At 38.4% G+C, this 553898-nt stretch overlaps 16 protein-coding genes and 1 long non-coding RNA gene across 50 annotated transcripts; 9 read left to right on the top strand and 8 right to left on the bottom strand.

Annotated features, from left to right (window-relative positions):
- The first annotated feature begins 25325 nt into the window (after positions 1 to 25325).
- LOC107077812 (uncharacterized) lies at positions 25326 to 34777 on the top strand. 2 transcript variants are annotated; one of them, XR_001478806.2, is made up of 7 exons: positions 25326 to 25564; positions 27563 to 27729; positions 28685 to 29381; positions 29815 to 29942; positions 30264 to 30399; positions 33487 to 33570; positions 34145 to 34777. It is a non-coding gene; the product is annotated as an uncharacterized lncRNA (long non-coding RNA). The 2 variants fall into 2 exon arrangements; XR_011190236.1 differs by lacking the exons at positions 25326 to 25564; positions 27563 to 27729 and adding an exon at positions 27766 to 28030.
- A 2137-nt stretch (positions 34778 to 36914) lies between these two features.
- On the bottom strand, positions 36915 to 57449 carry LOC102682372 (SERTA domain-containing protein 2). 4 transcript variants are annotated; one of them, XM_015351029.2, is made up of 3 exons: positions 56899 to 57449; positions 46781 to 46898; positions 36915 to 41702 (listed from the first exon to the last, which is right to left on the bottom strand). In XM_015351029.2, exon 3 carries the CDS (start codon positions 41696 to 41698, stop codon positions 40922 to 40924), a length of 777 nt encoding a protein of 258 aa, XP_015206515.2. In that variant the 5' UTR covers positions 41699 to 41702; positions 46781 to 46898; positions 56899 to 57449; the 3' UTR covers positions 36915 to 40921. The 4 variants fall into 4 exon arrangements, with proteins under 4 accessions (XP_015206515.2, XP_015206516.2, XP_069049454.1 ...); XM_015351030.2 differs by lacking the exon at positions 46781 to 46898; XM_069193353.1 differs by lacking the exons at positions 46781 to 46898; positions 56899 to 57449 and adding an exon at positions 44980 to 45263.
- Positions 57450 to 59768: 2319 nt separating this feature from the next.
- Positions 59769 to 66255, bottom strand: cdca4 (cell division cycle associated 4). Of its 14 annotated transcripts, none has more exons than XM_069193348.1 (4): positions 63875 to 66255; positions 63394 to 63453; positions 62242 to 62378; positions 59769 to 61875 (listed from the first exon to the last, which is right to left on the bottom strand). In XM_069193348.1, the coding sequence occupies exons 3-4, from the start codon at positions 62292 to 62294 to the stop codon at positions 61077 to 61079; spliced, it is 852 nt and encodes a 283-aa protein (XP_069049449.1). In that variant the 5' UTR covers positions 62295 to 62378; positions 63394 to 63453; positions 63875 to 66255; the 3' UTR covers positions 59769 to 61076. The 14 variants fall into 14 exon arrangements, with proteins under 14 accessions (XP_069049449.1, XP_015206523.1, XP_069049448.1 ...); XM_015351037.2 differs by having other exon boundaries at positions 63362 to 63432; XM_069193347.1 differs by having other exon boundaries at positions 63394 to 63432.
- A 27153-nt stretch (positions 66256 to 93408) lies between these two features.
- LOC102699086 (probable G-protein coupled receptor 132) lies at positions 93409 to 102452 on the bottom strand. The gene is made up of 2 exons (XM_015350925.2): positions 102198 to 102452; positions 93409 to 97662 (listed from the first exon to the last, which is right to left on the bottom strand). Exon 2 carries the CDS (start codon positions 97640 to 97642, stop codon positions 96632 to 96634), a length of 1011 nt encoding a protein of 336 aa, XP_015206411.2. The 5' UTR covers positions 97643 to 97662; positions 102198 to 102452; the 3' UTR covers positions 93409 to 96631.
- Positions 102453 to 106968: 4516 nt separating this feature from the next.
- On the bottom strand, positions 106969 to 129004 carry vipas39 (VPS33B interacting protein, apical-basolateral polarity regulator, spe-39 homolog). Of its 2 annotated transcripts, XM_006632548.3 has the most exons (20): positions 128907 to 129004; positions 128175 to 128267; positions 126832 to 126937; positions 125407 to 125547; positions 124126 to 124164; positions 123700 to 123764; positions 123082 to 123138; positions 121822 to 121914; positions 121375 to 121408; positions 121057 to 121159; positions 120740 to 120767; positions 120052 to 120125; positions 119809 to 119884; positions 116536 to 116670; positions 116295 to 116336; positions 113833 to 113922; positions 113065 to 113151; positions 110611 to 110700; positions 109458 to 109562; positions 106969 to 107129 (listed from the first exon to the last, which is right to left on the bottom strand). In XM_006632548.3, exons 2-20 carry the CDS (start codon positions 128265 to 128267, stop codon positions 107109 to 107111), a joined length of 1479 nt encoding a protein of 492 aa, XP_006632611.2. In that variant the 5' UTR covers positions 128907 to 129004; the 3' UTR covers positions 106969 to 107108. The 2 variants fall into 2 exon arrangements, with proteins under 2 accessions (XP_006632611.2, XP_069049446.1); XM_069193345.1 differs by lacking the exon at positions 124126 to 124164.
- A 147-nt stretch (positions 129005 to 129151) lies between these two features.
- Positions 129152 to 136312, top strand: ahsa1a (AHA1, activator of heat shock protein ATPase homolog 1a). Its single transcript, XM_006632547.3, has 10 exons — positions 129152 to 129302; positions 130152 to 130291; positions 132569 to 132759; positions 133285 to 133367; positions 133783 to 133900; positions 134253 to 134341; positions 134747 to 134872; positions 135038 to 135139; positions 135228 to 135279; positions 135807 to 136312. Exons 2-10 carry the CDS (start codon positions 130212 to 130214, stop codon positions 135977 to 135979), a joined length of 1014 nt encoding a protein of 337 aa, XP_006632610.1. The 5' UTR covers positions 129152 to 129302; positions 130152 to 130211; the 3' UTR covers positions 135980 to 136312.
- Positions 136313 to 138050: 1738 nt separating this feature from the next.
- Positions 138051 to 144063, bottom strand: LOC102698892 (dr1-associated corepressor). 3 transcript variants are annotated; one of them, XM_006632574.3, is made up of 8 exons: positions 144027 to 144063; positions 143768 to 143920; positions 143004 to 143076; positions 142535 to 142628; positions 142038 to 142157; positions 141576 to 141678; positions 139755 to 139839; positions 138051 to 139190 (listed from the first exon to the last, which is right to left on the bottom strand). In XM_006632574.3, exons 2-8 carry the CDS (start codon positions 143828 to 143830, stop codon positions 139147 to 139149), a joined length of 582 nt encoding a protein of 193 aa, XP_006632637.2. In that variant the 5' UTR covers positions 143831 to 143920; positions 144027 to 144063; the 3' UTR covers positions 138051 to 139146. The 3 variants fall into 3 exon arrangements, with proteins under 3 accessions (XP_006632637.2, XP_015206504.1, XP_015206505.1); XM_015351018.2 differs by having other exon boundaries at positions 139755 to 139836; XM_015351019.2 differs by having other exon boundaries at positions 142038 to 142154.
- A 1934-nt stretch (positions 144064 to 145997) lies between these two features.
- On the top strand, positions 145998 to 164543 carry sel1l (SEL1L adaptor subunit of SYVN1 ubiquitin ligase). 3 transcript variants are annotated; one of them, XM_069193343.1, is made up of 21 exons: positions 145998 to 146430; positions 146716 to 146750; positions 147139 to 147343; positions 148427 to 148594; positions 149245 to 149350; positions 149939 to 150101; positions 150373 to 150426; positions 150514 to 150573; positions 151033 to 151114; positions 151295 to 151449; positions 152753 to 152809; positions 153853 to 153921; positions 154146 to 154223; positions 154933 to 154995; positions 155149 to 155236; positions 155533 to 155681; positions 156678 to 156843; positions 158678 to 158755; positions 160305 to 160477; positions 160632 to 160760; positions 161254 to 164543. In XM_069193343.1, the coding sequence occupies exons 1-21, from the start codon at positions 146364 to 146366 to the stop codon at positions 161431 to 161433; spliced, it is 2325 nt and encodes a 774-aa protein (XP_069049444.1). In that variant the 5' UTR covers positions 145998 to 146363; the 3' UTR covers positions 161434 to 164543. The 3 variants fall into 3 exon arrangements, with proteins under 3 accessions (XP_069049444.1, XP_069049443.1, XP_069049442.1); XM_069193342.1 differs by having other exon boundaries at positions 145999 to 146430; positions 158681 to 158755; positions 161248 to 164543; XM_069193341.1 differs by having other exon boundaries at positions 145999 to 146430; positions 161248 to 164543.
- A 3002-nt stretch (positions 164544 to 167545) lies between these two features.
- LOC107077824 (phospholipase B1, membrane-associated) lies at positions 167546 to 185087 on the top strand. The gene is made up of 16 exons (XM_015351000.2): positions 167546 to 167642; positions 169052 to 169116; positions 170465 to 170555; positions 171484 to 171542; positions 171982 to 172049; positions 172684 to 172727; positions 173087 to 173207; positions 174168 to 174219; positions 175021 to 175101; positions 176179 to 176244; positions 177248 to 177339; positions 178545 to 178626; positions 181493 to 181594; positions 182470 to 182565; positions 182810 to 182881; positions 183766 to 185087. The coding sequence occupies exons 1-16, from the start codon at positions 167585 to 167587 to the stop codon at positions 183841 to 183843; spliced, it is 1227 nt and encodes a 408-aa protein (XP_015206486.2). The 5' UTR covers positions 167546 to 167584; the 3' UTR covers positions 183844 to 185087.
- Positions 185088 to 209436: 24349 nt separating this feature from the next.
- Positions 209437 to 225820, top strand: chga (chromogranin A). 3 transcript variants are annotated; one of them, XM_015351057.2, is made up of 8 exons: positions 209437 to 209711; positions 210376 to 210425; positions 215092 to 215188; positions 216693 to 216761; positions 217638 to 217736; positions 219550 to 219978; positions 221668 to 222123; positions 223801 to 225820. In XM_015351057.2, the coding sequence occupies exons 1-8, from the start codon at positions 209666 to 209668 to the stop codon at positions 223830 to 223832; spliced, it is 1278 nt and encodes a 425-aa protein (XP_015206543.2). In that variant the 5' UTR covers positions 209437 to 209665; the 3' UTR covers positions 223833 to 225820. The 3 variants fall into 3 exon arrangements, with proteins under 3 accessions (XP_015206543.2, XP_015206542.2, XP_006632635.2); XM_015351056.2 differs by having other exon boundaries at positions 209443 to 209711; positions 221668 to 222146; XM_006632572.3 differs by having other exon boundaries at positions 209444 to 209711; positions 215095 to 215188; positions 221668 to 222146.
- Positions 225821 to 226436: 616 nt separating this feature from the next.
- itpk1a (inositol-tetrakisphosphate 1-kinase a) lies at positions 226437 to 330606 on the bottom strand. 5 transcript variants are annotated; one of them, XM_015351009.2, is made up of 11 exons: positions 330410 to 330606; positions 314077 to 314259; positions 296051 to 296075; positions 272290 to 272415; positions 263667 to 263784; positions 242146 to 242244; positions 240574 to 240614; positions 239106 to 239271; positions 231987 to 232054; positions 231570 to 231732; positions 226437 to 230306 (listed from the first exon to the last, which is right to left on the bottom strand). In XM_015351009.2, exons 2-11 carry the CDS (start codon positions 314169 to 314171, stop codon positions 229981 to 229983), a joined length of 1227 nt encoding a protein of 408 aa, XP_015206495.1. In that variant the 5' UTR covers positions 314172 to 314259; positions 330410 to 330606; the 3' UTR covers positions 226437 to 229980. The 5 variants fall into 5 exon arrangements, with proteins under 5 accessions (XP_015206495.1, XP_015206493.1, XP_006632609.1 ...); XM_015351007.2 differs by lacking the exon at positions 330410 to 330606 and adding an exon at positions 316089 to 316170; XM_006632546.3 differs by lacking the exon at positions 330410 to 330606 and adding an exon at positions 314713 to 314975.
- On the top strand, positions 329905 to 333623 carry tmem251 (transmembrane protein 251). The gene is made up of 2 exons (XM_015351011.2): positions 329905 to 330100; positions 331157 to 333623. Exon 2 carries the CDS (start codon positions 331172 to 331174, stop codon positions 331577 to 331579), a length of 408 nt encoding a protein of 135 aa, XP_015206497.1. The 5' UTR covers positions 329905 to 330100; positions 331157 to 331171; the 3' UTR covers positions 331580 to 333623.
- Positions 333624 to 335495: 1872 nt separating this feature from the next.
- LOC138241030 (EKC/KEOPS complex subunit GON7) lies at positions 335496 to 337881 on the bottom strand. The gene is made up of 2 exons (XM_069193340.1): positions 337643 to 337881; positions 335496 to 336071 (listed from the first exon to the last, which is right to left on the bottom strand). Exons 1-2 carry the CDS (start codon positions 337845 to 337847, stop codon positions 335962 to 335964), a joined length of 315 nt encoding a protein of 104 aa, XP_069049441.1. The 5' UTR covers positions 337848 to 337881; the 3' UTR covers positions 335496 to 335961.
- On the top strand, positions 337170 to 349372 carry ubr7 (ubiquitin protein ligase E3 component n-recognin 7). 3 transcript variants are annotated; one of them, XM_006632571.3, is made up of 12 exons: positions 337170 to 337335; positions 338836 to 338965; positions 339945 to 340078; positions 341741 to 341801; positions 343333 to 343428; positions 343836 to 343889; positions 344096 to 344201; positions 345129 to 345292; positions 345697 to 345885; positions 347539 to 347707; positions 348233 to 348294; positions 349101 to 349372. In XM_006632571.3, exons 2-12 carry the CDS (start codon positions 338837 to 338839, stop codon positions 349191 to 349193), a joined length of 1257 nt encoding a protein of 418 aa, XP_006632634.1. In that variant the 5' UTR covers positions 337170 to 337335; position 338836; the 3' UTR covers positions 349194 to 349372. The 3 variants fall into 3 exon arrangements, with proteins under 3 accessions (XP_006632634.1, XP_015206534.1, XP_015206535.1); XM_015351048.2 differs by having other exon boundaries at positions 337170 to 337338; XM_015351049.2 differs by lacking the exon at positions 337170 to 337335 and adding an exon at positions 337845 to 337929.
- A 2117-nt stretch (positions 349373 to 351489) lies between these two features.
- btbd7 (BTB (POZ) domain containing 7) lies at positions 351490 to 448612 on the bottom strand. The gene is made up of 11 exons (XM_006632570.3): positions 448242 to 448612; positions 403342 to 403552; positions 397377 to 398459; positions 370168 to 370376; positions 368450 to 368525; positions 367802 to 367962; positions 362475 to 362618; positions 361969 to 362158; positions 361177 to 361355; positions 359594 to 359998; positions 351490 to 359259 (listed from the first exon to the last, which is right to left on the bottom strand). The coding sequence occupies exons 2-11, from the start codon at positions 403421 to 403423 to the stop codon at positions 358474 to 358476; spliced, it is 3315 nt and encodes a 1104-aa protein (XP_006632633.2). The 5' UTR covers positions 403424 to 403552; positions 448242 to 448612; the 3' UTR covers positions 351490 to 358473.
- A 9578-nt stretch (positions 448613 to 458190) lies between these two features.
- On the top strand, positions 458191 to 464407 carry LOC138240970 (cytochrome c oxidase subunit 8B, mitochondrial). Its single transcript, XM_069192946.1, has 2 exons — positions 458191 to 458387; positions 462567 to 464407. The coding sequence occupies exons 1-2, from the start codon at positions 458268 to 458270 to the stop codon at positions 462663 to 462665; spliced, it is 219 nt and encodes a 72-aa protein (XP_069049047.1). The 5' UTR covers positions 458191 to 458267; the 3' UTR covers positions 462666 to 464407.
- Positions 464408 to 469643: 5236 nt separating this feature from the next.
- On the top strand, positions 469644 to 550727 carry LOC102697689 (unc-79 homolog, NALCN channel complex subunit). Of its 4 annotated transcripts, none has more exons than XM_015351054.2 (51): positions 469644 to 469917; positions 473597 to 473717; positions 479553 to 479698; positions 481395 to 481565; positions 482708 to 482803; positions 484757 to 484812; positions 485215 to 485344; positions 486376 to 486440; positions 486930 to 487018; positions 489194 to 489234; positions 490407 to 490435; positions 496926 to 497155; positions 498426 to 498597; positions 499898 to 500128; positions 500718 to 500908; positions 501741 to 501864; positions 502577 to 502717; positions 503725 to 503952; positions 504387 to 504614; positions 505359 to 505500; positions 507011 to 507090; positions 507387 to 507535; positions 509999 to 510156; positions 512586 to 512767; positions 513256 to 513457; positions 514600 to 514779; positions 515491 to 515559; positions 516877 to 517163; positions 518163 to 518345; positions 519465 to 519627; positions 520653 to 520802; positions 521771 to 522964; positions 524913 to 525014; positions 529150 to 529266; positions 530862 to 530964; positions 531639 to 531779; positions 532597 to 532635; positions 532982 to 533094; positions 533204 to 533289; positions 534635 to 534808; positions 535615 to 535683; positions 536618 to 536728; positions 540557 to 540661; positions 540960 to 541037; positions 541272 to 541361; positions 542113 to 542288; positions 543319 to 543502; positions 546282 to 546479; positions 548064 to 548141; positions 549200 to 549241; positions 549718 to 550727. In XM_015351054.2, the coding sequence occupies exons 1-51, from the start codon at positions 469896 to 469898 to the stop codon at positions 549916 to 549918; spliced, it is 7857 nt and encodes a 2618-aa protein (XP_015206540.1). In that variant the 5' UTR covers positions 469644 to 469895; the 3' UTR covers positions 549919 to 550727. The 4 variants fall into 4 exon arrangements, with proteins under 4 accessions (XP_015206540.1, XP_015206537.1, XP_015206538.1 ...); XM_015351051.2 differs by having other exon boundaries at positions 479394 to 479698; XM_015351052.2 differs by lacking the exon at positions 515491 to 515559 and having other exon boundaries at positions 479394 to 479698.
- The last annotated feature ends 3171 nt before the right edge of the window (positions 550728 to 553898 follow it).

Raw genomic sequence — 553898 nt, 5'->3', positions numbered from 1 at the left:
AACGTCCAGTTGCATGAATAGACACAAAAGCAGGTTTGTTTTAGACAAAAAAGTTGAAATAATAACCACAGAAGTTCCTCCTTAATTAAGTGGTGAAGCAATTTCCCACTTCTTTACATGATCTGCTGTACAGTAGGGCTGTTTGTACAGAATGTTACCCTGAAGGACACTGTACTTCCCTTGTTACATGTGATTAATTAACAAAAATTGTGTTTGGATAAAACTTCGAAAAGCTTGATATCCAAAGTACAAAAGGGAAACTCTTTAATGCTTCCCTTGTCACTATTATGTGAAACTGGAAAATAGGCTATATCATAAGTATTATTGACAAAATACAGGAGAAAAGGACTTTGTACACCCAATTTTTTAAAAGGTTTTAATTGTTCAAATATCAGGAAAGACACATTAAAAGATTACTATTGTAATACTAGTTGAGTGGATACAACAGGTAGTGTACTTGTGGTGTACAAAATGCCTTAAAAAAATGTTATTTATTTTAATCTAAAATGAAAGCTTTAAAATTATTTTAGCTATTTAGCAATTCAAAATTTGAGTGTCTAGCAGTTATTCAGCTTTTAGAACTAAAAACACAGACACAATACATTAGGACATACAAACTGAATATTTTAAGAAACGTTAATATTTTATAAAGCTCAAGGGTTCAATAAGAAGATCTTTTTAAAAGCCAGCATCTTTCCTACTGTGACAAGACTGTTTTAAGGCAGCTTAAACTTTAGGATTTATACAGAAGGAAATATGCAGCAAATTCATTGATAGTTATCACACTATAGCCTTCAACATCACTTTCATGTGATTGGTATCAAAATTCCTCTAAGCACAATTTTCTAAAAGGTAAGAGTCTTACTATGGCAGCAAAAATACAAATTTTGGAAATATGTAGGCCTAAGCACTTAATTAATAGCTGTAATTCTCTGAAATCTTCTAGTTGCTTTTCAGTCAATCAGTCATCTCTTAAGATGGGACAAATTCTATTATTCAACAGCATATAGTTTGTCACAAAAAAATTATAAGCATTTTCTAAAAATGTTCCTAAAGAAAAGCTTTAAGCAAAAACTAACAAGGTTTACTATTAATAAATCTCTGGTTTGATAGTATATTATTATTCAATGACTAGTAAATCTAGTATTAATAGAATGACTACCTTCATTTGAGTTACTCCTTATTCAAATATTTGCCGTATAGGCGTTACAATACGAACACATTTTTTTTTATTTTGCTTTACAAAATGTTCCCTGTATTGACAGAGCCTATTACAATGGATCTAATACATAATAATGAATAATAAACATGTAAGTCTAATAAATTGAAAATAGCTTGGTTCCATCTTTATGAATGGATAATATGATCTATGGAATGTTACTAATTAAATTCCTCTTTTTGAAGTATTCATATGAATCAGGTATGTGGTTTCATTTGCAGTGTATTAACTCAAGAGCTACAAGATACACAAGTCTATGTTTCTGTACCTCAGATGGGTAATATCTGGATAAGGCAGACACCCTATGAAAATAGTTTGCATATGAAAATGCTTGATATTAATAATTTCAGACATTTTGATATCTATCTGGCTTCCTCCAGATGGAAAAATGCATTTAAATTTCTTGTTTGGTACAAGATCTTTATTTTGGGATGTAGTCAGTATAATCAGACGCACAGAGCATGTTTTCTATATGACATTACTGTGTCAGTGTAACATTATTTTATTTGTTATTGTTCTATATAAAAATTGATTGTTGCAGTTATGAGACCACCTGAACATTGTTACTGAAATGGAAAGTAAGGGCATTAATTAACAAACTTCATTCTGTAAAAATGTCTCAACCTTCTCTGATGACGATGCAATAGGAGATGTCACAGAATGCAAATTCAACTTAAATTCATTGAAAAGAAACACAAAAATGCTGTGGCATAAGCTGAACAAGTGAGTGAAAAAGAAACAAACACCATAAATATCCCCAAAAGAGCATTATGACTGTGTGCTGATACAGTACCGTGTTTATCTAACAGAATGCCCAACTACTGTATATGCAGGTGTGGCAGGTGAAAAGGGGGAATATATTTTCATGTTAAATGATTCAACTTAAATGAGACCAAAACTATTCCTTAGTTCCCTTCACTTTAAGTCAGTCAGTTAGTCAATATTTGATTTTAATTCCTTAGCTATCCATGTGGCCTTACAAGAAACATCTTTTGGGTTTATGGTATATGTTAAGAACATATACAGTAGTCACTATTAATTATGGGAGTAGCCAAGGACAGCTGTTTCATTAAAATATGTTATAAGGCACTATTTTAAGATTACGGATTTAAACTTACAACATAAATACCGAAGGTGTTCCTTGTTAGATATATATCTTATAAGAAAATAACTATATATGTAATGTCTGGACAGCAGTCTCGTGCTGCTGAACCCACAAAAGTGCAACATGATGCAATATTTGCAAAAGGAGGACATAGAAGTCTTTTTACTCTGTTCTTCCTCTCCCAGTTTTGCGAAACAGTTAATTAATATTAGTTTCCATTATATGAATACTTATGGAAACACATCCTATACATTCTCATGAACACTTTAGATCACTGACCATTGTCACTGGTGAAGTCAGGGTAAGGTAATATTGTATATGATAAGGAACAATGAAAGAAAGGAAGCACAACATTTCGGCTCTGGAGCCTTCTTCGGGTGTGTGTATTTGTATTGTATATATATACAGTATATGATAAACCTGTCTCAAAAGTATCTTAAAATAATGTGCCAGATGACCTCAAAGTCCATGATTGGTGTTTTGGGGTTTTACAATTAGGACCTATGTAATTCATTAAGTCCATGTACATATCTGGAAAGCACACCTGTGAAAGCCAAACAGGACATTAATTGGTTTCGAAATTAGTCGAATGAACCAGTTTATAGTTAGGGGGAGAAAACATTTTTAATGGTAGAGATTACATCCATAACCCTCTAAAAAGTTTATTGTTTTCATAATGTTCACTTGGTTACAAAAAGCTATTGAAAGGAATGCTATTTAAAAAAACACAGGACTGAAAATCCACATGATTGTAGGTGAGCCATTCAGATTATATGGTATAGCCAGGCAAGACAATGGTAAAGCATTTATCTAAGAACCTTTAGCTAAAAAAAATAAATAAACAAAACTACAGTTTTATTTTGCTATTGCTCATCTATAAGTGATCTTGTTTTGGTGGAAAGCGTAAAAATAATATAAACAATTGACCATGTGCAGTATCCCGTCTAGAGCTAGTTCCGTTTTAAAGTGGCGATGAGGTGAGTTTAGGAAGGGCACGTTTTGTTTCAAAATGATTAGCCTTTTTCAGCAATCCTGATAGCCTTAAAGGACAACATCACCATACAGCACCCCGTATTCAAATAAATAACTAAAATCAAACTTAACTAAAAATGTTTTCACTAAAATAACAATAAAATAAATGTTATTTTTTAACATTAAATTTCACAACAAAGCGAGCTGTAACTTCATCGTGAAAATATGCATTTTCTTGCATGGTTCATGGAAAAGCACTTTAAATCACCATTGAACGAACAAGTAATTAATTAGCCAAGTTCCTCATACTCTGGATTGCACTTCATATCGCATGTGTAAAGTTTTGGAAATCATAAACATTTCACACAGCAAACACTCACACATGAAGCCACAAGACATTCTCCCTCAGAACATCCCACCCTGCTCGTCCTCGCCCTTATTTCAGACCTGCTCTGCTCTTTGTCACAGTCTGTGCCAAAGACTGAGCTAATGTCAGTTTTTATTCTTGGGCCTGTTCTAACAAATAATCAAGACTTTGCCAAGGCAAACCATGAACAGCTCACTAATAGTCTTTTCAGTAATGCTGGAGTCTCACAGCTACAGAGAAAAGAGATGCTAAACCTAATACATAACTTCAATGGGAATTTAGTGTAGATGGGAAAAGTGCAATTTAAGACCTATTTCAATATTCAGCTGTCACAGTTATAGGGAATGCATGTTTTTTTTTTCTGCTGGCTCTCTGCTGAAGACCACCAGCACACAGGAGCATCTCTCAAGTCATGTTTGTCAAGCTACTTGCCTGTTTTTGTATTGTTTTCCAACTCATACAAAGCGCATGAGGCACTGGGTGTCAAATAGAATCTTTACAGCGTGTTACCAGGCAAGGACACCTGTTAGTCTCCACACTGTTGCATTCATTACAAATCCCCATTTATTTTTATTTTTATATCTCGGAGTGTGAGAACAGCCAATTGTTTGTCACAGGTAAGCCCACTGTGGTTTGGTTTTTCAGCTCATTTGGTCTTTAGCAGCTAATTGATTTAAGGATCTCATCATCAAGCAGTTACTGTACTTTAAGAACAACAGATATAACCTTCAGGCCAGAGCAGGAGAGAGAAGACTACAGAATCATACCTTAGAAAACGTGTGCTAGCTGTTGGCTAGTGTCTTATCCCTCTGCAAGCCTTTCTCTGGTAACACTGTGAGCTGATGGACACCTACAGGCATCACTGCTGTGCAGCAAGCTGACTGGGACCAGCTGTGCATTAATGTCCAGGGAACCCTGATCATTGTCAAATGATGACAAACTGTATCCCCATTTCAAATCCGTGATCTGTCCAATAAAGACTTCCTTGGCTGAGCCACTCGGGAGTCACCCCACCCATTTCTGAATGGGTTTAGCCAGTTCCACATTGCTGCTGAAAGCGCACAGCCACTGTCAGTTTTTTTGTTTCTCAGGAATATTCAAGTACACCAGGGGGGTATATTTAACGTTAACTTCAGACTGAGGTTTTCGTCTCGATTCATATTCACAGGAATCTGTAAGACCAGACAGATTGTTTAATTTTTTCATAGTTACAGAATCACTGCAAAAAAGCTATCTATCTAAAATGCTCTGATTATATCTTTAGGTGTGTATGCTTTTCTGTTTGCTGATTATCTACCCAAGTGAAAAGCTAAGCAGCGAGAGTCAGAAATATCTGGTTGAATGTAAATAGTTAATAATAAAATAAGAAAATTATTTTTCAGGAACATATTCTCGCATTTTTGCTGGAACATTAGGTGCCAGTAAATGTGATTAAATCAGTTACTTCACCAGTTAAAGCATTCCAATTTCAAATGCACATTTCAAAATCTCTGTTTTAGAGTTTTCTGAAATAACAAGGCCTGGTCCAAGTGCTACAATTCTCTTAAATTTTAATGTCAGATATTTTCAACCTGTGTCTACAACACACTGTATAGTACCCCTGGTCTCGTTTCAGATCACATGACATCCTCAGTTGGAAAAAACAGAAACTTTACGATTTACCTAAGTGCCAAAAGCAATAATGAAAGTCTAGATTTAGCTTAGCAACTGCAGATTTGGAAGTCTTTGCAAATGACAGTATGTCTGTTCTAGTTAAAGCTAAAGATAGTATGGTCAGCGATGGTTTGTGGTCAGTGCTAATAGTTGGAACATTAGCATGACCTGTTACAATACAAATGTATTACATCAGTGCACTATAATACTGAGTTTCTTTTCTGAAAAATCAAAATTTCCACCAATGCAGTGCTGTATTTAATCTCTGAATAGAATTCCTGTGTGCTGTAGATTAAATTGAAGAATATATTCTGACGTTCTCACTACCAACAGAATGCAGTGATGCTGGTTATGTCACACCACTTTCGCCACAGAGACAACAGTTTTCAGTAGTTCTTCTCAGGGTAAGAAGCAAATTGAATTAAAAAAAAGAAAGAATACTTCTGCTTAGTTCTCAGTTGTCAGCTGTAATCTGTGCAGCACGAGTTGAAACTGGAACCTTAATATGGGAGCATTTAGGATCTGTTTTTCACTGCTTCATTGGTTGATCTTCATCAAAGAAGATTGAGAAGGAAACCCTTACCATTTCACTTCATGGATCAACAGGTTAATATTAACAGGTTTATATCCCAAGCTATCACCAGATAAAAACAGCAGACATTATATTCAGATAGTCTTAAAAATAACAATTTGTTCTGCAATATTTGACATATCCAGATAGCTGTATATAGAGTAGTATTAACATAAAAATATTTTGAAGAGTTGTGAAGCTATCTGAACATATTGTTTTTAAAACCCTCAATACTACAACTAAATTAGTGCATCAGGGCCTTGATTAGGAAGATCCAGTAAGGTAATTTAGTGGTTCGGTGCATGTCCTACTTCCCAGAATAGCAGAAAAAGTCTTAATTGACCCTATGTGGGAAAAATTAAGAGATTATACAAAATTTGGTGCTGGAATAAAATTGGGTGGAACAGAGCTCAAAACATTGTCATCTCAACACTGTGGAGTGGGGCCATCACGTACAGTAACAAGCTAGCTCTTCAAGGTGAAATTAATGGCTCCCATCACCATTGTGCTACTACTGTTACACAGATCACGCCTGACCTGTCATTGCCAAACACTCCACTGAAGAAGGATTGGTCAGAAGATTCAGAGGAGACATCACTCCATAGAGCATTCTGATGCACAAACTGCAGTGCTCTATCATGATAGGGCAAAGACAGTAAATTGCGTTAATCACTGTTGTTATTCCAGTGCAGAAGTTTTGAGATCTGTGCTGATTGTGGCATTAATGACTGGATTAATCACGGAAGCTCCATGTATTTTGGTAGTTCTGTTGGAGATTAGTGCTGATGGGCACACTGTGCCGTTCCTGCAACTGACACCCCCAAAGCATATTCCCTCTCTTTCAGCACTGCTGCACTGACAAACCCTTGCGTCTTACATACGGTATGGATGCACCCAAAGTTAGAAGCACAAATTTCTTTCCACTCTTAATCAAACACTTTCAACACTTTCAACAGGCATGATTCATAGAATCAAAGCCAGACAGGTTTACTTGTTAGCAGAGGCAGTTATTGTGGGTGAAATGTGCAGTGCATTTCTGAAGTGTCGTGGTGCGATTTAGAACAATAAGGGAAAGCTGCCTGTCTCCACCCTTAAACCAGTTTCAGTGCTTTATGACATCATAATGGACCCACCTTTTGAAAATAAGTCAAGGAAGTCAAAGCTCACTGTTAAAAAACTTTTTCTCAGTAAAAAAACAAACAAAAGAAAAAGCACAACATTTCTGCTATGGAGTGTCACACGTCTGAAATGTTGTGTTTATCCTTCTTTGTTTGTTACTTTTCAGAGTAAAATGATCCCCAGCTTGTTCCTTTACTCCTTACACACTGACACAGCTCCCCACCATATCCCTGTGGTGAAAGACTGTAAAGGTAGGAAGCTGTATGAATACAACAACAGCAGAAAAAAAATGATTAAATGATTCTTTAGCATGTATCACAACCTTTTCACTTAAAGTTTTTTTAGTAAGTAATGTTTACTAAAAACAGAATATTTGGATAAATTAGTTATAAGTACTTGATCCTATTCTTTGAAATTAGAAAACTGATATTTCTGTGTTGGAAACTGAAATTACTTAGCACAGAGAATTACAATGCAACAATAGTTTTACACGTATTTTTAAATCTTCTGTATAAGAGGCAATGCAGTTGGTTTTTTGGCTTGAAGAAAAGCTATAGAAGAGCAGCAATTTGGTGCCACTGTCTGCTGTTCTCATTTGCAACAATGTTTCTCTCTTGCCTGTTTTTTGTGTTTGTCTTTCTGTATTGATCTCAGACAATATGAACAATGCATTTTTTAATGTTTTCCTGAACTGAACCTTGTCTACTGTAGCTTGAAAGTGCACAGCTAAAATTCCAATGTTCCACACACCTCAGCTGAAGAATAAATGCATAACATTATAATCCTTATCCAAACAAGACTTTCATAATAGCTCAGTAGTACAAGTAAATGTATGTTTTCAGATATCAATGCATTTAATCTGTTGATAGCACCACAGATATTCAAAGGTGTTTGTCTAGAAGCATTTACTTTAATTATATATTTGTTATTTATATTTAAAAAAAGTTTTTTAAATGTAGTTTATTCTCTAAATTAATTCTTAATTCTTGTAAAAAAGCCAAAGCATAATCAATAATTAAAAACTTTCCCGTCCAAAAAATTTAAGCGTCAATTTCATTAACATACAAATACTCTAAGGAAAATGCAACATCAAAGCTACCTGTGCAACATGCAAATATTAATTTGTTTAGAAAATGACATTGTTAATGATCAGAAAAAAATACAGATAACCACACCCATCTTAATTCCAATTTTAAAACTGGAAGTTGTGTAAGGTAGTGGGTGGAATCAGAAAGTCCTGTTTGAGCTGTGAAATAGCAACATCTAGCAAGAAAAGTGCTGATACTCATTACACTAGTAATTAAAGGTAATTCGCTGCGGAGCACCTGAAAGAGCCCCCTGAAAACATTCACATTAGTGTTGATCAATTCCCACGAAGGAACAATGCTGTGAAAGTGCACAAGTTTTTTTTTTGCAGTTCTTATTCCTTCACCTTCCTCCTTCCCTGGCTTTTTGCACTAGAGACGCAGACACACCCAGCAGACTGCAGGACATAGAGGGAGTTGACACTGCAGTCAACCTCTGCACAGCATCACTCCACCAGCGCAGATTTACAAAAACATGGAAGAGAAATAGAAGAAGTAAAAGCGCACCAGAGGCCGGCGGGCCTTCCCAGTGGGGGAAGGCCAGGTGAAAGCAGTCGCACATCGTTGAGGTGTCCTGGGGATGAATCCTCACAGGTCCTGCTGGGAAGCAGCTGCAGTTTTCAGGACGTCTCAGTAGGAAGGCTACTCAGAGAGAGAGAGAGAGACCGCACGAGAGAGAGACATCTGCATCCGAGCTCAGAAAAGTCTAAGCTAGAATGACGCTGTCTGCTGACAGGCTCTCCTTCCAGTAAACAGGCACTCCTGGACAATAACCCAATTAGCTAGGGCTGCCCTCGCAAATCTATTCACCCCCATTGATCGGAGTAGCAGGCAAGGACTCTGAGGTTGTTTAGCAAAGGATTTTTCTAAGAAAAAAAACACATTTTAACATGATTTAATCTGGCACTCTGCAACCTGCTGTGTATCACTGTGAGTGCCTGCAAGAGGAGATATTTGTTCTCCAGTTTGGAAACATTATGTACAGTGACTGGCAGTGTGTGACAAACACTAGAAATGTGTAAAAGCTGATGGATGGACAGTTTAGCTGGTTGACAGTCAAAAGGACAGGCAGTTAATAGACATATCAGAGCCCATGATTCAGCATTTTTTTGCTATGCTATGTACTCTTACCACATTTGCACACAGTGCTGTGACCTTGCTACAATTTAAATTTTTGAGATGTTCTAACCAGCAAAATAAAACTTTCGGTCTTATGGTGATGCGTGTTTCCACCGAGCAAAATAATCTCCAGACACTGACACAGAACGGGGTATGAAAGTTAATCTGAAATGGAAATAAATTAATGTAAATTGAAAATTAAACTTTTACTTCATTGATATTGCTGATATTGCTGCTAAGTAACCCTGAAAGGCTTTATAATTCAAACATCTTACATAATGATTTAAATAAAAAGAATCTAGTGTATTATTTTCATTTGTTTCAGATTCATTCATATTTCCTGATCATCTAATTTGATCATTTGAAATCATCTGATTTAAAAGCTGCCATATAATTGTATTCATATTATTGTCCCAATTTGCACAGCCTGTTGATTAAACAAGTGATCAGATGTGTTTTGTTCCTCTTATAGATGAACACATTAGATCAGCTGTCAGTGCAAATTAGAATTATATTCTAATAAAGACAAGTTGTGCCACAGAAAATGGATAACTGCAAATGATGAAAAGCAAATTGGAAAATAAAAATGACTCCAGATTCTCTTTATTGTTTCACATTCACAGAACATTTATAGATAACTGTATTGTTAAGCTTCATACAGTAAATGTTTCTGCACAATTTTCATGTTAATTTTGTTAAATTTCAGGGCAATTTTAAAATCTTGTTCTGTCTCAAAGATTCTGAGCTAGATGGGAGCCCCAGATTAAATGATTGATATTTCTTTTTTTCCTTAAAATCAGGCTTCTGACAGCAGTAGCCAGTGATGACTGATAACTGACCATATAAAACATAAGCTCTCTCTTCTTCTGTGTATGGTTGTGCAGCACCTTTGATATTGTTCTGCTGCTTTAAAGTACTGTAGGTATATGGTTTATTGTTTCCTTAACTTGCTCTTGGCATCGGTACGGTTTTTGATATCCACAGAAAAACAGGTTCTAAGACGGTGTCTAGTGGACAAAGAGATACTTGTTGTAACATTGAATTTGATACACATTCCCAGTACTTAAATAATAATAATAACAACATCACTTTATTAACCCTTCACATTTTCTTGCATTAGGAATTATCTTTTCACATACCTCAGCTTGCTCTCCATGAGACACACAGACAGTGAGAGAGCTTGGGGTCAGGGCACAGGGTCTGCCATTGTACAGCACCCCTGGAGCAGTTGGGGTTAAGGGCCTTGCTCAGGAGCCCAACACAGTAGGATTCCTCTGTCAGGATTTGAACTGGCAACCTTCTAGTCACAGACACAGGTCCTTAGCCACAGAGCCACTGCTCCACCTCATCACTGTGCCACTGTAAAGATCCAGTCCTAGTAAGTAAACTCAGCATTATAAATTACCTCAGAACATGCAAACACAAAAGTAAATTCTGAAATGGATTTTATGTTTTCAGCTGCCAGCTTTGGCCAGCTTGGTGTGTTCTGGCTGTAAACATTGTGGTTAACACACAACCCATGTTATATTATGATTAGTGAGCAAGTGTGTGTAACAAGCCAAGAGGAGAGCAAACCAATAGAAAAGTGAAAATCGTGTAACTGAACAAACATTTCCTCTTCCCCCTCTATTGAATTAATCCCTTTCAGAAGGGAGGCTGTGCTGTTTGGGGACTATCTCTTTCTAGATTCTATGAAGCTTCCTGTTGGATAATTTATGCCCCATTCTCAAAATAATGCAGTTGGTGCAGAGGCCTACAACTATGCGTCATTGACCTGAAAACAAACTGCAGATTCACTGAGGGAGCTTTTATTTTGACAACACAAATCAGTTTGACTGATTAGTAACAATGCACACAATAAATTAATAATGTGGTTCAGCAATCAATAACCAAGTAGGGCTAATCTGAAACACATTGTGTTTCTTACAGCATGCCTTCTTACTTACAAATCTGTTTGGTTTTTCTAGTTTCTGATGGTAAGATTACTCAGGATGGGGAACTGTGTACTATGTTCTAGCAGTTGTGGTAGTTCTGGAGGTTATGGCAATATTGTGTTCAGTTAGTATTGGGTTTCAGAATCAAAGCTTTCTGTTCCAGAGGCACAGGGCACAAGATGGTACTACACACACACACAAGCACGTACACACAAGGACAATTTAGAGACATATAATTTAGCCTGATTTTGAAATGAGGGAAAACCCATGCAAATATGAAAACTCTACACCAAAGGCTCCCCCAGCTGAAATCAAAATTTCATAACATCATAATACTATATACAAATTTCCAATGTTGATGGCTGTGGGATGAGGTTTGAGGGTTTCTTAAGGAAATTTTTAATTTTTAATTTTAACTTTGCATGTTGCAATTTATGTTATCAGATGTCCCAGGGATCTATTAAAAAAAAGGAAATTTAAGAAAACAGTGTTGTTGTGTAGCTCTGGACACCCTTGAAACATATTTTTTAAATGCATGCTTTGTGTATATTGGTTTGCTGTTCGTACTTTTAAAGAAATTGATTTCATACTTGCCTTTTAAACTAAAAAAAAGCTATTTGAAAAGCTATCTGTTACTAGTACATACGTTTCAACTTTCTAAACTAAAAACATATTTTTCTAAGTTATGTTATTTTCCTCAAAGATGACTCCTGTAATTGGATGACAGCCATAGTGTAATACTGTATTGCATTCTTTGGCCTGATCTTGAGATGCCACTGCTCCTATTATAGTTTGTTCAGAGTGCCTGACATGGTTATACCAATATATGAAGCATGTGCAGCTCAAACATGATAGAGCGATTATTCACAGCCCTTCTGCTTGCTGTTTCACCTTCTTAGCACGGCAAGCCTGACAGCGTCATTGCTGTGTTCTGAAATTGGTGCCACGACGCAGCTCCAGTGTTTCAGATGATGGGATGGTGCAGCATTAAGACACTGGCAAGGAGTCAAGAAAGGATTCCATAATAAAAATCAATTTTGAGATAAGAAAATAAAACCCTTGCCAGGAAGCACATAAAGCTTCAAAGCTCCACAGAAAGCTCTCATTAGGTGACCACAATTAATTATTATGGAGGAAAAGCTTCTTTCAGATGGATAAGGTTATGGTAATGGAAATAGAGGACACTCTGTGAGAGATTCCACATGGGCCTGCGACAGGACTTTTCAGTCAATGTTACCATAAGAGGCATAACTAAACGATTTATATACATTTTAATGCTTCTTGCTTTGCGAATTTTTGGAATGTAATGAATGTCATCAACGTATCCAAAAAAGCACACTGATACCACGTTAATTATACAACAGTGGAAGTAATTAAGAAGTGCTACATATGTAGACACTGCATAGTGGTTATGTCAGCCCATCATGGGTGTTGGGGATTGAGTTCCTTGCACACCTGTCTATGCAGAGTTTGCATGTTTTCTTTGAAGTTTGTGTGGATTTTCTTCAGGTGGTCTGAGTATCTCTTATCTCCCAGGAAGCTGCTGGCTTAGTCAGACAACTTCTCTTGATTGCCCCTGTGAGAAAGGGAGCTCTCCCTAATATTAGTGTCTTCCCCCCTGTGACCTGATTGCAAGATATGGGCCTGCACAGCTGGATAGTCGTGTGCAGACAAGGACTCTGTTTGGAGGTATTTTCTGATTATTTTGAATCAGTCTATTTTTAGGGTAATATGCAGTATTGCACGTGCAGCGTACAAATAGACCTTCATTTCAGCCAAATAAGCTAAATGCAAACTCTTAAAATTAAGAATGAAAAGGGCCCATGTGCATTTTTTATAGATGCCTCTGATTACTAAGTCATCATTACTGCAAAAAGGCTGTTTTTAGTCTGTTGGTAATACAACACTGAAGCCCCACAGAAATACTGACTCATTTGGTTCATTTCTCTTCTGGGCCTCTGTGTATAGAATATCTACAATGATCAATGTTACAAGAAAAACTAACCTTTAATGCTGTAGTATTTTCCATAATCTCCTTTCAATGTCATTTCAAAATGTACCAGCACAGAGATGCATGTGAAATCCTGGCTTCTATTGAGACATTTTTTTTTTATTTGTCTACAACAGATTTGCAGCAGCAGTCTGGGTTTGGTTGGTGTTGCCTCATGTAGAACCCCTCCCAAAACTAGCAATATGAAAATTTTTGACAGATGGACTGGGTTTTTGGTGTTGTCACCTTTCAGGTCTTTCCAGTTAATTCTGTTGTGCTACGGACTGCATGAATGTCTCTATAAGAAAAGAAGCACAGGGCTGAATAACACAGGCTTCTTTTGGGCTGACAAAGTTTAAGTTTGTTTAGAACCTTTCAGTTTTGCAGTTTGTGAACTGTGGTTTGGGGATGCTGGGATCCAGCCCACAGGAAAGAAGAATTATTAATTGAACTAATAACACTGCCCGGCAGCCAGGTTGGTTAACCCTCAGGCAAGCAAGTTGAGCCAAATTATCTTGTTCCTCACTTCTCAATAAACATTCCTAAGCACATTTTCTTAATATGTACTGTTATTACTTGTGAATTATTTAATTGTATGCATTGTATGGCCATAAATTGCATCATATTCTAAGAAGGTTTCTCAGAACAACAATATGTAGACACCACCGATCAGTATAGGTGTGTCATTATTTTCAAATTGAGCTTTATGGTAATTACAAACAATTGCTGTCATGCAAAAAGGCTTTTTTAGTCTATTGGTGATACAGCAGTAAAGCATAATGGAGACACTGACTCATTTGGTTCCTTTTCTGTCCCGGGACTCTGCATATAGAATATCAGCAATGGTCATAAATAAGTGATAAAGCTTCACCACCCTCAGAGACATATGGCCCATTGTTATCAGTGCAGTTTAGGAGAGGTTTATTCAACACGACAGAGAAAGGAAACTGGTGATTAAAAGACCTGTCCTGCCTTCAAGCCTGTTTGTATGTGTACTTGGATGTGTAAGGAGCCAACGTAATATGAGCATTAAGGCAACTACTGGCAAATGATGAAACAAAACAGAACTCCACCCAGCGGTACATTTTAATCTCATTTGAGAGAGCATCTACATGAAAAGGAGCTGCTGCAGGCCATCGCAGTAACAAGCCAGAGAAAAAAAGAACAACTACCACGACTAACAATAACATGCAGGGGGAAACAGTAGTTCACAAAGTAACCTCCTCTCTTGCTGGTGTCTTAGATAAAATGCAGATCAGGAAAGAAAACTTTCTTCCTATCCACTGCATTGACTTTAATTGTAATGGAATGAAAACATAAAAGTGCTGGACAGCATAACACATTCTCTATGAGTAACGCTGCCTTGTGACAGAGGGGAGGTTATGTGGAACTACCACTGTTGCATAAACTCCTTGTGACTCACCAGATTAGAAACAGCAGCATCTTGTGCATAAACCACTGATTTCAGGCCTAGTTAGATCAAGCTTTCGAGTCATGTGAACCGACGGCCTGCCTCTCCAGCCCATTAGAATATCCAAGAATTGTTGGTTAATAAATTAATTATTTTTTAACCCAGTAAATGGGGGTTAGTGACAATGTTGATTCAAAAGTGAGTGATCGCCCAACCAAAGGAGACAAAACTTACTGGAGAAACAACTTTGAAAAAATGGAAATTTATTTCAGGAGCAAACACAGACACAAACATGCACACACTCACACCAGGGCCAATTTTTACAGAAGCGAATTAATTTAAGTGCATGTTTCTGGACACTGGAGTACTCAGAGGAAATCCATGCAAACAAAGGGAGAACATGCAAACTCCACACAGGGCTCCATTGAACCCTGAGCCCCAGAAGCAACGCCAACCACTGTGCCATCATGCTGTACCTCATCTTTTTATATCTTTTCATAATCCTATATATTAACTACAACAGTTCAAACCACTGTGTTCTTTTTAAAATGGCACTTGTATCAGGATTTGTAGCCTGATATTGGATGTTTCATTAAATTGAATCCGAGAACATTTTTAACAGCAACAGGGATAAATAAGCAGTGCTCAGAGAAAAAGACATGAATGAATAACAAAAATAAATTGAACGGCAAAAATAACAAATAACAAAAATAAAAATGAATAATGGAAATAAATTGAATTAAAAAATAAAATGAATACATTGGACAATATTTGATCTGTTAACAAGAAGGTAACACTTTACCAAGAGTGTTAGATATGGTTTCACATTGAACAGACATTATACCATCACAATCTGTTGTTTTTTTTTTCAAATACCATGGCTTCAGTATGCATAAATATGGGTGGGAAACAGGCAAACAGCTCAATTTTATTCTGTATCCCACACAATCAGTTAAACACAAGGCCTATTATTAAATCAAAAAGCCAAAAGTCTTCCTGGAATCCTGATAACTTTGAGGGAAAAAACTGGAAAAAAATAATATTTTTTTCTTTGTAATTCCACTACAATTAAAAGAAAATGTCCTTGTCTACAATAATGATTTTTTGCATCAGGAAATTAGAGTTAAGCATTTGGAATGTGGGTTTTCTTTCTCATTCATTCACTCCATTTCTTATACATAAAGACTCAAGGCAGTGAAATGAGACTGACATCTCATCTGTAACACAACTCAGCACTTTTCCCAAGTACAGTATGCATCCATTCCTTACAAAATGGATTCTTAGATGATTGCAACTGAGTTTGTTTTATGATTTTAGTTCATGATTCGGAGATGGCAAATATATTGAATATATTAAGAATGATGAATTTGGTATTTTAAACTTGTGTAGTCAATTGTTTGCATTCCATTGCATTGTTTTTCCTCATGTTTTTCTGGATTCCCTTTTATAGTACTGCAACTTTCACTGTGTGAAGCTCTGCATTGATTGTACTGTCTGAAGATGTTTCAGTAATTTGTGGTAGACGTTTTCAACTTTATATAATTAAAAGAAATGTTAATCCATTTGTAGATGTATAACCAGATTTGTAATTCAACTACTGGAAAATTCTAGGAGGTGTAATGAAACCATTGATGAAATTTTCCTGAGCTGTTATGCGACGTCTTTTTTGTGACAGTATCAGTACCTACAGTATACAAAAACGCAGAAATGAGTTTGAACTCATCCCTGGAATCTACCTTTCAGCGACTGGTGAAATTGCAGAAAGGGCCTGTTTCAGCAGGGCTCAGCCGAATCACATGTGTTCAACCCACTGTTTATTCAATTTTACTGCTCATCTTTGGGAAGTTGTTCTACAGAGTTAATAGTGAGGGAGTCAGCAGTGAAGAGACATGGGAAGTGGTGCAATGAAATGTCGAGATCAATGCCCCTTTAATGCTGGGTACTTGGATCTAATGTTACTTCCAACAGAAAGCACATGATTTTATTGCAAATAAATCATGACAACATAAAAGACTCAGCTCCTCAAAAAAATAGCAATTCACTACTTAATTTCCCTAAACATATGAGAATCACAGCAGCATTTAACATATATAAAGTTAAAATTTAAGATAAGATCACTTTATTGGGCATATACAATTTCTTGTATTAGGAATTTTTCTTTTCGCATACCCCAACTTGCTCTCCATGAGACACACAGACAGGGAGAGAAGCCTGGGGTCAGAGCACAGGATCAGCAATTTACTGTATATTATAAAGCGCAGTTGTGGTTAAGGGCCTTACTCTGGGGCCCAATGGAGTAGGATTCCTTTGCCTGCCACAGGATACAGACCAGCAACCTTCAAGCCACAGGCATAGGTCCTTAGCAACAGAGCCACCGCACTGCCCTGAAATTTAGTCTCAATAGCAAAAACATCATCCATCCACTTTCTGACAAATACATTGAAAACATAATTAACAAATTAAAGTGAAAAAGCACTAAGGAAAGAGAGACATCACGCCATTAGCTGATCTAAAAGTGGTATAAGTTGATGTTATAGTGTAACCTGAATCATGAGCATATTAATATCACCAAACATAAATTCACAGCACATTTCTAAGCCTTTACATTATGTTTATTTCTTTAGTTGAGCCAAACACATCAAGATTAGTGGGGAAATGTTTATTTTCATAGACTGAAAAGAGTTTCTTCGCTTCTAGCATGATAGTTTTTAGAAGGATGCATTGGCAACTACATTTTAATTTGACATAAGCTTAAAATGTTTATGTAGGGTTTTAAGTTTGGGCATAAAAAGGTGGGCCTAAGACTTATTTTGGTAATAATGTGCTAATGTGTCAGAATGTCTCCACTCTGGTTCAAAGTTTAAAAGATGATTATATCTGAATTTTCATGTTATTTATGTGTACATTTTCATGTTTTCTACGTTTTCACTATTTTCAGCAAAAAATTGCTTCTTCTCATTTTAACTTAATCTGAGCTAGAAATGGGCATTATGCATAATCCACTCCTGGCCACCTGCTCTGAATAATGTTTTTAGGAATTGTTTGTGGCAGAGTAGCTAGTAATGCCAATTCAAACCGAAGCAGAAACCTCATTTGAAATATGAACACGTGCACAAAAGGAATTTTAAATTGCAAAGCTTATTCTAATGAAAAATGCTTATGTCTTTTCAAACAAAAGTCTATGTAACAGAGAACAGTATCACAAAGTAGTTTCCACTTTGTTTCAACAAAATTGAAACCAATATTGTTAGGTCCCGTCCCCTGTCCTGACTAGTCTGCGTCAGTGTTCCATTAATGCTGCATTTCTATGTTTGTATTTTAGTGATTTTGACATGAATGGATTAAGTGGCATAAAGCCACAACTCCTTTTTCCCCAGAAGGCTATCAGATAAAAAAAACTAAATGCACCAATTAAAAACAAAACAAAAATTTGTGACATAAAGCGAAGCAAATTTGCTAATACGTTGCCTGGAGGCAACCATACCTGTAACTATATAGAAAAAAGTGAAATTAACAGTACTGTTCTGAGAAGGTGTTTAGCTTTTTTTTCTGAAGCACTGGAGTCTTTACATTAGCTTAAGAATTCTAGTAGTTATGCCTTTTCTGGATAGACCTGGATAAAAAGGACCAGTTTTAAATTATGATTTTTGTGAGATTTTTTTGTACAATTCTTCATTGTACAACCAATTTGTTTTGTCTTCAACCACATGGAACATTGATTTGGATACTTTGGTAAAATCCAGTCATTGCCCTACAAACATGAAAAATCTGTTTACTTGGAAAAAATCACTTACACTCTGTTTTGAATTATAATTCCATATTAAATTCCATAATGAATTTTAATTAACTTTAGGAAAATTCAGTTTTGCCATCTAGCATGGAAAGGGACATAGTACATCTATTGTTCCCCTTTGACCCAGCAGGTTTCATGAGTATAAAAGTGCAGTTTCATGAAATACTCTGTATCAAGTCTGTTCTGTACAACACAAAATAACATACAAACTGAAACCTGTGTCTTTGTCACATAACACAGTTAACTTTAATCAAACTTTTATTTTTTTTTGTTAGGCATATTCCTTGCATTGTATATACAGTACATAAAACATTTTCTTTAATATTTGTTCAGGATCTGAAGTAATATGAATACAAGATAAAAGAGAGATGTAAACAGTTGTATGTTTGTTTATATACACATTTTAAACCATTGTTGCCATTATTAACCTCTTATTATGGCTGGCTCACATGATATTATTGCACCATTTGCCCTGTTTAGAAAGGAACAACATCCATTTTGCAGAAACTAGTTATCATTGTACCAGACTCTGGCAGGAGTGGTGCCTTTGAATCTTGGCAGGAGTGCCACGGAAGGATTTTTCAGATAGATATTTGCCTCATGCTTCCTTTTCTAATTACCACTGTGGCAAGTACAAGGCATGTCAACCCCACTGTATGAAGCAACAATAAAGAATATCATTTGTCAAGTTTGTTCCAGGCAGCAGAGAAGCCCCTACACTGCCCTACCATGTGACGGTTGGCAGGAAGTGTGAGGGATGGGACAGCGGCCTCTGCTGGTGAGAATAGGATATGGACAGCCAAGAAAATGACTTGCAAGTGGGTTTGACCTGAAATTATAATTATAATATATGTACTTCTCACCTTCTGAATCTGCAAAGCACACCTAAACAAACCAATCTCCCATTGCAATATGTTCTGTGTGTTACAGTATATATTACCCATAGTTCTGACTAAACAGGATTTAAAAACAAAGATGTCACTGAGTCTCCTAGAGACAGAGGATTTTGGATGTAAATTAATTTTTGAAACACTTATACTGTGCCAGGTCCATTTTTTCCTATAGTGTGTACATCAGTCTATCAAGTTAAAAACAGTAACAGTAACAGTAAAAACAGTAAAAACTATATGCATGGCCAGATTTGAATCAGGGTATCCATGTAGAAGATTGACAAATGCTTAAACCTTTTAACTACAATTCACAAATAAAACAAAAAATCATTCAAGATCAAATTCTAATAATAATGAGGGCAGCGAGGTGGTGTGGCAGTTAACGCAGCCGCCTCACAGCTCTTGCGTCCTGAATTTGACTCCAGGCTGGGGTGTCTTTTTCACAGGAGCTTCAGTTTCCCTCCAATTTCCAAAGTCATACTGGCAGGGTTAATTGTCATCTTGAAATATTTCCTTTGTGTGTGAGCCTTGTATTTAGACTGACACCCAACCCAGGGTGCAGTCCTGCCTGGTCAATAGGCCTCTGGAAAAGACTCTGGGTTGCTGTGACCCTCCCCAAGGAAAAGACTTTCTGATTTTGGATGGATTGTGAAGGAAATAAGTGGTAAGCTAGTCCAAGATAACACAGCTGTGGCTGATCTATATCCAGATAAAACGCAATCAACAATGGACACAATGGAAGCAATAGAGCTTTCACCAGCTGGGAATGGAGGTCTACCAACAATCGAGAAGGACTGGATTAGGACACTGGAGAGATGGCCAGCCACGGGCCACTCCTTCTTGTGCTGGGGTTTCACGCACTCACACCATTCAGAAAGCAAAGGAGAGACACTCCACAGTTGTGACTCAATGCAAACGCACAAGAGGAAAAAAAAACAACAGCTGTTTTCATTATACTGCTTCTTACACTGGTTACCCAATAGGAAAAGCTTAACTGTTAGCATTTCCATGTCATTGTTAATGCCCTGAATGACTTTCTAGAGCACATTTCAAAAGCAAGCCCTGGAATGGTATTTTCTTGTAATATACCCTCCATATTTGGATTTGACCATTGCTCCAGATTTGACTTTCTGGCAACATCTCTGGTACCCACATGAAGAGCAAGGAAACCTTACATGCCCACATGACAGAGCATATGTTGCAAGCCAAGCTTCACAGTGTATTATAGGTGAGGCAGTATCATGTGGAGGCGTGTTACACTGATGCCATTGTAAATCAACAGGTGCCAGTGAAGACACAATACCCATGCTACCACACTGACGCTTTGACAGTTGCTTGCCCCTGCTTAGGGAATCCCAGTCACAGCTAGTGACATGATCTAGGCTTGAACCAACCTGGGTCCTCAGAGAGCATCTCTAGTGGCAGAGCAACTCTAGTTATAAATTGGTCTGCATTGTCAATGAAGGAGCGATTCTGCAGAACGTCTAGAACAACACTCAATGAGACAACATCAACCAGTGTGAGTTTCTTCAAATGTCTTATCAGCCATGATACACACGACTAAGCTGGAGACAGTGCTGTCAATCATTAGAAGACAGGGCTGGAGCAGTCATAGTAGGTTAAGATGTTTGTTGCTTTGTTCCTGCTGTCAGACTGCCTTTTTTATTTTGTCTGTTAAATGTCAAAACATAACATATATTTACACTATTAAGTTTTAAATTACATTTGAATTTTGAAACGCAATCATTTCAAAAGAAAAGGACAGGTCAACAGTAACTTGCCTCATGGAAGTTATGCCACATATTTATTTTACCAAACCGCATAGCATTTATCAATTTCAAATTAAACCAGGTAAAAGAAAGTTTCACTTTTCAAAAGATGAAATTCATTTTAGATAAGACTACCAAACAATTTCCAATTACATTAGCAAGGAAGGTTGATGAAAAACAAAGGTCCCAATTTGCAGCTCATAGAGACTATGGAAGGGTTTATGAGCGTTTGTGAAACAATGAATACCAAGCTTGTGTTTCCTTTCTCAATGAGGAAACAATGAGGTCAGGGTTACAGAAGGGTTGATATACATAACATGCCCTTCCTTCAGAGCAAACAGCTGTGAGCCTAATGGGAGACATTAGAAAAACTACAGAACAGAAACCAGCCACACAGTCGTTACACATGGTCAACAGTTAAATACAGCTAAAACACAATTTCAGGGGCCCAGTCCTTGCTCTATTAAGGCTAAGTGTGTTGACTGTATTTAGAAGAAAGCAGAGTGCATTCTGGTTTTACATCAACTTCATGAGGGACTTGTACATCCTTCTGATTATATATGGCACTCATGTTCCCCCTTTTGTATTGAGTTTCTCAGTTATATTCGGAGATTTGTCCATATTTAATGCCTTTGATGCTGAAGGTACTTAAAACACACTCTGCATCTTACATCTTCTACTTCATCTATTGTGTTCTGGTTAAAGGTTGACTTATACATTCCACATTCAAATTAAACTGTGGCACCATTCATCAGAAATTTGGTTCTGTAAATTGTTTTCTCATTTTCCCTACTGTCAATACAGACAAGGATGTACCTAAACTATAATGGGTCACATCACCACATCACTTTCAATAATCTCTTATCCAATTCAGGCTCACAGTGGCCCTGATCCTATCCAGAGATGCATTGGGTGCAAGGAGGGTTACATCCTGGATGAGACGCCAATCCATTGCAGGACACACAAACACAGACAAGCACAACAATCACACTTGGAACAATTTCCCCGAAGACAACCTACCAGTATATCTTCACACTGTGGGAGGAAACTGGAACAACCAGAAGAAATTTATGCAAACACGGAGAGAATATACAAACTCCATGCAGATAACACTGTTTTTCCCCTTAAATCATTACAAATTACAGTAATGTTGGGTGTTTGCACACCTTCCCATTGTGGACTAGCTTGCAAGCTGTGATGAGGGAGTGGACTGATAATGCAGAAGTGCAGCAGAGCTTCCCTCGGAGTAATCACTTTAAGAGCTGGGGTATACCCATGGAATGGTTTGGATTTCTTATGCGCTGCGCAGGGAGAGTCAACATTGGCAAGCCCTGTCAGGAAAACACTTTGAACACATTTGCATTGAGATTAGAAAACTCACACTCTGGGTTTCTGTGAGTAAAGGATGTTGTGTGATATTCCAGACTTCCTCAGCTGACTGTAGTTGTAGCTTATCTAAGTGCTATGTAACAACTATGACCACTACTACTGATGGGTAATATTCACGTATCACACATATCACCCTGGTTTATTTCATTTAATAGTAATTGCACAGTGGTTAGCATTGCTGCCTCACAAGAACGGGGCCCTGGGTTCAGTTTTGGACCTGGGGTGCTGTCTATGTGGAGTTTGTATGTTCTCCCTTGGTTTGTGTGGGTTTCTTTCAGGTGCTCAAGTTATCTCCAACAGTCCACACTGGTAGGCTAACCGCCTTACCTATTGACTATTACGTGGGAAAAGAGGCCCTGGCATAAGTATGTCTGTGTTTGTGTCTGTATGTTCCCTGGGATGGACTGGCATCCTGTCTAGGGTGTTCTCCACCAACATGGAGAAACGGTAAGAAAATGGATCGACGTAAATAACAGAATTACTTATCTGTGAACCAATTTAGGTTGTTCATAATGCAGCATGGACGGACTTTGTGCTTCTGTTCTAAGCTCTGTAACGTACTGTAATGCTTAGACCTTCAGCCTATTTGTGGTGTTCACTTTTCTGTGCACGACAGACCATGATTCTTTAACTCAGAACTCTCCTGCATTACAGCACTCACTTAGACAGACTCCCCAGCCCAGAGCCTTTCAGACAGTGCACTTCCCTGACCCTTTACAGCACAATTACTAGGTAATGTCAAATTGCTCCTTCAGCTAAACCACACACATCAAGGCTCTGGCAGACAGTGACAGAATCATTCACCTCGATGCATAATTGATAGGACAGCATTAAAGTGTTCAAAAAGCAAGCTGCTGGGAATTTCGTCCTTCAGTAATTGGTATATACAATCCCTGTTTCCTGCACTGGGAACAAAATAAAGTACCTAACAAAACAGAGGAGCTGCCTTTCTGTTGCCCCTGCAATTATGACACAAATGCAGTTATGAATGAGAGAAAATAAATTAGATGAAAACAGTAATTCCACATGCGTGCTTTAATTTGTTCAAATAAATATAAAATTAATTATTAAAAGTAGCAATTTTCATTTGAAATTTAGAATCTCATTTCTAAATTATGCTTGTTTCTCAATTATAATCCTCAGCTTTACTGATCTCTTGCTAAATCTGCCAAACAGTATGTAAGACATTCCGCTGAATTAACTAAATTAAAAGGTGAAGGATATCAGTGTTTATGTCTGCCAATGTATTGTTTTAATACAGTAATGTCACAACAGCTTTTCGGAAAGGATACACTGCCCAAGCAGATTCTTGAACACTGTTTAAAATGGATCCATTTTAATTGTTAGCTCTAGCATCTGAAAATTATCCTGTTATTATTGTGACACCAGGCCCATGGGTGGAAAATGGGGCACAGCAAATGAATGATTGTCAGAGTCAGTTCAGCAGTGAGGGTTTGTGGGTTAATTGGATGATCAATAGATTTCTGAGCACAAGATCCTGGGAGAAGGGTAGATGTACACTCCTATTGTAATCCAATGTCTAAGCCCAAAGGAATGAGTCCTCAGGGCTTAAATAGTGTTTGAGGTTCCCTTAACGAGGCTGATAGGCTCGGCCTGATCTCGTTAAGGATGGCCCTGACGAGCTCCTTCCACATGTGGAAAGTGTTGTGGAATTTGAACCAGGTGTCCTGGAGCTCGTCGGGCCATCACTATCATGGCTCTGTTTTTATTTGTAGGGATACATATCGTATATAAAACTCAAGGGACAATCCATCTTGATAAGCGCTGGAGGTGAACACAACTATGACTTCCATTCTGATTCTGGAGTACCCACAGTCCAGAAGGTGTTTAAAGGCCAAATTATTCAATCAATGATGCAACCAATTTGAATTGCAGTCAAATATGGTCTTTGAGGGCTGTAAGGTGTTTATGTTATTGTTCCAAATAAGATCCCAATTACTACATTAAATAAATAAGCTGCTTAAGTGATCAAAATAAATTTTCTATCCATGTCTGGAGAAATTGGAGGTTAACTGTTCATTTATTTGTTAACCCTCCCGAAGGACAAGGGCTCTAGAATCGGCACTGCTTTTGCCTTGAGGAAAACAGCAGCATGATCAAGATGCATTCTAGAAAAGTTCTAGTTTTGTGTGTCTCACTTCAATCTTTATTCAGCCTCTACCCATGTGGCTGATGATAACAGGTGATTTTATCATCTGTTTTAACGTGATTGTGTAAATCTGTCCGTCTTACTTCCTTTAAGAGAGTGAGGACTGATATTCCCAATGCTATCTGACATCCGGCAGCAAAGCCCCTGACATTGACCTGAGGTAGACAAACTGTGGCTTGATTTCTCTATACATACAGTACAGACACAAGCGCAAGGATTAGTATAATCTTGCTGTACAAGTACTGTATGCCAACCACTTACCATGAAACGTTAATAAAAACTATACCAAGATGTTACAAAATCTCTTTGTTACTTGTTCTGCTTGTCAACGAATGGAAAACAGCCAGTAGTAATTACCACACCTGTGAGCACAGCTCTCAGCCTGTGCAGATTTACAGATTGCCGAGTCCCACGGGGCGAGGCTGAGGGGACAGATGTTTAGCCCAGGGCAGAGCATGAAACTAGGCTCCAGTTCACAGCGGTAAGAGCTAGGTGTGTGGGTGAGGATTAGGAGGCAACGCCAAACCTTACCAAAGCATTCTTTGTAATATAATTTAGATCTTGGATGCGACAACAAACAATAATTAACAGCTTAACAATACTGTAGTTATACTAAATTGTGGTTAAATCGAGAAAAAATAAGGATTTTGGAAAAGGTTTTTTTATTTTCTCTCCAAATACTGAAGCAGGAGTAGTAAATGGTGTGCACGATTTCACGTATGGGCTATATCGTCAATTTTTTTTTTTCCACTTAACGGACTTGGTATTGTGAGTGCACCTTTGCACTTTGCTAAGTAACAGGAACTACTTTGCAATACCTTTATTATTTAAGATGACGAAATAAATAGTATTTTACTTGAACACGTGGATCGCTGGCGACCTCTCCTGCACGATTTCTGGAAGCGCTCTAGGATTGCAATGGCAAACTGCATAGTCCTGTCGGATTTCAGGAAGCGTCCAGGAGGAACAGCAATGATGAGACAGACACCAGACACGCGATCTTAAAATGTGTGATTTTTGTATTTCTTTTGTCATTCTTATCCGATTAACCCGATGTATATAAATTCCTTCTTATTATACCTATAGTTTATATCAAGTATGTTAGACTGTCCTTAACGTAAGTTTAAGTAAACAATGTTATTTATTTGACTCATTTCGTGTGATTTATCAAGATCGTCTGGTAATCCGGGAGCCACAGTTTAAATCGAGCCTTGGAATGAGAACAGTAGAACAGGTGCAATTCCGTGGAGCCCATGTAGTAACCAGGTGATTGATCCATGGCTCTTATACAATTGTTTATTGAAAGAAGCCAGACTGTCGATAATCAATCGCATGACTGGGCAGCTTGTTCGACACCCCCAGGGCTCTTCTGGTAAAGAGGCTCTCAGATTTAAATTCATTTCTCTGCGCTGATTCTAGAGCAGCAGTGTCTTCACTGAAAAGTAATGACCAAAACTGTACATAATATTCATAATGAGGCCTTACTGCTGCCTTTATGCACTTTTAATATAATATCCCTTAATTTCTGTGCTTTTAACTATGAATACTTACATTTTGTTTCCCTTTTGAATTGCTTCCCACCTTATTTAGCAGATGTAAATGATGTATCAACATATTCCTTGCTCCATTCCTGTTCACCTTTTACACCTCTGACTTCAGGTACAACTCTGAGACATGTCATCTGCAGAAGTTTTCGGATGACTCTGCAATTGTGGAGTGTATTAGAGAGGGGAGGGAGGAGGAATATAGGAGCTTGATTACCAATTTTGTGGAGTGGTGTCATCTTAACCATCTCCAGCTAAACACCAGCAAGACCAAAGAAATGATCTTTGACTTTCGAAGGAATAAGTCTCCGTTGAACCCTGTTTCCATCCAGGATTAGGACATAGAGGGCGTACATTCCTACAAGTACTTAGGGGTACACCTGGATGATAAACTGGAGTGGTCTGGTAACACTGACGCCCTGTACAAGAAATGTCAGAGCCAACTCTATTTTCTTAGGAGACTCAGGTCCTTTGGTGTGTGTGGAACACTGCTACACATTTTTATGCATCAGTGGTGGCGGCGGCCATCTTCTACGCTGTGGTGTGCTGGGGCAGCAGCATCATGACAAAAGATGCAAATAGGCTCAATAAACTCATCGAGAAGGCTGGCTCTGTGCTGGGGTTGAGCCTTGACCCCCTGGAGGTGGTGGCTGAGAGGAGAATGCTGACCAAGCTCACAGCCATAATGAACAACACCTCTCATCCGCTTCATGGTACCGTTACTGGGCAGCGGAGCACATTTAGCAACAGACTGGTCCAGCTACGGTGTCCAATGGAACGTTTCCGCAGGTCTTTCCTCCCGGCGGCTGTCAGGGTGTATAACGCTGCCCTGGGCTAGGACTGTTAGCCCTTCATTTGCTCCTCTATGGACAGCATGTTTACTCCATTGTACTTTTTGGACAATCAGTCTGTATAAACCTATGCACATTTTGCACATATTTTATTGTTTTTACAGTGACTATGATCAGCACATTTTGCACACACCTATGTATTTATTTATTTTTATTTATTTTGTTTGTCTTTTGTTTTATAACTATTCTGATGTCTGTTTTGCTTGTCTTGGGCTGGACTGCTGTAACACATCAATTTCCCTACGGGATTAATAAAGTATAATCTATCTATCTATCTTATCTATTCTACACCTCAGTCTTATTTATAAGTAGAATCTTGTTGGTGGTGGTGATGGCGACGATTGATGACTGATGATTCTGCCATAATGGCGCAAGTTGTTATTATTTTCTATGGAAGCTGCTCACTTCCTACTATCAATCAGGTACGGGGTACATAAAAAAAAAACTAAATGAAATCTGTTTCGAACAGCTGGTGCACTTTTTTATTTTTCTTAGCAATTTAAAAGCAAAACTTTATCAGTCCACTGATTGCAGGTTGCAATCTCAGCTTCTCAGCTAATCGAGCATGAAGATTTAACCGATTAATGTCGTCATATCCTCATGTCACACAGCCGCGCTCGACACAAAATTCCACTGCGCGTTACCGAGAGCAGCAGAGAGCTGAAAGTTTCACCTGAAGCGAGCTGTCAGCTGGGGGGTGGATCCTGAGAGCAGGAAATGCCCTGTCCTTTATTTACTGCGAGATCACACCTGTTAACAAGGTGACGACACCGGAAAGGTAGGGATCTTTCTTTATGTTATGTATGGTAACAAAAAGAGCGGAAGTCTTGCTGTTTGTCGACAGTCTAGTCATATTTAACTTAATACAACAACAGGTGGAAGCGCCAGAGAACTTGGTGATTAAAACAAACTAGCATTCGTTAATAATTTTGTTATTCATTCATTACCCGTGAAATTTAGTTTTTCTAGGATTTACGAACTACCTAATGATTTAAAGCTGGTTGTTAGGTTACCGAAAAACTCAATTAAGCGTCTTTTTGTAGATTTCCGCAGCTTAACAATGCAAAAACAATTATAATGTAAGTAATAACTCCTGTACATCGTTATTTTTATTCGCGTTTCTCAAAATAAATCACTGCTTTTCACATATCACATACCTTGCGCTTACATGCCGAGGTGTTATTACCCTGCAAGAGGAAGTAGTATAATGTTACAGTAAGGGAGGTTGCTGTATTTGTCACTCACTCCTGCAATAATATTAATTGTTAACTGGTATTAACCTTCAGTGTATGTTGACCCTGTCAAGTATTTTAGTGTCTTAAATGTGGCTATGTGAATGTCGAACGTTTTTGGAATTTAATTTTTAGTTTTAGCCAAAAGGGTCTGCTATTACAGAAGTGCAAATGTTAAGCGCAATACAATGATATGATTCATATTAAGTATTACTATTATAATGGAACCCTTCTTATCATAGGGGCAATGGTTAATTAATAAAAATCAGCTGTCGGCCGGGAGACTCGTTCAAAAGGAATGAAATTCATGTAATGCAATAACACAATTTTTATTTCGCAACTTCTTAAATGTGGAGAGCACAAAGTCGAGGTGGGGAAATTGTGTAATATAGCTGCATCCGTGTGTATTAATGCAAGAGACTCTGGTTAGTCGTCTTATTAAGTTCTCTCCTTGGGGAGATTTTATGAGCAGAAAGATGTTAACACCTTTTTGTTTCACAGGTTGAAGGACCGTTTTATGAACGAAGAAGAGATAATTAGAAAATATTTAAAGAAATCTATATCTGTACACTACATCCGTACATCGGGACTGTTGTTGTTTCTGCGATAAACGGCATACAGCGCTTTGTAACGGTCGGTTCGGCTCAAATTTGCCATGCAGAGAAAATGGAAACTACCGATATAGACTGATGTAAAGAACCTGGAGATGACAAGAGATACCAAATGCTCTAGCTGCAAAATACTTGAAGTTTTGTGAAATGTTATCGACGGAATATATGCCTCCGGATTTTCCACCATTGCACAAGATATGTTCGTCTCTTTGAGCTATTGGAGTGAACTATCAGAGCTGTGAACTGTACAACACGTAGAGTCTAAGCAACAAACTGGAGGGGGGATTATCAACCTTGGGCCAAACATGTCAACAACGGACCTGTCAGGAGCTCATGAACAAAATAATTCCTGGAGCGATTTCGAAGAGAGTTGTTTTCCCCGCTTTAAAATGGTGGGCCATTGTCAGGAGCCTAACGATGCCATAACGGACAACTCTTTTGGGGAATGGAATTCTTTCAGCCAAGACAACACCAGCGTTGAGGACGCCTACCTGTGTGCAGCGGGCTTTGCAAAGCACTCGGAACACTGGCAACCTTCAGACGTGAACGCACACTTCACACGAGCCTTGGAGACCAATCATCAAAAGGTTTGAACATACTGTATTCCCCCATATTTATATACAAAACGTAAAACGTAACTCCTCTACAAAGCATTGCAAATTCATGTGCAACTTTTTACATGTTTTAAATAAACGGTTCGGGTTGTCATCCTGGCATTGAGTTAGCAACTATATTAGATTGCTCAATTGTGTCATCTTCTGTTGCAATTTAATTGTTGCTTCTTACGCGCTCTTAGCTCTTGAAACAAGGGCGTTAACAGCGATAATCTTGGTTCAGTTTACAAGTAACTGAGGAATAGCATTTTAAAGAAGCAATGTGCAAAAGGGCCTATGTCAGATGTTCATATTTGCATTAGTATTTCAATCTGTATGCAGTGTGCTCGATCCCATACCCATGTGTTTGTGCAGTATATGCATTTTCCTTTGGTGTTGTGTTCACTCGTGATGCTTTGTGTTTCAGATTGTTCAGGTGTGTGCCAGGCAGGTTCTGCTGGATTCCTTTCCATTAGTGGAAGGGGGCGATGAGATCAGCGAGGCAAGATTGCTTTCAGAATTACTTGAAAAATCTCCAGAGCCCCAAACACAAGGGTACTTCATTTTTTCACCTCATGCCTAATTAAAGTTGATGCACAGACCAAATACAGGCTTTGTATCGTGGATTAAGATAGTAACTTACTCAGCTCTCATTGATGAGTGTAATGTCTGAAGTACTGACCAGGCTCCCACCTGCTGAGCTTCAGTGGGTTGTCAGTTGTGAGTTGATATGAGTGATATGGCTGCTGGCACAGCCAGTAAGAAACACTGTTCCCTCCACCTTTCAAAAATAGCAATGCCCAAATATCCTGACCAGGGACTTTGTATTATAGGAGGCAATTGTTCACCTTATGTTCACTATACCTGCTTTTTAAGTTTCAGCTGTGATGCTGCCACCTTGTGGAGCAGAGTGGAGGGTGCACACAGTACACTGGGCTTGGTGGATCTGTGGACACAATCCCACAGTCGGAAGGGACTGCTTTCCTCACTGGGTATCTCCCCAGTGGGTGAGGTATGTAAAAATTCGTGAAATTTGTGTGCCACTGTGAAAAATTTAGGATCACATCACTTTTTGAAGTTAATAAGAAATAGTTTTTGATGACTCCTTTATTTTTCAGTGTGAATTTTGATGAATTATTACAACAGTGGGTTACTTGAGCTAAACTCTGAAAGAATCAAAGCATATATTCTGCACTGGATAATGTGTGTATCTATACTAGATCATGTGGGAAAGGTACCAGAGTCATCCTCTGCTATGGGCTATCCAGCACCATGTCTGAAAGGGAACAGACAAAAACTGGGCCACAGACCCTGGTGATATCAGCACCGTGCTCAAGTTTGGTCCCTTACCAATAATTAATCACTATGTGTTGTGGTAGAATTCTGTTTCTTCAGCTCCCATGGTATTCAATCAATCATACAAGAGTAATTACAGGAATACTCGTGGTTCCCTACATAAAATAGTTCAGGTTCATGTTTTGCAGGAACCAAACACAACGCTTTCTTAGAAATCTGGATAATATTAGCCTTAACCCTGTTGAAGTACTGATAGTCAAATCCTATTTGATTTGGCAGTGTAGGAGTAGTGGTTAAGGTCATGAGCACCAAAATATGTATGTTATATAAAAAATACCTTGGATAGACATGTCGACCAAATAAATAACTGCACTTTTTGAGTGACTCAGTGGCATCTCAGGCAGTGTTATGGCCTCATAGCTAAAGTGTCCTGAGTTTAATTCTTGATTTGAGGCACCTTCCGTGTGGAGTCAACATGGTTTTTGTACATTTGAGCATATTTTCTCCTGGAGCTCCGGTTACATACCCCCTCCCAGAAACATGCTGATAGGATGATTGGATTTTCTGACTTGACCTTTCTATGAGGAGCAGGAGAGAGGCTCCATCCCTATTGATTTGCCTGGTCTGGAGGAGCTCTGTGACTTTGCTGACTGTGGTAAGGTGGGGATGAGGATCTGTTGATGAAGCTGAGTAAGGTTACATTTTTTGTCATTTTATATAGGCCATTCTTGTTCCCATCCATCCATTTTTTAACCACATGATCCAGTACAGGGGGAGCTGGAGCCTGTCCCAACAAACAGCAGGTGCTATGTTGGACACACCCTGGACGAGACGCCAGTCCATCAGAGGGTACCCACACAGACACAAACACTCACGCTAGAGCCGTTTTTCCCAGAGCCAGTTAACCTACCAGTATGTCTTTGAACTGTGAGAGGAAATTGGAGAACCCAGAGAAAACCCACTTGAAACCTTTGAAGAACACAGCAACTCCATACAGATAGCACCCCAGGAGCTGAACTCATGGCCCTAGCTCTGCAAGGCAGCAATGTTCGCCACTGCGCCACGCGGAGCCCCCATTCTTATGCGTTTATCTCTGTTAAATTAATGTTTATTTCTAAAGACGTGATGTAAGCGTTTTGTCTGCACTGTGCAATCTGTTACCGTTTGATCACGGGAGTGACAGCTACGGGAAAACTCGAAGCTTTTGTTTCTGACCGACAGATGGCGCAGTACCTTCGTTTTTAATAAACGGGAGAGGGGAATGAAGGAGCATTTCTGCAATCCAGCAAGAAAGAAATTCTGATTAAAACGCATTGGTAAAAAATAAATGTTAAGTGTTTTTGCGCGAAATTCGTTTTTATGTAGAATAATGCACCCGTAGAATCAGACTTTCCCATCTTGAATATATTTTAGTAAAATGCGATACGTTTAGCATTAAGTTTCGCAAAGTAGAATACGTTGCTATTTTTTTTATATGCCATAGCATAGTGCTGAGCTGGCATGACCGGACATTTAGAGAGAGTCCGGTAACGCATTCTTGCCCTGTGTTGTGTTGTATGAACGTTTTGCTCGTTTTAATAGCCTGTTAAGATCTTTTCAGATTTCCTGGATATTTTTACACGGCTGCTAATAGGCTTCCTTTACCATCGCAGTCAGTGCTTGAGCAGGAAATATTGTAGCCTCTCGGAATAATCCTTACAGAAACGCCGCGTATACGGACGTCTTTAATACCTTCAGGATGGCACTAATAATTCGTTGGCGATCAACTGTTCTTTTTCTAGACATTCAACAGTAGCTATCACCCCAGAAAGCTGATAAAATATTCAAAAGGCAATGGCATTTACGCTTTCTACAGGCCCTGAAAGCATCTGGAAAGAGCTTTGCCAACAGTGCCGGATATCCTGGAAAGTCTAGTTTTGAGTTTAGATGCGAATTTTAAAGCACCGTTTTGCTCCATGATGCAACAAGGGATTTCTAAAATACCTCTGGCTGAAGGGACAACGTTTTTAAAATCTGTCTTTACTCTGTTTACGAGTACTTTAACGAGAATATTGTAATGTGTAATATTTACAATACTAACGTATTATTTAATAATATCAGTGTATGGATGTAATTAATATTAATATCTATCCTGGAAGTGCAGTGATTACAACTTGAACAGGACACCATTCCATCGCTGCACACACACAATTTAAAAGAGACACCAGTGACACTAGCAAGCATGTCTGTCTGTGTGAAGAAACTTGTGTACCCAGCAATATCCCGCCAGTGGGTGGAACATGCAGACTTCACACAGAAGGTGCTCAGTTCAGAACTGAACACAGGACCAAAGAGCTGTAAGGCAACAGTGTTAACCGTGTGAGCCATGATAAGGGCTCAAATGATGAATTGGAATGTTCTTTTTTTACACGGCAGGTTACATTGGTCTATGCTGGTGCTTCTTGGGTTTTTATTTGTAGTGAATTCTCAGTTATTTTTTTGTTTTAGCTGTATATGAAGCATCCAATATTTGCCTTTTTTAGTTTTAATGCATCAAATAATGTCATGGCAGTATATCCCTTTCAGTATATGCAGAAAAACTACATCAAAGTTGTGATTTGGTTCAGGCTGTAGTGCATTTTCTTTAATACAGGTGTAAAGTCTTAAGTGCATTCGACATTGCTGCTGTTCCCTGTTCTTGTATAAAGCTTTAGTGGTACAGAGAGACAGCCTGTAAGCCTTCCATTTGGCCTACAGACATGTTGGTTTCTTTCTTGTTCGTACTTTCAGCACAGAGATTCATTTCCTTATTTTTACCTTGTAGAGTCGGCTGCTTGTGAAGACCAAATCTCAGGAGACCTGCAAAGAATTATCAAGCTCAGGCACTAGGGCACTGATTCAAACTAAGGTGAGACAAGGAGAGCAGAAACTGCCATTTTCATTTTCCTCCTAATCCACCTGTGTTTGTTCTTTATTAAAATGATAGTGTTGGTACAGTATATATCCAAAATGTGTGTGTGCAAGTGTAAAAGCAATCATGATAAGGCTCGGTCATTAGGTTGTTTGTTAGAACTAAATATTACTGGTTAAAATATCCTTGAGACCAGTATACCATAAACACGCATTGATCTCCGCCTCATATTCCTCTGTTTGTAAAAGCAGAGGATGCGAAGTCACAGAGAACAGTCAGCTAAAGACTCACTCTTGTGATGTGTGTGTCCTGTATAAACACAACCTGCGCCCTTTGGAATGATTTTTATGGACATGTCTTGTTGCAGTACAAAGCACTGCATATTAAAAAACTCTTGCTGAGTGACATCCGTAACAGTTCAGCTTCTTTTTTATTGTATGGCTGAGAAACGTGATGTGATGCCGTATTCCTGCCCTCTGCACCTGCTACTGTAGCTTTCACCTTCTAACTGTGAGACGTGAAGGTGCCAGAGAGTGAAGGTGAGACTACGGCCTCTTTTCTTCCTCTACAGCTGCTCCAGCCATCACAATGTTCACAGAGCGCACCCCACTACCTCTACCAGATCTCCCAGGAGTGGATCTCCAGCCATGGACAACATCTCCCTATACAACATAACAAGAGAGGTTTCTTTTCCTGAAGCCAGCTCCTGTAGTGAAGGATTTCTGTAATGCTGTTTACAACACTGAAGTCAAGAGCCGGGATCTGTTGTGGTAAAACTGTTTGAATGCACATTTACGTTGTTGGTACTGTAGTAACACAGAATGCATGTTAGATTTTTCAGTCAACTGCAAAGATGCCTAAAATAGATAAAGGAAGGTGGGGCCCATATTCCTATATATGTTACTGTGTGAAAATTTTAATTAGGAATAACAAAAAGTTGTCCAAAGACGTACCTGTCGCTTAATTGGCTTCTGGGAAAATTGTCCCTAGGTGTGAGTGTTTGTCTGTGTGCCCCGCGATGGACTGGCGTGCTGCCCAGTGTGTACCTTACCTTGGGCCTGTTGTTTGCCAGGTTAGGCTCTAAACTGGAACAATCAGTTATAAAATGGATGAATGTCTGGAAGAAAAAGGTGACTTATGTTACCACCAAAAAGTGTATAAAATGTACTTTTCACAAACTTATAAAAAAATACAATGAAAAACTAATTCTGTATTCTGATTCTAAACTTTATAAGCAGTTTTTAGAGCCTTCAGAATTTGCAAAACAACTCTTGTGCTCCATCACTGCCATGCGCCAATTTTCTACCTATTGCTGCATTCTGGCTCTCACGTCAAAAACGAAGGACTGACATGGGCAGAGCACAAAAAAAAAAATTTTCAAGAGTTCTCTTGAGTCTTCCAGTACAACTGAAATAACTCTAATGCAGTAAACCTTTATAAAGATGAAGATAAGGTAGATCTTAGATAATGGGCAAAATATTGTTTTAGCAAAAGCCTTAGAATTCCACTATTTGTTTACTGTACGCCTACTGTGACGTTGAGCACAAATGACTTGTGCATGCTCCTTTCTGTATTTACAGCTTTCATTGATCATTGAGGATGTACTGTTTTTGTATAATGTATAGAAATGAAGCTTTATGCAACTTACTGACTTCAGTAGCACATATTTTGAGTAAAAAAAGATGCTAGCAAAAAAATCGGATTAGACTTTAGTCGTTTTTTGCGTGCCCCACACAATTTGTTCTGTGCACAACAGCTTATTAGAAGTGCATAGACACCAGTAGTGATCTGCTTCTGTAGTTCATGAAGATGCAGGGGTTTGTCTTCAGGTTTCTTGCAGGTACTATCTTTGTGTGTTCTCACTTCATAGCTGTAGTTCCTATAAATATTCGGTAGGGTAAACGAACAATGGGTATGAATCTAAATATTTTTATAAAGGTTAGAAAGGTGTAATTGAATGACCCAATTCATCGTGTTTACAGGTTTTTTTAAACAAATTATTTTGTCTAATGAATTGCAAACTGCATGTGAGCAAAATGTAAAATTACTTAGACCAATCTAAACATTTTAAACCTTGACAATCTGTCATTGCTGTATCTCATCTCACTTTGTAAATGTTTGGCATCGTTAAAACAAAAACTCTTAAAATAATCTGTTTGAACTGGTTTTATATGGCCATGGATTTCAGCTGTCTTTCTAACCTCTAATTTCATTCCTTTATAAATGCAGGCAACACACTGCTTCCTGTGCACCCTAGAGCCATGTATTCTGTTGCTGTGCAGCATGAAAACAATCAGGCTTAAAACAGGGTGATGCAATTCACAGTCTATCCTTGAAGACATCAGAAGTAGGGTGTAAGAACAAAAGACTTTCTCTTACCCCAGTAGGTGGTGACAGAAAGGTCATCTGTTTTCAGGATCTGTTTCAGGTACACCTTGCAGACAGTATCCTGCACCAGCCTTGTATTCTTAACAGTATTTTGCACATTTTTGGGGGTTTTGGCTTAATGAGGAGATGGAACCATAAGAGCACTTGAACTGACCCTGTGCAAAACTCGTGTCCAGTTATGAAAATTCATATGAAAACCTAACAAATGAATACATGCTTCTACGACTTAACATCCACCTAGCTGCCTCAAAAATCCTGGCTAACTTTTCCCCCTCAGGTTTTTTATCACCATTTAAATAATAAATTCAAACGCTACAGTGGACCAGATAAATGTAAATGGAGCCAAAAAGAACATACTGAGTTAAGGTTTGATAGTGTAGCAGAGGAATCCCAGGGAAGATGCCTAGGAGAGATTCAGTATAAGATCAGTGCTAGACCACAGATTGCCAAAGACCAGAGCACACGATCTTATGAGTTTCCTTGAGCTCTGCATTTGAAAGAAAAATGATGTACAATTTACAATTTGAAAAATGGAGATTCAAAGAAATTAGAGGCAGGGATATAAACAGTAGCGTTTGAAGTATTTGCATGGCCTCTGCAATTAAATCTCTAACACTTTAGCACTTGCTTGGATGCATTTGTAATATTTAATTCGGCTTCCAAAACTAGCAAATGTTGACTATTAGTACCCTGTATTTAATACCTGTGAGAGTTACTTTAATTCATTTCTACTTAGTCTGAAATAGGATAATCCTTGGTAGGGAAACTTCTCATATTATTCTAGGATGTGGCCTTTTCCCGTATAACTAAGTAATTCACATTAAACACTGCATCTTTAAAACCACACTATAGAAACCTCCATCAGAAAACGGAACCCTCTTTAAGAGCAATAGAGTCAGAGTTCAGGAACAAGAATCTTGGCAGTGTAAAAAGCCAATAAAACTCAACACAGATTGTGTTTTTTAAGTTATAGATTTACTGACCTGCTACAATAGTATTGCATAGGATATAAAGGTGACAGATAAAAAGTAAAAGTATGTACAGAACACACATACACACAGTTCAGGGTCTCTACTTACTAGAGAACAAAACCAAAAACTTGAAAAAGAAGAGAATTAAAAAAATATTCATGCATGTAGTTAGACATCCACATCAATCATGTTTCTTTTATTATTTTCAAGGAGCACCTACATCTAGTGTGACACAGTATATAACAGTGTGCTGAGAAGTAGAGATGATGGCAAGTAACAAGCCACAGAGGCAGCTCCCTAGCATTAAACAAGTTTATATTGCACTTAGGACATGAGTGAAGAAATCTTAGCAGTCAGTTTTTACAGCATTCTGGAAATGTATAAAAGTGATACTCTACAATGCTCTGGACCAACAGTTGAGTACTTGAAGTGCCTTACAGTGTGCTAATCAACCTCATTCTAACATAGAAACTGTTTTAGAAGGAACTTGTTTTTTGTTTTCATGTGTTACTTTAAGAGACAACCGGAAATCTGACGCTCTTAAACTGTGGTTCGGGTGTTCTGCGCTCTCCCTGATGTATTGTGGTATGTGTACACATTGAATTGAAGTTTAAAATGAAGTTAAAAGCTTGGAGGACTGTAAAACCAGTGAAATGCAGTGCACAAACATGGTAGGACCAGAGAAGAAAATCCAGCCCTGAGAAGCCCCTAGCCATCGGTATCCAGACCGATAGAGTGCCACGGGTTCAGAGAGGCCCAGGGAGCTGAGAGAGCAAGCCAAGAAAGAAAAGGCTGTGAAAATCTTCAGGCACAACAGAGTCAGACAGGTCTTTCGGAAAACAAGTGGAAGATCTCGTGGGAACACTGGTTTGGTAAATAAAATACAAGACAATATTCCTCATGTTCTAAACAGTGCCATATTTTTAGCAAAAGCTATTTACACCGAATTTGGAAGCACTGACTCCATTTTATTAAAAGGGATTTCTTTTTAAAAGCATTTTTATCAATTTAACAAAAGCAGATGCCAATTTAGAGAATTTACAAAGGTTTTGTAATGTGACCCTTACTGAAGTCAACGATTTTAAAAACTGCCAGACATGCCTGAAAACTGCCCATTTCACAACCCTTTTCTCCCATTTCGTGCTGCTATAGCAACAGCATAGAATATTCCACAGCTTTACATGAAAGAACACCACAATTGACAATTAAATAACATTAAAAAGTAAAATAAATCATAAGCCATAACAAATTAAATATATACAAACTGATTTCTATATAGTTACAACAAAACAACAGAAGATGACAAGCGAGTGGGGAGTTTTTTCAGAACTAATGGCGCCGGCATTTTGTGCAACCTGCCAAAACCAATGAGAGTGGACCGCTACCATTCTTAAATAAATGTAATATATTAGCTCCTTCTTTTGTGATGATCATAAAAATTAAATATATATATATAATCACGCAGGAATTACTTAAATACAGCATATACAAAAAAGCTTACAAAGCTTACAAACTTCCATATCTAATTCTGTGGCCAAGTCTATTTACCCACTTCTCGGCAAAAGAAGTCAGACTGCAAATCTGAGAAAACATTTCCAGAACTAAAGAAGAAAAAAATAAACCTGTTCAGGGGGACAAATACATAGTACTGACACACAACGACATGATTTGTGCTCAATTCAAGGTGACTGGAGGGCCTGTTATGCGAATAGTGCTCTGGAGTAGAAGTTTCTCTCTTAAGGTGTTTAAACAATGGCATCTCCATTCACACCAAGGCTGAAGGACATGCCCGATAAAAGTGCTTGTTCCACGCCAATACATTCAGTTTTGCTTTTTTCCAGTTACGACTGCTTTTTTCTAGGGGTACTACTCAGCAGTAAACTACAATCTGTGCTCTAACAGCCAGAGCCATGTTAGTGGCTGAGGCAGAGGAATATGGCCATGTGCGACTGAAACCACAACGGGGACAAGGAATCCTTAGAACGCCCACATGGTAATCAGCTTCACTCCACACTGCAGCCCATGTGTGTGGAGTCTAAAAGCTTTCTAAATGACTGTACTTTTAATTTAAATGTGAACATTGTAACATTATTCCCTTAGCTATCAATTTTGAACATTAAAATCAGGGACTCCAATGGTTCTCACTACATATCTGGCAGCAGAGTGCTCTGATAACGCCGAGAACTATTTCTCAAGCCAGAAATAAATGAGAGACCAGAACTGCCGCGATCTATCAAGCTATAAAAGTGTCGGGCCAGATCAGAGCGGTTTTCGTCCCTCGTCCGTCTGGAGTTTAACAAAGACAGGGGCGCACAGCTCGCTCCTCCCACGGTGGAGCTGGCGGCTGCCGGAGGAGCCTTATTAAATATGAAGCCCCTCGCAAAGGGAGAGGTGAGGCAGAGGCACCAGCTGTAGCCCCTCCCTGTTCAGCGAGCAGCTCTGCACGTGACGCTGCAATGCCTCTCCCCTCTCCCCCTCCTGCCTCAGCACAAACAGCCTGCAGATCGGCTGGCTATTAGGATTATGTAGTGCGCATGCATGTACTGTATCTCAGTGAACAGTGGGCACCGATGTCCTTTGAGCTCACCTGACAAAACAGAGGAAATAATCTGGCCTCCAGCTGTTCACCCATGAAAACACGTACAAATACATACATGTGGCGCCCACGTACAGGGAATACGGGGAAACGTTTGCTGCTTCCAATAACAGATCCGTCAGTTTGGGTGACAATCATGCTCTAATTAGAAAGCTTCACTGTTCTCCGTTGGCTGTGAGCTAGATGAACGGGTCAAGAGACTGTCTACTGAACCACAGGAAAGTACAAATAAAAGTGATCAGACAACGAAATAAAACAAACTTTAAATAGAAAGCCCCTCTCTACAGATCTTATACAACTGGGAAGTCTTCAAAATCACAAACTGCGCTAGGTAAGCATAAGACAGCAAAATAAAATTTCCGGTTATGGCAAAGTGTAGGATACCAGTGGTGCTTAAGAATGCTTTACATTACTTTCATGATTCACTAACACGGGTTGGAAAAATCTTTGCGGAGGTCGCTTGAAGATGGATCAAAAGTGTCTCAACACTCGGCCGATGTCAGTAAAACAGCTTTTTGCAGGAAAAAGTCACAATCAATATGATCAAAGAAAATTAGGCAAACCAGCAGCTTTTACAAGCCAGTGCATGCATTTGTGAATCCACAGTGTAAGGTTAAACAATAGCTGTCTATTTTTCCTCCAGTAGGCACTGTTTTGAGACATCTTATTTGGGTTGCTATAGAGACTATAAATCTCCCTCATTCACTATTCTGGGTTTTCTATAAAATCATCTTGATATAAAAAACATTTGTTTAATACTGCTTTTCAATGGACAACTGCTTTAAAAAGAATCTTTGACAATTGCCAATTTGCAGCCATTGCAAATACTGAACTGTTATGAAAAATGTTAGGTTTTTGTACAGTATAAAGAGAAAGCTCTCGAGTTTCAGATCAAACAGCACTCACTGCAGATTGATAAGTCTGAAGAGGTAGTGTTAGCCTTATCCATTGTGTGTGCTAGGTCAATTTGATACACAACCATTTAAAATCGAATATAAGACACGATCATGTTGTAGAAATACATATTAAAAATTGATTAAAAAAATAAATAGATCATTCTTTTTTGAAAAAGCTAAAAGATATTTCTTGCCTCACAAATTAACCACTGATTTCACACAGCTGCATTTGCATTTTCAATGAAATTGAACAAAATGCATTCGTTGACAAAATAAATATACTTGTCTGAAGTAACACTAGGTTGTTGTCGTGTGTGTGTTCCAGCTCAGTTCAACTTTGCACCCAATTCCAAACAAGCTTTAAAACGTGCAATTAATCTACTGTAGGTGCATTTCATGTGCATCACGTCTCTTACTTATAAATAGCTTAAGGTCATTTGTAGAAAAATATAAATATACTGTAATAAAAATGTATTATTCCCACTCCCAAGCCTTTTTCAGGAACCCACTAGGATCTCCATGATGTGATCCAGATCGTTCAGGTCCGTAATGCAGATCTGAATGCCGCTGGCAGAGGGGGAGTTGCAGGTGGGGAATGACTTGAGGCCGTCTTCCGCGGAGGACGCCGGGAAAGCCAGAACGGAAGAGAAGTCCGACGAATCATACATGGAAGTGTCAATGTCCTCGAAGATATCGTCGAGCGCCAGGTCCGTCAGGTAGCTGGTGGAGTTGGTGATCTCGAAGCAGCTGAAGAGCGAGTCGGGCGACCTGGCGTCTCCCTCGGCCGCGAAGGGGGGAGGGCCCGGCGAGGGGGCGAAGCACATCCCCTCTTCGCTGCCGGCGCAGCGGGGGCAGGCCAGCGGCTCGCTCGCGGCCTCCGGCGGGAGGGAGGGAGCAGGTGGGGCCGCGCCGCCGTCAGTCACGCTGCCGCCCCCCGGGCTTTCCGGCGGCACGGGGGGCAGGTCGGGGGTGTGCATGGGCGTGGCAGGGCTGCAGACGCCCTCCCCGCACTGGGGGGTCAGCGGCGGGTCGCCCCCCTCCTGGCGCATCTCCTCCTGGATCTGCCGCAGGGTGTTGGCCAGCAGGACGGAGCGGTGCAGGCTGGGCTCCACCTTCCTGTGGCAGCTCTGCAGTTTGCTCAAGCACATGTCGAGCACCAGCTGCCGCTGCTGCAGGTAGGGCAGGGTGAAGCCAGAGTCAGAGACGCCCGGGATCCCGGCGGCCATGCTCTCCTCGTAGTCACTCAGCTTGCGTTTCACGCCTCTGCCCAACATGTATCTGGGGAGAAAATGAAAAAAAAACTGTCTAATAGAGAACAGGGACGACCATGCCTCAGAGATCTATCCAGAGTCTCACAGGGAATCGATAGATGCAACAGTAATTGAAAAAATCTTGGGAGTTTCTTTTACCTTCATAGAAGCTGTTTAGGACCAGCGGGGTGAGCTGGGTATAGATTTCAGTTTGACGGGCAATAAGGAAGAGATTCGAGACTCTGGATAGATCTCTTGTGCAATAGATGGCATGCTTGCAAGATGTTGAGCAAGCTGTACCGAGAACTCCAGGCATCATTGCTGCAGACAAGCCCTCTGAAGTCCTGTCTTAATGGAAATCGTGTCGATTCACAGCATTAATGCGAGAGGTCAGGAAGCTTTAAAATCACTTGTCTAAAAGTGACGAGATTTTACAGTTTGGATTAGGTGTACGTGTGATCACACAAAATAGCAAAGTCAGCATTAATGTAGGCCAAGAGAACGTGAAAGGAGCTAGTTTCTCTCCAACAATTGGTATTTCAGAAATATTCGCTATATGGACAATCATGACCTAAAATGTGCACGAGAGACTAGCTTTTAAGATGTTTTGTCTTGGACAGCAAATATAAGAGGGGAAAAATGTTTTTTATCGGCATTTGGATTGACAGTATTTACAAACCGGCTGTTGTTGTCTAAGAGTGCCTCAGTTAGAATTTCTCTTTGGAGAGACTTGACTAAGCAGTGGTTCAGTGTTTCAGTTATTTGAAAACACCATGAAATTCATTCTTATAATCTACTGCTGTAGAACGAAAGGTTTCTTCCTTTTGATTAAAAAGATGGCTGTAGTTAAACCACATCGGCACTTGGTAAAGAAATCATATTCCGTGCAAATGTTCCCGATGAAGGAAAGCAAAGGACCACATGGGTGAAAAGACTTAAGAGCTCTTATTTTATAACCATCCTTCCTCTATACCTGTCTGTTCTTGCACTAGTCAGCAGTACAGGAGCTCTGCAGCAGCTCACCAGCACGGTCTCAAAGGGCTTCTCTCCAGCCGGAGAAATGGGTTCTGTGTGGAACACGCTGGTCACCATGGCGATTCATATCAATCTACCCACTATGACAGTTATAGAACCTGTCTCTAAGTAAGCAGGCAAGCAGCCAGACTCCTTCGCAAGGCGCATTCTACTGTCTGACGGTTTTCTTTGTACACTTCACACAAGGCTGCTGTGGGCAGTGCGAACGGCACGCCGAATCTCGGAATCAGACAGGTTTAGAAACGGTTCGTACACCGCTTGATGCTGGTGCCTTGTTGCGTCGAGAATTACGACAACTCTGGAAAAACCTTCCGCGTTTGCGAGGCTTTAACAGCGCATCTTAAAAGCCTGTTAAAGCAAAAATTCTTTCAAGTTGCGCGTCTCCAAAGGCAGCACAGATGGGCCACGAGTTAGTCAGGAGAACAGTCAGCACGTCGCACCCCACCTCTGCCTCAGCTTTGGAGTCCAGCCCACCTTCAAGCAAACGTAAAAGTTGTAGGACAGGGAAGTGAGCAGAAATAAACGAGAGGCACGGGGTGACCCTCTGCACCACTGCTGGGAAACTGCATTCTTCTCTTCCAGTCAGCTGTGCCGCGCAAAGCCAGGACAAGCTGTCTGAAACCTCTGTTGCAGCAGCAGAGAGGGGGAGAGGAGAAGAAGCAAGGAACGCGCCCGGAGAGGATATTTTTGTGTTATGTAAAGAAGCACGAGGAGCCTATATTGGCTGTGCAGCTGTACTCAAGCTCAGGCTGGAGGAGAGGTGTGCACGGAGACTGAAGACAAGACAAGCAGATCACCAACAGCTCCCAAAGCCGCCAGCTCCAATTAGGAGCCGCCAGGTGTTTTTGATCCCACTTCGCTGCATCCGTCTGTCCAAGCTTCTCACAAGAAAGCGTTCGGCAGCGTTTCCCACGTCAGGCAGTACTCTTTCAGGAACCACTTCCACCTTACTGCAGCACCACAATCCCCCAGTTTGCACTGCGGCTTTTTTTTGCTCACAAAAGTTAAACGCTGACGGTGCTGCCATGCGGACCCTGGAAGAGCTCTTAAGCCAGGAAAACGGAGAAGGATCAAGTCAAGCACATTACTTTACTCACAAACGCCAAAAAACCCCGAAACAATTCTACTCGCACACTTAACACAGAGGATTTCTTTCTATCTCGTCTGGATAGGCCAATAGCTCTAGAGTAGCCCTGCAATGAAACCAGCTCAGGTAATGACATTTTTAAATACAAGCTGGCAGCAGACCTGCTCAATAATTTACAATCACCAATGGGCTCCAGTGGTCCTGCCTCTGACTGAAAGGCCCTGCAGTACCGTGCACTAGCAGAGGTCGCCTTGATCAGTGCATGTTAACGTGCATTCTGGAGCCCAGAACAGGAAGCCGAGTGATCACAGCCCTTTCTTTCCTCATTCGCCGCAGGCACTTACTGTGTCCACTGTTCATTCATCACTCAGTAACTCGCAGCAGGCCGCTCCCAGCCTGAAACCTAACGGCTCCTGAATTTGCAGCTAGCGCTGGCCGCAGGTTTTAAAGGATACATTATTACAGGAATAATCTTTTAGCTGTTCTATGCTTATCTGACCTAACAAATCCTTGATATCCGTTTAGTAGCAATGCCACACAACTTACGAGTCCCTTACGAGACATTAATTACATTAAGAAATCCATATATTCTCAATGAAGTGCATAACAGGTGCTCAAGATCAAATCCATCAATGCCAGCAACTAAATCAAAAGCATTGTAAGAATTAATTAGGAGCCCCTTGATCAAAATTTCAAGCACATTTAAATAAATTAGTACAGGGCACATGAAACAATGGTACACAGGTTGAAATACTTTCCAAGGGGATATACACATAGAAATCACTTCAGATTACAAGATAATACAAATCCAGATGTCTAATTTCATGCACCATAATAACAGGCCTACTTTATAGCCACATCTGACAAATGAGACACTTTTCTACGACAATAAATAAGGTTTTGACATTACCTATAGTTTGTCCATATCTTAACATTAACCTATAATTTGACAGCCAAAGTTATATTAAAGTCACACAGAAATATTTGCTGCAGCATCTTCTTAAAGACACACATCACTGGATCCATGCAAAATGCTCTGAGATATGTTATACCGAACCTTTTTTAACTGTAAAAATGCAGCACAAAATCCAAAAAGTCCAACACAGCAAACAATTCTCACCACTGAACATGCATCTATGGCTAAATAAGTCTTGCTTTTCAAATGGCATGGAAAAGGACAAACCTGAACGGTGATTCCACAGTAACCAGAAAGAGAGACACTGCGGAGGTCACAAGGCAAGCTCCCCACAGCGCTTAACACTGGACAGTATTTAAATCTGCCATGATGGAAAAGACAGCAGGAATTGGCCCAGTCCCTAATAGGAATGCTGTTGCTTCCAGCAGAAATTACTAATTAGTCTTAATTGATACTTACCAGCCTGAACCAGTTTACACTACTCACCAGTCAATTTATACAGCTAATTTAATAACTACCAGTAGGCTGTAAACTCTCTCTTTAAAAGTGATGCTTTAATAAACTTTTCTACACTGACACATTCAGAACTGGAAGGTACTATTAACCAGTAGATACCGGTTGAACCTACTGTTCTGCAGTTTTCACTAAGCCTTGTATTTAAGGTCTAGCTACCCAAAGTGGTCCAGTGCTGGGGAAACCGTATAGCACATGAAGCACTCTAGACTGGCAAAAAGTGCTCTGAAAGTCACCACAAACATCACCGTTCTACCTCACTGTTGTATGTTAACTGTTTCCTGGTTAAGCAGACAGCAGCTTCACTTTAATTTGAAGTGAATCAGAAATAAGCGAGCTTTGTTTTTAAAAATGGAAAAAAGGGAGGAGGTGGTTAGCAACGCTGCCTCACAACGCTGAGGCCCTGGGTTCGATTCCTGGGCTGCTAACTGCGTGGAGCTTCTAGTTTCTGCCCCTGTTCATGTGGGTTTCCCCTAGGTGCTCTGCTTTCTTCCCACAGTCCAAAGACAGGTTGACTGGCTTCTGGGAAAATTGGCCCTGGCGTGACTGGTACACGTCTGTGTCTGAGTGCCCTGTGATATGCTGGCGTCCCATCGAGGGTGAATCGAGCCTTGTGCCTGTTGCTTGCTGGGATAGGCTCCTCCTAATTTACTGGATAAAGTGGGTAGAAAATGGATTATGGGGAAAAAAATCTTAAAAGTCCATTTATTTATGCCTTATCCCCATTCCAGCTTTTATGAATTACAGGATTTAATCCATATATACCTCTGTACGCAAAAGATTAATGCATAACTTGTAATTTTTTAGTTGTTCCAGGAAACTCAACAGTGTCACTTGGTCACTGCAAGGTCAGAATTAGAAGTGCCACCATTTTGATCAAACATATATGCAAATACATAGATGTAACTCAGTGTAATACTCCTTCCAAAAAAGGAGAAAAAAAAAACAGAACACCTGCTGAAGCCACCATCTGCCATTAAGTCTTTCTCAAACTACCCCTCCCTGTCTAACTCACCCATTTTTATCAACTAGAGGAAGAGACATCCGACTGGTGAGTTTTAGACATTTTTAAAATTCGATTCACACAAAAAGTCGATTCAAATGTTCCAACTGTGTAAACACCAGAAACACAAACCACACGAAGTGGTCTGCCTCTCCGGTGTTTTTCTGCAAGGCTTGTTTACTAGTATCGCCACTGGTCATTTGTCACCCAACAAACCGCTGTGGAGCTCATCTGCGCAGTGCTAGGACACAGTGAAACGACTTCACAATGACACCGAGCTACTGTACGTCGAATATCCAAGCTACAATTTGACAGCGAAGTTGATTGTTAAACAACTAATGACAGCTACATACAAAACCTTTGCTCGCAACTTCTGTCCCATTCTAAGCAAACGACCGCCCGCAAAGCAAGCATTATGTAAACACCTAAAACTACGAAACAGCTTTTTTTTTGTTTAAATATATCCACGGTAAAGTTTCAGTTGCTCGCACCCCTTTTAATTCAGCCTTGCAAACACGGAGCAGCTCGCAGACTTCAACAATCGTTTCTTACCTTTTTTATTTAATGCCACTTCATTCGAACTCTTCACCATAAAGTTGCAGGACATGTTTAGCATCGCGGGCGAATACCCTCGCTCTTTTCCTTACGGGCACCGTTACTGTGATGCTGCCTGTTTAGGTTGGAAAGAACCACATAGAATAGAGGGAGAAAGAAAAACCTTAGGAACTGGCGTACAGCGGAGGTCTCCTTCCCCCCTCCGCCACTCTCCCACTCCCGACAGCTGACAAACAAGCAACTGCACAGGCAGGGCTGACGTATACTTTCTAAGCCGTGCTTCTCTCGGTGAGGAGAGGGGGCTGGGGTACAGAGAAAAAACCGGGGGGAGGCGGAGCTGCGGGGAGAGCTGCCGCGCCTCGCTCGCTCCAGGGAAACAGCTGCATCCAGCTCACGGGGCGGCGAGTGTGCAGCCTCCGGGCGGGGGGCGGCCGCTAAGGCACACGGTCGACAAAGTCGCAGTTGTCGCTTTCTAACACGCTGCGTTGCTTTGAATCGCTTTGCTTCACTTTCGTTAAGGGCCGACGCCTCGAGTTTCGATTTTTTTCCCCACCCACTCTTTGCAACCCGGGTCTTTTTGACCCTCGCTCTCGGACTCTCAAATAAAGATTTGGCAGTTTGACCTTTTGTTTGCGCAACACTGAGGACGAAGCCCAAAGAGCACCAACAGCGAATGTTCCTACAATTTGTACTTTTAGAATTTTTTTGAAACTTCTTTTACACTGTAGTCTTCGATTTGCCTCATTAAGAGTTGATTAAACTGACAAGGGAATTATTTGTCGTGCCTTGAATAGTTTAATGTTTAAACGTAGAATATTTTTTCTCTGCATAAAATTCTTATTAACATGGTCATCAAAGCCTTTCAGAAGTGCAATCTGGATTAAGTAATAGCATGAAGAGTGAGCCAATTCAACAAGGTCCATGATGACAGGCCAGGACTGTAGAAATTGGCGCAAGAAAGAAGGTCAGTTTGCACTGTAAGTGGTTATTTCTTTCCTCATCTTTATTGTGGTGCTATACACATCACTGGCACTGTTTTTGTGGGATTAACACTTGGTGGGCTGCCCATACTCATACAGCAACTGAAGTCTGAGGAACTGTTGTCCATTCCTGACAGGATCTACATTAAAGGTTCTGAGAAAGCTGGTTTACTGGATATTTTCATAGTGATACATCAAGGCCTCCTGTATCAACTGCTACCTTCAATATCCAGTTACTGGCTAAACTGAAACCAAGATGTGATTCCCTGGCTTATGATAAAGTCCCCCCCACCCCTACATAAAATAAATGGACTTTTCTATCCCTAATGCCAATATTGTGCTAAGGAAAGCAGAAAGGAGAGTTGGCCATGACTGCGAAGGCCTGGACACAACTCACACGGACCCCACTGAGCCGCTGTGTATTGGCCTCCATCAGTCCACGTAGATGGGCAGAAATCTACTTCAGAGGCTCCGCGGGCTCCAGACCCACAAAGCCCGACCTGCTGAGTCCATCCACACAATTTGTAGGCCAACTGTTTTGCTGGCCTGTGTGCGAGCAGCCCCACACAGTCCTGTTTTGTCTGTCTGTATTCTTCAGAAGTGTGCATTGCCTTTCAGACGAGTATCCATTTACCGTACATCGCCTCATCTGCACAGACGTACACATACAGTGTTGTTCATACATTTCAACATTTTCAGTTTATCCCTGTGCCTGTTGTAGCTCTCTCTCTATATATTGCCTATTCAGAGGTTTAATAAAAACAGATAATAAGCTTCACAAATATAGTCAAATCAAATGCAATATTATATCTTAGTATCCAGAAGGCAGTTTTGTGTTCTTTGCCAGAAACAACACTCTATAAAAAGAAAATTAGTACTGAAAGTCAGTCAAATGTTACAAATGTAGTCTCTAGCTAATATTTTAATCCAATACTAAGACCGCCAAGATGGTACAAGTGGTGGTTTAGCAGTCCATGATCAAGAAGGGATTTGTTATTCAAAATCAGCTCGTCAGTTAAAGAGCACAGACGGAAAAGACATTCCGCTGTCTCCAGAACTGAACTGCTTCAAGAAAAATGTTAAAACTGCAAATTAACATAAAATGTTAATAAAAGAACCTGTAGATATACTGTAAAAACAACAGTAATTCAATCCTTTACTATTCATCATTTTTACTTTATTTGACATTTGTGACGCTGTACCTATTGACAAAATCCAGTTCAAGATGACAGACAGGTACTGAATTCTTCAAGGAGCAGCGCATCATATCCACCCCACCTATTTCCAAGAGTCTGACTTGCATTCGATGAGCTTCTTACCTATTTTACTATAGCAACTGCAGCAATCGACAGCAGAGAGAGTGACGAGGTGTGTATCAAAATGAGGAGCGGATTCAACAGGTTACAAAGGGAAAATACTCAAGACGCAAGCCTGCACTTCCTGACAAAAGTGCGACTGCCCTTTGCTTGTTTATCCTCTGGAACAAACAAATGAACTCCCTGAAGGTCAGAATGGGGCCCATCAGTTGCCAGGCAAGTCAAGACAAGAAAAGCCCCTTAAAGCATGATAAAGTCCACAACGGTGAGAAAATGTTCACTGCACGTTCTGAAATTGATTTTTCAGAAGAAGAACGGAGAGTCATACACACAGAATTTACAGGTTCAGGACACAATAAGTTAATAACAAGCATGTGCAGCTGTTCTAACGTACAGCGAGAAAGGTATGCCCTGCGATTCCTCATTTCCATTGGCGCTGTACACTAAACTGCGTCTCACAAACAGTGCATGTCTCGGTGGTTTGGAGCTCTAGTACACAGTAAAGTTTTGTTTTTCCAGAAGGTGCAGCTTCCAGTTATCCATCTCGGGGGTCACTCTTTTTTGAGAATAAGCCTTAGTCAGCCATAGCCAACGTGTGGAATTCAGTAGTTCATTGTCACCATGTAAAGCACATGAACATAAATCTGAGAGTTCTATAGCTTCTGCTCCCACCAACACTAAATGTATTGGCAAGAAGAAAGAACTTGCCTAAAAACAGTAGAATACACTGTAAAATCACACATAAATGTATGAGAACCTTTATAGAAAAAGGGTCACTCACACGAAGAGGTGATCTGGTCAGTCAAGCTCAATTTGGGACTTGTAGCTAATTGATCTATGGCTCTCATCCTGCCGTTTTGTGAGAAAAGCCAGGGTATCAGATTCAGGGCTAAAGGAATGTTTTATAAATAAGGTGTTTATATGAACTACCAATCTACTAACTGTGTTAAATAGCTTAATATTGTGCATATTGCATATTCAATAATCAGATCTGAAATACTGCCGCTCAGCACTTTGAACAGGAAAAGACTCTCATTCGAGAGACAGGTTAGTCTTCACAGCTAACAAATTGCTGGTTGAATCTGGAATACAGTATGTCATTTGTCTGCTTTGAATAAGATTTCCCAATTGGTGGCACACACTTGGCCATGTGTCTCTAGGGTGAGGACCCGTTCAACGAGGACAGCCTCAGCCTGCAAAGCCCTGCCTAGTACCCAAGAGCTCTCAGTGCTTCATCATCATTGGGCCAAGTCCTGAGAGCTCTGTCATGGGCTCTGTGGGGCTCACAGCATGAGCAATGGCTGCACATTCTAGAGGAGAGCACCATCTTTATCAATTCCACTGTAAGATTGGGATAGGGCTTCGCCACCTGACATCCACAGCAAAAGATTAACTCTTTGAATGTCTGGGAAACTGTATCAAGATCTATCAATACGTTGCAAATCCCCACATTATACACACGCACGCAGGACTCTTGTAAAGAACTACACTCTGTTAACGATTGGCAGTGGCAAATGCTTCTGGTAATTCTTTTCCTCAGTGAAGAAACTGGCGTTTTCCCTCTCACTCTAGTGGTATTTAGGGCACGATCTTCTTCCACAGACATTTACTGCACATAAGCTGAATTTGTTTCGCCTTTCCTCTCCTCTATGGTGTCTTACAGCTGCAATGGCAGCAAGAAACAAACACCGTCACATGTTAAGCCAGGCTCTTCCTCTTTTTCTGGAGTTCCAGCTCTGCATTTTTTCTATTCACCCACTTCGGGAGTCAGAGGCAGGGCTGTAGAAGAACAGCTCACTGCCAGCAGGAAATGGCCCCTGTGAGGGAGGGACTGTTGGCAGCACAGATAGCGAGAGAGAGAGAGAAACGTAGTCTGTATTAACGAGTGGGCTGTACTCTGACTAATAGAAAAGACAGGCGGGCGGATGTCTTTATAAGGACTGTTTTACCATTACTGCACAGTGAAGCATTTCAGAGGAGCGGTTCATATTAGCCGACCCAGCCTCAGATGAATGACTCATCCCCATGTGGCAACAGTGTGGGCAGCCGTGTGGAGCAGCGGTTGGGGCTCTGGATGTGTAACTGGAAGGTTCTGGGTTTAAAACCCAGGTGGGGCACTGCTCTTACACCCGTCAGCAAGGGTATTTGCTTCAGTAAAATACCCCTGCTGTACAAATTAAACGCACTGTGGATAAAAGCATCAGCCACGTAAATTAATAATAAGTCAGTCATCTATCCAGCTTCAGCAGCCCTGCCTCATCTGATCATTTCTTCAACCCTACAGTGTTTAATGTCAGATCTCACCCTCATCATCTTGCATAACAGCGTCTCTAAGACCTTGAACTAGAGAGCTACCCAAGTGGATTGGAGGAGCAAAAGTCTTATAACCCTGCCTTGTGGCCAAATCCAGAAAAGGGTCTAACAATTTATGCATCTCCCTACAACTTTAATGCAATTTAACAACGATGTGTCCGTTCTTCCACCGCTCAGGTGGACAGGATGATATGAGATGTTCTGGCAGGGCCGTGTTAAATATTGTTGTTCTTGCACGCGGTAGTTTTTCCCCCCCGCCCAAGATGAGTGTACTCTGTATGCACCCCACAGCCAGCCAGAGGGTCTCTACCCAGGCCAGACACCCCTGCCATTAGCATGTAATCTGCTCGAGTCAGTGAAACAAAGGGCTGGCCTTAAGGTGGCACTAAGGCGAGAGCGCTGCCTCTGCCACAAGGGTGACAGAGTCACCCGACTGTGCTGTAAAAAAAGTGAGAAAAATGGTTTCTGGATTTCCCCAACAAACCTGTTTAAAAGCCGCTGGGACAACTTATTCAATTATTCCCAGCACAATGACACTAAAAGCTTCTTTTTTTTTTAAAATCTCTTTATAAGCCCTTTAACTCAAAGAAGCCATCAGGCAAATATGTAAAAAAAATCATTTTCATTCAAAGAAATCAGGTACGTTTCAGACCAGCAATTTCTTTAAAAATGATGTTCATTCTTAACATGAAATGTGTGAAGGTATTTCTAGTTTTTTATTATTCTGTATGATATTAAAGTATCCTGTTGATCAAAATGAAATAACTATAGTGTGTTCCAAAAACAATTGATTTCATATGTCCAGTTACTCCATTATTCAGGACACTATTACAGTGTATTATTTAAGTTAAAGGATGTCACAGGAAAGAAATGCACAGTTCAGCCTGTTTTCAGGTGCATTTGAAAATGCCAGCCCACCTAGAAACAAACCAGCTGCTTTTTATTATACAATATTTCACCACACTTGAAGCTATCAAGGCCACCACCGCACAATTCCCCACAACCCCCCCGACACACACACACAGGGACGTCTTGAAGGAGTACAATGGAGTCCTGCTTATCATTCTGCTAAGCCATTCAACTTCAGACACCTTGAACTTCAGATTACCCCAGCGCGCTCCGAGTTAATGTTAATGCAACCAAATTAAAACATAGTGCTCATTTTAAAAGAGTCATACATTGAAAGTGAATAGTGTTAAGTAAAAGAATGCTAAGAGTATACAAATACATTTCTGATTGGTGTAAAACTGAAAAGTGAGCATTTAAGGTGAATTTCAAAAATGAATGGTAACTTTTCAGTGTCTTTCAGATGAGAATTTGTATCGGCTGGTGTCCGAATCAATCTGAGGCTGCGTGTGCTGGGCAGGGGGGGTTCAGTATCTTATGCCAAATGTCAAAATTGAAGCCAATTAATCTACGAACCTGGTGAAAACCCACAGGAATACAGAGAGAACATACAAACTCCACACAGATAGCACCCCAGGTCCAGACCACAACCTAGGGTCGCAATGCCAACCACTGTGACACCGTGAATCTATTTACAAAGAATAGGAAATGCTCCTTCACGCAGAATTCTGTGTATCTGGGACAAGCTTCCCTGCTAGCCAAACTCTGGGGCCTTTTAAGAAAAAGAGATGAAATGTTATATTCACTTAGCCACCTAACAAGCACTTTGGGCTGAAAGTCCCAGCATTTTCAATTTTATGTTCTTAACATGCTTCTTCAGTCACAGAGTACAAGGGCCCATTGAAAATGCAATGAAAACCATGCCAAAAATTAAAGTTTTTAATTAATTTTCATCTGGTGCAGCAATAAATTTTCAGGACCTGTTGATAACAGGAGATTGAAACTCATTGGGTTTTTTTTCTCCAGAGTAATTTCCTTCTTGGTTTTAAATTTACGGCAGTATCAGGGAACATAGTTCACACAGCTCATTGTCTGAGCTTCAGAGCAATTTGTGACCGATTAAGTTAATGGTCATTAAGGCTCTTTAATCTTTTGCCCTTGATATTTCAGAAAGTCCAAGGAAACTGTGCTCTTCCAGTCTTTAAACCTAGATGTTATAATCCTCATCTCCCCTCCTTGCACAAGACAGCGAAGTTTAATTTAGGCTGATAATGTTTAATTTTCTCCCTTCATCCTGTTTAAAACTATAGACTACAGTGTCAGTATTTCACACCGTAAGTTCTGAAGTCTTAAGCCCTTGGGGCTTTGAAAGATTCCAAACTTTAGGGTTGAGTTTCTAAGCAACCGTCAAGTGTGGGTACCTGACAGTGAGTCACCCAGACCTACAGTCATCCTTCAATTTGTATGGGAGCTGGAGTTAAGAGTGAGCTCTGTGGAGGTGCCTCTCATTCTGTCACTGATGACGGCATCATTTGCGCTGCACTGGTTGAGGATGACACAGCACAGGGGGCTCATTCCCTACTGCGTCAGCACCTGCAGGGGCTCCCCCACAGGGAGGTGACCCCAGCGGCCTCAGGCCAAACTAATCCAGCAGGGTGCCAGCTCGGAACTCCCAGGTACTCCCAGGCCCACCCTCACTGCTTGGGTCACAAACATGTCATAAAGTTCATGAACTGGGAACTTTCACATAGTCTTTAGGAGAAAGATGACATACAAGAGACACTGTCTCTACAAAGTCTAGTAAAGTTTTAAAGAGGACTTGGTTGTCTTTTCACAGATCCAAGGATTATTAGTAATCTGTGTTTGGATATATTGAAGAATGAACTAGACTCTTGGTCTCTACCTCAATAGCACAATAGAATTGTGACTTCTTTTGTCCATCCACACAGAAAATAAACACAAAATACAGATAACTGTGCACGAGTGTGACATTGCCTATAAGGCTAAGATTAAGAGAAGTGGCGCAAGCCTCTCTCACTTTTCCTCATCTCATTTCTGTCTGTGACACAGCAAGAAATCAGCTGATTTAGAAGCACACTTCTGCACATTTTTGGAAGGGCGGTCTATACTCTGTGTAAGTCAATGTTTAGGTGTGTTTCTGAGGAATACTGGCTACTGCCATCACAGAAAAACCTTGCAGTCCTTTCACTGTAACCTTTAATACCACAACATTTTACATCAATGAAGAAGCACACGGTCAGGTGTCGAACATTTTGTTTGCTTCAGCTGACTGGTCCTTAAAAGGTTTAACTGAAGATATGATGCCTTCAGCACCTCTGCACCGACAACTTCAGAAACGTAACCTCCGCGTCTGAACACAGGGCCTCTGACGTAATTTCTGTTTAGAGTAGACACACAATCCTGCTCCATTCCAACAGGCATAACAGGGTTAAGGAAGAAGGTAACTTTAAAAACTCTTAGGAAAATGTTGACAGAAGGGGGATGGCACAGTAGTACAGTGGTATTGCTGCAGCACTGGGGCCCCGAGTTCAGTTCTGGACTGGGGGTGCTATCTGTGTCGAGTCTGTATGTTCTCCCTGTGTCCGAGTGGGTGTTCTCCAGGTGCTCTGGTTTCTCTCCACAGTCCCGGTTAATTGGCTTCTGACAAAATTGGCCCTGGTGTAAGTGTGTGTGTGTATGTCTGGGTTTGTACCCTGTGATACAAATGGGGAGAACATCCAAGGTGTACCCCACCTTGTGCTTGTTGCTTACCAGGACAGACTCTGACTCACCCTCAACCCTGAGTTGGAAGAATCAGGTAGAAATGGATGTTCACAGAAGGCATTATTAATAAGAATTGCTTGTCCGGGTGAAACATACTATTCACAGACCACCTTTTCACTGATTTATATGTATACTTTACAACACAGAAAACATATTTGTGCTTTTAGGGGGTATTCCGAGTTGGAGGCATTCAATCTTAATCCCACAGATGGGAGCCTCATAACCTTGGCTTCTCAGCCAAGCACCCAGTGTCATGAGTGTGATTACTTTATGTCCACAACACAAATGTTAAGAAATCCCAACCTTAAACTTTTTTGTACTTCTCACAAAAAAGTCATCCAACCCTCAGATGGAGAGCACAGAATATGTTCAATTATGAACTCTACATCTGAGAGGCTTAAAGATGTTAATACTGTTGTAGTCAGTGTTATGTAGGCCACAAAACTATGCTCTCTTCACTGAAGAGTCCCAGTGTAGGATAAAATATAACCTGTAATATTAGTCTGTACATAGAGCAGAGTAAATCCTGTGTTTAAAATAGTATTCTTGTTGTCCTCAATCCTTAAGAATTGCGACCAGCGTGGACAGGACTACAGTCTTTCAGGATTTAAAAATGAATGACCCTTTCCAAAGACGCTATTGACACATGGTTGAAGTGCAGAAACAACTTTGAGCCTAAAAAAGCCACCTTACACAGCGCTACACTTAAGAGTGTCACACTAGGAAATGTCCCAGATATCTAGTGTTCAGATTAAACTGTTTTTATTATTATTATTTATTACTATTATTTGTGAAATTACAAAGTACACTATTCTGTCATCAGGTCCGTTGATCTGTGTTGTCTTATAAAACTGATTGCCAAAGAACTTGTGCAACTGTAAAGGTATGGTTAATACTTTTCGAAAGCTGGTGCCCTGTCTTTTGAGAGCTTCTTTTATCCTCAATTAAAAATCGTAATCTACAGGTCGTTGCTTCATACCCACGGAGTCCTCTGTATGCGTCATTAAAAAAGAAGGAATCGGTTTGGAGACACCTCGCTTGCATAGTGATTTACTGCGTTTTAATAATAATTTAAATAAACGATCGGTAAGGGGACAAAGTCGTTTCATTTCGGATATCCCGGAATGGCCTCGGTGCTACTGTCCAAGGAGTTTCGTTATGCTAAGAGATCCGAGTCAAACCGGACAGTCTCGCCAATAATCACGGCGTGCGGATAGAAGGTGAGGAAAATCCCAAGACTCCGGGCACTCGGTAGTAAGAAGAATGAAGGCACCCCGACAGGTCTGAGATTTGCCGGAAATCGCAAACCCCCTGTAACTTCATCGATGGCAAAGTGTGTCTCGGATCTCTGGTTGGGGGCAGCCTGTGCGAGTTCAGCGAGGGGTCCATTTCTGGTAAAATCTCGAACACTCTGCTGCCGCGCTTGTGACTCAGCAAATGGTGTGGTTTCATCCCAACTTTTCTGAATCTGACGAAATCATTCCGGCTGGAATAAAGGCAGCTCCGGGTCTGCTCGTTTCCCGCTGGAAACGAAGAGTAACGCGCCCTAGAGAGGCACGGCTAAGGTGCCACCAGAAAACACGGTTAATACGCAGCGACCTTACGCAGCTCCAAGACGAAACTTCCTCATCGCAGTAACAAAGCGGGCTGCTCGTTACACCTGAGCCGACTGCACCGAAATACCAAGTTGTGCGGGCTTCAAATACATCACTAGATGATAGACTGGTGAAAAAGTCAAATGTTTAATTAAAAATCGTGCCAAATCAAAACGCACACATTTCAGACAAGGTAACCATTGCATCAAAATAAAACTTTAAGAAAATGACGACGCGGATCGGTCCGTGTGCTGACACATGGCAGTCAATCACATACTTACCTCGACGCGGACAGGACTTCAGAGGGCTGATGAACTTTCTCGCCGGTCGTGCCGGGCAGGATCCAGTCCACACGACGCAAAGAGATCGGCGTTCACACTCCAGGCGCTTCGCAGCAAGAGAACTCCATGATTTAACCCCATAGCATCATCACAAAAAAAACAACAACTACGAATTAAAAACAAAACAAAAAAAACACCCGGGAAACTATCAAATGTTACATTCTCTCGCGCGGTGTATCTGAAGACAGGAGGGCAGCGTCCACCTCTGCTGGAAGGAACTTGCGAATCGAGGCGCTCAGCGCGACCAACATGTTCCGCCCGGCTGGTGTCTGAGGCTGGAGACCAGGCGGCGCACCAACCCGGCGACAAGGCAGCGGCTGCGGGGATGACACTCAGCTGATTGACGGCAGTCAGGTGGGCAGCTTCTGGTTGGGTGGCTGGACTGCGGGCCCGCCTGGTAACCACCGCTCATTCGCTCGTTTTTTTTTTCCCTCCCTCCCTTCTCTTTCTCTCCGCACTCGTCGCCTTCTTCTCGGCTGCTCGCCGCCCACAACCCGAAACGTGACCGAGTGAAAAAAGCCGCACTCGAAAAAATATATATCCGCATACGTCACGCAGCATAGCGACGCCCTCTCATTGGTCGAAACATGAAATGACAACGCCTTGCTGCTCATTCCCCCAAACCCTTATAGATCTGCGTCATGCCGCGCTTGCAGATTTACCCAGAAACGCTTTGCTATTGGGACTCACGACCTAAAGCACATCCAATGAGTGGAAAAGATTGAAGAGGATTTTTTTTTATTATTCTGACGAGGATTTAAATCACGCTTTGCCTTTGCCAGCTCCGAGTGCGTGTGCGCGTGTGCCTGGGATGTGGGCTCGGGGAGTGACGTAGCAGCAGTGTGGCAGGATGCGTGCCGGTCGGGCTGCTCGGCCACTCGAAGAGCTTCGTGTTGCGGTGCTCAGGTCACACAGTGTGGATTAGCAGCACTTTGTGCTTTTAAAAATCAAGAATAAGAAAGAAAAAAAACATTATTTCCCCAAAAACTACAGAAATAACACATAATTCTTCACAAAAGTGAGGTTAAATGCATGAGATATGACGATTTTTAGATCAGCAGCGTTCATCAACTGACGAGCAATGTCTGAAATCGAGTGTGCTGCAGCACGTTTTGAAGAGTGCCTGCGACACGCCCTATTACTTTTCACAAGACTCAGCCTCCATGAGACTGTAGGTTTGTGTAGCTGCACCCTCTGTATAACCCTGCATTAAATGTTAACGCGAAAAGAATAAATGTTCCCTTTCCCAGCACCAAAATAAAATGAACTTATTTCAAAACCTTGCAGTTTTGGAAACCCGAGTGGAAGGAAGATACACAATGTACTTTGCTTTAAAGTCTTTACACGGGGGTCACGTAACAGGAAGTTGCTTCACAGCCCTTTCGAACGCCGGCAGTCGGGCCTCAGGGGTTAAAGTCTAAAGTAAAATCGAAGTGTCGCGGACATCGTTAAAAAGAGCCTCGAAGGTTAACCGCCTTCTAAGAAACGGCGCCTGCATTTCATTTTCCAAAACCAACATTTAGCTTCTGGGCAGTGTTAACACTTATTTTATTAAATGCTGAACTCCCGCAGAGGATGGCCTTTATCTTGGAACTAAATATTGACAATGTCTCGGGTAGAGATAGTCACGATACTTGCTCCCCCCTGGATTCTGTTTTACAGGTTCTCATCACTAAAACATGCCCATCAGTTTTGTCCAGATTAAGGACATAAGAACAGTTGTAAGCACGTTTCCTGAAATAAACCAGTGCATCAGCAGCAAAAATGGAGTGGTGGGTTGGCGAGGTGGCTAGTATTGCTGCCTTTACAGCACTGGAGTCCTAGGTTCAATTCTGGACTTGGTGTACTCTGTGGGGGAGATTGTCTGATCCCCCTGTATGTGTGTGGGCTTCCTCTCACGGTGCAAAGACACACTGGTGGGTTAATTGGCTTCTAGGAGAATGAGCCCTGGTGCGAGTGCGTGTCTGTGTCTGCAGCTTGCACCCTGTCCAGGATGTATCCTGCCTTGTGCCTGTTCCTTGCTAGGATAGGCTCTGCATCCCCTGTGACCCTGAGTTGGATGAAGCAGTTAGAAAATAGATTTAAATTCTGCACTCTTTACTATATATCCTGACTCTATGCGTACTTTTTTATTGCTTTCCCACAGTGTCTGTCTGGCTTCCTCTATTTGAGGGTTATGTCCAGAAACATCTTGAAAGGATCCCTCTGGCAGTTTGCTCCATATAACCACAACATTTTGTGAAAAGAAGTTCCTCTTGTTCTTGGCTCTAACTGCACAGCCTCTTAATGTTCTCTGGTCTTCCTCAGGTCCTTTTGCCACTACAGGTTCTGAGGTGAAACCACGGGGAGACTCTTGTCGATACTTTCCAAGAATTAAAATACTTGTCCTAGTCCTTTCAGACTCCTCCATTGAAGGCTTAAGTTTTTTTTTTCCTTTAACCATGTCATGTCTTAGATTTGACTCTGGTGCACTTCATTCCTCAATCCAGAAAACGAACAACCCTTTTGTAGCCTTTTTTTACTAGTGGCATTACACCTTATTCTGACCTGCAGCTAAACAAAAATGTGTACTTAATTGCCCTTAAAATGCGACTGCATAGACTCTTATTAATATTCAAGTAAAACAGACAGACAGTGACATAAAAATATTGATTAGCTCAGGCTTCAGAAAGAAGTGTAAGTGTTGTAATAGAACTGGAAGGATGTAAAAAATACAACTCAGTATTTTCAAGTAAGAACTGGTACAACTATCAAGAAAACAGCCTTTTTACTCCACATGTTTGATGGCAGTAAATGACAACACACAGTAATATTTTGTACCTTTTATTAAAAAGTATTTACAAAAATGCTACAATGTATTTTATTCAAATATAAAAAAATGCATACAGCCTACCATAGGTTTAGGTATTAAATGTCAATGTGTACTCAATTTACATCCTGGATGATTTGCACTTTTATTGAACTGTACTGACGCTGGTCAGAGGGAAGGTGTGTAATACGGTTTATAATACTGGTTGTCGTCTAACATTTTGCCTGAGTAATCTCTCATCTGTGTAAAGGAACAGTAATCTCTTTAGAACGAGACAGCTGCTCACACAACTTGGTTAATAAATCATATTTTAAAATTCAAAAATACCTTGATTTAAAACATTGTTATGGTGATCCATACCATTTTCAACACTGTTCGTACGTTTGAGGTCTGTGGTAACTTACTGCATAGAACATGGAAAATCTGCCATACCTTGAGACATTGCAATGGTGCTTGAAGTTTAAAATGCAAAAAGACAAATGAAGTTTTCATTTTGAAAGTTCCATTACACGCAATCTGACATGCTTGTGTTTAATAAATAAAAAAATAAATTAAAACTAATAACTTAAGACTGGGTGGGACCCATAATTCTTCATTTGTAACAATACAAATAAGAAAATATGGCTTCTAACAGCAAAAGCAGGATCATGTTGAAATTTCAGCAATTAAGCAATCATTTGACTTAAGCATATCCCACTTGGCAAATCTAACAGATGCAACTGTGCATTTTTCCCTAAGCACTAAAATATAATAAGGTGCTTGTCACCATTTGTACACTGTTTGGAATTTTAAAATACATTTATATCCTTTTTGAGCACATATTTCATTCAGGGACTGAATCAAAGGAAGACATCATATAAAACCTTTCCACATAGATCACCCGCCCCCCCCCCCATAATTCTCTCAGGTTAAAGAAATCTACAAGTACTGTAACATTTCCCAAGCAGTATGTGTTGAAAAAATATATATTTTATATTTTAGATATTTCAATTATTTTTAAGAAAATATGTGTAACTTTAGAACTCCTGATACATAACTTGTTCTGTTCTCCATCATGTAGTGTAATGACATCATTCTAGAGTAAATGCCACAATAAATTAAAATTGAAAAACATAACCCACATATAGAAAACATACAAAAAGTATGCAAATAAAATGACAATGGTTGGCACGTAAAATCACAGCCCTTGCAGAACATGATCAAACCATGTTATGCCAGGGCTCCTGATTTGACTTACCTTCCATGTAAGTGCGTGAGCATGTGTCCTTACACACACAGAAACACACACAGTCCGTAAGACACGTCTTGATTAGGAGCCAACGATAATCTCCATTATGTGATCTAGTTCATTGAGATCTGGCCGGCAGCTGGAGTTCGAGCTGATTGAAGATGGACTGTGGGACGACAGGCTCTCCAGCAAGTCATAGGGCCCCATTTTGGGAGAGCTCTGCATCCCTGTCAGCATGGTGTCCAGATCGTAATAGGAAGTGTCCACGTCGGAAAAGAGCTCCTCCAGCGCCGGGTCTGGGCTGGGAGCAGGGTTCTTGATCTCAAAGCTCCCGAAGACTTGCTCCGCGTGCTTGGCGTCTTCCTCCTCGGGGCGGTTCTCCTTCTGGTCCTCTTTCTCCCAGGTGGCGATGGCGCTGGGCAGGTAGGCCGAGGCGGCCTCGGGGGAGACCGTGCACAGCGTCTCGTCGACCACCTCGCCCGGGTTGCCGCCCAGGGTGTGGCAGGCGTCGTAGCCGCCGACGTTGAACGACTTCTCCTCGTCCTGCTCCTTGGGCGATGGCCGGCAGAGGATTTCCGTGGCGACCAGGCGGTCCGCGGAGTTCTGGCTGGCCTGCAGGGCCTCCGTCATGACCTGCCAGCTGCCGTCCTGTGTCATCTCCTCCTGGATCTGGCGCACCGTGTTCGCGATGAGGACGGACCGGCACAGGTTCGGCTCCACCAGCATGTGACAGAGCTGCAGCTTGATCAGGGACATGTCCAGCAGCGACTGGCGCTGGAGGTCATACGAAGACACCACCTTCAGACTGGCGGGGCTCTCGTCCACGATTTCATCGCCATCACAATATTTGCGTTTTGTGCCCTTAGGAAACATTTTTAATCTGTTAACAAAATGAAAACATGGGATTGATTACCATACGGTAAAGAGAAGATACAGACAATAGCACAACACACACAAACAAAAAAGCATGTCTTAAGCACTTTGACTGTGGAAAACCAACAGTATTATTTGTAGATTAACTTCCCAGTAACTTTATCAAATGTACACATCCTATCAACTTAACGTTCAAGTCAAGCAGTAGCCTAGTACTAAACACATCACTATTATACACTGTATCTACAAGCACACATTTAACTAAAAGCTAAAAATGTCAATTCTATTTTCTATATATTTTTAAATATGAATTTTAACAAGAAAATCTATTTGAAGGTGTGCATTTCTTTTCTGAAAGTTGTCAGTGCTGTACCTTTCCTGTTGAGAGGCACAGGCATTAACATACCATTTTCTTCCTGAATGCATCGCTTCAATACTTTTGTACTGGCGACAAACAGCTTTTGTTCTGCTCTCTTTCTGCCCATTTTAGGCCAGTCAGAAGTAAGGTTCCTGCGTGGGTGGAATAATGAAGCTTTAAACAGCCCCTAATCCACTGCAAAGTACAGCATGTTACTAGTTATCCTCAACTAATTCTTGGTTAACCTTATCCCACAGAATATCTGTCTTGATTTTTACTGATGAAAACAGTCACATAATCAAGTGAAAATATAGGACACTAGCCATTAAACAAAAGTGAAACACTAAACCTAACAATTTTGATCATAGAAGAATCAAAGATAAGTCATTTGTTTCCCCTACGTACAAATCCTTCTGAACTCAGGATGACACTTTTAAGAAAACCTCCAATAAATGATTACTGAAAGTAAATTCTGCTCAGAGGAAAAATATGGACAAATAATTGTATAAAGAGATAAAAAGGTGCCATAGTTTAAGTGTTCAACTCAGTAGACACTTTTCAGGGAACTACTCTTGATTGCTGTTTTTTTTTTAATTTTGGAGTCCTAGTGCAACTCATACTTTGCATAATTTAATATTGATCACCTTCAAATTAAAGGCTAGAACTCACAATGAGTAATATTTATCTCTGTAAATAGGTCTGGTCTCCAAAATAAAGCCATTTCTACAGATAGCTAATCAACGCGTAACAAACTGCATAAAAATGTTAACGTTTTCCATTTTCCTTAATATTTTAAACACCACGCTCAAAAATAATCTATACCCAGCATCGTAGAAAGCTAAGAAATTTCAAGTCACAGTTTTCACACTTGATTAGGTTAATAATTTCCCAGCAAATGGAAGAATTTCAATTAACTTCCAATAGAACTCAAGACTTGTTAGGCTGGTGTTTTTGCATTATCTAACTACTCAAGTTGAGTCCCTACTTGACTACCTTGCTTATTAAAACTGGCTCATCACATTAATCAAAGCTGTAATCCTGAAAAACATTTCCCTAGCCCCCACGACTACCCATCACTGAAATTTTCTGAAACACAGAAACACACTCTAGTATCACTGAACAGTACTGTACGTACATCTAGTATTGAAATGAGTATTGAGCACTTGCCTCCACTGTCACAGGACAAGCCAGCCAGACCTGCTGAGCCTAAAAATAATAAACATGTATCTAAAGCAAAGAGAACAATCACATGAACCAGCAGTTCATTGCACATCACATCCAGAAACACTTCTGATGTCTGTTGAATGCGGGGCTTTTTCTTGGTTTACACTGAGCAAGACCAAGGAAAACAGAAGTCTGAATAATTCCTGAATATGAAGGCAATTCACAATCTACATGCACACTTTCTGTTTAATGATGTTTCCCCCTTTGGGCTTAAGATCTGTACCCCATTTCTAAAAGCAATACAAATTATTCCCAAACAAAAAACACTTTTTGAGCTTTTCATGGCTAAAATATGTGAGAGAGAAATGGTTGCACAATACAGGAATGTAGGATTTGACCCAGTTCAAATAATATATGTATACCAACACAAGACAGAATCAGGGCACAAGCAAGATCAAGGTAAAGTCATTGTAGATGGTCCTACCTGACCCACAGCGTGATATCCATACTCTTTCAGCCGCAGATAAGAACACACCTGATCTGCTGCAGCAGGGTCATACTAAAACTGCAATCAACACGCAGCACAACTATCCTTCTATCTGCTCTCCGAGCCACACTTAACGATGTTTGAAAAACTAGAAACATTAGGGGTCTGCTACAGAAATGAAAAGCAGATATTAGTAGTAATGGCAAATAAAAAGCACAGATCTTATGCAAGACCGCTACTCTTCCCAAACAATTGCCTCTGACAAATATACACTTACACCTCCAATATGTCTGAAACAAAAGAGAGACAGTTGTCAAATGAAGTTAAAATTCTTGGTAGAATCAAATAGTGTAGAGAAACCCAAGTCCTGATGAGGTACTTGAATATTGCTACAGGGCCTAACAATTCACTTGCCTGCAGCACCCTGTTATCTGAAAAAAGGGTTTGGGGTTAAATTTAATTCTTTTGGATTGCTTAAGTGAAAAGGTCCTGGTGAGAATCACTGAAATGAGACTGTGTATCTCAGGAGGAACAAAAGGAAGAATCCACTGAATTATTTCTGCATCTACAGACATTCGGGGGTGATCAGCACTCCACCTGCTGAGTACGAGATCGCCTCCAACCGACACAGGGACTGCAGCTCTAATCTAAGCAACCATATTTCAGTACTGACACACACGCACAAAAAGAAAGGGTCATTTTAATAAAGCAAAAAAAAAAATCAAGGAGTGATTATTACTGAAGATTCACAGCTTTTCAACATAAGGTTGTCAACTGCACACCTAGAGAAAAGACCAAGTTCAAAGTAATCACATTGCTACAGGGATGGACAACACTTTTGACTGAAAAAGCTGACCTGGGCTGCAAACAAGAACAAAAAGGTCAATCATAGATTAATCAATTGTTTGAATAAACTGAAAAAAGGTCTCAAAAAGGTCAGTTTATAAATGAGAGCATCAAACAGGCACGTTTTCAATTTGAATAAACCTTAATATAATTTGGTTAATGACTGGACTCCATACAAGGTTGTGTTTGTTACTTTACTGAGGTGGCTTGCTTAGGACGTTGAGCGTTGGAGAATCGACTGGCACTCTCAACTGAAAAAAATAACGACGGAGCATTTTTCTGCACCATTTATCGAGTTTTTTTTTTAATTCGGAGAACGTGGTTCTTATTGAGTGAGAAATAGTTTGAAACGGAGATGAAAACCAGCCTCGACTTCCACTGGGCAGAGCAAGGAAAAGAATGATGAGAGAGTCCGTCTGCGCCACCGGGAGATATGTACCCGTGGCAAACATCCATAAATATTCTCGGCTGGGAGCCCGGCCAACTCAGACAACAACTCCAGCCGCCTTCCCTCGCCCTCTACAGGAATGAACTGCACTTACATCTGAAACACATCAGGCAAGTCAGGCACAAGGCAGAAAACATCAGAAAGAGCCCCGGGGCCGCTTCATCCCGACTTTCGAATTTCCCACCCCACGCCTGACAATGCCAGCCCCTGAGCGAGTTAAAGTGGCACAGCTGAAACATGCCGCACGCACACTGAACCACGGCCACGGACCCCCCCCATCTCGCCTCCCAGATGCAGACAAGCTCCACCCCGGCTCCAGTCCCCCTCCCCCACAGCCCTGACGTCGCTGGCATTCCCCTACCGGTTAAAGTCATTAATTCCACAAAATTTCGTCGCCCCCCCCCCCTCCCTCCCCAACATATAAAACAGCAAATAATTAAAATAAATTTACAGTACTGGTTCACGGATTGTTAAGTCGAAATCAAACTCTCGAGCAGGACGCATTCACGATCGCCCGACCCCGTCGTGACGGTCCGCTTTGTCCCCCACCGTTCAGGCACGGAAAAGCGCCTGAAAGAGCAGTGGCGACAACAAGGAGGGCAGCCATTTTGAATTTGCTAACTCCTTCTCGTCCAGTTACTTTTGTACCTAAACTAAAAAGGGGGGCATCGGCTGCGGCTCTGCGAACCCTCGGTCCGATTGCCGACGTTCGGAACATTTGTGATGTTTTAAATAATCCCCCCCGCACCTTTTCGGTCGGCCGTACTGGCGAAAAGAGGGAAAAGTACCGCCGGGGCACTTCCGCATAAGAATGCTTTAAGGCTGTGCTAACTCATTCCGCCAGATGCAATGATTTTGAAACGCTCTTAATTTGATCGTTTCAGACCGTTAAAATAACAGAGGAATTCACGTTTCGCCGTTTGAAGCTTACCTTTCCGTGCAAGTATATCTTACTCTTTGCCGGCGGCGGTCATAAGCTCTGAGTTGGGAGAATTAAAGGCACAGCGCTGTGACTCCGGGCTTCCCTGACACTGTGTAGCCCGAGCTGGCTGTCGATCCCCAGCTGCCGCGGAGGAAGGGTGAAGTGGGCGGACACGCTGCCTCTTGATCGACAGCCCCATTGCTTCAACTGAGAAACTCGAACAAAAGCCGCACACACAAGGAACCCCAGCCACGTTTCAGACAGTATGCTCTCTGTGCTTGATTTGTTTTTGGAGAGTAATACGTTCCACTGCAAACACGCTCAATCCAAAATTAAAACAAGGCTATCTATACGTGAGAGCCAAAAATGGATAGTTTTCTAATGCGTAGTTATTAAAGGAATATAACAAATTACATACTCCAAAGCTTCTTACTTTGCATGGCATTCGAAAGAACAAAAGTCAGATGCTTTATGCTGTAATATGAGTTTAATATTTTGGACACTGTGAAATAAACAAATTAACTACAGTGTTCATACAGTAAGCACAGGGTATCTGTTGAGAGTTCAGTGGTCAAAAGCACAATATAATGCTGTGATGAGATGGTCTCTTTACCTTCTCTGACAACTGCCTTCCTCAGCACTCATCCACAAAGACAGACTGACAGTCTAGATGCACTGTGGGGTGTGAGGAGGTGTCTGCCCTGGGATCATCATTGGCACAAAATTGAAATATATTATGCAGTATGGTGTTGTGTATTGCAGCTATTACTCCTTAGTTGCCCTTACAGTGGGAAGAGAGGTGGGAGAGTGGAACAGTCACGGACTTTGTTAGTCTTTTCAGTTACGCGGGTGTGCTAGTCACGGAGAGGATGCTTACGGAGGAGGGCGTGGAGAGGAGTAACAGCTACTGCCCCTCGCCTCCACTGGAGAGATAGGAGGCTTCTCTGTCAGTGGGGGCCGTCAGGGCTCTGGGGGTTATGGAGAGATGGACAGGGCATCGAGGATGGAGAACGTGGCAAAGGGCAAGGCAAGCTTCACAGCAAGGGGTAAAGAGTGAGGGGCGGTCCGAGCTTCGCGGCTCCTGTGGGGCGGTCGCTGACACAGAGTTTCTGCTCTGTGAAGGCGGAGTATGTGGCCTCCCTTGCCGACCCCAGAATACAAGCTTCTCAGTCCAGACTCGGCCTCTGAACTGCAGCGGACAGCTCCTCAAGCGCAGACATCCACCATGCTTATAGGGCATGTGGATACCATTTGCACAAGGGCCTGACACGGCTTTCTTCACCCTCAGACAGATAGGTGATAACAGAGCTGGGGCTCAGGTGCTGTGTGGATGTTTTGCAAACAGAGTTGTGTCGGTGGTTCAGGCAGGACTGGTTGGGGGGGCAGTTGCGTCTGGACAGTATGGGCTCCCAGCCATTTCCCTGTGCGGCTGTGGGCAAAGCCTCCGCATCCAGGCTTGGAGGCTTAGGCTGGTGAGCACAGGGGTCCCTGCACTGACAAGCCCCCAGTGAAGCTGCAGTACGCTCACTGAAAATCTTCTTCACCTCCCGGGCCTTTTCAAGTGCTGCCTCTAGGCCCACTGGAGGTGTGAGGTGCACCTGATGCCTTAAACAATTGGAGGTCTGGCTGTAGATAATCCATATTGGATGTGATGGACTGACTCTGGTCTTTACTCCTCGGCTACTTCTAGCTTTTGCCAGCAGCCATATCTCCCTGCAGCTCACAACTGGCAGCCAAGGTGTGAGCCTGGTCAGTACCTGGATGAGAGACCTCCTGGGAATAACTTAGGTTGCTGCTGGAAGAAGTGTTTGTGGGACCAGCAGGGAGGGCTCACCCTGTTGTCTGTGTGGGTCCTAATTACTCGATATAGTGACGGGGACACTATACTGTTGCAATGCTCTGTGGGAAGCAAAGGGCATCCACTGTAACCGAGGAAGTCTCCAGTCGTGATGACTACTCGTACCACTGGACCCAGGCGAGAGAGTGGGACTTCCCAAGTGCAATGGCTTTCCCACTTCAAAAAGCTTTCCCGCACCGGTTTCTTCATGCAGCTCATCTTCCAAACAGATGAGCTGCACAAAGTACAACCGTCATCATCAGACATGACAGACAACCATCACTTCTAGCTTTTAATTCCAGCTCTTGCTCCAGCTCCACTATCGGGGTCCAACCATGTGCCCCTGTCAGTGGAAGGCCTCTGTCCCCAGCCTGTCCCAGAGTACCCGCTGCCAGAAAGATGCTCTCCACTGTTTGTCCCTCGTGTACCCGTCCTGAGGTGATGACAATCCCACTTGGTTGATACCATTGCAGCGATTCCTCCTTCGTTCGCCTTGCAGAGTCGGCAGTGTGAGAAGAAGGAAACTGCAGCTCACGGTGACTTTATCACCTTTTCAGTTACAGGAGTGTGCTAGTAACGGAGAGGAGAAACGGCTACCGCTCTGCAGCATGGGGTGGCGCACAAAAGAGAACGAGAGGAGGGATGAGTCCCTTTCAAAGAGGTCAGAGTTCAAAGGGTGCCTGGACAAACCACAACCGGGGTGGAACCCTTCAGCACATTTTCAAGTTACGTGGACTCTTCAGTTAATAACTGACTGCGAACATTGAGTTATTATTGAGGTCTTCAAAAACAATTCAACACCTGCATCTGTATCAATTTATTTATTTTATTCACAGGGGTAGTTCTCTATTAAGTGATAAACATCAAGACTACTCAGGGACAGCTTTAGAAGAAACATGGTGGCTAGGTTGCATGTAGGAATGGGATCTGAGGATCTCATCCACCCGATTGTGGACATATCTTTTTTCATCTTGGTAAAATTGTGTGGATCCTAACACATCTCTTCCCGTCTGCTTCAGGAAAGCTACAGCAATGTCTGCTTTTGTAGTTTCCAGACTTGATTATGGAAATACAGCGCTTGCTGGTGTATCCAGGCATGTTCTCAATAAGTTGCAGTGTGCTCAAAACTTCATAGCTTGAACCCTAACTAAAACTAAAATCTGTGAGCATGTATCACCTGCTTTAGTTTCTTTGCACTGGGTTCGTGGGTATTTTAGAATGAGATTCAAAATTGTGCTGCTCATCTCTAAGTACTTGAGCAGCTTGGCTCCCAACTACATCAGTGAACTGTTTACTCCCTACACACCTCCACATCGTCAGCACTGCTCGGACTCTGGTCCTCTAATAGTTCCCAGCATGGCTCTTGGAACAGTGGGAGATCCTGCTCTCTGTTCTCGTACCTCAGGTCTGTGGAATGATCTGTCCATGAAAACTGATACACCATAACCTAACTGAAAACACCTTATTTCTTTATACACTTTATAAAATGTCAACGGAAACCTAAAAGAAACCCAGAAGTATTCATTCTGAACCTAAACGTTTGCTACCAACTAGACTGGTTTAGAAGTCATAGGAAGGAATTTTCTACTCAGATGGAAAAAGGACCATACTGCAGCCTTCAACGTTTTCATTTTCTATTACAGTAAATGCATTAGAATTAATTCAATGACTGGATTGTAAAAATAGGCTGAATACAAGACAAAGCTATTTTTATATCAAATAAATCATGCCTGCCTGGGTGCCTTTGATGGTCATGCCAGTATACAGTGTCCCTTCTCTGAAAGTCTAAATTCTTCAGTTACTATTAGATTTAATGTACTCATTTTTACTCATGATTGTGAATTTACCCTTTCTGAAACATTTATACAAAGCAACACTGAGATATAATAAGTACATGCTTGACATTTAAGATAGTCCTTTCAATCAGAGAAAAAATTGTTTTTGGCTTCTTATATACAGTATATACAGTATAGTGCTGGCACTTCATTGACAAATGCATGGATGATACTGCATTATTCCTGATTAAAAACCTTATCTGCAATCAGACACAAACACACTAAAGCAGAACTTTTTTGTCTGGGCACATGCTCATACCTAGGGCCAGTTTTCTCAGCAGCTTATTGACCTACCAATATATTAGTCTTTTAGACTGTGGGAGGAAACCAGAGCACCCAGAGGAAGCCCATGTGAACACAGGGAGAGCATATAAGCTCCACACAAATAGCATCCCAGGTTTGGAATTAAACTCAGTTCCCCAGCACTGCAAGGGTGCCATGCTAATCACTGCACTGCCTTCGGACACGAAATGTTATTTAAAGGCTTGATTGATTAGAAGTGGCACCCAAAACAGGGGTTACTGTCCACAAACTTGGAAAACTTTTCATCCTAATCACCCCCCACTGTATAGGGATCAGATTCAGGTGTTCAAAACCTTGACAGACATAGAGCAAGGCAACGCAGGGACCTGCCTGATCATTGGCTGCAGAAGGACCTGGAAGTATGAAATCAAGATTCGGACCAAGGCTGAAGTACAAAGGGGATTGTGGGAGTCTGGGAGCAACTTCCCAGTCAAGTGATTGAATCCTTTAAGAGAGGGATAGATAGAATTCTGTGGCCACTAAGCAACTATGAACCAACTGAGCAACAGGGGTTGACATTTGTTTGTTCGTATATTAAAGGTTTCTGTAACACTTTCACAACCAGACAAGCAGGGTTTACTAGTTCTTCCGGTTTAGCAGTGGGACTGTGATGTCACAATGCCTTGAGAATTTCTGCCAGAAAAACGCTTGAGCTAAATATATGACAGTGGGATTACTCCCGCAAGCACAGCGACAGAGACTGAAGGAAGCTGTTTCTTCCCTTGGGAATGAAAGAATGGATCCCATATTCACATCAGGATAATTTTAGCCAGTAGTAACAATCTGTTCAGATGTTAAAGGTCTAAAATCCAGTTCATGCATCGTAAACAGGACAAGATTATTATGTGTTATAATGTCAAAAACAGCACTTTTGGAACACCCTGAGTTAAAAACCAAGGTGCTACTGTTGGCACTTCCCAAGAAACTACAAAACAGTAATAATACATTTTCATTTACACTTTCAATCAGTTAATCATCACTTTGACCTAAGAAATTTCTTAGGTGAAAAGTTTAAGGAGTCAGATATTAATCATCTGATTTTTAGGAAAAGCCACGTCCCCTCATTTGCATCTGTTTTAAGAAGAGGGTGTAGAATGTGCAAAAATGAGTTATATAACAAACTACCTTTATTTCTGAAACTCAGAATAAAGTTTTACTTCTTCATTATTGGGAATACCCTGTTATTGTATTGGAGTACTATAACAGCAATTCACCCAAAAAAAAGAATAAGAAAAGATTTTCATCTCTGATTTCCAAGATTACCAGGTCTTCCACTTGTCCTTCCTCATGAGCTCTTAGTTAATCTACGTAATTACCTACTTAACTGGATCAATTCCACTATTTTATCTTAACCAGAGCAAATTGTAATCAAATAATATAAACGTAATATTTTAGATAATTTACCCATTTTCTTGTAACAGTCAATTAAAATCCTAAGAACAATACTGTAAATAACCAGTATGTACAGAAAGACAATATACTGTATGAACTGTATGAACAATGAAAATGGCCTCACCTTTCACCTTGGTGTCTTGCAGGTCTTGTATAGTTTTAACTCAGATGTGTTTCTTCCAACAGGCGATGGAGCTGCTGTTAGCTGTAATGACCTGTGCCTTGACGGAGCTCTGGCTTTGAACTCAGGGGGAGACACCTCCTCCCAGTACAGCTGGCCAGGGCCATGCCTGACAGCACGTCTGCCACCGGGTTTCCCTCCACCAGTGTGCCATCTGACTCTGCCCTGATGGGAAAACAAGAGACCAGGCTGCCCGGGTGAAGTGGTCAGCGCTCACTCCCTGGTGAGGCCTGGTCTGATTTAGGCCCAGACTGGACCTCCCTGTGGCAGGCACCTGATCTGACCTGACCTGATCTGCATCTGTGTAATTAGTGAGGGAGCTGTTCTTCAGACGGCTAGACATGAAAAGACTTTCTGTGTGGTGGAAATTGGAACTGAAATCTTGCTTTAGAAAAGAGATTGTACAAGAAATCTTATTTCAATACACAGAGAGAATGGACTGTGGAGCAGGGATTTCTGACACTATCTGTCCTGCTCCAGAGTTCACTTTTCCAATAGTTGAATCTTTCTTTCATGGCAATTTCTACTTACAATCCTTTCTCCTCAAAAATATCTCAGATGCTGCCTGGGTGGACTGACAGGGAGTCTTGAACAAACATTGAAAACATGGGCAAGAAGAAGAAATGAGGTAGAAGAAATGAAGCAAAAGACCAGAACTGGAAAACAATTGCCCATTATATCCCATCATTAATTTACAATCATGACCTGCTACTACATTTCTTCCTCACACTATAAACTGTGCAATAGCAACTCATAGATTTTAGTTAGATGTTGATGTTTACATTGCAGAGGGTGTTAAAATATGTAGTAAAATGAGATATTGCTTATCTTGTCCTGCTTTCTTGACTGTACGATATTTGCCTTGTGACTTTCGAGCTGCTTAGTGGGGCTGTTAAGATAAAGTTAGACAAAGACATCCCCTAGTGGTCACTACACATCTCTACAAGGAAAACCACAGACTATGAAAACAGTGAAGTTGACAATTTGATGCCATTTAATGGTAATGAATTAGTTTTTAGATAAAAATTATACCTAAGAACTTAATCACTACAAGGTTTCTATGTACAGTATAACACATAATCAATTAAATAACCTTTATGTAATAATGTAATGTTAAGGAACAATAGGTTTATTCCATGCTGAAAAGAGAAGAAAGAACACAATGTTTCGGCTGTGGAGCCTTCTTTGGGTTTAAGAAAGATATGGCGGTCAGCAAAGATAATATACTGTAGCATGGGAAAACAAAAGCAAGGAGAGAGGAGGAGGCGGGAGCAAGGGAGAGGCAGAGTGGCCAATCAAGTGGTGCGAGGTCGAGAGAGGTGAGGTGTGAAACGAAACCTACAAATGAATAGAGAGAATTAGAGTCTGTCGATGAGAGAAGGGGGAAGGTGCGAACCAAGTTTCAGGATAATTTTAGTTTCTGATGTCTTTCTGCTTTAGAAGTTAAGAAACCCTACTTTGAGAAAGCAGACGGAGAGATCAGTGTGATCATGGCTCAGAGGTGAAATGAGAAACCATGGGGTTGGAGAAATCTTTCATCTTCACAGCCCTAACATGTTCTCTGAAGCGGTCTATGAGTCTCCTCCCTGTTTTCCTATTTTCTTCCTGGGCATTTATTGCAAGAGATGCAGTAAATAAGGTTGCTAGAGGTCATCTAGGTGATCCGGAATTGTCCTGACGGTCCTTGAATGAGTGTGGTGTTAGATATGTACTTGCAGGTGATGCAGCGACCTCTGTTGCAGGGGAAATTGCCTGGTGCTGATGATTGCTGAGGGCGGTCAAGGGAGCTGTGAACAAGAAGGTTACACAGATTACAGTAGGTGGTCGGCGATATGACACGATAGGGCATTCAGGAAAGAGGGCCCCAATGGAGGGATCATCCTGTAGGATAGGAAAGTTGTCGTTAACGGGCCTGGGGATAGGGAGTGTGGCAGGGAAGCACCAAAGGACACCAAAGGTTGTTAGATCAGGAGTTCCTGATCGAGTTGATAGTCCGAGAGCTGTTTTTGGCTCGGGTAAGGGCCCTGTTAATAAGAATGCATTTTGAGTGCTTGGTTCTTGAAATCAACATCATCACTGCAGAGTCGTCGTAGCCAAAGGAACAGTGAAAAGGGGAGAGAGTTTTTAGTGTGTTTGGGGTGAAATGTGCTGTACAGAAGATAGCTGTGTGAATCTGTGGGTTTGTAATAAACCTAAGTAGAGAGTCAGGGATGGTTAATGGATAGGTTTATGTCTAGAAACGTAAGAGTAGTGGAGGATATGTTTACTGTATATTTGAGGGATGGGTGGAAGTTGGTGAAGTTTTCACCTATAGGTAGAATCGGAGGATCCTTATGTGTGACCGGCGTCACACAGAACACAGAGTAGCAAAGGGACAATCCGAAAGATGTGATCCAAAGGCTGGTTTGATAAGGGAGGCAAAAGGTCCGGTAACGAGAGATATCCAAAAACAATCCAAAAGTCAAAATCCAGAAGGCGAGGTCAAAAGGCAGAAGCAGAAGATTCATAATGGGAGATCAGTCAAAAGGCTTAGAAACACACACTGGAGAACACTGCAAGAGTTTTCTAAATAGTGAGTATGGGAAGGTGTGTGAGGGCAGTTTAAATACTGAAAGGAAAGGGGTGTGATTGGATGATTGGTTAGGGAGTGAGAATTTGAGGAATCCGGTGCATGTGAGAATGTGATGGGTTCAATCAGGGATGAGATTGTGAAGCAGTGGTTCTGGGAATGCAACGTCGTTTCCGAGGTAGAGTGTGGGGCATGACAGAAGTGATGCAGAAAGTGCTCTAGCTGGTCATTAGAGCATGTGGTGACACTGACATAGTCATCAATGTATCGTTTGTAGAGGTCATGGACAAAGCCAGTGTAGGAAGCGAAGAAATGTTCTTCTACCCAGCCGACAAAAATATTGGCATAGCTGGGTCCCATTCTGGTGCCCATGGCGACTCCAATAACCTGCTGATAAAATAGGTTATTGGAAGACAATGCATTAAGTGTGAGGACCAGTTCTGCAAGGCGTACAAGGGTGTGGGTGGGTGGATCAGGCACTGGCACTGTGCGTTTATCCAGTGTGTGCTTGAGGGCTGTAAGACCGTCAATGTGGGGAATGATGGTGTAGAGAGATGTGATGTCCATGGTGAAAATGTAACGTTCTGGGCCCTGAAAATGGAAATAATTAAAAAGAGGTCATGGTTAGTGTCCTGAAGGAAAACCTTCAACCAGCGGTGTCATAAGGCTGTCGAGAAAGGCAGAGATGTGAGTAGTTGGACAGTTGCATGCTGAGATGATGGGGTGTCCAGGGGTGTCAGGTTTGTGGATTTTGGGGAGGAGGTAAAATTGGGATACCTGGAGATGTTCAATGATGAGCTAGTTTGCTTCCTGGGGGAACTCCTTGCTGCTGATAAGAAGGGAAATGTTCGATACCACTTCCTTTTGGTAGTCAATGGTAGGATCCTGTTGGAGAGGAAGGTAAGCAGAAGTGTTGGTAAGTTGTCTAGAGGCTTCATTAATATATAGTTCCTTTCGCCACAACACAACAGCACCTCCTTTGTAAGCTGGTTTGATGACAATATCATCTCTATTGTGGAGAGACTGAAGTGCCTGAATTTCTCCTTGGGTGAGGTTAGACCTGTGTTTACTGGGTATAGAAAGGGTCTTGGGAGCTTGACTGATTCATTGGTTAATGAAGTAATTGACTGGTGGAAAATGGCTAGAGGGAGAGAGGGAGGAGTCCAACAGCTCTGTTTAGGATAAATATTTTTGATGACATCAATAACTGGGTTGTTGTCAGCTGCCTGTGAGGAGGAGTCATCAGTAAAATGTGCTCTGAGACGAATCCTGCGGTAAAAGCGGTTGAGGTCGACTTGGGTTTGGGGGATGTCCAGCTTCCTGGGGACTGGTACAAAACTGAGGCCTCTGCTGAAAAGATCGCTCATCCTGTGAAAGGGAAAGGTCAGAGGCTATAGTAATGACAAAGTTAGGATTGGTGGAGGTGGTAGGGGAGTTGGTGTTTTTTTCTGTAGAAGATGATTGAGTTTTTTTATCCTTCTCTGAAGTCAGGAACTGGTAGAGTTGGGAATTGAGGGATCTGATGAGGTTATTTATAAAGGGAAGATGATGTGGAGCTGTTAGCCATAAAAATTCCTGGGCTTCTTTGATGTTGTTGTCAGAAAGGGTAATCTGTTGTTTGAGGGAAAAATGGTAGAAAGCATTAGCTTCCTAGAAAATTGTTGTAGACGTCTTTGAGTGTTATTCTTGGTGATATCAGAGTCAAAAGAAAAAGTGTTAAATTTCAGGCGAAATCCCTTACGAATTATATTATAATGACGACAAAAAGGAAAGGAATAGTAGGTGGTTAGAAAACCTGGTCTTGGAACAGATCGCTGTGAAGAGTCAGAATGCTGGTTTAGTAACTACCTGAACTACTATTACCTCCGAATGATGTGATGATTGCCTGGAGTCTGTGCTAAGAGGGCCTTTGATCAGGAAAGGAAATGCAAAGAATAAAGCTCTGCATCAAAATTAGAGTGTAACTAACCCATAAATGCCATTTAACAACACACAGCCCTTAACACCTACTGCACCTACACCCATTCTCTTTCCTCTGTGACAGTAACATCATGACAACATGGCAGATCTTATGTCAAAATGGATGATTACCCTCCTGATACTGGCAAAGGGTAGTGTTTTCTGAAGAACTGCATTTCTCTCTCTGATTTAGTGCATTTCTATATAGTAGAAACCAACAAATATGCCTGTCTTTTCGTGTGTCTGGGTGGGTGGGGTTGATTTAACAAGTCAACTTGTTGATCATGATGGTAATCTCACTAATTGCACCGCCTTGACCACATTTTGAGACATGTGACATGCTCTGCTATTTGTTATAGCAACACCATCGTCAATCTGATCATTCAACCTGATAAGGTTGGCCCTGCAAGGCAGGGTTTATTTAAAACATATGTCATCCATCTGGGACCAATATCATGCAGTGGCCTGCTGTGTTCTCAAAACCTAATCGGAAAACCACGGGCAAGCATGTCATCCATTGCCAAGCAATGTTGCAGCTCTAACAGCTGATGCAATGAAGAACCTGCCTGATGTGCGTTTACAATACCTGCCAGCCTGACCCCTGGCTCTTATACACACTAAAACCATAGTGGAAAGACACAAAACCAATGTCTTACCCGGCTCCTGACTGATACCACACACCACATACAGTGTTGTGACCTCTCACAGCAGAAGTTGTTTATGAATGAATTTGATGCCACAATGAAACTGTATTGAAAAAAATACATGTGTTTCTATATGGTATACTTTGTTGCATTTTAGAAAACCAATTACAAATGCAGATGGGTTTTATTGAAGACTAAAAACGTAGTAGTGCTGGAAGGACATGCGAATGGACTGTGTTTTTTTGCATGGCAACAACCAAGGCAAATCAGGCAGCATGTAATGGATTGTACAGTTTCAGAATAACCTCTCTCAGTCTGTAATCTACATTCCCTGTTCTGTATCCAAGCTTTCTTCATGCTGTTTTAACTGTTCCTATGCACTGCACTGCACTGCCTATTCAATGCAGGTGCTACAACCAGTTTTCTTTCACATTATATTCTACTTCTGTGCCATCCATTGTCTAACAATACCTTACATTTTCTTGCTTGTATGCAACATTGTAATTACAGATCTTAAATATGAATATGACATGATATGTTTAGATTAAACAAAGCGAGGGGTGAGTGGAGCTCAGAGTTTTTATATTTTTGTGCCTGTTGCCTGTATTTCTTTGCTTCTGCTGTTTCACATGGGAAATAGTTATTCTGCTCTGAACTGCAAAATGTAACAGCAACATTTTCTCTCACGGCATGTACATGGGTTATTTTGGAAAGCTTCCTTTGTATATGAACACACACAGAGTGTAATTCATCTTTCGACCTGGAGGGGGCGACATATACCTCAAAGGAAAGGGTTTCTAACAAACAAAGCCTGGACAAGGCTTGGCACAGCAAGCAGATGGGCATCCCTACAACCCTGAGAGAGAGGAGAGACAGCCTCAGGGATGGCAGGCTGCAGCGAGCTTCTGGTACTTAATGATTTATTAGTGCTCAGTGAGTGCTGGGCATCGTCATTGAGGTGTTTATTAATTTATGCTGCGTACAATGAAAAAAGAAGAAAGAAGAAGCCGACTGCATCTGCTGCCATTCAAACTGTACCTTACATCACTAATAGGAATTCCCAAATCCTTCATTAGAATTTATTTTTTAAGAGGAACGTTAATACTTTTTGTTTTCATGTTTTTCTTTGTTGCTGCCTTTACCTGACCTGTTTTATTTGAAACTAATAAACTAAAGGTTACTTAATTAAAGAGATAATTCCAACAGAGCTGCAAATAACAACAAATGTTACCCTGATTGCAGAGGAAACCCTCACCTGGACAGATCTTAATAAGCCCTAGGTAAAGGGAAAGCTTAGCTCTTCCCTTCAGTTTGACCTTCAATAAGATTGTATTCACAAACCCTTATTAAGTCCTATGTTAAACATATATTCACTTTTTAGCAGACCAATGCTGCACGCACATTTCGTATTGTGCCCATAAATATCTCTCTCTCCAAATATGTGAAAAAGTGTTAAAAATGAAATGAAGACTTCATAGAAATATGTTTAATAAGGAGGAAACTCAAACACAGCTCCATGTGTAGATCAAACTTCACTCCAGGGGTTACCCTGATCAGAGTGGTCAGCATTCCTGTGCTCAGTGTATAGGTGTACAGGTTTTCCTGTGGTGTTGACAGCAGAAAAGTTTGTGCTGTCTACCCTGTTCTCACTTCTTATAGCCATAGTAAACTTTGTCTATAATTATGGGTTTATATCAAAGAACCATCCTATAGTTACTGACCTACAGTATGGCTTTCCTTTGTCAATACTTCTCACTTTCTGAGTCTGTTTCCCATGCGGTTTCTTTGTCTGCCTGTTGCTTTCTCTCTTACTGCCCTATCCTTTAATGTTCTCGTTATTGACCTCCTAGGGCTCTGGAGTCTGTCTCTGTTACATTTCCTTTATAAACTTCTTCTATGCCTCCTGATTTTGAGATGCCTGCCAAGTCACCAGGCACATCCTTGATCTATCTGATGCATCAAAAACTTCAAATAAATGGCTATTGCTGACACACATGAGTTAGTTTCCTTTACATTTTGAAGAGGAAAACTTTATAAATGCTTTCTTTTCAACATGTGCTCTAAGTTGTCTCCCATGACCATTGTTAGGTGTATCTATTTTATATGCAATGTTTTCACTGCAGAATCAACATACTTTTTTAGCTGCCACAGGTAGAGAAACAGTATTTTGAAGCTAAAGATACAATTCTATTGTTTCCTATCCTGGAACATTCAAAAGAAGGCTAGTTACAGTAGCTCTGCTGTCTCAGACTTCACAGGAGGCCCGCATTTCTGCAGCAGGTGCCGAGTGGTGTTAGAATTCTGCTGCTCTGTTGTAATTTTACAACTTCTTATATTTTCGTTGCTTAATTACAATTTCTCTTTTGTTTGTTCACTGTATGCAACTGTAAGACATTTGTGTAGGGAGCTGTGTCAGCATTCGTAGGCTGCACAGGAACAGGTAAAGGTTAATTCCACGCTGAAAGGAAAAGAAAAGAGATACAACGTTTCAGGTGTGCATCCTTCTCCAGGTGTGAGGAATAGTGGGACAGTAGTGAATAACGAAGGCCTACGAGAACAGAAGACAGAGTAGCTGAGAAGGGTGGGGACAAGGGAAAATATAGGCATAAAGCAGATGAGAACGAGTGCCCAAACTCAGGCAGAACAGGTGGAGAGATGTGAAGTCAAGATCTGTAAATGAATGGAGGGGATCTGGAAGGTGATGAGTCTGTCATTTTGAGAAGGGGAGGTTGTGATCCACATTTCAGGATCATTTTGGTTTCAGATTTCTTTCTGCAACAGGAGTTCTGAAACCCCTTTTGAGGACGCAGACGGAGAGATTGATCGTGGCCATTAGAGGTGAAATGGAGAACTATTGGTTTAGAATGGTCTTTGATCCTCACGTGTTCCCCAGAAATGGTCTGCCAGTCTTCTTCCTGTCTCACCATTGTAAATGGATGGGGCATTTTCTGCAAGAGATGCAGTAAATTAGGTTGCTGGAATGTCATCTGAGTAACCAAGAATCGTCCAGAGGGGCGTTGAATGTTGTGTTGGATATATATGATGCAAGTGACGCACTGGATTCTGTTGCAAGGGAAAGTGACTGGTGTGGATGGTTTCTGTGGGCAGTTAAGAGATCTGTAATAACGAAGGATACGCAGATTAGGTAGTCAGCGATATGAGAGAATGTAGTTGTCAGCAAAGAGGGTTCCAGTGGAAATGTCATCTTAATACTCAATTGAGAGCTCTGACCGCAGTAAGATGGCGCCATGTTTGATGGCCATGATGGCAACGAGACGAATTTATGTAGTACTTCCTGAGGTTCCGAAGTTTACCGGGGTAGTTGGAAAACTCAAGCTCTCTCTCTGTGGGTCCGCCGTCCGTAATAATAATTGCTTACATTTATACAGCACTTTTCTGGATACTCCACTCAAAATGCTTTACAGTTAATTATGAAACAATACTTAATATTAAAAATAATTTCTGTAAGTCCCTACATTTCTGAATTTCTAAAGTAACACAGTTTACATTTAAAATATAATATGTTTCGGATATTAAAGTGAAAATGTAAGAGTTAGATATTTGAGTAAGATCTTAGGAAATGTTATTTTCAACGATTTGATGATATGCGGCAGATGTGACACTTCTACACAATTGCCACTGGGGGGCGACAGTTATACACGTGTTTATCAGGGCTGTTTTAAAGCGCCCGTTCATTTAATCCCACTGGTTTTGTGCTGCTGACAGACGACAGAGTTTCTGCTCAGGGTTAGAGAACTGGTTTTCGAAAGATAACCAAATCAGATACAAGCGGTTGGTTTACGGACACATTTATCCAACTGTGAGCATGTTCAACCAATTAGCAATGAGTCTTTGTCTGGTTTGCCCGTAAAATGTTAAATAATGTTCTGGAGACAGTGATTAGAATCTCTCTGTTAACCAATTTCGTTCAAGAAAGTAAACATCTATGTCTGTGATTCAAATTGGGAAACGATTTACTTTTAAGCACCTGTAACCCTAATTTTGGGGATCGTACAGTCAATTTACCTGTATTGTATGCTCAATGCTTCTGATGTACACCAGAGGTTAATTCGCAGTCACATATTTCGAAAATATAAAATGTTTACTTTTATATTTATCTTTAAGAACAAATATACTGAATTTAATGGATTAATCCATATAGATTATTTGTTATTTTTATGTGATACAGTGGTCGCATCTGGAACCAGTAGAAAACAAATCCATTTATTGAGAACTTTATTGACCGAAGAAGAAATAATAAGCTAATCATCGAAACCTAATTTAAAATTCAGAAAACACGTACAAAAGCAGGGTAAACTCGCCTCCTTTCTCCGAGGTTAAAACTGGTTGCGTGAAGGATTTATACGAGAATAAAAACAGTCACGCTGACCACCTGTCAAATTAATAGAGCTGACTCGAATTGTTTCCTTCTCAAAGATGAATTATTACTCCTATCACGGCCCATGCTGTACGTTGCAGGTAAGAAATCACTCTATGACTGATAAATCAAACAAAATGCATTATCATACCGAATGTGAAAAACCTGCTATCATTATGGATTTTGTAGTGTAGTATGTTTGTACTCCTTGTAAAACGTCTTTGGTTTGATAAAGATGGTTGTCTGCTCTACAGACATTCTGTTAATAGCATATTCTGTGCTGTTAAGGTTGGAAGAGAGAGTAAGTAGCACACAGAGTCCGGTATTGATATTATTTCTAACAGGCTGAATAGACAGTAAACTTGAAATAAACGTGCCGGTGATCTTCTAACCTTGTGTATTTTTAAAAAATGAGTTAAATATGATTTTGTCATTGAAACGGAAAACAAGTGCTGTGTCCCCTCAAGCAGAATGATCCATCTTACAGCTCTGTAAGCAGGCGAGTTGTGATTCTCACCACCCTGGAAGTATAACATCTGATCTCTGGGGGCACATTTCTGCAAGAGCCATTATGAAGGCTAACTGTACATGTTATGGCTTTCAGTTACAAACAATAGCATGTGGGTCAGCCCGTATGAAGTGATAAAGAGAATGAGTGAGATGGAGAATGACACTGAGTAAAATTAGCCTATCGCCAGCTTCTTGTTTTGTTGCTCAGACGTGCAGTCACACCTGCACCAAAATGTCATCTTTAATACTTCATGCATTTCACCATTTGCCTCCGGAAATAAAAGACAGACACTTTCATGGCCTTCAAATAGAATTGAATATATTGCTTCATACAATGTTGAATACATTTTCTCGTCACAATTGACTTGTGAGATTTTGAGATTCCCCTGAGACCTGATGTGTTATATTTAATAACTTTGAGGGTTCCTTCAAGGTAGATATTTGAATGAAATAACTATGAAATTACTCTGTTGAAAGGGTGTGTTTACAGTGTTTAGGAATCTCTTCTGTCAATAATTTCCACCATTACCTTGAGCTCAAGCATGCAAACAACAGATTGGCAAAAAAGCATTAGCCAGATCACAGGGGGATGTTCCCTGTTCAGTCTCAAAAGTAGGTGCCAAATGAATAATATTAGAATAATAAACTTTATTTATAGAGCACCTTTCATACAAATAGCAGCTCAAAGTGCTTTACAAACCAAACATAAAAATAAAATCTTAAAATTAAGAGATATACTTTGTTGTAAAGGAAAACACAGTGATACAGTAATGCAACATAAATGTCAATTTATGCTTGAAAAAGAAATAAATAAAAATGAGGAAAGTTGTAATAAAATAAGAACAATAAAAAATACATAAAAAAGAAAGATAAATAGAAAGAACAAAGAACTACTTTAACTAAAAGCTAAAATAAAATGATACAGTATGTTTTAAAACAATATACCAAGCTTGACTGCCTAATAAAAAGTGGTAGTGAGTTCCATAATTTAGATATTATAATATATAATATTATTTGCCAGAAGCTGCTGCACAGTTCACTCCACATGTCCTCAACTGGATTGTAATCCAATATTCCAGTAGGTCAATCACAGAACACACCGTTGTCCCCAGAAGAAAGCAAGCAAGCCAGCTCTTAAAGCCAACATTAGACAGGGGTTTGTGAACGTTTTATGGTTTCTTCAGTGTACAATTGCCGAGAGGAAACACTGAAAAGGGCATGATGAGAAAATACAGCCCCGTACTGAAATCCCAGGACTAGTTTCTTGCAGTTGATAACTGCAGCTGAGCAGACTTAGTGATGTTGTGTCATGTTGTCACTCTTTTTGAAGATTCTGCTGGTTTACATACGACTGATGAATGTCTAATTATGTTAGTAGCCACTGCTGTTGCCGTGCGGAAACTAACCCACATTATCAACATATCTGATATCGTTGTCATTGGGTAATTGCAAACATATGAGCATAGTGCTGCACTGTCTTAGTAGAGTTACAGCTAGTGTGCCTGCACAAATCATCGGCCTATGTGCATCACCTTTGCATGTACAAACCCGCATGATTTCCAACCATGTTTGCGTTCTCAGTTTTTATCATTTCATCTTCAGTTGGTTCTAGGGTGTCCAAAGCGGGCCAGAAGTGCTAACAACTTTTCAAGCACATCAAACCTCCCATAATATCTTTTTCAAAACTGTCTGAAATTAGTAATTAGCGACGCTTCTGTTCTGAAGTGCATTGGTATACATCCACATACAATATACATGATTCATGTGTAGTAAAATTCTGATGAATAATATATCCCTTTTGAGGGCTAATTAGACAAGTGTAGGATTGAGTAAAAATTAGATATGGTAAAATTAGGGCGGTATGGTGGTGCAGATATTAGCCTTGCTGGGGCCCTGGCTTTTATTCCAGACCTGGGGTGCTATCTGTGTGGAGTTTGTATGTTGTCTCTGTATTTGTGTAGGTTTTCTTTGGGTGCTCCAATTTCCTCCCACAGTCTAAAACATACTGGTAGGTTAATTGGTTCCTGGGAAAACTGGCCCTGGTGTGAGCATGTGTATATCTGTCCTGCAGTGGACTGGCGACCTGTCCAGGGTGTAGCCTGCCTTGTGCCCGTTGCTTGCTGGATAGGCTCTGGCTCTCTGGCCAGAAGAAGCAGTTAGAAACGTTCAGGTGGATTTTTAGTCAGGACTGTGTTTTGCTGCCCTTTTCTGGTTTTAATTAAGGAAGGGGTTTGGGTCAAAATCAATATAGAAGACACATTTTTTTAAACGAAAAGGAAAGCTGAATATATCATAGCTCAGACACACAAAATGATCTGAAAATCGATTTACACTTTGCGTCATTACTGCTCAGGGTGTGATTTCATTTTCAGATTGACAGCAATTCCCAAATGCAAAGCAAGGAAATGAGTAAAATACAATATTTGCAGCTTAGACTGGGGCTTGAATGAAGCACTGATTTAGACTAGATGGGGTCTGATACGAGACGGACACAGTAGAGAGAGGAATTCAAGTGAGTGATTTGGAACTGGTCCCCATCTGATGGAGGCATCTTTGCTTTGGTTGCCTGGTAGCCAACAGGCCCAGTTCCACCAGCAGCCTTAGGAAAGCGTAGACAGAGCCTGGCATAGCAAACAGATGGGCAACAGCACCGGCTTCCCCACAACCCTGAGAGAGAGGAGAGACAGCCTCAGGGATGGCAGGCTGGAGTGAACTGCTGGTACTTAATGATTTATTAGTGCTCAATGAGTGCTGGGCATAGTAATTGAGGTGTTTATTAATTCATGCTAAAGAACACAAATACCAGCTGACTACATCTGCTGCCACTCAAACATACTTTAAAAGCATGAAATTCATGAATCGTTGGATAGAAAATGTTATTCTTATTAGGAAAGATTAATTACTGTTTTTAATGGATTGCAATATTTTGTTACAGAATTTCCAGGAAAGTTTCTATGTGGTATTTTTTTAGGAATAAGTCATAAATATTTTTCTTGGACCTTTGAAAGATATTTTTACCATTAATCTCAGCATGTGCACTATCAATATCCAGTTCAAGGACTCGTGCTAACAATTTCCCCCTAATGCTGATTGCTACTGTGGAAATGTAGTTTTCCAATCTTCAGTTCAGTGTACAGTATATGCAGCCTTTGATTAACCTGTGCCAAAAAAGTCAAAGTCACTTAAATCTGGAGAATAACTCCACCTTCTTCCAACTGTGACCAAAGTGTCAAAGTATCTCCAAAACACTCAAAAGACAATTAACATGAAGAGGGCAAAAGGCTCCATTTACTTTTCCAGTGGTTAAAACAGAACCTGAGAACAGAACTACAAATATGCTCAATAAAATAAGTAACACATTCCCACAAGAACTCATATACAACAGAGAGAAGAACCATCTAATTATTTTTCAATCACTTGCTAAGTCCTCAGAAATACCCAACAGTCTGTAAAAACTCATATAGCAACCACTTCAGACTTCTAGTTATTGAAATGTATCAGACTTTACTCAAAATTTGCAATACAAACAAAATCAGACTTTATGTTGTCTTAACGCTTTGAGAAAGAGGTATGATGGTAGCAAATATGGTGGATCTCTAGCAACTCATTTGTATTAATTTAAAAAATAGATTTGGGTGATAGGAAGATTTTCCTGGCAAAATGAATTGAAAAACATACTGTACTTGCCTTCTGAAGTTATGCTTGTGACATTTCCTGCCTGTTAAGCACAGATAGTTGCAGCCATGTAGTGATACCAGTGGGTAACGTACTGTACATTTTTCACGTTTTAAGTGCTCTATCTATGTTATTACACTGTTATTGTTATTGTGATACTGTCTATTGTCTTATCTTCTGTTCTATTTATATACTGCACCTGAGTGACTAATGAAAAACACTTTTCACTATACTATGCACCTGTGTAAGTATAATGACAAATAAAGTTGAATTGAATTGAATCGTTAACATCCACAGATGGTACTGTACACACCCTGCTCCTCTCTTGGGTATGTCTGCATGGTCTAAAGTGTCCTTGTTCTTCTCTCAGGGTTTCACTCACTCAAATCTTCACCAGTCACAATATGTTATCCAATTTAGCACTGGAGCATTCACCTGCCTCACTCCATGTTGCCCACTCACTCAGTGTCTTCACTTACCATATAACCATTTTCTCTTTCAGTTCGCTGTTTTGGCTGATCCTGTTATATCAGAGACGCAGCTCTGCACCTTCATTAATAAATCCACTGGTGCTCCTGACACAGCAGTCCGTTTGACGATCTTTTCACACAACCCCTCTCAGAGACTTCACACTTGTCTGCTGGTGTTGTAGCTCTGATTTACTTCGGACTTCAGCTGTGCTGTCTAGACTCCCTCTCTCAGCTGTGGGAGAAGATACGCCAATTACCCTACAGCTTCTGTCAGCCCTGTTTCAGCTGGCCCTGTTCCTTAGCAGTAGACATCACCCCCATTGAGCCTGGCAAACATGTTACCACACATAGTTCCCCTCTCCAGCACTTCTGATGTCCTTCAGTGTAGCCTAAGCTGAGTCTCCACAACCTATGAGCCAGTTAAACATGATATTGCTTCTGCTGTTGCTGTTGCACTCCAGAGCTCTCACTCTTCTTCCTTTCCCATTGGATGGCTTCCTCCTGGCAGCTATAGTATTATACACCTACTCATTACTCCAGGGGACACACAGTGCCTATTCTACTTGTAATTTTCCTCATGTGGAATCTCCCTCCCTACGTATGCCAAGTATCCAGGTGCATCTCATTTTAACCTGGGTCTTTTCCTGAAAGTTCACTCCTTCACAACACTCGTATCAGAAAATCAGAGAGTGATTGTGAGATAGGTTATGTTCATTTAGAAAGAGGTCTATACCACATTATATTAGTGTGGTATAATGGTATGGTATTCCTATGCTAAAAAGGAAATATTTCTAAGTTAAAATTTAAACTGCTGGTGAAGACTTTTCACCCGGCGTGGTTGTGTAGTGGTTATTGTTGCTACCTCGGCTGTGGTGTCCTGGGTTCAATTCTGGCCTGGGGCATATTCTGTGCAGAGCTTGTTCTCCCTGTGGTTGTAAGGGTTTTGTTGGAGGTCCTGGTTTCCTCCCACAGTCAAAGAACACATGGTCTAGGTTAACTGGTTTCTCTATATTGTCTCCCATGTGCTTTTTGTACCCTGTACCTTGTGCCCATTATCTGCCGGGTTCCACTTGGCTCACCATCTCCCTGAATTGGACTAAACAGTCATTGAAAACAGATGGATGAATAATAAACTCTTAAATGAGTGTTCTGAAAAACATATGTGCCACTTTACAACTGAGTTTGGTTGTTCTCTTATGAGGGAAAGGAAAGAAAACAGATGTTACCCTCATATGGTGGTAAATGTTTGATGAAAACAGCATTCTGAGAGCTAAAACATGCTGGGGATGCTCTCATCCACTCAGTCTAGATAATGTGCTGTATGTAAGATTGAAGAGAGATGTATTAGGAGTTAGCTCATTAGGAAAATCAGACATAGAGCTCTCTTAGAGTTTATATCATACAGTAGGTTCTCAGCAGTTTTTAAGTGTACTTTTTTTACAAGTTTATTTTTTCTCAACCTTACTCACACTTGTATTTTATCGTGTTACTATAGCTCAATTCATTTTTAACACATGCTACCTTTTCACATCTATAAGCACACATGCTTTTTGACACGCAATAACACCACATTAACTTCCTGAAGAACAGACTGTGAAATGTCTGACCTGTCTGTGCCCTTTATACATCTTATTAATAATCCAATAGATTGTGGTAAAATGATGTTCTCGGCTCACACACTTGACTCAAAACTCTGAAACGAGCTCCCTAAAATCTATTACATTTATTTCATATCAGATACAATGAACTTGCGGGGTTTTTCTTAACAGCCATCATTCTACGGTCTGAAATTTCTAAGTTACAGGATGTTGTGAATCATCGGTTTTGAACTGTGGGAAGAAAGAAGGAGAAAGAGATAAAACAGATGGAAAAACAGACACAGATCATTTAAGCAAACAAAAACAAGGCATATTACTATAAACATGAGGAAAATTATAAAAACAAAAAACAATGTTCCTTCAGACTGTTCTAGAACCATTATTAACCTTCTGGACCAGGTCTAGCAAATTGCACAAGGCTGCTCAATGCACCAGATATGTTTTGGCTCATTCTAGTATGGATGGGCACAATAAACTTATGGGTTATTTACAACAGACAACATCCATATCTTTATTGATCACACAGACATTTAAGAACATACCAGTGGTAAAAATAGACTAGAAGCTCAGGCACCTGAAATAGCTAAGTACAGTTTGAAGTGCTAGCTTTGATATATATATTAAGCAGAGGAGGGGCAGGAGGTGAAGGAAGGATAGGGTGTAGTGGGCACTGTGCTATCTGGAAGAAATGATTCAGTCATATTCAGGATACAGTTACCAGCTGAGATACCAACCACAGTAGGCAGCAGCCAATTAAACATTTCATGAAAAAGGACTTCTAATCTCACACTCATTAAGTAATAAGCAACTGTTTTAGTTTTCTCAAAGATGCCTTGGGGCTATATCACTTCAGAAAAGGTACAATTATATAATGAGTTAAAAAATACATTTTTGAGCCTAGGGGTTGACTGGCAGTCTGCACTAAAATAAACATATTTAATTAGGGGGCAGTCTACATCATGATATAGAATAGTTTTGATAAGAAGGTGTAAATACAAGTATAATAGCTAACATCTTTAATATACAAAAATTAGAAATATTTCTAACATATCCTACTTAATTATACCATTGTTTAATTGCATATATTAGTGTTATGCTTGTTGTTGAAGGAATATTTTACAGGGTCATTCAGATTACGTAGGCCTACATTTCCCTAGTTATTTCCTGCAAATTTAGAATCTTCTCTGCTTTGTCTTCAGGGTAGAAATGGACACCTAGGCCATATAGCTGATGTAGAAAGAGTTACAGGTTTTTACGGGTGATTATAAAATCAAATTTGCTTTCATGTTTTAACCTTTAAATCTGGAAACATACTAACTTTGTATGTTTCCATAAAAGAGAGCAGCTAGGGGTTTAAAACATGCTCAAAGAAACCATACTACACCCGTGAAGGTAATTTAGTCTTTATGAATGTTAGAGGTAATAATGAAATGATAGGTATACTGTAAGTGCACTTTAATGCTCCACCTTTAATTTCTTCTTTATTTCCTTTTTAATATCTAATTTTGTTCTTCTAAAAAGGTATGTAAATACTAGTTTCAGAGCTGTGAGAATTAAAGAAAGTACTGTATATTTGAATGATACATTAAACTTGCAGATGAGGGAAAGATTGTCCACTTACCTTAAAATTTAATAGGACCTTGTTCTCATCCACTAACTTCTAAACTTTCTTATGAAAGTTCCTCCAGTCTGGTTGAGACTGTGTATTCATGTTTATATAATCAAGTTTTCATCTTAAATGACTCTGGTGTGTTTCATTCTCATGGCATTATATAATATGTAATATGTGTTTTGGAGAGTTGATTCCTATATATAATTATATAATATATAATTCAGGCTCTGTTCCTACTGTATATATGTTGCTTCTGTTCTTTTGATGTTGATTGAATAAAACCTCTATGTTTTGATTCACCTTTTGCCTTTTGCCAAATCTGAGGCCTTTTAAGAAATTTACAGGTGAAAAAAGACTAAGACTCATATGGTTAGTCTGTTGAGCCAGTAAATGTTTTTTTTTAATTTTGTCTTATTCACATTAGTCTCAACTCCTCTTAAACAAAGTTCACTCAAAGGTGTTATGATTGTCCTCATGACAGTTTTCACATGTTTTAACATCTAGCCAGACATGTCTACAAAGTGTATATCTAAAATGGAATATGTATCCAAAAAGAGCTGCCACACACTCATACCAAGAAAAAATGAAGTGTTTGAAATGAATTTTCTGATGATGAAACATTTCTGTTTCGCCGCAGTTTCCTGCTAGTTTGTTCTACAAAAAAGCTCTGATTGTTTTTCAGTTTGAAAGAACGAGAGCAGTGCAGTAAGATATCAGTTCTGGCTGAGAGGTCCTTTGCTTTTATATAGTAAATATCAGTAAGAAATAATTTAGCAACAGGACTATGCTATACTGGCAGTCTGTTACACAACAAAGAGGATATGTAAGAATTCTCTTCTAATTCAACCATTTCCCACGTTAGTATAGATTTAAAAAATAATATTACACTGTAACACACATTGGCCAAAACCAGTTAAATGTATTGAACACTTGAACATGATTATGAGTACTGTAGCATATGTTTGGCAAAAGTCCTGTATTTTCAAAGTGAACATTTCACCGCTGCACAAAGTGTGCCATCCTATAATATATAAATTATAAATTTTAAGAAAAAAGAAAAACACATTTTTCTCTCCAGGATATAGAATGCAATAATAAATTAAAAACCTTCAGAAAACTGTGGTGTAAACCCAGAGTGGACCTGGTCCATAAAATGGTGAAAAAGCTACATTAGGCTGATTTTAATGATTAATTAATGCTCGAATGAGTTTGTGAAGGAATCTCTAAATTACTTATTAAAAACTCAACAATGTAAATGGATATTTTTGTAGGTGAATGAGCTAAACGGAGTGTGAACACAATTAAGGAAGTTTTTGAAGATACATTTTATACAGTAGTCACATATAAAAGGAACTCATGACTAATACATAACTTTTAGATTTGCTAACACAGTAGTATGTGCAAAATACTGCCTTTTTCCATATCCACAATGCTACACAAAATTACTTGATTTGGTGAAATCACATGAATTTTTGTTTAATTAAACATACAGCCTGCTTCTAGTCTAATGCCGAGCTTGCGACTGAATGTTTGTTTGCCCAAACTTTTGTGCTGTTTTTTTTCTAAATTGAAGACGATACCTGCAAACCACCTATCAACCACAGTACTCAAACAGCATCCTGTTAGCTACGTGCGATTGAATGTATAAATGGTTTCCTGAAACGGTTTTTAGGCAGCACATTGATTTTTCTTAAGACAAGAAGCTAACCCAAATAACTTCACATGTATGGTTCTTCAGGACAGGTAATGCTGAAGTATGCTGTAAAACTTATTTCAAAAACAACAATTTAACAACAATAAGCAATTAGTGTACTAAGAGCCCAACTCTCAAGTAAAACAATATTCCTAACAGGCACTGAGTGGCAACAGATTTGTCCAAGAAAAGGCACAACTAGTTGATCTACAAATGTAGCCCGAAACTCAACACTTTTCTCGGACACAACACTCGATAACTATTACAATGAAGAAGTACACAAAGGTTTCTAAAAAAAGGCCTAGAAATTTTGAACGGTCCGTCACATGTGCAAAGGAAGATGATATTACAAAGGAGGTGTGCCAACTTCACTGTGAGCTAGACTCAGTTCCCCTCTCTTGTGACAGGAACTTCACTTTGTCGAGGCTGTACAGAAACCCACATTTCAATTAGCACATAGTAGCAAAGAAAGCTGGCAGTATAACTGATCGAGAAAAACAAGCCTTGAGAAAATATATTTTCTAGCACATGTGTATACAACCGTTCTTCTTGTTTCACTTCTTTTTTCCTAAATTAGCATGTAGTATGTAGAATAATTAACCTGAACAAAACATATACACAAATATACTGTATATTCATGCTGAAGCCTGTATTCACAGTGTGCACTATATATATATATAATTCAAAATGATACTGTGATGTTATGCATACAACGTTCTTCACAACTTTCTTCACAATGGCACTTCCACGTTCTGTAACAACCTGATAGCTAATGCAATCATTAAAATGCTTTGTAAAAAATACATCCAATCAAACAGCGAGGGTTTGTAAACGCTCGTGTTGGACACAATTCACTCATCAGGAAATTCAACGTAAACGTCGTCTGATCAAAAACAGTCAGTTCCCATAAAATTCAAACTACCTACGTACTGTATATTTTCAAGTCAGGGAACATTTCAGTCTCTTTAGAACATGTAGTTATTAAAAATGAATTTCACCAGTCAGTTGTGTCATACTTCGGCCAGCCAAAACACAAAACAAACGTTAGTTGGAAAACCTAAACCTGGGCAACACTACATACTGTAACATAACAAAAATTCTCACAGAGAAAGAGAACAACAGTGCTACAATTGAACAAGTGACATTTACTCCATACAGGGTCCTGAAGAGTGCATTCCAAAGCCATGATCAATGATCAGAGAAGCATCTAATTTGCACAGAGAAAACTAGTTCCATTAGCATCAGATCACCACTAAAAGCACCTGAAAACTACTACCTCTACAATCTCTTAAGAGATGTACGTTCTCTGAAATTCGCAAGAACAACCACATTTCTGCCATGTTCACCTCATGCTGCAGGAGTGTGTTAAAAGAACAACAGAGTGAAATCATGCTTAGAAGTTTTTTATACTCCTTGCACGCCTTAATACTTCTCTGTCCTTGGACATCCTAGGTGCCTTTTTATGAAGCTCTGTATACAAAAAGTGATGTTTGTGGTTCCATGAGGTCACCACAAACTCCTTGCATCTTGAAACATTCTCAGCATTACTCACACCTGAATGAGTCTCATTTATTTCTACTGACGAGCTTTTCATTTTTCTGTCAAAACATAACCTACAGCAGAAATGGTACAATATTACTCTTTATTTCCATTTTTTGTGTATTGCGCTTCAAAAGTCCTTTGAAGTTAAAATTTGTGTCATCTCTCTTCCGAAAATATTCACTTACAGTAAAATGAAGATGCCAGGGTAAAAAGCAGTTTTACTAGCATTTAACTTCATGAACTATTTAAATGCACAGGACTGGGCTGGGATACACATACAAAGTTATATTTAAACCTGAATCATAGCATGCTTAAAAACTTGAAAAAGCACAAACCACATTTCATGATATATAAAAAGGCGGTTGTGAAGTCTGATTCATATAAAATGAGGACTAGATATCTTCTATATTTATCCCGAAGAACAATTGTATCTTCACGATTTTACTAGGGACCAGTAGGATGGGTGTAGAATAGGTTAGGCATTTTGAAGAGGTGCTTCTCTTGTCATAAATAATTGTGCATCATTTAAGAGATGGTAAAGTAATCTTAAAAATAAAACAATGCTGTGAAATTATGATAACGCCTTAAATCCAGAAATGACTGCCATACTGGTGCGAAAGGTTCTCAAAACACGGTGATTGCTGGCTGGTTATAGCTCATTGACACAGGAATTTCCCAGTACACAGTCTCAGTGAACAAAGGTGTGTGCACAGGTCCTCAATCTAACCGTATGCTGCAGAAGTAATCCAAGGCAGATCAAAAGCTAGTGGAACCAAACTGGGACTAGAAGAAAGAGAAGAATAATTGGTGCATTTGAATGTTTCACAAGATTTTCAGGTGCCCCGAAATTGTGCACAGTACTGACAGCAATAAACTGGACAAGAAAAAAACTGCAAGCAAATACATACAAAGGGCAAAATGGACCAGCAAAAATGGGCATGGGAAAACAGGTCATAATGAATGGCCTATTCTACCTTCTGTGGAACTGCTTCATCCCAAGCTTCAAGGGCTGGTTTCCAAGACCTCTGTTAACCTCAGTACTGGACTTTAATACCAGTTCTCGAGATTAGTACTGTAAAACTACTGAAAAGAGTAGTAAATAGGCAAAACAACCAGATGCTGATGTAGCAATGCATTTATTCGAAATACACTCATTCACATGTGGTGTATGTTTCATTAGGAAGATTCAAGTACAGAACTTCTGGTTGAAAAGGAATTTGAATGATCCTTTTAAGAAGTGTCACGGGCATCAGCTGTTTTTCTTGGATTTTCCCTCCATGAAACAATGTACTGTATGAAATATTTTTTTTCAATCACGAACAGGTTGCCTTTTAGTAGAGTACTTAACAACTTCAAAAGCATGCTAATTAAAAATAGAAATTAGATTCCGCCTCACATAATAATAATGTTTCTTTATTAGCCGTATACAATTTCTTGCATTAGGAATTCGTCTTTTCGCCAGCTTTTCTCCATGGAGACACAGGGAGAGAAGCTTGGGGTCAGAGTGCAGGGTCAGCCATTGTATGGTGCCCCTGGAGCAGTTGGAGTTAAGGGCCTTGCTCAGGGGCCCAACGGAGTAGGATTCCTCTGCCAGCTGCAGGATTTGAACCAGCAACCTTCCAGTCACAGGTGCAGATCCTTAGCCACAGAACCACCGCTCCGCCCATACATATTGGAATATGTAAGTGTTTTTTTTTTACTAATACCAGAAAGTGATGGTTTATTTAAAAAGAAAACATTAAAATACAAACATAAAAATGGATAATGCATTAATGTCAATAACTTCCAAAATGGAAATTTCAAACAACCCCTTTTATTATGATTAATGAAAAGTTGTAATTTTTCTGTCTTAGTGCTCAAATATCTATTCATTGGCAGTAAGAATTCTTGTTTGTTTTGTTTTTTACCTTTTTAATCAACAATAAGACAAATTAGAAGACAGTAATCAAAATAAGTGGCTCAATTTCAACACTTACAGTATTATGTTGAAATAACAGGGGTTCATAATACCCCAGAAAGTGCATTAGCACTGAGGGCATGTTCAAAATCTATTAAAGTGAATTATATTACTATAATTAGACAAGAGCCCGAGGGCTGAAAGGAAAACATTGTCAAGTGAGCACAGTTCAGATGCACAGAGATGGCAGATTAATACAGTACTTGCGACTGTGTTATCTTCAGATAAAAATCAGTGCAGGTACTGTATAGTTACTTCACTGAATGTAAAGATTGCAGACCAACATGCGTACAGAAATTCCGAGGTAGAATCTGCTTAGATCAGTTAACAACCCACAGCAAAAGCTTTTCTCACAGAAAATCTCTACATGGTATTTCCTAAATAGAAACAATATAAGAATTTATATACTTTATATATATCGATACTAAGCATCGATATATAATGTATCTTTCTCCTCACCTAATCTGCAATGGCATCCTCAGATCAGCAATAATGAATTCTCTTTTTTGGGCATTCCAAGATGTAATAATAGTATGAAATAAACTTGTTGCCAGCTTGGACATTTTAAGTCATGTTTAACAGCTTTTTCTTTCCGCTTTTTCTGTTTCCTTGATTGCATGTAACACCCCGCCTTAGGTTAACCACACCTGTCAGCATTTATCTATAATTAAATATGCTTTTGGAGTATTGAGTAGGTTGAATTTGATAAGAGGTACTGTAGCCCACGACATGAAGTAACCCTCTGTTCAATCAACTTTAAACACATGTATGTTTCATTCAAAACAAAGATGTGTTTTAAGAAAAAGTAAGACGATGAGTTTTCTAACCTCAGGTGTAATGAGGATAGTACACTAAAATTACGTTATGAAGACATAAATGATAACAGGTATATACAGCACTAATATAGCAGAAAATAGAACAGCATGTTTGATTTATTTTCAAGGCCGGATATGTAGAAGTCTTGGTTTAGGTCACTGAAACTAATTTTTTTTAAGATTAGCTTAAATCTGTAACCTTTTGATACAACACTCCTGACTCGATGCTCAAGTAAGGGCAGATATAACTTTCACACATTACACATTTATTTTAAAACCCCGTATTTTACACTCACACACGCATGCATGTGTTTATGCACTCACCCTAACACACTATGGAAATAAGACTGTATACAGTAGCTGCTTGACCCATTTCAGCCTTTGTGAGCTAAAGATGGCAGTCCATCCTGTCCCAATGAAGCAGTAGAGTAAGTTTATTACCAATTTGTCTATTAACTTGCTCAACATGAGTAAAAGTGGTGTTGACTTGTTTACGAGACCTCTATAAAACACGACAACAGGTATCCATCTGCTGTGGAGAGGTAATCCTGTTTTCTTATCATCATTAGCATTACAATCTTTAATGTTAGCTTTGGGTGTTCCCACTGCAACACAAGACGCTACAAAGCAGCCTTTCCTTTGTCGCAGTACCATTCGGTTTCAATGATAATGAACACTTTTTTGCATAAACACAGCTGTTACCTTCTAATACCAATTTCTTATTAAATTTAACAAGCTCAATGATTCTCCTTGAACATCATTATATGTGGATACTATCCTTCAACAGCTTTACATTCTTTTGCATAATCATCAAACAGGAAATTATTGGCGTGTTTCCTGTTCCTGCGTCCACATGCATTGGCTCTCAATATGGTGTGCAAAAAAAGAGTACGTGGGCGGGAGGGATAGATGTATTCTTTCCTACTGTACAGACACATCCTGGAGAGGTGGTGCAGTATATTTGTGTAATGCTCAGGGAGACAAGCTCTCCTCGTTTCTTCTCAGGAGTAAATGTTGACTGATACAAGCATAACAGTTTGTGTTCAGACGTGCAAATATATTTTATGAATATCTGATTCCTTTTCACAGCACAGATACAGTATATACACTTACATACACATATATGAATGCATTTCAATGTTTAAATAATTTAACAGACTACAGAAGTGCCCTGGTTTGGACACATCTAATTGGATACTTTTTTACGTTTTGTTTTCTACCGCACCTGATAAAATACACAGCTTGGTTTGAAGGGAAGAAGAAGCGTTTCACAACTCAGCGTGTCTGTGGGGGTAATATGGGAAACTTTACCCCCATTTTTTGCAGCATACTGCTTCCTGAATTAAGCCAGACAATCAATCAAGTACCCCTTCTCTTTCACAGATGCAGAAAATGATTACCTAAGAGAAAACAAAATTGCAAACAACTTCAGATGAGAAAGCGGCCGCACACGATGTGACAGCTAATTAAACTGCACGTTCACTTATGACAAGTGTGGCTTTTCAGCCACAGATGTGCTGCAGCGAAAGGTATGAAGCCATATCCTGTGAAAGAGAGGGCGTGTGCCCTCATGTGCTGTTGTTTTCGCGCATTGGGACATCAGAGTTTTTGGAGTTCTGTATTTTGGGCAGACTGCTGTCAGTGCATCTGGGTTGGCTCCTCAGGCCCGACAGGCCTCGCCGGATCTCCTTGCGGATGTTGTCGCTGGCCAGGACGTAGAGGATGGGGTTCATGGCGCTGTTGAAGGTGGACAGCCCCAGGGAGATCGTGTAGGGTGTGTACACCTGAATCTCAAAGTCACAGCTGCCGCTCTCTGTGAAGTGAAACATGACTGCCCTAAGTAAGAGAATGATGTGGTAGGGAGCGAAGCACACCAGGAAGAGGACTATCACGGTGATAGCCAAGTACTTCACCTTCACCTTCTGCCTCTGTTGCAGCCCATCACTGGCCTGAATGTTTGCGAGAATGGAGCGGTTCGTGGCGACTAGGATGATCAGGGGAATGAAGAAGCCGATGAAGAACCGGGCGTAGTTGAACCCTGTCACCATTGCTGTGTTCTGCCCAGGCTCAAAGCACTTCTTCTCCTTCCCTTCCGTTTCCCCTTCTTTCATGATGAAGACAGGGCAGTGTCCGACCGCCACGATCACACAGATGATACAGGTGATGATCCCAGCGTGCTTCTGTCGCCTCAGACCCCTGGACTCCACAGCGTACGCCACCGCCACATAGCGGTCCACAGAGACGCAGCACAGCAGGAAAATGCTGATGTACATGTTGTTGAAGAACACGTAGCCCGTCACCTTGCAGGCCATGGAGTTCCAGTGCCAAACGTGACCGGTGGTGACGTATATTGTCCACAAAGGCAACGTGCACAGATACATTAGGTCACACAGGGACAGGCTCAGGAGGTAAATTCCCAGCACGTTCTTTCTCAGAACCTGCAGAAATGTGAGGTAGACCGTCGCCAGGTTCGCTGGGAGTCCGATAATGACCACGGCGCTGTACAGGATGACCAAGGGGATCCTGTCGTGCTCGTAAGGCAGTTGACAGCTCACATTCATGGCCACCTCCTTACTCATGATTTAATGAGATACGATTCCTGTTGAAAAGACAGAGAGCACAGTTAGGTGGGTGGTCCTTGCTGTGGGAGATGTTGGAACTGGGATTCATAAATTTTATCCATTAGTTCCTGTTTTTATATTATTGAATTATATATACAGTTTGTTTAGGTACTAAACTAAAATGTTCCCATTTGTTAATTATTATATATGGTACCATGTAATATTCTTTGATTTTCCTTAAAAACCAATTAAAAAATGTCAATGAGATTCAGAAGCTGTCTTTTCTTTCTTTTGTTTGTGTTTAATTTCCTCAAAGAAAAGGGTGTGAGTACATATACATGTAAATCCACAATACACACATGTGCTGTATACATAAAACCAAAAATATGCAACACACTTCTATTGTTGGGTTTTATAACAATTGTGTTAAGCGTGTGTATCTGGACCATATTAGCAAATTAATTTAATATCCTTGCAAATATAAAGTACCATGCTAGCAGTTTTTAAATGTGTTTAAGGTCCTAATAAAAGTTGCATGCAACGTTAATTGGCCAACACACCCAGAATTTAATTTATCTGCTATATACGTTTGAAAAGGACAAATTACTTTCTAAATTCCTTGGTCCTTATTATTCCACCCTGACAGCAGATCATTCTTAGTCCAACCATCAATTTTCTAACTGCTTCATCCAGTTAAGGGTCACGGGGGGTGCCAGAGCCTATCTCTGATTGAATTGGCGCTACCTTTTCATAAGTGCATTCAGCAGAATTAAAAAATATAAATTTCAAGTAGTAGTACTGTGGTACTGAAATTCTCTCACTCAGTGTTTCCTTTGTTCTTGGTGCTGAGCAGAAAAATTGATAACTCTTTCCGTGGAAAAATATTTAGAGGTGCACTCTCAACCTGATGGACATTGCCTATATGATAGAGATATTGAAAAAACAAATTCAGCTTTACTACACAAATCCTGAACTATTTATAACTCAGTTAATTGCAATCAACCCTGTCACTTTACAACAGAATAAGCTATAATCTGTGTTAGAAATGGTGGCATTTGAAATGTATTTTCATATATTACACCTGTAGCTAATGTTTTAATTGTCACTGTTCAACCCTGAAAATATTTCTCAGGTAAGGGTAACAAAAAACATTCATACTATGAACTTTTTCTGCTATTCAAATTCAAACAACAACAAATGGGCTGGTTTGATTTCAAGTAGTTGTACAATTGTAAAAAAGAAACTCCAAACACACCTAATGACCTAGAGTAGTTATTATTTATATATTAACAAACATTGTCCTATTACTTCAGTTAAACAACTTGAAACAAAAATTGTTTAATAAAATACTAGAGTACTACAACAAACCCTCAGCTAGAGATTCGAGGAAGACATGAACACTAAAATGACAAAGCACACCATTACCTTTAACCACTACTGAGTGAGCACTGGACCACAGCGCACTTATTTGAACTCAAGGGAAATTCAGCAAGTGGTACTCTGGGGGAGGTGGCAAATTATGTTGATATACCCTTTCAAATATTTTTAAAACAGTTAATATGACTAAGTCCAAACAATTAAATATCAAAGCACAGTCTAGACCAGTGAGTAAACTCCTCAAGGCACAAGTCCTTATGATTTTACATAAATTGTGAATTAAGTAAACCCAAACAATTTTAACATAACAAAATAATACATACATTTTCTAATATAATACTTAATATGTACAGACCATTAAATCGTTCACATACAGTAGCTCATACAGACTTTTGTAATGTGACCTTGAGTAAAATTACTTTCGAAGATGGTTTCCGTAAATGTCTTTCCCTATAAATGTATTAATGTAAATATAATAAAGAAATGTGAATTGAATACAAGCCACAGCTAAATAAATTAAAATACCTTCCCAGAAAGTAATATCTGTATCTCTTAACCATTCAAAATAACTGCAACCCTCCAAACACTGAAATTAGCTAGTGAAAACAATTCCACAGCCAACGTTGTTACTCCAACATCACATAAAGCATACTGGCTTCAATATGGATATAATGGATAGCACACAGAGAGATGCCCTCACTGCATCTATGAGCAGTCATAAGTGCACACAGAACTCTGTTACACTGTCACTTTTGTAATATTTTGAGTTTATCTAGTACAGAAGAATTTCTCTTAAACCCAATGCTTGTGCAATCCAGAACAGGAACATTTTCAGAACATACAGTAGCAGGAGACGGACAACAGCAGAACTACCTTTATCATAGATTACATACAGTAAAGCCAGCCTTGCAGTTTAAATGTCACAAGCATGCAAGTCAGTAGCATTTCCGCAAGCTGGCACACCAGAGGATTAATCATTACATACATGCTGATGTTCATTTTTCTTGTACCTCAGCGTGCTGACAGTACTGTGGTTTCTGAGCTCAGAAGCCCATTCTCGGCACAAGCACTGATTTGCAACTTTTAAAACTGGGGTCAATTTTCTAACTTCCCCACGACACCAGTCAAAATCCAAAATGAGAAAACATGAGCAATAGCTTTAAGATCCTCCACTTTCTTCGAATATGGCATGAAAATAGTAAACTAAAGAGTCAGTGATAACTGGAAGTCCCCAAAACTGTCTCATAAAGGCTTAGTTCCTTTTCTTGCTCTGACAAAGCAGACCATGGGAACTCCACAAATTCACCAGACATTTAGATCAGAAACAGTCACCCTTACATTAAGCATTAGTTTCACAATACATTCTTTAAATCATTTATCTCAGGGAAAACGTTATGTGCTTAACTCTTACCCAAAGCACGTTCTGTAAAGATATTTTACTGAAGATCGTCAAACCCTGCTCTTTTCTGGAAAAATATATATAATATATAAATAAATATATCATTTCGTCAGGCTAGGCTGTATTATGTGAAAACGCCTCTCATAAAACCTTTAGCATCCAGAGATCACAAAGCTGATTTATGAATAACCACGTGAAAGATGCATAAAGCGCATGGGAATGAGAAATCCAAAATCAATCATGTTCGCCGTGGACGCTACTTAAAATGATATTTATGTTGTATCTAAGGTTGTAGGTCTAACGTCTAAAAAATAAAGGACATGTTCCTTCCTGGAAATGTGATTGTATGATGAACATCTGAAGGTCCTTTTAACCCTTTGTTGTATAGTAGGGTGGTTGCAGGCGAGAAGAATTGTGACTTTAATAAGGCTGTATTAATGGTGTCTATGTGAAAAGTGACACGACTGTCAGCGGATGACCTCCTTATCTACTGAATCACTTTCTCGGCTTGTCATGTCTCATTACGGTCAGTGCTCTTGCTTGCCGAAGTGCGCTGTACGGATATTGCCCATCCATTACTCGCTGCAACAATATCTGCAGCCCTTGAACATGTGAAGCGTTGTTACTCTCTTTCTTCTTCACCATTTTGCGGATCAACGGACCGTGCTAGTCTTTGAGAGCTGTCAGCCCATTCTCAGACACATTCTCCGTCCGTGTGTCTTACACGTTACCGCCTTCAAGCTTTTCAAATGAAAAAATCATAACGAAAGACAACGTGCTTGGCAAGGTTACTGACCACCGCTTTAGTGTGTAACCGGCAAAGTGAATTCATAACCGGGTACTTTCAAGAGCTCTTTTAAATTAAATCTACAATCGTTAGGGCTGCTACTGTTAATTTTTTACTTAGATTACTAAGTATATAAAACTATAAAACAAACGCATTAACCTCGCGTAACACGCTTTCAAAAGGCGAAAAAAACACCTTTATTTAAATGCACGTCAATTTAGGTTACGATCTTTAACTTTAATCCTCCCATTTCCCCGCTGTGTGGGCAGTAGAGACATATACATAAATATACAATATAAATCAAATATTTTCGCAGCAAATTCATCTGTTCTTTGTCTTTGCACTAAAGAAAGGGGTATTGTATAATACCTTGCTTTTTCTCGGTCTCCGAAGATACGCTAGACGGAATTGGTTTGTGTTTAGCAGACACTTTAATAATTAATAACTGTCTGGAAAATTTACAATCAACAGTCTATGTAATCGGAACAGAGGAAACACAATTATGCGTCGCGGCTGTGCTCTATCTTTTAAGTACTTGGTTCAAAAAAATAAAAGAAACGAGGTACGTACTGCCAGTCTTCTGTATGGAACAAAAAGGAGGAAGTTCATTCAAAACCTATTGCCAACTACACACAAAGCAAGAACTGTACCTGAAAATGGAAAATGGTCGTAGTTTCATAGTTGCAAAACGAAGGGAAGATGTATAATAAAACGAGATGTACAGTAATCACCTATTCCTGATAGGATAGAAAAATCTTCACTTTTAGAGTAAACCGTTTTTTTTCTCATTTTTTCATTTTTAAATGAAAACGCCCTTAAAGTGCGCAGCTGTTCTTCACCACTCTGCTCTCAAAAGGTTTAGTTAGAGCCGTGGTTTGGGTTAAGTTACACCACAACCTCTGAACTCCCAAGAGACGTGATTTAAACTAGTCTTTCATCTCACCTAGGGCTAACAGGTGTACAGTACTAGTATGCAATGGATATAAAGGTTGGCAGTCTTTTAAACTCACCTTTCTGCAACAAACACAGGAACATGTTTTCTTCGAGCGCGACAGATCCTCACTCATTGTTCACCGAACGCATTCTCTCAAGAATCTTCTGCATCGTTACTTGGAAAGGCTCCGTTCTTGTTAACCAATCAGTAGACTCCGCAGTTAAGCCGCTCGCAGCTCTCTGTGTTGTCCGCTGGCCCGGTGCTTTTTTTCTAGTAAGTGTGCAATTTGCTGTGAAAGCGCCGCTTGCGAATGGGGCTCTGCTTCTGCTACTTCTGCGCGTTATTTCCTTTGCAGTTTAACATGCATCTTAAACAGAAAGCAGGCTTTCCATTTGTTGGCGTCAGTCTTCAGGGTAGTTTTACACTGTGAAACTACGGATTTGTGGGTGCTAAAAGAAATGTTAACTTACAAAATGTACAGTTTTTGTTGCTACTCAAGACTCAAGTTTTCTTTTTTAAATAAAAAAGTGTTGGTGGAGATTTTTGGAAAACTCGGGAACAGATTTCAGCCCCATTCTGGCAGATGTCTGAGTCAGTCTTGAGTACGTGAAAGGTTAAAATCCGCATCTACAGACAAGGAATTAAAAAATGGAATAGAGTAGATAACATCATTTCTGAAGCAGGATATAGGTCAATCGACAGGTTTTATACGTGTAAAATTCTTTACTTTTTTAGAACCTTATGAAGAAATTAATGACGGTAACATGAGTTGTGTAAAACGCTTCAAGAAGAGTCTGATATAGCTGTACGAGACATTTGTTTTTAGTCTGATCGCAGTTTGATAAAATACGACACCTTTCACTGAATGTTCCGTCTACTGTTAAAAAAATGGCCTATTAGAGCTTTTAGAGGTCGGCACAGTGGCGCAGTATGCCTCACAACGTTGGGGCCCGGGGTTCAACTCCTGTCCTGGAGCGATATCTGTAGTTTGCGTGTTTTCTTGAATAGTTCAAAGACATGCTGGTAGGTTAATTATCTTCTAAGGAAAAACATATGGTCCAAGTGTGAGTGTTACGTGTCTGTGCAATGGACTAGCGTCCCGTCCAGGGTGTGTCCGGTGTTGCTCAGAACGTCGCTTGCCGGGGTAGGCTCCGTCTTCACCGTGAGTCTGAATGGGAAGAAGTATGAATTTGATACTGAAAAGGTATTTATATTATATGAAAAGATTGATAAAATACCGAATGGTCCAAGAGAAAGTAAAATGCTGACCGATTTGCAGTAACTGTACAACATTTGCATTAATTGTACAACACATAATCCAACCTCTGAGGCACTGCAGTTATTTAGGCGACTGTATTTGAATTTCAGTTGGTTTCATTCAACCTTGCTGCCTGCCGGTATTTACATATGGAAAAAACATATAGCAATCCAGGGTTTGTACAGCGATGCTAAATTAAGAAAGCAACCTAAACCATATTTGACAATTATGCAATTTTGAACACCTTTGACCGACTGTCCCACCTTCACATTGCTTTAAAATTGCAATTGACCAACCTGCATTGTTATTACATTATTTAAGACCATAGGAAAAGAAGAAAATTAGCATCAATGTGGTGCAGTGTAGCGTAACTGTGGTTTCTGTCCTGGGTTCGATTGCGGACCTAGGGTGCTCTCTGCGTAAAGTTTGTATGTTCTCCTAATTTTCGTGAGAATTTACTCCTTGCTGCCCTGCACCCTTTAATGTCAAAGTGAAAACAAAATTCAACCAATTATCTTGAAAAGTCAAGTAATTAGTTGGATTGAGTTAATCTTGGCTCCACAGGAAAGAAGCAACACGCATGCTAAGTACCCGGTAGTTACTTGAGGAAACGGTTGTAGCGCATCTGTGACTAAGCCTCTTGACACAGACCGCCGTTTCACAGCGTGCACAACCACAAGTTCAATAGGGGCTGGCATGAACATGTGCACAGATTGTTCTGCAGTCTGTGGTGAAATGGGTGTGCGCAGCATTTCAGGCAGAAACTACAAGTGTAGTGAAACTACAAGGGCTCTCTGTATCTGAGAAGCAGTCAGTTTCGTCATGTGTAAAGTGCTCGTTGGAGAAAAATCCCGGGTTCCCTGGCGGGGTGACACTAATTCGCTGTGGTTATATGCAAGTCAGCTAAATGGTGAATACAGGAGCATGTTTTCAAAATGAGACACAGAGACAGGGGTTGGAGTTATGTTCTTCAGCCCAGAATTTTTATGTGTCTTCTGTCTGTGGTTAGGTATTCCCAGAATCTTAGCTGTTTGAGAGGAAAGAAAGAAAACACACAAGATCCTACTGTCATCAAATGGACAAGAGACCTATGAACCAGGAATTTGAGAATTACAGTAGGGATTTTGGAGAATTTCTGAAGTTGGGGTCAGCAGTCCTAGTGGCTCACTAGACATAAAAAATAATGTGACTGGATCACAAACGGGTTCTGATAAGGAATCTGAAAGACTCGACTGCCAATGTGCTTGCAATCAGATGATTGATGGGCCTTTATGAGCTTGAGGTTGGCCGTTTGGAATGGCTTAGTTGGTACCAGGCAGTATGTACCACCCTGCCCATTAGTGGTTATTCTATGTGCAGATAGCTCCACCATTCCATGGTCTGATCATAGGCAATGATCAGAGATGAGAAACCATGTTCACCCACAAATAATATTCTGAAATCACACTGTGGGTGTGTGAATCAACCCATCTAATGTCTTGTCCACTTTTTTTTACAATTAGCCACTTCCTGTTCTGTTATTATAATATGTATGCTAATGTAATGTAAAATTAAGAGAAGCTTTGTGACTGGTTGAAGAATTCTGTCTCATTGTTTTATACTTTTCTAGCTTTAGTTCCCCATAGCACACATAACAGTTGTGTAACAGATAATTATAATGTAGTAGCACTGCCTTTTTTTACTCATCACTTTTCCTAATTACCTGTGTTTTTTTACATCCTACAGGTTAGGATGTCAGAACGGACTATTGACATCAGTTTACTTTTTATACAAATCCAATATCTTTTTTTTTTCTCCAAATCCCAGTATCTTTTGCCTTGGAGCCTGGTTGGGACATACTGAAGCTGAGCAATCTTATAAAGTTAATTTTGCAGTAAAACAAGAATGGTAAAAGAAGAAAGTTATGAGTATTTTGGTTGAAAACAATATGAAAAAAATCAGTTAAATTTATCGTGTACTCATAATATTGAATTTCAGATGAGTTTTGGATTGTTTTACAACATTTTTGAACATTTGCTCCCTATCCCGCTGATAAAGTCAAATGTTTCCATTTTATGTCTTTAAAAAACGACTGCTTTAAAAGCTGAAGATGCTTTATCGTTTCAGTGAACATTCTACAGTATGTCCATTTTACAATTGGATATCATACTTTGACATTTAAGTAAAGGCTTTTTGCAATTCACAACAATTCTATGCGGGTTTTTCATTCTTAAAATCATATTATATGCATAGCATATGCATATTCTGCAATTTCCCCTCACAGGATCAATAAAGTATCTATCTATCAATTATAGCAACCATATTTGATTGAGCCGACGTATCTTTGCTGTATCTGGAGTTGATGGTATTGAAACAGCAGAGTGAGGACATTGTGGAGGAGTGAATTAATACTCTGTTTATACAAAATCACAATATCCAAACAGGAGATGACCTTCAGCTATATGAAGTGCTTTAATCCTGGCAGTTCACAATGTACTGCTGCCACACAAAGAGGACTTAAAACAATAGCTGAGTGGAAAAGCAGCAGGAATTCACCATCCTGTCCTGCAGTCCAAAAGGGCAAAATCCCAGGAAACGTCTTCATCCTTTACAAGTCCTGTGCTGGAAACACTTAAAGTTGAACCTTTAGTAGCTCAGCTTTTACAAATGCCATCCGTCCGAATCTACCTTAGTTTTATTCCTTCTGCAATTTTAAATAATTGCTTGGCAAAGGATTTATAGAAGTTCACGTGGGTAGCTGTGTCAGCATGCGTAGGCTGCAAAGGAACAGGTAAAGTTTAATTCCATGCTGAAAAGAAAAAAAAGAGACAATGTTTCGGCTGTGGAGCCTTCTTCAGGTGTAAAAAAAGATTTTCAGTAAATAAAAAAGATTTACAGTACAATTATACAGGATAATAATTCGATGGGAGAGGTTCTCCCTGTAATGCCTTGATTGGGAAGCACAACACAAGAGCACAAGAGTCATGGCCAAAACATCTCAAAACTATATACCCAACTGTTTTCTACACAATTAGACACATTGTTAACAAATATGGCAGCCTGCTCAGGCACCGCAGACCAGATCAGCCAAACCTGATCTCCCTAAAAAGCAGCAAGAAGTACAGTCACAGAGCATCTTGTGATTCAGAAAAAGTAATCTGGGAAAATTCAAACTAGGAATTCCATTAAAGAACTACCTTCCTCCGCATTCCTCATCCTTGCTTTTCATAATTCAATATTCATTTAAATGGGTTTAGCTTGGGAATGCTCCACATGTAAGTGGAAAACTGGATGATACATTTTTACAATCTTTAGTTTTTATTCCCTATCTTTATTGCATTTTCTATCCGTGTGGCTAGTTTTATTTTTCTTTCACTATGTCCTTTGGCAACATGACTCACTACCAAGAGCACACTTCATAAGTTGGATATCACGCCCTGTTAATATTATAAAGATGAAAATGTACAGCAGATTGGCCACATCAGTCAAATAGGAGGCACAGTGTTCTAATTTTCCTAACCTTCCGTCACATCAGCCTTATGAAAATGATATCTTTAACACCTTTGCATTCAAACTGTTTAAAAGAAGAAAAAAAACTTAATAATCCAAATTAATTCCCATTCTCAGGAGAGATTTTTTCTTTTATTAATAACATTTCCTTAAACAGAACTGTTATTGGCACAAGCGTGTCAGAGCATCCGTTTTTGGCATTTCCTCTTTTCCAGCGCTCCCAAAGCCTTCAGATTGGAATCAGTTTTTCCATCTCACCTGCTGCAAAGAAAAAAGAAAAGCAGGGGACTGTATGTGTTACAAGCCTCAGGCAGAGACATTAGTAACAGCTAGTGTAACTGTGAAGTCAGGAGAAATAAAGACTTGGGATATAAGAAGCTTTAGTTTCTGGTCATTGTCATTTACTTCTGAGGTAAAAATAATTTTCAAACATTACAGCAAATTAGAAATATGACATTTCTTATGACAATACTTTTACCATCTCTGGTACCCCTTAATGCTTCTTCATGTGCATCTCACATGTAAGTTTGAGCTGCACATACAAACTTCATCTACTTTAAAAGAAAACTGTAAATCGATGTTAATGTGCTTACTGAATCATAGTTAATACATTTTAGGAAGTGCTCTTCACAAGTTTGTCCACAATAGTGCTGCCTCATTTAGAGAAGTGTAAAACATACACAACGGACAGTAATATGTTACATACTTTACTGCCCAATATATAAGGCAACATATAAGGCAAAATATTTTGCTTTTGTAGTCTTTTCCCTTCCAGTGACCAAAGGTACTGAACCTTTGCCTCGAGTTAAATGAATTTAGCGACTTTAGCATAGTGCCTGCTGCAAATTACTTCATATTGTCACACTGTTTAGACAGTACCAAGCCACTGGCACTCAGAAGAGAAGCTGAATTTGAGATGAATTAAAAGTCAGCTTGGCAGAACAAATACAACTAATATGTAAGAACAAATTAAGATACAAATCTGAGAAACAATATAGAGAACTAGAAAACGCACTATGGAAATGAAACAGGAAATGGAAAATATGATAACGTTCAATTCATTTCCTATTTGTCTATTCATATTAATTTGTTTAAAATATCACAGCCTTGTCACTAAAATTAAACTATGAAGATGATGTATCTCTGTATGCTTACTGACAGGTCCTGACACAAGTGCCACAGCTAAAAGAGGATATTGTTAATGTATATCTACAGTAATTCTCACATGTTTCTGAATGTTCTCAACAATTTATGAGACACTCCACAGATGAAAAGACTGGCATTTTATTATGATATTTTCTAAAATGTAATTGCTACACAGGATTAAGAGTAGAAAAACAAAGTGTGGTGAATGCTTTATATGAAGTGTCTGCCATTATAATATAATTATACAAGAATTAACATAATTTTCTGTTGAATTCCTATTAAATGCATATGCACACAGGCTCTGTTCTATTAACAGGCACTTAATTGAAAGTGCTATCAAATTGTTTAATCAAACAAAAACTCTTCCGGAGATAAGAAATCACATCTTGCTGAATCTGTCTCACGTTTCCTTTGCAAGCTCATGCTTTATCAGTTTGTTTTTTTGTTGGACAACACAACTGTGGATCATGATAAAATAACATGTTTTCTTTCACTGAGAATTATTTCAAAACCTAGGAAGGGGAATGCATGTATTCCTGTTTTGTTTTTTATCTTGATGTTGCAGGAATAAAACAATACTTGCATTCCTAAAATTCCTAAAGTATTCATCTTGTAATTAGACCCTTGAAATACCCATTCATCCATTTTCTAACCTTTTCCTCAGGGTCGTGGGGGGAATCAGAGCCTATCCCGGTCGGCAACAGAAGCAAGGCGGGATACTGTACATACACCCTGCACAGGATGCCAGTACATTGCAGGGCTGAGACAGACACAGACGCAGACATGCAGACACATTCACACTGGGGCCAATTTTCCCCAGAAGTCAATTAACCTACCAGTTTGTTTTTGGGCTGTGGGAGGAAACTGGGGCACCCGAAGGAAACCCAGGTGAACATAAAAACTCCATACAGAGAGCACCCCATGTCCGGAATTGAGTTGTCCGCTTTGTGCAGTTCGAGGTGGTGAGGGAAGATGATAGAGTGTAACCAGGTGCAAGTCAAGATACACCCTGGATGGAGTGCCAGTCAACAGGCAAACATACGCTCACACCAGGGCCAATTTGTTCCCAGAAGCCAATAAACCTACTAGTTTTTAACTGTGGGAGGAAACCAGAGCTCCCACAGAAACCCAATGTGAACATGGGGAGAACATACAAACTCCACACAGACAGCACCCCAGGAATTGAACCCAGGGCCCTAGCACTGCAAGGCAACAATGATAACTACTACGCTACTGTGCTGCCGCCACCTTTTCTAGGCAGAATTCCACCAGAACAGAGACTCTTTCATATTCAATCATTTCTCTCAAGATGGAAGGGGGGAAACCTCTCGTGCTTTTACAGGAAGGAAACAATATCAGCCTCATCCACTGAGGCAAAAAACACAAGGCACTGATATAAAAGGCACAGCACATTCATCTGGGAGAAACAGAATGCTTTCTTACTGTATTGCTAAGGATGTCATCAATTTTCTTTTCTTCTGGAGAGCCTCGGTCTACCTTACATCTATACAGCATCAACTGCTGCCGGTCTTTCAGGTCTTTATACGTCTGCGTACAGGGAAAAGCAACATCCAATGCAGGTCTTCATCACTGTTCTTGTCGAACTAATAGTCTAACATGACCAAATAGGGCAGTGATCACGTTTACAAAAAAAAGTGTCAAACTGTGATCCTGAGTAGAACAGCAGCTGTTCTAGTAACACATACAATATGTCACGTACGATACTGCTGACAGGTTTTCACCTGCTCTGGATTCAGAGCCATTTGCCTCTTTCTCTTTAGTGTTAGCCTCTGCTAAGCTTGTCTGAGTACAATGATTTCAGACTAAACGGTTCTCAGAAACAGATAAACACCTGAAGGCCCAAATGCATTCTGCTACTTGATTTGCTTTGCTTGCGATAAATGCACACCAGGGCCAATTTGTTCCCAGAAGCCAATAAACCTACTAGTTTTTAACTGTGGGAGGAAACCAGAGCTCCCAATACCAACATGATTAATGAGGATATGAAGAAGCAAAATGACAGTAGATTATATTAAATGAAGCGGTGAACATATTTGAAAAACAATGTACTGTATTACCTTCGTTGCAGTATTTAATCTCATTTGTAATCAACAAAAGAAATTTCTATAAATCATCTTTTTTTAATGTAGTAAAATGAATTCATATATATGCATTTTAAACTTCCCCAACTACTTCCCATAATATGAATTTACTTTATTTGGTAAAAACACATTACGTGGACCTGCACACTTTGATAAGAGCAGCCACTGAGACTATGAAGGGGGCCTATTAATACCACAACTACTAAAACTACAACTACTATTAATGCTACTTATTCCAATTCTTTTGTGATTAATAATTGTTAATACTTCTACAATTAATACTATCACTATTAATGTTACTAACTACAAATAATGAAATAAGTGTTATTGTTACCTTTGCTACTACTGTCACCACAACTACTGTTACTACTTTTGCAATTACTTCAGTAGCCATTTCTACTGCTGGTACTGCCACTAATAATACCAAACATTTATAAACAGTGCATTTTTTAATTTTTGTACTTTGAAGACAGAAAAATATGGGCCCAACTTACATCAATGATGACGTCATGGCATTTGTACTTCTGTGCCAGGCCCAGTTTCATCTCGGGGTCGTCCACTAAACGCACATACTCTTGCAGGACCTGGGGGAGGTCAGGCAGGCTGGTTTAATAAGGGGCCTCAAGGGACAAAAAGGTTGGATGGGGATTTCTGATGGACATTTTCATTTGGCTTACGTAGTATTTAAGGAGAACGCTGACAGAAAATGACCTGGACCTTCTGCAAGGACACTTCCTTTATCAGAAATGTGCTGCCCACAGTACATTCACAACTGACGCTGCTACGTCACCTAGCTCTCTCAGCTCATTGCTTCTTGTTTTTTCATATTTTTTGTGACCACAATAGAGAGACACCACCCACACAATGTACACAGGCAGTGGCAGCAACTGAGTTTGAACACTAGCATACTATAGTTTACATCTCTTTAATAACGCACACACAATGTTAGGATTAACACTTGTCTTTCTGAAAACTGATGATACACAGAAATTATCTACCCTATGGGACCATAATACTTCATTATGTGTACACTTTTCCGGAGTTTTCTGGGCTAAAACCTTGCTCCAAACAGATTATCTCCATGTCATAAAAACAAATGTATGAACCATCTCTTACATTTATGTCTGGAACAAAATTACACAAAAAACAATTCTGTTTTGACACCTTTAGTGTAATGGAATTATACTTTGTATTACTCCGATAGCGCTCTGTGGTACTCTTGAGGTGCAGTTCCTAAAAAAAAACAGTACGCAAGTCACACCGTCTGATGTGGCAACAGAGTTAAACATGCAGAGGCTGTTTTTCTCTTATTTACTGAACCTATTTAGGTCAAACAGACACATACAGTATGCCGCTTATGTAAGAACAGAAATAGTTGCATACTGTATGTGAAAATGTCATACAGCTCATCTTAATTTATGTGCTGCTAGTAACTTATTGGCCTCAGGATCTCATCCAGCCATTTTTATAAAGGGGCCCTGGGACTCTGCTTGAAGTGTGTCATTGAGCAACAAATGTTTGTGAAAAGAAATGCCTGAATGCACATCCTATTTTAATTTGCCTTTCAATAGTGGTCCAAAAGCATATCGCTGGGTTGACAACACCTTGAATTTTCACATCTATATTCTTGAGAACATATATTCTTGAGAAGAGCAATTTTCTCTGCTCATGACGAAGAGATTTAGTATTTTTAAATCTGCCTGTGTATTCTTGTAAGGTCTTAGCTAGTGGGTAAAATGTAGCTAAGTGACTCTTTTTTGAAAGGCAAAACAGAAAAAAAGTAGAAAAGATATTGTTGTAATTTGGTAACGAAAAGTATACACAATTTATCGAATGAGGTCCTACTAAGGCACTGTGTAATGTCTTCATGTATAAGCACATGACTGCCCTCTTGTGACAAGTCTGAGTTTATGACTTGCATCAGAGCTCACAGATTTCAATTCTGTTATTAGTTTTTATAAAAGAGATAAATATGCACACTGCCGGAGATGCAGTCATTTCTGAGACAATGAATAACTTTCAGTTAGATTAGGAGTTGAGTAAAATTTAGTTTTCATTGACTGATCACCGTCCTTCTCCAGAATAGCCATAGCAACAAAGCAGCCCACAGGATGGATGGCTGTGATATACAGTATAGTGTAGAATTCAAATTCAGAGAGGAAATGTACAGCACATCAGTGAAACTCTCAGGTATCCACCCATTTTCTAAACCGCTTTATCCCGTACAGGGTTATGGGGGACACTGGTAGCCTATCCCAACAAGCAACAGGTGCAAGGCACAATTCACCCTGGATGGGATGCCAGCCCATTGCAGGGCAGACACAGACACCAATACAGACACTCACAACGGGACTGATTTTTCAGAAGCAAATTAACCTGCCAGTTTTTTTAACTCTGGGAGCAAACCAGAGCATCCGGCAGAAACCCATGTGAATACTCCACTCAGGTAGCACCCCAGTTGCAATTGAACCCAACAATCTAAACCACTGCGTTACTGTGTTGCCCACTGTCAAGTATACTAAGTTTTATTCTGTCACTAAATTAAAAATATATTGTTTCCCTGAACAGAGTTCTACAGTAAGACAAATAACCAGAACAATCTCTTTGTGGTCTCTGTGGAATGTCACACACAGAAGGAACTAAAGGTCAAAGGAACCTAATCTCTACAGCTTTTGCACAGCAGAGACTGTAAAGGAACCCAGTTGAAGCACTCCCAGTCTTCTTAGGAACTGATGAAGCAAGTTGGGACCCTCTAACTGTAACCCTTCTCTTGTTTGGTAAGAAGGATCTTTTCACACAAGATCCTTTAGATAATACTGCATAGTGTGTGTGTGTGTGGCATTTGAGGAACTCATGGGATTGACAGGGGAGATGTTTGTTGACTGTGATTTGGAGAAATTACATTTCATAAAAAATTGCTTTTTAAATGAGCTTTATTAATAGTTTACCTGTATTGGGGCATTGTTTTTCTGTAGAATATCCGCCACTCTGTGAAATCCGATTGGGGCTCTTTTCTTGGTGTACCCCAACCAGTTCTGTAACACGGAAAGTTAGTAGAATATTAAACAATAGAAAAGTTTGTCTTCTCTACCCATCAGAATGAAATAAAGTTGAAAAAACATGCTGAATGAGGAAATAAGGTTCTTCTCTCAATAATAGGCCTCTGTGCTGTAACACCATTGCAAATAGAAGAATTTGTGAGGAAAGACCTGTTTGCTAAAAAATGAAAGATGCCTTTAAAAAGGCACATGATAAATAAAAACTGGTCAGCATATACAGTAAATGTTTGCTGCACTATGGTACACAGGGTATCAAGTGGCCACATTATTTCATGACTACACATCTTGTGTAGCTTAATAAAAAGCAAATAGTACTTAATACGTGAATCCTGACAAAAAACTGATTTTCTCCAAGTTATGCTCACATGATGATTCCTTTTTTCCTGAATTTCCTGAAAAAGTAGTGTTAACTGCAACAGAAATAAATTGAGTCTATATATTTGGTCTATAAATAAATTTAGTGGTGTTAAAAACATCTCACATCTTAGTAGGCGTAGGGTATTATGTAATCCTGACATTTAGGAAGGGAGGAGCAAACAATGCAATCTGCCTGCAGTGCCCCTCTGTAGCTCACACTAGAGTAGTTTCTTTCCTGTGTTTTAAAATGGTCATAGCTACACTTCAAAGGCTTGCGGGTGTTGCAGCTGACCTAGTTACCTTGGTGGTGAAGAGGCTGTCCACATCACTCCATGCTTTCTGCTTGGCCCTGGCACCCAGTGCTGTCAGCAAATACTGTTTTTCTGAGATCTGAAAAAAAAAGAATATTATCTCAGGGAACCTCAAGTGCCAGCATTCACTAGCCGCTATATTCACTAGCCGCTATACAACCTGCAACTCATAACTGGCAACCCACTGAAGCTGAGCAGGTGTGAGCCTGGTCAGACCTGGATGGGGGACCTCCTGAGAAAGCTAAGGTTGCTGTTGGAAGAGGTGTTAGTGGGACCAGTAGGGGGCGCTCACCCTGTGGGATGTGTGGGTCCCAGTATAGTGACGGGGACATTGTACTGTAAAATAGCACCATCCTTCGGATGAGACATAAAACTGAGTTCCTGACTCTCTGAGGTCCTTAAAAATCCTAGCGCATTTCTCGGAAAGACTTGGGGTGTTACCCCAGCATCCTGGTGAAATCTCCCCCTGGCCTCTACAAATCATGGCCTCCTACTAATCTCCATCTCTGAACTGGCTCCCTTACTCGGTTCTCCTTCCCACTAATAGCTGATGTGTGGTGACCATTCTGGTGCACTATGCCTACCCTCATATCATCTACAGTAGGTGGATGCTGCACATTGGTAGTGGTGGAGGGGAGTCCCCTTTACCCGTAAAGTGCTTTGAGTGGAGTGTCCAGAAAGGTGCTATATAAGTGTAAGGGATTATGATGATGATTATTATAATAGACATAAAGGCACAAAAAAAGAGAGAAGTTCAGCATTCCCACTAGACTCCTTTTTGCTCCTGTTATCAAAGAACTCTGCCTCTAAGGATATTTAACAGTTTCTAATGCCTAACATGCCTCAACTATGTCTTTGTGCTCCAGGTCCAGAATGACACAATAGTCTATGTATGTTTTCTTTCCCACCGAAACTCTTACCTTCTGAATGTACAATACCTATTAGCTCACCCACACAAGTTTCACACTGTTCCCCAGTTTGACAGGTGTTGGATATATACAGACACCTCTGAGACATGCTGGACTGTGGCTATCCAGAGCTGGGATATTCTGATCCTGCCTACAGGAAGACGAGATTTCCTCCACACTTCAACTCTGTATCTTGTTTTGCTCCATAAGTAAGTTTAAAAACTCTTACAATCATGTAACACCCTGCTCTGTGCTTGGCCCCAACCAGTGACCTGTAACTTCCTGTTTTGCAGACCAGAGAGGAGAACAAAGCTGTTGTAATAAGACTCAAATGTAACTGAACCTGCCAAACACAAGAGCTGCAAGGCTGTAAAAGTCTATACCAACAATGTGACAGTGTGAAATGACAACAAACAGGAAGCACATTTTTTTTTACTAAAGAAAATCTATACCAGTTGGCTCTACGTTTTTTTTAGAGGTCTACGTTTTGCACTAAAATGGACCACTGTCTAATTGAATTATTGCATTAGAATGTGCTTTCAGCTCCCTGATCACTTTGTTGCATAAACATAATGATGTTGCATGATGTTGAGCAAAAAGCATGATAATCATCTTAAGAAAATGAAGTCACAGACAGTTATGACACAGGTCGGATACTGCATATTACAAGTGAGAACTTCCCTGATTTTTCACACAGTCACAGTTAAGAAGAAAGCTAGATTGACTCCAACCACAATCCAAGACAGACCTGACACAACACGGGACAGCAAAAAAGCCATAGCAGGACTATTTTTAGATGTTTCTTTGTGTACAAATATATTAGTTAGCTCTGGTAAACATTGCTCTCAGAATTGTTAAGATAGTTATGAGGGTTTTCAATAATTGTTAGCAAGATGTCTGGCTCTATCGCTGTTTGTGCAATTATTGACTTAGGTTGCAGATAGGTTGTTACTTTTTCTTTGTAGAAAAATCTCTTGCTTCATTTAAATGGAAGGACACAGACACGTCCTATTACAGCATAATATAAATAGGCATGCTTATGGAATCAATGGCACAGCTTATCATCAGTATTTAACGTAGTCTGAATTTGTGTTAAGGAACATATTCTAATATATGTTAAAGGACTGCTTCCAGTTATTTTTGTACATTATCATTATTGGTAACACAGATAATGGCAGCCTCTTAACAAGGCAGAAGTGAACGCCACCTTTGCACTCTTGAAGAAGCCAGCAATACAATCACTTCAAAATTATCCATCCATCCATTTTCTATCCACTTTATTCAATCCAGGGTTGTGGAGGAGCCAGGGCTTATCCCTGCACCCAGGGTACCATCGCAAGGCACACACAGAGACAAACTCACACTACGGCCAGCTTTTCCAGAGACCAATTAAGCTACCAGTATGTTCTTGGAATGTGGGTGGAATTCGAATATCTGGTGGGAACCCACAAGAACACAGAAAATACAAACTCCAAGCAGAAAGCCCCAGAGCCCCAGCACTGCCAGGCTTTTAAAATGACATTTTCAATTGATTGTCTCTTACCTTGAACGTTTTCTTGATGTTTGCTGGGCTGCTGTAAGTGCCCTTCAAAAAGAAAATGTCAAAAGAAATTGAGACTTAACAGAATAACTGCAAATTCACTAAAATATAGCCTTAAATCGATACGAGAAGGCCATATCACCAGAAGGCTTCCAGAAAGAGAAGAAACTCTAGCAGTGTGAATGATAAAGACAAAGCTCAGGTCTTTAAACTTCAATTTTTTCATCCAACCACCAGTACTTACTTCAGCCTCTCCATAGTGGTAAAAGCAGGAGTAATATAGAGTTGTTATAATCGGCATGTTTAAAATAGAGGCCTTTCTGGGGTATTTCTTAAATATCCCCATCTGCCCAGCTTTCTCCATGTGCTTGTCATTCACCTGCCAAAATAAAACAGACAACATTCAGTCACTCCATACACCTCTGTCATGGTGCACACCTTGAGGCTTCATCCAATCAGCTCTCAGACTCTAAGTGAGGCCAGGTCTGGTCTGTTCTGAGATGGGAGACCACTAAGGACAGTCATGTTGCCGCCACAAGCTGATGAACCAGTAATAATAATAATAATAATAATAATAATAATAATAATAATAATTGCTTACACTTATATAGTGCTTTTTCTGGACAAAGCGCTTTACAGGTAATGGGGACTCCCCTCAACCACCACCAATGTGCAGGGTCCACCATCCGCCAGAACGCTCACCACAGCTATCAGCGGGGAGGAGAGCAGAGTAATGAAGCCAATTCATAGATGGGGATTATTAGGAGGCCATGATTGGTAAGGGCCAATGGGAAATTTGGCCAGGACGCTGGGGTTACACCCCTACTCTTTTCGAGAAACGCCCTGGGATTTTTAATGACCACAGAGAGTCAGGACCTCGGTTTTACGTCTCATCCGAAGGACGGCACCTGTTTACAGTATAGTGTCCCCATCACTATACTGGGGCATTAGGACCCACATGGACCGCAGGGTGAGCGCCCCCAGGAGGTCTCCCATCCCAGGAGGTCTCCCATCCAGGTACTGACCAGGCTCACACCTGCTTAGCTTCAGTGGGTTGCCACTTCAGTTGCCCTTCAGTTGCAGGGTGATATGGCTGCTGGCCATATCAGTAGGTGGTGCTATTCCCACTGGTCCACAATTTTCTACGCCCCAATAATGCGACTGGATGAATTGTGCTGTAGGAATTACTTTCCTTCATAAGAGACGTTTAAACCAAAGTGCTGACTATTTAGTTATGAAAGTGTAGGAATATTAACTTTGTTATTCTGACTGATTTCCACCTAGGGCTTGCTCAGTCAGGTTTACCTATTGGTATGATGCATACAGTAATTGCTGCTGTAGGCCACCCTGGTGTGTGCTACACTACTGTGGTTATTAAACTATTATCATCATCATCATCATCATCATCACAGGAAGTGCTCATCTTCCAGTAGTTTCACAAGTGACACCTTTTCTTTTTATTTGTATTTTTCAAATCCTCAGAAAAGAAAATGTTTTCACATATTTATACATGACGCAAGATGTAAAAGTGTTTAGCCTTCTGAGCAAAGCAGAGATAATCAATTCCAGTTCCCGAAGGCCTGGAACTGCCTCTGATCTGAATGCTTTAACTGAACTAGATGTTTGAACAAGAAGTATAATAACTTATTTTAAGCTATCATACCTACAAACAACTAGAGCACTTACAAAGCTCAGTTGCTCTTTCCTGGTAGACCTGGCAGGTATTAGGTCCATAGAGACCAGAGTCCCTTTAAATAAAACTGTGGCAGAGATGCCACCTACTGGTAAGAGTAGATTTTAGCATTACAGGCATATCCCTTAGAATGCAACAACACCTTGCAAAGGTACTGTGGTGTCCCACTGTGTGAAATCAGAAAATGATGGCTACACATTTTTTATATGAATTTAATGTTATATTTAAAACCTGGATGTCTAAGGGTAAGATACGTTACAGTTAATGACAGCAACAATTAAAGAACAAAAACTGAAATATGTTGATTAAATAAGCACTCAACTTCTGAAATATGTGATGGAGCACTGAATTCGTTTTGGATAAGTCTTTAACAACTTTCCACACCAACCTGGTGCAATGTTTGACCATTCATCTTGACACATTTGTTCGAGCTCTCTCAAGCTACTTGTAGAACTCTTATAGACAGTGGCTTTCAAGTCTTTCGACAGATTCTTAACAGGATTCAAGTCAGAACTTGAGCCAGGTCTTAAATTTTCTTATTCTTATGCCACTCCAGTGTAGTTATGGCCTTGTACACTGGATTATTGTCCTGCTGAAAGGTGGATGTTTGTCATGACAGGAAGCTTTAAAGCAACAAAACACGAAATCTACGCAAGTCTGAATACTGATGCAAGGCACCATACATTTTGGAATTTTTTTTTGGTACCATTCACTTTTTAAGAAGAGAAATGTCTAAGAAACTATATAAGGCAGTTTAAGGCAGCAGTAGGATTAGGCTAGAATTCTGTAGTTCTAAATGGATGCCCTGCTTTAGAAATGTGCACATATGCTTATATACTTTGAATATAAGCATTGTTCAAACATATTAATGATTCTAAACTAGGACTTTGCTAAGCATATTTATATGAATCATGCTTTTTATTCGATTAGAGACTTCTAGAAGGTACTTTGCTAACTGCAAGAGCAATATACAGTATATACTTCAGAAAACAATGATCAAAACAATCATCCATCTTCTCCACAGAAGACTAACGTTGCTCTTCCATCCTTTTGACTGACATCGACATGGGTAAAACTTCACTGTCACAGCCCAATAGATCATACAGAAGTGTTAACTGGTAACATCAAAATAATGAGGCTTTCTATAACACAGTGCTACGATACAGAGGCAATGGTTTAGAAATTCTTGTCCAGAAGGAATAATACCACCTGTGGTCCAACAATTCATTTAAAGCAGGTGAATATGGTATCCAGGTGTGCCTGTAGCTTATGAAATCTAATACTACAAGGATACAAGCTGAAAGCTAAACGTATGTTTTCAAGAATAACTATTTTTCACTTAAGTCTAAGCAAATATATATTTCTCACATTTTCTGTAATTATTTAGCATCGTCAGCTTTGCATCCATCCATTTTTAACTGCTTTATCCTGTACAGGGTTGGGGGACGCCTATCTCAGCAAGCAATAGGCACAGGGTGCAATACACCCTGGACAGGAAACCAGTCAACTGTTTATCAAATTTAATTAACCTACCAGCATGTCTTTTAAACTGTGGGAGGAAACCAATCCAACAAACCCTATGCGAACACAGGGAGAAAATCTAAACTCCACACATACAGCAACCCCAGGAATTGAACCCAGAGCCCAGCTCTGCGAGGCAGCAATGTGAACCATGTGGCATCCTGCTGCTCACAGTGTCAGTTTGTGTTCTGTAATCAAAATAAAGCAGCAGCCTTATTAAAGTCTGTGATTCCTTTAGGAGGGATTACTTCCAATGTCTCCTACAACAGACAGCCGAGAATGACAGGGAGCAGGTTGACTCACCTCTATAATGATCTGTCTCTCCAGCAGTGTATAGTGGTCCTGAACATGACTGGCATCATCTGCTGAAAATGGAAGACTAAAACAAACCCCAAACATTAGTACAGAAACCACATCCTATTCTATGCTATTTGAATGAAGACTAACAACTTAAAAGTTCAGCTGTTTCTCGAAGAGTGAGCAAGAAAGTACACATTCTGGTAGAGTGAGTGGGAAATTATAAAATCATAAAAAGGTACGTCTTACCTGATACAGTTTTTCAAGTACTCTTGTCTTTGAACTTCATCTTTTATATTCAGGTGATCTTTGTACTGAAGGAACTGTAAACAAGCAAGGAAAACTTGGATACATTTCTTTTGTATGCATACAAACTAAATCATACTGGTATCATAGTTTTATCACACAATTATACACAAACTTTGGACTTTTATTTTGCTGAGTTTTGCTTTTTCCACTGCCCTTACAACAGGTAGATCTGTATTCTTCTTTCAGAATGAAGCGTGAACTTATTTAAAAAGTGTTTCAACTGTGGGAAAACGAATATATTAATGTTTCTAAAGTAAACTTTACAGACCTCTCCAGACTACAATCTGGTAAAGTGCAAAGTAGTAATTTTGAAAATAAACAGAGTCTCAGCATAATTATCTGCAACGTTGTGTCAAATTTTCACATTAAACACTGCAGGGGTCTGTGATTATGTGAAAAAGCATGACATATTATGCCCCCTCACTCTTTGAAAGAGCTCTGCAAATTTTTAATTTTCTGTTGAAGTTGCAACAAAAACTCCTGTCTGTGCTTGTGTGGTAACCTGTCAATGTGATTTCAGTAATTTGTCACAGTGTAAGGTTACACAAAAAATACAAAATGGTGATACAAGTATCAGAGTTCCAAACTCTTAAAAATATGGTAGTTGGCAAGCTAGTGCAATACTTACTGCCATGTCTTCAGTTCTTCCTAGGGATCTGTGGTTAAACAGAAAGACTTGTTTTTTTAAGCTTTTGATCTGATTATGTCATTCCATGCTACTTACTTTTAATGTGTGGCCCATTGCTACAGTACTACCAACAGGTAGGGTTGAAAAGTTATATACTTTATTTCTAAATGTATCTTTTACAAAATAATTTATTCAAATAATTGTTTCCCCAACAACATAGCAGGTGAAGATTTAATGTTACACAAAGAACCGTGATGAAAAGGGGAAAAAATGATGCACAGGAATTTCAATACATTTGCAATAGTTTTCCCACTTACTTGAAGAGCTCCAGTAGTAGTTTTTGTTCACCCATTTCTTTTAGAAAGTGGATAAAATGCTGCAAGGCTATCTGCCTGGACACTAACTCTCGAAACAAGATTTCTTTTTTAAAAAAGAAGACATAAAATTGTATCAAAACAGGAAATGCACAAGAAAGGCAACAAACACAAATGCATTTATGCCTTAAAAATACTTGGTCAGTTTCTAAATTTGCAGATTCCAATTTCCATAGAGATTTGTGATTCATCACATTGAAAATCAGACATCTAAAATTGATAAAAACACAAATCACAGAAAGAAAAATGATGCGTTCTTACCTTTACTTAATGACCTCTTCAGAAAGATCAAAACCTGAAAAATATATTACAACAGTTTGTTATAGGCGATTAACAGCTTTACAATATAAGCTTTATTAGCTTTATGTGCTAACCACATTACCTCCACCTCCAATGTCGGAAAATGGTGACCCTTGCCCCCTATTCCCCATGGGCCTTTATGGCCCGAAAAGGGGACCTTACAGTACTTACCTATTCTTCTTTGGACAAAAAATTCACCATCTAATAATGGCAAGTTAAAGACTGAATATTCTCAAAAAGCTCCCATCTAGTGCTACAACCTTAGTGCTTTAGCGATCCCAGTTTGCTACTCAAATGCATTCTTACATGATCAAGTCTCTAGCGCAATCCTGATCACTGGATCACTCTGTATATTCATGAAACTACAATTAATCATTCATTCCTGGACTGTGTTATTCTGACACTTACTGCTGTGATGACATTGCCATCGTGACTGTCCACAGCCTTGTCCAGGAGCAGCAGCTTGTCTTTCAGACAGCGGAACTTCTCCAGGGAATAGGGCTGCATAGGAACACCCGGAATATGAGTACGAGGAACAATTAGCTCTTGAGAAGCACTGGACAATACTGATACACACGTCAGGGAGATGAGACCATGAGACAGAAGAAAATGTGGGTTGAAATGTTTTGCAGGTGAGTGTAGCTCTGGTTGCTCACATTCATTGATTACTCAGCTGGTTACTCAGTGAGACCTCAGTTTAGGGGTCTCACTGAGATTAGCCTGGTCAAGGAGATTAAATGGCAGGCAGACCACCCTAAAGGAAGTAATTCAAGAAGGAGCTAGGAGGGTGGAGATAGGAGAGGGCGGAGGGTCTCTCTTAACCAGTAGCATGGCGTAGGAGGACCTACTCACATTTAGCACCCAAACTATTGGGAATCACAGAGCTGGGGCTGAGGCAGGCCCGATTCTGGTGTAGTCAAGTCACCATCCTACCCCAACCCTGACACTCTTTGCTATCCAGTTTCCCTGTTTGTTAAGACCTATGGGTTGTTCTGTTCCCCCAGAGAGCTGGCTCCTTAGAAAATGAGCTCATATAGTAGGCAGTAGCAGCTTCCGACCTATTTGTTGGCAGAGCAAATTGTGCTTCTCCCTTCACACATCTCAAAATCACCTATTCCCTAACCACTGGGAAACACCATTACTGAGCTGATGGGCGAGCTCACTTTGGTGCTGACTTTTAAAATGAGCCTGACCAAAATTCTGGTCTCATCATCAGACTGGTCTCTCTAGTCTCTCGGTGATATCAGACTAATAGCAGGAAATGTCTCATCACGAGACACCTTCTCCTGAGCTCTTTACCTACTGTATTAACAGAATAAAAACCTTACTGGAAGAGCTGCAGCAGGTCCTGCAACAACAAGCGTAACTCAGATGTAAATGACTACTCTTCTTTTCTTCCTAATTTCTCCTTAAGCCACCCTCCAGCTGCATAAACCAACGAGGAAGCAAAAACTCTTCTTGTACTTAGAGGTGGACAGAAATCAGATATGCGAAATGAGTGGGATCCCACCTTTTCGCTTGAGCGGCAGTTTCCAACTCAATTAAGCATTAATTAAATACCAATTTGTTAATTCACATTACTCTTTGTACAGGAAGAGCAGCCATTTCTCTGATTTAGTTATAGCCTTGTGTAGAAAAAAGTCTGCCTAGTGAGAATAAAGGTCCTACCTTTCCTCTGTGCATCCTCCTCACAGTCTCTTCTGGGCTCCAGTCACTTACGTAGTCCTTGCAACAAAAGCACAACAACACAAAACCCCAGTACATTCAGAATCCAACACCTAATTTATATAATTGAATTAACTGATTTTAGGACATAGTGACATGTCTTGCTGTCTTACCATTTAATATTACTGTTCAATTTCTTAGTGGAAAAAGTAAGACAAAGGATCAATACAAAAAGGTTAATGTGTTACGCATATTTTTATTTACTACTAAAATAAAACTTACATGAGGCTAATCTGATTTTGTGTTGTGTACAATTAGTATTCAAAAGAAATTCATACCACCAGCTGCCTATATTAACTGAAAAGCATTTCAAATACTATTATAATATTATTTATGATGGACTGACCTGTTAATTCATTACTTTAAAAAGATTAATACGATTGCAAGCGTTAATTTCAACCTAACATTTTCATTAGAAGAAATAACCCATGCACCTAAACATGTATTCAAAATAATGTTAAGTATTTACATTTGAAGGTGTTTGTTACCTTATTTACCTTATATAACATGTTTCTAGATCTACTGTGCCTTAATAAATACTCCTCAAATTATTTCACTTACCTTGTACTCAGATTTTGGCTTTCGTAGCTCTGGAGCAAATATTCTGGTGGTGGAATCACTCCAATCTTTAAAAAGAACATTTTATTTTTTTATTACTAAGATATCTGCTCATTATATTAATGCACAACTTTTAATTCTGATAGGGGTGAATTCATTATCACAAACTGCTCTGTTCTCAAACAAATTTGAATTTCAATAACCCTCTTGCAGTGCCCTTCAAAAGAATTGTGACAGCAACAGAAAAAAAAATATTTTTGCTATACAATCTAGCAATATGTATTTGTGATCATGTGATTATTAATTCAAGGTATAACCTAATATATTCAATTTTATTTTTGGGTAATGCATAAATTTGACGAACAAATATCAAGCCGTCTACTTTAACAGGAGTCCAAGAGATTGCAGAAATCCAAGAGAGGTACTTACTATCTGAAAATGACTGAGAACTCCCACTTTTGCCTCTTACTAGAAAAACACAAAAAAATCTAATTAGAATTTCTGACTCCTGTTTCACACATTTTTCAGATTGTGAACTGTGGTTAATTAAAATGTTACCGATTCTGCGCAGGGTAAGCTAAATCTGGGGAGCAACTTTATAACACAAACTCTACTGAGAAATCATATGGATTGCAAGGCAACATAAGACGTGACAATTAAGAGGAGGCCACTAAACACATCTAGTTTACAACTGCTGGTAGCTCCTGATGATCGTATCCATCCCATTTTTAAAAGATCCTTAGGCATGAGCCCCAACAACATGGCTGAACAGTTTATTCTAGGTTCCAACCTTGAGCTAATGGTGAACTGACATGCTAATGACTGTTCTGGTCAGGAACCCAGCTGAGTAATAGTAAACTCTCAGTCTCCTTCAAGTGATAGCCAAATGTGTTTGAGGCTGAAAAGTGAAGGATCTTACTTAAACAGAGCTGTAGATATTTGGAACAAGCTGCCTGTGATAACACTGTGGACGCTGACTCCCTCAGAGATTCAATGGCACTCTGAGGATCTTGGATCAATTAGCTACCGAAAAAACTTTAGCCAGCAGCTACTGTATATGGCCCTGCAACTACTGACAACCCACTGGAGCTAAGCAGGTGTAAGCCTGGATAGGAGACCTTCTGGGAAAAACTAAGGTTCCTGCTGGAAGAGGTGTTAGTGGGGCCAGCAAGGGGCGCTCACCCTGCAGTCTTTGTGTGTCCTAATATCCCAATATAGTGACGGGGACACCATACTGTAAAAAGGTGCCGTCTATCAGATGAGACTTAAAAAACCGAGGTCCTGACTGTGTAGTTATTAAAATCCATAGTGGCGCATTATGGCTGCCATCACATCATCCAGGTCAGTGCAGCTCATTGGTGGTGGTGGAGGGGAGTCCCCATTACCTGTAAAGGGCTTTGAGTGCAGTGTCCAGAAAAGTGCTGTATAAGTGTAAGGAATTATTATTGAGTTTCCTGTGCTTCTTGTATTGACATTTGCAGCCTGTCATTTGCAACCTGTCTTTGTTCTTATTAAATGTTTGCAAGAGGATTAATTATTAACTTTTAACACAATGGAAAAAGAAAGAAGTCTGTGAGCTTCCTCTTTCTTAACCTAACACGGCAGAAAAGTCCTCCTCCTCTGTGACCTTTCTTGCATTAACACATTAACACACTGTGTGGTGCTATCTGATGTGCTGTGTAGGTTTTATGCTAGAGAAGTGTCTGTCACCTTTGAAAAAGCTGCTTAAGGAGTAGTTAGAGCCCTGTTTGGGTAAGGAGGGAGTGGTATCGATCTTTGGGAAGCCCTGATCCCGAATCTCTCCTGCTGCCCTAGAGCTGGAAGCTGTCTCTTTGATGGACCAGGAGATGCCTGTGGATGAAAAGCAGTACAGAGGCAACACATGAAATTCTCAATCTCAAACAATACAAGAAGCACAGGAAACTCAAGACACAGATTACTCATTCTTTTTCATTTCTCTTAACAAATGTTAAATTGTGAATTCATTTATCTTAACATTTTAGATTGAACCACGGAATACTGCATATTCTGTGTATTAGAATAGGGGAAGGCAAAGTACACCATTGATTGGACGCCATTTTCCATGTGAAAATCTGTTTAATTGGTTAGGCTCTCTTCCATGTCTCAAGTTTCTGTCATGGATATAGGGCTCATGGAAGGACCTAGACAGGACACCAGTCCATCTCAGGGCCCACACACAAGAAGACCACTTAGAGGTACCACTTAGGCCAGTTAGCATGTTTTGGGCAAGCAGAAGAAAGCCTGTGCACCCTAAGCAAACAAGCCAAAAATGAGAAAGATGAAAATTACACATAGAAAGTGTCCAGTCTGGGACTGAATCCAAAATGCTGGCCCCCTGTTCTTTATTACAATTAATTCATGTTGATTCTAATAAAGTCTCACTCTGATAGAAATGACAGAAATAAACACCTTGAGTTGATTAATTGAGAGCTCTACACACATCTAGCATTCAAAATACCTTGGCATTTCTGTCTGGGAAAATGTGGTCAACTGCATTCACAACTCTCTTGGTCTGCAGACAATTTCTACATTTTACAATGGCAAGGGATCTGGGGTCACCTTATCCACTGAAGGAAAATGAACAGCACATACAGCAATTCAGTAAAAGAAACAATGGCCATTCTTTTTACATATTCAAAATACAATACCCTTAGGTGCCCTAAAGGTAAGTATTCTAGAAAGCGGAATATAAAAAATTGAAAACTGAACAATTGCTGTGGGGAAAATGCCCTCCTTACAAAAGGTATATCTGTATGTTTTATAAGTAAAAAAAGGGGTGGTGCAGTGGCTCTGTGGCGAAGGATCTGAGCCTGTGGCTGGAAGGTTGCCGGTTCGTATCCCCAGGCCAGCAGAGAAATCCTACTGCATTGGGCCCCTGAGCAAGGCCTTTAACTCCAACTGCTCTAGGGCCACCCTAGAAATGGCTGGCCCTGTGCTCTGACCCCAAGCTTCTCTCCCTGTCTGTGTGTCTCATGGAGAGCAAGCTGGGGTATGTGAAAAGACAAATTCCTAACAAGTGAAATTGTATCTGGCTAATAAAGTGATCTTATCTTATAAGTTTCTTCCAGGTTTATCCCTCCCCCTCAATACAGCCCACAAAGAGCTTTTACATACTTCCCACTGGCTCTCCACTCCAGGTGACCTTCTCCACATCATCCTCATCCTCCTCCTCCTCCACCAGGCCTCGGATACTGTTCACCGCTTGCTTCGACTCTTTCAGCTGCAAGAAACAACGCCAGTGTCAGCGCAATGCCACACACGTGCACTAACAGTCACACAGGCCATGGATACAGGATCTTTCCTACAGTGAAACTAGGGGCTCCAGCGATTGTCTCCTCCATTTCCTCTGTGTGAAGGTGTGTCTTGATTTCAGAGCAATCTTGGTAAGCATTTGCTTAGGAATGAGATTAACAATAAACGAAAGCATTGGTGGCACAAAACAAAGAGAGAGACTTATGAATTCTAGGGCAGTATTTTCCTTAAAATATTCATTTAAAACATAAGCATAGTAACATCTAAACAATTTTTAAATCTAAAATGCCTTTGAAAAAACTGTCAGGCAAATAACATTCCTCTGAAATGGGATATCTAGAGTAGAGTAGTAATGCATTTATAGTCTAGAGTAATAACAGGTGAATTAATTCAGCAATTAATAAATAACAATGTCCATGGTGGAAAATCATGTACCTTGCATCTTTATCTGCCACTTCAAAACTTGGGCCAAGGAAAAAAACTGCACACACTAAACTGGCCTCTCCTTACAAGTTATTAATATATATATTAAGTATAAGTGGGGGGTAAATAAAGATTAAGAATATCCTATTTTGATTAGATCCGGACAAGATTATACAGTAAATGCATAACATAACCCAATTGTGTGCCTGTGCAAATGAAAGTCTCTGTTTTACAAAAGAGAACAAGTTACTTGTTTGGGATGAAAGCAGAAAGTCCAAGATGGACTGGCGTGCCTTAAAAATAAAGCGAATGGCCCCGGAGGGCCCAGTCAAAGCCCTGACTTGAATCCTACTGAGTATACCTAAAAACTGCTGTCTGTAAATGATCCCCAAGCAGCTTGAGAGAGCTTGAACAAATCTGCCAGGAGGAAGAGGCAAAGACTGGTTCAAGTTCGCAGAGACTTACCCAAACACAACTGCAGCTGTAACTGCGGCCAAAGGTGCTTTCATGGGGTTTACAGGTCTAAACACCTACGCTATCAACATATTGCATTTCTGTTTTTTCTCTTTTTTTTCTGCTGACATTTATTGTACCGTACCCTTTGATGTGTTCAGTTTGAGCAATCGGATTTGCAATGAAATATTCAAATGAAAAAAAAATTGGGACGCCGTAGAAAGGGACTAAATGCTTTAGGAAGGCAGTGTATCTTTGCCGATGCGTTAAATAGCTGAACACACTCTTTATACAGGAAAAACGGCTAGGTGAACAAAAAAGTGAAGTACCCTGGAAAACTCGTCATCTTCGTCATCAAACGTGAAAGCTTTGAACTTTGAACTGTTCCAATACTCATCTTCATCAAGTTTACTTCTGATCATCTGAAAGAAAATGTAATCGTCTTTACCGGAAAGCGAACGGTAGTAGCCTATTTCGCTCACAGTTTCACACATTTTTCAGGATAATCGCTAAATATTCTAGTAAATATGCGAAATCCCTTCTTAAATCTACTGTATAGGGGGAATCCCTGGCTTCACGTCCTTATCGTCACATACAGTATCTACAATATGACTATAACATCATAAAGTGCATAGTATAAAATACCTATATATTACACAGGTAGTAGTAAACACACATTTCAAATAGAAGTGCAAATGATTAATTTGTAGTACAAAACGAAAATTAAAATGGACGTAACAAGATCGGTATCTCTGATTTAAACTTAAATAATTTATACGTAAATTGAATTGACATATTTCGATGTAAGTAAATGTGATCTACCAGATTAAAAGATAAAAGCGATATTCTACTTAATGTAACGTGTAAAAGTGATTGTCGAGATTGTGACAGCAAACTTAGACTGGATAAGAAGCAGTATTGTTATTCCTTATATAGCAACACAAAAAGGACTGATGTATGCCAGCTGATGGTTAAGGCAGATAACAAATTCATTTAAATTCATCTTGATTATAATGATATTAGATATGTAATAATTTTATCTATGAAATATCTCTTCTTACCTTTGCACATCAAAATAAAAGGCTGCCTGATGAAAATCTACTGACACAAGGCGAGGCCTACTCTGGGAGTTGTAGTACCTAATGCTGGAACTGCCATTGCATCAAACGTCACCGGAAACAAAATAAACTACAAATACCTTAGATCTTTGTGGCTTCCAGGTTTCTTGCAATTAAAGAGCAGGGCAGGTTGGTGTTTTGGGAGTTGTATTTTTAATTGGTCAAAACTGAAACTCGGCCATTGCTTTGTAGGTTTATGAAGATAAGTAATATTTCATGTTTTTATAAATTAATTATTAGCTTATTCCTTTTATAATAAGGCAAACTCCCACCACTTGAATACAAATCCATGATTAAGATAACTGGTGCTACACGGCTGCACAATTAATTTACCGCAAAGTAAGTTACACTCGGCTAATATTTATATGCTATCTCTATAGAATTTTGGTAAGTTTTCAAACTGGAATTGAATAACGGATATTGTGTTTTTTCTTTTACTTTTGTGTTCGTTTAAGGTGTCACTTCTCATATTGTCAGTTCATGGAACAGATTAATCAAAATCTATTCTTTGGTTCAAATGCTACATTTATGAATGACGTGAACGTATTAATTTCTAAGCCGGGAAACACAATTTAAAAAAAGATATGATTCCCATATTCTCTGTTTTTAAAACACTTTAATTTATGCTCTGTCTTGCTTTATAATTAAATTACACCCACTTTTTGGGATGCTTCTCATTCCGTTCCCATTTCTCTTGTTTGATCATTTTATTGCATAGTGCCTTGAGATGATATATGAAGGCGCTATATAAAACGCCAATAATAGTAGTATTCGAGATCTGTCTCTATCCATTAATAAGATAACGCCATGTTTAAGATCATACCAAATCAAATCACATAATATGTCTCTAAATGTGCATTAAACATGCATCGAAATCTTCGGTAGTTATCAATATTCGGTGTAACTTTTTGGAAGAATCGAGAAGCAGTAACCAGAGGGCAGTGGAACTGAAGTGCCGGAGTGTTTCCGGAAGCAGCCGAGGGGAGCAGTGAGGGTGACGCAAGGCGCTGTTCCGTTTCCAGTAATTTCTACGGCGAGAGATTAAAAAGCGTCCGAGACGGGAGACTCGAGTGTTCTAGAATAGAGCAGGGAGACACGCCAGGCGACTGAGTTGCTGAAAGAGTGTCGATGAATTGACAGTACCCTAACATTAGTCACGCAACATTTCCCTCCTATTTCTTCTTCCAGAGCGCATTTAGATATATATTAGCTGTGACCAGAATCGATTTCTGTACTGTCTGAATTGTCATGGCCAAGTGGGGAGAAGGAGACCCTCGTTGGATCGTAGAGGAAAGAGCGGATGCCACCAACGTTAACAACTGGCACTGGTAAATGATGACAGCTCTCTGAATTGACAAGGGTTTTATTTTTGAAGAGGCATATCTGCAGCGGTGACATCAATGCCTTTTTTTGGAGCTAACGCGTGGATACTTAGCCTGGCCTGGTGTGGTATTTCATGTGCGGCGCGGGTGCTAACATATCGTATCACAGAGGCAGAAATCGGACATGGCCAGATTGTCTAGAAACAGCACACAACCGAGCCACGGCAGGAGAGCCGTTGAGTTTCGTTCGTCAAAGGGAAAGTAACGTGGTTGACTTATGGTTGGTTTTGGAACTGCAGGCACGCTGCCTTGACAACTAAAGAGATGCAATTGAAATATTGACCCCTTCGGTATACTTTAATAACACGATGTCTCACTGCAGTGAGCTATAGCTGAGTGAAGTCCAATGAAAACGCATCGAAGATTCGCGTCAGTATCGAATATAGGTTATACCGAAGCACCATGACGCAAAAACTCGAGTTTACTTGTGCTTGAAAGTGTTGAGAAAAAGGTTTTCAGCATCTGTATCTGGTTTCTTGAGTTGAAATAGCCGAACTCTGGAGCTAGTTAATTTGGAAAGCTCTGTCGATCACGCTGGCGTTTGAATTGCAGATATAGACATAAATGGGATTGATCTGTTATTGTAGGTTTTAGTTCGTGTCGTCTTCTTATTGCTTCTGATATTCCCTCAAGTCTTCCTGGCAAACTTGAAAAGTATTTAAAAATTGTTTTATTTTAGTATTTTCTGAGCCAGTAAACGGTTTCCTTCACACGATTAGCATTGTTAGTGTCTGAAGATTGTTAAAAACCTGACGCTTCCACTACAAAGGTAATCTTTGTTACGTTTAAGACTATAGGGAAACAGCTGCGACTGAACAAACTACTCAGCCAAATAATTATATTACATACCCTGAGGTCTTTCAAAAAATGTTTGGTTGGGACCCGCAAATTAATTAACTACTAATTTGGAACCTTTCTTATGTTCTGACAATTCAAGTGGTAAAGCACAATTATGACATTATCGCCAGTCCTTACTTTTTCACAGTAACCTCTTCATAGGCCGTTGTACCTGGAGCAAGATGTCATTTAAGGGTATTTTGGCATCTCCAAGAAAAGGGCAGAAAGATAATATTGTTTCATTACTCTTAACTGCATTCCATTTGAAATTTGTATTTTGGGGTGAAATAACCATTGCTGTGCACCACAATCGGGCACATCAATGCTTATTATTTCATTGGCTTTTAGGCTTCACAGTGTTCATGTTTTGGCTGAGGATTTAGGCACCACTTTTAGTGTTTAGATCATTAAGTGCAATATAATCCCCTTCTTTATCAGAAAACTGCTTGTTCCTTGTAACTCAAAGCCTCCTGGTGCAAGGAGGAACTAAGCCTTGAAAGAAACACCAGTTCATCACAGGGCACACACATGGGGATAATTCAGAGAAGCCATGTCTAACTTGGTCTTTTTAGAGGGTGGAGGGAAGCAAAGTGCATTAACGTGCAAACACCACACAGAAGGTGCCTCAGTTCATGAACCCAGGAACCGAGAGCTGTGAGACAACAGTGCTAGCTTCCACACCACCATGCTAGCCAAATCACAGTACATAACATTAAACAATAAAAGCCCAAAATGAGGGTGGGTTGCATCTAATCACAGTGTTGTGAAGGAGTAACCTTGATCATTCTGGAATTTGTATATCACTTCACCTTGGCAGGCAGAGCTATTTCAAGACTCCTTGAAATATTGTACCTTACACTTAAGCAGAAGTAGGTTATACAGCTGATGTAACATCATAGCAAATTATAGCTGTCCTAATGCTATAATAAGATGAAAGAGAGATACAACCATTTTATTAACCATATACAATTTCTTGCATTAGGAATTTGTCTTTTCCCATACCCCAGCTTGCTCTCCATGAGACACAGGCACACGGACAGGGAGAGAGAAGCTTGGGGTCAGAGCGCAGGGTCAGCCATTTATATGGTGCTGCCCCTGGAGCAGCTGGGGGTTAAAGGCCTTGCTCATGGGCCCAACGGATTAGGATTCCTCTGGCGGCTGCAGGATTTGAACCGGCAACTTTCCAGCCACAGGCGGAGCACCTTAGCCACAGAGCCATCACTCCACATTGAGCAGAATTATTTGATTTTGGATACTGTTGACTTTTTACACATACAATTGTAGTAGGACAAACTGACAAACACAACTCATCTTCACCTTAAGGTAAGGGGTTTACATGTTATCCAGTGGTTCCAATGGCTCCCCTGTTTCCTCTGATTTATTCAGGACAGAGCGAGATGCCACAAACTGGTCGTCAGACAAGCTGAAGGACCTGCTGATGGCCGTGCAGGTGGAGAACCAGGAGGGGAGATGTGAGGTGACCGAAGTGAGCAAAATAGAAGGAGAAGCCTCCATCAACAACCGCAAAGGGAAACTCATTTTCTTCTATGAGTGGGATCTAAAAATGACTTGGACCGGTGAGTAAAGGCAACAAAGACTAAAATGCCTGTGCTGCTGTTGAGATCACAGTGCAGCAGTAATTTCTGTCTGGTAAGATATTTTTTCAGCTTTACTACTGAAATTGAAATGGTAAATTGGAAATTTTCTTAGACACCTCCAAGATCTCTTTCTGAAATCCTTGTCCAGAGGGTGAGAAGACTTGCTTTTTTTGCGAGCTCATTGGAACTGATAAATGCCCGTTAAAACTGACCTGTAGAACACTCTAAACATGAAAGCACTTGTTGGAATAGAGTTAGCACTTGAATGTACTATATACATATTAATTGCAGTAATAATTATTGACACATCTCTTTGAGATAGTATCGTAATATTAATATTGTAGCATGTTGTCAGATATACCTGTACTTACAGACATGATTTTATTCACTGTACTACTCTTTGCTGTTTTTTTGCTAGTGAATGATCTTCCTGCTTGGGAGGAGGCTGCCATGAAATGTCTTGATGCTAGAGGAGTAACGTTTTTTTTTCCTCCCGGCCAACAGGTGTATCAAAATCCGGAATAAAGTATAAAGGAAGTGTAGAGGTTCCAAACCTGTCTGATGAAAATGATATGGATGACTTAGATGTAAGCATTTTAAAATTGACTGCAGTTTTACAATTTTATTTTTATTCATGTATTTTTTAGAGACTTATGATGAATCCGTTTTCAGAAGGCATTTAATCTCGCACATCCAATGCCTGGGATGGTTTTTAATGGGCTGAGTTAGTTTTTGCAGAAATTAAAATCTAGCATATTACTATACTTTAGAATGTTGGTCACTACACACTTCTGTACCAATCATTTAAAAATGCATTTAAGTTGTAGGAAAATAAAAAGTAAATAAATAGTATAATCCAATCAACAGGAGTAATGTAACTACTTAGTATTGACTTCAGTCATTTAAGACATATTTTACAATGTTACTTTAATGCTGGGTGGAATAGCTGAGGAGTTTGCCACTTAATTTTTAAAATTGTAAAATGTCTGTTTTTTTTAATAGATATCTGTCTCGCTTGCTAAAGATGAACCAAACACACCTTTGACCGAACTGATGAAGACAGAAGGCGCAAGAAAAGTGCGACAGGCACTGGGAGATTACGTACAATCACTAAAAACTGGTATGAGGATATTAATTTAGTCAGTTTGTTGGCCAGCACCCCCTTTTTCCTGTGTTAATATTCTTACTACTTAAAGTTCCTCATTTAACACCAAGAATGCAGGCTTGTTGTGCATTTCTGGCTTGTTGTGTGTTTCTTGTAGCTTAAAAGTAGAAGCAAAGTGTACCACTGATGAACAATTAATGAAAAACATTGAACACTGAGCATTTTTAAATTTCAATATTTTGGTGGGAAAATAGTTAAGTTACATATTAAATTAATACTGATTTTTTTCTAATAGTTTAGGCAGTGTTATTTTGATTTTTTTGCAAGTACTCTTGCAAACTGATAGTCGTTGTCTTTGTTATTTCAGAGTTCACTCAAGGCATGATTTTGCCCACTGCCAATGGCATGAACAAATCTTCAGCATCACAATCCAAAGCAAAGCTGGATACGCCCCAGGTATTGTCTTTTTGTGCCAAGTGCACTTCTTACTGATTTTTTTTGTATAGACGTGATATTTAAAACTTTTTAAACTGTCAGCCATCTTAAGTGTCTGGTATAAAAGTGATCTGACCGTCTGACTGAAGGTTTAGATCACTGATCAGTGGGATTTCTTGATTTGGCTTAAATTGAGTTTGTGAAAAAATATTTATGAAATAATGCATCTCAAACCAAGTAATGGAATCTGTCACTGCAGTGCTTATACTACACCAAACAGTTTCATTTAAAAAAACAGCTGGGAAAGGGTTGTGTATGAAATAAGGTGAAGTGCCTTTTCTTTTAATTCATAGTACAGAAGGTTAATTGTAGTTGACCACATCTTTTTTTCTTCTCAAAACTAACCCGTTCTTTGTTCATTATTAGATTGCCCCTGGTAGTTCTGTTTCTTCAGCCAATGCGGGAGTGAAGATCCCCACTTGCAAGTTCAGTTTAAAGGAGACTTTCTTGACTTCACCAGAGGAGCTCTACAGAGTCTTCCTCACTCAAGAGGTAAATGTGCTCTGTGTCTACAATGAAACGCATACGGCCATTAGTGTACAAAGATGTGCTGTGTTATGACTGCTGTGTTAAGCAGATGTTATGACTGCTTGGAAAAGGAATGTTTTGCATGAACATCTACAAAACGAACCTTTCTGATTTGTTTTTATTGTTTAGATGGTGCAGGCTTTCACCCACTCAGCTGCTGTTGTTGATGCTGATAAAGGTGGAAAGTTCAAACTTCTGGAGGGTAATGTCTGTGGTGAATTTTTAGAGCTGGTGAGTACTGAACATTTCATGAGAGCTTAAAAATCTTTTTGTCTGTATTCTAGAATGTAGGAAACAAATTGTATGCTCTGTATTGCAGGTTCCAGAAGAAAAAATAGTTATGAAATGGAGATATAAGACCTGGCCTTGTGGTAAGTCTTCAACTCTTTACCTGTTCACGAAAGTCAAGAAACGTGAATGATGTTTGCGATTTCAAAATCTAAGAAAATCATAAAGTTTGCAAATGAGTGAAGGTCACTTCCTCATTCGGCTTTTAGTAGCCATTTGATCCAAGGATCTCATCCAACTGTTTATTGAAAGAAACCAGCATATTGGTTTTTACAACATGGCTGGGTAGCTTGTTTGGACTCTCACAACCGTTTATATAAGAAGTGGCTCCTGTTCTCTGTTTTAAATCCAATTTTGTATAGATACATATTGGCTGTGCAATCAAATATAGTTTCCTGAAATCATTTATTTACTCTTACAGGGTGAGAATTCAAATATTTATAATAAAAACCACAGAATAATTTGATTTGCTACCTGTTCCCTGCAGATCTTGGAATCTAATGGAAAAGCATTTATATGGAGAGAAATGCACATTATAATTGGGCCCTAAAAGTTGTAGGAAAGAAAATAATGAAACATAACAAAATTTCACCTCTTTTTTTTCCTTTAGAGCATTATGCAACGATCACAGTAAATTTCATTGATCGAAGCGGCGAGACTGAACTCAGGGTGGAGTGTAAAGGAGTACCAGTGAGTGAAGAGGAACGGACCAAACAGGGCTGGCAACGATACTACTTTGAGGGCATAAAACAGACTTTTGGTTATGGGGCACGACTTTATTGAAGACTCTGTACTGTATAGTATTGTAATAATGACTTTTGAACTCAAACAGAAGCTTCAGTCACCTGTTCATTTGTGTGTACATGCTTTCATTTTTAGCACAGTTGTTCAGTCACATGCTGCTATATGGCAAATACGAAGGAACTGTGCCTTTTTAGAGGAAGTCATTTTAAGGAGTTGTAAATTGGAGCTTATTGTGTGAATATATTATGATAAAACTGGTTAACCACTGACCTGTCCATTTTGATGGTAAAAACATACATGGGTAGGATTGCCATGTCTTGGCTTATACGTGTCCACAAGATGTCTGGTGTTAATAAATGTGATTTTTACTCAGCTCCCTTGTGATTTGTAAAAGAGCTCTTTAACACAAATAAAACTGGTTTAGATATTATTCCAAAACAAAGTACTGTAAAAGATTGCTGTACAGATTTGCTTGAAACCAGTTTGTGATGTGCCTATGCTGTAAAAGTGTAAAAACATTAATATGACCCATTGGGAACACGAGGGTAATTTATATTATGAGCCGTTTTTGAATGGCAACAACTTTGACTTCTGTGGTCTTGCATTCAGCAGGTATACAGACCAGGTGAGGCCTGTGAAAGTGAATGGAGACTGTGATGTACTTCTTCTGCAGGTGAATTATTTTTTTAGGATGGGAACGTTAGTGTTTGTAAACCTTTGGGACCCTTTGACTATATGACAAAGTAAGAGACTCTCAGACTGGATCGCTGAATAGTGTACTGTTTTCTGTAATTGTTCTGCCTGTGCCTAAGTTACATAATGTAGCTGTTCTAATTCACTACGACTATTTTTTCTAATCAGGCTCCAAGGTCTTTCAGGGCTAACCCCATATTTAGGTTGTTTTGATTAACTGACTTTAAAACAGCTTAGACATGTCTAACAAAATAATCAAGTTAATTGATTACATGAGTTGGGACAAAAACAAGAAGACACTAGAACCTCCAGCTATTCAGTTTGAGGCCTTGATCTTTAGTAGCGGTTCTTTAATCAGGGTCCTAGAATCCCTTTCTGTATGCTGTTTTTTGCTCCAATTGGACTGTCAAATACAGGCTAATTTGTTTCAATGATCTATTTTAGGTGACCTTTAAAAATGTTTAATTTTAGTGCTTAAAAATTTAATTGGTATGAACCTTGTGCTAGTTAGTGAGGTTCAGGGCCACACTCATGCAGGGTTGTGACTTGAAACGGAACCAACTGGATTACAGCTGCAGGAAAAACAGCACTCTAGGGTTGACTGATAAAGTGTCCCACTTGTCTGTCATCACTCGATCACTTTAACAGCTGTTTGGTGAGGAATAAGGGAGCTAATTTTTAGCAAGCTCAGGAGAGACTGCGTTAAATTTTATGTGCTGCTGAAGTTGTTGGGGGGGGGAAAAAAAGCACCGCGACCTAGGTATTTTTTAAACCAAGGCTTGAGTACAGAAGACAGTTTAAACCAGAAAGTAGATCAGTTGTAGACATAGATTAACCTTGTAATGAAAGCCCAGTTAGAACAAAAATCAGCAGACACAATGAGACTCCAGGACTAAGACTGAGAACTTATGATTAGAACATAATAACATAAACGTCAACAGTTTGTTTCCAGATTTCCAAATCAGATTTAATTTTTGGTATTGTGACTAAATTAAACTGCCTGTATTATGCATGAGCAACTGTTTAAATTGATGGGTTAATAGTTCATTAACAGTATCCAAAATCTGATGGCTTTGTATTATTAAGGTAGCATGAATAAGATATATAAATATGACATAAGAGCAGTGGAAGTGCTGCAATTATTTATTTACCATTTTCCATTAAACATTCTTTGTAATGAGACACTCATTGCCTTGAATAAAACATTTTGTTTCACTGGCAATTTTGCGTTAACTAACCTTTTAGAATGTTACACTGTATGTTGCAAGTGAAATTTGTTTTACTATAAGGAAATGTACTTAAGTTTATTGTAGACATAACAAATGTCTGACTACTTTCATCAGTATTATATTTTCATCGTTACTCTTCACAAGTTAAAGCCTTAGGTTCACAATAAAACAAGTGGATGCAATCAAAGTGCTTTCTGGAAAGCTTTATTCTGATGATTTTTTTTAAACCCTGCAAGGACCATTTTAAAGCAACATATCTTAACCAAACATTGACAAAAAATCATCTTCATTTTAAATATATTTTTATAAATGTATTTACATTTTTTACATCTTTTTAGAGAGATGTTCATTTGCCTTGCTGAGATTATATAAAGTATATTCTTAAGGCATTTTGGATCAATTTAAAACTACTTTTGCACAGAAATGTACTTGTACTATTCCAGATGTTTGTCATTCATATTTCCAGTATCATCCAAACCAGTATAATTCAATTGTTTAAAAAACAGCTTTGTGAAACCTATACTTTTGTTAAATTTTCACAAAATTCACATAGTAATTGCAGTACAAAATACAGTATGTTGAAAAGTCCTTAAAACATTTTGTTCCTAATAGAATTTCCATAAAATGATTACTTAAAGGAGGAAATATAGTGCTAGATCTTACCACAATGTCTGAAGGGTGTGCGTGAACTGTACAATGATTTCATGTCTTTAAAAAAAGGACAGCAGTTATGTATAAAAGGACCTACTGTACATATTAACACAATGTTAGATTCCCCTTAACAGTGTTATATACGTTTAACTAAACTCAGCAATGCTTAAAATTTTTTTTGAATCAAAGTCTTTATGATAACAGCTCAAAAGTTAAAGAATACCAGTAACAAAAATCACCCAAGAAAAAATGAGAACCATTGTAAACACATCCCTCTAAAATTGCATATTACAAAACAAAATTTCTTAATATTGATTATAGCCTGTATTGACATTCAAATATGATTCAAAAATAAACAAAATATTTTAATTACTGACTTTAAAACATTAACAATATTACTACATAAATCAGATGTCAGATTATTCCTCAAGGAGCAATTCTTTCCATATCAGAAGTTACACAGGAGACATTTCCATTGACTACCAAGCATCCTGCTGAAATTGATACACCAGTAAAAGTTTAAATAGAAAACAAAATTAAAACAACAAGGAAACAGTCTCAAAATCAAAAATAAGAAAACCCAGCTGTGCTTTGTAGTCCCCACATTCTGTCCTGCTGGGGATTGGTCAGATGTCAGGGGTACCAGACAAGGACAGCAGAAGCAGAAGGATCTTGACCTGCACAGTGAATATACCAATTAACCTGCATTTTACTAAAACAAGGAAGCCAACTTTCTGTTTTATTGACCTCAATATATACAAAGGCTGCGGCACAAGCACCAGAAAGCAAAAACCTGTGAGTGAAAAACTGCAACACTAAAGGATTATTTTGATCTTTTAACCTCTTACTGTGATAAAGCTTGGAGTAGGGCTTAAATCTTAATGCTTGGTACTGTTGTATCAAGACATCTAAATTGATAACAGCACTGCGGGATTCCTGGCAAGTTAACCTGTGAGGGACCTGCTCCCTGTCCATTAGGGACTTTTCAAATCGTTTTAAGGACTTTTTAAGACTTGGAGAGAAGCATTAAACCACTTAGCTCAGTAAGACAGCAGATAGCTCAAATCAAGAGAAAATCAGATGCCCTCATGTCCCAACAGAACTTGAGCTGCAAAATACCAGTTAAGCCTTTCGCATTAATAACATTTCAGCATGTTTCAAAAGTACCAGGGTGTGTCGTGCTGCCAAGCTCAGAGACTGAAGGCAGGATTTGGTCTGATGAGAATGAGAGCTCTGCCTACCCTTGAAGCTGCGTGTTCTGTTTGCTGAAGGGTGTTTAGGCATGTCTTTTCCCAGGCAGAACAGCATCTCTGGCTCCGAGTCCTGCTGAAAACCACACATCACTTCTCTGTTTAAGAGCCAAACTTATTTAGACACTCAAAAGCCAGAACACAAGCAAAAACTATGATCCCAAGAGTAAAAACAGCACTAAATATATTGTTAGTTTTGTGGCTGGGGCTTCAGCACCAATTTCTACAGCTGTGGGGATAAAGCACTTTGATCCAGAATACAACGATAACAGTTACTATTAGGATTAGATTACTTACATGAACTTAAAGTTACTGTGGTAAATCATGTGTTTCTGCTTAATTGAGATAACTGTTTGCTAAATTGAACACATTAGGTGCCCTTTTTAAATTTATAGCTGGAGTGGATGTGAAGATATCTATACTGAGCATCAAAGGAAAATCATCACTTGATTTATATGTGTATTTGTTTTAGAAAAAAGAAGGTTCTGTTTTATTTATGATTAATGGATCTTTCATGACTGAACAGGATTCACTTAAGGGACTTTAACTGTCATTAGTGAGGTAGAAAAACTGATTGAATACCATTGAAGAGGTGATTTAACCTGTAAAATAGCAAGCTTTGTGAAAATCAAGAAAGAAAAACAAGAATGGTAACAATTTCCGCACACAACGTGAGACCTTTATGCTATCAGTATTCTGAAATCTGAACTAAGTCATCTCAGATGGACTCATCAGCACTGAAGCCAAGTACACCCTCTTACGAGTGACTCAATGTTTTTAGACCACCTTGGTGAATGTCAGTGAGTATGGTGCTGCTGTGTAGAACAAGATGCTAACAGTGTGTTATTAACCAATCGGCAGGGAAGTCCAAGTGTGAGGGTCTGGGCTCTGGGCCAGAGTGTCTGACAGCTACAGAACTCTACTTGTAGTTATTGATGGTATCCAGATAGCATGGATCAATACACTGATCAGTAAGACCTCACTTTGTTGGCCTTCCTGTGGGCTCAATCAGTTATGACTGCACTCCAACAGGACAATACAAGTGCCCACACTGCCCATGTAGAAAAGGATTCTTTGCAAGGTGAGAATGCGACGGTTGTGCCATCCTTGCCCTACATGCAATAATTGAGCCCCTTTGAACATCTGGCAAATATTTAGGGACAACGTGTGGCATCTAGGGCTCAGAAACCAGTGTACAAGCTCATGCATGTCTAGGATCTGGGACAGGAATGAGACAGAACCCCATAAGACAACATTTGCAACCTTGTGAGCTTGTATTGCGTCCAATGGTGGCCACACAACCTAGTGGTCTCCACTTTCCTAGTGGACCCCCTGCTGATGACAAATGTTAAGCAGCATAATGAATTTACCTTTGTCTTAATTATTTAATAATATATCAGTGCATTGCAAAAAACAAAACTGATGTCAACAGGGATTCTCCAAGCAGTGGCACAAGTTGCCTGAATGCTGCTGTGGTAGGGGTGGAATTTGTCCACACGGCATTTTCTCAGTTTTTGGGCAAAAAGTGACTCTTGTGAATTGCTGAGGCCCCTGAAGGCCTGTTAAAAGGCTGTCTGAAACACATGCAAACTGCACTACCTTCCTGTCAGCTGCTGTGGTGCTTGCACTTTGCCAGATTACACATGGCTCCACAGGTGTGTGTAGTGAAGGAACATACAGTATCAGTACATTCTCCCTTGAGTGTATTTGTGGGGATGGTCATTGCCGAGCCTTAAAACACTTAGCAATTCCAAACTGGATGGGTACATAATGAGATGTAACTCGGGATTCCTTCTTTTAAAGGCTACCTACGTCAGAGTGTGTGATGGAGTCCAGGGAACCTTCATTCTGCCCCCTGGGCTTCTCTGCTGTGCCCCGGTGCTTCACTTTCAGACCAATATCCTGCCACCTTTTCCTGTCCAGGTATGAATGAGATGCATTACTTTGGAGCCCAGAAAGATACAATACAATACAGTACCCTGTAAAACAAAAAAACAACTAATTTAACCCTTCCAAAAACCTCACTATGTTTTTTTTTACAATTGAATGGGTTCACCATTCAAAGATAACATTACATGCCCATGAGCCAGAAAAATATTTATTTTTCACTGACAACTAGTACTTAACAACCTAATCTGAATCATTGAAGACAAAGATTGTCAACATCACACCTCAAAGTCTGTATTGTCTTCAGTTTTTTTCCCTCAGCTATCTATTTTAACCATGTCTGGTATTGGAGGTGAGTGAAAAAGAAAGCCATCTGGGTTCCCTGACCTCTGTGCAGCTCGCACTCCCTTGGCGCCATTGTCTTCCTGGGGAGATGGGACAGGTGGAGCCCGGCTCATGAGGTCCTTCAGGAACTCAAAGTGCTTCTCTGTTTCGATGCACTGCCTCCTTCAAAAAGAACTCATATCACTTCAAAACACTATTTACTGATTTCATCTGCTGCTTTGAAGACAAATTGATTTTGGACTTATTTGGCTACATGCTATGTTATAAGCAAATCTGCCATTTGTGGATTTATACAGAAAAGCAATAATCACCATACATTTAGACATACATATATACATGAATAAGTATAGCATATCTTTCTTCATCATCACTTCAAGATTTACAGCAATGGCTTTAAACATAAGCACAACCTATTCACCTTAAATGCGAGGACAAAATCAAGTTGTTAAGACATTTTGGACAGAAAGCTATTGATTGCCAATCAGATATCTCTATATGGAACCATTCTTTTATAAGAAAAAAAAATAGAAGAGTCTCACAGATGTGCTTGGGTCATAGTCCTGCTGTGTTTTGATTGTGTAATCTGACAGCTTTTCGTCAAGAGAGATTTCAGAAACAGCTCTAGGGCTCTTGCTAAATTGCTTTGTTAAGGAGCTGCATTGAAAGGACTATCATCCTGTATAGGACTCTATATATGTTAGATGCAACAAGGAATACAAGGAAATAAGGGACATATACAACTGCATCTTCATAGAGAATCTAGACAGGCTTCTTCAATTTCTAGGGATTGCTTCCAGTTTCAATTTAACATGCTGATCAGAAGTGAGGTCCTTTTCAATCCCATGTTGTTAGACTAAGGAATTTGTATTATTAGAAATGAGCGAGGAAGACACAATTCTCTAATAGTGCAATGCAGAGAAACGGTAATGTACTAAGTAGATATAAAAAAATATCAATAGGACAGTAGTATAAACTATATTAAATTATACATATCTGGACAAAGGATACATATAATAACTGGTACAGCTGCTGCGACCTTCCCCACTTCCTTGTCTGTTTGCATGATTTTCTTGATGCGAGCCTGTTAAGGAAAAAGCACGTTAAACATTTTTAAACTATTTACATGGATACATTTTGAGGATTTTTTTAGTGTTACTATTCTGATTCAGGACATGCTTTAACCTACCACACTACCACAATTTGCTGTTTTTTTTTTTCCACAAAGTGCATATTAGGCTCTAAGTAATGAAAAGTAAATGCGTCTTATGTTATGCATTTGGAGAATGCAATGAACATTTGGGGGAAAAAAGAGGAGGTTCGCTGTTATCAAGCTACATTTTCTTTATTTTAATTATATAGATTAATCTAAATCAGATCGAAACAATTGATGCAACATCAAGAAATACAATAAAAAGACAAATTAAGTTTTTTGGCAGGTCAAAGGTGTCTCGAAGATATTGGGATGTGCTCCAGCTATGGATGCTTGCTCCCCGCCCCTAGGTAATGTCCTAAGTACACAACACCTATGGTACCTAGGATGTGTAATGGATGTAGCCCACTTTCAATAAAAAGGAGAATCACCCTATGTTTTAAACACAAATTAAGCTGGAATTGTAACATCTGTGGACTATTCAATAAGAAACATATGAGATAACATTACCGTTAACTCAGTAAAGCGGCGCTGTCAGCCTCGACTGAAATCTACCCGTTTGTTGGTTTTTTACGTCTCGTTACCGAAGACGCAGTTCCAAAAATGATATCGGTTCTCTTACCGGAGGAAACCTCGAGTTGTATTTTCTTTTCTTTCCAGGCATTTCGTTTGTTGTAATCCCCATAAAAGGTTACATTTCTGAGTAATTTGTGGGCTCTGTGCGTCCACGGCCATTTGTTTATCTTTCACAGGAAGTAAAGTGGGGTTGAGGGGGCTAAAAATGGACCAAAAAAGACGTTCAACCAACAGCGTATTGTTTTATCGAAATGTATTTTACAAAGGTTTAAATGCTTTACACTGATTATTTATCGTTCACTTACAAAGTATTGCTCTGTGTATCGCTGACATATTTACACAAATGGAAGGTAAATAAGAGCTGTAGACGTTTTGGGGTTTAATAAGCTTAACGCCTTTTGATTGCCTGGCAACCACATCCCAAAACTGTCAATTAACCAATAAAAGTAAAACAAAATGGAAAAGGACTTAATTCAAAGGGTACGCATCATCTTATATTAACATATAATCTCCAAATAATATTAAACCGAGTAAATTAATTTAGAAAACAGAGTTCCCCAAGATATTTGAAATAAATCGCATTTTATATTAATATTTTACGTTTTTTAAACAAACTTTTTCTTTGTACTCCATTGTGCTTGAGTTTCCTCCAAATATTGTCATACATTTCAAAATTGCCACGTACATTACGAACTACATTTCATAAATAAATCTGTACTGAAGTTTGTACGTACAAAAATGTTTTAGAGGAAATGTGTTTTCCAGGTTTTTTCTCTCTGTTTTGTGTGTCTGTTTTTCTCTCCTTTTGAGGTAGTCCTGCCTTGCAGTGCATACAGTACAGTAAGTGACACTCTAGAGATTGAGCGACACACTGTTTTCCCAGGCACTCATCAATTACAAGAGGTGACACATTAATTGGGAGCACTGAACTGGCTGGACTGGACCTGGAACAAGCAAAAGAGAAAAAGGGAGAGTGCACCACGACACCTGGCTAACTGCATACACAATTGCATACATAGAGTGAACTGTTTCCCTTCTGCTTATGGAGACTGCTCTGGAGAATCTGTTCCAGCCCCAAGGGGTCAGAGGCTTAAGGTTGAAAACATCTGCTATAAAATAACTGCAAAAATAAAAATCTAACATATGTTATTTCTATGCAATAGTGCCAATAAAATCACATATTTCCGTGTTACATCAGATTTTTGATTACTTGTCAATCACCATTAAGTTCACGTTTTGGTTCTCAAAATGTGTCCTAGAACACCTGATTACAAATCTTTGAAGTAGGTCAGTTCTTCAGACTTAAGAAATATCATAACTGTAGAATGAAAGAGACCAAATTATACAGTATATTTTATTTTGGCAGTAAAATTAAGAATGTGTGATCAATTACACCCCTAAATGAATTTACCTTAGATTACATAGAACAGCTCTGCTTAAATATATTTAATTCATTAATAAATAAAGGAATAAAGTACGGATCAAAGGCACTTCCGATTCACCTGCCCATCATCATTAAGTCGCCCACTCGTACTCGAGGGTCCAGGAAACCTATTCCAGAAGCAAAAGGTAACGTTAAGAATTTTACACCCTGAATGGGATGCCACTAGAGTCATGTATTGTTAATTGAAACCTCTCAGTATTAATAAATTATAGCGATCCCATAACTGTATCCCAAAAATATTTGAAAAAATATTGTATATGTATATATTTGATAGCTATACACAATATAATTCAACAAATTGGAGTTTTGCAACATAAGGTATCTTTGATTCAACCGGGTAAATAATTTTAGGCAAATAAAAACAAGTTCGCGATACAAAGCATGTGCATGAACGTATAAACGAGTTAGGAGATAATTTTAAAGTACATTTTTGCAGGGTGAACCACCTATTTGTATGGTGTTTAAGGTATACTGTATCTAACAGTTTCATATAGGAGCACACAGAAGCAAAGCCAGAGCTTTTGAGAGTGAAACGCGAAACAGAAGCATCCAGGTCACCAAAAAGAAACTTCTTCGTTCAGTCAGAATAACCAACTGGGGAAGTATCGGTGTAGCGTTTAGTATATTTTATACTGTACTTGTGCTGAAGCCGACTGGCCCGTGTGTCTGCCATTAACCAATGACAGCGAGCCATGTCGAGCTGTCCTGCGCACAATCGCTTGACAGTGCAGGTAGCGCGACCTCATTGTGTGTGAGCTTTCCATTGGGCCGGCTCAAGCTCTGTGAATAGCCATTGGCTGAAGCCTGTCGAGCCTGGCGGTGATTGGTCAGATAGAAGAGGTCAGGAAGTGCATTGCGAGGGGTAAGGGGGTATATCTGATGAAACGAGTAATGTAAAGCCGATTATTTTTATTGCCTTGACAAAACTACATCGTTTAAGTAACTAGCACGGCATGTTGAAATATTCAAACAGTGCTTCTGATTGACATGCAGCCTGAAGTGGCAAACAGGAGACTGTCTGGGAAAGGCTTGCTTTGATATAGCAAAACTGAGGAACAGTTTTACTGTCGTGTTAGCGCTAGAGAGCTTAAATATTCTGTTTCATTGTTGCACCGAGTGAAACTTCGTGAAAAGGCAGTCTTTTTAATACCTTTGGAAACGGTGTAAATCACATATTTCCTACATTTCTGCGTTTAATATGACTGCAAAGGCATGGCTTCTGTTTACATTATTGGTGGGACTTCTTTCGCATCTAGTGACAGCTGGTAAGTGTTCAATTACATTATTTACCGCCTGTGAGAGCAATTAGGCTTTTTACATTTAACTAGTTACATTATCATATAAGATGTTACTTTCATTACCAGAAGAAGCTAAAGTTGATCTGTGGGTAACATGTGCGTGGTTTAGTGTGCGGAGAATCACGATTGTTGTTGCATCTTCAGAAACTTAAAAATGATCACACTTGCCTCGAACGCCTGGGCTTTTAGATCAGTTGCACGAACAGTAGTTTTCAAGATGTCCTTGATCTGTGTTTGCTTTTCCTTTTGCAGAGGTAGAGCAACTGAATGATTCCCCCGAATCCAAGGTAATTCAGTTCTATATAATCAATTAGTTGTATTTTGTACAGTTTATCTTTTCAAAACTGAAATTGTTATATATCATTTGTTAAAGAAGTTAGAATTGTTTTAAACATCAACCCAGTCCAGAACACTCTTTATGTGTGTCTGTTCTTATTTTGACAATAATGTCAGGTTCAGAATACACCCTTTGATTTAACAAGAGTTGCTGGATGTCAGAGGTTGGGATTGAGAGAGCACTGTTTTCTCTGTTTAATAACTGTAACTCCCGTGTGTGTAATTGAAAATAATAATTTAAAGCCACTAAGCAGGAAATATGGGAAGTGTTAAATCTGCCTGCTACTGTTTATTTTCAATTTCCTGTATAAACATTGAATTCATATTGGCGATTCCCAGTCATTCCATGAGCCAAGCGCAGAAGACGAGGAGGTTCCCACGAGCAGTCGGATTGTTGCGGGACAGGTGCTGTCCCATAGGGAAGAGACATCGGAGGACACAGAAAGAGGGGAGAGTCAGTCCGATCCAGCCAGGCTGTCAGAGGGAGAAGAGAAAGAAGATCTTCCGTTACAGTCTGAGCCACAAGAAGAGAGGCCAAAAGAAGGTAGAACACACTGGCCCCCTACTTCTGAAAATGTGACAGAGTGGGCGAGAGTGCTTTTAACTGCTTTTGTTTGTATTCATGTGTCTCATTCACGCTACTGAGAATGTTTTTATTTTCTCAAAGTGCTGGTACATAAGATTTTTTTGTAGAAGATGCCTTCTATCGTTATGTTTGACGTTATCACTGCTGTGATGCTACAGCTGGCGTTTAGATTTATGTGTACAGTTTTAAGTTAACTCTTCCTCTTTTTCAAGTTTGACGCATCTGTTGGTTTCCACTTCCTGTGCATCTGTTGTGTTCCAGGTTTAAAGCAAAACCACTACACCCTCTAGTACAGGTTTAACTGCAACTGTTTGAGATCTTTTTCCCCCCTTTATTTAGCTTAAATTTCAGCCTACCCCAAGAAGTGAAATGCGTCTAGTTTTTAGCATCCTTCATGTAGCAAACACTTGCACAGTTGTTTTTTGATCTTTGGATAAACCCCGGAGAATGTGGTACACTTATCTTTCTCTATTTATTAGGTGCCGGCAGAACTCATTTTCAAAATTGTGGCAAAACATGGCAAATGCAGTTTTCTGAGACATAGGTTCATTTGTGGGTAGAAAAATTCTCAATTAAAGCATTTTAATAGATGGAAAATATCCATCAGTTGTGGGTAAACATGGTCTCATAAGATAAGACCACTTTATTGGCCATATACAATTTTCTTGTATTAGGAATTTGTCTTTTTTCGCACACCCCAGCTTGCTCTCCATGAGACACACAGACAGGGAGAGAAGCTTGGGGTCAGAGCGCAGGGTCAGCCATTTTATACAGCAGTTGGGGTTAAGGGCCTTGCTCAGGGACCCAATGGAGTGAGTAGGATCCCTCTGCCGGCCGCGGGATACGACCCGGCAACCTCACAGGCGCAGATCCTTAGCAACAGAGCCACTGCACCGCTCATGAACCGTTGTCCAGGTCATCTCTGTAAGGTCACTTTCAGTAGGTCTGCAGAATGTGAATGTTTCCTTCTTTGCTTTAAAGTTGCCCTGTCTGTGCCCTGTAAACAGGCGAGACCCTGTTGTGTGTTCCTTGTTGTTGCAGTGCAGACTGTGATTGGGGGCACAGCTGATGGGGAGCCCTGCCTGTTCCCATTCCTCTTCCTTGGGAAAGAGTACTCGGAGTGCACTACAGAGGGCCGAGGGGATGGCCGGCTCTGGTGTGCTACCACCTACGACTACGACCGAGATAAGAGATGGGGATTCTGTGAAAGTAAATCTTCAGCTTCTTATTTCTTTGACAATTCTGGAGAACAGATGCTTCTTGCAGTGCAAAGCAATGGAAATACATTACTTTCAAATAAAATAACACTGGCCATTTTCAGAAACAGGACTACAAACCAGAGTGCATTACAAGACAATATTGGAAGACTTGTAACCTCAAACTCCGATAAACACCTTTCCGTAGCCTTATATAAGGCTCTTGAGCAAGCAATGAAAGCACGGGATGCAACTGCCAAATCCAGTCAGTTAGGCATCTTTTAGACTACGCATGACTCCTGTAGCTAATTAAGATAGGCCAGCTTACCTGTATTTGAATAAAAACGTGACTGTATATAGACCTTCAGTAAAAAAGACAGAACATGTTGCATCTGATTAATCATTACATTGCATTAGATTAAGCTTCTGAGCCATGGGCTATTGTAATAAAGTACTCCTGTTTCTAAAAGTTCTTTTGTGAATGTACATGTTTAATTTGTAACTTTTTTGCTTGAGTATAGGTTTCATAATAGGATTCTTTGCAAAGCATATTGACCTTCTGAAGAAATTGTCAAAACATCTTATGCTACTTGATAATAATAAAGACTGAAGTTAAATCGGTGTGAGTAATAAGTGTATGTGTTGGCTGTTTTCTTGTCTCAGCTGAGGAGCAGGCTAGCCAGAGGCAAAAGGCTCAGGAGGCAGAGGATCTGTACCAGAGGGCCATCAAGATCATCAATGGGACCAGTAAAAAGAGCCAAAAGAAAGAGTGAGCAGCATCTCTATGTCTTCAGCCAATACCTAATAGATCTCGTGGCAGCTCATAGCGAGACAGATAGTCCTCTTAGACCTAGTTGGCATGGTGAGGAGTCCTGTAATTTGTACACAAAGGAATAGTTTCAATGATTATCACCTCATCTTTGTTATAACCTCAAAGCACTGAATTGTGTGAAATAACTAGAAAATGGTAAAGCTTTACATTTTACATGGTCAGGGTTTGTGAGTGTACAGCTGTGCTTTTTCTTAGAGGAGGGAGTTTGGCTCTTGAAGGATTTGTCTTTTTTTTTTTAAAAAAAAACTACCCTTGTGGACAATGTTTGGCAAAGATGCGTCTTTGAATAAGTTCTCTTGTAGACATTCTGATCAGCTTCAGCTTACATCAGAAATCAATGTGTGAACTTTTTAAAATGTATTTTTAACTTTGTGTAATGCATTTGAACTTCCATGTCATTGAAGAACATTACATTACTTTTTACTTTATATTTTCAGAATTTTAAGAGCTTGTCATAGAATGGAAATCCCCTAGAAATGTAGTTGAGTACCTGATGGCTGGTTTGTCTTTGTCCTTTTTCACAAGGGAGTATGTCAATCTGATGAAAGCCGCTGACATGGGCCACACAAAGGCCATGGAGAAGGTGGCATATGCCATGCTTTTTGGAGACTACATGAAGCAGAACATCCCACAGGCTAAGGAGCTGTTTGAGAAGCTGGAAATCGAGGGATCTCCCAAGGCCCAGACGGTATGTGAGCTCATCAATTCTTTCTGTGGGACTGAAAGCAAAAGCACTGTTTTTAGATGCTCTTGGGAGAGTTCAGTGTATAGTTGTCAGCAGCAATGTAAATTGCCTTTTCTGAATCATTAATTTGTTGTTGATATTAGCCACGCCTTGCAGTGTTTTGTGGTAACTGCCTAGTAAATAGTTTATAATCAGACTTTTTTTTATTGCTGCAGAAAATATGGCCCTAGTTTTCTGTCTGTTTTTGATGTGTTATTTTTTCCTCTCTCATCAGGCTCTTGGTTTTCTTTATGCTGCTGGATTGGGAGTGAACTCAAGTCAAGCAAAGGTATACATATTCAGACATTAAATGTACTAAGTTGTTTCATGAAAGACAGAAGAGCATGTTCTTGAACGTTTTTTTCCATGTTTGCAGGCACTGGTCTACTACACCTTTGGGGCTCTAGGGGGCAACCTGGTTGCTCACATGATACTGGTGAGGTTATGCACTGGACAACAACACAAATACTATCAGGCTCTTCCATGATTTACCCATAATGTACATACATGGTGTTGACCCACTTTCAACTGGGTATGCAATTATCCTGCTGTTTTTTGTATTCTAACGAAACGTGTTTTTGCAAAGTGGAAATATGAGTAACATACCTTAAGGAGCTCAATTCCAGTCTTGCAGGGTGTGTGTCATTTTCTCTCACTGTGTAATTCATCTCATAAGCTGGACGACTTTGCTTTGAGCAATAAGGCAGCATTCATTTAACATACAGTAGAAAAAAACTGCATCATGAAACACGGGCCAAGTGCCATTGCAAGGCTTATATATTGAGAATATAACTATACATTTTTTATTCTTTCTGTGTAAAAAGGCTGAAATAGAAACATTGTACTTGGTTACCTTTTGACTAAATTCTCAATAGTTCTTGCTTTGTTGTTGTAGGGCTACAGGTACTGGGGAGGGATAGGAGTCCCTCAGAGCTGTGAGTCTGCCCTGACCCACTACCGACTGGTGGCCAACCATGGTAAGGTGTTCAGTTTCCCAACATTTTAATGACCTTTCCCCTGATTTAAAGGGGTGTTTTCCTGTGCATGCTGGCACTGAACGCGGGCCTTGGACTTGCAAACGGTGGAATGTGTTGCAGACCCCTTCCTCCAGGGAACAGCACTGACGGGCTGCTTGTCATGTGTGTGTGCTCCTGCAGTGGCCAGTGACATCTCCCTGACGGGGGGCAGCGTGGTGCAGAGGGTCCGCCTGCTGGACGAGGTGGAGAACCCCGGAGTCGCCAGTGGGATGCTGGAGGAAGATCTCATCCAGTACTACCAGTTCCTGGCTGAGAAGGGGGACGTGCAAGCCCAGGTACACAGCACATGGTAGTTCAGGGAATTCAGTTCCATTGGTAAAGCACGATTCCAGGCAAAAGCAATGGGGAGTTTAATATGACTGTCTTCAACAACAGTAATATAGCTTGAATTCCTGCTTGGAAGAGACTTCACGTTGGCGCAGAAGTTAGCATTTCTGCTGCGCAGCACTGAGGTCCTGGGGTCAAATCTGGACCTGGCAAGGTTAAAACAATGAGCTTGAGTGTTCTCCCTGTGTACACTCAGGTTTCGTTTGGGTGCTCTGGTCTACTCTCATAGTCCAAAATCATACTGGTAGGTTCATTGGCTTCTGGGCAAACCGGCCCTGGCGTGTGAGTCTGTGTTTGTGCGTGCCCTGCAGTGGACTGGTGTCCTGTGCACGGTGTACCCCAATGTGCGCCCCGTGGGTGGATGGAAGAGTCTTCTGTTGAAGGCCGCTAATAATTATTTGGACATCAGTATTCATTTTTTACCTGGTCATGGTTTCTGAAACTATCTGCCCTTTGAAGCTTAAGGTTTTGGTTTTTATTTCCATTCTAGAATTGAAGTTTTCCAGGTTATTTTGCCAGTTTTTAAATTTTCTTGTATTGTTCATGGGAGCTGGATGTTAATGTTACAATGGTTGATCTAAAGTGGTTTTGCATCTACAGTTAGGAATTTTGGTATATTGCTGTTACATCATCAATAATATTTAAGCAGTAAGAATAATGCTGTAAAAGAAAACATTTAAAAAATACATTTTAGAGCTGCTTATATAGTATTGATGTATGAATGATGTCGAAAATTGTAACAGTCTGTTGAAGATGGTAGTATTACCCACTTTATAGTATCTGCCCATGCAGCATGTTTGGAGAAAAATCTATGGAGTAATATTTATTATTCTTGCTGCTAAATATGAATGTATCTATTTGTTTTTGGAGGTGTACTTGTCCAAGGTATCCTTAATAATCTTAAAAATATAAGTAGTTCAAGTAGGTAGCTGCGTCAGCATGACAAGGCTGCAAAAGAACAAGGAAAACGAAAGTAACGCAACATTTCGGCCGTGGAGCCTTCTCCGGGTGTCAGGTGCCTTGTGTTTTGCTTTTTGTATACTGCAAGACAAGAAACAAGTGCACATGCATTTAATCTTATTGTCTCTGCATATGTCCATGGAGATTTGAGATCAATCACTTGATTAAACAAATACAAATGAATAAAGTGAAATAGGAAAATGAGTCATGTTCAGCTAGGTCAGGAATTCTGTGTCATCTTGGAAATTTTATCTTTTAAAACGAAAATGTTTTCTCTGTTTCTTTATGCAGGTTGGCTTGGGACAGCTACATTTGCATGGGGGCCGTGGAGTTGAGCAGAATCATGAGGTATGAGTATTGTGGTATTTTCTCCTCAGTATTTCTCCAGGTTTTGTTCTAAACTAAATTAAAATATAGGTTTGTTTAAAATGAGTTGTTTCAACTGACTTGCATGTACAGTACATCTCTGACAGCTAATGTAAATGGTATCAGAACAAAGTCCAGTGACTCCAATGTTTCTGTATATTCAACATTTGCCGTCGGAATATAAAGCTACTTTTATAATATGACTATTTTCAAGGACAACTATTTGTAACTGTTTTTGATGAGTAAATCAGGCCTTTGCAGGGGTTTACAGAGTGATGACTGCACTGTTGTGTGGATGTATCTGTGCTCATTAATGAGGGAGGCTGTTGAAAGACACAGCACAGTGAGCATTGGAATAGAAAATATGGTCTGTCTGCGCATTAGTGAGTGTGAGTGAAAGATTGAAAAAATGGTTTGTCTTATTGCCACCAGCCATATCACCTTGCAACTCAAAACTGGCAATCCACTGAAGCCCAGCAGGTGTTTTCCTGGTAAATACTAAGGTTGCTGCTGGAAGAGGTGTTAGTGGGGCCAGCAGGGGTGCTCACCCTGCAGTCCATGTGGGTCCTAATGCCCCAGTATAGTGACGGGGACACTATACCGTAAACAGGCGCCGTCCGTCGGATGAGACGTAAAACAGAGGTCCTGACTCTCTGTGGTCATTAAAAATCCCAGGGCGTTTCTCGAAAAGAGTAGGGGTGTAACCCCGGCGTCCTGGCCAAATTTCCCGTTGGCCCTTACCAATCATGGCCTCCTAATAATCCCCATCTATGAATTGGCTTCATTACTCTGCTCTCCTCCCCACTGATAGCTGATGTGTGGTGAGAGTTCTGGCGCACTATGGCTGCCGTCGCATCATCCAGGTGGATGCTGCACATTGGTGGTGGTGGAGGGGAGTCCCCATTACCTGTAAAGCGCTTTGAGTGGAGCAATTATTATTATTATTATTATTATTATTTACTGAACATAGTAGATATGATGTGTATATTTTTTCCTTGTATTTTAATGGGCTGTTTTTTTTCTAGAGAGCCTTTGACTACTTCAATCAAGCAGCTAATGCAGGAAATACACATGCTATGGCCTTTCTAGGGAAGGTGTGTATTTCTGTACAAAGTGAACTAAAATGTTCTGCTTTTGCAAAAGGTATAACAATGTATTTTCACTGAAAGCCATTACAGGTTATGCTGAACTGAAGAAGCAGCTCTGTTGCATGTGAGGTTTAGAACAATTTGTTCTGGCTCTGAGTGGGTGTCCGTGTGCAGATTTACTGACTGTTGGGGATTGTGGGAAAATTTTAAATGCTGCTTATTTTTCTTAGATGTACTCGGAGGGTAGCGATGCTGTTCCCCAGAACAATGAAACAGCACTGCAGTATTTTAAAAAAGCTGCTGACTTGGTGAGTGGTGTTTAAAAGTATATACTGTGTATATATACAGTATAATACAGAGGCTTTCAAAAGTATTCATACCTTTTGTTTTTACATTTTGTTACTTTTAAAGATTGCTGTTATGGCACTTTGAAATAGCAACAGATATGTATTATGTGCACTGTGCACAACCTATTCCTAAATAAAAGAATTAAATAGATAATTAATATGCAATTCTGACTTTCTCATTTTTCATTCAAAAGTATTGAAACCCTTTGCTTGCACAAACCTAAATTTAGGTGGACAAGATCATCTTAACGAGGCACACAGTTAGTTGAGTGGTCGCTCTCTGTGTGCAGTAGTGTGATTCACATGGTTCCAGAACAAATACACCTGAATCTGTAAGGTCCCCTCAGTCCAGAGCTGTCAACAAATGTTGAGTTTATGGGTTTGAATACTTATGCAATCAACACTGAAGTTTTCTCTTTAGTTTTTGCTGACATTTACTGTAACTGACCCTTAGTCTTCCATTTGAGCGTTCGGGTTTTAAATACATTAATATGAAAATACTGATCTTAACATCATGAGTTTATAAATTATAGTTATGCATGTATGGGAGATTCCCAGATTTCTACGAGATGTACTTTCTGCTCTTTCTTTTGTAACATTTATTTTTAACAAAACAATTTTTAACTGGCCGGAGCAGTATTGATTTTTGTTCATTTCTGTGTTCTCACAGGGTAATCCAGTTGGGCAAAGTGGCCTGGGAATGGCCTACTTGTATGGAAGAGGAGTTCCTGTGGTATGTTGCCGTCCATAATGATGATAATGGAATTCTACAATGAGCATTATTACGAGCTAGAGGAAGTTTTTTCTTATTGTTGGTAAGGTTTTGTCAATTGATGCAATTTCATATATTCCTCATAAGAATTATTTAACCTTTTTTTTTACCCAGAACTATGACCTAGCATTGAAGTATTTTCAGAAGGCTGCTGAACAAGGCTGGGTGGATGGACAGCTTCAGTTAGGGACCATGTACTACAGTAAGTAATAGGTGGTCTGGCCTTATGTTTGTTTTTTCTTTCAGTAATTGTGTAGCTTTTAGTGTGAATCAAAATTGCTTTAATTAAATGTTGCTTGACCAGGATGTTCACAATGTTCCTGGTATGTTCTGAACACCCACACACACTCTGCTACTTTTCTTTCTGAAAACAAGCAAGCGCTGGGGTTGTACAGAGATTTCGAAGCCCGCATGTGTCAAACATGTTTTATTATCTACGGCCTCTTCATCTTGTGATTATTGAATTTGAACTAAAGTGGAGGATTTTTCTTTTCTTAGATGGCATTGGTGTAAAGAGAGACTACAAACAGGCTCTGAAGTATTTTAACCTGGCGTCACAGGCTGGGCATATCCTGGCATTCTACAACCTGGCACAGATGCATGCCACTGGCACAGGAGTGATGAGGTCCTGTCACACAGCAGTGGAGGTGAGAGACCATGTACTGTCTTTCCTCTGCAGCAAGAGGCGCCGTGGTGCAATTGTGTGAAGATCTAAAACCAATGGACATTATGGTGGATAGACGATTTTAGATTGTGTTAAAGGGGATCTGCGGTGCCAATTTCTCGGACTGGCTATTACATCTTGGTAACAAATTAATTGACATTATTGCAAAATTTTACTAATTCCAATTTAAGCACAAAATCATGAACTCTATGAAAGTACTGGACAGTTGCCATATTGTTGAAAATCCCTGGTCTCTCCATGAACAAGAGCAAGTTCGAATGAATTGCGATGTGAAGCGGCCCTTCCTGCTCACTAGTCACTAATGACCAATGTAAGACGATGTACGTGCAAATAAGTACAGGTTGTGCAGCAGACGTTTTATTGCAGCAATGTTCCATCGTGATCTGCGTGCTGTTTTAACAATAAAGAAGTATTTGTCTGCTTAACTGTCTTAAAGTTGAGAGCAATATTTCTGTTGGATCGCAGAATCACAGAATTTTGCGCTGTACTGTACATACCTGGAAATGTCATCTATTTTGTGATGTGTTAAACCTTCAATTTACATTTCTGTGTATATTTTTCTTTCATTGTGGTTTGAAATCCAAGCATCAGTGCTGGTTCTTTTTAACCCCAAAATACAAAAGTAGTTGCAGATACCCTTTAACTTCAGTCTCAGTCCAAAGATGAGGGATTCATATTTGCATTCATTCATTCATATATTCCTGGCCTTAAATGAATGTCCTACAGAGACGCACTAAAAAAAGTTTCTTGTTTGGTTTTGAGTAGAGAATGACTGAGCCTTACTCAAATATAGAAAGTCCTCGACGGCCAATATTAGCAACTCCTAAATCATCGGTTTTTGTTAAAGATGTAAAGGGAATATGATCTTTTTGGCATTTGAATGTGATCACTTTGGCATTTGAAATAATGTTTAATTGCTTTGTAACAAACTATTGTGATTGCTCTTTCTACGAAACAGCTTTTTAAGAATGTGTGCGAGCGAGGCCGTTGGTCAGAGAGGCTGATGAACGCCTACAGCAGCTTTAAGGAAGGAGACTCTGACTCGGCTGTGGTGCAGTATCTTATGCTGGCAGAGCAGGGCTATGAAGTGGCACAGAGCAACGTGGCCTTCATCCTGGATCAGAGTAAGCCCTTACAACAATCTGCAGTTAGCAGCAAGATCTGAGTGAAATAGACACATTCTATTATTCTGGTCTTATTTTTTTTTGTATTTGTTTAGTCATTTATAAGATAATGGTTTCATTTGTTCATACTGCGAGATTCATTTGAATATCAATAAAGCAGAAGCTAACATAGGGTCTTATGTTAGAATTTTAACTTATTGAAGTGCAGAATCAGTAAAATGGTAATATTTGTAGCAAATCATAATCTAATACCTGCACTCAAATGCACTGTAGTATATTTATACAAAGCTTTCAGAAGGTATTCATCCTCCCTGAACAATTACAAATGTTCTTACGTCCTGAATATTTAGTGCATTTTCCCCTTGATTCCACTAACATACATACCAATTTAAAGGAGGAAAGATATTTTTGTAAAACACAAAATTTGACAAATGGAAATAACTAAATTACTTAAGTATTCACCCCTCTAAGTCAATATTCTGTGGAAGCATTTTTGTAGCAGATACAGCTTTGTATCTTCTTGGGTATGGTTTTTATCAGTTGTCAAGTCAGGCCTGCCTGTATTTTAGCTCTATTTATGGTTCCCCTATCCTGAAATGTTCCCCAGTCACTGCTGCTAAAAAACATATCCATTACAATGATGTTACCACCACCATGCTTCATGTTAGAGATTACATAGGGGTTACATGGGTGATGTACTGTGTTCAGTTTATGCCAGACAGTGCTTTGTATTCAAGCCAAAGAATTTTGTTTAATCGGACCAGAGAATCTTTTGCCAGATGCTATTGTGTAATTGTATGGCCCTTTCTTAGGAGTGGCTTTCATCTAGCAACTCTTCCCTATAGAGGTTAAATCTGTGCTCTCGACAGGTTGTCCTCAGTCAGGGAGCTCTGTAGTTCTGTCAGGGTGGTCATGGGGTTCTTGATAACTTTTCTGAATGAGGTCCTTCTTGCATGGTTCCTCAGTTTGGGAGAAGGGCCTGCTCAAGAAAGAGTCTGGTTGGGTCTGTATTCTTTCTAGTTTCTAAAAATGAACTTAACTGTGCTCCTGGAAATATTCAATTAATACAAATATTTTTATACTCCATCCCACATTTATGCCTCATCGCAATTCTATAATGGAGCTGTGTGGACATGGTAGGGTTTCTGTTCTGACGTGCACGGTCAACTGAGAACTTTAGACCTTGTAGAGACAGGTGTATTTCTTCTGAAACTGTAAATATTGTCAACCTGTTGAACTGACCACAGGTGGTCAGTTCTGTTCAGGTTTCATAGCAAAGAGGGTGAATGCATGTCAAATCAAACCTTTCCAGTATTTTCTTTTAAACAGATTGTAAAAAGTTGACAGAACTTTTGTTCCACTTTGATCTACACAAATTACTCTGTAATAATATCAATGACAACAAATACCATGCAATACTTTCTGAAGGCACTGAATATTTTTGTAGAGTTGTAGTACATAAAGTACAATTAACTGGCATTTCAGCAAGAATTGCCTCTCATTAATTTTTTGTAGCAGTTGTAGTTCATTTTATCCATACATCACTTTCTTGATACAGCCTGTAAAATGTGTTACACTACTGAATTGGAGAACTTCGCTATTGCTTAATTTTTGTGTTCATGTGTGAGGTTTAAGTTGTAGGTCCAAGACCTTTAGGTATTAACTACTTCTAGCACTCCAGCAGCAAGGACATCTATATTCTGCACTGAATATACGGTATTATAAAATAATGTACATGTAATTATTCTGTATGTCGAAAGTTCAAGAAACATCTAGAGTTTCATTGCCTTATCTAATTTGCATTGTCTGTTTTCTCTTTGTTGTGCGCTTTAAGCAGAAGAAGCAAAGATCTTCAGTGAAAACGAGACGTATCCTCGAGCTCTGCTACACTGGAACCGTGCTGCTGCTCAGGGTAAGATCTCATTTGACCTCCCTTATTCATAGCTGGTGCTGCTTTTTAGTTCAGGGAAGCTAGTTCAGTGCCTACAGACTGAGTAAGGGGCGTTTCCTTTTCTAACTGTTTCATGCAATTCAGAGTCGCGGGGGAGTCAGAGCCTTTGCCAGCAAGTTATGGGTTCAGGGCAAAATACATCCTGGACACCAGTCCATTACAGGGGATACACAGACACGCACACACTCACTCCAGGGCCATGTTTCCCAGAAACCATCCAGTTGCTCACGAAATTTCACCTAGGGAATCCCAGTCACAGTCGGCTAATGACATCGCCAGGCTCAAACCTGTGGTTGTGGAACTCAGCCAGTGCTTGAGTGCCCACCTTTAACGGTTCAGTTAAAGCCCTGTAGTTTATAGGAGTCCCCTATAGTTTATTTTTTAATAATAAGCAACGATGGCTAGAATTGATTAATTTTACTTTAGCTTTGACAAAGAAATGGAATAAAAAGTTTTATTTTGCCTTATCATCCCGCAGTATAATGAGCTGTACTCAACTAATGTTCTGTTTATTATAAACACATCTGCATTAAACTATTTTCTGCTGTCAAGTATATTGGAGATAGCCACCCTGGATGTCGTGATTATCTCACCACAATTTTTTGTAGTCTACAGACATGTATCTGAGGAGATGTCAGGAGAAAGTGGACTCTGTGTGCTCAGTATTATGTTGAGTTTTAGTCATCTTAAAGCAAACATAAGGAGTTATTATAGCGTAAGAAAGTGTTCAAAGAAGAGCAACAACAATGATTCCTGCTTATGAAATTGCCGTATACAGACAGGTTAATGTAACTAAATCTCTTCATTCTAGAGCAAAGGTGGTGGAGCCAATATTTGATTCAAGTATTTAAAATCCTTTCAGTTTTAGAGAGGGTTAACCTAGAGAATTTACAATACTCGGCAGTGAAACATAGCTTAAGATGGTGAATTGGAAATGCTTTCTGCAAAGAATTGTACAAGTCCGGAACAAGCTGAGGCAAACTTTTAGTTTCACATGGCTATTAAATCAACAGGCTTTTTGTTTTCTAACTTTCCTTAGGATTGTAGAAATTTAAAATGAATTGAATTTGTGTTAAATGGTTTTAGTGTAGTGACATAATTTGAAATAATTAATGGTACACAGTAGATGACGAACTCTCTGGGCATGTTTACAGTCCTGAGAGTGTGTGCACTACACCGCAAACACTTCACACTTAATACCACTTCCGACATCATATTGTGAGATGCAGTCACACTGCATTTCTTTTCAATCACCTTTAAACCTGGTAGAAAATTTTAATTTCACTATGTATAATCATCATTAGTTTAGGTCTCCCTGTTTGCTGAATTACTGAGTATTTAGCTTGGACGTAGACAACTTCTTATCTATACAGACAGTTTACCATTTTATATCTCAATATTTAATAGAAAGTGTCTGCTGGTTTTTAAGTACATTTTAATACAAATTATTTTAATTTTCAAAGATTTAAAAAACTGAGCTGAACTTTCTGTTCCTGCCATATTGTACCAGGATACACAGTGGCAAGAATCAAGCTGGGTGATTACCACTTCTACGGCTATGGCACAGATGTAGACTATGAGACAGCAGTGATCCATTACAGACTGGCCTCAGAGCAACAGCACAGTGCACAGGCCATGTTCAACCTGGGCTACATGCATGAGAAAGGGCTGGGGATCAAGCAGGTGAGCCGGACATGTACGCCCGTAAATCTTTTCCTTGCGTTTATCCTGTAGATCACCACTACTAGTATGTGACTTTGAAATGCATGGGAATTGTCCAGATTGTAATCCAGGAATGAGATTGATGTTACTTTCTAACTTTCCTCCTTGTTTGTAGGATATCCATCTGGCAAAGCGGTTCTATGACATGGCTGCAGAGGCCAGCCCCGATGCTCAGGTGCCAGTGTTCCTGGCACTCTGTAAGCTAGGACTGATCTACTCTCTACAGTACCTACAAGAACTGAATGTAAGCACACTTACCTATAAATCTCAGAAATGCCCATACTATAGGGCCCTGCAGTTTTGTTGCACTCATTCAGCCCTATAAATCTTAGGAAAGGCTAAGTGCAATTCTACATTACCCTCTCTCGTCATTTGAAAGAGCATGCCTGTGAGATGAGAGGAGAAATGTTCTTGCAAAGGTGACACCAGGTGGCACTGTTGTCTGGAAAAAAAAGTTATTTGTGAATGAAGAAGCATTTCATGTGGTTGAAAACCAAAGGAAGGGTAACTTCATAGAGGTGTTTCTGTTACAGCATCTATTTCTTGGTTTCCCTAAGCAATTTTGTTTTGTGTATGATAATTAGTTTTTTCCGGATTAGAAAGGAACACCTCCACAATCCTTAAAAGCTCCCAGAATTAAAAGTAGACTTTGTTAAATGACAATATTTAAATGTCTCTGCTTGATTTACCTTATTATTATGAATTCACTTATTCTCATTTTTCTTTCCGAGGTGAAGGAATTGCTGACCCAGATTGATTTGGACCAGTTGTTGGGTCCGGAGTGGGACCTGTACCTCATGACCATCATTGCCTTGCTCCTTGGCACAGTCATTGCGTACAGGCAGAGACAGCACCAGGCTGTGCCCAGGCCTCTGGCTGCCCAGAGGCCCCCAGCTGAGCAGGCAGAGCAGCAGTGAGGACCTGGCCTCTTTCTTCCTTCTCCTTCTGTTCCGCTGGGACTGATGGGGAAACTGTTTCTCGCCTTGGAGAGCTCCCGTCAAGACGCTGTGAAAGACTGGCTATGATTGCAGAGACCTGAATAGACTGTTATAGCTGGCTGGGTTGCAACAAGACTTTGAACAATGACGTGTTCAGGGTTTTTGACTTGCCTGTAAACTTTTCTCCTCTTATGACGATTGATGATGACATCAGTTGATATCAATTCATTATTAGTATTATTTTTGGTTTTTTTCATCCTGCTGCAGATGTGCTTCCCAAGTGGGGGTCTGATGTATTTTCCAGAAAGACCCCTTGAGGCTGTTGCATTTGGTTTAACAGCTATAGTTGAAAGGTTACATTTTTTTTAATTAATTTTGCAGTCTATGGGGACTGGTTATAGTTTGGTTCACATCAGTGGGTCCCCGATTTTTATTTTTTCCTTTCTAAAAATATTTAGCAATGCATTTCCACATGTGTTCTACTGAAATCTCTTTATCAGAGACATTGATAATCAAAAGTTCAAGTCCATATTTTCTAAGTTAAGACATTATTTGTAACAAGAGTGCTGCAGGAAAAATAATTGTCATCTGTCATTAAAGTAACCTTGTTCTACATTTTATGAGCTTCAGTATAGGATTCCATTAACCCATTAGTGGACTTAAGCTCCATTAAATTTCATTCATTTATCCTGAAAAGTTTTTAAAAGATTCGGCTAGGTGTACTGTAGATTTTCAGAATGTAAATTGTCAGATTATTTAATGTTGTAGCCTTAAGTGGGGCTTTATTACCACTCTTGAAAGGGGATTATAGACTTGATTATTCATTGGTCAGCTTGCACATTGTCCCTTTATTGGAGACTAGGCACTGGATTCCAAGTGGAAGTTACTTTTAATTCTAGTAAGGCAATTCTTAAGATTGGACTGAAATCACACTTCTTTGCTTTTGATAAAATACCCTCAAATACCACAGTTTCTTTCCTATTTGTGTCTTTTCTTTGTGGCAAACCTTTCAGGAAAATTCTAGTGGAAGATTTGATTTTGGAAACTTTGTAAGGCAGACTTCATTTAATGGCACATACTGTAGCAGTGTACAAGACAAGTTTGGTGGCCTCCTGATTTTAATGTACTGATAAGTTAATAGAAGACAGGAATGGTAGACATTGTAATAATACTAACAAGGCAGTATAGTTTCAGGTGGAACACTGAGAGTGTTGGTATAATTAATTTCTAATAGGGAAGATGAAGGCAGGTAAGTAATTAAAGGTTTACATTTCGAACTTCTCAGAACACACTTTTAATATGCTGACTGATGGTGTGTTCCTTTGACTATTTTGGGATTGCTGTGCTTGGAGCAATTTGATTTTAATGATCAATAATGTTGGAATACACAAGGACAAGGAGTTCACAAGTCCTGAGCTGTGCCATGTATTGTTAAGGTGAAGGCAACATTGGAAAATTTTTCATGGTTTTAGTTTTGAAGGTCTCTGTTTAGAATAGGATTCCTTAGTTTAAAAGTGATATATTTTACTAAGAAATGAACAATTAATACTTGGGCTATTCTTCTACAGTACTTTAGCCGTGTCTGAGGTTTGAAGTGGTACTTTAGAGGTTCCACAGTGCTTCAGTCTTTCTGGTAAAAATACACAGTCCTAGCATAGGAATGAGTTACATTGCTGAACAGCGAATTTTCTGTTAATGCTGATAAGAGCTTTTGCAGTACAAGTGCAGTTGTAGACAAAGGAGAGCAGTGTTTAATGTTTTTTGCATTTTGTGCAGCACCTTTTAACCAGCATTACAGGTTCAAATGATGTACAACTAATTGCAAAGGTTATTATGCTAAAAAAGTGTGACCTTTCCTTACCTTTTGTGAAAAAAAATTTACTCTTTGGGCAACACTATATAGAACATAATGAAATGGCAGGGAATTAGAGATCTCTAGTTTAAAAGTGAGGTAAGACTCCACATCTGAGGACTCTGTTACTCCTTAATAAATGTGTTAAAGCAGAATTTGGTGCCAGGTTCTGTCATGAATTGTTTTGTTTTTTTTTGCTTCTTTCTACCACTCCAGCTACAAATGGAGCCAAGTTACATTCTGCTCTTGGAGTTATACAAAAAGAAGCAGCAAACGGTGAAGTTCTGAACTGCAATTAAGTAGTCTTGTGTTTTTTCCAAAGTATGTTGATTCTTTACATGTTAAGTGAAAGTTAATGTTCCTTTTTGGGAGATGAAAAGGTTTGCCACAGATATATCTGCATGCATCCTATTTTTCAGAATCTGCAAAATGTACTGTCTTTGAATATAGGGGTGGAGTTGGGGTGTTATACCTTTTGATTACTTAGATATTACTAGATCTTTTCAATCGACTTTTAATTTATTTTGTAACTAGAGAACTTTAGCATTTCTGTAGTCTCCAGAAGAAAATGAAGGGCCTTTTCAAAAACTTCCAGGCAAAATCATGAATGACAGCAGTTAATGGGATTGTCTATATATGAATCTGTTTTTATAAATTAAATGTCATTAAATCCAACATGCATCTCAAGCTTCATGAATTATAAAATGTAATTAGTAACCTCCATGGATTAAAACATTGGTTTACCTGGTTGTTAAAAGATTTGGTCTTGAAGACAAGTCTTGGTATATCACTACATAGTGTAAATAGCATTCAGGTGTGCCATGTTTGTTTTTGAAAGGCTAATCAAAGGAGTGGAAGCAGACGTTTATTTTATAGTGTTGCTTAAAATGCGGAGGAAGGAAAATTGAGTGGTGACCTGTATTTTTATCTGTACATAAGAGCAATATAAGAAGGTACAATATAAAAGTTCTGTTAATACTTCAGAAGGATGTAAGAATTCCAGTGATTTATTAAGCTATACTGTTAGAAATGCATAATTATCAATTAAATGCCCTAAATCTGTTGCCTTCTTTTTGGGGATTAAAATGATCATTATAGAGCAATTTAGTGCTCTTTTTCATTTAAACACTGGGATGTTATTCTCCTCCATTTTGCTCTGAATAGCTGTACATTTGTATATTTATATCTTGTTTTCTTTATCAGAACAAAAATAATAAAGGTGAACAATCAAAGAAAACCATTGCATTTATAACCCTTGAGTCTTAATTGAAAATGTTTGGCCTTTGATTCAGTTTTTTTAATTGGTTTTGAACACGGTCAGATTTTGTATCGAGAGAGCTTGGCTAATAATGCCATCACACACTCTTGCTACTTATAGAACCAATAAATATTAAAAATGATTTTAAACATTTACATCTAGTGCAAACGTTCATTAAAAGAAATGGCAGGAGTTGTCATCTGTGTATTGCAATGCCTGACTGCATCCGTGTTTCATTGTATTCACAAACGCCCACTGTATGGGTTGCAATTAACATCAGTACTCGCGTTCCCTTTTCACGTTTTGAATCCAGTCTGCACTAAAGAATTGTAGTTCTCCAATTGAGTTTCAGACTATTGGGTGATGGAGTAAAGGGCTGGAAGTAGCTCAAAGAAATGAGATGTTCTAGCACGTTGAGAAAGGAGTAAGCGAAGTTGTGAAATCCACTTGCAGCTAGCCTAAAAGGACTAAAACAATCTTGTTGTGGAGAAGTATATGGTACAGCTTCAGGCATTCAGATTCACATCCCTGTTGTGACACAACCCAACGCCTGAAGCATTACCAGATACCTTTGTGTGTGCACAGGGCCATACACATATACATTTTCTCAGGCATTGAGTTTTGGCATTGATAACACCACTGTTTCTATGTTGTGTAGATGTGCAACTCTTCACCTGTATAGAAAGGAATATTTGACCTTTTGGAATTTGTTACTACTGTGGTTTTGAAACCCTCCAAGACCAGAATATTGCTAACACCTTTGTCCCATCTGATTGGGTCTGCAAGCTGTCTCCTGTTATCTTAAGGTCGAGGACACTGTGCACGATAGTTACGGTTACTGTAAAACAGGGCTTCTTGGATCTAGTTCTTGTTAAAGGGGAACTGTAGTCCCAGTATCTCAGACTCTAAAGTCTTAAATCTTGGTAAGAAAATAAATTAATTGACAGTATCGCAAAATTTCGCAAATTCCAAATTAAAGACGCAAAATCATGAACTTTGTGAAAGTACTGTAAGTTGTCATGTTGGTGCAAAACCCCTGGTCCGCCTCTGGTGAGAGCATGATTTCCCACGAATTGTGACATGATGCGGCCCTTCCTGCTCTCTGATGTAATGTGATGTATGAGCAAATAAGTACAGGTTGTGCAGCAGACCATTCACCACATAAATGTTCCAAGGTGATCTGCATGCAGTTAACAAATAACTAATATTCGTCACCAAAACAGTCTCCGAATGGAAAGCAATATTTCTATTGGATTAAAAGAGATGATGTATTCACAAGCATACTTCTTTGTGGTGTCTAATGGCCACACATGTCACCGGAGGTTTTGCTACCTCTTTCTGAATCACAGACCATGGCGCTGAGCATACCTGGGATTTTCACCTATTTTGTAAATAGGTGGTTTAACACATTTACTGTGTACGTTTTACTTTCATTTTGGTTTGAAATGTGCTCATCAATGCCAATTTGTTTTCTAAACTCTATAAAATGGTTTTGGTTCTGTTCTGTTCCATCTTCTACTCCAATTAATAAAAACAATTTATCTAATTTCATTAATACATTCATGTATTTGCACTGTTTTTTTGCAAATAACCTGGTACCTTTCAAACTTTCACTATATCGATCCCTTATATAAATTCTATTTATCAGACAGTATCTGTGACTGGATTCAGTATAAACAAGTCCCTTATACACTGGACCTGTCTCTCTCTTCTCTTTTATTTTTTGCTACTTGTTTTGGGAATTTCTGTCAGAAGGGTCTGATTTCTACCAAATACTTTTTTTGTTGTCCTGACAGTGCTTGGATGCAAGCACATAACCATTGACTCTTCCCTTCCAGCTTCTGGATATCTAATGTAGAATTACACACTGTGGTCTTTGGTAGTAGCTGTCGGCGAAATATCTGCTTACTTGAATTGGTCTACATTTACTATTAATATGAGCTGATTCAGCCTAAATTATCATGCAGGCAGACTGCTACAACAGTCAGTGTCCTGGGTCTGCTGAAGAAACAAGGCTGTCGCACCACGTGCCCCTCTCGTGATAGACAAGGTGCACACCCATTCCCTCGGCCTTGATTGGCAGCGTCCCCCCAGACTGTAATTTTCACTGCAGCAGCAATACCTATGAAGATAAGAATACCAATTTAACATCAAGTCAGTCCAGGACTGAGAGGAGCACAAAACCAGTTGGAGATTTCAGTGTGGCATTACTTTGCTGTTGGAGTGAAATGAGCTATCTCTGTTTAGCACAGGGTTCCCAAAGCTTCACAAAGGTACCTGTCCAGAATAGTTGAATTGATCTAATTAAGGCTCAGCTGATTTACCTGAAATATTTTTTGAGCTCTTGTGCTGTTTAAGGGAAAGCTAGAAAACCCACATGATGCCCTTGCACACTGGACTGCGGAACTGTGCTGCAGAGTCCCTATTTTAAAAGGTCTGCCATATGACATATCCAGTTGCCTCAATTGGTTTGGGTTTTGCATTATTACCATCCAAAGATTAATCTTTGCCCTTCCAAAAAATCACTTTGGTCAGTGAACTGAGTCAGTGCCAGCTCCCCACTCACTGAAAGGACTGAAAGCTAGCTTATAACTTTTAGGGTATATTGCTTTTACCTTGTGAAATAAGGTTCTCATTCTGTTTACATCATGTTTTATATTGCTATTATACTACCTTTGCCTTAAGATGTAATTTTTTGTAAGATATACGGTATTTATAGTTGGTAATATTGAATCAACTTACTGCCCCCTGTCATTTTCTTAATTTGCATTTCAGCATGACACGTGTGGTCGATCGATGGACTGCTTTTAAAAAAGCTTTGATAATGAAGTTGATCTTTGCTTTACTTCTTTTATCCCTGCAAAGGCCGACCCATTCTTAATAAGCCATATGAACTTCTGTCACGTAGTTATCAAGAAAAAAGAGATAAGGTGTTGTTGTCACAGTATAAAGCCTGCGGCTCTGTCTCAGAGCTAGTCTGCAGACCCAAGCAGTAGCCTTCCTTGTTTGCAGTGTCGACCATGAGGCACCTCTCTCTTCTCCTGGCTGTATGTGTTGTGTGTTCGTCCTCCGTTCAAGGTATGAGCTATGAAAGCAGCTGAACAAAATGATAACAACAGCATGGTTTTACTGGAGACTGATTCTTCACAATTCGTACCTGCTCTTAAAGTACAAAGTCAGACATGGCAGATGTTTCCTGAGAAGTAATTACTGTATCATCACTAATAATTAAACTCGATTTTGAACTTTTAAGATCTTAATTCACTGCTGTACATCAAACATAAAAAATGAACAAAATTATAAAGAGAAATACGATGATTTGTGAAATGTTAATTCTTATATGTTGGGGTCACAAAATTAATTTAACTTAAGATTGGCTAGACTGTCGAATTAGAGAAAACATTTCTGTTTCTGAATTGTTTTTTTGTGCTTGGCTCTTTGACAAGGCGTTAATTTCTAACCATGATATGGTAATTATGCCTTATAACGTGAAAAATAAAGGCTGTCTTTTCAGCCGTTCACCCTTTTTAAGAACGGTGGTGTTTGGCAACTGAGTGTTATTATTGTGATGCAATCACTCTGTGAGGACGATGCTGGCTTTGGATGGAATGACTTATATTTTTCATCCCATCTGAGCTTCTTAGAATTTTACTGAGTCAGTGACTGATTTGACTTATTTCCTGGTGTTAAGCTGTTGTGTTTTTAATTTCCCTATAAGGGCTTCAGACTCATGACCTCCAGCCCTGCTAGATATTTCACCAGCTGAGCTCCCAGTTACATGATGGACCTAATATTTTGATTATTGTGGGCTCTCTGCTTATTAATTTTAATAAGCAACATAGATTATCATACTTTCCAATAGATGAAACCCTTGGCCAGGTTTAAATGTAACAGTTTTTTAATTCAGTTTGAAAGCTCACTTAAGCGACCAATAGCTAGACAGGAATGCAGACCTTCTGACGAGGGGTTCAAAGAATGGGAACAGGGAATCTGTACTGTGGTGTTGGAGCAGGTGTTGGAGATGACTGACCTAGATGGATTTGTTGAAATATCTAGCACCAGACACGTCCTTCAAAATCCAAACTGAAAAGTGCATTGCTGGAGGATAACAGCTTGTATCCGTCTCCACTGGTGGCACTGTGGCTAAGGATCTGCGCCTGTGGCTGGAAGGTTGCCAGTTCAAATCCTGTGGCTGGCAGAAGAATCCTACTCTGTTGGGCCCCTGAGCAAGGCCCCTTCACCCCAATTCTTCCCGTGGTACTGTACAATGGCTGGCCCTGTGCTCTGACCCCAAGCTTCTCTTCCTGTCTGTGTGTCTCATGGAGAGCAAGCTGGGGTATGTGAAAAGACAAATTCCTAATGCAAGGAATTGCATATGGCTAATAAAGTGATTTGATCTGATAAAGAATTGCATTGAATGGCTATGATTGGGGGTGAGTAGAATGGGTCTAAATGTAAATTTTAAGAATGCATCTCATTTCTCCAAGGGAGCAACTGGATGAAGAAGTATGAGGATGGCCTGAAAGGGTACAGCGAGGAGTCTCTAGCTCAGGTACACAGACTTAATCTGTAAGGGAGTTTCAGTGCTAAGAAGAACTCCAGACCTGTCGTTCCAGAGAAACTTCTACTACTTCTCAGGATTGTCCGGGTGGTCTTTGGTAAACCTGAGATGAGTGGCAGTGTTCCTTTTACACAATGGTTTAGTCTTTGTTGGTTATGCTCACATGCAAACATTCTTTTCCTGACGACTGAAGCATGAACAGTGACATTAGCTGTAGCTAGAGAGGCCTGGAGATCATTAGATGTTACTCTGGAGTTTTTTTTTTGTAACTGGAAGACTTTCTGAGTTGCTCTTGAGGAGATCTTGAGTATTTTCTATCTGTAGACTGTTTGATAGCAGGTGGATAGATCTCCACATGTTTAGAAATTATTTTGTAATCCTCCCCAGACATCAACAGCATCAACTCCAGCTTAGGGACCAGAAAGTTGTGAGGAATAGTGAAAAAACATAAAGAACAATGTAAATATGCAGGGCTTGGTACCATAAGAGCATAAACTTTGCCCCATGCAACTTTTATGCAACTCCCATATAAATTAGGTACTATAAATTAGATTGCGTATTTCACTTGTAGCTAACTAAATTGGGTACAGAGTGTATTGTTAAAAGACCAGGTTATGTTCTTAAATAATACAATTTATAGTGAAAACACTTAGAAAAGGGAAAAAATATCCATAAGGATTAATGTAATTAGTTTGAGGTACATTCCCAATATACAGGTATATACATTTAATTTACTTATAACCCATAAAAACAATAAAAGCAAATGCAAATAGATACAAAATACAAATGGATAAATATCACCCCCAATTTCTTTCAAATTGTGATCACTTTGAAACCAGCAAATTCATTCACTGCTTCAGGACCATTTTTTTTTCCACACACTATTTCATGCATTTACAATTAGTGATCAAAATGTTCAGATGACTTCCTACACGGACTGCCTGTACTCTTAATTAATTACCAAAGTTCTAATAGGGGCTACAGAAACCTTTTCTCTGCACTGTAGTCTCATTTTACTGTTTGCTAAATTACAACATCCTTTCAAAGTGAAAAAACATTTCCTTTAATAATAGATTTTGCATCATAAAAAGTTTGATAAATAGAAAAGGATGTTTTGCTCTGATAATTCCCATACCTGATGAAACTGTATTGAAAGTATTTTTCTAGATTAGGCATTGATAAATGACACTGTCATGTAATTTATGTGCAATAGGTAAAACCTATGTAACAGATTTTAAAACGATTGTTTACTTCTAATATATTTGGAATAATACTCTTGGTTGCAAGCTTTTTTGATGTTTGATTCAGTCTTTCTTGTCCTTTGTGGTCTCTTACTCAGGAGTTTCCAGAGAAAATAAGGCCCCAGAATTATAAGCATCCCCTTTTCCGGTGTCCAGACATGAGCCCCTCACCGAGCGTTCCCACCTCTGGTAAGAGAAATGAAATGCGCAAATGTTGTTTTCATCTTTCGTGCAAAGATTAACACTGGCATGGCAGTGATTTGGCTTCTAAGCTTGCTTTAACATTAGTCAAGTGATTCAAAAGAGAGTAATGCTTAACATATCAGAACCACCTTTCTGAAAATGGTAATAGTTTTTCATTTAAATTTCAGAGCAGTAAGGCCATTATAAACTGTGGATGGACATGCAATAAGCTTGTACAGTGGAACACACGCATACCTGGGCATATTAGTTTAATGTGTAATCCTCATAGACATCCAAAGGCTAATCTGTTTCTGAACTAGGGTGGGCACAGTGTTAGCATTGCTGCCTTGCAGAGTTGGGGCCCTGGGTTCAGTTACTGAGATGCTATCTGTGTAGGGTTTGAATGTTCTCCCCGTGTTTGTGGGGGTTTCCTCCTAAAGTACATAGACATACAGGTAGGTTCATTGGCTAGAGTGCACACATCTGTGACGGACCTGCCCAGTATCCTGATGTGTGTCCCGTCCAGGGTGTCCAGCTCCCCCGCTGCCCGGATTGGGAAGAAGCAGTTAGAAAATGTTTGCAAGGAAGTCCTAAACCCGTTTTTATTTGGTTATAATCAACTCCTCTATTTCACTCCCGTTTTCCTCCGAGCACAGTTATAAATGATGCCTAGTCAAATGTATTACTGAGTTACTAGACTGAATCATAAAAGGTCTTTCAAGTTTTGTTTGTCCTACTTAAATTAAAATGGATACACAAAACGTTTAAAACATAAATCACTTTATCAGTTGAAAGGCTTTTCAAATATATTTCATGTAACACAGAGAATAAAAAATGAACCATGAAAAAGCAATCTCTGATAGCCTTTTAAATTCAATGCATTTTAATTTGCTCACTAACACTACTCATCGGAAGAATTTGTGATTTGTTGCAGTTCAGCGTGTGAAGCCAGCAGACATCAAAGTTATTGCTGCTCTGGGGGATTCACTGACAGTGAGTTCAGTTTTCATTTGTAATGCCAAAAATAGGGAAACAGGTGTCTTTTTTGGACATTGCATTAAATCTGAGAAACTTTCAGTCTCTGAGGTTTACATTTTTTTTCCTCACTTATAAAAATACCCTTTTCACCTCATCTTTGGTTTTTCAAGATAAAGGAATGTTGCAAATCACCCCCCATTTTTCTACCCCCGTATTCCTTGACATATATTCTAAAAAATCAAATTAAATTGTGCCATTTGCTTTATGAATATTAATAGAATAATAAGGTGAAATAGAGAAGGAATCTGTGTCAGTGTTCCAGCTGCAAAGAAGTAAAGGTTCATTCTGTGCTAGAAAGTAAAACCAAATATTTTCTTCTTTCTTTAATCTATTGTAAATATGTTGTAATGCAGATTTTTTTGTTTTCATTATTCTAATTTGTTGTTCTTTTTAGACTGCAATAGGTGCAAATGCATCAAGTATCCTAGGAATACCAAACGAATATCGGCAAGTTTCATGGAGGTATCAAGGCTTTAATTGACAAATACTTTTTATCTTCTAATAACCAACACCTAAAATTGTGGCACTTCAGTTTTTCTCTTAGTATGTGTGTTTTTAAATGCTTATAATAGGCTCTTGGTTCAAGATTTCATTTTGTTTTGAACATTGCCTTTTTATTTTAGTTACAAAATGTTGCGCCCTATGCAGTAGAATCCTGACTGCCATTTTGTGAATTAGGTTACTGCATTTTACCTCTTCTGCAGTCAATTATTATTTACAGTATTTGGTTGGCAGACACCTTTATATGGAGCAAAGTGTAATGTAAATGCAAAATTTCTGTTAAGTGTAACTACTTACTGATTCCAATAAAAGCAAAAGAATAAATGACATTATGGCCAGTATAATTAAGGTGAAATGCAATGACGTATGCTAAACAAAAATATATAATGTGAAAACAAGCCAGAAAAACAGCACACTTCACAGTTGATAAAGTATGCTATCATTGAGGATGTAGTTGGTCCTTTTTTTTTTTCATAGATAAAAAGTGGCATTATCTTCAAAAATAGTGCACAGCTTAGCTGCATCATAATTAAAACACTTTTGGGGAAATGTCTTTTCAGACTTGTGTACTTACTGTTCATTTGTTGTCTTTCAGTATTGGGGGATATGGGACTTACCAAGATGTCATCACCCTGGCAAGTAAGCTCATTTGTTTTATTCCTCTCAACATTTAAAGCAAAATTATTTTTCTGTTAAGCAAAATGAATATAATACAATTTTAAAAACTTTTTTTTGTAGCTTCCCTGTTGTCTTAACAGTCCCAAACAAGTGTATTACTGCAGAAACATGCTGTGATGAAGTTCAGTCTTGTCACTTCTCTCCAAAGAGCTTTTATTGTAATTTTCCCTGGGCGTACATTCGATTGTAAAATGGAGATGTTGGCTTTGGTTGCACTAAAAAAAAAAAAGTCAAATCTAAACAGAGGTTTCTGAATAGCCATCCTTATCTCCACCCGCTGTATGTGACTTGTACTCTGTCTGTATATTGTACTTTTGCAGACATTGTCAAACTCTTCAACCCCAATGTCATTGCACCAGCCCTTAAAAGGACTGTGAATGGAAAGCCTGCCACACTGAAGGAAACTGGGTTCAACCTGGCAGTCACAGGACACAACACATAGTAAGCGAGCGTATAGCAGACAAGGGTGCAAGGGTGGCTAATCTGGGACTTGGAGCCAAGGCCGAGTGCCCACCCTGTGTGCTGAGATGAAAATCTGTTGTTTGTATTCAGGTTTCCTTGGCGACCATTCACCCTGCCTTGCTCATAAAGATGATTGACAGATTGGTTTTATTTCTCATAGTTCAATGAATGCGGATTCAAGCCAAGCTATTTAAAGCCATTAGAAAAAGATACAAGGGGGGCTAGGGAGATTGCTGCTGACTCCGATGACTGTATGAAAAAAGCATCAGACTTTTCTGACTTGAGTGTTCCAGAACTTCATTTCTATCTGTCTTCCATCAGAAGTCGTTGACACAGAACATATAGATTAATGTTTGTTCCTCAAGAGTCAAAGTTAATTAGCCAATTACATACTGGGATTCAATGACTTTGTTTCTGATAAGCATGTATTATAAGTATTATATAACAACTGTTCTAAAGAAATGGACCATGTGGATGGTGCTATTAACAGGTTTTATGACATGTCGTGATATAAAATTGCTATGTAATGGCCACAAACAGCCTTTAATCAGTTGCTGCTCTGAACTTATTAGCCTTTTCAAGGCTCTTTTACCAAGGCCAGAAGACTCTTTATTTTTAACTAAAATTAACAGGACAATTTCCACTGATAAATGTAAAATCCTGTGGTAAATCTGATATATTGCACTTCATTAATGTAAAATGCATTAGTACAGACTGGGATTTACAAAAACGAGCAAGAATGAAAGGCAGAACAGATATGACTAAGCTCTTCACTGTTCCATTTTTAATTAATCAACGCAGTGCTTTTGCAAATTATGAAGATGCGCACAGTTTAAACAATTTAATTATACCTGTAGCAGTTAATTAATGGTCGATGACTCAAGGTGAAGATCTCCCTAGCAATTAACATATTCATGATGATAATTATTCTTTTTCTAGTGAATTTACACAACAGACTAGGCACCTGATTGATACTTTGAAAAACTACCCGGTAAGTAATATGTACTTTGTCCTTGGTTAATTCAACATTAACATGACTGAAAAAAACCCAGTAGCTTCCTGAGCTACACCACTTTCCCATGTGCGTGGTCCTTCCCAGTGCTCGTAATTGAGCTGTCTGGTGGAACTTGAACAATTGTCTCTCATGTTGCTCCTTCAAGATTGTTGTGTACAAATATACTCAGTTCAATGGGTTTAATATTGATTAATACAGTACCTTTCTCTTCATGTAGAGGAATAATACATGCTGTACAAAAACTGTAACATTCTGTATTTGATCATCACTCTTTTAATAAAATGAAATGACAGGCTTGCATTTCCCAAAATTGCATTTTTTTAAAAACTGTCAAATCTGTCACTCTTTTTGAAGAATAGCAAGTGAGCTCTGACTTAACAACATATTTTGTAATAACACTGTAGGTGTCTGTTCTTATCAAACTGTGCCTTACGAAAATATGCCACAGGAATATATGCATACATCAAAGAAATATAATGTAGCTACTGTCAAACTGCAATTTTACTTTCCTAGGTTTTGAGTGGATTGAAGATTTTGCATATGTTTCTCTAAAATACATACATTGAGCCATTTCATACCAAAACAAACAGTACTGATATGGAGATCAAACACCTGTAACAAATGCCTTGCACAAAATAGATCAGACACAAACACATTTGGGCCTCGTGCACCTTGTGGCATCTAAAGCAGTTACCATAGAAGATGAATGGTGATTTCTTGAGTGTTGGGCAATTGGGCAACAACATGCAGCATAAAATACACGATTTATTTGTTTAGGGACTCAGTTTTGAAGAAGACTGGAAGCTACTGACCATTCTTATTGGAAATAATGATATCTGCGACTACTGTAAAAATAAGGTAGGCCTGGCTCAGTCTGTTGTAAATATCGTTTTTCCTTGTGCTGAGCGACCGTTTCTGGTGTGTTGAAATCTCATGTGGGTGAAGTGGCTGCATTGTCTCCCAGTGTCTCCTTAGACTTTTCTCCAGCTGCAATGGTTTCCTCTCACAGTTAAGAAAACCTACTGTCCAGCTTAACTGGTATCTCCAAATGATCCCTTTTATATGTGTGTGAACCCTGATGGACTGGTGTCTCATCCAGGACCTACATTAGTATTGACAGGTTAGGCTCTGTCTCACTGCAACCCTATAAGAATAAAGTGGTTGATGGAAATGGATGAATAAAATTTCCTCTTGGATTTACTTTAAGAAGGATTTAATTTGTTCTTTATTTTCTAGAGAATTATATGACCATACACATTACATATATACTGTAGATAAGCAGCCAAAAACAAAAACCACAAAACACAGAAGTAGTTGAATCTCAATCACCTACTGATATAGAGATTTCATGCGAACTTTATTCTTATTCGTATGCTGTATATGCAATTATTTTCAATATTGTTTTGGTCATGCGGTAAGGCAGGTTCATTGCTTATTTAAAGATGTCTGAGCCATTGATTCATGCTTCAGACATTCCCAAATCACTTCTCTCACTTAAAATAAAAAACAAAATCTAATTGAAAGTGTCGATCTGATACCTCAATTAATCAAGTGCTTAACCTTATGACAGAACACACATCTCTTTGCAAGACAGGATGAATTAATTTCACTATTGTGAATCTTTTTTTTGGTATTTATATGATCAAAAGAGTATAGCACTTTCCAGATTGGTGGTAACATATTTGTGGGATTTATAGGTAGACTCTTGTTCCAAAGAGTTTTCCAGAATCTGAATTATGCTATATTACTATGATTAATGTTTCTTCTCCAATGTTAGCAACAAATTGAATCATTCAGCTTATAAACACTAGCAAAGTTTCCCAGAACAAACAAGAATTACCTACATTTAAAAAAACATTGTAAACCAGTATCAATTGACTGTTTTTCTTTAAAAGGCGTTTTACCACTTAGAACTTTTTCTTTTTGCTTCTCCAGACCCTTTATTCAGCGGACAGTTTCATTCATAACTTGACTGTTGCCTTGGATATGCTGTATAATGAGGTACAGTAAGGCGTTATCACTGTTATTGTTATTGTTCAGTTGAACTATTCATGGCACCAGTAATGTTAGAGTTTGAACTTCAGACCGTTCAAGTTTCCAGTTAGTAACATAACCTCATCTGATTTGTTGCAGCATGTAAACATGTATAAAATAGCACACAGTGGAAGAATGAACAGAAATAGATCCTGAGTCCATTATGGGGATTGAGACTGAATAAGACTCCCAGTACATAGCAAACTCAACAATTTCAGGTTTTTTTTTTTTGAGGTGCAGGTTCCTCGGTAAAAAGGTTTGCATAGAAAAAAGAAGAATTAAAACGCATCAGTGGTGTAGCCCAGATTTTTGTATTTGTGATGGCAGAGAGGTGGCAGGAACAGCTATGCTGATGGCATTTTTAAATGACATTATTTCCCTTCTAAAATATAACTAATACTAATAATGTATTACTAAAAGGTGTTCTACTCCAGTTTTACTGGTAACCCCTGTTTTACACTGCTGGCAAGACTGAACTGCAACGCAAGCCAAAGCCAAAATCTCGCAACTTAGCTGCATGGGAACAATCTGTAATGATCTGCTGCATATTTGCTGACACCAAGCATGTACAATATAGGCTACATGTACTGTATTCTTTTAAAAAATTTAAGAGACATTGTAATTGTTTTCTTTTGTTGGTAAACGTAAGACTATATGGGATGTTTGGTAATGTCATAAAGAGGGTGGCAGCTGGGGAGCCAAATTCCACCCCTCTGGCTACACCCCTGAAACACACATCTCCTTTTTAACTTCCTCCATGTTAAAGGGACAGCCGCTCTTAAAATGGATAAATGCAATATCCTGGGAAATGTTATTTTCTTTCCTGCCCATCAGTATGACTCCTACAGTATGTGATAATCATATCAAAGTGAAACCCTGTCAGGTTTTAGACATCTTAAGATATCTAATTTTTAAATGTTTTTTAATATTTAATTTTTTATGGAGTCTCTGGCACTCTGTTTCCTCTCAGATACCCAGGATGATCGTGAATTTAGTTGAGGTCCTGGACATGGAGGGCCTCCGGGAAGTGAATGATGGGAGCATTGGATGTTTGCTTCAGAGGTAAATTTCAGTTTAATGAAGCAGAGCACACAGGTTTTTAGAGGGTCTTCAGTATCAAACAAAACTGTAAAGGATGCCTCTAGTTGGCTGGACTCAGGGATGACAGTACAAGGGGCTAGCCATTGGAGACTGCTATTATACCCACTGGCAAAAAATCTGTGGTGCGATCCCAGGTTATGAGCACCTGTAACCAGGTGTTGGTTAGGTTAAGTCAAGTGGACAAGTGTGAGCACATCTACAGTACAATGGTGGTAGCACCCACAGCCCTTCATGACTTTGTTGAGGTTGGATAGTTGCGATGTACAGTAGTGAATGTAATAAGATGTCCCCAGGGTAGACAGGGTAGTTAGACCGTTGATGGAGTCTAGTGTTGTTTCTGTACATTTTTGCGTTTGAATCCACACAATAAAGTTTATCATGGTATTGCATCTTGTGTCAGCATGCATTCATGTGCTAAGGTCCCTGACAGCCATCCTGTCATGTTCAGGTAATATGTAGTACATTATATAATGAAGATAATATTGTTTTCTAAGAATGATTGCACTATTTTTATTAGAAGCACTAGTATTTATTAGTACATATTTGTTAAAGTACAACCATATTTTTTTTGCAGTGTATAATCCATTTTTTATATTCAAATGTTTTATACTTTTTTATTGAATTACGGCTTACAGGATTCCATAAATATTGCAAATATCCAGTATATACTGTACAATAATGAACCCTTCTATTTTGAATTAATAATTTAACTAGTACTAATGATAGATCAGCAAATCAATTACTCAATATTAAAAATGTTTCCATTTAATTTCTATTCAACACTTGCTCTCTCTCCAATATCTCATGCCAGTTTTCAGTGATGTTTTAATCTTTGATGTTTCAAAGTAATTTTTCAAGTCTTGCAACTTAGTATATGAGTGAGCAGTCATCTTCAGTACATTATGAAGATGAAATTATAGATCCTTAAGATCTTTCAGCACAGAAGTCTTCACATAATTATATATAAAAATAAAAGACATATAAAACAGGCATGTGAATTTATTTAATCATCATCTACCATATACTAGCACTTATGACATGTTCCCATAATACAAATTATACATATCACACAGATACATTTAAGCTTTTATCAAACCTAAAACTGTGTTCTGGGTGTTTCATTGTAGCTTTTTTATTTTGTTTCAAGCATTATTTTCTTTCTGCAGATCTTTCTGTTCCTGCCTGGTGAGGCCAGATACAGGTTCTCCTGAGCTGGAGGAGCTCGTTGAACTAAATCACGAATTCCAGGTACAATACATTAGGAAGGGAACTGGGGGCAGTGTAAAGTAGTGCTTTTAAGAGTAATTGGAAAATGGATATAACATTGGATTGGCCCTCCCATGGACACTGGAGCAAGTTGCTTTTTCCCATGTCTACTTAACTGTATGAATGAGCACCAGCTTTGGTGGGAGCACTGTGTAATGTACAGTACTAGTATCCCCTTCAGGGCAGCCTCTTGTACTAGCCTATGTAATGCTACAGGAACTGGGACTGACTCTAGCATGATGAGCTTGAAGCCCCGTCATTGTCACACTTCACCGATTTCTAAACTTATTCCTACCCACGTTTTTATGCTCCTTTTATTCTCTCTATCAGACCTAATGCAGAGAAGTGCAGAGTGTTGCCCTATATGCAGTAAACAAAAACATACACTATGCGTGGAAAACACTGAGCCTGAAGAAGTTTCTCATGAAAGTAACATCTAGACAATGTAAACTAGAACTATGGACTAGAATGTCAGTTCATATAAACAGCGTAAGAAAAGATCAAGGTCAAAGTGAATATGGATCTTGAGATCAGCTGATTCTAGTGTTCCTGATACTGTTCATTTCCGTGTTCACAGATAACACATTAGATTACCATCTGGTCACATTGGCATGTGATATAGATAAAGATCTATGACTGCACCCTGGAAACCATATTTTTAATCATTTAAACTTTATTTTATGTTGTCTCACCTTACTAGGAAAGTTAATAAATAATTGGTCACTTCTTGGTCTCAAGATGGACATTTTGCAGGCAAGAAATGAATATGGATCCTGATAAGGTTTAGTTCTGTTGTTGTCTTTATTATCTGAGTTTGGCTGTTATCATTGCTTACCCCAGCTGAATTACTGTGATTTGGATATGCATATCCATTCTCTTCATAGAAATCTGCAGGTTGCCTCCAGTTTATTTCAGGCATCATTACCTTTACAATTTTAGAAATTCATGAACTCAGTGTTCATTATCTAATCAGTACATACTGTGTAATGACCCTTGTCATCACTCTTGTTTGTTGAACCCTATATATCTTGTCATTATCACAGAAAAGTAAGTGAACAAAATACCATCATCATGTGGTTGGCAGCCTCATACTAGAGCAAAAAAGGCCAGACAACTTCCTCAATACAAATTATGTCATATATATCATCATCTCGCAGTAATGTTGGGATGTTAGGATCAGTTACACTCATTGAACTCAGCTAAAACAATGGCCTTTTATAACTGAGTGGAACCAATTGATTTATAGAACTGTGCTTACAGGGGTCTTTCAGTAACCTTCAGGGAGCAGCTACAGTGCATAGGGTATTAAGGATATAACGATGCCAGAATAAGAGCTTGAAAGGCCAGATGAAGGAAAAATTGAAGAAGAACTGGAGATGCCGTTTGAGTGTTGAGCTGAACTATGTTCTTAATCAGGTCCAGGCACTAGACAGGTTGGCTTTACTGCAGAAAGATGTCAGTTTCTGTCACCAGTGGACTATGGATCTGTTACAGAGGTGTAGGCATCGTGAATAATAAACATGAATAAAACCTGAATTGTTTTGGATAAATCATATCAGATCAGAAGGGTGTGGTAACAGAAATCAGATACTTTTTATTAACTGAAAACCTAATAACTAGCTCCAGTAAAGCTTGAGAGAAGTAATGCTTAGCTTTGTATACCAGCAGCCAATATAAAAGAAGCTCTGCATTTGGTCTTTTTTCCAGAATACCGATGCATCAGATGCTGATCAGACTTGAATGTGTTCCTGGGTACCAGTTTTATTTACCAAGGACAAATATTTCAACATGGCTGAACAAGGAAAGACAGGCATTATGATAAAAGACATTTTATCATTGACATTTTATCATTCATACCCCATTGTCTTGGAGAAAACAAGGCAGGATAATAACATGATGAAGGAAGTTCAGCTTGTGCACGATACTGTCACACATCATACTGTATTTCCTCAACCCCTGTCATTGTCACACTTCACAGATTTCTAATCTTATTCCTACTCACGTTTTTATGCTCCTTTTATTTTCTATCACAGACCTAATGCAGAGAAGTGCTGAGTGTTGCACTATATGCAGTAAACATGAACATAAACTATGCATGGAAAACACAGAGCCCAAAGAAGTTTCTCATGAAAGTAACATCTAGAGAATGTAAAAATCAGTTACATCTAGACTATATGGGGGAGTAATTAAAGGCAAAAATATTGCTGATATTTTATTTTCATTTCAAAGAATAACTACTACAGTAGATACATTAAGTGGAAATTGACATTCAAACACAAAGCAGAGGACATAATTTATGCAGAAACTCTACAGAACTGCGTTACAAATTGAGAACAGGAGTCACTTTTTGAACAGAAAGTCTTGTGTCAGAAACCTATCCAAACATATTTTTGAGGTGTGGCTTCTTTCCACAAAGGGTTAGATAAGATCCTTGGTCAATTCGCTTCTGTAATGCAAAAGGACCAGATTGGCCTTATGGCTTCTCATGCTTTGTAACCTTTTAACGTTTTTATGATTAAGTATCTCATTTATTGCTGTTTCATGGATTCTGATGTCTCTGTGATCATAATGTTAGAAAATGTTATCATAAATGCATCCATCTACAGTCCACTTATTCTGGTGAGGGCTGTGGAAAAGGGAACATGTACAGAAAAAAAAACAATGTACTGTTTTTTTATAGTCAGTACTCCATGAAAATGCTGAAAATGCTGGTTTCTATTTGTGCGGTGTAGCTGCTCAAACTCATGCAGACTTTCATAAGATGGAAACAAATGAAAACAATAACAGAACTGAATCTATTTATCTGTCAGTATGAATGCACATTGATTTTTATTTTTTCCTTCACTAGAGAAGAATGGAGCAACTAATAGGAAGTGGCCGGTACAATAAGGATGATTTTTCAGTGGTTCTTCAGCCGTACCTGAAAAAAGCAAAGCCTCCAAAGGATGAGGTCTGTTCACTATCGCTCCATTGTGTTCTTCTCTCTGCCATAGGAGGGGTTAATTCCAGGGACAGGGATAAGTAAAGCACACTTCAGAGTCACAAATCAGTTCCCTTTAGTTCTTTATCCTTTATTTAAACTAATAAAGTGTTTAAATAAAAAAAAATCCTTTCTCTAGAATGCTATATTTGTAGTTTGAATATACTATGCAATATGATGTGTTTCTTAATTTTCACTAATTTGACGGTTAAGTCAGTGAATTATTCATGCGTTTAAGGCAAGGGCCTTCATTATTAAGATGTCTTACAGCACAAGTTCCCAGTCTTGGTTCTGGATGAACACACACCTGCGGGTTCTCATTACAGTTGAGTTTAATTACCTAATTGAGACCTTAATTGAATTACCAAGTTGCTTGATTGGGGTATTTGCAAGTTTTTTTGTTTTTTACTCAAAAGCTTGGTATGTTTTTCTGAATGAAATGCAAGAATTAGAAGGCAACCTATAATGTAAAGGAACAAGTAATAGGTTTATCCCATGCTGAAAAAAAGAAGAAAGAGAACACAACGTTTCGGCCGTGGAGCCTTCTTCAGGTCACCTGAAGAAGGCTCCACGGCCGAAACGTTGTGTTCTCTTTCTTCTTTTTTTCAGCATGGGATAAACCTATTACTTGTTCCTTTGCAACCTACGCATGCTGACGCAGCTACCCACCTGAACTACAACCTATAATGTAGTTAAAACAATCAAACAATTTGAATTAATCCTTTTATGAAGTCAATTAAGGGTCCAATTGTGTACCCAAGGGCTCAGCTGGAATACAAAATCCACAGGTATGTAGTCCTCCAGGCTCACATAACAACGCCTGTGTTATTTTCGATATTTCATAGAGTGGAAAAGTTGACTACTCCTTCTTTGCACCAGACTGCTTCCACTTCAGCATAAAGGGGCATGAGGAGCTGGCCAAGGGGCTTTGGAACAACATGGTGAGGAGCCCAGTGTTGCTGTGCATGTGGTCCAGGCTTCTAGGAGGGTTGAACTGATTTAAGTCATTAATCAGGTCATAAGTGCGCCATCAACATCAATGCAAATGAAAATTTGCATATATAATATACAGTATAATGCGAAATGTAATATTCAGAAATCGCGTACATGATTTGTGATATTTCATCTAAAAGTATTTGCAACTGATATCTGCAGGTCATTTTGTTCCCCGTTCTTCCCTTGCAGTTTCAGCCAGATGGTGAGAAGTTTGAAATTGAGAACTTTTCAGAACCAATAGAGCTCATTTGCCCACCGGAGGTAAGGGAGATCTTTCACAGCTCCTCCACAAAACCTGTCATTAAATAATCAGCAACCGAGTGAGACCTGAGGTCTAGCATTGACACTCCATATCACAGTGCATTTACATTGGATCTTTTCTCTTCTTACATACAAAACACATACAAATCTTAAGTCTGCATACTTCGTAAAATGTTATTTTACTTTGTACAATGTTTAATTTTTACATGTTTTACATGATTTTCAATCTGAGTTGGCATGACAGTTTACTGGTTAGAGCTGCGGTCTCACACCTTATTCTGGGTCTTAGATGTTCACATGTTCTTGTGGGGCTTTGCCAGACATACTGGTTTCCTCAGCCTTCCTACATGTTGGTTAGATTTGGATTGCTATACTAGATTTGTTTCTTTTCTGTGTTCCCTGTCAAGGGATGGGCTTCCCATTAAGGACAGAGCAGTTGTTTGCTCTTTCGCTGTCCAACAGAATTTAAAATAAGAGTCTTTGTCTTCTCAATTAAAATTACTGTTCAAAATTTGATTGAGTACTTTTCCACCCAACGTGGGTATACACAGAATTCCAATAGATGCAAATTTATCCAACCTTCAGCAATGTTAGTTTATTTCTTTAGTATATTATGAAAACTCTTATTAGGAATTTTTTAGAGATAAAGACATGGCCTAATGTTCCTGCAACAAAATCATATAGTTAAAGGGTTATTTAATAAAGTCAGAAGTTTAATATAACTGTATCACTATATGCTCTTCATTACTAGAAGATGAAGTAGGATAATGCTGATCCAAATAAAGAAGAAACACCTGGTTTTGAATTGGAATGATCTTGCTCTTGTCTGTGCTTATCCATCACAGTGAACACCTTTCACATAATCAATCTCTTTTCATTTACAGGACCACCCTTATATATATACTACTGGTCATGTTAGGAACACCGCAAGTGTGACTCAAAGCTCCGTTGGACAGATCTGACTCCATGTAGTTCTGCTGGTTCTGTTGATGCTGAGCCTCTTCTTCTCATGAATCTCATGAAAGGTCTTCATTTACTTTGGTGTTTGAAATATTTTAAACCTTCAGCTTCACTTTGCAATACCACCAGGGCTTCAATAAGGACTATGACGCCTATCCAGTTCGCTTCCCTGAAGAGTGGTGGTGCCAGCAGGTTTCATACAGTACATCCCTTTAAATCAACAGCTGTGCATATGCGAAAAATATCAAATTGGTTTCACTGAGTAATTATTTCTTTCACCAAACAGGAATTCAAGGACTAGCCCTGGTCACCCCTTCTCTAAAGTAATTGCTGTAATGATTGTCCACTCCTGCCTACATAGAGTTCTGTTGGATTCCTTGTTGTATCCCAGTGTGATTCACAAACAGAGCTGAGCTAGAAGAAAAGTGGATGACTAATAAAGTTATTGACAAACCGCAGAACAGTGGAAAGTGCTGGTTTTATGTGAGTATTACTTTAAAGATCATGAAAGGTTTCAGTGTCTCTTAATAGAATATATTGAGGGGATTTTAGCTAAATTTGGTAGACATTAAATGCCAATAAAATGATGAGAGCACAGGCACTGAATCTCATTGGTGCTATAGTCTTTAACATGTGCTGATTACAGAATCTGTGCTGCTTCATAAGCAAGCTACCTACCTTTTATTACTGAATCCCTCAAGTGCATCAGCATCAAAATTAAAGCCATGCCCCATTTCCTTCTTTCTGTGGCCTCAACGGTGTAGAATTAAACAGGGCAGTATGACAAGCCATTAATCTAAGGGATTTGAGGAAAGAAAGAACAAAGAGTCTTTACCAAAACAGCATTGGAATGGTGATGACCTTGAAATAAAATAAAAAAGCAGCGCCATTTTGTCAAACAATCCTTAAAATGCAAATTTGTGCAAAAGAAAAGGACTTGTTGTTAGGAAATGTATATTATTCTCTAAATTCTGCAATTCTGCTATGATACAGTAATACACTTATTTTTAAAGGACAAATTGCTTTTCACCTTTTACAGCATTAAACAAATGACTAAGGAAAACAAAAGGCTTATTCATATTGTTTAGTTTAACAGTATCATCAGAAAAAACAACATAATCAAGAATGTACAATGAGCAAAAAAAAGCTGCTAATACTTATTGTATTACATAACTTCCCTTAATCATGTGTTTAATAAATGTATCAGCAAAAATAGTAAAAATAAAAGAGGTGAATTGTTTGCTTACTTGCTATTGTTTTAGTAGGGGGTCCATTAATTTTGTCATATCCATCAGCTTACACTAGGGGGCACAGCACTACAATACTTTTTTCTTTCTTTTGCGAAGCCTATCCATGAAACTAACACAGCAATATGCAACACAAAACACAATACGGAGCACACTAACACAGCCATGTGTGACAGAGTGCCCTTGTTTGTCATGTACAGCCTGACACAGATGTTCATAGAGAAGGCTGGCACTTGTTCCCACAATTACAGCAGTATGCTGCCTAAGCTGTGCAGTGAAATTAATTCACTGTTCATTTCAAATAGATGGTCTTTCTGCCTTTTATATTCCAGTGGTATTTACAACAGCTAGGTATTGTGGCTTGATCCCAGTTGATGTTTACATCTAGTTGATGGAACCTATAACCACACTAGCTGACACAGTACGTAATGAGATGTGAATAGTTGTTCAGTAGCTTCTTGCAGGCTGCATTTCATTTCCTCTTTTCATTATTTAAAAAGCAGTGCCCATAAGTGCTTGAAGGAGAATTGGCACATTAGATAGGTCTGCATTTTCCATCAGGGGGGGTGCAGGAGGTACATGCAGTGCGCCAATTATGCTTCTTGCGAGGTCACTGGTATCATCGTTTCCTGTAGCACAGCGTACTGAGGGAAATGCCTGGCCGACCACTGCTTTGCACAGAATGGATCACTCCTACGGAACATGCTGTTCTCTAATCCTTTGGTGAATATACATGTGAGCTGTAACATACACGATTCAGTTTTCACTGGCTCCAGTGAGAAAGACAATCTTTTCACTCGACATTCCAACTGCTGTTTGGAGCTGAGGAAAACACACTAATGTGTTTGTGCCTCGCTTTACAATCAGGTTTCAATATTGAAACCCCTGAGATACCATTTTTTTAAATGTTCTTCACTTAACTGTTCCTGTTGTCAAAATCGTTCCTGTCTTTGCTTTTCTGATAATATTAGAGCTTCTCCCCTGGTCTAATTCAAATTACTCTGCTAATATCAAGGCTTTTGAGGTGTACTGTTTAATCCATAACTTGAGTTGAGTCAATCTAAAAAAACAAACAAAGCCATTATGCAGTACAGTGACAATATCATTGTCAGTTTTAAGATTTAATGTCCAGATTAATGTTTATTCTATGCCAGCTTTAGCATTGTTTTCATCATTTTGGAAAAACAAGTGTAATTTTTCTACCTTTATAATATCTACTAGGTACATTTATACTACAGTTAGTGCGGGATCTTAACGGAGGCTGAGTAGAGGGATTTTCAAATTGTTCAGCAGCAGAAGATGGGCCTTTTGGGAAATGGATGTCTAAATCAGATCTGAAATATCACAGGTGATTGTGCTGGCAAGAGAATAATCCTGTCAGTGAACTGAAAATGACCCTGCTGAGTGTCTGCCTAGTTCATTGTGATTTACTCCTTATGTTGTCTACAATGGAGCAGGGGAGACTGGAGCAGTTAAAAGCATACTGATTCGCAACAGGGTTAGGAGTTCAAAGCCCTCATATGACAAAAGCGAGGCAGAAAGCATTTTAAAAGGTAAATGTAAGAGCAATCCAATTCCTGCAGTATTAAACATGCCCGGGGAAACCTGAGACTTTCAGATAAACCCCTGAAACAGCACATACCCAAATGGCAATCTGTTTGTATTAATCAGCTGAAAAGAGCTTGGGCAGCACTGGTGGCACTGTGGTTGGCATCGCTGTCTCACAGCCCTGGGGCCCTACAGTATGTTCAATTCCTGGGGTGCTATCGTATGCACTCTTGGTGTTTGTGTGGATTTCATCCAGGTGCTCTGGTTTCCTCTTACAGTCCATTAACATACTTGTAGTTTAATTGCCTTATGGGAGAATTGGCTCCGCTGTGAGAGTGTGCATGTGTGCATTTGTGTGTGCCCTGTGATGGACTGGCATCCTGTCCAGATTGTACCCCACCTTGTGCCTTTTGCTTGCCGCTATAAGTTCCAGCTCCCCTGCGATTGTTTATAGTGGTAAGAAAATGGATGGATAAAAAGAGAATACTGTGCATTTACACAATACTAAATAACTGGATAGAGGAATTGACATTCTCATGAAGGAAGCCCTGTACACTCAGTCTCTCATTCTCAGAATACACTTTTGATGGCTCTTCTTCTCTCTCCTGACATCCTTTGTTCGTAACAGCAGCCTGATGAATCACCCTTTGCATCAACACAGTGTGCAAGGCCAGACTCCCATATGTAGATGTATTTGCCTGTCTGAGGTTCCACATGTATTGTGTTAAGGATGTGCCCATGAAATATTGCAATGGTCTATCTAACAATGTAATGTCATAGGCAGGTGGCTCTTTTTTAATCCTTGTGGTATTCCACACAGACCACAAGGGATAACTGACATTAACTTCTAATTAATGGACATCTAATGAATGGAAGAAATGGATTTTAAGATGTACTTCTAGTAGTCATCTCAGTCAGCATCAGTGATGCTGCGTGCTCTCTTCCTCCTCCACATCATCCACCTGCCTTCCAATGTGGTTGCTAGAGAAAGAACAAACTTTTTCTATGGTCTTTTTATATTCATTCTGTACTACATACTGTACATTTTGCCATATCTACTGATTACAAATCAGAATTTGTAATATCAATCTGTACACCTGAAGGCATCTGAAGTTTTAATTATCAGTAAAAGTATCAGTTGTAGACCTGGGGAGCTACCTGCCTAAAGTTTGTATGTTTTCCTCATGTTAGGGTGGGTTTCCTCCTGGTGCTCCAGTTTGTTCCTACAGTCCAAAAACTATTGGTAGGTTAACTGGCTTCTGGGAAAATTGGCCCTAGTTGTGAAAGTATGTGTTTGTGTCTGTGTGTGCGCCCTGTGATGGACTGGCATCACGTCCGGGGTCTATCCTGTTTTACACCCATTACGTGCCAGGACAGTCTTCTTCACCCCAATGACCCTGAATCGTAAGAAGGGGTTAGAAAATAGTTGGATGTAATGAAACCAGCTCAAATGTGCATCAAAGGATCTTTAGTGACCTCGCCTTTCTCCCCCGGGAAACATTTTAGTGATTTCTGGTGAGGCAAAGAACTAGGTTGGAAAAGTATTATTAAAGGTTTACTGGAATAATTATGCAAGGTAATAAACCAGCCACCACAGCTTTTGAAATTCACTTGAATAAACAAAAGCCCAGTCTCTTGACATATTTAACACTGAACAAACACCGTGAGATTGATGTAAACTATTATTTTACAAAGAACATCCTGATATGAATCTTTGTGGCTGGCAAAAAAAGGAAATTTGAGCTTGCCGATATGAGTGTCCATCTGTCTGAGAAATATTTATTACATCTCTTTGTCTGCATCTACAATATCTATCTCTTTGCTCAGTGAAAATTATTGGCTCTGGTTTAGAATTCCTTATATAAGGTAGCGGCAACCAATTTACTGTCTAACAGAACACCAAAAAAAATGCCAGCCTTAGAGGACTAAAACTGCAAACGGTTTACATGCTCTCCAACAGTTTTCACATGTATTCGTGAAACAACTTTATTATACATTTCAATCTTTTTAAATTTTCTATATTATTAAGAGTTCATCAATTAGTCCCTGAAAAAGAAAAAAATCATCTAAAAAATAAAGATTTTATTTTCTTTTTTTAAATTCACCAATATTTTTCATGGCACAGGCTGCTCCATGATTTAGGACTGCCTGCCAGCCTCTCCACTCAATCCTTCTGCTGCAATGCTCATACCAGCAGAGAAGGGAGAAGCACTGTGCAGGTTTTTCTGAAACAGTGTCTTGTGTTCAGTCTACTAGCCACAGAGCCTATATCAGATTTAGTGATGCTAATGATGTGACATTCAAGGACAATACCACTATCTTCCAGGCGCCTGGAAAGCAATGGGAGATGTTTATGTATGGCAGTCCCTGGCCAGTTAGTTAGAACTTGGAAAATACTAACACTGTACTGTGACACTGTAGCTGTACTGTGACAGCTCATTTAACTTTGAACAGACCATATATCGAAAGTTTATTTCTCATTATGTTTTTTAAACTAGGGCTCAGAAGAAGATAGGCTCAATGTACAACATCAGACACAGATTGGGCAGCTGTGTGAGCTCTTTTGAGTTCTCCGTTAATTGATGATAATGTATGTGCTGCTGACTGCTACCCCAGCATGGCTGTAACACCTTTGAGTTTCAGAGACTTGTGTATGGTATTTAATACCTAACTGTGGCATGAACACATTTGAACTTGCTGTAAAAACATAGCACAGTGATTCACACCTCAAAAACCTTCTGCTGCTGTGACAATCTGCCGTCGAACATTATCATGAGGATTATATTAAGCAGCAATAAGTAAAATTGTGTTTCATGAAGCTGGAAATTTGTGAAATAATGAGTAAATGACTCTAACAGTATAATTTAAATGTATTTAATTTAGGGTTAAATTTAGGATATTTCTACCTAATGGTATTAGACTCATTTATGTTGCTACAGGGATGACAAACAAAAATAAGGTGAGGATTGGGTGTGTCCTATATTAGATAACTGGTTATCAGTGAAATGGAAAAGAAATTCATTCGATCTTATTTAGGCAATGTTACGACCCCAAGTGTCTAGGGGTAAAGGGGTGTAACATTTAGGATAATTCTTTTGGAAGCAGGTGGGTTTTGGTGAGGGACTAGGAAGCGTGATAACAAGGGTAAGGAACTAGAGTGGTGCCAAAGGAAAGAAAATAACAAACAAAATGGAGCTGGCTAGGACAGTGAGGGAAAGCTAACCTGACTACAAAAGAAAACCCAAAACACACGGTCTGCGTTGTCTTCAACACCCTGACTAACCTCCACTGACTACTGAAAACCATACAAGACAAATGGCACTCACCCGTTCTAAACTAGTGTACTAATACAAAAATCAACTAAGTGTGTTAAGTGTACCCAACAACCTAAACTAACCTTATACACAAAAGTTCACACAAAAACACAAGTAAACCAGGAGTACACATAAGGGAAATTGAGAGTAATCAGCAGGAACAGGGTACAAAGAACACAAAACTTAGGGCAAGGTAATGGCAGAACAAGGATGAACACACAAACAAACAAAAGTACAAAGAAACTAACAGAAAACCAACAAAACAACAAAGCCGAAGCTATACGAAAATACACACAAAAAGCAAAACAACAAACCAACAAAGCCGAAGCAATATCCAGAAGCGACGCGACGCGATAACCAAAACCAAATGGGACCGAAGTCAAACAAAAGGCCTCTCCTTGCTGAAAACCTCCATGTTATATGCTGTATAAGATGTGTTCTGATTGGCTGAGAGCTAATTGATGATGACATCAACTGAAACAGTGGTGTGATGGTGGGCCAATGGGGGAGGGAGAACAATCAAGCGTCAGCAGTGTGGACATAACAGAAAAAACACACACAGAATACACACTGGGATGTAACAGCCAAATTAAAATTCTAAAAATCTTAAAGAAGGTGGTGAAGCAAATGAGTTTTCCCTTTCATCTCTGTCTCCTGTCTTATAAAAAATATAGAATTCTATCTTCCTAGCTACATTGTATCTTGCTGATGAATTAATTTGATCTTTTAGGAGTATGTTACAGTATGTCTCATTTGATATTACTGGTTTCAAAGCATGCACATTTATTTGTGCATTCATATGAAACAATTCAATGTTCTTCAATGTGCATTCCATAAGTGTCTTATGAAGGGGAAAAACTGTTTTCTTATTCACCAGAATCTGGAGATAGGATAAATGTTTTATGATGTAGGGTGGGAGATAAAAGCCTAGCAGGGACTCTAAAAAAACTAAGCCATTTTTTTTTCATAAGCAAAAATAATTGTCTCGGTTATCAAGACTTTGGTTAAAAAAAGATATTGCTGCCATGGAGTCAGATCAGACAAGACCAACTAGATGCATTTCCCAAGTTTAAAGGAATGTCCTTTTAAAAAATAATGTGCAATGGTAATAATGTTCAGAGACAAGCAACCAGATGTATTCCTGGACTCAAAGGAATGTCTTACACAGACAGCCTAAAGCAACTGAAAACATTATGGTTTTGAAAACAGAAGCCTATGAGTGGACATGACGCTGTATTCTAAACCCTTCATTCTTTAGACTCAACAGTCTTATATAGAGACTTAACAGTGTTATATATAGTTACAAACTAGGGGGAGCAGTTGAATAAAATTTACTGTGCTGTAGATAAAATTTGAGCCAGGTGAGAAAGTGCACATGGGTTCTTTTAACTCTCTGGCACAGTTCTGGTGATAGTCATAAATCTGAGTCAAACATGATAGACAAGACGAATATTTATTAAGAAAACAAAACTGTTTGACTACAATAATGATGACTACACCACCAACAGCATCAATGATAATGCACATGTAGAACGTAGTGGGTTTCAGAAGCCTATGTCCTACAGGCTCAGAAACACACAATTCTAGACCTGTAAAATGAAATCACTACACAATGTCTACACAGATCAAAGAGAGAAACAAATCCGCATGCTAGGAAATAAATCGAAAATTGATCTAAATCTCCTTTCCTACAACATGGATACCGATGAATAGGAATCAATTTCTTTATTCTAAAATTGCATCAACGAACAACTGCATTTAGTCTTAGGATTCCATAATACAGAGCAAAATTTCCTAAAATAAGTAAAACAGCAAGCTCACTAGAGCAAGGTTCAGATTACTTTAGCCTGAATTTGGTCTCAAAGACTGATCAGCAAAAGGTCCCCTTGCCTGGTACGATCTTAGAGGAAGTGAAGAGTGATGGGTGCTCCTCCATCTCTCTGTGTCTTCTTTGTTTCTCTTTCTTCCTTCTGTTCCTCTTTTCTTCCTGTCTCTTGTCTTTTTATGTTGTGTTCTGTGGCTGTCAAATGCTTTAATTAACCAGAGTAAACCATTGGAAACCCCCTTGATCATTGTGTTTGCAGTGCCTCTTAGCCCATCTACCGTTAGGCAAACACCTTAAATATTCAAATAGCCATTGTTCCAGACTCTCGGATTAAGACCTTGAGTCCTGCAATCACAAAGTGAACTGCAAACAAACCGCCCAGGGTCATAATATTATAGGACTTAATTAATTCTTCACATTCTTTTCATTATTATTTACTTTACTAATTTAATTTGCTATACAATTCATGCAAATAAATACTGTTGATACCTTCAATATTAAATTTAAAGAGTTGACCAGGATTTATTGGAGACCACAGACTGTACTTGAGATGGTAATTCAAGTGTATAGAACCATGATAATTTCTTGACCTTATTTCTCAATGTAATCACACTTCATCTCAACACACGTGGCCCATTTGTCCTTCAGATTCACAGTTCACTGATAATATATCTCTTCTGACAGCTCCAAAGAAAACAACTGACTTCAAAGAATCAGCACCTTGAAACCATAAAGCGCACAGCTTATATTTCAGATGTCAAACACATACTAATCCATCACTTCTGAGTCTGGGCTGTAGGGTGGATGATTCAACAGCCCAAATCCACCCAGGCAAATGATTGTCTGTAGTACACCTGTCTTTGAAAATGTATTGGAGGGTATGCATGTTGCCACTTGTGTAAGGGTTTGTGAGCTATAAAGACTAAAATTAATCAAGTACCTTAATAGTAGTGCTGTATCTTGTAGTTATGCTGGAGGTACTGTATGTAGTTGTGGGTGTACAGGGCACATTACCAAGACCTGATGAATCAAGCCTGATTCACTGTGCTCTTTGAAGAACCTTCTTGAGAGGTTGCTGAATCAACAAGCTACTTGACAAGCAAACCTGAGTGAGCAAGGCGAACCATGTGTCCATGCAAGCTTTTGGGTTATAAGCTAATCATATGAAAGCAGCGTTACCACCCTGTAGTCAGATCCCATAACCCTAGAGGGACCAGGCCTCAAAAGTACTGGGATGAGAGACTTGTAAGGAAAGATCTTGTGGTGGCAAACTTCCCCTGGCCTGCACGCAGATTTTAAAACCAGTGCCACAGTAAGACACTGTACTGTAGGATTGAGCTGTCCTTTGACGAAATGTTAAACAGAGGTCCTGACGACTCTATCATTTAAGACCCCATGGCTTTTGTTGTAATATTAAGGATGTTTTCTGTGGTTTCCTGGCTACATTACCTGCCTAATCTGACCTATTTAAAGTTTCCCATCAATTCAATTAGGAAATTGCAGTTTCTCACTTCTCGATCTAATCTGCTGTACAGTGGGGCTCTGGTGTATATTTGACACTGTGTGCCATCTGGGAGGGCACTACACTATAGTATTAGATTAAATTAGTCCTCTTCCATATGTAAAGGGCTTTGGGATCCTTTGAGAAGCAAAGCAATATTTTAAAAGTATAATTTTTTTTCTTCAGAATTACTTAGAAATACATTTCTTATGATTCCAAAAACATTCTAATACTTATGAGGTGTAATAGATATTTGGCTACTGGATAATGGTTAAAAGGTTATTTATGAAATAAATAAAAAAGCTACTTCAGCGTGTGGCAATTGAAATGAGCAATAAAAGCTTGCTATGTGTTTGTGTAACACAGTTGTGGTAATTTAAGCAAGTTTTAAGATGCCATTAATACATCTTATTTTTCTGTGCTGTTTCTCCAGTAACTATGGCAGCCATTTTATTCATTGATGAGGGCAATTCATTTGTATGGGTCATCAACTGACAGAGTCCCACTCAGTATGAGGTCAATAATACTTCAATTCTGATAATGGAAATGGCTTAAACTGCAGACATGGCCTTGATTAACATGGGAATTGTTTATCTGTATTGAACCCCACTGGAGACTTGGTTAGACAGGCCTTTGCAGATGTTTTTCTGGCATCATGCCAATAACTCCTGTCATTCTCTACTAGCTCTGCATTTGGTTTCAGCATTATCTGTTGAATTACAATTTAATTGAGCTATTTTGTGTTTCTCCTCAGATTATGTACTGCTAAACCAGTGTTTTAGGTCTTGTTTAAACTATGTTAATTATAGACAGTGTGATTCTATTATCAGTTACTTAATTCAGCTAATTATTTGGATCAGAAGTCGTATCTCCTATTTTTTTTATGTCTTCACCATTTGCTAATTGAATTGCACCTGTAAATCCTACAGGATTGTATTAGATCGCTTTACTCCAGAAGTAAAATGGAACATTTTCAAAAGAAATCCTCTGTATTCACTCAGAGGACACTCAAGAGTCCCTGGCTTGAAACCATCTAGCACAAGAGGAATAACACACTACAACTAATGAAATATCAGGGCTGCATCAAAAACAAGAATGTGAATCTTAGAAGAAAATGGTAACACTTCATTCCTACAATGTGGGTTTAAAATTTGTTCAGTGATTTAAACACAGATTTGGTGTTTCTTGGACCGCAGCATTCATTAAAAAAACATCTGTTACATTACTTTTTTGTGCACACCTACATTGAAACATAACCTTTGCATTATCCTTTTCTCCTCTGCATAAACAAGGACTTCGGACCTTGTTTAAAAGAGCTATAAAACCTTTGTGATGAATGTGCCTCAGATTAATTATTTGTTGATGTAAAACCATTATGGTTGTTGTTAGTTACTTGTTTTCAGAAACCAGGGGAACTGCTCTTTAAACCAGGTATAGTCACAGGCAATGTGCAAAGAAAATGTCTTTTTTTCATTGGTGGATATAATATGAAGAAGCAGTGCACGGAAAATTCAGTTAACCCTGCTTTTCCTTGTACTATAGGATTAAGTAAAACATGTTATAATCCAATATTCTCCACATGCCACAGACATGCTGGCTAGGCTGAACAGTGTCTCTAAACTGTCCTTGTGTACAGTATGTGTCCTGTGATGGACAAGTGTCTCATCCAGTGTGCAGCACTGCCTTGTGTCCTGTGTAGAGTGTAGGCTCTGGGATTCAGTAACTCTTACCAGGAATAAGCATTTTCCTGATTAGAAAGATAATGGATAATTTCTGATAATCCGTAGTGGTGGTATAAAAATTTGTTTGCATTACCACTTGCAATGTATAATGTTGCAAGTGGCACCGTCTTCTGCCCAGAGCACTAACTACTCTCCCACACTGCCGCCAAGAAGGTTATGAGAGGGACTCATAACAGCCCTTGCAGATTCTGCCTCACACGACTGGAGTTAATTAGACTAGACGTAAAATCCCCTATTTTGTTTTTGCTGGGACATATTTCCTTTCCAAACAGCCTTGATGAGAAGGATGTTAAAACAGAAGGTAAACATTTGTTCAGACCGTATGGACTATAGCTTTTTAAATAAACTATATCCTTATTGCTTATTCCTAGCCAGAATTTCAATATAGTTTTCTTTTGCTGGAGTCAATGGAGAGATGGACTCCCCACAGAAACACACTCATATGCAAAAGCAACAGAGACAATATACTGTATGAAAAAGGCTGTTTTAGATATTTTTTCTTAAATTAAACTTCCTGTTATTAGTTTTATGTAATATTTAATCTACAATATGCCATTTTGTATCCATCATTATTATAGAACTATATACTATATGTTACAACAGCACGAACTGTGAAAACACCACACCTCTTTCTCCACAGCCAAAGGATTAAATATGGACAGATGTACTGTAAATTATAGAGCCATGCTCAAGTATGTGTAATCTGTACACTAGATAGAAATCAAGAAAAAAACATTTTTGCATCATAGAAGACAATACAATAGCATCCCTAAGTCATAAAAACAAATGGAGCTGAAGTATCTACACCTCAGGACAAATACGTTCAGCAGGATCTTTGCTCTATTACATCTACCCCAGAGGCTGATTGAGATCTCATAAGGTTGTACAAGTGCCTGAAAAACAAATCAAACAAAGAATGATAATAACTTCTGGTTTAATTCATGGTTTCCAAGCGACACGTCCTGTTAGAATAACAGATAATCAGTACTGTATCATGAACGAAAAGTACCCTGCCTTCCTTTAATTAAATATTTTCTGATAATGAGGTAGCTTTGTCCACTACTGACTGCGTAAGCAGGCAGGGAGTAAAGGATATGCTCAAATAAATATTACAAAGGAGCCACACAGGGAAAATCAGGGTAAGAGACAGGTGGGACTGAATGACTGAGAAAACATGAACCGTGCCTCTGACATCAAAAGCCATCTGAAAAAACAATCCTGCTTTCCCCCATTCCCTTTCACTGTGAATTTAATCAGCACAGTAAATATTGCCCATTCTTCTCAATGCTCATAGCAATAACTGCTTTGCCTTTTTAGCTAAACCCAGTTTCATGGGATGGCTGTAACCTGAAATAAAGCTGCTTTTCTTCTTTCCTTCTTTGAGCTATCGAGTCCATCTGATTAAAGTAAGAAGAGCAGGCTTTATCCACGCTTTTTTTTTCTAATCGCTTCTTTCAATTCAGGGTCAGGCTCAGCCGGAGCATATCCCAACATGCAACGGAACCAAAGCAACTAGTAGACAGAGGAAGCAAAACATGCAAAACTAAGCAACAGACTGCAGATAATAAACTCTCAGACTCAATACTTGGACTCAGCTTTCCAAAGGAAACTGCCTCCTTTCTAGCCTCCCTAATTATACCCACTACAAAAGCATGGAAATGCCAACCTCGTAATTACATAATGCGGCGCATTAATCACACAATAAACACTTCTTTTCAGAAATAATCGCATCATTTAAATAATTACAATGAATTCTTCTTGAATCCAGTCCTGGATATTTTTGGCACCCATTATAGACAATAAGGGATAACTGCCTGCATTCCAACCTTTTCGCACTCATCATGGCTGACTGGCAAGCCGTGTGGAATCACCCTATCGCTCATGCTGTGTGAATTCTAGGTATGCTTTTTTTTTCAGATCAGCCTTGCAAAAACCCTTTCATATAATTGTTTCTTCTGAAATACAGTGGGAAAGGTAGAGGCTCTGTTTCCTCAGCATTGAAGTGCAGTGCCTGTAGGACGGTGAATATTCTTAGCTGAATTAAATGTGGAGAGGGAGTGGAATGCATTCAATGTAGCAGCAAAACAGGGTGCAAAGAAAGGCTTCAGTACAAGAAGGAAATCTGTTACCCTACTTGAGTATAATTCATTTTAAATTGAGAGGTTTTTGCTCCGTTCAGAATGTTGTCTTTTCTTTTCTGCAACCTTATTTCATGCAGCAGTAGTTCTCCAAAACAAAAAGAAAATTATCGAGTGTTGGGAAACTAGTTCCACCAACAAAAGACAAGTGCAAGTTACAAGTGCAACTCTTTCAATGCCAAATTCAGTCACTGATACTTATGGGTGTCACTGAGCCATAGAGCACCGCTACTCAGACAGCAGTAAATTCTGCCAAACCAGAAAAATGTCTCTCTTGCCGTGAGAGAATCCTTTTAAATGCTCTGTTGATTCCAAGGGAGTGATATCACTTCTATAACAGGCTCAGTACCACTGAACTCTGTTCCACACAAAATTCAGCCATGAATATAAAATTAGAACTGCAACTGTTTCTCAGCATCTACAAAACAGGACTGTCGTGAAAAGTTTAGTCTAAGAGAAAAATATTTATGGAATTCTGAGAAAAAATTTAGGAGAAACTAAAACAACACATTTATGCCAATTTTTTATATTGCAATCCTACATAAGGTTTACATATGTTTCGGAGCAAAATCAGATTGACTGTATGGCTAACAAAGTATATCAACAAACAATCCTCAAGGTTTTTACATACCCTGTTCAGTGTTGAAGTGTGTGAAAAGTAAGGTAATGTAATAGCTTTAAACATTTTGTGATCTGATAAAAAGACATAATGTACTATTATAGAGAATACATTGTTTGCATTGGAGTGGGGTTTAATATGTAACATTAGGAAATCAAAAATCTGTTTGTGAATCTACTTTTGTCCGTATTTAATCTAGGCCTTTGGGAAGATTGCTGTGGTAAGATATTGAGTAAGTCTTATCTTAAAAAGCATTAAAAAACATTTACATTGCTTCCTTTAAATGACAATAGTGGCTGTACTACTGCAAATACGATTCTCCTGGGATTTTTTAAATGAGATTTAATTAAGCCAGGAAACATATTGGGGTGGTTGTTAGCATTGCTGCCTTGCAGAACTGACACCCTTGAGTCAGTTCTTGGAGTGCTACAGTATCTGTGTGGAGTTTGCATGTTCTCACTGTGTGCACGTGGGCTTCCTTTAAGTGCTTCGGCTTCCTCCCACAGTCCAAAGTTAAAGTACTGGTAGGATAATTGACTTCTGTGAAATGAATCCAGGTGTGAGTGTGAGTATTTGTGTCTGTACAGTATGTGTCTTGCAGTGGACTTGCATCAGGTGCAGCTGTTGCTTGCGGGCACAGTTCTCTGGCTTCCCCTGACCCTGTATTGGATAAAGAGTTTAGAAAATGGATGGATGGTTGATCAATCCAAGTGTGAATGTTGACAGCACACAGTTTAAATCATACTGAACATGAAATTATTGTAGCTGCTTTAAAAATAAAAAAAACCCACAAAATGTTATTTTACTCTGGATTTTACATAATCACCATGCTGAAACAGCAAGATTAGGTGTGTATATTTTCCTTTATAAATACTGAGGTTTTACAACATGTCAAGTGTGGTTTGAACACACGATGTGGTGTTTAATTCATTTAAATTCTTAACAGAGAGCTCAAAAAGAATAACTCTTTTTTGCATTATTTTCAGATTAATCTTCATATAATTTGTTTTGTTCCATTGGAAAACTGTATCAGCTATGGTGCACGTTCAGCCAAACTCTGTGTCTTTTATGATTGATATGCTTTCAAAAGCCACTGCTTTTCATGGAGTCACATTGACGTCACAGCTTTCCCCATTTATCATTTAATTTCCCATAGAACAAATACTCCCACCATTTGTTATTATAGAAATCAAAACAACACAGAGAATAAGAATAAATCAGTCTGGTTCAGAGGCCAGGTTTGTGCCTCTCACAGGCCTTCAACCCTACTTTAGGTTTAGGTACTGTATGTACCTAAAGGAACATTGCTTTTGGATCTGCTCATTCAGGAAAACAGTGCTCTGGGAGTTTTTTCATATACAGTGTATACATTATATACATGTATGCTGAGAATAATTTTCAAATTATACTCTTCAGTTGTTCAGGAATGTAACAGCCTCTTTTCCTCTTTTAGTGGAGATTCACATCAAGCCTATAAGGATCAGCACAGGATCAGACAAACTTTAATAATCTATGTATTCTAATAGTGAAACAAAAACCTGAAGACAAAAGTGGTAACGCATTCAGGACTATTGTGGATTCTTTATACCCAGAGTTGTGAAGGTTTAGAATAATGTTGTTGAAACATTCAAAAGGTTCCTTGGAGTCCATCATGATATGTCTGGACTGGAGATCCTTGGATTAATAATCTCCTCAGAAACTTTTTTATGGTCTTGTATTCTTATACATTGGACCTGTCCTTTCACACTGTGATGAATCACGTTGTTCATATCTGGCCTCCAGTGTTTTATGGGTCTCTTTAAATATTGCCCGCTGAAGGCCTGAGAAAGGGATTTATTTTGATTCTAATTAGTTTAATTTCAAGTTCAGGTACAATGAGAACTAGAAGACCTTATGGTCCTCAAGCACTAGAGTTAGAAAAATAGTCCAAGTACACAGGGTATGATAATAGCCTGGCCTCAAGATTTACATAACAAATTCCCCCCCTCCGTTCTCCCCCTCTCATCCCTTATCTCTTGTTTGTGTAAAATCATGGTGGACATCTACTTCCCTGAAGCTAAGTGACATAACAGAAAGTTTACTGGTGGGCAGCAAATGTCGGCTGGAATGTTTGAGACCTTCACTATAATGGTGGATGGCTTTCCCTTTCACACATCATCAATAGTCAGGAATCTCAATCCTGACTATGGCAGATGTGAAGCACTCAATCCTCTCCTCTCTTTTCAGCCCCATTTGAAAAAAAATGATTACGAAATCTAGAAATGTTTTCTAAATTGCATTATGCAATCTATCAATGGCCGATGCTGAATCCCTGATTCATGCATTGACAACATTACGGTTTGATTTTAGCAACTCTTTGCTCTGTGTTTTCAGTAAATTACACTATGTCCAAAATTCTGCAGCTGGACTACTAGCTCACACTACACCCTGGCAGCATATCACTCCCATACTTAAAACTCTAAATCTAAACTCCAAACTCACCTTTTTGCGAGGGCATGTTGTCAGATTGCACTTGTTTGTATCCTGTTTGTTTTTAATGTTTCTCTTTTACTTTTTTGTACTTTGTACTAATCACTATGTACTGTACAGTGTCCTTGGGTTTGGAAAGGCACTTTTTTATCAATACAACTTTATTATTATTATGATTATCATTAAAAAATTATCTGAAACAGGCCGCTTTGACCTGGACACAGTGGACCCAGTTCCATGTTATTTTTGCTCAACCTCAAACCAATTAGTTAGTATTACATAAAGTGTCTGGTTATTTGATATATACATCCTGGCAGCTCAGTGCAATTCAGCTATTCTGAAAGACAAAGCATTGCCCTGATTCCTGCAGGAGAATTTTTAAATTGATGTGCTCTGAGTTATTGTGAGAGGACTCATACTTGATGTTTGGAGTCATGATTAAGACAGCCATCCCCTTGAGAATGCTTTGCATCTTTTCTAATAATAAGTGTATTTATGGATGAAGTTTAAGTTCCGCCGCTTGTTACAAGGTTTATCTTAAAAGCCTCCCAACATTTCAATCATAAAACCTAAAACAAATGGTTGCAACAAAAATGTTTTTATGAAGAAGGCAGTGGGTAAAGCAGACTATATATATATATTATATTGTTATCTGTCTTACAACAGTTTACATTTACAATATGATAAATTATACACTCATGGCAAATGAGCTGCTGGGTTTATTATCACTGATATGACTTGAGGTTTAGAAAAAATAACCCTACCTCTCCAAATCCAATGAAAATTTTTGCTGTTATCCTTTATACAGTAACCACTAATTGTAGTGGTTGTTCTGCTCAATTTTTCTTCAAAGGGCCAAATACAGGTTATGGTCTAAAACCTAGAAACCTACCAGGCTTATAAAAATTCCATATTGAGTGGGTATATAATGCGAAATAATTGAGTTACATCCTTTAACATTGTGTAGAACCTTCATGCACATCAAAATATTTCACATATGCACTGTATTTATCCCTTCATTAGCTGTGCAAACAGCAGTTTCTGCTTTCTACAACATAAGCTGAAGCTGTCAATAAAGTATTGTTGCCCAATTTTGGTTATTCAGCTAAATCATCTCCCAGACCACACTTATGCTAGAAAAACAGCTTTATGCTGTCCTGTCAAGCTCAGACCACAAACAATTACATAAAGAGTTTAGGGTGCAGGCAGTGGGGGGCGCCAGCACATCCATTTCCAAATTTGTTATTTTATGTATCTTAGTTTGAATATAGATATTCTCACGATACAGCACAATGAAATGCAAATACTTCCAGAATAGCTTTCCTTATGAAGAATATACAATAATCTGTTTTATCTCCCTCCTTAGCCTTACAGTAACTCTCCTTGCAAACTCTTTTCCAGACTCTCTGTTTAAAGGAATCAGTAGTTTAGTGCCCACACCATTATCTGTAGGCTTTATGTCACAGATTTTCACATATCTTTCTTGTCTTAATTAATATTGAAAGCTGTTTCTTGCTTGAGATTGAAATGGACACTGTACTGTATTGCAAGAGTTTATTGCAGGTCGAAATTACAGTACATAGAAGTAAGTAAAGTAAAATGACATTAAAAGTACAGTATATCTACTATTACAGTACTTTTTATAAAATGCATGGTAAGCGTTTGCTAAGCCAAAGCATTTTCTTTGTCAGTAGGGCTTGAGCACAATTTCTAGGTGGCACTGTGATCTTGACAATCAGTGTATTTAAACTGACTGATTTTCATTTTGCTGCTTTTATGCATGTCCAGGGCTCTTAGAAAAGAGATGTCAGCCTCAGTGGGAATGTCTAGTTAAATAAACAAACTGACAGGACTGATCCAGCCATACCCTTCATTCCATTAAATCAAGCCTCACATCTAGAAATCCTTCTCTCTCCAAGGCTGCATTACTAGATAAGTAGCTGACTGGCTGTCCTTTTCCATCTCAGAACAAGCAACGTTTCTGCTGAACATCAACATGCTTGTACAATCAAGGTGCTTGTTGCACTGGAGTTCTGTCAGGTCTCTCCCAGCAGTTAAGAAGTGTTTATTGGAATATGGAGGGCAAATGCTGAATTTGGCACTGAGGACTGCAGCATTTTTCTGGGTTGAAAGTGCTGAGACTGTGGTCCCTGATAAACCTAATGCAGAGAGCTCAGATGATACCAAATTAGGCACACTGTAGTTTCATCTCCTATAGTTACTGTATAATGTCTATAATGTCTTGTCCCTGTATTCAATGCTAAACATTTTCATCTGCTTTTCGAGGGCAAGTGTTCAAGTTGTTTTTGATTAGTTGCAATACCTCAGATTTCTATTTCAGATTAAAATCACAACACACCTGAGGGAGGATTTCATCATTAAATTTCTCATGCTTGTTGTTCTCTAGAAGTATAAGTAAGTTAAAAATGAAATACAGCATTGGTCATTAAGGATAACGGGTAGACGTGTGCACAGAATATTTTAACCTGACCTGATTTAAAACATCTAAAAAAGTCAGCAGATGTACAGTAATTCATATAGCTTGATGTAGCTCGATGTCTAGTTTAAATAAGTTGTTAGAGACTTTTGTAGAGGCCCATATTTCTATATTTAAGGTCAAAGCTCAATAAACATTAATGAAGAAAAATGTCTTCATTTAGATTAAACGATTAACACAGAAAGCAACAAGCAAGAGAAGGTTTCCACTTTGAAATTAAAATAATGTACCACACACAGGGATGTGAAAGGATATTATTAAAAAATAAACACACTGATTTTCCAGATGATGCCAGAAAACAAAATATTTTTGATAGTGCATTAGTGTTTTATAAATATTTATTGTGAAACTGATAGAATATTACACCCCATTTGAAAGATATATTTAAATGGGCTGGATTAAAAAAAAATCCAAGCAGAACACAATTAATAAGTAAGAAAACAAAACAATTTTAGAAAACAATTTCCATCCCAATTTTATTTGCAGTTCAAAAGCCAAATTTCTATTCACGGTGGTGGTACTTTTTTTCTAATCAAACATTTCATTGCTTTAGTAAACAATTATAATCTCTTTTAAAAAATACAATTGTGTTACTTGCTAGTGTGGATATGTGTATGGCAACTAGGGTTGCAGATATTCTGTAGAACATCTGGGGAATGTGGGAGTTGTAAATATTTCTGACTCAATCCTGTGTGTCTTTTGAAGATGTGGGATCACAAGCTGAAGAAACAGAGGTCTTGGAGGAACACGCTGTCTCCTGTGCTTTCATTGCAAAACTCTCTTCACATGGCTTGTCAGACAAAAATGTACATTTCTAGCTTCTGTCTATGTATTTTCATGACAAAATCCTGTCTAAAAATAAAATCCCAGGGCTCTTTTTGAAGACAAAGAAAATAATTTCTCCAACTGAAAGAATTATTTGTCTTATAACTATTGACACTGCTAATGTGATTTCTAGATGGCTGTGCACACAGCTAAATAAGATATAAAATTAATAAAAAATAATATTCTTATCTGAATTAAAGGAGCATTTCTTAATGAGTAATCATCATCCGTCAATTTAAACTGTCCTTTGCTTTGGAAAGCACTATAACGGCACTTTTTGTGGTCCATGATATCAAATTGTAGTGCATAAATAATATTATATTATATACTATATGGACATTGTTTAAATAGAGTGTACAGTACCTATTTAATGTAGGTAGGTGGAATGATAGTTCAGATTTCCATACATTAAATCTGTGGATTTCGTATTTCCATCCATCCAACCTTCTGCTAGGAGGGAGAGAAAGAAAACTCTATAATTTGCAAGCACATTTCTTGCAAGATCAATGAATGCAATCTAGATATAAGAACTATTCCTATTTCCTTGTTTCTAAGAGGATATAGGTTTCACTGGATACACTAAAGCCAAGTTAAACAGTGGCAAAAAAGTAAAGGCAATTTACAAGCACAGTAAAAGAAAAATGTAATAGAACATTTTGGAAATTGTTGTAATGAGAACAGCTACAGTACAGCGTGTTTGTGCTTCCTGGTGCTCACTTTAAGCTGGTCTGTGAGAGTCTCACAGTATCTCTGACTCAGAGAGAGCGGGTTACTATGGCCTGTTATAGGGAGAAGCAGATGGGTACATCTGTGACAAAACTGACATGACTGATCACATCATTAGAACATAAGAAAGGTTGTGAGAGAAAGCAGTTTAGCCATTTGGTTGCTAGTAGATCAATAGTTTGGAATTTCATGTAGAGAGGGAACCTCTTTCAAATAGCATTGTTTTGGTTTGTTCCAGATCCCGACACAGTTTGCGCCATAACGTACCACAATATTTCAATCTTAAACAAACATACAGGTTTTCACTTGTGCTCTTTAGTCCTTAGTTCTTAGTTTCCCTATAGTACTTAAGTAATCAGTTCCACTCCTAGGATAGCAGCAATACAAGGGGAATATAACCCAAACCCTAGATCAGTGGATCTTTATATCCTTGCCTTTGTCTGCAAATGCACAGAGACAGGGTATGTAATGAGTAAGGAGTCTGAGTGAGAGAGATTGTTGAGGAAAGATTGACTGTACTTCTGTAAAAAAAAGGCAGAGAAAAGCATTCTCCAATATGAAGACTAATTTTATTTGGTATTTATTATTGACGTTTTTCTTTCTGACATATTCCCTTCTCATTCATAATAGTTCAGATGCTGGCTTGAAACTCAACAATTAAATGTTGCTGTCTCTTACAGCAGATCCAGCATGATTTACTACAGTATATGTAGTACATGTCAGTATCCTTAATCCTGCCACCAAATCTAAAAAAAGTTCTCTGGCAAGACTGAAGAGAATTGCCAAGCATAGAAACCAATTCTGAGATATTAAAACCAATGGTGAATGAGATATTAGATATTGATTATTCCATTTGGAATGTTTTTAAACAATTAAAGCAATAAAATAACATACAGCTTAAGAACAATATGAAAAAGAAAACACAGAACATCTTTGAAAAACAGTTAGGCAATTTGAAAGCACAGAAAAAAGAACATTTAAATAGTACATTTTGGAAATTGCTGTAAGGAGAACAGCTACAGTGTTTCAGATGCTATAATGAAAGGAAATACCCGAGGTTCAGTTACAATCAGTAACAATTGAGGCACACAATTGGGCTGCACTGTCCTGAGGCCAGGCTTTAAACTTAATTAAATTCTTAACTATGAAGGCAGTGTTCAACCCAGTATTTAGCAAGTACTCACACCCAGCAAACCACAAAAGGCCACAAGGTGCTGGTCCCAGCATAGACGTTATAACAATTCAACAATCTCATATTCAAACATATTCAAGATAATGAAAAAAGAAAATACTTTTGAAAAGGATTCTGTATTTGGAATACCGTGAGTGCTGTCCAATTGGTGAAATATTCTTTATCTGAGTTAAGAAATGCTTCCAGTGTTCTGGGAGATTAATGTATCTGGGATCGGTGCCAGTTCCAACACACTGATATATTACTTTCAGGATGCTTATTAACGAGAGATGGCTGGAGAAACAGGAGGGAACATGTTTCATCTTCAGCAGCAAGAATCCTGGGAGACACGAAGGAGCTTGTGGCTTGTAGAAATGCAAGGGATGAAAAAAAAAGCAAAATGATGAAAGTGTGTGGCTTTGTGCATATAGCCAGGCCAGGTGAGTGCTCTAATTTGCAAGACTAACAAAAGCATCATTGCGTATGGGCTGAAAACAAAATATAAAGACGAGATATACATCTTTTTCTCCCTGAGAGAAGTGAAATGAAATGAGTATCAAAAGCTATATTGTACATTTTGATGGTGCGCTATAAAATAATAATTGATTAGCAAAAAATATTTTTGTTATTAAAAAGTATTCATATCGTTCCACCAACAACTGGGATGGGACTCATTGGCCAGAGCTCTCTCTGTAGTTGATAGAACAGAGTGACTTCTCAGTTGAGGTGTAGAAATCCTCAGTGCAAGATATATCATTTCCCCAGTTGGGGTACTGGAGAAAATAATACTTGCTGAAAGGCTGGGAGAATGTCAAAAATAAACTGGGGATCGATCTGTGCCTGTCTGCCCTGCCTCCTTTTCCCCAGGTGGGAACAGGAGTTGATCCTGTCAATAGACATGAAGAAACAATAAATGTTTTCAAACTGGATGGATGTACAATAAAAATAAATTTGATTTTAGACATTTTGAAAAGATCTATCAATGTTTAAGTTAAAATTTTCGTGATTTCTTAAATTGACTTAATTAATATGTGCATACTTCAAAATCAGTTGCGTGTGAAATGGCAGTACTAGGTTGTCAATCACTGACTAGATAAAGGAGACAACATTTATTTAGGTTGGAGGAAATTTTAAAGAATTTCAGTGCTTAATTGCATCGACAAGGTGTCCCAAACAGCTACACCAAACTCCAAGGTAAAAGGAGAGCTTCACACCAAAAGGGGAAATTAAGAAGCGTGCAATGTAAACTGAACTTCTGAGGTAAACAAGAAACTGAGATTGATGGGGCTGAGTCTGTGGTTTCCTTCAAAAAGTGCCTGCATAAGACTTTGGTAAGGTAAAATAGCAAACAAATGAACACCAGACAGTTGGCAGCTGAAAAGTGGGCATATCTTGTAGGTGGAGAAAGTAAGGAAATTGCATATTTCACCTAAGCTTCAGAACACTGAGTTGTCCCTGCCTTGGGCTGTTTTGTTAATTCCAAGATTGTCCCTGGTTTTATTAGAATGAAGAACTACTGTATAGGTACAGTCCTTTACATAAGTATTCAAATCCTTCCTAATGTGTCCCATTTTGAGAAAGTATACTATATTGTTGGCAAAATTGAATATCTTAATAAAACCTGAATGCTCAAACTAATGCCTTTAAAAGGCAGGAGAAGATACAGTAAATGTCAACAAAGACTACAAAGAAATATTTTAATTTCATACCATAAGTATTCCGACCTCGGTATTTGGAGTAAGCACTCCTGGCAGCAATTAAAGCCGCACGTCTTTTTTGATGAGTCTCTACCAGTCTTGGCTCATTCTTCTTGGGAGATTTGCTCAAGCTCTCTTAAGCTGCTTGGAGTAGCCATTCTGGCCTTGTGCTTTGGGGTATTGTCCTGCTGAAAGGGATGTCTCTGATCTTAAAAAGAAAATATTTGTATTCTGGTAGTCAGTAAAATGAAACATTGCTCCTGTACAAAGTCCCCTACGTGCCCTACGTTAGAAAGTACTTCATACGCTAAAATTCTCAAACAAATAGCTTGAAAAATCAAACCTCTTTGATAGGTTTTTGTTTTAAATGGTCACAAAATTTATTATGAACTCTTGTAAAGGGTGTGATTCTTGAAGTCTTCTCATGCTACTTTAAGGCACATCTGCATGTAGTGAGCTTGTTGGCAGGAACAATACAGTACAGTCAAGTCTTCTGTTTTTCATTAATTGAAAAATGAGGTGATCAGGGCAAACATTCCATTCAAAATAAATTATTTTTGTTTTGGTAATGCAGGAACTTCTGTGTCATAGTGACTATAAAAGAAGTATTTACTTTCATTTTACTCAGAAAATGACCTTTTAATCCAACTACTGTCAAACAAAGAGCAGAAGCACTCAAAAGGATCATGGTCAGTGGAAAATTACACAGCAAAACTAAGGGTTAGGCCACACATTATCTACTTTCTTAGTACCTTATTTATCTATTATTTATCTTAGTACCTTTTTCTTACTTTACAATTAACAGAATGCCTTTAAAACGTGCTATTCAGATAAACTTGGTTGGGAAAAAACTAAAAGAGGGAAGCTGGAAATATTAATTTATATTGTTTTTATATACTGACAGTTCCTATGTAGAGCAGAACACAAGCCTTAAGTATTAAACTTGGGTTAGACAAAATATGTTGGTAAAACACAGTCATAAAATTGCCTCTCACCTCTCAAATAATATGTTTATTATTCTGCGTATAAAGTTGCAACTTAATTAAATTTATAGTTACAAGGCCTTCAGTGGATGTCACAACCTTTTATCTAATTAGAATCTGTCGTAATGACATGTGACAGATATTTATTTCCATTTACCAATTGGAATTTAATTCGATGGCCTTTTGAAACTTTGTACAGCACGGCAGATTGTTGTCTTAAAATGTCTAAAATATGTAGCTTTCAGTCTGAATTAATTGAGACGTATTTTAGCTAAAAGCTTTAGATTAATAATGGATACAAATTATTTCCACATCAGCCATTTATTAAAATATTAATATAGCAGGATTCACCCACACATAATTAAGATGTTTACAGACCCCAGAGACAGTGGTTCTCCATGTTACACAGTACTACCTCTGCAGAACAAGATTAACTACACTAATGCACCCCATAATGAATCACTAGCAAGGACATTATAGTAAGAGGCTTTGCAATAAAAAATGATACATATTGGCACATCATGTTGTCATCTGAAAAAGCAGAAAGTTTAAATATCACCAAAGTTATTTTAAAATAGGTCAGATACATTTGATGTCTTTAGAGCAATATAAGTTCAATTCAGATGTTTCTTGGGAGTAGGAGCTCTCTGTTCATGACAAAGAAGCATTTTTGTATTTGTACAAGCCTTCATTTGTGACATTAATTCTTCTCCAAGCCTGCTAACAGCAGACTGTGCTGAAAATATGATACTTCACTGAAGTTGTGGTAGTCTGCTGTAGAAGAGTAAATAAAATAATACTTTTTTATAGAATAATTGAGACTAAAATTTCGCAATACACTTGGAAATGATGAGCCAATCATCTCAGTATCGCCTTTTAACTTCAAAATAAGCGTTAATGTGTAACTTATATTTTGCGTGAAATACGATATGCTGTCGCCACATCAAAATATGGACCTCAATCAGTTGATCAAAAGAAAATAAGAGGAAAAATTAAAAACGAACTAAAAACGCAATCCCAGATTTGATGTTATTTCCTTAGCGTGATACAAAGTCGCTTGTAGTGAGAAGACTTTACCTTTTACCCTACTTAAAAACTACCAGTTTAGAAATATGTTATCACATGTAATCATTATTACGAAATATCAGAGGTGTAATTTGACTTAATTCATTAGCGGTCACTTGTATTGTTACCGTATATCTCCATCAAACAAGGAAGGAAATGAGAGGGAAAACGTTTTTTTTTTTCAGAAATGTTCTTTCTACTCGTCTGATGCTACTACATGCCTGATGTCATTTCCTTCTCAACTAGCGTCCATATAACGCAGGTGTTGCTGCATTAAACCTCACTGAGACACTGAGAGAACAGGAGTACGGCTGCAGATGCTCAATAATCTGATCATTGTAAAACAACAGGCACTGTATTTCAAGACACAGATCTAATTATACACGACAAAAAACGGAAGATCGTGGCAGAACCTACCTTTTCTGCAAACGGGACTCTTGTACCAGAATTTCGCAACATGATTGCAAGAGGATGTTTCCTTTTGACCTTAGTGTTCCACCACGGTAAGACAAATGAAACAGACTTTGATGGGTTGAGAATTGCGTACTTCTCGTGTCTTCGCAAAATAATATTTAGTTGGGTTTATTGCGCTGTGTTGTCCTTTGAGTTCAGCACCAAGGACAGCAACGCGTTTACTCGAATTGTTACTTGAGTGAACGCTACTAAACACAGCTTAATATAATAAGTTAACATAAACGCAAATTACATATCATGTGTGTAAATTAAGAATAACAGTTATTTCTATAAAGTTGAACCGCCTCTTTACAATTGTAATCGATTTTCCATGACATTATATACAAAGCCGTTTTCTTTTAAAAATTCAAGGTCATTCGTGCAGGTAGACGATAGTGCTGGATCAAATAGTAATTACTTCTCCGAAGAACTTAATGGACGTGCTTTGCTATGTCAGTAAATCCTTGAATTACATTTGATAATGCTTTCTTTTTTTATCAGACTGCTAAGTGATAAAAACTCGCCGCATAGGTGCTGTGCGTCTTTATAAAAAAATCTATTGCCTCATACCAGATTGCAGGGGAAGTACATCTACTGAAGCGTGATCACATTAACGTTTGCAAAACCTGGCTAATTACACGATAAAATGGAAGATTTGGAGGCATTCAGAACAGACCATGAGTTTTAAAATGTATGCTTTCTCCTTCCTTGCAGTGCTGTCATTACCAGTATCTTCAAATCACGTGGATAAAGAGGATGCCAAGGTAAGATGACCAATTTATTATTCATGCACAAAATAACAGTTTATGTGAGTCTAATTGAGCTGAATGCTACATTTACATGTTATTTTACGTCCAAGATCTATTTTCAATAAAAACAAAAACAAAAACGAGCATCTGTTAAAAATATGGGGTAGGAAGAAATGTTTTAAATGTAATCTAATTCTTTAAACTGAACAAATTTATTGAAAATAGCACATTTTGTGTACCGCCACAGATATTGTTTTCACCAACAAAAAGGAAATATATGGATACATTATCATATCATCATATAACATACTGTATACACATGTATGATCTGAGAAATGCATCCGTGTTTCTGTTTAGATGATATAATCCTGTTTGGACAAATCTTAATTTCTCCTATTTGTTTTCAGCTAAATTTAAAGGGGTCAGAAGTGGGTCAGATGTGAATTAGGAAAGCACCGCTCATTTAGTTTTCAGCAGATGTTCTGTAAGGCGTCAATTGGGTATTTTTACATTAGTGTCAGGACAGGTGAAAGAGATTCATCATCAGGGCAGTCTCCAAGAAATCTGTCATGTACCATAGTCAAACAGTACAATTATGCAACACTTTGCTACTTAGTGTAGTCATTTTTTTTTAAGTATTTAGTATTTCTTAGTATTTTGCTACAAGTTCTTGGCTAGCTTCCCAGAACTTGTAAATACAATATTTGGAGTTCCTGTGGTCAAGGTACCACTTTATTAATTTTTATCAGAACACTAGGTTGCCGTCATTAACCTAAGTGCTCGATATTAATAGAGTTTTCATCCATTAAATCCATTTAGTCCAGAAGGTCAAACTACAGCCTCCCTCCTCTCCTTACTCCCTCCACCCCTGTCATTCCCCTAGTAGCACTCCCAGATTATCCCCTATAAAAGGAGGTTGGATAGCCTCGTCCTTACAGTCAGGTTGCCACTGTCTCACCAGAAGTGTTAAGATGATTAATCAATTCAGATCAAACTACATTCATTCCATCTAGGCTTTGGTTGAACTACTGGAATTTAATTTGGGTCTTCGGTTGTAAGTGATACTAAGAGCCACCTAATGTTGGTGACATTAGGCACGATCCATAATATTTATTCAATTCTTTTGCTTTCTGCTATTCTTTTAACTTAATGTTTTACATACCATATCACCCTCTTGTGGCTGAGAGTTGATTCTTTGTGAGGAAATGGTTTTCTGTAGCAAAATCTAACAGTAAAAGATATGACTGTGACGCATTGTATTTATCTGTATCCGGTCAGTACAAGATTGCAGAAGTCAGGTCACATAATACAGATATTCCACATTGTACGGGAAGAGGAGGAAAATAGTTGTTGATGATATATGTGTAATAAGTTTGAAATCAAACTGCATGCAAATACAGATGGTATTCATTTGTTTAAAAAGTGTGATGTTTTTCTGAAGAGTGTTAAAAGACAGTCCCAAATCTATACTGCACGTTACAATGTTAACAGGATGTTCCCACACTGCTGTTGACCTGATCAATTCACGGTTTTAATTTCCCTAAAAGCCACAATTCAAAATATTCTGATTTGTAGCTTAGAACCACTGTGCTTCTGATGCATTAATGTTTTCTGTTCCATATTTATGAGTTTTTGTGAATGCCAAAAACCTGAATGCAGTGAAGTGCCATAACTACATATCTTGACTACAACCATTCTAGTTGATGAATATGAAACACACTCCATGTGGCTAAGAGCAACATGCAATATTGATTTCCAGCTTGGGTAGCTGTTTTTGGCCCAGAGAACAACTGAGTGATTTTGTCTGTTTTCAGACCACTGCTTAGATTAATTTTAAAGCAAGACATTAAAGTCTTCTTCTTTAAGGCTGGAATATAAGAGATTTAATGGTGTATGTTTGAATGGAACTTCTTTACACCTGTTTAAAAAGCTTATTAAGTCTTTTTAAGCAAATCCTTGATTTAATTAAGCAATTATGAATAAAGTGGAATGAATAGAAGGAGCTCCCTAATACATAAGGGGATCTGAGCTACAGTACTCATCCCTGGTAAAAGGCTCAGAAATGATTTGAGTTGATGAATAAAGAAAAAAAAAGAAGAGACTGAATTTATGAGATGCTTTAATGGAAACCTTTCTTTAGGTGTATGAAATATGAGCATTTCTGTAATTCCACAACAGCACAATCTCAGCCATATTATATTTCTCATCAGTGAAAAAATTCAATGTGACTTTTACAAAGATCAATACCAACGTTTCTGCTGTGTGGTTATATTCAGCATCTGGGTATACTTATCCCTGGGAATGGGATGTAAATATCTTGATTACTTGAATATTATTTACGTGGGAGAAGTTGCAAAATGAAAGCTATTTATTGTATGGAGGGGAAAAAAAACTTTATTTTATATAGCACCTTTCAGGTGGCTTCTCAAAGATAACAATTCCATTAATTTCTGTACCCTCACATCAGTTTAAAGGAGCCATAACTGTGTATCCTTAATGTCTTACTGTGCAGTACTCATATTCAAAAGTATTATCAAAGAATCTTGGCAAGTCCTAAAAATCTGAACTAAAGTAAACTGAACAGATTTTCAGTTGTAGTTGTAGGTGCCCCACTGAACTAATAAAGCCTCTGAAGAATGTTTTATTGACAGAGGTAACTGCAATTACAGTGTTTTCTCATTTTTGGAAAAATAAAGAGTGCATGTTGGAAGTAAAAGAAAGAAGGCTGGTGTTCTCAACTCAGTATTCAGTAGCGCCCACTTTGACACAAATAACTCCACAAAGTTCTGGTCCTGGAGAAGTCAAAACAATTCCACAAATTGAACCATGTTCAAAATACAAAATGCTTTATTAATCTTTTTTTTCCTAAAATAAGAAAAATATTTATAGGGCAAACAAATGTATTATTGTAGCACAAAACAAAAAAAGAGAAAAGAACACTGTTACTGATGTACAGTATTTAAATAACATCAAAGATCACTATTTACAGTATATGAGAACATCAATTGTATTAAGGCTATGGAAAAAGTTTAACTATATCAAGAGATAAGGCCCACTAAATTGAATAATAGAATCAAACACTCTTAACACGTTACAACCGTCTAACAATAGATAATACAATAAATTACAATGGTTACATTATCATATTTATGAACTACTACACAGTGTTCATAGATATACATAATTTTTATAGATTCATCCAGAACAATGCCCAATAAATATCCATACAAAATAGCCATACTGTATATGATATTCCACTTAAAATAATATAAAAATGACAATCACACATTGAAATCTAACATTTATATGACCTAAGATTTAATATTTGCTCACAAGCAAAAAGTGAGAGAAAGGCTATATTGTATTTTGCTGGTTTCACAAACATATCAATCAACACCTGTTTTATATTAGACAGTCCAAGACTTGTGCTCAGCAGGGTCAGCAAAACTGCTACAGAATAATAAGTAACAGCTGAGCTAATGGACGCACCTAACACAATGTTATCTGAAACTCATTTTATAAAACAGAAGGTCATAAATCAAGTTCCTCATTAAGTCCTGTAGGAATAACTGAGTTTTTTCTCAAAATGTTTTTCTTTTTCATAGTAAAACATCCAATTTATTTTACCTTTTTTTACCTCAATTCTCTCCACACCAACAAACCACATACTGTATGCAACCACATCATTCAGGAGCATTTTATTCACTTTGCAGTGTTTGTCTTTTTTTTACCCGCATAAAATAATGTACACAGGCACTTCAACTCTTAATTGGTCTGAGGAGTACCATGTGGAATTCTGCATTTTACATCAAAGGTTTTTCCTGACCTAGAATATGTGGAGGTTTCCCTTTTCAATGAATTATTATGACGATCAGCATCAACTGATTCTTTAAGTTATGCACTTTAATATGAAAAGAGGGGCAGTTCTGCAAAAATTGTTTTTAGTTAATCATATTAGTTACTTAGGGTGGCATGATGCTGCAGTCGTTAGCAATGCAACATGCAACACCGGGGTTCTGGGTTCAGTTCCTGGGCTGTTATCTGTGTGCAGTTTGCATGTGTTTCCTCTGGCTGGTCTGGTTTCCTCTCACAGTTCAAAGACACACTGGTAGGTTCATTGGTTAGGTGCTGGTGTGAGTGTGTGTGCCTGCAATGTAGTGCCATCACCTGAACCCTTGCTTGCCAGAATAGGCTCTGACTTCCCCACGATCTCAAATCAGAACTCATGGTTAGAAAATGGATTGACCGATGTTAGTTTTATAAAAATATTATTAAACAGGGAAGTGTCAATAAAACATTTTGCAATATGAAAGATGTGAACAACACTATTGGAACCAAAAAACATTTACTGCATTTATAACTGTATATATTTTTCAGTATTTTGAATGCTGTGCTGTTGCATTGCATTCAAGATATAAAAGTAATAGAATGAACATTATTCAGCATTTTCACATCTGGCCATTTTGGTATTTTGTATTTATCATAATTCTGTCCCCTTTTTCTCTCAGTCCAGTTAAAATTTTAAAATGCTTACATACAGTATGTACATTGGACATGGTTCAGTTACAGTTCAGTTCAGAAGTGGTCCTGTTCTCCATTACTGTATGTATGAGATGGGCCCTTAAGAAACTCTGACCTTAAAGAGCTCCAGGTTACCACTGTCTCTTCCTGTCTCCCCAAGCAGGTGATGAAATGCATTGTGGAGGTCATCGCTGACACTTTGTCCAAACCCAGTCCAATTCCGATCAGTCAGGAGTGCCTGGACTCTCTCAGGGGAGGTAAAGTCCTTTTTTTGTCAGTCAACTGAATAATGCAGTATTGTTGAACCTGACACTTTGAAAGGCATAATGTTACAATCCTGTAAGAGTGCTGTGGTCTGTATACGCAATGTTCTATTGGAAATTAGCATTTCCATTTATGGTTAGATGTCAGCAAATATATCAACAGGTCATTGGGTAGTGCAATGTCAACTTTCTCTTATAGAAGGCAATTAGCTACATTTGTATGTTGTATGTTTCTCAGTGGTAAACATTTAAAGTTCTTATCAGACTTGACATGCTTCATATTCAGCTGTATGGTACTGCACATGCTAGGAAAAGAACCAGATTGAAATGAACAAACACAGTATGTGTTTGTAAGACAGAACAGAGCACATACAGTACAGTATGTTGCATTTCTGATGATTCTCTATCCAGCAGAACACTGATATTTCTCTTTTTTGTGTGGAGAGTGAAACAGACAATGCAAGTTCATTGCATGGAAATACTTGTCTCTTCTTAAAACTTAATTTAATAACAAAAACACAGAAGAACATCAGTTAAAGAAGAATCCTTCAGGAAATGCAGCCTCCTATTTTCACAGACTTTCCATTGGTTGATGGGTGTCACTCAGCCTTGAGTCATATGTCAGAAGCCCTAGAAAGTAGCTTTATATTTCATTCTCATCCCTCCAGAAATGTTCAGTGCTGCTCTTTATGGTATAACTGGGCAGTCTGGCTCGGCAGAAGCTCAGTTATAGCCAGGACTGGGGTGAAGTCACTAGTATTGTATAGTATAACACTAGTATTGTTACCTGCTACTGTTATTGATGCTGCTTTAGAAATATTAATTGAGATGTTTTGAACGGGCCTGTGTGCAGTTTCCCTGAATTTACTAAACAAGAGCTTTGGATCGTGTTAATTTTGCATTGATTTTAGGATTTACTGTATATACAGTAGGAAGTTCATCTGCTCACAGGAAAAAAATTAAGATGACATTGTAGGTTATAAACCGTGATCTGTGAGCAGCGTATTTGCAAATACTACCAGAGTAAAAAAATAAAAATCAATTGCAGCCATCAATGCCAGATAAAGTGGTTATGTAATTGAAATCAGAGCCTCTCAATGGGAAATGGACGATCTTTGAAATTAAGCCAATTTGATTCAGCAAGAACATTCCTTTACTGAAGGCAAATGGCAAGTGCATCTGTGATACAGTATATGTTTGAAAATGTGTCTGAAATCAGCAACTTCCTCTATCTCTAGGTCAGCAAAAAAAAAGCTTACTTTGGCCATAATTTAAAAGAAACTTTGCTCCTCTTTGTTGATTAATTGCTAGTTGGCACTAGGGCTAAAACAATTCTACAATGAGCTTCGTGTCAATTACCTCTTAATAAAACTAAAAACTAACTTAAGAACTGATGGGCTGGTATAATTATCACTGCAATCTGATTTATAAAAATATGAAAATTACATTATGGGATGAATATACAATTAGAAGGTATACTGAAGTATGTCTATTTCAGATGAAAGAATCATTTCAATTCTCCGTCATCAAAATCTCCTCAAAGAACTCCAGGAACTTGCGTCTCAAGGTACAGAAAATCTGTTGTATTGTATGACTAACCTGTATAATTTTAGATCTCTGTCTATGGGAACATCACTACAGAAGAATACCAAGACCAGGAAGAAGCAATGCAGGTTTTTCAGTATGGTTCTGCAGTTGAAAAATACAAATACTTTTGTATCGGATTCTGAATTAAGAGGCATGAAACAGCTGCTTCCAACAGAATAATAGCTTGTACTGTAAATGTTGAGAAATAGACCACAATAATATCTGGAAGGTCAAAGAATGAGACAAAGGCTTCTCTGAGCTTTTCTCATTGCCAGCTGGAATACACTGACCTCCCAGCAGTATATAAAATTACCTCAGAAAACTGGCAAACAGTTTTTAATTTGTGGAATGACATTTGGTTTTAAGAGGATTAAACCACTAAGTAAGGCTGGTAAAGTTTAATGCATTACAAACATCCAATTCTACTACAGTAAATGCAGAACAAATTCAAATGACAAATAAGCCACATAAAAATAAATGAATACAAAGTTTTTTATGCTTTTAGGCTTATGTCCTATTTGTATTTCAAGTTACATGAGCAAACATTTAAAAAAAAGATAAAATGTGTATTTTTAAAAAGTTTGGGAACAATATTTTTAACCTTTTTGTTCAGGAAATGCAAATTCAAAAAGCCAAATAATGAAGTTGGGATGTAAAAATCCATTGCAAAATATAATTAGCACATTTGTATGGAAGTAGCAATAACATGATGTCAGCAAGCAGATATCAGATAATCTAATACTATAGTGCAATTTCACTGTTCCCTTTGGGAGCAGATTAGTTGCTTTAATAAATTCCACCTCTACAGAACTTCCAAATGAGTGCTTATTGGAACGGGTTCCATTTCTGTCTATAGGTGCCAGTGAAAGAGCACAGCAGCAGGAGAAAGGTGATCACCTAGAGGATCAGATTCCTGCTGTCCTTGAGGATGCCTTGGACAAGGATGTTCCTGCGGGTAGGTGTGAGAGCAGTGATTCGTGTGACATTAGCCTTGTAAGAGCATGGAGTTCACACTCAGAAAAAAACACAGCGTGCTGTGCCAGCATTTTAGAAACATCTCCATCTTGATTGGTGAACAAAAATTCTTGGAAATGAAAAAAATACAGATTATGATGTACCGGACACATACTGTATGCTATTCCAGCTTTTCAGGACAAAGCATACCAATATGCTTTGATGTATGACCTCATCACACATCCTGGGTTAACCAGTGCAGTATATCAAGCTTTGACTGCCCTAACTTGGAAATAGATTTAATAGATAAAGAAGGTCTATTTTGGTATTTTATTTATAATAGGGCTGGTTAACTTGCATCATTAGACCAGATAGCAAGGCAACAAATATCTGTGAATTACATTTGTAATGCACATCTTGAATGAAGCTACTTAAATTAATGCTTTGAACTTGCTGTTGCACACAGAATGCTTTAATTCATTATAAAAAATTACAAGGGGAAAATACAAGATTGACCTATTTTAAGTATCTCATCCTAATAAATACCTGATCTTTTACAGAGCACCATTTTAGCAGTGTTTGGCTTTCAATTCTTTGGTTTAGGGTGAAAAGTAGCAAACGCTGGTCCTTCAGTCCTAATTCCCAAAACACTACAGTAGGTAACAATGGTTTTCCCATATCCATTAGCCCAGCTTTCCTAAATAGGGAAGCAACCTTGGATCCTCCATATTTTCTATCCAAGTCTTGATTTAAACAATCTTCAGAAGAAGGGTCAACCACGTAAGTAAAATATTGACCAGATGAAAGTCCTGTAAGTGCATGGGCTTGAAGAATCAGGACTGCCAATTAAGCTTCTAAGAGAAGGAGATTAGAAAGCCTCTTTGTTTTGGTTTCCTTTCTGGAATCTCAAATCTCATTAGATACAGAATTAGTTCTTTGCTCTGTCATAGATGAAAATGTGGCTTATGGCCTTGGCATTCATTTTTTGCAATGACACACAGTAAGACATAACAATGTCTGATCCAAAGGAAAAGAATATGCTTTACCCATTGGAATCTCTTCATAACAGTCACCAAAAGACAGCTCCCCTCTTCTACAGTGCCTTAAGAATCACATACAGTGTCATTGTCAGAACAAGAACAATTATGTTGCAGAAGACTGCATTAGACTAAGATTACTATCATAATACTTCAGAATCCTAATGTTTCCTTTGTGACATATGGCATCCCCTTGTGAGTACTGTATCTGTGTTCTAAAACCTCTCTTTCCTATTTGTCATTTGACAAATTCAGTCTGTTTTGAATGTAGGTTTTAAGGTAGAAACCTTCTATCTCATCATCAAAAGCCTGGAATCAAACACGTGAATGTAAAAAATGTGCTTTGTAGGAACTTCCAAGTTAGGAAGGACTTTTGTGAGGCTAAACCAATAACGGCCTATGTTATCTTAACTCACACACAAATATTTTACATACAGCACATGCACTGCACTGACTATATAAAACTGTGTATTATCAATATTTGTGTGCATAAGAAATGCTGAGATTGATTAACGGAGTTGGCGACACCAAAAATTGAAATGTAATGAATGGCTTCGAATATTTTGGGCTTACTTTTCCGAGAAGTTCTCCAAGGATCTTTCTCCCAGGAAATGCATTAAAATGAGACGGGATCCTTCACTGTCCCCCGTTTGAAAATATCATTTATAGGATTTGATCTCTAAAACTGTATTTTACCTTGCCAGATTGTTATGCAGGCTCGTTTAGTTTTCTATGATGTTTTTTTTAGTCACTTCTTCTATTGATTTCCCTTCACAGATCAGTCAATGCTGGATGCCCTGAAGAAACCTGCGTCCTACACGGAGACAAGACGAGTGGATTTGAGGGAACAGGCCCTGCCCGCGCAGAAGAGAGAGGCGGAGCTGAGCGAAAACGAAGTGGAAGAGAGTGCGGAAAGTGACGGTGAGTCGCTGGAGGGCAATGAGGTGGAGGAGCCCAAGGAGGAGGAGAAGCGAGAGGGAGGCCCTGAAAAACTCATCCCAGCTTCCCTGAGCCTGGAAGAAGAGAAGGCCACTGTAGGCACTGAGGGGAGCAAAGAAGAGATGCAGCTGAAGAGCAGGGAGACTTCCAAGCCTGTCTCCACGGAAGGCGGAGAGGACATTGAGAGTGATGGTGTCTTCCAAGGAAAAGCAGAAAGCGAAGAGAATGAAACTGAAAAGGAAGACAACTCGGAGGCAGACAAAGATGGTATGACAGTAAACTCCAGAAGCTTTGACTTGTATATATAAGAGATGTAAACACAAACAAGGTTTTAATCTATAAATACTAACCTTTTTTTTTAGAAGAAGGTAACCAGATGTTCAGAATTTCAGTGGCTAGCTCCTGCAGGAGGTAATGGTGCCATTGGATAATGTATGCCCCTCAAAATGTCCCTGCTTTGAAAAACAAAACCTTTAACTAAATGATCATTTTAAACTTGCCTAGAGGTTCTCTCTCCTCCAGTGGAGGGGTGAAGGGAAAAGAGAGGGTTGTTGGGGTTTTTAAATCATATCATTGTATTTATTCTATCCCAGTCCTTACATTTGATTACCATAAAACACAAGCAGCAAGGTGCAATATATTGCACTTCAGACGAGATTAGATGGCCATTGGCTACAGTCTTTTGATGTAACATATCAAGTACAAAGTTCTTTTTTGTTTTCTTTTGGAACCTGCTTAATATGGAAAATGTTCAATTGACTTCCAGTTAGGGAAAAATGTCAGGAGAATTTCCAGAGCCAGTTACAGAGATAAAAAGCCGAGTGTCGCAGAATGTAACCAGACAGCTCTGAGATTTTCAGGAATGACACCTCTATAAACCTAATTCTGCTAAGCAATGTTTTAAAGAGAAGTGTCCAGGTGTTTGGTAAGAAAAATATATGGATAACTTTAAAACTATGAGGTTTCATTTATGATGCCTAGTTTTTGTATATAACCCTACCAAGCCCCATTCCTATAAGCAATAAGTATTGTAGGAAGAAGTGATCCATTAAGTCTGACAAGCATGACATGCATGAGATATCAAACACATTAAGAATTTCACCATACACTGCTGGTCACATGTTGATTGTGTAATGGATGCTGAAACAGCATAAGGAAAACAATTTTCCTAAGCAACGTGCAGTTTTAAAATATAATTTAGAGAATTTGATTATACCTGAAGTTGAATTTTAACTTGCAAGATCGTTATGCTGGCTCATTTAGTTTTCTATTTTTTTAATCACACGACTCCTCCATGTGAGTACAGAAGATTACCACATGTTGTACAACAATACTGTACACGTTTCCAATAAATTATGATTATAAAAAGAAAAACAACAAGACTCAGTTTTGCCAGATTGTTCCACATTTGATGATTTGAATTGGTTTTAATTCATCATGAACTCACACCATCCCAAAATATTAATACTGTTTAAATAGTTTTCTCACTATGGTGCCCAACTTACTGGTGTTAAAAAGAAGGTATGTAATATGTACCTATAGGTTACACTACTTTAAAATGGTCTAAGCATATCTTCCCAAATGATGTTTAAATATTCCTGCGAATATCAGCGATGGTATAGCAAAGCACTATGTAGCCGTGTCACACAGCAAAAATGGGAAAGAATATCAGGCTGTCATTTACAAACACATAGCTACATTACTTTTCAGAAGATGCCCTTACTAGCAATTTAAATGAACTGTAAAATAAATATTTTTTCACATCTCACCCCTGGAGAAATAGAAATGGAGTGAACACAGCTACGTGTAAAAGCAACCCAGGAGAAAAACACGGCGTTTGTGACAGGCCGAGCCTACCAGTGTGAAACAAGAACCTCATTACGAATAGTTGCTTCCTGCTGATAACAATTATTTCTAAGGATTATAAGAGCAATCATCTTTCCATTCTGTACACAGGTTCTAGGACAGACGCCGCGACCAGTGTTCCAGATGTTCACAAAGTTAAGAACTCGCTGCAGGGGGAGGGTGGAGACCAGCAGGAGCAGACTGAAGAGAAACGGTCCAGTGAGGAAGAGGAGGAGGAGGAGAAGTGCTGCCAAGAGGGAGAGGAAGGAGGGGAGGCAGACGATCAGGAGGGGGAGAAGAACGGGGAAGACTCCAAGCGGTGGAGCAGGATGGACGAGCTGGCGGAGAAGCTGTCCTCCAGGAAGCGCTCCCAGGGGGAAGAAGAGGAGGAGAGAAGCGCTGAATCCTCCCAGACATCCCAGCCCAAAGGCCTCCTCACTCGGGACCTCCAGCGACACCGGCACGCTGCCCAGCACCACTCCAAGGAAGACAGCAGCCGAGAGGAGAGGAGCAGGGCCCAAGAGACAGTGGCTCACAGTGAGGCAGATGAGAGGCGAGAAGAGGAAGGTAGCGCCAGCAGGAAGGCCGAGGTGGTCTTTTTTTCTCTTTCTTTCACACAATACATTCTCAGGCTTTCAAAGCTTTAACAGCCCAGCCAGAGGCTATTAGCTCCACTACATCTGTGCTAAGCAGACAAACACAGCGTGTTGAGCTGACTGTGCAGTTAGGTGTCGAAAAGATCAGTTTTCATGCTTACAAGCAGTTATTTTCCCTGATTTGCACAGGGTACATAGGTACAATAGTCAAATGTATCTGTTCCAGACTGGTTGATTTTGGATACAGAACAAATAATTAAATATTAATTTGGCTAAATAAATGTGATTATTTTCTGAATGTATACAAAATTCAACATCCCCTTCATTCACCTAATCGAAAACACAAATACTTGTCAGTCCGTTCTGAATACAAAATACCTACGTTATTATACTTTATTTGGGTCCTGGCTGATATGCTCTGCAGCTCATTTGCTCAGAAATCAAATGATCTAATGCTCTTGAGACTGTGCACCAGCGCCAAGGGCATCTTGGTTGCTACGAGTGTCTATGGGAACACTGCTTTACAGTACATAATGGGGAATAGCTTCTGCATCAGAAGTGAACCTTTAATTTACATACTAGGGGTTCTTTATTAATGGAAGACGGAAATGATTGAGTAATGTCTTGTGACACACTTATGCAACTTATATTAGCATATCCTCAAGCCACTCCTGGATAAGCTGCCTTCTATCTCAGAACTCCACCATGCAGATCAGTAGGTTAAAACTTTAATTCTGCTTACTTCAGTCTTCAAATCACTTACAGTATGTCAGCTTTTGTCCAATGCCAAAAGATTAAGTTCTCTTTCTAGTATTTATCAGGTGTCTCTTGAAATAGTTTTACAACCACATAAAAACTAATTTACTGCCTGAAGCTGCTGATGGTTTCCAGATCTTGATTGGTAAATCACCCGAGTGGCTGTTCAGGCTCTGGTTTCTTTTTTCAGTCAACCGTTGCCCTGACAATGAAATAACCCCCCCATAACAGTGTTCAACATTGGTCATGGAGAGCTGCAGAGGTTTCAGTTATTCATTCTAAGTGATCTCTTAATTACACAATCTAATACAGCCCTGCTTAACGAAGACTGAATGTGATTTTAAGACAGGGATTGAAGGCACCTACAAAACCTGAAGGACTAGGGCTCTCTAAACCCAGAAATGAGCCACTGTACCACAACACGAAACAATACCAACCATAGCTTTGAAAACCAGTTTGAGTTGCAACAATAAACCCATGAAGTTAAATCCTCTAACACTCCAGCACTGAATGAGAACAGGGCCCCACCACTGGTAAATTGAAATGTTGTTTCTCTGAATAAACTCCATGAGGTTCTGGCTTATTTTTGTACAAACGTTTAGAGCCACTGTCACAAATCATAATTTCAACTTATGTTCCCACCTTTAGGTTGAAACAAGACAATGTACAGTAGCTGTAAGCAATACTGTTAATTTTTTCTGTTCGAGTTTGTAACCGTAGGGAAGTCAAAACTTAAATACAATCTCCAATTCACCGAGTTATTGGTGATTTGGTGCACTGCAATTTTGTTTTTCCCAGAGCAGGTATGGCAAAAAGCAAGACAGGCTGACTTTTGTTTAAAGGTCCAAGTACCGTGTTCTCAGAATTAACCAGCATTGTTCATCTATTGCAGGACCAGGAAATAGAGAGTCTCGCAGCGATTGAGTCAGAGCTGGAAAATGTGGCACAGAAGCTCCACGAGCTGAGAAAAGGCTAAGCGTCGACACAACAGCCACCAAGGCACTTCCACTTTGTCTGTTTACAAAAGTGCATTAACACCCTCATGTCTGCGTTTGTATCTCCAGCAAGTAGTTTTTTTTTCCCATAGTGGCATGTCAAACCTTATTGCTCCCCACCTCAACCACCACATACTGTAGTTCCAGTGCCCCCAGCTCCTCTCCACATCCTCATGTTATGTCCCATGTCTGTCTGTGCTAGGGCTACGTTACAGTATCTCGCCTGCGAATCCAATAATTTTTTGCACTGTGCAAAACTAAGTGAATAATTAATAATAAATGATAATAACATAATTACATTGCTAATAAAGCGAATAGTTAACAGGGTGGTATATTCCTAGTGTGGTACTAAGTTTCGAACGTTTTTCTTTTTGTGATTATTGTCCTTAATAATGATGATAATAATGAACTTATGCTCCTTGTCCTAAAAGAAGAAACATGCAATAACTTTAATAATTTTTAATAGGTGAATGATTTCCCTGTGATACCTGCCATAAGGAATTTATCTAAGAAAATCAATAAACTGAGTGGAGATATCTGATGGAATGTCTGTTTTGGTTTTCCTTGCATCTGTAATAAAGGATTCAAATTGGGCCATTTTTTTACTTTTCACACCGTAGTACGTTCCAAGCAGTACATTGAAAGACAAAGCCTTGGTGGCTGGGCAGCTGAAATCTGTTGACATTTAAAACCAATTGAGAAAATTTAGCATAATTCCAAAGCTAATTGTTCTGGGCATTAATTACAGTAGCAATGGGATTTCACTGAAACTTAATTAAAGTAACAGGTCAATTTATTGTTTCTTGTTGCGCACAGATGTGGAATGTGTTAGTAATTAACAGCTTTTCACGGCCATCTCACTTGAGTGGGGTAGGGGACAAAATTCAGAAGGCATTTATGTCAAAGTGCTTCTAATAAGCTGTTTTACTGGTGGCTGATGCATTTTTAGCACCAAAAACAGAAGACACATTTCACCTCTGACCCGCCTGTGGTACCATCTCGGCAACAATAGATGTAAAATGTGGTTAAACTAGAACACTAAAGATTTAGGGATCTACGTTGCTCAAAAAAGAATCCAGTAAAATAGTAAGTGTGACTGTTGTATAACAATTGAAAAATCTCTTCAGAAACAGACATATGCTTAGGTGTGCTAGTGTAACTAAAGAAACAATGTTTTAAGAGGGAAAAGAAAAAATTATATGAAATGGTAATGCAACTTGCTAGTATATTTCAAAAGTGTCATAGTAATCATAAAATGGAACACATAGCAGACAAGGACACTCGAACGTAATGTAGTTATGAGGTACGATGATGTTAACTGCAAGAACAACACACTGATTTCTCTTCCAAAAGCAGCATGGAAGAATGGCTTTTTCCCTGTAGGGTGATGGTAGCTCAGCTCAATCTCCTCTAATCTCTGCCAGCATCCTTATAATCTTCACACGCTCTGCAGTTCTCAGGTGCTGCATTAGCATTTACATTTAAGTTTATTAAAAATGAAATGGCCACACCTCAACAAGCTCATAAGAGAGATATTCGTCAATGATGTTACATTTTTAAATTGAAACGTCAGTTCTGGTCTCGGTTTTATTCAATTTTGGCGAGTGCCAGGACCCATGGAGCCAAGTTTAAACTATTTTAGAATATAACCAGAAAATTGTAACCTGTTCTGTATTTCTTCTATGAATTGTTTCTGCTGTGTTATGTCAGCTGTTCATCTGGGGGTTTTTGTCAAAATATTCCTGAATCCTGAAAACTGGCACTTCAGATGTCCCCCAGTTCCCCATGTGCTGTGAAATAAAATGGCAGAGCATAAGCAGCTGGACACAACACAGTTTGATTCCTCAAAGGTCCAGAAAAGGTCAGAATGTCTATTCTTAAAACTGTACCAAAAGCACAAATAAAACCTTTGCCTCAAATTTGAATCCTTAATTTCTTGCTTCTTTTTAGAAGGTTTAGAATAGCACACAGTTAAAAATGACATGATGTTTAATGTATTAAAATATTAAAATTATATATTGTATTTTTTAGCTTACTGTACCAGATCTAAATATTTTACAAACCTTACCAAATGTAAATACTCAATCTTATTGCATGTGTTTGATGGAAAGAGTTGAGAAGCAGTTCCCTAGCAATGCTGGATAAAAATAGAATATATTATCACCATGGCAGTACCTCACTGTTCTTTATTGACAGGTGGTGGGCACAGATGGGCATCTGTGCAACCAATTAAAAAAAATACTCTAAATGTCCTGAGATTCTGCAGTCTCACTTCTATTTGTACCAGCACCATACTCTATCTACACTATTTTGTTTTCCTGATGGGAACAACTAAATGACCTGCATTTAATTTAACCAGGTGTCTGGAAAGCTGAACTCCGATAAGGTGCTTGAAGATCATCGTTTAAAATTTCAGATCAACGCACACAGAACGCGGTGTGGTTTCAGACGGAAGGGACCGACTAGAAATTGGAACTCTGTGCGGCAGCAGAAAATAAAATTCATCCAAAAAAAAAAGACAAACGCAGAAATGTAAAGTTCATTTTTAATTTATTTTGCCCAGTTTCATTCCTTTCACTAAAAAAGTCACAAAAAAATGGGGAAATGGTTTTTGAGGAACCAATTAAAAACAAAATCTCCAAGTAAACATTCATAGGAAGCCAGGAGTTCAAGGAAGTGGTGGGCAGGGGATCAGGGTTGACACAATCCCACTGATGCGCAATGACAGAACACAATATGCACTTGTGAATTCAACAGTATACAGAGCAGTGGTGAACACCAAGACACTCCTTCAGCACATTGGTCTCCCAGGAATGAGCCACAGATGGTCTATAACTCAATTTTCCCCTTCTGATCCCTTGTTTTTACCCACTATTCTTTAGTTTCATTCACCACAGTTATCAAGCACCTGCCTTCTGTTCTAGTTTTCTGTGTGTAACAAAACAGATTGTTCTTCAGCACTGCTCACATTCTTTTCAATATGCATTTTGTTTTATATATTATATATACTATATAGTTTAATAAAATAATGCTCATTCTTTTTGTAAAATAAAAACATTACAGTAAACATCAGAAGCTAAAATCACAGGGTATATCAATGTTGCCATTCCAAAATGGTGAATTCTTGACAAGATAGCTGTATAGTCAAGCATGCAGACCTTAGGCATCATCAGAGTGCCTCGACCACTTGGAAAGGAGAATGGGTTGCAGAGTGGAAACCACCAGTTGATTTCAGACAGTGGAGGCGAGAAGCCTGTTCAAGGTAGCTGGCAATGTGGTGAGCGCCACTGAGGATTGGAGGTGATGTGAGAAAACTTTACCTCGCCATGTTCTAGCAAGCTCAGTGACTCATCATTAAATCAGGGCACCCACTCTCACAGAGACACCAAATCCCAACATTTACATTCCATACTTGCAGGAAGAACACATCACAAAGGACCCATGTAGGCTGGGCTCATCTCTACCAAGCTGGTGTAAGAGATTAGAGAGGTACATCAGGTTGAATAAAAACTAGTTCCATATGAGTGCAGATGCTAAGCAGTGATTCTTATTTTCTACAACTAAACAAAAATCCAAGTGCCTGTTAACATACAGAGATTTCTATCCCCTTCACTCTCTCTCTTTGAAGCAGATTTGTAGTGTTAATTATGGTCCACAGAAACAAAGCCAACATGTGGAATTATACTTGTGCATATTCCTACAGTACACACAGAAATGGAAAATGTTTAATTTTCATGTACTCATAATATGGAGAGATGCTTACATCCTGTTAAAAGACTACACCCTGTTTACACAGGTCTTTCTTGCTGTTAAATAATCATTTCATACATTTCTTGATTAAAACTAAACTTTTTATAGAATCACTCTGCAAACAAATAAAAATACACACACCCAGGAAAACATAAAATTCAAAATCATTGTTTAGTTAAATCTGGAGTAGGCTACCAAGGTTACCAAGGGAAAAACAAAATACAATATGCCAAGTGGAATAAACATCAAGTTGAATGCCACTTGTCTGAACAGCAGATCATTTAAAATCACCTGCAAAAGATACAGGAATCTGAAGAAAAAAAATAAAAGGAATGTTATCTTTCCCTCCTTCATGGCTGCTAACAAATCAATTTCTCTGCGGATGCGATTTTAATAAAATAGAATGCCCGTTTGTCTTGTACGATTGGCAACAGAGAAAACAAAGACAGTTCAACTAAAAAAAACTGAAGCAGAAGAGTGCTACTTTGCAAGTTGCCATAGAAACATCATCAAGTAAGTTGTGAAAAGCACCTTGACTGGGACTACTTATCACTGCAAAATGACAACATGTGGTCTTATATAATTACTGGGGATGGATGTCCAGAAGTAGTATACCAATAGCTTGATTCAACCTATACTGGTTTACTAGTCTGAGCTAATCCTTTGTCACTTTACCAAACACCTCCAATATTGTTTAAGAGGTTTACAGGTTTACATTCAGCAGAAACAAACAACAAAGTCTGATTTCCGTGCCCTACACATTGCAAACCACAGGTAATGTGAGTATAAGACAGGAAAAGGTGAGTAATTTTCAGTTCTGAGTGGTGGTGGCTCTTATTCACTTAACTGCTTTCATTAAAATATTGTAAAGCAGTAAGCTAACACACCTATATAAAAGCATTCAGTACTCAACAATCAGATTTTTGCTTACCTCAGACACAGCCCACACCCTTTCAAACTGGTTTGTATGGAAATAAAATGCTATTTTTTGCTGTCAACTGCACCGTGATTTTTGAAAGCTAGTAAGATCTTCTCTGTACCCTTACCACAGGCTGTTGCTCAACCTTCATACAGGGGTGTTCACTGCCATTAAAGAAAGATTTAATGTACAGTACATGATACTGAAACTGAAAGCAATCAAAGTAACATAAAAGTCTGTGATAAAACATGATATTATATAAAATGCAAACTGAAGGATTAGTATCATTTCCTTTCCCAACCACTGTCCCAGTGCATTTCCAAAATGTATCCTGGGGTTTGAAAAAAAAACTTTTAATATTGTTTATGGAGTGCCATGCTAATTTTAAATGTAGACAAGACCTTAATTTAACAATTTACTTTATTTTCCTTCAAAAACTAGTATGATTTTGTGTGTTACTACACAGTCTTAGAGAAAGGCAGACAAGCTAAATACTGTACTTTGCCATTTTGCCTTTGCTGTGAGGTCTAATGAGATTAAATCATACAGGACTTCAGATGAAACTCTGTATCAAAAGGAGGAAGAACAGTGTGTATGAAAAAAAGCTTTAAAATGTTTCCGTGTAGTGAAAAACTCTGGGTTTTTCTTTATATATTTCATTGGAATAATTTAGAAATATTCTGTGCAAATAATTTTGAGACTTGTTACAGTGAAAAAGCCAGAGGGGACTCGATCTGATTTTATTGTGCACCATTACTTGATGGATTTTTACCTACAACAATTCTGGTTTGCAAAGTTAGCATTGTTAGGGTGGAATACTCTTTCTCAATTAGAGTGGAATGCTCAGATCTTTTAAGTTCTTCAGCATCCACTAAGGCAGAATAAACCAGAACTGGTACAATTACTGTAACACAATGTTTAGGGTTGCTCACTGTGAATTGGGTTTTACCTCTCACAGAAAAAGAAGGAAACATAAAATACAACCCCCAAAATACAACAAACACAAAAACCATAAGATTAAAAACATCATTTTGTAGATGTTAAAAGTGTGTGTTTGTAGTATTTTTACATTTGTGTCTGTCCTACTATAATTCAAATACTATATTTAAGGAGTGTCCATTCTGGTGATATTACTGAACATTATAAACATCCTTTAAGTCTCTAGTGTTCAAGGCAGAAGGCCTTGTGTATTCTGCTTAATCCTGACCCTTTCCTGATTTGATTGGCATAAAATACAAAAGAAATAAACCAATAAAATGATGTGTGTGAACTGTACTTGAGTTCAAGTTCCCATTAAAGTTCTATTAAACAAAAAATATAAAAAAAATAAAATCTAATTCATCAGAATGTGAACCTTTTGTTTGTTTTGATTAGAGATAGGTTCTTTTGTTCACTTGGGAAAAACTGGTCATTGTGAAGAGGCTTTTGTCGCTAGTGTGGCTACACAGTGCTGCTGGAAATTGGGCGACACTGCCGAATTGCAGCCCAGTCTCTGGTGCGAGGCCTTCTTGCTGCTTTCTCCTTCCACGATCCAGGGGCTGGCGTCCTTTCCCAGCATGCTGCAGCAGCCCGTGGGAGTACTGCCTCCATGGTCCCCTGTGACCATGGCAACACTGGGCATCTGTTCTGCTGCACTGCCATTGAGGGGCGCGGCTGGTGCCTCTGGGCTCCCTTGGAGGACAGTCATGATGTGGTTCAGCAGGTCACTGAAGAACTCGGGTACCCCTTCGTAGCCTACACCACAAAAAAAAAGGAGGGAGAGAATTAGAAGCAACTAAAAATAAAATTGATTTTTGCCACTGTCAATCCAATGAATCTCACCTGGAAGCTTCAGTAGTTATTGGTTTATATCAACTTCTCTTGGTGAGGTAAAATTCATAAAATGGCTTTGCTAAACAAATCAATTCCAATTAAACTCAGGGTGATGGGTGAGTCGGTGACTATCGGCAAGCAATGACCGCAAGGCAGGATACACCTCGGGCGGGATGCCAGTCCAAGTCAGGGCACACACAGACACAAACACAGGCTTGCAAACATTCACACCAGGGCCAGTTTTCCCAGAAGCGATTTATTACCCGAGTGTCTTTGGACTGTGGGAGGAAGAAAACCGGAGCACCTGAAACCCATGTAAACATGGGGAGAACATACAAATAGCACTCCGGGTCCAGAATTGACCCCAGGCCCCCAACATTCCGAAGCAGCAGTGCTAACCACTGCGTCACTCCGCCAAAAGTTTCCCATCAAAATATATTTTAGCCAAAAGTTACTCACTGCTTTATAATAATATAATAATAATAATTGCTTACACTTATATAGCGCTTTTCTGGACACTCCACTCAAAGCGCTTTACAGGTAATGGGGACTCCCCTCCACCACCACCAGTGTGCAGCATCCACCTGGATGATGCGACGGCAGCCATAGTGCACCAGAACACTCACCACACATCAGCCATCAGTGGGGAGGAGAGCAGACTTATGAAGCCAATTCATAGAGTACAGTATGTTATACAGTATGTTGTTTTCTAAAATATAATTTGAGGGAATTTAGTTAACTTCTATCTTTAAAATCAAGGCGCCTAATGTATTGAAAATACAATGTATATGAAAATACAGATAGCATTTCCAACGAAAATAATATTAACTCAACACTTGTGATCACTACTTCTCAATTATTTCTTTTGTTTGCATTAGAATGGATCACTGGGTGTTTCTCTGGTACAGGTGGATTTGCAACTGGTGCACATACTATATAACATTTTCCATCAAAAGATGAACAGATGGAACTGACCAGTGGTTTAGTTTGACACCATCTCTGCAGCACTCAGCCTGAAGTATTTCAAGTGCCCATTTCAAATGATAGGGTGACACCTACTGGTAAAAATGGGCTATCCTTATTAGCCCTGTTGTTAACACTTCACTATTGCTATTGACTGTCTCCTCTCCCCTTAATGATAATGTAAACCTGTGGGGTTAAAATTAAAACCAAGGAGTTCATTACCTGGGAATGCATTAATGTCGATAACAGCATGCTGGCCAGTTTGGTTGTTGATGATCACATCGATCCCAAAGAGAGACACGCCCAGTTCTTGGCGCAGCAGACTTGAGAGCTTACGGATGACATCGTCGCTGGGAGGCTGGAACACTCCCTCCACATTCTCTCTCTGTGAAGAGGCACCAACATGAGAGCCTGCTCAGCACTGATGTCAGACTCAGCTGTATTATAAATCTTACGTTTACCCGTTTGACCTTAGGCTCTTAAATTTCTGACAGTACGGTACAGCCACCAATGAGACATTGCCCTCTACATATTACCGAACTAAAATTCCCCTTCTTAGATGTATGCTTAAATGTTGATCTCTACCCACATTCAAAGAGAGATTCAAAGGAAAACCAATTACTAACGAGTATTACTTACAGAAGTCAGGTCTGAGGAAGATTCTGGTTTTGATACATTGTGACTATTAAAGAAAATTGCTTTTCGGTCTGAAAAAGAGAGAAACAAAAACACATGTTTTTATTACGGCACTCTAGATTAACGGTAGATTAAAAAACAATACTCACAACATGGTTTGCCGTCAAGGTTATATTAAATATAATCTAGAAAGCACAGAGCACATCAGTTCACTCTGGTCTCCACAAGGATTATGTTTTCAGCGAACTGGGATTGTCACAAATGCGACTCAGTTACACTCTGCACAACATTAGTCGCTTCAAATTGTGTTTGCCGTGTTTGTTCATGATGTCATTTAATGCATTACAGTGTCCCCTGTAGCTTGTCAGATATTTCAGGTTATTATTGGACAATCTAACTTTTGCAAATGAATTACACAGTTTGTGTTCTATAAATATCCTATTAACCACAATATTAATATTGATATGATAATTAACCAGAAGTACACATCTACTGCATATTAATTAAATGAATAATACCATGCAAAGCTATAATACTATAGTATAATGTCTACAGCCAAAAAAAGCAGAAATGTGTTTTTTCTGTATACTACATTTGTGAGTGTGTAAACCAAAAAGGTTCTTGGCTAAGTGCAGTACTCAACAAATTTAAAGAAGAAGATAACAGGTAACACCCTTAAGAATGCATTGGGCTTTGTTGTTTTGGGGGACAGCGGCCTGCCCAACTGGATGAGGCTGTCAGACCTGACTGTGAAATGCAGTTGCACTGGTTAAAAGGATTCTTGAAAAAAATGCTGGAAAGGAAAGTCTGAAATCTGTTTCTGGCAGGAGGCAGGGCACTTTCTCTCATGACATGAACTCTGTATGTATGAACTTCTGATATATACAGCAAAAATGAAACACAACAAATGCTAAAAAAGACTTGTCCGTTGAGATTAGCCTCTCACACATTGCTGTGCAATCTCTGAGACATCTAAAACACAAACAGGAAATACAGCATTTGTGTAATGTGTTTTGCTCCGTTCAGCCCTTGGTGTAATTTGATCGCAATTGCTTGCTTGATGATTATAACAATTTCCTTCTAAATAACAATTTAGTTTGGTTTGGGGAGAAGAAATTAAGCTTGTTATTTAGCAGTAATTTAATTCACAATTTTCAAAAACACAATCACTACAACTCAAGAATCGACTTTACACTTCCGCAAAGTTATAAGACTACTTTTGAACTACAAATTTTAAATTTCAGGATTAAATGATAATTTAAAACAAAATAGTTACATTTTCAGCAGATTATCACAGAAATGTATTTTTGTATAAAGAAGGACATGGATTGCAACAAACAGTGCAAATTTCTAATGTAGCCTATTGGTGGCAGTATTATTCAGTTTAAAGCATATTAGATAAAGTCACAAACTTACTGTATGGCATATGAGCCAAGACACAGAGCCTGATATTAAAAAGCCAGTTCAAAAGACCTGGATATCCTGTGACAGGGTTCCAGAGAACAGGTAGCAAGATACAGATCAACTACAAATAAGAACATTTTTACAGGCCAATGAAATTCTACGGTGTGTAGTGACAAGTATATAACTTTATACATGAAGACGTGCAAGACTTAGAAGATGAGTCTCTTTATGCAAAGACTTGTGGGTGCCTGGATTAAGCTGTTGTGCTGTCCAGTCATACTGTCTGATTTTGGGATTAGCTGGATGTAACACTCGGGTCAAAATGATCTGAGGGATCAATCAAAACTTGCACTCTTTTTCTTGCAACCCTTTAAATATCATTATGTTCAGTATGGAAAACGCTACCAAAGGATTTATATGTATATAGATTCATTGATTGAAAAGTATTTTCCAATCTAAAGATCAATAAACTTAAATAGAATGATTTTTAGATGTTATTGAATGAAACTATTTCAGCCTTCCTTATAGGATCAGAGAGAGAATTCCTAAGCTAAAGAACTGAAAAAGCAAATAGCTCCAAGGATGCTTATCTTACATGTATGTTAAGCTCCAGGTGATGACTTGGTATATTTGAAGATCCTGCTACTAAATCTGATGTTTAGTAGAAAACATGCTACTCGGTGGCGACTATAAACTACCACAAATGTTTAAGGAGAGGGAAGACATGCGAGTTTGATCCAGAGAAGGTCCATATTCTCCTAGCCAAATATTTTTTTCTGGAACACATACAAACTTGAAACATGAGAAATGGGGACAGTCAATACTCAATTTCCCAAAAGAAGCAACATACCTCAGGAAATGGAAACTTAAAACTGTGGGATAAAACAACTGCAATGACCAAATAAAAAATAGGCAACTGCCAGAACACAATGCAGCCACCACACAATGACATTACTGCATTATGAAACCGGACGATGTGTGAAAATCACACTGGAGGTCACTGACAGTAAATATGTTGTACATTGTTAGCGGATGCTTTATTTCAGCAATTCCCCTTAAACATTCTGACCTCTGGCTGAAAAAACATGGCACATGTCAACAGAGCTTCTGCATCTTCACCTGCTATTGGACAGCATGGAGGAGCTGTTAAAGCCTTTTTTCTCACAATAATGACTACAATCGCCGTGTGTGCGCACACACACAAGTAGAATTATAGAGATTAAAATAAAATCAGTTTCTTACAGAATAACAAACCTCTTAATATCTGTCGTCAACCCATACATCCATAAAAATCACTAGTTTTTCACAAAAAACCTACAAAGTTGTAAAATTTATTTACCAATGATTTACTTTTTAGTTCATATTTTAAAAATGTTAAAGATCCAAAAGGATCTGTATGCTACTCTCTACGACTGAAGTGTACCTTATGCGGAAATGAAGGTTTTTCCTCTGAAATCGCATGACATGCTTGTGACAGAAAGTCATCTGACTTTGTAAATGGCTGTGTTAGCTTTGTTTGCCAACAAACAATCGTGTTTTCTGATCCATACCTCATGTACTCGGACAAACAACATTTAACTACACTCCAGGCACAGTCAGGTTCCTGAAACTAGCCCTGAAGGGTTTATATACGTCTACTGGCATTATTAAATACTGTATGTGTGCCAAGTAAAAACCATAATCATTAAACATGAAATTGAGTATTGATTTCAATTTGCAGAGTCATATGCCAATTTTGATTAATTGTATTTCATATAGCAGCAATAAACAATAAAAAGTCCAACCTCACAATATATACTGTACATATATTTAGCAATTTTATCCTTCCTATGTTTGTTTGGTAGAATTACTTGCTGATCTCTTTTTAAAATAGTGTAACCACAGTGACAACTCAGCAATTTATGACAGCAATTTGCATTCTGAAATTTAGTAAGAAAATACTTTCATACATAACTGAGATAGATACATTTGTGATACACAAAAATAACTTTTAACATGTCTGTTTATATTTTTGCGAACATCTGAGAATCGTTTTTTAGTTCCAATTAATTTTAAATAGTTAATGTGAGCTTATGAGTGTGCCATCCTAGCAAAAGTCTAGCAACATGCACAAACAACTACCAATTTAGAGATTTACATTTGCATATTCAGCTCATGTGATTTTGTTTCTATCTTTGAGACAATTCCTTATTTTATGTATTTCAAGGAATGCTCTTCATAGAAGGGGAAGGTATAAACTCTTCACTACAGGTCCTGGCATTAAGATTTAAATATTGTGCATCAAACCTCTCTCAAAAAATGAATGAAAAAGTCAATGTTAAAAAAAGAACATGAAGACCATCACTGTGAGTTGTCTGTAGCCCTGACGTTCACTGTAGGGAGACCCAAACTGGCATTTAATGCAAGCTATTAACAGATGAAAAATGATTAATCAAAAATAATGTATTTTTTAATTTTTTAATTTGGTTGGTCCATTAAATCTGTATGACTGCAGGCATGTGCTTTTGGCTCACTTTGTGAAAGTCTTAAGACATGAGCATATGTATTAATTCAACTTTTAAAATAATAATAAGCTCTGTTGAATGCCCCGGTTTGTCACATCCTATGACATTCAATTCACTTTCACTTTTCTAATGTCAATTAATGGATGCTGGCAAGTAATGGCATTTAATGCTGCCTTTAAAAGCTGCATAGATTTTTATCAGTTCTTTAAGTTAAAAATAAAGTATTTTCGCCTGTTACTGAGCTCAATTTGGATTTAAAAGGGAAGAACCTCTTATTTATCCTATGACATACTGTATGCATTAGGAGGACCGATGTGTACTGTAAATTATATGAGGAGTGCTTCGGCCCTGTGTTGGCAACAGCAAACACGTAACCTGGTCTTCTAGATCATGACAAACAGAGAACGGGCAGCCACCAAAACAAATCCCAAATCATGTCCCCAAGCCTTGCAAGTCCACATTTTAGAAGGTATACAAGACCACCCAAATTTAGCAATCAGAATTCCTCCATTTAATAATTTAACAGATTGATCATACAAATCAAGGTATTCAACGGAAAGTGGCCAAACCACAGCTGCCTCTCTCTACCTGTAGACAGATCACAAGACACAAGAATGAGGCAGCAAGGCCAAACTCTAACACATCCTCCAATTACACAATGCCATAATATTTTATTGTGGAGACTGTGTGAAGGTCATGGGAGAGGTCCACTAAATGTGTTGTTAGCATTGTTAGCTATTGATATACTTCTGGAACTTCCTGTTGACATTTTGTGCTTCAGGTTCACTTTAGTCAACAAAAAGAAAAGCTCTGCATCCTCAGGGTAGGGGTGGAGTGGTGGTGGTGTTGGCGTGACTGCTCAGGGAAAGGTAAGAATGACAGACGCAGGTCTGTGCAGGTGTTGAGGGGGGAAAAAAAATGTCTTCCATAGTCAACACTGGTCTAAAGCACCTTCCATATTTGTTTGGAATGAAAAGAATGGTGTGAAACAAAGAGGGAAAACAATGAGCCTGGCCCAGAAACAGGACAGACGAAGTCAAGGAATTTCTAAGTCTGCCTTAAAACCTGTGTGCAAACTGTAGGAATCCTGCAGATTCAGGACCTGCTAAACTTTGCTCCTTTGAACAACTTATTGACCTCTAAAGGCATACCTTCAGAATGTAGAATTATTCTTATTTTTTAACTAAATAAAAGATGAAGGAAGCACAGCAATTCCCCTAACAATCCTCAAACAAACTCTTTACTGTTAGGGTGGACAAAGGGCGTTATTATTTTACACTTCTATCGCCATAAAACAGAAGCACACTTTTTGTTTGACGACACCCTTGTTAAACTACTACATACAGTATATTGAGTATGTAATGATACAGATGTATGAAGTGTTAACTGGTTGGACTATAACAGCTTTGTGAATATGTTCTGCTTGTGAAGTTACTAGGGGACGCAGTTTAGTCAGCATGTGAACTATTTTTGTCCATTATTCACTGTAGTATACAGAGTGAAGGCTCTTTCATTCAAAATTAACAGCCTCTTGCAGCAATTCTTCAAACCACCTTAAAAAAAAACAGGTGCTATAATATTTTAAGTCTGAGAAATAACCGACGCTGCTGAGTCGTACTTATGAAGACTGATAAACGTAGGCATTCATGTGCTTAATAATGGCTTCCCGTGTCAGAAAAATGTCTCGCCTTTCAAGTTTAGAGCTTTTGAAAAAGAAAAAAACAATATACATGGATCCAATGAAATAAACGTCAGATTTATGTCAAAGGAAATTAATCCATTGGGATACAGAGTGTGAGAAAAGGCATCATAAAGTTACTTGGACCCTTCTGACTGTTTTTTTTTATGTTACATAATCATGGACATGCCACAAGAGTTCAAGTTAATATCTCCTGATGCCTTGCTATTTTTATACAGTACAAAACACTAATGTTGGTAATGATGTCAGATGTGAACTGGAAAAATCATAAAATGTTATAGAACAGAGATGTTACAAGAAATGTTGGAAAAGAAGCCTGTGGTGTACAGAGGACTAATGCTACAGAAGAGATCCAGAAGTGTGTTTTGCATCAGGCAAAGTAGATTTTATAACCACGGCTCATTTGCATGGATGAAGCTACAGTAACATGCAAAAATGTCGTGTTTCTCTTGAAAATAAGAGATATGTCAAAGAAACGGGTAGTGGAAATAATGATTTAGACCATCAAGAAAACAGCAGATAACAGAAAACAGAAAAAACAGAAATATTTCTACAATTAATGCAAGACATTAAGAATTTGCAATTATTCTCTGCCAATGTGTGGTTTTTATGTTTATATACTGCCAGGGGTAAAAGAGCAATGCACATCATACTGTACATGCACAAAAAAGCCTAATTTCCAATTGGTTAGCATATGAAACCAGCCAGCAATTCACTAGAAAGCAATTAATAAGGTTGCTATGATGTGATATAACTGTGGCAAGGTAACACAGACCACTTTTTCTGTGAGGCAACATAATGAAGAAGTAATTTTTTCCATCTGTTCTCGTCATTGCTTTCAGGAGGGGTGGGCATTAAATAACCACAAATTACGAATTTTAGTTCCAGTCTATCATTTTTTAGAAGAAAAGCACTTGGCTAATAACAGTTCGAACACTTCTCTTGTTAGGTAAGTTATGTCTATAGAGAAATGTCCAAAAGCTAAAACCCATTTCACCGTCATTTTTCATTGTTTCCTCTAACTCTGAGCAAGGCCCTTAACCCCAACTGCTCCAGGGGCGCTGTACAGTGGCTGACCCAGCGCTCTGACCCCAAGCTTCTCTCCCCGCCTGTGTGTCTGTGTCTCATGGAGAGCAAGCTGGGTTATGCGAAAAGACGAATTCCTAATGCAAGAAATTGTATAGGGGTAATAAAGTGATGTTATGTTACTCTTGTACCGTTTCACAGAATGTGGATATTGCCAGTAAAACCAAGTCAGGTGGCAGAACCATTCTTCCGAACCTAAAATCTATATATCCTTTACAACAAAATGCAGAACCAAACGTGGTGCCACTTCCATTTGCTTTCTCATCAAATGAAGAAAGGGCTGACAAATTCCTAGGTACCCATTTATTTTTTGAATCTTTTTCTACAGTGTTGTATATCCATTGGCATTCTGCTGTGGCTGTGATGGAGCAGTTGGAATTAGAACAAGGGTTGTGACAAGTGGCATGGCAGCTGTTACCACATTCTCACCTGCAGGTCCAGCTGGGAAGTTCTTTAGGGAAGGTCTTTCCACCACTGTGTATGACTCCCCCACCACAAACACCTTGTACAGCACTGCGTTATGATTAATGAAGCTCTGGATCACACACGGTGGCTTGATGTCCTTCAGGTTCTCTTCGCTAAAAATGATCGCCATCTAGGAGAAAAAGCAGTGGCAAACTTAGTTCTTGTTTGATAAGAAGGTGTGGAAATCTGGATGAACTGAAGTGCAGCTCATCCCACACTAAAATGGCTTGAACAACAATGGCTATCTTTCTAAACCCTGGTTAATAACTAAGCCCCTGATTAATCACACACAGACAGGCATATCACAGTGCTCTTTATGATGTTTGAAGCTCAGGTTATGTGCTTTGGAAAGCAATAAAATGACATCACCAGCTTAACACACTTAATCATTAAAGACAGAACTGTTTCTAATTTGTTCCATTAAGTTATCCTGGTATAAATACCAATATTACAAAATACACCCCCTACAACATTTAGCCTGTGAAACTGTCGAAACAAAACTGGTACAGTACACAACGTGAAGGTGAGGCAACACAGATTCGTTATACTTAAACCAGTGAGCTTGAAGAAAAAAGAAAATATGAACACAGAGATACTACAAAATACCCATGAGCAATTAAACAAGCAGGGGCATATAGAGTAATTCAACAATATTAACAGAGACACAGCATTTGTCATGGGCTGCACCTAAAATAAAGAAATGGAAAGAAGAGTGTTTTCTCAGCTGACTGCAATGTCTCTCGAACTTTTATGACACACTTCAAGGAAAAAAAGCTCATTTCTGTTGAAGGTAATAGTAATGTGCTCTGAGACAAAATGAAGGTAACTGCATCTGATTACAGTTGAACAGTTCACCCCTGTCCTTAATATAAGCATTATATAATTGAGGATGATGTTGTATTTTTAAGGTCAAAATTCTTGCAGATAACATTTCCAACATGTTTTAAGTGTGAGCACCAAACAGTTAATGATATACTGCACAGCATGCAGTGAAAGAAAGAACATTTGAACTTTGAAGCTTGTACAGTAGGCATGAACTACCCGTCACATGGTTACAATGTAATGCAGGCAATTATGGTGTTAACTTCCTTCAGTTTCTCCTTTACAAAAACAATATAGAATGAAGCTGGAACAAAAATGGGAGATAAGCAAATAAAAAGGGCTATATAGAAACAAATGTGATAAAATTTACTAGATTTGAAATTTGTATGTGTCACAAGAACTCTTCTAAAGAGGACACCTGAAAGCTGCAAAATTATGACCAATGCAAGAGCACGATGTTCGGAGCTACAGAAATCTGTTCCATATCATGTGTTCTCAGCTCAGCAGATGCTGCTGGATTTTTTAAAATAAAAATCACGAGAACAACCCTGCTGTGGTTTTTTGTACTGTTCCTGCCGAGACTGGATTTCCAATAATGGTTTCCTCTTACCTCATGAGAATTGGTACCATGTGCTACTCTGGTTTTGCAGACTGTGATGGAAGAGAGAAAAGCAGAAGGTTATCATGGTAAAAATCAAAACAGCTCAATTAATTTCTGGCACAAACACAAAAAAGGCACATGGCCAAAACTGTTAGAACACATAGTGGCTCCTCATCGACAAGAGCTGTTGGCTTTTAATAACAAGTGTGAAGTGTTTTGTTCAGGGTTTCATCAAAAGTATGCAGACAGCTCCTGTCAAAATGATACATTAAAGGAAATAGGCACTTGGCCTTTCTTTCTTGTTTTATCTAATTTGATCTTTTGAGATATTCAATGTCCTTTTTAATCAGTTACAATACTCTCTCAACATCTCATTACTTATTTAAATCCTTCTAAAACACGGTCTTCTGTCTCTCTTAGTACATCTTTCTCTGTCACTGCAGGTGCTCCTCAGAACTCTATCCTAGGACCCCTGTTTTTGTAGCAACAACTGTACATCAGGGATTTCAAACCTGTGCTGGTTATTTGATTTAAATGTACTCCATGAGGACATACTGTAAATTACTGGAATACTAGGCTCAACCATAGCAAGATATTATTTGTAGAATCTTAGATTTTTGTTATTTTGTGATATAGTACCTTTCTTGAAAGATAATTAACAGTTATTGTATCCTAATTAGATATATTTAACAGAACTCATTACCTGCTAAGTAAGGGATGTTGTTTGCATTATTAATCACAATTATTTTAAATATAATAATTATTGTACAATATAAATCTCTGTTCTGTTGAAAATAATATTGGCAGGCCATCATGTTTCAATTAGTGGCAAAAATGAGTAACCATATACAGTTCACTCTTGGCTGCATAAAAGCTCCATTTACTGAGTTTTGTTACAACAAAGGAGGTTTTAGTACCTGTTTTTTATGTGCAAAGCCATTTATGAAACAATGACAGAGCTTCCTTTACTCCTTCAACTGATTTCTAACTTTGAACAGTCTCCTTATTTTAAGCCTCATGGCAGAAAAATGTGTTAAAATGTGTTAGGGGAAGCAATAGAAAGTGCTAAAAGAGCAATCGAAAGACATTTGGACTGCCTTGAACTAAGCTATGCATATTTCTAATTACATATTTTGTCTCGTTGACTACTCCACTAAGTTACATGGTCTAACTGCCATAAACATGTAATACTGTTTTTATTTTGACTATAAAAAATATTGGCATATTTTTTAGACCTCGGGAATATGTAATGTACAGTTAAGGGAATTAATTAATTGAAGGTGAAATTTCACATTACCTTCCATTTTTTATTTTAAAAAATACTTTTATAAACTGAAGGAAAGGTAATCTGGCAAACAACTGGTAAAGTGCAGATTGAAATGCCAGTTCTATGGGCTCTGGGTTCAACCTCACCTGTAAACTCTGCTTGAGGGACTAAAAAAAGACGTCATGCCTGGTGTCTTAAGAAGAAAGAAGCTGTTTGCTTTGTTTCCTAATTAGCAAGAGTTTAATTTTTTTAACCGAGAAACAGCATCAAACTATTCATCTGTGAGGCGAGGGGAGGAAAAGTTCCCTACTTACTGAAGGGGAATGTGAGACCATGCTTCTTGATCTGCTTCAGAGTGTCAGTCCCACAGTCACTGTTCAACACCAGGAAGGGAGGAGAGCAGATCCTATGATCTGTGAAGCCAAGCAGAGAGAAAGCAACTGACTTGTTACATGTAAAATATAAATTTTTGATTTAAGTTCTGAGATTCTGCTGTAAGGCTCCCTAAATTCTACAACATTAAATTTTGAATTCTGTTTTTGAACTGCAGGTGCAGATCTGTGGTTATTGCTCATTCTTTAAGCATGTTCTCTCCCAGCTGCAGGAGACTGCATTGTCACATTATATCCTTGTGTTATAAATGGGGGTTAAGACAATAGTAAGTGTCAGAAAATAACCAAGCAGATTACTCTTGAAACTAAATTAAATAATCATAACCCCCAAATTGTAAAGATTTTGCTAAGAATACATCAGAGTGGTTGTTATAATTAGAGGCCCCTTTGATCTCGGAACAGCTGTTGTGAAAAGAAATGATAAATCAGGCACATTGAGTTAATTGACTATTTTTTTTAAATAATGACACAACATGAACTAATCAACACACACAACATACAAGTTACACCATTTACAAATAAGGCATCTCAAAGGTTTTGGTCATGAACCAGAAATCCCCTGACTGCAACCAAGTGTTTGCATCCTATATCCTATTCAATAATTGACCCAAACGGAGATAAACCTACTTTCACTTAACATAATACAACCTACAGTTCAATCTCTCTCTACATAAACCCAAATGCTACAAAATAAATGGAAAACCTATGCCCCTATTCTAAAAATTCACTCACTAACCAAGGGAGGCTGTTTGTTACCTAGAGATTCTCTTTAGAAACCATCAGCAAACACTGACAAGTTTTGAGTTGTATTAAATCTTATTTTTATTCTGAAGGGTACATATGTTCTTCCACAAAAAAAGATGTATGTGTCTTCCACAAACCTTCATGGTTTGTTTGGTAATATTTCACATGAACCACCTAGCAATAATACACAGCATACCAGTACTGACAGTCTAAACATGAGCTCCCTATTCTTGGTTTTGTACGACCACTGAGTCCGTGGGTTTCCACAGCTCTTAAAAACCTGAAACGTCTTATTACTGACTTAATCAGACCTATTTAACAACTTCTCCCAGCTTTTCAGATGCTGTAAAGAGACTTGCAAAACCTGCAAACAAACTAGATTTAAATGGGAATACCAAGTTACGTAAAAAAGCTGATATGATCAAGTTACGGAAGAGGAGGTTAGTGGCCTGGGTTCCATCTTCATGTTGGCAATGTAATGTATTTTTTTACATTTTTTAGTGAAAATATTGGAAGTATACAAAGGAATACAGAACTAGAAGATAAGAAACGTTATTGTCCCCTAGGGGAAAAGTTTCATGGACACACGTTTCCTCTGTTCATCTGAATATATCAGAAAATATTACACATCACATTTATTGCACACGCAAAACTCCTTACAAAGAAATACAATTACTATGCGAATGCGAAATATGGGATTGGTTTTTCCTACTGCTATAGCTGAAACTCATCAATTAAATTTCAATTTGAATCTGTCTGCTCCAAACACCACAAATACACTTTGATGATTTGGTAACGGCAAGCAGTAAGATAACCTGCCCTTGTAGATACTGAAAGATAAAAGAAGGCAACAGATTCCATGTGGGTCATGGGATCTGACTTCCTGACTTTGCTGGCTTGAGTTTGGTCTGAGACTTTGGTTTTAGGTTCCTTCAAAGGCACCTGGCCAAAAGCGGACAAGAGTAGAGTAGGCTTGGCTTGAGTCAGACATTGTATCCTTGGCTTGAAAGACAAAAAAGGCAGGTCCTTTATTGAGACAGTGTCTCAAAAAGACACAGAATAAGAATCTGTGTCTCACAGACTGTGGAGAGTCTGTGCAGTAGCAGGGCTGACAGAGAAAGCCTCACCAGCCCTGCAGTTAATGCTGATCCCACAATATCCACCTTAACAACTCACAGTGTCAATAGATTTAAATGACTCATCAGCATTCCATTTGCAGGAAGCTGTGCACAGTTCTCCTCCCCACCCATGATGGTACAAGGGTTGGAGAAGTCAGTTCAGATGATTTACAGTCAGCAATTTCAAATTGGGAGGGTAACAAAAAAAAAACCTTGAGAATCAACAATCGCTGACCAGTGTGTAATGTAAGTAGATTGTTCATGATAACAGGTGTGCAGTGCAAGAGGAAACAGATTGCAGTAAATAGCTTGTTCTTATTTTGCGAGATGTCTGCTTAATATTCACTTTGAATTACCAACCATTTGTTATTCCAGTAGTTTCATTAAGTCTTTTTACTTCTGACCATTTGATCTTTTTATCTCCATGCTTCCAGCTTATAGAAAATGCTTCCAGCTGTATGCTGTCTCGGGGTCAAGAACGTTGTTCTATATTCAGATTAAATTCAACTTCCATTTTATTCTGCACCCAAGATTAACCTTCTCTCTTGATGTGATTTGTACACACTGATAATCCCTTCTGTCATGTTTAATATTTGTATTTAACTCGACATCCTTAACATCCCATGCAGTCACAAAAAACAACAAAATGCAGCCGCTAGCCATCCTTTCTGGCAGAGAGCCAAGGATATGGTTTTTACGTCACTCATAATCTGTTCTATATCAAGATCTCCTTGTGAAATATTGCAAGGCACATTTCCAAACCAAAGAAGGGTCAGATTTAGCAACCTGACTATTTTGTTTCTTTAAAAAAAAACACGGCATGTTAAATATATAGAAGTCAACTGGGTTTTTCAGGAACAGAGCGAAATGCTACTCATTTTCTTAAAATGCTCAGTTTTCTGACAAAACTGGGAGATTTTTCCCTACTTTAGATACCCCGATCTTGAACACTAGGTATATCTTAGAAATAATTTAAGGTGTCAATGTTTTTTATTCTGTCATCATTCACAAGTTACCTTTTGATTGCAGAATTTGAAATATAATTATGAAACTACATCAAAATTATTAAAAGGCAATTTATATTTTCTGAATAACAGCGCTCGTAAGTACAGTAACTTCACAAATAGTTACTTACAGTAACACTTCTTACAGAAAGAATGCTTATTACATTGAAGATAAGAATACTGTTAAAACTTAATACTGTTAAAAGTAAAGGACTTTGTTAAGAAATCAGAACAACATGCTCGTTCTTTAAAATGTCTTCATATAAGATTTTCTGTAAGTAATAAAAAAAAACTCTCTAATGAGTGAGAACATCCCTGTTCTTGAGTCACTTAGAATTTGTAGCACCTTTATTGATCTGGACGTGGATGTACAAGCATTTTGAAGGTCCAGGCAAGTTTTCAACACTAAAAAGGCACAGAAATAGCAGATGTGGGTTTGTGCTGCACCAGTGTGAGTGAGAAAAGTGGATGTCTAAAACACCACATCCACTGTACTATTGATGATCACAGCCCTGTGGCATGATCCTCCCACTACTTTAGGTTTGCTTATGATATATACTGTACTCACTGACCAAAGCAACTAAGGAACAATGACTAATGTATTTAGCCTCTGCAGGAAAAACAGCTTGAATGGCACACTACATTTATTTTCCAAAATTTTGAAATGTACACAATCTAATCCTTTAGCAGGGTGTTCAGATGAAGGGAATGGTCATTGGAACTGAACACATTCACCTCAGTGACATTTGTGGTTTGTTCTGGAGAGAAAATATGACCATAGCTAATCTCATGATTTTCAAGTCAACCGTGCATTCATTACCTGTCACAGAGAGAGACTACTCATTAGACTGGAAGTTCCTAGGCATACTTGGTATTTGTTGGGGTATACCGTATGGTCTGTTTACAAAAGTTGTAATTCTGTTTCCCTATTTCTTGGGATCAGTCTTAAGATCCTTCCATTATGACCTACAATTAAAACCAAAAGAGCACAAACAGCTTAGATAATCTTTTCACACCCCATTCCAATACCGATATTGCACGTGAAAGTACATGTAAATTGTTTACATTCATTTCCACTGCTCCTTGGATTAATAAAGCAATCAGTCATAGAGTTACATGTATACCTGAGCCATGCACCTTTCAGGCCTGACCTCACCACTACATAAAGCCCAGTGAACAGACAAAAAGCCTGTCATTTCTCACAAGAGCGTACTGTATAGAAAAGTTATAGCCAAGTAAATGGAAATAGAGTACGTGTGGATAGGTCAGCCAAGGTTCAGTATTTTAAAGGGTAAAGTGGCATAAGTCTTAATCACACTTAATCAATTCCATCTGTAATACACTTTCTTATTTTTTATATTCTTCTGTTAAAAGTTACAATAGAAGTATTATTTTAATGATTAACTAAACCTGACTTAACTAAAACTAACTAAACCTGCACATGTCACACATAGCACCATTTAAATATTTACTTAAGCAAAACTCAAGTAAGGAAATAGTCCTTCTGTTTTATGTGCATTATTGAAGGAGAGAAATCAATATATCTAAATTAGTGGCTAAAGAAATTCCTCATCACTGAGGTCAACTAAGATTTGGCCTGAGCCCTTCCCTTTCAGTCTTACAAGGGCTTCCTGAAACTGCCCGATATAGATTACTGTATGTTTACCAGACCTTGATGTGAGAAAGTTAAGTGCTAAACCATTTTTTATAGTGGCGAACATTTTGTAGAAACAGTTTCTAAACTGCTCTGATTGTTCCAACTTCCTTAAGCAGGGATCTGGTTACTGTCCACTGTTAAGTTCTTTCTGGGACTTCAATACGAGGCCTCCTGCCCACCTTCTTTCATAACACACTAGGTGACTTAAATCATCCTTGGATGTCAGTTTAATTAAACTTGGCATTTCACATTTGAGCTGCCTATGACATTTCAGTAGAAATGAGTCAGTAATTTAATTACTTTCAGGTGAATTTGTGATTCTAACTCATTCAGGACAGACTATGGAACTAATACCATTAAGGAGTATATTTACATCTGAAAAGGCTCAAATAACATAAAACAGATAATTTTATAAACCTGTATTATGTACATTGTGCAAGGGATTTTTCTTAGTAATTACAATGCATAAATCCTCACTTAGTGTGTTCAGTATTGGTCTCCATACCTAAAAAGTGGCCAAAGAAGAGCAACAATACTTTAAAAAAGGTGCCGTCCTTTGGATGAGACAAAAAACTGAGGTCCTAACTGTCTCTGGGCATTAAAAATCCCAGAGCCTTTCTCAAAAATGTAGGGGTGTTCTCCTGGTATCTGGTCTTTACCAATCATGGCCTCCTAATAATCCCCATCTATGAACTGGCTTCATCACTCTGTTCTCCTCCCCACTGATAGTTGATGTGTGGTTTGGCTGGCGTCTTATCTTCCAGGTGGGGGCTACACATTAGTGGTTTGGAGGGGAGTCCCCATTGCCGGTAAAGATCATTTACTGTAATGTCCAGGTAAGCGCTACATAAGTGTAAGGAATTGTTATTTCTCACTTAGAGAAATAGAGAAACAGGCATGAGGTCTCGAATGAAAACAAGTGAATAAAAGTCAATTCATTTAGGACAGAGAAAAAGAACTGCTTGTTTGCATAAAGAGGTGTGTATTCTGAACAGGCTTTTTAACCTAGGTGGCTGAGGTCGACAGCTAGGGAAAATTCTAGGTTCTTTATGTTCACTTTCTCTTTTTGCTCTTTAATTTTATGTGATCTTCCTTTCTCCTAGATATCCATGCTGGCGCTCCGTGCTTGAGATGAATGTGAAAGATGGGGCTTACAGGCTTGAGCAAAAACAAACTCACAAACTAGAAAATCCTGTTAACAAGGGCAAGAAATTTACTTACCAAACCCCCCCTTTTCATGGGCTCATTTCCAAAATTAAGAGTTCTAATAAAAACAGTTCAGAAAACAGTGTGTTATTTAATGTATTACCCAACCAAATTCACTTTTAGCATCCGACACAATGGTGATGAAGCTGGTGAGGCCAGATTACCTTTCTGAGGCAGTCAATCCAATCTTGCCCCACCCCCGTGCAAGAGAACTGAAAGCTTTCTTGTTCATGTCGCTGCTTAGCTTTTCCAGCATCCCCAACATAAGACAAACCTGACCTGGCCAAGGTTACAGAACACAACTCGTATTAGCATAAAGTCTAAATAAAACAAGAACCCTTCAGCAAAACATCAACTGCACATGAACAAAAGAACATTAACAGAACTGGTGTGCAGAGACATGTTGATTAGTAGGACAGGACACACCAAAAACAGCTACTGAAAAAACTTGATTCAATATATTAAAAAGTTAAGAAACCCCATTTGATTAAATCTTATACACTTTATTTATTTGCTTCTGACTAAGGGACAAGGTTTGGTTAAATAAAGATAAAATTTGTAAGCAGAATGCTACAGAAACAAGAATACTTAAAACCCATTACTACCCACTGACTCAATTTGTAAGCAGTTCTTCTCATAAAATAGTTAATTATGGGCTGCACTATATGGTACTGTAGTTGTTCAGGTTTTGTACAGAATTTATCGGTGGATATGGCTGGCCTGCGTAACACAGCTCTTTATAAGAATGCACAACAGCTTGACAGCTTCTTGTTGGTGTCAACACAAAGTATGTGATTATTATCTCTTGAAAACCATAGAGCTATGCCTGCATTTTATACGCTTAGACCATTTTCATAGGGTGTTAGTGCTATTGCACTGGGTTGTTTCCTTCCTTTTTTACATCTATTTTGACACATACCTGAGGTTTTTTAAAAAGGTGCCATTAGTAGACAGACATGAACAGATCAAAACATACCTTTAAAAAATGAATAAATCCAAGACAGAAACTACTGTAAGTTAGCTATGCCACTTTTCTGCTGTGGCCAAAATCTGGATGTTCATTGGATGGGCAATTTTCCCCAAAGTTATATTAGTTGAAAAGCATGTCTCTTATGGTACAATCTTAAAAACATCTATGTCATATAGTCATTGTGTTTTACTTTGTAGATGGTGAACAGGAAGTGAAACTAGATCATACAGAACATACAGTTTTGTGATACATCAGTCAAAACAGCCAGAACTCCACTGTTTTGACAGTGGTCAAATCATGCATTTGAGATACTCCAAGACACTGATAAAGTCAACCCAGTGGACATCTTCAGAATCAATAATAAAACATTAACCAAAGAGAGAAGATCTTTAAGACTACTGTTTAGAACCCTACTAAGCACTACAATTGCTGACTAACATCTGATTAGGTCAGTGATTTTGCTGATCTTAAGTCTGAATCTGCTTCTCATGTTTTGAAGCTTTTTAAAATGTGTTATTTAAAATCTGTTCACAATAGTGAATTAACTGCTGTGGTTTATCAACAGCTTTGGAAAAGACACCAGGCACTGTTTAAACCAAGGGAAGATTCTTAAAACGTCTTGCTGTTGGGAGATCGATGAAGTGTAGGTTGGCTTTCCGTGAAACAGCGGAAAATGTCACTGTGAAAGGAAGCTTACTGGTACATGTAAACATTTTGCAGCCTGATCCTCTACAGGGCAGGCTCTAATGTGATTCACCTTCCCAATCGCTCAAAGCTTCTGCTTGCACTTTCCAAGTCACTGTTACACATTGCTGTACATACAGTAGGCAAGAGTTGATTTTTTGTGTCTACAAGACTTCCATAGATTATGACACTCAGTCTCAAGTTCACGTAATGCCATTACTAGTGCCAGACAATAGGGGTGTATAATACACAGTGTAGCATCACATTTCAAATGCCACAATACAGAGTAATTCGGGAGGAAAAGTACAATGCTCATTGTTATCGTTTTAATCTGGTTCTCTCCTTTCCTTCTTCTGACCGAACAGAAAAGATCTCACCTGCTCACAGGACCAACCTTCTTGTGAAGGGATAAAACGCTAATCTTAACGAAAAATATCAGTTTTAGTGATGAGTTCTTTCATCATGGAACACAGAATTTTAGCAAGAACAACCGTGATTGGAGTTTAAGAGATCTGTTTGTTAAAGAGAAAAAAATGTTTAAATACAAATGGTGTTTTTACCCAAAAAACACATTTCTGGGAATTTTCTCTCCGGTGGTGCCTTTAGTTTTTAACCAAGGGGGCTTCTTTTTCAGTAGGTAACCAATTCCAAAAACACTTTTCCCCATAAAGATGTTTTTAAACAAACTAGCATGACATATAGCTAAGGGACTCAGACTCTAATTTCACAGAGGGCCCTGGCCTCTGTTTTTTGTTCTAACCCAAGAACCTTATATATAAATAAATGATATTTTCTTAAGATATATATAGGACTTTTCTTAGGGTATTTTACAGTTGATTCATCAAACTTTCACCTCCTTAAAGTTACAGTTTCCATAACACTTGCCTGAGCCTGATAAGAAAAATGTATGCAATGGGACAGATAGCTCACACCAGACTCCATGTTTGCCAGAAACAGAATAATATTGCAATATGAGAAAAAAGGAAGTAAAAGGCAAAGTCCATGTTCATGTGTTAAATGAAGACATCGATTTAGCCTACTGCTCAAAACCGGATTGCCCAACTGCAAAGAATCAATCTCTGTATGACAAACCCTGTCTAAACAATGTAAGATTGACCAGACATCTTGGAGCCTGTTAAGACAGTTATGTGAAATTTTTAAGCTCTCCTTATCATTTGGTTTATAATTGGAATAATCTTTATGTAAAGGAGAAATAATAATTAGGTATGGACTGCCAGTGCACATTCAAACTACAAATTTTCATTATTCATTTTTGATCATATGACAAGCCTTGAAATTAATATAAGTCAATTCAGTTTGATTAAACTGATAATTAATTGATTACTTATCTGTAATTGAAACATGGCTGACAGGCAAGACTAATTAGTTGTTCCCAAGCCCTTTTGTCTCTCATGTCATTCTTCTGATAACCTAATTCAATGTGGCTTTGCACTTTTGGTGATTTTTGTGATGTCTCAAAAGATTTCCTGAGATATATTTTAAGCACAAATTATTCACATCTACACGGTCAGCAATACAAAACTGCAATGGTTAAAATTTTAAGGATTTTCTAAAAAGAATATAAACGGGAAGGAAGCATTATTCTTATCACTTAAGACACAGAGTACTTAAAAAAATTCAATTAAGACTTGATAAAAGGGGACATAGTTTGAAATAAAAAGCGCAAACATTTACACCTAAGAATATCAATGCCACTTGGACACAAGGTGAGGACTTATTAAACTCAGATTGATCACCTGGACAAAGCAGTCTGATAATGAAAGACCCAAAATACCTGTTGAGTCGAGGTTACATCAATGATTATGACTCAAAGAGTATCAGGTGATGTACAGTATATGTTAGGATAGTGTGCAAGTGCCAAACAGGTCATATTCTATCTCTAAATCCAGTTTAGATCAAACAGCCTTATGTCAAAAACAAATAATGTCCTGTGTAGCAAGGTATTTCTGTGAAAGGTCAAACAAGCTCGGCAATGGACCTTTTGTACACCTTCAAATGGAACACTAGGAAGGATACCACTACAGATGATTCTTTAAAACAGTATCTAAAACAATTTTTGATAAGTGGCCACTTAACAGGCATGGTTATCTTCCTTTTCAGAATGTACCCTAAAAACATTGAGGGTCTTGACCAATGTATTTTTAAAAAGGGTTTCAACAATAAGACAGTCTAAGCCTAAATAACATCCATTATGTTTCATTTTAAAATTCATAACTTTACTGATATTTCATGTTAGCATGTTAACATAAGAGTCTGTCCCAAAAAGCTACTTCAACACACACAGTATCTGTTACTGCACTTCAGAAATAGTTCCAAGAATCTTATTTTTGGTGGTTCCCTGCTACCCACAATAATTGTTAATGAAGTGCAAAATAATCACCACAGGTCTTAGGATGCCAAGAGAAACCTACTGTACATACCTGAAAATGAGGTAGATAATGACACACCTAGAAACATACTGTACAATCTATAACCCATCCTGTGTCACAGAGACACTGATGTAGTTAAAACAGTACATTGTTCCTGTTGCTAAGGAGGTTTCAGTTTTATCTACTTACTATCCTCGATCTATGACAGTTCAAAATATTAACGAACGCTTGGGCCACAAGGAAAAAAAGTCCAACAATTCCATGTTTGTACACAAGTGGTTGCATAGGATGACACTGTCGTCCATAGTGACATACACAACAAATAAACCCAACTAGTCCACACCCCACAGGAGGACTGCTAACAATCACAACGAGAATATAATTTATTAGTGGTCAGGAAGACTCTCCTGCCCAGCCTCATTAGGGCTTGGAGACCATGTATTGCTTAGGATTTGTTTGAAAAGTAAGAAGAAATTGGAGGGCAAACAGTGCATTCAGTCATCTGCCTGTGCCGCCTCAGGAGACAGCCCTGACAGAAGGCCGTCAAGAAGGAGAATCAGACCTTGGTCACTGCTACTGGAAAATGTCCCCTGTTGAGTTTAAACATGACCCAGGGTGTTTATAGCACGCCGTGAGCTGCCACGACCTTCCTGTCATTCATTTTGTCACCTCTCACCAAGTCTGTCCAACTTTTCACAACTACTAATTGTCAAAGCACAGCAATTAATGTAAACTTGACAGATCAAAACCAAATACAAGCATCCTGCGTAGCAGGGTATTTTTGTGAAAAGACAAGGTTATCACAAGAACTTGGAAGTGCTTAAGGAGTTGTCGAAGTCTTAGAGGGCTTACTATGAAGATGATAATCTACGAACAATCATACAAGGTGGCTTTTACTGGTTTAACAAAACTGAATTTTATTCAGGCCTTCAATTGGCAGCACTTTTTTTTTTTAAGTACTGGGGGGCCCTGGAGGCACACGCTGCAGCCTCGCTGTTGGAAAGACAGTGCTCCCTTCTATTTTCACACTAATTGGAAAGAAATTTCATAGAGTCCATGGTTCATTAGTTCTCCTGCCAGCAGTTAGACTACTTAAAAATGTATTAATGGCTTCGTATGTTTTGGTTATTTTCATGATTTCCACGTATTTTAAACTACTAAACTCTGTTTTGTTAAAATAAAAAGGGGAACTATGACAATTAGAGAGTCTGCACATTCTTTTTTTGTGAAGTCACTCTCCTCTCCTGCCTGCATGTCTTTGATTATCAGGTATCAACTCCCATGAAGCTACAGTGCAATGTGGATAGAAGCCTGTCAACTCTATAAAGTTAACCCACTCCTGACAATTGGCTTTTGTTCTTGTTAAAGGACATGAGAATTGCCAGACCCCAGCAGAGCAGCGACAGCTCCAACTCTTTGCTACTTCAAGCAGTAGAGGCAAGTGCAAGCTTGGCTGCTATAAGTGAATGAGTCCATAGAGGGCTTATGAGTGAAACCACAGATAAAATGTTTTTATGGCGGTTATAAAAACCTCTCCCCTTTGCTCAGTTGACTACTAGCACAGACAGCTACAAGACCCATTCTGAGTCAAAATTTACTGTATTTTCACAGACCACCCATGGTGGCTGTCCATTGACATGTGGGCCACTCTTGACTCTCGTGATTACTTCATACAGACTGTGGGCCAGGAATGTGCTCATATCCTGCAGGCTAGAATGTTGATCTCACAGAATGCATAATGGTAAGTATCATACTGCTGTACGTAACGGCATCACCACAATACATCTACCTTTTTTTATTAATCGGCCAATGCTTTGTATGGTTCCCAAAGAGTAAAACAGTTTTTTCCCCCAAACATGGTTAATGTACCTAATGTACTTGTGTTTGCAGTTTTTTTGGCGATGCCTCGATAAAATGCAAATTCAAAACAGAATTTGCTACTCTAAACCAAAAGCAATTTTAAATTCTCACTGGACTACAATTCCTTACAAGTCCCTTTTGTGGAATGACCAGAAAATTTTTGACACAATGCATTTTTTCAACCTCTGAACTCCGTAGCTTGCTGTTGGGTCTATGGTGGTGTCCCAAGCAGTTTTCTCTTTGACCAGCGGCTCGGAGTGAATTCCACTTCTTAACAATCAACTTCTCCATGCTAAAACAATATAAAGGTTTCTTAACATTTTTTTATACCCTTCTCCTGATCTGTGCCTTTTTTCGTTGGATGTTTTGAAAGCTCCTTGGTCTTCATTCATTCATTCACAATTTACTCCCTGAGTGAGGGACTATATAGCAATAAATGTATGGTGGAATTACTGTATGTGAACCACTATTAAAGCACATACAGGTAACTAACTGTGGGGCTTGTTAAGGTCATTTCATGCACTGGAAGTATAAAGTTTGCCACAGCAAAGGGTGTGAATGCTTACGTAATCATAACTTTTCCATTTTACTTTTGCAGTAGTTACAGATATTTCTCTTTATTTTCTGCTTTGAACATATAAAGTAGGTTATTTACACAATAAACATTAGATGCCATTTCTAAATGCAAGCTGTAAAGCAACATAATTATTTCAACTGCTAAGGTATACAATTTCTTAGTAATATTAATCAAGCACAAATGTAAATAAATATATTGTCATGAAATATTACAAACTTAAAACTTAATGCTCAATTAATTATCCTGAATCAGCTGTTCAATATTATGAGAAATGATGTGGCATGCAATTTATATTATATAATAACATTCCCTTTTTATTCTCTCATCTACTAGTACTTCACACATTTTTTGCAGGCAGCAATAGCTGTTATTTCCCATTTGATATTTTAATATATACATTTTGTAGGTTTGTAATGACTACATTTCCAAAACCAATGACATCACACTAATCTGCTTCACTGAATTCTGTAGCTGACGCATTCACTTGCAACAGCCAAGCTGTTAATCTCTTCCTGTTTGACGTATAGTCAAAGCAAAGGATTTTTTTTCCTTTTTGTAAGAATACTATAGTTCTGTGCATAGCACACAAATCCTTCATTTTCCATATCCTTTAAGAGGATTGAGTTCCTATTTTAAGCACAAATTGTGAATTTCTAATCACTAACCTGCAAGCATTTTTTCACCAGAATATAAAATATTTTTTGAAAAAGTTCTTTACAATCCTGTTGGAATTTCATTGATAAATGATTCATATATACATACTACTTATTTAAACCATACTTATTGAAAATAAACACTGAAGATCTATTTCTCTTGAATGATCTCATTTGCAATGCTGCTGCAGTGAGTCAATTAGCCTGCTGTCACACAGAATGGGATGGTATTGTAGTTGTAGCTAGCTTGCCGGCATATTGTAAGAGTTCTGCTATCACTGTAATATATTGTCCACACCCCGTTACACACCTGTACATGTCACAATCTTTTATGGTGCATAAGGCTAATACTCCACTCACTGTTAATCATCCTGACCTATGAGACAAGACAAGCTTTGATAACAGAATGCTTACACAGTTAGTTCTGCTAATTAAACTCAGTTACTTACTGCCCACTGTAATTTACCCTCTGTGGCCACATATAAAAATAGTATTGCACGTGAAGCATAAAGAGTGGACCACTTTTTTTTGTTAAAGAATGGATGTACATGTTATCAATTCTATTCCCTTTCTCCTTGGACTTTTGTATCTAAAACACATTTGTTCGAAGCCCTGAATTGTAGAATCAAAACAAAAAGGGCTATGCTCCTGTAAGATTTACCACAATACTAGTTTTGTTGATTAAGCCATTATTTTGGCTTAATCAACAAAACAACGAGACTGCGAATAATCACATGAATATTTAAGCATTCTACCTTAAGTCTCAATATGAAGTTTAAATTTCCTTGAATTTGTTTTGACCCATTGAATATACCAGTAAGGCAGAGACTACAAACTTTTAAAAAGAATACTTAAACCAATGATCTGGAATTACTTGTGTAATTGTTATGGTGGAAGAGCTTTCAAAAATAAAAAAAAACTGTTCTTCAGGTTTGACCAAAAGACACTAGCCAAATATGTCCGGCTACAGGAAACAGAAACTAAACAATGTGCTTTACAGTATATACTGTACTAAACATTAATGCCCACTTAAGAACTATTACCCAGTCTGTAACATTCCAACTCTTGAAAAACAATACTGAAGACATGTCTTAAAGTTCTATTGTAGTTGCATTTAATACCCAGATTTATGGATGCCCATTTGCTTTGTTTTAATTTTTTGCTAGCATCAATACGGCAGTCTTATTAATGTTCAAGATAGGATAAGACAAGGTATCCTGGTTGGAACATGTAAGTGAGTAAATTGGAATTGCTACATCACCTCACAGTTTATGCAAATCATCTTTACATTCTAAAGTGTACTCATAAAATACACATTAATACTTGCTGTTTAAGTCCTGAACAAGGAGAGATTGTTCAGGACAATCCTCACCATTTAAAGGCTGGCACTGTCTACACTTTTATAAATAAATCCACTCAACTTTCTTATAAACAAAGAGAAAGATTCCACAAATACTCTAAGCCATCACTTCATTCTGTTTTATGAGCCGTTTTACGGGGCAAGTAATACAAAGTTAAATAACACTTAGAAATAAAAGGACAATGAAAAACCATGCAGCCAAGCACATCCTGTAATTTCAAATAAGACTCCTCTAAATTGGTAAGTCAGACGTCCCCTTAATACACCATAGAAGGATCGTGCCTGTCAGACAGAAACTGTATTAATAAAAACTGTGATACAGTTCAACCCAGTGTATGACTTCTCCTCTCTCAGGAAAACACACTCGCAGCACATTACTGGAGACAGCAGGAGTGGGATCTCCTTCCACGGCCTAAAGCCAACAATACAATTCAAAACACAGTCGACATTAGTTACTACCAATGCAGAAATGCTGTCAAGGGTGTTGAAAACAACCCTTTGTGTTCAGTTACAGTACCCGCTCTCCCACAAAAGAGAACAGCCAGAGACCTATCACAGCTTTTAGAGACTGGGAAAGCTAAGCAGATCTCCAGGGACTATTGAACTGGTGCTAAACAAATCATGTTGTTTTGGATTATAAATGTTTACATCTTGCCTACGGAATGTGACATTTAAAAAAGCTGTACAATAAAGCAAAGACTAAGGGTATGTACTGTATATGATAGGAAGTGAATTCTTCCAAAATGTGAATAGTAAACAAGCATTTGGTTAAATACCATATATTTATATTTATTTCTTGAATTTTAACTTTTAATGAAGTTTAATGAATAAAAATCAAATGGCCTAAATGAGCCGAATGGCCCTGTGTTGTTTGCAAACCCCCGAGTTTAGAGATTGTTTAAAATAGCATTTATGTTTTAAATAGAATATTTCTGTCCTTACTGCTTTACTTTATAAATCTGTAACTGAAAACTATTATTTCTACTTTATACCTTCCCGGCTTGGAACTACAGATTCTTAATCAACACAGCTAACCTCTGCGTTTCTGGCACCAGCACAGAGGGAACAAGAACTATTCTTTTCTGACACGCACAAGATGCCACAAATCTAGTTATAGGACAGTAATGGCTGACTGGGGGAGCATAGCTTCTGTTATAGAAAACATTTTAAGATCAGAGGGTTTCTACATGTCATAGGTTACTGGTGCATAGAGCTCATGATTCCCAGGACAACGTAAGCCAGCAAGCTGTCTCTTGGGGAATCCTAGTCTCAGATGACTTACGACAACATGTGCTAGACTGGCCTTCCTCTGTTGGGACTCCAGTGTCAGCTCTGTGCAAGTGTGTAGTGGTGGAGCCTTATCAGAGCCACCACATTGCTATAGTATCTACTGTAGTACAAACTGCATCGACAACTATATGCTTATACAAACACTAAATGGTGAAGGTTTTGGGGTTGAGAGACAGCTTCCCAGAAAGTGTACTTTATAATTTGCATCGTCTACAAAAAGCAAAGGTCTGACAAAGCAGTAAAAAAAGGAAAGTAGGCTTACACATAATTAACTCCTTTAATTATTTTACTACTTTTTCTATGAACAAAACAACAAAATGGTACAAAATACAAAAATGCCTTAATGTGAAAAAAACTAAGAACAACAAACATGTTGTATACTCATGTGAACAATCTGATACCTGCTGGGATCATATAATCTTTTATACACAGAATGCCTAGCTCCATTTTTTTAAATCATAATATGCAGTCTTAACATTACTCCAATATAAAAGGGCACTCCATTTTAATGCAAAATACTGCATTACAAATGGAAGAGATTTTAACATGAATGATTGTGTAACACTAGCTTGCCCTCTGAACCTCCAATCTATATTACTTCCTGGTTTTCTGGGCTTTAAAACTGATATAAAAAGATGATATCCCAATACATCTAAAAAAAACAAATACAGAAACAAATTTTCCTACCCAATTTTAAATTTCTATTATTTTTTTAATCTTAATACCAACACTTCTAACATGTGCTCTTCAGGGAATTTTTTTTTTAACTTTACGGTTTCTTTGGATCAGCTGCACCTCAACCTATGTGTAAACACCAGTCTGGGCTATGCAACGCCTTTTGTGTTCTTTGTTCATCACCTAATTTGCCTTCATAATCCATGGTACTGTCAGCGTGGTATGGAAACCACTAAGAACACTCTCTGTCCTGGTATTTTAAACAAACCTATTGAGTTACATCAAGAGCTGTAACTCATGCAATTCTCAAGGCCAGTAGCTGGATTCTACAAAGAACTAAGATTTTCAGAATGGTTATTATTAACGTACAGTGTAAGACTTAAAACTGAGCTCTGGGTTTTAACGATCAATTTGATTCAACTGATTAATTTAATAAGGCCATAGCATTTATAAAATACAAGCACATCTTTACTTCAGAGTTTGTGAATTCTTGTTCTCCAATTAACACAACATATGTATCTTTCTGGTGATCCAGCACTTTATTTTTTAACGGGTTCCCTACAACTGATGCTAAACCTATATCTTCTGGCTAACTGATTAAACAAAGTTAAGAAGGCAAATTAATAAACACAGATGCTTATAATAAGCACAAATAAGATATACATATTTATTGGCATAATTTCAGCTAATGGTTATTTTTCTGACTTTCTGCTCAATAAAAAAAAACGTACAGGTGCATATGAAGCAAAAGAGACACGGAACAGAGAAAACATGTTTGACATGCAGCCAGTCCTGAAGGTTTAGCTGGAGGCTATTTAGGCATACTGTATGCTACTAACACACCATTTTGCATTGTTTATATTTTCCTTTTAACACAAGAACCGCTGCAAATTATTAATTACACTGGGCAAAACTGCAGACATGTGTATATAGAGGCGATGACACTACAACAAACCTTATGTTCGCTGTTTTGTTCATGGCAAGAAGAAATCAGGAAGCTATTGCTGTACTGCTGGGCAACTGCATACTTCAAATCCCCAAGAACAAAGGCAGTACAAAGAATAAATGAAATGGGTTTACATCACTTTCCTGTTCAATTCAGTGAGCTCCACTACTGTAACAAAACTGTGTTTGATAAGAACAGGATGTTAGCTGCTATCAGAGCTGATGTACACTGCTGCCTACTGTACCTTCAAGATAAAGCAACTGAGCAACTAAAACACCCAGCAAACTAGAACAGGACTAGTCAATAAAATACCCATTATAGAACATTCCATCCCCTGTACCACAAGAAACAGTTTTGGTCCATTAACATATTCTGGACTGGTATTCTATGGGATATATAGCAATACACAACTTGCTTGTCTGTTCATGTTGACAGATAATTATTTTTTGATAATGTTGATAGTCATTGTTCCGACTTAATTGAAAAATCACAGCAATGCCAATATATCTTTGTTCTGCTACTGCAAAACTAGACATTTTGAACATTGCCAACAGCGCGTGCCAACTAACAATTCATTGCTTACTTATACTGCCTTGTAGAAAATGAAAGTATATTTTTCCAAATAAGGAAAAACAACCTCTAGGGATTTATCCAACAGCTATAGCTATTTAAAAATGGTAAGGGAATCAATAAGAACTTAGACCATATTTGTGACAAACATTAAAAAGGCATTATAAGTACAGTTTCTCAGACAGGAAGGACCTATTCTGAGCTTTTGACTGAGTACACAAAGGCGTGACACAGAGTCACACAGAATTAGCCTCATTTACTTGCAGTGTCAGACCTTTCACATCTGAGGTGTAACCGCCAGTGCACAGTTTAACAGTTGGTTAAACACTGGAGTTTAAACACTCAAACAGCAATAAAGAGACAGAAAGACTGCAGTATTGCAACATGAAGAAGTGGACAACACTAATGTAAGGGCATAACCAAATATATAAACGTTAACAAATACGAAAAATTCAGATGTACATTGAAAAAGTCATAAGAATCTTTTTTGAGATTGTGATCTTGGAGCAGGTGTTGGAATTCATCAGGCCACTTAGATCCATGACCATATCCATATCATTTTAAATGAAATTAATTTTCTGCTTCTCACCTTGGTTTAATAACTGCTAGACTAACTCCATCCTCCTGAAAGAATGGATCTCACTAAAACGGAATAGAGAAAAACTCCATCAATGAATGGTAGATGGTAGATGAGTAAGATGAAGGAGTCCCAACAGTACCCGACAACAGCAAAGCAGTCAATTGAATTGAAGTGTAGATGTATGTCCCTTGAAGTTCACCCTGGCTGGGTCACTTTCACATCTTGCTGGACAAGTGGAAGACATGCTTGTTTGAGTCGAGTGGAACGGAATGCATCTGACCATCAGTTTCTAGAAGTCTTAAATACGAACTGAGCCTACTTTCATGCCTGGCTTCTCACAGGAAATAAGACGCACATTCACATCTGCATCCCTGAGATCGAATAAGTTCATGGGAGTGCAAAAATAGGCCCCACCCCCAAGAAATCCTACACCCAACAAGTCTACCAAGTCTGGCTTATTATTCTTGACAGTTTGTAGATGAACTGGGACAAGTGCACTTAAATCAAGAGGAAACTCAATATATGTGGGTCCTGACAAGATCTCTGTGCCACTTCTGTCACAAATTAATTGACCCACCTTTACATGCAGGTTTGCTTCAGGCATAAGCCTAGCAGTGCACAAATGATATCTCTAGCACCCACAAGCAAAGGAGTCTATTATGAAAAAAGGGGGTGTCTATAACTGAGTGCAAGGCAAAAATCATTGTATTTATAAGTTTGCATTTCATGCACAAATCACAAATGGAACTTACTAGAACTTCCAAATATATTATTGTAAGACAGAATACAGTACTGTAATGGCAACACTGCGTGGGAACAGTGTCCATGGCCTTTCCCTCAGGAAATGGGTGCTATATTCTCTTCATCTTGAGCCAAGCTCTGCATAGATACCTGCCACCTCACACTGAGAGAAGAAAACCTGGCCCAAACCTGTATTTGTGAGGTTTTTTCTAATAATAACGGTGGTTATAATTGTTGACACTTTGTAATTTAACATGTTTGAAAGTCAGTGCATACACTTCTATAATTTACTAAAGGCAAGTTTAGAAGAAATAAATATCATGTCCACACTTTGCAGCATGGGTTAATTTAAGAACTCAAAGCACCTATTTCATAAACCAGGTTACAAAAACCTGTTAGTTTCTTCCAACAGTCAAGGTAAATTTAGTGAGTTTGTTGGAGAACAGGCTTGATCAGTGGTTCACACAAGCGTAGTACAATATCCCTGGGCAAAGTTTTCAACGGTTAAACTTAAAAGGAATGCCCCTTAGGTTTGAAAACATATTTTAGTGAAGTTCTGTATAAGACAAACACGCACAAAAAATGCTTTTGCAAACAAGCAGGAGAGAATATCAAGTGTAGCGGCGAGGCTTCATAATAAGAAAGAATTAAGTGTTCTGAGCTTTTCCAAATGGTCCCATCTCTGTTCATCTCTGTGGTGCAGCCACAGAGAAACTATTCATGCAGGCTGATTTAAGGTTCCTTTGATAAGGGACAGCTCCCAAAGGGGGATGCACTTAGCTAAGCCTGGCTTTCATGATCAATGGTCATCCATTGGCACCTATCTGTCTAGGGAGTGCCAGATGGACATCTGGACTGCATTCCTAAGTGTCAGGAGTAAGTGACTCATATCTCACCTTGATCAACCAATCAGGGACTGGTAGGGCGGAGTAACCCACGTGGGACTCTGATGCCCATGGAACTTTCAGCCAATCAACGAGCTGAAGTTCCTCTAGGTAAAAACAGGCAACACAGAGAGCCTGTGAGATTCAGTGAAGGATTCTGTGGAGGATTCTGTGAACTTTTCTAAAGGGAATTCAAAGGAGAATTCCAGGGCAGGACGGCCCAGGAGCAGAAGGCTCCCAAGGGCAGGACATTCTCGCAGCGCGCCTCCTGACCATCCTGAGGCTCAGCCCTGACAATCACGGAACGGCCAGTGTGTCCAAGTGCCAGAACTTTCCTTTGTTCTAAGAGTCTAGAGCGGAGGCTGCCAGAGAGTAACCAGAGGATCCACCCGAGGTCAGCACCAGCAGCAGGCCTCGTGAACAGGTCGGAACTGTGGACAGCTGAATCACTATTCAGAACTAGCTCTTCATCAGGAATGAACCACTCCTCTTCCTGACTTGCTGGGACCCACAGTCATCTTTTCTCCTGTGCGCAAACTTTGCTAGTTAAAGCCAACACTAACTAGCTGGTCAGTGAGCATCTGCAGCGCACCGTCGCAAACCACACAGCTCAGCCTGGCACCGAGCCAGAGAGCGCGGATTGGACAGCAACAGCCTGCAACTGTTTCTTTGAGCCCGCAGGAGATCTGAATCCCCAAAGATTGGATGAGTATTCAACTTCACTGCATTACTGCTCGAGAATTCAATTGTTATCCCAACCAGTTGATATCAATTTAATTCCTAAGAGTTATGTACTTGTTTTGAGTATCTAATGTAGAAGTTATAACCAAGTTAATTTACGAAACGGTCTAAATGAATGATATACTGAACGTATGTCCTCTTGATATATGTAACTCTTTGTAACTGACTGAATATATACCTTTTGTATTCTGATAACACTCTCGATAAGATCTGTTTATATGCATATTCTATGTATTAATAAATGTATCCTCGTGTATTAGGACCTGTGTGTGTGTTGTTTGAGTTATATTGCATGGTTGGATTCTAAAGCCATCAAAAGAATCAATTTTGTGATTTACTGCTACAATTAATTGTCCCAGTAAATGCCCAAACCCTACAGAACTGGTGCCTTCAGAGAGCACACTACATTTAATTTGGCGTCCCTGGGCCGGCTATGGCAACGCTACATTACACAAGGGTAGATGTAAAATGTAAAATACAACAGCCAAATCAGCATTCTTACTCATGTGTTGAAAGGTAGACATGGAGAAATGATTAATAAATTTCCCTTTCCCAAAATATATGGAAATCAGCAGGAACGATGGGTTGCCTACAACTTACTATCTGTGCCTGATGACATCTCACAAAGGCCAGTGTGTAACAGAAGCAAAAAGCAAAGGAGCTGTTTCTCTAGGATTCTGAATTTATGAAACACCTAAAAACCAGAATCTGGAGTCAAGTGGCAGTTTTGCCACCTGATAAGGCCGAAACAAAGCTCTCAGAAATTTCCACAGCAGCATACACATCTCCAAACCTTGCATACAGTCCTCTATCTTGTGGATCAGCTCGTAGGACTTGCACCGGTCCAGCAGGGTCCGGATGGCAGGAAGGGGATCCAGGACGATAGTCTCTGGGTGGGCCTCAATGTAGTCCTGCAACAAATCAAATTTTGATTCACAAACTGGTTCACACATAATCCTCCAGCTAACAGTCAATTATTCAGTATGCAGCTGCTTCCTGGGTTACATATCACTCAACGTACATAAATTCCACTTTACATAAAGTCTCCCACTGTTCCCATCATACAATTTCGATTTACTGAATGTTTCCATTACACGGGTAAGGGTAGAGCAAAGCTGTACTGTGAGTTCCTTACGCGAATGAACAGCGCGGAGTGGGCAATTGAGGACACCACCAGGGCTCCGTTACACACTTCAGTCTCGTTTTGCTTTCATATACTTGGGGTAACTTCTGGACATCATCTCACACTTTTTCACTGAAAACTGTGAATGACCTGTACAGCAGTCATGTTATATTTTATTTTGTATTTAATTAAGGAACAGTCCAGTGTAGGATAATGAAATATACATTACAGGGTACAGGGTTTATAAATTCATTAAATATTGAACTATTTTCAATGTTTAAATAATGACTGTATAATTTTAGGTACATGCTACATTTCGTGATTATTCTAGTTAAAGAACTTTAAATGTTTTTTGTTTTTTCATTAAGCGAAATGTTTTTATTTACAACTATCATGAATGGCAATTCTCTATATGTGCATGTGCAGAGGCTAAGAAAGGGCTGCTTCTGACTTGTAAAAAACTCAGGTTACATAAAGATTTGCGGTCTGGAAATGGGTATACTGAGATTCTTAAAGCTCTCCCCCTAGAAAGAGTAAGTATGCTAGTGAGGGAGGAGCAATTTCTCAGCCTGTGGCAGCCTCTTGGCCCCTGCTCCTGCTTTGGCAGGTATAATTGGAAATGGGCAAGTCTTCCTGAGATGGAATGAGTAATGTGCTATTTGAGGTAAGCAGAACACAATATGCACTGTTATTTAGGCATTTTTGTTGTGGTTCTGGTTTTTCTTCTACCCATTTCTACTATTTAATATTTTATCATCATTTATTTTTGCCTTATTTTTATTTTTGCGTTTTGATACCAAAAACCCAATGATGTTTTCACTGGTGAAAAAAAAACAAAACAGCTGGATGGAAGAAAAGCAAACAAAAGTATCATAGCCCGAGACAAAGACCCCTGTGTCACAGAAAATGTATTAAAAAGTCTGTGCAGAAAACCTGATAAGGACAGCACTCAAAATTAAGAAACACACAAACAATGTTTTAGTTTTAACTTTTCATTTACTGTAGCTGAGGCCACAGAGAATGTATAACATGTAGTCAATGGTTCATTTGAAACCCAGTGTGGCTCACTGTTGATTTTATAAATCAGCAATGAAGATGACTGCTGTCAGGGCACTGATGGACACAAATGCCTCCTTTCCCACTGTTCCTCGATGACAGAACACAACGATGGCATACAAAGACAGGGAGAGGGAGGGATAAGGGATTAAATAACACGGACACCATTCCATGTCGTTTTCTAAAAAAAAAAAGGCACCATTATTCACCCATTTCCTTCAATTACATTTCTTAAGTTTGAAATTCCTGTGGGAAACCAAGCCCTCTGGAGTTTCAATAAAGCAGCCTACAAACATTCACACACAGTCGTGAATTATTTCCTAAAAGGATTTTTTGAAAGCTGGATAGCATAGCATATATCTTTTTAACCACAGCCAACTTAAGATGGAATATTTTTGGCCACAAATATTTCCGTCAATAAACATAATAAAAGCAAATGTAAAAAAGATGTTGTTCCTTGCCCATCTACAGTACCTGTACCATGAATGAGGCTGAATAACTATGGTATCAGTTATGTAACTAAATTACAGTCCCTGTTGTTGCTTTTAGCAGCCTGTAGCACTTTTTGACTAACACTTTTTTTACGTGTTGGGATTTATTTGCGACCGTTGTAAGTTTCCTTGGCTAAAAGCATTATCCAACACAAACGCATACAAGTAGAAATAGTGAATCCCATTTAGGTAATGAGTTAAGGTCAATGCGAAACACTGGAAAAAATATTTAGGACATAGCAAATGATATTCACACCAAGTAAAGGGGGATTAGCTGTTCCAAGAAAATGCACATTATAGAACTTTCATAGCTCATTTGTTCCACCATTTGTTTAGCATTCAAACAGCCAAACCTTCTTAAGTGTTTCTTAAAAACATGCAACAGAATGTTTTGATTTGCTGTGCTCTTTGTGGTTTTACAATCAACAGCAATTCTAGACAGACCCCACTACCTACTAATGCCCTGCGCACAACCATCTTCTCTCGCACAGAAGAGCATCCTTCATCTCAACAGCGCAGACCACTACATGAGGCCAAAAAAAAAAAGTTATTCAGTCTAACTGCATTTTCAAGTGTAAAGCTGTGATGACGAGATTTACTGTAATTCAGGCTACTGGCTTCTCGGAAATAAGCACTTCACCAACACAGGATCATTCAAAGCCCTTAAATAGTCAGACACACATAGGGGAGTTACTACATTCTGTGCTAACAACCAGACAAAAAAACCCTTTAAATTGCTTTTACACCCTCCTGCTTCTCTATAGCTGAACTCTCAATTACGCATCAATGCTAACACTACACTCCTTTGAAGATTATAAAACAGGAAAGATAATGCCATTGGGAGTCACATCTATCAGGTTCATTCAGCAAATAGAAAAGTTTAAGCAGGAAAAAACAGAGCAGAGCACTCAGAATAGCCCTGCCTTTGCATTCAAGGCTGCTGCAGATTTGCATTTATTTTTAATTCAATCTTCACATGTATGTTTAACTAATAAAGCTCAAGACAAATTCCTGAGCCTTGTAAGGAAGAGGGATTCCTCTCTTAAGCAGCCTTACAGCCTCTTCCTCCTTCTTCAGCCAGCCCACGCATAGTCATGCAGTTTTCAGGATGGCAGCATTACCGTATCCATGGGAACTCTACGCACACGCGCGCGTATGTGCGCACACATTACCCTAAGTTAACAGCTTGCCACTTGACCCCAAACTGGTTTGAGCTGCAGGTGTCCAACACAAATAATTTGCCTGTCACGAGACATTATTTGGTTTTGGACAATTTCCATTGCTTTATATATATATATCAGAATATCAGTTTTTTTAGGTCACAGCTTTTTGCAAAGTTTGTCATCATTTTAATTTATATTTTCATTGCCTACACTCCCATCAGCAAATGTACTATTAAATTAATATTATAAATTAATTAGGAACAAGTAATAGGTTTATTCCATGCTGAAAAGTTTTCTCTCTTCTCTTTTCAGCATGGAATAAACCTATTACTTGTTCCTTTGCAGACTACGCATGCTGACGCAGCTACCCACCTGAACTACTTATAAATGAACGTATTAATTTATAGCCCATGTCAAGCCTTGGAGTTAATGGTTACACAACAGTATTGAAACATTGTTTTTTGTGGTCACATGTACAGCAAATAACGCTTTTCTCACAACATTTATTATTTATGTAAAAAATCCTAGCCTTTGGATTGCAAGTGACAAGGCATAAATCCTCCAAGCACATATAAAAAGACAACATGAAACAGGCCAAGGTGAAATTCTCATCTCTCATGTTCCTGCTTGAGTGTTCCTCCCTCCACAGGACTGGAAGAACCTGACTGCTGAATCTCACTGTGACTGCAAGACAAGTCTCACGCACACTGCTGTACTAACAGCAAAGGCAGGAAGGCAGGAACAGAAAAAACAATAACGGAGAACTTTGAAAACAGTTTTAAAATGTGAATAAAGAGGGACATTTCTCTAGATATGCAGCAGTATTGAACAGCAATAAACAGAATTTGTCTATGAAACCAGTGAAACCAGGATGGAGACACAATACACAGCTGCTGACATCCTGCAAAGCTCTGACTTGCCGCCTGTGATAATACTAAAAATAAGTTTAACTGCTTTGCCCTATCATGCAAACCCCTGCAGAGAACACCCCAGGTATGGAATTGATCCCAGGGGCTTCAGGGCTGTAAGGCCAACCACAGCAACATTGGGCCACCTGGGTACTGATACAGTACGTGTTTTTAAAATGTAATATAAAGTAGTCATGAACAGTCCTTTTCACTTTGACTGATTGACAAAGCATCTAAGCTTAGGCAATCTAACAAGTTATGATGGCACTCTGATTAGGTCCCTCTTCTGACATTTATGAATACTGTAACAGACGCACGGAAAGATGGGCTTCAATGCCAGCTTAAAGAAGGAAAAACACAAATCTTGACAATAAAAAAACAAACATGGAACGATCGGCTTCTATTTTTATTGTTTGGCACTCTTGAGAATTTTTTGTTGTCATCCAATGCATCATAGCAGTTAAAAAATCCTTCTGTGAGAAATAAGCACAGTAAGTCATATCAGGAAAATTTAGCCATGCTTTTTATTGTAATTAAGGTTAAAATCCCTATGGTATCAGTGCACAAGATGACGCAATACTATAAACAACTCCTAAAATACTTAATAAATTGCAAACTCAAGTCATACTTAATAACATGGTGCTGCTACTTTTTTTTTTGGAGTCTAGCAGAAAAGGGATAACAGTTTTTAGGAATATCATCAAGGATGGGGCAGCTAATCCTATTTAACTGACCTCATGCTCCACAGCTGAAACGTTGTGCTTCTTTTGTTCTCTTTTCAGCATGGAATTGACCTTTACTGTTTCCTTTGCAGCCTACACATGCTGACGCAGCTCCCTACTTGACATCGATTTCTATATTCCATTATGGTCAAATATGAGATATAATGTTAATGTAATTAAATGTCATTTTTGCTTAGAATCCTGTCATGTTTGTCTGTGACAAACATGCAAAGGACACCATAGCAAACAATAAATTGATTAAAAAAACATTTTTAAATTTTAATATAGATACACCCTAATTTTATCCTTCCAAGAAAAGCAGCACTAAAAATAATCATAACAATTATCAAATAATAAAAACCACACTTCACGATACAGAATTTGTAACAGTGACTGGAGTAACAGTGTATGAACACTGCATATAGGACTCAACCTTTGTCCGAATCTGAGGTGTTGTGACATTTGCTCAGCTACTGTACTTGTCCTGATGTTCATATGTTTCGGATAAGATCGACACTCCTAGATCACACACGAGAGAATACTCGTCTACTAAAGATTATTAGAAAGAAGCAGACAAAAAGTCATAAAATCAAATACAATAATGCCAGAATTATCTACCAATATTTATATGCTTTATTTACATATTATAATACAATTTATACACATCATATTAACAATAACAGGAATGAAGGACTAAATGAATATTTTATTTATAACTATGGAACACAGCCAATTGTTGATTTTAAGACCATTTTTTATGTTGCTTCCAATCAAAGGCTGATTTTTGGAAGTGATGTGAAAGTGAGAAGATATAATGAATCAGTGGGGTATTTTTGTACTTTTATACCTCAGGAAATTTCACTGAGAGGACTTACATTTGAGACTGCTACTGTGGTATTATGGAGATTTTTAAGAAAATTCTGATCAATAGTTTGGTACAGTTTAAACATCAACAACTTAAAAATCCAGTTGTTCTGATACCCAAAATATTCCCCATGAGCAAGGCAATGAACTGGGACCACCCAAGAGTTGTGATATCAAGTCAAATGAACCATGTTGATAAAAAAGGCCAGTTCTGGATAGAAAACAAAAGTTAATTTCATCCCTTTATCACCGATAAACTCAAATGCAGTTCAGATTCATCAATAAAAAGTGGTGATTTCTGTTTAAGCCAGTTCACATAAGACCTACATAAAGGCAAGCTGCTTATCGATATCACATGTTCTAAAACAGACATCCACTTCTCACTTGAGCTGGTTTGTAACAGTGGCTGGAGTAAGATGGTATATCTTGACAGACTAAAAAATCAGGGCATTGCATCAAATATCAAGACAAAACAAGTACTGTACTTGAGTATTCCTTCTGTTTTCTTGGAACTCCCTATCTGTAATTAGTTATCCTTGATCAGCTCAGTTCTCCACCTTGGCCCCTACACTAGGCAAAGAGAAAATGATGCCCTTTATTGAATTTTACAAGTTTCTGATTCTAATATCAATTATATTTTCCTTTAGTTTACAGTATTTTCACCTTTTTTGTAGTGTTGAAAGATATTTAAATTTAATCAAGTTTAGCTTTAAGCTTTCAGGTTTTTCATGTCATAAGGTTAGAATAGTCATGCACCGTCTTAATTAGCCAGCTAGATTCAACCTATGCATGAAACTGCAAGCTTTCTCCATGGTAAAACTGCTCTCCAGTGTTGACGCTATGAACAGGGGAAAATGTAGTCAACACTTCATATAGTTCCCTATATCTAAACTCTGCTCCATGGAAAGAGCATTTCACCCTTGTTTAAAACTAGGCCATGTCAAGCAAGGATGAAAAATCAAAAGGTAAACAAAAAAATTAATCATACTAGGATCATATGATCAAATAAATACATGCAAAGAAGTTAAAAAAATACATTTTCAAGATAGTATAACACATTGTGCTATTAAATAATCTATTCTTTTATGTTTCTGCTTGTTTAATCTACCACACCCAAAGTGTACATTCTGGAGACAAAATATTTCTCCCAGTAAACTGAAGGACCATAGGAGCGTTTAAACCTGATATTTTGTGATGTTTGTTGCTATAATTTGGTGGTATATCCTTGTCAGAGTCCCAACCCAAAGCTTTTGGTAAGTGAGCAAAAGATCAATGAAAAACTTTAATTATACTGCACAACAACAAAACATACCGGACCTTCCTTATATTTTTCTGATTTGTGCACTTGTTGTGCTGTGACCTTCAGTCGGTTGATATCCTCAGCAAGATATCATGAGAATGCAATAAAAACGTTCTCAAAGATTACGCACAGTGTTACTATGAGACAAGGTGTAGGGTAGACAAGGCTGGATACCATATTACTAGAAGTAATAAAATGCTGCTACCTGAAACTGGGAACCTGCCCATTACCATTTATAAACATCTATATTTGCTATTTTTTAGGGATATTTCTGCATTGATTTAGTTAATCTTCAGTCTATGCAAGTGATATAATTGTGAACCGTTAACGTATTTTACAGAAGATTCAGGTTTCCAAAAAAAGTAGGTATTTTAGCTAATTAAGAAAATCAGCAGGGAGAGTACATTGGAGGTCCAGGGATATACAGTACTGAAAAGAACCATGATCTAGTTATAAAGCAGGGTACTTCTTTGTTATTTCTCATTTCACCAATCACAGATGCCACTACTGCAAAATTTTGATCTGAAATCAAGAATGTTAGTTCTCTCTAATACATGCTCTGTCATACTATAACGCATGTTAACATCTGTAATAAAAGCAGCAGTGCACCTACAGTATTATTCTAACTCTGTTGTGGCTACATACACCTATGGTGGGCAGGATTTCTGACTTCATCTGACTGCAGAAGATCTACCTATCCCATGTCCCTGACAGCTTGTTCCTTTGCCCACACTAAAGAAAACTACATTTCCAACCTCCCCCATTTCTGCTCTGGGCTTCAATCATGTGCAACATTTGTAATCACAAACCGAGGCTATTTACAGTTGCTAACCCTGCTGCATGATGCTTGCATTATCCTTTCACCAAACATCAACCAAAAAAAAGATACGATACTGTCGAAGCCGGTGCTCTAGAGGCTGCCTGTGATGTGTTAAAAGACGAGAAGTTCAAAGGCAGGCAGGGCAAGTAGGAGAAGTCTGCCTACATTTCCTTATTCTCTTTCTCATGTGCAGTGGCAATGTTTGTAGCCATGAAGAAAAATATGAAAAACCCAAACTGAGATTGTATGACAAAAAATAACTAAATTTCTTGAAATTTTTGCAGAGGTTTTCAATCCATAGTTCAGTCTTGATTATACATAGAACAAGGCCATTCCCAGTCACCATATATCACATCCTATATAAAGATGGTTTCAGTACCGGAGGCTTTTGGATACTCCTAAGATCTCACGCAACTTTTTTAAAATTAAATTGGTTTCAATAGAATGACTGAGCAGTTTGTTTCAGACGACCATCAGTTTAAGTTTGGGCTGGTTTTGATGTTCTGAAAGACAAATAGTTGCATTTCAGCATACATGTGTTGATTCCACTGGGTACACATAACGTGTGTTATGAAGTACTCTGGGATACAAATTGTGATAAAAGAACTGGGGTGGGAAAGGCACACTGTATAGTCCTGACTTGTAAGAATTATGAGGAAGCCGAACTTCATACATTTAACAAATGTTAAAACATTTAACATCTAACAAAAACACTTCTGTGATGTATACACCTTCATGGTCAAAAATGTCCGTCTTCATCACAAAAAAAGGAAAATCCAACTGATTTAACTAAAAAATTCAACTGGTTTTAATAGGAATCTTAATGGGACGTCCATAACTTAGCTGATTATATTATACTGTTGACAAAAAACCAGCCCATTTTCTCCACAATTTCCCCATGATCCCATACATGGATCTAGAATGGAAGATCAAGGCACAGGGAGTGAACCAGTTGAGGAGATGACTCACCTGAACTCGCTGGACAAGCAGAAGAGACTGTGTGTCATTTTGGTCTGCCTCCAGAATCAGATCAGTCAGCTTGTGAATGATAACGTCAAGGGGACCCTGCTCTTCCAGCGGCTTTGTCAAGTCCAGCTATGGAGAGACAGAGACACACAGCTGACTGATGACTTGCTGGAAAAACCAAACATCATTTGTAAAATGTTACTGAACAATCAAGAATTTAAAATATGTCTGTCTCTGGTCTGGCCCAGAGCTATGTCCACTAGCAAGCTGAGATTAATCTTCCCGATATGAGGGCCTACAACTGGGTGTGATCCATCGGATTGGGTGGGTTTCATTGAACCTGCCAGGGATTCCTGAACTTGCTACGCAGTGACTGTTACTAGGACACGGTGGGTTAGAGGAGTGTGTACATTCTATCTGAGTATTAGCAGAGTGGGAGATGAACTGGGCAGAACTGGAAGATTGATGACTTCCTGGGCAGGACACAGTTGTAGCCACGAGCTTTTTCCACTCCTGAGATATGGAAATGATGAATTTCAGATCTGAAAAAGTGCTGTTCTTATCATTTTCTTATTGTGGTATCCATCAAGCAAGAGAAAGCTGTCTTTATCATATTTTTATGCATTAATTAGATGAAGAGAAATTACAGGTTTAGCATCACTGTAGATACATTTGGTCCTGAGTAGGGCCTTTGTTTCAAGAAAGCTTTACATTTATGTTATAATGTCTCTCATTCAGATGCTACTATTATTATTACTACTACATTTCCAAAAGGAATAACTGTTATATTGTAAAAACAAATCAAGATCAGCATCATATTTTACAATATAGTTTGACTTCAAAACTGAAAAACACCTTTGAAGACACCTGGCACATTCACACTCTTTAAGGTCGCAAGAATATGGAAAATAGTTTAGTGGTGAGGTGATGGGAAATAAGTAGAGTGGGGGCTGTGTCATGACAAGAGCTGAATGGGTTAATTGTTGTATCATCCTGGAAGGCAGGAAATGCTTTAATATGCGAGTGTTTTCGGGTGGAGGGGGCTGTTGAGAGCTGCAGCCAGCACAGAGCATCAGCAGCACCTCCAGCAGAGCACGACAAAGAAACAAGCCAAGTGCGCTTTCTGATTAATGTGGGCCTGCTGACAAGCTATTCTGAGAAGGAACGAGCAGCAGATAATGACAGACCTTCTTGAAGGGTGGGGGGGAGGACACTAAATGAAGGGAACAGAACACTAAGTAGGGTTCAAACATACAGTAGAAGGAAAAAATATCTTGTCATTGAAAAAAGAATATGTCTGCATCAAAATGGTTGTCATTGGTAAAAAAAAAAACAACCTAAAGTGTTGGTGCATGGTGTGGTGATGTCACAAGGCGATTGTGTTGGTGAGCTTTGAGGAAAAATCTTTTTTTTTTTCGACAGAGCAATGCTACTGGGATTGTGGGATTGCTACTGCTAGAGTGCTACTGGTACCGAAAGGAGGAGAGTCAACAAGGTTCAATGCACCCGTGGATTCTCATCATCAGGTTGTTTTTTGATCATTGGAATATTTCATGACAACAATAACTGACAGCTACCGGGACCTGCAGGGCTGTAGTGATTATAAAGACTCAATTCCTGCAATCAATTCCTCTTTTTCATTGGAGTTTAGTCTTCAGGATATCATTAAGCAGTCCAAGTTTGAATGTCTACACAGTTTAACATTGAACTGACCCCGATTTCCCAATTATCTAAATTATCTTAAGGGTAATTGCTCAAAGTATGAGCCTAGTGACCTACACTGTTGTAATTAACTACATAAAAATATAGCTCGAGCAGTGTTCTTTTTCTGTGTACCACATAAGGAAATCAATTCAGAATGTCATTCTACTGTGATAACCTAACACAATATACTGTATATATGTGCTGTGGTCACATAGTAAAAGTGAAGAGGCCTTAGTTCATCTAATCTCATGAAAAAGGATTAATACCTTTAGCAGGCAGTCAATTAAATGCCTTGAATGAAGTCACAAGAGGAAAAAACTGGAAGCAGAAAAAATACTCATTAACTGCTCACACTTACTGTGAGGTAATCAGTGATGCGCTTCATAGCTTTGCATTCAGTCAAACTATGTTCTGAAGCATCATGAACTGGAGTTTTTCCCAAACTGTTTGCACTGTTTAAGTGTGATTCAACCACACATTCTCAGACTCTTGCTTTAACACTGTAGTTGCCAATGTATCATACCAGCAGAGCTCTGTGATTTAACATCACATGCTGCTCTGCAGCATTTCTATAATGAACTGATTTTAAGACGGGTTCCTCTGATATTGTTTGGTGAATTTGGAATGACCAGTTATCTTTATTACATAACCACTGTGGCACAAAGGATCCTCTGACCTGTCCAACCATAAAGTCATCCTCCTTCTGACAGCTGTAATGACTTACAGTAGGGTGAGCTCAGACTGAATGAGGGATTTCTTCTAGAGCAGTGTCTCCCAGCCTGTACAATCAGAGGGCACGCTTACATAAATATACTGTAAAGGTTTTGCGTAATGTTCAAATATATCACCGGCCAAAGCTCATGATTATTAATTTTATAAACAAAACTTACGTCAATTCACAATCTAAGTCTGCCTCGGAAAGCTCAGTTGCCTTATCTTGGAAGGAAGTAAAGACAGTGTGCAGTGGAACTTTGCTTAGCCACTCCCAGTTGTTCTGTTTTTTTTAAGCCCGTTAAAATTAAAAAATATAACTTGCTCCACACATGAATCCTGCTTGTAATGTTTATGAGCATGGACTCTCCAAAACTGACATATAAGCAATATTTATTCTTTCGTTGTTTTTGGTAAATATGTGACTTCTAAAATTCCATGTATTAAAAAATGCTGTCCTATACTGGTGTCGCTGTACTTCTGCACATATCCTGAAAGCCACATAAGTCAATTTAATCAGGAGCTGTGAGATTTCCACTTGGAGAATCCTGGTCATGTACCAGCAACAGGACAGGCTGAAACCTGAGGATCTAGATCTAGATCTTAAATCCCAACCTGTGTTCAGAGTGAGCACCTACTGGCTAAGGCACTTAGGAAAACCCTGCTGTCAATGTTTTAACAAAAATGTGGGAGACAAAACCATAACTACAGAGTGTTTGCTATACACCGAGCATATAAAAACAAACAAGCCTGGGGCAACCACACAAGATCAAGTATGTGATATAAATGTTCTACAATTTTATCATTTATCTTTTGTCTTGAAATTTTGGATTGTGGCTTGAATGTGTGGCAATTGTGTGAATGCTTACCACAATTGGGATGGTAAGGAGCTCTAAAAAGTCTAAAATGGGTAACATACATTTTCAAGATTGCACCAAGAACTGCCAATGCACACTGTCATACAAATGAATAGGAACTATGTAGAGAAAGTGGACAGTACTGTCGATTCTTCCTCTGTGTGAAATTTTCATTCACTTAAAAGGTTGGGAACCCCTGGTGTTTATCAGCTGAACCCCTTCAACCTAAATTATTTGGCTAATGTACCGCCTTGAGATTTTAACTAAATCAAACTTTTCAATAAATGCTTGCTACAGCAACCCACTTAACATGCTTCTTTTCACTTTGTAAAATATTAATATTACTACTGTTGTTTTTCTTAATCTTATTATTACATTGTTATTTATTAATAGGAATATTTAATTTTACATTGATGTTTCTGTGACAATCTCACAAACCCTGTGCAGTACCGCCACAAACCCCTTTGGATGCAATGGATTGCATCTCCATTTACAGCACACTACAGACTCGGATGTCTAAGTTTGTCAGGAGCCTAATACGCCATTCCTTTAGCAGGAAATCAGTTCACGTGTGGATATAGTGGGAATAATATGTTTGTTAACTTTGGGTACATGTATATTAAACACTGCACGCTTTTTTTCTGAACACCCATTTTCTCTGCATAATCTGTATTGAAGGAAACTTTCCCAATATGTGCCCACACAACTTTAGGATACACGCTCATTTTGACAAAAGGTCACAATTTGAATACATTGGCAGGCATCACACTAAGCAACCTCTTCACAAAAAATTATAATATATTCTTTAACGACATGGCAGTTCGTTCTTCAGAAGAGCCAAGGAATTTTCAGTATCAACTTCCCCAGTCTTTCTATGCATGATTTTTCCATGCCATTACAGTAATTGGAGGAAGGGTGATACTGTGGAATCAATATACTCAGAGTGCATGTTTTGTTAACTAATTTATCAGGAAAACACATGGTTCCTCCAGCTGTACAGCCCTGAAAGAAAAAGTAGAACAGAACAGGAATTAATTAACCTGTCTGTACGTGATGTTGTCTCAGACTTTTTAAGTGTATTGTACTAGAAGGTCTAGTGAACGTCACCAATAAATGGCAAAAATGCACAGTCAGCTACATGCGACAAGTCTCTTTATGGTGAACATCTGCAGGTTCTGATGGACACGTAATACAGATTGGATACTTGGAGGTGAGCCTGAGAGACAGGGTCCACTAAGATAGACTACGTGTGCATAGAAACTGATAATGATACCCTTTGCACCGGGTGAACTGTGGGAACAAGAGTTTACTCAGTGCCACACATGTAGTCACCCACAATTGCTCCATATAAACAGGACTTGCTTGCTCTACTGATAAAACACCATAACCAATAAATCAACCAACTTCAGGTAAAAAAAGTTTAAGCCAGCCATACTCTTCCTAGTGACACACAAAGTGTTGTAACAGCTCTGAATCATTTATCCGAGAATTTGCTTTGCTATCACTTAAGGTGGGCCAAATGTGTGAATGTGAAGCAACAGCACTGCAGAGATAAGACGTGTTACTGCTACTCTTTTACAAAATATGTTTTAAATATAAAGAGAAATTCCTCAAAAGTGGTATCTTAAAAAGTCAGATAAGTCTGTGCTCAAACAATATGCTATGCTTTGGTGAACTGTTCCAGTGCTACCTGCTCTTGCCTTTGGAAGTCCACATATAATTAAATGAGATTGTCTCGTTACTGTTCAGTCCATCGAATATCACATTTGAAACAGGCAGGATCCAGTCCCTTCACAATTTTCGAGTGCGGTACATGCTTGCAACAGCGGTTTACATTGCCAAATTTAATTTAAAAAATCCCAGACATTATTATTTTTTCTTTATAGTAAGAGTGAAGCTGTAAGGACATTACAATAATGTCAACATTTCACAATATTTCCCATAAAAAGAGTTTTGATTCCCCATCTCATGTTGACATTAGCTATAAAACAGTACAGTTCCACCAGATGAATTTGAAGACATTAAGAGATCCACAAGGTGTCCTGTATGATTCTGGGGACTCTCAGCCTTAACTTTGCCTGTAGTACTGTATATATGATCAGATACCATACACAGACAGTACTTTGTTTCTACAGCTTTATTACACATTCTCTGTTATGTGCTTTAATGAAAGGCATCAAAGAAATTCATCTGTTACTTTTACCTGCCAAAACTCCTATGTAGTAGCACACAGATAGGAAGCCCCAGCAACCTTTGGAACTACAGCTTGACAACCATTCAGAAACACCCACACATCTGAAACTACCCTTCCTCCCTCCTCCTCTGCTTTTTTCAAGAAAATTATTGCTGCTACAGCTTGCTATTAAATACGCCTCTTCAACTGAATCTCATTCACCAGCCACGAATGCAGTCAACAACTTTGAGGAGCATGGTTGAGGGATATAATATGCAAAAAATTAGATGATGACAAACAAATTGCTTTCAATGAGTCACAGATTCCAGTGGTGCTTAGCTTATCATGTACTGTTTTGATTTCAAGACAAATAATATTGTGGTTATGATCAGTAACAAGAATTGTTGAGGAAGGCAAAAAAAATCCTTGTGTTCTGAGGCAAAATATCTAGAACATAAAAGACTTATAAACGTGTAGCTATGTATCCTAAATCAAAAAAATGGGCGCAACTGACAATGTTAAAATCAATATCAGCAGCCTCAAATCTTCATTTCCGAAAACTTTTGTAACTGTCATTGTGTAATATTGTATAATACACAATAGTAAATCTCTAAACACACTTGCTTCCCAGCTCTAGGAGTTCAGACCAGAGGGATTAGAGCTTCACTTTCCTGGTCTTTCTTCTAGTTTCATTCCTCACAGCAGGTACAGGTTTAGAAAACATAACCACAGTCAATAGACTATAAGTAGAATAAATCTGAAGCAAATAATGCAAAAGTATTCATGACTAAAAATCTTTGACACCAAGATTACCAGTCACTTTTAAAACGCTAAGCAAATAAATGACAAGTCCTTTTAAAAGGGTGGTTTGACAGATCTACTCCTAAGAACCACATCCGAGTAACACAGCACAGAATAATTTGGGCACATTGTTAACATTCATCACCTCAAACAGGTTTTTAAAATACCATTAAAAAGGCCCACAGGTACACTAGATGTAAATGCTGAGTGTTGAGGCTGAGGAGGCAGCTATTGATGTGAGTTCATTATAGAGTCATACTGTACACAGAGAACAAGACTCTGAATATTATTTTAATGTTCGCTTTTAACCACTCAGTTATGAAAGCAATAGAACACACTGAAAAAGATGGAAGGGTAAAATTGCTTTTTAACCATAAAATTCATTGTCTTCAGATTCTTTCACATATTCTTGTGAAATAAAGAACTGTCCTGTCCAGAATTATCCATAATTAGAACTGTCTGCAACATTGCCTTATACAAACCAAAAACTCTGCACATGCACAGGATTCTTTTCTAGAAGCACAGAATTAAAATCGGGAAATAAACAGCAACTCTCTGATGCACATTTGCAAGTTCTATGCATCTTTAAAAGGGACTTATGTTGGTTTCACTTCAACAGGATAGGACCTTCTTTTAATGTTTTGCTCATCCATTTCAGGAAATGCATTGAAAGACCATTCTGTTTTAGGAAGAGAAACAGCATGAGCTAATGTCAACTACCGGATCAATATTAATATATGGGAGGGGAGATTAAATGATCTAAAGAGCATCTGGTTATAACACAAGCAGCACATTATGCACTGCTGTGATGATAACTTAATCTGTCCTTTACATTCCTAACACAAATGTGTTCATTTCTCATTATGTTAGAGTATAGTTGAATGATAATTGTACAGTGTTAAAAGTTAGTGTACTCCCCCATATTTTCATTTACTGTATATAATCATACATTTGTCAGAACAAATGAGAGGTTCATTTTAACTTTCGTAATGTTTTTCAATGTTTCTTCTTCCTACCGCCATTTTTTCATTGGTACAGTTGTTATGCTGGGGAGTAAGATGATCTTGGGTCAGCAAAGGGGGTTTTGAGTGCTGCTGCTACACCTCTGGTTAACATACTTGTTAAATCACTGTTTGGCGTGATTCAGCAACGCATTCTGCCTTTTAAGCCAAGTTGTATTCTATGCATCTTCTTACGCAAAAGGAACATGCACATTATCTGCATGCTACTGTACATCACCAAGTCTGAAGCAGCAGAACAGATAGGAAAATGTACAGGGTGAAATTAACTGCTTCCAAACGTCTTCCTAACATAGTGTGATAAATTCCCATGTCAGCAAAAGAAGGACATTTTAAGATCCCATGACATGTTTTAAGAAAGCATGGGTGTTAACCATAGTGTCCTGGTCAAATTCCACCCTGGGCTGTTTAAATCTAGCCTTAAGTTTCCCTTCAATTGAACTTATAAGACGTTTCTCATTTCTCCACGTAATCTGCTCTGTAGTGGAGCTGAGCTGCTGACAAATAATGGGTACTACACTTGGTACAGTAGGTGCTGTGGGCCAGCTCCTATATGGAAAGTGCTTTGGGATATTTTAATTAAACATTAATGACATTTTATGTTATTGCCAATCTTTAAATGGGCCACTTTTATTTGTATTCATTTTTAGAGGCATTTCTCTATAACATGAATAACTTGTATGAACAAATCTTTTAGAATACAAGAACATAAGATTCAGAATTATCCCATAGGGGCCCTTTTCTTGAATAAAAGGTTACATTTATACAATATATGTACACACATCATACCTTGGACAGAGTTTAGACTGCTTCTTGGCAGTTAAAACTGGACAAATCTGTTTTACACAGAACATACACAAAATGATCAATTAACACTGCTGACACTCACACCAAAGAATGCATGAACCCTTTTTCATTTTAAACATCATTCATCAAAGATTTCACTGTGGTTACAAAAACTGTTTAACCATCAACAAAGTATCACCACCGGAGGTAAAACAAGCTGCAGCTTTAAAGTATTACATAAAAAATGAGCACTATGGACAAGAGACCTTGAGGGTACTGGTGGAAAAAAATGAAATAAGCTTTATGCAGTCATGTTTTAAAATATAGCATGTCAAGCTTGAAGAAAGTAACAAAAACATTATAGTAATACGTAACAGAGAAAGATAAAAAGAATGTTTGGCAAATTGTGGGAAAGTCATTTTAAAAGGCACCATAAGCAATATACAAAGTCTGTATTTTTCCATATGGTTGATTTATATTACTGTGTAATGTCTACAAATATCTGATTAACTCAGATTGTATTTTACAGTACCCTAATATTATACACATAAAAAAAATCACACGATATTTAATCTAAAAATCTTTATCTTTTAGCAAAATGTACCATGTTTTGTTACCAGCAAGATGAAACTACCCAGGTTTCAAAGAACAGATGACATAAAAAGGTTGTTTCCTGCTCTTAAGAAAACAACAAAAAAAAACTCCCATCTAAATTTGCCCAGCCTCTGCAAGACAACTGAAAGAAGTGGGCTAATTAGCACCATTTTTAAACCACTTTCTACTTTGTGGGACATTTTGTTTTCTGAGCCATCAGTTTTAAATGTGGGTCAGTAAGGTTTATTTTGTTGGTGGAACACAAAGCAAAGCCATCTTCAGATTGTGGCCAGTCTTTTTTTGTGTTTTATGGGAAGGATGACATCTCTGAATCACACACTGAGATCTGTGGCAACATCAACTGCCACTATTTTCTCATTTACCTCTAGGACTGTTACTCACTGTGCCAATGACACATTTAATAAATAACACAGACATAAAGCAAGACACTCACATTACAACAAAATGTTACCCTAAATATTTACTATTATATTTTAATGTTACTAAGCAGATCTTAACCTGGTTCACGCAGTGCATGCAGAATTCTATTTTCTTTACAGAGTAGTCACCAATTCTGTGAAGCCATCAAAAATACAACCAACACAGCTGGTAACTGAATTTCTGCCTAAAATGTTTGAGCCATTTATTCAAAACAGGCTATTAAATGTGCATTGTTACATATGAGCAGTTACATGTCTACAAATTTTGAACATAGAGTCCTTTGTCTGTTTGAACTGTTTGCTCACTAACAGACTACATATTTCCAGTTTCTGATTACCTGAGGAAAAACGGTTTTCTGTTTTTAAAATAACAACACAAAAAAACTTCTATTCAAGTGTACTGAAGCTTTAAAAAAAGCTAACCAGCTTCTTACACTACTGCCTCACATTTACCCAAGTCATCAGAGTATTCAGTGAATAGATATGTTCACCCTGTAATAGGGGACCAGCAGGATTTCCACAAAACTAAAAAGGACATATTAAATAATGCAGGGAAGAGAGCCCAGCTTCTCCAGCTGTCCAGGACTTGTTTTCTTCTGTTCTGTGCAAGAGAAAAATCATTTCAAAATGCAATGTCGCACTCCCTCTGCCAGTGGATGTGAGATTCTCTGGCACAATTAGAAGGAGCTGACATGGCTTAATTTTCCCATCTCCATCCTTCCTCTGCTTTACCTCTTTGAGCCTCTGCACACGACAGACTGCTTAAAGTTTACAGCTTACCGCGTGTATACCGCTAAACTGCGGCTCACAAACAATGTCATGACATACAATCAAAGACTTGCATTCAGTCATTTTGGCAACCAAAGCTCTCATTTCCAGGATTTTCGGGATCAAGCTTCATCCATTGAATAAGCTGGAAGGCATGTTGTGCAACAGGTAGAACTCATCAGAGTTGAGTGTTTTCTTGCAGCGGAATTTGGATTTGCTCTAACTCGCTCTTGTCCATGAGCAGCAAAAGAGATTTAAACTTCTGCCAGACTAATTTGATAAAAAAAAACCTGTGGCACAGGGAGCTTTACTGGAAAATAGTGAAAATAAATCTTAATCTTCTGTAAGAAGATCACATCTAAGAAGAGAACCCAGCCACAAGCCTTACCATAAGAGCTACAGGATAAGACCTGCTTAGGAATTCAACATTCTTCAAATTACCAGCTACTGAGTTTTGAATCTCTCCAATAAAGTATGAAAATGTCTGGTGCAGAAAACTTTTAATTGTTTAATCACATGAAAAGCATTCTGTTAATATATCCCTGCATTACAAGCACTATGTGTATATACATATTAGACTAGGGAACAGCTACAGCACAAACTTCAAGGGAACAAGTAGAGGTTAATTTCATGTTGACATAGTAATTAGAAATACATCAGTGCTGCAAAAATATCAGAGAACACTATGTTCCATAGGAGCAACTCATCTTGTAGACAGTAGCATGTCATAGCATAGCATAACAGACAAACCAGGACTTTACCTTAGTGTGCTGTGGGCTTGTAAAGTGATATTACACAAGTATTGGGATTTCAGTCCCACTGGGCACAAGACCACGTGTGGGGTGTTTTGGAATATCAGAGAGGTGTCCAAAACTGCTAGGTGAGTGGTGCCACATCTCCACGGACTTCTGTAATACTGAGTGGAAACACTGTGCTGTGCTGCAGCCTGGACTGACCCACCACAGGCTATAATATTCAGTCAAGGCAGCATAAACATTAATTACAGAGCCACAAATGAACTAGAGCAGCTAGCCATATATATTGAAATGCACATATACCAACTCAATTGCATTTGCATAGCATATGTAAATCACAGATACATTTGAAACTCTTTGAGATTCTTTTGAGATGAAAGAGGATGAGATAAGGAAACATCTTTTACCTACATTTAATCTAAATGTTTCAATGTGTTACTTTAGCACAGTATTATGAAGTATTAATGCAGCAATATCTGTCAAGAGCGTTTTAGGTTAAATCAAGATCTTATTTACTTTTTACACATGTAAAGTATACAGTCACAAATGTATACAGTAAGTCTATTCATAGCCCCATCTCAAGCTAGTGAACTAAAAAAAAGGAAACATATATTGTTTTTCTTGTTCTTTTGCAATACAGTTGTGAAGTTCCGGTATCCAAAGTTGCTATTTTGTTTTGCTTTGGAGACACAAGCAAAAAAAAAAAATCACCAAAAATAGTATGTCATCTTGTAGGACTGGAAAATTCAACATGAAACCTTTCACATTAAATTTCCCAAGCAGTAAATTGTTCAGATAAGGACTGAAAAAGTGCAGTTTAAACTCTACTGGTTTAACACTCTCCTGTTCTAATTACACAGAATTACACAGCTTCAAAAGGCTCTATATTAGTTATCTTATGTTTTGGGGTTTTGTTTGGCTTTGATTTTGAAACAGGCTTTATAACATAACATAATAGGGCAATTTCTTTGTTTTCAGTATGTGCCATGACATGTTTAGAAAAAGGAAACCACTAAATAAACACTTAAGGTGTACTCAATTTGTATTTTAAGTACAGAAATACCGTTGGAACTCAGAACACAAACGCCAATTATTTTATGACGAGACTGGATGACTGCATACAAAAGGAGGGATAAGAAAGTCATTCCTTGGCATGAAATTCTTCTTAATGTCGTAATCTGGGCATTGGCTTATGGGTTAACAATTTTCAGTCATACATTTCCAGACAGATGTTTGCCCTGCTGAACTTTTAGGGAAGTTGAGCTATTATTATTATTCAAGCAGCAATGAATCAAACTGAAACAGTGTACACTTTTCTACATTTCCTTCAACTATGAAAATGCTACACAGGCAGGTTTAAAATAAATTGGTACAAGCACTATGTGAAAATAAATACTTTTTTCAGTCTCTGATGAAAAATATTTGTAACCAAAAAAACTTTCTTTTCAGCTCCTGATTTATCCATCTAGAATCATCACTTACAAGTTAGAATTCACCTTCTCTTAATGTAGGATGTAAGAATATTTTAGGGGGGCTGATAAATACTCAAAATTAAGTATCAATATATAAAACACTCATTCATTTATGTTTTAAAATATTTTGCAGGAAACCTTTTCTCGAAAATATTATCCATTCCTGGTTTGACAAACCAAATGCTACTGCAGGTATGCCAAACTTGAGCGAACTAAAACAATTCAAGTAGCTTCCAAGATGCCACCAGCACATTTAGTACTTATTATCCAAAGACGAGGTAAGACGAGACAATTGTAGCACGATGGGTGAAAAAGACCAGAGTCAGAAATGTCTGGAGTCCTCTGTCAGTTTTGAAAGGGAGGCAAACAGTCTCCTAGTCTAGCTCAAGGTCACATCCTGGAGCACTTGAATTTGTCATGTGTGATTAACCTTTGTTGTCTGTAAAGCTTAATATGGCATAAACGAGCTCCAGGAATATGTTAGCATTATCCTTACTGCCACAGGTGATGGACAGATGTCAAGCTTTTGAAAACACTGTTGCTGTTGATCACCACCACAACTTAAAGTGGCCTTTAAATTGTATTTGCCTAGTCAAACATTCGTTTTCCAAGGGGGATTGCTTTTCAAACCCACTGCAAAGATTCCATTTCAAAACAAAGCTGGCATTTAAAAAACTGGCATTGAAATATGTAATCCAAAAAATTCCATGGGGTTTATTTTGAAACTTTTATTGTCTTGTGTATATTGAATACAGAGTAGTTCAGGTGGGTAGCTGCGTCAGCATGCGTAGGCTGCAAAGGAACAAGTAATAGGTTTATTCCATGCTGAAAAAAAGAAGAAAGAGAACACAACGTTTCGGGCGTGGAGCCTTCTTCAGGTGTGCTTGAAGAAGGACACCTGAAGAAGGCTCCACGCCCGAAACGTTGTGTTCTCTTTCTTCTTTTTTTCAGCATGGAATAAACCTATTACTTGTTCCTATTGAATACAGAGCCTGGTTGTGAGCAGGCTGAGTTTAGTTTAATTAGGTTTAATTCTCCCCTTTAACATCTAAAATTCAGCAGATAGTGCTAAAGCAGAAACTCATTAACAAGGTATACTTCCTTCCTTTTCTCTTCATTTTAAGTAATCTCACATTTCTTTAACTACCAAATGGGCAAGATGGGTCTAATGGCCTTGTCCCCTTTTGTTGCCTGATTGTTACTGGGTTGTCTAATTCTAATGGTCTTCTAACAGAAAAGCCAATGGTATATTTCTACAGTTTGTTTCCTCATTGTTTGTGGATAGTATTTTATTCAACATATACTACAGAGAAATATATAAATTTCTGTATCGCTATATTTAAATAAGTAAATTCCCTTATATACTGTAGCTGTACCAATTACTACAGTTTTAATCACATTTAGGAGATGTAACTCTCGATAGCCTTCCTGTGTCAGATTGTCAGGAGATATTTATTTCCTCACCCATCAGCAGAAAGAAACATGTAAAGTGAAATTCAAGGGAATGCGACCTTTTCATTTCTGTGATTGAACAATTTCCTCAACGTTTTAATTGCTACCAGCCAAGTCAAAATGCATTTTTGCAGGTCTTTACAATTCTGGTCCTGGAGGGATGGGGTGTCTGCAGATTTTTAATTTAGATAAACCAGCAAGCTACTGGCTTTGCTGGAGCAGTTCGACAGCTTCTCCCAGCTCTTCAGGTGCTGCTGCTTTAAAAAGACCCACAGACCCACCAGGACCAAGATTGGACAACCCCTAGTTTAAAACCTAGAATAATAAGAAATCCTCCTTAAATCAGCTTCTGCCTGACCACAACTGCCGGTTGAACAATTGTTAAGAGGTTTCTTGACAGATCGTGCTCAACTGAACTGTATCCCTTAATCATCTATTATATCACTGTTTTCTGCCACCTAAATGAGGACAGGAAAAAGCATGTTCCTTGTTTCTGCAAGTAACCTGCTATTACAGGCACCCAGGCATAAATCTAGGTGCTAGAAAGAAGTAGCACAAATGTACTCTAGGAACAGACACATTTCAGTGTGACTAGGGAAGATTATCTTCCTAGTGCACGTTTAATTGAATTTAAAGTGAAATTGGAACAGAACCCCTATAGTTTACCATAAACCTGTATACATTTCAAGCCCTTTGAACCAATTTCTTTTTAAAAGGGTTATTCGAATTTCTCTGATAAAAACGTTAAAACAATACACTTTGTTATGTGAGACCCTTGCAACAAAACAAAACAAAAATGTAAAACTAGTCCCAGTGTACTCCCCACTTAATTGTTTTTGTTTTTTGAATTATACTGCTGGATTTTCAAGAATTGCTCTTCACCACCTTCAAACCATTAAAGGACAAATTCTGGCTGAGGGGTTTAATTTGTTCATAGGCAAATGGCTGCAAATGCACCTTATGACAAACTCAGCAAAAAGACAGGGATGTGAGTTAAATACATGCAAATACACAAATGAAAAGAAACATTAGAAAATAAAAAAAGGAAACTGATTAACTCATTGGCGTGTCATATTTAAGGCAGCATTTGTTACCGAGTGCAATACAATTGAATGAGGGTACAGATTGATAGGGGGATCTTGAGATTACACAACAGTCAATGACAGAGTTGATTTGGCCCAAGTGATGACAATTCTAGCAGGATTCCAGCAGGACAATGCACATTTACATGCAACTCATATAATGGCTTCCTTATGAAAAGAGAATATGACGAGTTCCCCATGGATTAAGCCCCTGCAGGAGATAATTTTCTCCATCTCAATCCCACCAGCACCCACAATATTTTGGACCATTCACTCCTGGCAATATTGTGATGGTGCCTGCCCACTTCAGCAGGAATTCAAGACCATACTGTACATGCAATGTTTTATTGCATGCCCTGCACTGGCAAAATACCACCCCTACATCCTCATTACCACCCCTCAGAGCCTTTGGGCCATAGGAATATATAACCAAAGAGCACATTAAACTGCCAATTAGACAACATGTATCATTTTATTAAGCTAAAGCATGTTTAAACATCCAAAACTGTATAGGTTATCATGGCCTATTAGAGCTCTCAAAAAAGCCAACTTGGTAACTTTACATAAAAGCCAGTTAACTAAAAAAAACAAATATAAAGATTTCAATTAGCTTACTTCAAGTTACCAAGAATAAAAATAATATCACTAACACTGCCTCAAGGCTTATATGTCTTCAGATACTGACTGTTCGCTTGGATGGGGGCACTGGAGGCCAGAACGCGGAGGATTAATGTTATAATGTATTCATTATACAATATGCTGTAGAACCCCACCCTCACACAGTATAAGGCAAAAAACACATTCAACCACTGAAGTAAAACTGAAGCTTTAAGACGACTGACCAGGGGGATATACAATGAATTAAGTTCTCACATTTAAAAAAAATGTTTTTAGTGTTTTGTTTCCAAAGAAACACCTGACATTAAGAACAAGACTAATAGTCCTGTGAAAAGTCTTAGAAATAATGATACAGGAAGGAGGGAGATAAAGGTGTTAACATCTTCACAGAGATTTTCTGTGGAACTGTTATTAATATGTAATTGAGCTCTTAAAAGAACCTGTTACACAAACATGTTCACATTCAGTATTTTAACTATTCAGTAATTTAGTCAAGGTGAAAAAAGAAAAAAAACTCATAGCCCTGTTTTTGCAGACTTAGGAGATCAAAACCAGATAGTAAGTGTATCTTTTGAAGCTCTGCTTATTTTTGCCAATGGTACACATGGTTTTCTTTCACACTCAAGATTAAAAAATTGCACAGGGAAAAAAAAAACACAATTATCCTTATCCTGGCGAGATATTTTGGATGATTGTGTTATTTTTGTGCTGTAACTCTACTTTGAAATGAGATATTTCAAATCAGCCCCTTACTCAACACTGTTTTCTTAAACTGATATGTCTGACGTGTTCAAGTGTTGACAAATAATAAGCGGACTCTGTATCTGACAGTTGGTAATGACTTCCCTAAGGTACAGCTGACTTCTTGCAGTTGCAACCCAAAAGGCTGTGCTGTAACTATAACCTCCAAACCATTTATCCTTCAGCTTCCAAGGGCAAATCCATTTGTACTTCAAATTCCAAATACTTTCATTTGGTTTATTTTTCTTCATCATTAGCACCTATCCTGAATGAATGTGTGTAGTTGTTTGTACTTTCCAGTACAAAGACTCAAGACCTATACAAATAGGTAATTTTCCTCTTTTCCATCCCTAAATTTGTAATATACGGCTTATCTGAGTGCACCTATGGACTTCTAAAAAGACCCCTTTTCGCTGCAGACTTTTTGAGAGTTTAAATTCTTCATGTTCCAAAATTATAAGTAAAAGAGTTCTGAACCAAGTTAAACTCACATTGCAGACACTGTCTCTCAGAAAGCAATTGCAAAAGTGAAGGCCACAAGCCTGCCCACTGCAAATGCCATGTCTGGCAATGTGTGGCGAGAACTAACCTTGAGAACCACTTTTAATTTACAGCTAAAGCTTTCCCCTCCACCACACCGTTTTAGATAGAGTACTTGAGCTTTCACAAAAGATCCGTCTACGTTAAAAAAAGAACAGAATCGCCAATTATTTTTGTTACACCCCCCTGATTTAGAACAGCTGACCGCCTGTTTGTTATGTCTGGTTTCGCAGCTATGAACCCCATGACTGCAAATGACCTGACCACCTCTCTTCTGCCACAGCACAGGCTTTGCAGCCCTGTACTGGAGTTTCAATGCTGAACGGGAGGAAAGCTGCACACGTCACCGACAGCACTGCAGGCTCAAACCTGCGATCGGAGAACTCAACTTGAGCTTGGGTGAGCACCATTCCTGGATGGGACACTCAGGAGGCCCTACAAAAGATACATCTATAAACATCACAAGACTGCTGGCCTTTGATTGGTGTTTTTTTAACAGCAATTTATTTACTGTCTTAAGGGTAGCCCAACCGATTCATTTTTATAAAACTAATGATTAAAATCAAAATACCACGAACAGTAACAGGAGGAACGTACTTGACGTTACTTCCTGTATGTGACACAAGAGGTCTTTGCATTTGAACCATCCTACCAGGCAGTGGTGTCAGGTATTTGAATGCTCTTCCAAGGCAACAGGAAATGACTACACTTTCAATGTGTTTGCATGGGTTTCCTCTGGGTGCTTTGGTGGGTTAACTGGCTTTCAGGAACACTGGCCTTGGTGTTTGTGTCTGTGTGCCGGCCCTGTGATGGACTGGCATCCCGTTCAGGGTCTATCCTGCCTTAACAGCTGTTGCTTGCTGGGATACATTCTGGCTCCCCTGCAGCCCTGAATTGGATGAAGTGGTTAGAAAATGGATGAATAGCAGAAATGTGTTGCAAAACTAGCACAGCAGGGCTAAGTGGATTTGATTGCATCAGGGGGTCTTCAGCTTTCTACAAAAAGCACTCAGGTCACTGCACGGGACACTGGTGATCAAGCAAGCATTATAAACAGGAGACACTGCCCCTCAGGAGGTGCGAACTATCCTCTGAGAGAATGTGGGCCTGCATCTCGTCCAAAACATGGGGCATGTCAGTGTAAGGCATGATACTTTTTACCTTCTTGGCTGGTGCTTTGATCCTTTTCCCCAAGTTTTAGAACTAAACATCATTCTGTGTGAAAATGATTTACATCATTATTAAATTAAACTTTCATTTTACACTGTGCATAGTGTCATACAAAAACAAACCACAAAAGCAGCCTCCAGGCTACATTATTCCCACCTTTCTATTCCTCACCTTTTTTGATTTATTGACTCAAGAAAAAGTGTGCTATTTCTTCTTAAGAAATTAAATGTGTCCAGACATGACACTGTGCTCAAGCCTCCTATGAATAACCAGAAAAAAAACCCATAATCTAAACACTCTACTAAAAAGATATTGTTTTTCCGCTTTGAAAATTCACTCCGTCAAACCCAGGTCATGTAAGTTACCTAATCACCCTGTCTTTCTTCTTTGTATATTAACATCTTCTATGCTCTCTCTTCCTCCCCCACACTGCGGCTCTCTTGTATCAAAGTAGGAAGTGACAATTTTACATCTCACTTTATTTAACTGCACCAAGGCAGGCACAAAAGACTTCATTGTTTTCCCGACTGGCACTGACTCACCTTTTATATTCTGACAATTTCAAAAACGCATCTGGTGGTTTTGTAGACATGTTAACAGAAAAGGAGAATACTCCACGCAAAACAGAGGACAGAGTGGACCTTTGATACTGTAACCAGTATTCTGCAACTTTCAAACAAGTAAACACTCAAAAGAAATACCATACTCAGATCTATGTACTTGGTGATGTTTGTTTTAATATGGTGGGGCTCTGTGCAAGTCTAGTGTCCCTAATCTAACTGTAGCTGAGCATGCCAAAAAATCCCTAAACCTGGAGTGAAAATCAATTTCAAAACTACATACCACAACTGACAACTGTCACAAAACACCCCTGAAAATAATCTGAGCACTGAACGTCCAAGGAAAGATGTGCGTTAACAGAGGTCATGGACTGTGAATTAAAATAAACTGCTGTCCTCCCAGGGGTTCAATGCCCACTCCACACAACAAAGTGCTGCTTACTTTGGGACAGTTCCCAGGGCATCTTTCCATTTGAGTGTGGTCTAACCTCTACGCAACAAAATACATATATAGATATATTTTTGAAAAGTGGCTCCATTATTGCAAGACATCCATAAAGGGAGACTTTGTCATACTCTAAAAAAAAATCAAACTATTTATGAAGCACATAGAGACAGAGTACTGGCCCAAACAGACAAAAAATATGGTGTGTCAATGGACTTCCAGGATATGGGAAAACGTGCCTTTAACAGCAGTCCAGAGAAATCACAGCACAGATCCGTATTATATGAATGGCATCTAATAACCAAGCTTCCAGGTGGAACAACAGTATATTCCATCCATCTTTCAGACCTCTGTAGTAGGTCTAATTTAAAATATCTGTTCAATCTCACTGTTAGTACTACTTTCAAAACACAAGTTACAGCCAATTTGGTGTCTTTATCAGATCTCATTCATTAAAAGCAGAAAGGTTTGGTTTATGAAGTTGTAAGCAAAACAATTCACACAATTTTTTTTGTCGTGTAAGTGGAAGATTGCTCCACACTCACCAACTGCGAGCCATTAACTGCCCTCAGCTGAGTCACGTTCTACTTGTCATAATTTACTTGTGCTTCTTTTGTCAGTTTATGATTTTCAAAACATCATGTGGATAATTTAAAGTATACATTTTCCATAAAGGATAATATTTAGGGAGTGACATCACAGTATCACAGTCACAAACATAGCACAGATGAGACCAGTTTGGTTCTCTTGACTTGAACTTTCTTCTCACTAATACTCATGTTTCAATAATTTTTTTACAAATTAAGGTATTTGAAAACACACAGAAACAAACTAACATTTTGTCTTCATTTTGTAACATTCATATTCTATTGCACAATCTAACAAGATACAGTCAAATTAGAAAGTAATTCTTATGACATTTGAAAATCATAGTTGCAAAGGAGATTTTGTTACAAAGAGCACATATGCACACTTCCAAACTGGTAAGAAACTCCATGCATGTAACTCAGGACATTTTGCCCTGAAATAATGAGGCGAGTGTGAAGTTTTTGTTAACCACTGGCCAAGACCAAAGTGGTGTTTGCAAATGGTGAACAAAGGGTTTAAAAAAATAAATGCAAAGAATCATTAATAGCTTCATACAGTACTGTCCCTGTCTTTATGAAGCTCTTTTGCAAACAGACACAAGCAGAGCTGCACAGTACTTTAAGCAATGCTACCTGGACAAAACAAACATTGACAAAAAAAAAACTAATTGAACAAATGAATAAAAATGCTGTATAAAAGGAAATTTTATGACTAAAACCCTGTTTACAGTCTTTTGTTCCAGAACTTATAAGGAGAAACCTAAAAGGTCTTCATGGCAAAAAAATCTTGTATTTTGGTGATGATTTGATAAAAAGAAAGTAACGCGGTACAGAACTTACAACACACTTCAACAAAAAGCTTGCATTTATGTTATCTGACAAACAGGACATAGACATCTGGGAAAAACAGACATTACCAAGTGTATGGGTCCTGCTCATTAGAGTCCAAAATGGCGGATAATGAGTAGGAACTCCCACAGAGAGAGAGCTATTACCACTCCATTAACTCACAAGTTCAAAATCAGATGAATGTGAGTGGCGCATTTTAGCTACAAATAAAGCTTGACAGGAAAAAATGCAACTATTTTAACCCTGCATGAACTAACTTTGGAGGGGGGGGGGAGTCTTCCCCTTCATGATACAAGAAAGACAAATTTGTCTCCAAAATCTAATGACGGGGCCAAGATATATTTAACAGCTATGATAACCCTTTTACTTATATTTAAGCATACACCCCCCCACACACACACACACATATATAGTTCAGTATGTAAACGTCTTAATTACAATTACTAAAGTGACACACTGTGAAGTACAGTGAATTTTTTAAAACATTATCGTTATGTAAGCTGAATAACTTGAGAAGTACAAGAGAAAATTTATGTATTTTTTAATATTGTACGTTTGGCAAAATAGCTCCAGTTTAGTGGCAGACATTTTGCAGAAACAAACTTTATAAGTTCAGTTATCTCGTAAATGATGCAGTGGTAGAAAAGGCTCCCTTCAAGTAACTTAATAAAATTACTCAACACTACAAGAGCAGCTGCAACAATGAATCCACATTTAAAACATATGCGAGAAATATGTTATAGACCATAAACGGTACAAGAAATTAATGAGGACAAAGGTATATATATGAAATTCTGAGTTAAAGATGGTCGTAGCCTTTGTTTGCAATCTTTATGTTTTTAAATAAATCAGAATTATGATATCAAAACAGTGTAATGTTTCCTTCAGCCCTGACAGTGTATTTTAATTTCCATTGACCCTATGTCTATAATCTCAAACACCAAGTCACGGTTAATGGGTCCATGTCTCTCCATTTTGTTTTTCCATCCTGTTACCAACAGAAGTTAATTTCTTGCCCCTGAAATCATTCTGATACTTAAATGCTCTAAATAAAACAGAAAACTAACAGTCTGCCTTATTTCAGAAAGTCCATTCTTCAGAGTATACATTTGTTGGGACTTGTGTTTCACATAAATTTCCCCATCCAGAACGTACTTTAAAAAGTATTCTTCATAACTAAAGGAAACTGAAGATATTTCCTGAATAATATAGAAGGGCAAAATAACTATAATGTATTAAAATGTATGCCATACAATGGTAACAACTGAAAAATTCCCCACATCTTAAACAGCAACTTGTGTACTTACACATTTTACATTTTATGCTTTTTAATACCGTACAGTTGATTAAAATTGTATATTCAGCCACAAAACCATAAAAATCTATTAAAAACATCAGTGCTACACTTTCATACCAGCTAAATCAAATGTCACTGGACGTGCATAAATGCCATTACAATTTAGCTTTCATTTCAAATACCATAATAACATACACTTAACAGAATACATACGGTCTGTCCCTGGAGGAGAAAAAACTTGATAATTTTCATTATTACTAGCTTCACACATTCTAGCTTCACAATATTACTAACTAAACTTCCTTGAATGTCTTCTTAAAGTAAAAATAGTGTGAATTATTTGTTTTTCTTCTATATTTCAGATCATAGCACTTTTATGTCATCAAGACACATAAATAATGTATTCTCTTAAATGTGTAATATATACAAATGGACATTTGTCATTCCAGATCAATGGGACTACTGAAACATCTTACAACCATATGATGTATTTAATTATAAGCTACCTTATCACAGGTCTAAAGTTAAATCAATAGGCATTATGACATCTATATTTGAAGACTAAAAACAGAAAATATCAATAGATTAATTAAGCAATTTGTTAATTAATTGTGTATCATTATATAAAATATTACAGAGTTAGTAATATTATTATGTATTAGACAACTAATATGAGTAGTATAAAAGAATAGACAATTTTAGCCAACAAATTTGTTTTTTGTAGTGTTTTATGATAAACATCACTACCCTTAATGCGGGCATAATTCTGCTAGGTTTGTATGTCTTTAAATGTTTTACTCACTCTCACAGGACACACAAATACTAGGATAAGGAGACCATTGTTATGTTCTAGGTTTAACAATGTGTGCTATTCAGTTTAATTTCACCTGAAATGATATATTGTAAGGTGTAATAGCTGCTTTGACGTTCTTGAGTGCATTAGCAAAAAATAAAAGCAGTCTGCTGAAATGATCAGTTAAACCTCAGTAACTTCAAGACATACAGTCGACTCTCCGGTAAAATGTATTATTCAAATACAGAATCTATAAGTGTGAGCCTTTGCTCCAAGCACAATGGGCACAGGAAGGTTAAAACAGCTGCCCTGCTGCTCTTTCTCCCATCAAAGCAGGTTAAAAGGATTCTCTGTTTACTGAGCGGAGTAGTGCTTCAGAGATGTCACCTAATAAAGGTCACAGCTTTGGACATCAGGGAAGCTGAAAGACAGCCCCTTCCATGCCAATCAACAGTCCTCACAAAACCAGAGTAAAACCTCAACCTAACAGCATGACAGTCACACCAGCAATCTCGGGGAAAAAAAAAACCAACAAATTGTGGTGCAATAATTCTCAATCTGCAAGGGAAAAACAAATACATATGCTGAACATCAAAAGACTCAAATCACTTATAACTACAACACCACAAGCACAAGTTTTAATTTTTCTAATAACCTTTCTGTAGCAGGTTCATTACCATTTGAATGAACGGTCATTACATACATGTACATTCATTATGCTGACATCACTAGGGCTGATCAACAGGGGTTCTACTGTGAAAGTCACAGGGTAAGTGTTTGTGTGGCCACCGGTGGAGGCAAGACAAGCTGTGTACAGTATCTGCACTGCATGCTTTGCTCTGGGGTTGAAGATGCTGTCTTGTGGGATTCGATCTCATTCCCCTAGTAGACACTGGACAAGCATGTGCACGTTAACTGGTCTATGAGCCACTTTGCTTCCCAACAAATTCCACAGATGTTCAATGGGGCTCAAAACGAGTAAGGAGGGTATCCTTATGCTATTAGTCACTGCAAGTGGGAGGTCTATAGCAACTAGACACTCCTGACCAGACCATTATATTTGGGCTTCCCCATCATTGGCTTCACAATTGATGAAGTATGAAATACAGAACTATATTCAATTTACAAAACCTTTGCTTTGATTACTAAACAAAAGTTCAACTGATGATACTTAGTAAGAGATTTGGTTATCATATGTAAGATGTGGTGCGGATGCAAACAAGGAGCAGACATTTTGTTTTTGTGGCATAAGCATGTTATATTAAATTGTTGTGGTTTCATGTCATCATGTCACCACAACTGAACAACACATGAACTTCAGCTTACTTCTTCTGATTTCTTCCAGGCCAACTAAATAATGCTAGCTTAATACTGTTCAAATGCATTTAGATGAATACCTCCCACACCTTTCTGGCAATCCCATGTTATAGAAATAAAAGAAGGAAATGTTATACACACAGCACTTCAGAGTTCCCCATGTCAAAACCAAACTGACAAAAAAGACCTTGACTTATTTTCCTTAATTATAAGGTTCTTGTAAAAGTACTCACCTGTACCACTTCTATTCCTCTCTTCCTGTGGGAAAAAAAGAAAAAAATTAAATGAATTTCCAAACCCATATCAGAAAAATACTCTTAAGAACTCTGCATGATGAGACTTCCAAAATCTCTTGAGAGAAAAAGGAAATTTAACATCCGTTAACAAATAAGAACAATTGCTCTTTGACAAGAAACAAATAACACAAATCAAAAATAGAGAAAATTGCATTTCCAGTGTAGACCCAAATAGTCACTGCAGAAGTAAGTTTGTTGAAATGCCAAGAGGAATCTAGCATGCTTCTACAAAAGCTTACATCCTTTCTAAAGGGTAGAGAAATGTCAGTGTCTAGTGTTAGAACAGAGGGAGCTCTTTCTCTGCAGTAAATAAGTCCCCTTATTACTGCAGAGAAAGTGACTAACTAACTCACTTAGTTTTGCCCAACAAAAGCTAGATTTACTGTACCATAATCATAAAACAATGTACGTTCTTTGGAACAATGTAGGCTAATTAAAAATACCATGTTAATAACCACTTAAAAAGATGTAAACAAAGGGACATATGTTAAACATGAACTTACAATGATTCAAGCAATGCTTAGGTATTTTAATTTTCTATGTGGTATGCAAAACACTGTAAAGAAAGAACTTGGCGTGCATTTGGTACACTAGTATACTGTAAAAATGTATGTTGTATTACTGTACATCAAAAAAGCTGTGTAAAATAGAAAATGTAACCTGATTTCATTCATTCCGGACAGGCATGTTTGTTACCTAAAAAGGCCAGTCTGCAGATAAACCATAATTCCAAACATTTTAAGACGATTTAGGTCTTAAAATGCCCTTGGTATGAACTATTCTCCATTAGTGTTAATAAAAATTATTCCTTCCACCAGTGAGACTGCACTAATTTATAAACTTTATTTGCTCACAACAGACATGCCTGCAACAAAGTGCTGAAAAAAATCTTGAGCTTAAAAAACAAAATAAAAACCATCATGCTGTTCTATTCTTCAGCATCTTGCATACAACATTACTAAACAAGCAGCTCAAAGAATAAAAAGTAGGAGTTGGATATGGAAATCAGAAAGAATAAGTCTACTACAGGCAATGTCTAGCCATTCAGTCCACAGGCAGATTTTTCAGAGGGACAGGATATTTTAGGCAGTGGGTATAGATCAGGTAGGATCTATGAGAGTTTAGGATTAAGAAATGGATGAATTTCCCTGAGCATCTGGCTTCTTGATTTTACAGTGGAATGGAATTGCAGGATGAAGTACTGATTGTTGGGTGCAGGATATTTAACAGCTGCTATAAATAGGAATGGATTTTAAGATTTGGAACGGATGGATATTTCCGAAAAAACGACTACAGCAAAAACAATCATCATTTACATGCTACTAATGTTTCTGAAGCTTACATACATTTATCCACACAACTGAAGAATTTATTTTTTAATGTATATTTGAATACACTTAAACTCATATAAAACTGCTTCAAAATAGTTACTCTGTCTCCAAAGCTGAAAATCAGTTACTTCTGAAAGCAAAAGAGAAGGAGAAAGGAATAGAGAGGCAGCTTAGCAAAAGGGTTACTTAGCAACCCAAAAACTTAGCAGAATTCAACTCTCTAGCTGTTGAACAACAGTCTTTAGGTTGCTGACAGCAAACCCAAGAAGTTTAGAACGTTAAAATAAATTAAAAGAGCTGCATTACAGTATAGGTTCAGATACCACAGAATGGTTGTTTTTTAATCTGGAATGTGAGGTTTTCTTTGTTTTCCTCCTCAATCTGAAATCATAATTTACCAGGTGATATAGCTTGACTACTACAACCATCAATTTTTATTTCCATTATATAGACAAATTTGAACAGAAACGTTACCTACCCCCCAAAAGAATACCACCCACGTAGAGACAACTGCACTACTGAATTTAGACTAAAGAGCCATTTGATAACTTCCAAGAAAATGAGCATCATATTTGGTCTCTGTACAGCACTTTATTTTTAAGTCACTGCTACTGTTAACAGATGAATACTGTTGATGTTTCACTGTCTTAGACTATCAATCTGATATCTTCTTATCTCATTCAACACCCACACATTCATTTTGCTGTCCAAAAAAAATTGAAAATTACATTAAAATAAGAAGACTAATACATTGCAAAAATCCCTTCTGCTATTTCCTAGGTCCTACTGAAGGAACCTGCAAGATATTAAAGCTTTCTTCCTGGGATTCATCTAAATCACACTTATGTACAAAAAGTAAAGAAAGAGTAAAATCTCAATGAAATGTAAACAAGAATCAAAAAGATCTTTTAGTACCCAAAGTTAGCATATCTTATTCAGTTTGGGTGTTCTAGAGAGTAAGGCAACACATTAATGGTTCTGGGTGTTATCACTGCTTAATTTTATTGAGCGGTACTAGTTTCTCCAGTTAAATGCACAAAGGGACTAATGGCTACATTGTACAGCAGTCAGGTATTGTGGTGTAAACTCCCGTCTGTACTATCCCCAACCACTGAACACAGCAGTTTTATTTATTTCCCTAAGTGGGCATTTAAAACTGTAGTGTTAGGTCTGCTAGTATTGCTGATGTTTTTCAAAGGTTCTCTTTCCTAGACCTCACCAGTTCTGAACTCTATGTCTAAGGGAGAAGCAATTTTAATAAATGTTTAAAAATTAAACGTGTCTCGCCTTCCGACAAACTGCTAGCTATGCCAAAAGAAGAAACGTTGATGATGAAGTCTTTTTACACTACCAAACAACTATGGCAACTGGCAAAGCCCATTGTCAACACACCAGACACTTCTTCAAGCTCCAGATTGCTGTCCCCTCTCAGTCTCTCAGTAAGAACTGAGTATGGGAGGCAAGGTAAGGCAAGGCAAAACTGGGATCAGATGTTGATTTGAACTAAGCTGATTGAAACATAGTATATGAACCTGGGTCCTCGAAATGTAAACTGAATAGCACTTCTAAATATTTAAAATTCAAGAGCGGGCATCTTTCCGGATTATGGTGGCTTTTAAAAGCAAACAATCTGCTATGAAATGTGGAAATGCAAAAATTAATTAGCTCTGGTAAAGAACCCAGAAATGTATCATTTGCAGGAAACATGTATAAGACTGTCAATGATCAAAGTTGGCGGGTATAGGGATCATGTGGTAAGCTATCTGTAGCTCATCACTGACTTCATATATACAAAGGGAATTCTGACTTCAATTAAGATGGCTGTGCTATCTTGTACCATTAAACCTTCAGAGCTAATTTATATTTTCACAATTATCAAATATTTAATTTTTACAATAACATACACTAAAAAAAGGTAATTGTTTTTCCCTGGCTCAATCTACATTGGGAATTGATGCATTGTAACTGAATGCCATGCCAAAGCAATCTGCTACGTAAATCTGATGTGTCTGTTAAAATTTGCAAGACTTTAGGATACATATAGTGCCATGTGTGTTCCTAACAATATAAAGTATTAAACAGTTCTCCAAAATTTTTATACAGAATTTAGAAATTGAAGTAAAAATCAAGTTTTTACACTTGAATGAATAGGAGCTACACTGGTGAAATTTTTCACTGTTATAATTTAAAACTCGAGAGGTTTTAAGTTTTTATGTTTAGGGAAATAATATACTCTGTATAGTATATACATTAGCGAGTAAGTTAAATAAAAAGTACATAAAAATAAATACAATTATCCAAAAAATGAAATCAGACATTTAATTATTTTCCACACAATTTGGTGGTAAACAAGTACAACAAATAAAAAGGATTTCTTCTGGACTTTGAAGGCAAAAAAAATATATACAACTAAAAACTAGAAAATAAAAAAATCCTTATACCTGCAAAAATAAGAAAGCTGTTGTATAAAATACATAAATTAACAACTTAACACATTACACTGATCTACAGTATTAAAAATTAAAAATGCCTCTCTTAATTTTGATTGTAACGTCAGAAAAAAATATGTGCTGAAAAACAGATGATTTTGAGGACCTAGAACTTGCAACCAAGTGTGTATTCAATTTGTGGAGTCACAAGGAGGTTTTCTATTGTTTTGAAAGAAGAAACTTTTACATTTGTAAATGACATAACTGTCTGTGAATCTGGAGCCCCACTGATACTTTCACTTACAACCAAACTGTGGAATGTGTTTACTAAATGACAGCAATTTCAAAATGCAACTGCCCAGGGAACCCCATGCCAGTTGGTGAATGAGTACCTTTGGGCGGGCTTTATCCCAGACAAGAGCTGTTTTTTTTCCAAATGTCAATAACAGTAACACAGGGCCAGAGTCAAGTACAGACAGGCTCGGTGTCTATATACTGTACAAGAGTTTTCAGCCATATAGGATACTGGGGGGGGACTTACAAAAATTGTCGTTTAATTTAATGGCAGGAAATCCACCTGTACTTCATGCAACATAGTACAGTATAGAAATCTGATTGTGTGTGGGCAACTTTTAACATAGACACATAGAAACACAAAAACAAAAAAACACACAAAAGCATGTAACATTGTTGGGATTCCACTAAGCCCCAGAGCCTGACGTAATGTAGTATTAAAAGTTGAAGAAGCAGTATAGAGTGTGTTGTGCTAACTACAAATTTCTGGACATAACAAAAAGTCTACAAAACTATAATCCTCGGGTGGGGGGAGTAGTAGTGTGGACTGCTTTTAACACAGACACATAGAAACACAAAAACAAAAAACACACAAAAACATGTAACATTGCTGGGATTCCACTAAGCTCCAGAGCCTGACGTAATGTAGTATTAAAAGTGGAAGAAGCTGTATAGAGTGTGTTGTGCTGACTACAAATTTCTGGACAAAACAAAAACTCTACAAAACTATAATCCTCGGGTGGGGGGGGGGTGGTGTGAGTCATCCCCTTCTCCATATCTCTAGTTCAATTCAGAAATGCCTTTCCCTGGCTTTTCCATTAAAAACAGGATAGCTATAAACCCATTCAGTGTATGGAGTGGACCAGTCTACTGTCACTTGATGTCACAGTTATTGTAAGGCATGTAAGGGGTTTCTATAGTACAGGGTTTCCTTGGATACAAAACATTGCAGCTGAACAGCTGCTGTAAATGGGTCTTGTTCCCTTTCATTTAAAATAAAGCACATTTGAACACCATCTCATCCATTCATTACATTCTGTATGGAGAACCACTGCTTTCTTTTGAACATTATTGAACATTATTTGTTTTAACGCAGTGGGAAAAAAAAGTTCTGTGCACATTCGCAGAAGCTCTGCAGAGAGCAGATGTGAAGGTTTCGATTTTTCATTTTTTACTGGTCCAAAACAGTGCAACAAACTGTAGTACAGATCTCCCAAAGAAAACCACATCGGAATGAAGTAAAAAAAAAGTTAAACTGCTGCAACTTCAGTAAATGCATTACTGGAAAATAAATGTAAAAAAATAATTTAAAGCAAATTGCCTTTCCGAGGGTGTTAAAAGAAAACAAGTTTTATTTACATCCATGCTATGGTAAAATACAAACTTTGTCAGCACTTTGGCTTAACCCAAGGTCTAATTTGTTTAAAACCTCCAAATACACACAAGAGACACAACATTCTTCATCACAGACATGTCAGCTTCCTGCATGTGGTTTTAAGACATTAACACACAAAAGGCCTAGGTTGCTCCCTGCTAATAAAGTATTTCAGACTGTTAACTGAATTCAAATACTGACCAGTGAAGTGATCTGGTAATTAATCTAGTATCGTACATGAGTTCAATACAGACAAAGACTTTAAGAGAAACATGAATTTAAAGCTGTTCAGATTGAGATGGCCATTACAAATACATGCTTCATTTATTAAAACCATTATAAAATGTCCTTGCAAATGATAGTCAATTTAAATAATAAGTAGTTTATGGGTGACAGTGCTGCAGTGGCTAGCACTGCTGCCTTGCAGCACTGGGGCCCTGATCCCAATTCCAGACCTGGTGTACTATCTGCATAAAGTTTATTCTCTCTGCGTTCCAGTGGGTTTCCTCCCACAATCCAAAAACATACTGGTAGGTTAGTTGGCTTCCTGGAAACTAGCCATGCTGTAAGTGTGTGCACATCTGTGTCGGCTCGCGATCAACTGGCGTGCAACCCAGGGTGTACCCTGCCTTGTACCATTGCTTGGGCTCCCCTGTGACCCTGAACTGGAAGAAGTAGTAAGCAAATGGATGGCTGGATTTAGTTTAGCCATAAGCACATGGATATTCCCACATTCAAAATAAGCTACTGTTATACTTTCTTATTTTAACAATTAAGAAAGGTTGCCGAGGTAGACATGTTCAAACATGTAACATTGTTGGCACTCATTCCCATCATATGTCACTACACTGCAGGGAGGCCAGACACTGTGTCAAAAACACTTATGACAGATATGCTCCATCTACAGATGTGTTAGAAAAGGGAATATGCCTTCAAGAGATGGAGAGGAAAGAAAGAAAAAGCAATCTGCTGTTAGATTTCTAGTGTGGAAATTATCGAACAACGTACTTATTGGAGTTGTTCCAAAAACAATTTTAATTGTGTTTTTTTTCCCTGTATGTGAATAACACTAGTCAGTTGTTGCTTTTACATGCTATGTCTGTAGTATGTACAGTGGTGTGAAAAAGTGTTTGCCCCCTTCCTGATTTCTTATTTTTTGCATGTTTGTCACACTGAAATGTTTCAGATCATCAAACAATGATCGAAATATTAGACAAAGATAACAGTTTTTAAATGAAGGTTTTTATTATTAAGGGGAAAAAAAATCCAAACCTACATGGCCCTGTGTGAAAAAGTGATTGCCCCCCCCCCGTTAAAATATAAATCAACTGTGGTTTATCACATCTTTGGAAAGCTGAGTTCAATTTCTCTAGCCACACCCGGGCCTGATTACTGCCACACCTGTTCTCAATCAAGAAATCACTTAAATAGGACCTGCCTGACAAAGTGAAGTAGACCTGTTTTGCTGCTTCAGGGCCTGAAAGACTTGCTGTGGTAAATGGAACTATGAATTCTGCTGTCTACCAACAAATCCTGAAGGAGAATGTCCGGCCATCTGTTCGTGACCTCAAGCTGAAGCGCACTTAGGTTCTGCAGCAGGACAATGATCCAAAACACACCCACCAGCAAGTCCACTTCTGAATGGCTTAAGAAAAACAAAATGAAGACTTTGGAGTGGCCTAGTCAAAGTCCTGACCTGAATCCGATTGAGATGTTGTGGCATGACCTTAAAAAAGCGGTTAAGGCTCGAAAACCTACCAATGTGGCTGAATTACAACAATTCTGCAAAGATGAGTGGGCCAAAATTCCTCCACAGCGCTGTAAAAGACTCATTGCTAGTTATCGCAAACGCTTGATTGCAGTTGTTGCTGCTAAGGGTGGCCCAACCAGTTATTAGGTTTAGGGGGCAATCACTTTTTCACACAGGGCCATGTAGGTTTGGATTTCTTTTCCCCTTAATAATAAAAACCTTCATTTAAAAACTGTATTTTGTGTTTACTTGTGTTATCTTTGTCTAATATTTCAATTTGTTTGATGATCTGAAACATTTAAGTGTGACAAACATGCAAAAAATAAGAAATGAGGAAGGGGGCAAACACTTTTTCACACCACTGTATGAAAGTGTGGCTTAACTATGGACTCTAACACAATGGGGGGAAAAAAAGTCAGTGAGAGAGTGGCAATATACTGTAGTCATAAGAAAGTAAAGCACTAATTACAAACATTTAATTTACATTTAAGGACCAGAAGCATAATACACTAATCAATTTACTAACCTGAGTTCTGTATTGCATGTATGCTGCTGATGTACAAAACACGTGCAGTTGTCATGGCCATAGTCTTAATTTTCTATTTTTACTGGGGGATGTGACACCTGCATCTGGATAATGAAGTTGAACTCTTTTTCCTATTCAGATCCGAAGATAATACTAATTTAATTACATTTCTTACCAGTATACTGAGTGTATCTTACAGTAAGAACAGGAAATCTGGTATTTCACAAAATCCCTAAAGCTATAAGTAAATATGCTTAATCCCTGGTTAAATCTTTAAGGATTTTGTGCAATCCCCGTTTCATGATCTAACAATCCCATGTATAAATGGATGCACCTTGAGATGTGCTTGTACATATATTCAGAGCTTCCATGGCAATCTTTAATTTCAAAGCAGATTGTTGCGTGTCAAGTAAAGTTGCTTGTATACAAATAACTAGACTTTCAACTTTTCGAACCCAGCTTTGCTCATTGGGCAGCGCAGTGGCTCTGTGGCTAAGGATCTGCACCTGTGGCTGCAAGGTCGCTGGTTCGAATCCCGCAGCTGGAAGAGGAATCCTACTCCGTTGGGCCCCTGAGCAAGGCCCTTAACTCCAACTGCTCCAGGGGCGCAGTATTAATGGCTGACCCAGTGCTCTGAACCCAAGCTTCTCTCCCTGTCTGTATGTCTCATGGAGAGCAAGTTGGGATATGTAAAAGGATAAATTCCTAATACAAGAAATTACCCCGTGTTTGTTCCCCCCCCATGTCCTAAGGCAATCCTTGTGAAGCGCACTCACAAGAACACAATTCCGAAGGGAGGCCATGCTGCATATACTGACTACTCACACCCAGCTGGGCAGGAGTCAGAGTCAGGACACTCTGGGATTCACCAAATGGTATAGCCACAGGCTAAGAAGGCTGTGAAGTTTCTGGCGTATTGGCACAGTGCCTTCATGCAGGTGTTTTCAAATAGATCATTACACAACAAACAAGGTCAAACAAAGATATTTTATATTTTAATTTCAAAGTAGTCTCTATGGGATCTTCAAGGTACTGTTATGAGAGCCACAAAGAAATGTATGCAAATACATGCATTAAAGTTTGAATTGAATTGAAACAGCATATGAAAGCTCTACCCCTGGAGTTTTTCCAGTTAGTTATAGATATGAAGTCCTTGTTTTCCACAGACAGCATGCAGCAAACTTTCAATGCTTTGTACTGTGTATGGGAGGATTTTAAAAAAACTGCACATTGTTTCATCCAGTCAGAAATGTCCCAGTATGGAGTCTAGGCCAAACTCTCAATAACACGTGACTGAATCGCTGTGAGGGATGTGATGTCATTGTCCTCACTATTACAAAGCTAAAAGGGAAAGATTCGGGAGACAGGTGGAAGTGAGCGCAATGAAGTTATGAACCGATTTAATGTTTTAAGTTTAAATCAAAAAAGATTCTCTTCAGTCATTTAAACTGTAACAGGCACAGCTACTGCTGGAATCTCGTGGTTTTCTTGCTTGCCAGTATTACATGAAAATGCAATTTTTGCCCATTCCATTATTCTTCTCTTACCAAAACAAAACCCATCTGCATGCCTTCTCATAGTGCTTAATTCAGGCATGATTCACCTTAAGCAGGTTTTACAAATGAAATTTGTGGGATGGATGATTGTTCTAAAGCATATAATTATGATTTTACCTATTGTTAAGAAAGATTTTTAATTCTGAAGTCTGCATTTAAATGCCTGTCAGAAAGCATCAGTGTTTTTTTTTATCTGTTTTCACTGGAATTAAATAAATAAGGTGATTTCTTAAAAGGGAAACATGAAAAACAAAAATGGTCTGGATAAATGCTGCCATGTAGCAGGGAAAGTCCTTTGCTGGAAATCAGACAGAGATTAATTAAGAAGAACCATTATTTTTATTATTTGTATTTCTATTATACATCACTGACCAGGGTTTATTCGTGGGTTGATCATTTAAACATTTTTACATTTTTTGCAGTGGAATACGAAAGAGAACTTCACTCCAAGTAAAGAGTGTCCACTGTTTTAGTGTTTAAAACCAGGACAAGCTTAAAATCAGAAAAAATACATATATTGTCAGTGTTAATTTTCGCTTCATCTTTCTTTAAACAGACAAAACGACTCAAAAAGATAAAATCCCAATTTTTCAGCAAATTCAACTCTTTCAGGGGGAAACAAACAAACAATGAAGATCCAGTAGTGTGTAAAATGTCAGAATAAAAACAGATCGCTGTCACATATATGACACATCTGCAGGCTTTTCACACTTCATAGCGTGAAGAAAGTTAATTTAGAAACTAACAGCTTTTTTTCTTTGCTCAAATGCTAGCTTCTGTTGCAAAACAAAACTCCTGATAAACACTCTCCATACAACAAATAAAACCCATTGTCTCAGCATTTGTTGTGTGAGGAGCCTGTATTTATCAACAGAAATAAGAAGTGGCACAACAATAAGAAAATATTTAATGTACGAGTACCTGCAAGTCAATTTGGTGTGTTAGTAGCAGGAAATATGTACTCAATGATTTCCCAAATAGTAAAAATATATGTAATGGCTGTTATGTTTCAGGTATTGTTTTTTTCACGCTATTCTGGAAATGTAATTATACCATCACCTTAGGGCAACATAAGAAATATTATACACAAGAGGAGGAGGCCACTCTCCCCATGTAGTTCATTTGGTTGCTAGTAGCCAATTGATCCAGCCGGTTGGGCATGAGCTTTGCATTTCACCTAAGGACATCCCCAGACAGTCCTCTTCATTGGAACAAGTAATAGGTTTATTCCATGCTGAAAAAAAGAAGAAAGAGAACACAACGTTTCGGCCGTGGAGCCTTCTTCAGGTGAAGGCTCCATGGCCGAAACGTTGTGTTCTCTTTCTTCTTTTATTCAGCATGGAATAAACCTATTACTTGTTCCTTTGCAGCCTACGCATGCTGACGCAGCTACCCACCTGAACTACAGTCCTCTTCATTGCCATAAATGTGTTATTGTCAATATTAATGTACCCTCAGCTAAAGCTGATCTGCAATCTTCACACTGAAGTTTTTTTTTTTTGGGGGGGGGGGGGGGATCACCAATGTCAACTTCCAAAATAAAAGCATGCTGCCCTATGTCAGCCAGACATTTCTTTAAAATGAAACCTTACCATTAAACTTCTTTTTTGAAGGAATACTGTCGAAAACATACCGAGATGCTGCCGAGCTCCTTGGGCACCCCACACCTTTTGTCAAGCGCAGTGATACAGGGGTACTCAAGATTTTGTAAGATCTCAAGTTGGAGTTGAAAAACAGTACTGTGATGATGAGTCACTAGTACCATTCCACAGGATGGTACACTACAGTAAAGACAAATTTTGCAGTTTATTTGGCGAACTCTATATATAGGCTATAAGCATTTAGAGCACAACATACTTTTTACTGATCTAGTGCAAGTAGCCCAAGCTGTGGCTCACCTCAGTCACAGGAAGGCTAAACAACATATGTACTTCAACAGAACGGAAGAGAAGCTGGTTAGCATTGCTGCCTCACAGCGCTGGGGCCCTGGGTTCAATTCTGGATACTCTCCGCATGGGGTCTGTATGTGAACACAGGGAGGTTTCCCCCACGAGACAGTTTTCCCCCACCTCCAAAGACAGGTTAGCGAAGTTAACTGGCTTCTGGGAAAACTGGCCCTGGTGTGAGCGTGTGCATTTTTGTGTTTGTGTCTGTCCTGTGATGGGCGGGAGTCCCATCCAGGGTATATCTTGCCTTGTGCCTGCTGCTTGCTAGAATAGGCTCTGGGTCCCCTGCCACCTTGTATTGCTAAGAGTGGTTAGGTGGTAAGAAAATGGATGGACGGAAGAGAAGCAAAGCTTTAGCCTAATGCCAATGCCGGTGGGAATGTTCCCTACACAGGGAAGTGCCTACTGTATGTAGTTCAGATTCGCTTTACCTGAACTGTTCTGTTTCAACACAGCTGCAGAAATGCAGTGGGGCTACTGCACTTCCCAAGCAGAAGGCTTCAGCACTGCAAAACACTCAATTCCAGGGTTATCATAAAGGATTAGCATGTAATCCACAGGAAATGATTAATCTGTGCTGGTGCATTCAGGCTGTTTTGCGGGCACACAGCAGTGGGCGAGATGAAAATCTCTTACACATTTTGTTGTGCAATCAATGAAGAGATGAATAGAGTCCACTGCACCAGTTCCATTTTAAACACAATACCAGCTAAATTAACGGTTTCCAACAATCCATCCAAACTTTGAAGTGTTGGTGGCTTTGTTTGTTTAGATTTTTTTTTTTATTTTGCTGCCATTTAATACTGAAATCACCTGCAAGGCTCCCAGGTTGAGAAACCTATATATGTAAGATGACTTTGAAAATCATTTTTCAAACACCTGGCAGATTCTGACGTGATTGCAACAGGAACCTAGAGTGACCATAATCCCTTTATATATTTTTACAGTTTACAGTGCCTTGAAGAAGTATTTAGACCTTCCCAGTTTTGGAAACTGTAAACTACTCTGAAACTAAAAACTTCTAAGGAAAAGACAGGCTTCTGTAAATGTCTAAAGAGAAGAAAAAAAATGTTGATTGGATAAGTATTCAGACTTGTAAACGCAATATTTCTTGGAAGTCCCTTAGGCGGCAATTACAACCAAGTCCTTTTAGGTACGTCTCTACCCACTTGACACACTGGCCTGGAACAATTTTTGCACATTCTTCTCGGCAGTTTCTCAGGCTCTCTTAAGTTGTATTAAGATTGCTTATGGGCTTTTTAAAATTCTTTCCACACACTCTCAATCGGATTCTAGTCCGGACTTCGGGCAACTCAAAGACTAACTTTCTTATTCATAAGTCACTCCAGTGTCGGTAGCTTTGGCCTTTTTGTTTGGATCTTCTTCCTGCTGAAAGGTTAATTATTGTTGTAGTTTAAAGTCTGCAGCATGGTTTCCTCTACAATTTGTCAGTGCTTTGCTCCATCTATGTTCCCATCAGTCTCGAGTGAGTGATAAATGCAAGATACGGGGTTGTGTCAGCTAAAACCCTTGCATTTCAACAAAAAAGTGCCCGTTTTGTTTTTTCTGACAACAAAATCGTTTACTACATGTTTACAGTATCACATACGTCTTTCTTTCAGCTCCATAAAGCTCCTTTTGTGGAGAGACTGAGATATTGTTGACCCGTTGACATTTTCTTCCATGTCAGCCAATGAACTCTGTAACTCTTTCAAAGTCACCATTGGCCTCAAGGTAATATCCCTAACTAGGCTTCCTCCTTTCCCAGCTGCTAAGTTTGAAGGGACAGTCCGAGCCTGGCAGTGTCTGGGTGTACTCCACTTTTTAACGATTGACTTTCCCACGCTCAAAGAGATATTAAGGTCTTGGAAATGTTTTAAAACCCTTCTCCTGATCTATGCCTTTTTTATACAACTATCAATGAGTTTCGAAATCTCCTTGGTTTTAATGGTTGAATCTTTGCTTGAAATTCACAATGCAACTAAGGGACCTTACAGAGACAGATGTATTTTTTCTGAAATAATGAGAACCACTTTTATTGGACACAGAGACCACTCAACAAATTAAGTGTGATGTTAAGGTAATTTTGTGGATCTAATTAATTTACGTTTACCACAGCAAAGGATTTGAATACTTAAGCAATCATTCCTTTTCCATTTTTATTATATATTGCCTATTTACTTTCTTTGTTTATCTGCTTTGAATGTGTGGAGTAGTTTGTGTATAGAACAACCTATACATTTCAAAGTGTCAAAACAGCAAGCTTTAAAGCTTCAAAATGTATGAAAGGTTGAAAAGCAGTTTGTAAAACTGTATTTTGTACAATTGTAACTCATTAGAGTTACACTTTTAAAACTTTTAAAATATGGCACTTTTGCTAAACTGATTTTTATCATTGTTAACATTCCATATGTTTTTAGTGTGAGTCAAACAGAACTTAAAACCAAAACAAAAAGTGCAATTGAAAGATCATACAGTTCTAAGACTCATAATTTTTTATCTTTACAATGCAAGAACTCAATAAGAGGCCTGTGGCTAAAGATAAGGTAAAAACGTTAGTATACATATTACAAGGAGTGACGTAAACTAGACCATATTACCCTTTCTTCAATAATACCTATACATCAACTCATCTAGGTATTGTAATAAAAACAACACCCATCCATTTTCTAACCTCTTTATCTATCTCAGGGCAAGTGCAAGCCAATCATCCATGGAGACAATCTGGAGGCCACGGTAAAGGCTGAGGGGGGAAATTTGGCCCGGACACAGGGATAACTCCCTACTCTTCTCGAGAAATACCCTGGGATCTTTAAGGACCACTAACAGTCAGAGCCTGGGTTTAACGTCTCACTATGCCAGGGCATTAGGACCCACGTAGACCACAGGGTGGGCGCCCCCTGCTGGTCCCACAAACACCACTTTCAGCAGCAACCATAGCTTCCCAGGAGGTCTCACATCCAGGTACTGACGAGGCTCAGCCCTGCTGAGCTTCAGTGGGTGGCCTGTTGAGAGCTGCAGGGTGATATGGCTGCTGGCTCCAATGGTTTAGTGTCACAATAAATTGATGTACTCTAAACTACACTTGAAGGCTCTCTTCTGCGTAAGCACAATGCTACAAAAGATACTGTATGTTAGGGCTGGGCGACATGGCCAAAAACATTATTATGATAAAAAATTTTGTATCAGTCAATATTGATAATTATCGCGATAAATGTCAAATCATTATTTCTTTCAAGTTTAAAGGTAGATTTTTTCTCCTGAGTGAAAGTTGAAGAAACCAGACAGTTAATTGGTAAATTAAACAACTCTTTATTTTAAGAACACAACAAACACTTGCCAAACAGCAGAAACATTAAACAAATCTGTTAGCTGCCCGGTCTGCAACACGCACCCGCCCTCGCGCAGTATTTTGTGTGCATGCGCAAAGCATAAACATATATATCAAACATTTATCGAACTTTTGTTAAAATTATATCAAGGAAAATTATATTGCGATAATTATCGTTATCGAATTATCGCCCAGCTCTACTGCATGTCAATTGCGAAAATATTCTGGTGCGAGAAGGTGTGAACAGTGCAAAGATGCACGAGACCCCTTAGGTTCACGTGAGAAGCATTATTTTCCCTGCACTTTCACGAGGACTATTTTCAGAAAGAAACAAAAATCAGTTCTTTCTGAACCCCCAGGAAAGAAATGTTCAATAAGGGAAACAATGCTGTAAGAAGAAAATTAAACATACAGTACCTGAAATGTACAAAACACAACCAGATCAAAAATTATAAAAGTCCAAAAGTCAGTTTGAAACTGGAACTTCCTTAAGCAGTATGTACAACAGTTAAGGTGTTACACAAAACAAATGGAAAAGTTTTTTTTTTTTAAGAAAGTGGTGGATTCCAAAAACACTTCTTATTTGTATACAACATTTTTTTTTCTCCATCTGGAATTAGCCAATTCAGGCTACAGCGAACTTCAGGGCAAAACAAAACACCTGACCTCGAGAACCTGCCAAAACCAACCAGTGGCTGCTCTTCCCTGCAATGAAACTTGCAAGCGTTCAATGCACTATAAAAAAGGGCTTTACCGATACAACTGATTGTCTGACATAAATAAATTCCTCCTAAGATGATTTAGCGTGTTAGCATGACATTTTAGGACATATTCACAAAATATTGACCCCCCCCCCCCCCCCCACACACACACACACAAATTGGTCAGCCCTGTTTCAAAATGAGGAAACTCACAAACTTCTTAAATTAAAAAAAACAACAACATTCTGAGTCTTAAACCAACACTAAATCATCTTAGGTGCTAAAGGCTTGGATAATACTAAGCATCTTTCTACAATACATAGTTCTCCCTAAAGAAGGGTTGTTCTTAAGCAGCAGTTGAAAAGAAAACTGATGACCTGTTTCATGTTTCATAAAGCACATAAGGAAACTGTGTCAGACAAACAAAATTGTATTTTTAAAAAGGAAAACTCATGTGACACAGTGTCCTTCTTCCTGTTCAACCAGTTCTGAAACAAGCTTAGTACTAAAAGCATGTGCCCTAATGACTCAAGCTCCAGGATCAATGACATTTTATTATTTTTAATATCTTCTACTTTCAAACCAGCCTATAGCCAAGCATTTCCCATTGACAGTATGTCTGTATTATCACGGACCTTACAGAATCTAGGAGATTCAATCCAAGGCAAGAAAAAGTTATACATATAGAAACAGGAACATACCAAAGCTGGCAAACTTTCAGATGTTAAAAATGACAAAAACCTGCTATTTATAGAAACCGTATAGAAGAACGCTACTCTTTACTGTCGGATTTGTAGCAACGACACAATGGGAGAATCCAAACATGTAACAAGTGAAAGTTTCCTTTGCAATAATAAAATGACAACAAACCTTGTACTCAGCGATTCTAAACTCATTTATAAATAACACTGTTGGGGTAACATAACCTCATTGTTTTTATTTACAAAGCAGCAACAATTCCAAATAGATCCACCTTTTCAAACTAGATTTAGAAAATAGAGCTACAAAGTAAGGCCAAATACTCCAAATATTTTTAAGATGGAATTACCTCGAATAGAGATAAACTAAAGAATCTTCATTGACAAAGAGTTGAATTTTGTTGGTTATTTTTAATCTGACTGAGTTTCTTCTTCATAATGGAGCCACTCATGGGTTTCATTTGGGATCTCTCCCACCAGAGGAAACACTGCTAAATAGACCAGGAGAGGCAGACTTGCATTCTTAGAGGTTAAACTAGGAGATGAAAGGATGCCTTCCCAGCATGCCAACACTAGATTTTCCTCTTAATGGCCTTAGCTTTCTGTTCACCATAAACCATTACAAATAGTTCGATTTACTGAAGAAGTTCATCTCTGTCAGGCTGTGCCATATACTGGCAAACAAAAAGGTTCAGTCCAGACAGGTCAATTGCATTTCTTTTCTGTCTCCAACAGAGAATGACTAATTTTAGCCCGTGAATTACAGTCGGACGGGACAGGCAATACACAATTTTAGATCAACTATAGCCAGGCACACGTGTGTACTTTGGTAGGTTTTATGATTCCCCAACACCACTGCAAACATCTTTATGTGTGTAGGTTTTCTGCTCATGCTAACATTTTCACGAACTCAATTTCACGCACCAAAATATTTTCACGAACTTCTGACGACTACAATGTTTTTACTCAAACATTGTAGTCGTCAGAAAAGAAGTGACTTCTCCGTACTGTTTGCATTGGAAACAGGAACTAACCCCAAGATTTCACTGCAACAATTTAAACAGAGCTCTTTTAAGATGGCCTTAGACGCTATCAATGAGCTTTGAAAAACGTGACATGAATAAAGTCGCATTTGTTCTCTCCTGAAAACATCAGGAAATTCTAAACCTGCCGGGACATGCATCTTTAAACGTGTTATCTATCCAGAGCCTGTCGCACACCTAAGTCGTCAAATCATTTTCTGCATTTTCATCAGAAAGATAATGAGCTAAAAATAATTCTGACATCATACATCTCATCTCGAATCTAACATCACATAAGTATATTTCTATTTTTAAAAGCACAGACATAAAAAAAACAACACAACTATCATTGATGTACAGTGTGAACAGACAACAGATAATGGAATAGCTCACTCAAATAAACACTCGTGATAATATCAAGTCCCAAACGCAAATTTGAACGTAAAACGTAAATTCACAACAAAGCAACGCTTACTTTACAGTTTAAAGCATGCTTTACTGGAATATCCAGTCGAATACTGCTAATAACGTATCTGTCTCTCCACAGTAAAGCAAGCAACATCCCTGTCACTTCACCTGCGAAAGCATTTCTATTCCAGTTAGGCGTCCTCACTGTGACATCTAATCTCCTTTCTCCAGGTAATCCCCCACTTCATAAGAAAGTCGATGCTTACTTTAAAAAGACCCTATCCGAGTGGAGCACTTCATTCCGGGCTCCGCAAATCCCAGCAACTACCCTGGGTTTTCCCAGAACTGGGCGAGCTCAGGATGCCACTGGGATTGCTATGAGATTGCCGTCGCCTTCAGCAACAGGTTGACTAATGGGAACTGTGTTCGGGCCAACTAACCGGCTTTACCGTAAAGGACAATGTGCGTTTTCGTTATAAGTAGTACAACAACAGGTTAACAGCAACCCGAAATTTCTAACTGGCGACAAGTGCGCAGTTCCTGTGATAAACCGAAACGTGGAGAAATACATTAATTCCGAAAAGTGGAAACGGTACCTGCACATCTCGGCAAAGGCCTGGAAATTCAGTTTCTTGATCTTCTTCTCGCTGAGCCAGTATCCCACTCTCCTGCCTTTTAAAAAGGTCTGCATCTCGATGCCTTGTATTAGTTCACTCCAGATTTGCTAAATAATTTAAAATGGACTCAGGATGAACAGGAAGCCGTCTCCCTCCTCAAGCCTGGCGGAGAGCAGAAAATGATTTGAAAATGGGTTAATATTATCGTAAAGACCGAAGAGCGGATGCAATGCAAGTTAAACTCCTCCAAAGGTTATAAGAAATAACTTACAAAATACCGAAGCACGGGAAATGCCTCTTCAGAATGCAGTGTAATGTGTACAAGTGCTACCCAGTTACAAGCATTGTGTATATTATCTTGCTGAAAGAGACGATTTATTTCCTCAAGGCAAGCATTTCTACTGGATCTAGTTATACAAGACCAACCCCCCACCCGTTTTGCTTTTTTCCCCTAAATGCACCCTCTCCCTTCCGAAATGAACGATTTTCTAAATCGCACCCGCGAAAACCTGCTCCGCATACAGGGGAGCAACAAAGTAAAATATTCTCACAACCTACGTAACTACAAGGTGAATAATAATAGCAATAAGCATAATAATAATAAAAGCCATGTACCGGGTTTTGCATTTCCCCCTCAGCATTCCATTCTGAGTGCTTTGATCAAGGTAGCCAGAAGTTGATATCCTTCTAATACGCATCAGCAATGCGCGAACCCCCTGTTTTCAACCGGATTGATTGAAATATTCGCTCTGACACACCCTCCCGAGCCAAGTTCTGTTCATTTACTGGGTACGGCAACGTGCAGCCATAGCATACATTACACTGTAGCAGCCGGAGAGCAGCTAGCCCTCCTTCCCGAATCGAAAGAAAAGCCTGCGTCAGCTTCGGGACGGCACCCCTAGGTGGCAGCAGCGGCACATTTCTCTTAAAGAGACAGGGCGCTCCGAGCGCTGTGGTGTGCATGACGTCAGCATGTTGCTTAAAGGGCTCAAAACCTCCTACATCTGCTGTAGTTTTTCAGCCATTAGTTTCCCCCCAGAATGCTACAGCAGTTTTTGAGCCTTTGGAGATTCATCTAAATTATTAGGTGGACAGTACAAGATTGATAGAATTGGCATTTCATATTGTGGGTTTCTTCTTAGAAGTGACTGGACCTGCCAGTTGAAAAGAAGGGCAAAATATCATCAAGAGGTCGCTCACCACACGGCTGCACTGTGATTAGTCCTTTGAGGGTCTTCAGAGAGAGATATATATATATATTAAATTGTGTTTATGTTGTTCTTGAAAGTGTAAAATAAATACTTAATGATTTTTATTTTTATATATCTTAAAAATAATTTCTCTAAACATCTTTACTGCATATTATACTGGATATACTTTGCATATATCTGTATATTTTTAAGATTTAATATAATTGACATATTCTTATCTCAAAGGATATTGTCAGAGATAATGTATGAAGGGCTGCATCTTTTCAGATAGTGTTTTTTGAATGCTGTTTGACTATAATACCATAATTAGTTCTATGACGTATTTATTTTTACATCTGAAAGTGAAATAAAAGGACTGGTGTTGCCCATCCCTGTATTAATGTATCACACAAAACACTACACCATTCTAGGTCAGAACGAATCTACAACTTACAATAACAGTACTTAAGGACTAAAAAAACCCACAAGTAATATCTGTATACATACTAGAGGAATTTAAAATGTTGTTGTGTTAAAAAATATACAAGATTTTTAAGTACCTATACATTTACACATGTGTATATAATGAGAAAGAAATCTATACTGCTAACATATTTACATTTTGTGATGTAAAATTGACAATCAACAGAGTTAGAAATTATTTTGGAATTATATTGGTCAAAGTCAATATAACAGTTTCAGCACATTTGCTGTGAGGCTGCTGTCTGTGCCGCAGAGAAAGACAAAGTGTCAAGATAATAAGCTTAGTAAAAGTAAAATAAGGCAAATGCTGATTCTTACGTGTTGTGTGTCAACTTTCAAGAATTGCTTCCAAGGTCTGGCCTTTCACTGGTAGTTTCAGGACATCCTGAAAGTGCTGAACTCTTAATCAGAGTTGCAGGGTGTTAGCTTGCCAGTATATAACAGACACCAGGCAGGAGGGAGGGACTTCTCTACCACAATAATTAACAATGTGGGATGTTTTACAACCCCTCCCCTCCTGAATACAGACTTGCAAATAAGTAAACCAACCTGATCAAATCTTGTGTTTGTTATTTAAAACTGAGGTTAAAAATATTTTTTTTTTCCAATTAGACAGTATTTTTTTTGAGTGCTTGACCAGACGTACAGTATGTTTGGACCTCTATTGACAAATGATAAGATCAGATTACTGAAGGGAGAAATGTGATTCCTACAAACATGAATTTCTTAAATGCACATTTTTCATATTATTCAGCTCCTAAATATGATTAAGCTTATAGTAATAAGTGCACAGATGTTTAATGACAGAGTTCCAATGTTAAGAGAATGGCTCAGGCCTTTGATATTATATAACACATTTTCAATGTTTATCTGTTTACCCATCCATTAAGAGAAAGATGCTCTTTCTTGGTTAAGATGATGGCAACCTGAAACGTATTCTAGAAGCCTAAGGCTCAAGGCAGGACTGAATCCTAAACAGGATGCAAGGCACACACATGCACACAAACACGTAGGAACACTTTACAGACACATTTAATCTAGTCAGCACATCTCTGGAGGATGGAAGGAAACCAGAGTTGGCCGGGAATACCCATGTGGCAAGGTGTGAACATGTAAACGCTACACAGAAGGCGCCACTGGTTAGAACTGAATCCAAAGGTTTGTGATGCTTATCTGTTCATTCACCGATTTATCAGTAAATGGGAATTTATGGGCATTACAGAAGTTTACAACTTAAAAGACTATTCACTAGGTTTTACAAACTGGGACCAGGTGATCTGATATTTATCGATACTGGAAAGCACGGGTTTCATGTACCTATTAATGATACCTTACTTTTTTGTATGTTAAGTGCAAAACGGGGCAATAATTGCTAATAAGGTCTGTAGAAAATAAAAAGAACAACTGCATGAGACAGCCTGGCCTTAATACAACCAGTTTCACTCATCATTGCTGGAGCCAACCAGCTCACAAAACAATTATCTATAGATTTCCCATCAGAGCTGGACACCTCAAGAGAATAGAAGAGAGATAAGGCAACCACAATCATTTCTTAGTAGATGTTTTCTACTTGAATGTGCACCATGTGTCTGTGATCTTAGAAAACCTTGCAAGGGACCACTTCTAGAAAACACCGATTGTTTTTCAAAGCCCTTTTCTACTCCAAAGCAAAATTTCCTTCTTGTGTTAACTATAAAGGTAATGGTAAAATGTGAAGACCAAACTCTAGATAGAGAACACACTGGTAAAAAAAAATGTAATGAAAAAAATGTCAGCTCATATTTTATATATTTTCCTCTGAGGGAGAAACCTTTGAAACTCTTTCTGGTTGTCACTTGTACATTTTCAAAATACGTGTAATTATTTTTGTTTATTTGTGTATATGTGTAAAAATAACAAATATGAGCCCCATATGAGCCCCAAGTCAGGGGTGTAACTGTTAACATCACCATGCCTTTCTATTGAAAATAAACATTTTGTTTGTATTCAGATGTACTGTATACCTTGGTATTTAACAAATGCTTCCACATGGTTTCACCATCAATATTTTTTAGCCAATCACCTGTAGCTCATAGACGCATTGACAGTATTGTAGTATTTAACCTTTTTGACAATATAAGAAGAAAGTTGCTTAACTTAACACATATAATAAGTGATGCCATTAGCAAACAGACTGTAGAAGAATCTTAAATGTGTATCTATGTATAAGCTTGGAGTTCTGAAATATTCTAAGTATTATAAAAAGATTGTCTGATATTATGGTGATTATTGGTCATAAGGTCTGTTGTAAATGTGAAGTAAAAAAGCAAAGCCACGCCATCTACTGACAGAAATATTTTTAAACTTGAACCCAAATGTAAAATCTGCTGCACTTTGTTTTCTGAAATTTCGTGTTTGGACAAATATGCTTTCAAGGTGGAGAATAAAAGAAGAATTTATTTTTTTGTGCAAAATAAAATATAATGAAAGATAAATCACTGTTACACTGTGGCTGTTTAATTATTCCTTATTTATTTCACCCCATGTCAGACCATCATATCTTTCTCAGCCTTATTTAGTAATGAAAGGTCAAATATTATTTCTATGCACATACAACTCAGAGAAAAGGTGAAAATATATTGGTCTAAAACAATCCCTTACTGTAGGTTTCTTTTTTATCTAAAGTGAATGTTATTTCCAGTCTAACATAGTATCAATATATTTATTCATTTCAGAATAATTACAAATTGTTCAATGTTCCAAAAGCTAGTTTCAACAGAAAACTGGTCTGTGGGCTCACTTATATATCTGATATAAGTATTGTATTATATTTCTGAAACTGTATTGAGAGACCTTATTGTGAGTTCCGGACTATTATTCAATAAAACGTTGGATACAGGCTGGAGAGATGGGCGTGCCGATCTGTCACAGTAAAGATATAAAAATGTTTCAAACTGATAAAAGTAATAATTCGTTGCATTTATACAGTGCAGTTTACCTCAAAGGATCCCATTGCATTTTACACAATTCATTTACCACTATAGGTCGGCATCCACATGGATGATGCACAGGAGCCCTGCAATACAGCAGATAAGGTGGAGAATACATAAATGCTTCACCAAATGAATTAAGTGATAACTTGAGTTAGGCCAAACTGAAACAAGCTTAGATTGGGGCCAGCAGGGCCATGTGGCCCGGGCCTCACCTCACAGGGGGGCCTCACCTCAGCCAAGATTGCGTGGTCCTCCACTTTAACCATTTGGCTGTGTTTCTCGATTTGAGTCAAATTTGGAACTTTTACCACATACTGTGATTCTCGACTAAAGTCCACAGTTGTGAAAAAACACCCCCCTTTCAGTGCTGAATCTACCTTTCTTTAGAAGTTTCAAAATGCCTACCTTAATCTTCCCATCATGCCATTCTTGACATTAAAATATTTGTTCCCCCCTTCTTCCCAAACAATGAGGGGGCCTCACAATGTGAAATGGCCAAGGCCTCATCTGAGCTCTCGGAGGGCCTGCACCCACACTCATTTAAAGATGACATGATGGTTTTAGTGACTACATATTGTAGGTAAGATCACAGTTTTACATCCCATCCAAAGGAAAGGTCACAAAAGGGGCATTGGTTTTGAAATTCTATCCACAGGAAAGGGCGCCACCAACTGGTACACTAACATTACTAGCAGCAGCAACCTGTTTTTCCTCTGATCTTTCCTATCTCAGTACTAATTAGGCCCAGTCTTGCTTAGTGTCTCGGGTCTAAGGAGATCAGACTACATCAGTGGTTCTCAAACTTTTTGGTCTAAGTACCAAAGCATCCCAGTACCACCTACAAGTCATCGTCTCATAGGAACTCCAGAAATTCTCAATGACCAACATGAGTGTGCGTGCGCGCACACTCACACACACATATAATAAATATTATGATAATAAACTTTATTTGATATAGCGCCTTTAAAGGTGGCTTCTCAAAGCGCTTTACAGAAACAAAACAGGAACAACAACAATTAAAAATAAAAAGCACCATTTCAGTGAGAGTGGTGAGCCTGTTTAGTCGAACAGATGTGAATTCATTTTTCGAGCCTTGTGTAGCGTATTGCAGGTTCTTTCTCAGAACTAAAGAACAGTGGAGACGCGATTAACCAAGCACTGGCTTTATTTTACAACCACACCAAAACCAAACACAGGATCTACACAAACATGAGGAGTCTGACGAACACGTACACACATTTAGGGTGGTAATTACCTAACAACACACTCTACTTTTACAGGACTACACAGGGTACTAGAATTACTAGGACATTATTTACACAGGCAGGGTCAGCCGCTGGTCATCGTGCTGACCCTCAGACTCTTCCCGGCTACCACTCCCAGCATGCCCAGCGGTACTACGAGCGCCTAGGGGCGCTTCCTCCTCACCACCAGGCGAGGGCGTTACACTGCCCCCACCTGAAGCGTCTGGCGTCTCGCCGACGTCGAACACCCCCCTCAGGCTGTACTCGTATTCGGCCAACTGCTGCGGAACCCTGCGTGAGCGGCCGCTGCGCCGCGGTGACGGCTGGCGATCCACGGACGCCCCACTATCGGCCGGCTCCGGCCCCGGCTGCTCCTCTGGAGCCTCCCCACACGGCTCCTCCTCCCGGGCCCGGTAGGGGGCCAGGCGGTCTCGGTGCAGGACCACCACTCTCCCCCGTGTTCGCAACCGGACACGGTAGCAGACCTCGCCCACCACCCCGAGTACCTCAGCGGGCCCCTCCCACGACGGCGCCAGCTTAGGACTGAGGCCTTTGCGGCGCCGCGGGTTGTACACCCAAACCGAGTCCCCGGGCTGGAAGGCAGGCCCCCTGCAGCGCAGGTCGTAGTACCGCTTCTGCCGGACCCCCGCCTGTGTCAGGTGGGTCCGTGCAAAGCTGTGCACCCGCTGCATCCACTGCCGCAGGTCCCACTCGTAGTCCGGTCCAGCCGGCGGTGCCGACCCGTCTCCGGGCGGCAGGCCGAAGACCAGGTCCACCGGTGTTCGCATTTCCCGGCCCAGCATGAGCGAGGCCGGGGTGCACCCGGTGGATTCCTGGACCGCGGTCCGATACGCCCAGAGCGCAAGGGGGAGGTGGCGGTCCCAGTCCCGTTGGTGCCGGGACACCAGGGTGGCCAGCTGGGTGGCGAGCGTCCGATTAAACCGCTCTACCAACCCGTCGCTCTGGGGATGCAGCGGGGTGGTCCGCGTCTTAGTAATCCCCAGGCGCTGGCACACTCTGGCGAAGACCTGGGACTCGAAGTTACGCCCCTGGTCACTGTGTAACTCCTCCGGCACCCCCAGCCTGGCAAACATCCCCTCCAGCAGTGCATCGGCCACCGTGGGGGCACTCTGGTCCGGGAGGGCGTAGGCCTCCGGCCACTTCGTAAAGTAATCCATAGCCACCAAGACGTAGCGGTTCCCGGCCTCGGTGCGCGGAAACGGGCCCAAAACGTCCACTCCCACCCGCTCCATAGGAGCCCCCACCTGGTGTTGTTGGAGGGGGGCCCGAGAGCGCTCGGGGGGACCCTTCTGCGCCACGCACACCGCACACGTTCGGCAGTACCGCTCCACGTCCCGGTGGCAAAGACCCCAATAAAAATGGCCTCGGAGACGCTGCAGGGTTTTTTTACCGCCGAAGTGCCCCACACCCGGTTGGCCGTGCACCGCTCGGAGCACCGCCCCGCGGAGCGACCGAGGCACCACCAGCTGCCACCGTACCTCGCCACTGGAGGGTACCCGCCACCCCCGGCGCAGCACCCCGTCCTTTACCTCCAAGGCCTCCCACAGGGCGCAGAGGGCCTTGACGGACTTCGGGTGCGGGGCGAGCTCCTCTCGTGTAGGCCGCACTCCTGCTGCCCTCCAGCGGAGCACCGGGCCCACGTCAGGATCAGCTGCCTGACGCTGCGCCAGGTCTGGCAGGCCCACCCCCAGCGGCCCCTCCCGGGCCGTGGCCGCGGCGCTCACCCCCGCCACGGTGCGGACAGCCTCCTCACGCTGCTCCCGCCGGGCGCAGTGATGGCAGTCCGCGGCCTCGCAGGGGCGCCGCGAGAGAGCGTCGGCATTGAGATGGCGAGACCCCGCACGGTGCACGACAGTGAAGTCGTACTCCTGCAGGATCTCTATCCATCGCGCCATCTGTCCCTCTGGCTCCTTAAAGTGGAGCAGCCAGGTGAGGGACGCATGGTCGGTCCTCAGCCGGAACCGGGTCCCGAACAGGTACGGCCTGAAGTGGTGGACCGCCGCCATCACCGCCAGCAGCTCGCGACGGGTCACGCAGTAGTTCCGCTCAGGCCTAGTCAGAGCCCGGCTATAGTAAGCCACTACGCGCTCCCCATCCGGCCCCTCCTGCGCCAACACCGCCCCCACCCCCGAGTCACTCGCGTCGGTGTCGAGAATATACGGCAACCGCGGGTCGGGGTAGGCCAGCACGGGGGCCCCCACCAGAGCTTCGCGCAACCGGCCAAAGGCAGTCTCACAGCCCGAGTCCCAGTCAAAACGGCGGCCCTTGTCGGTGAGGCGGTGCAGCGGGGCGGCGATGCTGGCAAAGTCCCGGACGAACCTCCGATAGTACGAGGCCAACCCCAGAAAGCTGCGGAGCTCCGCGACGGTGCGTGGAGTCGGCCAGCCCCTCACTGCGGCGACCTTACCTGGGTCCGTAGCCACCCCTCGCGGTCCAACAACATGTCCCAGGAAGGTCACCTCCCGCCGCAGGAGCTCGCACTTGCGGGGGTTGAGCCTCAGGCCAGCACGGCGGATGCAGGCCAGCACCGCCTGGAGGTTCGTCAAGGCCTGGTCAAAACTCCGTGCATGAACCAGCAGATCGTCCAGATATAACACGCACTGGTTCCGCGGGACCGATGCCAGCACCCTCTCCATCAGCCTCTCGAACGTCGCCGGGGCATTGCACAGGCCAAAAGGCATGACAGTAAACTGCCAGAGGCCCTGGCCGATGGAAAAGGCCGTCTTCGGGCGAGCATCGGGAGCAAGCGGTACCTGCCAGTAGCCGCAGCGGAGGTCCAGGGAGCTGAACCAGGTCGACCCGGTGATGTAGTCCAGGGCGTCATCTATCCTCGGCAGGGGGTAGGAATCTTTCCGGGTGACCTCATTCAGCTTGCGGTAGTTGACGCAGAACCTCCACGAGCCGTCTTTTTTTTTAACCAGTACGGCTGGCGCCGACCACGGGCTCGCGGAGGGCTCAATCACCCCCGCTGCGGCCATCTCCCGGATCTTTTCCTCGGCGGCGGTCCGCTTGGCGTGGACCATGCGTCCTGGTGGGATGCGGATGGGCCGAGCGTCGCCGGTGTTGATCTCGTGTTGGACCAGGGCAGTGCGGGTGCAGTCCTCATCCCTCGCCGCAAAGAGGTCTTCGTTCTGGGCGAGTAGCTGCTGGAGCCGCTGCCGCTGGTCCTGATCGAGGCCCTCGCAGCTCCGCTGGAAGAGGTCCTCAACGGCACGCTTCGCTTCCACGCAACGCTCGGCCCCCGCCGCCGCCTTGTCTGGCCCCCCGGCCGACTCAGGGGCAGGATCCGGCACGCTCGCTCCCCGGCTCGCAGGCCTGGTCTGCCCCGGCGACTGACGCCGCCGCCGCTGCCTCTTGTTCCCCCGGCTCCGGCAAGCCCGCGTCCCTCGGCCCTCGCCGGACCTGCCCTCCACCAGGTGCAGTCGCTCCCCCTGCCACACCAACTCCTGCCGGTCCAAGTCCAACCTGGCCCCCACTCGCTGCAGTAGGTCCAGCCCCAGAATGCAGTCCTCCTGGATGGGTGCAAGGTAGCAGGGGTGGCGCACCGTCGCTGCACCCAGACGGAAGGCAAGCACCCGTTTCCCCCGGACTGCAGCGAGCTGTCCCGTCACGGTCCTCAGCCGCAGGCTGGAGGCCTCCCATCCTGGGGGGTTGGTGCCCTCGGTGTCGGGGAGGACGCCCGGCCGAAGTAGGGTCACTGATGAACCGGTGTCGAGTAGGGCCAGGCAGGGTTGGTCCTCAATCCGGCAGTGGAGGTACAGGCCCCGGCTACAGCCGACTCGCCCCACGGTGGCGTGAGGGGCGCCGGTTTTTACAGCGCTCTCCGGAGCGGGGGTTGAGGTGTTCAAGGACGGCCTTCCCCGCGCTGAGCCGCCCCGTTCCCGTTTCCCGACGCCGATCGGGGAGAGCGAGGTTCGGGTGCCCGGCAGACCCGGGCTCGGTGTCCTCTTTTCCCGCAGCGGACGCAAATCAGCGTGCGGGGCTGTTCCGCGGCGGTCGCTGCACGGGCTGGCTCCTCTTCCCCCTCGCTGGATTCCTCCGTCGCCGCCTCGGTCAGCCGGCAGGGCGCACTGCGTCTGCTGGCGCTGCCAGTCACCCCGAACACTACCTCAGCCCGTGTAGCAAGGGCCAAGGCCTGCTCCAGCGATGTTGGCGCGGCCAGCTGCACGTGGCGCCGCAGCTCCTCGGGCGAGAGGGCCTTGAGAAAGGCCTGGAGAGCCATCTCCCGCTGCGCCTCCCGGGGGAAAGTTGGGTATCCTCGGCGGGCGAGGAACATGACATCCGCGGCGACCGGGCCCAGTCGCTCTCCTGGTCGGCGCCGCCGCAGGGCCAGCCTCTCCCGCATCAAGTCCGGCGCCTCCTCTACACCGAAGCGCAGCTGGAGGGCTGCTGCCAGCGCCGTGTAGTCGCCTCTGTCCTCCTCCGGGACGTCCAGGAGCACCTGGCAGGCCGCTCCTTCCAGCGCCGCCGCCAGGTGGCCGGCCATCTCCGCCCGGCTCCAGCCATTCGTCCGGGCCGCGAGCTGGAACTGCGCCTTATAGGTCTCCCAAGGCGCCTCACCATCGTAGCGACCTGGTCGCACCCGCGCCGATGGGTGTGGGAATCGCTGATCGGCTCCGGCAGGGAGGGCATCCTCTCTCCGGGGCGGCCGCCCCAATTCCACTGGCGGGACCACTACTGGGTAGCCCTGGTAAGGGCTGTGGCCACCTGTCGCACCCAGGAGTTGCTCAGGCTCCTTATGTGCGCCGCCGATGGGTTCTGCGTCTTCCAGCGTCAGCCGGCGCTTTATGGAATCGGGTAGTGTCTGCCACGAGTTGTTCATTCTGCCCGCTTCTGACACCAATGTAGCGTATTGCAGGTTCTTTCTCAGAACTAAAGAACAGTGGAGACGCGATTAACCAAGCACTGGCTTTATTTTACAACCACACCAAAACCAAACACAGGATCTACACAAACATGAGGAGTCTGACGAACACGTACACACATTTAGGGTGGTAATTACCTAACAACACACTCTACTTTTACAGGACTACACAGGGTACTAGAATTACTAGGACATTATTTACACAGGCAGGGTCAGCCGCTGGTCATCGTGCTGACCCTCAGACTCTTCCCGGCTACCACTCCCAGCATGCCCAGCGGTACTACGAGCGCCTAGGGGCGCTTCCTCCTCACCACCAGGCGAGGGCGTTACACTTGATACACAACAGAGTCTTACAGATTTTAAATCGTCAGGCATTTTCTTGATGGCAAAGGTCTGGCGGTGGATGTTGCAATGCGTCCACTCATTTCTGGAGCAACGTCTCTAATTCGTGCAACTACACCGCTGTGTCGGCTTGTCATTGCTCTAGCACCTTCGGCACAAACTCCGATGCATTTTATCCAGTCGATGCCATTCTCTTCGATACATGCATTCAGAAGCTGAAATATGTGCTCTCCTGTAGTTCCTGTTGGTAGCGGCTTACAGAACAGAAAGTCCTCATGGGACGTACCCTCAAACTCGTATCTAACGTAAACGAGCAAATTGGCCAAATCGACTATAGACTCATCTAATTGCAATGAAAAGCATCTGCTCATCTTAACGCGCTCTATCAGCGTACTTTTGATATCATCCGCTATATCAATAATTCTAAGGGTGACTGTGTCTTTCAGAGGGTGCAGCAGGTCAAGCTGTTTAGCAGCTTTTTCTCCACACATAATACGTGTCAGCTCTTTTTCCAAAGGTAAATAAGGTCCTTCAAAATAGTGTGGGGGTTTACCTGCTTTAGCAATCTGTAAGCTTGCATTTTCCCCCGTTTCCGTTTCAGGAGTCCGTCTCAGAAGTTAAAAGAAGTTTTTATTTCATGCGTACGGGAACGAAACACAGAGACGCTTGGTGTATTTTTCTCAAATTAACCTAGAACAGTTCTTAAATATATTTTTTTTGTTATCTATCATGCTTTCCTGTGCTCACAAGATTGCCAGCGTTCGTAGCACGCATTTCTATGCATTCCTGTGTTTACAACATTGGCATTGTTCCAAAATCACGCACATTCTCCTACCTTCCTATTTGCTGGAGATAAGTTTTTTTTAATACAATTGGTCACTTGAGTCCGTAGCACGCATTCCTATACTATGGTATAGAATTACATAGTAGCTATTGTGTCCACTCAAGTATTAGCGCGCTCTGTATCGTAGTACGTATTCGACGCGTATTAAAATATAAAATATGAAAACTCGTCCCGATTTTTAAGTGCACACAACAAAGTTCCAGGGTCATATGGGGTACCGCCTGGCGGCGCTCCAAGTACCACAGTTTGAGAACCACTGGACTACATGATGGTAACGCTTTTGGTGTCCAAGCATCTCATTCTTTGTTCTAAATTTGAATTTAAGCTCTCATTTATTCCACTATTACCTTATATCATGATAAACAATGTGCTGCTATATTCTCTTACAACTTACATTCATTATAAACATTAACTGAATATGAACAAGTAATAGGTTTATTCCAGGCTGAAAAAAAGAAGAAGGAGAACACAATGTTTTGGCCGTGGAGCCTTCTTCATGTGTCAGTCACCTTCTACAGAAGAAAACCATCAACACCCCAAACACCCTCACCAACCCTAACCTTGTTGTCACCATACCTTCTGACCTTTCCCTTTCACAGGATGAGCGATCCCTCCTCATCAAAGGGCTCAGTTTCGGACCAGGCGCTGTTGTGGTGTGGCGTAAGGATCTAAATATCTTTGAAACCTCTAGACAACTAACTGACACTTCTGCCTACCTCCTTCTTCAACAGGACCCTACCACTGACTACCAAAAGGAAGTAGTATCCACCATTTCTCTTCTTATCAGCAGTAATGAGCTCCCCCAGGAGGCAAACCGGCTCATCATGGAACATCCACAGGTATCTCAATTTTACCTCCTCCCCAAAATCCACAAACCGGACACCCCTGGACGCCCCATCGTATCAGCATGTTACTGTCCAACTACTTACATCTCAGCCTTTCTCGACAGCCTCATGAGACTGCTGGTTGAAGATCTTCCCTCATACATCAAAGACGCCAACCACGCGCTCCAACTTTTTCATGATTTCCAACTTCAGGGTACCGAATGCTACATTTTTACCATGGACATCACATCTCTGTACACCGTCATTCCCCATAATGACGGCCTTTCAGCCCTCAAGCACATGCTGGACAAATGCACAGTGCTTGATCCACCCACCCACACCCTAGTACGCCTTGCAGAATTGGTCCTCACACTGAACGCATTCTCTTTCAATAATCTTTTTTACCAACAGGTCAGTGGAGTTACCATGGGCACTAGAATGGGACCCAGCTATGCCAATATTTTTGTTGGCTGGGTAGAAGAACGCTTCTTCGCTTCCTACGCTGGCTATGTCCCTGACCTCTACAAACGATACTGTATATTGATGACTGCGTTGGTGCCGCCACATGCTCCAACGATCAGCTTGAGTTCTTCCTGCACCATTTCACCAACTTCCACCCGTCCCTCAAATATACGGTTAACATATCTTCCACTTCTCCTCCATTTGTAGACATCAACTTCTCCATCAACTACCCCCGACTGTCCACTTCAGTTTATTACAAACCCACGGATTCACACAGCTACCTCCTGTACAGCTCATTTCACCCCAACCAAAACTCTCTTCCTTTTTCACAGTTCCTTAGGCTACGACGATTATGCAGCGATGACATCGACTTCGAGAACCAAGCCCTCGAAATGTACTCCTTTTTCATCAACAGAGGATATCCCAGCAGTGTGATTGACAGGGCTCTTGCCCGAGCCAAAAACACCCCCCGGACCATCAACCCGATCAGGAACTCCCGCCGTAACAACCGCATTCCTTTGGTGCTTCCTTACCACCCTAACACACTTCCTATCCCCAGGACCATTAACCACAACTTTTCCATCCTACAGGATGATCCCTCCATTGGGGCCCTCTTTTCTGATCACCCTATCATCTCATATCGCTGACCACCTAATCTGTGTAACCTCCTTGTTCACAGCTCCCTTGACTGCCCTCAACAACCATCCACACCAGGCACTTTCCCTTGCAACAGTGCTCGCTGTATCACCTGCAAGTACACATCCACCACCACACTCATTCAAGGCCCCTCAGGACAATTCCGGATCACCCAGACAGCATCTTGTACCTCCAGCAACCTTATTTACTGTATCTCTTGCAGTAAATGCCTGACACCTAAAGAAGGCTCCACGGCCGAAACGTTGTGTTCTCTTTCTTCTTTTTTTCAGCATGGAATAAACCTATTACTTGTTCCTTTGCAGCCTACGCATGCTGACGCAGCTACCCACCTGAATAAACTGAGTATGCTCTAGCAGACCAAATGATTTTTGAGATTAAGCTACAACTGCATGTCAAGACACTATAGAAGGAAACTAAGTTAATTACAGATTTTCAGATAGTCTGGAAATAATGTAATTAATCTAATCTGAAAATCTTCACCTGAAAATGAAATATTATATCATCACATGTAAAATAGTGCACTTCCTCTCATTTCATGTAATTGTTTTAACTTATGAATACATGTACACTACACATAAAATGGATTAGCTGCAGTACCTAGTAATTCAGTGTTATAGTAATAATACAGCATAGATGTTAGTTTTAGAACACAGACAGTGCCAGATTTCCCGTTAGGCACTTTAAGCACAGTGCCTAGGGCCTATGAAATGTTTAGGGCCTACAAGAGAGGGAAACGCGACTAATGAAAAACAAACTGAAACAACATGCTTGCGATCGACTCTAGGTGCTCCAAATCAATAATCATATGCTATCTACTGTAGCAGCTATTCTAGAAACTAGAGGCTTGGCTCGCTCCATCAATCATGTGGTTTAGCATTAGAATAGTTTAAAGTGCATCATGTCAATCGACAGTCATTCAAAATGTCCTGATCTACTTTGGAATCCATCAACACCAGGATAAGAGGGTCCAAACAAATTTCACAGAGGGGATGATATTCTTTTGCCTTTGCCAACATAAGTTTGAACTTTTCTGTGCTAATCATACTGCTGGTTAGACTGTCCAAAACTTGAATCTGTGTTTCATCCAACCACAAATCAGGGGGTCTCCACATGACCTGGGAGTCATGTAGTTGTTTTCGGCAAATTCATGTATTGTCCTTTGATGTTGCCATGGAACTCTCCCACAAACACCAGATTCATGAGGACAGCCTTGAACGGTAGTCAAGGATATAGTCTGTCCTGATGATGCCATTTTTTTTTACTGTTGCCCTTGCATGTGATTTAGCCTCCCAACAACTTTTCTGTTCACACAGTTGAGTTAAAACATCTTGTATACTCTTGCTGGTGGGGGAGAAACACAGTTTGTAGCTGTGGATAAAGTAGTTCCTTATTTTTACTACAGATCTTTGGACAATTCTCTGTTATCCCCCCCACCATTTTACTGAATGTTCATCTATAAATAACCACCAACAATCAATTTCCGGAAGCTTCTATAAACCTTCTGAGGCTTTGTAAAACTACAAAGAATAAAAATGAAATCCTTAGGATTCATATTTTATACTATTTAGAGAGTATGATTACACGGTTGTTATATGTTAGAACAAGGCTGTTAAAGATGAATAAACGTTATTTTTTTCATATATGCGGTTGACAGAGTACTCTTTTTAAAATACATTCAATAAAACAAAATGATTTATAAATGCTTGAACATCCTGATAAATGCCTTCAGTTCTTTTCAAAATCAACTTTTAGTTTCAGTTCAACAAGAGAACGGAAAAGTTAATCCTTTTGTAATCAAACCCTCTACTGAAATGCAATGTAGTCGTCCTACCGAAAGAGGGGGCACGAGTGCTACGTATGCACGTGGAGGAACTTCCTTAGTAGAGTAGCTCGCACGGATCCCGGATGTCGTTATTTTAAGGAAGTTTGTGGTTTGGAGGATCAAGTCAGGTGATAGTACAGGCTTGTGAACCTATCATGAAAATAAGCAGAGTTGGATATGGTTTTCGTCTGACAATTGAGGAACTGGATTGATATCTTGCGATGAAATGAGCTTCAAGATGACTGCTGCAAATTTGACTGTTCTATAAATTAAGACAGGTGAGAACTCGACATATTTTCCCCATTTTTTTCGTGATGTGAGGGGCCATAGCCGCAATTTTGTGATGTTATTTATAAAATATAAAATACAAGTGTCTGTCAGCTGCTTTATTTAAAACAACACTTCTGTGTTTTCCGGAATTATGTTCATTTTTTCAGTATTGTGGAACGGTAATCTCCCGGAATGTCTCAATTGCTTTACAGTTTCGTATTAAAATAAGTGCTTACACACCCAGTCAGCATTAGCAATACATAAGACGAGGTAGCCAAAAACAAAATACTGTAAAAAATCAATAGTGCTTTACTTACCTAGCAAGGAGCGTAAGGAAACACCTCAACTTGAAAAGAAATCGTCCTCTCTGTTAGCTCAAGTGGTCCAACAAACTGCGGCTTCTTTATTTTAATTTGAATAAAAGCTTCAATTTGACGTGCCAGTGCCTTTTGATGTTCCGCATGTTATTTCAACAATAACGCTGAATGATTTCATAGCCATCAGATCGGTAGCATTTATGTGAACGTGTTACGACAGCTACACGCTTCCTTCCTGAAAGGTCTCTTGCCCATCTAAAGTGCTGTCAGCTCCGGCCGGTTTGGTCATGTCTCCTAATGTCACCAGTTAGTATTTGAAGTACTAACGACCTTCATTAGTAAACATAGTTCAGCGCCTGAATATCTGATCATACAACAGGAGCGTGTCTCCATTGTGAGCTCCGGAGCTGAAGCAACCTTCTGAGGAAAGCTCATTTGAAGGATTTCAGAAAATATTTGCCTTCCCTACAGTACGTTTTTGATCACCCAATTTGTTCACCACTCAAGGGTCGAGTGAAGGGTTGATCTAAAGCAAATAATTCAAAGTACACAACATCACCTACCTACATTGAAGCATGAGGTGTTTTATGAACCTAAGGTACGCATTTGTGTTTCATTTGCATGGCTGCAAGAGCATTGTGTCTGCCAAATGAACAACGTTATTCTGGCATGTAGAGCTGGGTTTCTCTTCAGTGAAGGCAGTGTCACTCTGCGCCCACTACCTTTGCTTTGGCTCTGCTCCTGCAGGAAGGAGTATGGAGAATGATGAACTTCCGTCAGCGGATGGGATGGATCGGTGTGGGGCTGTACCTGCTGGCTAGCGCGGCTGCCTTCTACTACGTCTTTGAGATCAACCAGACGTACAACCGGCTGACCCTGGAGCATGTGGCGCAGGCGGCGGAGGAGCTCCACCCGGGTCCCGACGACTCCTCTTCCTGGACAGTCGCGCTGAAGGCACGGCTGCTGTCCTTCCCCTTCTGGCTGTGGGCCGCCATCTTCCTTATCCCCTACCTCCAGGTCTTTCTGTTCCTCTACTCCTGCACTCGCGCTGACCCCAAAACCGTGGGGTACTGCATCATTCCCATCTGCTTGGCCCTCATCTGCAACCGTCACCAGACGTTTGCCAAGGCCTCCAACCAGATCAGCCGGCTCCAGCTCATCGACACTTAGGTCGCGGCAGGAGCTCGTGGCTGGCTGTCGGGTTCACAGATCCGAGGGGATTTCCACTGTTCCTGCCAGCTTCCGTTTCAGGATAGCCTTTTACACTCCGTAGCCACTGCTCCTGTCAGAAGTGTGCTGTTTATTTTTCTAGAGAATTCACGTAAAGATGTTTCTGGGGCCTTTTTTTCTGATAAGGAATCAGTTTTTTTTTCTCTAAGTGTAATGAGGGTTCATGTGTGTACGATAAGACAAATTCAAGCTGAAAATGGCAGCGCAGTTTCAATTGTGTATATTGAGCTGGGAGCTCTCAAGTTCATCTTATTTAAAGACAGGATAAAGTGCACCAGACCAGGTCTCATTTTGTCCTCGAGATGAAAATATTCCTTTGTCAAGACTTTCTTTATAATACAATGTTATCCAGGTTCTACATTTGCTCAAAAGCTGAAAACAGATACTGTAGGAGTTGGCTATGAGACACCTATAAAGACGTTTAAGATCCACATCTGATAAAACATACGTACAGTATCATGCCAGGGACCCAACCCGATACAAGTGCCGAGATGTTGATGACTGGCACTGCTACAGTACATCTTAACCAAGAAAGCTGATAACACATTTTTTAACTGAATGTATTGTAATTACCAATATCTCTGCTTCCTAGTTTGTACGACTTTTGCTCTCCTCAACTATCATTGTCTTCGTATCTGTTTAACCTTCTGTGAACTTGCCTGGTGATACTGCATAGACACCAGCGTGATTCGCTGTGGAGTTTCACCCTCTGTGCATTACATTACATGAAGAAGCCTGGCTCTGGCAGTATTGCTCTAATATACAGAAACTAAAATTGAAGAGACCTATTTGTATTTAACTTGGATCATTAGCTCTGTATGATTTTAACCTGAAGTTAACAGAAGACTGTCTTTTTTAAAACGGAAAATTTCAATTTAAACTGCAGATACGAAACTTTTCAGGCAGTATTCACATAATTACAAATGCATATGCGTTGGAGTAGGTACAAATTTAAAAACTTAAAAGTACATTGAAGATTTTATCTTCAATAGTGAAAGTAACATTCTCTAAAGGAAAAGTAGGACTTTTCACCTCTATTACTGTAAAAGAAGCACAACTATGTTTTAATATACTTTTTAAGTTAGTGGAATGTTAAAATATCTTTTGTGAAGACATCTGTGGGTTGAGTTTGGACCGCTATGTGAATACATTGAATCACCACAACGACTGCCATAAGTCTACATTCTGTGGATTCTAAGCCTCTCTGTATTTAACTAGTAATCAATTTGAACCTGATAAAAGACATGGCAGCTTTAATACCATCTTTCCATTAGCTGTGCAAATTCTTGTATGGACATGTGGGAATAATGCACATTCAAATGGCTTGCTTGACATTGACAGGTAAATTTATGTTGCTTTACCCTTATATTTGCAGTAAAACTACTGTGCAAAAATAACTGTTTTAAGATGGAAAGTGACACTTATATATAGTGTTGTCTCCCACTTAGAGTAAATATACGTGAAAGAATAGAAATCACCCACAACGTGTGTTTGTGCTCAGTGTTTGTTTACAGATGTGTTGCTTGATTCACATTTTCTTGATTTTCTAAATGTATTCATCTTGAAATGTTAAGAATGTAATTCACGACCGAGGCATGTTCAGACAGCCCCAGATACTACAGAACTGTACTGCTGTAAGTGTTCAACAGTGCTGAATAATTACTTTATGTGTACGCCAAAGATTCTTCTAAAATCCTGTTCTAGATCAGAGGTGTTCAACCTGCAGTTTGGGTCTAGTAATACTGCCTTTCATTATTTATTTTCAATTTTTTCAGAAGCTTATTTTGTTAAGTTAAAGTTAGCTTTTAAAAAAAATGATCAATTGAAAGGCATTCTTAAACAGTCTGAAAGGGCTTGCCAATATTTTACAGTGAAAGCATTTAGCTTTTGAGGTATTTTGTTTTTTGCCTTTCAATACTAATTGCACTGTGATTAAACACAAGCCTGGAATTCTTTTTTTATAATAAAAAATTTTGAAAAACTGTTTTCTTTCAGATATTACTGAATATTTTTAATAAACAGATCTTGGCACTGATAGGATTAACTCAGCGGAAAAACTTCATTCACGCATGATCATGGAGGACAAGGTTTCCCTTAATGGAATTTCAACCCTGAAGCAAATGTGACGTTTAGAAGAGATGAATGGTAAAGACATTTTCAGTTTTGTTTGTAAATAATCACAACTATCACATGAAAGACTATGATTTTTTGAAGTAAATACAATTAAGCTGATTATACTTTTTCACCTTGAAGCTACCCTTTACACCTCACCCACCAGAGAAAAATCTATAAAGGCAAATATTGTAGTTGAGACTTTCTCCATTGGCTGACCTTGACCTTTCTAGCTACTATAATAATAATAATTGCTTACACTTATATAGCGCTTTTCTGGACACTCCACTCAAAGCACTTTACAATGTGGGTAATGGGGACTCCCCTCCACCACCACTAGTGTGCAGCATGCACCTGGATGATGCGACGGCAGCCATAGTGCACCAGAAAGCTCACCACACACCAGCTATCAGTGGGGAATTGTAGCCAATTCATAGAGGGGGATTATTAGGAGGCCATGACTGTTAAGGGCCAATGGGAAATTTGATTGGTAAGGGCCAATGGAAAACATGATTGGTAAGGGCCAATGGAAAACATCTCATCCGAAGGACGGCACCTGTTTACGGTATAGTGTCCCCGTCACTATACTGGGGCATTAGGACCCACATGGACCGCAGGGTGAGCACCCCCTGCTGGCCCCACTAACACCTCTTCCAGCAGCAACCTTAGTTTTTCCCAGGAGGTCTCCCATCCAGGTACTGGCCAGGCTCACACCTGCTTAGCTTCAGTGGGTTGCCAGTTGTGAGTTGCAGGGTGATATGGCTACTACCTGTGAACATCAGTTTCTCCCAGGTGCCACTTAAGAATTGTCAATTTTGCTTTTCAGGTTAACATTTTGTGGATGCCCGACACTATTTTTTGGATAAATTGTTTTCAAAACAATATCAGTCTTTACTGATAATTGCTCAGTTGTTTTCCTGTCTCTAGTCAGATATAAAATTATCAAGCAGTGTGAGGTGGGCCTTTCACTGGAATTATATCCTTTGTCCATCCATACTGATTAGATGATATTAGATCTTTAGATCTGAAGATCTGATCAGTCTCAACATATTCAAGGAATATTTGAAGTTCAAGCATGTAATATTGACAAATATCCTTCATTCCTACAAAGTAAAATCTTGTAGCATCAAACATTTGCACTTTATGCCCACTTTAGTATGGTCAAGGCCTATTGGAAATATATAATTCCACCACCAATACAGCTTGGTTTACATAGGTCCTTCAAATCATGTCACATGTTGTCAAGCCACAACATCAATAAAGAATCTTCCCACAATTTGCAAGCCTTGCCAACAAGCTGATTTTGGTAAACAGCCATGTTCTCTAATGCCGTTTACTATATGATAGACAATATAATGTGTGTATGCAAGTTTGAGAATGTGGAAGGCTCTGTTTGCTGCAATTTACTTTTACAGCTTTTAACTGCGATACCTAAGGCTTTGTCCAGTAGTGTTCAAAATCCATATTCCTTTTGTCAAATAATCCAGTAACAATATGGAACTGAGGACAAGGGATGGAATCAAGAATTTGTTCCTTGTTTAAAAGATTAGGAATCCCTGTTGGTTGGGGAAGAAGGAGACACAGAAAAAGGAAAGGGACTATGTTTCTAGTGACAACTAATAGTGTAAAAGAAGCACTTACATTTTGTAGTGACTGTCAGGAAATTTGGTTTTAGTAGGAAAGAGAACAAATGGTTTGCTGAGAAAGTATTAAACCAAGGACTGGATTAAAGGAAACAATGATGGAATCACAAACCAAAACATTTATACAATACACAAGCACATTAACAAAAATAATATGGAAATGACTCTTGAATCTTCCAAATCAAAAGTTTTTTTTCCCCATCTGCTCCAGCTGAATATAAAGGATGTATCTGAAAGAAACCTTTACCACTTCATTTCTTGTTATTTAATAAGAAGAAAATTATAAACAAATTCAGTATATGCATTTTTGAAGGGGTCCTGTGAAAAATTAATAGCAAAAGAGTGTCAACAATAAAACCACTACATAAACCACTGGTGTAGCTAAGAGCAATGGCTGCTGAGTTCTTCTTAAAATAGACCTACTGTAAATGAGACAGGCTAGGAACACTTACAGCCTTGTAGAGTCAGTACTTTGGCCTGTATATTTCAGAAACATGTTAACAGTTGTTCTCGTGCAAAACAAAATGTCCACCCTCCCTGGCGCACACCAGATTGCAGGTCTAGCTTTCAGGCCTGCAGAGTCTTTGTTCGTTTTGCAGGAGGCTCCACCCTGACCCCTTTGCTCTTGGTCTTGATTTCCACCTCTTCTTCTTCATCACTTTCTTCGTCACCTTCATCTGTCAAAGATGATGACAAAGCATGCTAGTTAGGGACCTTAGCTTTCATCTACATTACTCAACTTGAAATATGACCTGCAACTTCATGGCATTTCATGATTTCTGTTAAAAATAATGACTGCATAGTTTTTAGTGATCCAGATAAAGAACATGCTGACTTTAAATCATTTACAGTAAGAAGGTACTCATATGATACACATTAGTTTTTCCAAAATGAATCAACAATAATGCAAGCAATCCAGCTTAATACATTACACTAAACACACACTCTTTTGTTCATGTAGGTACTCTAGTTTTTTTCTATTTCCACATTTAAATTGTCCATAAACAATTTAAGAAAATGATTTGTGGATGTTAAGACTCTGTTATAGGTATAGCTTTACAAGCTATTTACCATGCTCGCTGAGATTAAAATTCATATCAACAGCAAACACTTCTGCTCCCTTACTGCCAGAAGGTTTTCTACCTTTTGTTGCTATAAGTACCTAACTGTATTTTATTTTATTTTTTCTTTGACTATATCAATACTTCCCCTTGATCTAAAGCAAATACTGATTTAAAAGGACCTTGCATTTGTTCTATTGAATAACAAAGTAAATATTTGTGAAAATCACTTTTTCTCCTTCGTTTTCATAAATGCTTCTACTTCCACTTATGCAGACCCTACCCAAACACTTGCGTTTATGTGTCCGCTTGTATCAACATGGACTTGTAGGATTAAGGTTAAAAAAATAAAATGTTATGTTATAAAAGTAATTCAAATGGACAAAATTTTACTTCAATATTATAATCAGAAAAACGTAATTCTCATGTTTGGCTCGTAAAACAAATACCTAGGTTCAAGCTAACAAAAGGATTCCTAGTTCATGAAATGCAGTGGGAACCTGGCTTGAACAGAGTTCATATGGTGCCAAATGCCGAAACAATACAACCACTGTACGTTATGTGAACCACATTGTTGTATACAACAATTGATTGGTGGGTAAAGCTTACCTGTTGTTGTTTTTTTCACGTGGTTTATAACCACTTTTATTTTTAAATAGGTGGTTGCCACAGATACGTTAAACGCCAGTGACAAACTAAACAAACGGACTACCTTGCGTATGACGTTTCCTATATATCACTAAATATCAAGTGCATCAGCTGTGCTCTTCACCTGTATGTCATGGTAATATAACACAGCTGACATCTGGACCTGGCAAGCGTGAACGGTTTAAAAAGAATCCCAGAGAGAGGCACAAATTCGAAAGTATTTCCACTTAAGGTAGTAAGTCTTCATTCTTTAATTTTATGTGGTTCTCGCGATTATCGTTACGATTACAAAAAGCTGTAGCAACACCATTCGACTTTGTGTCGAAGTGCTACTCGCGTCTCTTCCGATGAACCATGAAGCAGCTAATCGAGGTAACAGAAAATGAGTCAAAACAAACTCTAGCTACGTACAACTCCCAAACAAAAAATACTGATGTTCATTTCAAAGGGGGATAGGTATTTACAATAGCAGGAAGGGCTAAAATATACAGCGTTCCCAATGCGTTAAGAGCAGAGAAAGTCACACCCGCCACACGTACCGTCTAATGAGCCGTTGTCTGCCTGTGAGTTGACTGTGACTCCCTTTTCCTGAGAGACCAGATCACTGAGAACGTCCGACACCTCTGTTCTTATTTTCTGTAACCCAGAAAGGACTGATTTTAGGTTATTTTCGGCTTTAACGACAAACTCTTTCGTACTGCCATCTCTGAATTTGAGATCCCCTCGCAACTCGCAGACCGCCATCACTGCCGTGTGCGACCTTTCAACTCCGACCCGGATCCAAAATAGAAAAAATCGGCTAAAGGGCTCTGCTTTCTTCTCTTCTGTATGTTGTTCTCTTTTTACTCTTAAAATTATGAGACTGTCGGAAAGCAAAATGTAGTATTACTCTTTCATAGTATTGATGCAAATTACAATATCACACACAGTAGTCTGCATATTTAACTTTATCCATATATACCTGAGCTTTGAATTAAAAACATTAAATTGTATATTTCACAATGTCTTAAAATATAATCAGAGTGTATTCATAGTTTTTAAAATTTCATAAATTTAAAAAAGTTTACGAAGCTAATACGTCTTATACTTACAATCCTTTGAAGGTCTTTAAAGATGATATGGACATTAATGTTTCCACTGTGAAATTAGCAAATGTAAGTTATAGTAGGGGCGTTCATATATACAATATTTCTTCTGTATATGAAAACAAAGATATTCACAAGAAAAATACTTTAATGTAGACATTTAAATATAAGCCTAAATACGTCCTAGATACAAAGATTTAACGTTTCTGTCAGCAAGCATCTACGTAAAATACATTAAACATGCTACAAACAATGCAATCGGTGTTATACTTATTTGACGCGTTTCTTATTTAAGTGACCATTTCTTAAATTTAAGTTGTCTGCAAAGATACCACTTCTAACATCATACTATAGCCTAATTATCTGGTTCCCGCCAACTATCGTGTGCACCGCGCCTGCTCTGTAAACACAGTGGAAAAGATAATTCTAAAGAAAGTATTTTGTTATAATTTTCTTTGTGCTGTCTGATGCTATGCGTTCACACTTTGCTAAACAGAGGAAAATCGCAGAGGTTTGCGCCCGAGTCAAATTGTCAACATCACAAGCGGGGCGCACCAGCTATATAGCAACACTCTTCCGCCGCTCTGCGTGTTTGGCCTGGAACAGGAAGTGCTCGCTAACAATTTTTTTGTCGCCTATTTTTTAAGGATGGCGGTAAACGAAGGGGATGATGTGACTGTTTCTTTGGTGGATGTTTTGGAAGAAGATGAAGAGTTAGAAAACGAAGCCTCTGCTGTTTTGGGTGGCAGCGATCCCGAGAAGTGCTCCTATCCCGAGGTAAGGAAACATGATAGCAGCACGCCTTTGCCTCTGTGGACGCTTTGTATTTTATAATATAACCAATTTAGATAAGCAGCTTTGTCCCTGTGGGTGTATTTGTGGAAAGCAGTTGAGTGCTGTTTTTGATTTCTTGCCATGTGTTTAAGTAATAGCGAAGGAAACACCAAAACACCCAAAGCAAAACAAAACAGACAGTTCAATGGATTTCTTTGTAAATATTTTGTAGAATAAGTTAATCATTTTTAACCCAAGTGGTCAATGTAATGTGGGCTTTTTTTGCATTTTGGAATCAGTTCCACATCATGGGTTTTGTAGTTATCATTCATTCATGCTCTCACTCCTATCATAAACAAATGGAGGAAGTTTAAATAAAATGTAGATATTGAAAATGCCAGGCGTGTCTACCCTGATTATGAACGCACTCCCCTTACTTGCAGGTCTGATAATGCCCGTTTAGTCTTTAAATTAGGCCATGCCAGCATTAGTAAATGACTAATGCAGAAGTAGGACTTGACAGTGCGCTTGTTTTCCCTCTGATCTCAGTGGATTACATATTTCACCCTACTGCTGAAAACTCATTGAACACCCAAATGTTTTTGTAAGTTGTGGCACATTGAGCAATTGGTGATGCCGTCTCTTAAGTATGAATTGTAATGATTTACCAGTCGAAAGCTAAACTTACACACACGTACGGTCCTGGACTGCTGGTGTAACTATTAAACCTCCCTGTTAGCAAGTTTGAGTTAACAGGCATCTAAGTTTATTGGACTTTCATAATAGCTTCTGGTTTATTACAAATTCTGTGTCTGTGGAGTCTTCTGAAATCAATGGAAATGTGAATGGGGGGGGACTGAGCTTAATTTGCTTTCAGTATTTTGTTAGTGTTCTTAGTGGTTTGTATACTGTTGTGCTTTTATTGTACTATTGAACACGGTCCTCAACAGGTATGTAAATGTATTGCTGTTGCCATTTACAGGGATATGTTAAGCGACAGGCCCTCTATGCCTGCAACACCTGCACACCTAAAGGAGGCGAGCCAGCAGGAATTTGCTTGGCTTGTTCATATAAGTGCCATGAAGGGCATGATCTCTTTGAGCTCTACACCAAAAGGTAAGCTCATTGTGCCTCTGTCTGAGCCATAGGCTCTGGGTTTACGTCCTAATGGCACCTATAAAATGATACAAACTCATTGAAGCTTGTAGTATTTGCAAGCCTAGTAGGTTTAGTTATTCCTCAGTCACACAGTTTGCAAGCAAGGAAGAAGCCATTCAGACCTGTTTGTTTATTTCTTGCTAAGAGATCCAAGATCCCCATCTTGCTGTTTGGTGAAAGAAGTGATGGTGTCTGCTATGACAACATGGCCATATAGCTTGTTCCATATTCCCACAGCCCTTTGCGTAAAGCACTGAAGCATGTTCTTAGGTCTAAATACACTTCCAATTTGTTTCATTCAGTTAATTTGTGACCGTTCAAAATTTACTGAAGAAGTCAATTAGGTTAACTTGGTCATTTGTGCAGAACTTGAATACTCATTGTAGTGACTAAATGTTTACATTATAAGCTGTTAGTGTATTGTACAATTTTAACACAACAGCCATTGATTTATGTTAAATTGTTTAATGTTATATACACACAAACCCTATACCGTATCTAAATGGTCTGTTTTCTTTTTGTGTGGAAGCAATACATTATTTACAACAGGAAAACTCAGCCTTTGCTTCTTCAGTCCTGTAAAAGCTACAATTCAATTTAAAAACCTGTAAGAAAACACCATGATTGCAAATTGGATAACCAGCCGTTCCCTTCTTTTTACTTCTTATAAGTAAAGGAAATAGGTAGAAGTTGTTCAAATTACTCTTTGTTTCATGCAACAAAATAAATGCAGACTAACCAAGTGATATGCTATGTGGTGAGCCTGTAAATTAAGGAGTTTTGCACTGTGCAGAGTACACTTTTCTGTGTCATTTACTTGAAATTGGACACTGATCCATGTTGCATAAGAGGGTTTAAGCCGACATTGTCAACATCTGAATTTGTGAGTTAAGTATGCAGCATTAGCACACTCTTCTGTTCGTTTGTAGTCATTGCAGCAACTAGAATGGTAAATAGCTTTGAGTGTCATATTGTTTACACTTATATAGCGCTTGTCTGGACACTCCACTCAAAGCGCTTTACAGGTAATGGGAACTCCCCTCCACCACCACCAATGTGCAGCATCCACCTGGATGATGTGACGGCAGCCATAGTGCACCAGAACGCTCACCACACATCAGCTATCAGAGGGGAGGAGAGCAGAGTAATGAAGCCAATTCATAGAGGGGGATTATTAGGATATTAGATATTAATATTAGGAACATTAGGAGGCCATGACTGGTAAGGGCCAATGTGAAATTTGACCTGGATGCCGGGGTTACACCCCTACTCTTTTCGATAAACGCCTTGGGATTTTTAATGACCACAGAGAGTCAGGACCTTGGTTTTACGTCTCATCCGTAACTCATCCTGTTTACAGTATAGTGTCCACGTCGCTATACTGGGGCATTAGGACCCCCATAGACCACAGGGTGAACGCCCCCTGCTGGCCCCACTATCACCTCTGCCAGCAGCAACCTTACTTTTTCCCAGGAGGTCTCCCATCCAGGTACTGACCAGGCTCACACCTGCTGAGCTTCAGTGGGTTGCCAGTTGTGAGTTGCAGGGTGATATGGCTGCTGGAAATTTGTAAACTTCTTTAATGTATTGTTGTATCACTGGTGTAATTTGTCTCCAAAGGAATTTTCGCTGCGACTGTGGAAATGGAAAGTTCACAGACTTTGAATGCAAGCTCTATCGCGTAAGCTTAATTTCTTCTAAGTTCCTAACTTTTTAGATTTATAACTTATATAAATGGTATGAATTTTACATGTACACAAGGTCACGGCTGATTATTTTGTGTTAATAGCAAGGGTTGAAATATTGGTGTAAGAATCTGTGTGCTTCTTAACACTCTGGTTTAGTAGCATAAGAGTTGCTTAGACCTGCACACAACTGTTCTGCACCGTTTCTTCAATGTTCCAAAAGGCACTGAGGAGATGAGAGCTTGAAACATTTATATTGATTAATTACCACTTAGTTGGATGAAATAAGAGACTATCATGCCTGGCAAATGAAGAAAAAATACTTTTGAGCATTCATAGTGGCACTGCTAAAATGCAAGTCTGTTTTCACTGAAAATAGTTACTCCCTCTGGTTTGTGTATTTAAAATAACCAGGTAATGTTTTAAGATAATGAACATAAATTCCCCTTGACTCTGTGTGCCAAATACACATTGCCATTGTGTAATACAAATAAATATTTAAAATAAGTAGTGACTTGCAAAAGTATTCAGACCCTAGCACTGTTCTTACTTGTTGGTGCTTTACAGCTTGCAGTTATGACACTCTGAAGTAGCAATTAGCATGTTATATACACCACCTACTCCATGTATTCAAAGCAAAAATCAAAAAGACATAGATAAAGGGAAAGCAAAATGGAAAAGTCATATTTGCTTAGGTATTCGAACCCTTTGTTGTAGCCAACCTAAATTTAAATTAAGTACACAAAACAAAATTCAATAAGCCACCCAATCAGGTGAGTGGCCTCTGCGTGCAATAATAGGTTTCAGAGTAAAAACACCCATCTCTGCAAGGTTTCTTTTTACTTTAAATTCTCTACAGACAAACCCATGAAGACTAAGGAGTTTTCAAACCACGTCAGAGATAGTGTCATGAAAATGTACAGATCGGGATAGGGGTACAAAAACATTTCAAAGAACATTATTAAGAAGTGGAAGGCATGCCAACACTGCCTCATCAGCAGGGAAAGGGAAGCTTGTTAGGATTAAAGGGAAATGAGAAATGTATAGGCAAATCCTGAGGAAAAACCTGTTTTAATATGCTAAAGACCTAAAACTGGGATGAAAATGCACCTTTCCACGCAATGAATGAAGCAAAGCTACACTGCTGTGGCTTAAGAATAAGAAAATGAATGTCTTTGTGGCTCAGTCAAAGTGCTGACTTGAATCCTATTAGGATTCTGTGAAAAAGACTTGAAAATTGCTGCCCATAAGCGATTTCCAAGCAACCTGAGACAGTTTTGTCTCCTTAGTTTGTGTTGACATTTACTGTAACATATCTTACCTTACAAGTCTTCAATCTGAGCATTGAAAAAAATATTAAGTTTACAAAAATGTGTATGCATCATTTAGTCATAGGAATAGTCTGAACACTTCTGCAAGTCTGCAAGGAACTTTATGACCTTGTTTTTTATGACTTTCACAGTATATCATTTGCTTTGCTGGTGTATCACTTTGAAATCTTAATGCAGTTTATTATCTTTCTTATAGGATAAAGACAAATTGAACATCAATAACAAATACAACCATAACTTCTTTGGTTTATACTGTACCTGTGAGAGACCTTACCCAGACCCCGAGGATCAGGTATGGTGAAGTTTCCATAAAAATAAACAAATATATTAACTGAAAACATTTGATTTTTTTTTTACATTTGTCTTTTTTGTATTCCTAAGCAAGGAATTCCTTTCCCTAGTTGCAGAAGTTAATCTAAACAGTGCTTGGTCAGTGCTTGGGTGGCAGACCTCCAAAGAGAAGCCAGAATAATAGGGGGTGGGCGAGCATTCTTGGCACATTTGTATCGACATGCCTGCTGCTGTTATGAGAAAATCATAAAACTTGGCAGCTAAGTGATCTGGTTGTGAACATTCTGTGGGATGGAAGAATGTTCCCCTTCTACCAGGGTTATTTGAATGGCGCTCTCTAACCTTCTTGGAGAGGTGTCAAATGTATCTAGAATGTGGCTCTTGAAATGGTCTCTGTCTTCTCATCAGGTGCCGGATGAGATGATTCAGTGCATCATCTGTGAAGACTGGTTCCATGGCAGGGTAAGCTTTCTGTAGAAAACAATTGGTGTCCTTTGTTAACATGAAGGCTTTTTTAAGGAACACCAGGATACCCTGAGTGCCTACATTATGGAATTCACTGACGAAGTACCAAGAGAGACTGTTGTGGTTGTAAGCTATGCAGCTGGGTTTCAGACCCAAAGGTGCAGTTCTGCAGTGATGCCATCTTGTTTTATTCCTGTCTACAGCACCTGGGATCTGTGCCTGTGGAGAGTATTGAGTTACAGGAGATGGTCTGCGTTTCCTGTATGAACAGAGCACCCTTTCTTTGGGCCTATGCTGCACAACTAGCAGGTATTGAAGCCTGACATGTACACTAACTGCATTATTGTGAAAGAACTAGAGATAAACCCTCAATCAAAATTACAGGACGACTTGCCCTCTTCTCCAAAATGTCTGGAATAAATGTATGTGCTTGTTTCTAATCTTGAGTTACAGTAGTAAACATAACTGCCCACAAATTGTATCTCAAATCGCTTCACTAGAACATATTAATATCTACTATCTATGATGATAGTTTTCAATGAAAATCAGAAGTAGTAACAATTATAAGTCTAGTTTAACAGTGTTCACTGTAAAATAACAGAGTAGCTTTGTTGTAGATGCAGACTGGTAATACTTAAATCTGTAGCTGTACTATTTGGCTTATGAATTTCCATGTACTTTTGTGGAGCTACTGATATGGTAGAAATATTGGACAACCAGAATAACCTTCAGTTCTACTTTAAATTATCAGGTATGTGCAGGAGTTCTTTATTTAGTAAATGAAAGCTGTATTTCAGTGACTAGAAGAAAGATCACAATATTGTTTTGCATTTTGTTCTGAGTACACCACCTCCCCAGTCTCACCTTACAGAAATTTGACTAAACAGAGTAAAAACTTTTCTTGGTTTACTCTCCTCTGTGATTACCACACACACTTGTTAACCATTAAACGACAGTAAACACGGGTGAGCCTGGAATCCTGCTGTCCTTGCTTGCAGAGGCTGGCTAGGGAAACTAAGGGAGGAGGGATGCAATATCTTAAATGCTCATTCTGTGTATGTGTTCACTCAATGGATAAGAAAGGGTCTCTTCCAGCTTGCATAAAATTTGAGTTAAGACTTGCAGAACAGACCCCTTGCGTATCTTCGGGAGAGGGTGTATGTAAGACTGGTGAAGGGTACGTGAAGTGAAATGGAATGCATATTTCTGAGTTTTGGATGGTTGTGTGTCTACCAGCCCCCTCGGTGACGAGACTGAGCCCTAGCAAGGCTGAGGTGGAGGTGAATGTGGAGGAGGATGGGCAGCCGACGGAGCAGGAGAGCACGGGGAACAGTGAGGAGGACAAACACAGCATCAAGAGGGAAGGAGAGCAGCCCTCCACCAGCACCATCCCAGAGAAGGTACAGTGCCTAGCCTGCGCAGCTCTGTTCAGGGGGCATGTTTTGGAAGAGCTCAGCGGTCTGGCATCTTTAGCCAATGAAGGCAGAAGACACAGATTTTACCTCCAAAATCTGGCTGCAGTAAAACATTCAACCACCAGATGGCACAATGCCTTAATTCTTCCACTGTTGAACACACGCTAGCTGCCTGTAAACAAGTAAAACATTTTGAAGCAAAAGGATTTTGGGGACAGACTTCACAATGAAGTATAGTGTCACTTGTAATATAATTCAATTTTCAGCTGTCTAAGCACAAATTGTTTTTGTTTTCTCATTGCCATTCACAGTATAAAATCTGTAAGCTACATAAACCTATGACTGACTCTAGATGGGACTTGTTTTCAATGCTGTTGCTTGTTTTCTAGGCAGTGACAAATGGGGAGGCTGGCTGTAAGAGGACATACAGTCAGATGGAGGCCTCTGCTGATGCTAAGAGTGAACCAGTCACATGTAAGCTGCAAGAGCTGAAGGCAAAGGGCTTTGTGAAGAAGGAAGGAGCTATCTTCTGGCCGTATGTGTGGCGGAGCAAGCTGTGTACCTGCAGTGACTGCAAGGTAAATTCACGTCATCCCATCCCATCTTCCTGTAGTACAGGTGTCTCAAAGAAATAATACTCAATATTACAGAGCACATTATGGACAGTCAAAAATAATTGGCATAATTAAAAAAAGAAGTCTGCTATGTAGTAGAGGCTATGAACAGAAATAAATCTTATGATTTCTTTGAGGGAAATCAGTGTGTGCCAGTTTTGTATGTTGATAAAGTGGTAAAAAAAACTATTTGTGTATATGGACACAATGTGACACATGGGCTTCACAGTAGCGGATGTACTGTAGGAGCACCACATTCAGACACAACATTCTTTCTCAAACATAGCTTGCCAGGCCTGCATCCAGCAAGCATCTTCGTTCATTAACAGTATTTATATTCCTGAGGTTCCTGAAGGTGATTCCAGAAAGCAGTCCCTATTTTTCCCTATTTAGGTTGTTATTGTGCAATCTTTTTGACCCCTTCAGGAACTTTTCATTTTAATTACATTTGTTAGCTGTTACGCAGAAGTAATTTACTCTAGGGAAAATTATGTCACGATATTAAGCAAACAGAGCTGTTAAAGAGATTGTGGACAGACTTAAATCGGTGTTATCCTCTAGCTATCTAAATAGCTTTTAACATGATACCAATTAACAATACACAGGAGGGACCTACTTTAATATCCTTAGTCTGAAACCAAACTGCTTAAATTCCCAACATCTGGTTATTGAAAAGCTATACCTAAATGAGAGGGCTTTGAAACCCCACACTAAGTACCAAGATTAATGCCACGTCTTAATCCTGTGTAGTTTATGTGAGTTGAAAAAAGATTCAGGTTCCTGAGTGCCTCAGCCAGTGGAAAAGCTCACTCAAAAGTGCAGTATGAGTTCTGAGGCCTAGACTGCACTAATTCAAGTCATGTTGCTAGGCAATTCTAAGCATGATTCTCCAAGCAGTGACACAAAACTAAGGGAGTGTATTGAGATATGGTAGGTGTTAGCTGACCAGGTCTTTCCTGCAAGATATTGACTCCTGTAGTTGGCTGCCACATTTTTAGGTTTTCGCATGTCTACAGAGAAAGGGCGCTAGTGAGTGAATATGTTGAAGGAGTTTGTCTGCAGGTGCTCACCGCCCCCTTGCAGGTAACAGGATTCATGGCCAGAAAGCTAAGTCATAAACAAAGTCAAACCAAAGGAAACTGAGTGACCCATCTAACTCATTTGAAATCGCTAAAAGACGACCAAAGAAATTAAATATAGAGCTCTGGGAACTCGGTTGTCCTGTGAGATTTAAGTGCCCTATCGGGTAATTCTGTATTGGTGCCACTCAGACCACAAGAAGGAACATAAGATCAGTTAAAAACAAAAAGAGGCTAGTTGATTGATCTAGCTCGTTTGATAGTTAGCAGGTAATTGATCCAAGGATCTCATCCAGTCACTTCTTAAAGAAGCCAGCATTTCGGCTTCAACAACGTGGGTGGACAGTGTGTTCTATGCTCCCACTACACAGAAGAGTAGTAGTAGTTCTTGTGTACAGAATAGCCTACTGTTATCAGATTGAAAATGCACGTCCACATAATTGCTACTTGTTACCTCTAGTTTGTGTCTCGCTTTCGATCCTGATGACATTTACCTGGTTGACAGTCAGTGCCCTGATGCCATCCGTTGCTGTTTCAGAAAGTCTACACCGAAGCAGGAGTGCCCTTCCTACTGGACGAGTCAGATACAGTGCTGGCCTATGAGAAGAAGGGCAAGACGGAGCAGGAGAGCAGCCTGGAGACGAGAGACCCTCTGATGACAGCCCTGAGCAGCATGGGCAGAGTGCAGCAGCTGGAGCTGATCTATGGTAAGAAGAGAGCAAAAGCCCTTTAGGTGTCAGTGGTGCAGGATGTGGACACTAGGTTGGGGAACGTAATGCCCTTATAATTGCTGTAGCATTTTCAGTCTGACTATAATTGAAAACTACTCATTCTTTCCATTGCTACAAAAAATCCGTTCAAAGCTCTAGTCTTTATTGGAATATTGAGTGTAGACACTAGAAAACAAGCATGATTGGGTTGTTCTCCTTACAATTCCCCATGTTGCAAAAGTGCTTTTATTTTCAAGTGCAGCTGTTTAATATGCCAGTCTATTATCTGAAAAGAAGCCTTGATTGGTCCTAACGTTGTAGTAGAGATGAGTCTCCTTCCCTTTGTTCATAATGTATGCCATGGCCTTTCACAGTGAGGGCTGAAGGTTCCATTTTATAAATGACAACAGATAGTGACCTTTTTGTGAAATCTTAAGTGCCAAGGCTGATAAATGTGTGACATATACCCCTGCAACATCCAGTTCGAAACTATGCTGAAATAAAATATGTTCTTCCTTCTAGAATACAATGATCTGAAGACTGAACTGAAGGACTACCTGAAGAGATTTGCAGATGAAGGCAAGGTAGTGATCATTAAATGTTTATGAATTTGTTTCCTGGAAATTTATATCCGAGGACATATTCCTTCCTGTTGCTTTTCCTTATAAAGGGGGTTTTAATGCTTCTTGCCATTCCTGTTCACAGTGGCATGCATTGTACTCTGCTTATGAAACCCCACCATTAATTACATTACCAGTTTGAATCCCTAAAGTAAATGCAGTTACTTAATAATGAAGTTTTATCTTCATTGGAGTAGCTAGGGCAAATATAGACACAGAGGACACTAAACATCAAACATTTAATTTGACCCTTTATGCAGAAATACAAAAGTAAATTTCTGTTCAGTTAAAATGGAATGAAAATATTTTGCTCATGGAGAAAATTCCCATTGGGTAGATTTGTCAATTGAATGTCCTACACGTCATGTCAAATCAAATTTCAAGCTGATTAAAGCAACTTTAGCAACCTTTTGCTTATTTGGAATTCCACAGGTGAGGAGACCTGCATTTACTTCAGATTTTGTTTCACATTGATTTGAATTAGTCTTTATCTAAGTGTACTTTTACACTACCTTATATTAAATTGTCTGATAAGCCTCATAAACTGAACTTATTATAAAAAAGGTTTTGGAAATTGTAAGACTTAAAACTTGGATATTTATTTTAATGTGAAGGAAACAGGAAATCCAGAAGTCCAGTAACATTGAAACTCTAGCAACTTAGCAGAAAGTGGAAATTAGCTTTGATGATATTTGGTTCATCTTGCTTCATCACCTGATAAACAACCATTCCCTGTGTCTGATGTCCCTCTCAATATCTGCTGTCTGTAGGTGGTCACCAGGGAAGATATCCAGCGATTCTTTGAGGAGTTTCAGTCAAGGAAGAGACGAAGGATGAGTGCTGGCCAGTACTACTGTGCCTGAATAGCTCCCCCACCACCCCCCAGCCTTGTCTTTATAAAGCACATCATCTTCAAACACATCCAATAGAACTCCAGTCCTTTGAACAAAATTGTTTTTAACCTTTGAAACAAGTATCTGTTGTCCCAATCCTTTGATTCTGTGCTTTTAAATAATGTTGCAAATAAAAAAAAAAAGCTGTAGGAAGTTTTCTTGGCTCTGAAGCTTGACATTTCACACTTTTAAGTGATTCCATGGCTAAAAGCAATTTCTTTGTATTATTTTAGTATAGTGATTCTGAAAGACTGCAGACCTCACTAAAGGGACATTATAAACCAGAATTCTCTAGCACTGGTCCTGGACATCTAATCATGTAGCAGGGCTCGTGCACTGAACCGGTAACAGAAATGAATTACATCTCACCCCTATAAAAAAATCTTGACAGTGTAAGACTGCTGCAGTACAGAACCCAGTGTTTTGGCATGGTGCACTTATCTGCAGTTTAGGGCTGTGTGCTAAGAGCCCGTGACTGACCGGGATTGAATGGAGGGAGAGCTGCACAACGTCACCCTGGTACCGTTAACTTGGATTTCTTAGGCTCATGTCTGTCAGTATCCGAGGTTGCTGTGGGGGAGAGTAGGAGGAAGGTTAGTGGGGAGAATACAGCACAGCTCATGCACTGAGCCAGTTACAGAAACAATGTCGTCCCCCTCTGAAATCTTGACTGTGTAAAACTGTCATAGGAGTTTTTCACTATTGAGAAGTGCTGTCCTTGCTTGGAGATCACAAGCAAACAGGACTGAATACCAGCCATGGCAGGGAGAGCTGCAGGAATAACATACAATATGTGACCTGTTCCCACAGAATGCAATTGATAAATTAAGCAAATCTGTTCTACTAAGAACTTTGGTCCTCGAGAGCTAAAAATTTGGGTACTTAGATTTTAGGACCCAAATGATCTTTAATTTACCTACTCACAAAATTATCCAAGGGTTAATGGATAATTTTGACTAGGGTTGGAGAACCCTTTAAACTGACCGTCTCCATAAAGACACATGGTACTGAATTTTCATTTCAATCATTCCTTTTTTTTGACTGTAAATTAATGCCTTTTCATTACCTTCTCTGCGCTGCAAAAATGCATTGAAAAATGCAGCTTTTGGTCAGACGCCTGCGAGGAAGTTCATCTAGCATGTTGCTTCAATGAAAAAAGGATTTTAAACTGTTGAAAAAATGTGGACTATTTTGCAAAAAGTCCAGTGGGAATCTTTTAATCATGATCCTTGTTTTTTTTTGTATTTTCTTAAGGGGGGGGGGGGGGGCATTTATTTTAGACTGAGTAATCTTTCCTTTCAGTTCAATGAAATGTAATTTTTAATTTTTAATTTTTAGAATCACTATTTGTATTGTACATATAACCGATTTAGAACCATCAGCTGTCCTTTACTGCTCAGCTGTAAAAGACAGGTGCAACAACTATTCCTTTAACATCGCAAGCAAAATGAGGAAATGCGCACACCCGTTGAGCTGTGCTGACTGGAGACCCCAGCCTGGGTAGTTGTAGGAGTCTTGTTTTCTGGAGAGCTGACAGGGAACATGGCTGAACTCTTGACTGCTAGCTAGAGCAGCCTGTGATTAGAGAGCACGCCTTTACTGGCTGAGCTCTTTAGGAGCCCTTGTTTGTTAAACTAAAATTTAGATTTTATCCATGTATATCTACTAAACCTTCCATTGTATGTTTTCAGGTCTTTAATATATTTACAGACTATTATCTGGTTGTATCAAGTTCTAAAAGGCTTGGAAAGTTTGGTAGACTTTTCCATTTATTTTCTAGGACGAAATATCATTTAAATTAAAACTTCTGCAAATAAAAACAATTGTTTGTGTGCTGCATCTATTGATATTTTACATGTCTAGTAATCCATTTGCAGTAGGTTATCTTTTTTATTGAAAATGCTATGAAATGTGCAAGTAGTTTTAAGTAGAAGTCTTCAAAGTTCATTTACATTTGAAAGTAATGGGATTCAAAATATGAAAGTGACCCCATTCTGGTGTCAATTTATTGCACGACAAGGTAGTTAAGAAATGATTTCGGATGAGGTCAGCTGCAACTCCCTTTTTCTCAGAATAAAATCTATTATAAAAAGGGTTTAAGAAGAACTTGTACCTTATTTATGGATTGTCTATTGTTTCTGTTCAACTGACGTCTGCTGGTAAAAGCCCTCTGGTTTACATTTCTCATTCACAGCTGCTGCACTTGAATGTTTAAACCAACATTAAGACTTAAAGTCACAAGGAACTGGCAGCAAACACAGGAGAATTCTATAGAAGCAGTTTATTTTGAAGACGCCAACTAGTTGCAGATTTAAAGTTTTATCACTGTTACGTGCCTCTTGTGGGATAACAGTAGAAAAATAGAACCAGTGAAACTTTATACAACAACTTGTCATGGTAATCTACAAGAAAGGGGCTTATTTATATACATGTACATGTATAGAAACAGACCACAAGTTAAGGAGATTCTGTTCAAAGGTACCTAAAAATTAAAAAATACTATCTTTCAAAAACACTATATACATTGAAGCATACTAGAGTTTACAAAGAACTTGTTATGCAGGTTTGTAGAAAACGCTTGCATAGGACATAAGTTCACTTCTCAAGAAAATACTGAGCCTTTACAACGAAGGCACTTGCTTGACTCTATACAAAGGAAAGCAAAGTAGTGTCTTGAGAAACAAGATTTTTCTTCTGGAAACTAAGCAAAAACCCCATTGCAGAAAACAGCACAACCCAATCTCTTTATCTCCCCCCACCCATGAAGCATGCAAAATGGAAAATGAAAAAAAAAAACATTTTGCTCAGCTGCCACTTCATTGGAGAAACAATAAAATGCTGCAGCAAACACATACATGGAACAAATCATTGTCATATCCTAATTTAAAGCAAACAAGCATAATACTCCAAAGGGTTTCAATAGAAATCCCAGGGATTACAAATTAAATGTTCAATATTTTGTTTTTAAAAACAATACTTGCATGCAATGCTCGAAGTTGATACTTCATAAAAGCAGAAGTGAAATGCTGTTTCGCAACAAAATCAAATGTAACATGGGACTGTGATGGCATTAAGCACTACTCAATGACTACAATAGACATACAGTTTTAAGATTACATAAACAGCCATTGTAGTGCAATGGTACTTTTATACAATGAACTGTAAAGAACTATGAATAGCAACACAAGTCATTAACTAGAAACAGCTTGAAAAATATATTAATTCCTTTCAGAATTGAACAACTAATAGACAAAGAAAGGCCAATTAAGCTTTGGAAAAGGCTTTTGGAAATGGCTATTATTGAAAACATATATGTGAATAAAAGTCATGCATGACTTGTGTTGCTACAAAAAAAAAGCTGACAGACCCCAGTTACAGTAACCATACAACACCACAAGTTAATACATTATTACATTAACAACAACGCCTTGGAATCTGCCATACATCACATCCAAATAGTGCACAGACTCTCCTACTGACAAGTAATCGATCTAACTCATTCATGTAAACAAAGAATACAAAAGTTCACAAAGTGAAGAGGTTTCATACAAAGGTCTTGGGGTGAATCAGATCCAGCATCTTTATATAATCTTTTTAAAAACTTCTTAATCCACTATTGTTATTGTTAAAGGGTGTGATTCTGTTCTACAACTCATACTGTTATTCTTCACTGTCCATTGAATGCACTGCTTGCTTACAAGATAGTCTTGAAATCTAAGGTTACATTATCTTAATCTTTTTTCAAATGTTACATTAGTTTCAAGAATGTAAATGCCTTTATCCACTCAAGTTATTCTCCCTTTGCTTATCAGTTAAAGAAAAAGATCCTATTTAATCCCTCGATAATGTATTTTCAGCTTTATGAGTCAGAAATAAGCAAAATCTGTAGTTCTTAATGTTTCAATACATTGTGTTCCCTTTGTAATCCATTTACAGTGCTATTGCCTCCAGAACAAACAGAGAATTACATTTCTGCAGTTTGCATATATATCCTTCACTTTCTTCTTTACATACACATGCAAGGTGAATATGTATAAAGCATGAAGCCTCAACGACTTGATTTCTGTGGAGATTTGCAACCATCAAATCTTTCATCATTCAATTAGCAGCTTCCGAGCAATATACATTGCAAAAAATATGCCAAGAGTTACTTCCAGGCCAGTATAAGAAGAGACCAGCATTTTTTTCTATCATCCTCCTCAAATTCTTTAAATATTCTCTAATGAAGAAAAGCAAGTCTTTTACACCAGCTGTGGGGGGAAAAAGCATGCAGACTGGAAATTTCCCTCAAAAGAAGCACTGTGTAATACTTTTAGAGTTACATACAGCACTACCCTATTGGAGATATAGAATACTTTACAAAAAATAAATCAAAAGAGAAAATCTCTATTTCCTATAAAATAGTACTGTACAAAGAAGCCCATGCTATGATACTGCATTTTTGAAGCAAATGAGTAAAGAACAAATATTTCCTCAGTTATATGCAAAGTCATGTAAAACTAACTATCCTATGTAAAGTGAAATGAGATGCTTTATACATTCCTCCAGTGAAAAGAAACCCTTCCAATTGTTTTGAAATAAGAAATCTCACTGTGGTTTAATGTCCTTTTATTATGATTTATCTCTATCAAGAGGACAGAGGAGGCTATCCTGTGGCCAGTGTTTTTTTTCCCTATTGCTGTCTCTCTTGTCTGTTTAATGCTGAACAGTACAAAACATTTAAGCTCTGGTCAGAAAGAATTTTATGGAAAATGCCTCAGAACAACTTCAAGGGGAGTTTCTCTTTTTTATGACTCGAGCTAGGATGATGCAGCTATAGTTTGATGAATCCTTTTCTGAGTAGCATTGTCTTTGGTTTTCATGATTTTCTATGCACATGGGCACGCACAGATTGTCAAAGCAAAAGGATTGTCTTAGATTACTTTCTAAGATCTAAGATCTCCATGGCATGGGCTTTTTAAATTTAAGGTTGATACTGACAAGAACAGCATAAATGATTTCTCACTTTTGTTTCAAATGAAAAGCTAAAGAATGAAAGAACCATTTCTCACCACTCTCCTTGTATTTTAAATTGTTATCCATTTTGCCTGTAACCTATTTAAAAGCAGCACTTTCCAGAAGCCATATAATATCTTGTGATAACTCACAGGCTGATGAAGCTACTATCTCCAATGGCCTTTCTAAACCATTTGAGTAATTTAATTAATCTGGCTTTAGCAAACCCCCATAGAAAACAAGTTGGAACGGTAGGCTGTAGGATAATGTTTTCTATTCCAATATTAAAAGAAACCCATTTTAACATTCAGAGAAATAGGCTTGTTATACAAAGTCCACATTACCTACAACACTGAGGGTTTAAGTCCCTTAGAGATCTGCCCTGCAAGTACAATAAGAAAGGTAAATGTGTCACCTCATACTTGCAAAATGTCGAAAAGGACAACAGATTAAGACAGTGATCATGTTTTTCTAAACCAAACTTTAGTACAACATCAAAACATTTCCTGTTAAATAAGCAGATACCGATGGATTGCATACTAGAGTAAATCATTTGGGTTGAGGTGACTACAAGGTGAGGATGCAGATTTGATCCGTGGCTTGAGGTAAAACTGTACATGAACTGCTGCAGGGGAGGGGTTACGATGCCTGTCTAGAGGTAGAAACGTGTTAGCACAGGATAAAGAAGCAAGAAAAACTGATATTTCACTCTTAGCCCAAAAGGTAGGTGGAGCTGGACAGGTCACGGGCTACAAACTGAAAGATGCAATGAGAGACATCTTCATACAAGTGCTGTCAAGTCACAGTACATTAAGATACTCGAGCCAATAAAAAAACTGAACACAATACAGATGATTGAATTTGGTCACAAACAGGAGTGCAAAAAAGTCAGCACATTAAGGCTTTTCATGTTTTGATGCCACTTAGAAAAATCAAGTCCACTTAAAAAATTAGAAATCAAATGTTGCACTCATCAGGTGTACCTTCAACTCAAGTGCAAGCATCCTATAGATTATGACTTATGACAGGTTGATAGACTGGGTGGTTGTTGTTTTTTTCAAGCCTTCATCATTGATCTACTGTTAAAGGATTTTTCTTATTAATGCCTGAAACTCCTTCTGTAATGAGGGACAATCCATCTGTAATGATATATGTGCTAAAAGGATCAATACACAAGAGCACTCACAATAGGGGTTTCCAGCACAGTGGGCTTCTGTAACTTCATTGACTTTATATCAGCTCTGCTACACTGCTCTAATACATCCCTGCTCACGTGTTTAATGGTCTCAAGTGGAGCAGTTTGAATTGGGTTACTTTGTCCCTGGCACCTCTTTTCTCACTGTTGTGTCATTCCATCCCTACTGATATCAATCAAATCACAGCAATAAACTATTTTACACATAAGCAGTATTATAGCTGATGAGATTGTTTTCCTTTTACTGTAGACATTCTACCTTTGAAATATTCTAGATAACATGGCCGTTAGTGTTTTATCACATTTGGGGATGTATATTTTGCCAAATTAGTATCAGGGAAAAAAAGAGCTGTAATTGTAAAGTAATAACCCTCAGCTATTTAACAAGTCTGAACTCAGTTCTAGTTAGATAGACAAGCCACATCACTCTTAACAGTATAGCCACTGCTTGAATGCACTCATTTAAAGGCTGAAATTGATTTCAATTCATCACCCAGTTGACTCAATTAACCCGATATTTCAGGGACAGAGGAGTGTGTGATTTTGTAAAGGTACAATATACACTGGACTAAGGGATATGAACGTGCTGCTGGATTAGCCTGCACATCTCTGACTAAGCTATACACAGGTCTTAAACCTAGTTTCTAAGGAGTTCTAGTTTTTAATCAGTGTATTGAATAATCAGTAAGGCTTTCACATAGCTGTGTTTTGTCTTGGTATGCGTTATGTAATTTCATAAACACCCGCAAAGCAAGACATGGATCTATAAATCATCCCAACCCCAATTACCAGGTCACTGTGCACAGGCACTTGTTTCACACTGTTGTCCTTATATCTCTGATAGTAGATTTCTGCCATCTTACAATGCATTTCAGTCAAGGTTTTTGTTATTAAACTTTCAACGGAGGCCAGGTGACGCTGTATGTCCTTAAAGTCCATGAGGGCACTGCGATATTAACAATCCTCCACAACAACCACAATCCCTTCCTAATACAAACTGAATGGTCATACAGTACATCTGCTAACCGGTGGAACCAGTACAAGATAAGGGAACAAGAAAAGTATTTTCTTTAGCATAGCAGTTTGCAAATTACTATTAACCTTCCCGGTGTATGCTGCAAATTACAATTAACTATATCAGAAAAAAAAAACATTATTCATTACAACAACCTTGAGCAGACTGTTTATATGCTGGCATATACCATGAACTTTCAAGATGATTTCAAAGAAAAAGATTTGTTATAAAGTTCTTGGAAGAGTTAACCCTTTCCTCCTTAATAAGCCACTGATAGTTTTCATGAACAAATATCTGTCATTCATTACAGAAAACACACTGTACCTATAACAAATCTGATGGATGAAGGTCAGGAAGTAAGAACCTATGATTAATTTGGGGAGCTATTAATCATAAGCAATTGATCCAGAGTGCTCTTTTGCAGGGCTTCCTGTAATCACTTTCTGGGTTGGTTTGGTTTAGACTTTACTACATCGCTTCAAAATTCAAATTTACTTTCTCCATCTCTTACTCAAGATAGTGTAACCACACACTGGACACAGTGGTAAAATTTTGGATACTTTTAGGACACCATAACTTAGTAATGGTGTCAGTGGGTGACAAAGTGCTCATCAGAACCCAATAATCCTCATACCATTATTGAGATGTTAGGTCTCTCAAACAGAAAACAGGGATACCTACTATCATGGTTATCCCAGGCAATGTAATATGCTAACAGATGCTAACAGTGAAACAAGAACAGGATCCTGTGAAAACAAAAACATGGATCACTTAACACAACTGCTAAATTAATGGAAATATTTATAATTTGGGTATATTTTTCATTAATAAATTATATTAATAAATTACATGAAATTAAAGTGCCTGTAGTCTTAGTTTTTTTTTTCCTTTTAGAAAATGTTCGTTTTAGGACTGAATAAATGCATGCCCAGGATGGGATCCTACAGGAATTTCAAAAGATCTTTAAAATCTCTCTCCTTAAACAGCATGACTATTAATAAGGGATGTGTGTGACACTGTAAAACCCCTAGAATGTACACATAGCGGGTTCTGAAAACCTAATACTCATTTCTAAAGTAGGAAAATGAGTTAAAAATATGAATAGCCAATTTACCAAACAGCCATTTACTATACTAATAGTAAAAGAAGAAAAGGCGTCCTTACATTGTTGTGAACCCATGAATTGTATAACTGAATTTCAACAATGAAATTTCCAGATAAAAAATGATACACGGGGGTAGTCTGCAATAATAGAACTGCTTGCAATGCAGGTAGTGATGGAAAAGAAATAAAAACCCCAGGCAGAAAGAGAATCAATAAGCCAATCACAAAGACACAAGGGTCATCGGGTCTTTTTGGAGCTGAAACTCTGAATAAAATACTTAAGATGGTAAAATGGTTGTTCTTCTGTCAAACCTTACACAGAAATATGCTTAGCTAAAGACTGGAGAAAAAGCTGGCACACATTACATGATGTATAATATATCATCTGACTGCGCAGTAAGTACATGGTAAAACCGTAGGTTTTTATAAGTTATTATTCAGGACTCTTTAATGGGAAAAAAAAATCCTTTTGGTACTGCAGACCACGTTCGATACCTTAATCATTAGTATAGTCTGTGCACAATATCTGACAAAAAAAAACAACTGCAGCCTTGCTATGTCTTTTTTTTTAAGAACACTCTCGTTAAAACAGTGGCACTGACATGCAACAACTAAGCTACATCCACATCCTGTTCTTGTAGTGTCAGAGCGACTCAGAAAAAAGGTGAAGCTGCCTTTTAACTTATTTAAAACTCGCATCGAGGGCGCGAGGGTGAAAAGCGAGTTCTTAACCAAACCAACCCTCTATTAATGCCATTCTATGCAACTAGAATATAAGGACACGTTGAGAACAACAAGTACCATGTGTACGTCAGCTAGAAGCCCTGCAGTTAGCGCCTTACGAGAATTTCCATCAGCAACATCTAAAGAGGAAAGGGTCAAAGTCATCTTCCACGTTTCCCTTTTGTTTCTATTTCTTCTTCTTCTCATCTGTTTTTTATTTAAAGTGCAGATTTCTTATAAGGGTAATCAGGCTTGTTTGGTGACCTGCGGTCTCTGCTGGCTATTGCCTCCTCGCTGGCACTGTTCCTGTGTGGCAGTAAGGCTCCTGGGGGCTCCCCAGCACCTCCTGTGCCATCGGGAGCCGACCTCCTGCCCAGGGGGCGCTCCTCGAACGGCTCTGGGCCCACACCTGGGGGACGGCCTGGCCCCAGCCCGCACGTCAGGTCCGTCTCGTTTTTGGGCCGCCCCCTGACCGCCCCGTGGCCGCCTGCGGCAGGGCCGCCCTGAGCGGCCAGCGCCAAGTCCAGCCTCTGCGGGGGCTGCTCCAGGACGTCCAGGTGCAGGGGGTCGGGCCCAGGCCTCGGGGGGTGCATGTCGGGCAGGTAGGAGGGATTGAGGGAGCCGGCGGGGGTGCGGCTGTGGCTGTAGAGGTCGGGGCCGGCGTAGGCGGCTTGCAGAGGGGAGGGGGCGTGGTGGCCGGAGGCCGGGGTGCCCGGGCGGCAGGAGAAGTCGTAGAGGTCGGGGTACTCCTGGCGGCTCTCGGCCTTCTGCTCCGAGGTGTGCTTCTTGCGGGAGCCGTGCCCGTGCCGGCCGGAGTGACAGGGGGCGGCGGTAGGGTAGTGGGGCGCGGGGGGCGCGGGGGGCGTGTGCTGGTGCAGGTCACTTAGGCCCACGTGCCCCTCAGCCTCCACGGTCACTTCTGGCAGCCTGCGCTCTTTCAGACTCATGGCTGAAACCCCCATGGCAATGTCAGGCATGAACTCGTTGATTACAGGCTCCATATTCTGTTTCAGAAAAGACAAAGGTACAGAGAATGAATCTGCTGCTGCATCTATGAAAGCTTTCTATCTTAGTGTGCACCACCCCACCTTAATGTGATGGGCCCTCAGAAAAGGATAGTTAGGAAACTAACATGTTCTTTTTAATACAGTGTATAAAACAGGAATAATGGCTCATAAAGTTACATTATTTAAGATCCCAGGTGACTAGCAATTTTTCTTAAAAAGATGTTTTGAGAATACAGTATTGTACTGGATTTGTTTCAATGAACCTCCTCTGGATCTCTATAAAGGATCTGGATCCGTTGACCCGAAAGGGGATTTACGCATGCCAGCTCACCCCCTGCTTCTCCGGGTGCAGAGTTCTGCTCAGTCCGGCAGGGTTGGTGCAGTCAGGAGGGACGGCCTTGGCGCTTGGGGGGTAGGCAGGGCTGGCGTGTTTGGAGGAGGGCCGCAGGTGAAACAGGGAATGGTTGCACGGATAGGAGAAGGAACGGGAGGGCGGCTGGGCGGGAGCTCGTGGTCTCCAGCCAGCCTTGAGGTGTCCGTGACTTGGGGTAGCTGGGGGGTGGTACGGGGGCGGAGGAGGGGGCAGGGGCGGGTGGAAGTTTGCCAAGGACTCCAGGTCAGCAAACATGCTCTCCACCGCAGGGGTGCTATTGATCCGGCAGCGTCCTGACTGGCGCAGCGCCAACACTGGGCTCTCATCTCCAAAACGCTCCTCGGGGAAGAATTTATGTGGATTCTGTGCATGCAAAATAAAAAAAAACGTTAAACAAGGATAATGTTATATATTAAGTGGTTTACATACTTGCCTTTTTGGAAAAGCTACAGTACAGACTAATAGAGTGTAATGTTAAAAAAAAGAAAAATAAAGACCGTGGCAAAGCTCTATAGCTTTATAACAACCGAAAGGCAGAAACTACCCAAAATAATGTGCCCTTTGTCACAAAATAAGACCAGAAATTACTTTAAAACATTCAATGTGACCAACACAATGTAGCAGAATAACTGCAAATCTTGTAAAGCCTGCAACTTAAATTGCTGCTTCAAATCAATAATTTATGACCTTTCCACTTGAAGGTGAGGCAAAAAATGGCACTAATTGGCTTTTTCCTGGGTATGTTCTTTCTGCCCTTGCTATTCTTAGTAAACTCGTTCCAATCAGCACTCAACTGAGAAAACTACATGGCTCACTTCTGGACAGGAACCTTATTGCAGCTTTACTTTTGGCAGGGTAGAAAAAAACAGCTGTTTTTTATTTGTGTTAAAAAAATCCACAGCTATAGGGTGTGCTAATGTGAAGAGTAGCTTCCTGTGGCTTTCTCTCTGATGTCAGAGGCCCAGAGAAGTCTGATCTGCTTTTCACAGAGACAGACTATACACACACTGCAGCTGATGTGCCATGGAAAAAAAAAAGTTGTAAACAGCTCTCAGAATAAAGGGGGCATGCAAACGAGATCTTCCACCACAGTATGAGAGAAAACAGGCAATCAAAGAGACTTTTAAAGCCATAGAGGAGATATTGAAATTAACTGCAATTACTAATAAAAGTGGGCAAGGTGGTGGTACTCGCAGGGTTTTTAAATCTGATCTTGACTCTGTAAAGAATGATTGTTTTTCAAAAGCAGTTGTTGCAATGTCCCTGCTCTCCAAGAGCTCTACGGCAAAAAAGCTGAACCTTAAGTCTTTTTTCTCTGCCCTTCAAATGGTACACTCCCTAAAGTCTCGAAGCACTTGTGTTTTTGTAAAGCACAATCTGTGAATTGATCCATCAGCAAGAACAAAAATCAATAAAAATCCACCTGTTTTTCTGACCCCAATAATAGAAGCAATCACATGTTTAGGTGGTGATAATCTGTCTAATTGTCAGTGGAGGTGCAAACAGCTCAATGAGCCACTATGGGACTTCATGTAACTTACCTGCAGGAGCTCGGCAGCACCATCGGGGAGTCCAAACTCCCGCAGCACACGGATCTGAATCTCGTAGCTCACAGTGGCTCCCTCTCCGCAATTCAGGGCATAAGCCCTTTGCACCTGGTCCATGTGCCGCAGCTCCTGGAGCCTCCGGATCATCTCCTTGACCACGCTCAGCTTGGGAACTACAGAAAATCAAAATGCCAATTAAAATCAGTGTGGTCAGAACTGGAATTGAAATACACAAAGTAGATTTTATTAACCTGTGATTGTAGTTATGGGAGAAACTGCATGGAGCAAAGATAAAACCGTTAACATATTTAAAAACACAGCATATTAAGACAGATTTATTATGAAAAATGTTAAGCTTATTCATGCAAGTCTGTTGCATGTCTTCCAGCAGTTGTATAAAAATATGTACTCAATATCTCAGTAAAAAAAGGCTTACAATACTACCTGGAACCAGAGCTAGCAAGAATACTCTTTGCCTTAGGCAATACATGCAAGGTCAAAAATATCTGAGAAAATTTGCAATGTGCTATGTGGGAGTTACACATTACTCCTACATACATGCGAATGAGCAACACTTTACCAAAAACTACCAAAGGGGAGACAAGGTTAAGTTAAATGTTTTAATACTGAACTTGAGGACGCTGTGCATGAAAACCATATCTTTGCTGCACAGATATACCATAAGACAAGACCGACAGAAGTTTGTTCATCAATTATAAAATTAATAAAGATTTTTGGACATTGCAAGGGTGCGGTGGAAAATCCTGCACCATCTGATAACCTTACCAGGTATTTCATTGGCTACCACAGATGGCGGAGCAGTCTGGCTGCCTGTGATTTGCTGGTGATTGATCATGTGGCAGCACTGGGGCACTGCATTGTTGACCATATAGAGGGTGTCGGGTACATTAGACATTCTCACCATCCGCAAGCGCACCAGATCGGTCTGCTCTACCATCATTTCATCTAGAACAGACTGAGAGGACATCAAGATTAACAACCGACCTCAATAACGACATCCTGTTTAAAATAGCAGGCGATTACATCGGTCAGGTCACGACATGTCAGCATGTCTTGAAAGCAAGAGGAAAGCACCTAATGCTAATGTTTAGACCAACTGTTCTATTCCACAATCAACATTTACTTAAATGTTAAAACCTAACTCCCTATTAAGCTCCCTGTTACTCTTATATATAATTCCATCATTTCCAAATGGCTTTATTTGATGTGTTCAAAGGACGTTTTTGATATGGCTCTCCATCACAGAACTGAGTTCCCCATCATTTTCCTACCTTAGCTTCCTCTACATACGGTGAGAAGAGCCGAGGCCGGACGTAGATTCCGGCGTTCTTTTGCCGTAACCAGGCATTGGCTTTTCCCCCTTCTGCAGTGGGCAGCATGTCTGAGGGAGGTGTGCTGATCAGTCCTCTCTTCATCTGGATGAAAAGAAATCAAACTTTCATGAGCTCAATGAGATGAGTCTAGAGTTGTTGCCTGACGAAGCTGAACAACATTTCTCAAGATTTAGCACACATCACTAAGCATTAATCGGTAACTGCGCTATGTTATTATCCCCATGTAAATATGATCCAGATGCACTTGGCTTCATGAAATCTATTGGAAATGTGTTAAGAAAACCAGAATCTATTCATCTTTACCTTAGGACTGCATTGCAATTGATCCAGCAGTATTGTAGGAACTGCAGTTTAACCATAGGAGCTCCAATCACTTTGTCTCCTTTTTTAAAATGTCTTACATCCTTGAGGGGCATATTTGATGTGGAATTATCCAAAGCAAATTACAGAACTAAAGGCAACACTACATTGACTGTTGTGGTCACATCCCGCTTAGTTACAATAAGAACAATACTTCCACACTAAAATTTTAGTTTTATGATTCATGATTCATTTTATCACATTATTTAAAGACATCCACTGGTAACAAAAGAACATATCAAAAGCTTTCTGAGTGATCTCAATATTGAGGAGTATTGATTCTTTTCTATGTTACTAGTGCAGCTAAAAAATAATAGATTAAATAATGTGGCAAAAACACAACAGAACAAACAGTTTTAGAGACCTGTAAGAAAATCTATGGTGACCCTTATAAACTGAGACGTACAGTGGACATCACGTCTACAGACCCTTATCGACATTTTAGGTGTTGTTGATGTAAAGGCTGAAATCAAGGCAAACCCTGTCAGACCTTTTTTCACCTTTAATAAGATCTTGTAACCAACAATATTTTGTAAAAAAATAATTCAAAACAAAAAACTTTCAATGCCTTGCTTGCATAAATGTGCACACCCTTTAACTAAAAATTTGTGGAAGAACATTTTGCTTTGAATAGAGCTTTCAATAGGTCTCTATCAACTTAGCACACCTAGGTTTTGCAATTTTATTCCACTCTTCTTTGCAGAAGAGTTCAAGCTCAGTCAAATTGATCTCCTGTGCACAGCCCTCTTTAGGGCAGTCCACAGATTTTCCAGGGTCTGACTGGGCTATTCCAGGTTATTTGAGCCATTCCTTGGTTGAGTTGGCTGGGGGCTTCAGATCATTGTAGTGTTGAAAGGCGAAATTCTTCTTTAGCTTCAGCTTTCTGGCAGATTTTGCACCAAAATATCTGGATATTTGGAGCTGTTCATTTTCCCCTCTATCCTGACCAGAGCCCCTGTCCCCCGATGAAGAAAAGCAGCCCCATTCCATGATGCTGCCGCCACCATGCTTAACAGTAAGCACTGTGTTCTTTGGATGCTGATCTGTGTTGGCTTTGTGCTGAACATATCTTTTGGAATTAAGGAAGAATTAAGTTCTACCTTGGCCTCATCAGACCATAAGACATTTTCCCACATGGTTTTGGGAGACTTACTGTATCTTCTTGCAAAATGTTTACGAGCTTGGATGTTCTTTTTTGGGAGAATCAGCTACTGTCTTGCCACCCTAACCCACAGTTCAGACTAGTGGAGAATATGTGAAATGGCTGCAATATGCAGGGAATGGCCAGTTACTGCCATATATTCCTGCAGCTGCTTTAAGGTTGCCATTGGCCTAATGGTAATTATTATTATTATTTCAGCCTTTACATTAAGAAAAGCTGAAATTTCAATAAGGGTGTGTAGACTTTTTTATATCCACTGCATATGTAACAATTACCCTCGTATTTATAGCAAAGTGCCAAACTTGGTCACTCATTTCACTTTTTCTAAATCTATGTGATATTTACCCATGGGGATGTCTGAAAGATCAACTATTCAAAGGCAAGCCTCATTCTAATGAGAATTTAATGGAAAGAACTGAAGACAATTATTCAATTTTATTGGACACACTTCAGAATATATTGCATAATTGACTACAATTAAGTATAGAGGAAGACATATTGAACATGCTTTGAATAATAGGTATTTACATAGTAATCTGTACTGATAAATGTTTAATGGTCATATTAAAAAAAATCACCCTTTATATATACAGAAATACACTGAATCTCAGCAGCCAACATCTGTAAAATTCAGAAACCCCAATGTCAAATCCCAAAGCACATCTCTGAATAGGATAAGTATAAATGCATTGATTCATCTTAAATTTAGCTTGATGGTTCTGAGAAACAAAAATAGAACAGGTAAGATTTATGGGCACAATCTAAGGTTTCTGATTTTAATTGATGGTGTGCTTTTTAATCCACATGGCCTGGCTGGCCTTTGCTAAAGAAACCAGAAACCAGGCAGTTAAACCTTATCTTCTGTGACCTGCCGAGTCCTGCTAGCCGACATTTGCATTTGCTTTTGTCTTCTCTTCTCTAAGAGAAACACTTCTTTACATTAAAACACTTAGAGCTATTAACAACAGCAGCAAAATAACAGAAAAAATACAGTCAAAGTGAAAAAATGTTTTAATAGTCTTGAATTATCATAATGCAATTTATGAAGATCCAGGATAAAAGCTTTCTGCAAAGGAAATACAATTACAGAGAACACAACAGCTTCACTGGATTCAAATCATTCAACTGCTTACTTGGGAAACTCTAACATATATATAGGGGAGACAGCTTTGTTAGGAAGTGGTAAATGTGACCAATTATTTAATTCTCACATTGGGATACAGCACTAACAATTTTGTGCAGGAATTTAGTCTGTGAATACTGCTATATATTGTCAAAACCTGTATTAAACAACCATGTTTAGGCTGTTAACTCCAATAAATCTCTGCTTACATGCAGATATTAAACTAGATTTAAACTGTCACTGAACTGTAAAAGTATTTTCAGACTTAGCTCCTCTCATTTTTCTGATTTTACCTGTCAGGAAGGAAATATACAGATTGCATGATACGGATTTTGAAATAAATACACCAACTGACATTCCTAAGATGATTTGAAGATTAATACAGAAATAACTTTCATATAACTATTTAAAACCCCGCAAATAATGAGGAAGAGTATGAGCTTCACAGTCAGTTTTTTATTTCTATCATGGTGACTATCAAGAACTTCTATATACATGTATAACCAACATGGAAGATATACAGTAGCTGTAACAGCTCTGTGAAGTTGACAAGTTGGTCTGCAAACAGCACAAACAATGACTCCCACCACATTTGTGCTAGTCTGTGCCATTCCAAGTAGAATTTGTGTAGGTATTTCAGGTGGGAAGCTGCGTCAGCATGCGTAGGCTGCAAAGGAACAAGTAATAGGTTTATTCCATGCTGAAAAAAAAGAAGAAAGAGAACACAACGTTTCGGCCGTGGAGCCTTCTTCACACCTGAAGAAGGCTCCACGGCCGAAACGTTGTGTTCTCTTTCTTCTTTTTTTTCAGCATGGAATAAACCTAGAATTTGTGTAGGTTTCATTACAAGGCAAAATTCCACATATACGTGATTGAAATCCTGTATAGAAATGTACATCTGTTGTAATGGTCTACTGCAGTATCTGACAAATTCCTAATTGTCTGACATTCTGGAGCGGAGCGGTGGCTCTGTGACTAAGGATTTGCGCCTGTGGCTGGAAGGTTGCCGGTTCAAATCCTGCTGCCAGCAGAGGAATCCTATTCCGCTGGGCTCCTGAGCAAGGCCCTTAACCTCAACTGCTCCAGGGGCGCTGGAAAATGGCTGACCCAGCGCTCTGACCCCAAGCTTCTCTCCCTGTGTCTGTGTCATAGAGAGCAAGTTGGGGTATGTGAAAAGACAAATTCCTAATGCAAGAAATTGTAAATGGCTAATAAAGTGATCTTATCTTATCCCTTATCAATGAGTGCTTGTATTTGTCTAGGTTGTTTGTAGCCCACCTCTGTTACTGGTTAAGGTCACTGGTTAAGCTTGATGAGCTGTGTCAGTGTGTCTACAGGCAGGTGAGCTCTTTTGAGGTAGAATGTAATCTGGCTGTGGGTGGAGAGGGGAGACTGTGGCGTGACAGTAAACACACTAAAAAGGAGGAGTACAGATCAGTGGCAGCATAGTCCACTGAGTTACTTCCCAGAGCTGAGCTGTAAATGAACCTTCCCAAAGAGTCCCCTCTGCTCCTGCCATTGATGCACAGGGCCAGCCCTTGACAAATCTGTCGCAGCCCCTTCTGGCTGACCTCAGTGTCATGGCAGCACCTGTGTGAACTGACTGGTATGTATAGCTCAGGGGGGACTGTCAAAATAAGTACGAGGTTTCCCCTGTGTGTTGGTAAAAGCTGCCAGTGTGTCTGTTCGTGCATTGAGGTCTCAACAGATCAGCACATCTCATTGGTTTCTTAGGTATTGAAGATTCTTTTCTAGGGGGGTGATGTACCTTTCTTCCACACAACTGTATAGTTAAACAGATGTGATGCAGGATCTGATTTTGGGGATAAAGGTCCCACAAAATAGCCTGACCACTGGTAACCAGACAAGTATTTCCATAATTATTAATAACTACAAAGTAGTTAGCATAAATATAACAGTGTTTTATCCACTTTTCTGCTTTTTACTTTACTATGAGGAGGCCTGGTAATGTTCCTCTTTTATACTTTTCACACAAAATCTGATGTTTGAATTCATCATTAAATTAAAACCCTCACAAAATCTCTTAATTTTACCACAGTGTGAGAGATCCATCTTCTTACCTTGTTTTCAAAAAGGGTGGTAGTTAAGAAATTCCATGGAAAAAAAATATTTAGCATGTCTTAATACTTCACAGCTGTGTAAAGAGTTTTAAAACCGTTAAGAAGGATTTATCAAAACTGCTTGTGAATAGCATATTTAAAAAGTTTAATTTGAGCAAATTAATGCAACTTCTTAGATTAGAGTTGTTTTATTGTGGTATTTTGTGTGCCGATAATACATAAACACAGAAAAGTATCTATTACTTTTGGCAGACTATTGGAATATACTCCCCCGAGAAATAATTATATCTCAGAAATGAAAGCCAATCTTAATGGCACAAATCTAGCACAAATGAATGTGGTGGCAGTAATTGCTCAAGTTGTTTGTAGATGGCTAAGGTCTGCTAAGCAAGCAATAATATATGATAAAGGACAAAAAAGTGCCTTTGCCAGTTTAATAAAAAAAAGTTTTTGCTTTACACTGAGAGCCAATTAAATCATATAAGATTGGAGACAATTTATATCTGAAAAGAGTAAAATTAACTTAATACCCACTCACCGTATCTGACAGGACCTCGCTGTTGGTGGGAAGTATATGCTCGATACGCACATATGGCAATAGAGGGGACAAAATTTCCTTCAGCTCTTCAATGTCCAAATCTCTTCTTTTTACCCCTCGTTTGTTCACACTGTGAGCGGTTCCACTCAGCAAGTTAGGCTCTGCATCACACAAGCAGAACAGATTTACTTCACAGTGGTGCAAATAATAAACAACCCTTCAGGGACCTTCTTTGTGGTCATTCTGTTAAATGTTTTGTTGCCAAATTGTCTTCTCTCTGAAGACAAAATAAATGGAAAAAAACAGCTACAGGCCTAAACAGACTTGACCATATGAATCTGGAGAACAACATCTGAACTTTGTTTTTACTTACATTGTCTATGGGCTGTGTGAGCTTGGTCCATATCCACAAATTGCACTTTTAATATGTCACAACATAAGAAAGACAGCTATCAAACAAGGTGGCTATTTGGCCTGTTTTGGTCACTTGGCTGCTAGTAGATCCAAGAATCCCACCAAGCCATTTCTTAATGAATCCCACAGTGTCACCTTCACCAACAAATGTTTGTTTCAGACTCCAAGGTATCAATGATTAAACCACTGAACACAGCAATTTCTTCGCCTTCTCTCAGAGACTGGGTTTCTTACCTCGGTCTGCCATTCTTTTAATAAGCTGGTGCTCTCCCCACTTAACTACATATTTGAGAATATCCTGCTCACTGGCCTGCAAAAAGGAAAAAAAAATAAGCAAAATTTAATTGTGATTCTTCATAAAGACATTGTGTATTTCCAAAGGCAAAGAAAGAGTCCTAAATTAGTATTGGAAAAATTCTCCTGTTTCTTCATATTTTATAGAAAATAGCCCAAAGATAAATGCCAAAGATAGTCTGTTGCATTTTTCATCACCTAACTTGATAACTTGAAACATTTGGCAGAGCTAACAACTATTCACCTTCAATTAAAAGTGATTCTCTCAACAGTCTCCTTCCAAACTTGATGTGCAGTCAGTGTGTGAGCTCTGTGGTTTTCCAAGACCTGTCATTCTGAAAGTACTGATGCCCCCAGGGAGCAATTCATTTTGCACATTTAACTTAAAAACTAGAAAATTTATCTTTATTTTGAAAACCTGGGGAACATACTAATCAAATCGTTATGGGCGGTCTGGCAAGCATTTAAGTATTTGTCACAAAGACACAATTTTGGAACAATTCCAGAATAACAGTTATACAGTTGCTTTTACATGAGATTTCTACACAAAGTGAGAACTGCAACACATTAAATAAAGATGATGTAATTCAGGTTTTTGGTTAATTTATTCTAACTCATGCAAGAAAAGAAAATCAAAACCATTCTTAACGTTCCTAAAACTAGAAAATTCATAAGCAGATAATTTGTTGTGCCAAAAAAAGAATTAATAAATGCGTGAAAGTTAGCTGATTAGGTAGTTTACTTACAGGTCTGAAATTTTACAGATACTAATTAAAACAAGATCAGCTATTTTAAATACTTAACAAGCTACTGCATAGTTATATCTTTTCTGATAAAAAAGAAACAGAAAAACCACACCATATAATAAGCCGTTGATATACCGTAGCAAAAGGAAAACTAGAGAATTTGGAAAGCAGAAAAAACATTTTGGAGCATGCCATCTTAACCTTGACCATTTCCCACTCGAACCACACTAAAAAAGGTGCCAATTAATTGAGTGACTTGTGCTAGTTTTTTTTTAATTTCTGCATTTAAACAGCATTTAACAGTTTTAAAAACAAGAGGCAGGGGCAGCATACAACAGTCCTGGAGGTCTGCGGTGAACATACAGTCACTTGAATTAGCCTAGCTGTAATAAACAGTCAAAATTTTACCCAACTGAAAATAAATATAAAGCTTTAAGCTTCAAGTGGAATCCAATGAAAATGTTTTAGACAAAACTGGAAAGTTAGCTCTTCACCACCATGGAACACAGGGTCAGCTAGGATTTTCCACACGAGTGTCTATCTTTCGAGAGTAAAAAGATTGCTAATTGAGAGCGCGTTTTAACATTTGGTTTTGTCAGTTGGGCAAAAGGTCACAGCATGCCAGAGGGGCTTTCAGATTGCCTTGTTCTGGTAAATATTATTGGAAAATGGCTGCATGTCCACTACGTGTAAGCATTAGGGTCATCAAAACTCTGGACATCTTAGAGACATGAGGAAACGAATGCCAGTACATACATGAGTCATGGCCTTGCAAATAAAAGAAAAACAGTAATAAAGTAGGTCACATTTACTACCAGTAACCTACTCAAGGTAAGACAATTCCATAATCACACTTACATTAAATGAAAGATGATTTTTAGTATTTTTCTGGGTACCCAGTTGGTACTTTACCTGTAGATAGTCAGACTGGATGGCAGTGAGCAAGTGGTCTTTACTAAGCTCATAGAGAACATCTGAAGTCATAATCTGGCTGAACTCCTCGCAGAGGAAATGAAGGGCCTGCCGATAGACCCACTTCGACCCGTAGGGCTGAGAACTCCACTTGAGGATGGTGATCACCGAGTCTAATGAAATGCTCTCCACAATAATGTCTTCACATCCTTGAAAGAAAGAAAAGAACAATTTACAAGATTTAATTGAAGGCAATTTTATTGAAGTTTTTCTAAAGGGTAAACAAATGGCGGTTAGTAAGCTGGATGTTGTAAAGGATGGGAAAAAGTTCTTTACAACTTTTATGCAACAAAACAAATATTATAATTTAAAGCTGTAAATTATGTTTTGATCTAGGAAGTAATCCTTCATTTTGTGTTTAGGTTCACTGTTTGAGAAAAGTAATGATCATTTAATTGGACTGATAATGAAATAATTAGCAGTGCAATAACCTTCTGGGAATATAGGAAGAGAAAAAGATACTCAAATTAATACTCAACATACATACCTCAGTGCGATTCTTTTAACATTTACATTTAAAGCTATTTAAAATTTGCAAGCTGTCGAATATTCACAAATGGCATACAATATGATGAAAATGTTAAGAAGTAATGTAAAAATAAAAACAGTGGAAGCTGATAAGGTGGAGCAAAAGCAAAACTAAAGTCGAAAGTAGATATTTTTTGAAAGGGATATGCAAATAGTCTAATCCTCACACTAAAGACTGCACACTGCAAATCACTTTCAATGCTGTAAACTATGATATTCTGTACCATTCCTTTGTTCTAAAACTGATAAGAAAAGTATCTTTAAAGTCTGAAATATAGAAATAAAATTTCATATTTTAAGAACATTAGATGTACCAGTTGCCAAAACTCCACAGGTTCCCAAGATACATTTCTTGATTCTCAGAACTTTTATATCAATGTCGTTTCTAAAAATCGAAATGTGAAGCAGTTATTTTATGTCATATTTAGTATCAAACAAAATTTTAATTACAAAAAATGTATTTGTTTTTTACTTTTGATATTCTGATGCTTTTAGATAAGCAGTTGTGTGGTTGTCACCAAGATACCACTGTAAACATTTTTCTGTTTAATTTACAGACTGGTATATTTGTTGATAGCTCAAACCCATTCGTTTATCCAACTATAAATTCCAAATGTCATTAATTTATACGGGGTAACAAACTACATAGCTTTACATTTTACCATCACAATTACTAAACTAAAAAGAGAAAGAAAAATGTGGCAAGACTAGCAATTTCAAATTAAAATTGAAAGGCTTTAAAGAGGAGCATCCCCATTTTGAACACGATCAGGTTTAACCAGCTGTGACTCCAAAACAAATTACTCACAAAACTGCACTGTTAGAGATCATGGGAGAGCCAATGAAAAGTACAACAGCAGAGTGAACAGAGACAAATTACAAAATTGATCAAAAGAAAGTGGTTAAGCTGTCTGGCAATACCAAGTTTTCACATAATCCAATCTAAAAAATGTCCACTCTTTATGATAAAAAAAATACTACAAGTAGAAAAGGAATTGACTTTAAAATAGGCAGTTCTTCAGATGGACATGCAGAGAATTGCATATAAGTCAATTAGGCTGTCTAAAATTTAAGAACGTGATTTCTGATTATCATCATCCAACAGTTAAATTGAAATCACTCTATTACACTGCCGCCTTTTAGCCCTCAAGTCCTGATACATTAGTGAACCAGCAAAGCTTATTGAGAGAAGAAATTTAACAGCTGGCCTTCAAAGTGACAGCTCTAAAACTGTTACCCAGTTACTGATTTATGTCAGCAGAACCACAGAAATGACTCTCACAGGTACAGTGCCTACAGAAAGTCTACACCCCCTTGAATTTTTTTCACAATCTGTTGTGTCCTTGCTTCAGTTTGATGCACTTAAATGAGGATGTTTTCCCATCTACACAGCATACACTTTTGGGGGAAACGGTAGCATCAATGGCAACAATTACAGCTGTGAATCTCTTGAGATAGGTCTCTACCAACTTTGAAAAACCTAGACTGTGCAACACTTGACCATTCCTCTTCACAAAACTGTCCAAGCTTTGTCAAGTTTCATTAGGGATAGCAATCTTATACCACAACTTCTCAACTGGATTTAGGTCTGGGCCACTCAAAAAGGACCTCTGTAACCACTGCAGTGTAGCTTTGGTTGTGTTCTTCTGGTCATTATCATACTGAAATGCGAATCAGCTTTCTTGTAGAGGGCAACAGCTTTTCTTCAAGACTTCTGTACTTTGCACCCTCTCTGCAGACAAAAGCCCCACTTGCTTCTGACATGTAATATCACCCAAACATGATGCTGCCACCACCATGCTGCACAGTAGGGATTGTGTTCTTTGGGTGATGAGCTATGCTGGGTTTGCACCAACAGTAATGTTTTGCATTTAGGCCAAAAAGTTCATTTTAGTTTTGTCAGACCACAAATGTTTTGCCACATGTTTGCAATATCAACAAAACACATCCTGCCACATAAGCCAGATTTGTGGAGTGCCTGGGATATTGTTATCACAAGCACGCATTGACACATTTTGGCCATAAAAACCTGTAGCTCTGTCAAAGTTGCCATTGGCCTCTTGGTAGCCTCTCTGATCGGTCTCTTTCTTGCTTGGTAATCCCAGCCTTTATGATGCATTTTGGTAAGAGTTTCAGTGACTAAGACCACTCAACTTGCTGGTGTTTCATGAACAACTGTCAAAGGAGATGGAACTCTCAAGTAAAGACATGACCAGTAAAGACCAACAGTGAGCAGAAGCACATGCTTCAGGATCATGATATCTGTGCATTAATTTAAAGTGCCAGGCAAAACAGACTAGCAAGTGAACATTTCACCCTGGGCACTCAAAAACGATTTCTAGAGAACACAACAGTGAGGGAAACAATAGTCAGGGTGCTGTGCACAGACCTATCTTTACACATGGCGGATTTGCATGTTGAGTGCCTCAAAGAGCAATGGACTATCAAGCATGTGAAATGTTCAAATAAATCATCCCTCAACCATGTTCTCAACAAACAGAAGAGTAGTGCACATGTGGCTCCAACCTGAAGAGCTCTATAGCCCTGAGTGCTTGGTTATGACAGTGAAGGGGTCAGGTTCCATAAAAGTGTGCTTGCACCCATTCCCTTAGAAGGCAAGGTCAATGCTAATTGCTAGTTAATGTTACAGAGTGATCATCTTCACCCCTTGATACATAATTACAGGATGACAATGCCTGCATTAGAGAGAACGTGAGGCTGCCCAGTGGCATTCTCCATTGCCACACACACGGCCCTATCCCATCTGGACAAAAAGAACACATACACAAGACTACTATTCATCGACTTCAGCTCAGCTTTTAACACTATCATCCCAGAGAAACTAGTCAAGAAACTCAGTGCACTGGGTCTCAACACCACCCTCTGCAACTGGATTCGGGACTTTCTGACAGGCAGACCTCAGGCTGTCAGGCTTGGAAACCACACCTCCGGCACACTAACTCTGAACACTGGGGTCCCCCAGGGGTGTGTGCTTAGTCCATTGCTCTACTCCCTCTATACCCACGACTGTAAGGCCAAACACAACACCAACTACATCATCAAGTTTGCCGATGACACCACAGTTGTAGGTCTGATAACAAACAATGATGAGAGGGCCTACAGGGAGGAGGTCAATCTCCTTACAACATGGTGTGATGACAACAACCTCACCCTCAACGTCAGCAAAACCAAGGAGCTGATCGTTGATTTCAGGAAACTGCAAAACGGACATGCCCCTATCCACATTAACGGGACTGAAGTGGAAAGGGTCAGTAACTTTAAATTCCTTGGTGTCCATATCACCGAGGACCTCACATGGTCTTTCAACATCACCTGTCTGATCAAGAAAGCGCAACAACGCCTGTACTTCCTAAGACTGTTGAAGAAGGCTAAGATATGTCCCCAGATCCTCAATAACTTTTACAGATGCACTACAGAAAGCACACTGACAGGCTGCATCACAGTGTGGTATGGCAACTGCAGTGCTGCTGACCGCAAAGCCCTACAGTGGATGGTGAAAACTGCCCAGTCCATCACTGGGGTTACCCTCCCATCTATCCAGGACATTTATGACAGACGGTGCTTGAGGAAAGCTCTAAGCATAATCAAAGACCCCACACACCCCAGCTACAGACTTTATGATCTGCTTCCATCTGGAAAACGGTACCGGAGCATTCAGGCCCGGACTACCAGACTCAGAGACAGTTTTTACCCCCGCACTATCAAACTGTTAAATTCCCAGCCTCTCTCACTCTCGCCTCACCCCTCACCTATGATCTGAACCTCACAGTGCCTTCTTCCTTTCTTTCTTACCAAAAACCCAAACACACATTGAAAATCTACCTCTACCATACATGTCAAAAGCTCACTCCCCATCATTTCTATCCCTTTATTTTATTCTGTTGATGCATATTTTTGCGCATAACCTGTTACCTTTTTGTTGTTTTGCACATTGCCTGTTGTTGTTTTTTTTATTTGCACATCGTCTGTTGTTGTTTTTTTGCACACTGCCTGTTGTCTCCGTCTTTCTTTTGCTGCACAATTGTACTGTTGTTGTTGTTTTTTTCTCTTTGTACTACTTATGTCCGAGAGCTAGCTAAATAGCATTTCGTTATACTATATACCATGTATATGAGTCTAATGACAATAAACTTGAAAATTGAACTTGTTTGAGGAGCACAATTCAAATTTCATGGCCTTTTCAGTCACTAGATATGAACCCAATCAAGCATTTATGGTGTGAGTTGTAGAACAATCATGCTGCATCCCTTTTGCAGAATTCCAGATACTGGTAGACTATGTCACAGTGCATACAGGCTGTACTGTCCACATATGGAGGCCCAAGACCCTATTAAGTGACTTTACATTAGTGTTTCCAATCTTTTGTCAAATACCTCTATCTGTGAGATATAATGAAAACAATACAATAGGAAGACACATTTGTGACAGCCAACAATCAGATCTCTAAGATCAGCTAACAACAAATCCTAATTTAAAACAGTGTAGCTGCAACAGTTCACTTTACACTGCATACACATTTATTCAAAATGCAACGTGATAATTATGTGAGCACTTCCCTGTATTGACTAAAACTAAAGTGTAATAGCTGACTAAAGCTTAAGTCTAAAAGCGTATACATCCCATAATTTATTGGCAAATGTTATACTGATCATTTGTAAAGAAAAAAGGCTATGTGCTCACCATTGTATAACACAATACAAGGGTGTCAGGATGAGCACCATCTGACAAAAGTGGGAAAAAAACTAAGACCTACTGTTTTACTGCTTATACTGTATAATCACCCTTCACAAAATTAAGCATCCTTACAGCATGACTACTGCAGTGAGACCAGACTCAAAGCGTCTTTCAATGTGGTCTGTTTACAGCTTATTTAAATTCCATTATAAATATTTCTCATTGCTACCTACAGGGGAAAAAGATCTAATCACAACCACAAACCCTACACAAAAACAGAGAAGCCATTATCAGGAGCACAACAGTAGCTTTCAGATGATCAAAAGATTAAGAATGGTCTAAATCAATATTGAAGTTTGTGTTTTAGCCTTTTGATATCATATTTAACTTGGATCAACAGCAACACAACACAGGCTTTGCGTACAATCACCACCTTTGATTACCATCTTTATTCATCACCATTTCCCTTATAATGAGATATATTTACAGCACAGCAAGGAAAAAGAGTAATTGAACTAATTTCACTACTTCATCCCAGCATGCTACTTGCGTTTTATTATTGTAAAAACAATGGGAACCTGACATAAAACCTAAACTAGAAAAAGAAAATGTAAAGTATTTGGTAATAATAGTTAATACATTACAAAGGCAGACAAAAATGACATTTTACCTTCTTTGTCATGCTGTGCCACTTCTCCTGCTCTGATTTATGAATAATCTGTCAGCAGAAGTAGTATTAAATAGGCTTAAACAGTAAATATCACACAGCCTTTCTATTATTAGTTTTTCAACAGGATGCATGTTGAAAGGATGACATTCACCCATAAAGGCATTTTTGTTTCTCGAAAGGATATTTAAAGATTGTAATGGTACAGACTCATTTTGACACCACAGTTATGCAACTCTCCATTGTCTCATACAATGCTTAGCCCGTTATTTTCCCATCATAAGCATTTTTTTTGCCTTTCTTAAACCAGAGTGCATACCAGAACAGCAGGAATCGGTTAGTTCCGTTTCCAACATCCCCAGAAGAATGCCTTTGATAGGACTGTACCCCTCCACTTGATCAGCCGCAGCACAAAAAGGTATCCACACAAATGGGAAAAATAGTAAAAAACGAGGAAACACTGCACTTCAAAACACATTCACATATTTATAAAACTTATATTTGACAACGCAGCCAGGGTGAGAAGCAATCAATCTGAAACTATGGAAGCAAGCAACGTCAGTAACTCAGCAGCAAGAAGCAGTAGAAAGGTTTGACTTTAATGGGCAGGATTTGTGGTTTACATAGAAAGCCTGATTCCTTCCCTAAATTTTCACTACATCATGCTTTAGTGAGGAGTCATCTTGGGAAACAGATAGATCAGCTGTTAATCAGTCAAACTTCCACTACAGCTCAGTGCACGAGCTCTCATACCTTATTTAGCTCTCTTGAGCTCTATTTCATTTGTGAGGAATCAGAAACGACTACAATGAACTTTCCAGTCGATCAGAAAAGGAGGGGAAAGTGAGCTTCACACAGCGAAGAGTGAAGAAAACGGACTGGAAGACAAGTCAAGCCGAAGATGGATTAAAGATGTATTTAAGAAATGGGGAGATCTAATCTATTTACTTTTCACAATAGAATAACTTGTCACAACAGAGTTAGTAAATCCTGCTTTGAAAACAAATGCTTTAATCCAAAAAATGATTATCTGATATAACTGCACGAGCAGGATTTTATTTCCGGAGCATTATCATACAGTAAGCTCAAAGCTACGTTTTACTGCAGAGAATAGCGGCAATGCATACCATGATGTGGTGTTAAGTTAAAAGTGCATGCACTCACAAGATACAAAGCACATTCAGATTTCTGAAGAACACCAGTCACTAGTATGACCTACATGATGCAATTCTTAAAAGCAATAAAAGGCACAAGGTTTGTTCATATATGCTGTGCACAATGTGAAGGAATTACATAAAGATGAGGTTTAAGAACATGTGGATCATAAAGCAGAAGTCTGAAACTCATTTCACAGTGCAGACAATGCAATGTTCTTAAATGTCGTATTAGCTTGCTCTGATGTCTGCACTGAAAGCAGCCATTTGTGGCAGTAACTGGGCAGAGTGCAGCATGAATATGATCTACACCATCAATACTTTCAGGATGAAGGAATCTTATCTATGTAAAGTACCTTTTTTAACTTTTACTTCCAGCTCTTTCAAAATGCGGTCTTTTGGATTAAGGGTGAAATCAGTCTTTGTGCAAATTCATAGTCTCTGAACTACCAGCAGAACATGGAAATTGCAGCTGTATAACAAATACATAATACAATCTGTATTTGCAGTTTAATCTCAGCTGAAGAAATACATTGTCATTTATGATTTAGCAAGAGTTATTAAAAACCAAAGAACAAAAGTTTAACCTGTAACAGAAGTAACGTGCAGTATTTATGGCTACTGCAAACACTTGTTAATTACACAATAGGGACATAGAAGAATCAAACTAAGAAGCCATGGATTCTAAAGGAACAATACAAGTAGTTTACATTGGTTTAAATTATTTTACAGAATACAACTTATTCTGAAATTGCAGAGCAGCAACCAAGGCTCAAGACACGAACGTGACTGAAGTAAATACTTTATTTCAGTCTTTCAAAGCATTACCTTAAGACGCCTTAACAGTGTCTGTAGTTTGTAGTTAACTGCATTGTTTTTTATAGTACTGTATTATTTCTTTTAAGTAGGGCTGGGCGATATGGCCAAAAACATTATCACGATAATTTTCATATCAGTCGATACAGATAATTATTACGATAAATGTCAAATCATTATTTCTTTCAAGTTTAAAGGCAGATTTTTTTCTCCTGAGTGAAAGTTGAAGAAACCAGACAGTTAATTGGCAATTTAAACAACTCTTTGAGCCGGTCGTTGGCAGCACTACATTTGCTTCAGTGTCGCTCATTTCTCCACTCCAACTACAATCCTGTCAGCCACCACCGTGTAGGTAAACACCACCACGTTAGCTGCCCGGTCTGCAACACGCACACGCACTCAAGCAGTATTTTGTGCGCATGCGCATATCATGCGCAAAGCATAAACATATCGAACATTTAACAAACTTTTGTTAAAATTATATCGAGGAAAATATATTGAATTATTGCCCAGCACTACTTTTAAGACATTTAAATTATACCATTGAATTATGAGTTATGAATTGAATTATGGAATAAAATCTTTTTTATTTATAGAACACCTTCATATTCATCATTTGCAAGGAAACAACTGAAAAATTAAGTTTCCTAAAAAATTGCTGGCGCTAAAGATTAGGCATACACAGCAGAGCAATGATAAGTGGCAGGAAGAAAGAGATCTGGGGAAGACTACTCTACATGCAGCTCCAGTTACCTATCATCCTCTGGGTTATCAGCGATGTACAACAAAGCCCCAGAAAGGATTACAATAAACCATCCAATACACAAATAGTCTGAAGCAAAACCACCGTGCATGTACATAAGCCATTACTATTGCTTGTAGCAGCATTCTGAAATTAAATTATATCACCAAATATTTAGACTAGAATGAAATATTAATGAGGAATACAACCAGTTATGTGTAGAATGTACATATAGTCACTCAGATTAAGTTTTCTCTTTATTACACACTAGGTTTGAAGTCTATAATACTGTATATATACACACATATACAGTATTATAGACTGTATGTAACACAGTTACATGCCACTTTACATTAATGTCAAAGAGATACTGGTGACACAAATTAAAAAGTCCATGCACTAGACTGTCTTTCAACCTAGTTAAAGCTTTTGTTTAGAAGTGTGTCACAAGTTATGTTGCGATTATGTGGGTGGTGAACATAAGCAATGATTTTATTATATTTTATGTTTGCACCGGTTCCAAACTTAAGAAGTGCAGAAGCATTAACAAAAAAGCACAACATATCCATTTCTCAAAGTAAGATAATCTAATCGGGTGCTAAGATAAATTTGTTTAAAATGGCGCTTAACATGCTTATGTTAAAATGATTGCTAGATCAAGATATAAATGAGTGATGGGTCAGGGTAAAATGGTTTACAAATGTCAGGTATACATGTACAGTACTGTCCTTTATTAGAGTGAATCACACATTTAGTCTAACATATGGTTCCTAACCCTTCGTTGTTCCATTGATTAAGTGGGAAGCCTTGTCCCATAAGTCTCCTTGGCAAGGTTTTGTTATAGATCTCGATTTTCTGGTCCTTAACAACAACAAATATCGTGGACCCCCTGTACCATTTTCTTTCAATCTCGAGGCTTTTGGAAGAAAATTTGTAAGATTTCACTAAAACAGAGTTAATGGCTCCCTCAGGGTGTGGGCCAGTTCTCCAGTTCAAAGCAACAGTTCAGTTGGCTTATAAGAATTTAAGCTCCTACAATGTGCTGCTTAAAATCCCTTCCCACCAGCTCTGTCATAAAGGGAGGGTGTTCTGTTTCTTAAAAACTAGTTATAATTCTCTGGTTTTACAGAATTTCACATCAAGTACTAAATTAAAAAAAGAAAATGTTCATTAGGGTCTGCTCATGATAGAGGTTCATCACGATAGTCTGCCAGATCCAGCTACTTCTCTCACATAACCTTTACAATCCTAGACACCTTTTCACCACCATCAACAGACTGCTAAAGCCAAACAGCCTCACCCACATTACCTCCCTTAGCGCAACTTTGCAACACATTTTTAGCTCCACTGTCGACAAAATCTGGCATCGCATTCTCTCTAAAACGCATGTCACTTCCACACCTTCCTGTTGCCAAACTACTGGTGCCATTCTCTCCAAATTCTCTCATCTTGACTCTGTATCCATCAGTAAAATGGTTTTGCATATTAAATCCACCACCAAGCTACTAGATCCCATTCCCACCACAATCCTGTTTTACTTCCAAAATTCGGCAGCCAGAATCTTGACCGGGTCTAGTGCTAGAGATCACATCACCCCTATCCTGGCGTCCTTGCACTGGCTTCCTGTCAGGTTTCATGTTGACTTAAAAATCCTCATGCTCACCTATAAGACTCCGCATGGTTTGGCACATCAGTACTTGTCAGTACTCCCCACCTTGCAACCTTTGCTCTTATAATTCTGGTGTTCTATTTGTCCCCCAAGCCCGTCTACACTCTGTGTGTGACATGGCCTTCTTCTGTTATGCCCCAAACTCTGGAAATCTAACCCTAAGGATATCAGAGATTCACCTTCCCTAAAATAAAAGTCTTTAGAAAGGCCTTTACTTAACTGAATCTGTTATTTACCCCTCTGCTCCTCCTGTATTCAGTACCCCCATAAATGGTCTTCTCTCATTATATATTTTCATTTCATTTAGTGAAGTTGTCGTTCTGTAATGCATTCTGAGAAGCCACCTTTAAAGGTGCTATATAAAATAAAGTGTATTATTATTAGATGCATTAACTGCAATCTATCCAACTTTTTATGAAGGATATATCAGAACTCTTTTTTAAAAGCAGAGACTCCTCTCCAGAAAGCTGCAGACTTCTACTGTGTATTATTTTTCTTGGTCCTGGTTTCTACCAACATTTGTGTGCATCATTTTTTAGTTCTCAATGTTCCACGATTCATAGATACATAATTTCTAAACTTTGGTCTACACATACCACTGAAAGTATAAACATGTTGCAAGAAATATGTTATACAGTGATCACAAACTGAAAGCATTTCAAATGAGCCCATCTGCAAACATTCCAGGAAATATTTTCAGAAAAATTATAAGAACAGTTCCTAAAAATTGCAATCATTTGCACAAGCACATTATTTTTCCTTTCTTCAATCCTTCTGTGATTCGGACCAACAGCCGAAGGGATTATAGGTCTCTGCACTTAGAGAACCACGATTCGTTGAATTTCAGATCACTTTGGGAGTTTAAGCCCAAGTAGTTCTATGCAACTTTAAGCATTCCTTCAAGCACACATCAATTCAAAGATTCAGTTGATATAATTAAAACAAAAGAACATAGATAAATAAGTTATTAGTATTGTAAAGAAATTTGACAGTATAGTGTAGGATCCTCTAATGCACAAATTAACATTTTGATTTAATCATATCCTCACTTGACTGATTTCATGAGCAACTAATTGTTTTTTTTTCAGACTGAGCTGGATTGCACTACTTTCCAGAACTGTTTTCCCCTTGATGTTGCAGGCATTGATCAAGCACCTATTCTTTTTTTTCTGTAAAAAAGCAGCAACAGTACTTTTTCCAACACTGTAGATAATTGTTGTATTAATTTACTGTCAGACAATATATTCTACAATTATTATCAGGGACTGCCAGCAGACAAGCAACAGAAAAGCCATAAATACCAAATAAAAGATTTGTTTTTGAAAACTTAAAACACATTAAGAAAACAGCTAGAAAAGCAGCCTAGGCTAGAAAAGCCTGCTTTTCTCCAAAGATATAAATATCCCCTCTCATAATAGGTCATTATATTCCTATTCAACTTAATAGTTTTATTTGCACTAACTTGCTCTTGGTTAATGTTTCAAATTAAAGATATTATCACAATCATGCATACCTAGAAAACTTAATAGTAGCAAATTTCTGCCTCATTTATTTAAACATTTTCACAGTTTTAAATACACTAGAAAAACTCACTACCCAAGGCTAAATGAAAAGCAGCTAAATGTCCTTACATTCCCTTTTTATATGCACTCGGAAATCAATACAGAGTTTAATGAGTTTTGTGGACACCTTTGTTAGACCCAGAGCAAATTTATGCCCTGGAAATGAGTAAAGCTAACCAGATGACATACAACCCTCTCATTCACATTCCTTTATACAAGAAGTAGCTCTAACCCTCGTCTTGTCACTACAGCAACCTGTTATACAAGGGCTGGATTAGTTATTATGGGGTTGGTTTCCTTTCTTGCCCTGTTAAAGCAATGGATCCAAAAGCCTTGTATCCTAATTACATTTTAGTGACATGTTCCAAAAGATATGTCCCTGTTGTGAAAGATCAAACACCGTTTAAGGAGCCTGAGCAGACTTGTGCCAACTGGTCATGTCCTCATAAAGTTTTAGATTTTTCCTGTAGCAGCAGGGTGGTTACTGCATCAAATGGAATGCAGGGACCAGGCAGATAATTTAATACTCCATCAAAAGGACTGAAATAACAGTCTTGCAAAAAGGTGTAAAGGAGTGTTCCAGTCAATTTTGTAGAATGGTTAGATTTTCTTTGTAAATCTTTCCCATTTGCCAAATTACAAGGCTGCTCAAATCTCACTAACTTTGGGGCTCAGAAGAACAATTTTCCAAATGGCTGCCACCAGAAAAAGTATAGAAACTGCATTATAAGATTATGCATAGCATGAAAGTGTCTCTGTGAGAAGGATACGCATATACTTGGTCTAATGTATATGGCATTAAGGTTAAATGCCTTCAGCTACAGACTGTTATCAATGGGTTAGAAATGCTACGTACTACAACACAAAGGCAAGTCAAATCCAGACTGTCTGACAGTTGGCCCTTTAAACTAGATCTGTACAATCACACACTCAAATAATATGCAAAATCCTTGATAAATCATTTTAGGATTACTTGGATTATTTGCACTTCAGCAAACATGATCTTTGGAAAATGAGCGAACAGCATAGTGACAAGCTGCCAGCACACATTATGAATACTGACCAACATGTGACCACTGCACTGACCTCAGTTCTCTAATGAACTGCACTAACAGAGACATGGAGAGAGAAGATACCGACACTGAAGTCCACAGCTGTTACAAATGCTGTTTGTTTAATTGGGCTCATCGTTTACACCAGCAGACCACACAAATCTATAAAATATTTGAGTCAAGCAAGACAAATGCATGATACTGTATGTTAAGTAATTACTGTTATGACTATAAAATCTGAATATAAAATAACTGTTTTTTTCCCATCAATAACCAAGTGCATGGCAGTGTAAAATCCCAGAACCCGGTGAGCACCTCCAATTCATTCTGAATTCATGTGTGTCAGCTCTTCATTTCACAAAGTTATGCAAAAAGGTAAAAATAAAATTCAAATCAGATATAAAACTTGGTCAAAAGACAACTTTCAAGCTCTTGCAAAAAGAACATTAGGCACTTTGCAAAAACCTTAAATCTCTGCAGATCTCTGATATTTTACTGAATAAAATACTGAAATTGTTTAAATAGTGCTTTTTTTTTCCTGGAGGGCCCTTACGCAAGCATTTCAAGCTTTTTCTTATTTTTCTTCTCTGCTAGCTGTGCAGCTTTCTTGGTTTTGGTTCATCGCTTATTGAAAACACACTTCCCTGTTTTCCGGTTTCCATCCTGAGATTCAGCTTTCATATACTGCAACCAGTGGACAGTTTATATAACTATGCAGCTCTTTGTAATTTAATCAGAGAGCTTAAGAAAGATGCACAAATGTCAAAGGAAAAACCTTCCTTGCATTGTCATTGGCATTCACAGCCATACTGAGATGTATAATGCATTTCTAAACATGCTTAAGAAAAAGTCTATACTGAGAATTTATAATTCTATATATATTTTTCCCCACTTTCCACGGCAATACTGCAAGTTTAAAGTGACTTGAACCCAAAGCTCATTTGCACATCAGAATGACATACCCCTGAAGGATGTCAGTTATCATTTTAATGCAGATGAAGTGGTAGAAATGCAGACATAAGGATATTTTGTTTTTATTTTTACTTGAGCAGTTTTCATTGCTCAAAAGGTCAGCTTTTCAGCTCTACCTTTAAAATATCAGTCAGTCATCCCCGAGGCTACTAAACCATGAGAAGAACCAGAGCCAGCATAAAACAGAAGAGGAGAATTACAATATGGATTGATACCAAAATCATAAACTCAAGACAAATGCACAATACAGTATAGTCGCTTACAAGGCCTAATGCAGTCTTGATGTGGAATGTAATATTTTAAGTGTTCCCCCCAGGAGCATGTAAGATTCAGTAATATGTGTTTAGTGGAGTAGATAAATAGGAGCATTCCTAGAACTATTTGGTTATATTGTACAAGCAATTTCACTTACTGCAGGGAATGACCCATTTTTTTACTACGGGACAATTTACACATATTAAAACCATGTGGCTCTGTTCATAAAGGGTTAAAGGCTGTTAGAAGGGCAAAACTTGAGTCATAGCCATATGTTTAACCCCAGCTGCAATTTATGAAGGAATACTGCAATGTTAAGTCCCAATGCATCTATGATAGTAGTAAAATACTATAGTCGATAGTCTAAACTACCGACAGCCTCAAATTCAGATAAAGTTGCCAATGCTGATTGTTGGAGAAACCATGAAAAAAAAGCTTTTTTTGATTGAATTGCGTTTTCATAAGGTTCTGTTGCCTGTAGTAACGGGAAAAAATATGGAGAACTGCAAGGGACCCCTCTCCTGGGAAGCAAATAATTGTGAGTACCAACAGGGAAGTGAAAGCAAATTTATTATTTAAGAGTAAGAAAGACCTTTTATTTCAAACACGGTATGAGGGATCACAATTGACAATAGAAGTAATCTGATCATTGCGTATTGTCCTCCCCCAAAATTGTTAAATCAGTAAAAATTGTACTGTAGTGCACTACTCTGTTATACAGCTTGATGTTTTCATAAGTAACACTGCATAATACTTTAGGTTTATGTTCTTTTTTTCCTAATATCATGTCACCTTCGAATTTACTCCAAATCATCACAGAGACAGCTAGCATTTTCTAATATATACTGATGGAAAAAATAAATGCAACATTTTCTGGAACAAGAATACTATAGTTATAGCTTATGTACTTCACAAAAAGTTGTCAATTTGTTTTAAGCTCTCTGACCAGCAATACAGCTTGTGCAGTAAGGCATTGCAACTTGCCAATCACATGAAAGCTCGTTAAGTGCGCTTTTACCCAACAAGGTCCAGGTGGAACAATGCCTTATTAAAGGCCTTAATTCAAAGCTTAGGTCACTGCAAGAAAAAGGCCACACTTAGTTTTCTGTGCATTCCATAAACCCTCGAATGTGACCAGAAGCAAGGAAGAGGGCCATTGGCATGCTGCAGGCAGGCATGTCATGTGCCAGCGTTGCCAGACACTATGGAGTAAGGCGCTCTACTGTGTTCTGACTACAGAGAAGGTTTCAGCAGACCGGCAGGACAGATGACCACCCAAGATCCAGTCGCCCCATGAGTGACCACACCAGAGCAGGACTGACACATCAGACTGGTCCATCTGAGAGATCGTTTCAGATCTGCCACCCATACTGCTGCTGAAACTGACGGCAGACAACGCCCGCATCAGTGACATGACAGTAAGGCTCCATGCTGAAGGCCTTTAAACAAGGCGACCTGTCAGAGGCCCTCTGCTCACACCTCCTAGACATTACACACGACTGGCTTGGGCCAGACAGAGGCTGCGATGGACTCGTCAGCAGTAGCATCAGGTCCTCTTCATGGATGAGTCACTCTTCAGCCTGTTCCACACAGATGGGAGGGCCAAAGTGTGGAGGAGGTGTTGTTTCTTTTTTCCCCCATCAGTATATTTTTTGAAGATGGATCACTTTTAAGCAGTATACCATACGGTTTCATTTCTACATCTTATCTCTCAATGATGCATTTTCTGAACCACCCATGGTGCTCCCAGAACATTCTTTGTGCTGGTTATGTCATCAAGAGGTGACAGACTGCGCTCTTAATGACTATGTTGTCAATTTGTAAAATGCTTAATTTAGTTAATTAAGAATATCCAATTACACTGACAGGCTGAAGGACCTGTATCTTTTAAATCTTGAGCACAGAAGACAAGGGGACCTGATACAAAGGCATCAACAAAGTCAACCTGCAGATATCATCAGAATGAATAGCAAAACATGACCTAGAGGGAACAAGTGGAAACTACATAAAAGTTCATTTAGAACTGAGATGTGGAGGCACTTCTTTACCCAAAGTGTTGTATAAAAATGGAACAAGTGGTCCAGGTATGTTGCTGAAGCCGATACTCTAGTTTCTTTCAACAAAAGTCTTCTTGGACCAATAAACTACTAACTAGCAACTGGGTTAAATGGGCCAAACGGCCCCCTCTCATTAGTCATCTTTCTTCAATTAACTTGACAGCCAGCAAGTACTTTCTTAAAACTGTACAGTGTCTCTATTACTTGATAAAAGCAGTGAGAAGAAACATTACCCAAAGTCTCATGATAATGCATATATCATGAGAACAGCAATACACTCATTAAATAACTAAATTTGGTTGCAGAAATGTCTGTGAAACTGTACAATGCAATCACATTCTTAAAATGTTAGCATTTTATTAACTGTATGTCAATCTCTTTAAGTGTACAAAAGGCCACCATATTGGGACCACCAAAGTCTACTTAAGAATAATAGCACACTAAGTCACATTTAAGGAAAGGCTAAAAAAATTCTGAAGTGGCAGTGTTCCAAAACATAGTATTATACTTTCCAATTGGCAATGATGTATTGCTACAGCTGTTTAAGTAATGCAACTACCCCCCCACACACACACACAGAATTCACCCAAAGAAGACTAAAAAACCTATCTTAGAGATTCTGAGCTAGTCTTCTCTCATGTACTTTTTCTGCTTTTCTTTGGGACGTCAAGATCTGCATTCCCCACTGGTGTGCCCTCTGACCCCCCCCTCCCCACCAAAAGAAACACTAAATAAAATGTTGAAAGAAATTGCTTCGCCCACATTACTGAACTCTGACAAACTAAGAAATTGTGTCATACAAAACAAGACAAAAACCGAACAAAGCCAGTCCGACTTCAACCTTAAAAACATTCGAAACCAAACTCAAACACCGCTGCACGCACTTGATTTGCGAAGCTTTCGTGCGTTTGGCTACCTCGACTCAACAAAGCAGCTCACCCACAGCGTGGTAACAGAGCCAGTTAAACTTACGTCAGAAAAAAACTGTAAACACGTTTTTAAAAACCAGACTTACACTGGCTATATTCCAAATGTATTGCATTTCATATGACATATGGCATAAGAATTAAAGCACATGAAATCCTAACACTTAACAGGGCCCAGGTAATTATTCAAGCCTATTTGTATACTTGCTATTACTTTGTATATATCAAGGATTTTCCTTTGTTCTGAAGTATTTTGCACTTAACATGCAAACAATTCAAGATGGCAGATTTCACAGAAAACATTAACTTGGCAAAATGTTAGTTTTTGAACACTGGAACTTCAAAAATATATATTTTCCATTTCTTTATTACATTTCAAGCTGCTCCTGGTTGAATACAGCTAACATCCAATCAACTACAAAGCTTGCAGACATCCATAAGTCAATAATTTCACATTTTCAAAAAGTGTGTTCTTGCGTAAACAAAGATGACTGTCTAGCCCACTCTCTCTTATCAAATTTAGCACTGACATTCCCGGCTCAATAGAACTCAAACTTTACCAAGATAGCTGTCTTATGTCAATCAACATATTGTTCACACATTCTAGTTTAAAATATTAATTTGATTAAAACAAGATACACGTCAGTCAGTGTGTCTCTCTGATCTATCCCTTCTCCGCCATCATCATCTATCCCATAGGAACCTTTCTGCTTTACTACAGCAATCTGGGACAATAATATTGACTTGGAAGCCATAAAACGACTTATTAAATCAGAAAGCTTGTTTGAAATGGAAAATATTGGCAAAACTGCCACTGAAGTGCAAGGCCTGAGGAATATGGTTAATAAAGCTATCAATCAGACCAGGGATATAAAAGGTGCAATGTGTGAAATACCAGCATGCTGTGTTTTGTCATTTGCAAGGACTGCAAGAACAACAGGCGTCGTGTGGATTTCTCCGGGGAGGAGGAGGAGTAGCAGGGAGGGAGATATACAGTCAGCATCACATGTCTACATCTGTAAAACTAGATTAAAGTACCACTGCATTCTAACTGCAGCACCTACAAACCAGACGTCCAGCAGAAACATGAAATCAAGCTGCCTTTATCAGACTATCCCCCCCCCGAGCTTTAGGATCTCTGGGGATTGTGCAGTAAACTCCTGGGATGGACATGCTGTAGGTGGAAAGTTCGACTCAGAGCTTTCCATTTTCTAGACATGTAAGCTTTAAAAAGTAGCCCAAACTACCCAATTTCAGGTGCCTGGTTTACAAATTTGCTATGTGCTCAAGCAATAATAATAATAATAATAATAATAATAATAATAATAATAATAGCTTACACTTCTATAACATTTTTCCAGACACTCCACTCAAATTAGGAGGCCGTGATTGGTAAGGGCCAATGGGAAATCTGGCTAGGATGCCAGGTTAACATCCCTACTCTTTGCGTAAAGGACCTCAGTTTTACGTCTCAACCGAAGGACGTCCGAAGGACAGGGTGAGCGCCCCCTGTTGGCCCCACTAACACCTCTTAGTTTTTTCCAGGAGGTTTCCCATCCAGGTACTGACCAGGCTCATACCTGCTTGGCTTCAGTGGGTAACCAGTTGTGAGTTGCAGGGTGATATGGATATAAGCAATCAATAAAACAAGTATGGCACAAATATTATTAATTAAAGGAGCCACATGAATGCCTTCATATCTTTAAAACATGCACTAATACCTGTCCTTCATACCCTCTTTTGATTCAGCATTCTCAAATTCTTTATTCGCATACTTCATAGGATGAAAACTCAAACTTTAATAGCTTTTCTTAAATTCAAAAAACCGAATCCACTCTGTTGAAACTTAAAAAGCAGGTATAACAAACAAAAAATAACACATTGAATACTGTATACGTTAATGCTTCTGTTAAATGAAAGTTACTACCTCAGGTTAAGCCACTTATCGTTATCTGATGTACAGTACCACAAAAAGTAACTAACTCAGGCACTAAGAGTAACTTTAAATCAAAGAGCTTGTGAGGTTTCTCTGAATCACTGCTCTCAATTCTCACTCTCTCACATCTATGGTAACTGCTGTAGCACAAGTAATTGCTAGCTATCTATCGCAATGGTTTATTTAATGATGATTTCTTTCAAGGATGGCAAAGGGTTTTCACCAGATGGGCATACAATATAATGGTTTTTTCTCTCTTCTTCAGAATCTGCATTAACATAAGGGCCATCGTTTCAAATAATTCAGATGAAAACTGGAGACCATATACATGGCTGTTTCCTTCTGCACAAAGAGTAAAATTTCTATTTAATATACAGAGTTAGACTTTGGTTTAGATCTGCCAAGTTCATGGTTTATACTGTTAAAGGAATTTTTACAAATTGGCATGTGTTTTTTAAGCAAACATTTTAATGGACCCACTACAATGTGATCAGCATATCTGGTTTTACTCTACTGTGACAATATTAAGGCTAAAGCAGAGAAAAGAAAAACTGTCAGCTACCTTGTAAGTGAATAGTTTTTTTTTCCTTTTCACATAGAAAAAAGTAGAAAAGGTCTGTTTTTGGAAGAAGACAACTCTCTAGTTCTTCAATTTTTTTAACTTTAGGCAAATATCCATCTGTATTCATTGCAACACATTATGTGGTACAGTTAAATGTGTATTATTGCTCTTATAATCAAATACTGGCATGAGCATTAAACTCAAGTAGATCTGTAAATGTACAGGACCTGTTTTCTATTCATTTCAGATCTTTGTGAGGAATGGTTACCGAGGATGCTAAAAGCTCTTTTAAAAAAAGATTAATTGCTTAATTTATTCGGGAAGAAGACAAGAGGTTCATACCTGAGCACTTTACAAACTGCAGTATGCATCACTCTACAGACCAATGTCCTTACGTCTGGCTGGGTGCTTTAATAAAAAATCCAATCCAATAATTAATGGAAAAGCTAAAGTGGCATCATCCATTAGCAAAGCTTTCATGCACAAAACTCTCCCTGAAGACTCCATACCATGCTTACCTTTCCTATGTCCACAGGGACTCCTAAAAGCTGTTTTTAGGTTCATTTTAATTTCCTATGGCCTCTTGCCAATACCCTAAATGAAGACCATGTCAAAGACATGACATACATGAGGCATGAGGCAATATGTAGACATTTAGAGTCTAAAACGGGAAAAGTGAGCTCTGACTGATCAATTTCCTCATCACAAGAAATAACTGCACTTTTTCTGACTGGTTTATGTTACTATGTAAGCTACTTATAGGTAGCTTTCAGTGATTTTATTTGGCTAGAAACATCATCTGTACACATAGATGCCGCGATAAGTTACATCAGAGGTTCACAAAATTAGGTATGTGGGTCCCCAAAACCAGGGTTTCATTCCTGCCAAGCTCTTCAACTAAAAAAAAACAGTTTTGTTTGCAAATTCTCTACAACAAAGTGAGAGATAGTTATGAAATGCATTAGGTCAAAGGCAGCCTCCATGATGTTTAGAAACTGTAAATAGGAGAATTTAAAATAATCACATAATTGGGTCACTTACGGGATTAATTCAATTCAATAGCTGTGGTGACACCAAACTTAGCAGGTGTGTGTCTCCACAACCATGATCTGTAACGCCTGATTTACCTAATTGATTTTATCTTGTCATGTTGCTTTACCGATCCTGCATTCATAGATGTTTAGCTTTAAGTGTTCAAAGGATGCAAGTGACCTGTTTTATTGTCAGGAAGTCTTTCTGTCCCATTATTTTGTGTAAAACAGACAGTGATTATGTTGGAACACTCTAAAACTATCTTATGCTGAAGACTGTTCTGTTACACAACCACGTTAGACATTCCTTCTTTGAAATACTTCAAAAAAAGAAACAGCATTTATCCTTATTTGTCTTGGAAACTGCTAGCTATTGGGTTTTATACTTAACAGGAGCTGCAGAAAAATATACTAATAAACCTACAATAAAATAATAAACAGAATAAAAAGCACAAAAGGCTTAGCTACTAATTTGCCTTCCTGGCATTTCAGCAATCTAAAGGGAACACTAAACAATGTATTCTACAATCATATTTCTTATCAGATTGAAAAAAGGCACAATATTTGGAATGGGATGTTCATTACAATCTCCTATATCACTTTTCTTTCTTGCGCAAATAATTATTTCAGACTCCCTCAGGCATTCTTCAGCAGCCCACAATTTGAAAAAAATTGCTCTGTTGCACGCCATTTATTTTCATTTTACTATACCCACCTATTTCTTCATATGTAGTTCAATAAATTATTTTTTCCATTTTTTTTGTGTTTGTGCCTAGTATACAGAAACTATTTGACTTTCAGTGTATTACAACTTCTTACAAACCATACAATGATTTGAGTAAGTAGTCGACTAGTGTCTAGGGTAGAGGTCATTAAACAGCTTTAAATTATATTAATATACTATCTGATGCACAATACATATAGTAATGAAGAAAGCCTGGCTCTTATCAACAGGATTGAAGGTGGCACGTCAGAGAACCCCAGAGAATGTGATGTTCTGCTTCAAACGTTAGCAGACTAATAGAGAGAAACCAGCTCTGTGAAGGACAGGCCATGTGCTGGAAGATGGAGGGTAACCACACTGCCCAAGAAACATCACATCCATCTGATCCATCTGCACAATTGCTTTCAACTGCAGTGCCTTAAAGTATAAGAAATTCCAGAAAGAACCCGCACATCAGCAGAATGCTTCAACATCTGCATGGAAATGATCTTCAAGCTCAGAGGCCAACAAGGGGTAACACAATGACAACTGAGAAATGGATATGCTAGAGAACATCTGGGGTGTCAGCAGAAGTGAGTATTTATTTACAATACCATTTTGCTCCTGCCAGACCTTTGGAAGATGATGCATGTTGACATTATGGCAAGCGATTTCACTGTTATATTGCTAAAACCATCAAGTGGGGCGATGGTGGTATGATAACATGAGGTAGAACCTCCTTTAAACATAAAAACACCTTTGGTGCATGTTGAGATCAACCTTATTGCCCAGTAAAACATTGGTAAAAACAAAAATCAACAGGTCTTTTGTTCCTGCTAACAGATTTTCCAAGAAGACAATGCTAGACCACTGTACCAGGATTAAAATGATGATTTTAAGAACACGATGCTTTGGTCTGGCTGGGGTCAGTTTTTTCTCCTGACCGAAGTTTATTAACATATATATTGAATGAACTCTTCAGTGCCATCAATTGGAGACTACCACACCTAGTAAACCCCACTTATTGACCGCATGTGCACAGGAAGAGTAATAAACACCCTCTCACCAGGAGCTGGTCAGGTCTGTGTGTCAACACTGCTAGAATTATATCAATGTCCAGGGAGCTCATATGCAATAATAGTAATATGTTTTCATTTTGACAGCACATCATGTTTCTTTGACGTTTGTTCATATTTTTATGTGATTTTATTAAAATACTAAATTAAATCCATTAGATCTGCGTGTTAAATCTTATTCTATGCAATTGTGCAAAACTGTTGAATATTACATTGCAAAAAGTCCTTCAGGTCACTCATGTTCAAGCCCATCAAAGTCAGCTTGTTTAATGGACCCAAAAGGGAACATTTTTTAAACTTTTCATCTTGAAGCTTTTTCATTGGATCATTAAATCAGAGTACATAGACAGCAGCAGACTGGCATAAAAAAACTCAAATTATGATCACATCTAAACAAGCATTTTAAAGTCACCCAGGAATTAGAAACTAGATTCATATACATAGAAATACTAAAGCACTGATACTTTGCATTTATTCTACAAACCTACTTTGCTATCTGTACTGATGAATATCAAGTTAATTGTTGACACTCAAAACTCCAAAATGAGATGTATTTCAAGTATGACAATGACCTTTCACTTAAACACAAGTAAAAGCAAATTCCTGAAATGGAGATTTTCCTGGATTTATGTTGCCCTCACATTGCGATACATTCACCCTTTTGTTATTTGGTGCAATAATCAGATTAACAGCTGATACTTATTTCCCTCTCCCTAACCCTACTAATGTTGACTGCGAATACCACAAAAAGAAGAAACAGTCATGTCATGAGAAACTTTCTACATGACTCTACTAGTTCACTCTCAGATTACAAGCATGGGATGCAACTTGCAAACTACAGCGGAAATTTTCTGGAATCAAACACATCCGATCAAATTTCCTGGTAACCTTTTTTCTAACATTTTAATGAAGAAAGTATACCCAGTAGATTTATAAAAAGGAGTCAGATTAAAATTCGAAGCCACTAACAATACAAAGGGTGTCTCTCCTCTGCCAGGACAAATGTTCCAAGGCTCTTTGAGGTTTGAGGCTCTTTGGTTTGGACCACAAGGTCCATTCTGAGCAGCTCTGCAAAGACAATCTATACTAAAGTGCTAGATTGACGTCAGCTCAAAATCTGGCTGGGGAACAACTTTCCAAATGATATACGACAAGAACTGGGTTAACCATTTTTTAAATAAGGTTTCATCAGTTACCAGAAACCAACCATTCAGTGAAGGTTTCAATAACAAGCATTACTGAAATCTACTTTCAGACTGTGATAAGCCATTTTAAGACAGAAATTATATATGGTCTTACGCTCTGCTTATTTTAGATCTTAAGCTACATTTCTTTGATAGATGCACCTTATTTATACTGCATGCAAGCTTCATGAAAGAAGAGAAAACATTACCAGCAATTTCTACCACTTTTTGTAAGATCCAGCTCCAAAAAGGCCATTAAAAAAGACTTGGGATTCAAACAGTCAAGTATACTTCACAAACAGCAAAGTAAAAGCAAGAACACTGGCAATTTCTATGTTCTTAATCTTTATACACATACAAGTATATTCTTAAAACCTATGGGGAAAAAAATAAAACCACACAGAATTGCTTGGCATACAAGTCAATGCAAATGAAGTGGCTTTCAAACAATATAAAATCTGAGCTAGTTTTCACCCCGTTTAGCATAAAATCCAGTAGAATTCTAACAGTGGAAAACTTGCAAAATAAAGGATCAGCCCTGAACACACATTTTCCTGTGTCGTGGTCGAAGCTATCTAGACAATGAAGGCCAGCACTTGGTAAAAATACCTAAACTCACTCTCCTCTGAGCTTCTCAATGTGCCCTGAAAGCATCTTAAGAGTAATCTCTATGCCACCCAATTTCACAAGCATCTTACTGCCAGGATTTTTGGAGAAATTAAATCTTTGAACTTCTGTTAGTGTTACTCGGACCTTTGGAATTGATCTTCTAATGTCTCTACAATGGTTGAACCTGTTCATTGACATTTAAAGGAAAACAACTCCAAATGGGATGCTAAGAGGACACATTTATCTTCAATTCGATGTAACAGGCAGAACTGAAGCAAGAGCCTAAATGAAAATTTAGAAAAAGAATGAGAAGCCTAACAAAACCAATGCTGTGTCATTTTCAGCTTATCAAACTATAATTGTCAAAATGTAAACTTAACAATTTACTACTATAGGGTCCTTTTAGTTACAACTCATATTTACAATATGAGTATTTGCAAGTCATATTTATTTGCAATTTCATATTTGCAAGTAGGATGACACTAGGACTGATTTACTTTCTCAAAGCAAAAGTGAATGTTCTGTTTAGTAACAAATAATAGTTTTACTTTCCAAACCAACACCAGTCAGCATGTAACCCTGCATCAAACTCAAGTATAGCCATGTCCTTTGAAGCAAAAAAAAAAAGATAATATTTCATAATTTACAATCATGTAGCAGCTCGTTGTTTTTGTTAATTGCATGTTTTGTGCCAGTTCCTTTAAGATTATTCTCTCCTTGGGCAATATTCCACCCCCACAGACATGCAAACATAAATTTAATAAAAGCTCTCCGAGACCTAACACTCAATGGATAACTTCAGAAACAGCATAACCCTGATGATTCTGGACACTGGTGTCATTGTTTCAATTCTGGGCATCACAGAGCAAATTTATTTTCCATGCTCTCCCAGGAACTACCTAAAATAAACCATTAGCTCTGTCTGGTTTTGTCACAGCTAACATTTAATTGCACACAAATTCTCAGCTCATGTTTAAGAAAAGAAGAATGAAATTCACACTCTTCCGTCTTTTTCAGTTAAGTGGAAGTAAAAAGTAAGAATGCAAAATTTTCTTCTAAACATTATCAAAGTGCATTTTATATGGTTCTTTTGTCTTCCCTCTTCTAATAGGACTGCCTTTGCCTTCATATGAATATTCTGAGATTTCTCTTCCTCTTAGGTGAATTCAGAATCAATGCTCCCTCTGCAGCATTTAAAATGAGGAGTTAATAACAGGACTAAAAATTGTAAGGAGAAGACAACTGTGATACGGTTGGCAGCAAAACTACATGGTAAACCACTTGCTTACAACTACTCCAAGTGGAATCTGCAAGCCTACTAATTTCATTTGGTACTGCCTTGTTGCCGAACCTGTAATTGAAAGCAGATCTCAGGAACAGACAGGGGAGCTTTCATTCAGAGTCAGCTAACTGCTGCTATAGCTCAGAAACTGCTTGGATCAATATGCTCAATGAAAGATATTGGAGACGCGAGCTGTAAACAGCTATGCTCTATCAAACTACCGAAGGAGACAGAATTACTTGTGACATGGGAAGGCTTCAAAAATCATTACCAAGCTGGACACAGACATTGAAAATTGTTAGCATTTTACAAGCTGGCTGATTTTTTTAAACCGTTCCTTTGATCAAAAGAAGAATTACTGGTTAACATCTATTAAATCGAGCAAGTTTTCTCTCTTGTATTATCTAATACATTGTTTAAGTCATAATATTGATATATTGACTTTCAGCTATTAGTTAAATCTATCAAAGGTTGGGTATACTTAAAATCAGATAATTGAATCAATAAACATAAATGCACTCAATACAATGAAATTCCAAGACAAAGCATTTTGAAGAGCACTGAAAACGATAAATGGCAGGAATATGACAAATATTCCAGCCACCCTTACACAACAAAAATCAAATTGATACACTTCTTTAGAAATGGCCTTTTTCTGCCAAAAACAATCTGTTTTCTAGCAATAATGATGACATGTTAACACATACAGTACTGAAAATGCAGTAACTGGTAAAGTTCTATCTTTACCAAAAGCCTAATCAATAAAACAATTTAAGAAGGTAATATGTCAAGACTTTAAAAATATATTCTCAGAGCTTGGAGCAATCATTTCTAAGAAAGAAGGGAAGCCAAGATTGGACAGGGGTTTAAGGTCACCTAATCGATTCTCTGAGGGTGCAATGCATTTCACAAGTTATATTTAAAATCATTGTGATAAACAGTGGCACAGACTGAAAATTTTTTGTTCAACTAATTCTTCCTAAAACATCCATTTAGTCATTTACAAGTAGAAGAAATATCAGCAAACCATACTAATCTTTCTAACAAATATCCTTATCTTCATTTGATCAATCTTGAAATGTTCTGTACAATCTGACCAAATTTTGTCAATCAAAAATGAAACGGAATGAACCCTAGCTTTACCAATATATTATGTTGCTTAATTTAGATTGATGTTCCTCATAAATTTTGAGAAATATATTTTTATTTGAAGATACTTTTACATTTATCTTTCAGTAATGTATGTAACAACCCACCACACAATGAAATAAGAATTGATTTTAAAAGGAGGAATGTCACTTTGAATGCTTGCTGAAACCTTCTGCTGATAAATGGGAATTGAGTCAAAACTAGTCATAAAAGAAATGCTTTATTGGTATAAAACAAGACACTGAATGGTGACTTCTCAGGTTACATAATGAACTTCTCAGATTATAACTTAAAGGCATGCTAGGAGGAGATATAAAATTAAAAACAGTTTAATCAAATAAAAATCACAGAACCATAGCTTTAAGTCATTTACCGAGGGATTTCAGCTATCCAGCCCCAGCATTAATCAAATAGGAAGCCAAAAGCCCTGCGACATAAGATAGCTACTTAGTCACACTATCTAACATCTTGTAAATTAATTACGCACTATGGAAAACTGGGGGTGAGGGTAGCAAAGCTTACCTTGTGCCAGCATATTGAATTCCAAGAAAAGTGCAATATGGTACAGCTCCATTGCTTCTTCTGCTCGGCTCATGTTTCCCTTCCCTGCGACCAGAGCTTGTACTTCACTCAAGCTGCCCACCGAGGGGCTGCAGTGTAGCACATAGGAGAGGTCCACAACATCTGTGTACATACAATGGAGAATGACCTTGGCGTACTTCTTGGGAATGATGGATTCGTCCAGGATGATCCTGGTTGGCGTCTGCAGTGTCCGATCTGTAATCTCCTCCCCTGTCCGTATTCTCCTCTGCAGGAGGTTGCGAAAAAAGGGAGAGCGGGCTGACAGAATAGCTTTGTGGGCTCTCAGCTCCTCCTCCAGACAACCCTGATTGCCCCCATAGGCTTCCACCAACTCTGTGTCGGAAGAAAAGCTGAGGACAGAGTCGTAATAGCACATGTAGTCAAAGAGGCCACGCATATCCACATCTAAGGAATTTGGTGTCCCAAACTCCTCACTGAGTTGCACCAGAATATCTACATTCTGGAAGCGAGCATCCTCCATGCCAAACTCCCCCGTGTACAGGTAATGCAGCAAAGCCGAGAACATGGGCATATCAATGCCAGCTGTGTTGATATCCATCATGATCTCGGCCCCATACTCAGGAGAGGAGGAGAGCAATGTCTTGAAAAAAGGGCACCGTGCAGCCAGGATTGCCCGATGCACAGGAAAACATGTGTCCTGAAATATTAGGTCAACATCGGTGCAGTATTTGTACTCATAGAGGTCAGCCAGGTCCTTCTGTAATGTTAGGGCCTCAGGTCGGGCCAGACTAGCTTGAAAGTTGAGCTCCTTCAAAGCAGCTGTCCCCTCATACTCTTCCACCAAGGCATTGACATCCCTTACGTCCCAGCCCGACAGCAGCTCTCGCATCTGCTTGGCATGATCAGCAGAGCGGCTAGACTTGCGCCTCTTAATGAACTTCTTCTTAAGAGTGGCCAAGCCTGAGCTCTTCTTCTTCTTGTCCTGGGGTTTGTCATGGCCATGCTCCAAGCTATAGAGCTTTGACTCGCAACCATAGCCCTGATGAGAGTAAGATGAGGTACCTAAAGAGAAGACACACCAAACACAAAAAAGCTGTTAATTTATACTAAACCATAAGCTTTTTTTTTTACTAGTTCAACAGAAGAAAGAAGCACATGGCACAAGTTTGTCAGAGTAAACACTAAAATGGAAAACAACACTGGTCAAAACTCATGAAACAGCTTTTTTTCCCAGCATCTTTACCTGAAATTCACTTTTATAGTTATTATTAATGTATTATAATTTCCCATGGGACATCTGGTCGGTAAAAACTTAGGGGCAAGAGACTGACCCCAGAACTGGATGCCGCTGTCTATTCTGGAGGGGAGATGAGGGTAACCAGTGGCAGAAATAGTCCTTTCCCTGGTAAACTCAAGGTGCTGCTACCCCCTCGAGAGGCCTAAAGCTTAAGTGTTCAAGCCTGAATTCCCCTGGCCTACAAATAATTCAAACCTGTACTTAAGTTCCTCAGTGCATTTTGGCTTTGCTCCCCCAACGTTTGGCTCTCTGCACACTGGTGTGTTCACGTTCTCAGTAACTACAATTGTGTCAGCAGCGAGATGTATCACTGTTGTACAGAGATGGAAGAGAAATAGAAAAGCCCTTTCAGGGAGTAGTGGCACTGGCAAAAAGGGAGAGCTTCGAGTTCATGATGGAGCAGGAACATCATCTCAGCATGGCCTAGAGCTCCTCCTCCATGGCCTGATGCTAGGCCATCGCAGAGCTCTACAATGCTTTGGCAGAGCAATTCAATTGCACCCAACTCCCTCCCACCCTGAAAGCAAGATCCTTCACCAGGACTGGGGCTGTAAGCTTCCCTTGACCCTGGTGGTGTACAGAACGGAAATGGGCCCCCAGGCAAGGTTGCAGTGTGACAACCATGAGTGACCACAACTGCCAGCATCTGGAACAGTTGGGCATGGATGGCCAGCACAGACACTGAGGAGGAGGGAGAGGAATCACTGTGTCCTCACAGGACATTTGACAGGGAGACACTTTGGGACTTGAACCCTGGACCCGCTCTGGTGAGGAGATAAGAGTAGGATTGGATCTCTCCCTGCTAGCCTCAGACTGCCCCACCCTTTTGGTTGGGGCATTTAGCAGCAAACAGTGCACAGAAGCATTCCTTCCAGGATAAGCTCATTTGGTCTTTGCCTTCAGTGCTCTGTATACTGGTTAACACATACAGTACTGAAAATACAGTAACAAGTAAAGTTCTATCTTTACCAAAAGCCTAATCAATAAAATTGTTTTATGAAAGTAATATGTCAAGACTTAAAATACATTCTCAGAGCTTGGAACAATGATTTCTAAGATAAGATCTGGTGTACATCAGGTATCAATAACCTAAAGCTACAAAAGGGAATTGTACACAGTATGTACCGACACTGTACAGACACTGCAAAACTCAGACTTTTAATTTTATACATTATGAAATAAATTTTAGCCTAAATTCCATGAACACTTAAGTTTTGCAAAGAATATTAATAATTCACATAAAAGAAACAGAACTCTGAGAAGTTGTTTATTTTAAAGGCTTTCAATATTTAACATTTTTCCTCATTCGCTAATGAGTGAACATTTTTCCCCCGAAAAGGAAAACCAGGACTATTATATTTTCTTAAATTATAATGAAATTAAAATTTATCAATAAAAACTATTTTACTTTATATGATTACATTATTTCCAACAAATACCAATCAATGTCTTTAACATGAAGTTCCTAAACTGTATTGCTCCTTTGAATATATACATTTTTTAATTTGATAATCTAGCACTACTCTAGACAAAATCCTATTGGACAAGATACAACTAAAGAGGATAAATGTTTGGACACTTTTTGTCCAAACATTTGTGCAGAGACACATTTAAAAATTGACTATACAGATAGGGAATACATGAGGGAATTAAAACTGTTCCAAATAGCCATATAACAAAAGCAGACGCAGAAAATGCTCTTTCAATCGTACTGTAGTATACCTGATGTTTTAGTCTACATTATATTAGTTTTGCACAATTACTGTATTGACACCCTTGTCTTTTGATCTTAAATTGAACAAATTCCAATAAAATATCGTGCATGCTCTAATCCAATTAATTTTCTTAGCAAGCAGCTGAAAACTCCCCAAGGAAAAAGAGCAACTGTTTTCAATCAGCTGGACTTCATGGTTCCTGGTCTATGAGATACACATTTACATAATTTAGCAGATACCCAGAAAGAAGTTCTTAAAATGGGAGAATACTTTTTCCCCTGAGAAAGGAAATGTGAAAAGTTTCAGTGTGACTTTCTCCTGCTGGATTTGCAGACAGATCTTCTCCTTCTCTAGCAACACCATTAAAGCCAGAGAAATGTATTACCAAGTTATATTCCCTTAATAGCACTTCTGGCAGTCTCTTAATCAAAGGCTCAGATTCTCATTTCAATGGTAATTGAACTTCATTTTTGAAGCATGAATAAGATATCTTTATTAAAATGCTGCCTAATGACACTAGGGTTAATTACCATTACACTGTAAGAGATCCCATTAATGTGTTTTACTTTGATTAAGCACATTTTTGGAAAAAAAACATTAAGAACATGTCTGTGATTAGACGTAGTTACTCAGAAAACAGGTAGAGATGAAGATAAAGACCACCTAGAAAAGTAAATCATCTGGGCTGTCTAAGCCAGTGGTTCTCAAACTGTGGTACGCGTACCGGCAGTGGTACGTAGAGTGCCGCCAGGTGGTACGCCAAATGACCCTGGAACTGTGTCGTGTGCGCTGAAAAATCGGGACGGGTTTTCATATTTTGTATTTTAATACGTGTCGAATACGCAGCCTACGTACTATGATACAGTGCGCGCTAATACTTCAGTGGACGCAAGAGATACTCTGTAATTCTATACCACTCTATAGGAATGCGTGCTACGGATGCAAATGACCAATTGTATTTAAAAAAAGCTACTGTATCTCCAGCAAATAGGGAGAAAGGAGAATGTGTGTGATTTTGGAACAACGTTGTAAACACAGGAATGCATAGAAATACGTGCTGCGAACGCAGGTAATCTTGTGAGCACACGAAAGCGTAATAACAGAAAAATCTTTAAGAACTGTTCTAATTTGAGAAAAATACACCGAGCGTCTCTGTGTTTCGCTCCCATGCACATGAAATAAAAACTTTAAATAAATACGGAAATAAAAACGGAAACGCGGAAAAATGCAAGCTTGCGTATTGCTAAAGCAGGTAAGCTACACTATTTTTGAAGAACCTTATTTACCGTTGGCAAAAGAGCGGACACGTATTATGTGTAGAGAAAAAGCTGCTAAACAGCTCGACCTGCTGCCTCCCTCCCCCTGAAAGACAAAGTCATTCATAGAATTATTTAAATGAAAGATTATATCAAAAGTACACTGATAGAGTGCGTTAAGATGAGCAGATGTTTTTCACTGCAATTAAATGAGTCTGTAGACGATTTGGCCAATTTGCTCGTTTACGTTAGATACGAGTTTGAGGGCATGTCCCATGAAGACTTTCTGTTCTGTAAACTGCTACCAACAGGAACTACAAGAGAGCACATATTTCAGCTTCTGAATGAATTTATCGAAGAGAATGGCCTCGACTGAATAAAATGTGTCTGAGTTTGTACAGACGGTGCTAGAGCAATGACAAGCTGACATAACGGTGTAGTTGCACGAATTAGGTTGCTCCAGAAATTAATGTACACATTACAACATCCACCACGAGACCTTTGCCGTCAAGAAAATGCCTGACGACTTAATATCTGTTAGACTCTGTTGTGAATTTTATCAAAGCTCGAAAAATTAATTCACATCTGCTTTGCTCAACTAAACAGGCTCACCACTCTCACTGAAATGGTGCTTTTTTATTAGTTGTTGTTAGTTTTTTTTTCTGTAAAACACTTTGAGAAGCCACCTTTAAAGGCGCTATATCAAATAAAGTTTATTATTATATTTATTATATGTATGTGAGTGTGTGTGCACATGCGCTCATGTTGGTCATTGAGAATTTCTGGGGTTCCTATGAGATGATGACTTGTAGGTGGTACTTGGATGCTTTGGTTGGATTAGGGGTGGTACTTGGTCCAAAAAGTTTGAGAACCACTGGTCTAAACCAAAGTGTTCACACTTCTGTTTTTCAAAGTTGCAAATATTTCTTATATTATGTCATTGTAAGGCAGCTTATAATAACACTTTAACACTGCACTGCTCAGTGTCCATAACTTGCCCTTTAATATCAATATTTAAGTATGTATTCATATTAAAATTAAGGATGCTAAAGTTTTCCTTACAGGTATCTCATACCCACAACGACGAATTTAAAAATAAAATTAAATCACAGCCTAAAATGCAAAAAAAAAAAGAAAATAAAAATGAATCTGTCTTATCTAGGGTAGAGAATTAAATGAATTTCAGAACATTTTGTTCTGAAAAACAGACCTTCAAGTAATTTTTCCCACACAATAGTGTGTGTGTGGGGAATGTTTGCTTCACAAAATAGAATTCAACATATGGTCATTGAATAATTGAGGCATTCTGTACAAAAAGTTGACAATGCTTAATGAATCCCTATTCCAGCAATCCTTCAAGGACATCAATATGAAACCTTTAACGAGTAACAGAGCAAAAACATTCATTTATACTCACCTAAGACATGAGCTGTCACGTTGTTCAAAGAACAAAACTATTTTTATCATCTAACCTGTAGAGGCTGAATTAGAACTGCATTCAGTATTTAGTAAGATTTTTACCTTTAACACACACAATATTGATCCTTTACCTCCTGTTTATCATATGTTGAGCTCTCCACAGAGGTAAGACAAGCACAATGTTTCAATTTTAAGTATGAATAGTGCTGTACATCTATATCCACTCATTTGGATAGAATAAAAAGGGGTTACTTTACCTATGAATGTCTGCTGTGCCTGTGAGTTTCCCCCAATCCTAGGGGAACATGAGTGAGGATAGCTAGATGCATTTACACCCATTTTCTTCACATCAGCTGCTGTGTCCACTCCTGCTGCTTCATTCTGCCTCACAGCACTTTCAGCTCGCCACCAAACACTTCAGGGCTGGGTCTTCAAGCACTGCTGCCAAAGAAGCCTGATCATCCATTCCTGTATAACAAAAGTCTTGTTAAATACAATTGAATTACACTAATGCATATACTTTGCAAGCAATTCTTCGAGATTTCTTCTCTGCTCTGATAAACATCTTTTGAATTCCCCTCAAGCTCTGTGGAATAGTGAGCAAAGCGTAAAGATGGATCACCACAGAAATAAAAGGCCTTTTCATACCTTGTTTATGGGTGAAAAACAGACTGAGAATTAATTTCATAACTAGATAAAATGTTGCCATTTTGCATGACTTGGAATGGCTAAGTCCAAACCTAAACCCCACAGAAAAGTCATGGCAGGACCTGAAAAGAGCAGTTCATGCAAGAAAACCCAGACAATTTAACTGGCTTGAAGAAGTTTGTCAAGGAGCAAAAGGCCAAAATGTCTACACAGCGATGAGCGAGATTAATTGATTACAGGAAGTGCCTGGTCACAGGTACTGCAGCTAAAGGTGATGCAACCAGTATCAGCATCTAAGGGGTTGCTAACCGTTTCACACAGTGGATGTGTAAGAAAGAAATGAAACAAGCACCAAACTTTGGTGTTATTTGTTTACTCAAGCTCCCTTTATCACTAGGACCCACAGATAATATTCAATGGCCAAAATCCGAAAAAAATCTGAAAATACTTCTTCACAAAACTGTAGAGAATGCATTGTAAAAGCCATCAACATTTCCCAGCCTTCATCACTTTCAACACCCCTCCACCATCCCAGAAACCCCTACCAGTGCAACAACCCTTTTGTTGAGACTATATCACCCATACAGATAAGTAGCAATTCTCAAATAAACCAGAAGCGATTCTCTTCATCACAGTCACAATATTAAGTTTGGTCTGTATCTTCCTTAATTAATGTTAATACACTAGGGTGCTAATTGGATTTTGTCCTTTCCTGCATTTTATCATGCATCCAAATTGTCTGTACTTTGTGATAAAAACTGCAAAGGGCAATTCCTGCCGATGCTTAGAAACTAAGCATCTGTATTTTGTGTGTGTTCTTACATTTTCTAAGCAGGGCTGTGGTAAAAAATACTTTACGAGAATACCCATGTATTTTGATGCTATTTTGTACAAATGCTATGGAATAGGCGCCACCATGTTCGTTTTAACACAAAGATCACTCACTACTCAAGAAGACCATTACCACAGACCACAAAGTAAATGAACTATCAAACTGTAATAAACATAAGCAATATACATCCACCCATCTCCTAACCATTTTGTTCAATACAGGGTCGCAGGAGAGCAATAGGTGCAAGGCAGGATACACCCTGGACGGTACCAAATTTGATGGGCCCATTGAAAGGCACTCAAACAGATCCACACACATTCACACCAGTTCCACTGTTTACAGAACCTAATTAAACTACCAGGATAGATAGATAATACTTTATTAATCCCGTAGGGAAATTGATGTCTTACAGCAGCCCAGCCCAAGACAAGCAAAAACAGACATCAGAATGGTTATAAAACAAAAGGCAACAAAATAAATAAAAATAAATACATAGGTGTGTGCAAAATGTGATGATGATGATGATGATCACAGTCACTGTAAAAACAATAAAATATGTGCAAAATGTGCATAGGTTTATACAGACTGATTGTCCAAACAGCAAACATGCTGTCCATAGAAGAGCAAATAAAGGGCTAACAGTCATAGCCTAGGGCAGCGTTATACACACTGACAGCCACTGCGAGGAAAGACCTGCGGAAACATTCCCTTGAACACCGTAGCTGGAGCAGTCTATTGCTAAATGTGCTCCGCTGCCCAGTAACAGTCCCATGAAGCGAATGAGAGGCGTTGTTCATGATGGCTGTGAGCTTGGTCAGCATTCTCCTCTCAGCCACCACCTCCAGGGGGGTCAAGGCTCATCCCCAACACAGAGCCAGCCTTCTCGATGAGTTTATTGAGCCTATTTGCATCTTTTGTCAAGATGCTGCTGCCCCAGCACAGAACAGCAAATAAGATGGCTGCCGCCACCACTGATTCATAAAAAATGTGTAGCAGTGTTCCACACACACCAAAGGACCTGAGCCTGAGTATATACAGTAATACTAAAAACATCTGCAAACCAATCTACTCAAGATAATGAAAAAGGCTTTACAACATATCTTAACACCCCTTGTCATAAATTATTGATACAGCATATTATACAGGGACACTGAGCATACACTAGTGTGTGATATCAAGGTTTGCCAGAACAATGCAGAAATGCTACTTTTGTTGAGCTCTTATCCCAGTCATGCTTAGCTCACCTTCTCAAGCTGATTTTAACTCCCTACAAACTGTCTGATGCATACTGTGAGTGAAAAGTACTTCTCAAGTTTAACATCCCTTTAAATGAAGAACTTAAGGATATCTAGGTCAAATAGCCATTGCCTAAAAAACTAGGCATGAAGGGAACTAACATGCAAACAATCTATGCCATGCCAAATTCATAAGAGGCACAGCAGGGGGGTTTCCAGTTCATTTCCTGAAGTTAGTTTCTTTTCAGAAAATCATTAAAATCCTTAAGCCTTAATTTTTAGAGGTTTTTGGAGAAGCAGAGGTGGTCACGGAGAGAAAAGCATTCTTCAGTCACAGAACACTGACTTACAAAGATACTTCTAAACACAGCCTTTCATTCTCTACCACATTTCCATTGTACAGAAGCTCAAGGACATTCTTTAGTCTTGACTTCACCTTTACAGGAAGTTCTCCGTCACTAATAAAGCAATGAAACTGTCAGCTATCAGGGGAGTCTAGCAAGAAATCCTGAATGGTACAGTGCGTCCTTTTTTTTTTGCTCACAAGTACTAATACATTTTTTTAAATAGAAAAGTGTTTTCCTCCAGAAATGCTGGATGAAGGAGAAGAACTTCAAGCACATTCTAGAATTCTGAACCCACTCCCCCTGACAAATGAATTGTTTTATTTCTATCAGTTTCAAGGTTATAACACAAATACAATTAACAAAAAATTTAAATAGAAAATGTCTTGAAGTTACAGGTTCATATGTTTCGTTCACATTTTATTACTGTAAAATAACATTAAACTTCTTGACGGTTTTGAAAAGACAGCAGTGAAAAATCAGGTATGTACACAGGCGATAAACAGCTACAACATTCAACTCCTAAATGAAGCAGAATGCTATTTTACTACACCACTTTTCAAGCCTTTTCTTTCCATGCTGACCATTAAGAGGACACACAACATGACAGTTTTTGATGCCTAAAAAATCATATATCTGCCAAGACAGCAGTCTTCCCATTGAATTACCATTTGTCCATGCTTTACCTAATGATACATTTAAACCTAATTGAAAAATATGTGATTCTGTGTGTCAAGCAAATGGATGTAACTGCTTCATTTAATTGCTTTTCAGATGAAAACTATACATCTAAATTAACATTGTTTCATTCCATTATATCAAAATAAAATTGGGTAAGCAACCAAAGAATACAGAGAAATTAATGTATGTCAACTATTGCTGTATAATTACCACCCTATTTAAATTAATTTTATTAATGCCCTTTTCTAGCTTTAAATGAAACTGGCCAGTTTTTCTGGAAATTTCAACTTAGAATGATTTTGTAACATAAGGAATTGTATAACCTATTTGTAAGTTTAACTGAAAACAAGAATAGGTATAGAATTACATCTGTTTTCTGTTAGCTAAAAATCACATGGGTAGTAGCAGTAATCTTTTTTGCAATACACCAGAATTTTGTTTTTTGCAATGATTTAAAGTGCTGTTTCGTGAATTGACACTGATAAAATGAACACCTGCTGTATAATACTATTCTTGGTGCACTGACTTCCATTTTATAGAAAATTGAATAAAATTGACAACAATTATTTTCTATTAAATTACATGTACCACAGTATCTTAGGTTTTTCAGAGAAGTAGTTCAGATTATGACAGGGTACAATCTATAAACCTTGAAAGAATGTCTGACTTAGCTCTACCATTGTGAGAGGACTATAATTCTATCATCAGAGGAACACCTGATTTTCAGACACACTGAAAAGGACAACTGCTTAATCCAAACAGACAGGGATGGCTCATTCTACCACTAGATACGAGAACCGTCAGTCACAATGAATGACAACTAGACTCTTGGTCTGTAAAAAGGCAGTCAAGTGGGTAGGCACTAATTGAACAAGAAAGAGAGGTTACATTAAAGATGCTGAAGCTCTTTGAGGCTTTTAACTCACTGATGTTGAAGCAAAGTACTGCCAACAATTTGTCCCTTATGACATGTAAAATGAGATTAACACAGGAAAGCATGCTTCTACACATCAGCAAGTGACTGCACATAATTTCTATGTGGATCCTTGCAAGTTATCATTAAGATATCCAGTTCATATTTTCTTCTTACTGATAAGAGGACAGGGCTTTATTTAATTGCCCCTTTTCACCATTTACTTTCTGCCTCAATACTAAAGTCAATAAGTCCTCAATCATTGCCACTATCAACTCAACTTTATATTTTATTCTCAGCACATGAAGTGCCTTCATACAAATTGTCATCAGTTCTGCTTCAGTGTTAATTTAATCAAACTGTTTTTTAGTCAACAAGTACGAAACTCGCATGAAAATAATCCACAATCATGATGACGAAGACCAAATGCTTCTGCATTTTTGCTTGAGTAAAATAAGATGAAACAATATCATCTGTTTGACTAAAAATCTTCCAAAAAACGAATTTTGTCACACAACGTTCACTGTTTGTACATTTACCTTCTATCTGAAAGTCATAGGTGTATCATCCTAGAGCTGCTTCTGCATGTGGATTGCATGATGGTTTAGGGCTTCTACTGTGAAATTACTGGCAACTATCATGTTTTCCCCATCTGTCCATCTTTTCCACACCCCATATCATGAACCCTTAGTTTGTGTTAATTGATTGGTACCCAGATAAAATGGGGTTTTTATGATGCACTAATTCGATCAAGAAAACCAGAGCACCTTGATTAGAAAAAGAAAAGCTAAGAAAACCCAATACTTTCTAGTAGTATTCCATGCTTTCATCTGGAAGAAAAAGATCTGGGGTCTGGGAGCACTTCATATACACAACAAACCAGGAAAAGCTTGTCAAACATGACTGAAGATAAAGAACAGAATGCAGCTACAATATGAGTTGAAAAAAAATACATTTAAAGCACCATGTGAATCAATGGTATCCAGACAACTCTCCATTGATAAGACATCCTTTTTTATTTGTAGCTAATCAACAGATTAAATATAAAACTAAGCAAGATTAATACGTGTTTGACAAATTGCATATTTCGAAATTACTAGTTTTTATATCTTGGCTAGTAAGTTTCTCTTTTAAAATTTAAAAATTGGGTCTATGCTGTGCATCAGATTCATAATGTACTCTGTCAGAGTGAAATAAAATGTGATTTTTGTTCACACTCTTACAAATGGAAGGTTACGAAATAGAAATATCAGGAAATGACCGACCCGAAAGCATACCCCAGCAGTTGGTATAGTTGAAGGCACATGAGTTCGGCAGAGGCACATGAATTCTTTGTTCTCTGGCACAGCTTTGGTGAAAACAGTAATAAACCAGTAACACACATTACACTACACAACATAAATATACAACAAACAAGTTTCTTCATTTATAAGTTTAGAGGCCTATGTCTAGACCTCCCAGAAACCCCCCCTCCCCCCCCAACTCCTACTAAATATTTGACTGTAAAATAAAGCCTACAGAGGCCAAAAGAAGTGATAAGCTGCCTGCTAAACTAAACAGAACACAACCTGTGGTTAAATCTCTCTGCAAACCAGGATGCCACAAAATAAATGGGAACCCGTCTCTCTCTTCTAAAATGAACCCGCAAACCATGAGAGACCAGTTTTAACCGGTCTTCTTCACACAGGAAATCAGAATTTCCAAAATCACAGAATAGCATGCTCTCTTAGCGAGGTTCAGATAATTAGCTTTAATTTGGTCTTTTTGGATGATCTGGACAAAGACCTCCTGCCTGACCCATGCTTTATGTTCTGTCCTCCTGTCTCTCCTTTCTCTTCGTCTTCTGTTCTTTCCCCTGTCTTTTATCCTACTCGTTTGACACTGTTAATCATTTACCCAGAACATCATTAACTAAGGTAAACCAGAAGATCTCACACCCAGCTTTGGTTTGAAGCTCTAAAAAGTGTTAATGTTGACACGAGTAAGGCATTCACTTTCATAGTCACCTACCGCCCACTCACAAACTGAGTGTGAAAAGTTATTATATTATAAAAATGTTATATACATTTCTTAACATAACAGCAATCAGAAAAATGTTTTTTTAATCATATTTAAGTAGATTGTGTAGCTAGGTGTTTAGAAAACTGAGAAAATACTATTGTAGTGGCAACGACAATCTACAGCACTTTTGGGTATTCCTTAGTGTTCCTCAGTATTTTTTCAGAAGAATGTGTTTGGAGTGGAAACCTGAAGCACAGCCACAATGTTGGCATGATGTAAGTATACGGTTCTCTTAGGAACAGTTACAGTTCCTATCCTAACCCTTCCTTATGGTTTTATGCACTTGGTCGCTGCTTAACATGGTAAGTAAATTGCCACACAATTGTAAGAATATCCAATTACTAAACGTAGTTATACTTAACTTAGCATAACTTAATTGGAATTAATATTCCCAACAATTTAAAATTAAACTAGAACTTCAACACATAACTAAATACAACATGACTAAAATGCAACTAAAACTAATTCAGTTTTAGTCAACAAAGCAAGAGTGATTGCAAATTTGAGTTGACAAGACCAAATTAAAAGTGTGTGAATAAAATGTAACTATAACGAATAAACATTTTAGTCTACATGACTAAGACTATGACTAAATCAAAAACTGATGACTAAATTAACATTGTTCTTCTTTAAGCAACACAGTTCAGAAGTAACTCTTCATAACGTTTGTCATGCTGTCCTCTCAGGAGCACTACAGTGTAGCCTAGTTCTATCATGGCAGCCAGCCATGCCTCTTCCACCTGTCAGTCAGGCCGGTTGCCACAGAAACCCATTTAGACAGGAAGCTTGCTTCACCAGTGGGTAATCACCTGTCTCCTGGTGAAGCAGGCTATTTAAGGTCTGACCAAGCGGAGGCTCTGTTATAAAGTTAATTCTGAGCCACTCAAGTTACCAGTCTCTGGATTCCTAGTTCCCTGTCTTTGCACTAAGTTTGGATTTTTGACCCTGCTTTGTTTTGACTTCTCTCGGACTTTCCCTTGATGCTTTGAACTGTGATTTACTTGAGCTACGAACCTTGGTGGTTTGTCTCAACCTTGGCCTGTGAATTTCCCTTTGTGCTTTCTCTTCAGTTCACCCAGGTTTGAACCCTGCTTGAGTTGACCACAATTCTGGACTGTGATTTTGACAGTTTGCTATGACTGCCTGCTGCTCATCAACCTGACCATGCCGGGTATAGGGTTAATCTTACAAGCCACGGGCCATTGTTACAGCTCCACCTTAAACAACAGTCATTGCAACATTTACATTTATGTATGTTTCTTCCTCTTAACCCTGGTATAAAAGATACCATAAGGAAAAGTAGTGTAACCAGATAAGATGTTTAATTTACATATAGTTTGCACACTTTTGCATGTGCATTCTCCTTTACAAACCCAAACGTGGAAGTAGTATTTTCAATAAATAAGGAACAAGTAATAGGTTTATTTCATGCTGAAAAGAGAAAAGAGAAGAAAAGAAACATTTCGGCTGTGGAGCCTTCTTCTGGTGTAAGCTGCTTAGACCCACAGCCGAAACATTGCGTTTCTTTTCTTCTCTTTTCAGCATGGAATAAACCTATTACTTGTTCCTTTGCAGCCTACGCATGCTGACGCAGCTACCCACCTGAACTACTTTCAGTAAATATTTGAGTGTACATGAGGGGAACTCTCATCTCTGCCCAGTCAAAATGACTGGCATAGAGAACAGTGCAGCTGTGTTCTGGAGTGGATCCAGCACTGTTAGAGCTCGTTTGGAGTGCAGGTTGAGTCAGTTAAAGCCCCGGCTCTCTGACTTTCCCAAAGTTAAGGTGCACACCTGAGCAGCACTGACAGAAAGTTGCAACGCAAATGCCATCTCTACAGTAAGCACTATGGGACAAACCCACAAAAAGATGTTAATCATGTAATGCCTGTGCCAGGGAGCCTCAATACCATCCAATAGAAAGGATAGGAGAGGTTCTCGATGTGAAATTTGTTTCATCGTTGGCTGCTTTCCATAACCGTAAAATAAATCACTGTTACAAGTCCAACAGGATAGTGGTCTTCGTACCACTGAATGAGAAAAACACAAATTATACATATGATGCATAGCTCGGCAACAGATTTATCCATTGGTTTTCTGCTTGGATTACAAATTTACTCAAGATACTTAATTTCCATTTTAAGGACAATCTTAAAGTTACTACTAAGCACTTTTGAGTGTAACACAAAAAACAAAGTTGGTGGTATACAACTCATTTTTAAAGTCTTGGAAAGAATTAAAATGTAATGTAAAACCGAATGGTAGCAATTACACCTCAGCTTTTCAATGTGAGAGACTAAGGCCTTGTTAAAAGCAGTCCAGGTGTGACTGTAAATAACTGACATTTTAGTTTACTTGACTAAGACTATGACTAAACTTACCTGTGTTGATATGTCCCTTCCTAGTCTTTGGGTGCAACATGTGTTGTTTCAACAGGAAAATGTTATCAAACTGTTCATATGTTCAGCAGGACTCTTGATCTGAGATAATACATATCACTACATATCAGTGTTTATTACAATAAATTGTGGTAATTAAGACAAACGTATAGTAAAAGTAGAAAGAAGAAAAGGACCAAAAATAACTAAAAATAGTGCTATTTTAGCATTGCAATGACAGGTAATGATTCATTTGATCCCTGAGGTTCATTAATTGCCGGGTCTCTTCAGGTCATTGAGTGGCAGAGTATGCAACAAGCAATACAGAAGAGAAATGGCATCTGGCATGGTAATCAGGGCTGGCAATATACAGTATATGTAGCTGTGCATGCTTTTGATGCAGCAAAATAAAACTGTACAAAAGGTAATTTTTTTGTGAAAATTCTAATCTTGTTATTGACCTAGATTAGTAATCTAATGTTGTCTGAATCATTAACTGTATCATGAACACCCCCTTCTGTAACACTTGACAAAAACACAGCCTGGATGATTACACTTAATATAAACAACAGCAGCAATAGCTGAACAGCATGCGTTTGGTAACCTGTACAGTATATAAAACATGATGCGCAGGGTAATTTCTCCTTTCCATGTCTCTTTAACCACTACTATTGCCTAGGACCTGTACCTTCATTAAAATTGCACAGTTTAAGTCCCCTTTCTGTTTAACATTATTAAATAAATCTTTTAAATCTTTTGTTGTCTGATGTAGGCCCTGTCCGAGGTCTATATTATTTTAGGTGGGTGATGCCTATATACTTAATCTGTAGCTTTCTTGAGCAAGGGTTAGGCAAACTGCACATGAAAGTACAATGTCAGATTCCATTGGTGGTGGTGGAGGGGAGTCCCCATTACCTGTAAAGCGCTTTGAGTGGAGTGTCCAGAAAAGCGCTATATAAGTGTAAGCAATTATTATTATTATTATTAACCATCACTGCAAATGACGTTATTAAAAAAAAAATGCATAAAAATAAGTTTCTAGCCCAAGTTCATTTTCATACACTCCCCCCACACCCACAAGTATTCAAAACTGTCTTTTTTGGAGAAAGTTAATTGTGTTTAGAGACAACAATTTACCAGCCCAGTAAGCAAAAGCAATGTAGGTTTAATAATCCCCCAATAAAGGCCCTACTGTTCAATTGTTTGCAGTTTCTCTGTCCTGCTGATTGGATGGGGGTGGGGGCAGCTTGGGTCTGTGTGACAGCTTCCCAATGGCAAAGGCAGCCTGCAGTACGTGGCACTAATGAGAGGTGACAGGGCCGAGCAGCACTGAGCCAGCTGTGAGCTGACTAATCCCCTATACACAGCCCCACTGCACTCCTAATGCAGACCCTCCCCCACTCCATAAGCCCTGGCGCCTTCGTATGCCTCAGCCTATGGATTCCTTGAAGGTTACCTGTTGCAAAGGGGGTGACTGGAGAGGAAACACAGATCAATTAAGAATTTACCGAGTACACTGCAACATTCAGGTATTATCCGAGCAACAACACTAATAGCAGAAATCGGATACTCTTTTTATTAATTCTAATATAAATAAATTACAGATATATCACAGATTTAACTGCAAGACATATCAGAGGTAATAGGGTGAAATATGGGGTTTGGTGCAAAGGGTTAAAAAACTAGTTGAAGAAGAAAGCCATTTTGCAGCTGTTCCCACTGCCCTATTCAGAACACCATTTAAAAACTAGATGTTGCATCTTTGAAGCTAAATATAAGCATGTAATCTCAAGATCGACTATCAACAAGGTTTATCTGTAATTAAAAAGCTTTAAAAATAATATCAAAGCAACAATCTTTTTGAAAATGTAGTGCAGCAAATCTGAATTCTTTCAAATCTTTATTTTTTTTTCAACTACCCTTTATTTGAAGGTACGACTCTAAAGGGCTAAGTCTTTAGAACATTTATATAAATGAATATTACATTGCTCTTAAACTCATGCTCTATTTGCCTCAGTGCATATATTATTGGCAGGGATATATGTACAACAACATCATACAACATTTTGGAAAAGGAAATCTATAACAAAATGCTTTATTTATTAAAAACAAGACAAACAAAATTAATTATTAAATATTAATAATTCATATTTAATCAATATTAAAGCTGACTTACTATTCTGCACAGAATGGATTTGAGAGCATAGGATAATATAGAGAGGTGGGCAAAGTAATCACAAACTTTACAGCTAGATTTTGAGCTGCAAAACACTTGTAGCTGTTCTTCTTAATTTCAAACCATAACATTTATAAATACTTGATTCAAAATGAATGGAACAGCTGAGACAATGGAACAGCAGCTTTGGAGCAGCAGAAGATGCATGGCAACATTATCTGAATACAGAGTGCAGGGAGAAGGTGTGCTTTGTTCACAGAGACTGTTTCTAGGACACTATAATAAGACTGCCCCACACCCTGTGCTCACAACACTCTGCAGGTGCGGTTCTCACAAACACTTCCTGCAGGGTTCTGCTTCAATAACATACTACACACATCCAATTCAACATGGTGTGATTTTAATAAACAAGCCTCAGCAATGTTTCAATGGACTTGAGCTGCTTTTAATTAACAGTACAAATATATTTCAATGCAATATAAGGATATCCATTTTAATTAGGTATTTTAATAGCTACTACAGCTAAAAAGATGTGACAAAAGTCCATAAGTACAGAGTGTAAAAGACAAATGAGAGTCTTACTTATGCATTATTAACCAATGATCTTTCGGCTTGTCAATCAATTAAATGGGACCCTTAACCCAAAGTGCCTCAAATACTAGGACTGTGCCTGTTGCCTCCATGTTTCATAAGCCACGATAGATTTCCTCCCTCAACACCATTTACAGCAGAAAGATCCCATGGTATAGCTTACTGGGCGTAAAGTGATACCATGGGTTATAATGAGAAATTTTCTTCAATAATACATTTCATTTAAAATCTCTCGAGCATTTGCTTACTGCAGAAGGTTTGTGGTTGAGCAAAGCATATGTGTTTATGATAACTGTTTTCAGCTTAATTTATCTTTGCACTTCACAGATTCCTACAAAACATAGGCTTGGCATTCTCCAAATTAAATCAGTTTTCATGGTATACTTGGGAAGCTCCAATACAGATAAGATTGTGGTCAGTTATGTTTAAGCTTAAGAGCTTTTTCCATGTAAAAAAAAAAAAACAGAAGAGATGAGTATTATACTTTCATGGGATTTTTCCCCAACGGTCTTTGTTACAAACCCCACAGTCTTCCGAGAGTCATAGCCAGCTTTGTTATGACTTATTAGTAAGTACAGGTAACAATAAAAGAGAAACAACTGGCACCATGTTCTGTTTGTAAAACAGATTAAGGTGTAAATTCAAAAGATTATAAATATTTTTTTTTAAATGCCCAGCTCTGACACAGCATTTAGTTTATTCTGCGAAACTGGCAAATACAGCATGTGGTCATAAAACCACCTCCTACTACCAGAGGGTGGAAGAAACTCACTCTCTTTTTTAGTAACGGCTGTTTGCTGGTTTCCTGCATGTGCTTAAATGCTGGCTTACATGTTTACAGAGACATTAGCAACAGAAAAAGTATCTGAATTAAGAACAAATTATACTAAAGGTTCAAACTAATGAAATGCCAACATATCAGGATTTTTACACTTTGAATCTAGTTTTAGACATACTTTTTCACTATGTGATATGATTGGTAATCTACACAGGAATTACTTGTTCATTATACTCAATGTATAAAGTGTTTTTAGATGTGAAAAATGTAATTGTGCTTAACGTAATACACTAACTAGGGTTACTAGGGTTTACATAAATGTTAGATATTGCTTAAAGGTCAAATCTACAAAAATGAATTTTATATTTATTCTCTGTCTGACAGGTCTAAAAAAAACATTTTAGATATGGGCCTCAATGTTTAACCCAGTGCAAATAGGCAGCCTTTGACTGTCACCTCTTGTGCTGAACACCAGCTGTACAGTTCTCCTGCTTAATTAAGAAATCAATTGTTTTAGAGCACATCAATAATGAATAAATCATTTTGCCAATCTGCCACAGCTCAGGGCTTTTTGATAATTTATGAAAAAGCGTATGCTACTGCCATGTTGGCTCGGGCTCAAACAATTTTTAGGACATTGTTGTGATGATTAGAACACATATCAGGACTGATTAATCTACAGTAATAAAAAATGAACACAGTCGCTCTTTATTTACCATAATGAACACATCTGTATACATCAATGGAGAGAATAAAAGCTGCTGTAAACAAAGCGTTGTAAAATATTTTAATAAAACCCTTGTAGTTGTGCTTCTCAGCTTACGCTGTATCCACCTTAAATTTTTAAAACCTTTCAAGCAGACAATGCATGGTGATTAAAATTTAAAGGGAGATAACAGAAGAGGTCATAGCAAGCATTACATACCTCTTAGGGACATGAATTCAGGCAGAATGAACTATTACATGTCAAAAGTCCTTCAACAGGGTCAGCAAGCATCAATGGAAAATGTGTAGAGAAAAATCTAACTTGCCACTGAGTAAAAGACAGATTACAATTAAACTTTTCTCTTTGAGTGTAATTGTGAAATAGGGAGACATTAATGAACCAAGTAACTATTGAGCGAGCTCTAAATCAGTGGATAATTATCAATAGCTCCACATAAAAGTGAGCTCTTCATTAGGTAATTAAGTGCACACAAAGAACATATTCACTCTTCTTGAGAAGAGAAGTTCCATATGCAGAAACCACTGGGGGTTTATTTCAAGGTCTAGTAATACTGACATGCTACACCTTTGCCTACAATATATAAACTCTTCTTTAATTGCTCATTAACTAATAAAAAGCATTGTTGTCATTTATCTAACTATGAAAACGACATGTTTAGAAACAATTTCTATTTTCTTTAATTTCTAGATAAAACACAGTGGCTCTCAGGAGCTCCAAAGCATTAAAAACTGGAAAAACAGTTTACTATAGATGATTGGCAGTTCGAACCCAGGCTGTGTAATGAACTGACTGAGGCCAGGATTCTTCAAGCAACTCTCACTGTTCGCTCATAACAAAACAGTTACACTGGCCTGAACTGGTACTTTTGTTTGCTGCTAAGAGCCGTGGACTGCTGACAGTGGGACACTTTTCCAATGAGTTTGCTCAATTTTCTTTTACACATTGAGCAAACCGGTGTGTCTCATTAACACAAAGGTCAGTGCTGTGAGCAAACCAGGGATGCGTGAATCTTGGACATGCTCAAAACTATTTGCCAAAAAAAATTGCAGTAAAATTTTAATCACTTCTAAGCTACTTTAATTTCATTTGCAATGCAACACATTCTTCCACTTCCTATAATGTTATAGGAACTAGTTATTTAAATTAAATTAATGCAGTAATGTTTAGACACTACATTTATCAGGAATTGGGCTTGTGGGGCAACAAATGACTTTTTTGTAATTCCACCATAGCAGATTTGATCAATCATCGCACCACTGAATGCCATATTTACAGAAATAATTACTGAAAGGGGGCTTAATGAAAAGCTAACAGAAAAATAAGAAAAAATGTAAAATTATCAGTCTTTTTACTTTTCCTTCTTCTGCAGGGAAAGATGTGTAGTGTGAGAAACAATTACATTTTTTTAGAAAATCCTAGAAGAAATATCTTATATGGGCAGTTTAGTTGATGAGGGCTTTGCCTGTATGTGAAATATAGCTATCTTTTCTAAGGTAAAAATTAGAAAAACAAAAAAAGTAAGAAGTAAAAATATTAAGAAAGTACATCCATTTTTTTATCCTACACCTGTTACCATACACTTGCTGAGTAGGTAATAAAACAACCTTGACCTCAATTTTTCAAGATTTTTTGAAGAAACATCTTTGCAAAGGAAAGGCAAAATAACTAATGCAGAACTGTAGAAAATAAAATTAACATGACACATCAAATGAAGGCTATCAGTTAAATTTTTTAACACTGGAGTGATGATGGGGAAACGAATAAAATGAAATGTCATATGTTATTGTTATTTATCTACTCTAGGACCTACCTGCATTCAGAGCTTAAGGATGGATACATTACACGTAATTATGCACATAAACAGAAAAATGCTACATTCCTTTTGTAGTAGGTATATTCCGTGTTTTTTATTATTATTACAGGCCGATATAATTCTGGTATGTTTGGGACGTCGGCACAGCTGTCTGAAACGGCAAAAGACATTCTTCACCCAGTCACCAAATCCTCACACCTCATTAATATGATACAAGATATCAATACACAGTGTTTTTATTCAGTTTATTTATAAATGTATTTGAAATTTATATTTTAATGCTTACTATAATGCATTCCAACATTGAGCTTCCATTTTTTCCTTTTCTTCTCTGCCCACCCAATGGAACTAAATCATTTCCTGTGTTGAATGGCTCAGTTCAGTGTTCAATTCCTCTCACTGGACCAACTGACTCAGCAAATCAAATGAACTGATCGACCTGGGATTGACAAATTTATTTGATTCACCGCTATGATTCCTTCAGAAGTCATGTGAGAACTGCACAGCTCTATTTGCCAGCATGATCTGTGGTTAAGTGAAGCTGTTAGGTTTTAAATTGCTGTGCCATCTAGAATATTTTGTGCGATGAACCTCGGAGGTCCTGTGTGGCCACACGCGTGTGCAGCTAACATGGCCAGCCTGGCTCATGGCTCCAGCACCTGTCCAGTAAGGTCCTGTGAACCCACAGCATGTGAAGGAGAATGTCCTGGATGAATCTGCATTTCAGAAGACGGCTTGCACTGTCCCTGTACCCTCCGCTCTGTTGTGAGGGTCACGGTGGTGAGCAAAACTAATTTTGATCTAGGAATTCCAATGAGCACAAAAATAAAAAACACTGACACTGGATAAAAATCTATGTAATCCAACTGAATTTATTATTACTTAAAGCATTAGCAGTATAAACCCAAATATTATACAGGGATCTATATAACTTATGATATAATTGAAATTGTGGATCCCACAATGTTGGGCGTCTACTACAGTTTTTAATAGTGTACTGGGGCTTTGACGCAAAAGACAAAACTGCAGGCAGTGGTAAATTTAGTACATGATGTGTGCTTTATAGCAGCCCCTAACACCTACTGGGATTTTTGGTGTAGGCAGTCTCATTGTCCTAACTAGTCACCCAACTGGAGCAGTGTGCTTTATGTCTCTACTGGTACATTCAGGTATCAATTTGAGCTGGAACACTCAATTTATCTCTCAGTATCAAGAGATTTTTTGTGCGAAGTCCAGTTAGAAGGCCAGTCTTCTGAAAAGTAAAACTGCAAAAATAAATCTTTAAATAAAACCATATTCCACTTCTTCTTTCCTCCAAATGTGCCAGTTAGGTCACATATACAAACTGGGTGCTGAAGTGCATGGAAATGAAGACACACCTCGACATGCCAAACAGGAAGTAGAGACTGACTGGATATCAAAATGAAAACATAAGGAGACTGCTGTTTCATTTTAACAACTTTGGAAAAAGTATATTGGAGTTTTTGGAGTTAATATGGTGTACAGTCTAAAAAAAAATCATTAATTTCACTTGAAAACTAATCCTATCAGATTTGATAAATTACCACACGTCCTTAAAGGGTACATTGTTCGGCCATTCATCTTGCATTTTGTGAAGCTGCTTTTATCATAAGGTCCTAATAACACATATTTAATTTAAATATCTTACTCATCTCTCTTACGCTGTACATACGAGACAGATATACATTCAATTTTTCAAGCACATTACCAGCAATTTGCATTTGGAATGTATGGACTATCATTTGGTTCCATACAAAGCCAGTACCTTTGAAAACGGTTCAAGTTACTCTATATCACCTGTCCTTATCAAACTATGATGCCTTAGCATAAATAATGAAAGTGCAGAGAACAAGTGAAATTTTTGTTACCAGCATGCTTTAATAAAACTTCAAGGCATAAATCCTATTTATTCTTCAAGGCTTCCTAAACTATTTGAAGGAATGTATTTAAAAACAATCTGTTTCCTAACTTAAGGTCTTATGGCAAACACCATTTATCTGGAATACCATTGTAACTATACTTATTCAACAACAATGAATACAATGTATCTAAACTTTTGACATCACAATTCACATCAGGTAACACTAGTGTTACTTATGTTGATGCCAGCTGAGTTTTTTTTATCCACAGGCTGGGGTAATGTAAACTGTTCAGGCGTTTATCATATTCCATTTCTCCCAGAATCAGCTGCTTGTTATTCAAGTTTGACTGCAGGGATACTGAGGAGATTTGTGAAAGAGATTTCTGAAAAGAAAGCTGAACTCCATGAACACAATTAACTTATATTGTAAATACAGCAGTTTCAAATACCAGTTTAAGTGTATAAATAAGACAATATCTTGAAGGGTAACAATTTACAGTTGTATCAATGATGGCTCAGAGACATTCTATTAATACTCAATGCACTGTAAACTGAAGTTATGCAGAATGTCAAGAACATAATGTTTTGATACCCAGCACAATACTAACCCTAACATCATCACTATTGAATATTCTGTAGAACCTCAGCTAATAGTAAACTGATGATTAAAAGAACATCTATTAAACTGTCATTTATACAACTTAAGTTTGACCAACTCAGGATATCTTCCAAAACAAACCCACCCTATGCGACTCTGACTATGTAACAAATTAATGTTGCAATTAGACTTTTGATTAAATGGATTAATGTGTTATCCAAAAGAATTATTAAATGTGATGCACAATGTACATACAGATGCTTAGTATGTTAATTAACGATAAGGCTAAAAATTCAAATTTATAACAACAATTGCTTTATTTTACATTTAATCCGTGAAAGGTACAACTTCTCAAAAACCTCAAAATTCACATTTCATTTTTCAAAAGGGATAAATACTGCCAACTTAAACTAGGTTTTCCCCCTTAGCACCCAAGAATTTTTACACTGCAAAAAGATACTGTATCCATTTAAACTTAAATACAACTGAACTGCTGGGTGTTGCTTTGGCTCAAGATCAATATGGCCATCTGCCATTTGCTTTACAGTAACTATCGTATCGATGCCCATACTCCACAGTCCCCAAGGTTCTCTAAATAAAGTGCCTGTCAACACAAGCCATTATGTTGGTTACAATCTATCAAACCATTTTCAACATGACCCATGGTAGTTTAAAGATACTCCAGGATTAAAAACTGCTAAAATCCCATCTTCAAACATCATGACCTTTTTTCCTGGCTGCATCTCAAGAGATCAGTCACATCTCTCAACAGCAGCGAAGTAGTTTTCATAGCAAGTGGCTCAACAAAGAAACCGTTCACCCACACATATACTCTCCTAAACAATTCTGACTTATCCAAGAAATTTCTCAACACAGTCTCCTTTTCACCCTTCTGTCAACTGTGAAATAGAGTAAGGAACATGGACCACAAGACAAAAGTCATTACTCAAGCACAAACAATATGAATATGATTTGGAATTTGGGATGCTGATTAGGGAGAGCTCAGTGCTTGAGTTGAACAGCTGCAGAAAGGATCTGCAGGTTGTCTATCACCATGACATTTTAGGGAGATCCAGTAAGCTTGTATAATTAAAATGGAAGGCGACAAATTTTAATGAATGACTAAAATGGTACTTCTAAATATTTAATCATATGAACATTTCTGTATTTTAATTTCTTATAAAAGTACTTTTTAATCAAGTGGTATTGCATTGTACAAAAAGAGTGTCTTATTTATGGGCAAAATAAAGCTTTGCTGACCTGGTTAATATTTATTTTAGGAGTTATCCCTTTGTTGAAACCCTGCTGAAATGCACTGTAACACTGGCAGGTGTTAAAAAGTCTTAGGAACTGCAAGGTCAGCACCATAAATACATCCTTGTGGAACACCAAATTAATACGACTGCTTAAATTTTGTATTCTGCGATTCTTCAGCTTAATTACACAAAACCCACACCATGCAACTCATGAATCTGCTTCATGGAACACCAAGTCTTATTTTAAAGAGTGCCCGAGAATCCCGCTTTAACTCCTAGCACCTGTTTTTATTTCCATACATCACATTATTTTTAACAAGAAGTAGAGAAACACAACCTGTTGCAGTTCTTAGTACACGGTGTACTGAAGATAAATTTTGCTGGCTCAGGTCATAACATTTGAGCACTAGAGTAAGCAGTGGAAGCTCTATCTCTTTGATCAAATGGCATCTGTTTGAAATCTGCTCTTAGGTCAGAGAACAGACAGCCTTATCTAATTATCTGATCTGAGCAGTAAACAATTTCAACCCATGGTTTGACTTACAAAGTTGCAAATGCACAATTCAAACTACTCAAAGCACAACAACAAAGATATGTACTGTGTCATTTTGAGAATTATCTAAAAACCTAAGACAGCTTTAAGTAGGAAATCAGCACACAAAAAAAATAATGTTATCAAACAAAAATGAAACTGCTTGCTGCTAGAAAACGCTTAATAACAACATTAGCAACTTTGACCTATTATTACTTGTAAGCACTTTATTGGTGTATCCAGCATGAAAACATAACATTCAAACTGCCTTTTATATACAGTACATATACCATAATGACGACAAGGAAAATATTTATTAAATATACCAATCTTCTGTTCTTCTGACATTGCATATGGTATATAAAAGAGTTGACATTGTTCTTTTTTCTGATCTCTTTATATTTTAACACAGAGCCCCAGGATGTACATTATCCAAGAACTGACCTGAAAAAACTCTAGTGATTACTTTGAAAGTAGGTGATTCACTAAAAGTGTGTGTAAATGTACACCCACTCCAGAGACTCAGTTGTTTGAAGATGGGCTACAATTTTATTCTTACCAGATCAGTAAGTCAGTAGATATATTTTCCAATTTAAAAATGTACAGAAATATACTCTTACATATGCAAATAATACATTAAATGTTTAAGTGAACACACAGTGGAGAAGACTAACAATTTTCCTTACAGGAAAAGTGCAAGAAGTACATGTATATAGGGCTGGGTGATATGGCCAAAAACATTATCAAGATAAAAATTTTCATATCAGTCGATATCGATAACTATCACGATAAATGTCAAATAATTATTTCTTTCAAGTGTAAAGACAGATTTTTTTCTCCTGAGTGAAAGCTGAAGAAACCAAACAGTTAATTGGTAAATTAAACAACTATTTTAAGAACACAACAAACACTTGCCAAACAGCAGAAACATTAAACAAATCTGAGGTAGAGAGTATTCAAGTCTTCTTTATGTCAAAATATGCATGGTGCTTATATATGGTCCCCTTCCACTAACAACACTAGTTTGTGACTGTAGTTTTTTACTTTCTGCGTGTTCTAACGGATGATGTTGTTTTAAATGGTGAAATAGGTCCGTGGTGTTGCCTGTCTTTGCTGGCACGGATCTTCAGCACAGTTTGCAGTGCACGCTGCTCTGTTTTATGTCTGATCGTAAAAAGCCAAAATATCTCCAAATTAAGGAAGTTGAGTGACCTTTTCTGTCGACGACGTCATCGCCCTTCGAACTGGTCGTTGGCAGCACTACATTTGCTTCAGTGTCGCTCATTTCTCCACTCCAACTACAATCCTGTCAGCCACCATGTTAGCTGTCCGGTCTGCAACATGCACGTGCACTCGCGCAGTATTTTGTGCGCATGTGCAAAGCATAAACATATATATCGAACATTTATCGAACGTTTGTTAAAATTATAATCGAGGAAAATTATCGTTGTCAAATTATCGCCCAGCATTACATGTATAGGTAAAATAAATACATTAAGATAAATAGGATAGAAAAGTAAAGATGGAAAAAGAAAAAAATCAACAACAAATGCCAAACAGTGTATGTGTAAACAAAAAAGGGATTTGTAATGAGCTTCAGAAAATGTACATAACAGGTCATCTTACATCTCCAGAAGAATCAATGGGGACAGCCATGGATGACAACAGTGACTGGTCTCTCAGTGTAATTTTATCAAGACAAAGAGAAGGCATTCAGAAGTGTGCATGTCCTTGTTCAAAAGCAAGTTAAGCAAGTGTGCAAGCTTCAGAGGAACAAGAAAAGGTCAATTCCATACAAACGTTTAAAAGAAAGAAAAACGTCATGTTTCCACAGCAGGGCCTTTTCCAAGTGTTTCCTCACATCTAAATAAAGAAGGCTCCGCTACCAAAACAGATACTAGAAGCTCCAATCAAGATCAAATAAAGTCAAAGTTCTGTATTAAATAGCGTTAGCTTAAACAAGCCAGAAGGGATCTTTATACTAGAAGTGTGCAAGATTAATACAATCCAAAGGCCCAAAGGTATACTACCAACTGTACTCAAGGAAACAAGTTATTCAGAAGCCACTGATGCCATTCTTCCAATTGTTGCTTAAGACAGGAGTAGTACCCAAGGACAGGAGAATTGCTAATGCAGCAACCATCTGTAAAAACTGAGAAAAATGGCCCAAACAATTAAAGACAGACAAATCTGGCTTCTGAGGTAAGGTAATTGAACCGGTTAAAAAACTAAATAATATCCTAGAAAACAGGCAACATGGATTTAGAAAAGTAAGTCTCACCCAACCTACTTGTTAAGAGTTCTCTGAACACGCAACAACAGTGACAGATACACAGAGCACATGATGTGGTGTATTAGATTGTTAAATTTGTAGCAATCTCTGAATGCCTATGGCCTACAACAAAATTGAAGGCCATTAGGCATTCAGAAAAATGCAAATGTTGAGATTAAGAATTAAACAGAAAAAAGAGGTTACAAACAAGGGATGAATACCACACTAGGACCAGTGCTCTTTAATTTATATAAAAATGTAGAGTGAGGTATAATTAATAAACTAGTCAATTCTGCAGATGACACCAAATTAGAAGGATTAGCAAACTTTTTAAAGCAACACATGAAATTCCAAAAGAATTAGATACAATGTTTTAGACCGGGCAAACACTTGGCAGATGATGGTTAATATAGACAAGTGCAAGTGTACAGAGGCAGTAAAAACAAAGCATAAATACAAAACACATTGCTGAAATTGTATCTTCTAGACAATGTGAGGAAGCAAGTAAATGGTCAAATGATGAATGGCTAAAAGTGAAGAACTCAAACCAAGGGATGGTCAAATTCAAAAACGCACTTCTAGGTCCTCATTTATAATACTGTATACAATTTTGGTCACCAAGTTCTAGAAAGGATATTACTGCTTTATAATCAGTCTAGAGAAGAGCCACCAGATACATTCTCAGGCTTAAAGAAATGTAAAACACTGACAAGCTGAAGGAACGGAACCTTTTTAGGTCTTAATCTTCTCAGCTCATGAGCGAACCTCATACAAGTATTTAATATCCTCAAAGGCATTGACAAAGACAACCCAGCGGATTTCATCAAAATGAAAACTAAATCATGAACCAGAGGGTACAAGTGGAAACTGTGGAAGTGCATTTAAAACCAAGAACAGGATACACTTCTTTACCTAAATTGTTTTGGAAACTGAAATAAACTACGCAGTCATAATTATAATAATAATTGCTTACACTTACAAAGCGTATTTCTGGACACTCCACTCACGCTTTCCAGGTAATGGGGACTCCCCTCAACCACCACCAATCTGCAGCCCCCACCTGGATGACGACAGCCATAGTGCGTCTGAACGCTTACCACACATCAGCTATAAGTGGGAAACAGAACCAAGCCAATTCACAGATGGGGATTATTTGGAGGCCATGATTGGTAAGGGCCTATGGGACATTTGGCCAGGACACCAGGGTTACACCCCCTACTCTTTTCGAGAAACAACCTGGGATTTTTCATGACCACAGAGAGTCAAAAGCTCGGTTTTACATCTCATCCGAAGAACGGCACCTTTTTACAGAATAGTGTCCCCGTCACTATACTGGGGCATTAGGACCTACATAGACCACAGTATGAGTGCCCCCTGCTGGCCCCACTAACACCTCTTCCAGCAGTAACCGTAGTTTTTCCCCAGGGGGTCTCCCATCCAGGCTCACACCTTCTTTTCACTGGGTTGTCAGTTGTGAGCTGCAGGATGATATGGCTGCTGTCATATTGTTGAAGCCAGCACCCTGGCACCTTTCAAGAAACAGATGAGATGAGATGAGATAATTGATCCAAGGATCCATGGAACTACTAACTAATTAACTACCAAATTGGTCAGTGGCTTCCTCTTTTTTGCAACTCTTGTTTTTGTTTTGGTTTGGAATTAACCTCTACTTATATAATTACAAACAGAACATTTCTGTTTGGTTTCCTACCACAAAGCAACAATAAAACCTCAAGAAAGGTTACAAAAGAGACAGAGCTATTGTGCTCACCTTTAACTGTGCGACTGTAGTTCACTGCGATTCCAATTCATAAGTATGAATAACATGAATAAAATAAAATAAGTATCTTTTAGAGACCCAAGTATCCTGCCTTAACAATGAGGCTAGGCTTTTGCTTAAGACACCCACAAGCCTGTTTGAAGAATCCCTTCCTATTAGTCCTAAACGCTATTTCCTCTCCATTTTCACTTATTGCCTTTCTTATTGAGTCTGAGATAGCCCCTTGGGTTATCTTTGTCAAGCTATTTCAGGATTATGAACACCTGCACTGAATCTCACATTCAGTTCCTCTATTTTATTTGCACTTGACATGCCTTTCAAACCAGAAATTATTCCGATCAATCTTGAGTTCTTTCCAGGGCAGCGTCGCGAAACGTGGTTACCCAAACTACATATTCTAAAGTCTTGTAATAAGTATTATGCACGAACACATTTTAATTTACATTTTTTAAATTACCTGGGATTAAATTCCACCCTCTCCATGATTTAAAATGCAAAAATGAACTAAGCTCTGGTGACTGGGAGGTGGTAAGATGAGAATTAATTTCCATGAGAAATCATAAATATTGACCAGCCAATTGAAGATATAAATATGATGCAAAGATTGGCAATAAATCTTGATAAATAATTTAATCCCAGTATGTATACAGATAATGCATGGTATTACTGAAATGGTATGGTAGACAATCAGAATATCTAAATTCTACATACATTTGCTTTGGAGCCTGGAATATGAATGATTACTTACATGTGTTTAAGGATTTTGCAATTATTTTCCCTGCAAAAAGATTTACTGAAGGCTTCTCCAGTTGCGGAAACGAGTATTGGCAGTCCCAACTTTAACTCCACTAATTCATCCAGAATCACTACCACTACTCAACAGGATTAATGAATGTTCCTTAAACTTCAAAAGGACAGCACTCATTCATTTCATTTAAAAACATTAAACTAAATTACACCATTTGACAACAAAAGACAACAAAAAACTTTCACAGGCCTAATTAAGAGGCCTTTTCTGCCAAAAAAACAACTAAACACTTATTTCAGAAATGTAAGCTTAAGACTTGTATTTGTAATATTACTTAGTATTATACAGATACTGTCAAGAAAGAAGACAGGCTCTTGCTGTGTATTGATAAGGCACAAATATGATTACACATGTAGAACTGTGTACGTCCATAAAAATCAGGGATGCTCTGATACACAACTTCAGTGTGAATGAAAACCTAGATCAGAGAAATCCCAGAATCACTGGATGTTATGAGCAACTGAAAGGAGTGCCTTGCTTCTGCTGCCAGCTCCTCTGGGCTGGAGTTCGCTGGCGCAACCCCTGCTGTGCCAAACCAAGAAGTTCCTGAGCTTATTCCAAGCTGGCCAAAGTGGAAACATACTGTCATACGGCAACGCGGTGCAGAGGTTTGTGGAATTTTATTGTGGTGCTCTTCAAAGATCCCAGATTTAGAAGTTGACAGCATATAAAGCGACTGCATTTCAAGACCTGCCCTTGAGTGTTCAATGACTATGCGCAGTAAAGCTGCTGATACACTGTTTGTAATTCTTGCTGAATTCACTTATCAAAGTAACAATATTGATCTCTAATTAATTAATATAATTCACTATTAAGGCAGAACAATGGTTAGCAATTGCCGTCTCGCAGCACTGGGGCCTTGGGTTCAATTCCAGAGCTGGGTTGTCATCTGTGCGGAGTTTGTAGGTTCTCCCCGCATTTCCTTGGGGTTCAGCTCGGTGCTCCAGTTTCCTCATACAGTCTAAGATCATACTGGAATATTAACTGGTTTCTGGGAAAACTGGCCCTGGTGTGAGTGTGTGTGATTTGCGATGGACTGCTGTCCTGTTCAGGGTGTATCTTGCCTTGTGGCCATTGCTTGCCGGGACAGGCTCCAGCTCCCCCGCAGCCCTGAACTGGATGAAGTGGTCAGAAAAACGGATGGATGGAATAACTATCCAACTGAATATCAAATTGTGACTGATGTATATATACACAGACAACCACAGCTTTGTGTTGAATTGCTGCAAATGTAAATATCCATGCTAACCACAGTTTACTGCATGTCGAATGCCCATGACGCACCTACTAAATGTTGGAATGTCCATCTCATGCACCACAGTAATGTGCAGAGTATCAGTTGTAAAAGGCTTAACTTGCCACATTAGCCTATAAAATTGAGAGAATTCAAAGTAACTTTTGAAACAATACTTAAACAAAATAGTTTCAAAATAATGTGGACATTTCTATGCAAAAATGTTAAAAGCAGATGAAATAAGACCAGTACTTTATTTTGTAGACAAGTTTAAAAATGAAGGTTAAAACCTATTACTTTAAAATTTAAAATCTAGCAATTGCAACACACCTGGCTATCAAATGCTTTTCAATCAGTATTTGCAGTCAGCAGATGTATCTTCCATTAAGAACAGTGGTTTGCTGTAACTATAAGCACCTTCAAACACAAACAACCATTTCCACACTACAAAATAAAGAGTAAGCAAAAGGACTCGAACACAGACACTAAAGTACTTTTGCCATTTTTCAAAGATTTAATTGTTAGAAGGCAAAGAAAACAACATATACTAAGACTATTTACCACTTGTACAACAAGCTTTTTTATGGTACTACATACTGGTGATCTCTTAGTGTAAATAGGCATGTTATTGTTCCTGCTTGTGCAGCAGGAAATTACATAATTTGGGATAATTTCGCAAAACCAATTTACACGTGGTTCACAAAATAATTCATATGAGCTGCAGTCTAATCAGTTCTCTTCTCTTTCAGTTCCATCTGTTTTATCATACAGAAAAAGCCTCCTCCAAGACATAACCCTGGAAAAAAAATTATATAATCACATACAATAATTTAACACTTATCTACATTTAACAGATTTATTTTAAAAAATGTTCCTGGAAAAGGCCAAGTCCTACAATTGAATTTAGGTTGTGCAAACCAAGTTCCTAACAAGTTCAAAGACTGCACAAGTATTTTCTGCATATATTCAAGAGCACTTACTAGTCTTGTGGTGCTCACTCATCACGTTTTTTACTGATATTTATTATTTCCCACAAACAGACAAATACACTTAATTGATGGGTATTCCTATAATTGCTGCTATGATCAGCCCAAGGATTATGTGCCCTTTAAAGGCTGTAAGAGAAAATACTTATTTCACACATACGGAATTATATGGACAATGTAGGACAGAATGTTGTGTTGTTAATTTAGTGTTTTAAACAAGCAATGCTGCTTAGAATTAAATTCAATTGCTTTTAGCCAACTGCTGCAGTTTTATATTTGGGTACACTGATCTATCTATCTTATCTATCTACTGAACTATCTGTACAATGAAATTGCAAATAAAGGGTGTAATTCTGTACTTGGGTGCCATGTATGGATAGCGATCTGATCTAATTTTCTAAAAACAAAATCATCTTTGGTCATGTTTTGATTCCTGGACTGAATATCATGGCTGCTTGAAGTTTTTGTGTCAGGTAATAAGGCATATGTACAGTAGCCAATTATTCCCAAATACAAAAGAAAAAATCAGGTTATTATAGTAATGACAATGTCTAATACAGCATCAGGGAAGAGCAATGAACTTCTTAATGCATCAGTGACCACATTTCTACTCATCACCAGCTTGTAATGCAGGTAATGTGAACTGTATTAAAACTTCACAGAAGTGTATCCACAAGAACATTCTGTTGGGTCTACACATTCACTGTGCCATCTCTATTAAACTACAGGCTATTTAATCTCTAAACTCTTACAATTATTTCGACAGCCAATAGGCAGGAAAAAAAAGCATTTTCAAAATGAGCCCAAAAAACCTAATCTCCAGTAGATTCCAGATCTACAGAGACTTACTGTAATCACTTTGATTTGGCCATTGCCAAGAGAGGTGAAGAAGAGACACAAATAAAAAATTCTAATCAAGAAGTGTAGGAGGGTGAATTGTTATTGATTGCAAGAACATAATTGGTGGAGCAGAACAGACCACCCCTATTATTCAGCTCAAGGAGAATCTTAAATTGCAAACTATATATCCCTATAAATCTTTAAATCTAACTACAACGCAAACTCTCTCAGCCAGAGGGCTGAGATACTCAGTATTAAATAATACCCACTGCCACTACGTATTTTTACGCAATTGAATCAAGAGGGCGCTAAGGCCAGAGTGGTTTGGCGAAGGCAACCAGGCTTAGAACCCGACAGACACTATCATGGGAACTTTCATGACCAAGTAGCCAGGCCCAGGATTTGACATCTCATCTGAAGGACAGCGCCTCCTACAGAACATGGTATCCGGTCGCCATACGGGTGCATTTGTTTATTACTCCCTATAGCAGTAACCTAGGTGTCCTTCAAGGTCTCCCATCTCGGTACTGACCAGGCCCCATCTCGCTTCCAATATCTGATGAGTCCAGACTGAAAATTGGTGATGATCCCATTTCCCTGTCATACGATTAGATTGATTTTTGATCACAAATAGACAAACCACATTTTCTAAATGACTGGATGAACAAAACAGTGAGAAGAGTGTTTTTTTTTATAGAACAATGCTTACAGAAAAGAGGGGAATGCCCTTTTTTGTTTAACTGTCATGGCATACACTGTGGAAAACAAACCACTAAGAAGCAGAGCTGTTTCGAAGCAGATTTTGCCAATTTCCAGATTTGTTCCAGTAAGAACTCACCAGTGCCTGAGCTCCTCTGTGGACTATCTGACTAATATCCATCATGTACCACAGGGGGTTCCCACAAGGCAACACTTCCTCATTCATTTTCACTGAACTAACACTGTGACAACAGTGACAAGCAGGCAAACAATACCCTGTTGTAAATCTTGCTTGATTAAAATCCCCCTACTTCACCCCATCAATTCGGTTGTATCCTAATAAATTTCATCATGTGATTTTACCTACTGACATGCACCCAAAAGAAAAAAGTCTCTTATTAAGGAAAAACAGATAGAAAATTGTCCAGACAATTACTGGGGTTAATGGTTATTGAACCATTTGGAGTCAAGTTCATATTGTGTGCATAATGGGAAAGTGAAGAAGTCTTCTGTGAAAGAGGAATTATGTACTGAGCCTGTGTAAATGGATAAATGAACACATTCCACTGAAAGCCTGGGCACTCTTGAATGATTTTATTTCTGAAAATACTGAAAAGTTTAAATTCATTTTGTTTTGCCATTTCAAGCTTAACAGAAAACAAAGCAAAAATCCCAAGAAAAAGCATGATATGAATTGCAAACACATTTTTTTTAATCCAACAATGTTATATTATAAAATAAAGAATGAAACTTAAATGATCTTATACGGTTTTTGAAATATAAAAAGTTCCATAAGGTATAAAATGCATTAGAAAAGAGACTAAGATTAAATTTGACTCATGTAACTTTCATCTGTCAAAATATTTTGGCAAAAGGGAGAAAAAAAGTGCATCTATACAACTATCTGAAGTTTTATATCATCTTGCCAAGTTACTGACTCTCTAATATATCATTTAAAATTCTGAATAGGCTCGCAGAAGATTCTTTAACTGTCAGTGCTGTACAAGAAGGCAGATAGCTAGCCTCCCAAAGGCTTTAAAAAAATGATACTCATGGATTTTAAGAAAGAATCTTGCCTCTCATAAAAAGTATCATTTTTTCAAACTTCTAAACGACTTTCATCAATAACAATATTACCTCTGTCACACCATTGTAAAATGAAGCTGCTGATTAATTCTTAAGTCTTAATTTTCCAATCAATATTACTTCACATTGTGATGCACATGATTTCACATGCAGAGCAGTGTATGATAAAAAAAAGGAAACGTCAATGTAACGTCAAGTAATAGGGCTTTGGGCCATAATGGACATTATTTACAAATTGCAGAAAATATGCAAAAGCAGCTTGAAACAAAGTATGAGTACAATCACTTCCTCTGTGACAACAGTCATCAATAGAATATCACTGAAAAAGGCAAACAAGACAGAGCAGCCTAATCAATAGTAGGTTTGCACACACAGCTCACAGAAAACCACAATTAGCAGCTCAGAGCACAGCATTTGAGCAAAATACCAGGACTGGAAAAAGTTCTTCCAGTCTTTCCCAATATTCACAACAAATCCAAAACTGCATCAGATTACTCCGTGAAAAATTCAGATGAAAAACATAGTGAGAAAGAAAACCTTGCAAGAGGTAACTAGATCCACTTTCAAACATATGAATCCATGAAAACCCAAGGGATCAAAGCCTCAGCACGAGTAAAAAGAAAGGCTTGTTCTGTAATTGTGATCGCGCAGTACACCACACATAGTGTAGTCATATTACACTGCATTTAGGTATACCTTAACAACTCAGCTTCACAAAATGAAACATGACAACTAACATATTAAAAAACATGCTTTTTATATTTCATCCATTTCAATAACCCCTTTATCCTTAGTGAGCTGTGACCATTTCCCAGTTCCATCAGCCACGCTCCAGCCGGACATTTCCAGTTGTGTTTATCAGTCTCTGGGATCAGCTTTTAGGAATTTCTGCCCATTCTTCTTTACAAAATTGCTTCAAGTCAGTGACATTTGAGGGTTTCCTTGCATGAACGGCTTTCTTCAAGTACTACGATAACATTTCAACAGGGATTGAAAAAGGTCTGTATTTTGATTTGGCCAAACGTGTAATTTCTTCTTCAGCCATTCTATTGTAGATCTGCTTGTTTATGGTATCTTCCAAATACCGAATCTAGTTAAAGACACTGCTGCTAAAGGAGGTGTCACCAGTAACTGAATCAAAGAGTTCACATACTTTTTAACTACAGATATCTACAGCTAGATCATTAAGTAATTCAATTGATATTGTGTTTAATTAGGTTCTTTAAAAAGGTTTTACCTTTTATTGAGAGTGTCATGAAGATCTAATTATGTTTTAGTATGTTATGCACTTGGTTGGTTTAAATAAAAGGTTTTCTCCCAAGAAACAGAAGGAGGTGCTCACAGTGGTAACATTCAGAAAAAAATTATTAAAGAACTAGCATGTCCTGATTCTCAGCTGATTTAATAACTGATAAGTTAATGCAATAAAGGTGAGATGCAGTGCTATGCCCGGCCTTTAAAACCATGCTATGCATGGCACACCATTTATACAGGTATAAGTAACAATAACCTAATGAGCTTGTACCCTCAAAGGATGTCAAAGTCAGAGCAAACTCCACAACTTCAAATAAAGTTTGCTTCATATTTACAAAAAAGACAACACAGTGGCTGTCAAAAGCCTTGGCACTCACTATTTGAAACTACGATTCACTGCATTTAATATTGCTAATTAAACTGTAATTAATATACAAGTTATTGAATGAAGAAAGGTAGGTCTTTTTTACAGTGAAGAATGAATTAAGAGGATAAAATATATACGTTTCTAAAAGACTCTATGATTCTAGTCTCCATGAGACTAAAAAGATTCCATGCTCTCCTGACCCACATTTGAATATAATAGCGTACTCAAACATAATTGCTATTCTTGTTTATTAAACTCACAACAAAAAGCCACTGTCCCACAAGTAGTGTGTTAAAAAATGAGACAGAGCTGTCAGTTTACTGTTAATACGGTACAGTGTGGAGTTGTAGATGGGGCTTTGGGCTTGAACTGAGAAGGTTAATAAAATGAGATATCTGCTTCTCATTTTCAGGTGTTCCATAGATCTTATTAAAAACCTGAACTATGTTCGAGTCTGAAATCAAATTGACCAATATTTAAAATTTTAAATAAAAACATTAATTTCCTGACAAGGTATTAGGTCCAATTAGGTGAGCAAAATGTTAGATAGAGATGTAGGTTTCCTGAAAAAAGCATGTTCAGTTATTTGCAGTGATCACTTTGATATGAATATCCTCCTGTTGCTGGAGGGAATCAGCTACAGAATAACTCTGCATGTTTCCTTTTGCCGTAATGATAACGTATGCACTTGAAAGATTTGCATATTGTGATCATCTTCCACTCTTCCCAAGGCATGCTTGTAGGCACTGGGGAACATCAAGGCATTTGCACAAATGTCACTCAAATAATATCTAGCACATTCCTCTTGAAAGAACTGGATCTAATTCAAAGAAGCACAGCAGAATAAATTCACTTAATAATCAGTATGTCATTCCAATTATAGGAACACAACCAGAATACAATGGTCTACCTCTGGGTATATAATTCTCTTTAACTCTGAATTACGTCAAATTTGTCTACACAAGATTATTTCGGACAACGATTTTACAGTTTTGTATCGTAGTACAGAACATAAGGCATTTTTTTCTCAGTTCCAGAACTGCAGAATTACCTTAAACACTAATGCCTGTACCATTTGTGGACTTCTTTTAAAGCTATGTTTTTGTTATAATTCTACAATTAGACATTTATAAATTCATACCAAAAACTGGAATGTATGGGTCTTACACATTTAGTGTATTTTGGAATAATATAGAAAGCTGTCCTATAAAGTTAGAAAACGACATTGTAGGTAACATACAAAACTCATTACTAACTTCACTTGGCTCATTAAGCTGAAAATAGCCAATTGTCATTTTTGCCATTTTACTAAGTATCCATGTGGCTAAGACAAGTTCTTGATGTCTTGTAAGCACTTGTGCAGCTATGCATATAATATTCCATTAAGAGACTTTTCCTGGAACACAAGACAGAGGCAGCTTTTGTGACTTTTTAATTAGTATTTAAGAGTGGGAATAAGTCTTAAGTGGAAGAGACTGAGGATATACAAATGTGAGAATTTAAAATGCTTTCCTATTACAGTAATGCATAATTATTTCCTAGATCTGATTTAAATGTACTTCAAGTGAACCATACATGGGCACATAGGAAAACAGGAAACTGCTACATAGTATTACTCTTGGTGTTTCGGATTTTTTTTAAACAAAATATCTCCGTTTCACATGCAATTAGTAACCACTGCATCATTACATGACAATTTAGCAAGACCCCACCCTCTAAGTATGGGATGTTTTTAGTATTATTAACCATAATTTAAAATATTGCACATTTCCTAAAATATCAAGAAATTACTAGTTATACCACCCGTCTATAACTGGAGAAAATAATTCCAAACTTCGCAGTACAAATGCTTAATTTATATGAATTTTAAAAATACCTTTATTAGTGCCTCATTTTTTACTGTTTTTTGCCATCAAGAAGGCTCTTCACTTCATAGTTGATTCACTTTTACCCATCATCCAGGTGGGGGCTGCACATTGGTGGTGGTGGAGGGGAGTCCCCATTACCTGTAAACCGCCTTGAGTGGAGTGTCCAGAAAAGCGCTAAATAAGTGTAAGCAATTATTATTATTATTTTAATTTCACTTATTAAGTAGGTTTTATTTTTTTAGTGGTGAGACCTATTGTATTACTTGACCAGCTTTCCAGATTCTGTTGTATACTTCTGGTAAAGGGTTTCTCCTATTCTCTTTCACACTGCACTCCATCATGCTTCTTTTTCTGCATGAGTGCACCTTGCTGCCCGGCTTTGATTTTTCTAACTGCCCCTGAGGCCTGTGGTATACGGGGCACATCCACCGGCTCGCTCCAGCTGTGTGGCCAGTAGATGTGCTCGTACTAACAGCCCCTTAACACTTGCTGGAATGTTCTTTATTCCAGATCTAAAACGTGAAAAACACAGACGAGCCTGAAAAGAAACCTCTGACTCGGCAATGGAGAGGTCAGGAAGGGAATTCCATTAGTTTTCGAAACCTTTGTGACACCTTTTTCAAGAAGGGACCGTGTATTAAGTTCGTGAGTCATAACCAGAGCCCTCTCAAGACAACGTGTAGTGCTGTTGGAATTTAAGCTCGAGCTCAATATTTGGAAACGGCTGCAGATCATGACTTTGGAGAAATTGGGGGTCCAGGTGATGTACCGAGAATTGCTGCTCCATTAGTCTGCAATTTCAGCCTCGCCACATGTCTGTTTGCAGTCCCCGAGCTTTTTCAATCTCTCCGCGGTCTGTTGGCTTCAAGTCATTGAAACAGGAGTGTGTTCTGGTTTGCAAAAGAGCCTCAACCTATCTGTTTGTTTCTTTGATTCAGTTACATCAGGAGAAATAACCCAACAATATGATCTTTAAATTAGAGATTCAAAAGTCCATACTGACTTGATGTTTCATTGAGTGCTTTTATCACGCATACAAAAAACCTCAACATCAAGCTACTTTTTGCTGACATGAAATCTTTCTCTATACCCTTCCATACACTGATTTTTCCCCAAGGGTTTTACTGTGCCTATATAATAGTCTTTGCACTTGAAATTAAAAGACGATTTCCCCCCAATGGCAGTCTCCTAAAAACCTCACATTTGTAAGGTGCTGTACTCTCATCATGAGCCTGGAAAGATGTAACGTGCCCACACAGCTTTGCTCGTAACACTTGGAAATGGTTAATCACTAATACAAAACATTTTCTACACAGGGATAACATGACAAGATTATTATACTGAAATTTGTAACCAAATATAAAATTATTTAACACAGCAAATGTTCATTTTTAAAAGACTTACAAATATACCATTTAACAACATCTAAAAGGCAACAATAAGGGGACTTTAAATACTGTAGTTCTTTAGGCGATACTGCTAATTTTATTGAAAGTAATCTAAATATCCATGAGTTGGTGAAAGCTGTCTGATAATGGCTTGCTTTCTTTTTTAGTTCACCCAACAAGTTCAAAAGGAACAGTTAATCGCTCATTAGAGATAATCGCTATGTAATAGGGAGTTAAATGGCACACTTTGCTATGGTCATAAGATACTAATTTATTAATTTATGTTTATGGCTAATTGTTTTATTTACTGCAAGAAAATCTGTGACTTCTGCCTGAAGTTTTTTTGAGTTTAGTTTTTTTAGGTAATTCTTTTAAATAAAATGTCTGTTCTAATCAAAAACATATTTAAGATTTTACTACATTAGCCCACTGAATTAAGCAATTTGAAACTGCAATGAATCACCATTTAATTAATTCAGCACCACATGTAATAAGCTTTATTTTTTTTTTGTTTAAAATCAGTTCATTAGACACCTTGGCTTTATTAGACAGGGTTTTTTTTTCCCCTCATCTAGATTATTCAACCTCTTTGCCAGGAAAGTTTCCTTTCTTAAATTAGCATTCACAACAGTCATGTAAAGTTCAGCTATATTTCGAAAGTGTTAGTTACACTGCAGCGAGTCTTCTTCTACACAAGAAAAACACTGCCTTGAGATGAAAATCTTTCTATCATATTATGCATCGTGATTTTATGAGAACACTGAACAACAGCTAATCCCTGAACGGGACACCAAAAGTAGATTCTTACAATTTAAGCATTTGCAGAAAAATATGAACATTCTTAAACTCAGATCTGATAGCCACAGCAAAATAGCCAATCTTTCAGAAATCACTACAGTCCACAATAACACAGTCTATGCCAAACACTGTCAAAATCGAACTGAACCAAAGAACCTGCCTACCCATTTGACTTTTGGGAAGCTCTTTTCTGTGTACATATGCTCGCAAGTAAATAACATACCAAGAAAGGTTTAAATTGATAAACAGGAGAGCATGTAAAAGATGCACTGAACACCGAGTCGACATTTCCTGGTCTGTGTGTTTTGTAAATACTGGAATCCCTCGCCAATCCCTTGGTTACGCTCCTGAAAACCCTCATGCTAGGTTTACCAACTGCAAATTTACCTAAGCCTTTATGGGGAAAATATGGTTAGGGGAACAGAAGTCATAAATGAACCTAAGAAAACCCTTAAGCCCTGGCAAGAAGATTTCTGAGTCTCCCTCTCCTGAACATTCAACAAGATGCTTGAAAATACTCTTAGCTTTACTACACATTATATGTATACTCAGAGGCTTGTCCATTTTCTATATCCTATATCTAAAAAAAATAACTATAGTAATCGCTGTGTGGTACAATCAGCTACCAATGCAAAATGTAATACACCATACAACATGCGCAGCACTTGAAGAAAATGTACACTTGCGACAGGTAGCGAGAGGATGTCTAAAAATCGCTCACATATACTTAAGTATAATGGATTGCAGCAGACAAACAGGCATAGAGAAATAGAGTTGTGTGTACTTAAATCTGTGCTGATAAACGTGTGGGTTGGCTAGATACTACTGTACATCAATTAATGAAACCCATTGAGCATTAGCTTCTTACCTTTTAACTGTTCCTCATGCAAAAGGACAGCCCCCAAGTTCTAAAATGCCATTTTAATCATGCCAGTAGATGACTGCTGCCGACAGAGGAACTGCCTTTTTAAAAAGGGCTGGCATCAATCTGTGCTTATTGCACACAAAACTTTATTTTTGGTGCCGTTCTGAAAACCTCTTATATTTCATAAGTTTTAGGCTCGCACTTCAATCCTAAGAAACCTTTGAAGGCAAGTAACGTCTCCTACAGTGCCTTGCTTAAACTAAATTTGGGGTTTCAATTACGGTCACGGAGAGATCTATTGCCTACGAGCTAAAACGACTGGCAATACAAGTCTGGCTCATTGGAATTCCAGCCGCAAAGCCACACAGCCGGTGGATCCCTTGACTGAAAATTTAACTATTGTAGCATGCACACAAATATCCCAGTTCACATCAATTTATCACTGGCAATATTTTTTTCTGGCTTATTTCCCCTTAAATGGATAACATAAAACGCATTTTCAGGGCCTAGTTGGAATGCCAGCAAAATGTTTTCTCTGTTAGTACTCGACATATTTCCTTGACTGCACTTCAACAAAACCTACAGTTTTTGTAGTATCGGAATTAATAGATTTAACATCCACGTTCCCTAAATGGAGATATCCCCTTCATTGATAAACATGAAAGAAAGTGAAGGCTATCTGCTCTCTTTCTTTTTAATCCCTGTGTTGGTGGTCTTGCCAGTCCTGGTGTGTGATGCATCTATTGCAGCAGATTACTGTTGTAATTGCAAAGGTTGCTGTAAGCAGTGTTTAGTTTTCTGCCTCCTTCTGCTTTACCATTTCTAAAACAGTCGCCGCCGGTTAGCCACAAGTGGCTCAACCATTAGATAGCCTCTGCGCTACCATGACGCCTGCAACAGCTCTCTGCAGGAACACCCTTGCAACCCCATTCCAAACTGTAAGGAGTCTCAGAAATACATAGACGTCAGTATGTGTCCACAAACTGGGGTCCATCAGTCTTGCCCCAGCTACAGGTTAAATGGCAAGAGCAGGTAGGGCCAGCAACCTAAGAGAAGGACACTCCAAACAGAAACATGCATGCATGTTTGTCACTTCACTTATGGTAGCTCTTGCACCAGTCAATACATGGCCTGCATGGATAAGTGAGTGAGATTTGGACTATGCAAACCTGTATCATTTTAAAACAGTAATGTGCATTCAGGAACATCAGTGACCCATCAACCTACTTAAAAATCCTGGATTGATGTAATAATAGAGAGACCAAGGATGCAGTCTGAAATCTAATTTTATAATAGGTGTGACAGCTGTCGATCACGGACTGGAGTAGATGTCGCATTCATATCCCGCTTGGATGTCAGAGCAGCACACTTCGGGGGTAGTGCTCTTTAACTGGAAAGTAATGAAAATGGATCCTAAAAACTGCCTTCTCCTCCCGAACCTTTCAGAATAGCCGTTGAAAACTGTGGGCACAATCATAGCTAACATATGGACTTTGCTACACAGAACATGCAAACACTAATTGATCATGACATATGTCTTTAAAAACATGCTAGGCAAAGGGTAATTATCAATCATGATAAACACTTTTGTGGCATTTATTTCACTTCATAAAAACATTGCTTATCATGAAATTCATCTGTGTGGGGCACTGACTGAACCAAATGCAAACTCTAGAAATGTAAAAAAAAAAAAGTGTTCTTCTAAACTGCATCTTGTTCTATTTAAATAAAGCACAAAATAATTTAGTTACAGATACAAAATCTTTAGCTCTATTTCAGCTTCTATTGCACAGACTAGCTCAGCACTTGCCACAGGTACCCACATACAGCATCTTGTCGCCTAGCAACTGCAAGTACAACAATCAAATTAATAATAAATTCATGTAAAATCTTAACTAGTGATCCTCTGAAATAATGATTTCTCTTAAAGGAACAACCCTTTGATATAGTTACCAGATTCACGCAAAATCACACTTTTTTAGACTGGTCTAGCTCTAAGTTGTAGTGGTTGGAAGACACTGCAAGCTAGTCAGAGAGAAGAGGGGTTGAATCTGAATGAGCAGTGCTCCTGCAGATGGGAATCAGCCCCACACGTTCTCAGAAAAATTTGAGTCCATCTCTCAAATTCTAATAAATGAGAGAACCAAATAAGCTGTGTTACCCGATTGTTGCTGAACGAAATGCAGAAATTAAGATTTATCTTTGTTGCATTTCTCATTAACCACACAAGCCATTTGCCAGTAGTCTGATGACTGTTAATAAGGTGGAGTGAAGCTTCCACTGTTGTAAAGGTTTTCTAAAACCTCCCATCACACACTCTTAAACAGACTGTGCTATAAAATACCAAGTGTAAGAAAAACAACGAGGTACCTTAAAATATGAATTAATTAAATTATTAATTATAAGATGGTACTCCAAGTATTTTTCTTTGTGGTCAGTCTGTGCTTTAATAGGAGTTGCAGAAGTTATAGGAAAAGCATCCTCTAGCAGACCTTAACATCACAGTGTCATATGTTAATATCTGTAATTGTTGATATGTAGCAGTTAATGTTAATGTGAAGGAAACTAAGCCTTTGGGAACACTATGGCTAAAATGACACCTGAATAACAGTGGACAGATAAAAAAGATTCTGGAATTACACATAGTTTGTAATATATTTTGGTCCTACATATTGATGGTTATGGTTTTCAGTCAGCTACATTGTAAATAAGAACTTTTTTTTCTAGGCATACAAAAGAGGGAACACCTGTATCAGAAGTTTTTCTTTGCCTTAATCAACTGTAAAATCCTGGGTTCGGTAAAATGTTTCAGGCATTCAGGTGAAGGACAACAGAGCTTTCACTGGCCGATTATCAAACTTTGTTGGTAAATCAAAAAAGTAAACTAGCCCATCAAGCAAGAAGAAGACAAAGAATCAAAATAAGGGACAAAGCGCGAGCCTGCATTCTCTCCTCAACTGTCCACACCACACGTTTCCCTGGGTCAGAGATTAAATAAAATTTCACTCACACCAAAGAAATTACCACACACTGAACATGTTAAACCAAATATGTCTCAACTATTAATTTGTTTGATATTTTACAAAAACATTTCTCCTAAAAGTTTTCACTATGTGCTTTTTATAATAAAGTATACAGATTTGGGATATTAAATGTTTTTGGTCATCATTGATGAATTGATCAGCCGTGAATGATCACAATGCACTCAAGTGACACTGCCTGTTACATCAGCATCAACAACCTCATTAGTAAGAGTGAGCATCTGATGAGATGATTTAACCGACAGAACGTCAGGTCTGATGAAAATCAAAAAAGAAAAACGAAGAAAAGAAGTGTTTGCGCTTTGCGACCTCACGTGCTGCCCTTCCTGAGGGCATACCCCAGCAGGACAAAATTCCTGCAGGAAAATGCACATCTTTATTTGGCTTGTGTGACAACTTGTGGGACAATGGCTTTCCTGTGAGATTAGAACCTAAAGGTTTCTGTGCTTTGGATGCTCTGCTATTAAACTTCATCTCCACTGAACACTTGTGGGACCTAAGGCTTAGAAACCGGAGAGCAGACTCATGCTGGTCAAGGTTCCAGGAGACGAATGGGCCAGAAACTCACAGCACTGCATTGCAAATATACAGCCTGTATTGCTGCCAGCGGTGGTCAAACACTATTAGCATTTGTGTTTCACAGCAGAACCCCTGCTGTTCATCCATGTTAATCAACAATAAACGATTGTCAGCATAATGAATTTACCTGGGTCGTGTCTATTCAATCACATTTTGGCACCCCTTCTACAGAACAGATTATCATTTTCCTCATCTTTTGTTATTTGTAACAATAAAAATCACAAAGATGCTGTGGATTATTTTCCTTTGAAACATTTCAGTATATATTTCACTGAACATTCCTCTGAAAAAATGTCAAGCTTAGAATATAACATTCTGTTCAATTACCCATTTCAGTGAAAAGTTAAATTAATAATTAAAAGTTGGTAGAGTTTGTTCCGAGGATTCCGAGTTTGTATAGCTCTGATCATAGAGGTTTGGCAGAGGCAACCTTGCAGTGTATCTTGGCTGTTCTCTGGTACAGTAGCTTACAACACCAATGAATCGTAAGCAACACTAGGTAATCTAGAATTCTGTACAGCTACATTTAACAAGATAAATTACCACCTTAAGAACCTACTCGGAGCTCTTCCACTTATTATAGTGAATCTCTTGGGCTGTTGTGAGCTCCACTGACTCAACAGGCCTGAAGATCTGTAATCAACCGATAAAATATATTCAAACATCTAAAAAAAATACAGGGGTAAAAACTGTAGGGTTTGTTTAAATGCCACTTATATGGAAAATAAACCCTAAATGAAATCAAAAGCTGCTTCTGCACCCTGAATACCAGCTGCACGTGGCAGCACTATTTTCATTCTTTCACCATTGACTTCTGGTGCTCAGCAGTTTCTGCATTCAGACAGCCTTTCCATGTATTCTGCTTTGAAAACCAACTGAACACCCCAGAACGTGGGTATTCATGGCACAGTAAACACAGAATAAGAGGCTGAAAAACAAACCTCTGTTTACTTTTAGTGGTCATTCATAGAAGGCAAACGCTATGAACTACTAGAAGATTCTGCTAATTTACTGAAGGAATCCACCCCCCGTGTGTGTACAGCTAGCCTAATTACATGTCTAAGTCCAAGAATGGTTATACTTATTCACATCCTGTTGGGTCTTAAATAGCATGTAAGCAGATTGGCCACACGTCCACTTTAGGCTTAGTATTCCATATGGCACCATCGTCTCTGTGGTTTTAAATCAAAAGGCTTTTTTCAATCTTTAACAAACATTCTCTCAATATATGCACTACCTGCTTCCACGTTTTACAGCTGTCGATTAACACGTTGTGATTACTACATTATGACATAATTAAATTAAAAGCTTCAACACTAAGATCAGCTCGCATTTCACTGCAAGTGTTGGAAGAAAGCACATTCCATAAGGTTCCCTAGTCAGTCCTTGGGAAATGTACAGGATTTGTGAGGGACCTGAGACATTTATAGCTGTTCCTACTACACGGCTTGAACACTGAGCTGATGTGATGACCCCACAGACTGACATTAACAGACTGATTTACAATCCACAGTCAAGCAACATAAAACATGTTGAAAGGAAAACAAATTAATCTGTCAAGCACAGTTAAGCAACCTACTTGTATTAGGCAAGAAAAGAAGAGGAAGGGGGTGGACAGGAGAAGTATGGGTAGGACCTCAACAGCACCAGACTTCCATTTAAACATTTCAATTTCACAACAATGGACTTGGAGTTATAATACTTGTTTGTGCAGCTGATAAGATGTTTTTTTTTTCCTGTTAGACAACAGTGAAAATCCAAGCCATGTTTCATTAATGTAATTTTTTTTCTCCAAAAGTTAATTACAGAGAAAACTGTCCTTTCAGCTAGGGAATGGACAACAAAGGATAATCTGATCACATCTTTAGATCAAACCTGACTTCTTAGATCTATTGGAAAAACTAAGTTTAGAACAGTAACACTAAATGTCAGCATTAGATGAAAAGACAGATGAAATTAAACCTGGCTCGAGTTGAATCTGAAAGGTCAAACTGCACTATGCTCTGAGCAGAAGACACTAATATACAGCAGTCGCATGAAAGACAAGAACCTGGCTCTGCTCTAAACTCAACTGCAGCACAAGCCAATACATATTCTCCAAGGACAAGCAAAAATAAAAATATAATTAATATCCTACCAGACCAGCATCTTTGTTGAATTATATGGCAGAAGCAATAATTAAAGTGGATTTAACATCTACCAAAGTGGATTTTAAAGCACTTTAAACACTGAGAATCCTGAATAAAGACAGAAACTAGTTATTTTTATTGCTTGGTGAAACAATGCAACTATATTTAACCCTGGAGGCAATACTTCAGCGATAATACGTTAAAATACCTACAGATGTGAAAATGACATGTGCAGAAGGTTCTTGTCTAATGTTTAGAATAATTATTTCATCACTATCTAATATGAAACAACCAAATGATTCACTGAACTCTTACAGCATTACAGTACCAAAGCTGAAGATGTTTCTTTTGTTCCTGTTCTTCAAAAATGTTAACTCCAGATCAGAGCGCACATGCAGTTTGAGTAGTCTGATCACAGATCACAATTCCTGGCCAGTGGCGCACAGCCTGCTGCCTAAGGCGTCTCACTTGATATCAGGTATACCGACTGCTCCGACTTCACAGACTGAGCAGCTTTAAAACCCATTTGACCCGAACGGCAACTTTTACAGCCTGTGAAAATAAAGACAATCGTCGCATTATTAGAAAGAGTTCAAGTTCAAGTTCTTTCTTTCACCTGTCGGTGTGGCTTGAGTATGGATTAGAGCCGAGTAGAACACGACTGAGAAATAAGCAATCTGGAAAACACCAAACACGGCCTGTAACAAAACTGCTGACCTTCTAGCCATCCACCAGCAATAGGATTAACACCAAGAACAAGAACCAGAAGGCACTGCAGAGTTTTTTCTTCAGAAAACTTACCCAATTTTTAGCCTGCAGTCTCCAAAACATCAGGGAGCTGATTGTTTTATGTAGCTTCAGAACACCAAAGCCATATTTAATCAGCACTTTGGTTAGAAACACACAATTGGACACTACTACTATTATTCTTTCTCTTCTGTAACCATCTACCTGTTTCAGCGCAGTAAATTTGCTGTAACTTGCAATGGTTTGCCTCAGGCAGCTCCTGAAAATTAAAACCAGTGTCAGCATGTAATTCTAAACCCACACCAGACGACAGATAAAGCAGAGAACGGAAAACCCCTGCCTCCAACTTTCAAATGTGGCCTTGTCTGTCAAAAACAACAGCTCTATGCATTTCTTTCTCACAATCCAAACTTTCTATTTTTTTTTAAGTGGATAAATTGAACATGCTTATACAAGTATAGTTTAAACAGGAGAAGCAAAATAAATAAATACAAACTCACAGCAGCTCCAATCTCAGCCAATTTAAACTCTGTAGGAGACCCATTAATTAAAGTGCATAATAATTACTCGTACATACTGGATTCAAAATAAATTAAATGCACATTAGGAAATTTACCAGTAACAGTCTCATCTCCATGTTTTGTTTTGATCATTTTATTTGAAGCTTTTCAAATAAAAGATTTCATGCTTGTAAAATGCTTAAGTGTACAAAAAACAAGAATAACCAGGAAATATACTTCATTACCATAAGTGAAATTTCAGACAGATGGTGACTTACTTATAGACAGATTTATGTAGGTGGATTCCAGCCTCAATTATAAACAAACAAAAAGGGAAATAACGTATTCCATGCCTTACAATTACAATCTCACAGCATATAGAAAGTTAAGGCCAGGCAGCTGCAAACTGTGAATACAGTAATATGCATAATGTATTTAACACACTTTAGACAATGTGGATATTGTATTGAACACAACTCTTGCCTACACTGAATTCTGAATAAACAGTTTTACAAGCTGTTTTCGGTCTGGGCGTTTTGGTCTACTGGAACAAACAAAGTACTAGGTTCAAAGCTTCTGTATTTTTGCAGGCTGGGTAATACAGCAAATTGTACTCTATATCTGTAGAAATACCTGCTAAATGTAGGACACCAATTTTCTGGAAATGTTTAGAGAGTGCACCAAAAACAAACAGTTCTATACTAGCCAAAATCTAGATTGCCAATCACATTCTAATTTGGACTGCAAGCAAGATGAAACTGTACTACAACTGTATATCTCTCAGATACACGTAACAAAAAACTAACTGCCTGAGGGGAATAATGACCGTGCTTTGCTGGCATATCAATTTTTAAACAATGAACAAATATGCTGGAAAGGATTATAAACCATTTATTTAGTAATTTCATGCATTCTACTTCTGCCTTCATAAAAGACCGAAAAGTAAAACAGAAGTGTTCTCAAGGAACTAATAGAGGTGCAAAGGTAATGTGTGTTAAAGTGTTAACAACATGCAACACAATGTTAAAGCAAATACATGGCTAATATTATTAATGCGGGTTCTGGGATTTTGTTAACGCTAGGGACCACTCTAGTCGGAAAAGGACTAAACGTTATGTCAAACACAGTAAAAGATTCACATGCTTTATTTACAAAGCAAAAAAAACCTGATCATATGATCAACGCGGGTTTTATTCTACGTCACTGAATACAAACACCTGAAAATGAAGCTGTTAAAACAAAGTTTAACTATTTAATCTTTCAGAACCACCCTCGTCTTGAGCACGAAAGAATCTACGCATCAACAAAATAAATTATGTTTATAAATGAGTATGGTGTGGGAAGCGTTTTCTGTATAGGACATCAAAACACCCCCCACAAAAAAAACACATGCAGAACACCAAGACCTCATTACTAAGATGGTCGCAGATCACCGCTCTACAAAGATAATTGATTGACGGAAATTTTTAAGACCAGATGACCACAAATTAGCGTAAAAAGTGTTTCTGCCTTTGTAAGGGACTTTTTGTTAAAATACAAAGATAGCACAGATGAGACACTGAAAACAACCACTACATAGAAGAATGTAACGCTAATTAAGTTATACCTTAAGAAAGTTGTTTTAGGTGGAAATGCACCACACCTGGCTGAACCAGTTACTGTAACATACAGGAATATACTTCATCCTGGCTAGTGGACAGGTAAAAGATACAACGGCCGCTCAATTAGAAAAATGTAGCTACGCCAAATAAGCTACAAGACGAACGCAGTATAATGAGACACTTTCTTTGGCACAGCACATCTTTGCTGGACAACCGTTAAAAATTGATTTGTTTTTAAAAGGCGTATTAATATTAAAGTGATTTCGGCTGTCGTCTGTGAATGTCACCAAATTAAGAGTGACTCGGAATACAGGAACACTCCCACTACATTAATCTAAATACTGTATGTTAAAGCACATAGAAAAGTCTAACATGAAGCAAACGGTTCACTTCTCTGCCAATTCATTTTCGTTCGAACTAACACATGCAACTGGGCATGATGATCCGTGTCATTATCCGTCATCAATATAAAAGCAAGCTTATATCCCCTAATCAAAGCGGAGTTTATTTCCAGATGTGGAGCTACATGCTGAAGAGGTCCATCAATTGTACGATTAGCAATATTCTTTTACTGTATTTAAAGTGGAGATTTTCACGAGTCTCCAACCATGCAACTTCGAATGAATAGAAGAAACAGTGATGTAAAGAATGAATAAACCAATAAAACAACAACGGATTGCTCTCTGGTTAATTAGCTACGTGTTTCGGTTGCTACGCCCGCTTTGCTCAATTCTTCGTATTACGAGCCTTAGCGACCACAGGCAGCCGCAACACGGGCAAGTTTGAGTTGTTGGGATTTTATAAAAAGAAAAGAAAAAAAGACACTAGAGCGCTTAAAACTACAGCCACCCTGCTCTCTTTTATCCGTACCTGGTGTGAAGTTCACGGGCTCCACGATGTCCTCTCTTGCCTCCTCTCTGCCCAAGACTGCTGTTCTCCTCTCGCTGAAGAAGCTCCCTCTTCTCTCTGGCTCCTTCGCTGCCAGACAAGTTTTTATCCCCTCGAAAAAACAGCTCAAACCCTCTAAAACACACTTCAAACCCCGGCACACATCTTCGTCATCCCAGCCCGAGGCTTCCAAAAACCCAGCCTTAGCTTTTAATTCCACTTTGCCCAGACTTTCCCCCCGATTTTTCGTTGCTTTTCCTTGAAAAGAGAAACTCTAGTCAGGGGGTCCTCTCCACTGCTTTATTTTTCTGTAGTCCTGCGCCGAGCCTGGTTGGATGCCGGAGGTGGCCTATCCCGACGCTGTTTGTTGGCTGGTCCGGGGCTCTGGAGATGCCACAGAGTGGAGAAACCCGAGACTACAGGCTTGTCTTCGGCTGGGCGTCTTGGTTATTAGCGCCCACTACCCCCGAGCGGGCCGCATTGCAAGAAAAGCAGGCGTATAATACTGTGCCTACAGTGACTATATATGCATGTTTTTCTTGGCGATTGGTGTTACTTGAATTTGCATACTAGATACCAACCTTAAGAACAGTTCAGATTTAAACAAGTACCGTTCAGATTTAAATCATGGTTTCGCTTTTTACTGCACACCCAATCAAATCGCAGTACAGAACAACCGTAGCACAAGCAGCAGTAAATACTGGAATACTATACTGTATAATAGTACAATAATAAAAAAAGAAAATTGTTTTTCAGAAATTAAAGCATTTGTCAATAGCAATGATTGTGTAGCACTTTACGAAAGCACCAAAATACAATGTTGTGTACTGGTGCCTACAGCAATGTTTTGCATCTGCCTAAAAAAAATGCAAACTCCTCTTTCTAATGTACTGTATCTTATTAACACACACTTCAGTACAGATCTTTGTCGTGACGCCATGAACAAAATAGATAGAAACTAAATGTCTTGGCAGTGGTGACACTTTTCCTGTTTTTGTTGGCAGAATCGTACTCCTGTCTTCATAGGGTAAATCTGTTTTCATTTCACAGAATGTCAGATGCTTTCCCACGATCAAAGTCCCATCTCTTTTGCACAAGACTAAACACTCAATTCTTTCAAATCACTGCCACAAGCTGCTACATTTTTCCACCATCATTCATGCAAAGCATGCTGTAATTTCTACGTACATAGTAGAAAAAGCCCACTACAAGTTGGAAGGGCTTGTGTACAGATGTCTTTTTTTTCCAAAAAATGTCATCAGAAAACTATGTCTAGTTTGTTTATGCATCTATTATCTTTCAGCCGTCAGATCTCTTTGATTAAAAAATTACTGTGCAATCAATATTGGCAGTCATGTGGTCGACTGCAACTGATTATTAGCCTAGGAGCTTGTATTGCATTTTGCTGACAGTTTATCCACACATAAACAGTATCTGAATGCTAGGGTGAATCTAGACAATGAAGATGCAGACAGTGAGCTTCACATTGATTTTTATTGAAGAAACAGAAAAATGTTAACTAAAGCAATGGAACTGATGTCCTTCTTATACTGCCTGTGCAGTGGCAGCACCTACACAGAAAATGACATCAAGAGAGTGTTTCACAGCCCTTCCCTGTAGCTTTGTGTCAGAGCAACACCCCCAGGAAGGCCATTCAAAGCACTGACAACAATGCAGAAACCGTCCTGTTGATGAAATGTTGAAATTGTGTTTATTGGTAGAGCAACTGCAGTCATACCAGTAATATTACAACAACACAAGTACAGATCAAGCAAAAAAACTGCTTATATTGACCACTTATGCTTAGCTTAGTGATGGTGGTATTGAGTTTTTCTTGGAAATACTGGATGAATGCATTCTGGCACACTGTAATTTCAATGAGTAACATTTAACTGATTTATGGGAGTAGTTTTAACGCACAGTGCTGTTGATCGACAGCCAACACCATTCCCATATAGTTAAGTTAGCGCGATCTCAAACATTGAGAATGTTACGTGATTTCTTTACATAATGCATATTTTAAACTCATAAAATATCCATTATATATAAATAACATCATAAAAACAATTAGGAGTAGTATTGTCAAAGGATCTAAAAATGGCTGACAAATATTTGTCCTGTGTCTCTTCTCTATACTGAGACCCGCTATCCTTATTAAGTGGAAAATGTTTAATTTAATTAACTAAATTCATTTTTTTTTAAATCAGCAACTGCCTAAGGGCCATTTCTTTGAAACATAATTTACTGCATAAATGCAACAGATTAATTGTCTGTTTGAGGTCACTGAAAACGTTGTTCTCATTTCTTGTGTGTGTGAGAGCACTTTAACAGATTGTGGGCTTGGTTGGAATGCACTGCATTTTTGTGCAGCACCTGTTTGGGGAGGTAAGAGTAGGCTTCACAGAAGCTTGTATGCACATGTAGAAGATTCTTGAAACATTCAGCTCTGTCTGTTCCCCATCCTCTACTTCATAATGACAGAAGCCATACTATTTAAAAAATTTATTCCATCACTTTTATTAAAATGATCGATATAATGTGGTGAAAACAGACCAACATATTTTTTTGGAGTTATGCACTGCATTTACAAAATACTTACATATTAGATAAAAATTGATAGTTTGCTTCGAATAAATCATTTTTGGTTCCGTTTCATAGTAGTACAACCCCACACATAACAACACAAAAATCACCGTAAAAATATAGATGGATTTAACATTATAAACAGAATTTACCCTTAATTTGCTAAAGTAATTCTAGAAATACAAATATGTCAAACAAGCTGGAGACAAAACCAATGTGGCAAAAATACAAATAAAAATAATTTCTGAAATTAACAGTGTTGGAGAACTTAAAATGGGCCCTAGTTTGAGAGAGAGGAAAAAGTGGAATCAATTTTACATCGCATAATACACATATATACTGTAGTTTCAGGATAATTATTTCAAGATGGCAACATCTATGGAAATTGATTAAGGCTCAGAATATCCTTTGATTTCATCCTAAAGCGTTATTTTCTCATCTTGGTTCAGGGCACTTTTGAAAAGAAAATGGATTTACCTTTAGATTTTGAAGCTCACTTAACATCTTGAGTTCAGATGTCATTAAAAAATCAAAAGACACCTTGGAAATAAACCACATTCTCCCAGCATTCTGAGTCTTACGTTGTGCCCACATCAGTTAGGAGAAGCTCAAGTAATACTTTACTGTTTTAGCCAGTGGTTCTCAGTCCTTGTTCTGTAGTATCCCTGTGTTGGCTGGTTTTTGTTCCAACTAGGCTCTTAATCACCAGTGCTAATTGGTGCCTGTAACTTATGTTGCTGATTTACACCATTTTCTTCTCTCAGTGATAATAAACACAGGTACGAATGATTCTCTATCAGAAAACGTCCCCAGTGAGTCAGTGTTTTTCATTCTGGTTATATTTAAGCTCACACACCTGAATAAGTGCAGTCCTAATTAGCACAGTGTTGAGATAATTTACAAATCTCATTCAACTGTCATAGAACTGAAAGCATTTTAAACAAAAAACAGCAGACAAGGGTATATTCCATGACTGAGGGAAAGAGTCCAGTTGAGAACCACTGGTCAAAGCAGTTCTAGGCTTAGCCTGATGATAAGGTCCGTGGCTCAGAAAATGTGTGTTTTTTCCTCTTGTGTTACATGAAAGACACTAGTGCTTTGAATGGTGAGCAGCAGATTCTGTTAGGATCCCACTGCAAACCAGATGTGCCACATTAACTAGGTCAGCTTTCACAGTTCTCTTCATAAATAAATCAACTTACACAGTAATAGAAGATGCCTCCTAGAAGACAGAAGTGAGATGCAAGTTCTTTGTAGCTCACTTTGTGAAAAAAATGTCAAATGGAAAAACAATGAAAATATACATGTCTGATCAGGCTTTTTTCCAATTTTATCAAGAAAACTGTATGAAGCTCAGCATTGCCTTATCATCTCCAATTGCTGTGGAGAGAAAAGATCTCTCTCCAAAGATCTAGAAAGCTGGCAACGTGTAAACTCAGGCTAAAAAATTCAAAGCTAAAGTTCTTTGGTCCTGGAACTTTAGACTATCAAAACAATTTAGTATTGTAATAGATACACATATACTGTACAGACATTCATGCGTACAGCATTCATTTTAAGCAATACAATCTAAAAAATCTTGAACAGTGTACAGTTTTTACATTTTGTTGCTTTAAAGCTTACAGTCATGACACTTTGACATAGCTATTAATATGTTTGTTAAATACTTAACCTACTAAACACTACCATCCATTTTCTAACCACTTTATCCAATACAGGGTCTCAGGGGACCTGGAGCCTATCCCAACATGCAAGAAGTGCAAGGCAAGATAAATCCTGGCCAAGATAGCATTCAAATAAAAAAACAAAAAGAAAGAAGTAAATAATTACTATGAAAGCAAAATGGATATGCCAATATTGTTTAAGTATTCAATCCCTTTGCATTAATAAACCTAATATATTCAGGTGGCAAAATAAATATTTGAAGTGACAAATTTTGTTTTATGAGACACACGATTAATTGTGTCCATATGTAATAATAGCGGTTCTCATGATTTCACAATGAAAAGTTTTGTCTTGCTCAAAAAGTAATTAGATTTAAGTAAGATATTACATACGTACCACATTAGTTCTTAAAAACTGTCTTTAATTAGACATTTGTCAATATGTATTTATTAAAAAGTTGCAAAATGACAAAATCAACATTTGCCTTGGTTTCTCAGGAAGTGATTTTAAAGCAGATTTAAACCAGGAAGGATAAGGAGCTTTCAAAACAAGTCAGATACCATGAAGGATGGGCAAAATAGACAGTTTCCCAAAAGACTTGCAGTAGTCATTGCTTCCAAGTACACTTCCAACCAAAAATTGAGTACACATGTCTGAATACTTATGCAATCAACATATTTCAGTTTTTCTCTTTAGATTTTGCTGATATGTACTGTAACTTATCTTACCCTTAGAAGTCTTTAGTCTGAAGACTGTGAATGCATCATTTTGTAATCCACACAATGGGACACCATAGGAAATGGTCCCAAAGAAGTGAATACAATTACAAAGCACTTCTTATAAATAGAGCATACATGTGTTCAATAACAGACTAGGTGGACAGGTAGACAGGTAAACTGTCAGGACACCTCCTGATAATTCTTCTAGATATATTTGAGAAACTTGTTTCAAAGCCTCCACTAAAATTCTGACAATAAAAAAAATATTCTTATTCTTTGCTGCAACATAATGAAGTTATTGTAACAAAAGAGATATAAAAATTAGATTGAAGACATACTGTATACTCTGAGTACTACCATATTTAATCAAAAGGGGGAGACATATTATATATTTTCCACATGAACATGCATAACAATAATAAAGTTTAAAAATATTTTGAAATACAAAACACTTTAATACCAGAAATGTTTATCTAAATAACCTTATTTATTGTTGTTTACACCATAAATGTAAAAATTATTATGTATTCTTTTACATGAATTATTTTGCGTGCTGTACCTGTCAACAATATTGTATACACACACGGATACATTTCATATTCTTTTATAAAACTGTTTACAAATATAAAATGTGTTGCAGGATACAGATAACTACAGCACTAAAAGATGAAGGAATAAGTAAATATAAGACTATTTTAAACTTAATCTTTTCATTCGTAAACTATGCAGGTTATAGACGGTATTTAGGGGTTAGAGTTAAACATTAAAAAAGATTAGTTATTGTACAGTATTGTAATACCTGAAGATGTGCAGTTTCAACCTCTTGAGACCGGGTAACAGTTTGGTTGAACACATACACCTATTAAAGTAACCCTCAGTTACTTTAACCCTAAGTAAGGTCTAATCCTAAGTGTCAGGAGTACTGAGATAATTTTAAAGAATGAATAACAAGAAGTTTCAATGTTCTGGAATGAGCAGAATTTTCAGCACAGTGCTGAAAAATGATAAAATGCCTTTAAAAAGCATGCAGCATTTTCCCTTGTTATATAACTGTCCTCTCCAATCCTTGACAAGTTTTATAGACATTAAGCAATGTACTATGCCAACATTTGAAAGTATTGTGCACCCAGGCAAAGGTAGTGCAGTCTCACCCTGCAAATTATAGGCTTTCCATTGCTCCCAGAGCAGAGATGACATCATATTAAAACTGGGCAAAAGCTAAAAGGGGCATCTGTGGCTGTCTTGGATGGAGACATCAAAATGAGGTAAGATAGCCATCTGCCCTCAAGTCTGCTTTCACTACCCCCTACTGATAATTACTAACCTGCTACAGGTAGAAGTATAAGAACCTACTTGTGTCTGACATTCCTGTACTGCTTTCACCTCTCTGCCAAGTGGCGCCTGCTTGCCAAGTATAAATCACAGAGGAAATAAAGCTCTGTCATGGGAATATAGAAATTAATGCATTAATTTATTGAAAGTCTTGATTAATTTGACACATGTCACCCTTAAAATTGATTGAGTACCTGTCTGGAAAACACAGTACCTTTCTTACAGATTTGGATAATACAAAATATTTTTTTTGTTAAATTAATTCCCGCTTTTAGTGGAATAAAGTGTACATATGTACTACATATTTTTAATGCGTACTCTATAATGTGTGATTCGATTTGTTATCTACTACATATTTTTAGGAGCGGTAAAGTGGTGTAGAGGTTAGCATTGCTGGGGTGCTGGGAGTTTGCATGTTCTTCCCGTGCTCAAGTGGGTTTCCTCTGGATGCGCTGGTTTCCTCCCACAGTTCAAAGACATACTGGTTGGTTAATTGGCTTCGAGGAAATGTGAACCTGGTGTGAGTGTGTGAGTGTGTGCATGTTCGAGTCTGTGTGTGCCTGGTGTTGGACTGGTGTCCTGTCCAGGGTATATCTTGCCTTGCACCTGCTGGCCGGCCGCCAAGAGAGGCTCCAGCTCACCCGCGATCCTGTATCGGATAAAGCCATTGGAAAATGGATAACAGGATGGATGTTCTGCAGTAGTGGCGTGAATCTATTGCCTAGCTGAAAAAGAGAATGTGTTCTAATTGGAATGCTCTGGTTAAACAAATGTCTGTATAGAGTATCATTACAATCACATCTCCTAACCCACCCCACGTCACTCCCCCTCAACACAGGAAACACAGAAGCTGTGTTCTCACAGCACCTGTCATTGAGGTCCATAATACTAATGGTTTATTCTGAATTTTGGTGTTGGAATATACTACATGTATTTTTTTTCTTTCTCTCCATATAAAAATACCCAATGCCATATATATATATAGTATTTGTCTGATTGTCTAGAGCTGTAGGATCTGCATAAATAATTTCCTTTTATCTTGACAAAATATGCAAATTTGCTTTTTTCATGCACTTGAGAAATTGCTATCCTGTAGCTTGTTTGGATGTGTTCTTATTAAACTGCATCTTCCTGTCAGTTCTTATCATACTTTCCATACTGCACACTGGTTGCAACCCACGGGGAAATCTGATAAGTGTCAAACCAGAGCAGGCCTGCACAAAATTTATTTTTTTCCAGCCTGCTGAGGTCTGGATGAGAGCACACCATTACCAAATAAACCATGTAACTGAAAATGTCTGCCTACGTCTAGGCTGGTTTGGGAGGGAGGACAGCGAATACACCCAAAATGGAACTAAATAAAAGAAAGGATATAAACTACACAGAAGTTAAAAGTTCATATCAGTTAATAGTACCATGCTATTTTAAAATTTGGGTATTTTAATAGAAAACTGACTCATACTGAAATGAGTTTTTGTGACACAGATCAAACAGCAAGGACATCAGCTGCCAACCTGCATATTGCTTGACGTCGCAAACACCATGAAGAAAGGAGTGAAAAGAAACATATGCTGACAGTATTTTTAGCTATAATTGCAGAAATAGGTAATGCAATACATGTCATAATGTATATTTAGCTCTATTTAAGCCAATTTCAGATGCATATTCCACAAACAGGAATGCACATCAGTATGCTCTGGGAGTATATTTCAATGGAAATGAGTAGCCTTTTAATATCCAGTACACCATGCAACAGCTTGACCACAGGGGCGTCTTGAAAGACTCAAAAAGTTTCTTGTCCTTTGAGTCATAGGATCCCGAAGTGCTGTGCTCTGTCACCATACAGTGGCATTCGTTTGGAATTCTGCATCCTAAGGAAACGGTGCCACAACTCTCTATGTACTATACTAGGCAACATTATACTTAGCTGTTGAGATATGATGTGACTATAGGTGGTCCACTTTCTGACAATATAATGAAACCCTATAGCTCAAAAGTTGATGTTGTGATTCTGGATATCATGACATGATTTTTTTTCAAATATTTTTTGTTTTTCAAAAAACATTGACACAGTTATTTCAAGAGATGTGAAACCTTGAAACTCCATAACTATCCATTGTAGTTTATGCGGCTTTGGCTAGAAATAGAGTCAGTATAAGTGCATGTTTGCTGGTGGGTATGGGGTACGCCACACCAAAATAAATGTATTTGTACAGTATATGGTCATGTTATAGGTACTAAGGTCTGGAGTAATTTAAAACCTGCAATTTCCAAGCTCTGTTCTCAAAGGCTTGCTTTTCAATAAATTGATGTAAATAACCTGTGGAAAAAAGACAACTGCAAACAAGTGACAGTACTGGAACTGGTTATTGGCAGGTGAGTTGACATTTAGATTAAATCCAGGCCTAAGGTGAAAATCAGTATGCGGAATCTGGAGCTGTTTTGTAAAAGGACTGTCATGAACTCACTCAGACATGATAACATCAAAGACTGTGATGATGACAAACAGTAAAACCTAATCGGAAAAGCAAAACTGTTTTTGTTTGATTTTGTGCAAGATTTCAAAATACAACCTCTACTAATCAGGCCACTGTCTTTCCAAAATTATAGACGTGCAGTCTCTAGCACCTGAAGATAAAAGGCACAGGATCAGGTGCTATTCGTCTGGAGGACAGCTGACATGTAAACCCGGGTGACCTATTGATTGCTTGATGACACGCGAAGCAGCTTTCTAATGAAAAAATGTACACACCTGTCTTTAAACAATCACAGTGTTGCTATTTATTATCCAACTGCATATGGCATTGTTCTAGGTTTGTAAAAGTGGCATTGTGTAATTTAAAGTAGTTTCGGTGGGTAGCTGCGTCAGCATGTGTAAGCTGCATAGAGACAAGTAATAGGTTCACACCTGAAGAACGCTCCATGGCCGAAACGTTGTGTTTTCTTTCTTCTTTTTTTTCAGCATGGAATAAACCTATTACTCATAATTTAACGTAGCCAAGCAAGGGTTTTCTTAATCACAAGAAATGTACATATACTGTATATTCTATGTTTATTGTAATGTATTGAACATTGTAGCAGTTTTTACATTTAAATTAAACTGTCCTGACCGGTGTTTGAAACATCAACTACAACCGACACCAGTTTCATAATGATTAAACATTAGGATTAAAATCTATCCACTCATCCATTTTCTAACTGCTTCATCCAATAGATGGTATCTGGGTAGCTGGAGCCTATCCTGGCAAGCAACAGGTGCAAGACAGGATACATCACAGGAGACAGACAGACAAAACCACTTGCACCAGGGTCAATTTTCCCAGAAGTCATTTAACCCACCAGTATGTCTTTGGACTGTAGGAGGAACAAGAGCGTCTGGGGGAAACCCAGGCAAACATAGGGAGAACATACCGGCCTACCGCTGCAAGGTAGCTGCATAACAAAACCTTGTCTCAAAGAGTCATAAATTAGAACAAGGAATGTCAAGCTGCTTTTTAAAGGGCATCTGCAGCTTAGAGAAGTCTAAGACCATCTTCAGGGAGATAGTGTATATCAGACACTGTCAATGGCTCCTCCCTTTGGAGGGATGGATTTAAGTTTTGTCTGAATCTGTCTTCAGACCCACAGGACGTTCAAGCCAGTCTTTAACTATCCCTCAGACCAGTGTGCAGACTACAGAAATCGAAACCTGGCAAAGCTGGGTGAAAAAATGTTTGCCATTCTGAGAGGACCCACTACAGCTGCACATCTTTTTAGGAGCGAGAAGATACTAACTAAACAGACAGCCAACATCTACAGCAAGCCCCCCAAAGATAAGATTGGACCAGGGGTGAGTGACATTCTTCTTTCAGAGAAAATCATGTGAAACACTGCAATCTTTTGGACTAACTACATGTTTTAAGACACAAAAAAATAAAATGTAAATAAAACAAGGAATATCTGACAGAAGCAGAAGGTAGGAATGCTATGTTGAATTATTTTAGGAACATTTTCTTAATGTGATATAACAGTTTGAACCCATGAGGTTCAGAAAACATTGTACTGGAAGATTGTTGACTAAAACATCATGTACTGATCTATTGTGTCTGACTTTGACCTCTGGAATCAAGATCTAACAGTACTTGCTAACCCATAATAAATTACTGGTTTATTGGGTGCAGATACAGCAGCACCTAATGTTGCAAAATTAAAGTTATCATTAATATAATTGTATGTAGAAAGTGATTTTGTTATCTTACTGTTAGGAAGAAGGGGGCAAACAGGTACGTTTTCTAAGTAGTTTCGGCATTCTCATTTTTGCATTTTAAATTATTTTGGCAGATTGATCAATTTTCAGCCTTCATGGTTGTTTCAGTGATATTCAATTGTGTTCAGATAATGGTACTCAGAACATTATTTGCTGGAAATAAAACTGTGAGAGAGCTGAGTTGTAGCCTGGCAGCTAATGCTGCTGCCCCACAGCTCTTTGGTCTGTTTTTTTTTTTAGGCTGGACTGCCTTCTGTGTGGAAGGCAGTCCAGAACATGTTCTCCTCATGTTCACTGGACTTTTCATTGGATCCTCTGTTTTCCCTCCACCTTTCAAAGACACACTGGCAAAGCAAAGTGTCTCTAGCTTGTCCTTGTGTGCTGGAGTGTGTTTGTCTGTCTGCACTCTGCTAGGAACTGGTATTCTGCTATGTTCCATTTTGCTTCTGGTTAGTTGACACAGTCCTCACCAAGAATAATCAGCTTTCCGGAACAGATTGCTGGAAATAATAACATATTTTATTATGTCAGCATCTCCTTGACGGTCAATATTGTTTTGACTTTCATCAGACAAGAACATTCTGATGATATGTCATTTCTCCTCATTGAGTAAATATCTTGCTTAAAATATTGGACTTGTTTTTATTACCTTGTCTATTTTGTTACCAGTGTTAGTGAATTAATGCCATACAGCCTACAATCTGGTCCATCTGGCAAAATTTATGACTACTCACAGTAAGGGTTGTATGAAAAGCATTGAACTAATATTCTTTTAAAAAAAGAGAGCTTGTCATGTATATGATTTGTGAAGTAGCTTCTGAAAAGGGTTTTCAAATCTTATTACCAACAGGGCTGCAGAAAAAAAGAATGACAAAAATGATTATTTACAGAGAATACGTGACCTGCCTTCCACTTGTCCATGGGATAGTAATTAAAATATCTTAAAATGTAATTTTGCAGAGTTCCATTAATTTGGCTCCAGTGTGCACTTTCTGACAATTTCTTCAGAATTGTTGTTGTTGCTGCAACAGACAATGAACATAGCAAACCTCCAACCAAGCAGACACAGCAACTTAAAAGCATGTAAGGATGAGCAACATGAAATAAATTATACATCTCATACATGGCTGTGTCAGCACCCTCATAGAAATTAGTGGTATGCACAGGATGTTATTAAAAAATAAAATTGATTAAAAATGACACAATCATGCAACTTAACCACAACAGCGATTGACTGCAACAGTTAAGGACATCTTCAATGGAGAAATGTAAGAAGCTAGCAATGAAGCGCTTGTGTACATTCTAGTGCGTTTTCAATACAGACTCAGATAAAACTGTGTATTACATAGAAATGTGGTGGATTCCAATTCACTTCCTGTTATGTGATCAGTTTGTGAGGATGGTCAATTTCTGGAAAATCAAGTTTTTATATATACTCCAAGTTAACAACAGTGCAAGTATAAAGAGCAGCGTCACAGAATGTCTGAAGCAGAGCAGACCCACTGGTCCCAGCTGCCAGAGAGAGAAATACAGCCTAATGAGAAAATGGTGATGCTGATCTCCAAATTGCACTCTTCAGATGATCACCCAAAGGCCATTTGAGTAAGTATGCATGGTGCGTAATGAAACAGGGAGCACCAGGGCAATGGGAATCACTGTAACATAATCAAATGAAAGCAGAAATCTGGACCTGCTGTCTTTTATCAGTGGTGCTTCTGCTTTACTAACATAACAAATATAAGCTTTGTCTCTAGAGCTCGTTAGGGAGATCATGATACAATGGTCTATTCTTGATGAACAAATACGGTACTTTGATTAGCTTGTACTCCTTCAGTGTTCTCTGCTCCTAAATATTTGGGAAGTTACTTATTAACTATTACATTTTATAATTAACTTAAAATCTATAACTATTAATATGTGAAAGAAATAGAATTAAGGGACTAGGTCAAACAGTGGTTCTTATGTTACTGAGAGCTCAGCTAGAATGATTCTAGTATGTGTAGGCCAAGAGGACCAGATTTGGGAAGACAGATGAATACCCCACAAACTACTTCATTTAGTGGCAAAATAGGACTAGAAGCTCCATGGGTATGCATGGTAGATGTTGAAGATCCTTCTCCTGCCAATTCATCCCTTAAGCATTTGAAATTGTGCCATTGTGATTTAAATATTTACATTAGAAGGCAACAACAAACTTTATAAATCCCTTGTGTTCAATGGAACAGAAAATAACTGACAGCACAAACTATTAGAATCTGGAAATTTCATCCAGATTTCAATTTCAGTTCAGTTCCTATTACAGGCCAAGTGTCTGGGTCATGTCCCATCAGCCTTACGTGCAGTACGCACTAGAGAACAGGATAAGAACAGAAATAATATGGTTAGTGTTCACAGGGGAAACAATCTGTAAATTAAAAAAATAACCAGAAGCCCAGCTGGGAAATAGTTAATGAGCACATCCTCTGTTCAGAGAAATGTATACAAAGGAAGTGAAGCTCTTTGAAAGAAAAACAACTCTAAACATACAGTAACCTTCTTTGAAATACAACAGAATTGTGACATTCAAGTGAAGACTTAAAAGTCAGACCGCCAGAGAATATTAAATAAAAAAATCTTGCATAAAAAGGGAAACGATGACAGCTATATGCTTGTTTTTTTAAGTTCCGCTTCAGAGGAAATTTTTAAAAAATATCCAATAGCTGGTGTGTTGATTATTTAAACATTCTTTATATCCGTAACATTAGAGGAAGTTGAATAAAATTAACATTTTGAGATCTGGATGAAAAGCAAGTCAATAGGTTCTGTGAATTTAGCAGTGCTTTACTTATAATCCATCCATCCATTTTCCAACTTGCAATACTAACCTGATACATGCTACTGTATATAGGGTCGCAGGGGCAACAGGTGCAAGGCAGGATATACAGTACCCTGGTTGGAATGCCAGTCCATCACAGAGCACACACTCACATCAAGGCCAATTGTCCCAGAAGCCAGGTATCCTACCAGTGTGTGTTTGGACTTTGGGAGGAAACTAGAAGACCTGGAGGAAACCCATGCGTACAGGGGGAGAACATACAAACTCCACACAGATTGTACTCCAAGAGTTGAACCTAGGACTTCAGCGGTGACAGGTAGCAATGCTTTTAATCCTAAAAGACACTATTTATTATAAGTTAGTTTTTCATGTGTTTCCTGTTATTAGTCTCAGAACGACTCAAATCAGCTTCCTATAGGGTGGTGCGGTGGCTCTGTGGCTAAGGATCTGTGCCTGTGGCTGAAAGGTTGCCGGTTTGTATCCTGCAGCTGGCAGAAGAATCCTACTCCGTTGTGTCCCTGAGCAAGGCCCTTAACCCCAACTGCTCACAGGGCGCCATGTAAATGGCTGATCCTGCGCTCTGACCCCAAGCTTCTCTCCTTGTCTGTGTGTCTCATGGAGAGTATGTTGGCGTATGTGAAAAGACAAATCCCTAATACAAGAAATTGTATATGGCCAATAAAGTGATCTAATCTTATACAGTAAATATGTGTTGTGGATGTATTGTGAGAAAAAAGGCATTTCATACATTGCTTCTTTTCTTATTTTGATTCTAGAAAACATTGCAACCTCACAGTGAAACAACACCATATACAGCATTACCAAATCATTCAGTTATTGAATAATTCTTGAAAAATAACCTTCCTCATATACAGTAATGTAAGACAGCAACCATGTAAACCAAGGAGTACAGGCATTCATTTATATTTTCTCTTTTTTTTCCACAGCAAACATTGTTCACCATGTCAGTATTTGCAGTGACTCTGCTGGGTCCTGCTGGGTGGATTCTACACCATCTCCCAGAATACCGCAGGAGACCTCGCTGAGCCTCTGCTGACCACCACTAAAGTTACACCACAAGCTCATACTGCAAACCTGTGAGGGCTGGGGAAAAACACTTGACTCCTTTAGATTTATCATGTTCTTTAGCTCCAGAGACACCTACAGTCATACATATACAATTTTTTTATCACAATAAACTAAATTCACTCTGATGGTGTTTGGAAAACATGCAAAAACATTATGAAGTCTAAAATAAGCATTTAGAATATTGTTAGCAAAGTTAAAAACGTCAATAAAACAACCTTCCTACAAAAAAAGTTTGTAGGACTTTTTTCCTATCTAATTAATTATCCTTAAGTGATTTGGAAAGATGTGCAGCATATTTGCAAGAATCTGCAGCAGTTTTAATCTGAAGAAGCTGAGCATGTTGCTTTCTCATTTTGCAACTTCAGCACACTGTTAAAGGGGAACTGCTGTCCCAATTTCTCATTAAATCTTGGTAAAAAAATAAATTAATTCATGTTATAATTTTTTTTTACAAATTTTGAATTAAGTACTAAATTGTAAACTTTGTGAAAGTACTGTAAGTTGTCATGTTGTTGCAAACTTGCATTAGAGTTCCCATGATTTGCGACGTCTTGCGATGGTCTTGGGTATGCCGGGAAATGTAATATATTTTGTGATGTAAATTGGATGTTTTACAAGTTTTACTTTTATTGTGGTTAGAAATGCACTCATCAATGCTGATTCTTTCTAACCCTGAAATATAAAAAAAGCATAGCAGTTTCCCTTTAAGTACCTTGTGAATCAAAAGATTACTTCAATTTGACTGTTTGAAGTGATATGGTCATGGTCACTCAGCTGGGCACATTGCAAGTAGAGCAGCCGGTGGCCATGCCTCCGTCTGCCGTGATCGCTGTAGAGAGAGGATACGCAGAACACCTGGCTGAGAAGTCAAATGGCAGCAGATGCTCTGAGTTATTTAAACTCTTCTCTGCCATTCAACATTGGCATGAACTTCACTTCCCGTCCCACCTTACAGCTTCCCAGTGGAGTCCCTCTGTTCCTGCCTTCCAGTTTCTTTGCCCCATCTGGGCTCCAACTGAGAGCACTGCCCGCGGCTGTGCTGTCCAGAGCTTTCAAGCCACTGAGTGTGGGCTAGAGGCTGGGATTCAGCTTTTCACACAGACCTCAGCAGATGATACCTTCGGCCGGGCCTCTGGCGTGCCTCCCCTGTCTGCCCTGACGGTGCTTGCCTGGTCTCAGCAGGAGGCCCCGCAAAGAGCAGGCACCATCCTAATGACCAGCCCGACTTGGAACATCCTGCCCAGCCTTGAAGGCTGGACCCCTCTGTTCTGCTCTACATCCTGGAAAAGGCAAATATCTTCACTCTGGTGGCTTTTTCTCGTCCTGCAGCTGTCATCCCTTCACTCCTCTACTGCCTGCGTCCCGGGGAATTCCGGGAAACGCCACTAGAAATCTGGACAGTCCAATGAAATACCAATCCAGAAATACCTGTGGAGAGTTCCACATCCCAGTTGGCCTCTGCTCCTGGAACCTAGACACAGATTTCCCGGACAGTCTCACGTCACGCTAGCCCTGCTGTATCTGGGCCTGTTCAGTGTTCACCTGCAATGAACCGGCCTCTCCTGTGGACTGTGACACCCTTGCTCTTGGGTCCGTAACACCTCCAAGTCCACCCTCTTTTCCCTTGGGGGGTGGGACACAATTGTAACAGAACTTCCATTTAAACCTATTCTCCTTGACCAATAAATCTGTTGATGTATTGCACTGTTGAATTTTTTCTTCAAATGTTAGTCATTCAGTTTTCACCTGTTAGACCTGAGGTGGACAGGGCTCAGGGAGGTGTTATTGCTCTACATTAAAACAGATCACCACCTATAAAATTCTAAAACATGCCATGAAAAAAGCTTTTTTTTCTTCAAAAAACAGTATGTTCTCAAAACTGAAACCAGATCTTCACTCAGTCGAGTTGAACACTGACTTCATATTTGAGCCCTGAGTTGAAATATTATAAATGAAAAAATAATATATTAAAACCATATTTCCATTCATCTTTGTCGGTATCCATCCAATTGTATGAAATAAAAGTGGAATTACACGGAATGACACTTTGTTCTATGAAATCCTTCTCTGAAAACAGTTTTGTATCTCATCCTGTGTCCACTACCAATTACTCAGACAGCCATTCCTTCTGACACACTACGCTTTCACAATCAATAGTGAGTAACCATGTGCTAACGTCTTCAGCAGTGCAGAATTCTTCATTAAGGAATTTCATTCGCAATGATTAATCATATTACACTACTGCATGGATGCAGAGCCTAATCAACTTTAATAACTCTCACCACGTACCACAGTTAAAGGTTCTGCTTCTGTATTTTGGGGTTCTTGGTCATTCCGCTTCTTTGAGGTCCCAAACCTCTTCTTTCCTGGGTCCATTTGCTAATGTCATTAAAGCGTCCTTCAAATGCCCCCCAAAACATTATCCCTGTTTCTCCATTTACCTCAAAAGGAACAATACAGATATAGGTAAGTCAGGTGAAGGTATTTGCATTCACCATTTTCAAGCTCGATTCTGTTAGCGGCCTTGCAATTCTCTTTGTTCCCGCTTCTCTCTTCATTATCCAGCCCCCCCCGTTTAGCAACCAGAACCATCACCAGTACCTACTCACTGGTCTGCTAACTAAAGCCAGCTTCAGCATTGATCCCTTATTGGTCTCTCTTGCAGGATGGGCGCAGCCTCATCCGCAGCACAATGATAAATACAGTTTCTAATCTCTATACTGTACTTAATCCAACCTACCTAAAGCTTCAGCACAGCCAAACTTTTATTAAGAATTCTGCATCCATGGCATTTGTATCTCCTTTCGTGGGTACTGTTAGCCTCATTTTTACATGAGTGAGTTATACAAAACAAGCTCCGAATCCAATTTGTCTCTGTATCAGAGTTATTAGGAACTGATTGAACATCTAAAGTGACAATAGCTAAAGATTTGTCAGCAAAAGTATGCATCATGGTTAATAGAGGATGTCTGCCCATTTTTGTATGCTTGACAAAGGAAAACTTAATGTTGCGCATTATTTTCCTGTTATACCTTTTTTATTAATTGTTTGCATGTCATCTTAATGAAAACATATTTACATGGTATCCCACATAAATCATATTTTAAAGGCCATAAAATATGCAACTATAAAACGGGTTCAGAGCTGTTGTGAAGTACGATCACCTTTGAATAGATTTCCACAGAAGTGTAAGACGTATTTGTGACACATATAGTGTGTTTGCAATTTTTTATTTGATTTGTATATTTCAGAAGGAAAAAAAAAGTCATTTTGGAATGATATTGACAATATCTTCACACAATGCTATGAGCTCCAACACATGAGACAAATACTTCCAATATCGGCCAGCAGCTATATCACCCTACAACTCACAATTGGAAACCCACTGAAGCTGAGCAGGTGTGAGCCTGGCCAGTACCTGGATGGGGGACCTCCTGGGAAAGCTATGGTTGCTGCTGGAAGAGGTGTCCAGTAGAGGGTACTCACCCTGTGGTTTGTGTGGGTCCTAATACCTCAGTACAGTAATGGGACACTAAAGTGAAAAAAGGCGCAGTCCTTCGGATGAGATGTAAGACCAAGATCCTGACTATCTGTGGACATGACAAATACCATGGTGTTTTTTTAAAAGAGTAGGAGTCTTATCCCATTGTCCTGCCAAACTTCCCGTTAGCCTTTACCAATCATGGCCTCCTAATAATCCCTATCTATGAATTGGCTTCATCACTCTGTTCTCCTCCCCACTAATAGCTATTGTGTGGTGTGGCGCACTATGGCTGCCGTCACATCATCCTGGTGGGGATGCACATTAGCTCAGTTTGAGTGAAGTATTATTATTATTATTATTATTATTATTATTATTATTATTATTATTATTATTATTATTATTATTATTATCTTTCTGCACAACTGTCAACATATGGCCATACAGGGAGCACAGGGGCAAGTGAACAGATTCTAATGTTTTACTCAACATGTGCTAATGCTGTTAAATGTGAATAGTGTGTCAAAACGGATTATATTAATAAGACTGGGCTTTAGTCAGATAGATAACTATACAGGCATACAGTTACCGTACTTGCTGAAAGCACTGAAAAAATTATCCATAAAATGATTCACATATTATGGTACTTAATTGGTGCCACTGGATATTCTAATGAAAATGTTACACAGAATGCAGATTTTCTGTGACTGTGATGATGCTGTCTCTCAAAGATGTTGGTAAGAACCATTCCATCCATTCATTCATTCATTTTCTTACTCCTCTATCCAGTACAGGGAGCTGGAGTCTAATGCTCTGCATGGGTGGCCAGTCCATCACAGATAAGGGACATTCACACAATATAATGACTCTGAGCCTCTATTGGTGGTGCATTTGTCCCATAATTACCATCAACGACGACATTGATGGTTTAAAAACAAAATCTCACCCTTTGTTGCGCACAGAAAAAAAATCAAGGCTTATCCTTCAGAAAACCAAAACACCATCAACACAGACATAAAATTTAAAAAATATAGTAAAAAATTAAACATAAGTTTAAAATTCTTCATAAAAAAAAACGAATGGAGCTGCCTAGAAATGGGCTTAACCTGTAAGTCTTTCCAGGTAGGGACAAATTGAGACAAGGCTTCCTCAGCAACAACTCCCCCAAATGAACTAAGTCAGGGGATTAAATCTCTTGCTTAGGCAATACCATGGCAAAAAAAATATAAATGAAAGGGTACATTTACCCCAATATAAAGAACAAAACTAATTACATATTAATGACATATCAGTGATAATACTGTTGATCAAAACTGTTGTATATATCCAAGAGATATTATGCTGTCCCAAATCTGTCCAGTATTTACAAAGCGACCTAGCTCACCTGACAACTTCAGGATGGTCTACCACAACCTTTTTATAACCTTAGTATTGCAAGTTCTAGGACTGGCAGGTGGGGACAGTTCAGAAGATGGCCTAAGAAACAAGAAATGGAAAGGAAGGTTTTGCTTTCCATCTTTCTGAGATAGGAAAAGTTGATCTTGGCAAAGAGCAACATAAACCCTGAAGGTCATCCTTTTCCTCCCCACTTTAGCAAAAGCTGAAAGTCTGTTTATTTTTCATCAGGGGAATTCTACATTGTAAATCGTTTCCTGGAAACCAGATAGACATACTATCAAAAAATAAATAAAATAAACTTTTAAATAAACAGCCATTACCCATGTAGCACTACAGAAATAAAATACAAATACAATACAATACAATATCTTCTCATCTCTTTTTCTCTCTTTTTTTGTTTTGTTGTTTAATGGAAGCTACTGCACATAGATTGTTCCTCAAGGTGCTCTGGGTTTTAAGTTCAGCTAAAAGTTCTCTGTTACCGACAGATGAATTAATCCAAGTTGAAGCACTAGTTCTAAAAAACAGTAAAAAGTTAATGAATGGAAGCTTTTCAGTCATACATGTTTGATGTAAATCTACATTTTTCTATAACAGAAGCACAAAAGCCAAGAAATAAAACAGAAATAATAAATAAATAAGATTCAAATAATGCTGAATATTAATGAAATCTACATGATTTTTTAAAGCTATGTTTTTTTATTGTTAGTCACATGGTGTTATTAAACATAAGTTAAATATAACTGTATATAAATATGCAGGTAACTTGTTTTGTCATATATTTCTTGTACAAATACCACATTAACAGTACTGTAGTCCCCATGTGAACTAGTTTAATCTTAACTGTTACTAGAGTTGAGTTACCCATGAAGCTATTATGTCAAGGAATGTCTCCAAATGTCTTGGAAAAAGTTTCTGCACAAGCCAACATCCTCATTGATCAATAACACAGCTACATTATTATAATTTATTATAGTTTGTTCATGTCTTTGTTTGTGATCAGAGGTTTAAAGCATGTGACATCTGCAATGATAGAACAATTATAAAGAATATTACTGTTGTGAAGTTGTGAAGAACACAACTGTTCATTAAAATGTTGCATAGGATTGTGCCTAACATTCAACACAAGGGTTAAAGCCCAGAACTCTAAGTACAAAAAAACTGCATGAAGTAAATAAGAGACTATTTTTTTTTACATGGAAATTTTCTATCATAATATAGAAGAGAGGACAGGGCATTTCGACTTCTTGGAAGAAGCAGCTGTGTGTATATGGACAAAGTTATAAATGCATTGTTTTGAAGGTTGGAGTAACATTTATGGCAGCTTTTAAATCCTGGTCTCTGAGGGGTTTCTGATTCAGTAAGGTATATAGGTCTATAGAAAGCTTACATTCAGACAATTAGACATAATCTTTCAGTTCATGAAACTCTGGTACAGGAACCTTAAAGTGAATAAGCAACAAAACCAACAAGAACGTACTAATGAATGAATAAGGAATAGTGACCATAAAGTTGCACTGTTGAAACCAATGATCCTCGGTGAAACATAAACCAAAGACCACAAGAAGAAACTAAGGAGAACAACTTTTAACTTACAATAACGCACAAAAAAGTTTTTGGAGCTTGGAATTTCAGCTGTACTGAAACGGTCACCCTGGCTTTCTTCGGGAAACACATGGATAAGATTATCTACAAACGTTGTCAATCCTCATTAACATATTAGAATAACCATTCGACGGAGAGCGTTTTTGTTTTACATATCTTGATGACATTTGAAACCATCTGTTGCTTACAAAAGGATAGCGCCTTTGAAACAACTGCAGAGAAATGGATATGACACTTCAAATAATTGATTCTACAATAAAACGACATAAAACTGCCTTGCCCTGACAATCCAAACAGACCGAAAATCTAAAAGAGAAAGATGGAGGGTCGCACTAAAAGAAAATCATTTTATGAATGGCAATTTGTCAGTGCTGGATCAATCCATTTGTTGCAAAAGGTGTGTTTAGCTCCTATAATTCATCAGCCGTCTTTTTGGAAGGAACAGTTGCAACTACAGTATAGACGGTGGTATGACACGGATTAAAGCTGGATATACCAAGACGCTGGTTATTAAAAGAACCCTCTCACGATGCTGAGCTTAGGTTAAAAATAAGACTTAGTAACGCCTAGACATTAGTGGTATAAGCAAAGCCAGCAAGAGCGCAAGGGGTTCATTCACTTTTGTTACTGATCGGGACTAAGAAAAAATACACCGCAGGGACGAAAAAGCGTTGATCTGTTTTTTTCGAGAAAGGCTTTGAACATGTCTACAAAAGCAGAACAATGTAAGTAATACATGATACGGGTTATTTCTAGGGGTGTAATGGCAATTGTCAGAATTAACTGCAAATCAAATCACGGTAGCTGTCCTTGGTGATGAAACCATGGTTGCTAAGGCAGGTTGCAACACGTCCATGCTATGCAGAGGGTGGCAGGGAGGTTGAATTAAAAAAAAACAACATTGTTTTCTTCTAAAATAAGGCAAACAAGCTAAAAATTGTAAAAACAGCAGCAAACATGTAATTTTTAATTGAGGTCAAGAATCCTACCAATGTGGCTAGGCTGCATTTTTAATTTCAAGGTCGATGAAGAAATCTATCACTTTCAGATTGTATCGCAATATGGAGGAAAAGGGTAAATCACAAAGCAAGTCCTACCTGTTATGTTACGTTTAGGACATGTTAAGAATAAAAAGGTGAAGCTTCTTAGATAATAATTGTTATGCTCATTTCGTTTTATTTAATATATAGAAGTTTGACTATTGAAATTAGTTATCAATACGTCAACCATATTTTATAAAATTAATTAACACAAAATGTAAGCAAAGGGATAGCTGTGTAGCATAGGTGTGCTGATAGAATGCACTCAGTTTACTATATACAAGTATAGTGTTTGAACTACATGTTAAAAAAACGAACCAATTCATTTCCCTCGCATGACACGAATAACATTAATATGGTTATTTTTGAAAATGCAAATTGGTCATGAAACGCCAAGTCTGCCCTGAATAATAAGCCTTAAACTGCTGATACAGCAATAATTTCATAGTTTAAGATGGTTGTGTGGCAAGAGACAAATGTATCTATTAATCCATTATTGTGAGTAAATGCAAAATGTATTACCTCATAATAAGTATGTAGTAGAAGTATTACCTCATACAGCAGTATTACAATCTCATTCAATATTAAAAAATATTCTGAACTTCAGATAGGTTCAGGAATTATTGGATGTTTTATAATTAAATGTATGCATTTCTTTTTAATAGTTACAAAATAGGATTCAAATTAATATTGTGTTAAACTGGAATTCAAGAAGACAAAAAATGCATTTTTTTCATCTTAAGTGACAGGAATTTTTTAATTTATGTAAAGATGCATGTTAACAGGAAATATTATGCATGCTTATCGAAATTGTAGGTTGATGTCCAACTTTGCCTCATAATAACTGGGCTGCTGTAATGCCACACTTTAGCTACGACAATGATAAGAACAGCATTTTTGCCTAAATAACTAGAATTGCTGCTTTTTTGGAAACCAGTAGGTCAGGCAAATTAGGGAAAAATCAGAAGAAAAGGGGATGGATGTAGGGGAAGTATTTAAAGGTCATGACTTGCTTTCAGTTAATAAAGTTTGTTGTACTATAGCTCATGCAATCTGACAGACAATTACTTGCACACTGTGTTTGTACCAACCTTTTTGCATGTTTGCATTATGAATTCTCTGTTGTTTGCAGATTGTGTTAGCAGAGGAAATTCTACAGCGATTTAAAGATCTTTTTTCATGTGCTATTGATCCTGATATTTGTTTAATGATTTTTCATCCCAAGGGACTCTTGACCAGGTTGGGAACAATTAAGTCAAGTGAAGTTACGAACAGTGAGAGCCTTTTGAGTCATAAAACTACAACACTGGGAGGCTGGGCTACATTAAGATATGAACGAGCCACGGTGACATTAAAGGTCAAAGACCCTTTCAGCTAATGAAAGGACTACATGTGATAGTAGTCTACCACAGAAAAGCTAGAAAGCCCTCAGGGTTTTAATCTGGGAAAGAGAGCAGATTTCTACTCTGTGTCACAGAGTCCATGGCAGCATTGTTTCTTTTTATAGTTGTGTGTTTTCTACAATTATGACGGAACCTCTTGTAGTGCTTGAAAATTGAGAAGGCATCTGAAATCTGTACCCCATTTCACTGGAGAAAACAAAAAGATCATTTCATTGATTTTTTGTGGGTTACTTAACATCAGGAATGGCTTCAAGCCTGACTCTCTATCTTTGTTTTCACTTTGCTTCATTTTGTTTTTTATCTCATCCTGCCTTATCTATAAGACATTCCTTTTGATGTAAATTTTGCTGCAAATTTTTCTGATTTAACTGTTATGTGCCGTGTTGTTTAACATTTCTGGCAGAAGGACTGATGAATGTGAAGATTCCATATGACCCATCAGGGAAATGCCTCCAATAAAGGAACAGGAAATAACCATAGCCTTAAGGATGCTAATACACATCCTGGCTTTGCTGGTCCCCTGTGGCCATAACCTCCTAGGGCTTTGGCACATAATTATCAAACATGCCCAGGATTTGGCAGTGTAGCATCACCAATGAGACCCTGAGCTAACCATGACTAATCACCATTTTTTCTCGTTTTAACTTACTTAACTTACAAGTCTGGTTGAGACCAATGGGGTTGTGTGCATTTGGTAGCCATTTTGAATAAAACAAAATCTACCTGCCTGGGTAGATACTTTTCCATCAATCACAGAGTAAGACCATTAACAGTGAAGAGCATTCTATATTTTATTCTTATTGAGTTGAAAGACTGTTTGCTATGTATTCTGCATTTCCTTATTCATATATTAAAAGGTACTGCAGATCCTGTAAACAAGAATTTGTTCTAGATATTTACAATCGCTTGCAAAAATATTCACCCCCTTCCAATGATGCCCCATTCTGTTTAATTACATATGACACATCCAGATTTTTCTTAAAAAAAAGTGAATATTCTGAATAGAAACATGAATGTTCAAACTGAATACTTCTAGAAGTGATGCTATACTGAAGTATATTGCCTTGAATATTAGATACGTTTTCTATGTCAAAACATCCAGCAAGGCCTCTGAGTTTGGTTGCTCAGCTTTGTGCAAACTGCTCCTCATGTATGCATTCATTCAGGAAGCTGATATCTACATCCTACAGTAGGTGCAGAAGCACCATACAGCAGGAAAACTGGATAACTCCACCATTTGTTCAGAAGTGCTCATTTCAATATGCTAGGGTTCTTCAACTGATACATTTCCAAACAGAACACAACTTGCTTTGATACTGACATTTGGAGAATCTTATTTTTAACTAAATAAGGAAGTTGTAATGTTCTTAGCCTAAGAAAGAGGGAGATGGTAAATCAAGTCATGAAACATAACTTTTTCAGTTACTGATAATGAAAAAAAAAGGTTCTGTCTTATTCCAACATGTAGGGATTAATCTGGGTTCAGAGTTCAGGTGGTATGCCCCCCCCTTATATTTAGCAACAAAGTGGGACTTTTATTTAACATCTCAAAAATTAGACGTTTTGAAAGTGTTTGAAGGGATAATTATTCCATTAAACATAGAACATTCATGTCAATTTTCAGGACATAAAAGAAGCTACTGTATTTGATAAGAGCTCTGTTGATTGATTGAATTCCAAACAAACATTTTTTTTTGGGTGGGGGATTAAAAGAGGAATAAGAAATGCAATCATTGCATGTTACCATATTTTTAAAACCTTTGACATATTTTGGAAATTAAGACAAAAAGGGAGTAATTCACAAAGACTTGTATTGAACCTTTAGAATTAATACATTATTAAAACGACAGCATGAAGCTTATACTTTGTGAATTCCCCTCTTTCCTCCAATGAACCTGACAAAGAGGATTGAATGTTGTCACCCATTTATACGTTTGTTACTCTGCTTTTTATTTGTTTAGTTGCCTCTAAGATACGGTACTTGCAAGAGTATCACAACCGTGTGCTTCACAATATTTACCCTGTGCCATCTGGAACTGACATAGCAAACACTCTGAAATACTTTTCTCAGACTCTGCTCAGGTAAGTGCTGAATGCAGGAACAGTGAGGTTAAGTAAAGCAAAAGGCTATTAATGCCTTTGAAATTATGGCTGCAAGATGAATTAAGGTCTGATATTCCTATGATCAAATCTATGCAGTTTATATTGGTGCCTGAATATTAAGGTATGCTATTAAGAATGCTTGAGGCCAAGGTGGTCTCATTTCTGAACATGATCAATGAATTAAATTGATTGTGCAGCTAAAGTAACAATATGTTATTTATGGTACACAGGCCACTCAATTTATTATGTTGTTGGTATAGTTTTTCGTTTTCTAAAACTATAAGCTTTAGCTGCTTAGAGAGCTAAATTATAACATACATTAAAAAATTTAGTTTTATCTGTCACATTCTTCAAAACATGTTGATTTAGCAAGACAGGACTTTTTATTTCTTCAGGCTAAACATCAAAACAACATTGTTGTATAGACTTTCTACAATTCCTGTTGCTGATTAATCCAATTTCTCAAATCCAGACAACAACCTTGGTGGTTCAATATCTATGCATTCAGGTCCTTCAAGTGTAAAACTTGATTACAGCTGGTTTTCAACATATCTTCATTTCAGTTGTGAAACTGGGGTGAAAATGTCAGAACAAAACAGAAACATTTCCAGAATCAATGATAATTTAGTGAAAACAAAGTTTAGTCTGTGAAAACAAATCTGGAAAGTGTACAAACGGATCTGGAATCAGGATGGAAATACCATTCTGGGGGATTTGTCAGGTTCTTAGGATGTTCATTTCTACTTAGTCTCAGTCACTGAACTTATCTAATTACTTATTCAATGGCAACCTTTTTCTAAGATCTTTTACAGATTAAGATTTAAAAGGTGCCCTTGGTTTATGGCTCAATATCTTCTAAATACATTGACTAGTAGTTTAGTTAATCAAATAAGAACTCTACTCTACTCATCTCAGGTGAAGACACTAATGGGAATGTGATGATACCCCTGTCTTTCAACATTAAAAAAAAAATTAAATAATTACATAGATTCTCAAAAGAGCATTAGCCACATACTTCCTAACATGCCCCTCAAAAGTCTGCAAATAAAACCATGTAGTATCTAGAGCTCAGCTTCTCAGTCTTAAAAAGTTTCTTCTTCAGCAGTGAGGTTCCCAGACTTTAGTTTGAAATAGCCTGTAATTTCCTCTACCCAAATTCCCTAGTTTCTGTAATATTAATATTATTACACAACTGTTTTCTGGACTCCTTTTAAAACACAACCATTAAATCTAACTAGATTATCAAGAATAATTTAATGTTTTGCCTGAAGAAAAAAAAGGAAAATGTTTTGGTAAGGTTTTAAATGAAATGTTACTAAACATGAATTCAGTTTGAACAGCACCTGATATAGGGAGCATAGGATCATTTTTTATCATGCCATTAAGGAAATGCTTTAGTACCAAAACCTTAAGATCAATTTAAAGTCATTTTGAATTATACGTGATATCAATAATTTCTGTCTTCTGATTAATGTAGTAGGTATTCATGCACTATTCAAATGGGTGGCTTCTTTACACCTGAAAACTGTGAGACCAAATATTCTCAACAAATTTAAAAGAAATATAGAAAAAAATCAGCTCTACATTCTCTGTGACATAACAGTAATTTATGTAGCTGCAGATGATGTGCTGCATAAAACATTATAAAGGATTTGACCAAATATGGTCTTAATACAGCCGATTTTGCAAGGATCTGTTGGCAGGCAATGCATCTCAGTTTATTTCATCTGAGTTTCTGTCGTTTAGTGTGTCGTGCTCACATGGAAGGGAAAGCAAAGCGCAATACAGCCAGACAAGCGGAAAGAGATAACGGCTTCCTGCGTCATTGTGGCCTTTCCCCTTAACTGGGCAGCACGTGAGAAGCTGTTGAAGGTTGACAGGCAGCTAATGCTACAAATGAAGCTGATGATCATTGCTCATAGGTGGCACTTCTGCTCTGCTGTGAGGAGGCCAAGGTTTAATTAACCAAATTGTTAGGAGAGCCAGATCTATTTAACCCTAGTTTGTGCATGATTCCCTGAGGCACTTTCTTTTTAAGGGAATGTGAATTGGCCTGTAGTTACCGAGTATCAGATTCTAGCTTTGCATCAGCCCAGGGGAGTTCCAAGGGGGCTGTGGTGAACTGACAAAAACAGACAAGGCAGACAGCACGTCCACAGCCTAGGGAATGAGGCTTAATGTGTTGCAGGATGCTGGGGTGGTTTGTTACAAGACGTTCCTGCCCACGTTTTGTCATGTCCAAAAGCAAGCTGTGAGGATCACGTGCTCTCTGTTTCTCAATGAAGTGTGGACAACACATGAGTGCAGGAAATATGAAATGCCATCAGGGCACTGAGCATCCTTTTTTGCAATTGTTTGCCTGGTATTATTAACACATTTATTATGGCATTTATTTTAAAAGGATAACAGAGCCATCCTGTTTTGATACAATAAAAGAAGTCCTGCACAGAATCTTTTTTGAATAAAATGATTCACTCCTTGTAAATGTCAATGCTTCTGGGGAACAGAACGCACATGATAACACAGTAGTGACCATTAGCAGGAACTATAGCCACTTAACAATTTTTTACGACCAGCAATGTAATGTCATACCAGCACAAGGCAGGTACTGTAGATACAATAAATGTGGTTTTATTCCGATAGCTATTCACAGCTTACAAAAAGGGTTCAGTCATAAAAAGTGAAGAAAAAACAAACAAAAATAGGATATCCACTATGGACACACACACAAAACGTAGCACTACTGTAATATCCCAGGCAACAGAAGAGCAAAACAAAAGAGAGAATGCCTGGAGAGAATTCCTTTCAGTCCTGTCTCTCTTGCCGTAATGTTCAAAAAAATACTTTGAACAGCAACACCTTCCCAAATCGGCTCTGTATGGCGTCCTTTTACTGAAACAAAAACTCAGTAAAGGATTTCAGTTGTCTCTGTGGCATCTTACTTGTTTTGACTGTCCTGACACCACAAGTTCTAAGATACCTCTTCTTACCCTGGCTGTCTGCAGCAAGACACAGGGTTAGAGAGGGAGGGCACAAATGAGCCCTCTAACCTCCACTGGCCAAGGCTTATGTACTGTATCTTGTTTGTGGCCAGAGGTCCAGGATTTGGAGATGTAAGCAGATGTAAACAACTGGGAGCTTCAGTACTTGTGGAACCAACAGTGTGCAGAATTTGTCAGGGGTCACAGTGCACTCTGTTTTTTTCTCTCTGCCCCACTGTTCCACACATCTAATGTGTCACCTCCAACTGGTTGGTAATTGATTGGCCTAGACCAAGTCCGATCTGTGCTAGCTGGAAGGAACACCTTAGAAGGAGAGGGAAGTAGACACAAGAGAAGAATAAACAACACAACACACCTGACAAAAGAACCAGCCATTATCTCCATAACTCAAGATAGCCCCCAAGCCACTGCCATATTCGCAGTGACATAAACATGATGTAGTGCTAAATATATTATTACTCCTTTATCACCTTTAGGAGGTCTGCTTTTTATTATACTTAACAGCAGAGAACTTTGTTTTGGCCTGGACAGAATTTTAATTTCAGTTTGTTGTATTTCTCAATACGTCAGGAGATTTTTCAGATTCTATTCTTAAATATTCTACATTCTTACGATGCATGCCTGAGACCATGTAAAATGGCCACAACAATATTTTTCCCATCACCGCTAAGTGATTGAATCAAGGTATAGTCGACAACGTAAAACATGTGCACATTACGTTACATTATTGTCAGGACGTGTATTGACAACACTGTTTGAAACAGTGGTTACGCAGTAAAGCACTATTTTAAAGATAATTGATTTGTAGTTTATGACTGCAAAAGGGTATGATGATCTTTTACTGTCAGTTATTCTGGCATCACTTTTTGGATTATTACCATGTTTTCAGTAGTCATTTTTTCCTAATTGCAAACTTGCTTACTAAAAAAACAAACATTAGTCATCATGGAGCTGAAGCACCTATAATAAGCCCAACTTCGCTGTGTACCTGCGGTATAAAATCTGTTACCTGAAATAAGAGAATGTAAACTAGGTTTCTTGAAAGAAATTAGTTTCCAGACAGAGAATGGAGCTGCTTTAAATATTTTATAAAAACCCAGCTGCGGAGAATGCTTTAAATGGTTTACATTGAAGAGCTGTGGTTAGCAGTTTTCAGATGTTAAAGGGGAGCCATGTCAGGATGTTACAGATAAGGTGTGAGCATATTATTACCCGCTGTTGCTTATTATACATTATATGGTGTAAAGAGTATAGAATTATTCTTATAGTAAATGTGGAGTTCTAGTATAGTACTGGCATGCTGATGTTTCATAAACTGGTCCATCTAAATAGAAGGGCAATATAAATGAGATTTCCTGAAAGTATGTGTTATATACTGTATACAGTGCAATGATAAAAAATTGCCATGATGAGATGCTAGCAAGTGGGAAAAGTGGCTTAAACACCACGTACCTAAATTCACTTTCCTGCTCAATTATTGGTTCACATGCCGGATGACAAATGGAAACGATAAAATTTGCTTAGTGAACTGCATGACTGAATGTTATTGAATACGTAAATGTATTTGAGATAAGATGCTATGAAAAAACATTTCTCATTTTTGTTTTAACAACATGTGAGGGAAAAGGTAGACCCGTAAGTTATAAATGTAAAACGTTGCCAAGATTTGATCTAATTAACAACAGTAATGATGCTGACACTAGACCTAGAATGCATGATATATTATGATTAGTTACAGATAAGATTCCCCCCCCCAAATAAAAAATAAAAATATAAATTTATTAAACTACTGCTTATGTTTCCAAAAAGAAAATAAAGCCAATTTTGCAGACTAGGGAAAGCACACACAAACCTCCATTGCCATTAGCTCACAAGCATAATGCTATTGGTCATCAATTTTAAGCAACCTATTATTTTTTCTTTATAGTTTTTTCCCTACTGTAGTTTAGTTATATTTTTTTAGACCTAAATCCATATGCCTGTTGGATTTCATTATTTCTGAATGATACTCAAACAGTATCATAATTTATGCATACAGACATTATTTTTGATGCAATAAACATGTGTTGCTTCAGGGGGCTTACCTAACTGACACACATGTTTATTTCTTGCTGACGCATGTTTCAGATAGTGCCACCCCTGTAGTTCCCAAACGATTGGACGCTAACTTGTACACAAAAAGCTGTTAGTTACCATCGGCTCCTGAGCAATATGTAACTGATTTGCTTCAATACGAATTTGATCAGCTTGCAGTTCGCTTTAAACGTCAAGCATGGGGCATTGCTCTGTTTGAATGGGAGGGTAACAGCTGCCCTCTGGTGAAGTATGGGGTTGTCACTGAAACATGCCTTTTTTTATAGTTTTGCTCCTTGCCACCAGATAGCGCATGAGATGCAGTGGTCATTGCAAACGTTTTGTAGATGCCTGGCTTTTTAAGCTGGAAAGGGTATAAAAATATTTAGAAAAGGAAAAAAATAAAATCTCCCTCCATGCTGGAATGAGAAAAGCGTGCCTTCCAAAGCCAAGTCAAGACACTGCATCCTATGTGAGATTTATCTGGGTTTTTTATTACGTTGTCTGTAGTGTCATTTCAATGTAATGTGCTGTTTCTTTGTGTCTTTGTTGTCTCTTTTTTTCTTTGTCCCCGGAACAGCATTCTATCCCGCACAGGCAAGAAGGAGAACCAGGATGCTTCCAATTTGGCAGTGCCCATGACCATGTGTCTTTTTCCTGTGCCATTCCCACTCACACCATCTCTAAGACCACAAGTCAGTTCCATCAACCCTACAGTTACTCGCTCCCTCCTTTACAGCGTGCTGCGTGAATCCCCGTCTGACCGCGGGCAGCAAAGTCGTGACGCACAGTTGTCAGAGTACCCCTCTCTGGACTATCAGGGGCTCTATGTGACGCTGGTGACCTTGCTTGACCTTGTACCATTGCTCCAGCATGGTCAGCATGGTAAGTTGTTTTTGGATGTCTTCGCTATGCAACCCGTGATCCTTTCGAGCTGTCATTTACCTGACTTTTTTGTCGCTGTAGAGTTTGCATAGGACCTTTAGAAAGTGATTTAGCTAACATTTTCTCAGTGGAAATATTGAGACACCCTTACTTTAAAAAAAAATCAAATGTTTTAAGATAGAGGGAACTTTTGGAATTAATCTGCCAAGTGAAAAGGCATAAAAAACACAGTCATCTGGGTGCAAAGATGAGGTGAAATAAACGTTACTATAGTAAGGACAAAAAATGAATAATTTGGTAGAAAAACAGGCCAACACTAATGCTAAAGACAAGCCATATTAAAACATGGCACATTGCCCAGCATTTTACTTGAACAGTATGTCTTCATCAAAGATTCTAATGTAGTCTGTTTGCTACTGATCAGTTCGTAATAAAGCCACAATACAGCCTTTTCTGATCTATTCTCTTCAACCGAGGTTGTGTCAAGCAGCTGTTACCAAATGTCTTTCCACTTGTCTTTAGGGGACAAAACAGACTTTATTGGCTTTATCCTGCACTTTTCTTTCAGTACTTGTACTTTGTCCAAGATTCCTATCTATGACATTTTTTTCAGAAGCAATTGAATAGACAATAATCTGAAAGGTTATTTGGAAAAAAAATAGTGAAAAGAAAATTTTTGTTTGCTTATGGATGTTGTCAGATCCAAATGGTTATGAAGTTCATAGTCATAACGATTAGAATGTGGGATTTTATCCTGTTATAAGACTGAAAATTGAATGTTATTCAAGTAATAAATATTGAGTTTTTTATTTTAGATTCTCAAAACTTAAAATATTTTTGGATATCCTGCTGCTAATGTTCAATACATGAAGTTAATAAATCCTGAAATGTTAGTCAATAAATGCCTCACTAACTTTAATTTCAATTACCTTTGTAATTATATTTTTTTTGATCAATTCCGCTTGTAACAGTGGTATTGTTTTCAGAAGGTTTAATACTTTAGGTGTTATTTTACCCAATTCTCAATATTATTGAATGTGTTAGCCAAAAGCTTTGTTTCTGTATAATTTTTTTCATTATTTCTGAAACGCTCATAGAAGTTATTTTTTTATCTTCATAAAAATTAATTAATCAATTAATTAATGCTTTACTTAAATATATCTGCCTTTATACATTAATGACTTGCCAGCTAAACACAGAGTTAAAAGTACTTTTACTTTTTTATTTTTACCAAATCATTAATAGACTTAAACAAACTGATGTAAAAGCTTCTTAAAATAAATTCTCAGTTTGAGGACATTGTACATTTGATGTGAGCCAACAAGCTATTGTAAACACTTGTATTGTTATTGCAGTGTACTAATTAAAAGCATTGTGGTAATGTGTTTCTCTTAATCCCTAAAAATGAACTCTTACTAAAAAGTTACTTTACTGTGGACTCTTAACACTATAACTCACATCTACCTAACAACTCCCTGTTACAGCAGCATTAATTGACAGTCCATTTATTCTGAAAAGTCAATTTTGCCAGCCTTTGCCAAAAATAAATCATACATCTGCCAAAAGTTTTGAATGAGGGTTATTGAAATGATGACACACTAACAATGAAAATGGTCCTTGTTTTTAGCACATTCATGTGAAAACATCTGCACTTGCTTACTTATTTTCTTTCTTCCTTTACTTTCTCCCTCTGCAGATCTTGGACAGTCCATATTTTATACCACAACTTGTCTCCTGCCTTTTCTCAGTGATGATATTCTGAGCACTTTACCTTACACTATGATTTCCACATTAGCCACGTTCCCTCCATTTCTGCATAAGGACATCATTGAATACCTCAGCACATCGTTTTTGCCGATGGCCATTTGTAAGTCTAACACTTTGCTTTCTGTTAGTAACAAAACCTATAGGATAGAATTGCCATTTACAGCAATAGCCAGATGACTCCTTTCTAGTCCATTACAAGTGTAGCAATTAGCTCTAGAGACTAGTACAATCCCACAAAATCAGTAATGACATAAAATACTTTTTGTTTGTAAATGCATTTGTATTTAATTGGGAGTCTGACCAGCTGGATGAGGTGGAACTCACTTTGATTTAGAGTCACTAGTCTCAAACAAATCATTATTTGAGAGGTTTGAATATTATGTAAGGGAGAGCGATACAAAATGTGGAGGTGGATAACAGGTGGAGTCAAACATTGTCAGTTAGAGTACAAGCTACTTGTGATGTCCTTCTCTTGAACTTTTGTTCAGAATTTCAGTGAAAGGAATGTTGTCTTACTTCCTGATCTCTCCCCAAAAATGTTATGGCCTACAACTTTGAACTTCATTCAATTTCTGTATTCATTTAAGCATAGAAAAGTACATTAGGAAGAATAAACATGGAGAATAATTTTAATGTAAGCTGAGCGATGTCTTTGATCTTCAAGGAAAGCTTGCATTAAGTGGGTAATTTATGTGGGAAGCTGGTCTTTACCAGGAACAATATACAGTCTGTTGTTTACCCTTAAGTCTTAAGTGAATTAACTTACGTGACTGCAGTCACTTACAGTATCTTTGGTCAGTAAATTTAGCAGTCTGCTATGACCATTATTTCACTTTGCACAACTCCAGACAACTATAAAAATAACAGTGGAACCCGTGATCAGAGGTATATACTCAAAATGTGAATGCGCCGAATCAAACAGCTTAATTGTTGATTAAATAAAGGTTATTCCCTATCCAAACATTATTTTTAAAGAGATGAGAGTGATATAGATAATTTGTTTTAATTTGTGAAAAATGTCAAGCTCCATTAAGTTATAATGACTTTTTTATAAAGGAACTATAGAACATCAAACATATTTTCAAATGTCTTTTTCCCACTCTGTTGTAAACTCAGTTTTTGTGCCCCTGATTAAATGTATTTAGGCCAAAAGTTGTTTTTTTGTGCAATAAAGCTTAAAAATCTATAAATTCTGGATTATTAGCTGAAACATTTTCCCCTTCCTTGCATTTCTTTTGTCAGTGGGCTCCACTAGAAGAGAGGGAGGAGTCCCAGCATTTGTTAATCTGTCGGCTTCCTCCATGTTAATGATTGCCATGCAATACACCTCAAACCCTGGTAAGTTGGAAGCAATAATAATAATACAATAATAATAATAATAATAATAATTGCTTACACTGTATATAGCGCTTTTCTGGACAGTCTACTCAAGGCGCTTTACAGGTAATGGGGACTCCCCTCCACCAATGTGCACCCCCCACCTGGATGTTGTGACGGCAGCCATTTTGCACCAGAATGCTCACCACACATCAGCTATCAGAGGGGAGGAGAGCAGAGTAATGAAGCCAATTCATAGATGGGGATTATTAGGAAGCCATGATTGGTAAGGGCCATTGGGAAATTTGGCCAGGACGCAGCGGTTACACCCCTACTCTTTTCGAGCAATGCCCTGGGATTTTTAATGACCACAGAGAGTCAGGACCTCGGTTTATGTCTCATCCGAAGGATGGCGCCAGTTTACAGTATAGTGTCCCCGTCACTATACTGGGGCATTAGGACCCACATGGACAGCAGGGTGAACGCCTCCTGCTGGCCCCACTAACACCTCTCCTGGCAGCAACCTTACTTTTTCCCAGGAGGTCTCCCATCCAGGTACTGACCAGGCTCACACCTGCTTAGCTTCAGTGGGTTGCCAGTTGTGAGTTGAAGAGTGATATGGCTGCTGGCCATATCATGCACGAGGCACTACATTTAAGGTTGGCTGTTGTGTTAAACAATATCTTCTTGTACTCTTAAGATTAAGTATTGTACACTGTGGAGCCTATCATAGCAATTGTGTGTCTCTGCATGTTGCCTAATAATATCAATCAGAAAAGGTAGATAATTTCACAAATGTGAAAAATACATGGCACTGAGCCATTACTATATGACATCAGTGTTGGAGATAATACATTGTTGCTATTATGGTGATGTGAAATTCAAATTCGTATATGGGGGTCATACTTGGATGTTTTTCAAAAGTTTCCAGAAGCATATTGTTAAGGCACAGCAGGTTTAGACAAGATGACAGACCTTGTCTGGACAACATACTGTCCCTCAGAAGGCTGTGGGAATGAGCTGATGCCCTCAGTCATTTGACCAGGTGCTGGAAGACGGTCAGGTGACAATTAAAAAATCAGAGAGCAGAGACTTTTTGGTTGGTTTGTCATCGAGACAGAGGGTAGATCCTCTGTGTGTGACTTCACCAGAAGGAGAAGGAGTGGACTGACCAAGAAACTAGAAAACCTGTGAGGGGCTGAGTTTTGGAAAGTCTGTATCTAGATGGTTCTATATCTTATCCACACAAAAGAAACTGTGATTCAGCACACTTCGAATTTTCTAAGGCTTAGTTAGCTGATCCTAGAACTGTAGAGCTACATAGCATGTTAAACAAACATAAGTGGCATTGTAATAGTATTGTTTATATTTTTATTGGAATGTAAATGAGAAAATAGTTAGTCATTTTTTGTCTTGTCTGTGGTTTGGTGATAATCTAACCTTCAAAGGGAATAACAACACCCAACAATAAAATGTATTCAGTAATTTAATTTTAATCATAATTTTAAGATTAATCATATAATATATGACTTAATCTGTTTGAATGAGAGCTAACATCCTGGCCAGAGGACAAGGAGGTGGGCACCCCATGCAGAGTGAGGAGTGAACTAAATATCATTTATTTAAAATTTAGTAAATCATGGAATGATTTAGAGTTAGAGACACTGAGGTAAAATTGAACTGGGCTGCTGTCCCTCTCAAATGTTTGCTCCTTTAAAAATGGGCAACTCCAGTATCTGAGATTCAATAGCTCCCTTTAATTCTGATTTTGAAAACAATTTGGAAATAATTATGTGGATAGGAAGTGAAATCATCTGTTTCTTAGTCCAGTATCTGAAAGTATTGGTTGGACTCAATATTATATAGTATGAAAGATTACTAATAATCTGACCTAAGACAAAATCATGATTTTTGCTGTTGAATGAAAAATGGTTTTATGAGACTAATTAATTCACGTGTTTTTTTTTTTCTCAGTGTACCACTGTCAACTATTAGAATGCCTTATGAAGTATAAGCAGGAAGTGTGGAAGGTGAGGCACACAAGATGACTTTTTTTCATGCTGAATTTAGCGACATACTTCACTGGTTGCATTTGAAAGAAATACATGATATTGTTGCAGTATGCAAGGATTTTAGCATACAGTAGTACAAAGCTGTAAGAAAAAACTGCTGGTAAACTATTAACAAATTTAACTATTAACTGTTAAATGAAAAAATGCAAATTTAGATTTCCAAAAGCTCCACTCTGCATGCAAAATGAGAATGTGAGTACTGGTTTTGTAGTACATTAGTCTTTCAATGAGAAGGTAACCAACAAGTATAAAAAATGATTATGTTTGTGGTGATAACAGGACGATAGTGAATGATGAGTTTGTTCCAGTATTTTGTAAAAAACATCCATACTGATCAGACCCTCCTATTGTATTTTGTAGGATTTGCTGTATGTTATATCCTATGGGCCTTCTCAGGTCAAGCCTCCAGCAGTGCAAATGCTTTTCCATTATTGGCCAAACCTGAAGCCACCTGGAGCAATCAGTGAGTACAGAGGACTGCAGTACACAGGTAGGTTTATGAGCAAGGGTGCAGTGATATCAAGATATAATGCATGGGAAAGAGAGTCAAAGTGAATGATAATCATAATAAGAAATATCTGGTGAGATACAGTACAAGTACATACAGTACATTGTATGTAATAATGAATAATAATAACAACCTTACACTCATATAGTGCTTTTCTGGACACTCCACTCGAAGTGCTTTATAGGTAATGGGGACTTCTCTTCCTCTACCAGCAATGTGAAGCACCCACCTGGATCACCAAAGTGTTTCAGTATGCTTACCACACATCAGCTATCAGTGAGGAGGAGAACAGAGTAATGAAGCCAATTCATAGATGGGGATTATTGGGAGGCCATGATTGGTAAAAAACAGGGGGAACTTATCTGTCTTCTAGCTCCTTTTATTTTTTGTTATATCCTAGCTCTTGCTAGGATATAACAAAAAAAAATTCCGCTCTGAACTGATCTGATTAATCTGACCTCTTTCAACAATTTCAGTTTAACAATTGCATTTTATGGCTTAGCTTAGATTTGTAACTTTGCAACAGCTGAAATGATGACAATCTATTGAATATATTGATTCTATTGGAGCTTATTTTTAGTGCAATATTTAAGGAACTGAGAGCTCAGCCCTGAGGGAAACCTGTAGAAACTGTGGCTTAATGTTAAGGATTATTGAGGAAAACTCAATAAGGAAGAAACTGTATTTGGAAAATACATGCATCTTAAACAGTTCTGTAAGCAACCAGAGCACCACCCAAAATAGTGATTGAGATCTGATTTTTGTAATCCAAGACATGTTTTCAATGGAAAACAAAAAAAAACCAATAAATTATCCTTTGATTTCTATGTGAAGATGACTCTTTTTGAAATGTACCACAAATCATGGTTCTGAAATGTCTAATAGATCAATGAATGTTTATCTCTGAAATGGTTGAATGATACTAAAATGAATGAAAAAACAGGTTGTATTGTCAATTTAGTGCACATGATGAACACTCATATCTGTTTCACCTTGCCTACTATTGTGTGTAGCTTGGAATCCCATTCACTGCCAACACATTGAATGCCACAATGCAATCAACAAGCCTGCTGTTAAGGTATGCATTACTTCTCATTTTAGCTTTCTGTTTTACCACCACATCTGTGAAATTTGTGCTAAGCTTAATTTCCAACCTGGCATAATTTCTAGAGACAGCTTGGATCTTGCATCACAACAGTGTGGTTTAGGTCCTTTTTACTGGGCTCCTGTAGCAAGCAGACTGTACTGCACAGGAGGTGACAATTACAAATTAAGATTTTTGTATTTAAAGTGTGCTGGTAGTTGAGTTCTGAATGAATGACAATCAGCCAATACATTACACTATCTGATGTTCATGATCTTCGTGTGATCTGACACACTTACATTAAAACTCATTAAAACTACAGTACATTGCAGTTGCATCAGAAGAGACAGGGAGCTGAAGCATTTTGAAATTGTCCTGGAACATGATCTTGTGTATCATGAACAGGTTTGTGCAAAGCCTGTCAATTCAGTTTGGTATGTACTTAATCGCTTGCTGACTTTTCCTCTGCTTCATTGGTTCCAGATGTGCATAGATCCCACACTTTCTGTGGCTTTAGGAGATAAACCCCCTCCACTGTACATATGTGAAGAATGCAGCCAGAGAATTGCAGGGTAAGTCTTTAAATAGCAAAATTCATACTGTGGTGCCAATCCCACCCTTAGGCCTTATCTCTTGAAAATGACATGGATTTTTCTTTACAATATGTGTTGTACCTCCTGGTTGTTAGTCACTTTGCTTTACTGCTGTGGCTCTCTTATCAAGAAGAAGACCATGCGTGCTTACCAAAGAACCATGCAATTGTACAGTATATGCCCTGTGACATGGTTTCATGATGCTGCCATTCTAGAAGCACCCAGTTGTGATAGCAACCATAATTGATGCACAGAAGTGATTCCTCATATAGCCCCTCCAAATCTGACAGTCCTGACAAGTGGGTCATTAAGGCTGAGAGATTCCTGATGGCCAGTAACAGTAATTTGAGTCTAGTTATGCTGGATTATTGAAGTCTGAATATCCTAGGAACTTCATGTTGAGGTATTCTTCCCAGAGAATTCTACTTCTATCACTGTAACAAAAATATGCAAACCCGAGTGGCTTTTATGTGTGCACACATTACAGTAAGTTTGCTCCCAAACGTAAAGTGATTGACACACATGTTGTCATGATTGTCATCCCTCCCCTAGAGAGCACTCCCTCCCCTTTTTTGTATTTTAGTTTCATTATTACGTTCACCTGCCCCTTGTTCCGCGTGCCTCCGAAGATCTGGGCTCAGTATTGGAAGGCTTGCCTATTTCCCGGGCTCTTGGGTAGCCCAAGGGCTGGTCTTATTCGCTGGCTTTCTGACCATGCGGGCTCAGAGCACCCGGATCTGTTATGATTTTAACTTCCTAGTTCCTGATTCCTTGTCCCCGTTCCTGTCTTTGGATGGGTCTCCTGCCTATGGACTTTTGGACTGCTTCCTGGTCTCCCCTTTTGGATTGTTTTGGACTTCGCCTGTGCCACGCCCCCGAGCACTGGAACACTGCAGTCACGCCCCTCTGTCAGTTATCCTGTCCTGATCCTGTCGTGTTTCCCTGTTGCCCTTCTCCAGTCTATTCCAGATTTTACTGTCTGCATAGGGTCCTAAATACACACTACATGGGACTGTAAACCGGCTCCCATTAAACATGTACTATGACACCTCTTGTCATTCCATATTTGAAATAAGAAGCATATCAAAAAGTAGCTTTCTTCTTTGTGTTCTTGAGACAAACCATAATATCACACTCAAACATGTTAATAATGGTTGAAAATACGTTTTTCAGTATATGAATATTTTTTTTAATTCATATGCTAAAATTAATATACCTGTACTCATATTACAAGACAAAAATATTTTGAAAGTGTTTTCTGGCATTTTCATACAGTACAATATCTGCTGAGGTATACCAGATTCTGAATTCTTAAAATAAAAATTTCAGTAAAGAATAGGTTCAACAAAAGACATAACGTTACTACAGTTTGATGAGTGGATCAGAATCCAAAGGGTCAGGGAGATACTGTACAGGTGGAATGCTGCTTTAGCACAGACAACAGGATTGTGAGAGAAGCACTCAGGGAATCTCAAGGAAAGGACCCAAATGACAGAGTGCCAGACAGAGGACTGGACAGGTATTAAAGTATCTGCCTCTGATGAGGTAATTAGTTTGTTAAGTGGGAGCAGGCAGGACAGACGTCTGACCTGAACATGTTCTCACGGCACCAGGAGGTATTTGAGTCCACTGCAGTGGTAACTAGGGGCTTGTACTTACCCTGGTGTTATGCCTACAGGGAGTAATTTCTGTACAGCATTCTAAAAATGCTGTATTATTAATCTGTTGTGTGATTTGGTTGTAAACCAGGATGAATATACAATATATACAGTATTATTTTGCAAGTTCAAAAAATAAGACACCATAGGAAGGGTCTGAATAATTTTACAAGGTCCTGTATATCTTATGTACTGTATATTGAAAATGTACCTCCAAATTCTCTGCATAATACTTTTAAACTTTTTTTTTAAGCAATTGCGGTTAAATGGTTATACTGGTCATTTCTTCACACTTTTGTAGTTGTATTTGTAGTTCATGCTGATTTATTTGATCTATTCTGAAACCTGCTCAGTTTAACTGGCAGGGCAGTGCTATTAGTTAAAGACATATTTTCCCAATGAATCACCTTTAAAATTAGATGTAAATTAAGAAGCTACTTATATTGTCTTCATTCATTTTTTGTATTATTTCTGTACTCATTTTTTCTTTTTCCAGGGACCATGCAGAATGGCTCATTGATGTTCTCTTGCCACAAGGTGAGTTGTACATTTGAAATTGGGGCAGCTCTTTTTCAGCCTCAAGTAGAGCTTAGATTCTCATGTTGTTTCACTTAGAGATGACAGAAGATGGGACCTGATGCCCTATTTATAGAGAATCGGAATCCATTTAAGAAGAGCAGAAGAAAGAACACATTGCTTTTGGAGCACAGGCCCCCAAGTGTATTTACATACAGAATAAGGAACAAATAAAGGTTAATTCTTTGATGAAAAGCAGAATTTCAGCTGTGGAACCTTCATCATCTGTTTTTTCTTCTGTTCAGTGTAAAATTAGAGGGTTCCCCACTCATACATAATATCATTATTATATTTATATAATAGATATAATACATATCTATGTAATATGTTGTATATGCTGCATATATATTCAGAAAATCAATGTCTATTTGTCTCTGTCTCTATATTTTTTAATACAGTGGTGTCAGTATATACAGAATTCAAATTTAAAGCCCATTATGTCAGACCTTACATTAAAGAACATTCATGTTTTTAGTTTTTCATTATTTGTGGCACAGACATGTAAAGATAACAGGCAATGATGACAGACCCAGGAGGGCAGGATAGCAGCCCCAGACATTGCAGAAACTGCTCACTGTCCATCATAATTCATTCCCCAAATCCATGGCCTAATGGGTAGGTGGGCAACCACTGGGCCTGGAACCCCGGGAGGTTTATTTTCTCCCACTGGGAGTTTTTATTTTCTTCTCCTTAGTGCCCAATAGTCTGTTATACAGTATATTGTTTTATTGTTAGCAGCTATAGAAATCTGCACAGTTCTCTGTACCAAAGTGTTTTGAAGCATAGTAAATAAAATGACTGACTGTAGGTTCACATGACATTGATCTAAATTCATGTCACATGCACACATCATAATTCTAATAAGTGGAGTAGTACAGTGACTATCAAAAGTATTAACCAACCTTTGACTTATAGTGTTATAAAATTGATTCATAATATAATTCATAGTTTTCTGCCTTAAATTGACATTCTGTAATGTCAAATTAAATTCAGAATAAGCAGTTGAGGAGAGCTTGTCTTCTACCAGGGAAGCCAAACCCACAACCCAAACTTTTACAGCTGTATAGTGAGGTCCACTCCAGACATAATTCTACTTGTGTATGTTGAAATTCTATGTACCTTCGCCCCCACAGCTGAAATATCGGCTATTTGTCAGAAAAAGGTAAGAACTGAACTGTGTTTGTGGTGGTGGTGGGGGGGAGTCTGCAATTGTATTTGTGTGTGGGTGTGTGCTTGAAAGGTTGGAGTCTCATGGTTGTTTTTTCTGGTGCTTTCATGTCAGATCATGTCCATTGTAATGTATCTCATTTGCAGTCATCAGAGGCAATGTGGACATGCAGTGTAATCAGGGAAGTGCGGATTCAGCAGGAAGGAGCCACAATTTTTGAGAGGACGGTTGAATTAAAGCTGATTCTAGTCACCACAGTCAAGATTATTACAGGCGTAATGAAAACAAATTACTTAATACCCCAATGTACAGGTGCTTCTAAATTTGGTTGGCCTACTCAAAGTATTATGAAAACTGCACCACAGAGCAGTGAAAAGCTCCCGGACAGCAGCGTAAGCCAGATGGCATTAGCATCAGCAGTGACCAGCAGAGATTACATGATATTGTACGTGTTTCTAACTTAGATTTCCAGTGCTGGAGAGCACAGGAATCGATAATCGACAGGTTATCGATTTTTCATTTATAAATCAATTTGTAAAAGAGCTTGAACAATTAACGTGTGATCAGGTAAGCAGGAATGCTAATAGTAAATCAAGAAATTTAGATATGATTAAGAGCAAAAAGGCCTGTAGGACATTGATGTCCTGAATGTAGCAAATTGCTTGTTGAAATGATCAATAGCTTACAGTTTTAGATCTTTAGAAACAGGCCATTCAGGATGACCAAAACATACTGAATTAGAACTCCCTAATACCAGGTTTTGGACAACCCTGACTTATGTTAAAAAGTGATGTTAGTTCACTTAGGTTTGTATTGCCATAGTATGTAGGAACATGCTCACATTTACATACAAAAGTAATTTCTCTATGGAGCACATTTCACATGCAAGTTGTCTGAATAATGCCAAGACTAAAAAAGTACCCCACACATAAAAATTTAAATCTAAGACTAGTATTCCATGCCCTTGCCTTTGGGGTCCTAGCCTCGCTTCTCTTGCAGCTGAGTGTAAGAACTGAAGGGTATTGAAAGGTATGTTTATTCAGCTAGATTCAGTTAAAAGGGTGTAACAAGAACGGTCATGAAAGTCACTGGGACCTCGCGAAATTCTTATGTAATAATGTATGAAATATTGAAAACTGTGATGTAGCATCAATTAACGTTTTAGACTTTCCAAAGGATCCCAAATCACCTGTCACAATAGTTATTAGAGAAGTCAGAAGCTTGTTTTTCTACCATACATCACAATGCTGAAAAAGCATTGATCTTTAAAATAAAGAAAGAGTAAGCTCTGCTAGCACACTCTGGAATCTAAACCTCTTTCTGCTGAATTCGCCTACCTGTTTCTAGGACAACGCTTGATGTGTAGTTGACTTAGAGCCTTCAAAGCTACCATACTCAGCTTGTTGTTGTCTCTTGGCCTGTCTCTGCCTACAGTATGGCAGTTTTACAGTGCCCTCCAAAAGTATTGTCACTGCAAAAGTCAAAACTGCAATTTGTTATTAGTCAAGTAAATTGCACTCATGATCTTGAGTTTTATATCCATGGCAAGTACTGTATAAAACAATACATTTTTTATATATCATATATTTAATATATTATGCTTCATAATTTGAAACAGAAAAGATTTGGAACAGATGAGAATAAGATAAACATTTCCCAAAGTGACAGAAAGCATAGAGTGTGGAGAAAGAAAGGGCCTATATATATATATATGCCCCAAAGCATTCCACCTCATTAAGAAAGCATGGCGGAGATAATGTCATGGCCTGAACATGCATGGTCACCTCTGGAAGTGTCACACGATGATGTAATTAATGAAGGTGGCCACAGAATTCTGAAGGCTACAGAAAAAAAAGGATTTTTTTGCTTATGTGTGGAAGAAAATGCTTCTATTGGCTGCAGCTTCAGCTTACAGCTTGACACTGACCCAAAAATATGGTCAAAGCAACCAAGGAGATCTTCAGGAGCAAAATCTTGGACCCACTAGGTCAGTCTCCAAATTTAATTGCACCTAAATATGTATTTCACATGCTGGAGAAAAACAAAAAAAGTCAGAACACCCCATAAACAGGCAACAACACTGGCTGCAGCAAAGGCTTGGCAAAGCATCTTATATGATTGCACAACCAATTTGCTGGGATCAGTGACACAGTTGTTGCCTTAACATGATATACAACAAATACTTTCTTTTATACTCTGAAGAGTACAGTACTTAAAGTGATTGTGTTCCAATACAGGTCAGATCAAACCAATGGTTTGGACACAAAAAATGGTTTTCAAGATTATGCATGAAAAAAACTAAAAAAAGTATTATATTGTACTTATCATTTATATTCATCTCATGATCATAAATATAAATTGCTTGACTACGAAAAAATAAATTTGGAGGGGACTGCAGCTTTGTGATGGTATTTGCATATCATATACAGTACTTAACTCATATGTATTTCTCATTATATGACCTATAATGTCCTGCTCTTGTAATTTTATACAGTGTGCTGAATATGATTTCTGTGTAGTTATTACTCTCTGCATCCACAGACACAGGAGCTTTATGGCTGTCAGTGCATAGACCCTCACTGGAGTGCTGGCTGGTGAATAATTTAGTGGTCTTTGCTCCCTTGTTGTTGTATGGAGGTACATTGTAGGTCTGTCAATTATACACAATTTAAAAAGAATTTCGTAGTTCATGTAGTTCACTGTGGTGGTTGATCATTGCCAAAGGCAACTGTGCTATAAACTGATACAGAGCTAAAGAAGTGACACTAAAAAGCAGTTATAACAAATCACCAATCAGCCTAATTTTTATTAGAAGTACAAATTAGACGTTTGAGGCTCAGTAGTGGCACAATTAATGTTCTTATTTACGTCTTTTTTTTTATCCCACATGGTAAAAGTAAACGTTTCAGGCCATACAATCAGTATAGCGTTTAAAACCTACAAAATAAAATGTTATATTAATGGTAATATGTTAATCAAATGTGACATATGAAATAAGTTTAAGTTATATTATTACAAAACAAGAATATGGAAGATCAGTATTTTACCCATTGCAGACTAGTGTTGTACTGTACTTCATGAATAGTATTCGTAGTGTTTCATGCTGTAATTAATAATGCTGTACAGATATGCTGAAACTACAATTATTCTGAAAACTTTTTACTGTTCTGGAGCTAGTCAAATCTGACAATTAAGCAAAAAAACTTTTGAAATCCATAAGATAAAATATAATCTAAAATATAAAATACAATATAATATATAATGAACCAATTATATATGTCTTCATTTTGACTTTTTAGGAAATGAAAATGCATAATGTATTTCTCACTATAAGAATATGTAAATTGAACAAAATAAATTGGTATTTATTTTTTGGAAAACTCAAGCAAGCAGACCTGAAGTCAGCATAAAGCACCTTGTGTTAAAACATTGTTACACATAAATATGAAATAATAGATTGGTGTCAGCCTTTTGAAAAATGTAAATTTACTGATTTACCATGGTCAGTAAAATGATGGTAATGAAATAACAGTTGTTGTAAATAAACATATACTCAAATATATTCTAAGAAAAGGGGAACAGAATTAATAAGCTTTTCAATCAAAGAAAAAAAATATAATTGTGTGTAGCCTACTTCTAAATATGTTCTCACTACAGTGCACACTAATCTCAAGTACTATTTATTTAATTGTAGTATGCAATAAATGCTTTAGTTCGACATAATAGGAATGTATTTAACAGTCCCATGTCACTCCTTTTAACTAGTGTATCAACTTAAAGACGTTAATTGAATCTATCCCAAAGCAACAAACTGCAACAGCCTGCTCTAATAACTCGTTAAAGGTTCTTAACAAGCGATGTATATTGGTCTCCTGAGCAAGAGCAAGGTCTGCTCTTTCTAAATGGAATTTTCTAAGCACTTTAACCAGAGGAAAGAAATTACCTTACAGTAAATATGATGTTGCTGTGGTCATAAAGAAGATGCAAGATCAATCATTTCAGTATGACATTTTCCCTTGTGTTCTTATACCCAGCCAAGTTGTTAAAATAGATACCTTGTCTTCTTGCAGGAAATGGCTAGAGGAGATCTTCAAGCCAGCTAATTGTTAGCAGTCAAACAAACTGAAGGGGCCAAATTGCCTCTCCTGGTGTGCTGACCTTCATATGTCCTTGACTGCAACAAAATATTTATTTGCTTTTAATTGATTTTAAAATAAGCAGAATTGTTTCCACACTAAACCAAGAAGTTTCAGATTTTTCAGAATTTCTGTGATGAAAAAGCCATCCTAATTATGATTTATGAAACCTCTAGTTTTAATATTAAAATCTCACAAATGTGGTGGTAACCGCATAATTGCTTGGTAGTAAAATGGGACATTACATTTTCTTTTAAAATAAGTTAAGGAACAGGAAGCTGGGAAAGATCAAGAAGGTGCAAAAACCATTCAGCTGCTCCTGCTCAAGCCTAAACCTAATGATCCAAGAATTCAATCAAACCAAGGGAGTGTGCTCACGATCTCTACAACTCCCTCTGGGAAAACAAAAATGTATCTTTTTCTCTTGGACATTCTTTTAATTTCCATGTGTGCCCTTTGGTCTTTGGATCATTACTGATTTTGGAAAATGTCCCCTGCGTTGACTTTGTAAAAGAATCTGAACATTGTGATCTTTTCTGAGCAGGCTAAAAAGATTTAGTTTCCTTAATCTTTTAATAGGGTGGGCTTTAATCTAAAAGACCTTGCAGGATACCTTCTCAAGATGAAGAAAAGATTCATAAGGGAGCTGTGATGGCCACACAACTTTCAGGAAACGAACAAACTTTTTCTCTATTTTGGCTCAGTTTTGCCAGGCTTAATTTCAGCACTGATATAATGATACAAGTATGTAAAGAGACAAATGGTACTGAAGATAGTTCAGGACAAGAAACAGGAGATTCATTTTTTTTCTCAGAGTTCTGGAATAACTCCCTAGACTTGATGTTGAAGCCAACATTGTAGGATTACTTTAAAAACAGCTCGATTGAATTCTTGAATTATTAAACATTACTTTTATTCACCTTTATTGTCTTACATCCTTGTTTCCTATTTTCTTATGCCCTTAAGAATCTAGCAGTTTTTTTTTGGCAGGAATCATGCAAGTTTTATGTAGGAAACCAAACATCAACATGACTTCCTCTTAAATGCATAAAAAAGCTTTTCTAAGCTGATTATTTGAGGAAAAATTATGTGTTGATCTGATGAGCCGTTGTTAATGTCATTGGCAACAAAATGATAATATGATGACCATAATGCATTGTGTAAATGGGCCAGGCTTTCAAAGCCTAAAGAGATTAAATATGTGCCCATGTCTATTGGTTTTATTTTTAGAGAATGTCATTTCGACTGAGGATTGTTCTACACTTTCATAACAATGCCCAATGCACTCACAGGCCATCAGTGATTAAGTGATCATATGGAATTGCTTGGTCTGGGCATTATCAGTGAGGTCCTTTATTTTAGAATGTATTATTTTTAAATGTGAAGTTTGAAATTGTTACTGTTTTTGAAATTTTACAAGATTTTTAAGCTACATTCTGAGCTATGATTATTGATTTTTTTACCTCCAAGAAATAGTTGATTTAATATTTCCCACCTGATGAGCTACAGAAGTAGATAACTGCACTTTAACTGGCAGTAGATTTGGGAACTCCTGGTATATTTCCAGCAGAGCTGACCTACAATATATACTGTGTGTCAATGAAATCATAAGAAAAAAGGGGAAAAAAATAAAACTATGATCTAATCAAATAAGTGAACTTAGAAAATAATATATATAATATTGTGTTTTCATTGGTTTACATTTCATTTTAAATTTAAAAGTATTTTTTTTTAGATACAGGAAGATGTTAAAAAATAAAAGGACTCAATAATATTTATTAAACGAAGTTGATAAAAAGAGATACATTCCTTTTCAGTCACAAATGTAAGTTTGCAATTAAAAATCTTGTAATTTTTTTGCTCATGAAAAAAAGAATTACATCTGTTATTTTTTAAATATTTGACTCATTATTTACCCAATTTAAAAGTATAACAAAGATAATTTCAGACATGAATGAAAACCATATCCCTGACTGAAACATGCACATACTGCATATGGTACACTATGCATTCCTTTCATTTCTATAAAGTCTTTTTAATTTTTGAAAGGCGTGAATCATAAGGGTATGACAAATAAGCTGTACACGAAACCTAAACCGGTTGCAATACCTGGTTCAAATAACATTTCCATGTTAAAATCCCTTGACACTTTATATTTTTGTACTTTGTTGATTAGCATTATTATTACTACAATAATACTAAAGCTTTAATTTCTTAGAACTTCATCATAAAACATTGGAGTAAGGCTTTGCTCTTAATGCACAGTTCAGTAAATCTGTTCAATTATTTCAGTCTCCTTGAAAATCCAGATCATGGTGTCTCTGTATCACTCTTGTTCCCCTCAACAGAACTGCAGCTCACACGTCAGAAGGGCAGTCGTCACCTGCTTCTCAGCTGGCTGCTGCGGGCGCCATGGCAACAGACCTGTCCGCTACTGCAAGCGTTGCCATGTCAACCACCACAGCAGCGAGGTGGGAGCCTCGGCGGAGACCCACCTCTACCAGACATCCCCTCCCCCCATCAATACCCGCGAGTGTGGAGCGGAGGAGCTGGTGTGCACTGTGGAAGCAGTCATCAGGTAGGGGTGAGATGTGAATCGACAAAGATCCCCTCTCTGAGCAGAGTTAGAGCCAGCAGCTGTGTATCTTCAAGCCCGTTATCAGGGCAGCCATATTGCAGTTCCCATTAACCCCCAATACTGCCTTCCCAATTCTTTAGTTCATTTGGTGTGCTCATAAACCTGAGGTAGCTGTATATGCAGGAACAGTCTATTTTTTGTATGATTTGTTTAAAGAAAAGTAAAACCAGCATAAAGCATAAAGACTGATATTTTCATCATATTCACAGTGACACGCCTACAGTAGATAGTAAAGTCACACCTACCGTAATTCCGATGACAGCCTCTCTGAAGTCATTTACTTAAAAAAGACAATAACATCACATTTTAATAATTTCCAGTGCTCTGGTCTAGGCTTCAGTGTAAAAGAAGATTGTAATACATGTTTTATTTTTGAGGATGAATTATATTTCCAGACAAAATAGCCACTGATACTTCACTGGAAATGTATACATTATGTAACAGCTCTCCTTTCTCCTGTGTTTTCTGCACTGCACATTTTTGCAGTTTAGCTGTTTTGGTGCTCCAGCAGAGCACTGCAAAAGTGCAGAAATTCCCTATTCTGTTTCTTTTAACTTTCTCTTGACTTCCCAATTAACACAACAGTCAAGAAACAGCTCTTTTCCTGAGGCTTAAAGCATGACTCATATCAATGTTGACTCATGGTTTGGCATCTGCACTTTAAACCACAAGATCATGTTCCAAATAATTAAAAAATAATAATAGATTGAAATGGATTTTTCTGGTAATTGACTTTAAAGGGCAGAAAACCACTTTTTCAACTTTTGAAAAACGTTCTATTATTCTAGCGGTTATTTAGTTGCTGTCAAACAGATTGGAAAGCTGGGCTGAACAGTCTCCTCTCCAACTTTTATTTTATGGTATTTCCCTACATGGGAATACAGTATTTGGTTTTAAATGTTAGATTTGCCTTTTTCCTGTGCTGTATCATATCTCTAATGCTTCCTGAGACCTTTCTTTTCATAGCTTCGAATCTAATTACACCACAGTAACACTTTTTAATTAAGGCAATTTTATTTATTCCACAAACAATAACTGGTTAAAACTGGATAATATTAAGATAAAGGATGGGAATGCTTGAGAAAATTAGGCAGCCAGGATTTCCCTTCCCTTACAGTGATGGAAAATGTTTGCTTTTTTGTGTGATGTAGACAGATTTATCTGCCCTGAATGCCCTGTACATTGTGCTGTACATTTCTATTTGTGGCAGCCTGCTGAAGGAGGCAGAGTTCCATGCAGAGCTGCGTGAGTATGAGATGAATCGGCGCAGACAGATGGGCCTGTCCTCCTCCCATCACTCTCTGGATAATATCGACTTTGACAACAAGGATGATGACCAGCACGACCAGCGACTACTTAGCCAGTTTGGCATCTGGTTTTTGGTGAGAACCTTGCATGCAGCCTAAAGTTAATTTGTTAATGTATTCAGTGCTCACTGTGGTGACAACCTGAAGACGTGTGTCATACAGAGTACACAAATAGTGGCCTGTGTGGTCTGCGTATTTTACAAAGTAACACTTATGGCTCAAAAAAGTTATGTTAGGACTTAACTGGGATTGCTTTGACCCTTTAAAAACCTGTCTACTTTGCAGGTTTTCACACAACCCATGTTAAATCCAACTTCAAACCAGCTATTAGTGACAGTCTACATCAGGTTAAACAGAAGTTTAACTGTGCACGGTCTTGGTCTAAAGTAAGTTTGGCACAACAGCAGGTTAATATCCTTCTATTGGCTTTTCATAGAAAGGGATCAAGATAATTTCAAGCTTATCATAAGAAAAACAATTTTTGAAATACTGTTATAGTCGATGAGATCATCTATATAGGTACAATACTGTATATATCTTTAAATCTTAAGAATTCATACAAGCCTTAAACATATGATAATTGAAGACACTTTCTAAAAAAGCTGAGCTCAATTACGTGTGTAAGTCTTCGTACAGTTCAATGCACTATAACTGCACTATAACTGCCCTGAATGTACTGTATTCCTAAATGTACTGTATTCCTGCAAGCAGTAAAATAGAAGACAAAATGTTTTATCTTGCAATTTTCAAAAAGTCACCAGTCTCGCCTTGTGAATTTGGATAACACTGATGCTCATGATCCTGAAATAATCAAGACATGCAGCATAGCAGACAGCTGTGCGTCTTCCAAAATGCAGGGTAGATCTGAGGTTCAGGTAACTTAATAAACTGTAGACAAAATGGTCCTCTTTTCCATTTACAATGTAGGGGACTAATGGAACATTGATTTGATAACTGTGGTGTGCCTAGGACAGGTTTCAGTGCTGGTCTGGAAAGGTTTTTAATCATGGCATGAAAGAGAAGATTTAGATTGAATAGATTTAGATTTATGAATACAGACCCCAGGCCTTTCAGAGAAATACAGCATTAATCTGTGGTACAATAATGTTCATACCAGTGTGATGGTGCAAGTCTGACCTTTTCGTACACAGCGCTATTTGCATTTAAAGTGCCCTAGCTTATAAATGAATGCAAACTACGTTCATCGTGGAGAATTGCAAAACAAACTATAACAACCTTTCCGAAATAGTTAAGAAAATTAACCACCCAAGACGTGGAATGAATAAAGTTACTGTATTGCAGCATTACTTTGCCAGGCTTGGAAGTCTGGTGATAAACTGTTGCTTTGTGCATTGGTACATGCCTGGTGCTACAGGTGAGCCTGTGCACACCCAGTGAAAACACCCCTACGGAGAGCCTGGCCCGCCTGGTCAGCATGGTGTTCCAATGGTTCCACTCCACGGCCTACATGATGGATGATGAGGTGGGCAGCCTGGTGGAGAAACTCAAACCTCAGTTCGTAACGAAGTGGCTGAAGACAGTGTGCGACGTGCGCTTCGACGTTATGGTTATGTGCCTGCTTCCCAAGCCTGTGGAATTTGCTCGAGTAAGTTCGGAGGGAGAGTGGGGTAGGGGGAGGGCTTGAAAACTTTACTCAGAAAACATGAATGGGAAATAAGTGGGTGACCAACAGGCTGACACAGTGACTGTGTCATCTAAGCTTTTACAACAGCTAGAAAATGATGAAGATCACCAAAGGAAATATTGGCTTCTTATATATATTTGTGTGTATGATATAGAACCATCTTTGGAGAAGAAAGTGTATATTAAGATTTTTTTTTATTAATGAGGAGGAGAAAATGTATTAAAATACAAAAATACGGTTCTAAAATACTGTAAGCACACAAAAAGCACTCCGTACAACACTTTTTAGCTTTTAATTTGTATTTGACTTAAAAATCCTAACTGTTTAATAAAGAATACAGAAAATGTAATCCTGAAACTATTCCTCTAATAATTCAAATTGATCAAATTGTTTTTTGTAGTGAGTAATTTACTAGCCTATCTAAGCTAAGTTAGTTTGATATAAATATCTTTAGATATTTATAGCCCAGAATGAAAATGTTTTTTTTCTGTCCTTGTAATACCTGAAGAAACATTGTGAGCTCTCAGTGCTAGGTGTAATCTTCTTTCAGGTGGGGGGTTACTGGGACAAGTCCTGCAGCACAGTGATGCAGCTGAAGGAAGGCCTGAATCGCATCCTGTGTCTGATCCCCTATAATGTCATCAGCCAGCCTCTCTGGGAGTGCATCATGCCAGAGTGGCTGGAGGCCATCAGGACAGAGGTGCCAGACAGCCAGCTAAAGGAATTTAGAGAGGTGCTCAGGTAAGACTGACAGGTCACCATTGCTTCTTTAGATGTACCCATATACAGTATATATTGTTTGAATTCTACTGAATGGAATTTTAACAAAGGTTAAGCCCTAATCTTTCCCACTCCTACTTACCATGTGTTTATGAATTTCATGATTCTAGAGCACCCACTCACACAATATCAGATCCTGTACAATGTAGCAGAACTTAATACCATCACAGTAAAGTACTATAACAAGAATGTTTGGAAAATACTTCAGTTTCCATACCTTCCATACTGTACCTACCACTCATATTTCTGCTGCCTACAGAATAATGTATTAAAATGGTCACATTTTGAGTCTGCTTTTATGTCATTGTAGACAAGTGACAGCTAATTACCTGTGTTTGTATTAATCCTAAAATGATGCTGTCATGTGAATCAATTAATTTAGTCACAGAGGAAGAGACTTTTCAAAGGCTTTTATTTAATTTGCAAGTCTTAATGCATAATGACCATGTAAATATTTTTGCACGACTAGATTTCTGTTTTAAATTGCTAAGCACTTGCATGTTTGGTTCAGATAAACACATTATTTATGTAAATTTCATCAAATGGCCAAAGCTTTATTGCAGTATTTTTTGCACTGAAAGAATGTCTTGGTGTAAGCACTGAAAAAAAAGTGTGAACCTTCAAAAAATAGTTTGCTTACCAAACTATTTTTACCAGCTGAGCCTTACAGAAAGAAAATAATATTTGCTCCTTTTTCGCCACAGACACAATAAGCTGTGTTAAGCAATGTCATTGTTGTCTATGATGACTTTTCTGACGAATTTACAGTCCTTATCTATTTGTATTGTTGCAGCAAAATGTTTGATATAGAACTGTGCCCCTTGCCATTTTCCATGGAGGAGATGTTTGGTTTCATCAGCTGCCGGTTCTCTGGGTATCCAGCATCTGTTCAGGAGCAGGCTTTGCTATGGCTGCATGTAAGTACAGACCTGAAGTCCTATAATGCGAGAGTATCACAGGATGCTAAGTGGTAAAAGTCCTGGCCTGGAGGACACAATGAACCCTTTATCCCTGTCACGGCTGATGTGATCCTAGCTTATGCTTTTAGTACACTGTGAGTGACATTTCAAGAGACACCACACAGTCTGTGCTGCAGCGTGGGGTGGATTTCAGTGAGCTAGGCTATCCTTGCATGCCGTGTAACACAGACCCTAGAGCCCTGGGGCAGACTGAGCGCCCGTGTGCTTGTAAGCATCGTGATTGCAAGCCAGATCACTTTGATGCTAAATCTACTGTAGAGACTGTGGGGCTTGCAGTACGGGAAGCAGATGGTGCTAGCTTGTGCTAGCACACGCGTAGAAAAAAACAGCAGAGATCATTAACAGCTGGTGAATCCAATTTGGAATTCCAAAAGAAAAAGGTTTTTGCCCATGCCAGTATAAACAACTAAGATAAACTATTAAGATAGGAACAAATTATTGAGCTGAATAATTAGTATGGAACAATTTAACATGATCAATGGTTTTTTATGTACCCTTTCCAGTTAATCTGTGTGCCTATTCATTGTAGGGAGAAAATGTTAATCCATGTTCAATTTCTTGATGACAGCAGGGTACACACAATACAGATACTAATAGAAAAGGCTGACGCTTATCACGGTTTATTAATTGCATTTTGTCTTTTGTGCAGGTGCTCTCTGAGCTGGACATTGTGGTACCACTGCAGCTGCTCATCGGTATGTTCTCTGATGGGGTCAATTCTGTAAAAGAATTAGCCAATCAGAGAAAAGCACGAGCCAATGACTTGGCAGGAAATCTTGGGGCACGGAGGGTAAGAATTTAAAATTTTTCTAACCAGAGAAGACAGAGTAGATCTGAGATACTTAGTTGTCTAATTATTTCTCAAATTTCCCCAAACTTCAGTGTCTTAAGGCAAAATAAAAATATTGCAAAGTAATGGTAGTAATTATTATTGTGGGGATTTTTACTTGTTAATAGACCCCCTCTTAGCATAGAGTTTTCATTCAACTAACTTGATCATGGATTTTAGATCTACAGTACATTCATTTACTTTGTGTGACATGCAACTACAGGTGTCTTCAACTCTTTTCCTATGGGATCGTTGCGTTTTATGTGTTACGATTGTTTCTGTTTAACAAGGGGTCCACAGAGAGACTTTCAAAGACTGTCCGCAAAAATTCCCATAAACATAGAGAAACTTCTCATCCTAAGTTTAGGAGTAAGTCAAGCAACAGTGCATCTACTATAATCGTGTTTACTACTGACCTTAGACCTGCAATTGTGCTTATGATTCAATTAACTATACTGTAGCATGATTCAAAATTATGTTATAGTTTATATAATTGCTATTCTACACTTTACTTTCATTTTCAATTGGGAGTTCTTATTGAATGTGATCTCATTAAAAATGGGCCTCCTGGAATAAAAACTCATTAAACATTAATTTAAGTAACAAGCACCAGTAGTTCTGATGAGGAAAACTTAAGTGTCAATAGGTAATGGAGAGCTGAAAAGAAAACCAGAACAGATTTTCTGAAGGACGTTAGGAACATGTCTTCTTAAAAATGGGGCTTGTTTAATGTTTTATACGCACAATAAAGAATTATAGGTTTAGAAAACCAATGTTCTAGTTGGATCAAAGAACTGGGCTGTATAAAGCGGTCCAGAAAAGTTTACCTTTTTTCTTCTGCTTTTTCTCTGATCTGTGATACATAGATTAAATTGCACAGCAGAACAAAAAAAAACACCCACAAAAAATAACCTGCAGTGAGCCAGTTTGAGAGCCGATGTCTGTACATTCCCTCTCGCCCCGTGCAGGTGAGTGTGGTGTCTGATCCTGGGAGACGCGGGCAGCACCACACCCTGAGCCCTTTCCCTAGTCCCTTCCGAAGTCCCTTCCGAAGCCCCCTGCGCTGTAGCCCCTTCCGGAGCCCCTTCAAGAACTTTGGCCCTGCCTCCGGCCACCGGACTCTTGACATTGATTGCGAAGACGATGACATGAACCTTGGCTGCTTCATCCTCATGTTCGACCTCATCCTCAAGCAAGTGAGTCATGTTTGGTGCTTGCAAGATGACCATCACACACCGCACTCGTCTCCATATACAGAATAATACAAGTCGTTTCATCTTGTTCTAGTGTGTTGAACAACATGAGTTCATTGTTGTGCAATGGAATGGTATTGTAGAGTAGTGTTGGAAGCAAGCCTCATTTTCACGTGCAGAATTTTTTTTAGTGAGAAACTGACAATATATAAAAAACAGAATTTTCCTTCTTTTCCAGCTCTACAAATTCTACATTGAAGCCTCAATTCAAATCTAAAATCCTTTAATTTACTACTTTATGAGTGCCCTTCTTGAAAGAGAGTAATTAAAAAAAATACATATTCTTAAAAATCAACTAAACACACAAAAAACGAGCATGTGATTTAATCAGTTCTTTCCACTGGTGAGAAACTGAACTAATTAACTACGGCCGACAGATGGAGCTGCAAGACGACGGCGTGACCCTGGGTCTCGAGAACAGCCTGTCGAAAGACATCATCAGCATCGTCAACAACGTGTTCCAGGCGCCGTGGGGGGGGTCCCACACCTGCCAGAAGGACGAGAAGGCCCTGGAGTGCAACCTGTGCCAGTCCAGCATCCTCTGCTACCAGCTGGGCTGCGAGCTTCTGGAGAGGCTGGCGCCCAAGGAGGAGATTCGGCTGGTGGTGGGTGAAGAAGGGGCTTATAAACAAGCTGATACTTTCACCTGTTTAGCTTTCTTCTTTTATCTATTTCTTTAAGCTTACAATTGCACTTTTTTTGAACCTCGTACTTTGGTTCAGCAAAGATGGGGCCATTGGACACAGAAATACAAGTTCTTTGTTGAAACTGACTTTGGTCATTAAAAATAAAACAGCAAATATGCTACAAAGAAATATTACTGCCTTTTTCTTCAGAAAAGTGAAATCACACTTTAAAGGGGGGTGTACATTTAATCCAAGTTAGCTGGTTTCCAGTTTTTCTCCAATAATATAAATCTCTTTCACAATATCACTCAGTGTGCAATTGCTGGAGGCTAAGACATAATACCTTTTATTTGGGTTCATGCAGTAAAATGCCTGAAGTGGACTTAGATGTTACCAAAATATTTAATAGCAGATAAATCATTTTAATCTGATTTAAAAGACTGAAGGTAGTAAAAGACGTGAAAGACTGAGGTAGTGAATGTTTTATAGAGCTCAGTGGGTAAGAACTCTAAAGGGTTAAGGTTTGGAGCATGTGTGCCTATAGTCTAGTCTCTGCTTTCTTGCTACAAGCACTGTGCTAGTGAACTGGGATAATTAATAATTGACAATTTCACAAATTTGAAGAGGATTTGAAAAAATGTAATTCCAAATGAAAAAAAAAGTCAAGGAAAAATTATCTTTAGAAATGGTGAAGTTCTTGTGTTTCTCATGGCCACCATGCAGGAGCCAACAGACAGCCTGGAGGAAAGCTTAATCTTCCCTCGGCCAGAGTTTACCATTGGCACAGAGATGGAGGAGGAGGACAATCCTGTTGGCAGGCAGGGAGACAATCCTGGCAACAAGAGCGACTCTCCTGACTACCCCCGTATGTATCCATGGCAACAACGAATATACACAAGGAACATGCTTTAGCCATTATACTGTATATTAATGTAAATGTTAATGACCCTGTGTTATTTTGTAAATGACATTCTTATTATACTGTCTTTTTAATACAAGGATTAGGATTATTCTTTAAATATAGATACTTGAAGATAATTTTGCTTTCCATTGATCATTATGGTTATTAGCCCTTTTCAGTCCACAGCTGGAATGAAAATATCAGAAGGTCCCCCCCTGCATTCCTATCTTTGGTTCTTCACAAACATGCCGCTCCCACAAACTACTTTCTAATTTCATTTTCCTGCCTTCTCTTGTATTTTATGATTCATACCTGCATTAGAATCTCGGATACACATCTATACATCAGCACTGGAATCATGCTTTGGTAAAAGACTTTCTTCATTAGGCGCAAGATAACTCTGAAGAGTGTATTTAATCTTCAGAAAGAACTCTATACAGTTTTTACTGTTGTTTACTCTTTTTGTTAGGTGACACTAATTTGTTCTGAATGATTCAAAATATAAATAATTTGTGACCTTTTCAGGCACAGCTCCGTTGATGTCAGTCTTCACTGTGTATGATCTGTGGACTCACAGTTGGGGGTGTGAGCTATGCCTCTATGCAGCTAGTTTTGCAGTACCTCTTCTACTCTAACTGTATCTTGAGAAAGCCTGAGAAAGATACCCAGATAAAAATTAAAAACATACACACCAATCTGTCTGGCTAATGTGGTATCATGACCAACACCCAACTATACATCCACAAATTCTAAAGTACAGAAGGTCCCAACTCATTTCCTTAGGAATCTTCTAGGTCCGGAATATAACACATTTTATAGGTCTCTTTAAAAACCTCATCAACATCAAAAGTTTCAGAGCTTTTGGTGTAGCATTAAATTGATTAAATTAAGCTTTTAATAGACACTCCTTCTAGGTACTGTTTCTAACCTAATGAGACAAAGAAAACATGGGTTTGTACACAAGGAACTGAAGAATTATGCATATACAGTATAATGTAATAATTTACAATGAAACCTTAAATCCTTAAGAATATTGACTAATTTATCAACTCCTACTCCTACTTTGATAACAAAGTGGTGGTCAATAAATAAATGTTAAATAAATACATTTTCAAGAACATTTTTTTGTTGACCAACACTTTTTTAACCCATGAAAATATGTTTTAAAGTAGTGAATTAGCAAATTGCTGCAAATGATCTATTGGCTTCACAACCATTACCAGATCGCGGCATAGCAGATTTTTACTAATGTACAGTAAGTCTCCTTTTGACTTTACATGGCACAGGCAATTTATGCTGGACGACGATCTGCCAAGTAAAGTAGTTGACAGATAGACCAAGGGACATACTGTAGTTGCATGTAGCACATCAGAACCTTTCAGAGAAACGGACTACAAGTTGCTGTTGACACAACAGAATATTAGTGTGTTATTTTTTCAACGTATTAATTTTCCTTTTCATACATGTTCCATAGCCATGAAGAACAATGCTGACAAGAAGTTCTCTTACCAACAACTGCCGGTTACCTTAAAGCTTATTTACACAATACTGCAGGTAATGTTTTCTTCGATTTGTTCTCTCTTGTATTTCCTTCTGAGATTTTGGATGTTGTTTTCAAGGGGCTAGCCTTTCATATTCACAAAAGGAGACAGATTTGTGGCTACTGTATATGTATTTGCCTCCCTATAGTATAAACAGAAGGAGCACACTACCAGTACAGCCTTGTGACATCACATATTCACACTTTATTCAATTATCTTTTTAATTACCATGATTGTCAGGTGTATTGACATTTCATTCTTTCTCAACAAATTGCTTTTTGTTGACCTTCTCTATTGTTTATCTCACAGGAAATGCCTAAATTTGAAGAACCAGATATTCTCTTCAACATGTTGAACTGCTTGAAAATCCTTTGTCTTCATGGAGAGTGTTTATACATTGCTCGGAAAGACTACCCTCAGTTTCTGGCCTACATTCAGGATAAGATGTTAATTCCGAGGTAGGAAAAAAAGTGATTGTGCTAACATAAAGCCAGAGAAAATCAGCAATTTCCCCGAATGTGCACTTATGATGTACAATCCTCTTAGGTCATAATTTGGAAAAAACATATTTTCTAAATAAGGCTTTACTATTATAATATACAAATCTAATGTCCTTTGTTTTAAATTCTAAATTATTCAGTACATATCCTAACATTTTTTTGCATTTTAATTGCTTTCCCACATTTTCCAGAAAAATAAATGGTGTCAACATAGATAAATTAGGTTTTTCAGTAGCTTCTTCTAACTCCTATTTTGAGTTTACACTCTAGTTTTTTTTTCTTCACTTTTCTACCTCAAAAATGATGATTTCTACCTTACGCATTATCTGCAAACTATTTTCACAGTCTGTTATCTAAATCTTTTAGAATTTCATTTGCTGGTTCCACAGTGTTTGCTTATCTTTTTAATTTGATATCATCTGCAGGCATACCTTGTTTAGGAACTATAACAGCACTCTACATCATTTATATGGTCCTAGTGCAGGTTCCAGTGGTACACCGCTAATTAAATTATTCTAATTTAAGGCTTCCGCCCTTATCTGTAGAAATCAGATTATATTTTCACATTTCACGAATTCCTAATTTGAGAATTAAACTATCATGTGAAACTTTATCAAAATCTAAATAAACCACTTCATATTCTGTGTTTGTTTATGTACTGTAACTCTCAACAACTTAAGAACATAGGCAGGACTTACATTTTCTAATCTAAATCTATGTTGACTATTTGCTAGGACATTTTTTACATATAGGATGTTCTCTAATTTAGACCTAATAATTTATACCATTACATTTTACATAATAAAAGTCAGATGTACTGGTCTTTAATTACTTGATTCAGTTTTCTCATTTTGTTTGTGGATGGTGTAACAGAGAAGTGGAATCTGGAGTGTTAAACTGGGTTAAGATGCTAGAAGATGGTGTTAGAACAGTCCTAGAGACTAGGAGGGATCTAGTTTATGGATGAAACTGGTGTCAGCTGTCAGCAAGCTGATATCTCTCAATAAAGGGGATGACACAATGGATTCTCTCTACTCTGAGTTCAGAATAGACCAGTAAAGCCTCAAATTGAGATAATGCTATGGTGAAACAGAAAATACAATGAGAACAATAAATTAACTTATTGACTGCTGCTGTGTCAGTAGTCAGTAATATCTTGGGTTTGATATATGATCCTGGCCAAACATAATCAGCCAGTTAGAATAGGCTATCAGTGAAAAAGGGAAATGGAAAGATCAGTAGGTTATAGACCACACTAGGGTTGGGAGGGTAAAAACATCAGCTGGTCTTGCGTCAGCCTGATTTTCCCAGCCCCCACTAAACATGGATGTTTATGTACATTGGTCCTCCACAGCATGCTTACACAATAAGGAGGAGCCACTGCAGATGGGTACTACATTTGTGTGACAGGCCATCAGCTAATGATCATCTTAGAAAATATCTAAGTAGTTACTGCAGTAATAGCCGACAGCTGTGATCCTCTCTGCATAAATTGATTGGGTGTGCAGGTGTGGAGGTAACATCCAAAGGGCGAGAACAGACTCTTCAGGAGAGCCCCACAAATGAGAGAATTAAGACAAACTAGCCAGAGAGACAGTACTCAGAGAGCCAGACTGAAGGGCTGACATCGAAGAAAAGTAATAAACGTTACGAAGAGATTCAATGTTACTAAGGCAGCCTCAGGGGCTGACAACTGAAGAAAGAACGAACAAGAGTTTTCGATTTCTTATTTTTATCTTGAGTTTTGTGGAAAGACTTCTACTGTGCTTTTACAGTTTTTCTCCTATCATGTGATATCACTTTTTTGCGCAGTCCATAGTAATTAGTAATTCTTCAGTCTCTTGGTACTACCCCTGTCTTAAGTGACTACTATAAGAATTCTTTCAAAGTCTTCTGAATAACTCTTGTTTCCTTGAGAACAAATTAGAAGGATACCATTTGGCCTAGGAATTTATTGATCTTCAGTACTTGTAGTACCTGAGACACTTCTGCATCTGCTATGCTAATACTATGTATTTAGTATCGAACTTTGAATGTCTGCTGTTGTTGATTCTTCCTTAGTGAACTCCTGAGTGAAATAGTCATTTAGTAAATGAGCCATTTCCTTTTTCGTTGGCCTGGCTCTTCCCCTCTAGTTCTCCCCATGAGTATTGTGGTCCATACAAAGTGTAAACATCTTAGGATAAAGCAGTTAAAACACAATTGCTGCATGATAAGAATATTTGAATAAGATTACATTTCTGATATCATGAAGTTTTTTTGATGTAAAGATTTTAAGTACCACAGTGTTGAGTGACTTCTTTACCGATTACTTGAAGCCAAGCAAGATAGCAAAATATTTCTGATATTGGTCCCCCAGTGTGAAGCGGGGGTGTACAACAATGCGGCAGAAAAGAATTCCTATTGTTTGTGATTTTCCAGTCTCTGGCGGGTGCTGAAGTCTGAGTTCTGCCAGCTGGCTTCCTTGGCAGTTCCCCAGCTCCTCCATGCCCTCTCCCTCCCTCATGGAGCAGACATCTTCTGGGGCATTATCGACAGCAACTTCAACAGCAAAGACTGGAAGATGCGCTTTGAAGCAGGTAAGCATGGGCTGAGGACTCCACAGATACTGGAAGCTGCTCATGGGTGAACATACTGCCAGGACAGGAACAGCAGAAGGCTCATATAAATTTAAAGATATCTTAATCATTTTCAATTAGAACATAAGGCTCCTTAGTGTTGGCCTTTTTTCTATCCTTTTGATGTATTCCTTATTAATTGTTTTGTAATAATTTTCTAAAGCGTTTTTTCCCTTATGTTTTTCCTAATTGATTTATTGAACAATTGTTTTTAGCTCTTTATTTACTTACCCTTTCTCTAAATTTGTTTTGGGTTTTGAACAAAATTTGTGTAAATCATTGCCACCCATTTTATTTCTATTCCATCCCATAGTGTTTCTCTTAAACTGTGTCACATTATTGTAAAAACTACTTTCTGGAATTTTATTGCTTTGGACTCAACTCTAACATTTTCAAAATGTACTTCAAGGTATATTATGAGTGCCCATAACAGTTTTCAAGTGGTTCTTTCACCTCGGCTTGCCTTCCATTTTCTAAATTATTTGAAAAGACAAGACTTATCTACAACTTGTGCAGGTGCTCTGACACACTGGGTAAAAAAGCCGTCATTAACCATGTCTACCATTTTATTTTCTGCATTTTTTTAAATCCTTCTTTTCACTGTACAGTGTTCAATTATGATCAATATCGGCATCTGGAGGTCTATATACAGTACAGTATAGCCTAATCCTGACACAATACCTTTGAATGGTTTCAATTATTCTGACTTAAATTCCTGAACCTGAATTCTATTTTTGATATATAGTACTATAGTGCTATACCTTTCCCCCTTCTAACTTTTCCATCTTTCACAGACAGAGTGTATCCACTACTGTTACATTCCTCTCTGCCACGTTTCCGAACATCATAACTGGCCGCTAATGTGTTTATGTGTTTATGTAATCTATACCCCTAGCATTCAGGTATATGCATTTAATTACCCAATCATTTATTTCATTTCTCCCTTTGTTTTTTTGTAGCCTTTGTTCCCAATGTAATCTTCTTTTCTATTATCATCAAATTATAATTCTAATGCTTGCAGTAAGTATTTTTATCTCTCTGAAAAAAAAAATATGATAGTTTTTAAAGTATTATGAGAAAAGTGAACCACCTTGTTTGTCATTGTCTCAGTTTTAAAATTATATGACTTACACTCTGAAAATGATTGATTGTGATTGATTAAAAATGATTGTATTCATGACCTTACAGTGTTCTTTCTCTTGTCTATTGTTGATTTATTAGAAAAAAAAATCAGGATTGTGCTAACTGATAGCAGAAACATAATCTTCACAGAAATACTGTCACCTCACTTCAAAAGTGTGGAGCTTTAAGACATTTGCTTGTATGCCAGCATTTCCCTGTCTTATCTTTAGTTCCTATGGTTACCGGTTCTGATCGAGAGGAAGTGTGTTTAATCCAGCCTCAGCTATTGGCTCAGCAAATTGGTGAACTTGGACCACGGTGTGGGAGCATGGAGACCCCATTAGAGTTCAAGCATATACAGTACATATCCAGGGATCCGGATAGACCTTGGAGTAAACAATACTAAATGCCTTATGCCTTATCAAACCTGGTGCTTTTGTCATATTATGGTGACTGTCTCTCCTTTTCTTAAATGACTGCAAGTTTTGAGACCTCATCTGTCCTAAATTATTTATTTCAATTATTCTAGACACTGAAATCATTGCAGAGATGTAGGGATAAATTGGAGCCTTGATGTTTCGGGCATGTTTATTTTTGCTGTTCAGTACAGTATAAACCTTTGGTCCCTTTGTATCTGTTCTTTTTATAGTTAGGATGGATGTCCCTTTCCTTTTGTTATTCTGCCATCTTTTGGTGTTAAGGTGTAAAGCAGGCATTTTGGACTTGTTTTTAATGCCAGCACTAAAGGCCATTGGATATTCATACATTTTGTTGTGTCTCTTGAAATACTTAATCCAGCCACAGTGTATGAAAATTAAAAGTAAAAGAAAAACACATTTAAAAAGAATTCTAAGTCTCTCAAAGATTACATCATCACATCACTTTCAGTTATCCAATTCAGGGTCTCAGTGGCCCAGAGCCTGTTTCAGGAAACATTGAGCACATGGCAAGATGCATCTTGGATAAGACACTAGTCTACCGCAGGGGACATATAAGCACAAACACATACACACTCACATTAGGGCCAATTAACACACATAGAACATACTTACTCTATGCAGACAGCACCCCAGGAATGAAACCCAGGGCCCCAGTGCTGCGAGGTACAGTAGCATTGCTAATTACTGCACCTCCATATTGCCCTCAAAGTTAAGAAAAACAGTGTCGGTTTGTAAATAGAGAGGATGATGTAGGACTGAGAGGGCTACAGCACTTAATCAGTGTGACAGGCCAACAATAACTGTCCTCTCTTTTCTTTTGTGTTTCAGTGGAGAGAGTAGCTGTACTCTGTCGGTTTATAGATATAGCATCTGTGACAAAAAACCACCTGCTTAAGTACTCCTTGGCTCACTCCTTTTGCTGCTTCCTGGCAGCAGTAGAAGATGTCAACCCTGCTGTGGCAACGCGGGCCAGACTACTACTGGATACCATCAAAAGGCCTGCATTACAGGCAAGTATAACTCTCCCCAACTAGTGTAGCACTGAGGGTCCCTTTTGGGAATTATTTGGGCATTATTTGGAGATGGATTTGGTACCTTCTTACATCATTTACTTTTGTAAATACTGACCATACTGTTGTGTAAGTCACAAATGGCATGACAAATAGATTCAAGAGTATTTAGTGTAACACCTTTTTCTTAAAAAAGCTTGGGGTGTAGAAATATCCTCACACAAGCAATATGTTAGCATAATAGAACATTGAAAAACTGGCTACAAAAAATGATAGAATTAATGAATCCAATTACATTAGATAAAGTTTTGCTTTCTGATCTATTCGGCTTCCAGTCTCTCCTGCATTGTCTGTTATGGGGCCTATTTCAATATCAGTTCCTTAATTAGTTTTGTGATACTTGGTCTGAAAAGGAGCTTGTTACAAAAGAAGCTTAGCTGTCCTGGGCATTTTATTAAATTCATCTCTCTATGTTTGTCCCTTTGTAGGGCCTGTGCCTCTGCCTGGATTTTCAGTTTGACACAGTAATAAAAGACCGTCCCATAATTCTCAGCAAGCTTCTGTTGCTCCACTTCCTGAAGCAGGACATCCCAGCCCTCAGCTGGGAGTTTTTTGTGAACCGTTTTGACACCCTCTCCCTCGAGGCCCAGCTTCATCTTGATTGCAACAAAGAGTTTCCTTTCCCCACCAGTATGTGTTCTTTTTAAGTCTTAAATTTAAGTCTTTAAATCCATGGGAAACAGCATTCTGATACATAAAGAGAATGTATTTTTAGACATGTCATGGTTGGTAGCATGTTCTATTTATAATTACACAGTAAAATTTTCAAGAAATTCATAGGAAAAGAATACAAACACATTTTCTTTTACCAAAAGTTACAATAGTAAAAGTGATAGAAGAACATTGTTGGGTTAAGTTATTTTTAACTAAAAATGGTGGATGAAATATTATTCCTGGCATGTTCATTTATTTTTCTCTCAACCTTCAAACATTTCTTAGAAAATCAAGTGCATGTTCCAGTGAGGCAGACTAAAATCTTTGTTCTCTAGTATTTTTCCAACATTTTGCTTACTGAAATTCTAAACCCAAGTGCAACTTTCAATCTTGTTTCGTGCTTGTGTGACAAATACACATCTACCTTAAAAATGCAGGCAATTTTCATCTAAAAATGCTCATGTGGAGTTTTTGAATTACAAAAAAAACTAAGACATTATAAAGGATCACAAAAGAACTACACATTGTGTTTCATAAGCATGACAGAATGAGGTTTCACCTTTGATGGTAAATACAGTTTGAAATATGTCACTATTACAACTATTGCTTCAAAGGTCTCCAGAGAGCTGTTTTGGTATTGTAGGCCTACTGCACACACTAGATAGTCATTGCACCCTAGGCACCCTAGAAAGGCACTATACACACTGCATGCTGAATGTTTTAACTCCTTTGTTGACCACTTTTGAAAATGTAGGTACAGTAGCACTTACAGTAGTTCTGCATTTTGGAATATACTGTTTTGGCCTGTGTTTCTAAATAACATTGCCCACTTTTTAATTCTGAAGTGGTCATAAATGTTATTAGCACTCATGATTCACCCATTAAAATATGCCATATACAGTATATCCATTCCCTGTTGAAGGTCAGGTAATTTCAGGCAATCTAGCATCTGTTCTGACTTTAGACCTCCTGCTGTAATGACTGCTTATTGAGAAGGGGACAGCATCATTTTGAGTTTGGAGGTACAGCCCAAACAGTGGAGGATAATAGTTGTTTTGATAAGCCACACTGTTTATGCACTCATTTGTTAATAGTGGCTGTCTGTCACTCCCTTTCAGCTATCACAGCTGTCCGGACAAATGTCGCGAACCTCAGTGATACTGCTATGTGGAAAATCAAGCGAGCCCGCTTTGCTCGGAACCGGCAGAAGAGCGTACGTTCCCTCAGGGACAGCGTGAAGGGCCCCTCGGAGTCCAAAAGAACACTGTCATTGCCTGAGACCCTGAGCAACAGGCTGCGTGAGTGGCTGCCTCTGCCTGTCTGTCAGTCTGTTTGCCTCACTCTCCTGCTGGCTGCCACTCACCTGTGCCAATTTCACCTCCTCTTGTTTGTGTTTTTTTTAGCAATTCATCCATTATTGTCTAAGAACTATTTTTTTTTATTTTCTTTTACTTTCCTCCACGGAACACTATCCATGTTTCAGATATCCATGTTTCAGAAAAGTTGGCTTTAATGCCTCTGGTAAAACACACAGAACAACACATGTGAAAAAGATCAAATGTCAATAACCCTTTGATTATTGGTTGTTTTTTTTTTCCTATACCAAGGCAACGATTAGTGCAGAAAGTTTGGGTTCAAATGTAGACTATGTGGAACTACAAAAATATCTTTGTAGTTCTACTAAGCAATTATTTCTAGATAAAGCCATCATACAGTATCTCCATTACTATTTAAGTTGCAAGGACACCGATATGTGTTACTACTAGACAGTTCTACATTTGCAATTGCAAGGTAAATTGGAAACTCTGCTATAATTCTTATTTGCTTCATATGACAATCAGATTTAAAAAAAACATATTTTCCGATGCCTCTCACTGTATTCTAAACATTGGAAGACATGTCAAAAGACTTTAGGAAGACTGTAGGAAAACTCAACTGAAACTTGTATATGTGTCCCTGTGGTACCCCTGAACATTTCCTAAATTGTGTTTTCCATGTGTGGTTTTTAGCTCTAAGACTTACGAGGCATGAGCAGTCAGCTCCAACTCTGGGAGATATGATAGAACAAGTCCTGCCAGGTAAATAACCAAATTAACTCTGGTTTCAATGCAAGAAAACGGACGTTTTTTGTGGGGATTGAGGGAGGCCATGAAGCAAAAATAGAATTCCTGGATGTACGTAAAAGGGGGAAGAGTCAGGAAACTGAAAGGAAGATGCACACAGATGTTAGAGTAACATTTTAAGTTCAACATGAAAGAACTGCTCTTATACTGCATAAATTAGTGAGTTCAGTTTATAATGAACTGCAGGACAAGTTTTTTGTACTTTAAAACAATAATCATATCAGTATGTAGTGCATCAGTATACAGAGAGCTATACTGACACAGGGATAGAGAAATTCTTCCTGTAAAACTTTATTTACTCAGGCTGTTGTAGAGGCACCTTAAATTCATCCCCCAGAATTTACTTGGAGTATTTACCACCCAGCTAACTTCTTCCAATCCTGAAGGTTTTACAGTTCTTTGGAGCTACTGCAACATTATAGCTACAAAATAAAGGTTTTAAGTGGCTTACATACATTACTTGTTTAACAGAATTTGTGCTGAAGCTATATTTCTTAATGTGGATAACGGGATGAGACTAGGAAGGTTTCCATTTATGGTAATATTCCTGCTTCTTTGTCCTGACCTTTGACCTTGTCTGGCCAATGTTTTGACACCCAGGATTGCTTGCTTCTGCTTTCTGCCTGGGTCTCACATTACTCCTTCATTGTTCATTGGCAAGTGATGTTCGTATCACATAGTTCAGTTTAAGCCTCAGCCTCCTGCACCACCTCACCTTGTTTTTGTGAAATCCACCAAATGTACTAAAGAGGTGGGGATTTGTATGAATTTCCATAATCGAGAGAAATATTCATGTTCAAGCAATTTAGAATAATCAATTAAATAATGTTAAATAATATTAAATCCTTACCCCTCTCTATTCTGAGTGTAACATCTGAATAAAAAATAAATATATATGTACAGTATTTACTTCCTACCTCAAACAGAATTAATATGAGATGAAAGTTAATTTGCTTCTGTATGGTAGTAAATACAAATCAATTCATATACCTATAAGAATTATTTTCTATTATATTAAATACTTAAAAAAAACTTCCTTTGTAATAAACGGAGATGCTGTTCAAGCATGACATTTGTGCTTTTGTAGTGAAAACAATACAATAAATACAATACAATAAATACAATAGAGACCATTTTAAATGTTTACCCCTCAGTGTGAATCCAACCAAATCTACAGTATTTAAGGACCTAAAGAATGGCAGGTAATCACTGATGTTCTCCTCTGTAACCGCACACTGGCTCTGTACACTGACAGTTTAGCCCCTCTCCTAGGCCAGAGCACTCCCGAAGATGACACCATGATCAAGGACCCACTGCCAGAGGATGCTGGGATAGACCACCAGACCGTGCATCAGCTGATCATGGTACTGATGAAGTTCATGGCAAAGGACAAGAGCAGCGCTGAAGCAGACATCAGCAGTGCCAAGGCCTTCAACACTGTAAAAAGGCACCTGTATGTGCTGTTGGGCTTTGACCAGCAAGAGGGCTGCTTCATGATTGCACCACAGAAGATGAGGACCTCCACTTGCTTCAATGCCTTCATTGCTGGCATTGCCCAGGTGAGGGGTAGTGGTGCTTCACCAAGCCTTTAAGAATCTGATTTGCAAGGGCTCATTGTATTTGATTGTCATCAGTTCGTCTTTACTGCAGATTACAAGCTGTCAGCTAATTATTCCTGGATAATTACATGCAAAGAAAGGGTATCAAAGTCAAACCTTATTGTTTTCAAAAGAGAATTTGGCACTCATCCTAAATTAATCTTTTTGTGTGTAAAAGAAAATGTATTATGCTTTAGTTGATTTTGTTTGGAAAAATTTCTTTGAGTACCTGTCTTCTTTAGCTAAGCACTACAATATGTCAAAAATCTTTAAATGCTCACACTATCTGCTCCATTTCCTTATTAATATTAAGATTGTGTGCTGTTTGTAAGATTCATTATGATATGGACATCATGTTCTGATTCCTAAAAAATATCATATCCCAAGTCTGTGTTAGGCAAAGTCAAAGTGCTCTGCAGCACTTTCCAATTACTCAGCTGGATGAAGGCCATGCAGTTGAGCCAAGTCTTAGCCAAGATGGTGCCTACTCTCACTTCATCACAGAGAAATTTCAACCTGATTTGATAAATGGTTCAGAAGTTATACAGGTTCATGGCTCAAGGTTTTATTTAGAACCTCAGAACAATAAAATTGTTTTTTCCTGTAATCTATTTGAGTTAGAAATACAGTTCAGATGTAGTTTCGTTCAAACCTACATCATCATATTTTGTGATTAAATGACCTTTCATTTTAATGCCATCCAAAGCAATTGAACTCTAACTTTGACAAGCATTAAATTCTGACCTCTAGTGAGAACAAAGATGAGCTTGCCATTGAAATTGTAATTTATTTCTAGACACTGTATTACTTTCTCACAAGTTGAAAGGCTTTGAGTGTTCAATGAGCAGATACCTCTGCGCAATTACTGTGCACTTCAGTAAGTTGCAGTTGTGCTTGTTCCAGTTGTTGCTCATTGAGGGCCCTGGGGGAACTGAAGTACTAACTTGTTGGCTTTTCCAGGTGATGGACTATAACATCAGCTTGGGGAAGCAGCTCCTGCCCTTGGTGGTGCAGGTCTTGAAGTACTGCACCTGTCCCCAGCTGCGCCACTACTTCCAGCAGCCCCCACGCTGCTCCCTCTGGGCCCTCAAACCCCACATCCGACAGATGTGGCTGAAAGCCCTGCTTGTGGTTCTCTACAAGGTGTGGACAGCTGTGTACAGTATAGGCAGTTTTTTTTTGGGGGGTGGAGATTTCTGAGGGAGGTAGAGAGGCAGGGTTCTGTATTTAGGACTGAAAGTCATATCAATAAGAAATCGTTTGTGTTAAATGGTCACAATGTGAACAAACTGGGTCTTTAATATTATTATAACCTTATTATGATCTAATAATAATAATAATAATAATAATAATAATAATAATAATAATAATAATAATTGTTTACAATTATATCGAGATTAAGTGAACAGTTCACGCCAAATGCTTTACTGTCAATGGGGACTCTGCTACATTCACAACACATTAGCTATCAGTGGGGAGGAGAATGGAGTAATAAAGCCAGTTCATAGACAGGTATTATTAGGTCATGATAGGTAATGATAGGTACAGCGGGTTAACAACCCTATTCTTTTTGAGAAACATAATGACCACAGAGAGTTTGGACCTCGGTTTACATCTCAGTTTTACATTCAAAGGATGACACCTTTTTTATGGTATAGAGTGTTTTAGACTAGGATGGGCCATTTGGACCCACACAGCCCCTGCTTGTCCACTAACACGTCTTCCAGCAGCAACCTTAGCTTTTTCCCAGAAAGTCTCCCATCCAGGTTCACATCTGTTTAGCTTCTGTGTATTGCCATATGTGAGTTGCGGGGTGATTTAGCTGCTGGCTATAAGTAAGAACCTGAAGATTACACAGTATAACACATTGTCAGTATCAGACAAAACCAAACCAATAATACTTCAGGAGTATAGTTTGAGTGCTGGGAAACTAAAAGAAGTTAAAGATCAAAGTGAGGTATCTATCTAGCTTTGGAGAGATAGTGTGTCTGCAGCCTTTATTTTAAGCACCAGAACCTGACAAGATGGTAAGAAGTGAAGTCTTTCCAACAGCATTCATAAAAGGAGATAGTCATTAAGGCCTGTGCAAATATTGCAGTTGTTTTTATTAAAAAATTGTTTCTCATGATCCAATTAGTTTGATCAGTCAAAATTCCCGCACTTTTGCCCTGGTTGGTCTCTTTGCCTCACATAAAAGGCGGTCATTGATTTTCTCAATGTAATAAAATGTTTTCATTCTGTCTTTTTACTTCTCAATGCCAGTACCCTTACAGAGACATGGACGTCAGTAAAATAGTGCTTCATCTGATCCATATAACAATCAACACCCTGAATGCGCAGTATCACAGCTGTAAGCCCCACGCCACTGCTGGTCCTCTCTACAGCGATAACAGCAACATCAGCCGATACAGTGAGAAAGAGAAAGGTAATCCAATGAATAGTGACAGCTTTGCATAACCAGCTGAGGCAGAACTAGACAGGGCAAAAGAAAGAAAGTCAAGGCTAAAGGCCTACAACTGTAGAAAAGTGATTTATTACAATAGATCAATAAAGTATTAAAGTACATGGGTGGCACACTGGTGCAGTAGTTACCATTGTTGCTTTGCAGTGAATGTCCTCTGGGTTCATCCTGGGGTGCACTTTGTGTGTGGAGTTTGAATGTTCCTCCCACAGTGCAAAGACTTACTAGTAAGTTAGTTAATTTATGGGAAAATTGGCCCTGGTGTGAGTGTGTGTATTTATGTTTGTATCTGTGTGTCTTCCCTGTGATGGACTGGCATTCCCTCCAGGGTATATCCTACCTTGTGCCCATTGCTTGCCACAATAGGCTCTGGCTCCCTTGTGATACTGGATATTGCAGAATATTATTGTATGGATGAAAGTACATTTGGAAACATACTGTACAGATAGGTCACTATTGATAGTATACAAAAGACCCAACACGAAACATTATCTTGAAATTTAAAAGATGAAATGATTTGTGGAGAAACGGTTGAAGTTTGAATGTTCCTATGCAGGACTGAGGCACATTGAAAAGAAGCACATTGCAAAGAAATCATAGCAGAGGACAAAAAAACAAATGTTTCATTATACTGTATTATTATGAGTCACAGAATCCATGTGAAATCGTGTGACCAAGAGTTGACAGTTATGACATTTATTTGAAGTTATGTGAATTTTAATAGCTTGTTTGAACATCCTATCAACACCATCATGACCAAAGTTCTCATAGAAGAAAAGGGCAGCACAGTACCACAGTGACTTAGTACTGCTGTGTCACAGCTCTTGGGTTCTGGTTTCAAGTCTGCCTTGAGAGTCTTTGGTGTGTCCACATGGGCTGCCTCCTTCTGCTCTGGTTTTCTTCCACCTCGTAAAGACATGCTCTAGAGTGTGTGGTGACAGCACATTGCAGAAAGTTGCTGTTAAGCCTAGTCTTTGTTCCTTTTACAGAAGAGGACAGCGTGTTTGATGAATCTGACATACACGATACCCCAACTGGTGCCTGTAACAAGGAATCACAAACCTTCTTTGCAAGGCTCAAGAGAATTGGAGGAAGCAAGTCTGTGAAATACCAACCTGTGGAAATGAATGCTCAAAAAAGTAGGAACAGACTCTTTTAATAATCACATTAAACTTTCTTGATAATTTATTTGGACCAGTTTCATAATCAGAGGTGTAAGACAAAGTTTTAGTGCGTGGGAAAAGGGAAAAAAATATACAATTTCTGTCTGAAATCTAGCTCATGATTTCTGTATTTCCAAATGTAAAAAGCAATTAATTAATGGATATTAAAATAACATTATGAACATACAGTATTGTTCTTAAGGGAGTTATGGCATGGTTGATGGATAGATAAAAGACAACCATTCTTCAGTTTTGAGTGTATCACAAATGGAAATAGATGGTTTAATGGAAAATACCATGTTCTTTAATATTTTATGTGATACAATATATTCCTGTGCATTATCTACATTATCTATTATCTTTGAATTGACACAGATGACTCCATTTTATTCATGAGTTATTTAAGTAATTGTTTTTAGACTGTGGACAGTTTTATTTGGGACAAAAAAAATACTTTACACAATCTTTTAGTACTGCCATTTGCACCAGACAGTATGTCATTGCATTTACCATAAATTGTGCTTTTTGATCAGGTTGTATCAGATAATGTATAATAGATGTACAGTATAAGAAAGTGTAAGCAATAGTATAATCATTAAGTCATGAAGTTATAGTAACAAACAATTAGTAAAACACTGTGAAGCTGTGAAAACTAGAAACTGTGAAGAAAACAATGATTAGTGAATGCATTGTTGGGATCACATTCTTTCAATACTAGAATCCATCTTGTTCAAAGTAAACCAACTTGGTTCTTAATGGCACAATTTCTGTGCACTAATTTGACAGAAAAGACATTGTAAAGCTTTCAAAAGCCATATGGCTTAAGAAGAGTGGAGGAAATGTATATTTCTGGGAGATATGTGTAGATATGACTTTTTTACAATTGTAAACTAATTTAAACTCATTTGTGTACATCGCCACAAACATACGTCTCTCTTTGTTAGGTGAAATTGAACTGTCTGAATACAGAGAAGCTAGTGCACTGCAGGACAGTATATTGCGTTGTGTGAGGGAGGAAAGCATCAAGAAGAAGAGACTCCAAGCCATGAAACAGAAGTCCCTTGATATTGGGAATGCAGATTCTATTCTCTTCAATCTTGATGAGCACCGGAGAAAATCCTGCATTGACCGTTGTGATATGGACAAGCATGGTGTTCCCTCTTCGGCTTGCAACACCCAGCGTGTTGAACACTACAACAGGACCTGCAATGAGGCATCTAGCAAAAATGAAGCAAGTGAACCCCCTGAGAGACAGGTCCCAAGGGACGGTCTGCCAGAGAAGAGACCGGTTATTCCTGAGGTCAGGCTGAGCTGCATGGAGACATTTGAGGACAAGCCCGACTCTCCAGTGGGGCCACTAAAAGAGGACACAGACCTCATAGACCTCTCCTCAGATTCTGCATCAGTCCCTGAGAAGCACTCCATCCTTTCTACCTCTGATAGTGATTCCCTCGTCTTTGAGCACTTGCCTCCTCTGCGGATAGTGGAAAGTGATGAAGAATTCGACATGCAGAATCCTTCAGAAGTCAGACCCAAGGGGAAACTCCCCATGTCTCCTTCCACCACTAATACTATGAGCTTCAGCCCCGTTGTTCAGGTAAGTGTGGAGGACTGCTCCAAAGAACTCAAAGCCAAGGAGGTCAAGGACAGCCCAGTATACCCCACTGATATGAAAACCTCCATAACTCCTCCCCTGGCTGTGCTTGACTGCAGGGATCTCATCCAACCTGAAGGGGTCAAAGACATGTCCCCAGAGAGCCCCATGACCTTAAAACAAAAGAGAGACCTGCTCAAGAAGACTCCAGCCGTCCCTGAGACTTCTCTGGATGACACTTGCGAGATTCACCTCGAAGAAATGAAACTTGGTGGAGGAAGTATCATTAGCCCTTCTTCCAAAACAGTCTTTCTGAATATTCCTGATGAGACAGAGGTCCTAACCTCACATGAGGATGAGTCAGACTGTGAGAGGACAAGTGACCCTAAACCTGAAGATGAGAATGAGGAGACGGAATTTAAAATACAGATTGTGCCCCGACAGCGGAAACAGAGGAAAATCGCTGTCAGTGCCATCCAGAGGGAATACCTTGACATCTCTTTCAACATTCTGGACAAGCTGGGAGATCAACAGGGAGAGTCAGGTAAGAACTGCAGGTGTGGAGATTGTGAAAGAAGGGCTGCTTAGAGAGGAACGCGGGTGCAAAATTCTGCTGATGGACTTTGTGGTTCTTGGTTTTTATGGCACTTTTAGTAGTAATCACGAAAAGAAGGACACCTCTAAAAATGGAGATGTTGCATCTCATATTTCATCTGATGTTCTATAGCTATCTGAAAAATTACATATTTTAATGAAAGACCAATGGATGAAGAAGAAAGGGTGAGAGACACAATACATCAATGAAGAGTTCTGTTTTCTACAATTTATCTGATGAATATCATACTCGTACAACATTATAGATTATTTGCAACTGTAACACACTGTGCACCATTAAACATTTTTCCATTTGGTATTTTGTCTTCAGCACAGCAAGGAAAATGTCTTGCTGTTTACAGGTTTTTTTAACATCGTAGCAATGGAATAGTGTCACTACTAGTATTCCATTCACACAAACGTGGAATAAATATAACCATTAACAAGCTTATACTGTATACTGTTATTTCTTTCTCTGTATTATGATTTGTATGTACATTATGTTTGTAGTGCTTTTGCTAGAAAAGTTGGCAGTGGCCTTCACAGAACTATGGTCATATCAAGAGAAAGAGGAATATTCCACTACCTAAGTGTTATTCACAGCAAATGGATAAAGCCACAATTCAGGCTCACTGCTGAACAAGCTCCTTATGCTCAGTATGGACCTACTTGTCCTCTAATGAAGTGTAGAAAGCTGATTTAGTAACAGAATGAGGCAGCAGGAATGCAGAAATGTGACTCTGATAGCAAGATAATGATATTCTATCATTTTGCACTGTGAGACAAAGATGTGTTTCAAAAAGAGACTGGACTAGTTGGAATGACAACCATGAGGCAGACCCAGCGCAATGTGTGCTTGTTAATTGGTCTGGCAAATACAGTAGATAGAGTAAGTCTTGCAAACAAAACCATTAAGGATTTCTTTTAAGTAAAGCTGTCAAACTTAAGTGACAGACCTTTATATATTTAATATGTTGTGTTTCACACATCTTTTCGATTTTAGGAAATTAGTTTGTGCATTTTCATTTCTTGTGATATTGTGATTTTTTTTTTAAAGATTTGTACTTTGCAGTTAGCTCTGTCCAGGGTGCAACTGTTATCTCTTATTGACTTTCACAGCACCTACAAATATATGTATTTCTTTTTCTATCTAATATTTAAAATTGTGTGGTCTCTGCACACTGCTAGCTTATCCTAGGAGAGTGATTATGTCAGTCGTTTTAATTGTGTTATGTGTTCTTCTCAGTTCATTGAGTTTATTAACTGTGATGGCCAGATAACAAACCAAGCCGCTGTACAAAAAACATGTTATGGCCACTTATGCTATAAATTTGTGAGTTTAGCAAAACTCCCAACAACTAAAAATTATTATTTGATATTTATATTAAACAGGACTAAATGCACTCTGTACCTACAGTAAATGCACATTAAAAATTCTTTAAACAGTTTATGTGAAAACATACCTTAAAGCTACTACCAAATGTACTGTTTATTTAAAAGCACATTGCTTTATGAAAAATCAGAAAAACAGATTTAAGTGGATGCGAAAAATGTGGATATTTACAGTATGAGTGCTTACCATGTTGGAACCTAATACACATCAGCATTTAGAAAAACAAATAGGATCTTATCTGGGGCTTAGCATGCTCTTTGCTGAAATGCTCCATCTCCAAAGCAATCTTTTTACTCAGATCTCTTTATCCTTAAAAAAAGCAATTAAAAGGGAGGCCTAGACATACTGTAACTGCTTCAAAAAAGCTATAAAGTGCAACATTTTTTAATGAACTGTGACAAATTGATCATTTGGTGCCGTCTGCGATATTAACTTTAGCCTGCCCCCACCTGTGAGGTAATGAGCTTTGCTAATGTACCCGTCACTCACCAAAATTGCTTTACAGATCAGAAAGGTCTCTCAACTCTGGAAATGCCACGAGAATCTGCGTCGGCTCCAACTCTCGAAGCTGTAATCCCAGAAACAAGCAGCCACTCTTCAATATCAAGTAGGATCTGAATGCTTATTTCTTCTTTAAAGAGACGCTATGCACATTTCAGCTAAAAGCATAGTTTTATATCATTTTCACTAGAGGCTTAATTTGCACTTATAGAAGTAGGTCTGGCCTAGTTGATTTTTTAGAAAATCGAAACAATGTCTTCTTGCTTTCTACTGAATGCTCTTTATAAGTTCTACAGTCTTAGCACTTGTACATAAGTAGTGGCTTCCTTAATGCATACTGTATATATTTTTGTGAAATCTTACAGTTTTTACAATATATTGGATTCTTCTGAGTAAATACACTGGGGGTATATGATTGGTATAAGCCAAGGGTAAAGCAGAGGTTCATTAACTTAGATATTGGCAAATATATAGGCATTATGGATACAGGCATTGCATTAGGGAAATGAATTGCATTTACAATGAAATGTTGAAAGGGAGAGAACAGCACAGAGCTAGAAACAAATGAACAAAATGCAGGCAGCATAATTTGACAATTATTAATGCATCAAAAATGTTGGATTGTAGCATAAATGTTTAACAGGAAAATGCTGTGTGGGAAAAAAACCAACAACAAAGGTATATGATGAAAACTGCAGTGTGCAATATGAAAATACCAATTGTACAATGTCAAGAGAAGACCAGGGTCTCTAACTTACTGTATCTGACTCATCCCAATCCTGGCCTAACATCATGGAAGGTTCCAGAAACTCTAAACATCCTTGTCTTGGTGAAGTAAATTGTACCGGCCTATGCATATGTTACACATAGGATATGTGTGACTGGAACTATTTTGTGTGACAAAAGGATACTTTCCAATTTCATTCATTAAAAATAACTTAAAAAAACATAACATTATAATGTGTCAATGTCAGCTGGCAACACTCCCGGTGTCTGGTGATGGTGGACAGACAGATCCCACATGCCCTCGTGACTGCATGTTATGACGTCCCTGCAAGCATTCTTTCTTTCAATGAGCTCTGCAGTCTTATTCAAACCACCGAACCAGTGTGTTCCTCACAAGTACCTATTGTTGTAAATGTGTAATATTACAAGCACATATTTTTGATCACGCAAGTGTTGTCAGACTCCCTGTCCTTAGAACACAGCAAAAATGGGAAATTGAAATTGGTAATTTGTTATACAGTACAATGACTATGTTGTGCTCATCAATCAAGACATCTTCAGAATTCAGAATAGTCAGAGGAAAGACAAAGTGGTATATAGATTTAGCACAGAAGAGATACAAGACATTTGTAAAACCATTGTTGCTAATGTAGTGACCATCCATATCAAGGCTGACAAATACAAAAAGTTAAAGGCCAAGGCATTTTCTATTGCATTCCAATTCTATCACATGCGAGGTTATTGAAAAAATAATAAAATACAAAATAATGAAAAATAAAAATAAACAACTTAGCTAGAGAATTATTTGTTTTGGATTCTAGGGTATAGTCAATATGGATTTAGGAATACAGCAGTAAATCTGAACTAACATGCTAGTGGTCTTTAAACAAGCTACCACAGTATGGATATAAACAGAGCATATGATACTGTATATTCAGATTTTCAAAAAGCTTTAGATAATCTTCCTCATAGAAGATTATTTCTGAAATTGCAGGTGGTAGGTAATGCATGTATTTGAATTTTGAATTGGTTAACGGGTAGAAGAGAATCCAAGTAAGTAGGGAATGCTCAATTTGAGGTGATTTCAAATTGCAGTGTAGGATAACTCAGGTATCTGCATTGGGACTACTGTTCTTCCAATTTATGTCCATGATGTAGATTCTTTCCTTTCTTCCTTCCTTAAAATTTGCAGATGGTACCAAAAAAAAAAAGATGAGCAAATACTATACAACACGAAGGGCTGCATGGAGCCTGGGAAGACTATCTTAACTAATGTTTCAAAAAACAGTTGGGCTACATTTTTTAATCAAACAGATACTACAAAAAGTGCTAACATGTTCTACATTTATATTTTTAAATGCTCTAATTTTACCTTTCTCATGTTTGTTAGTATCACATAATCAAAATATATGTTGCATTTCTAAAGTTCCTCAATTAAATTTTGAGAATGGAAATCATAATGAGGTTTAAATAAATGTTCAACTAGGTATACTGTGTTCCTCTTAGCATACAGTATATGATTAGTAAAATTAAGAATTCGTTCTTGAGCAATGAAAAGATTCTTGCTTAACTTAATTGGAGTAGTCCTTTTCTCTTCACCTCTATAAATGAACACACTATTCAATCAAACCATTACAAAGATACAGTAGTACAAATATCCTCCCTAAAGTTTAGACTTTCTTTTGTGTAGTTGAATACAGCCTTTGATTCAATCTAGGTTTCAGTCTTGAAAAAGCTACTTGTGATGGTCACGGTCTTTCTTACATTTTATGGCAATGTTTAATATGTTCATAAACTTCTGTGTGTTCATATGCCATATAATGTCTTTACTGTATATATGGGATTTATAAGAAGATCCATTGCTTTTAAGTTCCAAACCTAAACTCGTATGAAGGCCATTGAGCGTGTACAACAGAAGGTCATTCTCAGTGATTTCTTTGGATTTATATTCTCTTGTGATTTCTCAATAGCATCTTGGAATCTAAATTAAATATTATGGGTTGATGGTTCTACATTCTGTTAAGTCAGCAACTTATTATTTTCCTATTTTATAGACCTCCCAACATATAATTGCAAATTGTTAATCTGCTCAGTTTACCGTAACACTCTTAGACGTTCCTCTGACCCACCCACCAGTCACAACTGTTATTATCATTAAACCCATGAAAGCTGGAAGCTCCACAGAGACCTGCAGGAGAGTAAGCACCAATTGCAGGAGATGCACCTCTCTTTCTAACACCCCTGCAAGTTCATATTCATCCGACAAGTCTTGGGATTGATGTGCACCATGGCAGGTTCACAAAGATGGCATCTTGTCCAGGCTGTAGTCCTGCCTAGGGCCCTTTCCCAAGTTAAGCTTTGGCTCACTGCACCACTCTATGGATTTAGTGGTTACTGCTAATGTGTGGATGGACTTTTAAAACATACAATAGTAAAAGCTATGATATTGAACTGTCTGTGTCACAGATAGGAGCCCGTTCACATATGCAGGTTATTTTGATTGATAAAATTAGGTAATAATCAAAAGTTGTACTTAAAAGAAAAATAATCCATTTGAAAATTATATACCTGGAAAAAAAATCTTTTTAGTTCATATCTGAATACAAATTTGAATGCTCAATAACAAATGTGTATATTCAAATTTGTTTATTTCCTTTACACTTTTATATTTGCATGTAATCGGATTCTGTACATAACATGTAGTGGCATTTACTGTACCTTGTGATCAAAATGTCCAATACACATCATAGTCTTTTTTATTATCATGAACTAAGCTATTAGTAGGAATGGAGTTTAAAAAGTTACAAATGCTCCATGTATCAGAGTTGAATATAACACATTCTGTTTCACGGTATCGTATTAGTAGTTCTCATGTACAGTGATTAATCCTATAAAAGTTACTGCACCTTTTGTGTGTGTGGAAGGGGAGCTGGGGATAGATTTCCAAAATAAGACTAAAGAATTAAAGAATTAGTCTGGTGCTCCAAAATGAAATGGAAAATTTGTGTTGAACTAAGCTTAAGAGTTGTCTGTCTGATTTCCATTTTATATCACAAAATAGCCCACAGAAAGAAGACACTGAATAACTTGTCAGGTTTGCAGTATATATACACAGTCATACAGATAACCACAGGTCCGGCATACATAGAACTGCTAGGGCATTATTCAGATTCTGTTTCTTAATCATTTCAAGCATTCTTTCAGAAATGGCTTAGTAGGCACAATGCAAGGGCAGTTGCCTTTGCCATTAGTTCCCAATATGTTTACCAGGAACCTTTCCCTGAGATGCAACATCTTGTTTTCAAGGGTGTCCTGGTGCCAGTTCCAACAAACTGACAAACCTTCCATTCTTGGGCATTAGAATGCACTATTTAACAAGTTGAATTGACCCCACCAGGCACAGGGATGGCTGGAGGCTCTTGTGTGACAATGGGAACCTCAGGAATGGATTACTTTCTCAGCTAATGTGAACGCTTTTTCAATATATGTTTATATGTTAGACGTTTCATCTCCAGCACAATACAGGCAAATGAAGCGTGGCTCCCTGGGTACGCTGACAATGAGCCAACTAATGAAGAGACAGCTGGAGCATCAGTCGAGCGCTCCACACAATATCAGCACTTGGGAAACAGGTAAGTGTTTCCTAGAGTCTAATTATTAATTTATTAAATAATTCTGTTCAGTTAAAATGTACATTCAGGATCTATTGGGCTCCTAAATACATACTGCATGTGCATTATTTTCTTGGTTAGTACAGGTACCAGGCCAGTTTTAAGTGAAAAATAGCTCTTTCCACAGAATTCATGGCTAAGTATCGGATTGAGTCCTGGCAAGTAAAAGACATGTTGAAACAGAGAAGAACAATTAAATCACTTTTCTGGGTAGACATTCCCATCAAATATAATCATTTATATCCAGATATACCGTAAAATAATGCACAGAATAACAAGGAAACTGAGATCTGTTTTTTTTTAAATATTGTTTTACATTTATATTACTATGTTTTATACCTACATCCTAATATCTTTATTGGAGCTTTCATCAAATATAAAGGTATACATAAATAACTTCATTGAACTACTAATTATAAACTAGTGTTTAGTTGCACAATCAGAAGAAAAGAGATATGCAGTCGGGATCTGTGGAAATCGGTTTGAGGTTTCTTAGGCCTTGTTGCTATATGATGTTGTGACAGTTTTAAGATTGTATTAATTGTATTCATTTCCAAGGCATGGTATTGCATGTTAAAGGTTATGCAGTATACTGCATAGTGTGACACCTTGGGGTTTGTTGGTCACAACAGCTTGGCTCTTCCTGTCCTGTCCTCTAGTGTTTTGGTACAAAATGGGAGGTCTTTCTCAAAAAAAGGTCAAAGTCAAAAACACCTAATTTCCAGCACAAAGCGCTGATCTAAAAACAAATAGCCGGCTCCAGTCTGCCTCCACCACACCCTCATACTGTATACCCTGAGCACAAACCATCCATTAACAGCAGTTGTGCTAACTCAGAACAGTTCTAATTAACTCTGGTTAGCCTTTTTTTCCTTTTTTAAAACATAAAATGGAGAAAAGATATAGTATGTAGAGATTATGCCAGATCCTAAGCTCATAGCAGACACCCCCTATAACCTTAACCCATGTTCTGACATAATATTTATTTTAAAGAATTTAATTTTACTGTACTTATTGGTTCCCTAAAAGTTGAGCATACTCGTTGTAGGTATAGATAAAAAGGGAAAGAAAACTAAAAGAAAATTAATAAAAAAAGAATAAATCGATTTTTTGCAATGTACCCTGGATTCAATTACTGACTATAATAGCACTTAAAAAACTTTTAAATATGTGTATCCAAAAAAAAGAAATGTTCATAAGAAAAGATGACATTTTACATTTCTGCAAAGTGAAATGACTATACAGTAAAGTGAATGACTATACATCTTTTTTAAATAGATGAGGCTGCAAATGTAGCCATTTACAAATACTAAGTCACCATTAAAGAAATTAAGTCAGAATTTTGTTGTAATAGTAAAAAAAAACTAAAGAGAGTGCAGTGCAGAAAAGATTGAGAAGCATTTAAAAGCCAGGGTCCACATTTATCTTAATCTCTATATACAGTACCACACTGAGACATCACTCTGAAATATAGATGTACAAATTAAAGCAATATTATTTATAGCATGTATTCTGACAGCTGTCTACCCTGACTATTGTAAATTCTCGTCTTACAGGAGCTACCAAGTGCAGCTTGTTGTCAGCGCCAAGCACTGTCAGCATGTTTGTACCGGCGCCTGAGGAGTTCACTGACGATCAGCCAACCACAATGACAGATAGGTGTGGTTCCTCTCAGATCACCAAGAACATTAGCTTTAATCAAAGTATGATAATTTCTTGTTTACCTGTATTCAACAATTTAATTCAAATGGTTATACCCTAACCCAATGTAGTGTTGGAACTACTGTATTTTTAATTCCAAAGTTTTTCTACCAATAATGGATTGGGTACCTTTGCTGAGCAAAAAAGAACCACAAAGCACTTTGTACTTATTTGTGTATTTGCAGGTAAAACTAATCTTATTCATAACTTAAAGTAATCATCATAAAAGCAATGTCTCATGTGTTTGGCCCAGTGGGCTTAAATCATACTTTGATAATGGGTGTTGGATTTAAGCACCATCACTTTCTCTATGTTTCCTGGAACTTTTTTTACTATGTTTAATTTAAGATTCATTGCTGTGTTTCCCAGCCAAAACATGTGGCAGAACCAAAATAAAAGAAAGATAAAAAATACAGAGCCAGGTTTTCCCTGTTTGTGCAAATTGTGCCCATTAGTTTCTGAATGGGCAAGGAAAGGGCAGTTAGAGTATGAAAAATAATGCTTATCTCAGCGTTTGATGATGCCAACATGAGCGTTGAAGCTGAAACACCACTTCAGCTTCAGTGGTTATGGGTGATGATGACTGACACTGTCACGCTGCAATCTCACTAACACTGTCCTGTGGTGCACAGGTGCCATGACTGTGGAGCAGTCTTAGAAGAGTATGACGAGGAGACCCTGGGTTTGGCTGTTGTGGTTCTCTCCATGTTCATTCACCTGAGCCCAGACCTTGCGGCTCCCCTGCTCCTTGACATAATGCAGTCTGTAGGAAGGTACAGCGGTCCTATTTTGAATGAAACAAACATAAAAAACTCCAGCCTACTGCTTGTACTGTAACATGGGTCACTTTGTTAACTGCACGTCACAGCTATCATTGAATTTTTTAGGCTCAGTGCTAAAATTGAACACCACATTGGATATATCCTAAGTTTACATAATTTGTTAATGTGACCAGCAAATTAAAATCCATCAGAAAACTAAGAAGAGTGAAATTTATTTCTCTGTAGATTCTGATAAATTTGTAAAACTGTCTATAATAGCAATAATACATAACCAAAGGTAAAGAAGGCTAAAAGGATTATGGAGTATGTGGCACACCCCCTCCACTGTGAATCTTACATGCTCCCATCTGGTAGATGCCTCTGTGTCCACCAGCATAACAGTAATTGACAGGAAGTATTTCATCCGCTCTGCAATCTCACTCTCAGAACAAAATAAAATCATTTTCTTACATCCTAAAATGCTAATTTACTGTAGTCTTTGGTGGTGATGTTTGTCTGCCCTTTGTCATTTTGTTGAACTAAAGCTTGAACTGACTTGAAATAATGGACTGGGGGAGATTAGGACATATTGTTAATATTTAACTGATGGTTTTAAAACAATGAAATTAAAAACAATAAAACAGTCCTTCATAAATCATTGATACGATGATGTCTTTGTGCTAAATTACGTATTTAAAAAAGTGATCAATTTATCACATTTAAAAAGCAGCATACAGTAGGTAGTTGTAGTGAATTCGACTTGAATTCAAATCACTCATGTGGAAGAAGATGGTTTTATTGCTTATCACTGCATTTAAATATTTTGCAGGTTAGCTTCAAGCACAAATCTTTCTGGCCAAGCTGAGAGGTATCGTATGGGATTTTTGAATTTTTGAAATTTAATTCAAATATAATTTAAGATTTTGTATCTCACTCCTGCTTTTATTTTATTTGTTGGGTTTTTTTGCTTACTGTGTGTGCTAATATTTTTGGTACCATGAAATTAGTACATTAGTACTAATGAATAAACTATATCTTCCTTAACTGTTCTTTCTTTTATAATGTGATGCCTTCTATTGTCTTTTAACTTGCTATTTCAGCTTTTAACAATGTTCAGTTTTTAAGCAATCATAAACTGGCTTAACATGAATAAGCTAAAATTGTGTACAGTATTTGTGGTATACTTCATTTTTTTATCTTCCTTGGACTCCCAGCATGATGATCCCAGGCAACGCGGCCGGCGTGGCCAAGCAGTTTTTGCGCTGTGTGTTTCATCAGCTGGCTCCTAATGGCATTCTCCCTCAGCTCTTCCAAAGCAATATTAAAGGTAAGAGTTTGGGTAAGCTAAACAGGGACGCTCGCCAAAAAGAGTAAATTCCTTGCATCTGCCCTGTTAAAGTGGTCTTGCTCTGTTTTTGGTTGTTTTGTTGTTGCAGACGGAAGCTTTCTAAGAACACTGGCTTCTTCCCTGATGGATTTCAATGAGCTCAGCTCTGTTGCTGCTTTGAACCAGCTGTTAGAAGTAAGTTTTGATTTCTCACTGAAACTGTACACTCCAATCTAATGGTTTGGATTGGCGACTGCACTGTTAAGCCTTTAATTCTTCATAGTTAGAAGAGTGGACAGTCACCCTTTTGCTTTATAATTTATGTTGTATATATTCAGATTTTAACAATTAAAATGAATTGAAGTGAAATGAATTCGTCATAATTTATCCCTTGACTGCTTAGCTCTTTTAGCATAGACTCAAAGACACACATGAGAGTTCTAATGATGTGATTCCTGCCCCTGTATAAAGTACAGCTCTTTAAAATCACATTCATCACTATTTCATCACTCAATCCTTGTAGCAACCATTAGACTTTGCTGCACATGGAGAGTTCTGACTGTCTCGTTCTTTAGTAAGATAGTTTAATTTCCCAAAGAGTTTTCTGATCCCACCTTTAAGACCAGGTCTTTGTCCTGTTTAGTCCTATAAAATTGGTTAATGCAGTACGTAAACTAATTAATTGTGGGGTATTATCTGAATCACCGCAAAGTATTTTGAACCCTTTTTAATCAGATTAAATTAGAGTAAATTATTGCTTCAGAAATTAGATCTTTAAGTTTCAGAGCTGGAATATGAGTTTTATACTATTATAACAGGCTTCTAGTCTTTCTTTCAAGTTCAAGTCTATTACTATTGCATCCTTAAATCGCTAATATAACAGTAATTAAAATGAGTACAAGATCACTATGTTACTAGATACAGTATACTTCACTATCTCTACTTTGTTATAATGAGAAAAGTCTATTACAAAAAAGACTCAAATTGAATACACAGAAGATGTACCTGAAAAACATCAAATGCAAAATGTTTAATCTGAAAGATATTTGATTCTTATGAAGTATTGCATACAGATTTGAATTATTTCATATCCTACCAAGATGCATACCCATTACATCCAGCAGATGGGGCCATTGTATAAGATGATATTCCCTCCATATGTTTGTGAAACCCATGGGCATCAAGTATTTGTAAAATAAGATAAAACCATAATTTGAATTGTGAGAGAATTGACATGGTAATATCAATTGGCATCAAGATTTCATTTTTATGAAGTAATCACTGTGAATATGGAGCATATTTTGAAGCAGTACAGAAGAAGGTTTAAAGGAATAAAATTATTAGTCCAAATATCCTGTCATCTTACATGTAATAATTAATTGACCTAGCATATTCTTAAGCCTAACAGGACCTTTTTATTTCTTTGTTAACAGACACACACTGTGATTTGCCAAACACAACCTTTATTGCCTACTAAGGTAATTTTTTCTACCAAGATGACTAGAGAGTCTTTCCTCTGATCCTCCCGTGTGGTTTTCAGGGTTTAAACAACAAGAAGACCTTGCCAGCAGGGGGCGCCATGCTGCACTGCCTCGAGAACATTGCCACTTTCATGGAGGCCCTTCCAATGGATTCCCCCAGCAATCTGTGGACAACCATCTGTAACCAGTTCCACACCTTTTTGACTAAACTGCCCTCTGTTTTACCACTAAAGGTATTCCTTTCCTGTTTTTCTTTTTTTTCTTTCAAGATTAATCTACTGTTTAAGTGCTCATAAAAGATGTTCGTTATCAATCCACGGGCAAGCCTTCTTGTGAAGGAAATTTTCTCTTTAGTCTGCGTTCTTACTATACATATTATAATGTATTAGACATCATAGACAATTATTATTGTTATTGACAATTATAATAAATATTATTATTATTGACAATTATTATGGTCTAAGTTCAACCACATAACTGGTATGGACAGGAGATGGGACCATATGAACAAGGTTGTATTAGTAAAGTCAGGGAGAACCTGCTGACTTTAATACTGTATTACTAGTTTCGATTAATATTGGCTATGGATTGCTGAGTCCTCTTAAAGTCTGATTGAAGATTAAGCAACAAGGGTTGAACAGCCTGCTAGTTTTACTGTACAGTATATTGTACAGAATATACCGACACTTGGATTTTGTATAAATGCTAGCTCTTTTACTTTGTTTTGGACACTTCAATAAAGATTACAATGGCAAAACGGGTCTCTTTGGCTTATATTTAATTTCCTGGCCCTTTCTGAGTCTATCAAAATTGATTCTTGAAAAACTGTTTTCACAAATGAAAAATATTCCCAAAAGAATCTTGCAGAATAATTATATGAATCTGTTAACAATTGTTTCCCAGGCAATGCTGCATGTGTCTTCCATGTTGGTGTTTTTAAATTTGATGTGCTGTATATTCTGAAATGTGTGCCAATCTCTAGTGCAGCCAAAACATTTTTTAATTTTTAATAAAGCAATCTTTTTCACTCTTCAATCAGTGCCCCTTGGATTCCAGTTTAAGGATTATTATTTGCTTGCTGAAGATACCAACCACAAATTCAACAAGGGTAAGGCACCATGTGTGTAGTATATAACAATAAAAACAATACAAAAATTTAGCTTAACTCAATATCTTTCCTGAATCCCAGTATTGAGTGGTTTTGTGGGTATGCAATCTGAGATACAATCATTTTGGTGGAATGACAGAGAATATGAGATGACTGGGTTTCCCTTATCCACTAAGGGGAATGAGTCAAAGAGCTGATACAGGAGTTGTGTTGGGGTGAAGGGAAATTCATACCCGAGTCATCACTGCACATTACTAATTTGTGGCATTTTAGGCTTTTTAATTGGAGTGATAGGAGGGAAAACCATTTACTTAACAAACTAAGAATAGAATGGAGCTGTGTTTGATATATTTCTGAAAAGGAATTTGCTTAAAGCAAAGTACTTTGTTAGCAAGGACTGACACCTAAAAAATAAGTAAAATAGCATTTATAGTTCAGTTCAATTGATTGAGTGGCCTGTTCTTATTATAGACCTTTACTCTGTTCTTCTTTTTAAATTGATGCTTCACAGTACAGGTTTTTGTGACAGCTCTTTTTATATCCAAAACACAATCACGCTTAACCATGCTGGGTGCATAAGAAACCAATTTATTTACAGAAAAAGGGGACTATAAATTTTAATTTTGGATCACAACAAGAAGGAGAACAGTAGTTTAAGTTAGTACTTATTTTTGATCAGGTCTAATTTAAGTAATTCAAGTTAAGTTTTCTAGTTAATTAAGGGAAGGTATTGGAATATAGTTTGCAAAGCAATCTTCATTCACTAAAAAAATAATTAATCAATATGAAGACTGTTATGCTTACACTATACTATACAGAATGTAGGAATAGCCTCTTGATGTACAACCACATCCTTTAATACCTAACTGCACAAGAGTGTGGGTAAAAAAAATTATAACCTGAAGTAAAGAGTAGGATTATTCTTTTATTTCAGAGCCTGCTAGAACCATTTTCCAAATTACTGAGCTTTGTCATTCAGTATGCGGTCTTCAGCCTCTCCTACCTTGTGGAGCTCTGCGGATTGTGCTATCGTGCCTTCAACAAGGTAATAACACACTTTCATTTTTCATTAAGAAATATTGCCTTGCCACAAGTCAAATCTTTGAGAAAGGCTGAAGCATCTTCTTGATGAAGTGCCTAATCAGTGCATATTGATTTACATATTTTTGAGTGCCTACAGAAGATGTATAGCCCAAATACAAGCTGTACGAAGATGTTAATGGATTGGTTTATATAACGCTACCAGGGTACTGTGATGAGAATATTAGAGTTTGGGTTACATTACATACACAAATATCATAAAAGTATAGTGGATCCACTTTCTTCCTTTACTTTTTTGTAAAAAAATCTCTGTTACTTCTCAATGGTGTTCCTGTAAAAAATGAGCCACTGAATATATATACTGTACATGTACAGTAGATATTATAGAGTTATATACACTGTTTATCTCAGGGATCTGTTTCATGTTTTTTGGCAAAAATAAAACAAACTGGGTTGAGAAAAGATTTTAATTATGAATATGAAGCACAACAAAGTTTTACAAGACATTGCAATTTTAAAGGGTTTGCTCCTTTATACAGTATGTTCTACATAAATCATTTATTAACCTTAACGGTGAAAGGAGTAAAAGTCAACGGCATCCTGAAAACATTTTTCAAGTTCGTGTACGCTCAGAAAGATCAATTAAAGATCACTAAAGGTAAAATACACAATAGTTTTCAGTCTTTGAAATGGCCTTGATATACTGTTTCATGCAAAAGTATTCAGACCATGGCTCAGTTTTCACATTTCATTGCTTTTAAGCTTTCAGTCACGACACTTTAAAGTTGCAATTAATATTTGCTATATATAGTACAGTACACAACCTACTCCACACTTTCAAGGCAAAAATGAAAAAAAGAAAGAAGTAAATAGGTAATGGTAATTAATCTAAAAAAATAGAAAATTCATGACTGCGTAAGTATTCAAAACCTTTGCTGTGGCAAATCTAAATGAATTTAGATACACACTATTACCTTAACGAGCCACACAATTAGTTGAGTGGCCTCTGAGTGAAATAATAACGATTCACATGAAAAATTCACAGAGTGTGATACCAGTCGGGTTGCTGTGTACAAACCACTTATCATTCCTGCCAATGAATGTTTGCAAGTCGAGTGGTACAAATAGCACAAGCAATGGGCTATCGAGCAGTGGAAGAAAGTGACATGGTCAGATGGATCACCACGTGCTTGGTAGACTGGTTTACATCTGGTGCCAACCTGAGGACCTCTGAAGCCTTGAGTGTTTATTTCCAACAGTGTTATGATAATTCCTTAATATTGTGGGCATAGCATGGTTTGGGTCCACTCATTCCCTTAGGATCTCTACTTAATGGTACTGAGTGATTGTCTTCAACTCATCCTCACCCATTCTTTCTTGGCAGCCGGGGTGACTTCCAGCATGACAATGCCCCCATTCACAGAGTATATTTGGATGCTCAGTGGTTCGATGATGTCACTGCTGTCATGGTCTTGTCAGTCAATAGATCTGAATCCAATCAAGCATTTATTGGTTATGAGTTGATTGACACTCTCACAGAACAATTGCTCCAGAAGAATTCCAAATGCTGGTAGACTTTACTGTATGCCACAACACCCAACACCTGGGCTGTACTGGCTGCATTGCCCAACACCCTATTATGGGACTTTACATTGGTGTTTCCATGTTTTTCAGTTTTCTAATACCTGTGAATGAAACTGCAATAATCAGGCAAAACTACTTTGAGGCCAAACAAAACAAAATTGGAATTGCAAAGCCTTTCAATTGATGTAAACTCAGGATAGTGCATCACTTAGCCAATACCACCATTACTCTCAAGCATGGCGGTGGCAGGATTACTGTATGTAACTGCTTCTCTTCAGCCAAGGCTGGGAAGATTATCAAGATGATGGGTACATACAGTATAGTAGATAGGGTAAAGTACTGGAAAGTATTGGGGGAAAAACCTGCTTGAAAATCCAGCTTTGAACAAGAAAATGACCCAAAGCAACTTGGACTACTGGAGTAGCTTAAGAACAAGACAGTGAATTTCTTCCAGTGGCCCAAAGTCCTGACTTGCATCCTATCAAGAAACTTTGAAAACTGCTTTCTATAAGTGAACCCCAAACAACTTGAGAGAACTTCAGCAAATGTGTCAAAACAAATCGGCAACTTTGTCTGTAAATTGGTAAAGACCACAAGTCCACAAGTCTGGATGCTTCAACATACAGTATTTCTGTTAATGTTCTCTAGGTGTTGTAGACATTTATTGTAACTTTATTTTATGTAGCACCTTAAAGGTGGATTCTTAAAGTGCTTTACAGAATGACAATAGCAACAACAACAATTAAAATTGGTAAAGATTTTAAAGATCACAAGTCCGCAAATCTGAATGCTTCAACATACAGGATTACTGTTAATGTTCTCTAGGTGTTGTTGACATTTATTGTAACTTATCTTACCATTTGAAGTATACAGTTTTAGCATCAACATTTTGATTAAAAATATTGAGTTTGAAAAATGTGTCTGAATCATTTTGTAATTTCACAAAATGGAACACCACAAGAAAAAGCCTGAATACATTTTGCAAGGGACTGTACTAACAGCATTTTACAATTTGATCTGGATGTGATTATAATCATTCTATTTATTTATTTAAAACTAAATTGTAAGTCTGTTACATGTGGTGTAAGATTTGTTAAGGTATTATTTTACAACTGTCTGTGGCCCACGTTTGTGAACATACACACTAAGTAGGAATCCTGTGATGTGTTCTGACAGTGCAAGTTAAATTGATAATAACAGTCTTTGTAGTATTACAGGTAATTAAGGTATATTTTTAATTTATCACTGCACTACAATATTTAAGCTACTTGTCACTGACAGCAGCCTCATAAGAATATTTGTGAATATTCAGTGAAAAGTGAAAAAATACCATACATGCAATCAAAGCACCTGGTCATATTCAGAAACAGAGGAAATAAATAACAAATGAAAGCATTACCTAATAAATACAGTATATATATATACTGGTAAATATATATATATATGTATTATTTTTAAAGAGCTCTTTATAGGAAGGGATATCTGAACTTCAGTGTTGTCTCAAAGGAAAAACAGATTCTGGATTTTTGAGTATATTTGTACAGTATATGTTTACAATGCCCCTGAGTTTCATCTGTTCAAAGTCACATTTATTTATCGATGCAGCTTTTAAGGTGTTCTGAGTTTCATCTGTTCAAAGTCACATTTACTTATGGATGCAGCTTTTAAAGTGTTCTTGATACTATATTAACCTTCACAAGAGATTGTAAGAACTGGCTGTTTTTTCCATTTCATTAGCTTCTTCTTGACAATCAACTCCGTGGCTTCATTATCTCTATTACACTATATCGTATATCTGTGAAAGGTTATTCCTTTGTGTAATTTGAGTTCTTGTTGATTCCAGCTTAATTGTATGTCTTGATTTTATTATCAAACAACACAAGAAAGGTGAGGGAAAAGCTCATGTTTTCTACATGCATCTGAGTAGCTAATTCAACTTTTCAAGTTGAATTTAATTTCTTAAAAGAGCTAGAATTTATTTTTTACTTTAGATAGACTCAATTCAAAATGTTGTCATTTTTTAGATTTTGTACACCTTGTTTATTGTCCCTTGAGCTGCTATAAAATAACAACCAAGATTATTGTGGCCAGTTCAGCCCCACTCTATTCAGGCAGGACTTGGCCAGCTGTGAGCTGCCACTTGAATTTAAAATTTATCTTTTTAAGAGACAGGAATGATCAGGCTTCCAACATTTGGTTAAATTAAAATTGGGTGTGAATTTTCTGACATATATTTTTTTCCCTACAGGAGCGAGATAAGTTCTACTTGTCCCGCATTGTCGTGTTGGAACTTTTGCAGGCTTTAAAATTCAAGTCTCCTATTCCAGACACTAACCTATTACTACTGGTTCAGGTAACAAGTTTGATGAGCTTTCCTAACTGTGCATTCCTAAACTATCCTCACTTTTAAGAGTGCTCAGACAATATTTCTACTAGTTTTCAGCCAGCAATTAAGTTTTTAGAAAAAAAAGAAAAAAAGTGGGAAAAATGAATAGATACTTATGTTGTATATATGTATAAAATCTCATTTATAAAAACATTTCATGAAGATTAGTAATCGTCATATTTTCTAAAAACAACAAATGTCCACTCGTACGAACTGGAAGGGTAAAAGAAAGATACAGATACTGATTTTTTTTTCATTTTCGTAGTTTGTTTGCTCAGATGCTGGAACAAGATTAGCTGAATCAACGATTCTGCAAAAGCACATGATTTCATCCCTACCTGGGGTATGTATTACTTCTGGACGTACAGTACCATATTAAAAAGCATTTTTATATAGTTCAGAATTGAAAAGATAATTCTGGGCTAATCATTATCTTGTTTGCAATGTGCTATGATCACAAAGAAAATCCAGAAAAAAAAAATCAAACATCACTACAGTTTCTTACACATAGAGGCCTGATGTGAAAAACAAAAAAGTTTTAATGGAAGGAATTCATTTTATTCTGCCTTTATTTCAGTGCACTACAGCAGCAATGGAATGTATGCGGCAATACATTAATGAATTACTGGACTTCATTGCAGATATGCATACCTTGACAAAATTAAAAGTAAGTTACTAAATCCGAAGAACAGTGCAAGTTTGTACAGGTACAGTATGTACAGTACTGTAAACCTTTTACAAATGGAAAGCTTGCTTATTCATTGTCAATTAACTTTCTTTTAATTGTGTATGTACTGTAGGTTTGTTTTCCCACAGAAGCTGTGTGCTGTAAGAAGAATTTGTTCATTTATGTTCAGTATTACCAATTTGCGTGTGAAATCTCCTATATACATCACGAAATAGACAAAATTTCCAGATATGTGCAGTGCCATGTTCTGCGATTCAGAACGAGACAACAAAGCTTCCAGTGACATGATGCGGCCCTATTACATTGTAAACAAGCAGGCTTGTGAACACATACTGTATCTTTGAATCCAATAGAAATAATGGTCTCAACTTCGAGACAGTTTTGCTGACAAATACAACTTACTTGTTAACTCTTCATGCAGATTACTTTGGATCATTTATGCAGTGAAACACCTGCTGGACAACCTGTACTTATTCGCTCATAAACACATTAAATTAGTCACTACAGTGACTAGTGAGCAGGAAGGGCTGCATCACATCATGGCAATTCTTGCTCTTGCCCATGGCGAGACCAGGGGTTTGTGACAAAATGGAGACCACACAGTATTTTCAGATTTGTACATTTTTGCAATACCGTCACTACATTTATTTTGTTACCGAGACTTTATAACAGGTCTGAGAAATTAGGACTGCATTTCCCCTTTGAAAATCTGCTGCATTTGGACTTTCAGAGTCACATGAAAACCTGCTGTCAGCCTCTGCATGAAGACACGTTTGGTGGAAACCTGAAAGTGGGCTTAGCGCAAGTGGCAGCCATGGAGATCAGTAAGGGGAATCACCGTGACAACAAGGCTGTCATCCGCTATCTGCCATGGCTATACCATCCTCCTTCGGCCATGCAGCAAGGGTGAGACCCCCAGCACGACAAGGCTGTTATGACTGTAGGAGGGGACTGCACGCAACTGCCATTGCAATCAATAGCTCTAGCTTACAGAATTGACCTGTCAGCAGCACATGGTACTGTATGTTCTCTAGTACTTCCTGTGCAATATATTTATCATCCGCTATTAAAGGAATTTAAATGGGAATTCAGCTGAGTTCTCTTTTTGTTGCAAATGCAAAAAGGCCACTTTGGTATTTTTAATAATAATAATAAACTTTATTTTATATAACAACTTTAAAGGTGGCTTCTCAAAGCGCTTTACAGAATGACAACAGCAACAACCACAATTAAAAATACACAATAAACAATAAAACGTCCACAAGATAAACATGATGAGAATACACAGAGGAGACAGTAGATGGTGGTACTAAATACAGTAGGACCAGAGGGGTAAAGAATGGAAACAGTTAAGTAAAGGCTCTTCTAAAGAAGAAGGTTTTGAGTCTGGATTTTGATGAGTTTAGAGAAGGTGAGTCTCTGATATCCTTGGGGAGAGATAATAAATATAATATAATAAATTATATTGCTACGTTGTTGGCCCTAATTGGCAATTAAAGTCAATGAATGTAATAATGTGCTCAATTTGTTACTGTTGAAGTTTCACAGATTACTGTCTTTACTGATGAGTTGCGTTTTTAAACTCCTTAAGTTATTTATTGCAGGTAACCGTTGAATGAGAATAGTTTCTTTTGCAGAATGTAAATAGTGTGGTTTCAAAATTAGCTATACAGAGAAATGTGTTTAAAAATGAAGAAAAGTAATGGTGATAGGAAAATGTTGGCTTTTCTGTTTACTGATTCCTGTCCCAATTTAAAGCAGCTAAGTTTGTGCTTTATTTGATATTTATTTAAAGACTTAGCAGTTCCCTATCATACAATCAGGTTCATTCATATTATTTGAAATTTAAAACTGTAATCTATACTTTGATAAAGTGACCTTTTGGCTTTGCTACTGAATACACTACAATTGCAATTAAAAAAATCTCTATTTTCAGGCCTAAGGAGTTTATTGAGTGCGTGTCTCATATACGTCAGCTCTCTTGGCTTCTGCTTGGCTCACTGACCCACAGTTCACTGCATCAGGGCTCTACTTCCTGTATGCCAATTCCACTTGATGCTGGTTCTCATGTTGCTGATCACTTGATCGTCATCCTGATTGGGTTTCCAGAGCAATCCAAGGTACCTCTTCCTTCCATAGATTTGTGTATTTTATATTTGCAAACCAAGGATTGACTACATTTACCAAAGTTTCAGCTTTTCCCCTGCTGCTACCCACATGGAAATCTCTTTCTGTGACTTGTTGCATGTACAGTAATTTGTTGTAGATATGACAATGTGCACTTAGATATATTATTTACTGTATGCATTCATTTACAATTTACATGATCTTTTTATGCATGAATTTAACAATACACTAAAGGTTACAGATGACAGGAGTCCATTTTTCCTATCTATCACTTAATGCAGTAGTTAGTTGATCCAAGGATCTCATCTGGTACTTTTTTAAAAAGAAATTAGGGTATTGGCTTTAAAACAGGGCAGGGTACCAAGTTCCACTTTATTTAAAGATGTGCACACACATTCCATTATTTAAAAAAACATTTCTTTAAATGCTCTGATCTTCCATGCTCTTCCATGTAGTTACCACTTGTGCCCTCTGGTTAATTTATGTTTGTTAATTTCTAAGAGCTTTTTTGAACTCTGGGCTAGATTGATAATTTTATATAATTGAGAGACCTTAAAGTGCAATGAATGCTATTGATTCTAGTATTTTTCTTTTATTTATTTTTACATTTAGTATATTAAACCTCCTCGTGTGAAGGTTGGATGTATTCTGTGGTGAGAAACTACTGGTCTGCAATTACAGTACAGTATGTACAGTTTTTTTAGCATAAAGCCACTGCTCATTGCAGTTTTAAAATGTATGTAGTGGCTCTTTGCGTTACAAAAGCCAGAGAGCCGCCAAATTTTTCTGACACTGATGAGGCCCATGAACAAATCCTTTCTGGGTCAAGAATAGTGTATCTGTGCACACTGGCACTGGTGGGGGATAATATTATGAAAATGATGCGAGCAGTAGTTAGCTTTGGTTCCATTGAGAGTACAATGGCTCACATTTTAGTGAAAAGGATTTATAATTATGTATTTTTTGTTTTATGTAGGAGGAGGATTTTAACTCTTCTGACAGAAACTGATTTTTCCTCAACAGGGTGGTTCAGTACTGACACAGAAAATTAGATTTTCAAGATTCAAAATATTATTCCCGTTGAATTCCATTTTAACAAAAAAAAGCCAAAGACTTACTACACTTATAGATTAATAAAATGCGAGAGGTATAGATGGCCCAACAATGGAAATAAACAGGGTGATTTTGCTTTTCTACAGCCAAATCATTGTATTTTACTATATCATTTTATTTTTCATTTAAAAATTTTAAAATATTTTTTTTATTTACTTTTCACTTTTTTTTACGATTTCCCTCTTTATTTACAGTCTGTGTGCTAGCATGGCTTCTTACTCTCACCAGTGTCAATAGTCTAACATTAAGTATTCAATTACCTGTTGTTAAAGTGATAAAAAAGAAATGTTAATCAGCTGGCTGTCTAAATGTAATTTACATTTCATGTCTCTGAACGATGCCTTAAACAGTAATATTGAATGTATGTTCTATTTTGGTTTTTATTAATCATGATTATCTTGTTGAAGTAATTAAGTTCACTTCTGTGCCTAATTTTATTCAAGAGTACTTTGTTCCATGTCACTGATTAAGCATGTAATTTGACGCTCTGCATTCCCATACAGTAATCACTGGCTTTTAATCTTCACCTTGTCCATCATTTTTGCTGGTAGCATAGTTTCTCAGCAGTACTCTGTCAGTTTTATGGTTAAGATCATAAATTTATATTGGACCATTACTTTAATTTTTTTCTCAGTTTCTCAAATCTCTTGGAAAGGGTCCTCTGTGATATTAAATGATACTGACCTATTGAATAGGTTCACATACTGTAAGTGTATTAATGTAAGTAAATTCATGGGGAAGATAAAGCACCCAAAATTTAGTCATCTGCAAAGACTGCAGGAAATAACAACACAATGACATCATGTTTTCAAATCCAGTGCCACAAACCTAGGACTTCAAAAGAAATGGGAAAAAAAGTGCATCTATCTTGTGAATTTCAGACAGTGAAAAGAAAATTGATCTGTTGGTTACGCAAAACGTTTCTGTGATGTATCAAACAGAAAAGACAGATCTAGGATCTGAGGTTTCTGTGATGCTTTCATTTAACCTAACATCGAGTAGTCTCCAAATGTATAACCCTATGCCTTAAAGTTGATTCATCACAGTAAATATAGATTTAAATTACATTATTCAAAACATCAATACAGTATATACAGTAGTATAACAAACATTACATATATTTTGATGTAAATATATTGAATTTTTCATATTGTGTTAATTATTATACCCTTTAAGTTATTCATGCCTTGTAAATATGTATTTTATTTATGTATTAATTTAAATATTTGTACTGTACATGTAAAGTTATGGTGTAAATCTAGCATGGAAATGTGATCCTCATGCTCCCAAAGAATGACAGGCCTTTTATGAAGAAAATAAATTAATCTGTTTATTTTAAAGAGAAAATTCCATCTATATTTCTTAGTTAGATCTGAAGGACAGACAAAGTTTACCAATACAAGGTTTACAAAGAAAACATTACAAAGAATATTATAGCCAAACACTGGTGTCTTCTGACATAAAGCTCAAGCTTAGTCACAAAGGAGCTTCACAACAGGGCAACAATACAAAGCTTGAAATCAATGTAAAAACACAAAAGTAAATAGGTACTTTATAGTATGAAATGTACTGTAACTCAAAATTCTTGAACTTCAAAAATTCTTGAAACATTTTCGATTGATCTAAGTCTATTTTATATTTTTGTTTTTATCTTTTAAGACATCGGTTTTGCACATGTGCTCGCTGTTCCATGCGTTCATGTTTGCCCAGCTATGGACGATTTATTGTGAACAGGCGGCTGCAGCCCCTATGCTACAAAACCAAAATGAGTTCTCATCGACCGCCATCCTCACTGGCCTTGAATTCTGGAGCCGGGTCACTCCCAGCATTTTGCAGCTCATGGCCCACAACAAAGTGGTAAGAATGCAATTAGACATTAGTCACTGTCTTTTGTAAGCAGAACAACACTGTTCACTTTGCCCTACTGAACAACTTTGTAACTGATGAAACGGTTAGTGCTTGTTTCAGGCAACCTCTTACAGAACTAAAATCCTAACTGAACTCACAGAAAAGTAATCAATTTAGTCATTTTCAAAAACTGAAGTTACTTATTAATTTCACAGGTGCTTTGAAATGTATACAGTGTAGAAGTACAGAAAAGCTATTTCAGAAGTCTTAATAAACAATTGATTAGGTTATTGAAGAGGTTCAATTACTGTAAGTCGTTAAGGGCTTAGAATGGGGACAGAAGAGGTAAGAGTATATTTTAAGAATTCTTTGCAGATCTAAGATATCCTAACACAGCAAATATTTGTAGTCCATATCAACAACTCCCATTATCAGAACAATTGTATGCCTCTACAGTATTACTCTCAATACATGTACAATGACAGAGACGTTTCTTCAACAACATTTATTCAAAACAAGATAATAAGACACTACAAAGAAGATTTTTTAAAAGATGCGAAGTATACAATAACATATTGTCAGGGATGAAGCTGAGACATGCAGATAAACTGGAGTTATTGAACTGATTTACGCAGGGAGAAATTAAACATGACAGCTGAAATGTTCCTTCTACAGTATACTGTTCTGATGCCCACTGAAGCCTAACATAGGTGAAGCGTTACAGTAGTTTGCCTCTTCTGACAGTAGGCTGCATTTGTTTGCGTAATTTATTTCAAGATGATGTTTGAGACTTTCCTTGTTCTCTCATCTGTGATGAAGCACTGCTGCATAACTAACTTTTCTTTACCTTCATGATTTATAGATGAGGTTCTTAAGTTCCCCCACCAAATAAACTACGGTTAATATACTTTATATATGTAAAGAAACTTATATTTGCTGTGAAAGACAATCAATTATTAATTTTGTTAGTTTTGTTCTGTATTGGTCTATTTGCTGTTCCTCTAGGGCAAAGGATTATGGTAACAGCCTCTCTGCAGTCAAGGCCTTCCATCTTCATTGCCTTTAATTGTCCTCCTTTAATCCTTTAATAAACATCACCTTTGTTATAATTTGTTATAACTACGTCTGACTTATACTGTAGATTGACTGCAATAAATAAATGAATGCATGAATGATCAAAACTGCATCTTTTTACAGAGAAAATTGTAGTGTTGAATTACAAATCAGGAATTAATAATATGTAATATGCATATTATACATTTTAAATGTGTTTAACCCCATACAATAAATACAAAATTATATGCTGATGTTGGTTGTATGGCTGCATATCAACAACCATTTGTAAACAGTAGCTGTAGTAATGATAAACATCCCAAAAACCTAAGCATACACATACTATACTGCTCTTCTTCCTTACTGCAGCACAAAGTGTAGCATTCTACCCCGACCTCATTAAAACCCCTTGCTGTTTGCATTAAAACCCCATTCACCTCTGTGTCATCTTGAAGCATGGAATTATATCTTAAGATGGCGCCGTCTTCTGTGAAACGACAATCCTATGAACTTTCCCTAATTGTCCTCTTTTACTCACAGATGGTAGAAATGGTCTGTCTGCATGTAATCAGCCTAATGGAGGCCCTTCAGGAATGCAATTCCACCATTTTTGTTAAGGTTGGTAAGCTTGTATAACTTTATTTATAGCACAGCAGCAATAAGTAGCACATGCCACATACAGTAGTACTACTAAGGGATCGGCAATCCCTTCACTTTTGTTTTAGTGTATTTAGACTTGACTAGTTTAGTTGTGTTCCATTTTGGTATGTAAAAACAATCACTTCTAAGATGAGGTAGCATACTTTGGAGCATCTGCAGTTCCTTTGTTTCTCCATATTTTAACCTTTCCAGTGCTTAGGTTTATCTTGATCTCATCTGTCCATAACATAAAACCTTGTTCTGAACTTCTCCTGGTTCATAATTGCACTTCCAAGCATGGTGGAAAGGGCATGCCTTTCCCCCTCTGGAACTGGCTCACTTTGCCTACTGATATAGAAGAAGGTGCTTCCATACTTACTGGGCATCACATCAACACAGAACAGACAACTAACCAATGAGTTTGTGTCAATCTCCATATTTAAATCCACATAAACAGGCATTTACACGGGAAAACCTCAAAAGGAAAACTGCAGCAGAGGCTTGACAAAGCATCTCAGATGATTACATAAAGAATATTGTGAGCTCAGTGGGTTATTGCCTTGAAGGTACATGCAAAGGGAGAGTTAATGTGTTCCAGTACAGGTCAGTTGAAATCACTAGGATGACCACTATTATGATCTATCTATTCATAGAATTACCCTAAATAAATTGTACCCAAACAAACTATACACTATATTTTTCTCACCATTCATGTTTGTCTCATAAAACAAAAAAATATATATTTTTTTACTTTGCTGTCCCAATACTTTTGAAGTGGACTGTATATACAGTATACATAATGATACAAAACAATATACATTAAATACAAATACAATTCAATACAAATAATACAATACAAATAAATATATATTTTCTTTAACTGGGGTTTAAAATAAAGTGGCATTACATTACTTTACTTTATTTTGTCATATTTGAAGAATCTGTCCCTTGTACTGTTAAACTACTGTGAACCTGATGTAACTGCAGAATACTCAAAACCTAAAATGCCCTTTTGCCTTTCTGCCTCCCCTGGAAAGCTCATTCCCATGTGGCTGCCTATGATTCAGTCCAACCTGAAGGTAAGGATAATGCATTGCCCCTTTTGTGACAGATGATTTTGAGAATAGAGTTGTTCATTTGGTGCAAAGGTGGTCCCTCAAAACTCAGGTTGAGCTAGAGATTTCTCTCATTCGAGCCTGGGTCCTAGACTTGTGTTCCGTAAACAGTGGTTCACAATCAGCAGATCACCACATCAACAAGACTGGAATTAGTTGGCCAAGATGATTTTCTTCTTGGCCTTCTAGAAAACAGTGACTCTTATTACTGTACTTGCTGGGCACCTTTACAATGTTTCCATTTGAAATGAATTAGTGAGTAGTGGGCCACCCATCCACATGCCATTCTCTCATGCGTGCCACAGGAGTTACTTTTGGAGAGTCCAGTTTTAAGCCAGTTGAGTATTCCATAATGGGGACTGGTGGGTAGGTAATAAAAAAATAAGTGACCTGTTGAAATCTACAATAAATAATAATTAAAAAACCTCACTTGTTTACAGCATTTGTCAGCAGGGCTACAGCTACGCCTCCAAGCCATACAGAACCATGTTAACCATCAGCATCTGCAGGGTCTGCAGGCCTATGGACAAGCAAATACAATTCCGTCAGTTCTACGCAAGTGGCTACAGTGCACTCAGTTCAAAATGGCTCAAGTTGAAATCCAGTCCTCAGAAGCTGCTTCTCAGTTTTATCCCTTGTGAAGAATACAAGAAAATGAAGAATGGAGAAGATGAAAATGCCAGAAGCTGCCTTTTTTATCCTGTGGAAAAGCTGCAGTACAGTACATCTACTAACACTCTTCAAATACTGTTTGAGAGCACTTGAGCAACAAACAATAGATGCAGCCTGTTCATATTGGACTTTCTCTACCACATTGGTTTTTTGAGTAATATTTCATCTTGTTTGTGAATTATTGCCATGGAAAGCGATTAATTATGCATCTTATAGTAAATACTTTACAATTATGATCATTCAAGCTCATCAGCTAATGTTATGGGTCACAGATACTGGTTCTAATCACAGGGTCTTTTGCTTTCCGCTGAGCTCTCAAGTACTTAATTATTACTTTAGTTATTCAAGATTCATGTTTTCTCAGTGAAAATATTAGGGTTATCCATAACCAGGACTGGAGAGCACAGATAAGTTTTTTTTTAAACACAGTCAAATGCTGTCACTACTTTTAACCAAACATAATGTAAGGAACTTACTGAACAGCTGAGTAGTGGTAATTATTGATGCATAAAAGATCTAATATGCTCTGTGCTGTATCTTCTCGGTAAAAAAGATAATGGTGTACAACAGTAACAATGCATAATACCACAGAATGGTATGACATGAGTCAGGCCCAGACTGTTGTAAGCTTCCCAGATGCAAGTTGCACAAGAAAGCAATTTAATTTTTATTACACAATAGGCTTTTGTGCTGTATGTGTATGCACTCCTAGCATCAAAGTAGACATTCTGTTTGTTTGAAGCCAGGAAATCAAAATAAAGCCACATGGTTTTCTTAATCTGTTGGTATCTGTTGATGATTTTGTCTTACATACTGTACCAACCATTCATTAGCTGGTTTAAAACATCGCACTTGCTAAAGCTACACATCAGAGTAAAAAGTTTAAACTGGCCAAGTGGTTTGTGAATTGAACCATTTATCTGTAATAACATGTACAGTAATTGCTGGGATCGGTTTTCAATCTTTTAAGGTTCTTTTGGAACATAACACCTAAAAGATTATTTTCCACATCACTGATCCAGCATTAATACTGTACATAATCATGGCATAGCATACTTTGCCAGCCATACTGTATTTGTAAAGTATTTTGCAAATAATCCAAAAAATAAATGTTTTCAGAACAAGAATACTTCAGGTATGGATTGCTTGCAAAAAAATGTTTCCTCCATGATGTCAAAAATCTAAACAGTGAAAACAAAGCTAAGATTATGGCTCTAGATTTATAAGACCAAAACTAAATTTGGTCTTTTGTGTTGATGGACATGTTACCTATTACCTTACAGTCTTGTTCTCTAGACTGCATAAAGCATATATGATTTCCATTGACATAATGTATGCACTTAGGTAAAATAAAAATTTTATATCTGCATATTTCTGAACTGCTCAATCAAATAAGACCGGGAAGAAATAAATCACTTTGTTTTGTGCTTACATTAGTAGTCAATCCATTTTTTCTCTCATTAAGCACCCTGTCACATCACACAAAAAAGGAAAACAGACCTGCACTTTGAACCCATCCATTTCAGAAGAGACAGTCATAACATGTGGCTTTATGCCAACAAGCAGAAATATGAGGAAAAAAAAGGAGAAATAAGGAGAAATATGAAGCAGAGAACATGAAAACAATTCTTATAATACAAAATCTAGTATCTACAGTATGTATTTTGTTCATTTTAAATCTCAATTTTATACTTTATTATACAGGAAACAGTATTTCTGCCGTTGAGGATATAAGACAACGGCTGATGTACATAATCACATTATTTCATGTTTAAGACTCAAAAATAATCTCTTGTGATTTCAAGGTGGCACTACAGATCACCAATGCTTACAATAACTGAAATTGTTCATGAATATGTAACAAAACTGTATTAGTTTTCAAAACAACTCAATACTGACATTTTCAATCCCAAATAATAATGAGAACTTGACAGACTTAGAATTCTGAGTAGACCTTTAAGCCTATGGTGCTTGTGTAGTTGCTGCTTTCCTATTGATCCAAGGATCTATGGCTGTATAGAGTATAAAACAATAAAACTCCATCCAAATGTAATATGACCTCAAGCATAAAACGGGACTGTCTGCTTGATTTTGCTTGTGATGCAGAGATTTTTGTAGTTGCTCCTACTGAAGAATTTTATTTACATCGTAGGATGCAGACATTTTCTGGAAAACCCAATCAAGTGATTTTTTGAAAGAACAATTGCTTTCAGTTGGCAGTATCACCATTTAGAATTTCTCAGTATGACTATGATGCTTGGATATGAAGGTTGAGAAAACTGCTAGATGTGGACTTTGATGGTAGGTAAAACTTCTATTTTACCAAGGACTTACAACTTCTTAGATGCTCAAAACACTGACACTGTACGGTAAGTCAGACCACAGAGATAAGGCTCCATCTCTCATAATCACTAATTGTGGTAGCAGGGTAGTAGATGAAGTGGGGGTCCTGTATGAGAAAGACCCACAGCTTTTGCTTGTTTGTGTAGAAGTTAAGGAAGCTGAACTAATGGCATGTTTACAGCAAATCAAATTGTAGAGTAGGCAAATATGAAATGGTCCAATCTCGCCCTAGCCTCTCCCTGTGCCTGAGGCAAGCTGCCTCTTCCCATAGAAGTTCAAATCAATCAAAGGCAAACCAAGTTGAAGGAGGATAACTCAATAAGCTAGACAGACAGCGGGTAAACAAAATGAGAAGCTGGTCTCATCAGCTCTTTTAGAGCCCACGCATATTATCCATAGTGCAACAGTTATGCCTGTGCAGAATGAATAAAATACAATTATATCTCACCTAATTTAATTTGCTGTGATAAAGTGTGCTTGTAAGATTTAATTTAGATTACAGAAAGCACTTGTCCTGGAATAGTAGAAGACATGTTAGCCAGGCTGTCCAATGCAAGCTACATTTCTTAATATTGTCTGTTTAAAAATTGCTGTTCTCATGCACATCCTTTTCAAATACAACTTTTTATACAATTTGTAAGTCCTCATTTAAATATATGAGCTTCTTGAAACAGTCAACACTGAAAGTGCACCAAAAAAATGAGAGAAAGGCACTTTCATCTTACAGCAAAGGGTGTTTAACTACAAATATGGTTCGGGAAGTCATGTAGTCAATGCATTTTGCCCACATCTACTGTTGAGTGAAACTATGCTAGTCTGTGCACCACAGGTTATCTGGAAAATTCTGGACAGTACTTAAAAAACTATTGAGAAATTTTAAGAATTGAATGCATATGATATGAGATTAAATGTGATGTTTTTAAATGACCATTTCAGTTCCAATGATTTTTAAGGGGAATACTGTTTAGAAGAAGATTTTAAATAAGAAAAAGGTGATGACAGAACAAATATAACAAAAAAATGACCTCAACTGAAACAACAGTTGCAACAGTAAATGACAAAAGCAACGAATAACAAATGTCATTGACCTCAAGCTTGACTTTGTCCTCATTTGTGAATCATGGAAAATAAGAAAAATTTAAAAACAGTCACTAGGTTTTCCCTGCTGCCTGAATAATATACAGACCAACCTTTTTCTTCACTTGGCCAGTCATGCCAATTTGCATCTACATGAAGGAGAGGGCTGACTGACAGACTGAGTTATCACCAAAGAAAAGCAGCATGCTTAGTTCCAGTCTCTGCTAGAGGAGGGAGACAGGAAGGATGAAGTATGTTGTTCACATTGTTCAACTCCATTGATCGACTTAGACACCTATACAATTGAAGAATAGACACTGATGGTGCAGTTCTTCCTATTATTATTGAAATAAAGATCTGATAATTTGGTTCATCACAGTCCTATTTTTAATTTTAGCACAAAGTATTTGGAAATTCAGAGCTAGTAATTAATAATGTATTAAGCCTTGCCTCATCAGTTTCTTCATTTCTTTAAATGTGCTTTTTTCCCTTTTCCTTCAAACACTTTCCTGCAAACCAAAGCACAATT

Source organism: Lepisosteus oculatus, chromosome 8, assembly GCF_040954835.1.
Source record: "Lepisosteus oculatus isolate fLepOcu1 chromosome 8, fLepOcu1.hap2, whole genome shotgun sequence".
NCBI lineage: Eukaryota > Metazoa > Chordata > Actinopteri > Semionotiformes > Lepisosteidae > Lepisosteus > Lepisosteus oculatus.
The sequence above is the reverse complement of the archived record's forward strand: the minus strand, read 5'-3'. Positions and strand labels throughout refer to the sequence as shown.

What these genes read in the sequence shown, in the direction of transcription:
- LOC102682372 (XM_015351028.2), bottom strand. Translation starts at nt 42,766, where the DNA reads ATGGTGACCAGCGTGTTCCACACAGAACCCATTTCTCCGGCTGGAGAG. An exon ending in ACTAGTGCAAGAACAGACAG is followed by an intron (nt 41,703 to 42,647) that starts GTATAGAGGAAG and finishes TTTTCTCCCCAG; the next exon opens with ATACATGTTGGGCAGAGGCG.
- cdca4 (XM_015351031.2), bottom strand. Translation starts at nt 62,294, where the DNA reads ATGCATTCAGGAAGAAAATGGTATGTTAATGCCTGTGCCTCTCAACAG. An exon ending in TGTGCCTCTCAACAGGAAAG is followed by an intron (nt 61,876 to 62,241) that starts GTACAGCACTGA and finishes TTTTGTTAACAG; the next exon opens with ATTAAAAATGTTTCCTAAGG.
- LOC102699086 (XM_015350925.2), bottom strand. Translation starts at nt 97,642, where the DNA reads ATGAGTAAGGAGGTGGCCATGAATGTGAGCTGTCAACTGCCTTACGAG.
- vipas39 (XM_006632548.3), bottom strand. Translation starts at nt 128,267, where the DNA reads ATGATCAGAAGTAAACTTGATGAAGATGAGTATTGGAACAGTTCAAAG. An exon ending in AGCCAAAATCTGAGTACAAG is followed by an intron (nt 123,139 to 123,699) that starts GTAAGTGAAATA and finishes TTTTGTTGCAAG; the next exon opens with GACTACGTAAGTGACTGGAG. An exon ending in AAAACAATGCCCCAATACAG is followed by an intron (nt 110,701 to 113,064) that starts GTAAACTATTAA and finishes GACCTCCCCCAG; the next exon opens with GTCCTGCAAGAGTATGTGCG.
- ahsa1a (XM_006632547.3), top strand. Translation starts at nt 130,212, where the DNA reads ATGGCCAAGTGGGGAGAAGGAGACCCTCGTTGGATCGTAGAGGAAAGA. An exon ending in AACGTTAACAACTGGCACTG is followed by an intron (nt 130,292 to 132,568) that starts GTAAATGATGAC and finishes TGATTTATTCAG; the next exon opens with GACAGAGCGAGATGCCACAA. An exon ending in ATGATATGGATGACTTAGAT is followed by an intron (nt 133,368 to 133,782) that starts GTAAGCATTTTA and finishes TTTTTTTAATAG; the next exon opens with ATATCTGTCTCGCTTGCTAA.
- LOC102698892 (XM_006632574.3), bottom strand. Translation starts at nt 143,830, where the DNA reads ATGGGGATTACAACAAACGAAATGCCTGGAAAGAAAAGAAAATACAAC. An exon ending in ACAACTCGAGGTTTCCTCCG is followed by an intron (nt 143,077 to 143,767) that starts GTAAGAGAACCG and finishes TTTCCTTAACAG; the next exon opens with GCTCGCATCAAGAAAATCAT. An exon ending in ACTCCATCACACACTCTGAC is followed by an intron (nt 139,840 to 141,575) that starts GTAGGTAGCCTT and finishes TGTGGTTTTCAG; the next exon opens with CAGGACTCGGAGCCAGAGAT.
- sel1l (XM_069193341.1), top strand. Translation starts at nt 146,364, where the DNA reads ATGACTGCAAAGGCATGGCTTCTGTTTACATTATTGGTGGGACTTCTT. An exon ending in GATCTCCCAAGGCCCAGACG is followed by an intron (nt 150,102 to 150,372) that starts GTATGTGAGCTC and finishes CTCTCTCATCAG; the next exon opens with GCTCTTGGTTTTCTTTATGC. An exon ending in GAGTTGAGCAGAATCATGAG is followed by an intron (nt 152,810 to 153,852) that starts GTATGAGTATTG and finishes TTTTTTTTCTAG; the next exon opens with AGAGCCTTTGACTACTTCAA.
- LOC107077824 (XM_015351000.2), top strand. Translation starts at nt 167,585, where the DNA reads ATGAGGCACCTCTCTCTTCTCCTGGCTGTATGTGTTGTGTGTTCGTCC. An exon ending in ATACTTTGAAAAACTACCCG is followed by an intron (nt 174,220 to 175,020) that starts GTAAGTAATATG and finishes TTATTTGTTTAG; the next exon opens with GGACTCAGTTTTGAAGAAGA. An exon ending in AACTAAATCACGAATTCCAG is followed by an intron (nt 178,627 to 181,492) that starts GTACAATACATT and finishes TTCCTTCACTAG; the next exon opens with AGAAGAATGGAGCAACTAAT.
- chga (XM_015351056.2), top strand. Translation starts at nt 209,666, where the DNA reads ATGATTGCAAGAGGATGTTTCCTTTTGACCTTAGTGTTCCACCACG. An exon ending in GACCTTAGTGTTCCACCACG is followed by an intron (nt 209,712 to 210,375) that starts GTAAGACAAATG and finishes CCTTCCTTGCAG; the next exon opens with TGCTGTCATTACCAGTATCT. An exon ending in CTCGGAGGCAGACAAAGATG is followed by an intron (nt 219,979 to 221,667) that starts GTATGACAGTAA and finishes TTCTGTACACAG; the next exon opens with GTTCTAGGACAGACGCCGCG.
- itpk1a (XM_015351009.2), bottom strand. Translation starts at nt 314,171, where the DNA reads ATGCAGACCTTTTTAAAAGGCAGGAGAGTGGGATACTGGCTCAGCGAG. An exon ending in GCCTTTGCCGAGATGTGCAG is followed by an intron (nt 296,076 to 314,076) that starts GTACCGTTTCCA and finishes TTTTTCCCACAG; the next exon opens with GAAGAGAGGAATAGAAGTGG. An exon ending in CTTCCTCAGACCTGACTTCT is followed by an intron (nt 231,733 to 231,986) that starts GTAAGTAATACT and finishes GCCTCTTCACAG; the next exon opens with AGAGAGAATGTGGAGGGAGT.
- tmem251 (XM_015351011.2), top strand. Translation starts at nt 331,172, where the DNA reads ATGATGAACTTCCGTCAGCGGATGGGATGGATCGGTGTGGGGCTGTAC.
- LOC138241030 (XM_069193340.1), bottom strand. Translation starts at nt 337,847, where the DNA reads ATGGCGGTCTGCGAGTTGCGAGGGGATCTCAAATTCAGAGATGGCAGT. An exon ending in AGACAACGGCTCATTAGACG is followed by an intron (nt 336,072 to 337,642) that starts GTACGTGTGGCG and finishes CATCTTTGACAG; the next exon opens with ATGAAGGTGACGAAGAAAGT.
- ubr7 (XM_006632571.3), top strand. Translation starts at nt 338,837, where the DNA reads ATGGCGGTAAACGAAGGGGATGATGTGACTGTTTCTTTGGTGGATGTT. An exon ending in AAGACTGGTTCCATGGCAGG is followed by an intron (nt 343,890 to 344,095) that starts GTAAGCTTTCTG and finishes TCCTGTCTACAG; the next exon opens with CACCTGGGATCTGTGCCTGT. An exon ending in CTATGCTGCACAACTAGCAG is followed by an intron (nt 344,202 to 345,128) that starts GTATTGAAGCCT and finishes TGTGTCTACCAG; the next exon opens with CCCCCTCGGTGACGAGACTG.
- btbd7 (XM_006632570.3), bottom strand. Translation starts at nt 403,423, where the DNA reads ATGGGTGTAAATGCATCTAGCTATCCTCACTCATGTTCCCCTAGGATT. An exon ending in TAAAAGAATGGCAGACCGAG is followed by an intron (nt 367,963 to 368,449) that starts GTAAGAAACCCA and finishes TGTGTGATGCAG; the next exon opens with AGCCTAACTTGCTGAGTGGA. An exon ending in GTGCTGCCGAGCTCCTGCAG is followed by an intron (nt 359,999 to 361,176) that starts GTAAGTTACATG and finishes TTGCATGCACAG; the next exon opens with AATCCACATAAATTCTTCCC.
- LOC138240970 (XM_069192946.1), top strand. Translation starts at nt 458,268, where the DNA reads ATGTTTGCCATTCTGAGAGGACCCACTACAGCTGCACATCTTTTTAGG. An exon ending in AAGATAAGATTGGACCAGGG is followed by an intron (nt 458,388 to 462,566) that starts GTGAGTGACATT and finishes TTTTTTCCACAG; the next exon opens with CAAACATTGTTCACCATGTC.
- LOC102697689 (XM_015351051.2), top strand. Translation starts at nt 469,896, where the DNA reads ATGTCTACAAAAGCAGAACAAT. An exon ending in GAAGATGCGCTTTGAAGCAG is followed by an intron (nt 510,157 to 512,585) that starts GTAAGCATGGGC and finishes TTTGTGTTTCAG; the next exon opens with TGGAGAGAGTAGCTGTACTC. An exon ending in CCTTCGGCCATGCAGCAAGG is followed by an intron (nt 542,289 to 543,318) that starts GTGAGACCCCCA and finishes CTCTATTTTCAG; the next exon opens with GCCTAAGGAGTTTATTGAGT.